Below are 576,716 nucleotides of genomic sequence, written 5' to 3' on the forward strand. Positions count from 1 at the left end.
ACGGACCACATCACCTGTAGACAACATGTTTCCACAAAGAAGTAAATGAGAAAATAACAAAATATCTTTCCATCTCTTGTGCTGTGGAAATGTTGATCCAAGTTCATGGTGTTGAACAGGCTGCACAATTAGGACAGCTGGTCTCCAAACGCTTCTGCTTGTTGAGGCAGTGTCGTAGGATCAGAGCTTGCCATCAGTAGGCACATACTGTCTGCTCACCTTCCCTTTTGTGAAACAAAAATTTTCACGCCCTAAAGCATCTTCTCCATCAGCTTTCTCACTTCCCTCTCATTTCTGTGCCATTCTAGAAAGCTGGTCACTGCTGCTCCCAGCACTGGTGTCATATTGCTGCTCACAATCAGCCTGCCTTCTACAATTTTGGGGTGCAATCTCTGAGCTGAAGAAGACTTCTGGCTGCACTGTGCCTTACAGAGGTCTTTCTAAGACACAAGCCTGGTTATCCCAGGGCATCCACATCCTGGATGGCTGAGTATTAAATCAGAGGCAATCTTTACTGCAAGTCACAAACTCAGACTGTGTACCAACCCTGAAATTCGTCAGCCCTGCTACCACTGGTGTTCCACCAGGCTATGGTAATCACCCCAGATGGCTATAGGCACAGGAATAGCACTGGGAACAGCAGCAGGGATTAGCCAAAGGGAAGGACAGGGCAGGGAGGGAAGATGTGGCAGAGGGAGAAAGGGAGAGAAATGGTTATCTGGAGCTGATGTTCTGCCCTAGATGTGGCCAGCTCTGTGGACATGGTTATGACAGATTCACAGAACAGGACAAATTGAGAGGAGCCCTTTTGCTGGGTGGGGAGACAGCCCATGCAGCTCCCAGCCCTCTGATGGGGATTGGGTTAAGCACCCTCCACACATCGTGTTCCCATGCTTAGCTGCACAGGCAGCATGGAGCAGGTCCCCAGGGATGGGTTTCACCTCTCCTGGCTTTAGGTATCCATGGCAGGACTGCCGAGGGGGATCGAGTCAATCACACTGCTGGAGCTGAAGGATGCATTCATCTGACCAAGCACAGGCATCTGCTTCAGCAGACATCAGCTGTGCTCCAGTCCCAGCTACACTGATTAACTCTTCACAAGCAGGGGAAAACACTGAGGTGCCTAGCTCAGACTGGGACATTGCATTGGATTGGAGGTCAGTGCCATACTCAGAATCCAAAAATAAAGTAGACTAGAATGCAGTGAGGACCAATCCTGGCAGAACAATGGCAGTGATAGTCACACCAACGCATAGCTGAGGAATGTGGATAAAAATAAAACCTGTGGGAACAAAACAAATTCTGAAAGCACTACAATAACCATTGGTTAAATAGCATAATATTTACTGGCATTCCCATAACATCCAAAAACCTTTAGCAGGGTTCAAAGCTTTGCTGTGCTAAGCACCACTCAACCGTATAATTAAAAGACCCTCCTGACCTCTTGAGATCATGTGCAGGAGCAGTAAGATCCATGTGTAGTCATCACCCATTTTCTGTGACTCTTTTTTTCCCCAATCATTTCCAAAAGTTTCTCAGCATTGCCCATTTCTCTCAAGGGATTGTGCTGGAGCACAGTAACAAGATTGGGGCAAGCATTTGTGTTAAAACCTCAGAAAAAGGCATATATGGTTGCTTGCAAACTTTCTGACATTGCAAGGCCAGGTTTCTACCATGACATTTCAGATTTCCTTTTAGGTGATCTCAGGCTGTTTCCACATGTCTCAAGGACTTGAGCCAAGACGTTAAAAGAGATTGAAGTTACAAAGAAAAATAGTAGAATTATTCCCCAAGTATGTGAAGAAACTTCTGTATATATACAAGATTCAGAACATGTGGAGGAAAATAGGAAAGAAACATATTTACAGACCTCCTTTATATCTCAGCGAACACAGGAAGGAATTTAAACATTACTACAGGCTCAAAGCAACTTGTTAAAGAAAGCAGAAAAGTATGTTGCACATTTTTTACTTTTTCTGTGTATCAGGCTTGAGTTCAGGTGTGTGTCAAATACCCAGCTCCATGTATCTTCAAGAACTCTTACGTTCAGTCTTTAAAATAAAGTCTTTTAAAATATTTTTAATCCACATAGAAGACTTGGAATACACAAGGGTTTCTTTGCAGTTGCAAATGAAATCTTCAAAGAAAGCCAGGGAGGCTTATTAAAGATGGAACTGGGAAAAAAAAAAAAAAAAAAAAAAAAAAACAAAAAAAAAAAACCACCACCAAAAAAAACAACCCAAAGCATGGACAAAGAATCAGTATTGGCTGCTAGGGATGTGATGCTGTGAGATGGCCTGAGAGAACAAAATGTCTGCAAAGAACAGAAAAGAACAAAGCAGAAATAACTGGATTTAAAGGAGCTTGCTTGACATGGAGCTTCTGAATTACCTGTAAAAATTCATAGATATTTACCAAATCCCTTAAGTGAGCCAGTTGTGTAAGTATCCAGAGAGTATATTATTTTTATTTAGCTACAAGTATCTGGAATATATATATTATTAAAACAGTTTGCTTTCTGTAAAATGGAGGATGCACCTTTGAGAATTGTGCAATCAAAGGAAAGCATGGAAATTAAGTCAGAAATAGCAAAATGTGTCACCAGTTGCATCAGAGAGAAACAAACTAAACTGTTACTTTCAGTGCAGCATTTTATCCCTTTGTGAGCTATATTATAGCTAAAAGAAAACAGCAAAGAAGAGAATCAGGTCAATTTGAGACATGATTTATTTTGAACCTTCTCTGTAGCATGTTTAACACAACCACGTTGCACTGCACTGCTAAGAATAGTCCTATGGAGACTGAGAGAAATCTAAAGCATGTGTGCATGTTTGCACTGGGTGAAAGGCACCTCAGACAAACCAAGTCTTCGTTTTTGGGACATGAAGTGACATTAAGACTCCTCCTTTGCCTCTGGTCTTTGTAAGACTCCAGGGACAGAGTCTTACTGAGTAATGAGAAGGTATTTAAATCATTTGCACTGAGGAGAAAAACTTACATGAAACTTGGACTTCATGGAGGAAAAGGCTGCTCAGACTGTTGGTTACAGCTCTCAGAAAGCAAATGGTCATGAAAGTTGGTTCAATACAAACACTGGTAACGTTTTGCTGGCTTTGAAATATTTAAACTGCATGCTGGAAGGTGTTTGAGCATCCATATCTGAGCACCATGCCTAAATGAAACTGCTGCTAATTGCAGCACAACTAGCATTTGTACATAGAAATGCAAGAAGAGCAGGGCCGGTCTTCACTGCAGAGTCAAATCAACTTGGTACTGTTGTAAGTTGAATGTGAATGTGAATGTTGAATGCCTTTATATTAAGTCCTGCTGACACACAATAACCTGACTCAAGCATGCTGTAGAACAGATACAAGATAGAGAAATGCTGCCAGCCTTCACACACCTGCCCATAAATTCCATGCAGGAAAAAAGGATGAAATTGTGCTAGAATTCACAGAGAAGTGGCTTACAGAAAAATCTCCTGTATCTTTTCTGGCAATTGCAACCCAGACCAAAATGATCCCCGTAGTTCTCTGCTTCAGCAGTCTGTCAGAAGCTCCCCTTTCTCTTTTATCTTACAGCCGAAGCAGCAGAAGTAAAAACTTGCTCTTTTTTCCTCCCAAAACTGTGTGTTTGTGCACATTAATAGGGGTTTGCACACTGCCAGATCACTCTGCAGCACAAGCTTAATCTTCATCACATGTGGACATATGACTGCATTTCTGTCAAACCAGACAGGGCACGTGATAGATTTTTCACTGTCTTTTTCTATTAACATGAATTTTATGTCAGCCAGGGGAGGGTGGGTGACACCTGCTCTCTCACAAGGCCAAGCAGTTCGAAGTTAACCCCTTGTATGCCTCTGAAGGGACCCCAGCGGGCAGGAGGGGCGTGTGGCAGGTCAGCAGCAGCCTGGCGCTGTGCCATGCTGGGTGCCATGGGTGTTGTAGTGTGCTTTTATACTTTGTAATACTTTGTAATGGTTTTGGTTTTTTATCCCCTTATTTCCCCCAAATGGTGTACCCCTTTTTGCACCCCCTCCCTCTACCTGTGTAACCATTCTCCTGGGTTGAGATCATCCCCAAATCCCCGCCCTGGCCCTCTGGCAGTCACTCAACATCCCATCCCCTCTATCTAGAACTTTCGGTCCAAGTCGTCGAGTGATTAGTCCGAGGCCAGGGGTCAGCCCCTCAAGTATTATTTTATATGCTATCCCAAATGTCCATCCCTAAGGCTGCATCCCTGGAGGGCCTTTATTGGTCAGCAAATATCTGCCTTCGGTTTCCTCCCCCCCTTTAAATGCAACCTTGAGATTCCTTTTGTTGTACTCTGAGCAAGGAGCCCACTGAAGTGTGGGGCTCCCGAGGAGCTCCAAATAAACCTTGGACTGTCCCCCTGCTGAGAGTCACCTTTGATCCTCCACCGATGTCTCCAGTGTCTCCTCTGCTGCAGGCCGCTGGCCCCGCTGCCCTCAGTCCCCGGGGCACCAGGGAGTGTCCCCCGCTGTCGCTGTCGGCCACTTCAGGGCTGGCCCCCCTTGTCTGCTGAGCCGGGCTGGCCGGGGCTCCTGAGGGGCTCCAGGAGACGGGACAGCCAGGAGAGCAGGGCTGAACGGGATTCCTGAGGAGCTCCCAGACACGGGACAGCCAGGAGAGCAGGGCTGAACGGGGCTCCTGAGGGGCTCCAGGAGATGGGGACAGCCAGGAGAGCAGGACTGAACGGGCCAGCCGAGGCCTCACAGCAGCACACAATCCCACATGGCAGCTCGCCCTGGCAGTTTTAAATGGATTTGCACTTGGCATCCTTGCTGGAGCCACGGCACACCAGCTATGGTGCTACTCTTCATTGCTTAACCTCACAGGAGATCACCTCAGAGGGAAAAAATTCCAAAAAATCGTTCTAAAATAGCTCTGCTCCTACACTGCCAATGTTCCACTGTAAGGTACAAGGCTCACAGGGTGCATTTGCCTCCCTGGATCAAGACGAGAAGCAGAGATCCATCTCCCGGCCTTCTCTGACAGGCTGCTACCATCTCGTGGCCATTCTTGCTCTCTCTGTCGGCAACAGCACCCGACCTCTTTAAAAGCTTATTCTGTTTTCACATGCCCTCTCAGCTGTTCCACTAGAAATAAGCAAATCTTTGGGAAAGAACTAGCAAACCCAAAACACTTTAGGTGTACTATGACACTGTAGAAAGAATAAGATTAAAGAAAAAAGTGTCCAGAATATTTTTTATAAAGTTTACATAAGAACTTGGAAATAGCACTTATCAGCTCATTTTGCAAAAGTAAGTAAAATTCTTTTAAGGAAATATAACACAGATCCTTTAAAAAATTAATAATTTGTGAAGAACAATTTCTTCAATATCAAACAAAGCTTTAGTGCACTCATCCTGAATTCCTGTCATCCTTGATTCCATCAGAAACAAATTAAGACTTAGAGAGAAAAACAGTGTGCAATATAGAGCTTCAAGAAAACATTTTACATCAAGCTGCTGCCAATACAAGCATTTTTTTCTCAAGAAAGAATACAAAAATTCTCACCAGAGGTACCCAAATTTCCTGGGGATCCCAGACTAAAGTTTAGGCTGTGAAGTTCCCCCTGTCAGCAGCAAACTTTAGACCTGATTTATGACATAGTTTTCATTGGCAGTTCTTCCACTCTCCAAACTCTGGGCAGTCACTCCTGCCTCCTATCCCTCTCTGCCTCTCCTGTTCACCTCTTTAAACAAAGGGTGGACTCTTAGCAAAACACTACACCTTACACATGATTCTGATTGAGATGATGTATTTTTTAGTGTCATGATGAGAGAAATAAAATTGGATAATTGAAATAAGAGCATAAGACTAAGCTTATTTGGCTTGTGATTAGATTACAGAAATTATTGTTTGAAATTAATGTTTGTTTGTATTATCTGTTCATTCAAGTGGCATTTTGGGAAAGGAAAAAAGCAATTCTGGAAATCACACCTGCCTGCCTCTCAGGACCATCTTCCCTACAGAGAGAGAAATTCATCCATTGCTTTCCAGAGCTGAAGGCGCAGAGTCTGACTCTAGAGGGGGTTGTATAACCATATGTGGAGTGTGACTATGCCAGGGAGGAGGAAACTTTCCTGGGTGTGTGAAGAAGCACTGGTCAGTCCCTCGTGTCATGTACAAACTGATACAGCCATAACAAATATAACTCCTGATACAGAGGTCGTGGCATTCATCTTGTGGCAGCAAACAGCAGAACTCTTGTGAGTGTTTAGTGCTGGATACTGTTTGTGGAGCTCGTAGGTTTTCTGCTACATCCATGATCAAGAGCACGCCGGGACATGTTGAGCACTCCAAGAAGAAGGTTTGAATTCTCCCTCTTCTGCTCAGTAAAGAACACACCACCCACAGCCCCTTCTGGGGCCATGTATCCCCTTTGTGACTTGCTTTGGGCAAGGTCCAGGGGGGCTGGACAGTCATGCCTACCTGCAATTCAGAGAAATCCTGGGGATGTATATTCACACATAACCAGCTGGGACTCCTGTGTCAGCCAAGGAGCTCACCACTGGTGCCTGTATAACCAGTGGACGAAAAGCAGGTCTCCCAGAGAGCAAAGCCAAGCAGATCCAAAATTCAGTGCTCTGAATTGTTCCTCATGAGTACATGCCTTCATGGACAGCAGAGGAAGCTGGAGGAGTCCAGCCAATTTGCTTAGGTGGCTGTGCCCTCCAACGCCACAGCTATCCCTGAACTCCTCTGCAAATTGACCTTTCTGTTGGGCCTCCATCATATAACCCACCAGACCCTGCTGCTCATGCCTCCTCAAACAGCTGAAAAGGACCTTGTCTCAGTTGTACAGGGGCAGGAGGAGAATCCAGCATGGGTAATAGTGGAGCACACGGATTACAGACACTAGGTCTAACTCTTCTTAAGAGGAGGCCATAAAACAAAAAGAGGCAGCTCTTCTCTGGAAATAAACAAAATCAAACTAGCCTGCTATGGACTTTCAATTTTATTTTAGTATTTAAATTTAATTGGTTTAGGATGAAGACCCCCACAGCTAATTTGTGACAGAAGACAGTCAGCACTGTTCTTACATATTAAGACTCTTTATTATTCCCCTACCTTTTGCCTGTAAAACCTCAGGGTGGAAGATAAGGCAAGGGAAAATATATTAGTGATCACATTACTGTGAAGCTGTAAACAAAATTGGAAATTGATCAACTCATACTTAATGGTTCTTGACCTAGGTGAGTATTTATCTCAGTATCATCTTGCAGTTCACCCTTAACCACCAGTTTATGAGCCAGGCCTCCCTTAGAGTTAGGTATCCACTACAGGTTAAAAATGGGTTCATCAGTTTTGTGTTTAATTCCTTTACTTCTCATATATGATGTCATCTACACTTGAAACCAGATCCTTCAGATGAAAATATTTTGTTTATTATGGGTTTTTTTCTGTTGTGAAGAGAATTAAATCTAGAAACCAGACCTAAAGCAATGAGAATTTTTTTTCTAGTAAAAAATTAGTACTACTGGTGCTGGTATTTGATTCAGATACAAAGTCACATGAAACCAAACTTCTGTCTTTTGGCCTGATGTAAGTAGTTGGTAGGAAGGATAGGGAATGCTTTGAAAAGGGATCCTTTCATATCTATAATCTTATGACAAGTAATTAGCTCTGAGCAGTGCTGCAGTCAGTTCACAGAACCAGCAGTCCCTACCATCCAATTAATAGATTTTTTTTTCAAAGCCTTTTCTCTGCCTATCATGTTTTCTTTCTAGTGGCTTTTCCAATTTTGAAGAATTCCTTGCTGGCAAGCAAGTAACTCCCCACCAAGTTCAGATGTCTCTTTGTTACCCCTAAAATGCAGTTTGTCCAGAAGTAGGCCTGCATTTCTACACAGAAGTCCTCCTTGTTACTGCTATAAGCCTATGTTTGCACCACACAAAGGCAAACAAAATAAAACAAATTAGCCATACATATCAATTAGAGAAATTGCTGTAACAGCTAAATTAAGTGAAACAAAATTGCAGGCAGAAAAAGTTCAAACTTTAGTCCTGAGGTCTTACAGATTCAGTACAAATCTCATGTCCAGTTATTAGCAAAGTCAGTACTGTATTTCAGGGCTACAGGGTTAAGTATGAATGTCAGCTAATAACTGATTTTATGCAGCCTGTACAGAAGTCCTAGTGCAAGCCTATTTTGAGATGGTGAAGACTAAGGCAGTTTGTGTGCTTTATATATACAACAAATTGCAATTCAGAAATAATAAAAATTTTGGAAATGTATAGAGATGGTACTGAGACACCTATGACCTTATTCTGCTACCTTTTTCAGAGTGGATACTCACTACCCCTGAATCATTGTACACTGCAACAGGTTTGGACACAATGCTGCCATAGCAAACTCCTGACAAAGGAGGTTTTATCTAGAAGTGATTTATCTAGAAGATGTGAATAGCCTAAGGAATCTTGCTGTCAGATGTAGGTAGATGAAGCACTTGCTTTGATCTCCTTTACAAATATAATTCAAAGCCTGATGAATCAATGTAACTTTCCATGTAATCTTAAAGCACTTGGGAATAAATTATTTTGCTATGGATGGGGAAGCAAACTAGTCCCAGTTACACATCTGCCACATCTTCTTTAAGTTCTGCTTGTCCTATTACTTATCCCAGAAGTCCAGCTCAGCTCAAGCCATTGTTCTCAGCAAAAAACAATATGAACCAGCTTAAAATGAGTTTGTTGAGAAAATATGAGCAGAGAAAGATAAGAGCCAAAAGAGAAAGTGAAAAATATGAGAGCTGTGTAATGGCAACATCAACACTGAAGTCTGTGTTGGAAGAATATTTTGTTTTTGCCAAAATTTATAAACAAAACCTGGTCAGATTGGATCAGTTCTTGAATACAGGCTTCTCTGTCTGGCAAGGATTCATTGGACAGAGTTGAAGGGAATTAGTTGCCTTATTCCACTGTCACTGGTTGACTATCAAATATATTTATTCTTTCCTGTGTTTGCTAAGTTGATCTAGTTGCCTTGGATGAACTTGGAACTTCTGGCAGTTGTTGATTTAGGTCCTGGGATACTTTTACATGGATAAGAAAGGATTATAATAGTTTTGCAATCCTAGGATAACTAGTTGTGGCCACAAAATGTTCAGAAGCACAAAACTGAAAGGGATTTGGTACCTTTCTTGAGGAAAATACAATTAGTAAAGGCTTGTAATACACAGAAAAGCACTGGTACTCTTTGAGATTAGTTCATTTAGAAATTAGCTGCTTCTGCAGTATGGGCATATTAGCTGTCATGAGTAGGTTGCTACACTTGGTGACCAGGAGAACTGGTAACTGCTGTGCAGGAAGGAACCTCTGTCCTTTGCAGCTGGACATGCTAATTTACTGCAAGGGATAAAATGTGGAGGAACACTCTGAATCTCAGCTCTCTGCCTTTTTGCAAACAAGGACGGGGATTTCTCTTAGAGTCTTTTTGTTTCTGTTCTTTAAAAATGCAACTTTCCATGAATTAATTACTGACTTGAACTTTGTGCACACGCAACTGGAAGTGATTCTTATTTCAGGCTGTACAGCTCTCCAGCAAAGTGGGTGTTGTGGTGTTGTGATTCTCAGCCTTCATTAATGAAACTTTCCAATCAAGGAGAAGAAAACTGCTGCCTTGAAGTGTGGCCAGTTGTCCCCCCTGCTCCTGAGGAATGACATGGAGGCAGTTACAAGCAGTTAATTCCTGGGATAGCAAGCATCAGGCTGCAGTGGAACATGGGTGCTTGCCTGGCACTGAATGTGCTCTCTAGGTGATAATCATACACACAAACTCAACACATTTCTTAAGCACCTCCTTTCAAAGCATAGTGTGGAGAATGTTCTAAGAAGCTCTACTTATTACTAAGAGTTCTAATCAAGACACCAGTTGCATTACTGGCATGCTTGGTGAGATTAGGCATCTTCTCCCAGCAGTTGCTTAGACTTTGATTTATAACACTGTGAATCAGATTCTCACCTGGCTCACTGCAGGGTGCTTCTTTATTACCGTCATATTTTCTGGAAAAATCCCTTTGCCAGGATTTCTCTCCTGGGAAGCTGAGAAGCCTCAGGGAAAAAGGAAAACAATATTATCTCATTTGCTTCTCCTGTGTTTTGCTGCTTTGGAATGTGGTTTGGAAGATGTTTATCTAACAGGTGGTTGTTTCATTGGCTTCATGTGAATTGAATCCAATTGGAATCCAATCATGGCCAAGCTGTGTCGAGGCTCTGGAAAGAGTCACGAGTTTCCTTTAGTATCTTTGAGCCTTCTGTCTGTATCCTTTCTGTATTCTTTAGTATAGTCTAGTTTAGTATCCTTTAACATAATATAGATCATAAAATAATAAATTAGCCTTCTAAGAACATGGAGTCAGATTCATCATTCCTTTCTTCATCTGGGAACCCCACAAATACAAGACTTCTTCATGGCCTTGCACATTATTTGCCACTACCTCATGCTACAGTGCTAACCAGCATCACACTGTTTGTCTGCTCCCTGCCTACAAATTCTGTGCTTGAGTACTGACCAACCTCCACACAAGCACAGACACACTCAGTGGTACTACTTCCAAGCAAGCAGTGTGCAGGCAGGGATGCTTTAGTGCTTCACTGCTGACAACTTTAGCAAGTAAACAGCCTGTACAAACATGGCTTGTGGCCACTGCTGTACTCAGAAACCAGCACTAAGGAACAGCGCAAGAAAGGGCTGGTAAAGGACTGGAAATAAACCCAGTATTGCAAAAACTGTGTAGGGCAAGACAGACATTATTATTTCTCACTCACCTGGATGTTCCAGTTCCCTGGCCAAGACACCTGCTACTTTGCCCACTGCTATCCTTACACCTACAACAACCTGCAGGAGTACCTGGTGGCCAGCTCTAAAGACCCAGTGGTGCCTAAGTTCTGCAAGATTCACATCTCATGCCGTTCACTGTGAAACACAATGTATGTTTTAACTACCACCACCACCACCCCCCTCCAAAAACTCCAAAAGTGGGAAGGGCACTGAGCAGAAGGCTGCAGTACCAACAGTGAGAGTGCAACCAGGAGAAAGGAAGAGTTCCTGGATAACAAAGGGCTTTATGGATCTCATTCATGGAGACTCCAGTGAAGCTCAACTCCTGTGGGACAATTTTGTCTTGAAAGCAGTACCTATATTTAATCCAGGTGGTTTGATTGTGGGAAATCACCACTGCATTTTAACAGGCCAGAAGCTGTACTTCAAATACAGATGTATTGTGAAGAAATGTTCCCCTTCCATCTGGTATAACCAAAGCATGGTCAAAAGGCAATCTCATTTTCTTTCCCTTTAGAATATCCTATTCTCCTTGCCACTATATCTTTGTTAGTTTGCTGTCTCTATGTCCCTTATTGTTTTGCACTGCACCCAAGCTTTTCTGACTGCTTTTTTTAGGTTAAGTTTCTTTTCAGAATGGGTTCTTTTTTCTTCAGTATTGTGCAGGTTTTCTTTTAATATATTTTCTCTTTCAGAATATCTTCAGAGTAAAAGAGTAGAAAAGAACAATGTCTTATCCTTCAAGACATTTTCAGTGTATTTCTCTCCATGTTCTCTGCAAAAATTTACTTATCAAGTTCTTTACTTCTTTCATTTTCTTCTTTTCTGGCATACAACTACTTTTGAAAATGAAGTTAGGCTCAGAATAGATCCCAGATGTCCTTTTGATAGCAAAGATTGCCAAGTTTCCTGTATGTTTTGCTACAAATGGCTTTGATTTCTTGTGCAGACTTTCACTCACAAAGACATTGATGGATATAAAATTAAACCTTCTGGTATTAAACTAAACCCTAAACCAGTAAACTAAATCTCTCCAGTCTAACTTCTATAACAAATTAACACAAAAAAGACTCACGTGCAGAAAGCCAGCATCAGAATTACCACATTTAATGTTTTTTAACTTGTTACAGACTGTTTTAAATAATGTTTGTGTTCTTTCAAATTAATGTTTTTGCCTGTAGATCCCTAATTTACAGGAGATGGTTGCTTCAGGCTGCAGACAAAACACCCCTTTCCATATGAAAGACTTGGAGTCCATAGGACAGTATTTCCACAATGTATTCTTGACTACTGTGTAAATAACAAGCAGGTAAAGGAAGTTTTCCCTATGCCTTTTCTCCTGCCTCATTAGTCCAGCTGTGAAAAACATAATAGTCTGTAGTTTTATAGCAGTAATAAATTTGGTAATGGCTTTCTATAAGCAATAAACTAAATTTGTGGTATTTCTTATTATTTTCTATGCCTGAGGGAACCTGAGAAGGTAGTGGAACAGCAAGAAGGGTAAATTCCAAGGTCATGAATTCTGATGTTAAACTGAAATTCTTATTAAACTGAAATTCCAGGTAACTTAGAACTATTCAGATATGCCACCATTTATTATATCTTCCCTGTATCTCATAAAAAATGCCAGAGTAAATGTTAGAAAATGTTAGAAATGTTACTAAACTAGACTTTCAAGAGTCACACTATTTAATTTAACACTTTTTAAAAGATTGCACACAAACCATAGAGTCAAACCCTAATAAGCAGTTCACTGGAAGAAGCAAAGCACTGTATCTATGCCAGATGGCCTTTCTGAGGAGAAAAAACTGTGGTGATACAGAGCTTGGTCTATTGCATCACTCAAATCAATACACTTTTTTTTCTGCAGCCTTACATTTTGCAGATCAACCTAGGCACAATAAAAGGTGTATTATTTGGTTTTGTGTAAACCTTATTTCATTAACCACGGAGGACACTACTCTGATTATTTTTAGCCAAAGTGGTTAAGTTCAGGGTAACTGACAGCAGAGCAAGGATCTGTATGCTGACCCAATGATGCACCTACTAAACACAATCAGCTCCTCCTGTGTAGACTGTGAGTGACTGGGAGATCAGAGGTGCAGGTGATTTTAGAGAGGTGAACTTTGTGTTATGAAGAGCTGTGGCCCTGACGTGGTCATTTATTAGAGAATAAAACTTTTGTACACTTCTTTTATTTTCTGGGGAAACATTAATAGATTGTATCTAGTTCATCAAATTTAAGACATCCATCGTAAGAAATCAAGATCTGGTGCTGAAATGCAAAGAAATAAAAAGACACATGCGTAAATTTAGAATAAATTTTAGGGAAAAATTCTTCACTATGAGGGTGAAGACTCACCAGAACAGGTTGGCCAGAGAAGCTGTTGATGCTTTGTCCCTGGAAGTGTTCAAGGTAGGTTGGATGGGACTTGGAGCAACCTGGTCTAGTGGAAGGTATCCCTGCCCATGGCAGGGGAGTTGGAGCTAGGTGATCTTTAAGGACTCTTCCAACAAAGATCACTCTGATTCTGTGATGGTTCTGTGATCTTGATGCATTGTCAGAGAACTAGGTCAGATGAGCAGTGCAGACCAGAAGTATTCATTTTCCCTGTAGCTTAATCCTGATCATCCAGAAGGCAGTTTTTGTTCCAAGGAAGGCTTTCACCTGTCAGCTTCTGCAGTACAGCTGAGTAAGCAGTCTCAGGGTCAGGATGGCGAGGGCACAAGCATTAAGCACAAGAAGTATCATGCTCTGTACCTTGGTGTCAGCCATGCTTGGTAACACCTGGTTCAGAGTGCTCAGGAGCTGTGTCCTCCTCGCTCACATGCAGAAGAGCCATCACAGTGTCACTAAGGGCCTATTGGCTACATCTAAGTTCATAGACAAATGTATTTAAATCACTCAGATTCCAAAGAGTGATTTCACAGGAGGACAAAGAGACATTTTATTTTTCTGTAACCTATACTTACTTGTTTTGCCAAGATAAAAAGGGTTGAAGTACATTTTTCTTCTTGTTTACTTGGTGTTTGTTTCTTTCGTGCTTGCGATTGACATACTATTACTCAGGAGGTTTCCCACAGATATGCAAAGCAAACTCCTTTAGAAAGTTTGGGATGAAATTTAGCCAACAATAATAGTTCCTGGAAATTGTTGCTTCCTGTTTATGACATAAATACTGTAAATAAACAACAGAAAAAAGGAAAACTTAGCAGAGGAGGAGATGTTCAGAACTGAACACCGCTTTGGGCATCTAAGAGCCTGACCCTGTGAGGCTGTGCTTGCCAAGACCTATAAATACCAGTATACATTGCAAAACTATTTGTCAGGTCGAGCTTCACTAGGTCCTGTTGTGTCATTTTGGTGCTAAAATCCAAGCGAAGACATATTTCATGCAATGAAATTGCATGAATTGCATTCATACATCTTTCATGAAATGAATAAAGTTCTTTTGGTGGATGTGTACCAGAAGCAAAACGTGCCAGGGTGATGCTGTTACTATGTAAAGCAAGTAACAAGAGTTTATCAAATTGATCATGATCCCTTCAAGAAACATCTTCTTCTCAAGATTATGTATGTGCATTTCCCCATGTGGATCTACTTCAGTGACTAAGTAAGTTTATTAGATCAAAAGACTAAACAAAATTTCTGTTGATCTTGATGAAAGTGGTTAAAAACATTTGAAAAAAAAAAAAAAGTGAATAGCAAGGAATATCACAGCTGCAGTAGAATTTCTGACAGAAATTCATGCTGGAGCTGCATGTAGCCCTCAATGACACTTTGCTGATGTTCAGCCTAGAAAACTGTATGGCCTCAAGATGTAACATAGGAGCACTGTTATTGCTGCATAGAGAAAGCAAACTGTTATTTGGAAAGAAGTCACATTGGTATTTCAATGGGTGATATTCTTTTTTATTCTTTACATACACTTTATAATGCTGACTGCTTTGTTAATGCTTTCATTGGTTCAAGAGGTAGACCAGTATTTCTTAAAATAAGACATTTTATGCCAGTTCTTTTTTTCAGAAGCCCAAACATATGAAAAACAGAGCAATGGCAATTAATATAACTGAGAAAGCATAGCTGTCCAGTTCCCAGACTAAAAATAAACAAGCCATACTGAGAAGGAAGTGAGCTCCCTTGTCAGTAGGATATGTTTGTATCCAGGTTCATAAATATTTGTTGAAAAGAACAGCGTAAGGGATTCAACCTTGAGCAGCTTTCTTAAGTGTACTCCTTCTGGCATTGTGATTATCATGTTTATTTGCAATTGTTGGTTTGGTTTGTTGGGGATTTTTCAGTTTGTAACTGTAATATTCCCTTATTAATCAAAATGGTTACCAAGACACCATAAAGAAAACACCCTAAAATATCAGGCGAACATTTTAACAACATGGCTAAGAACAGAAGTCATAAAAGAAAAAATACCCATATTTTTCATCCCAGGACGAACATGGTGTGGCAGGTTTTTTTGGTTTTTTTGGTTTTTTTTTTTTTTTTCTGACAGAGAGCAATACATGAAAATTTAATTTAATCACTGTAACTTTACACAAACAATTTTGTCACCAAAAGAAAAATACCAGCCTTTACATGGTAACTGTTTTCCCATTAGCTGTTGAACTCTTACCAAGATTCCCCTGTCCTAGCGTGGTGTACTCTCCCTGAACAGTCCCTAAAGTGGCTGACTGATAGATAACACCTTTTTGTCAGCCAGTCTTTTGGAACTTGTTAGTCATAATAATTCATTCCTGTCTCTATTCTTTTTTCAGAAACTCAAAGCACTACTCTGTTTCACAGACTCAAGGCACTGATATTGCACCAAGATATTTCAGGTACCAGAGCCAGTGAAAAAGGTAAACCTTACAAGTTTAATTCTTTAAATACCAATAAGCCATTTTTTTCTATAAGCTCAAACCTCAGTAAAGTGTATGTTCCACAAAGATAAGTACGGAGTTCTTTGGCTGGATTTCCTTCAACCTCAGCATTTGGAAGAGCTAAATTTTCTGTAATTGAAACTGTCTTCATCACATTACTACATTATGATTTACTGATTGACAACAATCTCACTGGAGAAAAAATAAACCCAAGGCAAATTCCAGAGAGGTTAAAAAATATTTTCTCCTATTGGCAGTAGGGTACATGCATTTGTAATAATGTGCTCATTGGGCTAAATATTATTAATGAAATTCAATATCAACTGTAAAGGCACCTCTTTGCTTAGAGTAAAAGGTTGTTAAAAATGCTGTAAATATTCTTTGTTTCTCAAGGGACAAACCCTCCCATACACTGTCAGACCTGCCATCTCACCTGCTGATCATGGATCTCACCCAATGGTTCTGTGAGGGGAGGTGCTGGCAGTGCAGCACTAAAGCCAGATGCAGCTAAGCTGGCCCATGTCCAGCTGTGAGACACATCTGCTGGGTCAGGTCATGCTGAGAGAGAGCCCAGGGGCCTGGCCTGCAGCACTGATTTGGGCACTTGGGGACACCTGGTCCTCACCAGCCATCAGTGCGGGGGCTGTGCCTGTCACACCAGCCAAGGCACTGGGGATCCAGCTCTTGAGAAAAAAGACATGTATGCAGGGAGAGACGCAGTTAAAAGGCTTCTCCCAGCCTCTCAGTCTAGGCACAGACAATTACAGCTGTAATTGTCTTCTGTGGGACAAGCAGTCCAGTTAAGTAGAGTTCAAGTACAGTTTAAGTACGGTACAGTTGAGTATACTGCAGTGTTATGACCAGTAAGAGTTTGCCTGCCAAAGAGGAGATTAATAAAGAATGTCTCTTTAAATGTTTTTGCAGGCTTGGCGCTTCCTCCCCCAGCTGCAGATTTAATTCCTAGATATTATGTACCATACCCAAGGGGAGAAATGTAACAGATCGCATTCTTCTAGGCTTTCCCGGAATTGGCATTGCTTAGAGGAAGTTTAACAAACAAATAAATAAATATCCCAGCTCTTAATATTTTGTTTCTGTGTTTTATAGCCAGACTGGAGTATTATCCCACAGAATCATATGTGGGATAAGGTGTAGTAGTTTACTTTTAAAACAGGAGGGTAAAATCAGCAAAAAATTTTGCAAAGTCCCAGTTCATCTCATGCTTTCCTTAATATTAATATTGCTAAACTGCTGAGTGTTTGCTTTAACTCCACAATGAGAAATCAAGAACTGCAGAGCAGTTAATTCCACTTTAAAACCTTTTTAATGCATGAAAACATGATGTCCACTTCAGGAAACAATTCCAGGAAGGAAGGGCCACACAGGAATTTAGTAGAAGCTGGCTCCTGGAACATGCTCTCCTTTCCCACCCACAGAAAACAGGACCCAGCAGCCCAAACACTCCATCCAGTCTCTCCTACCACCAGGCACATACAGGTAAAAGCCTTGCTCTCTTTCTCCTCCCCCTTCCCATCCTTTGTCCATGAGACATGTTGATGATCATTCCCGTGCTCACCTCACCCCCATCAGACTTATCGCCCCCAACAGCTCCATCATCAGACTTGGGCATTGGAAGCCCAAGAGGCAGTCAGCCATACCAGTAAAATGTCCCCAGGAAGGGGAATGGAAAGACAAACTGAATCCTGCCCAGCCTTCAGGCACAATCTTCCCTGCCCAAACACCTGCAAGGAGAAGGCAGAAAAACTACCTGCTAGAGAGGCAGCCAAAGGTGTGGAAGGAAGCTGCCAGAGTCAGAAGGTCAGCTGGGACCAAGTCTTGAGTCAAATTTGACTGGATTTCTCCCTTTTGGCAGCCATGGCATCCCAGGAGGCATTAAAAGCAGCAGAGACTTAGACCCTGCCAGGGTGGAGACATGGAGCTTCTCAGGAAACACTGAAAAGTGCTTCTGCCACAGGTGCACAATCAAGCAACCAACTCTGGCCAGTGAGATGCCACACTCCAAGAGTAACATTCCCAAATGGTGCAATTTAAACATTTAAACTTTTTAAACATCACCTCCTAAGGGCACAGTAGCCAGCAATTCCAAAATGTTGGAAGTCAAGCAGATGAGGCAGCAGACCAGCTTGGCTGAACAGGGATCTTCTCTTGGGGGAAAAGGCCAAAAAAGGTGTGTGCCCAGTGGAAGCAATGTCAGGTTACATGTTGTGCTGGTGTTGGAACAGCCACCCCTCTAGGGGGACAGTGGCTCCAGGGAGAAATGCTCTGGCATGGTAGAGCAGACCCAGTGTGGCAGTCATCCTGATTACCCCAGTGTGAAAGCAAGGATATTTTTGAAGGAGCTTGCTTGTGCCTTCTGCCTATGGCAGTGAAACAGCAGCTTCACTTGTGGTGCTGAGATCAGCTAAGGAGCTGGTTGATCACCAGATCAAAATTATATACCCTTTTTCTCCCTGAATGGGAGAAAAATGTTCCCAAACTGCAAGACCCCTCCTCCTTGGGAGCACAAACATGCCCCTGCCAAAGCATGTTACTCTGCTCCACTGGCACAGAGGTCTTAACTCAGAAGTCTCTTATTCCTGAGTTCCCCAGCCATCAGCTGGCCATATTCAACCCCAAGGCTTCGCTGAGATCAGCTAAGGAGCTGGTTGATCACCAGATCAAAATTATATACCCTTTTTCTCCCTGAATGGGAGAAAAATGTTCCCAAACTGCAAGACCCCTCCTCCTTGGGAGCACAAACATGCCCCTGCCAAAGCATTATGCTCTGCTCCACTGGCACAGAGGTCTTAACTCAGAAGTCTCTTATTCCTCAGTTCCCCAGCCATCAGCCCCAATGCTAGAAGATGGCCATATTCAACCCCAAGGCTTTCTTCTCCCCTTTCAGCTCAGCAGCTCTGGACTGCTGGACTTCATTTGCTGCAAGATTTCTGTCCCCACCCACCAGAACCCCTGCCTAAGCCACCCATGATCTGAACTCCCTTGATCCAGACCCTTGTCCCTCTCCATGCTGAAGTTATTCCACACACAGGCACATAGGAAGGCATCCCCACACCACCACCTGCATGCCTCTGTCCACTGAGCTTCTCTTACAACTTCCTCCCATATTTCTTTCCACTTTGTGTTCTTGGGCGTGAGTGCCAGTATTAGACGCTCACAACATGTGTACGACATGGACATTTCTAGACCATGCCTAAGCATGGAATTAGGAGAACAGCTTCATGGCTAGGTGTCCCACATGCATCCACCCCCAGCACACAGCCCTCCCAGCAAAGGAGGGCCAACCCCACCACAAAGACTGCTAGCAGGACAAACGATTCCACATCGGCCCAGGAGGAGTAAAGGCAGCAGGAGAGTTTTTCCCCTTACATAACTCGAGGTTTCAGTGGTTTCCTGTGGCAGCAGCACCTGGGCACTTTGCACTGTGCCTGCGTAAGCACGGTGGCTGTGGGCAGGGAACTTGGGCAACGCTCTTTCTGGGAAGCAGAGGGAGGGAAGGAGGGCTCAGTGTCCAAAGGGCAAGAAGGGCCATGCTGGCAGCGAACTCCAGTAGTGCTGAGGAACTGAGATACGTGCTGGGACGGTCAGTCACCTCTATAGAAGTGTCCAAACAAAACGAAACAAATTAATCTAAGCCCTCATGGACACCCAAGCGACTCTAACAGCACAACAATCTGAATGAGCTTAGCCCGGTCGGGTTTTCGTGCTGGTTAGCACAGCAGGGAGAAGGAAAGGAAACACAAGCCTGACCCTGGCTCGGGTTCTCCGGTTGTGGAGCTGGGCTTGGCTTGTTTTCTTGGTCATATGCAGCTGACTCGATATCGGGAAAGAGCACTGCCCTTAGAACCGAAAGAGAAAGCAGATAACCATCTGCACGTGACAAAACAGGCTGTGGGGACAGCCACAGCACCGGCTGCAGCCACAGCACCTCTCGGCTCCTAGAACGGCAGCACAGCCCTCTCCAGCGTGTTTCAGCTCCACACCCACCCAAATGGGCAGCCCGTAAGTATCCTCCACTGAGACCCCCGCTTTTTTAATGTCACTGGCATTGGGGAGAACTGCCAGAAGTGGTCTTGCAGGGTGCTGATGTCTTGGTGGGTCCTTCCCCTGCTATAAGATGCTTTAAGGGCAGTGCGCCCACAGTCTGTTCCATTTGCTGCTGGTTGGTTTCTGTTTACCAGCAATCCTTAGCTCGTCAGTGGCCTTTCTTCACTCATGGTTTCTCTGCAGCTAATCCTGCTTGAGGGAGAAAGACGACCCGGATAGCTGGGGTGGGGAGGTGGTGAAGGAAGACGACAGATGTCTTGAAGGAAAAGTGTCATGTCCAAAGCATTACACTTTCCCGTATCTCTTGTACAGCATTTCTCCCCTCAGCAGCCAGGGAGAGGGGAGGTGAGAAAGTGAAAATGTCTGGGGGGGCTCTTCAATGCAAAAGGAAATGCCCATTTCCTCGCCTCCTCGCACTCAGCCCCACTGCAGCGGCATCCAGTGGCTCACAGAGATGCTCGTCCCTGCACAGATCCTGTACCAAAGCTGTGTGACTCCCTGTTCCCTTGTCCAGGCACTCCACCAGCTGCTTGCTGGAGGAAGGCACAGCCCCAGCCTGGCAAGGGTGCCCACCTGCCTGTGAGCAGCAGAGGAAAGGGCTGTGCAGTCCCAAAAGCACAGAGGGTGCTTAGGAGCCTTATCTCCCACCTCAGGGAGCTCCTGAGCCATTCACATGGGGCCTCTCTCTGCCAGGGAGACTGAGACACAGAGCTCTCCTATGGTGAAACCCAGTGTTTCCATCAATGCCAGTCCAGGAACAAGGAGACTGACTCCAGGCTGGGGCTCACTGCGCCATGTTCAGGTTCCTCTTTCTTGCACCTTTGAGGAAGAGCCACAGAGTCTCCTATCCAAAGACACCTCCTTACAGGCAGCGAGACTGCCTCTGTCTGGGAAAATCCCAAGCTGTACATTGGGTGAGAGCCCTTTCCTGTTTGTCTCTTGCTTCTCAGCCAGGCTGCTGCCAAACCTGCCTCAGTGATGAGCTGCAGAGCTCACAAATGTCCTGTCCCTGGCTGCACTGTGGCAGGGTGCCAGCTCTCAGCCTTCACTGCCTCCAGGCCAGTTCTCTATCCAGCTGGCACAGGGCCATCCCAGGCATGTTTCTGCTCCTATCAGTCACACATAGGGACAGGGATTTACCTACTGGGTTGGGCTGGGCAGGGCAGGGGAGGCAGCAGGAGGCAAAGATGCCAGCAATTTGACCATGAAGAGAGGGATATCACTGGGAAAATATGTCCTCAAAGCAAAGGAGAGGGCAGAGATACCACGGGCTTTCCCCAGGTTCCCCCACATGCAGAGATCACTCAGCAGCACAGGGTCTCTGAGGTGGCTGTCCTCCAGCCCTGCCATACGTTACCATAAACCTGACAGGAATTTAATTCTCTGTCCCCTCTCTAGTAAGCATGTGCAACTAGGACAATTTTTAATAGCTTTTACATTTTTATGGATGCAGGGGGAGTGAGCATGAGATGACTGAACAAAAAGCCACAATTCTACAAGCCTGCCTTCCTTAGGAAACTGGTCTAAAGAAATACAACAGCAAGGGTTGGTGGGTGGGCAGGGCCAAGAGTCAGCTGGGCTGTAGTGGTCTAACAGAAATCCCTGGAGACCAGGTCAGCCAGCCAAGAGCTCCCTCCAAGTGCAGCTTGTTCTTCCTCTGAGGGTAAGACAGGACAGCAGGAAGAGCAATGAGTGGTGTGAGCCCTTGCAGAACAGGGAGAGGAAGAGCAGCAATGCCTGGGTGCAGGACATGTGTGAGACAGACAAACCAAGGGGCAATACTAGGGGAAAGACAAACCATGGTGAAATTACATCTGCTGGAGGTCTCATTCTCATAGATATTTTCCTGGTTGCTTGTGTCTTCGTTGCAGATTCAGAACAATGGGCGTCCTCCATGTGACCTTCCAGTCTCTCCAGAAGCCTGTTGAGAAGAAGCCCTCCAAGGGAGTCTACAAGAAGTGAGGGAAAAGTGACCAGGGGAAGTGGACAGGTTGGTGTCTCATGCTGTGACCCCCCACTTCCATGCTGTGTGTGTGCTTCCCCTGGGAGAAGTTTGGGACTGAGAAGCTTCATATTTGTCATCATTAAACAGAAGTACCCCACTTCCAAGTCTCCAGGGAGAGATGAGGAGTGGGAGGGGAATGCTGAAAGGTCTCTGGTCACCAGCACCACCACCAGACACTGAGCACAGATTCAATGGAGTCTCTTCTGGCACTCTAAAAACTCAGAGGCTGTAACAAATGCACAATCAGCTTTGGGCAGTGGTCTAGGAGAACATCCAGGATATCACAGATTCACAGACTGTTATGAACTGGAAGGGACCCAGTAAATTATATATCACTGGGCAATAGGCGGTGGAAGGGGACAGTAGGGCCAATGTGAACTTCTTGAAGGAAAGTGGTAAATGATTCTCAGCAGATGAAGCTTGTCAGAGGGAGGAAGAGTTATTTGCAAAGTTTCAAGCCTGAGGCTGGCTTGAAGCCAAGGTCTCTTGAGTCCTGTGTTCATGCCTCTCTGCAGACCTGGGTGGACAGTGCTTCAATGCCATGTGGCTCAGCAGGCAGTGATAGCCTTTCCTGATGCCACTTCCCTGTTTTTCAGCGTGAAGCAGAAGCCTATTCACTGCAGAAGAGGACAGTACACATTCTGGGAAGAGGAGCAGAGTCTGGTTTGCCAACCAGTCTGTGAGAGGAGCAAGGTGGATGGCAATCACAGGTGTGTCTCAGTAGCACCCATATCCCTGCGTCTCAGAGGAAGCCACAGGAGTGGCTGCAGGAACATCCAGGGTCCCTCTCTGAGCTCGGCAATTGCCTGTCTGTGTAGGGGACTGGGCCCCAGGCAACCAAGACAGAGGAGCACCATGTCTACCAGCCTCAGTGGGTAGCAGAGCTCCAGGTATCCAGTCCTGCTGTGCTCAGAAATCTACAGGCATGCAAGGACCTGCATGTGGAGCTCAGATGCTGGAAATGGGTGGTATCAATGGCACTGGGTGTTGCAGAGCTATAGGACAAGGGCAGGGAGGGAAGGCAAGCCCTGCAGTTCAGATCCTGTCATGTCTGCACTTTACTCAGTAGTCCAAAGATCACAAGGGATGTCCTTGTCTGATAAAAACTAAAAGAAAGGCATTATCCCAGAATAGCTCTTATCTTGCTTCTTAGCAGACAGCAGTTTTTCTCTCCTCCCATCCCTGCAGTTTGCTGACAAATGGCTCTTTTCCAGTGAGACCATGAAGCAAAGGGCATGTGTAGTGCTGAGTCATACTCTCCTCCCAGTACTGGTCCACACATGGGACACCCTTAAGCCACCTTTGCTGTGACCACAAGTGCACCAAATGCACCCTCCTTAACCCAGTAACTCATGTGCAGCACAGTCCTAGGCAGGACTGAGACATTCTTGTTCTATTTGCAAGGGGAGTCCCTGGACCCCAGCCATAAGGGGCATCTTGGGAAGGGTGCCATAAGAGGCAACAACTGAGGGGTCCCCCCTTCATGTTTTGCAACAGGCATCCTCACAGCAGCTTTTACCATGGTAGCAAGAAAGCATGCAGGCACCAGGATGGGTCTGCTGCCACAGAGGCGTACCAAGAACCTGCTGCACCTGCTGATTTTACTGGAGACTCTTGGAGCCTTGGCCTTGATGTCCTATGCACTGCTGTACGAAGTTGGAAACCTGGTGAACCTCCCTGACAAACGCATCGGCTTTTACAACTTCTGCCTGTGGAACGATACAGCTGGGGAGCTGCAGTGCCTGGACACCAAGCACCTACAGGCAATGGGCATCAGTCTACTACAGCTGGGACTAGCCAGGGTCTGTGTGTATACCTGCCTGGTCTTAATCCTCTTCCACCTCCCTTTTCTTTTAAATGTGAATTGCACAGGGCAAGGAGAGGGATGGAAGATGATCCGCACCATACTGTTCATCAAGACGATAATCCTGTCTGGAGGCCTGGGTATGTTTCTTTTACAAACCTCGCAGTGGATTCATCCCTCTGATTTCACTGGAGGCTTCCTGGCACTGCTTGGGACTCAGGCTCTGCTACTGCTCCAGATTCTCACTGCCACCGTGCTGGGTCAAGCACACACATAGGTGTCAAAACCATTTAACTGACAAGGCCCTGCCCACTAAGATTTGACAGTGAAGGAGATGCAAGAGCTATCGGTAATATGATTTAAAATTGTAATCCAAATACAGCTTTACTCCCTAGCAAAAATCTGATTCCCAGTCCAAAGGCTCATGTCCAGCCATGCTCTGGCACATTGCTGTGTGCAGCACTCCTGCATCAAGCTGGCAGCAGACACCAAGAGCCACAGCACAGAAGCTTTCCAGGTACACGTTGCACCTTCCCAGGTTCAACAGCATGTAACACCCCTCAGTTTGGGGCACAGCATCAAAGTGGCAGCACTTCTGGCCCCAAAGAGCAGTGAAGGTAGCACAACCAGTGTACAGTGAACACAGCTCTCTGCTCACACCTAGTATAAGTAAAAAACGTTGCTAGCATCTCATAGTGTGTGATTACATTTGTAACTAACGAAGTATTTATAATACATTTTGCCCTACCATATAACAAAGATAAAGGGAATTTAAAAATAGTATCTGTAGATTGTGTTTAACTAGGAACTAACAAATGCTCAGGAAAATGTAACCAAACAGGTAGTTTCTTAATAAGTAGATAGGATACATATAACTTAAAATAAATAAGCTGCCAATCAACAACCAACCTTCAAGGCTGCGAAGAAAGCCATCTAGGACGATACTGAAGTAACACCAGAAAGAAGCAGTTTTGTAGTTTGAAAACAAGGTAACAGACTGAGCATGCACTGATTAAGAAAGTGCAATAAAAGGACAAGTGATGCAGATGATTAAACAACCACCAAAACCCCTACAGGAGGGAAGTAATAAACCTAAAGGACACTAGATGGCAGAAAACACTGAAACAGTTAATACAGTTCATAGAATTATTTTTCAAAACAGGAGTTTTATGTTATTGATTTTTCTGTGTAGTGAATATGTAGCAGCTTTGTGAGTATACACTGCATTAATTCATCCCGTGGCTGGGTGAACTTATGTAAATAAAGAATGCCTGCTTAACAGTGATATTCTTTGCAGCTGAGTGAATTTGTTTCAAGGGACATGAGAGGTTGTTTTCTCTCTTGCTTCAGCCTTAGTGGGGATGCGGCTGGTGATGCTGATTTGACCGATTCTTCATTTCAATACATGCTCTCACAGCTGGCCTCATGTGGCTTGTTTGTCCTTTTTTTTTTTTTTTGACTGGGAAGAGGATACTGAGCCATCTTCATCCCTTCCTAGACCTCCATGCATGCTGCCATGGGGTCAGCCCCCTCAGGGTAGTCCCGGCCCCTGCCACTGTGCTCCCACACATGTTCCTCAGCATTGGGAAGACTGCTGGAGTCTGGAGGCAAACTCAGCACTAGGCCCAGTGGGAACAGCCTGCCAGGCCCCACTGCAGCTGTGACTGCAAGGGACCACAAGGACAAGGGAGCCCCCAAGGCTGAACATGACCATGTAGCTCTGCCAGCAAAGGTCTTCCAGGTCAGCAGCTCCCTGCTCCCCTCTATGCCCAACACCAACTCACCAAAGGGATACTCACAGAAACCAGAATGTCCTCTTTTATCTGTCCATGCTCTGAAATGTGAAATAGAATTGAACACATCCTAATCTGGAGCCAAATCCCACAGAGCCCAGCACAGAGTGGGAGAACAGAGCACCTCCTTCCTTTCCCCCTCTGGCCTTCCTGGGTATCCTACCAGCTACACAGGGCACGAACACAGCAGATGGATGCACAGCCCCCTCCCGGCCCTCCTCCCGCCGTTCCCAGGGCCGCGGGAGGAGACATCCTCCCCACTGTGCCCTCTTCTCCTGGGAAGTCAGAGATGTCAGCTGAAAAAGATCTCCCTGACGTATTTCAGGACATCGTCCTCAGAGTTCTCCCTGCCTGTCCTCTTTGTGTCAGCACCAGCACCAGGAGGGGATGGAAGTGCTGGACCGTGGTCACTGCCTCCATCCGTGTTGGCCTTGCTTCCAGGAACCTCGATTGGTGTTGGCGGGATCTCCTGCTCCTCTTCACTCCTGGACCGGGCGTTCTCTTCACCTTCCTCGCACTGTAGATTCTGACCAGAGGGAAAACAACAAGCGCCGGCCGTGCATGACTTCACGCCGGGAGCACCCCAAGGAGCAGGAGGACAGCCAGCCCACCATCCCCGAGAGCCCGCCTCGCCAGGCCCCAGGCCCGCGGCCGTGCCCTGCGGCGCCCGCAGGGTGCAAAGGACCGAGAGAAGTTGTTTTCAAGCAACATTCCCTTGATTTTACTATGATTTTGAGCTACATTCAAATGAATTTTTCTAGCATGTCAGGAAGTGTAGCAAATCATATAAAACATTGTATTTAGCCTATAATTAATACTCATTTTTAGATAGTGAAGGGGAATGTCCCTCCATCTGGGACAGCGTGATTTTGTGATGTGTTAGGCTGTGGAAGGGACTGCAGTACCCTTGGCCAGTGAGTGAAAAAAATCTTCACATAAAAAGTACAAAAGCCCTGAGAGATTTCACATTAGGGAAAATAGCAACCTGTCAGACAATCTGTAAATACCACCCTATTGCTTCTTCACAAAGTTCAAATGCAGCACATAGGCCTGCACACATTAATCAGTGATGGGATCAAAGGCTGCTTTTCAAAAGGTTCTTCTGTGGTTCATTTTAAAGGTGCTGTTCGCTTTCAAAGACATTGAGATTAATTTCTTCAGTGTAACGCACTGGCAACGCTCTAGGTCCTGGTTTGGTCACTCGTTCCCTCAAATATCAGCAAATTGCCGAAAATTTCTCCCGGGCGTTCATGATTCTTCAACTTCCCGTCAAGTTACAAGCAAAAGGCTTAGGTAACGAGGGCCCGTTGGCGGACGGGCACAGAACCTCCCCCGCTGGAAGGCGTTTCGGGCCCGAGGCCCAGCGGCCCTGCCCTCCGCCAGCCCGGCCCAGGGCCCCGCGCCGCCGCCGCGCGCCCGCCGCCATGGCTACGCGGGGCGGCGCCGCCGGGGCGCCTTCCGCCCGCCACACCGAGGCGGCTTCCTCGCCCGACCGCGCTGCGGGGCAGCTGGAAAAGCAGCCCCAGGCCGCCCTAAAACCCAAGTCACGACGGAGCCCCGTGTTTGATCAGGCAGGCAGGCAGTGCGGCCGCGCGTCCCTCGACAGTCCGTCACACATGGCTCCGGGCCAGCTGCGTGCCAGGCTCGGAGCCCCGGGGGCAGCCTGGCGGGCCGGGCCCGGCGCCGCCCCCGAGCGCTCGGTGACGGGGCTGCGGGGACGCCCCGAGCGCGCCCGCCGCTGCATGGGCGCCCTCTGCAGGCCCGGGCGCGCAGGGAGCCGGGGCAGCGGCGGCCGGGGGACTCGTGCCGGGAAGCGAGGAGAGACGGGAGCCTGGGCCAAGGATGGAGTAAAAGCCCCTCTGGGAATACAGCATGTTGAGCGTTGTTCTAGCAAAACAACATGTTCATTCCTTCCCTCCGGGCTTCTGGCACAGTATCAATGCTGTACTAATGCATCATTGTGCATAGCAGCCTTGGACTGGTGCATGTTTTTTATACTTTCTTTCCCTGTTTTGGGGCTTTTGTTTTGCTTTTAGTCCTACTTATGAAGCAAACCTGAAAGTAGTCTCTCTCCAGAAACCTCAGCTGACCCTCTGTGAGGGCTGGAAGATAACATCTGGAAGAAAGTAACATCTGTGGTAGCGTTCAGGACCGGGCTGAATGGGGCTTTGGACAACCTGGTCTAGCAGAAGGCAGCCGTGCTCATGGCAGAGTTGGAACTAGAAAAGCTTTAGGTCCCTTCCAACCCAGACCATTCTGTAATTTTGTAATTCTAAATTCTAAAACCCCTGTGCAATGTAGTCAACACTGCAGGGCTTGGAATACAGCCGCAATCGAGGGGCCGGCAAAGCCGCCCAGAGAGGGGCCGCCAGGCAGCCGCGGCCAGCAGCGCTCCCTGCCCGTCCTCCCGAGCCCTGCCGCCCGCCGTGCTCGGCTAGGGCCAGGGCCGCGTCCCCACCCCCGGAGGTCCCCGCTCACCTCGGCCAAGACCGCCAGGGCCACCTCCACCAGCTCGGCCTCGTTCATGCAGTACAGCGCCGCCGGCCTGGGCAGTGCACAGGGGACGCTCAGCGCGGGCAGCGCCCGGGCTCGCCCTCCCGCCCGCCGCCCCGGCCGCTCCCCCGCCCCAGCGGCGGAACTAGAAAAGCTTTAGGTCCCTTCCAACCCAGACCATTCTGTAATTTTGTAATTCTAAATTCTAAAACCCCTGTGCAATGTAGTCAACACTGCAGGGCTTGGAATACAGCCGCAATCTTTCCTGGCCTTTTGAGAGGCAAAGGCTCCCATTTGAGAGCTCTCTAAACTCTCAGACTAACACTGGGAATTCCAGTTAGAATTCAGCACTGGATTGGAGGGGACATTAGCTCAGACTGGCATGAAGAGCAGCTGCACCATAAGTATCACATCCCTCTGAGGTGGAAACCCTGTACTTCGATGTCAGTCTGGCAGGAGACCTGTAATCTTGGAGAACGGAAGGTGGGGTTATCACATGAGTGTAGTCAGCAGGAACAAGTTACTCCATGGACAACAGGTACCTGTAACACGAACATGCCTGTAGTGAGGATTTCAGTATCCAGCAGTGTTATCCTTGAACAGCTGTCTATGAGAATGGCTACCCATATGGCTCATGAATGGCTGCTTATTTTCCAGCAGAGTGTATGCTCTGCCAAGGAACAACAGTACCACAAACTCCCAATACAGGCCAAGGACATAAGCAGCAGAAAGCTCCATGGCAATGTGTAAGCAGATGAAATGTATCTGCTGAGTCCATTCAAAGACTATGCAGTACCTGAGCACAGCACTTGCCCTGATGCTGATGGGCTTAGGGGGAGAGACAGCTCCAGTGACAGAGAGCCCCATACAGGGCCACACTGGTCTTGGCCTCCCTCCCCCTATCCACCCTCAGGTAGCTGCTAGGCATTATGTAGCTTCTGAACTCCAACACAAGTATTTCAAAGTCTGACTCAGGATTTCTGCTCTGGTTGGTAGCAGATACCTGTGGCAAGGTAACACAATACATCCAAGCAAACACAGTTGGTTTTGTTCCTGGATGTCTGGTTCGCCATGGTGTGCAGATGTGGTGCTGGAAGCACCTGATGAAAACACAAGAGCTTTTCTGCATGCAGGAGACTTGGTACATCACTGCCCTCACCACCCTCCATGTTTTGCAGCAGCTGCTAAACAAAGCATAGAGTTCAAATGCAAGGGAATATTTTCTTTTTACAGGAAAAAAAAAAAAACAAATAAAAACAAACTAACAAAATTGTAACAACAAATGTTATACCCAAAGAATACTCTGGTTTCTCATCAGCCCTTCCAGTTTGAGTCATCTTATTGTCATGCACTGTGCTGCCTCATGCTTGCTTCCTCCAGCCTCACCTTCTGCAGAACCCTGACGTGACCACAGCCTTTTAGCCACGTGCTACTCAAGACTCCCTAACAGAGGGAAGTCCAGCTGCCACAATGGATTAGTGGAGACTTATTTTTCAGTGCTGCCACTGATCCAGTCCCATACTGGCATTCTGTTGCACAGTGGTTTGGCAAATGTATTTATCAAGAGGCAAAAGCTACAATGAGAAGAGGGACTTTGCTTTGCCTTCTCTCCCATGCAGTTTGTTCCTGTGAGTTAACACTGGTTTTGTCAGCTCTATTGCTCTTTCCCCCTTCAGTACTGTCCAGGTTAAGACTTTTGAGCCAGTAAGGTTGTTAATTTAATTTTGCCATCCATAGAAGCAGTGAGGCAGGTCCCGCAGTCCATGGCTGTGCTCCAATCCACTGTGACAACAGGAGCTCGGTGTCCTCCTAGGGAAAGGCAGCTCTCCAGAACCTTTTCCTCACCATTTAACTAAAAAGAAGGAAAGCATAAGATTTTAGGGAGGTACATTTCTGCAGTGGGGGCAATGCACCCGACAAGACAAGCCAAAGCCTGACAGAGACTCTGTATCTCTAAGAGCATGCAGAAAGCATGCTAAGTAAGCAGAAAATCAGAGAGATACTGAGATGTGTGTAGCACAAACAGGAAAGGAAGCTTCCAGTCTCACTACAGAAGCATGTGCTCTCAAGCAGCTCAACTTTTGACATCAACTGAACTGCAGTAACTGAACAAGGCAGGCTAAGGGCATACACTGATGAGAAGCACATAAGCCTAAGCTGTAGCTCATGTTAGTTCAAGTGCTCTGAGTGCCCCAGATGCAAAGTAAAAATTCCATCTAATCTGCCTTGCAAGAGCATGGGCATGTGATCAGCAACAATTGTTACTGAAGCATAGAAATTTGGGCACTCAGAACCATTCAGCCTTACCCTTTGTTTAATTTCAGTACACGGTAAGGGAAGAGGATCAGGCTGGCTCTAACAGAATCACCAGGCACAGAAGGCAGATTGAACATGAGCACCAGTCAACAATGATACATTTTGCACTGAACTGGCATGCATCCATATATTAAAAAAGTAATTAAAACTTTGTCCTAGTCACTTGGACACTAAAAGTTAGGCTTTAAGAAAGAGCACCAATACTCGAGCTGTAGGACCCAAACACTTGCTAAAAACACTTGTAGGACTACACACTACTAAAATGCACACTGTGTGAAACTGAGCAGCAGCTTTGGCAGAGCCAGGATGGGTATGTGCTGCTTAAGAACTTCCAGTGGCTGCTGTTGCACCCTTGTAATTAGCATAAGTTTGTATGGATACTTAAGAGCACTCCCCATCACTTCTCAGACTTACCTTAAAAATTACTCCCCCAGTAGAAGAACATGTCAACATGTAATTGCCCTCAGAGTCAAAAGCAAAAAGCCGTCCTCGTGGGAACTGGACTTGCTTGTAGCCACTGTATCCAGACAGAATAAAAGGACCTGTAGCCTCCCTGGGAAGGTCATACTCAGACACCTTCAAGCCACTTTTATGGATATTCCACTGAATAAACTAGAATGAGAAAAAGAGATGACAAAAGCTTAAAATGGAATTGACTGGGATGCAAATAGAGTTGCCTTTTTTTTTGCTTTTAAGCAAAATAGTGGGTATTCCTCACAAACAGAAGATAGCATTTTCACATCTGTACCTAAGTGGCTATATGAATAAAGCCCAGGATGCAAAGGCTGTAAGAGTTCTGTCTATCCAGGCAAAGATATGCTCTGCCTTCCTCAAGCACTACTGCCTATGTGTCCTTCCACACTGCATGCAGTACTCTGGTGAGAACTTGCTTAACTCCTCAGCCAAGGTCACTCACTGACCCACACCCCTACTGCTGAAGACTGAGGAACTGCAGAAATTGAGGTGTTTATTATAAGCAATAATGACAATTACAATAACAATTGTAAAGGGAGCTGCTGATGAGATTAATGCAAAGTGGTCAAGGACATGCTTCCCTGTGAATCCCAGATCTCAAATGTGGTCATCTCAGGGTCAGAGAAAGGTCATCCTCACACAGACTGTCTAGAAAAGGGATGTCACCAACAGCAGGATTTGCACACAAGGTCAAAGACAGCTCCAACTATTAACATATTTTTCAGCCACTCTCTCTGCAGATTGCATGGAGCAGGGTGGTACTGCACATCTAAGACTGCAGTTAGCAGCCCATGTTTCATCCAGAATCTGAGCGTATTTTAATTGTCCCCACGATACAGAGAAGACTCCAGAAGTGACCACTCTGCCAGCTGAGCAGTAGGAGGTGATCCATAGCCTACCTTGCCATCCTCGCCTATGCTGTAGACTGTGTTCTCATCATAGCTGAACTCCACGGAGTAGACTTCCCCATCATGTGCCTTCCAGCTCATGGCGCACTCGTGCTGCTGCATATCTGAGGGGAGAACCAGTACTGAACACTCCCTGTACTCACACAGAGCTGAGGTGAAGAGAGGGAGGCCTTTTATGTTCCTGATGTCTCTGTGCCAGCCCTCCAAACCAGCCTGGGGGAGCCCAATCCAGTCCCAGCACCCTGTGCCTATACTCCTGCTGTCATTTTGGACACAAAAATCATTGTCTATAATTACTGGACTCTATGGGGCTGCTCACACGCTGTCAACTGCAGGCATTCTGCATCCAAGCACCACTGGCCCTCCTCCTCCCCTTGTTATCCTGCCCATCCTCCCAGTTGCTGACTGCTCTGTCCTCCCAAAGACCTGGGACTGCAGCCTCCACCTGTGCCAGAAGCAGATTCCCCATTCAAAGGTAGGAGGCCTGAACTGCCTTTATTGCAAGGACAGGCTGAAGAGAACAAAAACCTGAGAAACACAAATTGCTCCCAAAAGGAGGACTGATGTGAAGCCCTTGCATTTAAATGGAAGGTCTCACATTAATTGCTTTCCTCACAACCCAGCCTCTAGTGGTACTGCTATCTGGCACAGCACAAGACCACATGGCTTAAGAGCAAATTCACTGTCCTCTTCAGCAGGAGACAAGCAACAAATCCAGCAGCACTACCAGGGTCTCCAGCCAATGTTCTCCAGAAAAAGTCTATGTCAATTCACTCCTGAGAGCTCCTGTGGAGACAACAGCTTCCACCTTGGTCTCCAAGCATATCCTCCCTGCTATGGGCAGCCAACTGAGGACTAGGGACCACCTCACTACTCATTTTCACAGAAAAATTTAAGTTAGAAAAGACTTCCAAAATAATCAAGCCCAACTGTTACTTTAACACTGTCAACTGCACCACTAAACTATACTCCTAAGTGCCACATCTGTTACATCTTTTAAATATTTCCAGAGAGGGTGACTCCAGCACTTTCCTGGACAGCCTGTTCCAGTGTTTGACAATGCCTTTGGTGACAGAAGTTTTCCTAACATCCAATATAACCATCCCTTGATGCTGCTTGAGACTGTTTCCTCCTGTCTGATCCCTTGTTACCTGGGAGAAGAGACTGATCAACACGTGGCTACAATCTCCTTGCAGGTACTTGTAGAAAGCAGTGAGGTGTCCCCTCAGTCTCCTTTTCCCTAAGCTAAAGAACCTCAGCTCCTGCAGCCAACTCCTCATGTGCTCCACACCCTTTACCAGCTTTGGTTTTGTTCTTTGGACACGCTCCAGCCCCACAATGTCTTTCATGCAGCGAGGGGCCCAAAACCCAACATGCTGTTTGAGGTGCAACCTCAGCAGTGCCAGGAGCACTTCCCTCATCCTGTGGCCACACTATTTGTGATACAAGCCCAGATGCCAGTCTTGGCCACCTGGCCTCACAGCTGGCTATCACCAATACCCCCAGGTCCCTTTGCACTGTACCAAAGAGACGAACAATCCCATCTGCAGCCCCGGTGACCAGAAGGTTGCCATTGTGGTTGAAGGCTGTGCAGTTAATAGCAATGGGCTCAGGCTCCAGGGAGAACTGCAGCTGGAAGGGAAAATCTGCATTAATGCTGAGAAATGGAGCTGGAGGCGTTGAACTCCAGGGGAAGGAAGAAAGATGGTATTTAGTAACAAGAACTCTGGTTTGGAGCCCTACACCTCTGATGACTACAGACTTCAAGGTCTGGCAGCAGCATTTTACTGTGACACTAAACCAGCAATTCACCTCAGCCAAGCCACAGCTTTCTTGGCCATGGCCTCAAGGTTGCAAAACCAGCTTCTGGCAGGCATTAGCTTGAGTATGTTGCTTTCTCCTACATGTCAGGGACAGCACTTCACTTAAAAACAGGGAAGGCAAGGGAAACAGCAGCAACGAAAACCTTTCAGTACAGCTCAATTGGAGAAAGCCTCAGCAAAGCATCATTCAATCCACTTGGGATACTTCCAGTCACAAACTGTGCAGCCAGGATAGAAACAAGGCCATGGACTATTCTGAAGAATTCCTCAGAAAAATCCCAACACACCAATAAAACAAAAAACTTCACCCAATCCAGCAGCTACTTACATTATTTGTTTTTATCCTGAATGTGACAGAGGGGAAAGGAGGAAGGAGGAAAAAGAAGGGTGTTGAAAAGAAAGTCAGCATAATTTAGAATGAGGGCTCCTAGACACTGAAACAGAAGACACTCATTCTCAGCAAGCAGACTGACAGAAGAAAGAAACCCAGCAAGTACCTGCTGTTTCATCGTCTTAGTGTCCCACAGCAGCAGCTTCCCAGGAACTTGGTTCATGCTTTTGCCCCCAGAGTTGATTACTGAGAAGTCAATGTGGGAGACAGGGCTCTGGGCTGCTGCAGAGCACACGAAGGAGGCACCACTTGGGCTGCAGGCAAGCGAGAGGATCCTGAAACACAGGCACATGGTCTGAATCACCTCTCTCCTGCAGCTGCCTCGAGCAAAACACTCACCTACAAGCTCTCCCATTAAGAGTCTGCAAGACAGGGTGCACTGTAAAGGAGGGCAGATTGATGTGCTTAGTTTTTGAGTGTCTCCCGTTTACCTCAACAGTTTTACACTGCTCAGGCAGGGACTGCCCTCTAGATGAAGGCTGGGTAGTCCTGCAGTTGCAGAAAAGCAGCAGGAAGATGCTTACTATTAAAGCCAACACCATTTACTTATATTTATATGCAAAAATCAGTATTCCAGAGTTACCTGGGCATGTCCTCATCAATGCTGATTTCACAGAGATTCTTCTTTGCTTCTGTGTCATAAAGACGAACTGTCCCGACCCCACTGCCAAGCAATAGCTTGAAACCAGCAAGGAAGTAGATGGAAAGAGTGTGAGTGAGGAGTACAATGATGCTGGCCAACAAGACTTAGTAATTTTTTTTCTATTTACGCATTCAGACAGCAATATTTATATTACTCCATAATGGTACATCCTGTCTTCCTGTGCAATCACACTGAGTAGGACTACCCCAAAGCCACAGAAGTCAGAGTAAAAACCCCGATTCCCAGTGAGAAAAAGATCTAATAGGCACCAAGGAATAAACACCACTTTCTAGATCATGGCTCAACTCTATGGGATGAAAAACATGTATGGAGTCTCAATATCTAGGGTTCCAAGGAAAGAGACGCTTAAGATTGGTAACTGTGTGCTAAAGAAAAAATCAAGGAGAAGCCAACTCCTTTCACCCATGGGAGGATAAAATCATCCAGAAGAGCTCACACATGCTTTATCAGTGGTGTTACAATTTCAATTAAAATTTAAGTCATGGAGAGAAGCATTATAAAAGAAAATTGAGCAAGCCAGATCTTTGTCACTTCAGTGCCTAATTTGCTGGTGAATCCTACATGTATTTCAGAATCAAGAATCTTTCCATTAGCAAGAAGGAAATTAATTCCCCAAAGCAGAAGAAACACCATCACAACAAAGAGCAACAACTGCATTGACAACTTGCTTTCTAAAAGTCAAAGAAGAGACAAGCTGTAGAATCAGCTCTTCACAGGTGGCATTTTGGGGTTAGCAAACCACACATAGTCAGAGCCAAAATGCAAAAAAATACTGCCTCATTTGCAAGCCAGCCTTCTCATACAGCCCTGTATCTGCCAAGGGAGGGCAGGAAACAGTAGCAGCAGTTCAAGGACTCAGGAATTTGTAAAATTTAAGGCTCCTCTCTAGTAACAGAACTAGAGAAAAAGGGATATAGGAAACATTTAAACTGCCATGTTATTTAAACAAGCTCCAAGCTCCTCATGCACACACAAACTCTCAGCTCTTAAGACACCAGTCTAGAACTGGACATGGAGCTTTTTTCACACTTTTTTATGCACAAGTAAAATGCCACCCTCACGACTCTGTTTCCCCTTCTCTGCTGCTGGCTCAGGGTATGACTAAAGGTCCACAGCTCTCTGCTGCAGGCCTCCCACAGGCTGCTGGACTCAGTTGCCTCTGCCTGTCTTTACAAGGTGCTATGTGATCTGTGTGAAGACAGGCAATTCTCTCAAAGGCACTACTTCTATCCTGCAGCTGTACCCACACTGCACTTCAGAATTTCTGTTTCAGGGCAAGCAGTGGTGAACTCCTTGCTCAGTACAAAGCATACACTCACTCCTTTAGTTCTTTTTAGACCCTAGAGGCTTTGGTTCCCTGTGTCCCACTAAAAGTGGAAACTAACTGCTGCCCCAATCTTATCCACAGCAGAGCTGTCTAGAAGTGAACATGCAACTCGTAACAAGAGAGCCCCAAATCACCTGCTGTGCTTCCACACGCAGACTACTCACCAGCCGATCACGCTTGGTGGCCCATTCCAGGGACAGCAACGGAGATTTGGAAATGGACGAAGCTTTCGTTTGCATTATGGGGTTAAAAGACCAGACTTTGATAACCCCATCCACATCCAAGCTGGCCACCCTCCGTCCAGAACAATCAACCCTGTGTGTAGAATGAAACTGATGGGATATTCTTCTCCCTCAAACTCTTAGATTAACCCACTAATCCTTCCTTTCCTGGCCACACACCAGCTCCTTCTGCAGGAATTAGAACTTCTTTCCACTACTTCCTGCTCACTTCACAGTAAGTGGCACAACAAAGCACATTAAGCTCCAGACATAAAGCATAATGCCCTTAAACAATACCTGCTTTCCAAAAGACTTTCTTCCTGGCTGGCATTGCCCAATCACAAATATTTCTGTCCAAAAATCTCTGTCCTTTCTCACATGTAGCACAAGCTACATGCTACTTTCAGTGACACCAACTTGACAGCCCAAAAACTGCGAGTACATGCCCAATGTGCTGGACACAACAGAGGCTGGGAGAAAGAGGGCAGACACAGCTGATCCTTCTGCAGAGGCTTCTACAGGACAGCCCCCTCTGCCAGTGCATTACCTGCAGTACATGATGGATGAATGGTGCTCCCCATACTCCTCCTGGCTCAGGACGATGAAAGGCTGCTCCTGCCGAACCCCCACAGCCTCTGCACTGCTGCCAGGCATTTTGGTTGAAGTCTCTGTTTGCTCAGCGTGCAGCTCTGAGCATGGTTCTGCCTCAGCTGTGTTAGTATCTGTTTTCTTCTCAGCACTTTGGCCCTGAAGGAAGAAATCCTGTGTGAAATACAAGGAAGCAGCTCCATATCAAGCTCCTCAGCTACCCCAGCCTGCTGGGAGGGAAAAAAAACCAAACTGCAACAAAATCGAAGCATTGTCAGCCGAACACTCCTTCTGCCAGGGATCTTTCTGAGTACAAGGACCATGTGTTGCACAACTGCACTATTTAGTATGACTTGCTTAGTTGTTGAGTCCCTTATATCCCACTCCAAGTGCCCAGCTACATACTTTCCTGTAAGAATTAAAAGAACTGCAATATTTCTGGCATACCTCAGCCAATATCAGAGGCCCATTTATATGCCATTAGAGCACAGATTCACAAGAAAATCAACATTTCCAGGAATTCTTGCATTCAGCAATATAAGTTAAGTCTGTATAATATGCAGTTCAGCAAACTGTACAAAAACTTGGCTCTCAAGCCCCAGTAGAGCTGACACATGAGTCCAAAAGCTTAAAACCCAATTTGACAGGGCAGACAGAATAAAGGGAGTTTTAGGAAGTGACAGTATCTGGATAAGATCTGCACTGCAGAAATATTTGGAAACAGCTTAGTCTTCCCTTGCCACCAGAAGTTGAACAAGAAGCAGATACAGCACATAAGGTGGAAAACCATCTGCTAGCATTCTTTTCATAAAGCATCCTCTGAAAGTTAAGTGTCCCCAAAATGGTATTGGTATTGATGGTTATGAATTCCTGTTCTGTAACACATGCTTGCCTAATTTACAGTAGCTTCTCATCAGGACCAATGGATCAAGCACTGCATAATGAAATCATCTGAAATCACAGAGCTGGAAAAGACTGGGAAACAAATCCAGTAATTAGTCTGCTAGTTACAGTGAATGACACTCCTGTGAAAGAAAACAGTGCCGCTTTCAGTTTCCTTTTTGCTCACATGCTTTGAGACAAGTTAAAGAGCATCAAGCTTCCTCAAGAGCACCAATCTTTACACAGCCCAAAAATCACTGCCTTAACACGGAACAGTCTAGAAAAAGGGAAGTGAAAGGAAACTTACTGGGAAATTGGGCTTTGCAGTTTTCCAACCAATGTGAAAGTGTTTTAGATGAACCATGAATAAAAAGGTTCTCTGAAGGCCTTGAATGCTGATTGATAGAGTAACATCTCTTTAACCAGCACTCCCACACACAGAACAGCCACACACTGGCCAACAGGCAACAGTCCCTCAGCACTGCCTCTCCACAAGGCAGAATGCCTCATACAGACAAAATAACAATGGCTGAGATGCTGCCTGTGCTCTGTATTTTTTGACAAGATGGCTGCTGAAAGCCAGACAACACACAGGTGTACAGAAGTAGTGTGCTGACCTTCAGCAGTTAAAATCCAGGACACAGTTTTATTATTTCATTAGATTTTAAAACAGGGCACACCCCCAGGTAAAACTGCAACAATAAAGTACAAAAAACTCCAAGAAGCAAATGTTGCTAGGAAAGCAAGTTCCATTCCTATCCAGGAAAATTTTATATTAGTATTCATTGTCCCACACAGAGCCTGTAAAAATCAGCACAAGAACCTACAGGAAGAGAACTCATCCACTTTTGCTGGATGAGTGAGCCAAGCTCATTACCAATGAGAAATAGGGATTTTAAGAAGGTATTTAAACACAATCATTAAAAGCGAATGAATCCTCAGTGAAGCCTCAGGAGCAGGCGGTGAAAAGCATGGAGACAATAGACAATTCTTCCACCTGAAATGCCAACACTGATTAACTTCCAGGGACACAGAAATAAACCAAGTGAAGAAGGAGTTGATTAACTACAGACATGAACCTTTGATACAGTTATTTCTAACTAGCAATTCCGAAGCTTAAAGGAAACACTTGCACTTGTTTTACCCCTTAGTTTTACAGAAATACAAGCCTTCTGCTTCCCAGCCCTGCAGTGCTGACCAGTACCTGGAAGGTCCCTTTTGACAACAGTTCCTTCCTTTCTTTCCCATGCTCTTGCAAGCGCTTCTGCCGCTGCTGCAGGGAGCTGGACTCGCCTGCCACTAAACCACTGAAGTGGCTCTTCCCATCCTTAGAGCTCACGGTTCCTTCTTTTCCTTTGGCACCCTGGAAAGCAGAGAAGTGACTGGGCAAAGTTATGCTTCCAGTAGGCTGCAGAACAAAGAGCAAAAGAAGTAGCAAAGCAACAGAGCACCTGCAAGGGCTCCACAAACTCTTAGTTAACAATAGCTGTTCTTGTGCTGCATTCAGGCCCAGCATACATTTGCAAGGCAGGACATTTAATTTTTCAGGTGGAAGCAGAAGCTTGGAGCAGTGCCGTGGCGCAAGTTAACTCCTTGGAGACTGAGCAACTTTCAGCTGAGGATTACCTGGTGATTTGTTGGTTCTTTCTTCACTAGCAGCATACTGCTAGTCTGCACTGGAGAAGCCCCACTTGAATGGGTTGGTCTGGAAGGGCCCTTTTTACTTTGGGAGAGAAAGGAGGACAGAAAGCCTCCGCGGGACTGAAGAGAATGTGCTGTACTCCTCTGATTGCAGGTCATATCACTAATGAAAAAACAAAACACCACCAAACAGAATATGAAAGTGTAGCAAGGCAACCTGCCCAAAGACCACCCAGCTGAGTGAAGTGGCAGCTGTTTGAACCACTGGAAGACAGATGTTCATTTCCAAGCCAGTGCACCACTATGCAGTAAAACCCTATTTGAAGATATCCTCTTAGTGCCTGGAGCAGGTCATTACAGTTACTGTAACCAAAAGCTCACTTCTCAGAGATGCCACTGAGACAGTGAGCTCAAACTGCTGCTGAATCCGCTTTAGAACTACCTAAAACTCCTTCCACTCCATCTGGTTTGTTTAGAAAGACTCTAAGGGAAAGGCAGGGGAATTCAGATTGCTGTAGAACTTATTAAGATGGGATTCCCAATTCAAAGCATAAAACAGACCTACTTTGAGAGACATTCAGCATCCAGTATTTCACTGAACACGCTTTGATAAACAGCAGGTTATGTTCAACAATTTTATGGCACAAGCCTTCAATATCTCAAAATCCAGACCCAAAGGAAATAAGAGAGCTACAGACCATTTCTATGATTATAAACACCTCCCTTCTCAGTCCACAATGCCAAGAGCAGCAGCTGCTTCCCAGAACATAACTGTCTGACCTCACTGTGCTACAGCTTCCTCTGAGAGCAGAGTGGCAGCAAGGGCAAGGGGAATACAATAATCTTCACTGTCTCGATCCACTCTGCAAGGATGGAACTATTCTACCAAAGCTGGGCTTTGAGTTAAGCAGAGACACAAAAATAAGCAACTGAACTGGTCCCCAGACTAAGAGATAAGCTGCACATGCAAGAAATGCCACTTCTTAGGCAAGTTTTTCTAATTCAAATGGACAAAAATAAATACAGGAATAAATTACCCCATCCCTCATGTCACACTCCTCCATCCATGTGGATAGCATCAGGGCTTTCCAGAGAGTTAAAAAAAAACATATCACAAACTAAACTCTGGAGCCTGTACTGTGCAAAGACTGCAGAGCTGTCCCCAAGATAGTTCAATAAACACTTAGTCTATTTAATCAGACAAATTTTAGATTAAAACATTCTGTGTGTAGTACCTGCTACAACTTCTATCTGTCACTGGCAACAGGATAGTTTAATCAATCCTATTCCTGTCCTGGGGTAAAAAAATAACAGTTAAAGAAGCTGTATCACTGTGTATGTTGCCTAATTTCCAGAGATAGGCACAAAGTAGATGTAGACACAAAATACACTTTTAACTGCAGCAAGTTCATGGGGAAATCTGAGCCTCACAGAAGAGAAGCTCCTTTTCCCTTGACTTTGCAAAAGCAAGAAAACATCTCTGTGTAAGAAGAATCCATTTGGGTCATACAGTAAATAACAGTACAAAACAACACAGGGCATTCACCTATGGCACTGCAGGCACTCAAGTAAATTGGAATCAGGAGCCAATCCACTTCATTTGAGCAATACTGCAGGTACTGCACTGCTGCCAGTGCCCTGGATGCCCAGAACACCTTGGTGTAATAATGGCAGCAGAGCAGAATCACTTCCATGCGTGCTTGGGCTCTCACTGGTTTTCAAGAACCTCCCAAAAGATGGGAGAGACACCTGTCATGAATTCCATTAAACCTACTTAGGTCACCATAATGTCTGCCTGGATGTCTTTCTGCACTGAATCCCAGGGCAGTGCACATGGAAATGACCCTCCAGGAACCTCCCTGACCCAACAAAAGCAGCAGAGCCTGTCGCCAGCTCTTCTCCTGCAGGCACTCACAGCTCAGAGTCCCCTAGTCGATCCATGTTGGCCACATATGCAGGCAGCTTGTGATGCATTACTGCTTGTTCCACCTCCAATTCCTCTTTCTTCATGCGGGAGGATTCAGCCTGCAGAGCAAACAGCTAGGACAGGAGAAAAGAGCCAAGTAAACACAGGGTCACTGAGATTCACCTCCTTCCCACTCACTGAAGTTGTTTACTCCTTTTATTTCAACAGCTCTAGAAGGGCGGGGAAGGAAAAAAGTTGCTCTGACTGGCTGAGCACCACATTAGTCCAATTAGTCAAAACAATTAGTACTTTAGGCACATGAAACTGGAGCCTACTTAAAGCCCTTCATTCCTCTCCTGGGGCTGGCTGTGGGACATTAGTGGTGCTGGGAAACAAGAGCTGGGCAGGGCAGAGCTTACAGCCCCTCTCCTGCAGGCAGTCTGAGGCCAGGGCAATGCAGGCACAGAGCCTACAAGGTAATCTTCTTCCCACAGCCAAGGGTTTGCTCAACTGGCAGGGTGCACCAAGGTCAGTGAAACCAGGTCAGCCTGAAATCCAGCTCCATACCCTGTGCAACTCCTTCCCAAGCATGACAGTGAGATTTATCTCCACATTATGGAGAAAGAAAACCATCTCTTTTTCCCTTTAGTAGAGAGGAACCTCAGGATGCAGCTTTATGGAACAGATGTGGTTTATGCCTGTGACTCTTACACAAAGAGTTCCTCAGGCTTTTCTGTTTCTGTACATTTGTTTTTCAGATATATTTATTTTTCTTTTTAACACAATATTTAAGGAAAGAAAATACAGGAAGAAAAATGAGCTTTAGAAATCTAGCTCACTATTTATGTATTTGCATTGTTTCAGCAGAATAGAACAGAATCACTACTTAATTTCAGCTAGCATCACTATTTATTGGCATCCTTTCTTAAAACCTGTATTCTAGAGGTCGCTGGTTCCCCCTCTGACCTGAGGAGTTGACTAAAAGGGAAAGTCCAGTTTTACTGCTGTTGATTTGCCAAAAAACTTTTATCCAGACTGCAAATGGTATCAGCCAACATGCAAAACACAAACCATAGGTTTATTCTGACTAAAAGTAAATACAAAATTTGAGGAAATAAAAGCTCTGTTGCAAAACATACCTCATCCTCTGTCCCTATTCACTGACCACCTTTGCAGAACCCTCCTGTCAATGTTTGACTGACCTTCTAACTCCATACAGTACACAGTGACAAATCTTGGGTTTTTTCCTGAAAAACGGCCTCCTTTTTTGAAATCAATTATTCTATTTTACTTCTATTTCTAGGACAGTGTTGAACAGCTATTAAAACAGTACAAACAGAAAACACAACATACAACAATGTTTTGTAACACAGGAGGTAAAGCACAAACTTTACTGAAATATTTATACAGAAAGAGCTTTTCTTGGTATGTTTGAGGAAGCGAAATTAAAGTTCTGCTTACATGAATAATCCTTCCTACTTGCATGTGACCATCCACATATGATCTAGAGTTTAAATCTTAAACTTCAGATTTCACACATTTCTCTAACAGAAGTTATATGTGGAAAGGACTGACCCATGTTATACCCTTTCCCTAAGTATCTGCTGATAACACTGTCAAACACAAGACATGGAGCTGGGCAACACTTTCTCTGAACTAACAGACCCTTCTTATGGTTTACTGTAAGATCTCGACTTGGGAAACAGACATTCACAATATTTCCACTAGCTGGTCTAAATTGCTTTAAGTACATATCAAACATGGTGAAGGGGCCATTTCAGAAGTAACAGTTTCTGTCTCTGCCAGAATTTACTAACCATTTCTATTGCTTCTGTTTCTCTATCTGCTAAAATCTGGAAGTGATTGCATACTATTCACAAAATCAGCCATACTTCCTTTCCAACCCATTCTATAACTCTACAACATACATCCCTAACCCGCTGCCAGTTTCACCTTGTTTTGACTTTGCAGTGTAACAGAAAATGAGTTTGTATAGTATGCAGTCACCTGTCAGACAGCACAGGGAGGGGAGACAATCACCTTCAGCAGAGGGACAGGAATATCCTAAACAGACATTTCACAATATGATCACAATCCTAACTTTGCTGGAAACAACTGAAAGATAAATCAAAATAAATCAAAAGACTTAAAGAATCTGCCTTAGAATAACTGCACCAAACAGAACAAAGTTCTCAAATGGATGGAATCAATTTTACAAAACTCACATCACACAGTCAGCAGCTAAAGAGTGATCTCAGTTCTGACCTTATGCCGCAACGATTCATTTTCTTCTTGTATGAGACTGGTCCTGAGACATTCAGCTTCAAAGTTCAGTATGACTGGAACTGGTAAGCAATGTTAAAGAAAATCAAGGCAATAACTTGTGTGCACCTGGCTTAATTCTAAAAGCCAGCACTCCGTACTGGCCATTTCTCTGTAAAAACAAAGCTGACCAGTCCATAAAATTAGCAAAAAGTATGTGCACGACCAGAAGATTAGCAGCTAAACTATTTCATGTGGACTTTGCAAGGATTTTTAGATTATTTCTTTTTAGAGTCAGAAGTGGAGGGCAAGACGGGTTCTATTACTGCTTTACTGTACACTGAAGAAACAGTTCAAGATGAGCTGTATTCCAGCTGCAGCATCATCACCAAACAAGACAGAACTCTGTAGCATGCCGCTAAAAACTTATTCCTGCCAAAAATCAACTGCTCTATTATAATGAGCTGTCACTAGGCAATGTTGTGAACATAATGTACCCAAAGAAGGATCTAACAGAAGATGCCAGTACAGTTATGGATTATGACCCAAGGTTGTATGACTGTTTTGTACTATGTCAAGCAAAGAGTAAAACCATTTCAGAACAAGATGTGCACAAGATTTCTAGTCACTAGCATCGGGATGATTCAGCACCACCGACAACCACAATTGTTTTGCTCAGGGAATACAACATATCATCAGATAATTGAGCAGTAACTATTATTACTAGCAGTAACACCCTCTGGTAAACACCAACTTCTATTAAGTCCTGGCTGTAAAAAATCACCTGAAAGCAGGAAGTTCCATAGTATTATATCCTTGGCATAACTGTTGAAAGATTAACACCAGGGCAAGGGAGATTGCAAAGCTGCAAAGAAGGATATGCATGCACTGAAATAAGACGCTCAGGAAGTTGTGCAGAGACACGATGAATGTATCTGCCCACTGGCGTGAGAAATAGGTAGCAAAGGTGGGGTTGGAGTCTGGAGCAGGGAGGAAGGGCAGGACAAACCAATCCTTCCACTCTGCCTGGTTCTGGAGCTCGGAGGCCTGCTTGAGGAAAAACTCCTGTGCCTTGTCATTGCGGCCATTCTGAAACACAGCAAGAAGAACAGGGTTCACACTTCCGTTAATGCCACCAGATTAGATGGAGAAACATTTGCTTTTTGTTATGAACACAACTATTTTCACCACCCTGACACATCAAGCGGTTAGTTACAGATTCACCAGGAAGAAAAAGAAACCCAAATATGGCAGGGGAAGCTCACAAATGCACTTAATCCAACCTTCTTTCTAGTCACCAGAATCCTGTTTAAAGGCTGAGACCAACTGAACCAAACACACTGGTTTCAGTTAGACCAGTGCAGAGTGCACTGACATGAGCATTCATATACAGGACCAAAGGATAATTCAAATTACTTAAGTCTACAGCACATGCACCTTGAAAAGGTTTCCAACTGACACATTATTCAGACAGGACTGTCACACCTCAGGGTAAGCACATGGCAAAACAAACCATGAAAAAGCACACTTCTAGAAAGATGTATTAGATTTTGACTCTTCCACTAACACCTGGATCTTCAGTCACGAAATGGAACCAAGAAGAATCAAGGGGAGAATATACTCCATTGAATTCCCAGAGTTTGAACAGAAAAAATCTCTGTTGCACTTTAAGCTCATTATTTTCTGTTCTATTCAAAGCAAGCAAAAAGACATTTATTTTCTCTTCCACATTTCCTTGTTCCAGTTTGAACCTTGTGTTCTCTGCCAGTATCTAAGTTAACTGAGCAGGACTGAGCTAGCAGTACTGTTATCCTTTCTGAGAGAAACCTGTCTTTATGTGAGTGTGAATACCTTGCACCCAGCAAACCACGTTTCCCTGCTGCCCGAGTTTCCCTGTCCTGCACACAAGCTTGTCATGTGAGTCTGCATCAAACTCCACACCACACTCCTGACCATGACACACGAACTCCTTGTTCCTAACCCAGCAGGCCTGGCACAGGCTCACAAAGGCAGTTTACTGCTTTGGTTTCAGAGACCAGGACCTTTATAAAGTAGCCAAAAAATCAAGCAGTACCTGAATAGCATGGACCAGGTAGTACCGGAATAAGCTGGTTTTCAGCTTGTTCACCGTTGGCCGGTACACGTCTTCCAAACGGCTGAACAGGCGTCGGTCCAGATAGCTCCAGTAATCCCGCAGGGCAGCCAGATCGTAGCTCTGAACAAACTGCTGCAGCTGCTCCACTATCTTATCCACCTAAAGAGGCAACACGGGAAGACTTCACTCATGGGAGGGCTCTTGAGGCACAAGACTTTCCGTAACTTAGTGCTCAGAAGCTTGAACTGCTTTCACTGTGCAATGCTTATGCATTAGCTATTTTCTAATCCTGGAAACACTCTGATTTTTGCATTAGCGTTCTTCCACTCTGCAGCACTTTGCAAATGAAGGAAAAAGAAATATGACAGAGCATAGCCAAACAGATTTTGACAGAAATATCACATTCCTTGAACCCAACTGATGGATTTTTTTGCAAGTAAGCAAAACTTTCCACATCCTTTGAAAGTCTGTTGATAATAATTTTTAAAAAAATAATGTGATTAAATATTTCAAACTCAAGTGCAGCACCTGAAAAAAAGTACTATTTTTAGACTAAAAGGAAAAATACTTGCATTTAGCCAACAGAAAGAGGAAGTCAGTTCTGCTCCATTGCAATTTTTGAAGTACCTTTATCTTTAGTAACATCATCTACTAACAAGGCAAGCATAAAATTTTGCAGAAGAATTTTTTTGTCATTATGTCTCTTTGGAAATCATTTCTGCAATATGAATAAGGCAAAATGGTGGTGTGGGAATAGATTTTTTGTTCAGTGGTTTCTGACGGCAAAGACAGGCATAAGAAAAAGAAAAAACTGCATCCCATATAAAATTAAACTAAGGTTGTTTAATATGTGGTTTGCTCTTCCCTCATCACTTAGGACATACCCAAATTTTATCTCTGTAGCATCCTTCAGATATAGAAAACTGAAGTTTGTGACCCCAGCAGACCCTTCTTGGACAACAATTCAGATTAAGTCACCAGCAAAGTACGGGTGTTTTAAAAAATAAAAGCAACATGCTTTATTAATGATAAAAGTAGTGCTTACATTGCTGGTCAAAGAAAAATCTGACTGTTCAAAGCACTACCTTCGGTGCCCAAAACTGTTGCTACAGGAACAAGAAGCTCACGCAATGGACTGAAACTGTATTTCTGAGACTGGCAAATTCTGCGCCGATCTCCACGCGTTAGCCAAGGCAGCTGGTACTCAAGACATACAAACTAACGAGCGGAGCTCCGCTGGATAAAAATCTCATGACCGAGAAAAGATGCAGGCAAAGGAATGTCTTCCTGCCCTCTCGGTCCGCGGGTCTCCTCGGTTCTTCTCGCCTGGAAGCCGAGAATCCGCTGGCGGTCCCCGCGGGTCGGACGCAGGGTCCCCCCAGGGCCGGGCTGGGAGCGGCGGGGGGCGGCTGCCGGAGCCGCACGGCAGGCGAGGGGATGGAGCCGCCCTGGAGCCGAGCGGGAGGGGAGCCTTCAAGCGGCTCCAGCCCCGCCGGGAGGCTGCGTCCCTAAGCGGCGGCAGGGCAGGGCGGCCCGGGCGGCTCCGGGATGCGGGTCCCGCCTGTGCGGCCGGCCGGGCCCCGCGCCCAGCCCAGCCCAGCCCAGCGGGGCCGGGCCCCGCTCTCCGGGGAAGCGCGGAGGCTCCGAGGGCTCCCCGGGCGCCAGGCCCGCTCCCCTCGCCCAGCCCCTGGAGCGCGAAGCGGCGCCCGCGGCCCGCGTCCTCCTAGGGGTGCGCCCGCGCCCAGAGCCCCGCCGGGAACGGGGATGCGGTCGCCGCTCACCCGGAAACCCTTCTCCCGGTCCGCCTTGATTTCGGCGTCCAGCTGCTTCAGGGCGGCGGTGAAGCCGCGGAAGAGCAGATACTCCCGCACCAGCTCGTCCGTGCGCTCCGCTGCCGCCGCCATGGGGGCCCCGCGGCGCCGCGGCACCGCCCGCCCACGGGGGGCGGGGCGGGGCGGGGATGGCCCGGCCCAGACCAGCCCCAAACGGGACTACAGCTCCCAGCGTGCCTTGCCCGCCTCTTCCCTGCCCCACGCTCCACCCCGCTGGAGCGTCGAGCCCGCGTTTTTCCCGCCTTCTGATTGGTCGCCGCCGGGAGCCGGCTGGGTGCCGATTGGCCGTCCGCCACGTGCGGCTGGTGTTGCTTGGCGCGGGCGGCAGAGGCGCGGCGGCGTTGGGGGCGGGGCCCGGGCGGTGCCAATGGATTGATTGATGGATGGGTGGATGCGTGGATGGATTGGTAGACGGAGCGAGCGGGCGCGTCCAGTGGCTCCCGGCGCGGCCCCTCACGGGCTTCCCCCGGCCGGCCCGTGCCTCCCGACCTCAGAAGGAGCAGCAGGGGCGGGCACTCTTACCTCTGGGCTGTGCTTGCGGTCGGTAGCGAGGCAGGGGGCATTAATCCAGTGGAAAGCCGGGAAGGGCTTTCCAGGCGGGCGCCTCAGGCTGTGTCAGGCCCGGCTGGGCCTGGATCTGGCCCTCTCGTGCAAGAGTATGTCTGGTATCGTTGCCCACACCAATGTGTCACAGTTTATTGGGAAAAAAAAATGTTCTATGTTGTAAAGAAGCCTGTCATTTAGCAACATCGGTGGGAGCAGAGGAGCCTTAGTGCTTTGTGAAGCCAAGCCCTGGATTTTCCATGGAAATGAAACACAAAGCATTGTAGGGAATGGTGCAGGAGATGGGAGGCTGGCTTCAGCTGGGTTGCTGTTAATTGTTAGTGGTGAATTAGGTTTTAGTAAGTACTTAACAGGCAGGTATGTTTCAGGCAAAGAAAATATTTCAAACTCCATGATTTTCTACAGAAAGATAAGCTCTTGTCAGGCAGATTTTTTTTTTTCTTTTTGTCTATCCACTGTGCAGGCTGTAAGATTTCTTTCCCTTCAGTTAGCTATTTATTCAGTATAAATAAATGTTGCATTGCAGCTTTCAACAGGCACAGCTGGAGACTGTAGGAAGACACATGCCAAAGTGAGTCTCAATCCCCTGAGACACCTGCAAGAGGCAGAACACTGCATGGCAAAGCAGCACTTGCCACAGGCACACCACTGGGTTCCTCTGGCAAGACTCTTCAGCAGCTTGCGGGGAAGAGTTTTATCCCAGTCAGACAGCTGTGCCTCAAAGGTGCGGAACAGTGACTGTTTCTCTCTGCATCATTGTAATACATGGGCATGTTCACACTGATCCAGCTTTAGGCTCAGTCCGTGATCGCTGTGTCTTTGTGGGTGCCAGTGTGTGTGTAATTTCACTGCGTGCACCTCTCCTGGATCTCTAAAGCTGCCAGCTCAGCCTAAGCGAGTTGTCCAGTTTGTAGTGGCTGGGTCATGAGTTTATCATGTGCCTTATCTGTACTTTTCTTACAGGCTTTTTGAAGCATTTTTATGGCTTCGCATTTCCTTTTATAGTATTTTGGAAACAAACCAAGGGATCCCATGACGAAGCTGATGTCACAGCATTTTGTTCTGAAATCAGAACAGTGAGTTTAGGGACAGGAGGAATTAGAGGGAAAGGAATCATTCATTCAGTGTTATGAGGTGCACATTGTCTTCAAGACAGTGGAAAAATAAGCTCAGGAATAAAAACAAGCACCAGTACTGTTTCTTGGTCTCAACTAAAGGAAGAAACTATTTAGGCAAAATTGTTTATAAAGATGAAATTTACTCAAAATAATACTGAAAAGACTAAAATTACCATGCTCGAGGCAGAGGAGCAAACCTCAGGAGTATCTACTCAACTCTGTAACTAATTTATTTAGTTCCATTGGTTACCTTCAGTTTTCCAGTTTGTAAAGTAGAGGGGGTAATGATTGTTTAGGACAGGAATTGTCCCCTGAATATGCTGAATACCACTATATGTGGTTTGTGCCTGCTGAGTCCCTTAGCCCTCACGTAGGTTGAGGTAAGAGTTCAGTTTGCCATGTTCTGAGCAAGATACAAGTTAACCTGAAGTCAGCAGGATCTCCAAAGCCAAGACTAAGCACTGCTTCCTTTGCCTGGTCTCAGGGAACTGTGTTCACATGCCACTTCTTGAAATTGCTTTTTTATAGTGTCTTGTGCCCCTTGTGTGACTCTTGGGGGCCAAGGTAGTTTAATACTTTAAAAAGTCTTAATACAGAAGGTTGCTTGTAATCCTAGTGCTTGGTGCCTGGCTAAAATATCCAGCTCTGCAAGGTAGATATGGATGGTCTCACCATGCACATAAATCTTGAAATATTTTGGAGATGTGTCTGTTTAAATGCACTGGCCATATGTTTTTAGTTTTACTTGGTGTAGATGATGGAGGAATGATGTGCAGCACTGAAGTTAATCCTGTTAATCCAGACTTTTTCTAAGAGGAGCCTTTGCCATGTTTTATGCTGCTGTAATCCAGGTTACAGCAGTGCAGAACATGGCAGAGGCTTCTCCTAGCAAAAGTCTCATGGGAAATCATTAGTAAAATCTTATGCCTTAAGTTGGTAGGCATCCAACAAGACTCGCAGCATGGTATTTCTGGACATGCTCCAAGAAGAGAACGATCCAAACAAGACCATTTGCTGATGAAAAAAGATCCGAGTTAAGTAGCCAATGTCTGTGTGACTGGGTGTTATGTGTATGTATTCCATAATAGATACCCAAATATTTATATTCTGTATTGAAGTTTTCTCTTTTATTAATTCTTTCCCTTTTTCATATGTATAAGGGTAGCTAGTGAAACAACACTATTTTCACAATATATTTTCACAGAGACATGGAAATTACTGAAGGTAAACATGAAGGAGAAGCAAAGCAACAAAGGCATGTTAAAACATGAATCTAGTTAGAGCAGAGAACAATCAGTTCTGTTTTCTTCTTATGTTTAGTATCAGGTTTTGCGTAAGGCTAAGACATCTATCCAGAAGCTGGAGCAAACCTTGTGTTCTTTGCTGAAGATGAAAGGTAACTCTACGCAAGTATTTGCTTGGACAAAGAGCCTGGACTTGGTTTTTATGTATTTGTTAGAGACAGAAGTACAGAGCTGAGCCCATTAAAGCATTGCAGCCAGCTGTGGCTTTAGTTGTAGCAATAAGTAAGGCACAGTGAGAAGTCTGTCAATCCATTGAGCACTGTATCTATCTCAGAAATTCCCCTCTGACTCAGCCTTTCCTACCCCCTCCCCAGCCTGGGTGAAGAGAGGAAACAAGCAATTCCTGCTCTCCCGTGGCAGAGTACCCTTGGCAGCTTCCCCCCAGCAGGTGTGGGGCTGCCGTGGGTCCCCAGGCTGCATCCTTAGGCTCCTGCAGGAGCTGTGTGCTCCTCCTGGTCACAGCAGTGTGACCAGGACAGTCACAGCTGTCACCAGCACCCAGCCCTGCCAGAGCTGGTGTGAGGTAAAAGGATTTCCTAGGGTAGGGAAGGGAAGCCTCTGGTTAAGAGTGTACTCTGATATAAATGGTTAAGAGAGGTGCTGCAGTTTTGTTTTCTTTCAGCTTGGCAGGCCATTCTCAAGCCCTGCTCTCTTGCAGCCTGTGACACCTTGGTCACACTGGCCAGCAGGTGCTGTCTGCACTTGTGGCAGCTCCTGCTGCAGGACCTCACGCCCCAGCAGCGTGCCTTCTGTTTAGTGCTGCTGGCCACTGCCTCTGCTAGCAGCAAGCAGGACCAGGGGCTGATAGCATAGAGGCTTTGGACATATTTTTTTGTTCTTTCAAGTGTCCACATTCCTGTCAGCTAGAAAATACCCTGCTATTCATGTGACTTGCACCTCCAATAATTGGAATCAATTAGAAGTCTCAGTGCTTAAAATTAACAACCTCATCTGAACCCACATCCTTGGATAACCCATAAAAGTGAGTCATAGGTAGAAAGAATAGTTTGACAGAGCAAAATTGAAAGGATAACAAGTGGGGAGGCTGGTTGAGGGGAGTTTGAGGCAAGCTTCCCCTTGTATGTACTTGCATATGTGTAAAATCCATACTGCTTGTGAATCACAGGCTGGATGTCAGGGTTCTTCACATGCAATTTGTTCATTATAAGGTATTTTTTTTATTTAAAAAATACTGTATTGACTAGTGCGTGCCCAGAGTTTGATTTGCAGGTTGTTTTCAACATCAGTTCTGTAAAATCAATGTTAGGAAAAGGCATTGATTTTAGGTTCCTCAGTGTTCATAAACTCCCAGTAGTGCTAGTTATGTTCTAGGAGAGACAGATGTTTCTTCTTTCACATAATTTCTGCCTAATGAAAAGCTCTGTCTTGTGAAGAACCAGTTGTTGGCAGTATTCTGCTAGGTTGGGGCTGAGGGGGAGAGAGAAGCCAAAAGTGCCATTGATGTGACAGTGACCTTTCTGCTGACAACAGCGAGCTGCAGTCTGGAGGATGGCAGCCCATCCAGCTTGGAGGAAGTCAGGGAGGAATATGTCAGGAGGCAATTCGGCAGTCAGAGGTAAGGGCTTATACCAGTCAAGAAAAGATGATAATATTTTGCACTTGCTTCCATCCCAGCATCTCTGGAACTCTTTGTCATTGCTACTGTATTTCCAAGCAGAGGTTTTTCCTCATGAGGAAAGGACAAAGAGGTTTCACCTGGATCGCTGTAATCCCATGGAGTGTACAAACATTCTAAGCATGTTGTTGGTCTCATTTCCAGGCAGTGCTTTCATTGTTTAAAGCAAAAGAAGGAGAAAAAAGCTGGCTTGGGAAGAATGCCCCTAGGCTCTGGAGTCACCATGATGAGGGCATTATTAATCCAGTTGAGAAGTTATTAATGTGGTTTTTTTTCCCTTGTGTTCTTTCCAGCACTACATCAACCTCAGAAGATATGAGTGAAAGTGACTCTGCCATCTGGTATTTGCTTCAAGAATGTGAAAAACAAACACTGGAAGAATATGAGAAGCCAGAATTGATCCAGTTTTCAGACACTTTATCCCCAGATCTAGTGGAATTTGAGCGGTAGGTGCACCCCACATTGCCTTCAGGTTTTTTAATTCTTTGCATTATCACTGTGCATGCAGGCACTGCCGTTCATGCAGCCCTGCTGGAGCCTGTGTCTGCCTCACAGAAGCCTTGTGCCAGCAACTTTGGCCCTGCTGGTGATGAAGCTGATCACTGCCTAAGTCCCTGCAGCTTGCACATGAATGGACTCTTAGAGTTGTAGCAGCCCCCAGCTTTTCAGGCCTTGGTAAATCCCTGAGGATTTTTCACCTCTTAAGAAAAAGAAGAAAATTTTTTTCAAGTGTGTCAGTCCCTGTGTTGCCACACTTTACCACTGTATCCCTGCCATGGGGCTAGATTTTAGGAGGGTAAGAATTGCTGCACCAGATGAATTTGCCAAGAGTCTAGCTGCATGTGTTCCAGGGAGGTGCAGGAACCAGAGGTAAGCATGTTCTTTTCTTCACAGTGATGCTCATCCTTGCTCTAATGGCATTGTTATGAGGAGCTTGAACACTGTTGTCCCTTCCAGAAGCAGACCCTTAGCTCCTGGCAGCTTGGAGTGCTTTTTTAGTGGGATCAGAGTAGGGTAAGGCTGGATTCAACCAAATAACATCTTGTAGTCCTCAACCTCTGGCCTGCAGAATAGTGGTTGTCTGGAAGATACCAGAAGGATTCTGCAACAATGCAAAATTGCCTGCAACACTGGGGAAGGGGAGGAACCTAAACACTTGTGTGTTACACTTAGAGCTAGTGGATGTGAGTCCCTTTAAGTTCCTAAATGCCTGATGCACGACCTAAAAGTCAAAGACTACTGTTCTCATATCAGTTGTCCATGTATTTTATGTGGAAGTCATAATGGTAAAATTACTGGTTTTTTCCAAAGTTAGTGATACCTTAAAACTGAGTATTATACTCCATGTTCTTCCCCTTCCTGTCAGACAACACTAGGAGGTACTTAGAGGTTTTATCTTGCATTTCCAACAGATTAAACGATTATTTTATTGCCAAGATATGAGAAATAGATGCATGTGTAATCTATCCTATACCATCAAGCAGTGAATTCCACCCTAACCATTCCACAGTTAACAACATGCAGTGCAGGAGAATCCAGAGCTGCAGCTGGCATCTTCTTCCATGGCATCACCACCAAAACCAAAAACTTCTGCAGTTCCTTCTTCTCTTTTGGTTTGAACTGCTGTGTATTTCTAAAAACCCCTTTCATCACTGGGTTATTTCCTCAAAAGGAGACTGCAGCTGGACCAGCAGATGGCACCAGCTTCCCACTCCTGCTCCTGCTTTTGCTCCTGTTAGATTTGGAGGTGGCTGTGGTTAAGATTTAGATCGTTTAATATGTGATCGTTTAGAAGACCTTGGAATGTGCTGAATCAAGATTTTCAGGATTAGAAAAATCTGCTTCATCAAAGACTGCACGACAGAGCCATAAACACCTGACTTTCATGTTCTTTACTGACGAGGTAGACCAGGGCCTGTACTGTGTAGGCTCTGGCACTTATCCTGTAGTCCTAGGGCAGATTGCATTTGGTTTGTAGCTAATTCTGGCAAAAAATGGCCTTTTATAACAGGCATAAAACGACAAGGACTCTTCAGCAAAGAAAGCAACAGCCTTTTGGTGATCATTTAATCATATTATTTGGGAAGCACCAGAAATGCTTTGAGCTTCAACTGACTGGGTTTTTCCCACATTCAGCAGCAGGAGAGTCATTGGTAGGACTTCACAGTACTCTGTCCAGTGCAAAATGTGGTTGTCTCCTTCCAGCTGGGAAGGAAGTAGTTGACTCATGCTTCAAACTTAATTTCTTTAGCAGAGCAGTCTAATGGTGGTTCATGTTCTTCTGCTTGAGAAATTCCAGGTCCTTTTTATGGAGCTGGACATCCAGAAACCTTAGTGAGTGCAATACCTTACATGAGAATGCTTATTCCCCTTCCTGTGTTTTGTCTCCAGCAGTGGTGGAAAATACTCCAGAGTGTGGAAACTTGGGTTTAAACAGGTTTATGTTTGCCTACAAAAATTTTTATATTGGTTTGCTGGAACACATATTTACAAATAAAAAAGAATTATTTCTTTTGAGTTACTTTCTCATACAATACTGTTCAGTTAATCAGGAAATGTGCTCATTTGGGACATCTTCCAAGGAATAATTTTGAGCCCAAACATAGTAACAATGACTGCTGTTTATAGAGATCTTTGTTTATACTACTTTGATCTTTTTATTTTTGTCTGAGACCCTCTAAGCATTTAATTAATGTAAAATAACCTTCAGTGTTCTTTCTGAAGTAGACATTATTATCCTTGGTTCGCTGTGCCAGACAGTGCTAACAGAAGAAGCAGGCTTGTTCTGAGATTTAGTCACTGGGTTGAAATTCTGACCCCTGTGTTCCACCACCAGTTTCACTACAGACTGCATAGTATTGGGGATGTGCTTCCCTAGATGTAAAATGGAGGAAATGGAGCTCCCATGCATAAGTTGGAGCATCCAGACCTGGGGTAGTGTCTTTCTGTCTCTATGTACTGTACCTAATGCATCAGGATATGACCTCAGCCAGGGCTTTAAAGTGCAGTGCAATGCCAGTAAATGTATAAAAAGTGATTTGCAGGGCAAAAGGTTCAGGATACAAAGGCAAGTAACTGAAAATGTATTAAATTCCAGAATGAGGTTTGCCTGTGCAACCCGTACAGCCTGCAGTGTCTGTTGCTTCTGTTGTGAGGCAGTCCTGCTGGGGCTGAAGCCGGAGCCTGCTTTTTGCAGGTGAAATCGTCAGTGTTGGGCACCGTTCAGTAATTGTATGAAGTCTGGGAGGCAGAGTCAGTGAAGTAGTTATGGATCAGAGCTACTCCCTGGTGTCCTGCTGATTTTCAGTAGATGGCTGCCTTATAGCCTGCTCTTAAGAGATACTCCCTTTCCTTTCCTTCCAGATACCTGTATTTTTATAAGCACACAGTGGACCTGCTGATAGAGCATGGAATTGTTTGCACTGGAGAGGTGCCTCTTCCTGAGGTCTCCACAGCTATTTCCCATCTCTGGCAAGAGCTTTCTGAAGAGAGCAGGGACAGCATCTTGCAGTACTGTAGCCAGAGAGATTTCCTCATGGATCCCAAGGCTGCTTGCCCAGAGCCTGCTTGCACTGAAGGTAGTGTGAGGGACAGCGGAGGTAACAGTGAGGGAGCCAGTGGTTCCTCAGTCTCCACACCAGAGGAAGTAAGTGCTCAGCAACATTCATAGTCTGCCTCTGAAACTCCAAGCCTTCAGATGCTAATTGGCCCTGCAGCTTTTAATTGCAAACATACAGTAAATACTAAATTAGTACATTTAGTTACTACTAAATGTAGTTGTAACTACATTTTCTCAAGATCATTTGAATGCATACATGGAGACAATAAGCAGACTTTGAGTAAATGTCTGCATCAGATTTTCTCTTGGTAAGATGCCTAGTGAGCTACAGAAGTGCAGAGGTAGTAATCCTGCTAGTCTCCACTGACTTGTGGAGTTTCTGTGCTAAGTAACAGTTAAATTTGCTCCTACCTTGCTCCAGGGACAGGGAGCAAGAGCAAGAATTATACAGTTACTGTTCTCTGCAGACTCTCCAAAGAGCACAGATGATCTAAATCCAGAAGGGATACCTAGTTTGCCAAAGTCTTTTGGGTTGGGTGGGTTTTTTTCATCAAAGCACTTGGTAGAAAAGAGAAAGTATTTTTAGACCAATCCCAGTGGTACAGGGCCAATGACTGCCTGTACCATGCACCTCTGCAGAGCCAAGAAGTCAGTGACTGAGTAGACCAGAGCATTTATTAATAAGAGACAGAGTAAATAACAGCCAGTTCTGTCAATGCTTCCTGGAGCACTGATTGCTGAAGACCAGAGCATTTATTAATAAGAGACAGAGTAAATAACAGCCATTGATTGCTGAAGTAACTAGCTGCTCGAAGAGGTCTGTGTAATTTCATTAGCTGCAAGGAAGGGACAGATGTTTACCTTTAGCATGTAAATAGATGGCATTGGCATGTTCTTTCTGAGTCACAGGACACAACTGATATTGCTCATTGCCTTAGGAAATGTCATGGGAATGTTCCCTGTATGGTATTTCTGGCACAGAGAGTGTGTGAACTGCGTTATGGCAGAGTGAACTAAGGAGTTCAGTGGTCTGGCACAAGGAGCATCCAAACTCCTTTGTCTAACTGGAGTCAGTTTTGGAGTCAGTTTTGGAGAGAGACTGGCTGGTGCAGCTGAGATCTTCAGTCATAAGCAGCAGTCCACAGTCGAGTTGCTAAAGCACTGATACAATCCATGTTTTTTACTGATTTTTTGGGAGATGTGAAGTCTAATTCCTAGAGGTTGAAGCACAGGCTTAAGAGAGTGGACTGACCTTGTGTTCCTAGCCATGAAATACAGTTATTCCACATTATTCCTGCCTCCACAAAATCTCTTGGTTTACTCTAGCTGTAACCATACCTGTTAAATGTAAAGAAAGAATATCGGGATTTTAAAGACTTCATTATTAAAAAATTTGCCCCAGGTAAAACTTTTTAGGTGCTTAGATATGCTGACATCTGAAGTGATTTCTCTGCTAGGTGATGTTTGAAGATGCATTTGATGTTGCTGCTGGGTTCCTTGACAGAAGCAAGGCTCAGGGATTGTCCAGCCAGAGGTAAACTACAAACACCCCCTTTTGGTAGACACAGTACGTTCATAGCCCACTGTCAGCAGTCCACGGCAAGTGCTCTGTGGAGTAAGACAAGCTCTCTTTTTTAATAAATGGTCAGAACAGCAGCCTCCAGCAACTGTGCTCACAGTAATACTTCCTTTTAAGGGGAAAAAGTGAAACAACTAATGGTCAATTACAGCAAAATCAGTAAGAATCACTTACTAAGAGCCCCATCACTTCAGGATAACTGGGGTCCTTCTGATTTTCTTTGCCTCTCTGCACAGCTTTCTGTCTTTTCATTTTACAATACTTGTAATGCTTTCTTTTTTCTCTCACTTACCAGCCTGTGAGGACCAAGAGGCATTCCCTAATAAATCAGCTAATCATAAGCCATACTCTCATTTAATGAAACAAAAATGAAAAATTTTCAACATTTTCTCCCTTGTCTTACTCTAATTCAGCCACATGGAGGTGATCAGGTTAAAGTGTCGTTGACCTGAACAGTAACACCAAAGAAACACAGGACCTTTTAAATAACAGATGAGTGACCTAGAAGAGAACATGTCAGATACAAGGCTGGCACTGCCTTTGATTTTTCCCAGTAGACCAAAGAAAGAAAAACATTGTTTTCCTCAAGAGGAAAATCACATTATTCATCTTTTATGTATTCTTTCTACTTAGTCTTTGTTAAGATTGTTTCTCTTTGCAAATAGTGTTTTTAATCTTTGGGGTTTTTAATCCCATTTTCTACTTATTTTTCAACATTTAGAGTGATCTTTAATGTGAATCTCTTCCTTTCACCACCACTCCAGGCTGCACTTCCAAAAGCAAATAAATTAAAATAAGGTTGTTTTGGCTGATGATCAAAATATACTTGAAGGGATGAAAAAGCTTAACAAATTTTTATTTATTAAATAACATTTATTAGGTCACAATTTCCATTTGTTTTTAAAGTAAGATTAAGTATTCCTTAATACTGCAAAGTATTACTATAATCTTTAAAGTCTGTTTTAGGTCCCAAATCAGTTTGGTATTTCAATAGTCAACATTTATTGTTTTCTCTTTCTTGCCTGTTGTTCTGCACCTTGTAATTCTGGACAGAGGTGTGATGGCAGAACTTTGTAAAACCCCAGGAAGAACACAGAGGTGAGGTCTAGAATGAAAAGCTTAGCTTTGTCTCACAGTTACCTGAGAACACACCTGCCACTTATAGCTAACATGTCATTTCATGATCACAGGTTACTGCATTCACTCAAAAACTTCACAGAAGTCAAAGCTGTCCCTCTGAACAACCCTACCAAATACACTCCCAAATAACCATTGTTGCTGTCTGTTTTAAATGGATATTTGCTTTTCCCCAAAACAGTGTTACTGTGCTGTAATGTATCAGCAGATCTCCTTGTTGTGACACCCGTTTCTTGTATTTCTGTTCTTACCTACCTGCCTTGCACTTGGCAAACAGCATCTCATCAATGCCTCCATCAACACTCCTCCCTGTCTTGCTTGGCTATTGTCTTTAATATCAGAACCATCTTGTCTTTAGTATCAGAACCATCAAACAATTTAATTTTTTTAAGATTTATAAATAAAATATGGAGGAGAGAAAGTAAGGAGAACAGAACAGAAAATTAAATACAGTATCTGATTCCATTTTCAGTTCAGCATTTGCAAGCTGCACTTCTGAAAATCCAGAGGATCACCAGAGACTCTACCTGCAGGTCACTGACTTCCTAAAACACCTCTTCTTTACTAATGCACAGTTTTGCCAGGTAAGCCTTGTCAAAGGATTCCTTACAGAAGGAGCAGTGTATTTATTTCAGGAGCAATGTCAGAAAGGGATTTTTGTATTCAATGCTTCTGATCATATTGTCTAGAATGATTGCAAAAAGAAGTTGGGGTTCATCATTTTAGATGTGTCATTCCAAAAGGCCAGTAGGATTGCCTTTGTAAGAGGTTAAGTGTGAGTGAACACTGCTTTGAGTATTATTCAGAACGGCAAATGGCATGAGGAATTGTAATTTTTTTAATTATTATTATTGTTTGCATGAAAGTTCCTTGTGGAAAAGCTTGAATCTCCTCTGAGCAGGTAAAGCTCACTTTCTAGCTCTCCATCAACCCCCAGCTGCTTCATTCTGAGCTCAGTAGAACCACCTTCTGCCTGTCTGGGTGCCAGGTTCCCTGCCCTGAGCCCTCCACTGGCAGGCCCTAGAAGCAAGATATTCATGTTCTCGAAAGAGCTGATGAAAAGCTCCTGAGCTTCCCCTTAACTTCAGCCTACTGTTGTAGGTTTGCTGAGCCAAAAGTCTTTGTGTTTGCATTGCTCTTCCTCCCCTCCCTGTCTCCCTGCCATGGAAGTGGCTCAGAGCTTGCACATGGGTGAAGAACTGAAAGGGAGATACCCCTCAGGCAGAGCATGCTTCTTTTTGTTCAGAGTCAGTGGTACCTCCACAGCAGCCATTGGTTTGCTGGTTTCTATTGCCTAGTTCCCACCTGGCCTTTGGGACTTGAGCAGATGCTCCGTTGAAGGAAAAATACAAGGTTTGTGATGAGGGGTAGTTGAGACAGAAAACAAAGCAGAAACTGGTTTTGCACCAATATCTGAATCTGTCAGAGAGAGACTGCTGTGTGCCATTTGATTCCCCCATCCTGGAGATAGTAGCACTAGAGAAGGTGCAGAGAGAGAATGGCAGCAAGCACAGGAAAAGGCATTGAATACTGTTAAGAGTAGGGCTTTTCTACAAAAAAAAAAGACTGAGGGTTACTGCAAGACCATTTTATTCGTACATGGGGTGGATTCAGTACACAGAATGATTATTCATTGTGTCTAACACAAGAAGAACTAGAAAGCACTAAATAAAATGAAGAAACAACATATTAAAAATATTTGCACGTACAAATTACTACATTTAGACTCCAGGGTCATCAATCCGTGGGCAATTACTAAATGAAGGAACAGATTCAATTTCCAGTGCAGGAGGGCCTCACAGCACAGTTTGCTATAATGTATGAGCATTTATTGTAAAACAGAGCACACTGTGTGCCCAATTCTTGCACTTTTTTCTAAACTTCCCCTGCTGGCTGTTGTCAGAGACCAGGCACTGATCTCCACAGCCCTTTGGTCTGTGAATAGCTATGTTCTGTGTAAGAGCAGAGCTCTTCTTGTGTTTAAGGAAATGACTATGAACTCAGCAGACCTAGAAAAGAAAGAAAAGCTTTAGGCAAGATATGGCATTTTCTGGTTTTAAATTTCTTTTGTGAGTGTCATGCCTGGCATGGTCTCATCTTGTCCTTCTTCTTGAGGCTGCCTCATTATGTGTGAGCCCAGGTCCATCTCACAGCTCCCAGATGAGGTGTGAGAGGGAAGAGGTAGTGCCTCTTTCAAGGTTTAAAGAGGCAGATTTAAAATAAGACTGGGAGTGATGGGAAGACAAGCAGCAAAAGAGCCCAAAGTACTGCAAATTGGCAGTTGATTGTACTGTGAAGATCCAAAAGGAAATAAACAGTTGCAAAGGGTTATTTTACAGGAACTCTTAGTTATCTGTGATAAGACAATAAAAAGGGACTTTGAGCAGAAATCACCCAGGCTAGATAATATGAAGGTCACAATCTGTTTTGATTTAGAGTGCAGAACAGCACATCTAGACAGTGCTGCCAAGAGGCAAAAGAGTAGAAAAAAGAAAACATGACTGACAAGATATTTTTTGTTTTGAGAGCAGAAATTCGGATCCATCTCAAAGCAAACAGATTGAGACAGTTATGAAAGTGGTTGCAGAGCAGGGATAGAAGATGTTCCAGCTAGCTTGAAACACACCAACTCAGGCAGCAGCAGAGAGATCAGTATAGGCTACTCACCTTACCCCAGAAATTGGGCTGCTCAGAGCATCAGAGACTCCTGGACTTGGCAGGGAAAGGAACCCGTCCTGCTTACCTTATGGGTATGACTGAACCTCTGCAGACCATTCCCCTTCCCTGGATGTGGTACCTGTGCTGCTGCCATGCTAGCACAGGAGTTTGGGCAGTGCTGGCATAAGTTATCTCAAGGATAAAGCAGTATCCCAGTACACTGTGCACACACCTTGTAGGAGATACAGAGGTGGGAAGCAAGTACAGTAAGTACCAAGGTAAGGCATGTGATGTGACCCCATTGAAATACAAAAGGCAGCCTATGGGTCTCCTTTCCTTTCATCTTTCATCTGCAGAGCTGATGAGGTGATGGATTTTATTGCTGGTCATTCATGCCACTGCCATGTTCTGTCATTTCTGGTTAACTGTCCAGGTACAAACTTACACCTACTGCTGTTGGATTCTGGATGGTCACTGTTTCAGAGTCACAGCTCCTCTTGAGCTGCTGCCCTGGCTCTCAAGGCTGCCAAGGGATTGCACCCCACTGGAATGGAAAGCTTCAGAAAGACTCACACAAAAGGAGGGGGGAAATAATTTGGACAAGGAAAGGGAGAGCTGTTAAAAGGGCAGGAACCCCAAAATGAGAACAGGAGCATGCTTCTACAGTATATGATAGCGAAATATTTCTGAGCATGAGATTAGTTAAGCACTCTTGTAATTTTTCAAGAGCTGTTGTCTTAAGGTCACATCATCAGAGAAGCTTTGCAGCAAAGGCAGTAAAGAGGTAATTTAGACTGAGATCCAAAGGTTTTACTTAAATTATACTCAGTGGGGTTTTTTTCTAAATAGTACAGAGCACCTTTGTGTCTTCAAAGGCACATTTTCTTTTAAAATTATGGATTTTAGATGAGTCACTTGACAAGCAAGTGGTATTTAGTGCTTCTTAAGCTATACATTTTCAAACAGCACCTATTTTTAAAAGCAGTATTTCACTGAAGAGTCTCGCATCAATGCAGAAGGTGAACTAGATGGACTGCAGGCATGAATACTTTTATCTTCCAGACTTTGATTTCTCAATAGCCACTTGTTCTCTGTAAACTGGTAAAAGACAAGAGCCCTTCCTTCTGTTGCTAAAAGTGGAGCAAAGCCTGAAGTTGGTAGAAGTTAAGGCCTCAAGGAAGCTCTCATACCTTCAGAGCCTGTTATGTGACAAACTTGTTACCACAGTCAGTAACAGCTGTCTAGGTGATGTAAATAGACACAGGGTGGAGCCCTGTGATTTTAGAAGGAAATTGGCAGAAAATTTGAGCCTTTTTCATCAGGCACCTCAGGAACTCATCAAGTGCTGGTGGCTGATTCACAGAGGAGGGAGGGCTCATGCTGCATTTCCTGGTACATCAGCTCTTGACCAACTCACTGTATATTTGAAATTCAATTAACTCCTCTGGTTTTTAATCCTGCTTGACTTTGGGGGGGCTTTCAGGAAGAAGATCTTCACTATGATCATGAGACCGTGATGCTGCGGTGCACTGAGACCTTCGATGATGAAGATTTCTAAACAGTGTCTCCACTAAAGCTTTGCCAAGCACTGCCAGGTACAGCAGGCACAGGAGGAGGCCTCACCTCCCTCACTGAGCTGCCTCTCTAAGCAGAGTGTGGAGACACTGTGTTGAAGTGGTTTGTTACCATTGACTTCTCCTTCCCTCTTTAATACTTCTTGATATATCAGTTGAGTAATTTATACTTTTTAAAGGTTTTAAAGGTCTTAGCTATTTATTAATAAATGTTTTTACCCACTGCTATTTAATGTTTAGCCTTGCTTCACAAAGAAACGGAGGCATGTACAGTTAAGTGACCTTGCCTAGCATAATGTGTGGGAAGAGCAGCAGGGAGGCCAGATCAGTGACAGTCTGCACACTCCCACAGGATGCAGGTCTCAAACTGCAACCTGCAAAAATCACCTCCTGGCAATGATTACTTTTCTGGTGCAATTTTTCATCTTGGGGTCACAAGGAAAGAGGGATTTCCTCACAGAGAGTGGAATGAGGCTCTTTTGTCTCTTTATGAGGACAGCAGCAGTGAGCACCCACTCCCCAGTCACCCAAAAAAGTGCAGACACAGTAATACACTTTGGATTATTTGCTTTGTGAAGTGTGTAAAGCTGAGTGATCAGTCCTGTGCTCTTCTTCCACATCTAATTCTTGGATGAGTAGTGCTGCTCAGATAGTGTCTTGGAATTAAAAGTGCTGTGAAATTGAATAAAGTCCTTTACATCTCTGAGTTATCATTAAAGGCTCTCTGCAGACTTGAACAAGCTGTATTCTGATAGTGGTTATGTTGAGGTCATGCTACCAGCCATTACAAACAGAAAGGATGGAAGTTTTATTTTACAACCTAAACTACAGCTGGTGTGCCTAGCTATCTAACTTCAGCTATCTAACTTCAGCTGTCTAACTTTTAGACTGTGTCCAAGAGGCCTGGACTGTGGCCCAGCATTGCCTTGGTGCATAAAAAGCATGATACATTCAGGCAAAAACACGTGAGCTGAGTACTGAAGTAAAGGGAAGAATAAACACTACAGTGCCCTTTCTGTCCCTGCACTTGAGGCTGTGGTAGCACCCCCAAATGAATGTTTGCCACCCTGCTGTGTTTGAAAGTGGGGTTGCAGGGGTCCTGTTTGGCTTTAAGAGCTCTTCAGAGTTCTCCAGGGTGCAGCCTTGCCATTCCCTGGCCTTCCCAGTACGCTCCATTTATACATGCTGGCATTGCTTTGAGGCTAGAAGCATTGTAATGACGTTAAAGAGAAGATGAAGAAGATGAAGAACACGTTACTTTGGTCCCTCCTCTTGCATGATCATAGTTCACAAGAGTTCAGCCTGCAAGTGATTCTTTGAATACCACCTGCCACTCACTCCAGCAACCACCCTGAGAAATAGCATTACAGTGTACTTGTTATTATTTAATATACTTACAAAAAGCAAGTATTAATCTCAATGAAGGAAACACAAGCTTATGCTACAGCAACAATTTTATTACACAGCACCGGCAACCCAGGACCACATGTGATCACATTGCATGTGGCCCTGCAGGTTAAAGCTAATAGGGAATAGGAGCAATAACCTGCTCACCTGTTTTCCAGAGAAGTGCTTATCACCACACATCACCACACTAGACCAAACAGGTACAGCGAGGGTACACTGGACACAGCAGCAGCATGGGGATGTGTAAGATTGTGAGCAGAAGTGTTTTCTCTGTTATATTTGATGAGGATTCCTTCATCTTTGTAGGGTTGGGTGCCCTACAGTAAACTGGTTCTCCTGAGACTACTCCTAGCATTCCAAAGGTAGGATACGTTTCAGGAAGCTGGTTTTTTCTGTTAGGTCAAGAACCTAACTAAGGCCTCTAGAGATCCTTTGTGGTCTGAGGCAGAAGAGACAGGTTCAGAAGACAAACCATCATGTTAACTTTAGATGCCTCTCTTACAACAACATTCATTTGACTGGCTAAATTATGGGAATTTGGAATGAGATGAATCATGACCTAGAGGCACCTGCTCCTTCCCCTTGGCCAGGATGAGGTATATAACACAAGGTGAGAGGTGGGTGTTGCTTTAAGGTGCTGGGGATTAACCCCAACCCAAGGGATGCCTGAGAGTGGTACAGGGCCCATTTCAGGGAAGCTCCTTCAGCTGCCAGATCAGGGGACAGGAAACCTTTCTGCTTGAGCTGAACAGTGGGCCCAAGGGTCAGTGCAAGAAAGAAAGAAAAAATATTTCCTAGGCATTTCTTGGGCTTTGGTGTTCCCCGAGGAGGGATCAGGTCCTTCCTACAAGTGAGCAGGCAGGAATAGAGAAGGGAAAAAATTACTTCCTTAAGGCCATCAGTGGTGCAGTCAGCAGAGCTGGGAAGAGGAAGACATTATCCTTTTCCTGCTTCCCCCCTCTAACAGCTGCCAGCTCATGCTCAGATGATAGGGTCTGCAGACATACTTTCAGACCCGTTTCTGAGATGAGTTCTTTTTCTGGCGAGGTGCTTATATCCTTGTATCAGTACCAATGTCAGAGTTTCTTTCTAAGCTTGCTTCAACACTGGTTTTCTGCCCAGCAACCTTCAGTTCATCCATTCTCTTGTCACAAGACAGTTTTCTGGGGCAAGCAGGGAGATAGTGAAACCAAGAGACATTGCAGTATCTGGTGCCTATGCCAAATGGAAGATCATAGACCTTGGAAACGAGCTGAGAGCTCTCCGTCCCTCCCTTGTGGCTTTGCTTCCATGCCAGAAGCCCCCGCTCCTCCTGTGTTCCTGCAACAGCAAAGTCAGGTTGTTGTGTTTGTAACAGCAGGTGTTCCAGCACAGGGCTGCTTTGTGTGCCTCACACCCCCTGCTCAAATCCCAGCAGACACAGCACAAAATACAAATCCCTTCTACTTAAACCCTTCCAGCTCCAAAGATCTCTACAAATATTCACTAACGAGCTTCCAGACAATACCCCTCTTCCTGCAACAGCTTCCAGATAAGCAGCCTTCTCCACTGCTTTCCATGGGAATCATGTATACCAAGAAGTTTTCACCTGCCATAGGAGATCCAAGAACTGTTCAAAGGGGAGGTTCATGCAGTGCTGGGAAAGCAAGGCTGGATGTTAACAGCTCAGACACTTCAGAGCAGATTTAGCAAGCAGTTACTAGTCAGCCACAGGTATTTACCCTAGACAAAGGAATTCCTAAGTGCCTGTAACTGCTGTGGCAGCAAAGCACCTCTTGGGAAAGGGAGTGAGCATTACCTGTAAATTCTGCCTAAAGAGGAGCTGATGATTGAAGGCTGTGGGAAAATTAATAAGCCAAAAGGAGATTAGCTTTCTGAGAAGCCTCAGACAGTAACAGAATCTGGTTAACAGAGCGTCCTTTCTTTCTGCTCTTTTCCTGCAGCAGAAAAGAGGGTTTCTTCTATTCTTATGCCCTCCCTCCCCATGCTAGATGAAAATCCAAGGTTCTTCGCTGCCTATGAGGGCCAGCACCAGCCTTTCCTACTGCTTTGGATTTAGTTCAGCCTCAGTTTTAGCAGCTCCCATACTGGCACACGTTGGCTCCTTCCACTTCTTGTAGCTGCTTTCCTCTCTGCTTTTAACTAGCAATATGGTTTTAGGCTGGCATTTTCCATGAAAGACATATTTGCCAAATAAACCTTTTCCTCAGCCTGAGTTGTTCCTGACAAATTATTTAATTTTTGATAAGCGGCTGTTTTCCAGCCAGAGGCCATTTCAGTGATGTCTCCTGTTCCTCACCCTTCTCTGGGAGGAGTGCAATCACACGGTGTTTCATGGTTGCTAGCACAACTCCTGTCCATAGAACAGGAGTCATGAAGAAATAAAGTACCAGGGAACAAATCCTAGGACAGGGACAAACTAGCAGCTCATTTCAGCAAATCCTACCTGGAATGGTGTTATCCAGGATAAAGCCCAGAAGTCCACCTACAAACATGCCAGTGGTGAGAAGCACCACGATCACTTGGTCAAGCTGGATGATTCCTAGCAAAAAAAACCGAAGATTTAGATAGTGGTGTAGGAAGAGCATTTTACCTGTTTTACCAGCAACATTTCTGGTGCCAAGAGGCTGCAAGCTTGCATGCTTGCTTGGACTAGGCCTGCAAATCCAAAGCAGAGTGTAAGATTTGGGAGTGGAAGGGAGAATGATCTCACAGTCAGTTTCAGACCTCCAGTTTTATTCTACATGGTTTTTCACAGACCCACAGTGGGCAGGAGATGGCTTATAAATACATTAACAGCTTATTAACAGTGCAGACCCCAGCACTGTCGGAAAAAAAGCCACCTTCTGCTCCAAACACATTCAGCACCTGTACAACATAACACCTAACAGATCCCTACACGAGCATGAGCTTCAGTTCCCAAAAATATGTGAGTGTATTTAGCATGGGACTTCACCACATGATCATCAGGTGTGATGTTTCCCCTCGAGGGCTGATGGCCATGAGCAAAGCCCAGTGGCACTGAGCATCTGACAGAGCATCTATAGAGCATGGGGTTTGTGGGCCCAGCTCTTTATTTAATCAGCCCACCCAGCACACCACATATGCTTTAAGAGAGGACACTGGCCTTTGTGATGAAGACATCAGTCACACAGGACACAGCAAAGGACCAGTTGTTGGAGAACTGAAAATATCAATAAAGTGAACTTGATGGAATTTAATAGAGGAGTATACTCTTGCATTTTGAAAGCACAACATTTTATTGTGTATGAGCTCACAAGAAAGCCTCACTCATTGAGAACCCAGTCACTGACCAAAAGCAGAGATTTCTGCACCAGAGCTATGCATGAGAGCAAAAGGCAAAAATAGCCCTCACAGAAAGAAACAGGCAACGGTCAAAGCACAAGTTTCAGCATTTTATCAGAAAAAAACTATTTAAAAAGATTTCTCTGGTCAGCCTTTCCTTCTGTTTCATGATACAGAAAATGCTTCTGATGTCACTTCTTACCTGTTTCCAGCAAAGCACTATTTTTGCTTGCCCAGTTGGGAATTGTGAGGCCAGCAAATAGAGAAAATCCAAAGATAAAGATGTTTCTTGAGGAGTTCATATCTGTATACTGCAGAGAGAAATTTCACAAATTACATGCACAAAACTCTGGATTACTGTTGTGTTTATGAGACATGGTGGGATGCAAACACTGGAATCAGGAACAGACCCAGCCCTGGTGCTGCTGGGGCATTTGTGATCCTGCAGTCCCCAGTGCCAGCCAACCCTGCCCATACAAGGGAGCCCTCTGTGATTTAGCCCCTCTGGGTACAGCCCCTTATCTTTACCTGAGGAATTGCCAACATAAATGTTTGCATTTGCTGCAGTGTGGTTACAGTTGACACAGGCTGTAAGAAACTGACTTGAAACTGAGGGTGCTGTGTGCAGTTTTGGGCACCACAATATAAGATATAAAGCTAATAGTGAGTGTCCAAAGGAGGGCCACAAGGATGGTGAAGTGTCTGGAGGGGAAGCCATATGAGGAGCAGCTGAGGTCACTTGGTCTGTTCAGCCTGGAGGAGACCTGAGGAGAGACCTCACTGCAGTCTGCAACTTCCACGTGAGGGGAAGCAGAGGGGCAAGTACTGATCTCTTAACTCTCGTGACCTGTGACAGCAAACAGCATAAAGCTGACTCAGGGGAGGTTTAGGCTGGATATCAGGAAAAAGCTTTTCACCCAGAGGGTGTTTGGGCACTGGAACAGGCTCCCCGGGAAGCAGTCACAGCACCAGCCTGACAGAGCTCAAGAAGTGAGGGGGTGAGAAGTCAACCATGTTCTCAGGGATATGGTGTGACTCTTGGGGTGTCCTGCTCAGGGCCAGCAGTTGGACTCGATGGTCTTGATGAGTCCCTTCCAACTCAGCTTATTCTATGATTCTCTGTTTCAATGAAATGAAGTCCCTTTCAGCAGGGATGCAGCAGTGCTCACAGAGCTGTTACCTGCAAATTGGAAATGCCCACTGCCGTGATAACTCCGAACATCACAAGGAACATGCCTCCAATCACAGGGATGGGAATGCTGGCAAGGATGGCCCCAACCTTCCCGAAGATGCCGCTCAGGAGCATGGCACAGGCACCAGCAATGATCACCATTCGGCTCCCTACCTGGGCAAGAGGAAGAGGAGGCAGTCACGCAGGGAAAGGCTAGGGGGGCAGGCTCCAGTGCCAGCCTGTCAGGTAGGTGTTGCAGCTCTGGCCCTAGCACTGCCTGGCATGTTCAGGGACAGGTCTGGATACAGCTGCTGGTGAGCTGGGATGCTGACACTGAATGGGAAGCATCAGTATTTATGCACCATAAATATTTATCATGAAAGGCACTCTGAAAGCACCACACCTACTTACTCAGTGTTACCCTCTCTCCTACTATTGACAGAACTTCAACAGTTTGCTATTAAACTGAAATAATTTTTTTAAAATTAAATTAAGAGCACAGTAATACCCACTTGTTCTTGCTTTAGCCTAGAAATATATTGGCATACACACAAGCCTGGCATTGTAACCCTCCAGCCAGTTAACTGGACAATCTTTCCACCAGCGTTTGGATTGACATCCAGAAGTGGCTTTCAATGAGGTATCCCACAATGATCCCTCCATTCCCTGCAGACCAAGATTTCAGAGACCAGAGCTGGCTGGCTGCTCCATCCTAAGCTCTGGGATCTGATATATCCTTTCTATGGTCAAGAAATAAGAAGTGAGGAAGTCTTTTGCTATGTCCCTATCTATCTTCAGTAAAAACCATTTTTTCTCATTTTTTCCCCTAGGAAGAGTCAGGGTGGCCTTTTCTTGGTTGAGCACTACAACAAAGATGCAATGAAGCACCAAACCATGCCCTCTATTCATATTTCCTCATATTTCCTATATGTATAGGAAAGAAAATAAGTATCTGCCAAACAAAGGGTTGAAAGAGACATTTATATGGAAAGTGAAAAGGAAAGCAGCAATATTCATTGAACTTCCAAGTCAAGATTTGCCTTGCCCACACCAAAACCTGGACTGCCTAAAGAATCATGCTAAACTTACAATATTTGTGTCAGGGAAGCTCTGTAATTCTCTGCACACATTTTACAGTTCAATTAAATATTTTAATCCCTCCCTTTAAATATCTAAAGAATGTCTAATTACAGGACAGGCTTTTTGTGAGTGCTTTCAACAAAAACATTCTCAGTAACTAATAGTGTCTCTTTTTAGGTATTTCTTAAACATGTCCATTTAAAATATTTTAAGTCTTTCTTGATTGTGAAAGATAAATAAAAAAGATTTGGTGTGGAGTTTCAAAATAAAATCGTGCATTGCCTTCAGGTGCTTCATTGCTTTTTATACTCTGGCTTAAAACCTTGGGACACTATTACCATCTAAATGTTAATTAATAAAAGTCAACAGATCTATTTGTTCCAGGATTAGAACAAAGATTCCAAGTTTTGGTTTGCTAAAATGTTGAATTACCATGTATATGGAGTTGGCCTTAAAGGCAAAAGACCTAATCCAGTGATAGCCCTGTGACCATATTCTGCTAAAGCCACTAGTTTGGAGTTTGTTTCAATTATGTCAGAAGAACAATAAAATCAGTTCTCTTTCTCTAAGGCTGAAGATACTGCAGGGTCCCTCCCAACATGTGGTGACTCTGAGGTCTCTTTAAAAACCTCCTTTTCATGGAAAGGAGTTCTCAGTACTGGCATACTGGGCCTGATCAAGCAATTTAAATATTGGTGCCTGGTGCCGGGTAAGATGTTGCATTTTGGCAGCTTCTAGCAGCTTCTCCTTGCCTTATCTGTCAGCCCCTGTATGTATCTGAGATCTCCAAAGACCTCTCTGGTGGTGCTGGACATTTCTGTTTAAGAGTGGAAACAAGTCCCTTGTGTTTCCATTTGTTATGGAACAACATGTTTCCCACGTAAAAAAAATTAATTAAATCTGCCTAGTGCTCTCAGCACCTCCATCTGTCCCAGCCAGATGTTTACACTGATTTAAACTGACTGAGATGACACTCTATTTTCAGCTCTTTCAAGTGTGGACAGAGTGAGCAAAGGTGGGATCCAAAGGAAATATTTCTCCTGAATCAGCAAGGATGGCATGTCCTCCTGGAGGACTTAGCATACATTGTGAGAATGCATGTCCTATAATCTGGTAATTATGAATTTGGGCAGCATCCCATACATACAATACATGCAGCAAACTACACACCAGGAAAGAACTGGCTCAGGTAGATGGTTAGTGTGCACAGACTTCCTAGTGACAATGCACATGTGGTGATAGGCTGAACTGGACTCCATGCAGACATCCATGCAGCCCTTGGTGCTTGAGGCAGCCACCTCAGTCCAACACTAACACTGCAATGTGTGAAAAATGCTTGTTGTGAGTGACTTTTATAAAATCCAGTGAAATAAGCAATATTACAGAGTGGAAACTGTAAGGAAGCTGCATTTATTTACTGACTCACAGCTCTGCTGGCATGACATTGCTTATTTGGCAATGATTTGAAAATGTTGTCCAGTTAGTAGCTAGATGTCTGTCAGCCTATCCTATGGCTGCAAAGCTTAGTGAAAATATTTGATCTGATTGTCAAGCTTATCTCTGGAAATTTCTTTCCTTGATAAGTGCAATTAATATACTCAAGGGACTCACACACAAACCTTTGCAATCACATTTTATAACCCTGAAGAAATAGTCTACCTTTCACATGATTGCCATCCTTGTGTTACAGAAGTGGTGGAATTTGAAGCCCTATTAATATTCACCCTTTCCCTTTCTCTCGTCTCCCTCTCTGCACCTGTAGAGGTTAGCTCAGATGTAGCATTGTCTCTTCAGCCTTACCTAGGCCAGATGTCTGAGTGAGTGCACTAATTCCCTATGCAGGCCAGAGGCAGAGAAAGGGAAGCACTGCCCACCTCTGTTAAGTCATTTGTAGTGCTGCTGAGCCGGTCACCAATGTGCCAAGGCACAATTTTCCTGTGTTCTAAGTTATATATAAGTTATAAAACTTTCGGGAGGTGGCCTGAGATCACTCCCCAGGTCCAGCACACAGCCACTGTCCCGTACACAGCCCCGTAGGGGAGCTCTCCAGGAGGCACCGCAGCCGCCCCGCTGGGCGAGGCTCACCTTGGTGATGCCCAGGGCTCCCACATTCTCGCTGTAGGACGTGGTGCCGCTGCCCGTGCCCCAGGCCCCGGCCAGGAGGCAGCCGATGCCCTCCATGCCGATGCCGCGGCTGATGGCGTGCTTGGGCGGCGGCGGGGCCCCGCACAGGCGGGCACAGGCGTAGTAATCTCCCACGGACTCCAGCATGGAGGAAATCACCCCGGCTAGGATGCCAAAGACCCCGGCCAGGCTCACCGTTGGCGTTCCCCACTGGCCTGCAAGTAAAGAGCTCGGTTTAGGTGGAATTTCAGGGTTTCATTTGCCCTGAAATCTGCCCCAGGGAAGGAAGAACAGCAGGAATGCCTGTGGGTGTTCGCCTGATTTTTGACATTTCATCTCCTCCGGGTAGTCGTAGGTGGAGGTGCAAGCAGGAGGAGGCAGGATGGGGAAGGGGAGGCAGTGGTACCTGGGTAAGGCAGCCGAAACCAGGGAGCCTGTGACAGAACGTCCCCGCGGCTGTCTGTCCGGGCCAGGTGGCCGTAGGCAGCGGGGGCCGCAGGCAGGACGCTGGTCACTGTCAGCACGTAGCACAGCAGCCAGCTCAGGGAGAGCCCCAGCAGCACCTGCCCATCACAAGCAGCAGGGGGGTCTGGTTAGGCTATGCCTGCGTCTTCAGCACGGCTGGGGTGGACAATGTGTCCCCGCCCGACCTTTTTCCCTGCACACGGAAGGGAGGCAAAGAGGCAGCAGGAGCTCCTGGTGGCCCTCTCTTCTTCTCTCCCTCCCTCCCAATAATTAGGGCCATGGGGAGCTTTTTCCTGTCTGCCCCTTACCACACAGGCTCAGCTGGGAAGCACTCACTCATCTGGACACGAGTGGAAAGAGCCCAGGCAGCCCGGGGTGGGTGAGGCCAGTCCCTGACACAATTCCCTGGTATCCAGGATCCCCAACGTACCGGGAAGATCTGGAAGAGGTAGATTGGAGAGGAGTGGGACTTCTTGCCTTTCTGGTAAGACGGCAGCGGCACAGCAACGTGTTTCAAGTACTGAGAGAACAGAACTATGAAAAAAATAGTCCTAGAAGGAGGGGAAATGAGACCATAAACAAAGGGGTGCCCAGCTGCCCACCTGTCCCCACAGAACTACCAAAGAACCCAAGACTCCAGAAGACCCATAAAAACAGGCTCTCAGCAGCAGAGGGTGGCTCCCCACTCCACCAAGCCAGACATGGAACAAGCTTTCCATCATAATCTACTGAGAGCTCCGCATATTTGCAAATAACTCTTTTACCCTTATTGTTTCAAGACTGACACCCCAGGCAGTGCATCTGTGAGTACAACACAGTTGCAGAAAGGTTAAAAAATGCCTCATAAGTAAAAGAAAGGCCTGACAGACATGCAAGGTTCAGGTTCTGCCTGTGTAATTCAGCATACTAGAAATACAGGATTTATTATTTCCTGATTTCAGGTTTACCTATGCTGCTCTTCAAGGGACAAAAAGTTCCTGTAACACAGCGTAAAAGAAGAAGATTTGGTTTGGCTGTGCAAATCCCCTGTGCTGTTTTGAAAGAAAAAACCATGGTGGTTCTGTGGGGCTGCACACGGTGCCCTCAGAGCCCTCCCAGCCAGCCAAGAAGGGGAGAGCATGGCTCTCTGTCTGCGAGCGCTGAGCGACAGAGGGGCCCTCCATGGCAGGGGTGTTCCTGTGTGTCCCTGGCAGCACACAGGGCCCCTGCTGAGGGAAGTAACTGCAGCTGCAGCTCCTCTTCCATCCCTTGTGTAGGACACATCTGGGAACAGCAGCACATCTGGGTGCACTCACAGCCTGCCCCCCATGTGCCTTTTGCCCAGAGAGGCCAACCAGATGAAGCTGGAGGCTACCACAGGTGGAGAGAGGGCAGGGACTGGGCATTCCACTTTGACTGCTGAGCTGGTAGAAGACCACGGACATTTCCTGGGTTAGCCAGGTCTCTGAAGGGCTGCTCATTATTTTACAACAAATCTAAATTTTATACAGGGAGTGAATTAATCGGGATAGGATTTGGTGAGAAATCAATTGCACCAGCTGAAGTGCACTGACTTCACTGGAAAGCTGGTAGTTTTCTCCATGTGAAAAGGTGACAAACTGTAGGTGCCATAGTCAGCGACAGGCAGAATTCCAACAGTGCAAAGAAAACTCTATCCTCACTTCTCTGCAAAGACACTCCATGACATACACAATTCAAAGCACTGGATGACTGGAGGGAGAAAGTCTGAGGAGGAACTGGTTTTCATTTGTGGTTTCTAATGCTACAGAGTCCAGACAGACTGCGTGAGAGCACACTTTGTCCATTTGCATAAACAAAAGTGCTCAGTAGCCTTATGACTCTGGAGAGAACAATTCTTCCTACTCATGTGAAGACAATACATAAAGCACCAGCTATTTCAACATAGAATACCTGAATGCTCAACTTGGTCATTTTAGGAATGTCTTTTAAACTTAAATAATGGGTGTGTAAGACAGTGTGTGTAGACAACGGTGATGGAGACTGCACACACATGGGGAAGGCTTGTATCTCTACTGACATATGAACTTTGTATTTTTACAAAAATCAGTGGTTTTTAAACTCATGTTTGGGTTTTGCTTTGTTGCTGAGGGCTTAGCCTCCTGTGGGTTGGAGGAGAATGACTGTGTCACATGGCTGCCTTGCACAAGCCTGTCACATGTTAGTGCTCAACAAATAAACCTTGAACCCAGGGGAACTCTGCTATGGACTGTGATGTTTGGTTTCATATTAGAGGCAGGTGGTTTGTGTACTCTCATCTTTCCCGCAGAGATGTGAGACTTACAGGAATGCTATGCCCCAATGGTACCCAGCCATCTCTCCAGCCGACTCAAACAGAGGTAGTGCAACCAAGGTGATAGTGGGGGCAATTGTCAGGGGGCCAATGAACCTCATCAGAAATCCAATCAGGCCAGAAAATCCAATGAAGATTTGAAAACAGGAAGTTACAATGATAGTTCCTTGCACCTGGAAAAATGGAGGATGAAAACAGAGGTTGGAAGGAGCTCCAGCTGTTGAGCCCTTTTCTTCATGTCAGTGTAAATCCAGCATGAGAACCAGGCTCAGTCTCTAGTGACAGACTGGCATGGAGGCCTCCTGCTGACAACAGTAAAACCTGGCTGAAAATTACATGTGGGAAGGACCAGCAAAGCAGCAGCACAGCAACTCCCCCCATGGCTGATGGATTTAGTCCTCACCAGGGCTAATTTTGTTCCAGAGATCACCTCCTCCCTGTCCCCTTGGGCCACCCAAGCATGCATCACCTGCCCTGCACTCTCCTGCCTGCTCCCCCAAGACAGGGGAAAAGCTTTTTCCCCAAAAACAGGAGCAGGGCCATGGTCTCCACTGATCTGCCTTTTGGGAAGGGCTTGGGTCTCTTCAGCACACTGCTGAAGCAAGTGACTCATCACAGCCTCTTTTTTTTCCTGAGTACCAGTTTCACTCTGGGAACACATTTATCACCCTGAACTTCCCAGTGTTTGACAATCACTGCCAAGGAGCCAGCAATTACATTCTGAAATGCTGCTCACCTCAGTGTCAGCTTCAGGCAGGGACAAGGCTGCTCTCTGCCTTCTCAGATTTGGTGACAAGCTGGAACTTCTGTGGTGCTGAGCACCTTCCTTTCCCCAGCTCCAAAGGGAAGAGAAACACAGGGGCTGGGTAAATGACCCAGGCTGAAAGGAGACTTCAGCAGTGCCCTTGTGATAGATTTATGGTTTTCTTCACACCTGTGCTGCACAGCAAACCCCTGGTGAGCTTTCAAAAATTCCCAGGAGGTTTAGAAAACACACCAACAAATGGATCCACAAAGGCAAATTTAGTCACTTGCTCTGAGAAAGGCAATTGATGTAGAATAAGGCAGTGAATAAGGAATAAGGACTCCTGACCTTTCCTCCTCCCTTCTGATTACCCAAGAATGTCCTTTTCCTTAATATTTACAGTAGGTTTTGCATTGCATTTTTTTACTAGGTTTCCTGTGCTTAGACAGGGTTCTTTCCTTGAAAATATTTTCCCTCCATTTCTTCTTCTAGGCTACCCATGCTTTATAGAGAAGGGATCTGACTGGACCAGTGGAGACTTTGCTGGGACCATAAATCACATGAGGAGGTCTGCATGTCCCCCGTTCAGCGGCAATGAAGCACCAACTTTTTTGATAGGGAATAGATGCTTAGAAAGCTGCAACAGCTTTCTATTCCCAAGGTTCATTGGGAATAGAAGTTTCTCCAGCTGTGATGGCCATGATATGGTCAGGCACTTTACTGAAAGCAAACAGCCCTGACACAGAGCAGGTGCCACTGAAAATACAACATACCTCTCGCATCCGTGTCTGCCAGACTTGGATGAATTCTGGTGAAGAGGCATTCACCAGGGTGGCGTTGTTTGTCCAGTCAGGGCACTTCCAATTGGGGAGAGACAGCATTGCCAAGGTGGGGGTCAGGAATGTTAAAGTCCCTCCTTGAATAATAGGCAGCCTGGAAGGAAAGCAGAGGGGAAGAAATGACCAGTGAGAGTGCTAGAAACTCTGCTCTATAAGGGTGAGAGAAAGGAAAGCAAAATAAATTTAAAAATCAGTCTGCCCATAGCGTCTGACAGTATCTTTTGAATTGTTGTGGCGGGTCAGTGTCACTAACCCTGGGGAGGAATTGCTGCCCACTGCATGCAAGAGCACTGACAGGGGGTAAGAGCTGAGGTTCAAATACCACCAATGGAGGGGCACATCAGTGCTACAGTCCAACCCTGCTACCCCATGTTAAGGAAGAAGTAGTGCTTCTAATGGCTGATGAGACCACAGACCTGCACAGAGTAGGAAATATCTGGCGGAGGGAAGAAGGCCAAGGAAGAAAGACGGTGAGATGCTGAAGGAAAGCTCAATGTCAATCTTGCCAATATCCAATTGCTTCCTCTCTCCCCTTTGGCTGCTTTGCTTTTTTTCTTCACAATGTGCTCATGCACACAAGGGCATGCACTAACTACTCTCCATTGCACAAGGATCCTCAGTCTGAGAGTGATAGAAAAGGTGACTTGGCTTTTAATACACTGGGTTTTAACGCCAATTCCTCTTCTGCATTTCCACTGAAACTAGAAAGGAAACCTGCATGGACGGGTCCAAGGGCACTGACTGGGTGAGACCTTGGCTCTCCCCCGACACCACATGTCTCCTGGCTTAGAGTATCTCTCCCTCTGGGAATCCCTCAGAGTAGCAAGGAGGTTGTATTTCCAGAGGAGATCAGCACTGGCTTCATGCAGAGATTTACACAGCAGAGCAATGTCCTTTGAGCTGCACCAGCCTCTTTTTCTATGCATGAAGAAATGAAGACAGAGACCTAAAAGGCCTGACTGGCTCCTCAAAGCCCCATATAAACCCCCACTGCAGTGCAAGTTTTTTTAACCATTCCTCTAGTGTGCTTGAAAAATCCTAAGCTGTCTGAGGGTGGGCACAACATCCCTGAAACAGCCAAGGGAAATCTCCAAGGTGCCTCTGTTTCCTTCCTTTAGGAAGCACCCCTAGGAGGAACCCCCAAAGCAACCTCTCCTTGTGCCAGGAGCTCTCATGGCACCTGTTCAGAAAAGCCATGGGACAGCAATTCAGGTGACTGCTTTTGCAGGGCACAGCTTTCCCTGAAACAGAGGAAGTTCTAACGTTCTTGAAACAAGAGGTGGCGTAGATGTAACAGACCGTGTCTCTGTCACCTAAACCAAATATTTGTACTAGTCATGCACAACTGAAGCACTGTCAAAGCTTTGAAACATTTTTTCTGGGCAAGGCACAAAAAACAAACCAAAAGAAACAGAGAAGGCCCAGGCCATGACTTAGAATCTAACAATAGATTTATAGTTCCTGTTGTATTGGTCCCTAAGATATTTCACAGCCAGTGTTGCCATGGGTAGGCTCAGAGGAAAACAGAGTACCAAGGTGATGCTCATGGGGTACACTGAACTCTTTCCTGTGGGGTTTGCAAGAGGGAAAGCTGCAGAAATAGGGAAGGCAATACTATGTTTTGATAAATAGTATATGATGTCCAAGCATTTACTAAGCAGGACTCACCATAATGGCAAATGACCTGTGTGTGCCTCAGGAGCCTCACAGTGTCTCCAGTGACTGTCTGGGACCCACTACTGCTTTTTCATGCTGTGTAACATGACTGAGTTGCAGGTTGCAGTGGGTCAGCTTTTCCCTTGGCTATTGCTTCATGGATGTCCTCATGCCTTATAGTTGGGGTCAGCAACAAGGCAATTGCACCCTCAGCACAGCAAAAGCCATTCAAGTTTATCCCATGGGAACAACTTCTTACCACTTAATTTAATCTGTTGTACCTCAATTAGCTATTGATCCGTGGGAGAGAAAGGCTCTCTGCTACTCTTCAATCCCCAGTTAACAGAGAGCAGGGGACATTACAGCTCTCAGAAATGCACCAAGGTGTTTGGAGAGGGCCTGGGAGAACTCAGAATTGCACCAGCAGCGATGGTCATTCACTCCAGCCTGAATTTAGCTGGAAACCCAGTTTCTCTGTTTTTTGTGGTCAAGGTGCTCCTCCTTCCTCCACTAATCCTGTAGCAATGTAGGAGAAGGGGAACACTCCTCAGGAAGTTTGTCTACAGACACGTCTTAAGACTAAGAGAGAGAAAAGTTTCAGTAGTGAATGAAACAGGAGGAGAAAAACCATTTTGCGCTGCTGGCAGTTGACCAGTGATTAACCAGAGTCCCTCAGATTCAGAAGCCAAAGAATGTATAACTTTTGTCTTTGAAGCAAAAAACATGGGTTCCCGCCATACTGGAGGAAAAAAACAGCCTGTGGAAAGAGAGAGACAGCCCAGAGTTATGACAAGGGGAATAGAAGAAATTTTTCAAGGTCAGCAAAGATACAGGATCTTTCTGGAAAGGGGGAGTACTTGCAGTCATCTCTCTCATTAAATACTTCTTTTTCTGGGTATTGAATGGCAACTCCATGCTCATCTCATTGCTAGCTGCTCATCAGCAAAGGATTTACCTTTTATGCTACAAATCCCTGAGCATGGGAAGTGGCACCACCTAACAGGATGTGCTGCTGAACTCTTCCCTGAGTCCCTAAGTGGTGGCAGATGGACTTCACCCCTAGAGTTTCCTGTAGAATTTGTACTCTCTTGACCCTGGGCCCAAATCAGAAGGCTCCTGCCTCAGCTGGAAGAACCCTGGAGTAAGGAACAAGCAAATACTTTTTACTGCATGTTGCAATGCTCTATTATTTTGAGGACAGATTCCTTTTAAGCCCAGCAAAAAATATAGGAAGTATCATGAGATGCAAAATTTGGAACAGAAAGGTAAGCCTGCAAAGCTCTCAACAGTTTCAGGGTGCTTTGGCATGGACCCTGATTCCCCAAGGATAACAAATTACACACTGATAAACTCTTCAACAGGGTGGTGGCCTAGCACAAAGTAATTGCTCATGTTCTCAGCTCTTGCATTTGGCCTACCTTACTCCAAAGAGGACTTGCAGCAGGGTGCAAATTCCTGAGACAAAGATGATGGTGCTGATCAGGTGGCTCTGGGTCAGTAGGTCATGCTGGAGGCAAAGGCCTTTGGAGAGCATCAGTGGGACGGCTACAAGACCTCCTATGGCTGTCAAGAAGTGCTAGGAGCCACAGAGAAAGACTGGGTGAAGAAGGACACAGAACTGGCTCTGTGTTATTACCATGCTGTTGAGAGAACTCACAGATTTGTGCTTGGGCGATACTAACATTACCCATTCTCTCTCTTTTTTTTTTTTGGCAGCTTTAATGCTCTGTTAGGAGCTGTTCCAAAGCACCTACAGGAATTGCAATGCACCCACTGAACTGTCTCCTCCTTTACATGTCCAAAGACCTTTTTGTAGTGCTGTGGACTTCCCAGGCCACTGTCAGACATGATCAGTTTATCCCCAGCATCTGCACACAAAGCAGTTGGACATACTTTTCCAGGAAGCTGGGGACCTCCCAAGGTACAGGGAGAGAGCAATCAGGCAAAGTGAATGCAAATATTTCAGTGCATCTTATTTGCACCACAAAGGATGACACAAAAAGTTGGCAAATTGGAGCTACACGTTTTTTGCCATTAGTAGCTTTTCTCACACAGCACAATTATGGATAACCGTAGAAAGTGAGTGCCTAAGAATGGAAGAATTGGGCACTGTATTTGTCAGAAGAGTCACGGACATATTTCTACAATGACCTGTTGTTAATGACTAAATACGAAAACAATTTTTAAAACCTCTTTTTGTTTTCATTATTAACCTATGTTGTTCACTCTCACTTTGGAGCACAGCACTGCAGTGGCACTCAGAAACTGGTGGCACTCAGAAACACACTCTATTCATTACAGGCATGTTTTATTAAAATTATGATGTAGATGTGTTTGGTTGATACACTCTAAATTTCCCTTTAAGAAAACAAAGTACAAAATTCCACCAACCTCCAAGCACAGTCCATCATTATCTTAATGACTCTGAGGTCTCTTTTCCCACAGGCTGCCTACCCAACATGGCATTGGTGGCACTGGGTCATTTAACACACCTGGGCACAGACACCAGCCAAAACAGCATGTGGCCTGCTGCTGAGTTTTTGTTGCCATGGGAAGGCAGAAGTTCAGAAACCCTTTATACATCTGGCTGCCTTCAGCCAAGGTACCCAACAAGTTCTTATTTACTGTTTGACCCCAGCCCCAGGACTCTGCCTGACCATTTGCACTTCAAAGAGTGCAATGTAGCTGTGGGCATGATGATAATAGTCAGTGCTAAGGATGTGAACTAAAGGACTTGAGCTCACTAAGATCCAGCCTCAGAGCTCCATTCAAGCCCTGTGAAAGTAAAAGACTCCCAAATTCAGGTTTAACCCCAATTAACTGGCTGAACAGCCATTTAACTTTTACCTACTCCCAGCCTCCACCTGCTTTCCATCTCACCTGAATGCCCAGCAGGATGCACAGATACCAGGGAGGCACATCTGTGACACTGTAGCCAAGCTTGGTCCCACTGTGGCTAGTGCCTCCACCTTCCTCTGGGCCCCAGGCACCATGATCTGGTGAAGAATGGCAGTGGCTCCCATGTTTACCCTGGACAACAGGAGAGACACTTTGTTAGCCAGAGCCTGGCCTTGTAGATGTCCAGCAGCCACCTCACTTGCAGCCACACTCTGTGTCTGGAAGGAATACCTCCTGTGTAGCTTTCAACAATATATGATATTTTAAAAAAACCAAAACCAAACCAAACAAACAAACAAAAAACCAAGGAGGGGAAATTAAAACAGAGGCACAAAACATATGGAAAATTTTTGTATGTGCTGGTGTGTCTAGGCCTGAAGAAACACTAGAGAGTGTCTCAATCTCAAAGTGACATCCAGACAAAGTGTGTTAATATCATTAAAATCTAGTTAAGGATAAAGAAACTGCAACCAGAAGCAAGGAAGAGTGTGCAGTGGGCTCATCAGAGAAAGCTGCAGTCCTCTGGTCTCTGTACCTCCTGGCAATTCCACCCAAACAGCATTTTTTATAAAACATGCTAAAACACCTGGGCTGCTAATTACTGAGTATAAACACATTTTATATTTCATTCCCTGAGTCTTCTCTTTCAGTCTCCCTATGCTCACCTTTACCAGTGTTCTGCCTTGATAAAGACACCTGCCTTTTGTCCTGCTAGAAAACCCTGCTCCTCCAGAGGAGCTGGGTGAAACACAGGGACACCAGTAAATGGGAAATCCCAGCATCCATGCCAAAGGAGCTGGCTGAAACTGCTACGCAGGGAGGCTCAGGTCTCCTCTCAAGCAGCCAGAAGCCCCAGGGCTTCCCAGGGAACTGCATGCCTTTCAGTGTTTATTTATATAAAGATGCATTTTGCCAAGGAAAGCAAAGTAGTGCTTTGCTTCATTTGCCACGGCTTTTAAGTTGAGCAAATTCTCCTGCTTGTCCATGCCTTCTTCCAGCCCACTCTGACCTCTGTGCACACACACACACACACATAGGTTGGAAGGAGGCTGCCTGGGAAACCACAACACTTAGAGCCAGATGCAAAAGCTAATTAAGATCCCAAAGCATTTGTTTCATTGGCCCGTCTCCAACCACCAAGTCCTCAGCATCCTGGCAGCAGAGGGCTTTTCTGGGCTGAGATGCCCTACTGTATCAGGCAGGGACAGAAACCTGTTGTCTGGAGAAGCTTAATCAGTTTGCCTGCACCAAACTTCTTTTTGGTTTTTTTTTTTTTTTTTTTTAATCCTCCAAGTCCTGCAGGAAAGAAGCTTAATCAGTTTGCCTGCACCAAACTTCTTTTTGGTTTTTTTTTCTTTTTCTTTATCCTCCAAGTCCTGCAGGAGCCTCAAGACACCAAAATACCCAACACAATAGCAAAGTGTTTGCAGTAACACTCCTGGCCTACCTACTGATGGAGGCAAACAGGTAGTGCTGTGGTCAGGAACAGAGATGTAAAATTAATGTTGCATTCTGTTGTAAATTTTGCAGGTGTGGCAGATTATTACCAAAATCATTTGCCTGAAACCTCCAGGTTTGCATTCTCTTGGCTGAGTCTCTAAAGTCCCATTTTAGGTCACACAGTTTTGAAAACAGGCCATGTAATCCCTAAGACCCCAGACCTGATATTGTTATTGAACTGTTGTCTGAGGGGTGGGGAACTCAGGTTGTAAGGGTATAATTGAATTAATTATGAATTTCTTTGTTCATGGTCCCTCCCCAGCAGCACCCAGCTTGACCTGTTTCTACTGCAGTACCACTCAAATAAACAACCTTAATCAATTTAAAGCCCGAGACTCTGCTCCAGGATTCCTACGATGGAGAAGCCTCTTTAACAAACACAGTGTATTTATCCAGCCTAGGCAAATGGGAGCATTACAGACACTTCAAAATAGATAGGTGAAGGCAGACTTAATTCAAACTGGACTCAGGCATGAATTTCAAGAGCAAAAGTTGTTCCTTAGTAACTCCCTGTGCAGACATTTTCATTTCAGAATAAGAGAGCCTGAGCCATGGATTAACAAATGTACAGCAAGGTACTTAAGACTGCCCATGCATGGAGTTACTTGGAGACAACTGCTCCTGTATAACACCACGGGTAGACAAATGCTAAACTAGGCAGACAGCAGTAAGCTCCTTTCTTTCCATTGCAATTTGCCCTGTATTAACCAGGAGGCATATTCCAGGCAGGCAGAGCCTGTGCCAGTAACAGCCCCGCATGATCATCACATGAGAGCCTGACCCTCCCCAGGAGCTAGAGGGGAGTGAGCAGGACTCATCAGGAAAAGAATGGAGTGGAGATATCAGGATGAGAAAGGAGCAGAGGCACTGGACTCAAACTGAAATGCAAGAGGTACCATCTTAAAATCTGAAAATATTTTTTTGCTGTCAGAGTGACCAAGCACTGCACAGGTTGCCTAGAGAGGTTGTGGATTCTCTGTCCATAGAGGTATTAAAAACTGTCAGTGACCAAGCACTGCACAGGTTGCCTAGAGAGGTTGTGGATTCTCCATCCTTAAAGATATTAAAAACTGTCTAGACACAGCCTGAGGCAGCTGGCTCTGGACAGCCCTGCTTGAGCAGGGCTTTGGAGAAGGTGATCTCCAGAGCTGCACTCCAACCTCAGCCAGCCTGTGAGGCTGAGATGCTGGCAGGAGGACAAGGCAGGAGCAGTCTGGAGCAGGGAAGGGAAACCCCTGTTGGGGGTTCTGAGCCCAGCTGCTCCCATGAATCCAGGGGACCAGTACACCTTCCATTGCCTCAGGTCCCAGACACAGCATGAGGGTCCTCAATCACATCTTAAATAAATGCATCAGGAAGGCAGTCAGGAACTGAACTGCTCAAACCACAGGTAAAAGACCTTTGTCTTCTACCTTCTTTAGGGTGATTCAAACCATAAAAATTCACAAAGTGAATTCACATTATGGAAGAACAAGTTGAAGTGGAGGGCCTGTTAAAAATAATGAAAGAAAACTGACTGACTCTGAGCACTTCCCTGAGGCTTTGCCCACAGCTGGCACAGCACCTCCACTGCACATAGTAAGCTCACCCAGAGCTATGCAAGAAATGTGGGACTTGTATACTAGGAAGTTAAATGCTTCCTCCAAGGTAGCACAGACAGGTGGTCTGTATCAAGGTAGCAAGATGTTCGCAGGACCCCACTCCTTCACATCTGTTGACAGAAAATAAGCAAAGTTTTTGGTTTCTGATGGTGGTGACCCCTGCTTTGGGATAGGAAGAGGGCTGTCATGTCCCAGGACCTTTCCCATTACTGTTATAGCTAGCAGCATTCTCAGTGTACCACACACCCCTGAACTGGCACATCATTTACAGCTTTTACTACACATCTGTAATTCTACAGGGTGCCCTCCTCAGCTGGCACCCAAATCCCTTCTTCACCCACCTTTCTAACAATTCACCTCATTGGAAATAGGTCCAAAAGACATAGAAACATAGTCTTTACCAGGTTAAAATGCTATTGTAATTTTTCTAATGAATACATAAAATACTTTACCCAGAAACACAGCCACAAGCTCACCTGTTTTTCAGTACAGATACACGTGCATTGCCATTCATCTACATTATAATTTTAGAAATAGTGGAGGGAAAATAAATGAAAAGGGTACCAAAGAGTAGAAAGTATGCTGAGCCTGCAGCAGCAGCAGCGGCTGTAGTGAGGAAATCATTCCTCAGATTCTTGTCAGTAAGAGCCGAGACAAAAGCCCGAGCCCCCGGCTTTCCCCTTCTCCTCCTTCCACAGGGTTTGAAGCTCTTTATGCAAGAATTACCCTTCAGAGAGCAGACTCACCGCAAAGCTGGGGTTACCTAGCCCGTTGATATCTTTGTCTGAAGAGGGTGTCATGCCTTCTGCTTGCCTTCACCGACTGCCTTGAAAAAGAACCAGTCAGAAGAGGAAAGTCTCCCAAATTCCCACTCCTTTCAGTCAAAACAGCCCCAAAGAAATGGAGTGAGTAGATGCAGAAGCTGGATTTCAGGAGCCAAACAGCGCTCAGTCCTAGCTATTCATGTGAGCTGTATTGCAGAAGTATTTCCTTTTCTTTGGCTTATATAAGTGACTCCTTTCCTCCAGCTGATTAGAGGACTGGCATTCAAATCAATCTGGAAAGCAGCCCTTCCCTGGAATGAGAGAATCAGTAACTCCTGACAGAAAAACTTCATCCACAGGTAAGGATGCTGGAGGATATCAGAGAGGCATCCCCCACAGCCTTGGAAATTGTTGCTTCATTTCTGTTTCAGCAGCAACTTGCATTTTTTATGTGGGTTGGGCCTGTTTGAAGATCTTTGTCGTCATCTTTGGGACATTCAATTACCAGACAGTTTCACTTATTTCTTATGCAAACTACTGTATATTTTGGCTGACATACAAACATTGTCATCTTGTAGGATACTCCTATTACAGCCTGAAAAGAATGAAGCTTTTATTGTGAATTTATTTATGGCAGCAACCAATGACGAAGTGTTGACATATATTTGTTGTTTAGCTTAAATAAATTTGAAATAGAATGAGTCATAGTTGTAATACTGTGTGATTTAGAATACTGTTTGCTTAGCTTTAGTTGCTTAGCACGAGCAGCTGGACTTCCTGAAGCCTTGAGCCACAAGCTGTGGACTTTCATAGAGATATGCTTTTGGCTGAAATACAGTTAATTTTCCTAGTAACTGGTACAGTGCTGTGTTTTGTCTTTAGTCTGAGAAGAATATTGATAATACACTGATTATTTAGTTGTAGTATTTATCCTGAGTATAACTCTTTTTTAGTTCCCCATGTTCTGCCAGTGAACAAGTGCACAAGAAGTGCAAAACAGAAGATAAGAATGCTACAACCATCAACTCAATAAAATAAGGCAATGGCCTGCCTGCGTGAAGACAAAGAAAGAGTTCAATAAGATAGTAGAAGACCCAAACCAAAAATCACCACTGGACTAAAAACTGCATTAAGAGCACATGAATGGCAGGTGTGTAATCTTAAGCATATAATTGCCTGGGGATTTCTTTATTCATGGTCCCTCTCCAAAAGCATCCAGCTCAAGCTGATGTGCTGCTGTACCCTCTATTAAATTCTTTATTTTTATAACTTCCTCTGTTGTAGGAAACCTATGGGTGAGCCTGAATGAGCAGGAAGTACACCAAAGTGTGTGTGTGTGAGAGTGAGGAAAGGAATACTCACTGGCTGATGGAGCTGCTTACAGTGAAGGGATTTTGATCTCTGCTGGTGTAGTCTTGGGGGGGATGTGTGGGTGTGGATGTGGGTGTGACTGGAACACTAAGGCAGCAGCTTCTCCTTTCACACAAGTCATCAGAACATGACACCAAAGAGGTATAGAAAACAGAAGATTGAAAAAAGTCTACTTCAGTTCATTTGATTATCCCCATACAGCTAAGGATCCAAGCTGATCACCATCAGATAGCCCAAAGCATAGTTACCCTTTTCTTAAAATAACTAATGGTGTTAATGCTCCATCAAACCATTCCAGCCATCCCACCCCCACTTAGATTAAATTCTATTTAATTTAATGCCTTCCTAAGGCAGTGAGCTTCAATTGCAAAGAACTCCTTCAGAGAGGGGCATGTTATCAGCTACACTTAGTGACCAGCCATTGGCAATATCTCCTGGTCTCCACAAAGGATGCAGTGGAACTGAAATAAACTTCAGTCCCTATTCCTTCTGTAGAGCTTTGGTATTCTCAGATCTTCTCTTGAGATCAGGACTGCATTACAGGAGAGGACAACATCACCCTAAACACTATTAGTGAAGTTACATCCTGCTGGACAGATAAATTCTAAGACATCAAAATCATTGAATCATAGGATGGTGTGAATTAGAAAATACCTGGAAGATCATAGAATCATAGACTCAGAATGGGCTGGTTTGGAAGAGACCTTAAAGATCATCTATTTCTAGACTAGAATGGCACAATATTCCTACGGGGCTGGTCTATCTTCTCAGTAATTTCTTATTTTTATTAACTATGTCTCCTACCTGTTAATTTCAGCCCAGCATCTGTTTAATGACTCCTCAGTCCTGCCAAAACGTTGTTTTCAGATGAGACCCAGGCATTCAGTAACCAAAGCTTCTTAAACAATTTAAACTTGTTTAACATCCAAAAGGCATGGGTGCATAACAACACCTGTGTCACCTAGACTAGCATGTGAAACTGCCCACACAAAAGAGTGTTAAGTGAACAGGATGAGAACAACAAAATAATAATAAACAACAATAATCCTTTTCCTAAAAAAAAAAGCTGGGCAGAAAGCCAGCTTCCTCACCTGGGAAATCCTGCAGTCAGTGCAAAAAATGCACTTTTTAGAGTACAAAGAGATTGTAGATTTTAATAAAAAACACGATAAGTAAGTCCTACATAGCCAAAAGCCTGAACATTAAGCCTGTTAGGAATGAAGAGTTTAACAATACCAACCTCTGGCCAACAGAAGGTTAATAATCTGGAAGCTAGATGAAGGTTATGAAACAGCACAATGTATATGTCAAAACAGAAATTTATGGGGTCCATGTGAAATGCCCCAGCCTGGATATCCTACCTTTGGAAATAAGCAAGAAAAGTAGGAAGTCTCTGTGTACATTTAAATATTGTATACATAATGTATACATGCACATTTAAGTATATATAACTTGGATTATCAATATATTTAAGTATATATAACAGGATTATCAATAAATTACTAAATTGTGAGTTTTTTTCAGAACAAGGTATTATTCAATTAGCAAAAATGCATGTTTGAACAGCAGTGTTGTGAACTACTGATTATTGATGACAGTCAATTATACAAACGACTTTTAAGTATACATTCACAATGTTTTAGGAAAGAAAACAAAAAAATACAACACAGATAGCTTTAGACTTGTGTGTCTGGCATATCTCTTGCTGTCAGTCAAGTGACCTGGCCAGCTGCTCATGACAGTAAAGGCCAGCTCAGTTTATGCCCCTAAGAGAAGCATAGCTCAAGCTTTATGCCTCTGCAATGCAAGCACTGATACAGGAGCTCCCTTTGCTTTCAGTGAATACCTCCAAAACTTCCAGTGCACCTTAAAATTGGAGTCTCAAGTGGGATAGATTCACAGAATATTCTGAATTAGAAGGGACCCACAAGCATCATCTAGTCCAGCACTTAAGTAAATGGCCCATACAGAGATTGAACCCACAGCCTTGGTGTTATTAGCACCATATTCCTTCCCAAATTATAAACCAACAGTGACTGGCACAGGTGAAGATGTCAAAAGCTGAATGAGAGGCATCCCTCCATATAGGGCTGTGCACATGTAACCTGGGGAGGTGCAGACTTGCTGAGGTGTGCCAAGCCCCTTGCTGAGAGAGCAGGTTCATCCACAGTGCTCTCACAAACCTGTGGCACTGAATCCCAGCTACTGGGGTTGAACAAAGGTGTGTTTAAAGGGAACTCAGGGCTACAAAATAAAAGCGGTGCAGTATAGAAGAGGCATGTCATAGAGACTTTGTGCAACAAATACCAACAAAACACCAAATACTGCAATCATCTTTCTGAAAAACAGTTTGCTCTTCCACAGCTCTAGCCCTGGTTGGTTTGCATGAAGGATGGACTAGCAAGAGAACTAAGCAAGTGACTTGCAATTACTAATTTAGTTACAAAACACCTCTATGTCCTGTCTGCAAAACTTTCTGCAAGCAAAGAGGATTACCCACAGTCACTAACTTGAAATTAGTACCTGTGTGTTCATTGAATCATAGAGTAGTTTGAGCTGGAAGGGACCTTAAGTGTCACCTAGTTCCAAACCCCCTGTCATGGACAGAGACACCTTTCACTAGATCAGGCTGCTTCAAACCCCATGCAATCCAGCCTTGAACACTTCCTGGAACAGAGCATTCACAATTTCTCTGGGCATTCACAATTTCTCTGTAGTTCAGAATTCAGTAGTGGGAGTGTGGGAGAGGGACACTTTTGCAGAGGGAAGATTTAAAAGGTTCAAAGGGGCGCAAGAGAAGGTAGGGAGAAATGCCTCTGGTTCAGGAAAGCTTTTCCCCTCAGTACATCCCCACCAGCCAGCAGGGAGATCTGAGTGCAAACACAAGAGACACTTGAGCCAGCTCTGAAAACCATCAGCTGAGCATTGCCTGGCAGGCTGCTGTGATGGAGAAGCAGTCCTTGAAGAAGGTCATCCACGAGGAATATACAGCAAAGGTGGACAACACCAGCCAGGAGTTTGGAGCTAGGAGAGCTGCAGCCCCGTGGCCATGACAGCTTCCCCTCTAGCTTCTCCTTCCTCTTAGCCTTCCTCACAAAGAAAGCACTGACCTGGGGCATGGACATGCTCCTCTCCTGAGCCCTGGAGGAAGTTGCACTCCCTGCAGGAACAGCCTGGTGCCCTGCTCTGGTGCCCAGCTCGATGCAGATGTCTGCCTCTGGAAAGCAGGAACTGGGAACAGCACTGAAATCACACTCCAGCAGGATATTGATTTTGTAATAATAAACCCCTTTATTTCCCTCAGCCGCAGGATAGCTCTTAAGAGCATTAGCAAAGGGTTAATCCATGTCACCTATTCAGCATTTTGAGCACAAACGTGGTTATTGTGTCACGGGGGTTTTGCTGAGCCTGGTCATTCCCTGGCATGTGTGACAAGCCAGACTGCTGCCGACGCCGGGCTGAAGGCCACGCTTTTGGCATGTGCTCAGTCCACAGCTATTCCACATCTGGATGCACCCAGCAGCAGGGAGGGACACTGCCCCAGGCTCTTCCCACTGTCCGCCAGTCTGGCAGCAGAGGGACCAGCTCGTAAGCCCCGGCAGGAGAAGGTGGACACAGATCCCAGGCTCAGGCTCAGCAGAGGGACCACTTCAGGGTCGGTTCTGTCCAGAGAGACATAGCCCCAGAGCCCAGGGGGCTGCCTGCGCTCCAGCTTCCAGGAGACAATGGGGTTTGCACCCAGGGCATGCCCCAAGGCAGGCTTCTCTGCTGTCAGGGTTACACTGGCACACAGTCTAGACAGTTCCACTGTCACACAGTCCTGCCTCAAAACTTTTACCTTTACTGCACGAGCAAACAGTAAAATCCCTGCAGTCAGAAGAAGAAAAAAAAAAAAAAAGAAAAAAAAAACTCCCAAGAAACCAGCAATATAGCAGTATTCACTGAGACGGGAGGAACATACCTCCTTGGTCTGCTCTCCAGGGGGAGCCAAGAAAGGTCACTGCTTAAGAAGGATTAACCAGAAAAGTGAAGAAATGAAAGCAGTTTCTGGGCAAGATCATTATGAGTCATGGGAGGTTGAAACAGGTTTTCCTAAGGAATCAAATAAATCCCTTGGAGAGAAGCCCAGAAATACCAGCCCAGCCAAAAAAAAAAAAAAAAAAAAAAGACTGAGAGATGGATGGACAAACAGAGCAGGATTAAGGCATTCCCACATCCAAAATCTCATGAAGGTGACAAGAAACCTCTCTGCAAGTACAAGGAGGCCCAGAGTACTGCTGAACTACTCCAGGTGGGAGTAAGAACTAAGAGCAGGTCCCAGTGCTGGGGAGGAAGGTAAGCAAGGTCCAGCCACTGCCTGGCCCCACAACTCCCTTCCACTCAGCAGACACCCTCATCTACATCCCTGTGTTGGGATGGAATGTAACAAGAACTTGATCCTGACATTTTTATTTCTCTTTTATGCACTACAGTAAATCACACTAAGATAGTAAGACCACTGATGGGTTTTAGAAATAGAAGCTGCTCACACATCCAAGGCAACATTCCCCCCCTCAGAACCCACTGGGGCAGCCATAAGCAGCCCAGCACACTGACTACAGATATAAAAAGAGAAATGAACAAAAACTGACCCATCTCCATGCAAAGCTGTATTTGTGCCAATGCAATTAGTGAATAGCAGCCGCTAAACCTTACATCTGCAGTAAGTCCCAGGACAGGCAAGGATGCAGTACAGGAGGGAGACCCACAGAGCCAGGGGAGCTCCAGGGGGTGCAAGGAGGGGAGAAGACAGCCACAGCAGGGGATGCTCCAAAAGTCACCTCAAAGTCCTGCTGGTCACACAGCTGCTGAACTGGCTGATGGGGAGAGCCCTGGCACAAAGGCACTGCCTGCTCCAAAACATCTGGCTCTTAAGCCCTCAAGGCAACATGGAGCATCTTTTCATGGGTGTACACAAGTGACCAGGCAGGTGGGGTAGGTAAAAGCAACATACATTCCAGGAGGCAAGAGTTGATTGCTACTACAGCCCCTCCACCTATAAAACATCAGAGCCTGAGATGACAGGCAGAGAGATGCCAAGCAGAGAAAAGGGAAAGGAAAAGCAGATTTCTCTGCAGTTCTCATAGTGGCAAAGCCAGTGGAACTGCTGCTATGAAACCCTTTTGATTCCCATGGCTCATATCCCACTCCACTGCCGTTGACAGAAAATCAGCCCTAGGTTCTGGCAGGAAGGAAGAGACAAGCACAGGAGGGTCTGCAGCGTAAGAGTCTCAGCAGTGAGCTCAAGCATGGATTTCGGCAAGTGGAGGAGGAGGAGGAGAAGGAGAAGGGTTCCTGATGAGCAGCTCCAGCACCTGGAGAGATGTTAACAGCCTGTCTCTGCAGACAGGGGCTGTAAAGGATGGATCCTAAGGGTTTGCTCTTTCTCACTCCCTTTCCCACACCTGTTTTCCTTCTCCATGGGACTCTGGAGGCGAGTGGCCAGAGCAGGGCTGGCAGTGCTGGGAGCAGGGACAGCGGGCTTGTGCCGGCGCAGAGGAGAGGCAAGTGCCGGGGGAAGAGCAGCTGCTAGCTTTGCTGCTCAGGGCTTAATGCACTAAGAGCCCAGCTGATTCCTGCTCAGACGCAAAGGGAAACCGCAGGCGCTCGGGGCGGCCGGGCACCCAATGGTGCTGTGTCTGCCCAAGCCATGACGGGACAAAGGCTCGGGAAATGCATCGTCCTTTGCCTGCTGCCCTGGAGCTTTGCCTGGAGTGATGCTGCTGGGCCCGGGACCGCCTCACTCGGTGCAGGACACGTCAGAAAGGGGCTGTCCAGAGACGCTGCCAACGGGACCGATGTGCAGAGCAACATCTCAGGTACTGAAATGAGCGATCTCCCGCCTCTCCCTCTGCGGGCTGCCTGGGGCCCCTCGGTGCAGGCACACACGGGGAAGGGCGCAGGGACGCGGGGATGAAGGCATGATGGTGCTTCTCTTGTCGGACACAGCGGCATTCCCAGGGCACGCACAGTGGCCACAAGGCTTTGTGTGGTGGCCACAGCAGATTCTGTGATACGGCAGAGACGTGTTGCACCAGAAGCAGTCAGGAGGCACAGGGACGAAACTCGACAGTTAATGTTTTCCTTTGAGAGTAAAGTCCTCCTCCATGTTAACATCTATGCCTGTCACGATGGACCAGCTGTCTGCTCAGGGTATGGGATGTGCACTGAACACATCCTATCCCTAGAGGCTGAGCTGCAACCCTTGGGAAGAAACTGAGATCTTTTTTAAAAAAAGTACAAATAATCTCCAGCTGCTGAGGGTGATTATTTTTCTTTAATCCACTTTCCAGGGCAAAGCACATGCCATTTCCCAGTGAGATACGGCCTCAGGGTTGCTGTGGGGTGACCACCCACCTGGGGCTGGCAGCAGCTCAGAGAGCCCATGTCATACTCCAAACCATGGTGACTGTTGGCAAAGGTCATAACAGATGGTGCTGGGCAATGTAATCACACAAGAGATCCAGTCCAGACACTCAGCAGCCTCCCTGGCATCGCTGAATTAACTCATACAGACATCTGCACTACCTGTTAACAGCACTGCTGAAATGAGAGAAAGATTTTACTCAGCCTGGTTTGTTTCTTATCAGCCCCACTGGACTAGAAGCCTACACCATCTCAGTAAAAGCAGAGGGAAACCAGACCTTTCTCTCACATTAGCTTTGCTATTCCATTTGGAAATTCCCACAAAAGTTACCCCTAAGCTAGATAAAGCACATTTCTGCCTGCAGGTTTTAAGCTTGGTTAAATTAGAATTGATCAGAGTATTTTCATTAATTGAGGATAATGATACCCATGATACCTGCTACCACACTTTCTTTACCTTATGGTAGAATATCCAGATGGGGGGGTTGGCAAGCACGTGGTCAGACTGCCATTCTTTTTGGAGCCTTCCTAACTTTTGTTTCTCCCTAGGTATTAGTTCAATGCAAAAGAGATGGTCTAAGCAGGACAATTAAGTAGCTCTGAATAGATGTCAGTTACAAACTAGATAAAAAATTAAAGGCTGGGATGAAAAAAAAGCCTCTCTCTCTAGCAGAGAGTAATATTTCTTTGTTTTGAGTTCCAACCAACAATATTCTTCTAATGTTAAAAAACATTCTCTTCCTTTCCCCCCTAAAAATTGCTCTCTGCATACTCTCCCCAGCCTGCACCTTTCCAGTCTCACTTCTGCTGTTCAGTAGCTGCTCACACTGGAGAGTTTGCAACTGAAAAACTTATTTTCCAGATAAAACTGCTGGACTTTGTAATGTGTTTCCTTTGGATTATACACACACACATAAAAGAAAAACAAAACAACAACAACAACAACAGAAAAAAAAAAAACAAACACAAAAAAACAACCAACCAACAAAAAAGTCCCAGAGGCTTGCAGGTCCCGCAGGAGTGACACAGAGGATGAGCAGCCCTTTCGACAGCATCACTGGGGGGGCGTTTGTCACCACCTACGCTGAACATGTCCCCTTCTCCCCCAGTGCCATGCACAGCTCTCCCCCCGCCGCGCTACGGATACTACTACGTGGACAGAGGCTCAGGCGTCTCCTTGGGCTCGGTGCTCGTGTACTGGTGCCAGGAGGGATACCAGCTGGTGGGCAGCGAGAGGCTCGCCTGCCTCCGCCAGGACAGCACCTCATCCTGGAGCCACCCCCCTCCGCAGTGCCAGGGTAAGGAGCCCTCGGGCGGGATCCAGCCCCCGGGGGCTCGGGGGCAGCGCTAACGCGGGTGGGGAGGTGCGGCCACCGGCCCTCCCACGGGGGTCTCCTCGCTCTGACCAAGGCAGCGAGGGCAGCGGGAGGTGGGGTGACCCGGCCACCCTGAACGGGGACAAGGAAGGTCCAGCTTGACCCAGGCGGTTGCGGCCAGCACTGCTCAAGTGCCTGCCCCAGCAGCAGCACTGCAACAGCGGTTCAGGAGCTGCAGGAGGTGCCAGGGGGTGAATGCACCTGAGATCAGCTCAGCAGAGAGCCAGAGCCTCCCTCATTCCCAGCAGCTGCTGCTCAAGCCAGCAGGCTGGCTCAAACCTGGCACCGGCTGACACCGACTCCTGGTGCCAGGCACAGGGAGCCCAGGGCACTGCCAAAAGCCTTCCCAGCAGGAGGAAAACTGAACTGCACAGTAACCTGGGGCATGCTGAGCACGTGCCAGTCGCAAGTGGCTCTCCTTAATACTTTTTCACTTTTTTTTTTTAACATTCTAAGTTTTTTCCGGTTTTAGCTGTTTCCTTTTGCCCTTTTAAATTTTTCCTTTTTACATTTTTCAACTTTTTTTCCTTTTTAACTTTTCTCCCTTTTAAACTTTTTTCCATTTTTGACTTTATTACATTTTAATTTTTTCCTACTTTTCCTGTTTAATCTTTCTCCTTTCTATTTTTAGGGCTTAATTTCCGCTGCCCTTATGCTTTATGCAAGACACATCAAATGCTTTATATTTTCTACCCCGTGTGATTATTTTATATTAATTATCTGAAAAAAAAAAATGATGTGTTAATATGGGGGGTTTTTTTTCCATCAACTTTCTGGTGTATTGAGCCGGCGCGGCATCACCCACGTTCACCATTAGCTTTTACAATGGTTATTAATAAATATTCTCTGGCGTCACTCTGGGTTACCTGCAAGGCGGACGGCGGCCGGGAGCGAGGGGGGTCCCTTTCCCCGGCGCCGCTCACCGCCCCTTGCCCGCAGCCGCCCCGCAGCCCTCGGGCACCGGGTCCCGCATCGCGGTGGCCGCCTCGCTGCTGAGCGGAGCCGTCATCCTGGCACTGTCCGTCTCCTTCGCCGTGTGCTGCTGGCGCGACAGGGCGAGGAAGAGCCGCGAGGGGTGAGTATGGAGGTGGGGTGGGAGCGGTGGGGTGGGTTCGGCAGCAGCCAGGAGCAGCTGCGGCCGCTGAAGGAGCGTCGCTGCTGCCATCTGCAGAGACAGCGGGTTGTGCCCACTCGGGACACTTGAGACCCACTTGTGCCCTTTCACAGCCCTCCTGCTCACACATCTGGAACTATCAAGCATAAAAAAAAGTTAAACCACTGCTCCAAAGCCAAGGTATGCTTGACTGTGGAAGGGGTTTCCATCAGTGGGGATGCTGCTGATGATGATTGCAGAGGGGGCTCCTGTTATGTGTCTGAGGAATGGGATGCCATACAGAGGGACCGGGACAAGCTCAAGAAGTGAGGCCATGGAAACCTCAGGAGGTTTAACAAGACCAAGTGCAAGATGCAGTACCTGGGTCAGGGCAAGCCCAGGTATCAACACTGGCTGGGGGATGAACAGATCGAGAGCAGCCCTGCTGAGAAGGACTTGGAGGTGCAGGTGGATGAGGGGCTGGACATGATCCAGCAATGGCACTCACAGCCCAGAAAGCCAATTGTATCCTGGGCTGCATCCAAAGTAGGTTGAGAGAGGGGATTCTACCCCTCTGCTCTGCTTTGGTGAGACCCCACTTGCAGAGCATTCAGCTCTGAGGTCCCTAAAGTAAGAAAAACATGGACCTCTTTGAGTAAGGCCCAGAGGAGGCCACAAAGATGATCAGAGTGTTGGAGCACTTCCGTGAGAAAGGCTGTGAGAGTTGGCATTCAGGGAGCAGCAAAGGCTCCAGGAAGATCTTACAGCAGCCTTGCAGTACTTGATGATACCCTACAAGAAAAAGGGGTACAAGCTTTTTAGCAGGGCCTGTTATGATAAGACAAGGGGCAATTATTTTAAAGTGAAAGAGGATTGGCTAAGGTTGACTATAAGGAAAATGGGTTTTATAACGAGGGTGGTAAAACACTGGAACAAGTTGCCCCGAGAGGCTCATCATAGATGCCCCATCCCTGAAAATATTCAAGGTCAGATTGGATGGAGCTCTGAACAACCTGATGTAGTTGAAGGTGTCCCTGCTCATTGCAGTGGGGTCACTTGAAAGTGGGGTCACTAAATTGTTCTATGATTCTGTTAACTTGGTGATCTACAAAAAGCTCCCCATTATCAGAGGAAGAAGGGAACAGACAGTACATGGAGGATGGTTAATAGGAATATCACTTTTCTGAGGCTAAGTTCAGTGCAACTGTCTGCACACAGCCCAGGGCTGGGGAGGGAAAGGAGGAGCACTCTTCTCTGGAAATAGCTGGGAGAAAAGCCATGGTGGGAAGCAGGACTGGCTAAACAGGTAGCAGGACCACATCTCTGCAGCAGCACTGCCCAGTTTTCCTAGCATACGCTACAGCCCAGAAAGGTCTCTTTTGTATCCTGGGCAAAGGACTACAGTAACAGGGACCATGCAGCTTCAGAATACACCTTAACCAAGAGCCTAACTCTTTATCAGAAGTGCACAAGGACAAGGAGAAAAAAAATAAAAAAATCCCTGCAAGCAAGGGAGAGCATCTCAGTCTTTCAACAGGCACCAGCCATACCTCTCCCCACAGGCCTGCTCTTCCCTAGGTGGTGCAACCCTTTTCTGCAGGGCTGAAACAGCATCAGTCCTTTCCTCTGGGAACAGCAGAACGGGGTAAAAATCACCGGGTGACAGCGTTGCCTTAGGATACAAACATAGAGATCTTTCCATATTGGAGCAAATAAAAGCCAGAGCACAGAGCACAAGCACCTGCATGAGCATCTCTCTCTCACCACCCGGCAGGCAGCAGCAGCAGAGAAGGAAAGCCAGAGGACGGAGGCGTGACCCCTCCACCGCCGAGAGGGGCAGGAATGCTTTCGGAAGACTCAAACACTACCACCGGCGCGATTACCACCTCTCGGCCGTCTCGAGCTCTGTGTTCCCAGGGGCATTGGCAGGCTGCAATAACCTGGCTTTCCAAAGGTACGGTTCAGCACCACCCCCCGCCGCTGCCCTCCCAAGCTCCTCACACAGAGCCGAGAGCTGCTCCCATCCTGCCGGAGGCAGCAGCAGCCAGCTGTAAAAAAGCTGGCGTCTCTTGAGCAGTCAGTCCCCTGCTTCATCCTCTGACAGGGGGAAGGGTGTGAAACCCCACAGCAGTGAAACCCTAGCACCCGCTCTTTTCCAAGGGGAGGGAAGCCGGAGGCCTAGGGCTTCCCTTTGCCCTGCCTCAGCATCACCTGGGTACAGGCTCCTTACCATGTCCCGTCCCGCTTGCCTTTCCCAGCAGCCCAGCCCAGCAGCCGAAGGTGCCCGTGGAAAGATGGCGCTGCGAGAGCCAGGCGCTGCTCCAGCCGGGGCTGCCGGCCGGCCCCGCCCCGGGCAGCGGCCTGCCCGGCCACCTGCCCTCAGCGCCCGGCCGCCCGCGGCTGCCCCTCAGGCCTGCAGCAACACAGGCTCTGCAGCAAGTTTGGAAAACCGGTGTGAGAATTTAAACTGCCATTCCACTTCCTTTTTTTTTTTCTTTCCCCTTTTTAACGCTGTTAACTCCTTGAGCTCAGGAAAGCATTTCAGAAGAGCCAATTACTCCACCTGGGTTTTCAAGTGGAGAAAACCTGGTACTTCATGCTGAAAGACAATTTTTAATATAAGCCTTTTATTTCCCTCCCCTGCCCAGCAGTGCACATTTCAAACAGGAGTTTCTGGGTTATAAACTTCTTAACTGACCATTGATCAAAGCCAGGTCTGAGCAGCCCCAGCTTAACCTGAAATCTACGTGTAGACTTCTAGGTTTTGAACATGAGTCTGATTTTCTGTTTAGGGCTCTTTTAAAGGCTGAAAGTGTAAACAGTTACCAGGAACAAAGAATGAGATTAGATATCTGGAAGCATTTACAATTAGTTGCAGTTGAATATAGATGGAGACTTAAAGGTTTTTTTTGCTGGCATTCAGAAGTCACCATATCCCCCCCACTTCTATACAGACAATCTTCAACTTGGAAGATGTATTGACAAGAGTGCAAAGCTAGCCAGTCAAGGGGAAAACATGGATTTATCTTTAATACAAAGAACCTAGCACATCTGAAAACAAATAAACCATACCCCCTCTGAAAGAAGAAGAAGAAAAAAAAAAAAAAGAAAAAAGGAAAGAAAAAAAAAAACAAAAAACACCAAAACCCAACCCAAAACCCAACAAACCTCTTGGGGATTTTTCATCTCTTCTCTCCAGCACTGGAAATTCAATTCACATGTATCAGGATCCATAGCAGGACTCAAAGAGCTAACCTAAGCACCATCAATTGCATTCAGAAAGCAATGACACTGTATTTCTGTCTAACATCTCCTGGGTGGAAGTCCAGGGGCGTGTTCCAGAAGCATATGCAGAGCCTGGCCAGGCAGCTTCAGAACACCTTATCCTCTTTGCACCCAGGACACAGCTATGCCCGAGGCACTCTGGGCACACACGGGGCTTGGTGACTGCTGTGGCATCGGGTCTGCACAGAGACACTGCTGGTATCTCAGGAGGTGCTGTGGTGTTAGAGGAGGGGCTGGCAGCCCCCACAACTGCTCCATGCATGGGGCTGGCAGTAAGAAGGAGCACCCCAGCATGCCCTGTTGGCCCAAGGATCCAACGTGATACTCATACAATCCTCCTACAAAGGCTGGGAGTTTTAGTCTGCTGACTTCATTTCTGTCAACATCTGCATCACATTTCAAGGAGAGAAGCCTTAAAAAGATGCAATTTAACACTTCTTTGTGATAAGAGGAGGTTTGATAGTAGATGTTGATACTGCTGCCACTTTTCCCTGGAATGAGGGCTAGGGACACTGGGGTTTTTTTCTATTTCTAATAATAAAGGAATCTATTCCAATTTCACCTCCAATGTATTTTTTTTTTTTCACATGACCAAGCTATGGGAAGTCTGGAAGCAGGTGATAAACTTTTACAGATCCCTGGAAGATGATGATGTTGACAGTGGCCATTTACCAGCAACTGCACGAGAAGGAAGAAAAATCTTTCATTCTCTTAAGCCAACTGATGCCTTAGAAAGGCCAGGGAAAACAAGATCTGCTCTGAGCTTCCCTTCAGCTCACATCCTAACCTTACCTTTCTGTTCCTTACCTTTTCCTCTCTCTTCTTCCAGCCAAGGGAGGGGAATAATCCTGTTTCAAGGTAAACTATTCAAAAGAAAAATTGAATAGGACAGGAATGAGACTTTTCCTATTTCTTTCTCTGTTCCTCTCCCTTGTTATGTTTTAATGAATCCAAAAAACCTCACTACAATCTTCTCTCTCTCCAAAGAGATTTTTGTTCAAAAAATACATTTGGGACTCTGTTCTTCTTTGGATATGGGTGAGGCTTTAAAACCAGAAGTGTGGTCCCTTCAGCTCACATCCTAACCTTACCTTTCTGTTCCTTACCTTTCTTTCTTACCTTTTCCTCTCTCTTCTTCCAGCCAAGGGAGGGGAATAATCCTGTTTCAAGGTAAACTATTTAAAAGAAAAATTGAATAGGACAGGAATGAGACTTTTCCTATTTCTTTCTCTGTTCCTCTCACTTGTTATGGTTTAATGAATCAAAAAAACCTCACTACAATCTTCTCTCTCTCCAAAGAGATTTTTGTTCAAAAAATACATTTGGGACTCCGTTCTTCTTTGGATGTGGGTGAGGCTTTAAAACCAAAAGTGTGGGTTTTTGCTACATAATATTAGAGATTGACACCTGCTTTCACTATAAACTGAAATGATGCACATTGCAGATATAAAAATCTTTTGCCAAACATGTCTAGAAAGTTGCTGATTTGTCAGCAACTTCACTTCACATGAAGTGTCATGACAAAAAGCTGGCATTTTCAATAAAAAACTGACACAGTAGTTTTTCTTACAGAGAAAATTGTCAACTTGAAACAAGCATTTCATGCAATTGATATTTTTAAAATTACTTGACAAAATTTAAAAGTTTCCTTGGAGTAACATTTTCCTGACTTTTTACTTTTTTTTTTTTTTAATGTATGTATGCAAAGCTCAACTTCCTAACAAAACTCTTTGATCCCACGTCATTGTCTCAGCCAAATTTATCTGGCAAGGAAGCGAACACAGCCAGGTCTTCCTCAAAAGTCATCTCGAGTAGCAGGAGAACCAAGAAAATAAATATGGGTTAAGGGCAGGAAGGTCAGCTCTACTACAAGTTTCCCTATCTACCCTTTAATCTTTGCCTCAGCTCCTTGGACCAGCGCAGCAAGAACTGAGTGAAAGTGTGAAGAGCCACAATCAGCTTCAACTCAGGAAAACACCATCAGTGAGGCAACAAGAAGCACAGTTTGCATTTATTTACCAAATGAGGAGGGAGGAGGAAGGCAACTACATAGAAGCTTTAAATAATTTGTAAACTGGAAGAAACAAACCTCTTAGATTATAATCCCGTGCATTCTTGCCATGTTACACAGAGGTTCCTTTTGGAGCCAGCATTCACTGAACCACACATACCACCCTTTTTTTTTTTAAATTTAAATTATATACATTCAATATCCTGCATAGAGCTGGCCCTTGGAACTGAAGGAAACCATCTGAAGAGGGATGGAGATAGCTGCAAGGACAGCTCATTGCCCATTCTGTCCCTGGCAAACCTCACAAACAGTAGCTTTCTGCTGAGTGTCTGAACAAAGCACTCCCAGTTGGTTCTTTTTTTAAACAGGATTTTAAGCTTCAGACTCCACACTGTAAACCTCAGCCTGCATGCTTATCTTGAAAGAGCTAAACAAGTTTTGGTCACAACTTTAAATTCTCCAGTGAAGGTTGGTGTACCAGTCTCCCGTGACTGTTTAGCAGTCTCAGACTCTCTGGAGATATGGCCAAGATTAATGCTGGGACCTGTAACTCCAAATGCTAAAGACACGAAATTCTAAAAACATATTCATTGTGAGCTTGAAAAGAATGGCCACCTTCTGGCAGTACAAACTTTTCTAGAGTCATTTTAAGTGCTGGTAAGAAGAGTAAAGAGCTGAGCAAGTCTCATTCTGTCTCCATGCACCTCAAACACATTATTTGTCAATTTTAAGTCACAGGACTGGGAAAAAGAAATAGCAATCTAGCAAGACTTCACAGGAGACAACAACAGTAACTATGTGATGCCTTTATCCCACGGAAAGACTCACCTGCGTTGCAGGAGATGGAACCTCCTGACCATCAGATATCAGGTAGATCACTCACCCACAGATTTTAGATTTAAAAAAAATTTTCTGTACTGTTTTCCTCTGCACTGATACCACCTCTGTTCAAATGACTTCCACACCTAAGTCACTGCATCAGACCACCCTAGACCAGTACTTTTCATCAGCAAAGCCAGTAACAAATCTGCAGCTGCCAGGTCACCCAAGTCACCTCAAACCCTCACAATGCAGCAATTCAGTGCCACAAGTCACTCCAGATCCCTGAACTTCTATGGCAACAACTTTGTATGGCCATTTCCATCTGAAGGAGCCTTCAATTTGCCACAGAAACATAACTGCAGTATGTCTGGGGCAAAGGCAAAGCCCAGAAAGTAGGGAAGATGAACACCTCACTCATTAACAATACTCTTGCATGTAGATCACAGCATCCTGAGGCTATGCCTTTTCTTATATTGCAACCCAAAGGTATGATGATACTTCACATTTTTACTCTTCAGAAGTTTTGTTTATGGTCTCAACTATTAAGAGAAGAGAACTCAAGAGCTCCTTCCTATTGCTGCCTGGAATCAAAGGACAAAAACTTTACAAAAATATTAAGAGTGGTAAGATAAAAAGCAATTCTTTAATGAAAGCTTTTGGGTGCACAGATATGGCTACATATGCACCTGTGACAAAGGATTCCTACCATTTTTATAAGTGCAATTATTCAGTGTATCTAGCAGGTATATCCACTAGGAGGTCAGTGGCCCCAGTAAGACACCCTGAGGTCACCCCCTTGGAGTTGTTCCAGGGGCTTCTTTACCCTATTTCTTGTTATGTTTCAAGTTCTGATGGAAAACAAGACATGCTTGTCAGAAGTTCTCTTTTTAAGAATAAGACTAAATAAAATTTCAAGAATGTGTTAGAAAGGTTTAGCTTATTCTAAAACGTGAGGGTAGGAAAAGTACTACAAGTCATACAACTGTATCTTACAAATCTACAAAGCTACAATATATGGAAAACTAAGAATCTTTAGGCATGGCTATCAGCTGAACATCCCAAAGAAGGAAAAAAATGCTGAGATTTGGGCAAAGAGGAAGGAGCACAAGCTCTTACAGTTCCTGCATCTGCATTCAGCTCAAACAGATGACCATACACCAGTGGAAAGCACACCCACAGCTGGCCATGCAGCCACACACTACTGGAGATGTAAAGCAAAACCACTCAAAGCACAGCTTCATGCCAAACACCACTCTACAGTACGTGCTCTGGCCACACTGAGAACTCCAGCTGGACTGGAGGAGAGGTCATCCCCCTCAAGACATTACAAGCACCTACAAACCCTTCAAGCCGGCTGGTGACAACTCCAGTCCCTCAACCCCTCAAGCACTCTGCCTGCCACCCCTCCGTTTCTTGACACCCCTCAGTTCTGAGCAGTGAGTTTTTATCCCAGCGCAACAGCTTTCCCCAGAGGGAATTAGCCCCTGGCAATGCAACACCTGCTGTGCACTGGATTTCTGTGTGCTAGAGGCCAACACCTGTGCCAAGCTCCTTGGCAACTAAGGCAACTTCCGCACATTTTGAGAGAGAGATGAACAATAAGCATCCAGGTATCACAAGCTTTTCAACTGTTATTTTTCTAAACTCCCATACAAACGTTAAGGATGGAAACTGATGCATGACCATTTCTCTCCCACCAGAAGAAAAAAAAAGCCAGAAATCTCCACAGCAGCATGACAACTCTACCAAACTATAAAAAACTCCAAACTAGAACAGAACAAACAAAACCACAAAGCCAAAACCATCCCCCATTTTCCCTAAAATCCAACATCTTCAATGTTTATGATTATATGAGCATCTCGGGGGAAAAAAAAACTACTGGACAACAGAGTCTGTGATGGAGGAAAAGGAAAACAAAAGCTGAGTTCAGGAAATCCCCAAATGGGGACAAGGTCCAGCTTGACCCAGGCGGTTGCAGCCAGCACTGCTCAAGTGCCTGCCCCAGCAGCAGCACTGCAACAGCGATTCAGGAGCTGCAGGAGGTGCCAGGGGGTGAATGCACCTGAGATCAGCTCAGCAGAGAGCCAGAGCCTCCCTCATTCCCAGCAGCTGCTGCTCAAGCCAGCAGCTGGCTCAAACCTGGCACCGGCTGACACCGACTCCTGGTGCCAGGCACAGGGAGCCCAGGGCACTGCCAAAAGCTTTCCCAGCAGGAGGAAAACTGAACTGCACAGTAACCTGGGGCATGCTGAGCACGTGCCAGTCACAAGTGGCTCTCCTTAATACTTTTTTAACTTTTCTTTTTTCAACATTCTAACTTTTCCCCCTTTTTAGTGGTTTTCTTTATCCTTTTAATTTTTTTTAATTTTAATTGTGATTAAAACAGGTCTGTCAGGACACTGCATTTACAACGCCCCTACCTGCCGACACTTAATTTCCAACTAGGCAATGAAAGTTTTTAAAGGAAAAAGAATTCATGCACTGGCTCTTCACCTCAGCCAGAAGGTGACATTTTATTCATTGCTGTATCTAGAAAAAACATAATACCCTTGTTTGATATTAAAAAGATGGGGGGGGGGAAGCCATAGGGCAGGAACCCTTACTATCAATCCAGCACTGCTCACCCTCAAATTAATACACCTGAATTGTAAATTCATTAAAAATGCCACACAGTTTCTTATACCAACACATCCATGGCCAACAATTCCCTTCCTTCCTTCAACACTCATACACATTTTGGAAGAGAAATCTGGCCCATCCTTTACCTTCTCCACACCAAATTATCTACCAAATGTGTTGCCAGCCCTGGGTCACCAGCCTTTCAGTCAAGCACTGTTCTTCGCTTAACACATGAAAGAGCTGCAAGTACCCATACAATATAAGAAACAACAGACCATGAACTAAGACCATCACACTGATGTTCTCTTCAATAAATGTTCCTGTATAGAATTTCTAGTCATAGGAAAACTCCATCAATTAATTAAAAAAAAAAAAAAAATCCACACCCAAAACAAACACCACCTTCCTTCCCCCAACCAATAAACCCAAAACTTCAGGAGAAAAAACAGGTGAGCTCCACACAGCTGAACAGAGTGCAACACCAGGTTGGTTCCCAACTGAGGGGATGCAGAATCCACAACAGACAGTACACAAAAATAGGCTAAATGTGACAACAGCTGCACCCAGCACATATCAGTCTGATCACTGATGCACCTTACTGTTGTAATGCCAGTATTACCCACCAAGAAGTCTTTCTTGGGAATGCAGCATCATAAGAAGTCATTGTAGTTGCAAAGCTTTTCCTGAAGGCTAAGGGTTTGTTGGTAGGCCAACCACACCAGCTGCTGCATGGCAGCAGGGAGTGAGCGTCTCCCAAGCAGCTAAAGCCTGGTTTCCAGTGGCAGCAGCCCATGGGCACAGGGTTGCCACAGCACCTCCTAAACTGCAACAAAGGGGCAAGTAAAAAACTGAAGAAGGCGGCAGCTTCAGAAATTGCTGTGGTACATAGAAACAGTTGGAGCTGCTTGGGGAGCCTTGCTAATTTTCAGGGTCAGGAAGGGCACCCTTCTAAAACAAAATGTTAAAGGTGGAAAAATGCCTAGCAACTGTGGAAGGAGACAAAAAAATCCAAACCAAAGATCATAAATTTATATCTTCACTAGCACCTCCAGCAGACAGTTCCTGCTGGACTGCACCCCCAGCTCAGGGGCACCAGTAGGCACTGCCATAGATGAGGCCATTCCAGCCTGCAGCACTTCTCTTTCCACCACCAGCAGTTACAGGAGATGGCTGGGTGACAAAAACATAGTTTACTTTTTGGGGAGCACTGGCATCAAAGGGTGTGCACATTCCCCCAAGTAACCAAGGTACATGACTCATCTGCAGCAATGCTGACAGCTCAGAAAGAGCACACACGGGCCTGTAATACAGAGTAATAAATACAGCACTAAAATGGCAATGCACGTGAGAGAAGAGCAAAAGTATGCAGTCACCGAGTGCTGCTTTGCGTAACAGGATATTTAGAAATTCATTGTGCAGATTGAAGACTTTGCTCCTCTGTCCAGTGGCTGATTCAGCATTTGTCCTCACTTCCAGAAAGTCCAGCTCCTCACCCCACCCCATCCCACTTTAGGGCTGACAGTTCATCAGTGGAAATTCCCTTCCTTGCCCCTGCCAGCAGCCAACATTTTCAGAAGGCTGCCGGCCTGAACAGTACAGCTCACACCAGGCATCTTGAGAATTTCAGGCTCTTTGCCACCCCTGTAAGCTACATCAATCAGCAGCCCAACCACACGGTTGCAGGTTTTAAGTATGTCTGCTTGCAAGTATAAAAGCTTACTGGAGGCCTTCTGCCCATTAAGAGCTCTTCATCCCCTGTTGTGCAGGGACAGTATTTTACACCTTTATGCAAGGCTGCTGACAAACATAGGGAGTCAGAACAAATCCTCTGTCATATGTTCGGGCATATTATTGCATGCTATGTACCCCAAGGGCCATGGCATTTAATTCAGAAAATATAAACAAGATTTCCATGCTTCAGATTTAAAAGGATACCACCAATAACAGTTAGAGACTGACTGCCTTGAGCTATTGCCATGAGTAAAGACAACAGAATCCCTTTAAAAGATTTAAAGTGTTATGCTTTTTCCACCCTTCAATACAGAAGTTACCATACAAAGCAGCATTTCCAATGATAAAGTAGTTCTGGTTTAGATGAATAAGAAGAAAACCCCAAACATGCAATGGCGTACATTTTTTAACCAGATGCAATAATTAAAAATCCAAGGTTAAAAAAAACCAAAAAGCAAACATGAAGTCATCATCAAGTTTTCTGTTTTATTTAAGATTTTAGTTTTAATTCTGAAGAAAGAGGTACATTTCCTTGGTTTTAGTTTTAGCGTCAGGTTATAACCATGTTTATTTATCTGTTTCTTTTTTCCTGTCTTTTCAATACTGCACAAACGTCCAGAAACTACAGGGTTAAGTAAAAGCTGCAGGCAGAGGAGGTCAGAGGTTGCTCCTGATGGTGATCATGTGGCCCCAATGCAGTGCTATCCCAGAGTGCCCTAATCAGGTGAATCTTTAAAAAAAAAAAAAAAAAAAAAAAAGAGAGACTGACAGAGGAGACAGAAAGACTGAAGTAAATATCACTCGTGTTTCAGCTGCTTATAATTATATTACGTATACACTAGGTATTAAATCTGTGAATACTTTTAAAACATTAAAGTTTACTTGAAATCTAAAGCCAAAATTAAAGAAAAATCTTATTCTCCCCTCTTTAAACCACTCTAGCAACATGCCAGTTACTCATAGCTACAAGTGTTTTGTCTTTCAACACACTTCATGTCAAACTCTGACTGATGCAATAAAATCCCCTGCTCAAAAAAAAAAAACCAAAAACAAAAAAACAACCAACCCCAACATAGCAATTTCCCTGTGTAGTGCCACACTGAATGCAAAATAAATGCTGGGCCACTGCTTGCCCCACATGTTCAGTAACTTCATTTAAATTAAATACCTTTTTTATGTTCTTGCATTTGATTCTGCATTGCACTTTTCCCCCTACTGGAGATTGACACTTTTCCACTAGGCAGAAATACTCATGTGCAAAAGACGTAAGACAGTAATACTCTCCTTAAGCATTGAGACTGCATTTTGATTTCTCTCTTTTTTTTTTTTTTCTTAGAATGGTTAGAAAGTATTTCAAACAGTGTATTTCAAACACTGTTTCTGCAGAAACTTAACAAAAAGAATGGTCATGACCCTGTGATGGCATTGCATTTGGGGGGAAGTTTGATCAGGAACTGGATTCTTCAGAAAGAAAGATATGACAGGGAACAGTAGGTGGGCGTGGGGAGGAGTCAGGGTGGGACACTTCCTGCATTTCTAACGTTTTGGGTCTTATTTTTCTTTTTTTCTTTTTCTTCCTTTCCTAATGACGATCCAGCGCTGAGCTCTGTAGTAGATCTGTGGGGGTTTTACTGGGGGGTCTGAAGGCTGTCTGAAAGCCTGGAGGTGGGGAATGGAAGCTGGTGGGGTTTGAAGGAGGAGAGTAGGGATTCCAACTGGCTCTGTGCAGAGGGATCTGTGTGCCGAAGGGGTTACTGTGGTGCGTCTGTGATGGCGCTGCACTGGGGCCGTCCACCTCTGTGAGGGCCTGAAGAGATTTTAGCCAATGTGGAGGATTGTCATCTTGAAGAGTGTCTAAACTGTTTCCTGTGGAGGCTGGGATACCTAAGAAAAGAAGAAAAAACAGGGATACAGGCAAGTCAGAGGAAAAGCAGTAAGTTGACCATGAAGGAGGTCAATTTAACCTAGCAAAAAGCAATAATGAAAAAACATGATTAGTTTGTACAGAAAATGCATTTTACATTATTATGTATAATTACCCTGCCCACAAAAATATTTAACATTAAATTGAGATACGAGAAAGTTCACCCTCAGAGTACTTCTTCATAAAACACACATTTTTCTATCAAACATTCTGCTCAAGAACTGCATCCTTGTCAACATGACCTTACCACACCAAGCTGCCAGTACACTACACACTTCACTTTTTATTCTGCCTACTTGAATCATGCTTCAGCCTCTCTAACAGGGAGACACAACCAGACAGCCTTATAAAAGAGAGCTTTATAAACAAGTGGAGTACGTCCCTTTTTAAATAACCAAGTCCAGTGATTGCCTTCAGGACCAGCGACGCACATACCGGACATGCCATCCAGCACAAGGGACACCTTATAGATTGACCCTACAGGAAAGCACTGATGCACCTGACTGCCTGCAAAGGTCCTGGGCATGCATTGCAAAGGCCTAAGTGACGCTCTGTTATATCTAAAGGTTCCACAAAAATTCCTGGACCCTTGAGATTTTGTGGATGGAAGCTGGAAGAGACCACCGCATACTGACTTTTTCTTTTTTTTTTTTTCTTTTTTTTCCAGATGTAAATCAGTTTGTGCCAAATACCCATTCGATGGTTTGCCAGTGGAGCTGAAGGAGTGAGAAACGGTTACCTGTGATGATTGCGGGGTCCATCCAGCTGCCAGGGCTGTCCCAATTCAGGCTGTCGGTGGTGGCAGTGTTGGACGTTGGTACACTGTGGTTGGCGTTGGAGGGGGAAGAAGCATTGGGCAGTCCACCAAAGTTGATGTTAATGTTCGGTAGAAGTGCCCTTAGCCCGTCCTGCCATTCCTTCATATTTAAACTCTCTACAGAACTGCTGTTGTCTGGGAGATTTACCAACAAAAAAAAATGAAAGATAAAAAAATAAAAAGCTGAAGTTAGAAACAGATGTCCTTCTTTGGTGGGGTATGGGATTTTGCTTTTACTTTTTAAGCTAAGCATTAAATACTTTCTCTGTCCAAAACCTAGGGTCAGTGTTTCCATGACTGATTAATTACTCAGAGGGGCTGGCAGGTTTTAAACAAAGTGTAAGGGAATGGGAGAAAGATATAACTCCTCCCCCAATATGTATTTTCCCATATTGATTCAGAGACTCGAATAATCAAGGACACAGTGGCTCTCCCTCTATTACTAAGAGGGGAAAATCTACCAGGTACTTGATGAGAATACTTCTGCTGCAATTTGGCCGCTTTACTGATGGGCAGCAGGCTCAAAAGGGTAATGTGTATCAAAATGAAGAAAGGCTAGGTAGGGCTTTGCAATAGAAATGGAACGTGAGAAACCAGGGAGGCTGAGGAAAATCACAGATGTCTTTTGTTTTGTTATAGCTTGCTCATTCACAGCCCTAGAGATGTTCTTCCGAAGAAAATGATAATGAAGTTGGAAGGAGTGAAATTTCCTCTTGCAGTTGAAGAACAGTAGTAAAAATTCTTTAAAGACCTGTCAGAATAACTTCTGACACAGCAGTATCCTCAAAACTTTGGTAACAAGCAAACCAGCCAGAGACCAAAGCAGTCAAGTCTCAACTATTTGCCTGAGCGTTTCAAGACATACTGATAAAGGACAACAGGATAATGTGGCTATTAGCACTACAACAAATGATCCCTCAACACAAAAGTCACACCATGCTATCCAGAACAGACTATCCGGTTCGGTGATCCATCTCTCGCTTTCAGTATCTCTAATCAGGACAAACCAGACATGAGCACTCCAGCTGCTGTATCCAATACAGCAAGTCATACTTCATTAGCTTGTGGTCGGTTATATTTGGAAAGGATTCGTTAGGCATTATGTTGCCACATGCTTGTCTTTTTGACAAATATCTAGAATACCCTTTTTTTTTTTTCCAAACATCTCTGCCTGTCCTGATTGAATAAAGAACCTTGACCTCAATCAGAATTTTTAGATACTTTCATAATACTGCTACTTCATCAACAACAGAACAGATTTAAGTCTTCCTGGAAAGTTAGAGGATATCACTAACAACCTTATTTTGAAGAGTAAAGAAAGCAGTCTCAATTGCTATCAAAACCTGCCTTGGCAGTTTTTGTAAAACTGCATGCTCAGAAAAAAGTGTCCTGAGCAAATTACCTTTTTGTAACTAGAGGGGAAGAAAAACCCCCCAAAACCAAACAAGACGAGTACCTCAAATACTGTCCTTTCACAGCTCCTCCTTTTTCCTTTGCAATACTAATGCACAAAATAAATGTTTTTAAATAATTCAGTGCCACATGTTTTTCATCAAAACCTACAATCCTGAGATTAAAAATAATAAATCAAAGTTTTAGAAACTATTAGTAGAAAATGCCGTCAAGAGATATTGTTCACAGCCCTCTAGAACATCCACAAGCCCATTTGAGACAAGTTCTAAATTAACTTTTTGGAACAAAAGTAGCCAGCTCACGATCACAGAAATAACTGCAAAAAATTCTGAATTGTACACCATTAGTTTCCTTTTTTTTTTCCTCACTGCTGCTTCTAAAAGCTTGTGCAAAGAAACACAGCTCTGTTTAATTATTTACTTCTACTTCAACAAAAAAGACACACAGGTCCGTGCATGAGCAAACAGACTCCTCTCCACACCTGTGAGATGCTGCAAGGGTGTCAGTCACCGACTTTACTAACCCCCAACACACCCTCAAAGCTCTGTGCAAGAAAATTAACCTGCAGTAAACTACCTGCAACATGTCATTGAGGAAGACTAAGACAAAGCCTGCAGGATGTTATAAGGAACAGGATAGGAAAATTAATGTCATAGGGCATTAGGCCTCCCTGGGCTAAGAAAATATGTACATTTTTGTCCTGTTATTCTCCATGTAAAAAGACATAATACAGCACACATAAGGGTCAAGAAAGCTAGCGAGACACAAGACTCATGAAATGGAAAAGGCTGGCACTTTCTGGTGAGGAGACACTGCTGCCTGAGACAGGCATACTGCACCACTGCTAGGCACCCTCTATAACACAAAACAACAGGAAATAATAAACTGAGGGAGACTGTTCTTTACCTCAACTGTCTGAACAAAATCTACTTGGATTCATGGAAGCCAAGAGATGAAAAGCCTAAAAGGATTCAGTATCTACCAAAACAGTGTTTGCTAGCTATAAGAAAGTCAGTTTGATAAAATCTTGTGCTCCTAGGTATAAAAGTGACAAAATATAGAGAATTACAAAAAAGTTATTGTCTTTCCCAAACAGGTGCGTTTGTGAGGCTGCAAGGCAAGCTAGGACAAAAACACTGGCTCCTGACACAAAAATACCCAAGCACCACCCAAGCACCTCTTTGCTGAATTCTGGCAAGTTTTAAACAGCCTAAGTGAAAATGCAAATCCACATCAGAGACGGAAGTTATTTCTACCAAGGGAAGTAATTTCTTCAGAAATCATTACTCATCCCTCAGCTGGTTTGTTCTTCCTGTTAATAACATCTATGCTTCACGATGAAGCTAGGACCAGTTAAAAATGAGAAAAAGCTAGCTCTCAGTTAAAGCAGATGTATTAAAAACGGTATTTGCATATTATCTTTCCCTACTTCTACAGTTAACTGGTTGGAAGGAGTAATTTTCTGACTATTAGCAGACTTCTCAGTTGGACATTACAACCTAGGTGTATGAGAACCAATATAACAGTTTCCCTCTCTCAAGAAGTAAAAATGCTGTCTCCTTCCATGGGCTAATCTTAAAAGGCTTAAAGCAGCATGCCCACTGATAGCGGGAAAACACAGAAGAAAACAAGGCAAAACCCAGATAACTGCAAAGAAAGTGTTTTCTATACTAAGATAAATATGAGATTCCTTCCCTCGTGCCCTTTGTCTCCCAAAATAGAGAATAACCTCGTGAAGCATCACTGAAAGCACAAGAAAAGCATTTTCAAACACACAGCCTGCACGCTAGTCTTCCCTTCATGTACATTTCATAATCCTCTCTGGTCTAGTGGAAACTTGTGTTTACAGGGGTGAACAGATCCCACAATTCTAGGACTGAAATTTTCCTATGTCCGAGGTGGTATGCCAATGTAAAATAAAAGCACTTTCATGTAAAATGTGCTAAGTCAATCACTGTCTCAGAATGAGAAAAAGAAAGAAAAAAAGATTCATCACAAATGCAACTTGTCCATTCAATCAAAATAAAAAACATTTGAAGTTAACTTAAGAAAAATAAAACACCTGAGAAGCCTGAACATTAATTTGTATAAAACTAGTCACTTAATGAATTTCTAAATAAAATCATTGCCCCATTATCACATCCTACCAGACAGTCAAGTAGTTTTACCTCATTCTCTATATACAATGCCTTAACACTATTTCTTCAAATCAGGCAAAGCAGTGTGTATTTGGGGGAGAGGCCATGAAGAGGATTAATGGCCAAGCCAGAATACTCTTCTGTTGCACATGATCACTACTTTTGAACATGTTTGCACAAGTGTCTGCTGCACTGATATGGGCTGTTCTGTGACTTCCAAAATTCTGATAATGACATGGCAATGAAGACCCAAAAGTGTTTCAAATTTGGCTGTGCCACTTTGGTGACACTGACACACTCAATCTTTTATATTGATGGCACAGCAGAACTTCCAGTTTTCTTGGTGTGAGACAAGCCCACTCAAATGAATATTCCACACGGACTAGACCATTTCAAATCATTGCCCTAATTCTGATACAAGCCTATGGTAAAATCGAAAGCAAAATTCACCCAGTACATGCTTAAGTAAATATGACCAATAGGAAAGATCACAAGACTTACATTATGGGTAAAGCAGGAGCATTTCTCTGCTCTACCTAACTTATATTCCAAGCCATTACAAAAGCCTATTTTCATGCCAATTGAGTAAAAACATCAAATACATTCATACCAAATCCTAAATATTCTAGTCCCCATGAAAAGCAAACAGTCCTGCAAATCATAGTTACAATTATTTATTTTTAAAGAACCCATCGGTATGTTGTATGTGGGACAACGACACAGTGTGTCCATTACAGAAAAGCATCAAATAAGCAAAATAAAATCAGAGGAAAATCATCATATGAGAGAAAAATAAACTTCTAGCCCATGTCATATACCTGACTGCAAAAAGTGGCAACAAAAGAAGGAAAGAGACTATCAAGGTGTATTCAGTAACAGAATAGCTATTTCAACAACCTGCGTGTAAAAAGGCCCTTGTGAAATCTTCAAAGACACTGTACAATAAATTTTGAAGCCAAAGAAAAATTAGAGGAAAAAAAAAGAGCAGGAAGGACTACCAGGAGTTCACAAAGAGTCTTTCAACTCAATTAAAAGCAAATGGAGCCACCAGAGAAGCATACCCTTTCAAGTGACATCTCTGGTCCCAGTCTCTGCCTTGTGTCACCATGTTCAGAGATTTTAAGTGCTTTCCCTGAAACAGCCTACTGCCCTATTCTGAGAAGTGACTGGGGCTTCTCTATTTTGATCTCAAAATAACTTTCCACTGTATTTCTGTTTTGAAAACAGTTGTCCAATACTTCCCTTTGAGGGGCAGAGAGAAAGATAGGACAATTTATCACATCCAAAGAAAGAAATTATGACCATCACATTACATAAACTCAAAAGCTTTTCATTCAAAGGTTTTATACTTACACATAAACAAAACAGTTACGATAAGAACTATACCTGTTTCATTTCAGTATGAATAATAAGCTGTTTGCTCATGAGATTTTTTAAAAATAATTAATAAAATCCCATTTAAACATCTATGACCTGAAGGATTTCTCTCTCAGCTTCATTGACTCACTATCTATGACTCCTAGAAATCCTACAATGCTTAAACGAAACAATGAAGTTTCATCCATCCACAGAGACCTAAGAATGCTACTGGCAGATTGGAGAAGATGGAAACTGCCCACATTTAAACAGCAGCGCTGCCCATCAGGAATACAAGTGGCCTCTTCATCATACTAGAGAGACATCTAGTGACAGGAGCACGAGAAGGTAAAAGCTGTTTGCAGTGAACCTTTAAAAGCCTCACAAACATTGTCTACACACGGGAAACAAATCAACAATTCACAAAATCCAGATCTGTGTCATTTCACAGTGTGAATTTCAATGAAAGTCTTACAGTCATGAGCTCTAAGAGCTCAGGAAACAAAAGATGCACATGTACATACAATTTATGTACACACATACCTACAAAATTTGCTTTGGTAGACAAGAGACCAGTCTACCCTCAGCTTTAAAATACTGCAAATAAAGCACATTTTACCTCTATTCCATATTGATTTCCACAGTTATCGTAATTCCACTCAATTTAAAAGACAGCCAAATAAACAGAAGCACACTATTCTTCAATGTCAAATCAATCCAACTGCAACTTAACTTGCCAGTTAGCCAAACTATCAAGTAGAATATACTAATTCTAAAGTATACATTTAAATGGGGAAAATAAGATTTTCTAAATGATTTTTGATGATGATCTGACAGCACAACTTTTAAGCTTTCTGTGACTATGTAAGTGTTATGAGTCAGAAAATATCATTTATTTTCAGAGGAAATCCCTTCAACATGAGTACAGGGACAGTAAGAAGACTCATATTTGCTTGCATGTACAGTGTCAGAACTTTATTAGGCTTGAGAAAAGCTGTGTTATACCAAGTGTTCTGGAGAGTTCTTGTGATTGACTTACACTTACCACAGCTCAAGAGACCAAACCATAATTATGGCAGCCAGCGACTCAATTTTAATCTGTAAGCGAATTTTAAATTGAGATTCCAAGTTGTTTTGAAAGACATGATTGACTTCCTACAAAATGTTTCCAGAGCATCCCACATTTTTTATTACTTTTATTACTTTTTAAATTACTTTTATTTTTTTTATTTTCTTATTTCCATAAGAAAATAGGTTTTGGTGCTGATAATCTTTAATATTACCATAAATCTAAGTGCACAAAGACTTAAGATACTGAAACAAATGAAATAGATACTTGAATCTTAAACACAGAACAATTTGATTAAAAAACTCAGAGAGCATGGAATTCCATTCATCTGAGAAACAAAGTTCATTTTAACCTGAACTGCTTCCTCTCACATCATGCACCAGAGTTCAATCTCACTGGGTTACCCTGTTTGTCACTAGAAAAAACTTTGACTTCAAAGGAAAAGCCCATGTGCACAAATGTACTTGTGAATACACAGATAGATGCATGCATAAATAAAATCAATATATTTGAAATTTGCCCTATGGGCAATACAATAACGAGAAATTGCAAAGAAAAACCCCTAGGTCTTCAAAGCTATAGTAACTATTATCAAGAGCCTATCATGCTACAGAGATTCTGGATTCCAGGAATATCCCACCAATCAATCAACCCTCTGACTTCAGACTGCGAGACCAGCATTAGCACAATGAAAGCATACGCTGGCAAATGATAAACTCATTTTTAATCTTCCCACATCTGCAAATAATTAAGGCTGATATATGTTTGTAGATTATTTCAATAATCATGGGAAAATTAACTGCAAGAAAGCCTAGTTTTCACCTTCTGTGTTACCTTCCATGACATGAAATTCATTCTGATTACTAGATGCTGTCTTCTAATAGAAGTGACCTATTTGTTAAATAGATTTTTAAAATTCCTCTGAGGACAATATGAAGTTAAATGAGGCTGTGTAGAAGAAAGCAAGAGATGGCAAGGGATGGGAAAAAATTTTTTATTTTGCCCTCAAATGTGATTTGGCAGTACTGAGAGAAGAAACACTATTTGCAAAGCTGCTCTTTCAGCTGCTGCTATTCCTTCAGGATTCATTTATGCTCCTCCCCCAACACAATTTTCAAAAAGACTATATTTGCTCTCTCAGTTGCTTTTCAAGCTGGAACACTCAGAAAAAGTTTATGCAGAAAGCCTTTGAATTATTTGTACTTTTTGTTGAAATGCATTAGTCTTTACTGGTATTTTGTTAAATGGACTCAAGAGCCCAAGTTTCAGGTCCATGCCAAGGCACAGCCTTTTGTTAAGACACTGAGGTGGCAGTGCCAAAGTGCACTCACTTCCCAATCTTTAAAAAGAAAATGTCATGTTTTTAACATCACTAAGACAGTTGCACCTTTTAACTCATGCCAGTGACCTAATGCATAGTTTGAAGTGACTTCAGAAAAGCGTCTGAGAGAACACAGCACCCAAGGCTAAGCAGCTGCCTGCTGGAGGAAGGAGACACATAAGAAAACAGAACTGCCTCTGACACTACTGCAGGGCCATCTCAGTATCTCACCAGTTACCTGTGAAAGGTAACAACCTTTCCATGTTTTGGTGAACCAGTCCTAAAGAGGTTCTGCTAACAATAAATAAATAAATAAATCTTCCATCCCTAAAACCCAGGCAAAAGCCAACACCTAGTGTAGCTGAAGCTCCTTTTGTGACACTACTACAGACAAAAACAGTCATGAAATTTGATGTGAAAAGCCTCCAGTCTGATTGTTTCTCCCTGTTTCTGGAAAGTTACCAAAAAGGCTGACAGGACTAACAGTCTGGAAGGCAGACTGGGTCAGCTACTCAGCCAACCCCGTGTTTATTTCAAACGCAGTAGTGTTAATGTGACTAGTCACTCCTCTGATATGATACATTGCAGCTAAATTGGAGGATTTTTCTCCCACTTTTTTCTTTGTCACATACATGTTCTTCCAAAATAAAATTACACATTTAAAAATAGGCATCTTGCTACCCAAAAAAAAAGCAAGATGCCTGCTGTCTTTCACTGTCACGACTAAAATCCTGCAATCAAAGATTTAAAATCAGAGCTTAAAACCAAGCTAGAGATGAAGACAGATATTTATGTATCAAGTCTTATTTGAAACAGTATCACCTATATAATCACAGGACAAATATTCAACAGGATTTAGAAAACAGTTGCAGTATTAGCACTGAAAAGGCACTGGAAGGAAGGGTGGGTGTGCAAGATGAGATTTTGAAACAGATGGAGACGTAGCAGGACTCAAAGGACAGGTGCTGTGGATGAAGTTTCCTCAGAGATCATGACAAGATTACACCAAGGAAGCCAGGCCTTTGGAGTAAATGTAGGAAGTATATGGGAGTTAAGGAACAAGACACCAGAAAAGGAATATCCACAGCGGATTTTCATCTTGACACTGATTTAATATTTTGGAAATTAATTGGAAATTTTATTTTGTTTAAACCTAGATGCATAAGAAAAGAAACTCCTAAACTCCTCCACATAAACAGAAATGAGCAAGCCAAAAGTTTATTTTCAAAATGGATTAATTCCATATTGCGCTGAACACTTCTTCACCAGTGAAACAGAAAATGAGTTATGATAGGAAATAAAAAAAGAATGAACTTCAAGGTAGGGATATACACAGATAGAAAGCATCTTCTGAAGAGGAAGGATGGAGGACTAAGAACCTCCATGGAAAAAAAAAGGTGCTGTGAGCAAAAGGACTGATGAGAAGAACAAAATGTTCAATAGCAAAGGCTGTATTAACAGTCATCTTCACTGAGGAAACCAGGATATACAAGAACCAGTAGAAGCAATAATGTAAATAGCTGAGGGCTGCTTACAGAAGGTGCTTTTCATTTTACAATTTCAAAGCAGTTTCAAATGAGGAGCGACCCTGTTATCAGAGCAACACATCTACTTCTGAGAGCAGCTGCTCTGCACTCTGGAAAAGATACAAGCCTTTGGAAATGCCATACATGGCACATACAACTATTACTTGTATCAGCTAAAATGTTCACCAGATTTCCTATTTTCAATATTTACCCCTAATCAGAGAAAGACTGCAGGCAGGCCTAGATCTAACCAGGGGGCACAGAAAAGATGACTTTCAGCTGCCATGCTTTCTGCCCAGCTGGTGTTGGAAAGCCAAAGATCAAGGAAGAACACCAAGTGAGCAAGTAGTCTTCTTTAAAAGATTAGGACAGAAAATTAATAGACTAATATCTCTCTTACTGTTAAGAGTAAAGAAACCAATACTTAAAACAGGCATTAAAGCTTTCATATACTGTCAGGTCAAGAGGAAAAGTACAGGAAAATGTTTCATCATGGCATCCAAATAAGGGATGTGAGGCACCACTGTTTAAGTCACATCCTTTTTGTTAGGGTATGGGATCAAATGCCTTTTTTACACAGCACTTGGAGAATTTTTACAGCATGCTGACCTCAACAGCCATACCATATGGCACAAACCCTCATTTGAAAAGGGACAGTAGCAGAACACTTCCAAAACCCCATATCAAGTTATTATCCTGAGACCACAGGAAAATGTCAGCTGCTATGCCACAAATTCTGTTTCCTTCCAAGACTGTATGAAACAAGGCTTGGAGTATTTGTTTGTTTGTTTTCAGGAAATAGAAACAAGCCAGGGAGAGGAGACAAAAAGACAAAGACCAAATAAAAAACCATTCAAACAGAAATGCAATTATGTCGTGAGAAAATAGCAAGTCAGACAAGGAATCTTAGTATTAAAAGGAAATGCTAACCCTTATTCTGCTATGTCATCCTTTTTTGTGCTGTAAACAGTCTTTAAATAATATGACCAAAGCCAACATATCAGCCAAAACAATCTTCCCTTGTTTTACTAAAATCTTGTCTAAAAGGTAGCATTAGGCAAGAAAGGATTTGATGTTCAAGGCAAATTCAACAGCTGGGGAGCATAGAGGCCAGAAAATTTAAAGCAGCAGAAGATGCAACACCATAACTAGTTCAGAAATGGAAGAGCTCACTACTTTAAGTGGGAAGATGTTGGACCTTCTTAATAAAACTGTCATTGCTCTGTCCTCTCTGCTACCAGCTACGGCTTCACAAAAACCTAAATGCAGCCATGACATGAAGACATGCATGCTAATCTGTGTCTGGATAAGGAATGCAACACCACTACCACAGACACTGCAGGGGAACACCCAAAATTATTAGAGCAGTCTACCCATTTATTGTCTCATCTTTAAATATATATAATATCAATCAATAAGGATATACAGATATAAGCCACAACATCAAAACTAAAACATCTTGAGAGAATGGAATTTTGATTCTTCATTATATTCTATTACACAGACTTATTACATTCAACCCCAATGCACTGAAATATCAGGAACAGCTCACAGAAATCTATGGCAGCTTCTGTATCAGTCAGCTGCATGGTTAAAATATCGTGATGAACTTTACAATGGTTATCTTCAAAGGCAACGAACAAAATATTTTTCCCCATCCTAAATAAGGTTAAATTCTTTATGCTTCGTATCTGTCCGTGTCCACTTGACTCTTTTCCCCTATTTAGATTTTTGATATATGTATGATATACATAAATTGCCTCTGTTCAACAAGCATTTGGAGAAAGCTTTGATATATGATTTAATTTTTAGGCTGCCCTCTGCAGAGTCAGAAATTGGACTTGACGACCCTTCCAACTCAGGGGTTTCAATGATTTTTTTGGGAAGAATATATACATATTGTGTAGGAGTAGTCTTGAAAGAGTTCGCACTACCTCATTATTATGGTCTACAGAGAGCTTACAATGAAGTTCTGCATTCAGGGTAATGATGAAATTACTAAATGAAGTAACAGCCAGTGTTTCAAAGCGTCAAGTACTTCATCTTGCATAGAACTGATGGGGAAAGTGGACTAACCATTTTCAACTTTTTCCTAATAATTTTAACTCTGCGAGCTTATTACTGTACTTCTCTGTAACAAAATCAATGACTACCAACCACTCAGTAAATTCAAGAAATAAAATATATTTGTATTTTCAAATTAATATGCATACATCTCATTTTGTAAGCATCTGTCTCAAAACACACTGTTAATCTGAATCCTACCTTATTCTATGATCCCATATCATACTTATTATTTTTGAACACACCAACAGGCAGTAGGGGTGGCAAAGATGATAGTGCACTAGCTATCAAATTACAAAGAGTTTCCTGTTATCCTATAGTAAAATAAAAATAAAGGCACACACCCACCCACACTGCTGTCAGTAAATCAGTCTTTCCCTTGGCATTATCTACAGAACAAAGCATAGCTGCTGGCCAATATTCTCAGGATAGCTTGCATACAATCTAGGGTAAGATTGCTTGTAGCAACAATCACACTGTCCATGAGGAAGTCACTGGACTTTTCTCCTGAAGCACAGTTCCACATTTATAATTTCACAGTAAACCATCTAATCAATCCCACTCCAGAAGGCAGCAATAAGCTTAAATCACCCCTGAAAATGACAACATGAAACATCTGCTACAGTTTGAAAAATGATACAGTGGGGGAAGGAAAAAGAGTTACTCTGGAAGTGAATCAACCAAAAAGTTCATTTAAATATGGGTTGGGGACAAATGTATGCCTGATGAATATGACACATTTCAAGTACATGCATAATAAATCTATGAAGTCAATCATGTGTCATTGTGTCATTTCACTGGAAACCACAGAATTAGTTAATAATTAACTACTTCCTCTGAGAAACAAACAACCAAATCCCACACAGAAATTATTTTGAAGTGAGATCTTAATTTAAAAAAATGTAGGTTGTTCCTGTGTTTCTACATCACAGAACAGACCTGCCTGAAGCTGTGAGTTTATGAATACAGCACTGCTCTGTTTCTCAAATAAACAAAAGACAGTTTCAGCAAATTACAGTTAATATATCACACATGAGCATTTCAAATTCCTGTGAATAATAATGTCTAAAGTAGAAACAGCAGCAGTTTAAAATATACCATTTTCTTAATACAAGCTTCCATACCACAAATACACCTAGTGAAACCAACTCAAATTTAGAAAGCCCAGAAAATACTATACTAACATATGAATTTATAGAAGTTATTAGATCTGCTTGTTTTGACATAAATGAAAAGCTTCAAAAGGGTTGATTAAATAGAGCAAGCAGACAGACTCATGTGCCTGTTCCCACCCCCTTTTTTTTCCTACCAGTAACTAGTCCAATATTAGCTACTTTAGGAATTTATAATCCTGTAAAAAACTGTGATCAAAGACCTTAAGAAACATGTGGCTTTATAGCAGTAGAGAGTCTCTGCTACAAGACAGAATGTGAAGTTTCACCTGCACTTGGTTTCTTTTCCTGTTATAGCTGAACCAGCCAAGTTGGTAACATTGACTAAATGTTACCAACTGACTTGACTAACATTGACTAAAACACCCTAACATAGGCTACCAAAAGAGCCAAGAGAAAGGAACTTCAGGTCCAGTACAACTTACTGTTCCACACAGCTAAACAGCTGCTATGAGATGCACTGCCTTTCTAGCAGGTCAGCTAGGATATGATAAAGTCTTACACACATGAGTTCTCTGTACTTGGACACCACTTTCTTTCCCCAACCCCACCAGATAGATGTATCTGTAAATTGCATGAGGAAACTAGGAAAATTCTGTAATTAAATACTTGCTACTGACAGACTAAAACAAAAAAAAAGAACATGAATTATTTTTTCAAACAGAAGATAAAAGGGATACATTGAGAGACCTGTACTCTAGAGGCAGATTAAAAAAAATACCCCCCAAAAAAAACCTGGAAACTATCAAGTCAGCACACAAGAAAAGAGCCATGAGGTCATCTCCTGACTTTCAAAATATTTGTACTTCTGAAGCAGTTAGAGCACTAAAACAAATATAAATAATAAAAATCCATAACCCAGGAAATTACACCAGAACTGACAGTTCAGCTGATTTCTGGCAGCAGGAAAAAGAAAAAGGAGTAATCTACCCTTGTGCAAAATAGCCTTTTTTCAAGATATATCAAAGCTGATGTATATCAGCTGAGAAGTGTTTGCACTGCAACAACTGCTATCTAATTGTCAGCCAGTCAACTAACAATATTTTCTATAACAAGAGATTAAAACCAACACAAAGGAACCTTCCATGGTTACTACAGCATATGTTTGTTTTGGTTTTAGCACGATATTTGCCGAAAATATTTTTGGATTAATCGGTTGTAGCAGTTGCATACAAAAAAAGGACATAAATATCAATTATTTTACCTTAAAACATATGGGGGAAGCACATGGCCTGGGGCTGTGCATCAACTAGTACCACACAACCTGCTTTTCAGAAGTCTAAAAAAAGATCTACAAGTCTCCTACAAACACAAAAATTCCACTTCCAAACTGCTAACTAAAATTAAAATAACGCAATACTTTTGCAAACTTGGAATCAACCTGAACAGATCTTTTTCAACACTACAGGATTTTTCTGGTCCCCCAGGTCAAAAGATAGTCTTGTTACCGACCCCTCAAAGTAGAAGTTCTTACAACTGAGTGATAGAGTTGAAAAGTGATGTCCTGTTGTTTTTCTGTAAGTTGTATGTGGTTTAGAGGAAAGGGAGCAACAGTGCAGCTGTGGATGCTGTACTTTGTTACTCCATGCCAGCAACAACAACTTTTTTTGTGCAACCAATGTCAGACATTTTAGGCTTAAAACTTTGCTATTGCCAGTGTAAAGAGTTTTGAATTACTTGCACTAGCAGTATGGACCATGTTTATACTTGAATTAGCCTAAAGACCCTTCAACAGTATAGTAACTGCAACAAGGCTTCAAAGAGGAAAATGTACAGCAAAGTAACAGCCAAAATTAGTTCTTGTACTAGAGCACCAAAAAAACCCCACTAACTTTTTCCTAGGTCACTTCCTTATAGTAAAGCTAGTACTTCTAAAACCCATGGAAAGAAAGTAATTCTGGCAACATCTCACGCAGCAGTTTTCTCCACCTCAAGGCTACAAGAGCTAAGACAGACTTTATACCTGCAGTTCATTATTCATGTAACACAACTTTTTCCCCTGTTACAAGAAAAGAATTTGTTTGGGACAAGCTAAATTGGGAGTAGGGAAGAGCTTCAAACCCCAGAAGTAAATTTTCAATCAAGATAATTATTGTTACAATTAGCTCCTTAGCTGCAATGTTTGATGCAAGAGCCTATTAATCCACTCCTATTAGGGCAGCCTAAATTGGCCTGACTGCACATTTATTTTTCCCCAGCATCACAGCCCTCAGAATCAGGATGAATCCTCTTACACACATTGCAAGCATCCATTCAGTGAAGATTAGCATAATATTAAGGCTATCTGAAGTACAGAAATTAGCAGCACTGAATGTTTTACCGTGCAGCCATTCGGCTATGCGCAAGAGGGAATGACCCAGACAGGACATGTGGCACAAATTATCATCATTACAATTTTTTCCACGACTTTAAGAACTCTGGTCAACACCTGCATGCCAACGTGAAAGTCACAATGCACTTCCAGGGCCTATTCTTAAATAAAGCCAGTCTGGCAAGACTGAAGAACCAAAATACCAATCTGCTTTGGCACAAAATTAAGCGGGCACATAATACTCCACCTTCCTTATAAAGCTCAACATTTACAAGGCTAAATATCCAGTTACTTTTTTTTTTTTTTTAATATAAAGGACCTATTTAAAACAGTATTACTCTCTCTGTTCATAACCTAGTACGACAGTCAAGAGATAACAGTCTACTGCTTGTTGCTATTTCCTTTTCCTGTTCTGACTCAAGAGAAGCTGAGAGCATGAATTAAGTCATTCACCGCTGTTCCTATTCACCTACCTGATATAGGGATCCCTCCCAGACCTGTGCTGTGTTGTGGTGGGAGATTCAAGTCCAAGAAATTACTGTTTGAGGTGGGATTTGCTGTGTGGTTCAAGTGCATGATGCTATTGCGTGGGAAGGCCATCCAAGGATAGCGAGCTGCTTGGCCTGGAAAACTGAAGGAGTTGTAAACTGCTCGATGTTGTTGAAACTGTGGAAACCTCTGTGGCATGACTGGAAAGGTGCTACTGAGAGAGTTGGCATTTGTGGGTGCAGCAGGATGCAGGAAACCAGAACCTGGCCCTTTGGCAGTTGTAGTGTGTGGGGTAGGGTTCTGAAGAGATGTGGGCGAAAGGGAAGGTTGGTCTTGGACTGACAGTTCCTTCTCAATCAGGTCTGCTAAGGCTTTGCGGGTGATGTCAAAGGGATCAAACCCTAAGTCGTCCTCTTGCTGTTTGGAGGAACCAAACCCAAAAGCTGCTTGCCAGTCTGTGGAGGAGGATACTGGTATAGTTTCTGTTGGAGAAGAAAGGAACAGGATTTAGAACAAGAATCAGAAATCATTTTTCCATATAAAAACTTCAGCCTGTGTATCTGACCGTGGTCTTTTATCTTCCATATAATACTACTTTATACATTCCCCAAAGACACCTTATTCATCAGCTCCGAATTCCATTTTCGGATCAAACTGTCATAGACTTCTACTAAAGGTGAAGTGCTAGAATAAGTAAATAACATTTATACTGCACAGCTGCACTGTTCTTGAACTATGGAAAAACCTTATCCAGAAAGTACTTTCAGGAATACTCCCAAGGAGAAAGAGACCAATGACCACTTGCTTAGAACCTTCTATACCACATACTACTTCATGGAAGTGTGAATGAGCAATGTTTAAATAAGGCTGTTACTCGGTTCAATATTTTGCTTTCACGATTAATACTGTGCAAAAAAGATAAGCAGGATGTTCCCTCTCAAAAGAAATAACCTCAGAGCAGCAGTTAAAAAAAACCAAAAAACAACCAAAACCAACAAAGACAAAATCCACAAAAAATCCCCTACTGTCTACCATTATGAAGAGAAACAAGCCAAATTCTTGAGAAGACACAGTGATAAAATAAGAAAAGGGAACTGCATTACAAGATATTGTCAAATATTTTGAGGCAGTGTTGCAGAAAAAAGTTATCAGAATCTGTCTTCATTTTCAGTTACTACTTCTTTTCATGATTGTGCTAAGTTTGCTATTCAGGTTCAGTGAATTCTGGTCTATTTTCACATTATTTTTCCTCAAAATTGTGGTCAGGCCACCTGCTAAGTACAGGATGGCATCGCTCGCAACATTAACTCCCTCTGCTGGTAGGGACCTGGTCTGCTGCTGTCAGAAGGTTCAGTATCCTCTCAGAGAAGAAATCAACACTTCTATTTTCACTCTAAAATCCTTGATGATAGAGAGTTGCTAGACCAAGAACTTATCCTTTGCATTCTTATTTAAACCACAACCATACACTTTATATTAACTATGATCTCTACTACCTGGAAATGATCTCTCACTGCTACTTAATCCTAACAAAACTGGTGCATCAAGCGCATTAGCAGAAAGGAATTTCCTTGGTAATAAATATTGTTTACAAACAGAATTATGATATCCAGGAGCAAGATAAACATCAAAAGATGACTAATCACTAAGTAAACCAACTATATAATATTATTTGCATTCAATTTTTTACTGATATTGTTTAATTTAGTTTTCTAACAATTCCCTCAGAGTTATCTGTGAGCTCTTCAATACTGTTAACCATTCCCAAGACATATAATCACAACTAAACATATGTTTCATGCATATGACAAGGTACTGCATAGGAGAGTACCTGAAAAATACAGGCAACTTTCAGCTGATGAAATTAAACATAACTTGTCTGAATTTATAGAATCTCCATGTATTTTCCACCCCTCTCAATAAAAACCTGTAACACTAAATATTAAAGAATACATGTCACATCCTATGCATGTTGCTAAGAAAAACTAAAATAAGCACTCTGATAATTTACAGGTCACTGCAATTCATCTGCAGATAAGTGACAAATTTTAACCATTTGTATGGGGGGAAAACACAGTATGGAACGAGTCCTAGAGTTTTAAGCTCTGTACAACTCTGCACAAGTTTTAAGCAAAAGCAAACAAAACCCAGCCATGTAACCTGTGGAGGTACCTGATGTGAAGAGGCTCTGTGGTTCTGGTGCTGTGGGCCAGTCACTCGAAGTCTGTGGAGAGCTGGGGAATGGAGGAAGCCCACTAGGGATGGGGTTAGGGTGCCGGAAGTTGTCAGAGAAGAGTGACTGTGATTCTGTTACAGCCCCTTCAAAAGGAGACCGTGCACTGTGATTAGATGAACTGATGGGTATAACTGGATTGGATTTTGTTAAACCAGGTGGTGGTGAAGGTGTGTCACTGTTTGTTATCTACAAGCAAGAGATAAAGAGAAAAATTAGGACAAGTTTATATATAAAATATTCTTCACTAACTCAGATGAAAAGTTTCCTCAAAACTCCTGACCACAATTAGGCTTGTTAATATATTGCTCAGCACAAGGTCAAACAAAACAAAACAACTTAGCAACAGCATTTTTAAATTTTGTTTAAAATTTTCACAGAATAAACTAGAGTGGAAAAAGCCCTCTGAAATCATTGAGTCAAACTTATGACTAAACACCACCTTGTCAACTAGATCATGGCACTAAGTGCCACCTGTCTTTTCTTAAACACCTCCAGAGGTGGAGACTCCAACACCTCCTGGGACAGCCCATTCCAATGCCCAATTATGATCACTTCAGAAAATAGCACAACTTGCAGTTGGAGAAGCAAGTAAGTCCTCAAACCCACTTGTTACTTTCAGAGCACTTATCTTTGTGTCTTACCTGCTGAGAGCTGTCACCATTTCCTATACTGAGGGAATCTGAAGGTTTATCGATAGGGCTGCAAAAGTGGGAGGGAAAAAGACAGTAAGAGACTCAAGTATTTAACATGAAAAACCAACATTTGCTTTTGTAGGGGAAGAAAAGCCTTAAAATTAAGACAAAATTTAAAAAGCAGGGATTAAGGAGGACTTTTTTATTATTATTTTTTATTTATTATTTATTTTTATAAGACTGCTTTTTTAATCATAAGCATTCCAATAATTTGTCATATATTGTAATACTTCTTTTCACCACTCTCCATTCTGCTTGTTGACCGCCTTAAGGAACAAAAATAAAGTTTTGAATGTTCATAGCAGCTCTATGCCATAAAAAACCCTAGAAGTCTATACTATGACAGTATTTTGTAATAGTCAGCTCCATCTACGATACTACTGTAAAGAAACTGGAAAAGATCTATTTTCCAAACACACAAGTTTTCAGTTTCCATACAAATCCTAAATAAATCTGGGAGAGATAAATCATTAAATTAATGATTTAGTCTCAGTGGCAAGTTAAGCTTCCCACCAGCCTTTAAGATTAAGGTTTGAGATGACAGAAGGGAAAAAAAAAAATCACAGCATAAAAAACTGCCAAGAATAAGGCTAATATAAGATACAGCAGAAAACCACCTCAGAGAGCCATTCACTGTAAATTGTTGTGATTTGGCTGAAATGGCACATCTCAGGATTCAAGATTCTTATGGGCATCTGTAATGCTAAATACCACACTAATGAAATGGTATTATTGAAGTTCACACTAAAAGCTTTGCTTTGCAACTTCAAGGTACTCTCATTTTCATCTACCCATAAGAAAAGATGCACAAGCATCAGGCTCCACAGGCCAATACACAGATTCTACAAACAAGCATCAGGAGAAAGAACATGAATTTCAGTTCCACTAAGAGGCCACAATGTGATACAAGTCAAATTACAGTAATGACGTTGAAAAATATATGTAACAATTTCTTTTAATTGGGTGCAGACTTCAGATTCTAGATACACCTTGTTTTCAAACAGCCCTTGGTGCTGCAAACTTTAATTACTGCATACAGCCATAGAGTAAAGTCAACTATTCATAAGATTTCTTCCACTTGTAATTTTCCCCCTCACCCCAAAATAACTAATCAAAACCCAGCAGAATTCACCATTCTGAAAGAAACTGTGTAAGAGTAATCAATACCTTTTTTTTGTGAAAAAAGAATACTGATTGAGTCAGTATCTCAAACAGATAAATTAAGCTGAAATACTTATGACTATGAAAGAAAAATCACTGTGTTACTCCAGTGAAAATTTACAAATACTCTCTACTATCCAATAGCATGAATAAAGCTCTTCCATTTGAAACACACTGCTTTTGGTTAGTAATTTCTAAATTCCTATAGCACAGAAGTCTGCTGTAGACTCTTCATTACACAATCAATTCTGATTGAAGAGTTGATATTCCAGTCAAATTCTTTTCCTACAGAGCTAACATTCACCATACTGCAGTTTAAAAAGCTATGAGTAAGACAACTTTTACTGACAATCTAAATGATGAAAATGTCTATTATACTTGAACCTGCCTAAGGAGCCTTTATTTGCAAGAGAGACTTCCAGCCCTCAGGAGTAAGGCTCATTATCTATTGACTACAATATTTTTATTTGCATTAAACACATTCTTTTCAGGAAAAAAGAAGAATTGCACATCACTACCAAGATCCAATTCACAGGCTCTCTGATCACTCCTCAGTGGACAGCTATTCAGCCTAACAAGAAGGTACCACTTCCAACAGCACTCTCCATTTTAATGCATTGGTTCAATATTTATTTAAAATGAAGACTGGTTACCTAATCAGCAGCACCACTGCTCAAAATATTAGGGTTTACCTTGCTTTTTTCCCCATCCAGCTTCTGAATGAGGCTAATGTTCATTACCTAAAGGGGTCCATAAAAACAAACCAGCATGACTACAGACTAAGATTGTGACTGCTAGTGATTCGTAAGGTGGAAGAAGACACCAGTTCTACTCAAGAAGGGCATCAAAAAATAAAAAAATGTTGGCTGGCAATAAGATTATTGTAAACAGATGAATTACTTCCTCTACACAAAGAAGCCTCAGTTTAATCTGCTGCCCTGTTGTCCCTCTGAGTGGTAATTGGGGAGCCCTTTCCTCTGTGTTGTGTTTCTGGAACACATCACTGAAAGGAAATTAGATATTTTAGCCCTAACATTTAACTTCCCTCTACTGAAACTTTTCCAAGTCACAAGCCTCCTGATGTACAGCAAATAGTGTGCTACTTTTGTGGAAGCTTCTGTATAGAAGAAAGGAAAGGCTCAGCTCTGAATGGGTCTGTGCAGCTGTACAAGCTGTTGATCCCCTGGTTATTCTGCTCCCCTCAGCCACTAGTTGTACTGTCACTCACTAACTTCATGTCAGGGTTCTCCTGCAGAGTCTGCCAATCAGTCTTTTTGACACGGGCTACACTAAGCCCAGCTTTTTGTGACCTGATCAGGATTTGTATCCAGCTCTCCAACCAGAGAGACTGAAGAATCATTCCCTCCACACCAATCAGTGAGAGAGAAAGCAAGCTGTCTGAAGTACAAAAGGCAGCACAATTACCCGAAATCTGAGTCTGCACCATCTGGAGTCATGTGTTCTGGGTCTGTGCCATTTTCTAATATAGGAGGCGTTTTCCTGTGTTCCATTGTTAAACCGTTGGCCGATTTACTTGAACTCTGTAATGATGGCCAGGCATCTTTGTTATTACTGTTGGGTCTGGAAAAAGGCAAGAGTAAAATAAAAAAAAAAATAGAGTTCAAGTTATGAAGAAAGTGTTTTAAAAATTGCAAACACTGGGGAAATAAATCTTTGTGCCAGACAATCCATAAGAATAGATTTATCTGGATATTATTTCTCCGATTTTAAAAGGTGATGACATAAAAAAATAAGTGGGATAGGGTAGAGAGAAAACCAGAGGGAATTCTGTTTTCTTTCCTGAATAGATAGCTGCTTTGCCAATCCTAAAGTCCAAACTTGCCTGTTTGAGGAAGAGGAAAAAAATGTAAATAAAAATTAAAAATGCCATCAGTAGTTCAAGTGTCCAGACCTCCGCATTTGTCATTCAGAATTACTTGCTTTAGCCCATAACCTATTTTAAGTTCTGCAAGTCACAAACTAAGTAATACTTTTTTTAATATATGTTTTATATTCCAGGTCCTATCAAGCCTTGCCACAACAGATGAAGTTTTATGTTTTACACCTACAGAGGGGTCCCCAGCTTGACTAACAGACCATGAGACCAGTCAGACACATTGTTTAAGTTACTGCTCCCTTCATTTCTAGTTTAAAGTCATAATTACTTCCCTTTTATAAAGTAATACTAAATTTCAGAGTGCACATTAGAACTGAAAAAAGTTCAAGAGAGGACTCAAAGCCCAAGTTTTTGCTGTAAATAGTTACCTTCTGTACAAATTTAAGCAAAACGAAATATAGTCTATAACCAAACGGATTCAAATACAGCATTGTCTGTCAACCCTGCAATCTTTTTACAGAAGACCTTTTGTGTTCTCAAGTTCTTCCACACCACCTGTAGCTTTTAATTTGCTTCTATGAGGAGCTGGTTTTAGTGTCCAAGTCCTGTCTTCATAAAAAAGCAGCTTTCACCAAAAATAATTTTAACATCTATGTCCATGTCCTTCCTGATGCTCCCCTACGTCACTATATTCCTATTAGATGGTCCAACATTTACCCTACATCTTTAGGTCAATTTACTAATTTTGCAGTAAGAATCTGGAAATTTCAGTAACTTCTTATAGCAACACATATGCTTCCTACTTCTACTCAGATAAAATTAGTAATAGTAGCTCCCCTCAAATCTCAGTATTTTAAGATCTGCTATTCTGTATCCATCTTTTCTCAACTACATATACAATATGTACATAGATTAGTACCTTGACCTGATCTACAGATCTCATCTTGGCTTTGCTCACATTTGAACTAAGTAAGAGCTAATGAGTTGATCAGACACAGAACACCAGGGAATGAAGAGACAGCATCAGCATATCTGTCATTTAATAGTCACATTGTACAAAAATGAACTGACATCTAGATTATCAAAATTGTCAATGCATTTATTTTTAAATATCCAAATGTATGTTCACTATTGTGCAAAGCCATCTCTATACTAAAACTTCCAAATGACAGTTGAAGTCAATCTTGCATCCAAGGAAAAAGGGAAAGAGAAACAAATTGGTGTGTGTTTTGAGGTGGGGGGTTTTGTGTGTGGTTTTTGTTTGGTTTTTTTTCTAGTTTGTTTTTTTGTTTGTTTGTGTTGGGGTTTGTTTGTTTTGTTGGGGGTTTTTTTTGTTTGGTTTTTTTTTTGTTTTAGTTAAGTTCAGGCTGCATGTCTCTGAAGGGCTGTTCTCTAAAAGATCAGTATGTGCCTAAAAACTGGTTCTTCCTGTAGCATAAGAAAACATTAACTTCAGTTCTTCAGAAAAATGTCATCAAGAAAATAAAAAAAAAGCTTGATCTGTTTTAAATGTGGAATATATCTCCAATTTTAAGAGAACACAGTCACCGTGACTATCAGGTAACATAGCAGGAGATGAGTACACAGAGAGGCCCTAAGGGATTTTGACAGTTGTCTTCAGCAGGAAGAAAAGGTCTGCAAGCAGGACCTTTCAAATTAAAACAATTGAAGAAAAACACTTATCAGAGTTTAACAAACTCTTTTCTACTGCTGGATATTTATAATTAAAGTTAATTATAAATTATTTATAATTAGAGCTCAACTTCTGTTCCTTTCTGTTATGAAACAGAAATTTTGCACCCCAGAAACACAAGAACCACTTTGGAATTGCAAGAGGCTGCGACAAACTGCTAGAAATATGAATATCCTATCAATGAATCCTACAAAAACAATCCTACAAGAACCCAATTGGGTAGAAACTGTGAAAGAACAATGTGCATTCACCAGTGCAAAAGCTACACCGAAACATGCCCAAATCCCAGCTGCAGGAAATTCACTTTGCAACTCTAAAGGTGGTACCTAGGCATTAGCAAAGAACAGAGTCTGAGCTGTGATTATGCTGTTCAACTGACAAGAGAAATTACCTCCAGAAATTGCCACTTACTGCCTTTAGTTACATGCCATTTTTTCCTTAAGTGCTAAATGTTAGCACCACAGACTGGCCAAGCTCCAACTCCTAATTGCTTCCTAAAGGCATAAAAGTTTGCTGCAGTTGCAGATAGCGCATTCTTCACCCATTGGTATAATTTATTTTGCTGGGATCTATGCAGATTTCTAATTAAAATTAGTTCTGATTTGAAACATAAAATAATCAATAACCAAGTTCAAGAAATGGTGTATTTGTTTTGCTTGCTGTACTGTACCTTTGAAGTCAATATTGAACAAGTGCCTGAGAAATAAGAAGCAGCTCTGTCCTTAAGAAAAAAGATCCCTCTGGAAGCCCTGACCACTTGCAGTCAAAGTGCATATAAAAAAAAGTGCAAAGGCAGTGAAACTGCCTTCAGAAATTAAAGAAAACAGTCCCAGTATACCAACTGGAATACCAGCTCTCAGAATTGTATTCTGCTCATTCAAGACTCATTGATAGTATTTTAGATACAGTACCCACTGTCTTGTTTACAGGTCTGTGCAGTGATGCTGCCACTGGCAAACTACTGTCTGAAAAATTCAGTAGTGCATGAACTGGCACACAACACAAACCCTGAACACAAGGCCCAGGTTCATATGAAGTACAATCTAACTTTCACATTCCGCTCTGCCCATCTCCTTTATCTAACCCCCTACAAAAAGGAGTGGAAAAAATTGTCAACAGTTTTTATTTCTTTATCTTACATGTGATATTCGAATGAATAATTAAGGACTGGTAACCTCAGACTTTCATTTATATTTGAGTGACTATATACTAATATAGACAGAAATCTTTTCATAACTTACTGAACCAACTGCATCAACAGAACATTATTTTAGCAAGTTATGTCTATATATATATATATATATCTGCAGTTAGAACATAGTAAAAAATATATTACAAATCATAATGTAAAAGACATACTAAGGTTACAAGGTATCTCAGCTACAAAAATACAGACTGCATTCATAATGACACCATACCAAGAAAGTAGACATCTGGTCTTTAACAAATGCATTTGATTTTGCAAATATAAAATACAAGGTCTTCTTTCAGAATACCTTGTTCTGAAGTACTGATCCAAATGCAGAAACATGTTTCTTTCCAAAGATATACACTCTGTTTTACAACAAAGTGGTACATGCGTCCTGGTTCTGGCCAGGACAGGGTTTATTTCTTCAGTAGCCAGGAAGGGGCATGGTTAGGACAATCGATTCCATACCACCTTAAGTAATTTTCTGGGGAAGGGCTCTCTTACGGGTCAGCATGGCCTAGCAGAGGAAGTGGACAGTACTGCTGGGTGCTTCCGTGGGGCAAGCAATCACTTGTGAATCATTGGACTCTTTCTTGTATCCTCTGTCATTTGTATTGTTGCTGTTATTGTTTTCTTATCTCACTGCTGTTTCTAGTAAATTGTTCTAATCTTTCCCTTCTGTGCCTCCAATTCTCTCCTGCCTGGTACAGGAGACGACAGCAAGGGGGAGGAATGTGGAGAAGCTTGAGAGAGAACATTCTAAATTGGAGAATATCACTCCTAAACAACATGTCTCTCCACAAAGGAAACCTATCAGATTTTATCATATAATGGGTACTAAAAACAGGAGGCAATTTTGGGAATGAAATAGGAATAAAAGTTTTCTTTGGAATAACCAAAAGAATAACCAGGCAGTCCAGCATCAGTACTTACGCATCGTACCTCTGCAGTGCTGTCACTTTGTTCTTGTTCTTGTCAACTGTACCCGTAGATAATTGGAGAAAGTTGGGGTTTAGTTTGTATAATTCTTGCAGTAGTTTCTGTTCATATTCCTGGTGCTTACCCGCCTAAGGAAAGAGAAACTCACAATGAATGAATACTGGTATAATATACACATTTATAGTTATAATTTTTAATATATATAGTATGCCCATATATATATCCCAAAGCTTAGTAGTTTAGCCTTTACAACTCATCAGCTCACTCCTGTCAAACTCAAAAAAGTGCTTCTCACTCTCAGCACAGATGTAATCTCAACAGCTCTAAAGCTTGCCTAAAAATCACCTATTTATACTATTTATAAATTTTTGAGACTTCTAAAGCAGAAAAGCACCTACAACCTTTATTATTAGAACTTGCTCCTCACTTCTAATCAAGAGCTTCACAAATATACCACAGAAATCACAAACAGTGACATCTCCAAGGCAGTCTGCATTTCATATTTCAACCATATGAAGCTTTTCAGAAGATGGGAAGGAACAAAAAGTTCCTTTCAAACAAAAATGAAAGTAATTTTATATCGGCTTAATAAAACAGCCGAGGTGTATGACATGACAAGCAGCATATTCTAAGCAATAACGGATAAATAATTCTTTTTAATAACTGAAATACTGAAATATTCTTTCAGCTAATTCAATCAGTTGAGAACAATTTCTTGCTTTCAGGAATGGTGGCAGTCCAATTCAACTTCAGAGTACTAGAATATGGCAAGAGAAGGAAGAGTATTTTTCAGTTTAGCTTGCAGATAACATTCTGTGGCTTAATATAAAAAACAAAACCAGCAAGATCTACTCCTACCCCCAACACTTAAATTAACATCTGAAATTCAAGGTAAGCATTCATGGTTTTTGTAGGTTGTTACAACACTCCAACCTAAGAATTACTACTTCCAAGTTAAGTATTGTTATAGTTGAATTGAGATACAAAATAAACAGTGAATTTAAAGTTGACAATAGCTTTTCTACCGTTTCCAGATACTAGAAGAAGTCCTCTAGCAAAGGAAACAAGTGCCAAGAGTTATGGTCAGGTTTTCTGAATCTTAAGTCTGAAACACCAAAGTTATTATCTATCACATCTTCAGAATTGATTTGGAAGCTCTCACACTATTTGTACACATAAAATCTAACTCCTTTTAATATTAATTAATTCCTTACTATGTTGTTGGAACAAAAATGGAATTAATGCACAGGCAATGCGGACATAGCCCTAGAAAAATTTTACAACCTGTACGAAAATTATCACTTAAAAAAAAAAATTAGCATGAATAGACAAAATACAAAAAAAAAAAAAAAAAAAATAGTACTGTTGATAAACTACTTTTCCTTAGCATATCTCACTGGAATACTTCAGGTCGAACCCTATCAAGGAGCCCATTCTTTTGCAACTTAATTCTCCAGTTCTCCATTACTGATTGATCCTGAATGTGTCCTTATGTAGTCAACTTACACACCTCTCAAGAAGGATTGAAACATCTGGTGTATGCATCACCTCACCCACTTTGTCAGTGTCTACACCCAAGCTGCTACCTATAGTAGGAAAAAGCATGGTTCTACAGTATAGCTCACCTAAATGCAAACCTTGAGATATTCTGCACCCTGGAAATGCTTCTTTCACCATTCACTATGACTGGAGCAATTAGGCTGATGCACAGATTTGCACAATTAAAAATTTGCAAACATTAAGCAGCTGAGTAAGAAGAAACCTCTCTGGATCTCTCAACTTGCTTCAGTGTCTAAACACTGAATACCACAGCCAGGTACATCAGAGCTCAGTCTTAAGTTCATTTACTTGCCACACAAACGCAAGAAAGAAACAAGATTAGAATCCTATATAGAAGCTTGCAGTAATTGTATTTTATTTATAGCAGACAACCCAGAGACCAAACTTGGCATTTCCAACCCACCTAAAATTCCCAACTTCACTTTCCTAGACTTCCTGGAGTTCTATCAATTCTTTTTATTTCGCCACTGTATTTAGGTCTATTAATTATTTAACCTAGAATACAAGTCATCCATTGACAATTTTTTTAAAAAATACAGAATCAAATCTGAAACAATGAACATTCAACCTCATTAAATGGATCTGGAAATTCACTGACACAAATGCAGAACAGCTGGCACACCGAAAGAACAATGTACTTAGCAGGTGTGTAATTTCCAATTACTTTTAAGAAAGCAATATGAAATTCAAAAAAAGTTTAAGCAATGTGACAAGAAACAGGGAAGGAAGATTCATGTAAGTCACCAAGATGATGCAAAATTCACTCGACTTCTGAAGAAACGCACACATGAAAATTAAATCCTGACTAACAGGATAACCTATACATAGCCTACATACCTAACAATTTTAGGTACATAGCCTATCAATTTTAACTGGCAGTCAGGCCAGAGGATTGACAGTTGCCACTGACTTCAACAAAAAGGGCCGCAGAAAAGATTCTGTGAACTACAGGCTGCTAAGTAAACCTCTATCCTTCCGAAGATTACAAGGTAATAATAACAACAATAATTTTGAAAAATGGAAGTTCATGGATAAACACAAGCCAGTGGGATTGAATCTGAATATCTTTGGTAAAGAGAAACCCGCTTCACTAACATTAATTATTCATAGAGTCAGTAAGCATAAACAGAGAGGCCCCGCAAAACTTTAAAAGAAGACGTTTTTGATAAAGTTTCACACCAGTTATTTACTAATCTGCCATGGAAGAGAGTGTGAATTGAAGATGGTTCAAAGTGTAACAGGGTGCAGAAGCAAGCAATGAGGACTGATGACTGGCATCAGTTCTATGCAACACCATCAGCATGCATGAGAAAGGACTTAAAAGCAAATTCTTTGCTAACAATATGAAGCCTTTTGGGTAATAAACTGCCATGTTGATAATGAGGAGCTCCAAGAGAATCCTAGAGAAATCGGTAAATAAGCAAATGGTGGCAAATAAGCTTCACCAAGGACATGTCAGATGCACAGTCTAAACCATAGTAATCCACTCCTGATCTGTGAACTGGCTGCTGCAGCTCAGAAAAAAAGATGCTGAGGTTACTGCCAACAGCCCTTTGAAACTGTTAGTGGATTATGCACTAGCCACAAAAGATGTGCTGGGCATCACTAAGAAGGCCACTTCAAATAAACTAAAACAAAATGTAAAAAGCATGTGTCACCCTACATACAACACACTGAAAACTGATAAACTAAACTTCGTGTCCCCCACATCACGCATATAAGCTCTCCATCTCAAGGAGGACACAGCTAGAAAATAGAGAGAAGTGCAGCAGGCACTGCAGACATGGAGGAACTGCTTTAAAAAGAAGTTTAAAAAACCAGAAACTACAATTTGGAGAGAAAGCTGGGTGAGACTAGATCAAGTTTTGCCATACCACAAAGGCAATGAATAAGGTGAATGAGGGGTTGTGTTTTCAGCAAGCATGACAAAGCTAAGATTAAGGGATGCTTGACAAAACTAGTTCACAGTTTAACGCTGGCCAAAGAAAGCACTTTACAAAACAGCTAATGAATTTCTGGGGCTTGCTGCCACAAAAGACTAAAATATCGACAGGTTCAAAATGGATTAAACAAATTCGTGGCTGACAGATCTATAAAGAACTAAAAAGACTAGATGGGAACATACCCTCAAACATGTATATGTAACAGATTTAGGTGGTGGGAGAAATACAGGAAAACATACAGGGAAGCTAGCCTGGTTTGTCCTTGAATTTCTCCTTCTACTGCAATTATCTGATGAAAACCTCAGAAATAATTTGTGGAAAGTATTAAATAGATATGGACATTCTTCTTTGTTCTTCAGCTTACATCAGCCTAACACAAAAAAACTTCTACTAGAACAACATTTGTGCTGAGAACTAAGGGTGGGGACACTCTGCCTCATGGACAGATCACATGCAAAAATGACAGCATGGAAGCAAGGTTGGCAGACTTGAGTTTAACAGCTTTACCACACCTCATGTGGAAGAAGGATGGAGACAGACCAAAGGACCTCAGAATACACTACATTTGAGACAGTAAAGCCATCCATTTACTTGGTTCCCTACACTAGACAATAAGCATTTTGATGTTGAGATAGCAAAAAAAAATCCCAGCATCGTTTTTTATGTGCTATTATAGTAACCCTCAACATTTTATTTGCAAATGGTTTCTAAACGCTTCACATGCCAGGAGGGTTACTGGGATTCAAACAGCATGGTCAGTCACACCACAAGAGTCAATCCATGAGAACTGTCCACAGACCAATTTTACAATAAAACCCAGATCTGAACTAACTTCGTTCACAGAGATCTATAATGACACTACCTTACTTTAGTAGGAAAAAATGGAAACTAGTTAGCTCAGGTTGTTTAAATTTCTGGCTAAGAGTTTATCTCCATCTTTTTGCCTCATGAACACTCATCAGACTTTTCAGACTTTAAAAAAAGCATGCAATTGAGCTAACTGTTCTTTGCAATATCCAACTGGTTAATCACCTTTTGGATTTCAAAATTCATTGCTGCCATAACATTCAGCAAACACACGACACATATTAGACTAAATCATAGGCAGTAAGACATACGTGGCACATTTCATTTGTTTCCCAGTCACACTTACCTGCATTTCTTCTTTTGTGAAACTGGCTGCTTCATCACCTAGCTCATGTAGATACATGCAGTCTGGTTTTGGACACTGCATATTTTTTAGAAAATAACTGCAATATTTTGTTGTACCTAATGATGCCTGAAGGAAAAAAAAAAGTACTGGAGGTTAAGAATGCCTTTAACCATATAAGATAAAGTTATATCTAAAAAAAATTACCTCAAGATTTGAAATTCTATCATAATGTATTTTTTATGCAGATGGAATAAAAAGTCCATTTGTAAGAAAAATATATATTGTTGAGGATTAGATAATTAGGACGCATTTTTATTTTCAACTAATTTAAATACAAGCCTAAGTAAGAGCTTCAGTACATATTTGCATCATCATAAGGAGACATGTAGTAGGGACAGGAAATGAATAGTAAGTAGATCTTCTATAGCCACTAATTTGGCCAAATCAGCCTGAACATTTGTTTAATCAAAAAACTTTGATTTCCCAGGGAGCTTTTGAGAAGTGCGGTGTATGGACTACAGAAATGTTCTGTAAAAGCTGACAGTGGGTTTTCTCATTGTACTGTTATGCTACACAACAAAAAAGCCACTATGAGCATGGGGAGGAGGTACATACGTTTTAAGAAGTTATCTGCTAACCCACCAAAACACTGCTGGCTGGATGCTCACTGAACTTCCATTTTGAGATTAATACCAGGAAAAGAAGTCAGAAGCCAATGCACTGGACATTCTTGTCCAGCAACACAAACATACCCATACAAACAAAATTGTATGCTAACCCCTAATATTAATGTTCTAGAACATACATGCAAGAACATAAACATATTACCACCTTAAGTGTTCTGCCGTCTACCACCACATTATTGACGCACTGTATGGCTCTGAGGGCATCTTCTGACCGGATGTAGGTTACATATGCGCTGGCACTTGGACCCTAGGAAAAAACACACACTATTTACTTGTTTTTCTTTCCTTCCCCAGAGAGACCTGATCATTAAGTCACCTTTTTAGATGGTCATTTAATAAACTGGTATATTCAGGGCTTGATGCTTTTAGTAAGAAATTGACAAAAAAGGTAGAAGCCATAAAAACTCGTATGTGATGCATAAAGAACAAAGAAAAGAGGAAATGCATCAGTACGTTGCATTAATGTTCTAAAATTACTTAAAAGACATTTATCCCCAAAATGCAGATTAGTGATTAAATGCCATATTGCTGCTTCTTTAAAGTTTCTCATCCCGTCTCCCAATTTTTAATCTTCCTACATTGCATTTTGCATCCAACTTTGACAGTTTGGTGGGAAAATACCTTCGTAACTTAATAGGAATTTGATTCTTACAAGGCCTTTTTTTCTTTTCACACGCTTACCTACTGCTTAATCAGAAAGAGGGAGGCCTAGGATCACTCTGCACACAGGTGTTCTCTAAAGGAACTAAAATAAACAAATTACAAAAGACCTCTGACCTACCTGTGAGCCTGCATATGATGTGCTGTTATTAATGACAACTTTATGTATTTTACCAAACTTCCCAAAATATTCTGGTCGTTTCAAAACCTACAAGAAAAGAAAGATCAAGTGGTAAACTTGTAATTCATTCAGAGGTGTACTTATTCTTCTGTGAAACTGTGCAGCTAAAACCTTTAACTAATAAAAACCAGGTCTCTCCTAAAACAAGAGCACAAAGATTTAGATTTGTTTTCCCACATAAAAACATGGTTACTTGCAATACAAAATACATTGTCACGGCAGAACTTTAATGACAAATATCCCACATTTCATGTTGTATTTTAAAAAATTATTTCAGTACTCTGATTACCCAAAACCCACCCTGGCAAAAGATATCCCATTCAGCATAAGAAGTTCCTGCATATACCTGTTTTATAATTTGATTTAAAAAATAAAAATCACATTCTTGCTTCCAAATAACCATACACCTTAAACTTGCATTCAGCTATATTAATTACTGGGTATAAAATGCTGAATCCTGACTGCCATACCCCACGCTCCAAAGAAGAAGGGAGTAAACCAATTAGCTCCCTTAAACCAAGATAACCAAGTTTTCCAAAGACCAGACTAAGTAAATGAAGACAATAAAGGAAAATTTCCAGGGACAAGAAAAAACATTTCAGAATCAATATCACGTTGAAATGAATGAGTGATTATCATGTTCATAAAGGCAAAAAAAAACCTCATCTTGCCCTTCCAGGAATCAGTTAGTTCTAACACCCCATTTAGGGACCCTGTGCAAATCAAGAACATCACCAACATATTAAGCAACTCTGCTGCATAACCATTACCTGTGTGCCAATGAAACTGGCAACATATTTGACACATTTACACCAAAAGCCTTTTTTCCCATTTCTGTGATGGAAGAAGATACTAAAGTACTGACTACTCAGACTGAAGCTAGACAAAGTAAGGGCATTTCTAGCTCTACATAATAACCTGAGAGGTTATAAAGGAAGATTTGTTTCCTCTGCTCCATGTTCATATTAGCACTGGATAGTGCAGGTGAACTGTACTGATCCAAGAACTAAACTACCCCTCTCCCTTCCCAAGTCAGCATCAATGCCTTCAAGAACCAACAGCATCACACTGAGAACATCCCAAAGAACTTCAGGTATGTTGTATAGACAACCAGTCATTCACTGATCTCTTCTGACTGCTCTTCATTTGGTCTACACCCTCTTGAAACATACTACACCCACCCTGAAGGCATCATTCCAGAAGAGAATGACAATCCTAAAGAAACTTCCCTTTTACCTAAGCACATTGCAGATTATACTCCTGGTACAATACAACAGCATAGCCTTCACAATTCTCCTAAGAGCATGTCAACACAAGAGGATGCACCTCTATTCCATTATGATCCACAGACCTACTTCCAGAAACATCACATAGCAGCCAAGCTCCCATTCCAAATAATCTCAATTTATGAAGGAGTTTTTTGCCTGTTGAAGTAGAAAACTTGAATACAGTGTCTATTTTTTTTAGCTCATCTCTCTCAGGCTAGATTTCTTGAAGATCACATCACCTTGTGCTATATGCAACATTCAGTAAGTACACACTATTTTCTGGTATGTCATTGAGAATACTTCTACCAATACACCTAGTACAGCACATCCCCACTCCCCAAATAAATCCATTCCTAGTTACTTCAAGTATTCAGTGTAAAACTATCTGAGATGTAAAAAACAAAAGAAATCAACTGTATTTACAACTATTTCTCTTAAATACAAATCCTCCATCTGGTCAAAGAAATTGCATTTCAATAATAAATTCATATTGCATTTTTCAATGATAAATAGCCTCAAGCCAGTGGTGACAGCTTGCAAATACCTGCTGCTATATTTCAGTACTTACTGAAGTGTTACATGCCAGATCAGTTTTAACTTGATTTTTTCCTCTTCCCTTCTTATCCTTCCTTTATTTCTCCTTCACTAAAAACAGCTTTCTACACTTGTTCTTTACCAGTCTAGCAAAATACAGACCATACTTTGAGACCTCAGAAACAGACATTTCTGCTTGAGATTTCTCCAGATAATGTAGTCTGATAAACTGAAATCAATCTGGCACTGTAATTTTGAAAACATCTAGGTTACCCTGTAGTACATTTCCTCCATATTCTAATTCAAGATACCTTTTATGCATTAGCACTTATTCCACTGGCCACCTGCACCTATGACTGATGATGGAAGTAAATAAAGTGTTTAAAATATAATAAGTTTTCTCAAATGAAAACCTTATTTTTGATGATGCAGAGTAGTAGGCCAACTTCTTCTGGGGTCTTCCTCTTACTAACTTTTTCCCCACAACTTCTTAAGGACATAATTCTTATGGTTCTTCCTAGTATATACTTTCAAGTGTTGGCTTTTTTCTTCTGTCCCTACAGGTTTGTGTGATACTGTATATCAGTTTCTTGGTAATCCAACCAAGTTCCCATTGTCGAATTGGTGATTCACAACATAGCTGTATAGTGTCAGCAGATCCAACCTAGGAAAATGAGTACCTGACAAGTCCTTATGCTTATTTTTACCTTAAAACCAAGCTCCCATTATTAAACATAGAACAACTTCCCCCTCCCACCCAAAAAAAAAAAAACCAAAAAACCGCAGAGCACCTGTACTCCCTAGAACAAACACTTATTATGGAGCAGGAAGCTAAGTTCCCTTAAGAAGTGGGGGTGTCAGAGCAGTGAACCTTTTCAACAGTTTCATTTGGTATCCTTCAGGGAAACACAAGGGTATTCCAGTGTTTCATGGCAGCAAATTAAGAGCAAGATCTGCAAGTGTGACCTGCTCACCTCTGGATCTGCTAGTCGCTGAGACAGCCCTACCACGAAGACAAGGTTCTTCTGTACAACCCGTACACTGGCCAAATGTTTGCGATTCTCTGATATCTTCTGTTTCCTCTCATTTTGTTTCTGTTTCTTTTCATTTTTTATCCTCTGCAGCTCTTCCTGGGAGAGTGGTTTGTACACTGCTGGATCTTCTGGATATGGCTAAACATAACAAACAGCATTAAAACCAACCCATGTATGAAACAACACCTTTGAAAACCATTAATCACCATGATTTAATGCAAAAATTTCTTTATTCTACTGATCTGACTGTTATGGCCACCCATATTATAGAGGCATACTCAGTCCTTCAGGAAAGGTAAAAACTTCTGGCATATTTTCATGGAATTCTTCTATTTACAGACATAATATTGATTTGGGCAACAACCAAATTCTAACCCAGCTGCCCAGTCGATTTGGTAACATCACAAGCAGCTACAACATGACAGCCAACACATCCTGTTATAATTTCACTACCAAGAGCTTAGTGTAAGCAGGATGAAAGCATGCACTTTATTTCTGATACAGATCTGGGTACTTAAATGTACTCAAGACACTTAAGCATATTTAAGTATTTCTGAGATACAAAATTAAAATACAAATGTAGTTTCAGTGGTCCACTAAGTTCAAGACAGTAACATCATCATACTACTCAAAGTTTACATGGTTAATTTCGAGTGAAGAGACAGATTTCAATACAATTAATGATAGTATTCTTGCCATGTTTATGTACCAGTTTGAAATTTGGTCTCTCCGTCCCTACAGGCAACTCCTTACAGATAACACTGTATATTTTAATCTCAAAAGTATACAAGAGAAGTAGAAGTATCCTCAGAGTTACATAGAAAGACTGCTCTATTCATGCTATAAAGGCACTATTTTAGCTGGGTCTTGCAGACTACAGTGCACTGTCCTCTGCCCCAGATTACTCCTCAAAGCAGTCCCACATTCCTTACCTGTCCCATTTTTTTTCAGATTGAAAAGTGAGGTTTCACATTGTACACAGAAAAACAAAACATTGTAAGCACAAAAACAAGGACACAGAACATATCTCAAGCAGAAAGAAGAGTTTCTAAACACCAAGAAGTAAAAAATGAGAAGAGTATGGGAGATGTGAATTAAGACAAAGACTTAAGACAAAGAAGCTAGCTCAAGCTCACCACTATGTTAAACTAAGGTCTTTGCTTGTACTACCATAACCAAAGGTTTCAGTGTGCAAGTCCAACAAAAATGAATTGAACTTTTTCCTGACTGTCCTGTGTTAATGACAAGAGTACAAAACTAGTTGTCATACTAAATAACCTGAGAAAAATCTACAGCAGATGAAAATGTTTAGGTTAAAAGCTCATCTTCCTCATAGCTGCATGATGTTACTCAAAGAGCCACCAAGTGCTCAGACCAGATAGTCTTCTGACTACATCCCCAAACAAATCAAAATTCATTCTTCAGTTTAAAGTTCAGCATTGTTATGTTACATGTGAGAGATCTATCTGGAAATATGCTACAGCTGACTTGAGCAGATGGCATCTCACAGTCAAACATCACGTCCTCTGGAACATGTTTTAGTATCACAAAAGAATTCAAATGCCTATGATACTCTAGCAGTAGCCGAAGGTGTCCTTAACATGAAAACACAGTAAGGACTCAAGTTACCCTTGAAGAACAGTCAAAACCATAACAGTTCTCAAAAAGATATTCAGTATTACTCCCATTAGTTACTCATTTAACTCAAGAGTTAACACTGAATACATTATACAGATTTCAGAATGTACCTGATGAACACCAACAACCAACTAGTAAGGACACTTGAGATTTGCAATAGCCAATTATTATCCTGTGTTTTAACACACCTATATATGAGGACTTCTGAGATGCAGAACAATTTTACACTTAAAGTTTCTCAAAATCTGTATTAGTCAATAATATAAACTAAAGAATAAAAATCTTGGTTTTTACAGGAAAGAAAGACTACTCAGGGTAAAAGTGAGTTATCTCAGTTATCAGTGAATTCAGGTAGGAATGGGAAGAAAAGTGCACCAGTGTAACAGATATAGTTCCAAAAATATGGCTTGCCCTACATCAAGTGATGTCCTATCCACAATCCATTCCTTCAAAGGTGAATTCCTACTCCACATCCCATAATATGCAAGGCAAAACCTGCAAGAGTGCTGCTCTCTGGTACCGTGCAAGAAATGCATTCATGGTTTTCAGTAAGTTCAGTAAGGCTCCTGAAGGTCCAAGGAAACTACAGCAAACAGTGTCAAAATTCATCAGCTTCTTTCTTGCCAAGTCCAGCCACATTCAGAGCATATTCTCACGTGAGTAACAAGTCAGACAGGATATTTCTTCTCTGTATAGCTATTTACTGCTGGAGGTCCTGAACATGAATCAGGAAATATCCTGGGTAGTTCAAGCACAACCCTGAACAGAACCTTTATATGTCCAAACAGTAGTTTGTATTTCTACAGGAAAGCATAAAAACTCCTAGTAGGAACACAACTAGACAGCAGCTTCAGAATCAGGGAAAGAGAAATGTCTCCATCTCAGCAGAAAGCTCGAGACTAGCAGAACAGGAACTTCAATCATTAAGTAACAGCAGCAATTGGTGTGCCACCATGGATAACCACACTTGTCTGAGCAACAGAATCTTCTGAAGTTCTCACTAGATACTGTAGAGCTGTATTAAATACATGTTTTGTATGCGCATCACACATATGACATGCTTACAATGCTTCCAAGGAATAGAAATAGTGTGATATCCTGATTTGCAGGACCTATAAATGAATCTGCACACATCTCTTGAATCCCAAGAATAACCCACACACAACTGAGATTTTCCTAGCTATGTATCATGTGTGGCATATTAACAAATTAGGAGATATTGCACATTTAAAGAGTGTGGAAGGCAAGTAAGCACAGCAACATTTCAGAAACTAATTCTAAAAAAAATAGTATTAGAAACCATTTTCCTTTCAAATAAAGGACAAAAATCAGTCCACAGAAAGGGAAATAAATGATTTCATTTTCAGAGTCATTGCTTCCCACAGTGCTGAAGTTCATGAACTTGGATGATGGTTCAACTACAAACAGGTGCATGCACTGCAGACTGCTGGAACAAGTCTCTGAAAGCCAAGCAAGGTGGACTGACAGCTGGTGTACTTCACAGCACCATTTGGCATGTTGTTTATGCTGTCTAACCCTACAAATCAGAAGTAGAGAGAGGACTATACATATCAGCAGCTCTCAGGTCTTGCAACGACTAAAGTGGAAATGCTACTGACAGGCTCACGTCTTATTTTTTTAGAACAATATACTTGCTTAACATACTCTCTCTAATGCCTTAGCTGACAAAGGATTTGAGATCCAAACAAAGTAGCTACCTCTAGTGGTATCATCATTGATGTACTTTCAGATGCAAGACATTAGGAGATATCAACATCACTGATTCACTAAGTTCAGCTGATACCTTTCACTTAAGTTACACCAACACTTTTCAGAAAAAAAACATTGAGGTTCCCCAAACAAGTATGCCATCATGGAATATGACCAAATTTTCTTTACATTAAGTGCAAGGCAGTCCCTACAAGAATGTCACCGAAAGTCTGAATGTCATTGTCTTTTTTAGAGAAGCAAATCTTGGTTTTTCTAATCGGAGATGGCCCTGATGAATTCTCAGTCTTCCTGACTAATTTTGTCTTGTTATTTCAGTTTTGTTTCCTTTCAGACATTTTTCTCCCATTTCCCAATTGTTGAAAGCTGATCTGTGATTTATCAAGCACTTCGCTTTTGTCATTCCCAGGTAGGTCACATTCCTTCCACAGAATGGATGCACCAACATTTCCCACTTGTTGTCTTGCTACCAAGTAGGTCCTGAAACAAGAAATACAAAGGAAGTCAATAAGGTTTACGCACAGCATACAACATTGTACTTACATTTTTAAAAACAGCGATTTCCTATCTATTTCAAAATCTCACTTGTTGCATCAAATGACTCAGTTGTGGGATGAAAAGCATAGGAGGAAACACTGATATGTGGAGACTGTGCATTAAGACTAAGTGTTCCTTTTACACAGAAGCAGTAGGAGAAAGACTAACAAAGCATGTTAATTTCTTGATCATACATCTAGCAGTATGCTATTTCCCTCCATCTCTAACACAAGGGGCTAGATCTCTCACAGGAGAGATAAAGGTCGCTCAGTCAAGGAACTGGAGAAGAAGCCAAAGCGACACCACAGGAACAACTGTCTATCATGTTATATTATTTGGGGGAAGAGCAAAGTACTTAAGAAACATGAACAAGCTAGGCTTTTTTGTTGCTGGATTTAAAAAGTGCAGGAATTGACACTAAGGGCTGAGAGTGGCATGTTGTAATTAAGCAACTGGGACGGTATGTATTATTCATATGCCAAACAGGACCTAGACTGCTGAATTTTACAGAAAGGATAATAGAAATATCCCTGCAAAGAAAAATCACTGGCATTACAATCAGAACCAGCAAGTCTGCTGACCTGCAAACCAGCTTCTGGTTACAGAAATCTGTTCTGAAAACAGCATATTTTCATGCTATTTTATCTAGTTAGCAGCTATTTCATTCACAGTTAAGAAATCAATTAACTGGAAAAAAACAGGAAGCCTTGCTTAGTATCTTACAACTGGCTATGCTGACAATTCTGAAGGGCATCAGGAACCCAAAGCCAGACAGTTCCATTTCTTTTGAAGTAGGTCTTTTTGGAGTCAATGAATTAAATAGAAACAATTTCTTTTCTCTAGAAATAAGACTATTTTCCGTGTCTATTTCAGAAGATTTGAATGAAGTTTAGAAAATTTTTAACATGTATTAACATGTTATTAACATTAGTATTAACTTAGTATTAACTAAGACATACCAGTTTCCAACCAGCATTTAAGTTTAATTCACACTAGCATCTTACTAAAGCAAATGTTTGTGTACTACTATTATTCACAGGAAGAAACTTAAGGCAGACTAAATCAATTGACTGCAACCACATGAACATATTCTGCATATACAGATATTAAGCTATATAACAGTTCAAACATGTAGAAGTACTCTCTCCCAGGCAGAACAACATCTTTTCAGTCAGAAGTGAATTCAAGAAGCTTACGAAGATAATGGTATATATGCAATGGCAATGCACAGTTAAGATCTAATGGCATATGTGCCACCACAGCATTTAGCCAAGCTATTTTATTACAGACTTCTCCAAAATCTCCCCCAAACACTTCAACCAAAACCCCTGGACAGGAACTTGTTCTCTGCTCCTCTCCATGGAGTAGTGCTCAAATTACTGGGTAAGTCCCACTGCATTCAATAACATTGGCATAAAGAGCAAATTTCTAGTATGTAATTGTAAATAACATACTCATCCTTGTTTTCATATATGTTTATCCACAGTCCATTTCACAGTAAGTATCCTGCACTGGTATACTTGTCATAACAATAAGGCATACCTATCAAAACCATTGTACCTACTATGAACTTTCCTGCTAAAACTTTGTTGCTTTGCCATGTTCTGTGCTTCAGCATTTTAAGTGGTCACAATCAATGTACACCATAGTAATTACAAATAGAAAAATGCTCAGATCTTTCCCCAGAAGCCTTACTATACACAGACAGGGACTACTTAGACACACGCAACACAAACACACTTACCTGGTTGTTCCTTTTGTCCAGCACACTTCAAAAGATGGCTTCTTCCCTTGTTTCATGGTGCAACTCTGTAGCTCAAGATCATTTATTCCCAAGATCCTGGAGTGGTCTTTATCTACGCCACAGAAGAAACGTCCCGCTCAGCCAGCCTTCTTCATGCCAACCTCTTACAATCCAGCGATACAGCTCCAAATCCACTCAAGAATATCTTGCAGTCCATGGATGAAGAAAGTACCAACATAATCCTCATCTGTTATGAAAGATGTCTCCTTTCTCTCCAGGAGTGGTCAGTATGATTCACTCCAATCATAGCACTTACTCGAGGTTTCCTCATGAAACAGTTTTTCTGAGCAAATTGTATCCAATCAGGCAAAATATTTGCACATCCAACCATAGGGCAGAGTACTCCACATTAAAGAGTTCAGCGTATTTCGAAGAATTCAGACACCCAAAAACAGTGACTAGCACACTGCTTCTGTGATTCTTCAAATACATTTCACAAACGTGGAATAACAAACAGGTAAAAAGTAGTGCAACAAATCCAGGAAAACGAAGCAACTTCGACAAGGAAATCCCAGAAATCTCATGTTGCATCATAAGAGTAGAAATCATCTTGTACTATGGGAAATTACTATACAGCATATGTCATCTACAGCAGGTATCCCAAGTGGAAAATGATTTGGCTGATGACATGCAGATCTTCCTTGTAGAACGTGGAGCTCAAATACTGCAGCAAATTTGCCGAATTTTTAAACAAACATGTTACTGTGAGAGAGCCTTCAGGCTTGCAGACGTATCCAAATACAGGTGAACAGTAGCAGCTCTAGTGTAGCCAAAGCCCAAAAGAGCAGCAAGAAAATATAACTGGAAGTGCTTATAAAATACTGTGGTAGTGAATAAAGATAGTGAGACCAAGTAAGATTACTTGGGGTCTGAAAAGGAAGCTGTAACATGAGACAGGAAGACAAGAGAGGCATAAACTAGGGATAGGATCATGATTAAATAGTAGGAGAACAAGAAGACATAAGTAGCTGCAACTACAAGAAGAGTAAGGCCAGGCAAGAAAGTTACAGTCAAGGGAACTCATTAAAGGCAAGAAGATACTGAAAAGGAATTTCATTAAACACTGAAGATAAGGAAATAATGAGTTTAAGCAAAACACTAGAAGAAGAAAAAATAATTCAAAGGAAATAACAGGCAACTTAGTGAAGCTGAGGTTTACAGCTGTGGTCAACCAAATCAGCCAGACATCAAGACACAAGGAGATATCAAGGACCACCTTCAAGCATTTGGCAACAAGATCAGAATAGTAGACAAACAGTCTAGATTTTGAAATGCTTCAAAATTTACCAGTGGATACCTTTCCAAAGGTTTTTACACATTTAGTATCCACTAAAATATGGATTAAAAGCTCCAGTGCCACAAACAAAATAAGTAGGTGCTCTATAAACTTGCTTTTCAGTCAGCTCTGTCAGTTTAGCTGAACCTCAGCTCTCAGCAAACCCCTGATGCTGGAATCCTCACTATCCTTCCTGGAAAGACTTTGTTAATGCATTAGCACCCCAACTAAAAGGATTTTTATTTTTAGCAGTTCTCTCAGCATCAGCATGCCTTAGTTCTGATCCACAGCTTCCCCTATCAATCTGGTTCTGAATTTAATAAACCAAGACCAGCTGTTTCATAACAGCTTCAATACATATGCAGACAGAATCTGAAGGATCCAACACCTCACCCTTGATCTAGGCCATGACTAGATGATTGTTTCCCTCAAGGAAAAGGATGTCTTTGGTACCAACACAATACAAAAGCCTTGTGAAATGTGCAAGACAAGGCGCTGTTCCAGGGATTTACCTTTCTGCAAGCAGGACAAAGTCCATTCTCATCAGTGCGAATACGATGCCAACAGAAACGACAGATTTGGTACCCACAGGTGCAAGGGAAGAAATTGATGTCATCAATTTCCAGAGGCTCCATGCAAAGAGGGCATTCCACAGGGTCTTCCTTAGCGTCAGGGCTGCGAGACATCTTTCTATGTTCGCAGAGCAGCAAAAGTTTATAATAACTTAATAGACCAAGAAGGTCAGCACTTGAAGGTCTGCAAGAAGGAAATAAGAAGAAAAAATATTATTAAAACTGTTGACAATATTTCTTTTGTACCTTTTAATAACATTTCCGTTTTTCATCACTTTTCTTCTCCCCACACAAGTTACCTACTAAAACAAGTTTCTGCTAAATCAACCTGATTGTGTTTTTTCCTACTTATGAGCCTCACAAATAATAGGAAAGATGGTACTGGTGATGCACCCTCCCCACCTGGACAGACAAGCACTTTGGCAGTTCACTGGCCTGTTTGGGTTTCAAAATCTAGATTGTAAAGAAATCAGTGTACACCATACATTGCTGTATGCTATGTATGTTAGCCTCCTTTAACTACTGCTTTCTTGAAGTCCTTTACAAATCCAAAGTCAAATCCTTGAATGCGGGACTTAATGTTTACAATCAATTTATTCCTTTGCTCAGAGACTTGGAACAATGAGATTTGCAGTAACATTTAGGCCATCCATTCAGACTTTTGAGTAGGTTACAGAATAAAGAAACATAAACAGGAAAGCTTCTTACTCAGGATTACTTGTTTCTTTTGTCTATCTCACTCTTTTGGTTTACAGATTGACCTGAGTTCAGCCTTAGGGCTACTTCATTAGCCATGATTTTTCAGGTACACATTTTCCTACATGTGTCAAACTTCCATCCAAGTCAGTTATCCTTTTCATCAGCACCCAATTCACAACAAAGCCAAAATACACACAATGTGGTTGAAAAAACCTCAAGCTGTAATTTGGAGTGCAGCCACAAGAAAATATTTCTGAACCTGAATTTTGAAGAAGGTCAATATTCAAGTTACCATTTTCTTAATTAATTTCCTGAATTCAGCCATTTGAGTATGCTTTTATTCTCACTTTAGGGATGCAGCACAGGAAATCTACTTTCAGACTCAAAACAAGACACTTGGAGTCACCACTGAGAAAATTAATTTGTGTGTTTTCTTCTTTCTTCTAAAAGTGCCACTCTGGATACATGAAATCATATTCAATCTCAACAAGCTGTCTCCATCTGCTGCATGAGACATGCATGTAGATGGAGAAGAAATCAAGGGAAACAGACTTTTTAGGTGGACCTTTGGAAGAAAACTGAAAGGAAAAAATGAACAAAAACTAAAAACCCCTTGAAAAATACTGAAAAGACATGATCAGAATTGACAGTTGGATGGTCATACTAGCTCTAACTATACCAGTTCTTTAGAAATAAGTGAACTCTAAAGTTTTTAAAATCCAGAATTCTTTTTGTAATAATGTTTTTCCCAAAGTATCAGAATTATTACTGAACTACACACAATCTGGAGTCCTCCTCTATTCTCCCAAAAAGTTTCCTGTTTCACTTCTAACCAAAAGCTACTGGATTGTGTACTATCCAATATTTCTCCTGGTTTTTATGAGCAAATCCAGAAACCAATTCTCACACACCTCTATCTGAATTGGAGTGATATTTAATTCCGTCCCTGGAAATAAGACGACTGAATGTTGCGAGATCAAACCCTTGCTCACAGATTTCAGCAAGGTCTGATGTTAGCCTCTCATAGCATTGATTTGATACTTTCAACACCCCCATAAAAAGAAAAACCAAACAACATATTTTGATCTTCCTCACCCCATATCATACTTCCTTGCATGAGGTCTATCTTAAAAAGCCCAAGAGGTTCCAGCTCAAGTTGGGACCCCCCACCATACAGGATCAGATCCATCTAGCATCAGTCTACAATACTCATCCCTGTCTGCACACCACTTCAGGGACAGAAATTCCTCTACAAACAGCCAGGAAAGAACCCTGAGGAGGAAAAACCACGCACGCATGCAATCAAAGCACCAGGCAAATACACAGCAGAGAGCACACAGCTTTGCATGGGAATGGCTGCATTGTCACCAGGTTAACCTGCAATCACAGGCTGATACCAAAAGACCGGACTACCTGCAATTCCAACTAGTTTGGTAGGCAGTATATCCTCCAAGCACAAAGTGTACGTCTGGTAAACACTGCCCTAAAGAGGAAAAGGTCCACTGGATGACCACAAAAAAGTAAGGATGAGAGAATAACTATTAGATGCTATAAGTATAACTTCTCTATATAGTATGCACTAGCAATAACACTGTCCTCTTTCTGAGTGTCACAATGACTAAAATCAAAAAGTTAAACTTCGATGATAATACAGCAGCTTTCATTTCATTATCTGTGCTTTCATACATGCTATATTCACAATCATTTTGACAGTCTCAAAATCAGGTTCTGGAAGTTTACCAGTGTTTTCTACAAAGAACACTAGCAGAATCTGACCTGAAGGGAAAAAATTATTCGCTTGAGAGCTTTGTTTTAAAGAACACATCCCCACTGGCTGAAAAATGGGAGGGACTGTTAAAAGGCCCTGAAACATCATTTAAGTGGTTATTAGGCAGGTAACACACACTTTTACAGTAGCCTGCAAAACATTTCGAGTACACTTTTCACACTTGTATAGCAGTAAAATCGTAACAATATGAAAGTGACTTTAAACCAAAGCATGGGATAAACTCAAGAGATTTTGTTCAGTTTGGCTTTGGATTTAACTTTGTCACAGATCTCCCAACAACAGGTCAGTAAGCACCCAGTACATTCCCTTCTACTTCACACTAATTCCACCACATGCTCAACAGCTCTGTGCCTACTGAAACACATTTAAGTAAAACTATACTAGTACTAGTGAAACTGCAGTTAAAAGAGAAATTTCTTCAAAACTTTCACTGCTACAGTAAAATTACTGAACTTACTTAGGAAGTTATTTGGAATCTCCACTAAGAAATGTCATCAGTTCATGTGGAAAAAAGCATGACATATTAGCTAGTGCCTCTGGGATATGCAGATGAGCTCTAACAAAACTGCAACATAATTAACATTTATGAGCTGTTTAAGTTAACACTAAGAGTTCAGCAGCTGCTAGCAATAATATCAATAGCTTGCTTCAGTCAGCAAATGGCCTGTTATTTTACAACAAGGAGTAAGGAGCAGCTGTGTGCTATGTTTCTTGAAACTGAGGAAATATTTATTTACTTGGCCACAGACCATTCAAGCATCCCATTTAGAGATTCTCCACTGAAGTGTGTCTCTATTTTAGAAGGGTTTATATAGCAGGATTTGTGTCTGAAATCCGCATCGGAACAGTGCTTGTTTTTTTTCAAAACTGGAATAACATGCAAAGTAAGGCATCGAAATTGCATTCTGCATATAGTTCATGCACTACCAAGAAACACAGAGTAACTGTGTCAGAGTAACTTAGTCAGCTCTAAGACTATTCCAAACAATTCCAGATTAACAGCATGGGAAAAGTAATGTAGCAATAGCAAAAAACAAAAGTCAGTATTACATGTTCTGCTTGATCCAGAGTATTTTGTCTTTGGGATCAAGTTCAAAGAAATTAAATTAATTGTGTTTCGGGAGAAGAAAAGGAGGAAGATTGTGCACATCTACACATGCTTTATAAGCAGATAGAATTTGCACATACATTTCCAAAACTCCAATGACTGAAGTCAAACATGGCTCCAACAGTTCCACATCCTGTTTACAGGACACTATGCCAAAACATTCACACAGGGATGAAGCAGAAGTTGACAAAGTCCAGCAGCTTGCTTTAGCTGTAGTGATTTTGTAAAAGGTAATACCCAAACTACAGAAATATGAAGATGTGTGCTTTATCCCTTCTAGTGTACCAACTAATAAGCTCTTTTCCAAACACATAAGGAATGGAAAAAATTGAGACATTTTTATTAACTTTAAGTGCTTACTTAGCAGATGACAGCTGTGTCTAATCAGCTTCACCAAACAATTGTTACTCCTGATAAAATCCTCTGGACTTTGCAGTTGAGGAAAGAGTGATCCTACTGTTCCAGGGTACTCACCTAAACACAACTTAACTTCTAATATACCTAGTGATTTCAGCCCATTTAGGATGCAGATGCTTGTTGCCTTGCTCTTTTGCACTTGAGGTGAGCAAGTTTAACTTCCAGCAGTTTATCTTCCTATTTAATTTTAAAAGGGGTCATAAAAAAAGGAGGAGAGGAGGCAGGGGAAAAAAGTGAGCTTACTATGCCTTCTTTTAACTGAACAGTTTGAGACTTGACACACACTCCTCATCTCTCCAAAGCAGACACAAGAACATCTCCATTCGCTAGCAGTTCATTTTAATAAACACATCCCTTAAAGTTTAAGTTCTGCTGCAGGAGGGCAGCTAGCTCCAGGGAATACAGATACATTCTTCTTCTCACACAATGGACTGAATCCAGCCTTGCTACTTGCTTTAAGAAAATACAAGTGTCACAGACAAAAGTTCTCAAAATCTAGTTATGAAAAACCTCAGTAAAGACTCACATCCCAAAAAGTATTTAGAGACTTGAAGGGAAAAAAAAATCCAGACATGCATTAGCTAATGTTTCACTTAAAGTTCAAACATACCTGACACTTGAAGTGAAACAGGTCGGAGTCTATGCACTGAACCTTTAGTAAGGGCTCATTAAACTTATGCAAACAGAAACCCATGCTTTTTTTTCATGGCCTTGTATCTCTTAAAACTCATCAGCCATAAGAAGTCTCAAAACCTCAGTGTATGTAGATGCTTGCCCACATAATGCTACTGGGAAGGCAGCTCCCCCTTCCAAGACCCCTGCTCCCACTCTGCTGAAGGATCACTTCCCTTTCTATGCTTCATCTCCACATACAAGCTGGATATGTATATATACATATATATACATATGTGTTGATTCACATACAAGCTGGAGAGAGAAAGACAAGCCGACTGCAGACAGCAGCAATAATGGGTTATCCCTCCCTTGAATCAGGGGACAATCAGCAGCTCTGTCAGCACAGCACTCTCCTTCTGGCCAGCTTGGGGGCAACATTTAAATTGAGGCACATTTAAGACAACCTGCTTCCATTAGTGATTGCTGGAAGGAAAACAACACTCACCTTCTTCAGACTGCAAGTAAGAAAGGCTATCACTTCACTGCATTGCAGTGACCACTTGAAGCCTCACATGAAAACCTTTCATAGGCACACTACAAAGAAAAGCCCATTTTGACTGATTTAAGCACACAGAACTGGGGGAGATTCAGTGAGTTAGCAGATAATCCATATGGCAAAGGGTTCACATATGCACATACCAAATCCTTGTAAGAGACAAGATTAGATGTTTTCATGAAATCATCCACACAATTCAGAAGAAATCTGTGAAATTTCAACATGATTTTCCATCTCTCTGACATGCTACCCTGTATTTGCCTGTCATTTTTTTGATTCCTACCAAAGACGAGGGGTCCCTTTCTCCCACCAGCCCTTCACTCACATCAAAGTACAGTGATATTTTAGCATCACCTGGTTAGCAACACTGACATATGAGACAGCCAAAGTTTTCAGGAGTACTAAAAAGGGGCTATGCTTTTCTGAGTTTTATGGCCCTGTTACTGACTGGGAACAAAGACACTTCAGTAGCAAGCAAGCAGGCTCCTGAATTCATCCAAGTTAATTTTCATTTGAGATCAATGAAAAGTTCACTTGCTACTTCTATTTTCTGACTGTGCTGAATATTGAAAGTAAAATGTATTTTAGAATTATTGTACATGATTGTAAAATCATGTCCTGTAATTACAAAGCCCATTTTCCCCCATGTCCTCTTTCTGGGACGTTTATTACTCTGTAATCTACAGCTACATTTTAATCACAGGACAAACAACATCTAAGAAAAGTTAAGATATTGACAAAGTCCCAAATGTTTGGAAAGTATGACCAGGAATCATGCAGTCATCTCAGTACTTCTAAAAACACTGCTACACTGGCTAGGATTATCCGTAAGTTATTTAGCTCAGAGGTCAAAACTGAAACCTCTAGACACTCCTCTGCTCTGTGTCTCCCTACAGGTGCCTCAGGAGCTAACCCTCATGGTCTCAGACTTCAAATTCTGCCAGCATAAGCAGCTGTACCATCACTTGAACCAAAAGACCAAAACATAACTATCTTTGCATGGTGGTATTTAACTACATCAATCCTCCATCTCCTTCATCACACAGCCATACAGAAGCTCGCTCGAGTACTGTGAAACAAGCATCTAGAGGCAGCAACAGCTCAAGCTCCATGTTCAGCAACAGTGCAACACTCAGCCAAAACAATCACCTGAAACGTTTCTACCTAACGCCTTTAAGGCAGTTAATAACAAAATTAGTCAGATGACTCCTGCTAAATGAAAAGGGAACTAATCATTCTTTATAAACCCAATGTAAACACAAACTACTTTAAGACAGTTATGTAACAAAGAAACAGATGGACCACAGACGGAAATTTCTCTCATTTAAACTGAACAAAGAATCGGTCATTATTAGCTTATTGTTACAGCACCCAGAACACTGCACAAAGGGCTACAAACTATCAGGGAGACATGAATGCCAAGAAAGGTATTATTTACTCAGATAACTTACTTTCTTACAAGTCATGAACAGAAACAAGACAATTTATTGAGAAAGAAAAAAGGCCAAAAAAGATTTTGACAAATTCATCCACAAGCTCATAAAGGTCTGGACATAATTATACAAGACAACACTATCCCAGCATGTAGATCATCTCACTCAATGAAATGAAAAGCATAATATTGCCCTCTAATTGCAAAAATTGATTTCCCACATTCACTGACATTTAGTTCTAGGATTCCTTTTCTTCCACTTTCTGCATGCCCCCATTTATTTTCTGTACTTACAGCACCACTACATATAGATATTTTATGTCTAAAGCAATTGGATAATGAATTAGAAATGGGCTATACAATTATTAGTTTACATATTTTAAGTCTGTCACACACAGAGACCATGCAATATCGGTATACATATTCCAGCATGGTCATTTCCTCCTGACAAAGCAGATGCTCAAGCAACAAATGAAGCAAAATAGCTATACCTGTACACATTTGTATACAGCAAATCATATATCACAAATTGTTGTCAAAGGATGTTGTAGAGACCATAACATGTAATATTAAAAAAACCCAAAATCTGTCTGCTCCCGTTAAATATGAAATATGTTCCATCTGAACTATTCTGAATTCCCTGAATCTCTCATTACTGGGAAAAAGGGTACTACTCCATTCCTTGTACCTTCTCCTCAGAGCATGTGCTACCAGCCACTATCAGAAACATGATCTATATATACCAACTTGCCAATCATACAGCAACCACATTAAACAGGTTGTTTGGGGAATGGAGTGTCTTTATGGTGCTCACACAGCATTCCAGCATGAAACACTCACTTTGCACTTGGGGTGTCTACACATCACTGTGCCACAGCTCAATTTTTCCACAATGCTGTGCTCTATCTAGTCCCTGCTAGGGTGCTACATACACGTACACATGATCTACAGATCAATGTAGAACTTAAACTCCAAAATGCACCAAAATTCAACATGCCACTCCCAGTCACCACATCACCAATACCCTTCCCCTTTGCACTGCCAGTCAGGATATTCTTCCGTTTCCCATGACACAGCTCAGCTCTCTCTGCCTGTCTCCTAGGTAGTCCTCTCACCATCTCCCATTTTCATCTGATCTCCTAGCACCATTCAGGACAGGAGATGATCCCACATTTCTGTAGGATGGCTTCACCCAAAAGATGAAAAAAACCCCAGGATTTGTTCCAGGCTTCCAGGTATCAGAGTTTTTATCAGTCCATTTCTTTCTTCACAGAAGAGATGAGAACATGCCATTCTATAACAAAAGTTTCTTGTGTTAGCTTGTACTAGATAGCATTCTTAATAATAATGGCAAGTATTCTCAGATCCAATTAGAAAGAACAGCTCAGGTGTGAAGAACTCTACATCCTTTAAAGAGCAATGACCCAGAAATTCTTACACACACAGGAAAAATCAGCCCACTTGAGGCTGTAAGACTGTATTTGAATATAAGCCATTTGCATAACCCTGCCTGCAGCCATCACCTTCTGGATAATTTTCCAGAAGGATTTACTTTTGACCTGTTGCTCCAGCTGCATTAGTTCACACAGACTTAATATTCCAACTGGTCTGATCTGAAAGTCATACCATCACTGAAGAACAATCTGGCACAGAACACCAACACAGTATGCTCAGAATGAAGCATATCTTTTTTTTTTTTTTAACTGGCATTCAAGGACAGCTCAGCTTTTACATTATAAAAAACTCCTGATTTGCATTTTCACAGTGCAGCATGAACAAGACCACTGCAGCATCTTTAGAAGTCCTAGCCATCCTATCCAGCTGTACTCTCTAAAACTACAGCAGTTATACTGTCCGGTGCAAAAAACCTGTAAGCAGATTTCTTATTAATTCCTGGATATTTATGTTATCCAAATGAAGGAAAAAGAATATTCAGTTCAAACTCCTGCAAACAGATCTCCAGAGATTTGAATATCTATTAGATAATTGCCTTACTCTATAGCAGAAGAATTCTCTTATTTGCCCCTGAAGAAGCAGGTACAGAAACAGTACCACACAAAGCACAACCAAAGAAACTTGTCATCAGAGCAAAAGCACACTACACATGAAATTCTTCTCTGGATTTTTTACAAAAATTCTAAGATCTTTAATTGTTAACAGGCAGCACTTTTGCTCTTGGGGGAATAGTATCCAGTAGCTAACACACACTTCTGAAACTATCTTGGGAAGAATACTTGAAAAGTTAGAGCTGTTAGGGGCAGGGGGGACAAGCACAAAAAATGGGGATAGAAGCTGATCACACTGAAGAGATATGCACTCTTATTTGTAGCACACATATACTGCTTTAGCCAATAAGAATTACCAAAATGGCTTGCAGAAAATTAGCTATAAAACTCAAATCAGCATGATCACAGCTTATGCCTTCTTTTCTCAACCTGCTAAGTGTATCAGGAACCTTCCAAACTCTAACTCTCCTTATGAAGTCCCAAGTTGTCACAGCAATATTAAGAGATAACCAACCAGGGAAGTGTAGCAGCCACATACTAGTATTATCAAAAAACCCTCACACAAGACACACAACAAGTAGTAAATTTTCTGTTTATGTATAAGTGGGGGGATTGACCACCCCACATGCCTTGCCTCTAGCCAAGAGCCCCCTTGAACATTGTTTGTGATTTCACAGACTGTTTGAGATGTTTTTCTTCAACAGAAAGAGTAAAATCAATGTATGAGATAGTTTTATTCATGTCTTGGTAACAAGGAAAAAAGTTAAGAATTATTCACTCTGAAGCTTAATAACACAGCTGAATACACTTCAGATTGAGGGTATGGGAGATCCAGCTAGGGTTAGTACCTACCCCACATCTCCCTTCCGTTGCTTTCCTGATTTCAAGGATGCTAAGACACCAGAAAATCTGAGACAGAAGAAATTTTAAGTAATTCTCCAAGTTTTTCATGTATGTGTTAAAAATGTAATTAAAACAAGCTTCAAAGAAACAGGTAACAGAGTATTTAATGTTTGTTTCCTCTCTGCCTTCTCTATGAAAATGTTTTTATTAGGCTTCAACTCATGCAGTTGTCCAATATTTTCAAATAGCTTGACCTTTACAGAGCAACAGTTATTATGTGACTTTCAAGTCATTTTAAACAGCAAACATGAACACAGTATCAGCCTAATTACTGACTTCCTAGCAATTAAATCTCCAATGTTTTTCCACAATCCATGAACGCAAAAACACTTTTTAGTAGGGTTAGAAGGGGAGAAAAGTACCCAAACAAGTTTGAGACACAGAAAGACTTATACAGCTCATCTATAGGATCTGGATGAGTAGGGATTCCAGCTTGAGTGCTTCTGCTAATCAAGTAATAATGCAAAGCACTGAGCTCAGAAGAAAAAAAAAATCTTTGTCAAAGTCCGTGCATTTCTCAGTGCCCACAATTCCATCTTGAAACTCACTGGCGGCTGATGCCAGAAATTAGAAGACTGGTATAAAGTAAAGCCGGAGAGTACTACATTGGAAATGCTGCCTTATACTAGTAAAACACAATCTATTACTGTATCCCTTTCCTGGTCACAAACAGTGAAGCACCAATGTCAATGCCTCCCCTAGAAGTTCGTACTTTATGTCTAACATTAGCCTAGGGGAAAAAAAAAATCATTTCACTCCAAAATTATGTGGATACTTACAAAGAATCCGAATGAACATCTGATTCTGCAGACTGTAGCTTTAATCCTCAAAACTCAGTGTCCTACTGGACGCCATGAAACAATGAAACCTTCTCTGGTCTTTTTAAGCATGAACTGTGATAATCAGAATAGTTTGAATAGTACAGATACAAGATGAGCCTGTCTCACTCCTGAAAGTTTCTAAAAAGACCTCAAAAGGAAAAAAATTAAGGGAAAAGTAGCCTAATATGTATATAATAAAACCTACAGTCTTTAATCAGAGTAAAAAACCTCCAGAGATCCCTCTCTGGAGCTGCAACTGCTCCCCTGGAAAGCCAACAGGAACCACAGTTTTCTGTCTCAAGGCAGTGTTTCCACAGCTAGGTCAGACCCAGGAGCAGCAGCATCAGCAGGTGGCTACCAACTAGAGCTCTTGGCTTTAACTGAAGAAGACCACAGTAGAGTAAGCAGTGATAATGATCAAACCCCTGCCCAGTAATCACCATATAAGCCATTCTTGAAAAGGTCAAGATGAAGCAGAGATAGTAAAATTATTCACTTAAAAACTATTAAACACTTTATACTCTGGACCTAGAGATATGGCGTAGGAGCAATAACAGCTGGTGTCATTCCTCTGCATGGGACAGAACTCAAGGAAAATGCTGGAGCATTAACAGTTTCTGACAGACTACCAGCTTTTTTGTACTATCCCATTTAAAGTATTTCCAAGTCTGAATCAAGTATTTTGCCTTTTAGTGACTCTGATTACATATGGTCAAACCAAGATTGGCTTCGGGGTTTAATTTATTTTTTTAAAAATCAGCTAACTCAGCAATAATTTCTCTTCACATATCTCACATTTTTTGAATATGCTGTGGTCTACAGCTCACTTAGAAAAGAAAGAAAGAAAAGGAGAAAAAAAAAAAGAGAACAGATCTCCTGTGTTCCTGATTCAGCACACGAAGAACAATGCCAGAATTTTCTCTTTAGGAGCATCAAGCCAAAGTTAAGTTGCATTTTGAATTTTCAAGAAAAATACAGTTTGGGAAAGAGAGTGACAATCAGCAATCAGTTACAGAATGCCGACATGTGAATTGACATTCCCAATCACTAAATCTTACGAAGATCTTCGATATATTAACCCACCCGTAGTCTAGAACTGGGATTTCTTGCCTCCATTGATAATTATAGAAGCTCCAATGTGTTAGTACACATGGCCTGAAAAGTTGGCAGAAGTGTCTCCCTCCATACGTGCACATTCATTCTTTATCCAATACTTTTTCAATACAAGTTCTACTTGCTACAAGTAAGGAGTGAAAATTTATAAAATCAAACATAATTAATGCTTGATCTGTTTTGAAACAAACTCCAATGAGGCAAAGAATAAATCTCTTCACAAATTTTTTATGCAAAAGAGCCATAAATTCCAGTTTATATTTATTTTAAAAGCCATTTTACTTAGGAGTTTGACTGGGTTTGTCTCTACAAGTTTCTAACTTATTTCCAGGTTTACTTCCACAAAGTCTTGTCAGTGACACATGTTGATCAGGCAACTGGGGAGGAGCCCAGTTTTTACCTGCTGAGCCTGTAGTTCACACAGAAAAGACAGGAAAGTATAAAGAGTCTCATATTTAACTTAGATTGAGAAAAGCTCTCCCACCATGTACTTCACACAGAAAGATGGGGAAAGTATAAAGAGTCTCATATTTAACTTTGAGAAAAGCTCTCCCACCGTAACTTCATTACAAGTCCTGAAGATAGTTACCAGGAGTTAGTCAGGCAACAGATACACACTCCATGAAATTTCACAGCTCTTTGTAGAAGTACATCAGGAAATTACGTTGAACATTATGAATTACGTTTCTGATCAACAAAGCCTACAAGAAACTAATTTCATGTTACAAACTGCTGAATCAGCCAGGTAACCACACTCACACTACACGCACAGAATTGCAACTGCATCGCTTTTATTTTCACGCTACAGGTACTACCTGACATTCCCGGGATTCTGTTGTATTGCAGTGCTTTCATTTACAAGACTTTAAAGACATCATAAGCAAATCTATGGCAGAAAGCATTTCTGTGTCCAGCAATTGCAGATATAATTAAGGAGAAACATTTACCCATAGCACTGAGATACTGTCCATAAGCATGCTTTTCTAGTCACTAGCAACAGATAAAAATTTGAGGAAGATATTAGTTACACTGAGATTGATTTGATCTACTTATAAACTGGGAGCACAGATGTTTCTGTAGTATTACTTGAACATCATTATACAAAAAAAAAACAGTTATAAATCCAGCTCCAAAACTTTAGCATTGAAAGAAGAGACTAACTTAACTACTGCTACTATCACTTACAACAAGCTGCTTGTGACCATACTATTCTTTGTTGGTTTGATTGTTATTAGAAATAAAACTTTTTTCTTGGCACAGCAATATCTCAGTTTATTTACCAAATAAACAGATCCAAGCACCTCCCAATATACTGCAGCTTCCTACATAATCTCTACAGACAGCCACAATTGAAATCTTAAACATTTGAAGAAAAAAAGAAGCAACATGACCACAGTCAGTAAATTACATGGTCTCATACTGCCTAATTAGAAGGACTCTTCTCTAATGTTTTTCATGCTGGTGGTGTCGATTCTCATTAGCAAATGGCTTTCAACAGCAAGAGGGCAGTTCTACCCTAAAGAGCAACAGAAGTAAATTCTGGAAAAGAGCAGCATCAAAATACACAGAGCACAGAGAACAACTACAGGTACTGCTACACATAAAATGTACAAGGGCAAAGTAAAAAATAGAGAGGCTATACAAGCCCAGTTTGAAAGTGTCCGTGGGGGTCCGTATTTGTCATCTGGTAGCAAACCTTATGTCAAGATTCCCTCTAGGTGGAGAAAGATCATCTTCAATCATTTTCTGCTTGAATACACTTACGTGGACAATATAATCAGGAATTTGAATCCATGCATTTTTACTTTGCCTTGGATAAAGTTTCTGGGAAAAAAATTAGTTAATCATGTATTTGTTCAGATTAAGAGCTTGAGCCACTCTGCCAATAATTTAGGGCTGAGTTTTACATTAATGCTGTATTTCTGGTAAGGTAAATCAAAGTCAAGTCACATGAGCCTGTATCCCAGTGTTCTTCCAGTTAGCTGCCAAAGTAAGCTTGTTCTCCTGTTATTTTGCCTTCATAGGTATAAAAGAGAGGAAGCAGGCTGTCATGGATCAAAATAGTCTATCCAAATCTTTAGGATCCAAGGTATGTGGGAGACTCCACAGTGGACCAAAAACCCAGAGCTCTCTTTTTATGAGGAGGATGACAGGAGTACAGAGAACATCCTGCAACCAGCACCACTGAGCATGAACAAATCATCACACGTAGCCTGGGCAAGTTCAGAGAAAGCCCAAGTCTCCTCAGCAAGGGCAAGCACCCCAGAGAGATCAGTACCACAATCAAGTTTCTCTTCACTTTTTCTGGTGATGACCAAACCTACAACACCAACAAACAGGAATGAGAGACAAGTCCCTAGATAGGCATTCATACAACCAGCACACAAGCATCTACTCATCTTTACAAAGAAAAGCCTAAATCACTTCCTGGGGCAGAAGAAACCCCAAACCAATCGCAGCCCAGAGGCATGGTTCTAAGAATTAATTCAATGTGGTCCAAAACTTTTGATTTACAAGATAATCCTGCTGACCAGTACCAAAGAATTTCAACAAAGGAGGTCAATGTACATGAATTTTGTTTTAAGACGCTACTGTTAGCCCCCCTCAGATAACTGCCATCTTGAATCAACATGAAGTCTTTTCCTTGCCCCACCACAAGGCATCTCAACTGTAAAAGAGCAACATAAAACCTTGAAAGTCTGGCATATTACCCCAAGCTGCAAGCTTCTTTGCACAGTTTGTTTTACAGAAGGATCACTCATTTCTAAACAAGGCCCATTATACTCAACCATTGCACCAGACATCATACATTATGTGTACAGAACCTGTCTTGCAGAAGAGGAATTCAGAGGGCTGGTGCTAACAAAGCTGAGATGACTGTAGTAACACCACTCACAAGACAACACCCAGATTTTCCCTGAAAAAGGAGTACACAAGACTTCAAGAGCTAAGGAGAACTTGTAAGAACATAGTATTATCTATGGATTAAGTTGCTATTGAAACAGTCAATGTTTGAAACGACACAAGAAAACTCATACCACTGTTAAGTGTCACATCCCTTATATTCAGGATTAGTTTTCAGAATATATTGGAAGTTTGCTCCATTCCTGGAAAATCTACAACTCATTCCTTAATTGTATTAGAGACCAATGAAAATAGACATAGGAGGCTGAATGTTTAGATCTCAGTAAAATCTGAAAGCACTTGTAAAATATTTCTTACCTTTCTACAAAACAAGCTGAATGAGTTTGCTTTGTAGCCTTCCAGAGCAGCTGAGATCCTTGTCTTTGTGAAAGGTAGTTTACCACACTAACGCTTCACACCATCAAACCTAGTATGGTTAAAAGATTGTGGAAGCACCAAAAGAACAAAAAAAAAAACCTTAGTATGCCATCATGACTTTCCAAAAAGCTGCAGCTTTCTCTGAAAATCCTTGACTTGATTATCACGGCCCTTTTTTCCACCATGGGGAGAAACACAAGTAGAAAGTTGTCTTGCATCAGTAACACTGCAAGCAATTTTGTTTGGGACTAGAGATGGGAGTGTCAGGAAGACAGTTTTTTGGACTGTATGCCTATATTGGCAACACATTGCTCTCAGGGACAACTGAAAAGCTCTGTTTATTGTGGTCTGTTACAGTGCCAGACTCTGCATGGCCAGCACCATGATAATCACCAAAATTCTCAGGACTGAACAGTCCCAAAAGCTTCACAGTCTTCTCTAGATAAAATGGCAGGAACAGAGATTCTAGAAGTCTCAAGGTAGTAGGTCAAGAACATGAAATACAGAAAGATCTTTATTTCTTGATCATATTGAATCTATCATAAGTCTTTCAGTAGAAAAATCCTTTCTCTTTGAAGACAGTGGTCATAAAAGAGGACTCTACAGGCTCAGGAAGGCTTTCCTAGCATTTTCTACACAGAAGTTGAACCCATACAAAAATGTATCAAAGCAGACCGCAAAGAAATAAGGTTACAAGCTGCAGGGACTTTAAAAAACAAAATGTGCCTGGTGTTTTATTCAGAAAGTCATTAACACTAAACAGCAATTTCAAAGAGCAATAAATTCCAAACAAGCCGAACACTAAAAGCAGCCATATAATCAATCTATCACACATATCAATTTAGGATTCGTAACTCCTAAACTGAGGCAAATCAGGACCAAGAGGTGCTGTCTGCACCCTTACTTCTTATTCTTCCAGCAACCTAGGCCAAGTACTACAACTACTCAGGACAGATTTGTTCAGTGTCCAGACTGCTGTATAAGACCCCTAAGAACAGAATCCAGAGAGCAGCCAGACAACATTCTTTTTCCTTGCTATGACCACATGTTTGAGATGTGTTGTTATTGACTCTTGTTTGGTTTTCAGAGCTCAGCAATTTCTGACTACTCTTCTGACAATATAATTCTCTTTTCATTAAGACATTCCACTTAGTAAGATTTATGATATTTGAATCTTGAACATAACTACAGCATTACTCACACATAGTCTAAAACCTGATTCTCCAAAAAAGCAACTCACACTCTGAGTTTGGAGGAAAATAATTCGCAAATCTCATTTTGAAAGAGAAAATGGCTAACCTACACAGCTGTTATAAGCAGCCATAAACCCCTGCTAATCAAGGTATTTGAAAAATTGATATGCAAATAAACCTAAATCAGCCCGGCATCTGCATTCTACAAGAAAAATGACCCACTCACTCTGTTTTAATGTTCAGAATTTCTAGGGTCTTGTCATCAGGAGGCCAAGTAATAGTGAACCAGAATGAAATACAAATGTGTGCTTTTTACTTTCATGCTTACTATGGATACTTAGTACAGGACAGACAGCACTGGCTGTATCTAACATGCACTATACATTAGGAAAACAGTCAAGCACAGAGCCTAATTTGATGAGAAAAAGTCTTTCAAAATTAGTCTTAAGGACACAGATACTCCATCTGAAATGTGTGTGCACAAATAAGAAAATAAAACAATGGGTCATATTGCACTGCTACTTTTATGTGGGCTAGTGTGTGTGATTCCAAACTTATAATAGAAACTTTACAGTGTGGTTTAGTCTTCATCTGCAAGGTGCTGAATAGTAATTAAGTGTTATAAAGAGCAGCCTGAAATCCCATATTACTGTTCCTACATCAGAGTGGAGTGGTTGCCACTGTCCCTAATAGCAATGTCCACTTTCAAAATTAAAGCATTAAATTTTCTTAGCATTAGATTTACTCCCCGAGTTATACAAAGATATTTCTCAACGTTTTTTCTGAGGACTTAAGAGAGACAGCAGGGGAATATCATTCAGGGATATGGCACCCAAGGTATCTGCTTCCTGACAAGAAACAGTTTACACATCCCAGGTTCTTTTAATATCCATCTGCATGGTGGGCCAGACCCATACACTAATAAAGAGAGGATAAAGTAATCTGTACAAACTGTGAGACCACATACAGTATCTTTTGCTCCTCTGACTTAATAAAATTACAGATTTTTATCCACTTTTTAAGATGGGACACTTGTCTTTGGAAGAGGTTAGTGTTTTATCCTTACCTACTGTAATAGAAAAGGTTTGTGATCAGTACTGTGTATAGAGATAAGTAAATCAGATGCTGTCAAGAGTTTACATCGATAACATAACGCACATGGAAAAATGCTGGTAACTCAGACTGCCTATAAAGCATTACTGTGGCTGTAGATATTTCAAAATGAATAGTCAGGGTGAATAAAAGCACCTTTGGTTTTGTAGTGCTCTCCAGCCATTTTGTTTCCATTCTGTTTATTAATATCTAGTTATGTATGTAGGTTTCAACTACATCACTGTTCCCAGATTCATACTAGAATGTCAGTCAGATAAATTCCCACCTCTTATACAAACAGCAAACCTTTGGAAAAGAATGAAATATTCTTGCTACTGCTGGAACATGAGCAACTCGATTCCCTGACCTTGTGGAAGGAAACGCTCCTTGGGTGGAGTAGGTAATGCAGAGAAGAAATCCAGTTATCGAGTAATAGAAAAGTAACATCCTCTCCCAGGCAGAGGAAAGCACGCTGACATCAGTCAGCAGCAAGGACATGCTTCCCACTGCCCCATTCCTTAGGCTAACAGATTACAACAGCTGCCAGGTTAGCTACTTTCTATGTAAGGCAAGAGCTCCAAACCAACCACACACAGAATTTACATTATTTCTCCTCCACAAGGAATCTCAAGGTAAAGAACTATGTTCCCAGTAACTATCTTTCAATGAAAACACCACAGTTTAGATTTTCAACTTTCATATGAAAATAATTTCTATGAAAGACTAAAAATTTTTCTGAACACTTTTAAAAGGGCATTAACAGTCACACAGCTTTTTTTAAGTCCTTGAAAAACACAGCTATGCACAAGACTAAGAATGTTAGAGCACACAGAACAGTCCCTCTAGATTAAATGCACAGACAGCATATAAAATAGCACATCACTATGCAGAATTAAGGTTTTCAACAGGAAGTCACAAGTCACTTTACTACATACACCCTGAACACAGAGGTACCAAAGGCAAAGCATGTGCCCACAGCAGTGTTCCTTCAGCAGGACAGAGATCAAGGACAGTCACAAGAGAAGATGAGCATGAACATGAAGAAAACTTGTCTCCTCCTAGCACTGCACACTTCTGCAGCGTCCTGAAACTGCCTAAGATGAAGAAGCCACACCCTTGTGCCTTGCATACACTCCTACATTCATCCTACTCTAAAAAAAGCCATAGAGTTTGTAGGTAGAGATTACATCTTTTATTAAACCAACACATATAATGAATTAGTTTACTGGTCTAACACAAGGTACTATCTCTGCATCCAACAAGAAGCTACTTCTGCAGCCCTCATTTTGGACAGGGGTACAGGATGACAAAGTATGACACTTGAAAAAATCAGTAACTGACTGATATATTAAAGGTCCTATTTATACTTCACTTGATACAAAGCTACTTCCCAAATTTTTATCACCATTAAAGATAAGTTTACCTTAGGGTGTGCATAAGAATTAAAATTAATTTACCTTGTTCTTCTCAGTAAACAACAAAAGGAAAAACATTGTTATTTGGAAAGTAAATAGACCAAAATCAACTACATCATGGCAGAGAAAATCAACAGCTACACTTAGGGGATGGGAAGGGTAAAAGAGCTCTTTAGGCTGTTCTTGGAACATACACATTGTAAGTCATCCACTATAGCAAAGTCTTTTCAGACAAGACAAAAGGAAAAAAACCAGAGCCCTCAGCATATACCTGAGCAGTAAAATAAGCATCTTGCATCAGTTAAAAGGGATCAAAAAATCCCTGAAGTATCTAGTAAACAGTCATTCCACAGTGTCTGTAATAGGCAGCTTTACCATTGCTGAACACCTCAACTGCATCTGCTTCCTATTCACATGTGTTGACAAATCTTGCATTTGCTCTTTTCTCCCAGATCAACACAAATTCGGGGTATAGGTGGCAAAATTCATTACCTACAGGTATGTAAATAATGCCAAGTATTTTAGGCAGAACTGCAGTGGTATACTGTTAGAATTCCTTATCACTATGCACTTTGCACAGAAAAAAAATTAACTTAGAACAGCTTAAACTGAAAAGTTTACTGCTATCTACAAAACATACAGGATCTGCTTCTCAACTTTCATCAACTTTTAAAAGCCATTTTGTCTTTCAGAATTGTTTTCTTATACTAATTATCTATAAAAGGACTATGATGTAGAATTGAACATATATAAGTGGCCTTCCCACACCTTTCAAAAAAGCTTACACTTGTTACAACTGTTACACTTGCATTTTTAGACAAAGACAATATTATATAAATTTTATTTTCAATATATCTAGCAGCATTTAAAACATAGATGTAGTTCACTGAAATTATACAGGAGGGAAACAAACAATCCACAACAGAAAACACCTTTTTATGTTGAACAGTTCAAAGAAAAAAAAAAAGGATAAAAAAATCATATACTTAGAGGAAGAGCTTATCCTTCATCACCTCTGCTCTTAGAATAGAGCACCAAAATTTTGTTTGTAGATCACTACTTCTCCAGTAGCCACTGGATGTTCTAGAATTCTGACCTTCCAGCTGGCATCTAGATCCAGCTCAAAGTTGGTCCCAGTCAGGACAGGGTTAATTTTTACAGTAGTCAGGAAGGGGGCACTGCTATGACACAGAGGTCATTCCAGGCCATTTTCCAGGGATGGGAGGGTCCATCCCTTCTGGGTCAGACAGTATGGTGGAGGCAAGTCAAGTACTATCAGCGGTTTCCTGGGATAAGCAATCACTTGTGCATCTTTCTTGTGCCCTCTGTCATTTGTATTGCTGCCGTTACTGTTCCATGCCTTATCTCATTGCAGTTTCCAGTAAATTCTTATCTCAACACGGAGTCTTTACCTTTCGTGCCTCCATTTCTCCTCCCCCAGCCTGCTGTAGGGGGAGGGAGGAGTGAACAAGCTGTTCATGGTTTGGAGTGTTTCAGTGGAACACTAAGTTGCAGAACACCATTTCTACAGCACAGCGCACATGTAAACTACTCAGTACACCTGTCAGCCCAGGTATCCAGCACTCACAGTAACCCACAGATTGCCCTTAACCAACTAAGTTACCACCCATGGAGAGAAATCAAGAAAAGGCCCGCATAAAGAATGAAGTACCTTTGCATTCCTCCAGGCCAGAATCAGTGCATGATTATCTGCATTACATCTGCTAAACTTCTCTGACTGACAAAGAAACGAAGAGTAGTACTAGACACACAAAAAGCTCACTCAAAGACTCCCTTTACAGCATTCTATAAAAGTTTACAAACAGATGTATTCGTTTATCAATCCCTAATTAGCTGTACTTTGCAAGTGCCATTACACCCTTACAAGTCTTAAGAGTCAAGAGTGATAATTACTGTCCAGTGCTTTGCTTTTAAATGAAATACAAGTCCTAATGCGCTGAAAAATTACATGTCCTTCAGATTTCATCTAAGAGCAATACTAAGATAATAATGAGTTAGTTTAAAAACACATTTCTAATTACTCAAACAAAATTCCCAAGCCTGAGAAAGAATACCTGCAAAATCTAGAATAACTAGTATCAAGGACATTACCTATTGGTACCATGTAAAGATGAAGCTAATTGCTAGGACCAGATTTTCCTTCATTCTCCCAAGAGACTCTACAGAAGATAGGAAACACCATTACAATGTTCAACACCTCATTTTACCTTTCATTAGGGGCTTTACTCATAGTCCTGATCATAATACTGAAGCTGCCTAAAGATCTTAGACTAAATTCTGCTGGAAGATAAATCATAGCACATTTCCAGTTACAAATTGGAAAAATTACTCTGGATTATCAAAATTGTGCCTTTTAGCCAACAGAAGTAAAGCATGTTTCTCCTGGTTTCTACACAGACACAACTACAGAAACAAACATTTAACCAAATACAGTCTTGTTGCTGTTCCTGGGGCTTTGGACAGAAGCGCCTAACCCGAAGGGAGAACAACAAAAATCTCACAAGGGAGCCTGGAATAAAAACACCCACAACCACCCCACACACATACAATCCAGCCCAACTTCAATACTAAATCACTTTTATTCCAACACACTCTCAGCCTGACTACAGCTGTGGAAGGGAAATGTCTGCAACTGCAGTACCATGGACAGTGTATGGAAGAGTTGATAGAATCATGGAATACGCTGAGTTGGAAGGGACCCATGAGGATCATTGAGTCCAACTCCTGGCCCAGCGTTAGAGTCACACTATGTGCCTGAGAACATTGTACAAATGCTTCTTGAATGCGCCACTGACAACTGTGCACTCCACAGATTCTATCCCTGACATTAAAAAAAGTATCACACTCATCCCCACAACCCCATTCATCCTCCCCACATCTCTTCTGCCCTGCCTATCCCTCCCAAAGGGCCTGCAGCCAGCTGACAGGGCACACTAATCACAAGACTCATCCCACCAGGTTTCACTTATGCCAGTATCAAATTTCTAGGACTGGGCCAAAGCTTGGAGCTAGTCTTGCTTGTTCCTCATGCTGCCTGTACTGGTGGAAAAACATTTCAGGTGTGGTACTTTGTAGCACTGAGGGATCCCATCAGCGTTCATTTCCTCTAGTTTTGGCACACCATCCCATTGCTCATCACTGACAAGCCTGGTATTTTCCCACTCCCTTTTGAGCATTTCATCACTGAGTTTTTAAGCAACCACCTTGAACTTTAGGAAGATGAACATCCTCTGTCAGTGCAAGAGATTCAGAGATTCTGTATTGCATCCATAAGCTTCAATATTTACATCAAGGAGTATCTTTAAGTTTAAATAAACCTTCCTGCACTTCTACTGAATCCACATCTGCTTTAAGCCTATTAACATAGAATCACAGAATGGCCTGGATTGGAAGGGACCTTAAAAATCATCTAGTTCCAACACCCCTGCCATGAGCAGCAACACTTTTCGCAACAGACCAGGTTACTCAGGGCTCTATCCCTCCTGTCCTTGAGTACCTCTAGGCATGGGGCATCCACAGCTTCCCTGAGCAACCTGTGCCAATGTCTCACAGTAATGATTTTTTTCTAATATCTAAGCTAAACCTACTCTCAGATTGATTGTCACTACTGATGCTTTCTGGGCTGTGAGTGCCATTGCTGGGTCATGTCCCAGCATGAGGGTCAGCCCCTCATCCACCAGTACCCTCAAGTCCTTCTCAGCAGGGCTGCCCTCCATTTGTTCATCCCCCAGCCAGTGTTGATACCCAGGATTGCCCCAACCCAGGCACAGGCACCTTGCACTTGGTCTTGTTAAGCCTCATGTGAGTTTAGAGGCTTATCATTGATTTTTAGTTTCAAGCTCTAATATGAACAATTCTATACTCATGAAGTTGAGGATGGTTACAGTTTTTGCTACAGATTCACAGAATAATTCCAGCTGGAAAGGATCTCTAGGGTTCTCCATTCAACCTCCTTCTCAAATCAAAATCAGCAAAACAAGCCTATATTACACTGTGCTTTATCAAGCTGGGCATCAAAACATTCAAAGCTGAACACTGCAGAACCTCTTTCACCTGTCACAATAATTGTCCCACTCCACAGAGAAACATGTTCATCTTAAATGAAGTTATTTTAATGCATGCCTGCTGTCTCTTGCCTGCCTTCCACACAGCGCTCTAGCAACTTGACTCCGTATTCTCAATAGCATGCCCATAGGTACTCCCACCATTAGTTCCGCCTGCTTCCCAAAGTCTTTTCTGCAGCCTGAGGATGCATTTCCTAACAGCAGACAGAATTTTAGTAGATTGTTACTTCTTATACACATCTGCTAGATTTAAAGCCTTCCAACACAAAGTTTTGATTCAAAGCAGCTGCTATCTTTATCCCTGCACTTCCCCAGATACAACTGCAGTAACAAAGACCTCATACTAAAATCTGCCCTAGTACAAGCTAAAATGAGTTATACATACTGTCTTTCTGGGCTTACTATAGCCCCTCTACAATATACAACAACTCTAAAGAGAACATCTCCTGTTCAGCCTGCAGCTCTGTTTCTAAATTAGAATTAAAAGTTATGGATAAACTTCTAGAAAAACATCATACAGCTAAATGAAGAGTTGTAGTTTTACAAGCTTCTATTTACACACACAGAGGAAGAAAAAAAGATGCCCTAAACTGAAGGGAAAAGAAAAGACCAAGCCAACAACCACGTCTCAAAGATCAGAAATATATCAGGGAGGAGAATAAGAGTACATTATTAGGGCTGCAGTCTAAACCATTGTTGGTTTAGACAAACACATGCACCAAAAAAAGTAAAAACATTACCAAGGACACCAGCATTTGCAGCAAATTCCTGGTAAGGTAGAGTACCCTACCAACAATTACACACAGAAGTACCCTGTATCAGTCTTCCCAATCCTCCAAAGTTACTCATCAGACTAACAATAAGCTATTTCAGGACAGTAACAGCTCTTCAGAAAAAGTCCCACACTCTTTGACAAAGCAAATAACATCAGGAATTATTAACCACTGGAAAATTCACATAATGACTAGTCAGTCAAGAAATCCCAGAGACAGGGAAGGAGTGAAGAAGAAATGTATACAAAGCTTTATTTCATACCTCCTATCAGTACGTGAGATGCGTTCCAGCACTTCTCAAAAGAAAAGGCTGTGGGAGCTACAGATACTGGAAGAAGCAGTGATGTTTCCTTAACAGAAAAAAAGGAATCTTCTCCATATCTCTCTAGAAAACCCACATTCTGTATTTCATTCATAGCTGAAGGGGAAGCAAACATTTCAGAAAAAGGTCTGCACTCCTCATCCAGCCTATTAAAAAAAAAAATCCATACAAATAAAATAAACCCTTGCACAGGCTTAAAACCATTCTTCAGAATCCTTGAGAAACTACTAAGAAATATCAGGGAACAAGGAGGATTTGGTCAGCCTCTTCAACCACATCCTAAAACTTGTGAGACAGCAGCCACCGTCCCCAGATTCACTCTCAGCCATTCACACTCAGTATCTTTAGTCACAAGTGGAAAAAAGCAAACCTGACTTTTCAAAATGTAGCAGTGTACTTCCCTCACTACAGTCAGGAGAGACAAATCAGTTTAAGCCCCAGGAGAACGAACACTGGACAACTGGAAGACAGAACACTATTAGTTAAATAACTACCTGGGGCCCCCAGCATAAAAAAAGAGAGGAAACTGTTTCAGCGGGTGCAGAGAAGGGCCACAGATGAGCAGAGGGCTGCAGTATCTTTCCTATCAGGTTGAGGTTGTTCAGCCTGCAGAAGAGAAGTCCCCAGGGAGATCTGGACAGCAGCCTTCCAGTATTGCATGAGGGGCCTACCAGAAGTATGCAGAGGGACTCTATCAGGAAGTGAAGTGATATGACTAGGGGTAAAAGTTTTAAACTGAAAGAGGGTAGATTTAAATTAGATGTTAGGAAGAAATTCTTCACTATGAGGGTGGTGAGGCACTGGAAGAGGCTGTCGAGAGATGCTGTGGATGTCCCATCCCTGGAAGTGCTCAAGGCCAGGCTGGATAAAGCTTTAAGCAACCTGGGCAAGTGCAAGATGTCCATGCCCATAGCAGGGGTGTTGGAGTCAGATGATCTTTAAGGTCCTTTCCAAACCAAACCATTCTGTGATTCTATGAACTTGTCTATACTTTCCACTTCAAACCTAAGTCAACACAGAAAAGCATTAAAACTTAACTGCATTTAGGCGGTGCTCAAGGCAGAAAACCAAAATGCCACAAATTAAGGCTGTGATCCTACAAATATTTAAGTAGTAAACTTTACCCAATGGAATAAATCTATTGATGATAATGAGGTTAGATAACATGTTTGAAAGAGAAACATTGCCTACATTTGCAAAATTAGCTTCAAAAATATAAGTTTTATAACAATTCCCTACCCTGAGCACTGCTGTTACACAATATAACAATCTTAATACGTAAATACACAAGGCACAGTGGAACTGTAAAGATACGACAGACGTTTAATACATACAAACCCACTTACACTTTAAAGAGACTACAGTTACAACAAGGTACCTACACTTAGAATTTTTCAAGAGTGAAAAAGTAAATAAAGCATTAGCCCCTGTAGTTAGTAATTGCAAAGCCCAATGGAAAAAACAAATGAGTGAACCATTTCAGCTTTTTCTTGATGTTTATCTGGGAGGTAAAGTCAATGCAAAATATAGCACATGTCCTGTGGTCAAATTTGTGGCACTATCTGAAAGTAGGTGGAAATGAGGCCTGTGGCTTATTTCTTGTTTCATGCTGAAAATGACAAAGGATGAAGCTTCTCTAAAATCTGAAATTCTCTAGCACATAATTCAAGGCAATAAAGTTTCTCTTTTAGTAATTTATAAAACAGTTGCATAACCTAAATGTACATCTAATTAAAAGGCAAGAGCAAATAAATCCAATGAGCTATCAGTTCTATTAGCTGAAGAAAGAGATCACCTTGGAGTTCAGTATGGAAAATAAGAATACTATGCTTAAGACATCTTCTTCAGACAAGAGTAGGATGCAGTTTCATTAACATGTACTGACATCAGAGTCAACAGAAAATGCTAAAAACATCTACTATGTTACAGTCACACTCAATTCCACTTTGGAGCTGGTCTGGCTTCCACAGAGAATACTTAGAATTTTACTTTCCATTCTGTAATTTAAAGAATTAGATTAACTTCAAAAAGCAAACAATTAATTTAACGAGAAGCACAGAAAAACTTCGCAGTCGAAGACTCCTCTTATCACACACGCTCTACGTACCTGCTAGAAAAATCCAGAAAGGTAGTTGCTCTGTACATCAACATCATAAATACCCATCCCCACATACCTGCTACTCAAGCTACAATTGCCTACTTCTGCTTTTCAGGGAAATACATATTTGTTACTAAAAGACAAAGCTGAAAAAGATCAAGACATGCATTGAGAGATACACCTTTATCCCAGTGAGGAACAGAACATAGAGAACTGCTTGAACATAATCTATATGCTCTGGTAAACAAATTTTAGACACAGACACATATAAAGCAATTTCTCAGGGAAAAAAAAAAAGGGAGAACAATGAGAAATAACAGCATCAGCCTTCACAAGTTTAAGCAGGATGTGTAGTATTGGATTTATATAAATTCCTTCTACTGCTACCTCCACTACCTGGAGCTGCATTAACTCAGGCAGGTGAACTTAAGGAGTCATTTGGTACATATGAAGTGCTGAACGAAATCCCAAACAATATGCCAGTCTGTGACAAATATACGTTATAAAAAGCACAGAAGTTCAAGTTGACTGCAAATTCACTTGCCCAACACAGCCTTTAAATGCTGTGATTTTTTAATAATAAGAGACAGGTCTGAGGTTTTACCAACCAAGAGCAGCTGAATGCAATTCCTTTGGAGAAGCCTAAGCCTATATGAGACACAAACTAACCAAAACCCATAAGAAAATCAAATAACTGCCTTAGGAGAACAAAGAACTGGTTGACAGATTAAAGTTCCTTTAAAACCAGAGGAAACAAAATACAAAATGAAGACATTAAGGATGCCTCAAAAACATTTATGTTGATGTCAGCTTTGGTAAGATGCTCTTTGATATCTATTTATGATTTTCTATTTAGTAAAAAAGTAAAACAAAAACCCAAATAAAACAGAGCGGCACTGAGTCCATCTCTTCCTTATACTTTCATATGCTATGGTATTTTCTAAGTCCATCACAAGTCTCAGGAAAAAATGGTACAATCAAAAGATGCTGCACTGCACCTCTGCAGAAGTTACTGCACCAGGCTTTCAGAGGTGGCACACACTGAATACAGCAGAAACAGCAGTTGGTACTAAGTAGCTCATTTATTAAGAGCAGAGGACTACACCGCTGCAAATGCCAAAAGGAACCTGACCCTTCCTCTCGCCTCATTACATCAAATTACATAAGTTTGAAAACAAACTTTGCTGCACCTCTGGTCAATAGTTTAATGCATATGTGCAAAGAATTAAAAAAAAAACACCCTCATGGTAACTGGCATTAATTACAAGTAGAGACAGAATAACCATTACTCCAAAACTGCCTGTTTTCTGACTCTTCACTTTACTTATACTCTATACAACAACACTCAAAGAATAAAAGCCATGTGCCACTGTAGGCTTCCTTATAAAGATGGCTGTATAGTGTTCTCTTTCTGGACACAAGTCAAAAGCAAAGAGCTGGTTTCCCAGGAAAAGATACTACAGAACCAATTCTAAGCAGTTTCTGCCCAAGGTATGGTGTTTTCTTCTGACCGTCAGACTCACATGGTCACACAACACAGCTGGCTCTCACCAAGTTTCACTGTGCTATGTATGTATACCATAGTAACCAGAGGAATAGTTCTCAGGCAAGGTATGCCCCTGCCCCACCCCCAGAGAATCACAAGCCTCGAGTTAAATCAGAATGAGATCATGAGCAGAAAAATTTAAGAAATTAATGAGCCCTCTAAAAGGGCTCAGTGAAAGGAGGAAGCCATTATACTGGTGAAAACATGAGAATGGACATACCTTGAAGCATGCTTACAATTATAACTACGATTCAAGACTCAAATCAAACTGTAATCCAGTCAGATAACACTACCCATGTGCAGAAGACAACCTGATATAAAAGCTGCTATTTCCTTAAACTTCCCAGCTGTTATTCCATATTGTCAACATACACTAACAGTTATGTAAAGGAAAACCAGCGATCATCTTCTGGTTTCAGACTAACCACCTATGTTCTAGAACCAGTTTGCCACTAACTGTGAAACCACATTAATATGTTAAATATATGCTTTACTAAATGAAAAGGATTAGCAAAAGAGCTTTCAAAGATAGGAGAAAGCTCCTACTTCTCTAACGTGGTTTCTCAGTCATAAATTACTCGACCCTTAACCTAGGATGAAGTTTCATAAAAGAAAAGATTACCTTCTTAGGAAAAGGGATTCAGCATGCTAAATGATCAACAGAAACACATGCAAGAAGGCTCGTTCAGAGGAGCAGCAGTTACATGATAAATGGCAGTAAGATTAAGTCACTAGACAAATTGGATTAATGCTACTGGGCCTCTCTCAATTCACACCAGTGTGTTTAACATAACTTCAGGAGTTTAGGAGCCCCTACAGTTCACACTGATTGAAGGAAACGCATTCAAATTAACTATTGGGCATGCTGACCTATAAACACTAATTTTGACCTAGCAAGTTTTGGCCTTTTATTTTATGCTAGTTTAAGAGCTCTCAGGGGACAAACATTTTATGAATGAGATACTGAAGACTAATTCTAAATTTCAGTCAAAAAAAAAAAAAAGTCACATGTCATGAAGCAGAAGCTATTCAAAGACAGGGAATAGTTTCTATTTTTGAATGTCCAACAGCCCAAGGTAATATCTACAGATCACAGAGAAGCTTTAGGTCTTTAACTGACAGGCACAGCTATAGCTACACATACCTATCTTCATTCATTATATCTGGAGAGAAGACAGAGAAAGGCAAAAAAGTGCTGAATAGTTTCACCCCACATCTAGTGATTATTGCTACAGACTTCTTCCCTACCTGTTTTTCTGTAATTCTAGGCTGTAGTAGAAAAACTCTGAACAACAGGCACCACATGCTCACCTACCTGGGACATAACCTTCACCAAAACTTCTAGAAATCATAAACTCCTCAGGTAGGCAGTTCCAAAGCACATACAAATATAATTACTTTCTCCCAGTCCTGCACTCAAATTCTGGGCTTTTTTTTTTTAAGATGGCAACTTACTGTAACATAAGAGACAGGTTTAGAAATAACAAAACTTCTCCACCTGCAAGTACAGTATTTCACACTCGAGGAGTCTTAGCTCATGTATCTTGCAACTTAAACTTAATATACACTATTCAAATGGGATCCACATTAAATCCATACTGGTGAAAGGGACTTTAAACCAAAATATAACATGAAGCCTGCTTTCAAATAAATCTCATCTGTTGAATTCAGTGTTCCTGAAACAAATTAACCCGAAAAAATTGTTAGCAAGTCTACCTATGCGGTGTATTTTATTCCACAAGGAGTAAGTTTGCTACCCTTTTAGTTACTACTTTTGCGCATCGAATCTCATCTGGAAGAAAACATTTAAGAACATCCACACCAAGAAAAAATAAATGCCCCTTCTGTTAAGCAAGGAAAAGATTAGGCCTCAGCAGTCTGTAACATAATCACTCAACCACAAAAAAGGCCAAAAATGGCCCAAAGTAAAACCTGGGGTGAAGCACTACTTGAAAATCACAGTACACATGCCTATCACATTTTTTGGCCATCCCTACAAAGCTCATGTGATTCTGTTTCGAATTTGAAGAACTCATTAGAAGTGAAGACAGAATTGTGCTGCCATTTTTGCAGTTTCTTTCACTTCATTTGTTTTGAAAAAAAGAAAAAAAAAATCAAACCCCAACAACACAAAAACACCACCCCAAATTTCTAGTGCTAATAATTGATACTTGCAATCAAATGCAGAATACTGCAATATCACCTTCCAGCAATGAAAGGCTGCTAAGCTGAGAAAAGTAAAATACTCCAAGCCCAGAAGGGGCTCACACAGTACAAGAACCTGCACTACAACAAGGGACCCTCCATCTCTCAATCAAGATATGCAGAAGCACAATTACTTTACATCTGATTTTGTAGTCAGTTGAAACCCACTTCATATTAGGCATCCGTGCTCTCAAGACAACAGTGAAATAGAAGAAACAGATGCTGGGATCACAGTATGTTAGAAAGCTACTCACAGACAGATGAAGTTTTCCATTCTTCCTTTGCAAGAGAACAGAACTGGATCAAAATCAGCACTGATCAGAGAACAAGCCTCAGCAAAGATCCAAGCTCCCTTTCCACCAAGTTCAGTAGCATGTTTGCTTGATCTCTACATCCACCTTTATTTTTAACTCAGTGACTAAAGCATTAAAAAATCCCCCTTATGCTGATCCCAACCTCTTTTTCCCCAGTTTGAAAGCCAGCAACAGATGAAATACCTTAATAAAAATACACTAACAACTGATTAACCATTATGAAATCAACACTATCATATTCTGCTCCAGAATAAAAACACAGCTTTCAGGATACACAGAAAAGGATGAGAAGTGTCATTTCCTTAGCCTGTATTTGTCTTCATAGTCCTGGATGCAGGCTTCCTCAAGTTGTTAAAGCACATGCATGAGATTTATGAATACCTTATTTTGCACACCTGTGGTTAGAAAACACTTGCAAGCTCCATTTAAATGATTAGAGACTCCTACTAGAAATACCTTGAAGTTGTCAAGTTCCCAGAACAGCCATGTGGAGGGAAAGAAAATAAAACATATCACCACAAAACTTGATTTTACTACTATGTGGAAATCACTAGTTTAAACACTAATTCTTCCCTTTGAGCTGATGCAGCCAGTCTAATAACAGCTAACCAGAAGCCAAGACCATGTGTCCTGAATACTCACTAAATCTGTACAATCTTGAAAACAATTCTGAAATAAGGAGACGATGAAGATTCCTTTTTCCAATTCATACAAGAAAAATGCCATTTGACAAAACCAAGCACATCAAAGTTTCTGGTGTGACAGAAAAAACCCAATCTGGTAAAAACATGCACCTAACTGATCCAAACAGTCTAATGCAAAAACACATACATGCTTTTACTTATATTCATATTTCCTGCTAGACACTTGCACTGCCCTCCCAATTTACTTACAGGAAGAACCAGAAGGTCTGAGCAGCAGCTCAAGCCATGCCAAACCATTTGCTGCTATACTTAATTTTCCAAGTCTGGAAAGTATTTACAGTTGTTAAAACGTTAACAAACCTTCTGAAAGGAATAAATTCATAGACTATTCTTCAAGAAACAGAAGAGGGCAGCCCAGAGGGATGGGGACTCTATTTATTCATAAAGTTCTATCTCCTCACACTATTACCATCCAATAAAAAGGGGACTAAGCAGGTAGAAAGATACACACTGAAAAAAAAAAAAAAAAGGCATTAACATCTTTAAAGAGAGAAAGCATTCAGGACATTGAAGTAAGCTAAGTTATGCAGTCTTTCACATATGCACTTACTCAAGTTATCTCAGCAATACAGAATAACTGCAAGTGGAACAAGAGGTGGTTTGTACAACCTAAGGCACTATTCACCGTGTGAAAGTTTAAGAACCCTTGACCCTAGCAGTCTTGCTGAGCAAGTAATTTCCTTTCAGCATGCATTAAGGCCTATAGATCAGCCTCATCTTACCAGAGCAACCAAGGCCCAAGATGCAATCTGTGATCAGCCACTTAACAGTTACCTGTGCTTACAGAGTAGTCTATTTGAAATAATCTCATTTATTTCAAAGAGGCAGGTGAGATTTTGAGCAATACTTGACAGAGCTAAGCCTTCAGGGCCCACACTTATGATCTTGGTCAGAGCTATTTCAAAAACATTTAACTCACAAAGAATATCCTAACTTCTATGAACAATAGCCATGAAAGAAAACATAATGAATGTTTTTTATTAAATGAAAAAGCCACATACTTGTGTATACTCTCTCACCAGCCTTTTTAACCCAAGTTTTTTATTTAGCTGGCACCCTAAGGATGTTCTTAAACTTTCTGAGGTACCAAGAAACTAGTAGAGCACTATTCCTGACAGATGCTCATCACCTTTTCTCTGTAAAGAGAAAAACTGTTAGGATCCTCCAACACTTATAATTTTAAAAGCTAACAAAGAGGCACCTGAAGAAACATGAAAGTTAAAAGAATACATAATTTTATTGCTGTATTCCCCCTTTCCAAAACAGTCTTTTCCCCTAAAATGAACTTAGTTTGCAATTCAGCCAAGTTCAACTGCCAAGCATTTCTAAGCATGTGTTCATCTTGTTTATGAAATGGAAACTCTATCACAGAATTCCAAAAGCCTAAGGTGCAGCACAGCTGAATCCTAGACCACAAGTTAGATCACTACAATACTACAGAGGTGCTAAGAAACTAGCAGTACATTTGGCTATTTGTAGGCCATCTGAAACTAATTCACCCTCTTGAGTCAAACAGCTGTTTTACTCCCTGCTCTTCATAAGCCTGGATTTTATTTTTTCCCTTTCCTTTTTAAGCAGTGAAAGGGGCTAGAAAAAGTTGCACTCTTCTACATATTCATCTTTCAGTATATGTACTCTTCTGCTAGTGCCAGACACCATGTTTACATGAATATGAAGTCAAAGTACAGGGATGTTCAAGTCAAGACATTTCAAAACTAAAACAAAACACAGGCAGTTAAAACACAGCAAGTTAGAAACCTGTACAGGCTCAGTAAACATGTGACTGGCCAACATTAACTCCTAAAAGTTTTGGACAGGAGTAAGCCAACATCTGCAGGTCTAGAATTTCCACAGCTTTAACCAGCTGATATATTTTGCTCACATTAACATATGCTCTGGAGAGAATTGCTTCTCCTATGAACAGCATACTTAGTATTACCACACTGACAGAAGCATACAAGCCATGGACAATTAAATCCTTTCTGGTATAGTAACAAAGCATTTTAAGATAATTATCTAGTGTATTTTCCCTCCCCTTTACTGCACATACAAAGGCACCGGCTGCTCACTTTTAAGCTGGCAGGTAGAGCTGTAGGACCGTCGCTAGAAGCAGGATGAGCACCCATACACAGCCTTATCATTTGCTTCTGCTAATACACAAAATGGAAAGAGCTTCTAGGATTTTGCAAGCAGGAGATAGAAAGTTACATACCGGTTATCTTACAGACAGACAAATCTCAGGAGGTTGTACGGACTGTCCAAAATAACACCAAAATTAAGAGGCTGCCATTCACCATCTGTTTGTCTCTCCCTCAGGAAAAAAGTGCATATCACAAGAAGAAATGGAGCCTGGCTCCAGGGAAGAGGAAGAAGGAGAGAGAGGAAATTTCCACGCAAATTCTAAGTGAATCACGCTGCGATGCCCGCGCCTGGCCGCACCGGCCTGCCCCAGCAAATGCGAGCGGTTCCGGGGCCACCGTCCCTCCGCCACCCCGGCCGGTGGCCCGGCCCGGCCCAAGGGCTTCCCCGCGCCGGAGGGGGGGCGAGGAGGAAATAAATACAGCCTCCTCCGGGCAGCGACACGGAGGGAGCCCCTTCCCCGGTGCCCCCGGGGAGGAGAAGCCGCCCGCTCGCCCCCGCGCCCTCCTCTCACGGCCCGGTGCCCTCGGCGCCCGGCAGCGGCCCGGCGCGTCCTCCCGTCGCCGGGGCTGCACCGGCGGGTGGGCTGCGGCCTGCGCCGTCCCAGCGAAGCCTCGGCGCTCTCGTAGTCAGAGCGGCCCGGCTCCCCCCCGCCTCCTCCTCGTCTCTCCTTCCCTCCTCCTTCCCTCCCCGGCCCGGCCTTCAGCTCGCACTCACCCGCCTTCCTCCTGCCTGCCCGGCCCGCGGTGCGTGTGCGCGGCTCTCCCTCTCAGGCTGCCCAGCGCGGCGGGGGCGGCCGGGCGGGTGGGTGAGTGAGCGTGCGGGAAAGGAGGCGAGGGGAAAAGGAGGAGAAGGGTGGGGAGGGAAGGAGAGAGGCGGCGAGGAAGGAGAGAAACGGAGAGGAGAAACCCGCAGCGGCGCTTCTGGAGCGGGACGTGCGGCGGCAGCCGGTCGGGCGCTCGGGCGGCTGCTCCGACGACCTTTACGCGAGGGACGGGCGATCTCCGAGCTCGGGGCGCTCCGCTGCCAGCCCGGCCACCATCTTACATTGGGGAGACTTGCCCCGGACGCCGCCCCCGCTGCGCGTGCGCTGCCGACAGTGGGCGGGGAGCGGCGCGGGAGGGGGGACGGGGCGCGACGGCAGCGGCCGCGACGGCGCGGGGCATGACGGGACTTGTAGGCGGCGGCGATGGCCGTGGCCTGGGCGGGGCGGGAGGAGGCGGTGGCGGCTGTAGCCGGAGCCCGGTCCCGGTCCCGGTCCTGGTCCTCTTCCGCCAGGCCGGGGATGCGGAGCTCTCCGCCGGGCAGGGCCGTCCCACCGCTCCGCTGCGGGAAGTCCCCGTCCGTAAACTCCCTGCAACTTCATCCACCTGTTGTTGGGCATTGAACCGCGCGGTTTTCAAGCAGTGGGTTGATTTCTTTAAAAAATATTTCTTTCCCTGTCATTGGTGTTGCTTTGGGTTTTTTCTCCGATGCCGTGTACCTTGGCTACAGCGCCGGGGCTGTGCTGCGCTGTGCCGCGGCCGGAGCGCCGGGCGCGGCTGTCAGCGCTCGCCCGGGGCTGGCCGCGGGCAGCTCCGCCTCACGGCCCCGGCCCCTCGCCCGCCGCCGCCACGGCCGCCGGGCCGCCTCAGCCTCCTCTCGCTTAAACTCAGAGAAACTGTATTGCTTCTATCTCTCTTTCTACCACAGACACCCTGTGCCATGGACCTGTTCTAATTGCATCTGTATGGCTCTCTTTGTCCTGTGATTCCTGATGCTGCACGAAAGACCTCATCACCTCAGCTGACAGAGAGTGCTTTTACTCATCGCCTTTGTAGCTCTCTTGTGGCTCTCCTGGCCTGGCATCCTTAGCTCTCCGGGCAGCCAGCCTCATCCTAGGTGTTTAATTATCAGTTATCTCCAGTGCGCAAACTATTGCTACTTTTGCCATGACAGTATTCCCCTGAGAATTTTACTTATTTCAGCAGTTGATAGGACAAAGAGGTGTTCATAGCCAAATGCACTGGCACAACCATTACATTTAATGGCATAGATTTTTTTCTCCTTCTGTTTCTTAGTTTGAAGTATTACACTAGTACAACTTTGTACAATATGCTTGTTCAACTAACAGTGAAACTTGTGTTGACATAGCTTATCTCCTTCCTAAAATAAGTTAATGTTACCTTGTGCATATTAAATTTTAGACCAATATATGTGTGTCCCCCACAGACAAGCCCTACAAATTAACTTTACTACTCGCTGTCAGCAAGACCCAGGTCTGCATAAAAAGGTATGCTGTTCTCGGCAGTAGTCTTGACATGTGAACTCAAATGCAATGTTATTCAGAAAACAAAACATAAAATGGACTGTAAACGCCTAAATATGTGAGACGTCCTGTTTCTCTGCAAATATCTTAGACTGTAACATACACTTAATATACCAATGTAAAAGTGACTAGCTAGTATTGCAATATATTATATATATAATTATATTAATACTAACTAGTATAATGTTAATATATTAATACTAACTAGTATATGTATATAACATACATTGAAATTAATAATGTATGTTATATACATACATTCATCTGAATTGATGATGACTGTATGTATATACATTCATCAGATGAATGTATGTACATAACAATACAGATGAATGTATGTATATAACAATGTATTTCTCAAAAACTTTATTATTTTCATATTTTCCTATCAACTGATATATAAACCATTAGATTCCAGAAGTATCCATTATGTAAGTAACTTATATAAGTAATGTGATTGTTGACACACCTAATACCCAGCAACATTTCCTGTTGATTAAAAGCAAGTACTCTGATTTGGAAAGACAGGTTAAAAATAATGTAACTAAAAACTGCAATTTTGAATTAGAATTGAGGCTGTTAGTATTAAGTGAAATCTGTGTTTTCTTTTAATTATTTCTTTTAATTATTCCATAATAATGTAGGAAAAAAAATCTACATGGCTGAAGACTGCTCTGGCTGATGTTACCAAAAGCTATCCATAGGCCTGCTTCCACTTCTTCTTTAATCTGGTAAGAATAATTCACTAGGCCATCATGTGGCCATTTTAAACTTTTGAGGTGTCCTTAAGTTACTTATTTTATTACTTTTAAGTAATTGTAATTGCTTCCATAAGATTACTTAACCACATTTTGACACCTTATTTACTTTTGGAAATGTTTGGGTTTCATTTGTTTTGAATGGGTCTGACAACTCAGCAGGACTGTTTCTAAGAAATCATTTCCATGTTCAGAAAGAAAAGCTTTTGGAATACAGTTTTTCGGAAATAACCAGTGTGTACCAGCTAGAGTAAAAATGTGTATTCATATGCTTTATATATTGTGGTTCAACCCCCAGTTCCCTGACATTTGTTGCATACACACTGTCATGCATTGATTCACACCATACACTGGGAAATTGTTCTCCTGGGCAATGATCCACAGTCACTGTCTTGAGGAACAAACATAGGAACCTACTAGGATTCTGCAGTTTGGTGTGAAGCCAAGCTATTTTCAGGATTCCTCCAGTGTTAAGCCACCACCATTTCAAATGGCTGCCAACCTGTTTGGAGGAAATGATGAAGGGTGCAGAGAATGGACTAGAGAAAGAAAGACATGATGGTGGTGTGCTGATACTGGCAGGAAAGGAGGAGGTGGAGATTGAGTAATTCCATGCCTGGCTGGGATAGAGAGTAATTATGCTGGGACTTTAGGATGGTGAAGTTGCAAAGCATCTCTACAGACTGCAGTCTGAATATTCAGCAACAAAGAAACAATAACACAGCACCTCTACATGTGGACTTTCTGCTCACTGGGATTGATAATGGTCTACCAGTATGTGCTAGAAATATTTATCACACATATATTTCACTGTGTTGGTACTGAGGAAAACTGAGGAAAATTTCCAGTTTTATAAAGTTCATGACCTCAAGCTCTGCTGGCAGCAGTGGCTGAATGTATTTGCCTATATTTCAGGCTGAAAGTTTGGTTTGATAACTAGAAAAGAAAATTTTTCTTCTCAAGCTTCTGCAAAGCCTCATGGATCGCTACAGAAAGTTCACAGATATAGAATGATATACAATAGTTAATAACAGATTTTTTAATAAATTCAGCCGTCAAGCTTCTGCAAAGCCTCATGGATCGCTACAGAAAGTTCACAGATATTATAGAATGATATACAATGGTTAACAACAGATTTTTTAATAAATTCAGCCTTATTTACTGAAACAGAAATAAGAATTGCTCTGCAGACTGCAGTGGATGTTATTGATGTGTCCACTCCTTTTCTCACTCTTGGAGGTCCAAACATCTTTCTGCTTCTCTGACCAATGATGCCTTTTACTTGGCAAATGCACTGGAGAAAGGAACTGCATGACTGTTCTGACTAACTGTAGAATAATAATAAAGGGCTTTGTTGAGAAATTAAGGGCAGGTGGAGGAGCCTTACAAACACTGATCGACATTTTCTGCAAGTGGCAGATGTTCACTATGTCTTGTTGGAAATCCATGAGAAGAGAAGGAGATCTCTATGCTGCTCAGGAAAACAAGATGAGTGAATTCTCCTGCTCTTTCTTAAATGAGAGAATAGAGTGATGAAAAATGAATATATTATAAAGATAATGAGAGAGATGTATCTTTGTTATGTTTTTGAATTATTAGGGGAAAATGAGAACCTCAGTGGGTTGCTGCAGCCATTTTTTTTCATTACAACCTTATTTGTTTAGCATTACTCTGGCACAGCACACCTTATCTGCTAAGTGCACCTATCTTTGCAAATGAAAGCAGAAATCACTCTTGCTTTCTGGAAAGGGTGTAGTGGGGACCTCCAGGAAGCTCCCACTATTTGTTAACCTCAGAGTGCACTTGAAGTAGTGGCCTAACATCCTAATATTCTTCAGAGGACTGGGGTTTTTTTTTTTTCACAATTTACAGCAAATCTTCCTGTGTGGTTTTTTTCCTTGTCCCAAACTCTTCTGAATCTAGACACTTATGTCTAAGTTAACACAAGTTGTCATAAACATCCTTCCAGCTCTTTTTTTGCATTCTGGCTCCTGTGCTGAAATCCATTCACAGAATCCTTGAACTCCTCCTTCCTATCCTCCTTTTCCTTTTTAAAGTATTTTTTACTTATTAAGCAACATGTTAGGCTCAATTCCTCATCATAACGGGGCCTTTGTTGTCAGAGATAAATTGCAATTATTTGTTATTTCTGCACTGAACTCAGTGATCATAGGTTTCATTTTTTAAATCAATTTTGGAATGTCATTCCCATCTGTTTTTCCAGTTTGGGCTTCCCTAGGAACTGATTGTTCTCAGCAAACTCCATAGTGTGTAAAAAATAAGAAGCCTTTCTCTCTATATATCTCTTTTCTGTAGAAATCCTATGCTGGTCTTGGAATGGGAAGGAGGGCAGAAGATGCTGGGCTAATGAGAGAGATAGTTTCCTGTTACTGAATAGTAACAGGACTTGAGTTTGCAGAGTTTTATGTGCACCTCTGTAGCAATGTTACCTTGAATATGTTTCCAAGAGCTAAGAAAAAGTCTTAGAGCAAAAGGCAATGGATAAATCAGAAGGATGTGCAGCATTGCATAGAAGGGTACTGAAGTATATTCAGTTGCAGAAGTGAGAGACCATACAGATGAGAAACCAAGAGGGCTGCGCTGCTTTGGTCTGTGCATAAAAATGGGGCACAGTCTTTGCCCTAAGATCTCCTGTAACACATGCAGGTCGGCATCATGTGCACTAGAAGGGAACAGACTGTAAAGCAATTGGCCTGAATTCAAGAATTCTGTATTGCTGAAGGTTTGATTACAAGTGTTTTATAATCTCAGCATTTTGAAATGTTTAATTTTGGTAATTCATCTCATAAAATGTGAAAGGAAGCTACAGAATGCTGAACAAATTATAAGGCAAAGTATATTTCCTATTGCTTTTTTTTCCTGCATTTGATGTTGCAATAACTATGCCTGCCCTGCAATCTGTAATCCTTTTAAATCATGTGATGCTGTCCATGAGAGTTATGGCAGGAAGAGCAGCAGTGAGCCCAGATGTGTAGCAAACAGCACAAGGTGGGAACACAAGATTGGGTTCTTTTTTGTGGAGCACCATGATGACCATAGTAGAGATGGTGGCACTAAACAGATGGAAACAGGCTCATGGTTCATACAGCCCATTTTCCCCTGCCAGTGATGGCATCTGGATACCACCTGGCTTAGAGCTGCAGAGCTATGACATAATATAGGATGTGTTAGGCATACTTCCCTCAGCAGCATTTTCAGGCTAACCACCTTTCTGGAATTCAAACAGCTTTTTCATAACCTCAGTCTTTGCATTTCAGTTCAGTGGTTTGAAAACAATATTCGCCCTACAACTCCATATTTGAAGTGACATCATTTGACAGCTGTTTTAAATCACCTGGGTCTCTTACAATAGAGAGGTTCATCAGTTGACTTCCCATGGATAAATCTTTCACAGCTTATCCTATTCTGGCCCCCTAGAAGTCCTGGAGGTCCTGTTCACACCCCTTCAGTTCTTGTAGAAAAGCCAGTATTATTTTGATTTATGGCAACACTGGTCCATTTCTCAGGAATGTCCCTCTCTTGCACTCAATTTGATGAACAGTCACAAATAGTAATATTTGAGGCAGTGCCATAAAGTTTGGGCTGGATGTCCTGTACACATAACCCACGAGACAATATCAGGGAAGGAAAGAGCTGGTACTCAAAAAAAAAAAAAAGTGTGCATCTGGAGGAACACACATATACTGGAATTGCAATGGAAGCCATCAGCATTCAGCAGGAGTGATTAACATACTTGATCCAGATGATCTTGTAACAGAAGAGAGCACTCAGGGGCCAGACAGCAAAAAAACCTTATCACATTATACAATGAGGGAAAATTGTTGAAAAATGGGCAGAATCCACTCATAAACTGGATGCAGCTCATAGCTGAGGACTAGTGAGCCTGGGTTTCATTCATGCAAAAAAAGAAAGTCCAACAACTTTAAAACAATTGTTACAAATATGCTCAAGCCAACTCATCTGAAATATTTGAAGTAACATGCCTGTGAAGACAGGACTTCATTATGTTACTTATTATTGTTCTCAGGGAGTCATCACCTGCTCTTTAAAGCAAAACATACATTACAAGACAGAATGATTGCTCATTATTGTCATATTCCTTAATTGCCTTCTATATTAGTGCATTCAAAGGAATGTATTTTTCCTCTTCTGCCCTTCTCTGCCTTCATCCAACAGCACTCAGCATTTTCCACAGAGCTCAAAATTGCTCACATTCTTATAAAAATGCCTCAGCCATATGGGATTTGCTGAGATGAAATAAAAAGTGCATGACTTGAGAAAATGCAATACTTTCTCCTGCATATTGATTCCATGGCTGCTCTATAAACAGGAACTGTCCATTAGAAGAACTTCCACTGACTTTTCCTTGTGTTGGAGCTCATGTTCTGCATAAGCCAGGTGTGACAGGAGCTCAGCTGTCAAGAAAGTATGACGTTGCATTAAAGGATTGGCATGAACTTTGACGCTTGTAAATATATTGCACCAGCCAAGCTCCAGCTGCAACCTTGCAATTTTCCAGACAGATATATTTCCTTTTGCCAAAAGGAATGTGACCTACTGCAGCTAATTTTATGCTATATAAATAACGCTGATAGAGAGACAAGCCTGAGATTAGACAGGTTAGATAGGCAAAGTAATAGATTAAGTAGAAAAGTCAAAGCGTTTATTAATCAGAAATATGAATGTGTTCCTTAAGGAGCTGCAGGAAACCAGCTGTAATGAGGACAAATGAGAGATCTGAGAATAATTAGATCAGTTTTGCATATAGGCAGCACTGTAACTGAGACTTTTTATGACAGAGATTTGCTTGTTGTACAGAGAAATTTGCCTCATATTCTGAAAGAGAACATTTCTTCTTAGGCTGTGCTTGACACGCCGACAGGGGGAAGGCTGTGCTGTGCTGCTCTGCCCTCTTTGCCTTCTGCTGTATCTTTCCCCCAGCACTTTGCACCATGACAGGATCAGGCCACGAGCCATTATGGGTCAGGAACATATCCAGGGGGAGTAGGGACCAAGCTGGTATCCTGACCATATTTTATGGATTAACCAAGATACCTAAAGCATGGGAAGATACTTTTCTATTTTAATATACATTTTTTTTTATTCTTCCATATGAATTTTAAATGTTTTCCTTGACAACATTTTAAAATCATTGGTACATCAGTGTATGAATATGAGAATTTCCTGCTAACAGGCCAGACATGGAATTGAAGCCCTGGGTAGACCCAGTTTGTTTTACTCCTAATAATCCAGCATTTGTGGTGTTCTAAGGTATGATAGATTGCCTCTTCTTAAATAGATTATATTAAACTGTAGCCAGTCAGCTCTGGTAGGTGCCATAATTTGCTAAAGCAAATAAATCAGGTGCTGATTTTTATTTTAACCTACTTTCATTTTTTTTTTTCTCCTGCTTACTTTCTTTATGTTGCTACCATACTTGGGAAAATTAATTTTTGCATGGAAAAATTTTGAAGCATGGAAAGCTTCAGAACAGATGTGCCCAAACATTTCCACTGATTGTGTCATGCATGCCTGAAGTGTTTATAATTCATTTTATGCAAACCTTTATGCTGGGCCTTGAAAAGTACTGTGCAGTTGTCAGGTTGTCATGGGAAGAAGGTAGGATATGCTCAGTGTTTTGTGTGGTTTTAGTCCATGCCTAGCAGTATTTCTCCTGACTAGTACACAAACCAGTGTAATGTCTAAAAGCCACAAAATTTGAAACTTTTAGGTGTTTATATTTGCACGATCCCATGAAAATTCCCTGATTTCCAAAACAACTGAGCATTTGCAACTTCTCTTGAGGTCAATGAAAACTCATCTTCTCTGAAAGACGGTTCTATTCTGCAAGTTTCCACGCAGGACTTCTATATTGAATATTAGACTTACACTGTGGAAAACACTATGTACAATATTATGAGCATTAAGATCAGTTGGGGAGCCAGCTGCTTCCTATTTGTGTAAAAAAACTTGGCCAAAGTCAGGGACAAGAGAGAAGTGAGTTGCTGGTTGCTTGCTTCTTCACTCCTCCTCTTTGCAGATAGGAACTTAGACATTGGACTTCCTTCCTTCTGCATAATATATACCTTTCCTCATTCTTCTGAGCAGTATGTACTTTGACTCATCTCAGGCCTACTTCAAAGACACAGAAATCAGAGGGAACACTCTCAGACCTTTCCTAATAAAGTGAAGTCATACATTCTCACTTAGGACAGGTAAACAGTGAGTTATCTCAGCTGAGCTCATAGTAAAAACAAGGGAGTTAATTTTCCATCTTCAAGATCTCATTAAAATTCAAGTTTATTTAAATTTAATAATTTAAGTGAAAATGCCACTATGGATATTTTTAAAAAATAGTTTAAAAAGTAAAGTATCTATTTTTGAGGTACATCTACTTTGATGCACAGAAAAAGCGCTCAGGTCTCAAAACATGCAAACTGCTGAAAGAAAAATGGTTCTGTTGTATTCCTATAAAAAGAAGGACCAGGTGGCCTAATTGAGTTTTATTGGGCATTGCTTTCTAATTGTTGATATGACTGAACCATCAAAGCTGTAAAAGGTGTTTGTCTAATATTCTGCGCAGTGTACCTGCTTAAGAAAACTTAGCTCTGATACAGCATTCACCTTTAATTGATACCTTTCCTCTCAGATAACTGTGGAATTAAGATGATAAATAGAGTCAAATTGGTTTCTCATGGCTCATCTTCATCTTATATAGAGTTTTAAAGTTTAGGTATGTCCTCCTTATAGGAAGTCTGCATGTCTCAGTCTGCAGAGGGCTGACAACTGCCATGGAGAAGACTGACAGCACAATTACCTGCAAGGTGTGCCCTATTGGGAAAAGGCTGAGCTTCAGCAGTTTGGTCATGTCACAGCATGTGACAAAATGTTACCAAAGAGGTGATTACTCCTGTCCTACCACAGCAGTCCTTGTGTCAATTGGTTCTAGCAATGGCAGCCATGCTTAAATTGAAGAACTTCTTACAAAGCTAAGCCATGATTTGCATGAGAAAATGTGGGATGTGGGCAAAGAAACGTCACGAGAATAACACACACTGCCCTGGGGGATACTAGAGCTGAGGGTGCACTTACTGTACTTCATGGTATACTTCTCCTTGATTTTAAATACCAGCAGTTAATAAGTGTCCCCTTAACGCTGTCCAAGTTTGTGTTTGCACAGTATTTAAAGAGGAGGCAAGTTGCTTACAGACAGGGATTCCTAGAAATGAAGTAGGCTGTTAACTCTAGAGGGATACTAGCTCCTCAAAAAGCTAGCTCTTCTTGTCTCGTGTCATGCATGAAAGTTCATGTGAGGCAAGACTTGGAGCTGATAATTATTTCATGGAGCCATGAATAGAGAGAAAAGACACAACTTTCAAACAAGAAATCAGTTTATTGAGAGCACTGGGGCTATATGACTCACTGATTTATCTGAGTAGGCAAACAAACCAGAAAGTATTGAAAGAATAGCTGTGATCAATGAAAATAAAAAGTGATTTTGTTCTTGCTGAGATCAGAAAAAATATCCACTCTGTGAATACAGATTGCCTAGGTTGGGAGTATCTGTAAAGGAAAACAGTTACATCTGGTCAGGTTGACAGAGCTGGTAGTTTGCTTTCACATATGGCTCAGGCTTTCAAGAACTCTCCAAAGAAGTAAACACAGAAGTTAAATTTTTTTTGTGAAAAGAAATTGAACTAATATTTGAGTCAAACACATGCTGATGTGTTTGTCAAAAAGACTTGATCACTGAGACAAATCACAAGAGAAATATTCTTTACCTGGTGGTCAGATTAGCCTTTTGAATGGTGGGATTTTCTCTGCCCTGTTCCCTGGCAGGTTCCAGTTGCATATCTGGTGGAAGTTTAATTATTTTCACAAAGTGTCATTAACAAGAGACTGAGAGCGTAGAATGCCAAAGACCCTTCCAACATTCATGGGAGGTAGCAGTTGTATATTAAGCTGGAAGGGAAGAATTTAGCAAGCCTCTCACAACCTGAACAAGTAATCTGAACTCCTCCAGTGAAAGGGAGGCATCAGTCTTCCCTATAATGCTCTTCGGATCTCACCTCAAAAATGACACTAGACTTTCTGAGTTCTGGGAATACATACTTTGAAACACATTTCTCATCATCCAATATGAAACAATGTCAAACTAAGACACCCAAAAGGCATAATCAAATCCTCATTAAAACGATGACCACCTAATTTTTAGGGTTTCTCATAGCTTAGTGTCCTTGTGTAGTTAGAGTCTAAATATACCTGCAAGCAAACCTTTCCCACAGCGTTTCAGAATGAGTCAGTACCTCAAGCTTCTCCTGGGCTGGATCTCACCATAACTACTTGTTTCTGCAGACAAACTGCTCATTAAAGAAGACTCAGTGTGATGCATAAGAAAAACAAAATTACATTGTTACCAGGCAGATGCCCAGGAATGCAGCTGAGTGATGAAAATACAGCAGGAGAAGACTTTAACAGACATGTGACTTCTACTGAAATATTTTGACATCAGAACCAATTAATACAATTTCTTGTTCCAGAAATTGAATTTGTTCAGTCCACGTCCTTTAAATTCTTGCTCCTGAACATAATTCTTCCTGATTCTCAGCAAACTTATGTGAAACAAAAAAAAAAAAAAAATGGACCAGAACAGAAAGCAAATCCTTTCTTATGTTGTCTATTTACACAGGTTTTTTTTCCAATAAGTTATCTCAGAGCATCACAACAGGGAAAGTATTTCAGTAACATATTGTCAGAAGTGCACAAACTATATTTTGCATGCATCTTTTGTGTACAGGATGCTTCTTGTCTTCTGCTCAGAGGACTCCAAAGAAGTGGACAGTGCTGGATAATTAACAAAATGGTAGCATAATTTGTGAAGCAATTTTACATTGCAGTAGAGATGGCATTGCAAGATCCCCTTTTCCTGAGGCTCGTTGGTTCCTACATCAATTTCACTCAGTTTGTAAAGGTAATGATTTAATTCAATTTAGCTTAAGTTGACTCCCTCTTCCATTTCTTGCATTATATTTAGTTATAGAAACCCTCTGCTTTACATTAATAGCACAGAGATTTTTGTGCAATTTTACACATCTTCAGTGTTGCCCAAGTGAACTCATTATACTCTCATAGCTTTGCACTTATTCCAACTCACCCATTCCTGCATGAGAACCCAAAAGAATGAAAGAAGTATATAAATCAGCTGCAGAATATATACAACATGCTTTAGAAAGTGCTCAGAGTGTATTACAGGATAAAGCCTGAATTTGCAAAACTGGCAACTTGCAAAAACATCAGCCATCCTTAAATCTGATATGTAAATCCCTGAACAGGGTCAATATCAATAAGGCAGTTGATGTGCCAAGACTTCTATTTACTATATCAAATATTTTCACTTTGTTTATGCTTTGTTTTTCCAGTATTTCCTTGGCTGTAGGTTTCTGCACCTCTTGTTGTCAATTACTAGCAGGTACATCGTTACACTAATCAGATCACCTTCTGGGCTAATAACTGCCTCATTGCCCTCAGTAGCTGAATGGAGAAATTATTACAGAAAAAGAAAAGACTGTTCTTCATTCCAGAGTAGAGAAGAAAGAGAAACAAAAGAGATAGCTTTAAGGGCCCCAAAGCAGGAATTAGAGAAAAAATAACTCATGATACATGACAGAGCCAAGAACAGTATTTTCATTTTACCTCTGAAGCCTGAACAATGATCATACAGCCCCAACTGACAAGCAGGGCATTGCTTATCAAGGCATTTGTTTCTGGTCAGACGCCTACAGTCACTAATTGTCCTCACCTACACAGGAAGGGCAGTGCTTGCTGTAGTTCATCTCCCCCTGCTCCCTGACCCCAAGGAAGGTGTTCATATACCTTTGAGAACTTTTAGCTCATTGTTGCTTTTGACTAGATAAACCACTTACCCGAGCTAGCGACAGCCTCACACCGTTTCTTTGATGAGCTTAGATACCATGGTGACAGTAGAAATATCTAGGATGGAAGACAGAGAAATTACGAAATTATTTTGTTGAGAAATGCTAAAGGGAAAGGTCTCAAACCTTTATCTAAGATTTGATGCCAGGCTAACTATCTCCATGTATAAAGCATGTTTTTTGCAGGAAAGACAGGATTATAGCCAGCTAAGAAGTTTCTAGGCAATTTAGCCAGCACATAAGACAATTCAGGATTTTTTACTCTGCCAACTAACATAAAACAGAAATACATTATTTTTCCTCTGTTCAAATGATAGGGCCAGGCTGAAGATCCATTCAATCAGCATTCCAGGCCTGCTGTGAGATGTTGTACCCATTTTTACAGAACAGTAAGCTGATAGGCACAGAGTTAGTGCCAGTCAAAACAAGAGCTCCAGGAAGTCTTATGGTCTAATCAGTAGCCACAAAGGTTTCTGGCTTTTTGGGAAAGAGGCATATTTCACAATGCACTGATCTATTTATGTAGATGCACTTCCACAAGGCAACTTTTTCAGTTTCAGCTGCAATGCTGAAAAGCCTTTTTTCATTTTTATCCATCATGTGATGAAGATGTGAAAGATGTGATCATAATGACAATAAAGATTAAAGGTAGGAAATTAAGTAGGGCCTCTTAGGCATTTGAACAATACCTTTTTTTGGCTAATAATTATTCTTCCTGGTAATAATATGTAAGGAGAGTAAATTACATCATCATCATTGTTATCTTCATATCTTGATGTATGATTTGACTACAAACCACTAAATACAGTACTATCAAAATTAAGAATGTTACACCTGTAGCACATCACAAACCACCTACAAGTTACAAAGAGTAGGTTCCCACTCTGCAGCTGATTTTAATTATTACTAAGAGTTATTTCCACCTAGAGAAATTAATGTAGGTCTCTCACCACACAAGCAGAATTCGCTACCCTACAGGCAATCTGGAACCTCCTTTCCCTGGAATCCAGGGGAATTAATATCCATCCCAGGTATTTAGTGTCAGCCTACCTTTGATACTTCACAGATTTCTGTCTAGTAATTAAGGATGAAAGACATTGGTGTCCCTTCTTGAACCCATCTGTGTTGCAGAACTTGCTGAGAGCTATTGTTAGGGAGAGGAATGAGGTATTCTTTCCCTATAGTGACTTGTCAAAAATAGACTACCAAACCAGCCAGTGATCCTGGGTAAACAATGGGAACCTAAATTAAAGGACAGCAAATAAAGCAAAAATAAGCAAGAATTACTATTCATGGACTTCCCTACTCATTGAAGCATGGATGGATGGATGCAGTTACGCCAATAAAAATATGTGCAGAATGTATGGTATGGTGTATCTAGATGCCTCTCTTACTTCATCCATACTAGGAGCTGAACTGTCACAACTATTTTGCGTTAAAATATCACATTGCTGACAGAGAAAGAATATAATAAATGCTGTGCAGCTGGAGCCAAATGTGGTATTTTTTCTTCTGCAGTTCATCTGCCCAATGACCTACCCTTTGCCATCCACTATTTCAGGCTGTCTTTTTTTTCTTGTTGCTATGTGACCCTAGGTCAATTGGCAGGAAGAGGAAAGAATTATTTGGAAATTTAAAATACTAAATCTGCAGTGGTTAGAAAGGATTTTTTTCCTTCAACAGAGTTCAAAAAAAGTGGGTGCAATCTGGCTGTATCTGAATGCCAAAAGAAATATGACAGCTCTTAATGCCTGGAAAAGGCTTTAAAAAAATCAATTTTTTATTTCTCTCTCTACTTTAAAACTTCATGTTTCTTAAGGAAACACAGCTTAGGAAATCACACTGTAAGCCAAACTTTTTCAGTAACTTTTGAACCTGTTGCAATTTCTGAGTCAATTCCAACCTAATCTGATCAAAGGCTAGAGGGCTTATAAACTTAGTGAAAATCAGGGAATGTATAAAGGAAAAAAATCAAAATTAGAATCGCTGTGGAAGGAAAGATTGGAGCAAAACCTCAAGCTATCCATTGCATTTGCTGTGGCCAGGTGATCAGCACATGCATCTCCAAGTTTATCTGATACCTGCCTTTCATAATCATGGGCCTTGGGGTGGCACATGGCAGCAGAGGAGCAGAACTATGGCTTCACAGGGAAGGATGCACAGGAGAGGATACAGGAATGCCCCATCCAGGTAGCAAGGCTGCTTTAGTTCAGCTGCTTGGGGAATAACTTCACTGATTTTCTACTTTTACCTCTTGCCTGGCATTCTTTTTTCCGGGAATGAAATTAACAATTCACTGTCATTCTCATCGTTATGGGTCTAGTCTGTTCATGGCTAAGACCAGGATAAGGTAAATCTCAAAGAAAGATGGGACCTTTGACTAAATCAACAAAAATTAGGCCAAATTATTGAGAACACATTCATCTACTGAACTCTGAGAATTCCCCTCTTTTCTAAAATGTTCATTTCTGTCTCCTGACTAAGTGAAGCAGTTTCTCTGTTTTCTGTCTCTTTTTTCTTACAGCTGCCTTGCCAATTCACTCTCACTGCAGGAGCACTGCCCTCTCTATATCACCCCTTCTGCCATCCCATTACAGGGAGATCTACAGAGGCAAAGATAGTTATTTTGCCAGTTTCCCATGGGTCTAGTTCATTGGACATGGTTTTGCAACCATGAAATACTGGTTTAATAAAGTTCAAGAGGGGAAACGATTGAAACTAAAAATGAGTACTTTTGGTGGAATTTTTTATCCTAAGGGTAATACAGGAGGGAATTTCTGTAAGAAAGTTGATTACTACTGGGACAGTGAATGGTAAATTGACTTCGGACACAGACTAGTTCTAAGATACTGATATTTGTTCCTCAGCTCCACATAAATAAATGTATAAACATGCTCTTTATTTTCTTTTCTTTGTGCCTGGTACTGTTTTTTTTTTTCTTTCTTGCACATATTTTGAGTTTAAATGCTGCTTTCTTCACAGGATAACTCCTATCAGAGCCGGTGGTTTTTTGGTTTCTGGTTTTTTTTTTTTTTTCCACCCCTATACAAGATTGTAAACCCTAGTTCACATTCACAAATTATTTATTGTCTCTATTTTTTAAAGATTTCAATCAGAAACCAGACAAGCTGGAAACATCCAGGTGATCTTTTTTTTTTTTTTTTTTTTTTTTCAGTTAAAAAATCAATTAAATATTCTAATAAATGTATCTCCCAGTGCAGTGTCTGAATTCAGGTATTTAGCCATGTTGAGTGAAAACTTATAGGGCAGTGCTTGGGAGGAAGGACTCACTTGAGCGTGGCATGGAAAGGAAAAGAGAAAGAAAAACGGAAGGGCAGGGAATCGCTGTGTGATTTACATGAGAGGAACGAAGGCGGCAGTGCAGAACCTGGCGCTCTCCCTTTCCCGCAGCCGCCTCCAGGGAACACGAAGCCGACTGGCAGGATGACCCATTAACCTGCATTAACTACAGCTCCCATCAGCCCGGGCGCGGGGCTGCCCCGCCGCCGCCGGAGCCGCTGCCGGAGCCCCGGCGCGGGAGCGGCCGCCCGGCGATCGTGCCTGGCTGCGCTGTCCGTGGCGCCGGGGCCGGGGCACGCCCAGCCCGGCGCGCCGGGATCGGCCGGGCCTTCCTCGGGCGCCGGCGCCGCGACGCGCCTCCCTCTTCCCAAGATGGCGGCTCCGTTGGCGGTAAATTCGGGTAAGAACAATCTGAGCGCGGTCCTGCGGCTTCTCGTCCGCCTCTCCCTGCGGCCGTCCCGCTCCCCAGCCGCCGGCGGCCCTGCACCTCTCCTCCGAGCTCGCGGAACCGGGGCGGCCGCCCTGGGCAGGCCGGGCGTGGCGAAGCGGCGAGGCGAGGCCCGGGCGGGCAGGGCTGCGGGGCGCGGTGTGCCAGAGGCGCTCGGAGAGCGGCCTCCCGGGCGGCCGTACCCGGGCTCGGGCCGCGCAGAGCTGCCCGGGACGGAGCTCCGCTGTCAGAGCTGCCGCCGTGCCTGGCTGGTCCTGCCGGGGAGTCACGTCCGGCAGCCAAGGCCTCCTTGCGTAGAGCGGACTGTGGTAACTCGGTGTGCACGTGGTTAGGCATCACTTCGGTATTACACTCGTCTCCTAATGCTGTGTGCTGTAAGAGGCAAAACCAGAATTGTGCCCTGCTGTCTACATGTAGTGTCATTCAGTAGTTAGAGAAGACAAAAAAAGCCCCTATCCTTCTTTACTCTTCTTTTTCTAAGACTGGACCAGGTCACTTCTTTCAGACTCTTATTAATCCTATTCTCTGGCTCACTATTTCAGTGTCTAGCTCTGAGGAGCCCAAAATTAGACACAATATAGGAGTTAAGGACTGTGAGATGCCTAAATAATCGCTTGCATCTGCTGGCTACAGCTGTTAATACAGTCTGGAGCCTGTAGGCAGCCTGTGCTGTGAGCCTGTGCTGCTGACTGTTCAGCTTCCTGTCTGCCAGGACACTTGGCTGTTTGACACTTGGGTAAAGCTGCTCTCCAGAAGCTCTCTTGGTTCCCAGCCTGTGCAGTGATTCTCTGTTGGGTGCAAGATGTTGCATTTACTCTTGTTGAGCTTTGTTAGGTTAGCAGAAGGAGACTGGAGACCCCGTGAAAAACAGTTGTCACTGGAATATAGGCCAAAAGGTCTGTAAGTAAGGTTTTGTGTGTGAATAATGACAATTATTAGTCATTATTAATTCTAGCTAAGAGAATTAAAATCTCCATTCCTGTGGCAAGCAAGGAACAAATTTTACAGAGAAGATTTTTTGATCTCACTGAATGGATTGCATCCCTGTAGCCTTGCAGAAAAGCAGTAATAAAGCAAAGACTCTTCATGAAAAACTATGCCTTTGTTGAAGTGAAAATTGGAGTAGTTCAAATGAGACTGTTTTTTGAGTTACATAGCAAGAGAGTCTATAAAAAATTAGGGGAAGAAAGAGTTTTTTGTGGCAGTAGAACTAGTAAAGATTTTGCCTTAGGTTACAGTATATTGTGTGTGGGAACAGACATATCATGGTTGTGTCTATCACTTGGCAAAATGTTCACGCATATAAGCTTCAACTGCTGCTGTTACCAAGTCAAGCAACTCAGGCTGTCTTTTCTTGCTGTCCCTGATGGGATGGTCAGCCTTTCTAAAATTAGTAATAATAGAACAGCTTAAGTGGGAAAAAGTCGGCATGGTTGCTGAAGTCTCACCTCTTCCTATTCCAGGTGCCTGTTCCTTTCTCTGCAATAATCCATCATTGTGCCATTGCAGAGCAAACTGGGTTGTTGATGTGATCCTGCTGAAAATAAAGTCCTTTTTGGATTAGATTTTGGTTAGAGAAGTTAGATCCTTAATTTGTTCTAATTCCCTACAGTACATGTGTTTGGGCTGGTGCAAAGCAATTATGTGGTAGGGACAAGAGCAAACAAATGGGCAGGGAAATAGTTGATCAGCTTTTGGCAGGCACTGTGGCTTGCTGTTGGTATTTATTGGACTTGGTAATGTAGCAAGAGTGAAAAGACAATTTCAAAGTGGAAGTAAATCTGAACACTGAAGTTGTGTGGGACAGCCATTTACAGCTGAGTGTGAAATTATGCATGCAGTATTAGCTATTTTTGGGCAGGGGTAACATTATCGAGTTAAAACACTGATGCTCAGAAAAGGCAAATTTGTCCCTTTTTTACAGGTTGCCCCAACACAGCCATAGTGGCACAGCTAAATGTGTTGTCTCAGTCATTTGTACATTCACGTGTAGCTACTCAGCATGAATGGCTTCACCATTTAAGTGTGTAGACTTCACCATTTAAGTATGGCAGTCTTTGATCTGACATTCTAGAGGTACTTTGAAGCTTAGGAGATTGGCATTTTGATTGTTGGGAGGGATATCAATTTTAGTTTGAGTAACCAAAGGAGTTTGTGCTCTCTCAACAGGGAATGTTTTTCCCTGATTAGTGATGCAGGATTTTACACCCCTTCCAGGTGACTAGCTCAGTACACACTGCTTCATCGCTGACAATGTTGGTTTTCCCAACTTGCTCACTCAAGTAGTAATCTTGGAAATGGTTGAAATAATTTTTCTTTAGCCATCTGCTTTAATGCAAGAGTATTGTATATTTTGATTCGATGGGTTGTTTAGTTAATAGTGAAGGTAGTCCTTTTCTGGAGTGTTCTGTAGAAGTGGTAGAGTCACAGTCCTGGAGGGATTTAAAAGACATGTAGATGTGGCACGTGGGGACTTGTGGTTTAGTGGTAGACTTGGCAGTGCCAGATTAGTGCTTAAACTCGCTGACCTTAAAGGTCCTTTCCAACCTAATACCTGTATTTACGTATTCTTTCTTGTAAGATGACTTTCAGCACCAGAATTTAGGTGTGTACATAATCTTTTTGGGTTTTGTGCATTAGGAAAGGAAAATATACTTGATGGGTGTAAGAGTGTACTGACATGCCAAGAGTAACAGTAAACTAAAAAAGAGTCTACTTATTGAAAATAATGTAGAAATAATTTGTTTTCTTCCTTTCTCTATTTCAAATACATTGTTTATCTCTTCTTTTAGCTGCAAGCTTGTGGGGTCCATATAAGGACATATGGCAGACTGTAATGAATGCCATTTGGAAAAGGCAACCTGAAGCTGTTCATCGTCTCGATCAAGTTCTAAAGAAGCACAAATCTGACTTCATTTCTCTCTTCAGAAATCCGGTACTGGACTAATGCTCTCTTCTGGAATGAGCTGGAGAGTTGATGATTTACTCTGTCTTATATTGTTGTCTTACATGCCATTTTAGACCCTGGCCATTCTTTTCCTGTGACATTTTTACTGTACATAACCCAGATGTGTTATACCAGTCCTGTTCTGCTGTAAGAATACAAATAGTATTAAGTGGGAAAAAATAATACATACATTTTATATTGTATCTTCTGCAGGATAATTTTATCTATGATGATTTTTTTTTCTCTCATTATTTGAGTGCGATTTTGAAAGGAATAGTAAAAGTATCTGATGATTCATCAGTCATGTATTAACTTTTTTTGTTACTCTTGTGTGTCTGAAATAAAGCACAAAGCTGTTTTGTCTGGTTTTGCTTATATTTCAGTCAGATTAACAAACATAAAAAATAGGTGAACACATGAACTTAAAAAATGCAGAATGTGTCCTGTTCAGAACGCCAGATAATGTGAAAAAACTTCCGGTTTCTTGGCTGGTGGATCATAAGGTAGTAACTAGAAATATATCTTCTTTCAGTGGTGTAGTTTCTCCAGTAGTAGATGGCTTTTTTTAAATGGGAAGGTCGGAAAATTTAACAGTCAGCTAGAGAGTTTCATCAGTATATTTTAGCATCTCAATTTAATGGAAGAAGAATGATGTAGAGAATAGTTGAGAGTTATACAACAGTTCTTATCAACAACCCAGATGTCTTTCACTGAGTTGATACCAATTCCAGCTGAGAATTGTATCAAAGTTTACTTTGAACCACTAGTATTTTGAGTAAACTAAATGTCAGCACTGATTGTATAAGTTTATTTTTTTCCATTCGCACAAAGAGACCACTGCTGTCCAAGCATGAAGCATTTTGAGGATGCCTTTACTGTCTCTGTTTAAAAACAGTGCCTTTGTTTTTATAATGACAACCTAACCTGACTGAACTGTATTTGTGAGGAAGGATTAATGTGTAAAGCTTTATTCAGTATTTGATCTTGCCATTTTGAATAACTTCCGATGCTTGTTTCTCTTGCAGCCAAAAAATGTTCAGCAGCATGAGAAAATTCAGAAAGCAAGCACAGAAGGAGTTGCTATCCAGGGTCAGCAGGGAACTAGGCTTTTGCCAGAGCAGCTCATCAGAGAAGCCTTTATCCTCAGTGACCTCTTCGATATTGGAGAGCTGGCAGCTGTTGAGCTCCTTCTAGCTGGTGAGAAGGGGAAATATTTAAGATCTGGAGATGTATAGCTTACATAGGGCCTTCTTATTTAAGTGTACATTTAAGGTGAATGCCTGATACAGTGAAAGCCTTAGCTTCCTATCACAGAATGTTCTTAAAAAGAAATTCTCCCTGTAATGTCATATGGTAGTAGTGTTCTAAACCCTAATGTTTGTATGCTCAGCTGTTGCAAAGGGGGATATATTCTGAGGAGGTTTTATGATATACTTTCTGTATCATTGAATTTCAACATAATTAAACATGATTGAGAATTTTTCCCTAAAGCAGTGTAATAGATGCTGATTCTTCAAATTATGTATTAGTTATGCATTGCTGTGTGATTCTGTAATGTAATAATTGATTAGTAAGAGAAGTATACTGGACAGTGACACATTTTTTGTGTAGATGATTGATTTTAGAATCGTTAAGTTAAAATTGTTAGTTGTTATTACTAGTTACTGTTGATTAACTTGAAAAATTCATTAAAGTAGATTGCAAGTTTGTCACCTTTGGAAAGCCATCTTAAAGTCAGGCTCACTTTCTGTTTTGAACTTGAATTTTCAATGTACTTTCAGGTAGAAAATTTAATTTTGAATAAAAGATATATTTATGATAATCATCTTTAATTTATGATTAAGATGGGTACATATCAGTGGCAAATACCATTTGGACTAGGATATTTATGGACTAGCACTTTAAAAAACAGTTTTTGTATGTTTTAGTGGTTGAATATTAATTTTACCAATAGCACTTAAAATATTTGGGATTTCTTTTAAGTGTCTGAAACAAATCAAAGTGATGGTGAATAACCACAAATTCAGTACTTTGAATGCGATATTTGTATTTCTATTAGAAATACAAAGATACAGAGCTGTTATCAAGGCAGGTATATTCAGCTTTCTTTGGCTATTTCTGTGCATTGTCATTCACTAGGAGAACACCAGCAGCCTCACTTTCCTGGCCTTACAAGAGGTCTAGTGGCGGTTCTGTTGTACTGGGATGGCAAAAGATGCATTGCCAATTCGCTGCGAACCCTCATCCAGTCACGGCAAGGCAAGACGTGGACGTTGGAGCTCAGGTCTGTATCAGGGTGATGAGCTGATCAAAGCTCTTTGTTTTGAGTGCTTTTAGAACTAATTAGACTGAAGAGAATATGTATGGTCTCGAATTTGCTTTTTTCTTGTAACCTGATGCAGCTGCTATCATGTCTGTTGCTTAAGCATGATAATTTTTGAACATATTTTTGTTGGTTTATAGGGATGTCTATTTTACTTTCAGTTCTTTCATGCTACTTCACCTTTTGGCAGTATTTTACTTCAGACACTGTCCCAGTCATTGTTGCTCTAACTAGTGGTCATTGCTCAGTATTTGAGGACACTGCTGTGTTCTGACTTTCTGTGTACTGTAAAAGGGAATGTGATCCTGGCTTTACCTAAAAGGAATATACTGTCTACTGATGAACATTATATGCTAGTATTTTTTGCCTTGAAAAAGGAGGCGGTGCACACTGCTTCCAAGTTGGCTAGAGAAAGGTGGAAAAATGTGTTCCAGTGTAAATATAAATTCGGAGTGCAGTATCTGGACAGTTGCATTTACTAGTAAGAAAGAGCCTGTGAGTTTGTGAGTTATGTGCATCTTGTATATAATCCTTTTTCCTTTTAATAGAAATCTTAACTAGCTGATCCCTGTTATATTCTCATGTTCCATGTTCTTGAGCCTACAGCTACCTAAAGACTCTGTATCTATTCAGCATAATGTTTTGAAAGGGCACTAGTTACTGATTAGTGATGCACTTTTAGTTGCTCTCTGTATATAATTTATTTGTATGTTTTTTTTAATCAAATACATTTAATGGGATTCAGCATTTTAGACATGTTGGTGACTGGAAAACTATGATTAATTGTTAAATTTATATTCTTTCTGTTACAGCCAAGAGTTAATTTCCATGACAACACGCTTTACAGATGACCTAATGGAGCAGGGTTTGACTCAGAAGATCCTCACACTTGTGTCTCACATTGATTTGAACAATGAATTTGATAAACTCCAGAGAGAACGAGGATTGGGCAGTGAGAAACATCGCAAAGAGGTAAAATTCACTGGATGAGCATGGATATTCTTCTGTGTTACTGAACACATCAGGATAGAGTTAGAGTGCAAAGAGTCATTTTCCTTTGCACAAAGTTTGCTGCTGTCTGAGATCACAGGTACTGCTCCACAGCTTGTTCAGTATCAGTGTGGGATTCACATTACTTCTTGCATTTCTATTTTGCTGTTGCTCCCAGATGTTAGGGCATGTCTTATTTTTAGTGAAGAATTATAACAGTAAAAATCTAAGCCTAATATTTACACTGTGTGTAAAGTTCTTGTTTTTTTAATTCTGAAGTCTGTATTTTAAATTATCTGCACTATTGACATAAGAAAAATGAACTAATTCACAAATTATTAAAACAGATTGAAACCAAGTTGAGTCAGGTTTCTCTTAATTAATTCTCTTAATAACCCAACTGTGTTAATAGGAGCAAAAGCATTTCTAGTAGTCAAATGAAAATTGCTTGAAAATACATTGTCATCTCTGTAGTTCTTGGACTTAATTGACACTGTGACTAGCTGCAGCATAATTTTGCTGGCAGGAAGATTTTAAACACTATTATTTTAATTTTTGATCTTTCTAATGGGTGATCTGCCTAAAAATCCTTCTGTGTAATAATAAATCAGTTTATTTTCCACTGGATAAAGAACTAGCCTTACACTTTTACTATGAATCTAGAAACTGTGAAAATAGTATCTTTCTCATTTATCTTAAATTACCTTAATTTACCTTAGTTTCACCTGAAGATTGATTTTTTGGGGCAAAGGGAAGGTTGACTGTAACTGAGGTAACTGCCAGTGCAGTTGTATAATTAGAGACAGGGAATGTGCCTTCTGTGTGATACATTTAGAGCTATGTAAATTCTGTATAGATTGATGTCTCTCTTTACCCGACAGGGATGCTGGTTTGTGTGTAGTCATATTCCCAGGTATCTGCTCACACCTCTCATGAAATACATAGGAATAAATGCAGTTAACAAGCAGAAGTGTGCTTTTTTTGTTCAGCAAATAAATCCAAGATTTTCTGTAGCTGCTGTCTTTAGAGTGATTTTTAGTTTAAGCCAGTCATCATGATTGACTGAGGAGGAGAAATTCAACTTGCTACCAGAATAGGTACATTTACCGGGTTTGTTTGTTTGTTTGTCTTGTAAAGGTTTCTGATCTCATTAAAGAATGCCGACAGTCCTTGGCTGAAAGTCTCTTTGTCTGGACCTGTCAGTCACCCCTGAGTAAGGATGACACTCTAATCCTCATAAGTTACCTGGAGAAGGTAACAGTGGAAGCCGATGGCTCGTTGGATGGCGTGAACTTGTCTCTTCTCATGGCTCTCCTTTACTGCTTTGATGTCAGCTTTCTGGAACAAGGGGCAGAGGATCGTGAAGGTAATGCTGGCAGCTTTCACAGAGGTTACATTGTGCAGATGGGTAAATTGTTTAAGCAGTTTTGTTATTGATCAGTAACAAATTGGCAGGATTTTGCGTGTGTTTTCTCACATTTGTTTACTGAGTATTGGTTTTGTGTTTTTGTTGTTGTTGAAGACTTGATGCACCGGCTCCCTCTGCTAGCAGAAAGACAGTACATAGCAACGATCCACACTCGGCTTCAGGAGTCTCAGCCCTGGAAATTACCAGGCCTGCAAGCCACTGTTAGATTAGCCTGGGCACTGGCATTGCGAGGAATATCCCAATTCTCTGATGTGACAGGTAAAGTTCAGTTGCTGCACATTAGTATTCAGAGCCTGCAAGTGCTGTAAGTCAAAGGATCTACACCTTTATGAAGTGTTATTTACTTTAAACTTTTTCTGTGTGAGTTTGGTTGTAGTGAATTGAATTGCTCTGAAATGTACACAGTTGTAGAAGTAATTATTTACTAGAGAGTAATAGTGCCTCATTGAAGTGAAAGAGATTTTAACGTACTGGAAAATTCAAGGATTTAATTTTCAGCTTTAGTATCATTTCAATCTGCTGAAATCTAGAATAGATTCTTGATTGTGGTTTTTTTTACATCTGTAGATGTTAGACCTCAGTATCTTGAGATGATGAATCTATTAATAATTTTCTTTTTTCCTTTCCGAACCTCACGAACCATCTAGCTTTCTACTATGTCAAAATTGAGTCTACTCAAAATATCTAATAAAGAAAATACAAACATTATAATTAATGTTTAATAAAGTTGGTTTGTGATTCTTAGTTGACTGCCTTAGATTTTTTGGGGTAAATGGATATTCACTGTAACATTTATTAAAACAGAAAGTTGAGGTCATCATCTGCCATTAATTTATCCTTTTTCAGTCTAGTTCTCCTGTAGAGTAGAAAAACCAGTTGATAGAAGCGTGGAAATTTGCATGTCAGCTGTGTATCCTGAAATATATTTGTTTGGTAACAGATTGTCACTTACTTCTTCTACTCTTGTGAATTTTGTTGCCCAGCTCTAGCAGAATTCACTGAGGCAGACGAGGCAATGGCAGAGCTAGCGATTGCTGATTACGTTTTCCTGTTCCTGACTGAATCTGTTGTGGCATCTGAAAATTTCTACCAGGAGGAATTTTACATTCGCAAAATCCATAACCTTGTCACGGACTTCCTTGCGCTCATGCCAATGAAAGTAAGTGGTTTGTGTGAATAGCACTTACTGAGAAATGTGGGCAGCTCTTCTGTGTTTCTGTTACTTGGATGAGGTGGCAGGGATTCAGACATGATGCTCAGCTTGAGGTCCTGTGCTTCAGAAAACCTGTTCGCTTTATAGAAGCCATAATGTTTGGGGTTTGGTTTGCACACTGATGTAGAATGTGGTTTTTAAAACACTTCAGTGTGGTGAGATTTGCAAAACAAGCTTTTATGCTGGTAGTAGTGGTTTTTTACATTATTAAAATTTAAATGAATGCTGAAATTCCATTTCAGTTTGGGTTTTGTTTTTCTGGTTTTTTTCCTGTTTTGGCTCAGATTTTCAGTTGGTTGTAGCTAATGCCTGAAGATGAAGAGAGATGTTCATTACAAGCAGGACTTTGTTATACAGGATATAAGACAAAATCAGATCATTGACTTGCATTCTACTTTGATATAAGCCAGTACTAGTTGTTTCACAGGAAATTTTTAGTAGGCAATTGAGGTATAACCTTACAAGGCAACTTTTTGTCTTAACTGCTGCTAGGTAGTGGTTGGCTTATGTCCTCAGCTGTTTGTACTGAATCTCAAATTTTAGGTAAAAAGAAGTGTCTGTTTTGCAGGATCTTTGTTTTGCTTTGTGTATCTGTTTAACCTTTGTTCAGTTTTACTTAACTCTCTAAATCAGCATTTTAATTAATTCTTTTGCATAGTTTTAGCATTTGTGCTACTCACCAGTGATGATCTGGGTAAATCTTTTGGTTACCTCCATTATTTTCATTCAGAACTTGATAATTAATTATCAAATAATTAGTTATTTAACTTATCAACAGGTTTTTTCTTGTTCAGTTAGTATACCAATTTAGCTAGTTTTCTTTGACCCTTTCCACAGTTATTTCTAGTTTTTAATAATTTTTTCTTGTTATTACTATTTTTAAAATATTTTTCCCATTGAGACAATTATTTTGCTTCTCATTCAGTTTTGCATATTCAGATATATTGTAGACTATGAACTAGTCTCTATTGACTGTCAACGTGTTTTATTTTTTATGTGCTGAATTGGTTGCTTGCTTCTGTTTCTTGTTCTTCAATGTCTCCTTAATATTTAACAATACTTTTAATCCCATGATGATTTGTTTTCTGTAAGCCTCCGTTGGGGTCTCATGTCAAAAGCTTTTTGAATTTAAAACTAAATGTCAGCTGGTTTTTGTTCAGTAATTAGTGTTTTCAACACAAAGAAGTTTAGGATGCTGATTAAATGGCTTCTTTTTCTTAAAAAATTGCTGCCATTCTTCTTGCTCTTCTCGTTTTTCCTGTGGCATTTATTGACATGTGATAATTCTTCTGGCTGAGACAGAGTAACTCCAAAGTTGCATCAGTTCAGACCTTTTCAAGTCATAAAGTAGCTGCAAGTAGAAGTAGTTTTTAGTGGTGAAGAAGGGTGCAATCCACAGATCTATATATAGGAATCAATATTTTGCATTCATGTTTGCATTTGCGTTACATGCTTCTTTTCACTCCTGGTGAGTAATGGTCTAGCATCCTTTGAAACTAAGCTGTCTAGCTCTTAAATTAAAAAGTGGAAAAGGGCCCACCTTTTGTAGCCAAACCAAAGTATCTGGTGCAGTCAATTAGGAAAAACTCCCATGATACAAATTCAGGGCTTTTGCTCTGCGCTGAGGGCTTTGGCAGTAAGCAAGTGATTGACTGTAACTGTGAGTGTAAGCTCTTGGAAGGCAGAGAGGATTGAAAAATAGAGAAAATCGAATATTCTTGTCATGTTCGTGCAAGTACGTTTGCTCTCTTAGTTTTAATAGGCCATGTAGACAATTCTATTATTTCTGGTCTGTTTCATTCTTAGCTAAATATAGACCACTGTTTCTTTTTCCACTTCATAAATCCTGCAGGTGAAACAGCTGAGAAACCGTGCTGACGAAGATGCTCGCATGATCCACATGAGCATTCAGATGGGAAACGATCCACCTATTTCCCTTCGGAGGGATCTGGAGCATTTAATGCTTCTAGTAAGCCTTATTTTCTTGTAAATTACTGTGACAGATAATGATTGTGACTTCCATTTGTCATCTGAAACTTGTACCTGAATGATACCATACGGTGCTGGATCTCTCCCTTTTGGGATTATTTTTTTTTTTTTCCTGAAGTAGACACACTTTTCTATAATTTTTCATATAAAGGAGTTAATTTACTGCCTTGGTTTCTGATGTTAATGTCACCATACGGTGCTGGATCTCTCCCTTTTGGGATTATTTTTTTTTTCCTGAAGTAGAGACACTTTTCTATATTTTTTCATGTAAAGGAGTTAATTTGGTTTCTGATGTTAATGTAATGGTTTTTATTATTTTTTAGTAAGTAAATACTGCACTGTTTCTTACATTTGAAGGTTTTGGAGGTTTTTACCCCACTGTTGACAATCACTCTGCTAAATAATTGAAATGTTTAAATAATGCTCATGTGTTGATATATTTGTAATGAGAGTTTGGGAAGACTGTTTTGTATTTGTTGTAGAGTAGGCTTGGTAAGGTGACTTCATCAAGGCTGATGGAATTACAAATTCCCTTATTTTAGTAGAGTTTTGACCATAAGTGTACATTTAAAACAATGATTTTTGTCATATTTATGATAAAATAAAAAAAATCAAAATCAAATAAAATGGAAATAAGAATACTTATATTTGTTTAAATATTAGCTATTAGAGTTACTTAACTGCACTTTCAGAAAAATCCATGTTGAAAAACAGATTTACATACTGAACTGAGGCGTTTTATATTTTCTGGTAATTTAAAAGCTTGTATTACTAGTCTTTTCCAAAGATACTCCTTCAGGTTATAGGACATCAGGAAAATTTGTAGTGAAATGCTTTCCTGAGCAGTTCATATAGCTATAATAAACGTAAATGAAGAAATACAACTTTGCTCTGAGAAATTTGTATGTTCAGCTAGCAGATAAGGTTTCTAACTATGATATTAGCCAACTTGTAAAATTAATGTATAAAGGTTGGCATATGGTTGTTTAAGGAGAAATGACTGGATTTTTTAGCAGTGATTTAATTCAAAATAATTAAATAGAAAATTATTAAATTTTCACTGATATGTGCATTTTGAATTTTGCTGGCTGTCACTAGTTCTAATGCTGTTATTTAGAAGCTGTAATTTTCAGGAAGTTTTAAGAACTGGAACACCAACCTTGCAATGCTCTGCCTCTCAGATGTGTTTAGCTAATCTAGAAATAGTGCTTAGTTTTGAAGTAATTGTTTTTTTCTTCCTGGAGTTGATACTTTTCTAACATCTTCCTTTTTCTGACAGATTGCTGAGTTGTATAGGAAGGACCCCTTTAATCTGGAGCTTGCCCACGAGTACTGGTGTCCGTCGGAGCCCCTGCAGACATCCACCATCATGGGCTCCTACCTTGGAGTAGCTCACCAGCGACCCCCTCAGCGCCAGGTTATCTCGATTTTCTTGAGTAATTCCTAGTAACTTAAGACCAAAGTAACAAAAAACCCTCAAGCAATAAATTTTTTTGGTATCCTTATTACAGATAACCTCTAAGAAGACCTTACCTTTTTTCAGTGGCTGATTTGCACGTGTCCCGCTCTGCATGGCATGGTTGTTGTTGGTGGACCTAAAATGAGCAACTGCCAGCCATTCATGGTTGTCAGTAAACTTAGCCAGAGAGTACTAACAAAACTCTGTGAACATGTTGTTTAGGTTTGATTTGTTACAGTTGCCAAGTGGATTCTCATAGTTCTTGTGTTTTTTGTCTGATGACTTCTACATGTCTTTTTCATTTAACTGAGAAGTTAGATTCCTTAACCATAAAAAACCCAAAATTTTATTAACTGCAATTGATAGTATTTTAGGGGTAAAAATTCCGAAGAATATTTTAATTATTTGACGTCTAAAAATTGTAGTCCATAAGAGATAGAACTTAAAATTAGAATGAAGAAATAATCTAAGCAGATAAAGCAGACATTCCAAAAACTCTTTGGGTACCTTGGGTGCTATCAGCCCTGAATGCTTCTTGAAGGATTGTGCAGTGCTAGGCAAAACCTTGTATGAGACAAATCAGACACATTCCAAGACCCACCCAGAATACTGGCAGCTTAAATTAGGGCCAGGTGCAAGCGAGCCTAATGACCCTGAAAGGAAGCACTGTGTGTGTGAGTCGCTGTTCAGGTATATGACAAGCACACTGAAGTCTTTGCTTAACTTGCACTGTGAAATGTGCTAATCATACTCCTGTGGAATATTTAGGAGCTGAAGTAAATTTTGTTACTAGAAATACAGAATTGCAGAGTTAGTATATTCTGCAGTCACATGAGTTATTTTGTTCAGTTCCTCTTTCAAACATGTCTGACTGAATAGGCCAGTCTACAAAGGAACTTGTCTACCCTACCCTTATTACATTAGAATTTGTTTTCTGACTTTTACTTCTTAATGTTTTCCTGTAATACTCAGATTTTCCTTTTTTTTTAAACACTGATCTTTATTTGTTCTAGGTTGTCTTGTCAAAGTTTGTTAGGCAAATGGGAGATCTACTTCCTTCCACAATTTACATCCCATACTTGAAAATGCTGCGGGGACTGGCTAGTGGGCCTCAGTGTGCTCATTACTGCTTTAGTTTGCTAAAAGTCAATGGCAGTAGTCATGGTAAGAGAAGTGACACTTCAGCTCTTTCTCAACTCCTTTTCTTTCGAAAAGTGCAAAGACTCATTTGAGATGAATTGTGGCCTCATACTTTTAACATTTCATTATTAGTACAAAGGTGAAATTGGAAGTTTTTACTTGAAACTGTAATCTGAAGAAAACCTGACAGATGAGGTAGTTAGGTATCTGAGCACCATAGTGATCAATTCACCTACTGAAATAATACTTTTTTTTTAAAAAATCCCATGTCTTAGCACCATAAGAAATGCAGAACGTCAGTGTTGCTTATTATGAAACAAAAAATAAATAAAGTCTTAAAGTGACATTGTATATTTTGTAAATGCAGCTAACTTTCCTGAGCCTTGTTCAGAAGCACTTTGTTCAGTTAGAATTTTTTGATACATGTAGTACGATAGCACTTTCTCAAAGTAAGAGATGCTGGTCAGTCCTGTGTTTTGCATTCATTTTGCATTGGTCAAATTATAAAAAAAACCCTACTTTGAAGATAAAAATAATGCTGGAAAGATTCCATTTCATAAAACATAGAACTTATTTATACTAGTTCTTTGTATTAGCACCTTTCTGTCTCAAAAAAACCATAAACAAGCAAAAGTCTCCAAACATAAATTATTAATTTTGTATACAATAACTTTCCTTTGAACTTTACTTTTTCCTTTAGATAAGAAAGTTTTCCTTTTAGTTTTAGCTATCCTGCTTTTCAACCTGTGGAAGAGTAGAAAGAAAAACTTATCATCTGTTTGTCATTTTTCTAGCGGAAAACATCCAAGGAGCAGGTGGCAGTCCTGTCTCCTGGGAGCATTTCTTCCACTCCTTGATGCTTTATCATGAGCACTTAAGGAAAGACTTGCCAAGTGCAGACAGTGTCCAGTACCGTCACCTGCCTCTCCGAGGCATCACACAGAAAGAGCAGGATGGCTTAATTGCATTTTTACAGCTGACCACTGTTATAGTCAATTGGGTGAGTAGCTTTTATTTGGTTTTCTTTGTTAATACTTTTTTTTCCCTTGCAAATCATCGTCATTCAGCTCTGAAGTTCTCCTTCACCAAAAAAAGTATGTAAGGAAAATTTGTCCAGTAGTTGTCATTTTATTAGTAAACTCCAAAAGTATGGGAAGCATAAGGAATAACTAAGAACCAAACACTGATGGTGTAGGTGAGGCAGAAAAAGATGATGCATTTTCCTGTGTTGTTGCTATTGCTGATTTTCTTGCTTCCTTGACTCTCATGCTGGTAATGGAGATGTCTTTCACAAGTGAGGTATATTCACAATAAATCCCTATGGATTTTCCATTTATCGCTTTGCCTTTATTTATGAGTTTGATAAAGCAAAAGTAATAGCTGAATTCAAAAGGAAGTGGTAGAAATTTGGCAAGGAATCTGATCAGCTGTGGAACTTGCCTCCAGGGTTATGGTTTAAAATGTCCCCAGACCAAGGGTGTAAAATGATTTTAATTGATTGACTGGAAGAGAATTCCAGGAGAAGAAAATTGCAGTGCATAATTTTGTATTTTGAATTTTGTATTGTGAATTGTCTGTATAATTCTGAATAGTGTAGAATTCTGCTCTTAAGTACCCTCCAGATTTTGCAGCCTGAAAGTTTTGTGATATAGTGAGATAGACTTGATTTTGCTGACACAAACACAAGACAGATCAGTGAAACTAAATATATTTTGTAAGAATCATCTTTTATGATATTGATATGGAGTGATCCCGTTTGAGCTGTAATATAAATTGCAGTGCATAATTTTGTATTTTGAATTTTGTATTGTGAATTGTCTGTATAATTCTGAATAGTGTAGAATTCTGCTCTTAAGTACCCTCCAGATTTTGCAGCCTGAAAGTTTTGTGATATAGTGAGATAGACTTGATTTTGCTGACACAAACACAAGACAGATCAGTGAAACTAAATATATTTTGTAAGAATCATCTCTGCTGATATTGATAATGGAATGATACCGTTTGAGCTGTAATACCAGCATTGGATATGCATGGAGAAAAGGGAACTCTTAAAACTAATGTTTCGTGGCATCATCAAATGATAATCTGGGATGAAGATAAATTTGTTTTAAGGATGCAGGGAACTACCATTTGATGAGGCCAGAGGCTTGTTCCTGTCCAGTGGTTCATCTCAGAGTCTCTAGTTAGCTTATGTGAGTGATGATCCTGTTCTTAGACTAAAACAAATTGATACAAGTTCTTAGAAAACATCCAAATGAAGTGTGAGTTCATAGAAATATATAGAGATAGGAATATATGGAATGTTTGCAATAGAAATACTAGTAAAAGTCTCTCTACCCATGCTTGAAGAAGCTGCTAGAGGGAGTGTAAGTACTGAAGGACTAATTCCATGAATGCGTGTCTACTAAAAAACGGATTGTTATAAGAAGCTTGTATTGTCCAAATGATTTTTCTGTGTGGATAGGCACAATTTTAGTACTTGTAAGTTTTTATACTCAGCTTTTTGTTTAACTAAAATGGTTGGCTTTGGAATTGTCTACTATTCTTTTGATATCTTATGTACTTTAAAGTACGGAGCAGAGTCTTTGGTACTGAACCGTGAATTAGAGGTTGTAAGATATGAAAAATCTTCAAAGTAATAATCTGCAGTTCTGTTTTCTGTTTATTCTGTAGAGTGAGAATGCTCGCCTGGCTCTTTGTGAGCACCCTCAGTGGACACCAGTAGTGGTCATCCTGGGACTTCTGCAGTGCAGCATTCCTCCTATTTTGAAAGCAGAGCTATTAGAAACCCTTACTGCTTTTGGAAGATCTCCTGAAATAGCTGCTTCACTCTGGCAATCCCTGGAATATACACAGGTATTTTAGGATTTTCAGAGCTTAGACTGTAGCATCCGAGTTTGTTGAAATTGCCAGTAGTATATCCAAAATAGTATTGCATTTCCTCCTTAATGTTCTTTGTGCCATTGTTGAATATAATTTTTTTCGCAGTTAATGAATCGTTTCAGAGCAGTTAATGCTTTGAAATTATTTTGGAAATGACAGTGTCACCTCAGAGATGTCGTTGGCTGTGCTTATTTTACACCAATACAGGTTTCCTAACAGTCCTGTTTGAACTGTAATTGCTGCCTTATCTTTAGTTGCTAATAAGAGACCCTGACAATAATGACATCTCACCACCTTTGTTTCCTAATTTATGATATTTCTTAAAATATACTATTGTAAGAGATAATGAAGGAAATGTCTTTCCCCTACCCAATATAAGATAAAAATCATTAATGTGAAAACGTGATGCAGATCTTGGAGAACGCAAAGCTGGAAGCATACAAGTGTCAAACATAATCCAGCCTCTCAGACAGAAAAATCTTGTCTTTTTATCCTTTAGAAGGATTTTAAAAAACTCTTCTTAGATCTAAAATGTGATAAATTTCTTTTTTTTTTTACTCCTGATAAAAATCATGGAGATGCACTTTGATGATGTGAAATGTGTTGGTCTGTTTTCATTTCTCTTTCTGTTTTGAAGATATTACAAACTGTGAGAAGTCCAGGCCAGAGACAAGCAATTGGTATTGAGGTAAGAGATTCTCTGTACTTTGGCAGCCTCTCTGATCATCTGCATATGCATTTGGGAAGCACTTGCAGAGGCTGCCTCTCCTTCATGTGTCCACGGGAAAACTTTTCTAATAGACACTGTTGTTTTACTGCTTTATAATTTACTTTCAAGTCTGCTTTTAATTTCTGGAAGATTTTATCCATTTTTGCATCTAGTTCAGCTTCATACTAGTAACAGAACATCATCTAGACCCTCAAATTCCTCATGAGCACTTCTTACTAAGAGTTTCTTAAATTGGACTCACTTTTGCTCCATCTTGGTATAGCTCACTGTGCGTCTAACAATAGTGGTAAATAAAAACAAAGTAGGTAAATGTTGAGGCGTATCTTCTAGTAGCTCAGAAAGAAATGAGTGTGTGTTCTGAACTGAAATAACAGTACTGATGCTTTGCTGCTTTTGCTCTGTTTGTGTTGTACTGTAGACAGAAATGCTGCTAAGTTGAATCACTGTGAAGTAATCCACAGATGATGCTATTATATTATTTATCACATTTCTTCCTCCCCCAAAATTTGTGATTTGTCTCCTCCTCTTTTTGCTGTCCTCCTGGGAAGGTTGAATTGAATGAGATTGAGTCCCGATGTGAGGAATATCCCTTAACCCGAGCCTTCTGTCGACTCATCAGCACACTAGTGGAGAGTTCATTCCCAGCTAACCTGGGAGCAGGTCTCCGCCCTCCAGGCTTTGATCCCTATCTCCAGTTCCTCAGGGATTCTGTGTTTCTCCGATTCCGCACCAGAGCTTACCGGAGAGCTGCTGAAAAAGTAAGTTTTCTTTGAAAATATTTTTTTTCTTAGGATATAGTTGTTGATGTGGCTTAGATCTGTTTGAGAAAGCTGTGCAAAAGTAACCTATAGCACTTGATAGTGTTTTGATTCTGTAAACAGGTGATATTTCAACTCATGGGTCAGGATATGCTTCAAAGGAGCCTGTATAAAGTATCTTTTAAAAAATAAGTTTCTATTCCTAAATTTCAATTTGCTGTACAGGATTCTGCAAGTCTACTACATGGCTAATGATTTCTGAACATGACATGCCCAAATCTACAAGTCAGATTTGTCCTTTTCTCACTGTTACCTCAAAATATTTCTGACTTGCTGAACCAAGGAAGACTTGGTTCAGCCAACCAATTTTGGCTTTGTTTCTGGATTAAATACTTCTGGGTGGAGGCACATGCTAAACTGTATCCTGGAAGCTGGCTAGTCTTGATCTCTTCTTAGCTGTATACCTAATAAAAACTATTTGTTGCTTATCCTAATAAGCAATAAATCCAGTAATACAATATCCTAATATGTATATTGTATAATAGAGCTTAAAGCAGGTAATAAATCTGTTTCAGTGTTCCCCTTTCACTTCAGAAAGAAAGCTTGGGCTTTCAAATGATTTGACATGATGAAGTAGATTGTTGTTGGCATGACTATCTAATTTTGAAATGCTAGCCATGATTCTGATCCAGTGTATCACTGCACTGTGTCTTTTGTTCTTTGTCATCTTGGCCTTGTTGCTTCAGAATCAGCCTTAATCTGTGTATGATTTGTTTTCTCATTGTCTGCAGTGGGAAGTAGCTGAGGTAGTTCTGGAGGTGTTTTACAAATTATTGCGGGACTATGAACCTCAGCTTGAAGACTTCGTGGACCAATATGTGGAGTTACAAGGTTAACTTCTTCATTTGTTCACTGACAAACAGAATTGTAGCTTGTTTTTCTCTGTTTTCCTTCTATCTTGGGATCTCTTTGATATTGCAAATAAGCTGGTGGAAAGTTAGACCAAGACTTTAAAATAGGAAGATGGTAAAAAAATTTCCAGGTGGTATAGAGACCTGCATTGCTGACTCAGTGGGTCTTCATGTGCACTATTTTCTGCTTCTCTATCTCTGCTAGGAGGATAACTTCTGTCTCTTTCATTTCTGATTTGGTTGAAGAGCAACATTTGACACTTGAACAGCACCTTGGTTTTGTCTTGTTCCTCTGGACTTGATTGGTCTATATCTAAATCACCACTATCTGTAGGGTTAATTTAAAGGCAGCATTGTATTTGAGATAACCTTTACTATTAACATTATTAATACATGAATTATTGAAAGCAGACAGTAGCAGTGGAATTGCAACCTGAAGTCATTTAATTCTGAACAACTATTCTTTAAAAGGCTAAAGTAGATTACACTTGCCTCATTATAGGAAATCTAAGGCTTATTTGGGCTCTAGATTTTTTTTCTTGAAACAAGGTTTCTTATAATGAGTTCCGTCCTGATGCCTGTGGATTTTCTTGTAGCCGTGCTGTGAGAACCACTTTTTAATTGAAAACAACTTTAGAGTTGGAAGGCCTCTGTGCCTCATACTTTGACAAAGACTACTTGGCAGCATAACTAGCTCAGACAACTTGTTAGCTTGTTCCTGTCCTCAGCTAATCCTTCAACTTGTGTAATTATTTGTGGGTTACATGATACGTTGCAGAAGTGGGTTAATCTAGTTTTGAGTAGATGCATTTTTCAAGCAGATTGAGTGTGTGGCTCCACAGTGGCATCTCCTCTCTGTTGGTGTGTGGTGCAGTAGCACACATGGAATGAATGGAAGAAGAGCATTTTTAAAGTTGGTGCCAAAAGAAACCCTTGTACTCTTGTTCTCACTTGTGTGTTAAAAAAGATTCTTACTGTTTTCCTGCTTTTATCTACACTCTTCGTGAAGAGCCTAGGTAAATTAGAAGCATTAGTCTTCTCCTTTTATTTCATATCATGGTCTTTGAATTTTAGGCTAGTAGTTTTGTTTTTGCATACATTATTACAACAGTCGTAGGAATTTATCATGGACATTCTCTTTGACTTCTGGAAATACTTTTTCCCTCATTCAGGGTCCTCATGCAGGTTTCAGCGGTGGGGGGAGATGTAAACTTTTTCCAGTTTCTTTTTGCCAAGGTCTTTTTTGGGGTTAAATTTGAAATTGTGCTATTAGATATTGGAAAGTAACACTAATTGCCTTTACAACTATTCCCAAGCTTTTAAAATTTCCTCAATGGCTTCTATATAAAGAAAATCTCTGAAGACTTTGTACAAAGGATGTTGCTTAGAACCATGTGGGCTGTTATGTTTTGTAGCTTATGCTAATTTGAGTAATAGAAGAGGTTTTTATTAGAGGTTATATATATATATATATTATTTTTTTGTTCCTTCTGTCTTTAGGAGAAGAAATAATAGCATATAAACCACCTGGATTCAATTTGATGTATCATCTGTTAAATGAGTCCCCAATGCTGGAACTTTGTCTTAGTTTGTTAGAAGAAGGGGTTAAGCAGCTTGATACTTACGCTCCGTTTCCTGGTATGTGCCTAGAATTCATTTTTCATGTCAAGTCAGAATGTATAGTAAGTAGGATATAAAGCTAACATTGCATATCTGTAACTTGTATCTCTTGCATATAAAAATTGTATTTTGGGGAAGTTTTGCTACTGGTAAACAACTGACAGGTTTTTTTTCTTGGTGCAAGGCTTGATGAATGACATTTGTGAATGTAGTCTGTTCTTCTCCTCTGTATTTCTCATGTTCTTTGTGCACTGCAGGGAAGAAGCATTTAGAGAAAGCTGTACAGTATTGCCTTGCACTTCTGAACTTAACCTTACAGAAGGAGAACATTTTTATGGATCTGCTGCGGGAGAGCCACCTTTCCCTTATTGTCACACCGCTGGAGCAGCTGCTTCAAGGAATCAATCCTCGCACTAAAAAGGCCGATCACGTGGTGAATATTGCTAGGTATGTGCAAAGTACTGAGAAGGGAGGAGTTTTGGAGGCACAGAAGTGTTTGGGTCCTGGATTCTTTCACTGGTTTCACTAGCCAGTGCTCCTCTTCACACAGAGCATCTAATGAATTTTTTTTTTTTTTGGTGAGGGGAGATGTCATCACAGGTGGTAGGATGTGTGATTGTCTAGTGCAAGATTGGGATCTGCATTTATAGTTTTTCTTTCTGAATTTCCACCCTCTCATGATTTCTTCCTGTCTACCTTATGTTTAATGATTCCCTTGCATGTAATTTCATTTTGCCCCAGACTTTGGTTGCCACAGAGTGGGAAGGTTCAATGAATTTGGCTGTTGGCCATGTTCTTCAGTATTGTCCATTATTTACTGTATTAAAGGCCTACAAGCAGTTGTTTTAGCTTCTGCAGCAGTGTTTATTGTAGATATTAGATTTAAAAAAAAAAAAAAAAATCCAGGAAAGATTATTATCCCTACTCAGCCTACTCATCTCTCCCAATGGAGGAGTGTCCATTCAGTGTTTCATAGAGAGTGGAATTTTATTTTAAGCTTTAATGTTATCTCATGTGATTTGATGTGTAATTGTTTTAGTTCTAAATGTTGTTTAATTTCTTATCCATACATTGCCATCTTGAAAAAAATTCTCAACAATTTCGTTGCCATATTCTTGTGTCTTTGAAGGTATCTTTACCATGGAAACAGCAATCCTGAACTAGCTTTTGAAAGTGCCAAGATTTTGTGCTGCATTTCTGATAACTCCAACATCCAGATAAAATTAGTTGGTGATTTCACACATGATCAGGTAAGTATCTGTTTCTTTGAATCTGGAAAGAGAAACTGATGGAGAAATACTGGGGCTTCATAATGTTTCTTTAAAGGATAGGTTTCTAGGTCAACTACATTAAAACTATATTTTGTTTTATATCTACCCACATATAAAATGTCTTTTACTGTGGCACTGGGAAAACAATTACTTCATTAATTGAAAAATACAAAATCATGATTGTTTTCAAGAAGAAAAAGGGCAGTATTCTTTGAGATAGGGAGATCTTTTTGTGACTTTATAGACTTCAGTCTGTGAGAATAATTCAGCATATGTAAGAACAGTAGATTTTTTTCCCTATTCACTGGCTAATTGCTAACCTGTTCTTAGAACAGCTTTGACTCTTGACTCTTACTTATTAAGTAGATTATATAATTGTTGTCTAAAAGTTCTGTCAACTTACAGGAAGGAAATGATGAAAAGTATTTGGTTTAGTACTCTTAAAATTGTCTTCATTTCCATCCATCCATTGTTGAATACAGAGTGTTAGCCAGAAGCTGATGGCTGGATTTGTGGAATGTTTAGACAATGAAGATGCCGAAGAATTAATTAATCCAGATGAGGGTATGTAAAAGGCTTCTTAAAATGGCTTAAACAGTTGTCTTTTGCATGGAATGAAATTAATGAAAGAAGCATAAAAAGTGTTCTTAAGTCAGGAAACAATCTTCCTCTGTTTTCTGTGGAATTGGACCTTTAACAGAATGAAAAGCACCTGTGTTTTGTTAAAGCATGTCCACAGTATGATGAGCGAACTCCAAACTTAGTCTGTTTTCAGAAGATGAGTATTTAACATTGTTTTGGATATAATATTTACAGCTTTATTAACAGTAATTTAGAATATTGTTCTTGTATCTCTTTGCAGTAATATAAGTTCATCCCTCAACATTCTTGTATATAACTTGAAGACACTGAAGATTACTCTATTAGGTGGATTTTTTTACTTCATTAGTCACCATATCTGCTTTTTCTCCTTTTTCTTTCCTTTTTCTAATCAAGATCTGGAGCCAGAGAAGAAGCGGGCACAAATCCATCATGAAACAAGGATCCATATTCTGAATCTCCTTATCACCTCTCTTGAGTGCAGTCCTCCCAGCCTAGCTCTGTATCTCTTGGGATTCGAACTAAAGAAACCTGTCAGCACCACAAATTTGCAAGATCCAGGTATGAAGAGGAAAGGTTGATCTGCCATTTTATCAGTTCTGTTAACAACACTGAGAAATTTACTGGGAAATTCATGGGGAAAAGCAGTTCCTCTACAATTTAAGAATAAAACAGTGGGCCTTGTTCAAGTCTTCAAAAGCTACATGAAAAGATGTATTAATACTCAAATGCAGCATTTAAACAACTTTAGGATATGAGTCTTTGTTTAAGTTGGATTTTGGAACAGACTTGAAATTAGGATTGTGGGGGAAAATGATAATTTAGAAGTGAAACGTTAATTTATTTACTATTTAATACAGTGTAGTTGTGTCCCTAGTACAAAGAAGTTTGTTTGATGATCCAAGTTGTATCTACATATGACAACATGTGAACCTACAAAAGAGATTGTTGCTTTTAACTGGTTCTACTTCTTGGCTATTGTTCTGTCCTTCCTCAAGCTTCTGTTTAAAATTATTTATAGGAAAGAAAACCAGTTTTTGTTTTTTAATGTTGTAGAAAAAAACCTTTTAGGACATGTGGGATTTCATTCTAGTGTTAGGACTATATAAATATATTAATTATATGTATATGACCATGCAAACTTCAGAAATATCACTCCTGCTGCTTTCAAGTTGAATTGGTCAGAGTAATAGTGTGTTACTATGTGTCTTGTTTGCCTCCTCAGTTTCTAATTGGTATTTTACAAACCAGACTGAGCAAGTCCAGCAGGGATGATCAGGGAGCTGGATTACTCAGCCTGTGAGGAGAAGATGAGGGAAGTCTGGACCAGAGAGGCTTTGAGGGAACGTGATAGAAATCTTTGAACACCTGCAAAGATGTAAATGACAGGATAAAACCAGACTCTTCAGAGGAATGTGGCAGGAAGATGAGAGGCAGTAGGCATAAAATAAAACAAGAGAGGCTCAATTTGGATATAGGAGAAATTTCTTCACCAGAAGACAGTGAAACAGGGTGGCTGTAGAGGTCATGCAGTCTTCATGTTTGGGGGTTTTCAAGACCCAGCTGTCTAAAGCCATGAGCAATGGTTTGATATCATAGCTAGCAGTAGTTAGGTGTTGAGATGTCATGATGTCCCTTCCAGTCTGAAATACAAGGTTATTTCTCAACTGTTTTAAAGGATGTTTTATATAAAAAAGTTTGAACAACATTCAATAATTTGATTTTAGTTTTTTGAGAAGAAAATTTCTCATTATCTTCAGGTTTGTATTGGATGCTATGGACTGGCAGTTTTTAGTTATTCATAGTTCTAAATGAAGAGTAGATAGGACCTGAGTTTTATTTCTTAAGATATTGTGAAATATCTGTAGTTACACAATACAGGTAACTGATCTGCACCCACACAATTTTACAGGGTATCTATCATACGTTAGGTCAGTGATGAGCAAATCTGTCTCAAGGGTGTGAGAGACCTTGCCCATGTCTTTCAATTTTCTTGTTAATAATGTGAAGAAATAATGACCATAAAGACGTTTACCTCAAGATAATAATTTCCTGCTAAAGCATAAATTATACATGTTCAAACAGAGATTCTTTTCCCTTGTAAGAACTCTGATTATTGATGCTTTTACTGCTTCAGGACCTGTTTTTGCATCGATTAAAGAACTAATTGGCTAAAGGAAGAATGCAAAAAGGATTTTGACTTGAATAGATTTGAATCTATTCCCTGTTCCCCTTGGTTGCAGGTGCCTTTAGGAGAATTAGTCATATAATGGCTGTATTTGTAAAATAAGACAGGAATTTTTTAAAGCTGTTCTTTTAAATTGTCAAATAGCTCTTGGTTTAAAAGTGTAAAAGCAAGAATTCAAATTGATTCACTAGCATCTCAAAAGCCTACAGACTAACTATAAATATTTTTTAGGTTTTTGCTGAAACATGGTTCCTTCTTTGATTTTAAGTAATGGTGATACAGTTTTGCTAGATGTTTTTTTTCTACAGCTCTGTGGGGCAGTATAGTGTAGCACAAGGTATTTGACTAATTTCGGTTCTGTATTTGTGTGTACTTGACCCATATTGGCTATGGAGGAAAGTAAGATCAAGAATGTCAAGTTATTTTTCTGTTTTCAGGCGTCTTGGGTTGCCCAAGGACTTGCCTTCATGCTATTTTGAACATACTGGAGAAGGGTACTGAAACAAGGAGTGGACCTACAGCAGTTCGGGAATCTCCCCATCTTGCAGAGCTCTGTTACCAGGTATTCAGCATATTTTCTGTTAGCATACACTGAAAGTAGACTCTAAATAAAATTGGCCACTTCTTGGCTGGTGAACACAGATGGTTGAGGACTCTGATAACAGTTTCATTTTTAAAATGAATATGTCAGGTTTTTATATATATTGAACTCTTTTTATTCTATCTTTTTCTGTTTAAAAAGTATCTTGCAGCATCACAGAAATCGAAGGATCTGCACTCATCTCAGAAACTTGGAATTAGGGTATACTTACAAAATTTAACCTAAATATTTTTGGTCTGCCTCTAAGTCCACTGTGACATGTGCCAATTTTTAGAGTTTTTTTTAAATTTTGGAAGTGTAGTATGACAGCAAATAACCTAAAATTCCAGCTAAGCCAGTGAAATTCTCTGCTTTACTCTGTAGAAAATAAATGTGCAAGAATGTACATATGTGTGGCTGAGAGGGTCAGGTGGGGGAGACAGCTGAGTTAGATGTATGAGGCAGCTGATGCTTACACATTATATTATGTTGAAAATCCATGGGCTCTAGAAAGGATTTTAAGCATTATTAAAAGCAAAAGGCAATTCTGTAGAAGCAGGAAGAATTTATTGCACTTCCTGTCTTGGTGGATGTGCAGAAAGAAGAAGACTCATTTTTAAGTGAACTGAGCAAACAGGCTCATCAGGCTCATCATTGTCATGTTGTGATCAAACAGCCATTGTGGTCATCCACATGCTGGTAGTTCTTTAATATCATAATTCAATATCTGCTACAAATGACATGTTCAACTTTGAAGAAAGCTGATGGAAAATTTACTGTAAATACTGGTAATATTGTTTGAGCAGTAGAACAGTATTATGCTTCTTTTGAGTTGTTGGTTGATTTGTTTTAAAATAAATTCCATACATGGATATCTACTGTTTTTGATTGTCAGGTGATCTATCAGTTGTGTGCATGCTCTGACACTTCAGGTCCCACTATGAGATATCTGAGGACCAGTCAGGATTTCTTATTCACGCAGCTGCAGTACTTGCCATTTTCTATCAAAGGTAATTTTTATGCTCTGATAAGATTGTGCATGCTTAAAATTCAATGCATTTTTTGACCCCTTAGGAGTGAAATAAGAACCAGAGATAGCATTATTAAAATGAATTTATTGCAGGCTCTGCTAATAGTTTAATTCTGCAAAAATTGAACTCTCCCTACTTAAGAACTTCAGTTTATTAGGGCTGAACTTCTGAAAAAAAATGTTAGCTTTGGAATGCACTAAGTCTCCAGAACCACATCCTAATATGTATTGCAGTTATCATTGTAGTTTTGTTAGATCATGCTGCAGAAAAAAAAAAATTGAAAAGTAAGTGTGTTGTAAAGAACCAAGGAAATATAAGGCTGATGGTTGTAACCACCCGTGTCACCCCTTTCTTTGAATAAAGTACTTTCAAGCTACTAGGTACATTTTATATTTCAAATCAAGATTTCTCAGGTGTCTTAAACTGGATAAATGTACTTTATCAGATGCTTCACCATCAGTCTTTTGTTCAATGACAGTAAACTTAGCATTCAAGTACATATACCCAGCATGTATCAAGTGCTTTAGATGATTGTTATGTAGCTTAGAAATTAATGTAAATTAGATGAATATAGAATATAGAAATGAATATAGAAAGATTAAATATAGGAAGATTCTAAGAGACCCATGTTCCAGTCTCACCAGTTTTGATTAAAGCCACAGTTCATTTGGATAAATGCCTGGTTGTTTTCACTGAAGTTGTAACTGACCCTGTTGGCTCGTGAAGCGCTGTATTCTTCACAATGACTGTTCTAACAGTTGGTTGGATCCAGTTTCGTTGTGTATGTGTACATGCTTATTGCATATATGTGTATGATTTGTTTTCAGAATAACCACATGTTCATTTATTGGCTTTTGTCAGATCTCTGTATTTTTGTCTTGTAAACAATTGGTAAGCAAATAATAAGTAATGACATCTTCTAAAAGCTTTCTCAAGTGAAAAATGCTTTCCTTGTTATAGGTAATATTATTTATGCTCAGTTTTATAATTGTTGCCTTATCCCTGTCCAGAACACGAGATTTCAACACTCAACCAAATGTCTTGGCTAATGAAGACTGCAGCTATCGAAATGCGAGTGACGTCTCTGAACCGCCAGCGCTCCCACACCCAGAGGCTGCTGCATCTGCTGCTCGATGACATGCCTGTGAAACCATACCTGGGTAAGAGGAGCTTATGGTGAGGCTAAATAGGCTGGAATAAATGGAGAATGAGAGACTTCATTTGAATTCTTTTCTTCATAAGCTTGTGGCAGTTCATTTGTGGTATGGGAAGAAAGATGATGGTGGCTGTAGACTCCAAAGTGAAAGAAATCAGGGCATCATTTTGTTCATTACCGAGAGAAAAATTAAAAACTGTTTATGAGGTAGCAGGGACAATATAAAAAAGAAAAAATTGTAGCATAATTTATTTTGAGCTGCCACTCAAAATCATTACAAAATAGAGAGTGGAGGGTCTTCCGTGGTAAACATTTTAAGACAAAGTTTCTCAGTCTTAATTTCTGTCACAAGCTGTCAGCCCTCTCTTGCAGAAGACAGTAGCTACACATCAATTTTGCTTTTAACATTATAACATCACAAAAGTGATATTTCATCCCAATGTCGTGTAAAATTCAATGTTAAATAAAAAGGCAAGATTTCAGAGTTTTAGAACAGGGTAGAAGTAAATTAGGAAAAATAAAACCAGATGGCAATAAAACTCTATACATTAAGAAAGTAGAATAAATGGAAGATATTTTAACAGGCTACTGCAGTATGGTGTTTTCCCTTACTTTTATCAGCCTGAACACTTTCTTCATCCTTGTGAAGATCTGAATATGGGAAATTGTGTTCAGATATGCTACTCATTTTATGGTTCCATCCAACTGCATTATTCATACTGAAGAGTGGGATGTCTATTTAGGCATTTCTTGTATTTTCTGATCTGCATATAATAATTGGATAGCTTTTGTCAGATAAGTATTTTTTTCATTTGATTAAGAGCTCAAGGGTATATTGTATTAGAAGGCCTTAATGTGAAAGGTTTATCAGTTTATCACTGTGCTCTGTCTATCACCATTAATAAAGTAGGTTATATTTTTCACTTAGATTTGTTTTTTGTAATTTATTTAGTATGTTTTATTACCTTCAGCTGATGGTGAAGGAGGGATGGAAGATGAAACTCGATCTGTCAGTGGATTTCTCCACTTTGACACTGCTTCCAAAGGTAACTATTATGACTCTTGATTGTTTATCAGTAAAGTGTGTCTGCTCCTGAACAGGCAGGAGGGCCACCTCCAGAAAGGACACTTGGGAAAAGAAAGTAATAGATGTTCTAAACAGCGCAGCAGGACATGAAACAATTTTATTTAGTGTGGGGGGGAAAAAACAACCAAAGAAAGAACCTTGACACAGATGGTTGGAGTGAGTGAAAAACATTGAACTTGAAAGGCAGTTTGAAGAGTGAGTTAAAGTATCTGTGCAGGGATGAAATGGGAGAGTGGCAGTCTTATCAAATTTGTTGCTAACAGTAGAAGCAATGAGACTGTTGCTAAGGCTGAACATATTTGTATTTTCATGGCAAAGAATGTAAGTCCCACATAAATAAATAAATAAATTCAGATTCATTATGGTTTCTCAACAAAAGACTGCAGAGGTTATAATTGAAAACCAGTCTGGTTTCATTTAGGAGAAAAAATTAGTCTTCTGTTTGTAAATATTGGATGACATGCATGTATGGCAGGAGAACTGTACAATATAAGACATCTAAAGAATTTAAAGCCTTAGAAAATGTTTTTAAACCTATTACATAGATTGATAACACTTTCTGAAAATTTGATGCTTTCTTTTGAAACTTTACACATTAAGCTGAAGATTTAGATTTACAAAGGTACATTAGGCTCTTCTTGTTAATTTTTTGGTTTCCCCTTGATACTTCTGATTACACTTTGAATTGATTTGCATTTCCAGTACGCAGAAAGATCTTAAATATCCTGGATTCAATTGACTTCAGTCAGGACATTCCAGAGCCTTTACAACTGGATTTTTTTGACCGGGCTCAAATTGAGCAAGTCATTACTAATTGTGAGCACAAGAATGCACGTGGACTAGTGGTCTGCAACGTCAAGGTTAGCACTGGTCTTTGTTTTCAAGTTGCATGTGCTATTTTATACCTTAATAATTAAAAAAAAAAAAAAATCAGTGTGTTAATAATACTTTGAAACTTGCTTTTACATGAAAGGTGTATGTTTCATATATGTATTTCTTGGTTGCCAGTACACAACTACCTAGTACTGCATATATGTACACAATCATATCATGTATGTGCAGTGTTGTTGTGTACTGTGGTAGTTCTTAGAGGCTGTACTTACAATTGTATCACATTGTAATGAGTACTTGACATGTGTGTTATAAATTGTCCTGAAGAATTTGTGACCCTAAAAAATGAGTAAAACTTGTTTGAATCTCAGTCCATCTGTTGCATCTGTCGCTATGTAGCCATCTCCTAAGATTCTTTAGGAGGTACAAATACATCTCCTTTGTCACTTGTCCTAGTTTTGGCTCAAATACTGTTAATTTTCTTCACAGTAGCTGCTGTAGTGTTGTGGTTTGGATTTAGGATGGGAGCAGTGTTCCAAACGCTTTGATCCTTTAGTTGTTCCTAGGCAATATTTACTTAGTGAAGGACTTCTCAGCTTCTCAAACCACCCACCAATGAGTAGGCTGTGTGCACAGGAAGCTGGAGGAGACACAGCCAGGACACTTGACCCAAAACTTGCCCAAAGTCCATACCATGTGATATCATGCTCACTGTATAAACTAAAGGGAAAGCTGGCTGTGGGCTGCTGCTCGGGAACTGGCTGGGCAGCAGGTGGCAGGTAGTGAGCAATTTGCATTTGTGCATCCCTTGTTTGTATTAGTCTAAATGTTAACTCAACCCGCAAATTTTACTTTATTTTTCCCCCAGTTCTCTCCCGTACCCCACTGGGGAAGGGAGTGAATTGCTGTGGTGTTTATCTACATGCCAGGTTAAACTGTATCATCATTTAAGTTTTACTTTTAATTTCAGTACGTTCACAGAGTTCTGGTTGCAGAAGTCAATGCCCTTCAAGGAATGGCAGCAATAGGCCAGAGACCTTTACTTATGGAGGTAAGTACAGAAAAAGTTAACTACTGTTTGTTGTTGCTCCTGGTGGATTTCTTACCCTGTCAAGCAGTAAGCATTACTATAAAAGATTGTGGATTTGAGTCCTAACTTAGATTTAGTAACTCCTGAAGACAAAACCCACAAAACTGATAAGATAAGGTACTTCTTACCATACTGTTCTCTAAATAGGTGGCCTGTAGTCTGTTTTCTTTTTTTCTTTAAGCTCTTCCCTCCCCATTAGTGATAGCAATTGCAGCTGCGGCCCCGTACAGAAAGCAGTTACACACTGATGTCAAGACCAGCAGTTCAAGTACAGGCATATTCATCTTATGGCCAAGATCATTTTGCCTTTTCCTCACAGGGGATGCTCATTTTTTTCTCCTTTTTTTCTATGCAGATATAGTTTCAGTGAACTTGGAGATTAGTTATTTTCTGAGTTTCCTGCCATCTTTTAAACGAAGTCAAAATTGGTTAAATGGATGCAAAGGATAAAGGAGAAATTACTCAGACTAAATGGGGAAAAAAGGCACAAATAGTTTTTTCACAGTTGTCCTTATTTTGATTTTAAAGTGCTAGAAAAGAATTTTCCTGGTTAATTTTTTTTCCTATGAGATTGAGACATTCATGATGTCTGCCCTGTGAAAAGCAGCTCAGAAATGAAATGGGCTACCTTGTTAAAGTAGTAATAGCAGCTTGTTTCTAGTAAGCTGACTTAACATTTCATTCTGAAGACTACTACTAATAGAAAAAATTGTCATCTTGAAGTCTGTCTTAGCCATGAATTTCTTCTAGCACATTGTAACGGAGTTTGTTTGTGGTGGGTTTTCAGGAGATCAACACTATCCTGCAGTACGTGGTGGAGCGCAACAAGCTGCTGCAATGCCTCCATGCCAAGAGGCATGCTCTGGAGTCATGGAGACAGCTGGTGGAGATCATACTCACTGCCTGCCCCCAGGATCTCATACAGGCTGAGGACAGGCAGCTGATTATCCGGGATCTCTTGCAGGATGTGCATGACAAGGTAGTGCTCTGCTGGAAATCACCCCTCTCCTTGAACTTTGTTGCTGCATCTTTTTATGAGAAAGTGCTGCAATTTGATTGTAATCCAAAAAAGTGTTGTCTGCTTTTAGTATTTTTAGTTTTCTGATTGTTGCTGTGCTGAAGTAGAATGCACTTTGGACAGAGGGGATACTTTGTGTTCTTGTATAGCTGCTGTTGAACTGTGAACCATATATTGACAGATTTCAGAGGCATTTCAGTATTATCCAGCATGATGGTAGTCTGGAAAAGGTGTGTGAAAAAGAAACACCCTGCTTTGATGAGAAACAAAGAAGAACTTAATGAAGGCTGAAGGCAAACTGCTGTGTTTGCTGATTTACTGCGTTTAGATGACTCACTGCAAATCCTACTGCTGCTGCTTTTGAAAATTAAAGAACTGAATGAAGCTTCATAGTAGAAAAACTAAAGATTTTACAATTAGAAGAGCTTTTTGAAGTGTGAGAGTTTGTATTAAAAGTCTAGGTGTTTTACTGCTGAGTTATAGTAATAATTTTTGAGACAGACTAGACAGTTACTACTGACCCATCCATTCTAAAAGGCAAAATTTAATGAAGGATCGTTGTATTTTTTAGTCTGCTGGGGCATTATTATTTTTTTGCTTTATTGCAAGAATTATATGGTTTGTAGTTCTGATTAATAGAGTTTTGTTTTGAGAAATATATATTAAAAAGTTACATCTTTTCAAGGAAAAAAGTAATCTTTTTGGGTTTTGTTTTTATTACTACCATTACTTTTTCTGTAGGAGTTACCTAAAAGTTACCTATTTTTAGTGGGGTGCTGGTTTTGTTTTTTATTTGAACTGAATTAAAAAAATGGGAAACAAGGAAGGCCTTCACTAGCTGAAGAAATGTCTTTCCTAAAACCTTTACAAAGATGAAATTCCAGACTGTTAATTTTCTGTGACATCTTGGTGAAGACTTTTGTGAAGTTGAGAAAAAAATTGTTACTGTCTATTGAAAATAATTGAACTACTATTCAAAATTACTATATTGCTTAAAAAGAAAGCTCCTTTGGTATTAGTGATAAAGATACCAGATATACCTTCCAAATAATAGAGTGAACAAAAACAATACATGCAAACTTCTTGTTAGTGTTTTTGCACATTGTCTTAATGCTTCTTTGCTCAACCCTTTGGGTTTTTTAAGGGTTTAAAAACCCTTTGGGTTTTTTAGGTTTTAACCCTTTTGGGTTTTTTAAGTAATGTGTAAACATTTTTACACATTTTTAGTGGTAATAAAATAGCTGTATAGCAAAGCAGATACCAGTTATTCTTTCTCTAGCTTAGGTTTAAATATTTTATTAATAAAGCATCTCAAATGTCAACACATTTCTTCCCTTTCTGACATCCAGATTTGATTATCAGCCTGCCTGTGATTTATGTAAAAAAATCCAGAAGGCTAATGGTATTCTCAATTAAAATATGTTCAATTCAGGTTTCTAAACAAGTTTCTGACATTACTGATTTTGGTGTGTTTTAAATACTGTCATGTTAATGAAATCCTCCGTAAATTAAATAGTTGTGAGAGGCTAATTTAATTACTTTAATAACTCATGAAATCAGACACTGTTAAACATTTTTTTTCTCTTTTGCCTTTTTTTTTGTCTTTCTACTTCTGTATTAAGATCCTTGATGATGATGCAGCTCAGGAGTTGATGCCAGTGGTGGCAGGGGCTGTGTTCACCCTGACCGCCCACCTAAGCCAGTCTGTGAAAACGGAGCAGAAACAGCCGCTTGCACTCTCTGTGGCAGGACAGTCCCAATATGCCTTGATGCTGGATGGTTCTTTTACCTCATCACCTGGCTCCGAGAGCATATCCATGGGTTTTGCTTCTGTTGGTGACTCCTCCCTCCACATCATCTTAAAAAAGCTGCTGGATTTCATTTTGAAAACAGGTGTGTTGACTTCTGTAGGGCATGTCCATGAATTCCAGCTGCCAAGAGTAAAAAGATGGGCTGAGCTGCTTTTAGATACTGCAGTGAAGAGTTTATTTACAGACAGGTGGATCATACATCATTAGTATAGATGTAAGCGATGTTAATAACAAAAAAAAAAAAAAACTAGCAAAAAATTTGTAAAAAAAATCTGAACAACAACCAAGAGAAATATGTAAGTGATTATAAAGAGAATTTCATATTTTCATTCTTTTGGAACAGCGTAAACTTTCTGAATTTATTCATAAATGCACTTTTATGCAAACAGTAGAACTTCACCTTAAGGAACCTAGTTTTATTTACCTTTGCCAACATGGCCATAGGAAAGTTAAATTAAGTGCCAGTGGAAGATGGTGTTATGGAATTTACATTTGCTTGGTTTTAATTGTGAATGTTTCTTGTTAACAGGTGGTGGCTTCCAGAGAGTGAGGACGCACCTTTATGGATCACTGCTTTATTATTTGCAGATTGCCCAGAGACCAGATGAACCAGACACTTTAGAAGCAGGTATGATCCAGCTGTATTTGGAAAAGAGAAAAAAAAAAAAATTGTTACTAAACCCTGGAGGGTACAGTTTCTGAATGCTGAGTTGTCTTCTGGAAATAGATGGAGAACGTCTTGCTCTAAGAGCCTCTGAAATAAATTGCTTATGCCTTCACATCTTTATGTACACTCATACCATAGTGATCCTATTTTAAAAAATTCAAAACAAATTCCAAAGCAAAAAAAGCGCAAAACACCAACCACACAAAAAACCTCAAAACAAACCCAAAGCTTTGTTTATAATTTCATACCCTTTATCTTTTGTCTGAAGATCCCGCTGGGGATGGAACAAACACAAAAGCCTCACACACACCCCACCACCATCTCCTCCCAAAAAAAAGGCAAAAAATAAGCCAACCAGAGTTGCTATTTATCCTTGAGTGCATGTGGTAAATATCACATTCTCTCTGTGAATGGCTAAAATAATTGAATTGTTAGTGTTTCTAATAATTATTCAGACAAGGATAGAGAAAAAATCTTGGGGCTACTATCTGCATGCAGACTTTTACTTGGCCTGTGTTTTGAGCTACACTAGTAAAAGGAAAAAGACAAACTATGAACTTGTTATGACCCCTTTGAAGTGTATGACTGACTTTGGTTTCATTCTCTCCCATTTAAGTCGCATTGTTAATTTAGCTCACACTGAATGCTTTGGTCCCAGTGAAAGTTCATAGAATCTTGGGATGGTTTGGGTTGGAAGGGACCTTTAAAATGATCTCATTCTAACCCTCTGCCATAGGCAGGGACACCAGACCAGGTTGCTCAGAGCCTCATCCAACCTGGCCTTGAACACTTCCAGTTTCAGGCCTATTGGTTTATCTATGTAACAAGTACTGAACGTTTGAATTATTTTAAGCAGACTATTTACAAGAGTCATGTATGTATGTATACAGGTCCACTCTTTTGCTTTGGCTGGTCTGTGTGATATTCAAGGAAGGATGGATTTATAGAACATTTGCAGCTCATTTAAAAACCCTTGACCATTATTTGGGGCATTCTCTTGCAAGGCATATAGAGAATACCCTGAAGGATGTAGCTAATTAATGCTAAGATGCCTGTCTTTGAATGTTTTCAATTTTTGTTTTATTTGCTTTTTACAGCTAAAAAAACTATGTGGGAACATTTGACAGCTCCTGAAGATATGTTTAGTAAATTGCAACGGGAAAACATGGCAACTATTGAGAGTTATGGGGCAGCTCTGATGGAGGTGGTCTGTCGTGATGCTTGTGATGGCCATGAGATAGGCCGGGTAAATGAATCTATTCTTTTAAAATTACTGTTCTGTTTGTTTTAAAGAACATCATCTGTGCAGAGACAGGAAGTTTCATGAGGTAAAACTAGAACATTTCTGTAGATACTGGATCTGTTTCATGTTTCTGTCCTCCCACTCATCCTTCAAGCTGCTGAAAGTAGAGCCATTCATGCATATTAATTTTCTTCTCAAGGAAGCTATGTGTCCTGTTGTTCAAAAATAAGGGTAGAAAGCTCTGCTGCAATAGATGTAGGTAGGGACCTCTGTTACAGTTATTTGTTAGCATTTTTAAGTCATGGACTTGCCTTGGGAAGTTGTGACTTCATGACAAAGTAATTTCTGATAGTAGCCAGTAGCTGAGAATTTCATCAGAAGGCAAATTAGTTTTAAATAGTATCGTGCTTGAGGCAATACTTCATTAAAATATTTTGCCTTAGTTATTGGTCAGCAATATCTGTAATGTTTTTTAAAAGAATAGTAGAGAAAGGTAATTGGCTCATTCTGTACTAATGTAAAGAAATCTTAAAATATTTTTCACATAAATGATTGCAGTTATAGTGAAGAAATACATTCTGCTTATAAGAAGCTGTTAGAAGAAACTGCTTAGCATTTCAACTTCTAGGTATTTATTAAAAATCTCATTGAACTTACAGGTTTAATTCCATTTTGATTTGTTTGTTTTTCTTCCCTCATCCCAGATGCTGGCATTGGCTTTACTCGATCACATTGTTTCAGTAGACAAGCAGCAGCAGTGGCTGTTGTACCTCTCAAATAGTGGCTACCTGAAGGTGCTTGTGGATAGCCTGGCAGATGATGATCTGGCTCTTCAGAGCTTGCTCACACCTCAGCCCCCTTTGCTAAAGGCGCTGTACACCTATGAGTCCAAAATGGTAACAGTACTTCAGAAATGATTTTGTGTTACAGTGTTCATTTTTAATTTTACTTTTTAATTAAAGTTGGTTGTCTACACTTTGCATTGATTGTACTCAGAGATATTGTTAAGGAAGATATGAGTCCAAAATGGTAACAGTACTTCAGAAATGATTTTGTGTTACAGTGTTCATTTTTAATTTTACTTTTTAATTAAATTTGGTTGTCCACACTTTGCATTGATAGTACTCAGAGATATTGTTAAGGAAGCTTTCCTGTCTGACCACTCAAGAGCACTCTGGCAGTCACACTTGCACCACCAGAGGTTTTAACTGCTGGGACCAAAGCCCCTTCGTAGCAAGTGGCTCCAGTGACTGATGGGTGCCCCACGTACCACACTCACACACTCAGACCAGTTTTCCTTACTGGTTTGACCTCCCGTTTCCCAGGGCAGTCTCAGACATCTGGATCCTTAAAATGATTTAATCATGGTGCAATAACAGGATAAGAGCCCGAGCTGGTGCTTCTGAGGAGGGACACTGAACAAAGGAACCCCTAGGTTTTTATACTCTCAGCAGTCTGTGTGAGTCAGTCTGGGGTCTTCAGCTGAGTCCTTGTGTCCTGCTGTGTCTCTAAGTGTCCAGTCCCCTGGCTGGTGCCCCGCATCCCTCGTGTCCTTTGTTTTGCAAAGGGTGGGCAGTTCACAGGCTCTTGCTTGGGGCTTCTGCCACCCAGAGCTCAATCTGCAGCTGCACTTGCCCTGAAGGTATTCCTTAAGGATATTTTACTAAAATAATATATTTGAAATGCTGCTAAAATCAAGTGAGAAAGTAGACATTATAAGTCTCATTGTGCATCTCCAAAACTTGACCTTCTGTACTGTTGTGTAGGCATTCCTCACTCGAGTAGCCAAAAGTCAGCAAGGTGCGTTAGAGCTGTTGCGGTCCGGCGTGATTGTGCGGCTGGCACAGTGCCAAGTGTACGACATGCGACCCGAAATGGACCATCAGGGGTAAGTGCTGCTTCCCTGGCTGATGGTGAAACCATAACACAGTCTTCCTAGAAGCACATCACATCTTTTTAAGCCTCATGATTTTTGAGTAATGACTTGTGGGCTTATTCTTTGTATGTTTCTTAACCTAACAGTTCCGTTTAAAGCTACCTTTCATTGAGAGGAAAATTTCAGATGTGGGTATGGGGTTGTACTTGTATGCTAATTACTTAGACTACATAAAAATGTATTTGCTATCTCAGATAAAAATGATTAATGTATTATTATTAAATAATTTATACTGTAATGTTTGACAAACAGCTTACACTATAAATTTATTTTGGGGGCTTTGCAGCTGGAGAAGTGCAGAGTTTGTCCTCCACTGTAAAGCATTAAGAGAGCAGTGAATTAAATGCTATTTCAGGAATATTTTATGATGTGTTTTAAAAAAAAAGTATTCACAGTTATATATTGCTTGGCAAGTTTCTTGATGTGCTACTTGTCAAGTTTCATTAACATGTTAGTCATTGTGAGGTGATTAAGAGAAGATCTCAGAGGAGGAAATTCCATATTTAGGGGAAATTACCTGGGCTGATTTCAAGCCTTGGTCCCTGTTTTAAACTTACAGTTCTTAGTGACATACTGAGTTCAAACACTTTGGAAAAATTTAAGACTTAGACACGGTATACTATTTGAAAGTTCCTGTTAGACATAAGTTTTTATAAAACCTACAGGACATTTGTGGAGGACTGTACTTAACTGTTGCTTTAGAATTAAGCACAACTCTTCCTAAAATATTTGAGAATACCTAATTTTGTATATCAGTAAGCAGGTATCATATTTCTGCAACAAAGTTATCTGGTTTAGTGTAGCATAATACAAAGAAGTAATTTTTCCTGCATAAAGAAAATGTCTAGCAGAGCTGTGTATCATAAATGTGTTGCTTTTCCAGTATGAAGTCAGTTCAGGTCTAGACGTCTTATTGAAATATGAATGGTTTTAGGTTCTTGAGTGATTGTAGGCTGAGGCTCTGCCTCTCTAGTGGACTGCACTCTTCTTGCACTCTTTATCTTCTTTTTTTTTCTTCCCTTCTTTTTATTCCTCCTAAGAATGTATTCAATGAGAGATCCCCCAGTCTTCATTCCTGCTCCAGTGGAACGTTACCGTCAGATTCTTCTTCCAGCTCTTCAGCTGTGCCAGGTGATCCTCACATCCAGCATGGCACAACACTTGCAAGCCGCGGGACAGGTAAGTTCCAAAACATGCTTGTGTACCACTGGTATTACTCTTTCAAAGAAATTATGTGTGCCTTTGTTCTAATAGTAAGTTGTTTTGGTTTTTTTTAATCCCATCCCCACTGGTACACAAGGTCATTTAAAGTTCTTCAGATCCATTGTTTCCTCTCTGCTTGCCATTAAATTTCGAGTCATTCATATTTTCTCTTGTTTTCTTGTGCAGGTTTTGCAATTCCTAATTTCCCATTCAGATACTATCCAGGCGATCTTGAGGTGTCAAGATGTAAGTGTTGGATCTCTCCAGGAGCTGGCCTTCCTGACAGGAATAATCAGCAAGGCAGCATTGCCCGGTAGGAAATGCTGTTTTGAAGTCTCAAACTCATTTGCATGAATCTCAGGCTTTGTTTTCTGTAAAGAAATAGTGAGACAGAAGAGAATATCCATGACGATACAGATTTCTTTTTTTGACATGTAGAGCTCTGAGAAAAATAAAGAATTGTTAAATTATTTTTCTTGAAGTAAATATGCAGTAGATATAGTGCTCTTACCCATATGTATCTGACTTCCCATTTTGCTTTCACCATGCTACCTCACACTAAGTACTTTTTGTGCCAGAGGTGACTTAGAAATAGAAGTGCTCAAAGTATCTGTGGTATCTTCAAAAAACAATTTTTATTCAACAAGTTCTGGAACAGAGGGAATTAAGAGAGAAAATTGTTTGCATGCCCATTTTTTTTAATATCCTCTCTGTTTTTATTTATTTAAAATATAAGGTTTCCTGGGGGGAAGCACTGCAGATTAGCAGCAGATTAGCATACTGCCATTTCTGTTGGGTGACTTACCTTCACAAAGGGCTGATAATGATTGTGATGGATATAGTGATTTCTTCTGCATGCTTACCAGTTCAGAATAACGTCTCTATTTTGATTTAATGGTTTTCTTTGTTCAGGAGAGATGTCTGACTACAGTAGAAAGGAGTGCAGAGCTGTACATTAAGCCCAGATGCTTCTTTGCTTACAGTATACAGAGCTTTGCACAACAGCTGGAATTTCCATGCCAGCCTCCCTTCCTCCTTCCCCCTATTTGATTACTTACCAGAACAGTAAGCTACATGCTCTCATGCATCTCCTGGTAGCTGCATTCATATCTGAATGATTTGCTCAGAAAATATGCAAAATACAAGTTGAATGTTTGGCTGAAATATTTCTGATGAATGCTTGTGTTTAAATATATATAATGCACAAATCTGCTAAACAGCCCCTAAACAAACAGTTACTTAATGGCTGTATCTTTTATCAGGAGTGCTAAATGAGCTGGACATGGATGTTAATGAAGGGACACAGATGGAGCTACAAGGACACATAGGGCGATTTCAGGTAATAAAGTCATATATTTAACCCATGTCCTTCTAGAATTGGCTATCTAGATATGTTTCTTCCTGACTTTTACTTTGAGTAGTAGTAGTTGGGAAAGAGGTGTTTTCCAGTATCCAGAAGAATGTGTGAGGGTTTATTTCTGGGAGTGGGCTGGGGTTTTGGTGGTCTGTTTTTTGGTGTCTCCCCACACTTCCCTGTGCAGTAGAGGAGATAACATTTGGCAACATTGCATCAGGGACTTGATTTCCCTTCCTAGCTTAGGACTTAGATGAAGAGAAGAATTTGAAGCCAACACCAAAGCATGTGAAGTAATGCAGAAACAGTCTGTTACCACTTTGGCCACAAGCATGTCTCCAGCTCAACAATTTGGTGTATCAGACATGCCAGTGGTTCATTTATTTGTTACTGAATTAGTTTTTGTACTCTCCTTTTACCAGGTTTCAGATTTTGCTTGTCTATATAGGTAAAGGTGTTTTAGGTGTGGGAATGGGTAAACCTAAACTGTCATTGATAGTATTCTGTACAATAGCCTGCAAGAGACACAAGAAAAGTTGTGCACTTGTGAATTGCACTCATTTCTCATTAGCAGTGTTTTAGGGTGCCATTAATTTCTAAATTATATCAAGGTAGGTTAAAACACTAAAAACTTAAATTTTGTTTACAAAATGCTAAAAGTTTTACCTGTATTGTTTTCTTAATACAGTGTTTTAAGGGACATGTATCACTTAAGTGGAAAGAATTGTGCACTTCATTTGAATGTTAATTTCTTATGGCAGCGCCAGTGCTTAGGACTGCTGAGTCGGTTTGGAGGATCAGACAGGCTACGTCAATTCAAGCTGCAAGATGATAACGTAGCAGGAGACAGAGTGAACAAGAGGGATGAAATTGAGTTGGCCATGCAACAGGTAAGGACACCAGATAGAAGAAACTTCAGTCTCAGCATTTTACCTGCTGTGCAGATTTATTTGGTTATCATAATTTTGTATGATAGTGGTAATGCTCTACACTGATTTTAGTGTGGTATAGGAGTCCACATTTTATTTTAAATAATCCTTGAAAATTTATTTACTTACATTTGCATTAGAAACCCTTATTATTTTGCATACAAACTCTGTGAATTTTGAAGGCTTAAATTGATTAGAAATTTTCGAAATGAAAGCTGTGTATAGAGGGCAATGGCAAACACCAACTTAAAGCCAAAGGGGACTTAAAATTATCCAGAAATTTTAGCTAGCAGTTTTGGGAAAGAGGCAATGTTGCAAGTCCTAGACTTGCAGTAGAAGAGAGTTTGTAACCAATGAGAAAATAGAATCATCACATTCTGGTGAAAAGAGAGGAGTAAAGCATGTTGTTCACTGACATTTGTCCATGTAAAATGTAATGCTTCAAAGCCTGTAGATACTGTAATTGACATGCTGTCTTTTTTTCCCCTTTGTTGTCAGATCTGTGCCAACGTGATGGAATACTGTGAGTCACTGATGTTGCAAAGTGCCCCCAGTTTCCAGCACACTGTTTGTCTGTTTACTCCCAGCCTGTCAGAATCAACCAACCGAGATGGGCCTCGGCAGGGTGAGATTTTTGACTTGCTGTTTTATGAGCCTGAACAGTGTGATATTTGGGCTACTAGAAAACAGTGAACCAGAGGCTGTAGTTTCACATACTGTTTAAGTCACTTTATGCCAATACTGTAGCTCTCACTCTCTCATTCTGGAATCCATGCTTGTTCAACCTTGCGCTAAGCCAAATCAGGAAACTAATCCTAGTTAAAACAAACAAATTGCTTTTTCATTCACAGACTCAGAAATATATGTCAGTATGTATGTAAATAAATAGCACAAGACAGGGTAAAGTCAAGATCAGATTTCAGCATCTGTGCTGGATTGCATTATTTGAAACTAGGACCTCATCTATGACATGTAAGATGTGTTTTGATGCTGATTGGAGCTCTATTACAACACATGGCAAGAGTTTACACTGTGTTGTTATGCAGTTGAATGGCTAAAATATGTAAATAGTAAGTCTTCTAATCTAGTTATATTTCACATTTTGTACTCAGTACTGCACTAGGCTAGCTGCCTTTTAGTGCTGCAGTCACAGAACTTGTTGCCTAGACTTACATTTATGTTACTTCTGACACAAGTGCAAAATATACTTAACAGTGCTTTCCAGTCTAGACTATTGACAGAGAGCACAGCTTATTGATTTCTTGGGGTTTTTTTATTTTTGTTTTCTTATCTTCAACATCTTGTCTAGATACACAAGCACCAGTGGTCCCATATTGGCACTTGCCTGGCCTGGGCATTATTGTTTACCTGCTGAAACAGAGCACTAGTGATTTCTTCAGTTACTATGACAGCCATCGTCAGAGTGTTAACAAACTGCAAAATGTGGAGCAACTGCCACCAGATGAAATAAAAGAGGTAATTGTTCTTCTGACTCCCTACTTTCTGTATTGTAGTAAGTTGGACACAGCTGTAACAAAGGCTCCAAAGCATCTTTGATAAGCAAGTAGTTCCACTTCTTGTGCATATTATTTTCTGCTGGTGGTGAAGGGGGTCATAGCAGAAGTGATCTAAAACTTTGGGGAAAATATTTGGCTTAACTTTGTAAAAGTTGTGACTTCCATTATAGTTGCTTTGAGATGGGTTTCATTTTTCATTTTTTGGTCAGCAAGGTTATGCAAATTCAAAATAGAGAGCAACATTGTAAAGAAATAGTAGCTTAGAAGAAAGTTCTAGATATTAGTAAGTAATCTTATTTGCTTATTTCTCTTGATGTTCTGTAATTTGCTACTGTCTTTCTGTATTTTCTCTTCCCATCACAGCTGTGTCAGTCAGTTATGCCAGCTGGGGTTGACAAGATTTCCACTTCCCAAAAATACGTATTGGCAAGGCGGCGCCTGGTGAAACTAATAAATAACCGAGCCAAGTTGCTCTCTCTCTGTTCCTGTATCCTTCTAAAATTGAAATGACCCTCAAGGTGATGATCCAGAAAAGCAGAGAGATAGAAACAGGGTTGCTTTGCAAAAAGTAAATTTGAAATACTGACAACTTACGAGGGTATTGCTCTGCTACTGCCAGAATGTAAGGATTTTCAAGTTAGTGATTCCCATTTTGAAACCCAGCTACAACTTTCTGCAATATGCCAATGAAGGAATTGTTACAGCCCAGCTCTTCAATTTTAGTGTCCAGACCCCATAAACATTCACACATGTCCAAGTGTGGTGGAAAAAATACTTTGAAAAATAGTTTTGATGTGCCTGTCTTAATAGGAGTTTGTAGTCTTACAGCCAATCTTGCATAAACCTAAATCTCATAAACACCAGTAATTCTATGGAAATAACCAGTCATGCACAAAAGAATTGTCTTCAACAGATCAGAATTTTCCTCTGCAACCTCCCTTGAGAAAGATGTGCTCTTGCACACTTTGCTATTTTTGCCTAAGATGTTCCTACCATGCCTGGCTATAACCTCAGCTTTACTTTACTGTGTGCATCTGAGGTAGTTTTACAAACCACATGAGCACTCCACACTCTGCTCTCCTCCTGAGGGCTGGATTGAGGCTCTGCAGGGTGATGAGGACAGTGAGTGTGAGCGATCCATCACTGGGCTGTGGCAGTGAAGGAGGTGACAGGTGGTTGAGCTGACATCTTCAGCTGTTTCCAAGTGTGTAAATATGCTCACACAGTCAATGTACAATCCAAAGACAACCAAATTGGAGTCCTTCACTGAGATGTGTCTGCAGATATCATAGAAATATGTCTCTTCATTCTTTGGCGCCACCTGGAACACTACCTACTGCACTGCACACCCACTGACTCCCAAGACCCGCTGCTGTCCTCTAGGATGTCCTTTAAGAAAGGAAGGCTGCAAGGTAAAATTTCTCAAGCATCAAAATGCCTTTGAATAACTTCTTGTGATTAGCTTTAAAGCTGATTTCCTACTATTAGTATCTTGCCTTTTATATTTAATAAAAGAGATTTTGTTTGGATTTGACACACCTTTGGATATCCCACAGGAGCATTAGCAATACTGATACTGTTTGCTCACAGACTTCTAGTTTTCGTGTATTACACATAACCTCCAAAGGAAAGTAAAAGTAACTATTTTTTTTTATTTCTGCTCTTCAAACTAACTGAAGTTCAGCTAATACAATCAGATAAGTGATCCAAAATAGTTTATAGGAAAATATTTCAATATAATCGAAGATGAAATTGTGAAATAAAGTTAATATTGGTGGTTTTAATAGTATGTTTAGAATTATAGCCACCATTGATTCAGCAGAGGATTTTATCCTCTGTTGAAAAAATTTCAGCTTTAAAAAAAAGAAAGAAATGGAAGGAAATCAGGGAGAATGGATTTGTGGAAGAGTCTTTTGCTTAAAGTGTCATGTTGTGTGATCAAAATTATTTATGACTCACTGTTTATGTATTTTCTCTAAGTCATTTAAGTAAAAAAATCAGTGTAATTCCTAATGCATAAGTTTACTTCTGGATCAAATTGGAACACTTCAAAATTTGTTATATGACTTGATACAGAGATAGTGTGGAGCAGCCAACACAATTTTAACATCTTGTTTTCTATTGCCAGATTCCTTTGGTTCAGAGCCAAGCTTGGATTTCAGTAGTGGACTGAATCGAGTGAGCCAGCACGACATAGACCAGGTGAGATGTGACAGTCTGCTGCAGGCTACAGAAGGCTCCTGCCTACCCTGCAGCAATTAGAAGCAGTGTGACTGTTGTTTTCCCACTTCTGAACAACCTGCAGTAACACCAACAGCATAGAACTTAATCTAGGATTAGTGAAGCATTACAAAATTGTTTTGAAAAATATTGTGAAACAGGTGGCACTTTTGCTGCTGTGTACGTATCTTTGAATCTTAATATGAAGAGTTAAGTAAAAAATGAGCTATACTTATAATGTAATCACTCTTTTTCTCTTACCAACCAGTCAAATGGTGTTTTTTAAAAACAGCTTTCCCAAAACACCAGATATCCTTGAAAGACCTGCAATATGAGGGCAAGTTTCTCAATTTTCTGTGATCAAACTGTTCACGATGGGTCAGCTTCAGCTAGGCTATGGAGAAATGATATCAAAAGGGTGACAGGAACTGAGGAGACTGTAAAATGAGAATGTTAGAATAGAAGTAATTTCCACTTACACATAAATAATTTATGCAAGTTTGCATAAATTTGATGCAGAAGTGGCAGGAAAAAAAAAGATATTAATAAATCCCACTGACATTTCTATGACTACGCAGACAACAACTGTTCTTCAAAACAGCAGTCTCAAGTACCTTTATAAGATCTAGAACAGTAAGAAAAGTTGCTGTGTCTTTTGTGATGGGCATGTATCATTAATTTTGTTTGATCAAAAGTAAAGTGTACAGTATCATCTTGGTAAAATACTTAAAATGTAATTAATTCAGTGACTCTTTACATATGCATTAATGAAAAAATGTTGTTGGTGCACACAGATTCTCTAAAGAGTCCTTAAAGGGCTAGGAAAATTTTAATTGGAAGATATGTTTGTAGGACTTTGAGTGAAGAAGCTGAATTATAACCAATCATTCCTAAAACAGAATAAGTAGTACTTATTAGAGAAGTCAGAAAAACCCATTCTTTGGAAATCAGGTCAGAGAGTAAATCATAGTGAAGGGGTTGACAGGCAGTGGATGATAAGCTGGCTTTTCAGGAAGAAAAGATTTTGTACTGATGACTGCATCAAATCTCTGTTTCTCAGCTTCAGACTGAAGCCACAAACAGCTTTGGTGAGTCTCTGCAGAAGAAGCTCCTGGACATCGAAGGTTTATATTCCAAGATTCGCTCGCGGTACACCTTTATTCAAGCTCTCGTTAGACGTATCCGTGGTCTCCTAAGGATATCAAGGACCTAAAAGACACTTGGTACATGCTGCTTGCCCAGTAAAGCTGTGTACTAGGGCAGGCCTTCTGGATCATTGCATTTTGTAGATCAAACATTTTCTAAATACTGCCAAAATTATTTTGTTACTTTTTTTTTTATCCCTGTGGATGAATTTTGTGTATTCTTTCCTACTGCTCCCAACTTGACATAAAAAATAAAGGATTGTTTTCGACTGAGTTATGAATAATGTAAAATTTCAAGCAAGAAAGAATTCTAATGGAGGGCCTGAAGGAAACAGGAAGTTCTGCAGCTGTGAAGATACTACATTTGTGGATGCTTTCAGAGAAAACTAAAACATCTTTGTCTGTGCTGTTCCTGTTTCACACAGAGATTTAATGAAACCATAGAGTTCACGTGTCATCACTTGCAGACTGATTACAGTGGTGTGGATTTTAGATTCATTTTGCACTGTGAACTGCTAATTTCTGCTCCCCCCCGTCCTGCCTCTCTTTCAGCTGGAAGAAGTACAAGCTGCTTCTCTTTCAACAAGTTTAAATGAGAAAAGTGATAAAAGTCATGGAACGTAACTGCTATAGGTTTGGTTCTTGTGGCTGGGGGAGTAAAGGTTTCTGTGCTTTCTTGCTGCAACTCTAGTGTAAGGACAGAACAAAGTGCATGGGGAGGGAGCCAGTAATCGTGAATGGTAGGTTGGTTCTATAGTTAGATTGTTCTCCTATGAGGCTTTCATATATCTTTGTATCTTCTGTAAAAAAAGCTATTAAAAAAAGTGTAATTACATATTATTGACACGAGATCTGTTGCACTTCTCCCTTAACTCAGTCTGAGCTTACGGCCCAGTTCGTATGTGCCTTGCACATTGTTTCCTCTGAGTCTTCCTTATGTAATAGTTCAATTTTTTTGTGATTTTATATTTACTTATCTGCACAACCTAATTACATGGATGACATCATTTTTATGCAGGGATGACGACAGTGCTGCTGTCAGGTGAGGCCTGTTAGCTAATCCACAGGAGCAGCTTGGTATCAGTGTTTTACACAGCGGACTTTGTTCACTTCCAGCAGGGAATGTTTCTTGTTTCTCCCCCACTCGGAGAGAACCAGTCGCTAATCCAAGAAGTGTTCTGGCTCCGAGGGCTCCCCGCCCCTTGGAGAGCAGGCCGTGGTTCCGAGCTCCCGTTCTGTGCCCGAGGGTCCCGTTGGCCGCCGGCTCTCGGGGCGCGGCAGGCCCCGGCCCGCTGACGCCGCCGGCCCCGCCCGCCGCGCGCTCCCGCCGCGCGCTCCCGCCGCCGCAGATTCGCCACGCGCCGGCCCCGGGGCCGCGGTTTTTATTCCGCAGACCTTTCTCCGCGCTCTGATTCCCGCCCGGGCGTGTCCGGGGAGGGCGCGGGGAGGGTCCCGCTCCCAGACCTTCTCTCCTCGCCGGGGGCGCAGCCGGGCTCCGTGTGTCGAAACGGCGGCGGGCGCGGAGCGCTTTGTTTACTCGCCGCGGCGTTCGACGTGGAGCCGGGCGGCGGCGGCAGGGCCAGCGCGGCGAGGGCAGCGGAGCGGGGCGGGCCGGAGCGCCGGCGGAGCGGCTCGACATGGGTGAGGAGCGGGCGGGAAGCGGCTGCCCGAGGGGCCCCGTCCGTCACGACCCCTCCCGGCGGCCGTGGAGGCGGGGGCGGCGGGCAGGGCGGACGAGTCGGTGCGGAGCCCTCCCGCGGGAGGCACGGTGTCCTGCCCGCCGGCGGCGGCGGAGCGGGGCTGAGGGCCGCGCTTGGGCCATGCCCACCTGCCCTCAGGCCGGGCCCTGCCCGCCGGCCGGTTCCCGGGCAGCCGGCCCTGGAGCGCCCGGAGGCCGCGTTGGAGCTGCCTTCGCTGGCGAATCGTCCGGGCAGCGGCAGGAGGGTGTGTTCGGTCATATCCTCAGGCTTCTGTGCTCCTGACACCTGGCAAAATTAAACTCTGAATCGAGTCTGGAATGGGCTGCTGATAAGGAGCGGATTAGGAGGGGAGGTCCTGCAGACTAGCAAATGAAGTAGAGGGTATGTTAAAGAGAGGCCCCGAATCTGAGGGTTGATTGATTGAGGTGAACCTGTCCTGTTGCAGATGGTGTTTGAGCAGTGTTTTAGTGTGGGAAAAGCATGCACAATAGCATATAATAAACAGAGGGAGTGAGAGATGTCTGGCTGTAAGCAAAGTTACTGACTGAAAGAATTTTTGTACCTTTGGCCTCCATGCAACCAGTGGTAACCTCCTACTTGTGATGTTTCTATTGAAATACCATTTTCCAGCTCAGTTCTCTTAAGGTTATTTGCCTGCTTGGCAGTAAGAGGTGCCATGAGCAGCACTATGCAGACTGGCAGATGATGGTCCCTTATACCTTCTCCTTGTTTTCCAGGTCTGTAGCAGGTATGGCTTCTGTGGTGGGATGGGCTTAGAAGAAATAAAGCAACCTGTTATCAGTCTGAGTTCCTTCTGAAGTATAAGCTTTGCTTCCTCCTTTCCCTGGAAAAGCAGATGCCTAGATAGCCAAACAGGAAATAATTTTTATCAAAACACCTTTCAGTAAGATTTTGGTTGCAAATCTTCTTAATTTGTCTCTGACATATTTATCAGCGTTGTCAGTGATTCTGGCTTGTTTCATTACCTGTTGCTGGCTTTAAGTGTGGTTATGATTTAACATCAGGTATGTTTGTTATAAAAATCTTCGGAAAAAATTAATTATTACTGGAACAATCAAAAAGAACATCAATATTCTTTCTATGAATAAAAATCTAGTAGGCATAAATCAGATATTAGCCTGACCACAAGTACTCTTGCATGCATTTAGAGAATAAATGAGATGCTGGGACAAGCCAGTTTTGAAAAAAAGAACAAGAATGTCATTTAAAATCAGCTGCTAGACTTCTCTGTAGCATTAACATACTTGATTTGGTGCAGCTTTGCTGCTTGTAATGAGCTGATTTAATATGTACCTACTGATATATGCCTAATTTTAAGAAAAAAAAAAAAGGGGTGGTCCTGTGGAAGACCATAAACATCTTCTGGTGCTGAATTCTTTCAGGCTTCTTTTGGTCCTTGTATAGTCTCTGGCACTGAAAAGGTAGAGTCTGCTACAAGCCAAAAAGAAGATGACTCATATTTTGGCAAATGAGAGAAAAGGAAAAAATAAAATTGTAACTGCAGTGAGATTTGATGCTGCTGCAATGTGATTTGCTGGGGTGAGCTACCATAAAATCATAAAATGACAGCATAAACCAGGAGGACACAATGTTGTTGAGCACACAGCCATCTCAGCAACAACCTGGACTTGTCCTTCTTCACTGGAGAAGAGAAATGTCTTGTAGGCCTGTAAGAAATGAGGTCTCTCTGTCTGCCTTTGCGTATCCTCCAGAGAGCTGGCTGACATTGAAATGTCTTTCCCTTCTGGTTTTTGTAGGGGGCTTCTTCTCCACCATCTTTTCCAGTTTGTTTGGAACTCGAGAGATGAGGATTCTCATCCTGGGGCTGGATGGAGCAGGAAAAACAACCATTCTCTACAGGTTACAGGTTGGAGAAGTTGTTACCACCATTCCGAGTAAGTGATCTGCCCACAGCAAGAATATTTGCCAGGAACCTGTAGCTCTGACAAATAAACTTTGCCAGCTGAACTTAGTACATGCTTCCTTCCTAAACAAAAGGACCTTAGGTTGTGAGAGCCTTGCACTGTTGTATTGAAGAACTTTTCTGGAATAAAAGTATTACAAAAGGATATTTTATGCTGCCCTGCAAAATGCAAAAAGCATTTGACCTGAAGATTGTTAGCATGATTTCGCAGGCTATTTGTGATAGGTCAGCATTCAATAGATGGTAACTATGGACTGTATAATTCTTTTGGTTCCAAGTATAGCTGTTACGTGAACTTCAGAGGTCATTGTTGCTGTACATAGGATGGTGTACCTTTTTTTTTTTGACAGGGGTTCTATAAACACTTTTGTTCAACATGGAGAAGAAGAAATCAGATGATTTAACTTTACATTCTGTAGAAAATGTAACAAAACTCAGTGTGAGGTTTCAAGGGAGAAGATGATGCTTGTTTAAAAAAATGCAACTGATTCCACCAATTGTCTTGGCATTCAAGCAGCCACACCCACCCAGTGTGTGTGCCCAAGTGTTCTGGCTATGATGGCTCTGTGTAATATGAAGGACAAGGGATGCTTGACTTTTTTATGTCCCTGTCATGTCTGTTGTGTTCCTCCTGAGTCTGACTTTGCTCAGGCCTCTATTACCTTTTAGAAGCCAACAATTTGCTGGGACAAAATCTTTTTGCCTGAGGGTTTTGCTTATTTCAGGCTCCATAAATTTTAAGCAGCCTGTGCCTCTTGTGCTGTGTTTCTCTGGGCTGGCAGGACAAGGAATGACGTATGTGATACTGCAGCCTTGTTGCCATCTTCCAGACATCAGTATTGAGTCCTCTCCTGAGAGGTTGGTTCTGCTTTGGTTCTGCTGTGGCTCTTAAAAGAGTGCAGACCTTGTGTCGACAGAAGGACACATTCCTTAGTGCTCTCTTGCTGTCAGTTGTGTACTTAGTTATCACAGCAGGCCAGTTCTTTAACCCTTGCTCTGTTTCTTTTGGTCATTTCAGACACACTACTGTTGATTTTTAACAACCTCAGCATTTCTTAAAAATCTCTACAATATGTTTACAATGTGGTTTTATTAGTTCAAAAGAAATATTTCTGCATTATTTTGAGTCATGTTTGTTTGGGTAGCTTTTCAAAGGGCATGAAATTCATTATGCAGCTACTGAAAATTTTCAGGTCTGAAAATCTTAAACTGAGTGCTGTGATATTCAGAAAAAGAGGAAAATCACCAGCGGTGAAATTGTTTAACTTTGTTTCAGCCATTGGCTTCAATGTTGAGACGGTGACCTACAAGAATCTGAAATTTCAAGTCTGGGATTTAGGAGGACAGACAAGCATAAGGTAATAGATTTCTTAAAGTCAATTAACTTTCTCTAAAAAGTGCCAAGTTCTTGAAATTCTCATAGCAGGCACTTCTGAAAATTGGTTAAGTTTTAAAAAGCCCATTCTCAGGAGAGCATTTTCATCTAATGGAATTCATTCTGTACAACCTGTGATGCGCTACAGATTGGAAAAAAACAAGCCAGTGTTTTCATTTGTATTCAGTTTTGCTTTGAAAAACAAATTTATTAGTGTAGTAGGCAGTTGAATAGCATTTTGAGAAAGAATGGAGGGGGTGATAAAAACCCAGAAAGATATTTCCTAGCTTTGCATTGTTAAGAGTAGTGAAGTTGGATTTAGGTATAGATGGTAATTTTTTAGCAAGCTTCATGAGTTTTGTAATGAGTCATTAACAGTACCCCTGTATGATCCCCTTGTGATTCCTTTTTCAGTGCTTAGTACCAAGGTTAGCTAGTTAGCTAGTAAGGAAGGTGCAGTTAGTGAGATAAAGGTTCCTTCCCTTTTTAGTTTCAGTACAATAATTCTGAAAAAGATGGTTTTTGATCCTTGTTAATTACTTGCCTGTATTAATTATTCATTTAATATTTCTCTGGTGACCCTTCTTCGGTGACTGTAATGCAGATGCTTACGTCTTTAAACTTTCTTTGCTTTCCTGTCCCTCAGTTATGGACCTGATGTCCTGCAGTCTGATTCCCAAATAAATCTATCCCCAGCATGTCTGTTCTTTCCCTGTTTTAAAGTTGCTTCTTTATTTGCTTTGTGTTGAGTTGGGCTTTTTTGGGATTTTTTTTGTTCTGTCTCGGAGAGTTTGTACTTTCTGTTCGTTTTTGTAGCCTCCTGAAGAAGTCTACTTGCCTCCTGGGGCTTTTCACCCCAGGGACAGTTTTTACTTCCTCTGGATCATCTGTTTTCAATTATCTAGCTAAAAAGAACTGCTAACATGCAAATGACATGACTGGAACTTCTCCTCTGCAGGCCCTACTGGCGGTGTTACTATTCCAACACAGATGCTGTCATTTATGTAGTGGACAGCTGTGATCGAGACAGGATTGGCACTTCAAAATCAGAGCTTGTTGCTATGTTAGAGGTAAGAAAACAAGGATCACAGTCATCGGTAAAACAAATTGAGAAATTAAAACTTTTTTTTTGAGTAAATATGAAATTTGATTCAGTGAACCAAGTGAAGATCAACTTCACTTGTCAAACTTCAGCCCTCAGCACAGCCCCATGCAGCACTTCTGACTGAAAAAGCACTGAATACTCTGCAGGTATTTCATGGGTTTGTGCAGCATTATCTGGACAGTTAATTTCATGTAGCCTTGCAGTCATATGAAAATTTGCCTGCCAGGACAGCTGCTCAGTACTGCAGTGTGGCAAGATCAAGCCCTGAAGGATTGACAGTAATTAGTATCCTACAATGATTTGAAGCTGAATAACAAATGTAGAACAAGGTAATAGAAGTGAGTTGAGCAACACTTCCTTTCTCTTGCCTTGTTGCCCAAAATACCTGCAAGTTCATTTAATCTGCCTTGTTAAATCTAGCTACCAGCTTGTTTTGTAACTTGGACTGCTATGTTTTGAAACTGCTCCTATAGGGTATCATACTGGAATTGAAAATAAACACCATTATTTCACTGAAGAATTTTCTAGAGAACAGAAGTCAGCAAACAAAATAACTGAAAGCAGAAGTTCTTTATTATTATGTTTTTATATTAATTTTAATATAAAAATATTAAAGATATTTAAATATTAGATTTTTTATTATATAGGTTCTCTATCCTTAAATAAATTCCACAGAAGTCTCTGCAACAACTTCCACAATTTCTCTTTTTTTTCAGGAAGAAGAGCTGAAGAAAGCCATTTTGGTGGTGTTTGCAAATAAACAGGACATGGAACAGGCCATGACTCCCACAGAAATGGCAAATGCCCTTGGCTTACCAGCTTTGAAGGACCGAAAATGGCAGATATTCAAAACCTCTGCAACTAAAGGCACAGGGCTTGATGAAGCAATGGAATGGTGAGTACCAGTTTAGTTATGCTTCATTCATATACCTAATTTTACACATTTGGAGTTTTTTTTAATAAGACTGGATTTGTAGATAGTCTGATGTAAAAGAGTCCACATTAGAAGAATGGTTTTCTGCTGGAAGTATTTCAGCAGAATTGAAATGACTTTTCAGTAAATTGACTTAAACTTTCTCCTAGGTTGGTGGAGGCCTTGAAGAGCAGGCAGTGATACAAAACTGACCAGTGCAAGGACGTGTCAGCTATAGCCAGAACCCTCCTTTCTGCAGTTAAGTATTTTCAGGCCACAGATACTTGTAAATAGGACAGATTTGAATTTGACTTCTGTAATGTGGATGCCTTTCTTCAATTGTAAAACTGAAATAAGTGAATGTGTACATTATGATACTCCATTTCTTTCTTTTTGTTTAAAGAATGTACTTATGTTAATTTGTATGAAAGTCTTACTGGCTGAGAAAGTTGGTGTTTTTTTTGTCATCCCCCCTTCCTTTGGTGGTTTTGGTGGCCAGCATATTGGTGTAGATAGAACACTAATAAAATCTGGAACTGTCAGCTATACCCAGGGGTGTGTTGCTTCCTAGAGGCTGCTTGCTTTACAGAAACAAGTCCAAGTGCTGCCAGTCCCAGCAGCCACATGGCTGAACACCTGCAGAGCTGCACCTTCAGTGCAGACACTGTTACAGTGAAGTACAGCAAGAGAGCACAAACAGTGCACCTCTGGCTGCCAACATGGCATTCAGTAGGTGTCTGAAAGGAAAACCAGTGTCTTCAGCACACACTAATGCCCTGGCACATCAGGGGAACTTGATTCATAACCTGAATTTAACTTCCACCTTCATGAGCTGCACTCTCATCTTAGCCAGAAGTGACAGGTAAGTAGCTCAGTATAGCTGCAGAAATTGAAGGCCAAGTCAAAGTCAGGAGGCAGACTTGTCTCTCCAGGACCACTGTGTTCACAGGCAGGAATGCAGTCATCACAGAACCCATTTCTTACAAATGAAGTAAAATTTAATATAAAATATCATAGTTGTTGCCCATTCAACTGTACATGCTCCTGTAAATATACAGGTTTGGAAAAAATTTAGAAGTTTTTATTTAAGATCCTTGATGAAAAAGGACATAAAAATATTAATAAATACAATTGAAATATGCAAGTACTTTTTAAAACAGTCATTAGTTCTTTAACTCAGTACTACTTTCCATAAATTAATCCTCCAGGAAGGAAAAGTCTTTTCATTCCACCATTGCCAAATCTTTTAGTGCATTACTTCGATGTCGCTTGGCCTTGTACATAGGACGCAGGGATTCTATTTTTCTCTTCCTGGTTTCTGCTTTATTCTTGTGTCTCTTCAGCTTCCTCCTTGCAGCAATGTCAGGATTTGCTACAGTCTAAGGAAAAACAGTACATTGTTAGTTCATTAACAACTTACAGCAGTTCCTCTGAAAATCATGAACTTCCTAACAAAGTGGTGACTGCTAAGATAACACATGGGTGTTGTTGGGTTCCTCAAAACTGAGGGTATTCAGGCTGCTTTGCCTTTCAGGTAAGCAGGAAACCATCCCTGTCAGCCAGAACCTGTGCAAGAGGCCAATCATACACAGCTTCTTCCAAGTTCGTAAAGGAACTGAGGAAACTATCCTAATTAAAGATGAAGTTCTTCCTCAGACTCCCCTTCCTGGGCATCTCTCAAGCTTTTAGAGAAGCCCTATTTCTTTTTCTCTCAGGAGAAGGTGAAATCTTACCTGCAAAGCCCTCTGCTTTTTCCTCATTGCTCTTTTCTGGTTGGCCTGTTTTTGCACAGAAGAAAAGGCCAGCGAAAAGGCCTCCAGCCCCACTAACTTCTTGAGAAGTTCTATGATTTCTTGGGAAAGGTTCTTCAGTGTTGGATCTATTAAAACAAAATTGACTTAATCTTTTCAGCATATGAAACAAGCCAAGAGCACAATAGCCAAGAGCACAATATTGATTCCTCTTTCTTTAATAAAGGATGGCTGCACTGATAAACTTTGCCCAAACTGGTGCCTGTGAAATCTGCTGGTGCTTCACCAACTTTCCCAGAGAGTGGCTTTTCAACCAGCAAACAAACTAAAAAAAGCTGCTGAGAAGCAAAAAAAAAATTTTTAGAAGGGTGAAGTCATCCCAAAGGTAATTACAAGTGGCTTTCTATATACAGTCACTAGGCTTCTAGTGGAATAAGCTTTGTTGGAAATAAAGATGATTCCAGTCAGCATCCTTGGTAAGCAGAACAAGGGCTGGCTTAATTGTTGGAACCAGTAGTTAGTGGTAATATATTCACTACAATCACTGGGGGGAAAAAAGATACTGGGGGTGAAAAAAAGCAAAGAGGTGCTAAGGGAAAACTGAGAGCAGGGCAAATACTTCCCTTGGTCTCTCCAAAGTTACTCTCAGCAAGGACTCTAAGTCTTGCCACCATGAGCCCACCCTTGAGTACTACACTTTTCCCACTACACCACATGCTCAAGCTTTACCCACTTGAACATAGGAGCATGCCTAACTTCATTCCAGACTTTGAACATACAGATTTCTATTTCAGCAGACATAACTCTCCTCCCTTCCTGGTATTTTGGTTAGACAGCAAGCAAGTGAAATTCACTGATTACAGTATCAATGCCTCAACAGACAAAAGGAATGGCGGGCAGTGTTTGTGCTGGGGCATAGCTGTGATGCACATTCCTCTTTGTGAGGGAAATCCCTTACCTTGCTCTGCATAGTTGCTGTTCAGCTCCCTGTACAGAGGGGTGAGAATTGTTGGAAGGTAGGGCTTGATCCTGTCTTGCCCCAGATCCACTGAGATTGCTCCCAGGAACTTAAAGATGCAGCTTCTCTGAAAAGAAGTGTGGGGGACATGAAGTAAGGAAAGCTGGAAGGAAACTTCCTAACTGAATTGCTTCTAGGGCCATGCATCACTGCTCAACACAGCAGGTGTTGTTTTAGACACCTGAGTCACAAACTCACTGCTGTTCAAGGTCTTACTGCATCCAAGTACAGCCTTTAGAGACACAACCCTTTTGTGTGAGCTGGGACTGGGCTGGCAGCTGTTGGCATTTTGAACAACAGGTCTGTTCTCACTGTCCTCTTCTGAGGCAACTGAAGACACAAAAGCTCAACGCAGTTCTGCACCAGAGGGAACCACAGTGCTTTTTGTGATGCTCTCCCACACATCCCCTCCCCTTGTTCTAGGAAGCTAATACTGCCAATCCCCTGCCTGCATGAGCCTAGCACTCTTGGGAATTCAAAGGCACTGCTCTGTTCTCTTCATCCTTCTCTTCAGCTTGGTGCCTGGGGGTTCACCACTCTTCCACCACCCCCCAGGAGACTGGAAGCATTAGCAAGAACCAGACTGGCACAAGCCTTTCCTGAGAAGCCCAAAATGAAAGGCTTGTTTCTTCAGCACCTACTAATCCTTGCTTCAGTGTCAGCTCACAGCACTCTCTGCACCTTGTCCCCTGAAAGCAAAGAGCCAGAGCAACGCTACCCTGTAGAAGTGCCCACCCCATCAAAAGCAGTGGGACTAGCACTGTTCTTACCTTTAAAGGGACCTTAGGGGAATAGGCTGCTTCTCTCTTCACCATGACAGAGAGCTTCTTCATTAACCACAGCAGTGTGGCTGGCTGGCCTTTCTCTTGCGTGTCCTCTCTTTCTTCTTCTCCTTGAGCAGAATTATCTCTCTCATCCTCTGAGACCTCCTGCTCTTCCACTTCACACCTGAGTTCTCCATCTGCCTCTTTACTGTCTTCTGAGGCAGGGGCTAGCAAGTAAACAACTTTGGCCACAAAGAGTAAATTCTTTATAACCTGAAGTGTAGAAACAGAGGAGTCAGTCACTGTGGGTTGCCTCTATAAGCACCAGGACATGTAAAAGCCAAGACTTGATGTGACAGAGGAACTTGCCCTGAGCAGAGAGCAGCTAGCCCTGAACTGTGTATCTGCCCTGAGCCACCACCTAGGACACAATACCCCTCACATGCCAGGGCCTGCTCTGTGCCCTCCTGCAGCCACAGCCAGGCTCCTGCCCTTACCTGCTCACTCAGAGACGTGTCCAGGAACTTGGACTGCAGCTGATGGCAGAATGCAAATGCAAGTTCTTTCATCTGGGGAAATGAAAAAGGAGAAAGGAATGACTCCATTGAAGGGAGCTGGTAGCAGAGACCCAAAGCAGTATTTTGCAGTCACCAAAGGCAGTTCCCAGGGGAGACCAAAGGATCAACACAACTTCTGCCTGCATCTTACAATCTGGAAGGGTATTTTTGTGGTGCTGAGAACAAGACCCCAGAGAAGCCTCCTCCCAGCAGCAGAGACACATACTCAAATGCTTTAAGTGATGAGGATTAGACAGCAGACAACTGACTAAAAAAGAAACATGCATGCCAAACTATGAACTATTTTTATGTCCCAGTCAGGGAATGGGCATGAGCAGAGTGAAGGAGTAGTACAGACATGATTACCTTTTTGTCCAGTTCAGCAGTCAAAAAGACTATGGATGCAGACAGCTCTGCTGGTGCCTTTTTTCTCTTCCCTGACTTTCTTTCCTTCCATTTGTTGACAAGATCTTCTGGCTTATAAGATGCAAACAACAAGCCAAAGATCTCAGTGGCTGTCAGCCAGACCCAGCTATGAGGATACCACAGGTGAGACTGGACATGATCTGAGGAAAAGAAAACCTCTTTCAGCAAAGGAGATGGTCCATTGAGAGCAAAAATATAACAAGGCCACTCCCAACAATTTATTTATTGCAACATATGCTGCAATACAAAGGTGAATGAAATGAACTGTGCTCATCTGCTCAGAACATAGTAAGAGACTTTTTAGCAACTCAATCCAGCCAAAGTGAAGAGCAGCAAAAACCTACAGGTAGCCAAATGTCCCCACAGTGATCTGGCAAGTCATGTTTCTGCAACAACTACAGTCCCCTCAGGGACTCGGTGCCACAGCTCATCTGCCCATGATGTCTGGGGGACTGGCTATTGTGAGACTTGTGTCAGCTGGCCCTGCTGCTGATGGTCAAATCAAACCCCTGAAGAGAGGTCAAGGGTGCTTCAGAGAAGAAATGGAGCTGCTCTCCTGTCTCACCTCTGTCCAAGCTCCAAAATCACCAAAATCTCCAAAATCCAAGATAACAATCCAGGTTATCTACTATCTCACTAAAGGCACCTGGCAGGCTGGACTCTTCAAAGTCACTAACCAGCCACATCAGGTGGCATTCTGATTGCAGCAAATGAAGCAGTTAAAATAAGGGCAACAAAATGGCAATAAACCAGCCTCATATTTTATCATCTCACACACAGGGAAATTGCTTGAATCAAGTAACTTCCAGATCTTCACATCCTGACACACAGTATTTAGAGCAGTATTACCATGGGTCATCATTTTCTGGCTGGTATGTATGATCAATCTCATCTTCTCAGGAAAGCTCCATGTTTTCATCCAAGAGAATGTAATGATGATGAAACGTGCAATAGTTTCTAACCATTTCCTCTGGGGGTAATAGAAAGTACTTCCCAGCATCTGAGACAGAGGGTGTGCTGTTTTCATCAGCCATGTAACCTTTTCTATTAGCAACTTCTCTTTCATTGCCCAGTAACTGCTGTGTGTTAGCATTTTGCAGAATGGAAACCTTGTATAATAAAGTTCAGTATTTCTATTAGTGTGTGAAAAACCACAAGGCGCACAAAAAAAAAAAAAATCTTTCTTGTAACACAGCTCCAATAACTCCTGAATGACACTTACCCCAGATTCTGCTCACAACATCACTGTTCTTGGTTAACTGAATCAAGTTGCACTCTGTGATGAGCTTTTTTACCAGCACAAGAAAGCTGAATAGCAGCCTATCTGCAGCCTTCTCATCTTCTTCTTCACTTATCTAATAAAATTAGCAAGTCAAGAAAGATACTTATGAGAACCTGAGGACAGTCCTGATTAGTCCTTGCTAGATAAATTTCAGATCAACCATTCAAAAAAACAGAATACTGACTTGTACCAAATTCCCAATATAAACAGAACAGAAGCACCTCCACTGAAGCATTTCCTCTGGAGACAATTTCTGCAGGAGATTGTATTAGAATAATTCTTCTTGTTTTTCATACAGACATTACTGTAACAAACTGCTGGGTTTCTAAATGCAAGCAATTACACACACTATGTCTGTGCATGTACTTGTGTGGATTTGATTCTAATCATTAGAGCACAGCTGAGTGCAGATTTGCCTGTACCACCTGGGAAGCCTCCAGTTGTTATGACAACACCGTGTGTGCTGCCTGTGGGCCTCACCCTGCCTGCAACCACCAGCTGGCTTGATGTCAGTTGTCAGTACATGTCACAGCACTGGGTGTGATTACACCAAATTTCTCCTCACTGCAGGTATTTTATTTTCATCTCTCGCCAATTTACAGATCCTGAGATTCTCTCTTCTCTTTTGCGCAAAGAACATGCTGAACATTAGTAACATTCATGGCCACTCCCCAAGCACAGTGACTCGGAGCCCTCTGGGATTATCACATGCCAAGCAGAATCTGAGGAAGCCTTGTTATTCTGAGTTAATCAAGTGCACTAAAAAGATCTTCCATACAACAAAACCGTGGTCTTAAAGTACAGGAAGGGAACCCCTTTGAAAGTTAAAGCTGTAGATAACACTGGACAAAGCAGACACTCACAGGCCATGCAATGCTTACACAAATCTCTGCAACTAGCAGACACATTTCCCAACTGCAAGGAGCAATATATCTGCTGGTTACACTGTATGGTTGCAGGCTCAGTCCAGGTGGCTTTGCAAAGTTTCTTTTTCCCTTGTGCTGTGACACATGACATCAAATTTGGGCTTACAGGCAAGAAAAAACATGGTTCTAGGTCAGTGAGGTCCTCATCAGAACAGATGTGTGTGTTTTGTGTCTTTCCTCAGTCTTGAACAGGAAGTTCAACCGTTAAATCTCTCCTACACTTCTTACCTTTTTCCATTTTCTTAATTCTCTTTCCTCGAGCTTCATGCATGGAGAAAAGTTACTTACATTTTCAAATCTACTTGGGTTGATTTCTTTCTCAATCAAAGTGAGGACTGCTGCAAGCCGCCGTTCAAACATTACTCCCTCCACTTCAACAAACAAACCGCATGCCTGGGCAGCCAACCTCCTGTGTGAGCTCTGACACACAAAAAATAACAAAAAATTAACTCTTATAATCAAATCCTGCAGCTCCCAACTGCAGGAGCTGGTAGCAACCCCTACTTTCTGCCTGTAGCAATAGCACCTTAAGAGACGCTGGTTTTCAGAGTGTATTGAAAAAGGAGATGCTGCCAGCGAGGTATAAAAGTGCCTGACAGCACAAGTTATCCCTGGGAATGCACCCTAAAACTGAATGCCAGAACTGCTGAAATCCCAACTGCAGAAATCTGGGAGCTACTTTGCAACTCTTCACAATGCAACAGGCAGCTTACAGTTACAAAGCCAAACTGAACATACTAGGATGGAAACCATGAAGTGTTGAAGAAAGCTAACTCTGCTAGTGTAGAGAGACAGAACCTGGGTTCAGCTAGAGGACAGCTTATCACCCAAGCACCCAGTTCCAAACAGCAGATCTTGAAGACCAGGTTTGCTGCCTTCCAGGTGGCCAGCAACAGAATGAAGCATGTCTGAGATAAAGTCAGCACAAAATGCTGGGATCAGAAGAGCTTTAAGGAATTTCCTCCAACCTCTAACCTGAGCAAAGATAACACTGAGCCAAAAGTAGAACTGTTAGAAAGCTGCAAAATGCAACTGGGAAGAGTCTGTAGGTTGAGCTAAAGCATCAGCAGGTCCCTATATTTGTGCAGCTTTATGAAGCTATACCATTTCTTGTTCTCTAAGTCAGGAACAACTAATCCACCAACCCACCAGATCTGGTACTAGCAACCTCTCACTTGCCTTAATCTTACTCAGCCCTCCAACAGAGTTCAGACGTGGTCAGTGAAAAGACCAAAGAGTACCTTTTTGCTGTGAAACCACTCAGTGACCAGCGAAAACATCACATCTTGTTTTTCATTGCTGATCTTACGGAGAAGAGATTTACATGTCAAAGCCGCCATCTTTTTGCATTTGGCTGAGTCATCATTTATCATCATCATACAAAGAGAGAGAAAAAACAGCCCACAGTATTTGTGCAGGAGATCCTAGAAAGAAACAGCCATTATCAACCACAAATACCCAAGGAGCTTCCGGCATTTAAAGAGAAAAAGAGGGGTATTTGCTGCACTATATTCAGGAGCAGTGTTAGCCCTGAGTGGGCTTCATGTCAAGGCAGCTGAACTGCTAAAATGGGATGACCCTGTTTTTGGAGCACAGAGGATGTACAGCAGCCCCAGCCCCGCTCTGACTGACTTGCTACCATATCTTGGGGTCAGCAAAGCAAGTGTGAAACCTTAAAGAACATTTTCATGCCCAACTCTCACTGAAACAGGCTTAAGTCCTCAGCATTGCAGCAACACCCAAATGTCCTTCTCTCAGAGACTGCAGCTCTTTGCCACCTTACACTGTTCCCAGGAACCAATTTGAAATATTAATCAGGCAGTGCTGAATCACAGCTTACTGTGCAGAATTTCTCTTCCTTCCAAATTCCTGCTTGATTGCACTTCTCCCTGTGTCCTGAATACACAGTTAAGCTCCAGCTGCAGAGCTTCAAGGCAGTTTAGGATTTTGCCTATGTGATCCTGTATAGATGCACAGCTATTTTTTAGCTTTCATGTTGATCCACTCTACTGAGAAGCCCTTCCTCTCCAGTCAGGCTAACCAAACAGAATGCACCAGTTCCGTCAACAATCTCTCAGGAATATTGAAAAACCCTTACAGTGAGAAAACTCTAGACTTCACTCCTATTCCTACCCTGTTTGCTAAACTGGCTGTGTTTCTTCCTGGCATAAATCACGACTGAGTTTATCCAAACTCCAGCTGACACAGCTTTATTTTACTTGCAAACAGAGCACATTAGGCAAAGAAGTACTGCAGACTTTCCAGCATATCATTCCTCTTTTGGAGCAAAGCCAGGTTCTTTGGAGATAAGTGAATGTTCTTCTCATGATAAGAGGTAACAGGAACTAGCAAGTGCTTCCAACATAAACTGCTTGGAAAATGCTGTTACTGCAAACCACAATAACTGCCTGATTCTTGGAACACCAGGGGATGCTCGTTACCTGTGGGAACATGTCGAGGAGGTACGCAATCATCTCCAGTGCAGATTCCCTCCCAGTTTCATACTCATACCTGTCAGGAAACAAAGGATTAACTGTTAGGGATGAGTTAATCCTCATATGAAGTTGCCAACAATTTACAACAACCAATTCCAGAAACATGCACTGATAGGGATCCTTCTGCAACAGCTACCACACCTGGCCTGATACTGTGGACAAGAGAAGCAGCAGGACCACAGCTCCGTCTGTGGAATTCAGCTACCACACCTGGCCTGATACTGTGGACAAGAGAAGCAGCAGGCCCACAGCTCCGTCTGTCAGAGAATGAGCACAGGGACACCAAGAGGCCATGAAGGGTTCCAGCCCACCTGAGCCAGCACAGCCACACTGTGCTGGGGAACCTGGTAAACTACTGTCACCTTGAGCAAGGGAGGGGTGAAGCTCAGTAGGAGGTTGGAGGCACAACATTCCTGTGGAATCGATACAATTGTTTTAACCGTGCAAGCAATTGCACTTTGAGATACTGCCATGGGACAACAGTCCCCTATAAATGCACTTTCCCTCATTCCTCCTGGATTTTCTATTTCACTTGTGTCCTAGGGTGACTTTACGATTCACAACCAGTGGAGGTGGTAAACCACTAAGCAAACAACAGAACTTTTGCTTACAAACAGATAAAGAACTATATTAGTGGTGCAACAGGGATAAGAAAAAAGGATTTGCTTCATCAAACAGCCAGACTTAGCAAAGGAAAGTGTTTTACAAGTAGGAAAATGAAGACTTCATCCATGCCTTCTGCTCATTACAAAGAGCTTTTTGGCATACTAGAATCATATTTAAAAACAAAGTTCTGTTCTCATAGGACAGTGACTACATGTCATGAATATAAACTCACTCCAGCTGTGCGAGCATGAAATCCAAATTGGGTTTCAGTTTGTCACCAAGGGGGTAATCCAGAATGTATTTCAAGTAAATCTGGAAAGAAAAAACAATACAGAGAGGAGTTAAAATAAACACTCAGGTAAGCTTGTAAAAAGGTTATGAAGAAAAGTTGGTGATGGAGCAGCAAGCTTATGAGAATCATTCCTTTCATCCCATTTGTATTACACAAAGGGTCAACAACTGCTGCCAAGCTCTGTGCCTGGAACAGGATCAGTTTTTAAAGTACTGCTGTGATTTGCACAAGCATCTGTGAAGAGGTCCTGCATCCTTCAAAATCCATCCTGTAACTATGAAAGCTGCATTTCGTGATCCTACTGCACCTATATCCCAATGCTTGAGACAAACTAACCAGTTCTGTCTTTCAGTTGGTTTTACCTTGGAAAAAATGAGGAAGTAGAGGAAAGCAATTATGGATTTGTGGCAAATTCACTTATCCTGGGGCTTAAAAAAGAGCAAAGCTTAGTTACATAGGCTTAAAAGCCTCCAGAGGAGGGACCACGTCACTGCTGCTAAGCAGCTCTCCTGCACTTGGCACTGGCGAGGTTGCGCCTCAAGTACTGTGTTCAGTTTTGGGCTTCTCACAGCAAGAAAGACATTGAGCAGCAATGAAGCCGAGAAGGGTCTGGAGCACAAGTCTTATGCAGAGTGGCTGAGGGAGCTGGGATTGTTTGGCCTGGAGAAAAGGATGCTCAGGGGAGACATCATCACTCTCTACAACTGCTTGAAAGGAGGCTGTAGCCAGGTGGGGGTTGGTCTCCTCTCCCAAGTGACAAATCACAGGACAAGAGGAAACAGCTTCAAGTTTTGCCAGGGGAAGTATAGATTGGATATTAGGAAAAAAATCTGCACTGAAAGGGTGGTCAAGCACTGAAACTGGCTGCCCTGGGAAGTGGTGTTTTAAATACACAGGCTGGAGGTATTTAAAAGAAGTATAGATGTGCTATACTTCTACAGATGTGCTATACTCAGGGACATGGCTTAGTGGTGGATGGGGCAGTGTTGGGTTAAGGGTTAGACTCTATGACCTTAAAGGGACTTTCCAACCTAAACGATTTTACAGTTCTGTGAAGGCACGCCACAGTATAGGCAAGGAGTCTGTGATTCTGCTATGCACCAGTCTCAAGAACTGAAGACAGATAACAAGGGGAATAAAGATCAGTAAAGAAGGGGAAATGGAGTTCAGAGTTCAGCAGGGCCAAAGCACATGTCTGTGAGAGGCAGGATGGCCACACCAAGCCCTCTGGCCTGTTAGACAGCTGTAAATAAAGTGAGAGATACTTCATTCCACCAACCTGCCTGCACTGGACTCGCACTGGCTCACTCTGACCTGTGATGGCCAGCTGGGCAACCTTCTGCAGCACATCATCAATTTCAGGGACAATCAGCTTCCTGGATAAAATAGCCTGAAAATGTGAAAGCACAGCTGGAGTCACATAATTTGCTTATACAGTGTGAGATGCAGTTCTACAACCCAGACAACACTGGTCTCAGGTGGTACCTTAACACTGACTTTTTCACACACAGAAAGTGCAACTCAAAGGGGAAAAAAAAAAAAGAAAGGATGGCCTACACATCCATATCTGTTTCTTTTGGGCAACACAGAATACTGGTCTAATGATCAGAGATGTTGATTCTTTAGCAAAAACATACTCAGATCCAAGTACATTCTCATATGCATTGTGTATAAAACAGCCTCCCAAACAATTTTAAACAGTGACTACAAGTCAAACAGTAAAACTTTTGTTGATTTTTTCTCTCTTATAACAGAGAGCTTCAACAGCATCTGTAGTCTGTTCCTGATGTGAGAATGTACAGCCTTTCACCAGGAAGCAGAATCATTGCTGTTCCAGTGGTTGACAGAACACCCACAACTGCTGCACTGAAATACCTTGAGAAGACCAAAGGCAGTGGCTTGGCGTGATGAATCATAAATGTCTTCTTCAGCAAATCCGAGCAACACTTGGAGCTGTTTGCTTGTTATCTGACTCTTTGCATTCTTCACAAGTATTGTTACACACTACAAAATCAAATTGCACAATGTCAATACACATGCAATGCCATAAAATAAAGGTCCACGCCAAAGTCTGACTTGATTTATACAACTTCAGCCTGAAAAGACAAACTGCTGGCTCTAGAACATGTGGCCAACACTATTCTCATCACATTTTGCTTTCAGATGGCAATTGTGAGACAAAAGTAAACAAGTGAATTGCCCCCTTCCCATGTCTCACTTCAGCTACCAGGATTTACTCAGGTGAAACAAGATACTACTACAATGAAGAAAGAAGGCAAACATGTTTCTGTAAAGACTTTTCCTCGGATACAAGCTGTACATTTTTAGCGAGCAACTATCTTTAGGTTTGTATTTGGGAAAGAATCAGTAAGGCCACATATTCCTCACTAGCTTGTGATCTCCAGACTACCTCTCCAGAAACAGCTGCAGGAGGGATCTGTAGCTGGAGGAGTCTCTTTCTAGAAAGTTAATCCTAAAGCAGAAATGAGCAGAGCTGGGTCTGACTTACTTTGAAACAGCTCACAACCAGGTGGAAATTCTGGCCTTTGGCTATTCCTGTCTTGGCAAACTCTTTCAGCAAGAGGAAAAGCTGCTTTATCAGTGGCTCCATATTCGTACTGATAGAAGGCAAAGGGAACTTTAAAATCCATACCAAGGACTGCAGAGCACCAGTTATCACCTGGAACAAAGAGCCAAAGGACAGCATGTGCATACAGTGACACTGAGAGAACTCTTCCCACTGTTTTACAGACATGGTCAGGCTATCTACAACTATGGTAAAAGGCAGTTAGCTAACAAACCCAACTTCTTTCAAACCATTCATGGGTAACACAAGGGTTTCTCAGTTCTGAAAGCACTATCTGTGACTCAAATATTCTATAACCTTGATTTTACCAAGTGAAGATATTAACACAGCATTGTTTCAGTAGATGGCAAGAATGCTTTCTGAAGCAGAGCTGCCTTCAAGACATGGAAAGCCCCACTCCAAGTATCTGACAGGGTATGACGTATGCCTTCCACTCTTGGGAAAATCAAAGTTTAACAGATTCTCTAGGCTCACTCAAACCAAAAGCTGTCCCAAAAAGTGGCTGTCTAAAGTGCTAGGAATGAAGATTTTGGAGATGGATCAGAAGAAATGACAGTTGTGACAACACTGCTCCCAGAAGCTACAGGATCTCATGAACATCCTCATAGATAGTCTGTAAATTCCTCACAGGAACATCCTCTAGAACTTGCCCATAGTTAAAACCTGCAACATGGACAGAACATTCAGCCCTCCGTCAGCAACAAGCCTCCCTTGGGATTACATGTCCTCAAACAATTTAATCTGCACACCTATTAAAGCAGGTTTGAAAAACTGGTGGCTTTCTCTTCTCTTGCAAGTCAACTGCAAGATGACATTTGTGGGCAGGACTCTTCTTAGTACATCAGACAGAACAGAGACTTCAGCTCAGAACTGTACCTTGACATCCATAGATTTCAGGCAGTCTATAAGCAGCTGAACAAAAGGGTCTAACATTTCCAGTGCATGTTCCTCAGATGAATTTACTTTGGATCTCTTCAAGCTCATGTGCAGTAGCTGTCATAGAAAAATCAGGACATTCATCTCAAAATCAGCCAGAACACAAAAGAGTCAAGTAAGGTCCAACAACTGTTTCAGGTTATAGTAGAACTTATGCCATATCCCACCTAAATATTTCAATAGGCTGAGCAATAAAAAAAATAAATCTCTAAAAGCACAACTGGAGTTACAATATACAAAGTGAAGTTAAGGCTAATGGCTGTGCTATTAAAACAATATATCCAGAATACTTTCCTTTGCACACTCTTAACAAAATTTTGAATGCAAAGTTTTTTTAACTGAGGAGATCTTACCCGAAGTCCTGAATCAACCAGGATATAAGTGTTAGTCCTGCTGCTGACACGTGCTTTCTGCCCTCCCCTTGTGGGAGTGGGCTGGAGCAGCAGGCAGCTCTCTGGTTGCAGACGAGGATCTGGAGGAGGGGCAGCTTTTTTCCTGAAAAGCAGCGTATGTATGGCAAAAGAAAATATTCATATATGAACCCTTTCCACAACAATCCTGCTGTTGGGAGTAAAAAGAATTGAACTGTGCTCAGCTGCTTCCCACACAGCAAGCAAAAGCAGGTCACAGATGGACCACAATGAAATAAAACCAATTTGAAAGCAGCATGACAGCTGGAACTCAGACTAGAGAACAATGCCACAATTCCAGTGTAACAAACACACGATCATTGTGTATAACATCCTCACTTTTTTTCTTAGTGGACAGACCAACTTCAGAAGTTCCATCAAGCAAATACATGTCCTGCCACTACCCACTGCTCTTCTTTACTGATCTTTACTTCAATTACTGATGGCTTACAAACACTGCTCCAAGAAGTCTGCAAACAGGTGTCATACCCTAGAGAAAGTCAGTCTATGTAACACCAAATGCAGGACACCCAAACCCAGCTCTGAGCAGTGACACCATAAGATGGAGAGAAAATCTGATGGTTCTTCTCATCTTCTGCTCCAGCAGCAAAGCAATAAAAGGAAAGCCCACATTTTCCCTTGCTCCTAGCCCCATGGAAATGTTTGCAGCCTGCTTCTAAACACTGTCCCTTGTCCCTCCATCCTAACATCCTAATGCAAGTTATTAACTAATCAGACAGTGAAAAAGCCTAGTTGAAGGTCCAGAGCACTTGCAACAGCAGACTCCCATGAGTACCACAAATGCTAACTCCCATTACTAAGCTTTCTCCTTGCCCTGTAACTGCCCAAATGATTCAGTTACACTGAAAACAAAAGGGGAATGAAAGCAAGGAAACTCTCACGCATTTGATCAGTTGGATTTGGGAACTGCCATTTCTGCAAGCAAACCAATACCAGACCATCTGAACAACACCCTGAAACTCACTTGGCCTTCTCAGTGAGCAGAGGCAAATTTTCACTGATGAGACCATGACTGAGAAGGAGGAGGGATTCTGCATTCATGTCTGAGTTGAAGATGAGCCCTGCCATGATGTGACGCAGTGCCTCATGCACCTTCCGGACTATCTTCAAGCTTGTAGTGCTCTCCAGAGTCTGCAAAGGTAAAACCATGAGAATTTAAGAGGACGGCCTGATGGCAATTATCTGTTATCTGTATTCAGAAATTATGGGAAAAACTAGAGCAATTTCTCTCTCATCATGTTGTCATAGTCTCCAGTTCTTTAGGTGAATAGCATCCCATTGCCTCAGCTCTGCACCAACATCCCTCCCTTCCTCTCCAGCCTCTTGTCAGCCTCCAGCCACTTCAGCTATAGCCACCAGGACACAAGAACTAATGAGCAAACCAGGGAATTCCTGTGTGAGCTTGCACTCTGCTAAAAATTCTGCATCTTTGAAAAGGCAATTATTGCACATGAACAGACCCTGGACACATTTTGTTGACATTTCCTTCATGCACAAGAGATTAAACCACAGAGCAGCCTTACAGGACTTCTACGGTCCAGAGGAAAGAAGAGTGGGTAGAGGGAGAGTACATGGAGAACTCAAAGTGGGATGTTTCCACTTTAGCAGCAGTTAAAAGCTTCCCAGAATGCCACGCCCTGCCCTGGACATCAACAGTAAAGTCTCACTGCTTTCCCAAAGGAAAATGGGAAGCCAAAGCAAGATTCCATAGGTGATGTCAAAGTAGCCACCCAGAGGCTCTAGCATCACCTTACAGAACTGAGAGTGCTCACAGTTAATAAGAGAGACCCTGGCTGACTTTTCTTACCTCCTTCAGTGGCAGAATAAGTTTTGTCACTTGGCCCCTTCCTATGAACTTCCCAAGAATTTCATAGGAATCGTAACTCTTGTTTTTGCGCGCTTCCATGATCTTGGAGACAATTCCCTTCACTTCTTTCTCTTCAGCTACATTCCCAAACAACTCTTGGTTGAAAATCTTTGGAAAACAGGCAAGAGAAATGAATGAGAGAAGAAAAGCAGGTTCTTCCAGTAGCAACAGAACAACACTATTTTTCCCCACAGAAAAAACAATTCTCCAGGTTTCCTACAAATCATGTCTATCTTTCCTTTGTCAACACAGAACATCTGAGTTTAAGCACACCAGCTGAGAACACTGCTCTCACACCCCTCTGTGCTGTTGTGACACAAGGAATGGGACTGCATCAGATCAATACATCCCAGCATACCCCATTTTTGTCACCAGCTGAGTTCCTGGGCTCTGTGGACTGCACTGAATATATGTCTGCTGACTGGCTCAGCCATTTAGAGTACAGGAAAACACAGGTAGGTGTCTTAATCATGAATCCATCCCATTTCAGGATGCATGCTCAGGGTACAGCCCCAGAGATATTTGACTTCTCTTGATTCCCATCTACAAGGGGACCTACTGGTGCCTCCTTCCTTGGCAGTACACATACAACAGCCTGGTTTGCCACCAAGTCAGAGACAACCTACACAAAACATTCCCCTCCTAGAATATCTCCCAAGCACTTCATGATGCTTTTTCTTTCAGTCTTGAATAGCTTTTACCTCAATCAGGATATCTAAGCAGGGGTCCAAATCACCAGCACTGAGCCTGGTAGTAAGGCCCTTCAGTAACAGGTTCACCGTGAAAGTCAGCACATGGAGCTAGAGAAAAAGAGAACAGATCATTCCAAACCTCTGCACTGACCTCTTTAATCATACTGCATGGGGACACTCCCATACCAAAGACATCACAAGTCTCCAGCTGCACACTGGACTTGAGCTTTCATTATAGGAAAAAAAACCACTGTGAGGATGAGAATCCATGGTGTAGCAAGAGAAAAAGGATATCTATCCCAGCACATACTGGCAAGAGGGCTGGAATCTCCTCTCTCCCCAGGGCTCTTACTGATATATTTCGGTTGCTCTAATTGGTGCTTTCACTGTTACAGCAGCTAGAAGCTCATGCTACTCCACTGTGGTAATTCACATGAAAAATTATTCTTAACCCAAACCATGGAAAGAGGAAAGATTAATTGTCAGAGCCTTGGCCTAGACTTAACTAGCATCACCACACAGTCTGTGCAGTCTGCGTGGCAACTCCCCTCAGATACCGCTTAGCCCTCATGACCTTATTGAAAGATTTCCTCTAATCTTACTGGAACCAGAAACTCATCCTTCGCTTCACACCTCAACTCTTCACTAGGAAAACAGCTTAGACTCACAGTTCTTTGAGGATACAGACCCTTATTTGACACTTGGCATGGCACAACAAAGACTGATGTGGGCATTACAGCAACAGTATTTACTTGCATTATACCAAGCTATTCTACCAGTACAGCAACAGTATTTCTTGCATTATACCAAGCCATTCTACCAGTGCAAAACTACTTCAATAGCAACTTCCCTTTGGATTCTCCTCCCAATACATTAGAAAAAAAGCCTACAGAGAGCAGAAGAGGAAGAATCTCAGCATTACCTGGTAGCCATGGATGAGCGCAGACCGCATCTCCTTTAAGATATACAGAAGGTAGTGCACTCCCAACACTTCCATGATTTTAATGAGGGTGTTCCGGGCAATGTCCCGTATTTCCTGAAATCTGTTTCTCAGGAATGTGCAGACTTTCAGCAGGATGCTGGAAACAAAGACAGACAGTTTGTTCATCTCCAAGCAGACCAGAACTAATTACACTGCCAAGGAGGCTGCTTTTCAGGAGTGTTTCACAACCACAGCTGTACTCACAGCCAGCCTCACAGAGATGTTTTATAGGCATACACACACCTACTGTCCTTCGGGACATTTTACTGATTGTCCTTTCTGTCTGCACATTATTCTTTCCCCAGCACAACCAGCCTTGCCTCTGCACCTTGATTCACAGCTCTGCTCTTAGGTCAGAATTTACAGCACCTCAAATGCTGAGGTGCAGAGGTGCATGTCACTAGGAACAGGAATTTCCAAAAAAAGTATTTAAGGTCTGTTACGATGTCCCTCTTGACTTTAGCCGTGTATGTAACCACAGCTTGAGAACAGTGCCTGCACTCCTTCCCAGAACAATGAACAGCCCCACTGGGATGTAAGGAGCCCCACTGGGATTTACCTTGGTAGGTTAGCTTCCATCACTTCCTGGGGAAGACACTGCATCATTCTGACCATTGCAAAAGCTAATGGAACACGAACTACCTCATCATCATTCACAACATTGGATTTCACAAGCTTGTGCTCCTCGTCTCTTTTAACCTTTTAAAGAGAGCAAGACATAATACACATTTAATATACAGAAACAAATCCTGCTTCTTCTCAACAAACCCTAGAAGAGGTCAGTATGGCAGGCTGCTATCCTCTGATGACTGCAAGAAAAATGCAGACAGATAATGGACAAGTGAGATAAATCCCTGTGTTTTCAATACAGAAACTAGGCTGGAGCAGGCAAGTAGCTGAGAACTCAAGAGATTGGACAAAACTGATTATTTCACTTGTGTAGCATGAGACAGTTCTCAGCAGGGAAGTTAAGACACCACATCCACACTGACATCCACTGAGAGGGTCTGTCAGTAATCTCCATGACTCAGCAAAGGGCATGAAGCCTTTTTTGTGCTTTCCGATGGTCTCTCTCCAGCTGTGTCCATTTTTTTTAAATGTGCTGCTTTTTCACAAGCTGTGAAGTGGTATCCCAATCCTTAAAGTAGCAGCCACAAAAGGCCTGCAAAAGACCTTTCAAACGTCAACTCCTCACCTTTGCAACAATACACCTGTGCAATTTAGGCAAGATGTTGACTGTAACTGTTTCTTGAATGTGCTTGATCAGACACTGAAGCTCCTCTTTATTTCGGGGTAAGAATGAAACAGGTTTGGACACTTGTTCAGCATTTTCAGATGGCTCAGTTGCTTGCTCAGGTTCTACTGGCTTCTCAGACAGATTCTTCCCATTCTTTTCTTCAGCTTCCTCCTCTTCTCCTTCACTCTGCTCCAGCTCCATGGCTTCTTCAGCCTCCACCACTGGCTCAAGGTCCATGGCAGCAGCTTCTATCAAGTAATTGCCAAAAAGTACAGGTAAATACAGGAGAACACAAAACTTGAGCCCTTAATTGAGACTTCTGTGACAGGCTGGTTCTACATAAAACTCCTATCTACCACCAGTGACAGCAAACCACCAATAAGCATCAGGCTTTTTCTACTGGGTAAAGAAGCTTCGGCTTGCTTGTTTCTGATAATCACCCCTCAGGGCCAGGTTTAAAGCAAAGACTACATTACTCTGTCTGAACCCTGCAGTCAGCTGAGCAAAGGTCAATGTGCTTGTACTGTAGAGAACTGCCATTCACTTAAAACTGAGAATTTCACAAGGCAATAGGTACTGACAAGCACAGCTGTGAAACATCCTCCTTCACCCAAAGGTCTCAGCATAGGTGAAGACAAAGTGAAGAAGCTGAAAATACGACTTCATCCCATGAAATGGCAAGGGAAGGAAGGTGAGGACATCTTGGTTGCAGATAACCACGAGAGCAGACAACATCAAAGATAAAAAACTCAGGTGTGTCAGCAGCCACATGAGTGGGTGCAGACCTTCAGAACCACACAGGTTCTAAGCTGTTTTGGCTTACAGAAGCCTGGGATGGAGTGGTAACGTGGACATGATTCCCTACACCTCTTCTGGCTTTGTCAACACATAGGAGGAAAATCTGCACTGCTCCTGAGGAGACAAGTCAACACTAGCTTCCAGTATGCCCATTTTAAACAGACTGGAGTAGATATGTCAAGAGTAAACCACAAAACTTTGATTAGCTGCATTTGAGCAGTCTGAGGTAGTGTTTTTACAAACAGACACAAAAAGCTCACCTTGGTTCTCAATGGTCACAAGCTGCTTTTCAAGTGTTTTATGGTCAAAGTGAAAGGCTTCCAGCACTGTCTCTAACAAGCTGCAGAAGAAAAACATGAAGAAAGATCAGCCTTCTGCACAAAAAGGATGCATACACAACAGAAAAATCGTACAAAAATCTTTCAAAGCACTTTTTGGAACACATCAGATTTAGTGACATTGCATCATAAGGAGGTTTATCCTGAAAAACCCCAGAAAATAAAAACTAGTTACTTCTCAGCTACATGCATTCTGTGACCTAGCTCACCGTGAAACCTCACAGAGAGTGGTACTGGAGCAATGGAAGTGTCCCAGGAGCAGGGACAGGCTGACAGAACTGCTGCCATGCATTCAGTGAGACATGGCGTGAGAAAGTAACGACCTGTTGAAACTTCACAGTTCCAGGCAGCAACCTGCTGCTGCACCTCCACTTGCCTAAGTCCACCTCAAAGCCAGCAATCTCTCTAAAGTCCATGTGATGCTCCTAAAAACACTGAATTGAGCCTAAGCAGTCTTTGGAGAAACCCAGAGCAGCATTGCTCACAGTACTCACCTGACTCCCAGCTTTGTACCAATCTGTCCTGTTTGCAAGACATGGATGAAATGCTTTAAGTGGTACAAATACGCTGACCATGAAAGATGTCGGCAGACAGCTCCAACAACTTCAACTGAGGCTGTTACCATATTTTCATGCTGCTCAAAAGAGAGAAATTCAGCTGCTGTTAGCATTCACAATGGTTGTGTGCCTAAAGCATCCTTTACCCAAAGCAACAAGAGACAGAAGTAATGTTTGTCTAGTGGGGATGCTTGGGATTCAGTATTTTTAGATCTCCTCAGCATCAAGTTAGGAAAAAAAAATATCACAGTCCACCAAGCAGATCTCCAGACCCACTTCCTTCAAATTATTCTGCACACATTTAACTTTTCTCACATACTTAAACCTATGGGCTCAGTTGTGCTAAGAACTAAGAACAAGAACCAGTGTCAAGGCATCTAACCACAAACACACGGCACATTGCAGGTCAACTACAAACCCATTTCAGATGTGAAATAAAATGTGTCTATTTCTTCACCAAAGTTTCAATCAACACATTTTACTGCCCTCAAAGAGGTCAGTAAAGACCTCCTCAGTAAAGAGCTCCTCAGTCATTCTATTGAGGGGCACAGACTGCACTGCTGCAGCGGCTGGGTCCTGTGCCTGAGCTCTAATTGTTTCAGCTTCAGAAGAATATTTCTGGCAGTAAGCAAATCAGACATTTACTTTGCTTGATAGAAGTGGGTCTGCTGTTCTCCTGGTAGTGTGCAGGGAACTACAGAAGTGTGAAACCTGCCTTTTAAAAGCCACAGATGGAAAGTCTATCCACACTGGCACTACAAATAATTTCACTGAAAGTGACTAACAAAATATCACCCTTCAAATTTTAATTACAAAGCTGCTATTGATTTCAGATGTTTTCAGCCAATTCCTGCAGTTTTCCCTCTAAATCCAGAGAAAACTGTATTTATTCCCACCTCTGTTACTAGACACAGACTATAGTCCCACAGTCTACTGTCAAAGAGTAACTAATCTCACAACTAAACAGGAAGACAGAAGTTTGAGGGAAGAAAATAGGAAGTGGATTACAAAAATAAAGACAAGTAAAACCCCAAGTAAAAGTTAAAACAAAACAAAAACGCCTAACCCAAACAGTTAAGAGATCAACCTTTGAAAAGCAGGACAAGTTTAGCAGATATAGGACTGGGCCCAGACTGCATCTGCACTTTCCAAACCCTCTTTCTGCCACCAAAACCAGCACAGCACTTTTATCTACAAGGAGACACTCACTTCACACGTATCAGTTGTCTAAAGGGGTTAGGTTTTTAAGGCAAATGAAAGGTAAAAATATTCAAGTAGAGGCATTCAATTAAAAGAGCCTACCTTAAGCATTTTTTCACTGAAAATTGCAGTTGTAGCATAAGGCATGATGTAGTTCTGGAGGGATTTAGAAGACAGCACAAGCTTTTCTTCAGTGAGCTGCTTTGCCAGTTTCCTCAGAGCTCGTGCTCTCCTGTGGATCTGAGACATGTCACATGAGAGAGAGTGAATGAGGTGGTGCTTGAGTCACAGCTAGCACAAGAGAGCACCTACACTGCGCAGTTCTGAAAATGTTCCAGTCCTAGGTAATGGCATAAACATATTACAGTCATTTCCAAGTCTTTTTCCTTAAATCTCTGGGCTTTAACTAGCCTTTTGCCTCAATAGATATTCCAAGTCAATGGCATTGTGGATTCACAATCATAAGACTTTGCTATCTTAAGGTGTTAGACAAGGGAAGCAACTGCAAATAGCAGTTCCTGCAATGAAATGCAAAGACCAGAGAATATTACAAGTTAAGAACTTACAACTTTGCATATAACTACAGATACAGCCAAGACTCACTCAGACTGCATCTCTGAAAGCAGAATAAATGTATTTTCATACTGCAAGAAAAACCAAGAGACCAGGCTTTGTGTAACAGTTATATTGCAAAGGTTTGTGAATGGGAAGGGGCTGCAGAGCCTCCAGACTGACAGCAGCAGGGAATAGGCCAGAAAAAACAGAGACCCATTCCATGCCTATGTCAGAGGAATCTTCAGGATACTGCTGACTGTGGGCTATCATAAACCCAAGACATTTCTAGATAGAAACGTGACACTGATTCTCAATCATCCCTGATCACGTCTACATCCCTCTTTTTTGTAACAGTATCTAATGACACAGGTTCAATTTCTCTGCAGACAACACACAGATGCTTTGCAAAACATCCCCTCACATGTGGTAAGATGCTTTTGTTTGGCAGGGGAAGAGAGGCAGTAAGAAATGCCTGCTGTCTTTTACCTGCATGTGTTTCATGTTCTCAAAGAAGTCCATGTCAGGATCATGGCGGTTGGTCAGCTGGACCAAATCCTGGAATTCAGGATTTGTTGGGAATGTCTGAATGAGGCAGGAAAGCAGTGATGTGTAGTCCTGCTGGATGCTCTAAAAATAGCAAGCAGTGAATGTTAAGCATCCCTTGGAGAGGCTGCTACACAATCCTGAGAAGAGCAGTGCCGTCATTTACAAGAGTTTCAGTCAAACATCCTAATTCTTGGTAACAACAAATGCCTATTATGGCCTGCATATAAATTAAAGCCTCCCCTCCAAAGAATGAGTCACAACTAAGAAAAGCTGAATAACAGCAGAGAAACATAGTTAATTTCTATAATCTTTTAAGATTTTATAAGGTTTCAAATGAAGAGTAAGTTTATAGTGGGTACATGCACTTCTTATCCCACTAGGGGACTTCAAGAACTCACCCAAAAAACATCCCATTACCCTGAAGATGGCTGGAAATGTGTGATCAGATACCACTGCCTTACCTCAGTCTTACTCTTCAGACCCCTTCTCACAGACTCCAGGAGAGTGTGCTGGATTAGCTCCTTGTACTCATCTTCTGTGTGGCTGATCTCTGCCAGGCGGTGGATGACACTGGTCAAGCAAAGGCTTGCGTTGTCACTGAGAGCCATATCCCCGAGCTGAGTGGATCAAGAAATGGGACCACATGAGTCTGGCTATGACACCTTTCTCTACCCAAAATCTGGGACAGAACAGTACCACTGGACACAACATAATGAGTCCTGCAGAGCCTCAGACTCTTGAGAGCTTTCCTATAGAAGTTCTAGTCCCAAATTAATGCCCACCCTACCCATCAGGAAAAAAAACTTCTAGATTTACCAGCAGGCCCACACAACTAGAACATGCTGCAACAAACCAAAAATCAGCTTTTCAAGCCTGTAATGTGTGTTTTATCCAGTACAAAGGACCAAACAGTCCCAGGGCTCACCAGAAAGTTGTGCTGCATTTTATCTGCCTTTTGGGATAAGCAGATGAAAAGGTAAACAGACAAAACTTCAAAAACATGTTTGTAGGAATACCTAAAGATGCTTTCTGAATGTTACGTGGCGCCAAAAACCAGCCAATGGAAGTAAGTTGAAAGTTAGATTAATCAGGGACATGTGGTGCATACAGCAAGAGAAGGAACATTCAGCCAACCTGGATAGTATAGAAGCAGTTGTGCATAACAGGGATGAGGAAGTCAGTATCCACTGTTTGCATTTCCTTGATGTGGGCTGTGATTGACTGAAAGGCTGACAGACGCACATCAAAGTCGATGTCATCCAGATGTCGCTGATCAAAGGCATTCAGCTAAGACAGAGCAACAAGTTGTTAATGAAAAATGATAGAAATGTGATCATACCATATTGGGGGAAAAAGGGAGCAGAGAGAAAAACTGTGCATACCTTAACAACATCAGTAATATACTTCAACTTAGTGTCCAAGTCAGATAAAGTCTAAAAAACACAAAAACCCAGTCAACTTTTGTAGTTGATAAAAATTTGGATAACTCAAAACTTTACCACTTGAGACAAAAAATAAATAAAGCAGCAGCATTAGTCTTTCTCCTGTTAGAACCTTCTTAAGAGCCTTTCTCATGTAAGTTGGAGGATATTTTGTCATGTCCTAAGTTTCCAAATATCTACACTGTACGTTTCCTGTGTTTTACTGCTAAGAATTTATGTAAGTCACTTCAAAGTAATACAGAACATTCTACTATAAACTGTGAGAGAATAATACAAACAGAATTGTCTTCAGGATATTGAAATCCATTCTCAGTTCATCAACATGCAGGATTTGTTGCAGTTTAGGTGCTTTGCTAGGCTTCTCTTACACTAAAGATCTCTGGCTCGCATCAACCAGGCTGCAAGCAAAAACTTTTACAAATCTTTGTGCAGCTCATTAATTTCTATCACACAGAATTCTGTTATTTTCACTTCACACAAGAAGTAGAGTAAAAAGGTTTTTGAAGTCACGCACAAAGAGAAATACTCCTATTATTTTGTTCTTGATCTCTTAGAACAAATAAAAAAAAAACACAGAAAGATGTAGAAATGCAATACCTGAAATACCAAGCACAACTTGTTTCGAGACAGTTTGTTCTGGATGACAGAAAAAAGCTTTGCCAGTGGTTTGAGAAAGCTTGTAGGGTTTGAGCAATGCCTCAGCAAGTTCTGCACAGTCTCCAGAATGTCAATTTGTGTGCCCTGAAAGAGACACATAACTCTCAATAAGTACTGAGACCTCACAAGATTATTTCATTTCCTTGGGACATATTTCAAGACACGAAGTGCACATTGCTGTACTTCATTCAGATCAGAGATACTGAACCAGAACAAAAAATTAGAAGGACACAATGCAATCATCAAATCTCTCAGAAGTACTTGCAGCCTCTCAATTAGAAACAATACAGTGTTAAAAGATGACTGTCAGCACGATAAAGCCTTCTTTTATGTGTCCTTCCTCATGACTCAAAGGTCAAGAGAACTAATAGAGCTTTAAAAAGCAGTCTTTCTTGAATTAACATTAACAGCACCGTATACTTCACAGAATGAGTCAGGTTGGAAAGGACCACGGGGGTCAATTTGGTCCAATCTCCCTGCTCAAGCAAGGTCATCCAGCAGCACATGGCACAGAATTGCATCCAGACAGTTTTTGAGTATCTCCAGTGAGGGGGGGACTCCACAGACTCCCTGGGCAATTTGTTCCAGTGCCCGGTGACTGCACAGTAAAGCTTTTGTATGATCTCCCTCAACAGCAATCACATGTGGTGCCCTAATGATTGACTGATTTAAAACCCCAAAATAGTACTGCATATGGTTTGCCGTTGCCTTTCATAAAGCAGCAGACTAATGCAGCACTGCCCAGTGCACCACACACACCACATACACAACTACAGGTATTCACTTTGCTGTCCAGATCCTGTGGCTTTGGGGTGCATAAAATCCACAGTGAAGAAGAGCAATTATTTCAAACACTGCAAGCAATTTGGTGGATTGACTAAGTGACAAAGAAAGTAAAGACTGCATTATAACTTCTGCAGACCTTCCCCATGACAAGAGGGAACAGAATCAGTCTGGGCACTGGCACCTGTGGGCAAGTAGTGCACATCAACACACAGCAGCACCACATTCTGAACAGATACAAATACGTGAAGACTTGATTGAAGGCTAATAATGAGAAATGGCATGTAATCAATATGACTTTTAAACAAACAACTACACTTGATTAAAATAAAAACATATGTTTAGTAGGGGCAAGGAAATAATTTTTACCTACCTGCTCCATGTTAGTCTGATAAAGGAAGGGGAGGAGAAGGCTCACAAGCACTGAATTCTGGCTCTTTTCTTGTATGAATTTGCTGATCCTGCAAAATTGGACAAGGTAATTTATTCTTTTATATAATTTCAATCACCAGTACAGAGCAAAGAAGTCTGTCAGCACTAGTGTCATTTCACAAGGCTTTGTCAGCCTATCCAGGCTAACAGAGCATACCTACCAAAATCACAGTCCCAGCCTAAGCATTCAGTTCCACATGACTGCAGGCATTTCTGCACCTTTTTCTAACCTCAAGAGATATTAGGTTTGAATACCAGCAACAAAAAGAGCTACAATCAACTTCTGAAAACTTATCACGTCAGTAATCAGCAACTTTCAAGGTCAATGACAGATCCAGGTATTTACAACTGCTGTAAATTTTAAAACGTTGAGACACAGTGTTTTTTAATTTGGAAACTATTACAGTAAGTCTCTTTCTTCCTCCCTCCTTCCAGCTTTTTAACTGTTTCAGGCTCTGAGATTACTTACTTGGAAAGTATACTCAGCTCTTTGCTGACTTGAGCTCTGTACTTCTTCTTTTTCACCTTCTCCACATTTAACATTGTTTTGCTGAAGTACTGAAGTATGGCAGGAACATGAGGCAGGACCAAGCGGCAACCTAGGCTGAGGGGCTCTGTAAGAGATACAACAGTTAGCAACACCCAAGAGACTCTGCTGCAAGAAACAGATGGGAGATCCAACCCTAAAGAAAGGGGAAATCAGGATAAAGGAGGGTTCATTAGTGGAAGAATAAGTAAATGGGAGCTATGAACATTCAGGGCAGCTGGCGGCTGGGAAGAAGCACCAGCACTTGCTGAGACCAAGTCTAACATGTCTGAAATGGGATCAAAGAAAGCACACACCACTCTCCTCATAGACTTCAGTAACAGCCCTCCCAGGTGTAGGCTTATCAGAAGGTACCAAGGACATTCCTCAACAGTAGCAACATCTTCTAAAATGACTGGAGTATTTGTAGATGTGGTTTTCTTTATTCCACACTGACCTCTTGTGTAAAATCAAAGCTGCCATAACAAGGGCACATGCTCCTTTCCACTAGCTTTGAGTGTTGCAGGTGAAAGATGTCTCCACAGCATCAAACACAGCACACTACTGTTCTGTCTACTAACTCTCAAAGATGCCAGGTCTTTCCAGTCAGGCAGCACAGACTACACATAAAAGTGATACAGGATCATGTGCATACAGGAATGGGGCCTTTATATAAAATGTGGTGTTAGGCGCAGAGCCGAGTTAGCAATGCAGTTCATGAACTTGTATCAGTCAAAGCTTCACACACAGAAGTGGTCAACATTGTCCTCTTCACAAGGAATCTCTCTGTGCTCAGGACCCTGACACTCAAATGTGGACTTCATCAGTCATCAAGCAAACAGGACTTTACAGTTCCTGAGCACAAGACAAATTTGTACATTGATGTTTCCATCTCTGCTGGGAGGTCCTCTTCCCTGGTATTCTTAGACATAATCTAACGCCTCCATCTAAAGCACCCAACAGGTCTCTCAGAACTCCCAGGCAGACATACCTTCTGTCACGTCTCCAGTGGCCATGACAACACAGTCAGTCACACTCAAACTGGAAACCTGCTCCGTGGGTTCAAAATCTGGGCTGTTGAGAAGGCTATCAGCGATGTCCATCACAAGGCTGGATGTGGCCTCCGACAGATTCTTGGCTGACAGCACAGCAAAAACATTTGTCAGTATATCACTCTCTGGATGATCTGGCTGCTGCTTGGCCAGTAAAAGGAAATACCTGAGAGAAAGATTATAAAAAGGTTCACTGAAAATTAGGTTCAGAATTTTCAGCTTATAATTCTTTTGTGAGAGAATTCACACAAAAAATAATGACTGTCTTCCATTTCAACCAAGAAAAAAGTGCACAAAAACCAGAACAACAGTGTCATCAAAAATACAACGAATGGAGGTTGAGAGGTTATCAAGTCCCTTTTCTAATCCTTTTTCCACAGCCTGAAATCTCCTCTTAGTCTGCTCCTAACCTAGTGATCCAACATAATTTTTAACATAAGTTTGTATATAAGGGTCATCATGCCTACCAGTGAGGTGTCTCAAAAGAAACACCAGGTTTAGACACACTTTAGCAAAGGAAAAACAGCGAGTCTGTGGAAGAGACAAAAATCACTCAAGCCAGCTGAGGTGGAACTTCTCAGTGTCTGAATCAAAAAAAGCTCTTTTACAACTTTCAGTAACAGACTCTCAGTCACAGACTCTATGCTGAACTTGACAATATTCTTTCACAAAATAAAAAGAAATAGAGACTCACAAAAACACGAATGACATTATATATTGTAAAACTGCCTTCCCATCTCGTAAGACTCAGAAGTCACTGGTCAAGAGAAACATATTCCTAAGAAGTCAGACCTCCTCCTCACCTGTGAGTTGGGTTTGGGCTGCATATGTGCTTAGTTATTAATACATGGAAAAAGCAGCGTACTAAAAAAGTGAGTTCTTGCGTAAACTGGAAAGCTTTCCAGCTGCTTTGACTGCTATCAAAAGAATAAGAGTCTAATGGAAAAAGAAAATATGGGTTTGGACACAATTATTCCCAGCCTGTTAGTGTGCTCTTTTTTCCTTGTGTTTTACGTATTCAGAAGTACTTAGGCTTCTTTGCCAGAAGAACACTTACCTGGGGTTCTTACTCCAGGTGTGAATGAGTTTGAGCAGAAAAGTTGGAGAATACTGACTCTCTGAAGCCAATCTGCAGACCTAAAGGAGAGAAAGATCAGATACCAACACAACACAAGTAAGTAAAGCCACTTGAAAACCTCATCTCTACCAAAGACCTCACATTCTGTAGTTTACCTTTTTTATGAAGTGATTTCAACTTTTTATAAAGTAATTTTCCAACTTCCTCAATATTTGTCAAATGACTCTTTAGATCATTTCACTCCTGTTTATGCAGTATTCCAGCTACCATTTTTGCCTTCCCTTGAAACTAGATTCCCACAACACCTCACATCTGCCACAGAAACCTCTTAGCAACCTCTCCCAGAGAGGAGATTTCATACCTATGAAATCTCAAGCACAGCACCCTAAACTCACTCCTCCCACACTTCCTAAGCCCTGACTGCAGCACCTGGTCTGTATCTCCACAGCCTCACTGAAGAGGCTGGAACATTGTACTGCATCCTGTGAATGGGATTTCCTAATAGGCTTCTGTGTCCAAAACAACCCCACCTCAGAGGTGGCCAGCCTGAGCCACGCAGAATAGCTGCTGCTCCTTCACAACTGGACACAAGCTAAGGTGACATAGGGCACCCTCCTCCCTGCCACTCCACAGCCCAACAGGTTCCACCCAAGTCACACAGGTTGGTTTCCACTGTGACCACCGCTGGGCTGTTGGCAGGGCACCCACTAGTGAACACACAGGCAGAGCAGGCTCCAGTGCATTCAGGGGTGGTAGGCAGAATGGTGCATGTGGGGTTTGGACTAGCTCAGTTTGCTCAAGACTTGAGCATAACAGAAAATAAGGCAGGTCTGACCATCATAGCCAGGATCTTAGAACTCTTATTCTCTTGTCCCAAAGACTGGTAATGTTATTGCCCTGCATAAAACAGAGATTTCCTGAATGATATATAATGGAGAGTAAACCATTAATCCAATCCTGCAGGAATGCTGCTGTGCAGGCTAACAAGCCTCTGCAGCAAAGTCATGGGCTATGAACAACAGCAAACTCCAACTGCAGGTTCAACAGGCTTAAAGAAACTTGCCCTCTCTGTGAATTTTTTACACACCTCAGTTCTATATTTTTAAAAAAGGAAAGCACACAAGTCAAAACGATTCTTTTGCCAATACCAAATCTTCATGAAGTTCACCAGAAAAAACTCCAGAGGGAGCTTCTGGATTGTACTACCATCTAAGCTGCAAAACCATCTGTCTTCCTGACATACGTAAGGACAAGAGGCATTCTAACTATTTAGTAACAAAAGTACATCTTGTTCAGAGTTACTCAGAATTTGCAAACACCGTGCCCCAAGAAAGCTTTGAGTGCTTTGCTGACTGCTTGGAACTGCAATAGCCTGAACTGCAATAAATGTTCACTGCTTTTCCCATGTAGCACCTGGCTGTAAGAAGACTCCATGGAAAAACCAGGACTTCTCTGTTGCCGTGCACTTCTCTGTTGCCCAGCACAGTGCAATACATAGCTCTATGCACTACCTGGTACTATTTATCTACTCTTTGTCCACATAATCATACTACACATCACATATTGTTACTGGTAGAGCAAAGAAACAGTGTAGGAGTAAACAAACACAATGTCTAAAAAAGCAGCTCTGTTGTTTCACGGACTAGACCACTGCTCTTTAACAGGCTTTTCTGCTGCAAGGAAGTTGGACATTTGGATACCTTAAAAGCCTCTGTGGATGAGGTCTCTTGGAGTCAGCCTCTCTTACTCAGTTAACCTTTTCATGGACACAACTGCTTTTAGAGCAGAGACAACCCAGCAGCTGGTACAGGCACTCCCTGACAACCCCAGAGCCACAGCACTGACAAAGACAGTATAATTTAATTTTAAATTCTGTGTTCTCTCTCCATCTCACAGCAGTGCATTTTCCAAGCTCAGAGGTGATCTGAATTTCTCTGATAAAAGCCACAAGGCTGTGCTTTGTCACTGTGCTCACATGGAACTCTTGGCACGCAGGCTCAAGACCACTTAGCCCACTGACAGACCCTCCTGGGTCCTTCCTTTTCTGTAGCAGCATTTGCTTCTGCAGTCCCCCTACCCAACAACTGTCACACAGAAAAGTAGCAAAGTACACCTAGAAATAACTCATATTATTTAGCTTCCTTGAAGCACCTAGGGAAGAAGTCTGCTTCTGTGTTTAAAGAACAAAGAAATGGCATCCATTTTATTCAGATGAATTAATTTGTACTTTAATCTGTGACTTGATTATCCAGGACTAATCAGAGAAGAGCCAAGAAACTGGCTGTGCACAGACACACTGGGATGCCACAATCTGTCCAAGGCCACATCCAATCTAGCAATGGACAGAGCTGACATGATGGACTCCAGTACAGCTGGAGTTTTCTGCATGGTACATGTTTCAAACAAGTTATTTGGAAAAACAAGAAATACTTACCTGAGGCCATACCACAGCATGGAAAACTGCATCAATCTCTTCCACACTAAAGCTGTAGTTCTCATAATCAGAAAAAAACTCTGCCACAAGCTTGAGACCAAGACGTCTCAAATTCTTCAGTGGATTAATCAACCTAGGTTGGACCTGTAACGAAAACCAACAAAAAACCCAAGCCAGTAAGACTTTGGCAGGACAAATTAAATTTTGAATTTAAATTCTGAATTTAAATTTTGAATTAAATTCTGAAATTAAATCCAGCAAGTGACTGACCACATCCAGATACATCCTTTGCAGAATCTTCTGTTTTCTCTTGTAACTTGTTCATAGTAGCAATCTACACCTCAGAGTTGACCTAAATGTTTCTAGAAGTGGCCTGCCTCTTCCTGCATTGAGTCACTTACACAGGACTCCTTCAGCTCATAAAAAAATCAATGCTGATAGGTTTAACCCAGTAGCATCTGCCCCCTTTGGATGCAATGCAGAAAGCTACACCACAATTAATTAGATTTCCAGCTCTGGAACTTAAATAATTCTGTTTTACTCTTGAAAGGACAAAAATCAGCTCTCCAAAGTGAAGTTGTAGTTTGGACACCAAGATCTTCTGGGAAGAAACAGACGAAGAGAAGGGGGGAGGAACAGAGAAGGAAAGAATGTGAATTATGTCTTCCAGCAGAGTAGGGTGGGGGCTATAAAATTTGGTTACAGGAAGGTGCTTCCTGTACCCATTTAGTGGTTATGTTCCATAGCCTTGCTTGGGAAAAAAATTGCAGTAAGGGAATTCATGCAGAGCTGTATTCTGACTCTCCTCCCTGAGAGGAGTCTTGGCCTGAGTAACCTAAATTATTTCCATACTGTGCAATGCAGCTCACAGCATAAGCACGGCTCCACAGTGCAGAGGTAATGAACTTCAGCCTCAGAAACAATAAAGCCACATGAGAGCAAATGAAAGCCACTGTCTGATATTGGAGCTCTTTTGGGTCTCCATATCATGATCCACCACAAGTGGATCCAAGAATCCAAAATCACAAGCAAGTAAAAAGACAAAGAGGAGATGGTGGAAAAGGAACTGATCAAGTTCTTGCAACAGGACCTCCCAAGCTATGCTGAATGTGTACTAATGGAGTGCAATCAGCTTCCAGGTGGCAAATGAACTGTTTGAAAGCCCAAAGAGAGCACAAAACAGGATACTATTGCTAAAGGCAACCTCCAAGTGAAGGGATTTTGGGTTTCCCACTATCCAATTACCATAAGAGTTCTCTGAGATCAAGCTTTTGACAGAACAGAGAAACCCAACAGTGAACACAATCACCAGGAAATGGTAAATTAATAACTTGTCTTAAAGTGGTCAAAGTTGATGTTTAACTCTCCAGGCAGTATCACTCTGCAATAAATTACTCTCAAACTCCAAGAATGTCTTCTAATTATTAGTCAAGATAAACAGATTTCTCACACTCTTCCCTGAGCTTTTAACAGCCCCAGGGCTAATGAAGTGCTAAATTAAGTTCTGACAAACAACACTGTCACTCCTGATCTTACACAACCATGACAGAATTACTGTAGCAACTCTGGCAAAATGTGGCTTTCCTAGCAGTTAATGAAGCAGCTTTTAGAACTCCTGTCTCCTGTCCTCACTGAAAACATTCAGGCATATGCAATGCACTGCTGAAGTCAGACTGTGGAATGCTGACATCCTCAAATTTGCTCATCCTCTTTGTAAATTAAGACAGTTACCAGGTTCTGTGCAGCCTGCAGGCAACTATGAGACCTTGGATACTGCCTATGGCAAGGACTTGCTTTGTTCAATGGAGTTTTTCCAAAGCAAGTTCTAACTGCAAATGCTCACAGCTAGGTACTGGCAAGAACATGCCCATGGTGACAAAACATTCATTCCCACTTGCTCAGGCCATCACCTCGTAATGCCTTTCAACACCACAGTGATGATGATGACTGTGCAGTTTGCTTGTTTCCTACCTAATATAAGAGCTGGCTCTGCACCAGAAGACTTTTCTGGCTCAGTGTTACAGTTTCTGAGCAGCTGGCAACAGACCCCAAGTAGCTGGACTAGAGCTCAAGGATGTCTGTGCTGCCTCCCTGCATACAGCGCAGCAACAAGACAACATGCCCCAACCTTCAGGTGCAATCAATCTTTAACAGGATGTTTTCCTCACCTGACCCCTTCTGCATGTACAGCCATTGCTCAGCAAGGGAAAAAACATTTTCAGTGCTCTTCAGATACCTGGCTGAGACCCAAATGGTAACACTGGATTAGTATGACTCCTGAAACAGAGCTGAAGATGCTTCTAGGGTGCTGAAAGCACACCCTGTAGTCATGTCCTTCCTGTGTCCCATGACAGGAGACACGCAGGGCAGATAATCACTGTGATCATCCACAATGCTGAGCTCCCCTGAGGTCTAGCACTGCAACAAAACATCTCATGGACATTTGCTCTAATGTCTTCAGGCAAGGAACTTTAAACTTCTCCTTCCCCTGCTCAAATGTTTTATCCTTGCCAAGAAACTCCATCTTAACAGCAAATTTCAATTTCCAGCCATAAAATCTTGTTACATGTTTACAACAGAACATTTATCTCTCATGCCCATCTCTCCATAAAACAGGTAGGAACAATGCACAGAGATTACCTCCAACTCTTTCTCCAGTAACTCAAACAAAAACACAGTTCAAATCAGTTTTCTAAGTACATCAACTCTGCCTGCACTGCTTGAGCCCTGCAGCACTTCCAGACAAGCACCACTGGCATCTATTTTGACAGACTTCTAATTGCTAAGCTTCACTCCACAATGGCATTCAACTTTATCTGAATCGGTAAAACTCTGTCTATATGTGTAAGCTCAGAGGAGGAGGAGAGAAAGAAACTTACTTTACATGTCTGTATATTGTTTGCATATACTGTACCTTCTCTCTTTGCTGGAGGATGCAGGATACCACAGCAGTCATGCAGAGCAGAATCTGTAGAATTTCAGGCAGGTATTGCTGGATCAAATGTCCCATGTTTTTCAACACAACCTCAAGACCATTGAAGAGGCTATGCTGACGCCCAAGAGGCAGGACTTTAGCTAAATCCAGCTCTGACATACTTTGAAGAACTGCAGTCTGGCAAGGCCCTGTGATAGGCAAAGGAACAGCCAATTATCTAGGGAAGCACCATGGAGACACCCACTACCAAGAATAATATTTCAGTGAAAAATAGTGGAATTTGGTCCTAAATTACAGATCCTCACAGTCAGATTTTTAAATATGAACAGCTCTGTGCCTCTATCTCTCTGATATTTAGATGCCTCCGACTGCTATAGAATCAGAGCACTTTACAAGCTCTCTTTACTGCCATGATACTCAGGCTAGCCTATGATGGCCAGCCACTACCCACTCCTGGTCTGCTACAGCTTACTTGCACAGCTGTGGCAAGTTGTTCAGTTTTTCTGACCTTGGACACATAAAACAGAGCAATCATGCTTTGTAAGGAGAAACTCAGGGGAAACCTAGTCCTTACCAAGGGTTTACTTTCATCCTTTCAAGGCATGGTTAAGAGACAAATTGAAGCACGTAACAGTACTAAGCCTATTTATCCTCCCACATCTCTACAGCCAGGAAATACCAGACTCCCGGTTTTTACGGCCTATTTACCATTACTGAATTGCTTCACAGCTTCAAAGAGTAGATCCAAGAACATCCGTATCTCTTCTGGCAGTGAGCCGGCCAGAAATCGCAGAACGATCGACATGCGAGTGCTCGCTGAAGACTTGCCCTGTGTTTTGCTCCCTGTTTTGTTTCTCATTCTGCCATAGAGAATTCTTCAAGAATCAAAAAGAGGTTGCATTAGCTTTCAGCAAGCCATCTGTTTTCCAGCCTCTTATTCTGCAGGAGAAACTCTGTTTAAAAATATTCTCTAGTGAAAGTTCTCCCTTCAGGTTCTCCACTCAACTACCACATATTGTCCAAAAACATCTTAGTCAAAGATCAGCTTCTGCTTCTACAATGGAAACTCTGCTGGACACTTCAGGTATAAAACTGGTTACCTTGCAGGACAATTCACATCACTGCAAATAGCTGGCAACACTCAATGAATTGAAATGTCCTTACAGTCCTCTAATCCTTAGCAGAAATAGTATGTACCACAATGCTGTTTTTAAAGAAAACACCATTTGCATAACATGTTATATAAATGTGTTATTAAGAAAACCATACAGAATATGAGAAACTAAGTCATCAAACTATACCATTAACCATGAGTTTATCTCAACTATTCAAAATGAGAAGCAGCATTACATCTCTCTGATCATGGTACTCTGCCATGAAGCTTTTGAACTCACACTTCAGAACACACCTCATAAGAACAGGGATGAGATCTGGTCGATGCTCTGTTTTTACTACTGTGGTCTCCTCAGAAATACTGAAATGGACTATCTCTTCTTTAAAGCTCTTGTCCTCCAGTAGCCTTTGCAAATTCTCCCTGAGAGTAATAAACATTATTTGAGGGCAGGTAGTGTTATAAAAATAGACATACACACAGATACATCTACACCTAATTACCTACCTATCCTTGCTGTGTACAAAATATTAAAGTACTATTTTTTCACCCTTTTATAAAAAAGTGTTTTAAAAGCCAGTAAGTTCAAGCTAATTATGTAGACAAGTAAGTCCTGGATGTATTCCAAGGAAATTATTTAACTATAAACTGTAGTTTTATGCTGTCACTTTCTTTGGATGGTTATAAATCATCAGTACAAAAGACATCTACTACTGACACTACTGACACCATTCTGGGACAGAATGGAAATGTTGCTATTTTTCTCTAAACAAAAAAGAGACACTGTTCAACCTCAAAGCCTGAGTTCCTCTCTTAGAAACAAAACATACAGCTGGCTAAAATTAAACTTTACATATGTCTTCAACAAATACAGGACATCAAATAAAACTGACACCAAAGCAGGCTTCTGATATGACAGCGGGCTCATTCACCAATGCTGAAAAAATGTAAAAGCTTTTTTACCTGTATGGCAGTAGATGAGGATGTTTGTATGTCATTATACAGTCAAGAGCTATTCTCTGTACATTCTGGTCTTGATGAGACAGTAACTGCAAATAATAAAAGAAAGGAAATGAGTCCCTGTCTAGGGGCAGAAGTGCTTACTGAAAACAGTGAAACAACCCAACGGCTACAGGCTCAAGCAGGTTTTGGACTAACTTATTCAAATGGAAGCAGAATGTATGTGTTGCCAGTACAAAGCCAAGATGTACATGCACAACTTCTACTCATAAAAAGGGGCATGGCTGCTGATAGTCCATATATACTTTTCCTTCCTACTTACACAGGACAGTTATAATATTATGTTTTTTCATAGCTGTCTTTTGGACCACTATGAGTTTGCATTTATCATCAAAACCAGTTATCAGCTGTGTATCTAAGAAGACTGGATTAAAAAGCAGACTATGCAAACCATTCCAAGATATCTGTATTTCTTTCCTGTGACAATTACAAACTACTTGGAAGACTTGGTATGCAGAGTCTCAGTGAGATTCGCCCTCTCTTGAAGATGACTCTTCATCGCCTAGGCACGAAACACCAAGGAGTGGTCACAGCACCCAGACTACCTGAGTTAAAGAACAGTTTGCACAATGCACTCAAGCACATGGTTTGATTCTTGGGGGTGTCCTGTGCAGGACCAGGAACTGGACTCAATGATCCTGGTGGATCTGTTCCAACTCAGCATATTCTGTGATTCTGAGATTCATTAGGACAGTGAAAAGAAGTTGAGAAATAAAAATAATTTCCCCAGGCAGCATCTTTATCAGTTCTTCAGTCTGCTACTAAATAGCATAGGCAAGTGTCATCAAAGGTCACTTCGCCATGACCTCCCTATGCCACATGGACACACCAGCTGTGACAATGAATATAAGACACAGAAATGCAAACAGTAAGTGATGAAATAATCCTTCTTGTGCCAGGCTGTTCTTTCCACGGTGATTTGACCTTTACAAGACTGTCCAATATTTTGCTAAGAACACAGGCAAGCAAACACGTCGATCAACTGTTTTTCTAAGCAATACTTTGAGATAGACTGACACAGAGTGGATGGCTGCTAGAGATTCTTAAATTCAGAGGCTAAGGAATGGAGCTTTCAGCTCCACAGCCTCAAAAAACAAAGCTGGCAACAATGAGAGCAAACCCCAATGACCTGAACAAATCCACAAACTGGGAACCCAACACAACCCTGTAAAATTAAAAAATTAAAACTGTTTTAAGGATTGTAATATAAAGACTTAGAATCCCTCTTTGACGTCATACTTTTGACAATTCTTTCAGGGAAATCCCTAGAGTCAAGCAAATTGAATATTCTTCAAGAAGAAATTCCTTTTTTGATGCTTGATAATCTCTTGTACATATTGGCCATACTCTGAGCACACAAAACACTATAGGACAGAGACAGATCTCCTTAGATCTCCCCCAAATTTTGGATTCTAAATCTTCCTCCAGATCCTGCATGAAGTGTAAGTGAAACAGATATCCTCTGCAGCCACTCTTCCACCTTGCCTACTACCAAGACTACTACTTGTCTGCTGTCAGATCTGTTTGCCAGTGCCACTCCTGGCAAACGAAGCCAGGTATCTTAAGCAGGTCTTTGACCAAGGGGCTCATTTCAAGTGAAGCCTGTTAGAAAGTCCTCTCAAGGACAGCTCCTTTTTCAGCCATCACAGCTGAGTTCACAAAATGACAGGTTTCCTCAGTGTTAGACACTGCACTCAAATAAGAAAGAGGTAATTTATTAGCAGGCATTTCTAAAAGTAAGCAGATAGCCTCACCTGGGTATACAAGGCATTCAACTTCTGCTCCAGATACAATGCACGAGGATTTGAGAATTTTGAGAAAACTTGTAAGTGGGCTATTAGTTGCCTGCAAAACAAAGCAATGATTTTTAAAATACCCAGGAGACAAACAAACAGGGAGCTTAAGTTAAAATTCATTAACAAGAAAGAAAACAAAACACAACAAAAGAGGATCCCAAGTCTTCAGCACTATTGCAGACATCTCAAGAAGCATCCTGCCCACTAAGCAGCTCCTTCCAGCTGTCACTTCACTGCACAGAGAACGCCTGTACTTCAGCAGCACTGGGTAGGCTCAGTTTTTTCATGAGAAAGGGGTGCAGTCAGGATGCAGCTTACTTTTCTCTGCCAACCCAACCCAGAACACCAAAATTCTCTATTTATCCCTTTGTTTATTCACTTGTCCATAACTGGTGCCCATGTTGCTCCTACCAATGTGATGGGCTGCATTCAGCTACAGACTGTACTGGACTTAACATTGGGCTGCAATGACAGATGGGAGTCAGTTCCTCTAGCACTGGCAGGGTCACCTCACCTCCTCCTCATGGAAAGGGACAGAGAAGACCAGGATAAATGAGATTTCCTCTATCATGTGTGCTGTGGGACTGGTAGAAGCTGTCCTCATTCAGCTGCCAGTTCACACTGAACCCTCCAGACACGGCTAGGCACTGACGAGGGATGAGTAGGATGCCTTCCAGGAACCCCACAGGGAGCCTGGGGCAGGTGCTCCCTGCTTCAGCCAGGCCCCCCAGGAGATAGGGTGCAGCCCCACAAGGGAGTCCTCCCTGGCACAGGCCTGACCCGGGAAGGGAGGTCACTCCACAACTCATTAACACACCCCCGGTAAATCTGTCATGCCTTTGTTACAGCTACTGGGAGCTAACGTTTCCACTTCACTGCACAGATGTTCTGAGATGGAGGCTGGAAAGCAATAAAATATCTTGGACTACCACTGGATTTTAATTGCTGGTAACTTGCAGATACAAGTCAGAATCTGGGAAAAAAATGAAACACCCACAGGACACCTGGGATGAAATGACACTTTAGGTCACATATCAAATATTTGTCTTGTTCCAACATATAAGGTGACATTTTGAAGTTCTCTGTCATTACAAGGGCCATCCTTTGCAAAAGAAGTGTCAGAATATAAATCTTTGTGCTGTATTTGTAAGGGATATTTGACAGAGGTCATCAGTGGGGAGAATTCATACAAAGAGCAACTTTCTCCTTGTATTCAGCACTGCAACAATGACACTCAGTAACATGCAGCTTCAATTTACCAAATAAAAACCTTGGTCCCTACGAAGACAAAATTTATAACAGGCAGAAAATGGCAGAATCCCAATATTAGAATACCTAAACAAATAATCTCACTTTTTGAAGTGTTTGGCAATGCCCACAGTTTTCAAAGACTAACAGATATGCACAGAGAAGCCAGGAATTCAGGTACAAGTCTCCTTCAGAATACTACACATTTTTTGCTTAAAGTAAAACACACCACAGACAGGTCAGCAGGGAATGAGATAATGATAAAACCTGGGCAACATATTTGGATTTTTAGTACTGTACAGGCAGAATTTCTGACTTGTAATCTACTGAGAAATTATGAAGCACAAGCAAAACGAGAAAAAAATAATATATACAAAACCACAGCTTGTATCTCAATGTGAGCTGCTGAATCTGCCTTTCCATGAGAGCACTAGCAAAAGGGAAAACTAAAAATACTTACTTAGCAGCAGCTCTTCTTGTTTTCTTTTTTGGTACTCCTATACTAATTGGTTCCCCTTCTTCCTTTTCTTCTTCCTCCTCCTCCTCCTCCTCCATAGCAACATCATTCATGTCTTCAGCAGGTACTTGTTTTGCTGCTATGGTACCACTAATTTTCCTTCTGAGATCCTGAGATGGAGCCACTAAGGAATCTGCTGGGTAGTACTCATTTCTGTGTTTAAAAAAAAGAAGGAAGGAATTCAGAAGCCTAAGATTTTTCCTAAGGTTTCAGGGCAACAACATCAACTAAAAACCTCACCATTCCTATTGTAACATCTTATTATGTCCATCATACTGTCTGATATGTGCACACATATGCAAGGGGCAGGAATTTGAATCAGCCTCTAACAAAATCAGTATTTTCCCCATCCTGGGGGAAAACACTTTGGTATTCTGTGATTCCAAACTAAAGTGTGTTTTCATTAAAGAGGAACTTTATTTCCACTGAAATCACTCTGCAACTGAGTAATGAGACTGACCACGTCAAGTCAATGAATGAGAGACTGAGCAGCAGAGACCTACTGTAAGTTTCATTTCAGCCTACTTAATTTCTAACAGAACCCACAATCCAATTAAAAGGTTATCTCTACTGGAAACAGACATGTCATCAGCCATGCATTCAAGAAATAAAGTCTGCAATGGGATAGCCAATCTTAAAGCTCAGCAACACATTGAAAGCAATGTGTCCACTCAATTGAAAAATCTTACTTACCGAATGAATCTCAAAAGAAGTGGGGAAAGTTCCCTTGATCGAGGCTCCACTCTGTCTGGAAACTTATCCAGTGCTTTCCAAAGTAGGAAACGGTAATTTGTATGGTCCAGCCGTTCACTGCAATCTGTTCTACTCCTCAGCTGCTCCAGAAAGACAGCCCCCACCTCTCCTTCTGGCATCTTTTCACTTTCTGTTTCAGCAATGCTCTCTTCCTGTTCATCTAATTCATCCTGTAGCTCCATTTCTACACAAGAGATAAGAAAATCTTTTCAGGTTACTTCATAATCACCAGTAGCAAGGAATCCATCCCCCATTACAAAAGTAACACATTTGGTGACATGCACCTGTTTAGACACAACTGTATTTAACACTGACCTGAAAGACAAACATTGCTTAGAAAGTGTTCTAGGATGCCTTGCAACCCTGGCACTTCTCAACTGGGCTCAGTTCCCTTGAATAACAGGGAAGTTCACAAATGGCTGCATACTTCTGGCTCTGTATTGAAATATGCCCATAGGTAAACCTCAAGAGCACAGATAAGGACAGTGTGAAGAAATTCCACAGAGCAGGAAGATGGTCTGCACCATTACACAGGTTTTGTCACTGTTCCTGACCAGTCTGAGCAGTGCCAGCCTTAAGCAAAGATGAAACTGCTGCATGGTTTCTTCACAACCTGCAACTCCCTCCTGCAATGCAGGTGGCCTTTTGCAGCTACTGCTTGGTGTTTAGGACAGGAGACACACCTTCCTCACAAGCCTCTCCACTCCTGCCCTGGACATGACAGAAGTACCGATTCTGAATTCCACCATCACACATAAATTTGGGGAACTTGAAAAACAGCCACATAATCCACCATTAGCTGGGTTACTATGATAACCATGCTTAGGATAGGTGACTTACCATGCTTAGCATAGGTGACTTACCAGCATAGCTAGCAGCCCTCTCCAAATGCTCATACAGGACCTTCCAGAACTGTTTATTCTCCATTTCCTTTGCATGAGAACTAACAAAGCAGAATACAGCATGAAATTAGAAGGAAGATAAGAAAAGGCAAGCGTCACTCAGCTAGTTATCAACTACCACAATCAGAGGCTTTGATCACTGCTTTAATGTGGCTGTCCAGAGACAGGACATCTGCACAATGCAGCTGTAGCACTTCCGTGCCTTTTCTCAGGGATCCCAAATGTCAACTGTTACTAAAATAATCTGGTTGTATCCCATGACTTCAAATGAACTAAAATTGAGTAAAAATGTTCTCAAGCTTTCTACTGACTTCTGTACAGCAAATCATATAGAATCAAAGGAAGAATTACCATGGACGTATCTTTTGAAGAGCTGATTTAATTTTTTCTTTAATTAATTCACTGATTTGAAGAGGAAAATCCCATCCTTTTTAATCATACAAAAAAGGGAGGAATAAAGAAGATGAAGTCATGCTGAAAGAAGTCACTTTTTCACCATGGTAAGACTTCCCTACTCTTTAGTATGATTTAGAGGTTTTCCAGTAAGGACAGAAAAGTTAGCAGATGAGGAAACAGAGAGACTTCATGTTCCTTTAAGCATTTGTGAAACATAAATCAAACCCTGTTACCTCTGACTAAAAACTCTTGTTGAAACTCTGAGTTATTTGACTGTACTTGTTGCAAGTTCCCTTTAAAGTAAAAAAAAAAAAATTCAGGAAGTTGAAGAGTCTACACAGGCTAAGATTTGAGAGATCAAATTAATTCCAGAAGATCTCACATGAAGGTTCTCATGCACAAATCTCTCCAAACTGGACATTTTTTACTTCAGCTTCAGTTCACAGAAGAATGAAAGGAATGTCCTGTGACAACTACAGACTGCAGCATCCAACTGCATATACTCACGTTATAAGTTCAATTACAGGATCCCAGAGAGGGCTGAAGTTAATATAAAGCATTCCTAGTAAATATCGAAGAGGCACCTAGAATGACATACAACACCATCTTGTTGAGATGCAAAAAACAGTAGTTAAAGATCAACTAAGCTCCTCTAACCTTTCTTTCTCTCAAAGAGGAAACTTTGACCTAAGAAGTTCTCAGAAGTGCTACAAGAGATGAAGGAAGTCACACATAATGATTCCTTCGTGTGGAATATCTAGAACCCATTTACTTCCTCATAGCTTCATGTGGAAATCTAGAACCCATTTACTGTAAGCTACACTGAGATCTCATAACTATACCAAAATAACATGAACATGGAAAAACCAGTTCAGCACAGATGATCTGGACTGTCTCTCTTGCCAACTTCAGTGCTGCCACAGCAAAATCAGGGACCTCAGACAGATGAAAGTTTGCCCAGAGGGGTATTCACTGCACTAGGCCTAATAGCATGTTCTCTAGGCTGGCTCCTCACTGAGTTACGTGGAGAAGGAGTGACCTACAATCCTTCCTCATGGATGTGAGGCCCCCTTTAGCTCAGCAGCAGAGGACATTCAACAGGCATAAAAGACTTTCCTGCTGAAGCAAGATCCAGAAGTGAGGTCACCAATGGCCAGTGGGAGTCCTACCAATGTTCAACCACACTGAGGACATGGCAAGGTCATGAGTTTAAATTCACTCATATCTCGCTCCTCCCTGGAATCATTTGCTTTCCTTTCCGTGACACCAAACCCAGATTAATCTGTGGGCCATTTATCTAGATACCACTGTTGTACAACTAACACAGTACTCCTGAGGACAATGGGATTTGTGATCCCTACTAACAAGTACGTTTTCTAAAACCTAATCTGGAAGTTAATTGATTTTTTTGACGCACTCTCATCAAAAATTCTACAATCCATGTGATGAAATAAGAACATTCTCTTAGAGTAAAGGAATGTGACAACTGCTTTTTGACAATAAATCCTTACCTCCTGCAAAGATCCACTTGGTATTGCAGGCTTCACTATGTCGCATCTTAGTTTCCTCAAATGAAGAAGTTTCTCTCTGTAATCATTCACTGTTGCTGGCACAAGTTCTGCTTGGAGCAATATGGCAAATACTGGCTGGAATTCCCCTGTGCCATCACCCTGAACAAACAAGTGACATGAATTCTGTTAAGAGTACCTTTATCTCATTGAAAAGTACTTCAATAAAACTATACAGACTCACAGCCATTCTGGACAAAAAAAACAAAGTCAAAGGACTTGCTCTGGTTTCCACCATTTAGGCTAACACCTGAAAACACCAGGAGGTGGGGGACAAAGAAATAAAACTGGAATGTGAAAGGACAAAAGCAGAGGACCTTGACGAGATATATTTTGTTTCTGCAAAGTGAACAACATTTCACACAAAACATGAAACACAGATAGCTTTGAAATGTTAAATGAAAAGCTTTAGCCCTACCTCAATCTGTGCAGAAGGTGGATTATCAAAATGGTTTAGAATTCGAACCGTCAACAGCCGGACCTACTCCAAGCAGAAGCATATGTCAGGCAATATAAATTGACACATACACACCTACAGAGAGGTTAATGTCTGACACAGCACACTGATTTCACTAGGTTCATCTTGGAGCTGAGAAACAGATGAATTCCTGTAGTCTAGGAGGCAATTGGAAGTGAATGCATTACGCTCCTGCCCTGATTTACCTCTAGGGAAGAGGCAGGGCTGACAGGGCTAACAGTTAACCTCTGTTAACTCACACCCCACTGACACAGGTCTAAGTAGACACTATGGAAGTAATAGCTTTACACAGTCTCATGCTTCTCCTTTCAGACTATCATTTAACTAAGTTTACTTATGTTTTATTGTTAAAATACAAATTGCTTTGCATGTGCTCAAAACAGCAGATTACCTTGGAAACACCAGTGGAAATATTCGGATGCAATTTCTCAAACAAGTCCATTAGGTTCCTTTGGGAAAGGGGTTCCTGGCAGCCACATAATGCCAGCCTCGTGTAATAGAGATCAGCCAACAGCAATGCAGAGGGGTCTGAAGGGAAAGTGCTAAAACAATGGATGATTTTTGTGGAATCATGGAAATGGAAAGCACTGCAACAACACTGGTATTTAAAAACAAGGCAGTAGTGATAACTACAACATTAAGGGAAAATTCCACTATTTCAGACTCTGCTTGCACCAGCAGGCCAGTGAAGTCAGACTTCACCAGCAAATGACTTTAAGCTGCAAAATCAATGACAGCCCAAGAGGCACGAGATCCCTCCCTTGTGTCAATCAGGCTTGTCAAGCTGAGACTTGCATGCTGGACACACAGCTGCAGAAAATAAACCTGCATAGTTCACACGAGGGCTTCTGCTACTGCCCGGGTGCTCAGTCAGTGATCAACAGTAGAGAAATAATCTAGACTTAGCTGAGACCCCAGGAACCCTGTCTGCTCACAGAGAAGCTTCCTTCTGCTACCTTACATCCCTTGCTCCAAGCAAGCTTCACATCCCCTGCCCAGAGCTGACAGGAAAGCATTAGGCTAAAGCTCACTGCCAATAATTCCTGTTGATCTGGGCAAGTTGTTTTATCTCCATCATGCCTCAGACATGAACACCATAACTTCCTAAGTGAAAAGGATGTTTTGAAGCTCAAGCCACCAAAGACTTGGAGATGCTAGAGGGAGATTAATGGTTTTCCTAAATCCCTCCAGCCAGACAGTTTTCTTTGCTAATTATAAGTTAAATAGAGTCAAAATAAATAAAATGGGGTACACAAAATCTCCTCCCATTGTGGAGCAAGCACAAACATAGATATGTAAGGACATGGTGGAATCCCAACACCACGAGCAAACTCAGGCTTTTGACAGAGCTCAGAAAGTGCTGCTCCTGTCTCTTTTATCATTATAATGTAACACAGAATTACTAATTGTAGCATTCCGAAACAAAACTAGAACCAGTGTAGCACTCCAATGTAAAACCAGAACCAACTTATTTGACACACTACCCTGCAGCTAAGAAAGCATCAGTTTGAAGAGAAAATGTCACTGAAGAGGAACTACATCTACCTAGTTTTCAAAAAAAAGTGCCTACAACTTTGCTCCATTACGTAGCCACAATACTGAAGCAATGCACCAGCATAACTGAATGGGCAGCACACAAAGAAGCATATAACCAGCTCTTATATAAAGGCAAAGTCAAATTTTTGCCCTACCAAGGAAAACCATGAAGCACCACAGAACAGGTAGAGTTTACTTACGTCACCAAGCTCTTGACACGCTCCACAGGTAACAAATGGAGTACTTCAGCAGATTCCACCAAACTAAGTAGAGTACTTACAGCTTGGCAGGCCACGAACAGGTTTCCTGGAGCAGAGAAAGAACAAGAACATCTTGTAAATTTACTCAGCTCTCAGTGACTTGTGCTTGTATGGTGCATGCCCATCCTGAAAAGGCTGGAGTCAGAGAAATAAGGTAGCATATGGATCCCAGAACTGGCATGTGTATTTTCTAACCATAACACATAATCATAACACACAAAAGAAGTGCTTCCCTGGCTATCAAAGTAAGTGCCTCCTCCAGCACTGAAAGCTGTGACAGCTCCCAGTTTGCATGTTTCCATCACACCCACATGTGCAGAAAGCAGGGATCTGGAGCTAAGCACTGTGGCAGGAGTCACAGACAGCACTCTGCTAAAAAAGGAAGAAATGCTGCCAAATTGATATGAGTGTAGCAAAAGCAAATCAAAAATACATACTGATGCTACCACCACACAGGTGCCTATAAACTCTGGAACTTTGGCAATGTACTACTGTGTAAGATCTTTAAATCTCTCCCATGTACCTAAATACTGAGTATTTAGTGAATGGCAGGTGGGTTTGCTGAATTTTGTCTCCTTTCTAAACCTCTCAGACTCCTTTAGGGATGGATGGTTTCCCAGAAGCACAAGATAGCCAATGCCCTGCCAGGCAAGAAAGGGCAATTCCTTTCCCATCACACTTCTAAGTTAGCAAATATGTTGCTTTAAATTAAAAAAAAAAAAAAGAAGTAATTTCCCCTCCTTTGTTTCTTTCCAGATTGAAAAAATACTGTTCCTAAACCAGGCAAATTAAAGAAAGCTTTAAAAAGATTTAACTGTCTTACATGCTGCCAATGGAAAAGAAAGGGAAGTGAGCATTCATATCCTATTTATTCCTCTGCAAACATTCCTGTATTCTAGGTTGCTTAATTCCCCAGGTACATGATTTCCCAGATCCTGCTAACCATTAACCTCCATAAGGAGCTCCTCAAAGAGAAAAGAAACATCAAGTAATGACAGGAGGAAACTTTCTGCATCTATCTGCATAGTGTAAGGACAGTTCCCAAGCTGCAATCTGCATGCCTTTTGGTAGCAGTATGCCCATACTGGACAAAGACAGCAGCTTCCACCTCACTACAGACACACCTGTGTGATCAACAAGGGAAACACTTCCACACTGGCCCTGAAGAGCTGCCAGTGATACCTTGCTGTTGCTCTGACCCAGTTTTCAAGCCTGTTTCCTTGCACTCCCCAGCAACCAGAACACCAAAACCACCCGGTTCTGGACCTTGCACTTTGCCTCATTGCTCAGAGGCCAGGAAGGTCAAATGGAGCACAGGGCTGGGAGCCTTGCACAGGCAGTGAGAGAAGACTGGAGTCATAGCAGAAGGTGAAGGAATTGCAGGAATTGTGGAGGTGGAAAGAATGCCAAGGGATGAAAAAAAGCATCCAGGAACCCCCAGTTTGGGAGAAGGGTGAAGAAAACCAAGCAAATATGTGTAATATGGGACAATAGGAGGCATGAGTATAGGACTGAGGATGCATTTATTTTCTTTTCCCTTATCAACAAAGGAAGAAATAGCAATGTGCCTCTGGCACACACACAGAGCCTGAGCAGTGCTGCTACTACTGGCAGCAAAGATGAGACCCAAGAAAATAAATTCTAGATATTCCTTTTTTAGGCTAAGTACATTACCAATAAAACAATCGTGACAGCATGAAAAACCTGCAAATATGATAAAAGAAAGACGTAAATGCTTGACAAATCTTCTTTAAAGAAGAAAAAGCAATAGAGCTGATTGGTGGATACATTTAGGAATATTAACAAAGATATTATAATTGGAAAATGACAGACAGCCCTTACAAACAAAGGAACAATGAACACTCAACCTGGAGCATTCTAAAACTTGTTTATAGTTTGTCACAAGGTCCACTTTCTAGCTCTCTGAGTAACTGCCCTGCTCTATGCAGGCTCAGGTAATTTTTTTTTCTGGCCAGAGAGGGAAGACAACCAGTGACCATCTCTTCCTGGAGAAAAGATGCAGCATTTAGAATTGGTGGTGTCACTTGGGTCAGAGATGGTGCGGTGGTTTTGGCATGGATAGAGGCAATTTTCTTCATAGCAGCTAGTATGTCGCTCTGTTTCGGATTTCTGCTGGGAATTGCTGATAACAGAAGGATGTTTCAGCTACTGATGAGTAGCACTCACACAGCACCAAGGGCTTTCCTGCTTCCCACCCCACTCCAGCAGTGGGGAGGCTGGGGGTACACAAGGTGTTGGGAGGGATGCTGTCATTTAACTCCAGCCAGCCACCAAACCCCGTGCAGTTACTTGCCCACTCCCCCACCAGCAGCATCAGGGAGAGAATCAGAAGGGTAAAAGCTAGAAAACTTGTGGGTTGAGATAAAGCAAAAAAAGCCATGCACACAAGCAAAACAGAACAAGCACCTGCTTCCCATGGGCAGGCAGGTGCTCATCCATTTCCAGGAGAGCAGGGCCCTATCAGCCCATGTAGTGGTGAGTTGGGAAAACAAATGCCATCACTTCAAACATCCCCTCCCTTCCTCCTCCTTCCCCACAATTTATACAGTGAGCATGAAGTGATAAGGTCTGGAATATCCCTTTGGTCAGCTGGGGTCACCTGTCCTGACTGTGCCTCCTCCCAGCCCGCCATGTACCCTCCCAGCCTGCCATGTACCCTTAGCCTCCTTGCCAGCGTGGCACCACGAAAAGCAGAAAAGGCCTTGGCAGCAGCAAAAGGCTCACGAGCAACAAAAACAGCTCAGTATTATCAAACCTGCATTCAGCACAAATTCAGAACACAGTCCCATACCAGGCACCGTGATGAAACCAGTGGAACACAGCTGGGACAGCTGACCCCACTGATCAGAGATATCCCCTATCCTACAGCACCATGTTCAGCATTTAAAACAGGGGGAAGAAGAAGGCGTGGCATTTGTCTTCCCGTAACTGTTATGAGTGATGGAGCCCTGCTTTCCTGGGGATAGCTGAATATGTGCCTGCCCTTGGGAAGCGGCAAATGAATTCCTTGTTTTGCTTCACTTGCATGCATGGCTTTCGCTTTACCTGTTAAACTATCTGTATCCCAACCACGAGTTTCCTCCCTTTTTACCCTTCTGATGCTCTCCCCTCATCCTGCTGAGTAAGCAAGCAGCTGTGTGGGGCTCAGGTGCTGGCTGAGGTTAAGATACAACAGTCCTTTCTGGCACCCAACATGTGGCTTGCAAGAAGAAACAGCAGTGTGCCTCTGGCACACACAGAGCCTGAGCAGTGCAAGACTGTGCTAGATTGAACCCTGATTGATAGCTGTTATTGCAGTTTAGCTATTAATTGGTAAGCTTCTGTGTCTGCCAGAAGGCTTGCTTGTCTTATTGTATATTAGCAGCCACTAAGGACTGCTTTTTGTCTTCACAGCTGTCGTGCTGTACTGCTTAGCATCCTTCTCTGCTGTACCTGGGAACATTTTGGTAACAGCCATGGCAATGCACCAATGTGGGCAGGGCAGGGCAGTGCTGCTCTTTTTGTCCTGCTGTACCAGCCAGGCTGGAACTCCAGTGTGAACTTGAGTCAATCGGACTGTGACCTGAGGCCGAGTCCACACAGGAGCAGGACATCCCAAAGCATCTGTGGCCGTGGTTAAGTCCATGACAAAGTAGGTACATCTCAAAGCAACTATGGCTTTAGTTATGTCTATGCTGAAGCAGGTGTACCTCTGAAGGAATTGTGACCCAAGGGTAAATCCATGCTGGAGAAAGTACACCTGAAGCATCTGTGCCTGTGGGTAAGTACATGCTGCAGCAGGTACACTGTGAATCCTCACCAGCTATGCATGAGGTCATGCTGGAGCACCTCAAGGTGTGTGGCCACAGACAAGTTCATGACAGAGCAGGTACACTCCTGAGGGAGAGCAGCCGGTTAAGGCCACATTTGGAGCAGGTATATCTCTGAAGGCACTGTGGCCCATGGATAAGGCTGGCCTGGAACAGGTGCACCCCAAAACACCTGTGGTGATGGGCAAGTCTACACCACAGCAGAAAGACTGGGAGAAACTGGGACTCAAAGGTAAGACTTCACTTGGAGCAGGTACTCTCCTAACAAGACTGTGGGTAAATTCAAATCCAAGCAGGAGCAAGGAGGAGTTCATTGCAATGTTAAGCCCTGTGGCCTGGCCCAAAGGGACTGGGGTGGAGATTATAACAGATACAACTTTAAATTGCTGGAACCCATTTCAGTTGATTGTTGTAGGTTTAAGTCACATTTTGGAGGAATTACTATAGCAGGAACCACCCAAACCAATGGAGGACAAGCTTTATAAGAAGCAGGGCAAGTGTAGCAGTGAATTAACATGAGCTGACTCTGGTGGCAAACAATTCCACACAAGACACCAACTCTCCTGTCCTGAGTGACCACCGTAACAGATGGAGCCCAGATTCACAGACTAAATTAACTCAGCAGATATTCTGTGAATATTTCACAGGGGTGGTCCACAGACTAATAGAATGATATTATATCAAAGGATGGGAGAGGAAGAGGTGGATCATGAGGTTGCATTGGATAGTGTGGTACCTGAGCATGACATAAATGGTATTGAGTAACAGGCAGAGACTGTGCTGGTTTTGGCTGGGATAGAGCTGAGTTTCTGCATAGCAGCTGGTATGAGGCTCTGGCTTGGATTTGTGCTGAAAGTAGTGTTGACAACACAGGAATGTTTTTGTTATCAGTGTGCAGCACTCACAAAGCATCAAGGCCTTTTCTGCTTTTCACACCAGCCCACTAGTGAGTGGGCTGGGAGTGCACAAGGAGCTGGGAGGGAACACATCCAGGACAGCTGACCTCAACTGACCAAAGGGGTATTTCAGACCATATGGTCATGCTCAGCAGATAAACTGGGGAATGTTCAGAGTGATGGGGTTTGTCTTCCCAAGTCGCCATTATGCATGGCAGAGCCCTTCTTTCCTGGAAGTTTCCTGCCCACCCATGGGAAGTGGTAAATTAATTCCTTGTTTTGCTTTGCTTCTGTGTGTGGCTTTTGCTTTACCTATTAAGCTGCCTTCATCTCAGTCCACAAACATTCCCACTTTTACTATTCTGATTCTCTGCCCCATCCCACTGGGCAAGTATGAGCAGGTGAGGAGCTGTGTGGGGCTTAGTTGCCAGCTAGCGTTAAACCACAATGGTCTTTTTTGGCACCCAACAGGGAGGTCAAAGGGTTTCAGACAATGATATTTAATTGGACTTTATAGCTGTCATTGATGAGTAGCCATTAAGTGACAGATGCTAATATCCTAAACTTTGCACTACAGATTGGAATTGGAGATTATGAGTCAATAGTCTCTCCTTCACTTGACAGCTTCAGCCTGGATTGGGTTTAGATAGATTTCCTCCCTCTTTTTTTTCTCACTTTCTTCTTTTCCTTCCCAATTACCACTGTCTTCCACTGTGCAGGACATCTGTCAGCCCATCATTATTATGAACAGCAAATGTTCCTCCATTGTTTCCTGGAGGTTGTTTCCTCCCAAGCTTTGCTCTTCTAGTTTAAGTCAAGCTGGTAATTTTGGATACAATGCTACCACTATTCATTTTCATGCTTTGTGCAATCAGAAAAACTGCTTTTATTTTTTTATATATGAACAAAAAGCAAATATAGGAAGTAACTGTAACTGACCTTTGCAGAGGCTTCCTTTGTCAATGGCTGTGAAGAGAGAGTCTACAAAACTCGTCACATGAGGCAGAACATGGTCTCTGTTCATCGGTCTGTTCAAAATAAATGGGAAGACTTTTATTTCTGTTACACTGACACCTACATATGCTTTCTATCCCATTTATCTCTATTAAATTACAGGTAGCTCATTCCAAGTTTGAAACCAGCAGCAAAACATTTTTGCTATTTCTGACTCACAATTTAAGCTGTGGCATTCACTGCATCTTCTTTCTAACTAGTCCTTCAATAATTACTGAAAAAATACTGTTGCGAGAGGATAGTGTTTAAAACACACAAACTGAAATGTGTCAAGAACATCTCTACACACTAAAGCACCAAATTTAGTGAGTAGGCAATTAAGAAGCTGATATTCTATTCCTGTCTTTACTGTTGACTCATGGTATTTCCATGCAGCACTTGGTTTTGTCTTCTAACCCCAGTTTCCTGAGCCTAGCACTAGCAATTATTGTCCTTTCCTTAGTAAAGTGATTTCTTACAGAAAGAGAGCTAATAGGCAGTAAGAAAGTAGACAGTAGTACAGAAATACATGACAACAGTACCTTAGAATATCCCTTACCTAATATGTGGCAGTACAACCAAGGCAACCCAAGACTGTGAAAGGTCAGTGATGTCTTCCTTCACTGGTAAATGCATTAAAGACAGTACATGATCCAACACTGGTACTCCTGCCTCTTCTCCTTGTCTTTTACTTGTTTGTTGCCTTGTGTTAGAGCTAAAAATAAACCCAAACATTTTAGTAATTCACCACTGCATATCAGAGATTGTTCCTTTTGCTCCTATGAGATTCAAAATTATGTTGTCTACTTCTAGCAAAAAGGACTTGCACTACCACAAGGTATTTTTTCCTTCTCCACGTCCTCTACTGCACAAAACATCATCTAGTCATGCTGAAGAGCACAAAACACGGCTCAGAAGAAATGTCAGCTCTTTATTTCAAGTTCAAATAATATTTCTAGAAGACACTGGTTCTCTGTTGGCCACCCTCACAACTGGGACATATAGACTCTAGGAACACCTGAGAGTCATCTCTACAACATGTTTGTTAATAAACCATGATAACATTGACATAGATGGATTACAGAAAACAATCAGTGAGGTAAAAGTTTTGGGACTCAAATGCAATCACAAGGTTAGCTCAAATCAACAAGCCTATTTGCTTGAAAAGGCAGAAAGGGTTGACACCATACTGGAACACAGGGAGTCCTTCACACTCCATGTACAGCAATCTTTCCATTCCACCCAGTGCTTGCAAGATCACAGTCAGAAGACTGCAGAGGCTCCACTCTTCAAGAAATACAGAAGCTCATAAAAAGCCAACAATAAGAATTATTAGAGGCTTAAGAAAATGTATTTGTGAGATAAACCTCAAGGAATTAGGATTGTTGGTCCAGAGAAAGAAGATCTCAGACAAGTCTGATGATGAAAGCCTGCTATTTGTAAAAGCTTGATGCAAAGAGTAAGAAATATTCTGCTCTTTATGCTTCCAGCAGATAAGATAAGCAGCAAGGGATTTAAACTGCTGTAAAGAAGGTTTAAGTTATACACTGAGGTCCAGGGGGAAAACCCCTAACAACCCAAGAAAAAAAACTGAAGTCAAAAAGCCCAAATAAATAAAAAACCATCTGTATAAGTATAAAGATATCAAAGTACTAGCACAGACTGCCAGAGGCAGCTCAGAAATCTCCAGATTTGGAGTATTTAAAAACTAGGTAGGAGATGAGGTATGCAACTCTTGAGATGTCTCCTGACCATAATTTACACCACTGACTTTGCAAGAGATCAAAAAACCAGTCCAAGCAGGACCAAGGTCCTTGCAGCTCTGTACTCCAAACCACTGAAAAAACAGAGAGATCAAGAAACAAAGAAAACAAGGGAAGAAAACCAAATTTAATCATTTTGACTCAACTCTCTTTTCCCAAAACCTCAGTGCTTCCACTACTATTAAATAAATTTAGGAAAAAAACCACACATAGTAGACCACTTAAAGGAAAAACCAGACCTTACATAAAAGGCAATACAAAGTCAAAAGTTTTGAATTAGCCGAGTCAGAATTACTAGTGAAAAATCAGTATCATTAGATTAGCAATGGTCATTCTGTGCTTCAGTGGCTACCCCTGATTTTCTAAAGAGGCTCCAGGGAAAGCAACCAGTTCATTGTGACCAAGCTAGGTTTGCAACTAAAAGCAGTCAAGCTGTGCCAGCACAGTGCTGCTGCTGGATTAATTACATGTCCTTTGATATCCAGCTGTGCTCTATGGCAAGGCTACTGTACTGCTGCCAAGAAAGCTCCTGGGCAAGACACATGCATACAGAGAAAAAAGCTGGGGCACAGGCAGGAGGTTAGCAGGGATGAGAAGCTGAACTGCTGCACTCACTACAAACATTAACTGCCAAGGGATGCAGTTTGCATGATGGTCTAACAGATCCCCATTATACGTACACCATAACACTGTTGGCATCAGTAACCACCTTTCCAAAGCAGCATCTCGTCTCATATGATTTCAAAAAGGAAAATGATATCCTACTATATCATTTGGTTTGCAAATCTGCCAGCAATGCTGCCATTTTATGTAACTGCAGAAAATACTGGAGGGCAACTTTTATGTGCTCTGCACTGCCTTCAGGTCTAGAGCCACACAGACACATCTAGTGTTAGCTAAACTTGACAAATCTCACCTGACAGATGCTTCAGTGAAAACAAGAGGATACTTTTCAAATGCCATTGAACCAATGGTAGGAGGCTCTGCTTTCACCAAAATGAGTTTAGCCAGAATTGCCACGGCCTCATCCTTTGTGATGGCATCTGTGCCAGAGAAGCAATGTTCAATGTATTCTAGAAAGCATGGGAGAAAATGCTGAAGAGACCAAAAAGAAAAAAAAGAAAAAGAAAAAAAAGTTGAAGACTGGCAAGTCTCTTTAATCATCATCAAATCCACAAAAAAACCCAAGACACCAACCACAGGGAAACCCAAACGCTCACAAATAAGCCAGCAAAGCATCGGACTTATCAGTTCTGGTGCCCCTAGGCACCAGCATGGACTGTAATTTAATGCAAAAACTCATTCTGCACCAAATCCAGTCTTATCAGGACATTCCAGATCCTTGACTTGGCTTTCACCTCCCATTCCACTGAATTAATTTGATTCCTCCCAGATCACCATTTATGCGGCTTATTCTTCATTTCCACTTAGTTTCTCCAGAACTCATTCACTTCCTCCCATCCATAACACACTCACCACCGTCTTAACAAGGCTTCTTTTTGTGAACAGATATTATCACCTTCTCCAACTCTGAGAACACTTTTACAACTTTAACACAATAGCACAAGTAACCTCTTTCCTTCTTATCAGGTCATAACAGAAGTTTAAATAAACATCATGTCAATACACAACAATCCTTCAGCACTCGAGGCAGGTAAGTATACTGTGGATTCTCCACTTGTTCCCTTTAGCAACAAAAATAAACATAATGCACAATCACTTCCACCTACCCTCTCAAATTGCTTCATCGTGAACATTGCTTCAGAGAAGTCCAAAAGAAAACGCTGTTCAAATCTACTTGCAAATACCTGCAAGATGCAAGTGAAAGGTTGCAGAATGAGAGATATTTCATAGTCAGCTCTTCACTACCCATGGGACATGTTTTCTGGTACACAAATCAAGCATTCTTTGAACTCCTGAGATACTCTGCCTGGCTCTTCTGCTAATTCCAGCACACTGAGCAGCATTGTTTCCAAGTGACAATTCAGGTACAGGAATGCACAGTCCTTTTTAACAAACTCTACTGACACAACCCTGTTTGACAAACGCTGCTGGATCCTACTGTCTCTGTGCAAAGACAACTGAGCTATCTCTTCAGTGTGATATGGAAAACAGACGTTGAAAGCTCTAGGACTGCAACAGAGACACACTTACTGTTAGGAAAAAGCTTCGGCTCAAAACGTATTTCAACTTGGCATTTTTTCTGTGCAGCAGGTTGCAGAAAGTTTACTACCTCATGGGCAGAGCAAACCTCTGTGCTTTTGAAGGATCCAAAACAGGAACAGTCCTTTGAGATACCCAAGATCAGTACTCCTCAAAGCCAAGATAAAATACACACCCAGATCTCTCTTTCCCAGACCCTTCAGAACACAAGGACAGCTTTAAGCCTCCTCCAGTTTAACAGAAGCCCACACAAATATCCTCAAATGTTAGAAGAAGTCTACTGAGCAAAACTGGCCTCATGCCACAGGCAAAACCAATCTTACTTCAGCACAAGTCAACACTGAAGACCAGCTGAAATTTGATCTTCTTCAAACAATTGCAAGTCTTGCTTTCCCATTGGAAATTGCGTGGTATTTTCATTAGAAATATTTTTTCACACACACTACAACTATGGTCCACACTGTTAATTGCAAAATTACAATTTACGGAAAGATGAAAACTAAAGAATCAGACTCCATAGTATAATCTCCTGTTGATCTTTGCAACACTACATTTGATAGGGATGTATGCAGCTAACAATGTCAATGCTCCAGGAGCCAAGGTAGTACTGAAATATGCTTACCCCGGTACTTTCTAAATCAAAACTGCACTTGTGTGAACCTTGTTCACAAGTCTAAGGCATGCTCATTAAATTCTTGGAAACTTAATTTTTTTTGTTCACTAAGTTTGATTCAATGATCTGCTTTATCACCATAGGCAGGACGTATTCCTTCACTGTCCTCCTTCCTTTCTCTAAAGAGGCTATAGGTGTTTGAACTAGAGCCTGGATTTTATTGGAATGATGTCTGTCATGGTGACTTTGCTATACTGACAGTCTATGCAAGACTGTCAAGTAATCCCAACACTCCACCAGACTTAATTTAAGACATTGGGCAGGTACTTCATTATCTGTGCAAAAAGGCTGAAGGGAACCTTCTAGCATATTTCCCAGTCTGAAACAGAATGTCCAGAAATCACCCTGCTCTAGGGAATTTGAAGACTAGGATTTCTCGTAAAAGCAGCAATCCTTGTTACCTTTTGAATAGCTTCCTTGGTCAAAGAATCTGGCAACAAAACATTTTCTGCCAGCAGGAATGCAGAAATGGCATTCAGCAGCAACTTGCAGCAAGATGGTGAGAGATATGGTGTCTGTAACATTTTTATTAAAACCTGAAATGAAAAGAGAGAACTCATATTTGTCCATGAAGATAATGATTACCTGGTCTGAATGGCCTGGACAGTTCCTGGACCAGGAGGGCACATAGTTCTAAGCTTCAGCCCACAGAAATGAACTCTCACAGACCCACTGAAGCCTGAAGGCCCTAAATCTAGCCTAATGGGGTCAAATGTATGTGAATCTGGCAGAACTGCTCTATACCACTGATACGGGGGATCTCCTTCACAGTGGCAGGAACAGACTCTAGAAGCAGTAGCCCATTTTCCCCACTGCTCATTTAAAGCTGGGCTACACTAGCATTACAACACAGAGGTAAAATCTCACAGGATCAGAGAGGTAGCAATACTCAAAATATGTGTCTCTGTTCACTCAAATCCTAAGCCCAGTGACACATCAGAAATGTGTATGAATGCTTCAGCTGACCATAACTCTTCCATATTCAAATGATACTTCTCTGACACATCTAAGTGCCAGTCTGACCTACCTGACAGACATCTTCAGGCAGCGAGATTTTAGATCCATTTGCATGTTCCACTAAGATCAGATAAGCTTGCAGAATCCTTTCCATCTGCTCTGAAGCCACAGAGCAGTTGACCTTCGTTATTTTCCTCTGCAAATCTAGGAGTGATTCCTGTTTAAATAAAATAGGGAACTTAAATGCTTCAGATAAAAGAACAAACTCTGTTTCACTTACTGCTATTTGAAGGACATTCTGAAGAATCAGTATCTCAGCTGCCCAACAAATATTGTTGGCTCTTCCATACATATTCCACAAATTAAACTGCGCAGAAACACTGCAAAATTTCCCTTAGGTAAAAAAACATTCTCAGATTCTGGACAGAAACACAAGAAACTCCTAAAATGAGAGTCCCTGGAAAGGCTGACACTTGACATATGAAATAGGAAAAAGAAATATTGGGTTCCACACCCACAATGGTTTGGAAGCACCCAGCTTTCACTGGAATTACCAGAATTTAGGTACTTTTACACTCTTTGTGCATCATTTTGCTAATGTGGATGCTGAGAGACTACTCATATAATGTACACTCTACATTAGTGTCTCTTTCTGTCCAGAAGATATAAACTCCTACCCTTGATCCAACAAACTGAACTCAATTTGGACAGCCATCACAGACTACATAATACTTCCCTCTGAGCAAGACATCCCTTGTACATCCATCAGTTCCCAGGATAAAAGAAAAAGCCTCATTAAAAATAATAGACAATTTGTCACGAATTTCCAAGATTTCATAACAACTGTAGATGCTGAGTCAAAGAAACCTCAGGGATACAAAACATTCAGTGATAAACAAATCTGTAGCTAATGACAGTAAGGTAAAATCTGCTTATCATACTGGGTGAGGCCAGAGGAACCAGATGGCATTCTCTAGGAAACTGGTTAGTCACAGGAAAGGAGTCTCAAGAAGGAACCAATAGGAATTATTTACCCATGCTGGAAGGACTACCCTAAAAATGCTCATGTGAACATTTCCTGCAGTTTCCCATTTCATCCCTCTTAGAAGCACAACTGACACAGTCTGTTGTCAGTTGCAAGAGGCTTCAAATCCCCTTAGCAAATCCCCCTACCAGACTTAAAAGTTTACCAACTTTTAAATATTGGTCCGGTAAGTAAAACACACTGCCAGGCTGTGTCATTGCTGGTTATTCTACATCACCCTGAGCCAACACAGCACAGCCCACAGCACTCAGCTGTGCTCCTTCAAACCAGAGTGTGACCCCCAAGCAGCAACACAGGAACACTCAGACTGAAAACATTCTGATTTTCAGTACTTGCCTGAAAGGTTCAAACTTGGGATTTCCAGGTTTAACCCAACTCTTTGCCTTAAAAAGATCTGAAGGGCAAAAAGCTTCCCTTTTACTGTCATAAAATGGTTTTGAACCACCAATAGTTTAGCAACATAAAACAAGCACTACATTCCAGCAAGGGTTCTGCAATGCACGCAAAGGCAGACTGTACAAACCATCCTTGCCAAGCCACAGGACTGAGTTCCAAGTCTCACCTGCAGTAGCTCCCTTCTCACTCACAAAACAGCCACCAGGGTAACTCTGAGCTTAGAAAAGAAGGGTGGAATTTTTCCCATGACTCTGTATTTTATGTTTCCAAAGCAGAAAAAAAACCCATTTCTGGTCCAGTAAAACACTTTCCTCAATAAGTGCAGAATTTTTTTCTCAGTCACTCATGAATAAAAAAATAACAGTAAGAAGAGAAATAATCGGTGTACCTCCAGGCACTTGAAGACAATGTCAAAATGCTCCTTATGGATATGCACTGCAGCTGATCTGATCATTTGCTTGAAGGCTTCTCCAACAGCTACCCATGGTAGCTCAATTTCTTCTTCAGTCATAGGCCCCAGCTTCATCAGAATTAATTTCATAGCCTGCACAGGAAAAGAGCGTGTTGTGTTCTTACACTTAGAAAATAAATCTAGCAATCCTAAAACTATTTAGTGCAAGGTATTGCTAAAATATTCCAGTGATTTAAATTCTTTCTATAATTGAGAAAAAAATAGGCTATCACCTAAAATCTGAAATATCAGCAAGAAGTGTGATTTCAGCATACAGGAATACTGAAAAAGAATTACTTAAAACAACCTTCCTGTCTCCAAAAATATTCTTAGAAGGCTTTCAGATCCTACCAGGTAATTACCAACATGCTTATCACCAAGGATCCACAGAGGTGAAGGAGAAAACACTCCTGGTTTCAGTGAGCACTGCCTAAAGCCTGTTAATAGTGACAGTTAAAGCAGCAATCTTGTTTTTACCGTCTCTGCACAGGAGTGGAACATGTTTCGAACACCCTTGCACATCTCAAAAAGCAGCTGTCCTACACCTTCCACCTTTTCAGGGTGCTCTCCCAGGTCACGAAGCATTAAATTGAAGAGTTCATTTTTATCAGAAACCTGCAAAACATAAGGAGAAAACCACATTATCTTCTATTCAGAACTGTCAGATGGATAGACAATCAAAACGCTCCACAGCACCATGTTGTTCTGCTAGTTCTGCCTTCCCACAACAGCTCAAACTCATTATTTCTGTGACCACACAAGGAAATTCAAAGAAGAAATTTGATCAGCTATTCAGCCACTACAGCTCCCACAAGCCCAGAATGTACACAGGTCTGCTGACGTCACTGCAGCTGAAATATATAGGTTTCATTCTTCTCATGCAAGTTTAAACATGTGCATAAATGCACAGTTAAACTGGTCACAACTGAAACAAAAAAGTCCCTGTCCTGATGAGAAAGAGACTTGTATCAGCTGAACACAGAATCCAGTCATCTGAAACTAGAACCACACTTGAGAATACTGCAGGGACTTCTGGTCCAATATTGTAAACACCTCAGTTTCTGAGAATTTTACTTAAAGTTCAGAAATTTCCAAAAACAACCAATCAAGTGAACATGCTTTATTAAGGTCTCTCAACTTAGAACAAAAATGAGGATACTCAAACTTGCTAGCCAGTCTAAGGAATCCTGGCTTTTGTATGTTTTGACTAAAGAAAACCCAACAACTACCACTCCCGTTCCTTACTCCATGAAAGCTGCTGACTGATCTTGGCTGATCTGCCAGGGAATGTTACGTACAGTGATCTTCAGGAGTGGAAAACATCACAAGAATTTCAGTTCTACAAAGGCCTTTAACTATTCATGAAAAAGCTGGTAGAAAAATGTGAACATACAAATTCAAGCCTCCCTTCTGCAGGATTACCTTACTATTTCTAGTAATTTTAGGTAAACCAATCACAGGCATTTAGTAAAACGTCTCTAAACAGAGAGTGCTAAGGCCTCTATTTGCCACTACTGACATAGATCTTAGTATGGCAAAAAAAACCCCAACAAAATGACAAAAAATGACAACTCAGGACATGCTGTATGCCAGTTCAGGCTTTGCTAACCCTTCTCTGGAGAAAACCGAATATTGCACATTGAATCCAAAAACCACCTCAAAATGAAGATAGCACCAAAGTACAAACTTCCTGCTTACCTTTCTCATTAGAAAGACAAAACTTTCAGCAGCAAAGTTTCTGATGTGGAGTTTGTGGTGAGCCAGCAGGGTGCTGTACAGGCTACAAAGACACAAAATAACCCATTGTCTTAGGGGCAATGCAAGAATTGCCATCAGCTGGTTAAAAAAAATTGTTTCCAGTTTACATTACCACTTTTTACAAACACTAAGAACCTGTCCTTCTAGAGAGGGCCAATACCTTCCCTCATCTAGATGCCTTTCCACTCTCCCTGCATAACGAACAAGAGTTTTGCAAAGAAGGTCAAATGACAGTGCAATTAAGCCACAATCAGAAATACCTTTCAGATCTGCAGATCTACACATATTCAACTGCAGAACCAAGATTTTCAACATGTATATTTAGCAGCAGTAAGTGAAACAAAAGTTGATTTATATGCCAGATTTGTATTTCAGTTGAGCCAACAGGCTCTCCTGTACACTTAGAAAGTTTTGAAAGATTCAGTTTGCAAGGCTGATAAATATTTGCAGTTTCCTGGTATCAGTAACAGTGGCAGATGGCTTATCACAGGTTCATTGCAGAGGGAGTGGTGCCTCAGATTCTCTCAAATTGAGCAGATCATTTTTCAATATGTTCAACAGCTTAGTCTGGGCTGGGGAGGAAATCTGTAACCAGTTTTTTGCTCCATCTGTTCCAAACTGAAATTAGGAGGAAGAAACATGGAACCACTGTCTATGTCAAAAGGAAGAGCCCAGCTACAGCAGCAATTTAAGACTGAACAAGTGGTCACACTGGGTCAGGCCACATGCTCAGTCAGTCTACAGCAGGAGCCAAAAGCAGATACCTGGGAATGGTTTAAAAACACAGCAAGCACATATGAAATCAGCCTTCAAGCACCTGCAGTTCAGGAACTCCTCAAGCCCAGAAGCCCCTGCATTTGGTAACTGCCTGGAGCTTGGCCAGTTCCTCTCTGAGAAAAGCTGAGAAAGCATGCTAAAAAGTATACTGAAGCATTAAGCCATGTATTCATGTGGCATTTACACTTCTGTAGCATCTAGTAACTGCTGATCAAGACAGACATTAAATATGGTTTTTACCTGTATATGTTGTGTATGTCTTTCACCATCAATCTCCACAAATACTTGTAGAGATAGGAAAGAGCGGTAAAAGCCCATTCTAGCAGATCTGTATCCTGTGTATCCAATAATTTGGTGATGGCCAGGAAAAAGTCATGAAAGTGAGGATAGAAGTCAGCCTGAAGATCTCGAGCCAGCTGCACCACTAGACTGTGTTTCAGAAAATACACCAGTGTTAGTGCATTTCAAAAACAAACCAATCAAAACCTAGCCAAATAATCCAGTGCAGTCTCCTTAGAAAGAAAGGCAGCATCACTTTTATGTGTCACTTTTTAAAAAATATCACCTATTAGGCAGCCGTGATTGGCAAAAATCTTAAGATTTTCAAAAAATCAAGTAGACAACAGTACACAAGGAAACGAATAATTAATATCAAACAGAGCACATTAACATAATGTCTAACATTCAGTAACACTCCAGCTAATTTATTTGCCTTGTCACAACTATATTTTTTTGAAGACTTAGAACCATAAAGCTCTACCAGGGAAATATGACCATTTTGGGCATCTCACTGCTTATTTTCCTCAGGCACAATAAAGACAAAGAACACTTACAACAGAAGCCATGCTTGTAATACCATCAAGGCTTATGACTACTTTTTGTGACCATTTACTTACTTTAATAGGGGTTGGTAAGCAAGACTGCCTTCGACTTGCAGATGTGTCTTCAAGCTCTGCACAACAGCACTTTGGTAATAAACCAGCTGGTTGAAGGACTGGCATTTGTTGGCCACTTCATTATAGAATTGCACTGTTCAAACAACAAAAGAGAAGCCCTGAAAACTAGTCCAGTCCCTGGTAAGCACATAGGGTGTTAAAGAGTAACAGTGCTCCAGAGCCCAGCTCAAAAACCAGTCAATAGTCTCCCACTGGGCTCTGGATGAAGAAAAAACATATTATAGCAGTCTAAGGGAAGCAGGAAACATGAATATAAATGACGTACCAAAATGCCGAGTGAGGTTCAGCTCCTTCCATTTCCGCAGTCCTTCGAAAAAGTAGGTTTCAACCTCCTGCCAAAACAAAGATGGAGAATAGCTACCAACCCTACTGAATGTGTCCTGAGAGGTTCAAATGAAGACCACTATCAAGTGCCTAAAACATTTGAAGAATGTTCTAAGAAATCTTAATGACTCATTTCAACAGGCACTATGGAGTTTCCCTGAAAATAGTCTTTCTTTCAATATTCAAAATACATTTGAAAATATTTTCTGATGGCAGGACTTGTTTATATAATTGCTTTTTATAGCTCTGTTGACTGGCCTTGATAACCTAAGATGCTGAGCCATAGTTCACCCAGCACAATGCCTTGGGATTTTCTTTTGGCATCCTCTCAGCTATTGAGTGGGAAGTTCAGAACAATCCGGTAGGCCAGGTGGCAATAACCTGCAAAGCGCTATAATCATAATGATGATTTATATGACACACAGAAATGATCCTTGTGACCCATAAAGACATATGTGCTCATATTTTATACACATGCTGCCAGTATGTGGGTGTCCACGGGTAACAAGTGATGCATCCCATATGACAACTGATAGGACAAGAGGAAATGGCCTGAGGTTGTGCTAGAGGAGGTTTAGACTTTCTTCACTGAAAGGGTGGTCAGGCACTAGGACAGGCTGCCCAGAGAAGGGGTTGAATAATCATCCCTGGAAATACTTAAAAGATGTGCAGATGTGGCACTTAGGGACATGGTTTAATGATGATGAACTCGACAGTGTTAGGTTAACAGTCAGACTCAACAATCTTAGAGGTCTTTTCCAACTTATGATTTTCAAACTTCAGATTCTATTGCAACTACTCAGCACATTCAAGTCTTTCCAAGTCTGGTTGTATGACTGCTAAATGACACAGCAGCATCCTTCACGTTCAGAAACAGGCCCACCAGCCACATGGAAACATCAGAGTGATACTGACAAAGTGCCTCAATGGCAATACGGCAAACCAGGTAAAAAAGGAAAAGGGAACAAAGCACAAAATGAGGCTCCAGAAAAAGCAGTTCTTGCAAGAGCTCCTCTCCAATTTCCTCCTAAATAAATTTCTTAAGTGACTCTTTCATGGAGTATGTCTACCTGTGGTGTTATTTCAGAAAATAATCACAATTGCTGCTCTCACCTCAGCATAGCTCCCAGTTCTGTCAATCCGATGAATAATATCAATATTAATGTTGCTTAGGCGCTCCGAAAAGGTAAGAAACTGCAAAAAAAAGAACACATTTCTTGCTTAATTCTGAGCACAGCCCTTCCAAATCTCTCTCGATAGCACTGCAAACAGAAACCCCACTTCTAAAGACGGGCTGCCAGATAATACCCCTCAACATCAGCCCTATAAGAAGATGAAAGCAAAACGCCCAGAAGCAGGACTGACCCTCTACCCCCGCGACCTGCAAACCGAGCCTCGCAGCCCACGCCTCTGCACAACACGGTGACAGAGAAATCTACCAGATTCAGAGATGCAGAGAAATCTACCCAGGTTTCAGCACAGTGCCCCCTCTGAGCCTTCCCGAAACAACGCCCTGGTTAATTTCATTGAATTATTTCCTACACTGGGGCGGCGGTGAGCCCGCTGCCTGTCAGGGACGGTGACCCGGCGGCCGGAGCTGCCGGGTGCGGGGCAGCAGCCGCACCCCGGCCCCTCGCAGCGCGGAGCTGACCCTGCCACGCCGCCCGCCCGCCCTCACGCCTCCTGCCGCGGTGCCGCTTCGGCAGCCGGGCACGACCACCGAGCTAACACCGACGGCGGAAGCCTGAGCTCCCTTCCCCCGGCCAGCAGCCGCGTCCGGGCGGGCGCTCACCCGGTGCGTGTTGCCCGACTTGTGGGCCGTGGGTTTGCTCTTCATGGTGGCGGCGGTGGGAGCCCCACAGCGAGTCCCGCACGTGCGGCCCTACGCGCCAGGCGCCGCCATGCCGGCACGGGCTGCCGGGAGCAGGGCGGGACCGCCGGCGGAAGGGGCGGGCGGTGCCGAACGAGATCTAACCCGTAGCTCGGGGAGGTCCTGTCCCCCTGTCACCTTGGCAGCGAGCGGAGGTTCCCTGGAGGAGTGGGCAGAGTAGCGCCGCTCCGCCGTAGTCTGTGCGCTGTGGTGTAGGGCGGCGGGCTGGGGCACCTCGGTAGCAGGGGGAGGCTGCGGCGGTGCCCAGGGAAGAGCAGTTTGTGCTATGGCGAAAGCATGATGGAGCGGAGAGCGGCCCACAGCACAGCACTGATGGCTCGTCCCGGAACGGCCACTGCCCAGCCCCTGATCTCAGTAGTGATTTTTGTCCGGACCTCAACGATTTAAACAAAAATGTTCATCGCAGACAAAGTACATGCAAACCAAGTCCTCGCACAAGAGCAAATAGTTACGGACTGGTCGTTCCGTGCAATACCACGGCTTGTGGGAGCTTCTGCCTGCGGCTGCAGTTGCAGGAGGGGAAGGACGTGTGAGTGAGGAGGGAGCTGAGCGGGAAGGAGCTTTGGTGGGGGCAGGTGTAGCACAGGCAGCTCGGAACCACGCGAACATTCAAGGCTGCGTCTTGCCCAGCTCGGGAATTCGGCCCTGCCAGTGCCGCCCGTCCTGCCTGCTACAGGCGGCTCAAGGCCATGTCAGAAACCAGCTTGCAGGCTATTTAGACGGAAAGACATACTGGTGGATTTGAGCACGGCTGAAGTTCACGATTTGGAGCACGTAGGGACCCACAGCTTGGAACAGACCCAACAGGTTAAACAGTGCCAGGTGCATCCAGAAAGGCTGCCCACAGGCAGGCAGTAAGCCATTAACATGATAGTCATCTGGACAGGTTGGGGAACGTGCGTGCTTCAGCACCCGAGGAGTCAGAGCTTCTGAGACAGCTTTAAACCTTGCTCTTCTGCTGCAGGAATAGAAGGGACTCCCGGCGTTTGCATTAAATGGGAAGAGAATACCTAATTAAGCATTTAAGTTTGAAAAGGTTTGCTTAAGTGATTTCAAGGCCAAATATCTCCATAGAAAGTGCAGCCAAAAGCATGTTGAGAGGTCTAGATCCACAAGGGCTTAGGGACCAATATGCAACTGCTTAAGAGTACAAATAACCCTCCAGAAGTGGTTAGTAAATTCAATTACTGTCTCCTACCTATTGTATACTTGTGGAAAACAGTCTACAAGATCTTTTTTTCCATTATGAATAGCATCTATAGCAGAGCTGTAGAACTTTGTGGGATGCATGTGCTACAAAATCATCCAAGGAAATGAGCAAAATCTAACATTCATGTAAAATAACAGGAGAAGAGCTCAGGTGTGCTCTGGCTGTTGCAGAAGTCATCATCAGCAAAAATAAAATACATTAGAGGAAGGTTTTAAAAGGCAAAAAATGCTCATTTTGTGTTTGTAAGCTGGCAATTTCTCAGAAGATTGAGACAGGGTAGACCTGTAGCTGCTGATGTTCCTGAGAGTTTCTGGTTGCAAGAGCTACTCATGGACTGCGTGTCAGCCAGCACTGAGGTACATCTGAGTGTACCTGCACTTGGAGGTACATCTGAGTGAGCCTCAGGCTAGTAGCCCAGGTATCAATACCAGTATAGCCAGGACAGTAGGTCTGGTGCCTCAGCTGCCAAGGTTCAGTGACCCAGAGGGGCCCTTCCCCACTTGTGTATGAGCTGCAGCTATGTTAACAATATCTTTACTACATACACTCCCTTCTGACTGCAATGCTTCAAGCCTCAGGACTTATTCTTTTACTTTTCCAGTAAGAGATGTGGTTTTCCCATCTCTGGGCAGGCCCCAGCTCCAGCACCCTGTGGTTATCTGATGGTCCCTGCCAGCAATTCTCCTTCAGAAATCTATGCTACAGACATTAAAAATTAACAGCAGATGGCCTTCTGAAGAGTAAAGGCTTATTGGTAGTAATACCTGTAGAGGCACGTAGAGGAAACCTTTTTAAAATAGTGCATGCACTACCAAAGCAGTCACCAATTCAGATCTGACTTCTTCAAACACCCAGTGTGGGCTACAGCCACCAGTCCCTGACTCTAATCCATCAGCATTTCTGAAACAGGTCTAAGATTCCTGTGTCTCCTCCATTCTTGGGCTTTTTAGTCCTGCAGTTATAAATCTACTTGCTGGACTCAGCAAGAGCCAGAGCCCCTTTATGTAGAAGCAAAGGCTTGCCTCCTGATAGTTTGTAGTTTAGCCTAATTGGGGTGAAATACCTCGATTTTTAATCCAGGATGGTCTCACAGGGCAGAATTCATGTCAGATAACCTAGATGTTTACAATTGTGTGTCTGCCTTTGAGCATCAACTACAGGCTCCTTTTCTATTCACTGAAGATCTAGACACATTCTTGTACTCGAAACATCTGTGTTGGAATATCATTAATCCTACAATTGGTATCTTGGGAAGTCTGGATGACTCCATTGTATGTGCATATCTGCAACTGCCCCTGTGGATGCCCCCCCCCACATGACGTGGCTCAATAACTACAAAAATACACTGTATCCAAAACCGTGTTACCAGGTTTCCCTCCTTCTGTCGTATTTTATGTGTATTAATTACAAGCACAGCACATACTCCTGAAGCCCGTTTGATACTGAGTTTCTGAGTTAAAGGACATGTTACCTGACACAAGACAATGAGCAGCCAAGTCAGGCTATTTTTAACCAGAGGACATTGTAGATTGCATAGGTGCACAGGTGTTAGATCAAATTTTCATTTTCCTACCATATTTGTGCAGTCTGCATAGGTAATTATATTGTGAGAGGATTTTCCCTTTCAAAATGAAATATAACAGGCTAATAGATGAACAGAAACAACTGTGGATTAGACCAAACAACTTCCAGTCTTGGATGCCCAAATCTAGGTTGCTCAATCAATAGAAGCCTTTCTCTTTGCCTCTCTTGAGTCACCACACAGGTGGAGTGCAGGGGGCTGGGGTGGATCTGGCTATAAACTACTGCATCACAGGAGCTCTTCAAAATCCTCCTGTAGGGAGAAGCTGGCACGAGTTTAAGGCAGGTTATACAAGTGTATCATGCAGTTTGGTGTATTCTTTCAACTTAAGCAAACAGATTTATAATTTTTAAATTTGTCTGCAAAGTAAGATGAGCCCTTTGTAACACAATGACATATTTTCACTGCCAGTTTCCTCCTCAGCTTCTAGCTGGCATTTTGCCTTGCCTTGCGGGAGAAAACCCCACAAGATCATGTAGGATGTTGTTGAGAGCACTTCAAAATCAAAGCAGACAAGATACTGGAATCCTGTTCTGCAATGTGGTGGAACTGTTTGGCCACATTTTTTCTAATATGCCTGAAGCATAGAGATTCTGCAAATAACGCAACTCCAGGTCAATGCTAGCTGAGTCATGGGGAGAATTTCATGGGGAGAAGGGGAAACCCTTAGGTTTGCTGATCAGAGAGGGTTGGAAGAAGGGACTGGAATTTAGATCCCAGATATTCTGCCTGAAATATTCTGAACTTAGGGGCCTTTCCTCACAGAAAGGTGCACTGGCAACCTGGTTCAACCCTTGACACACCTAGACCAGTGACTCATCTATTTCAAGTCAGGGTCCTGCTGCAGAGCTGAAATATCTGGGCTGTACTAGCTCCAACTCTTGAACAGCAAAACTGAACAGCACCAGAGCACAGGGACTGTCTACACCAATAGATCATCAATACAATCCCTGGCACAATTTTGCCACAATTCATGCCAGTTTTCTGCCCAGTAGGAACCCACACCTGGGGCTTTTTTTTTTTAGGCTTTGGTTTTCTGTTTGTTGTTTGGGTTTTTTTTTGTTTGTTTGTTTTGGGGTCTTTTTTGTTGTTTTGTTGTTGGGTTGGGTTGGGTTGGTTTGGTTTGGGTTTTTTTTTGTTTTTGGCTAATTTTTTTTTTTTTTTTTTGGTGGAGAAGAAAGTTTTAGAAATTATTTGTGTTATAAAGAGAAAGGGTCTGATTTCTACACAGACCACATGTATACAGACAGCCCCAGGACAGGAGAGGTTTGCAGTGGTGGCTACTGCTGTTGTTCCTCATCCACTGCTCTGCCACAGCAGCAGCAGCAGAACTGGCTACAGCCTTGTTGAAAGTAATAGAAGCAGCAGGAAGAGGATTCACAGAGGAATATATATTCATGGAGCATGGAAAGGAAAATTAAAAGGCAGGATGGAGTCTTGTTCCCCAAAAGAGATGTGAATGCTGTCCTGCACTTCATGCTCACCATTAAAATGAGGGCATTTGGATTTGACAGAAACCATCTGGATTTCAGGCTGTCTGTCCTGTGTCTGGGACTATTAACAGTCTGTTTACAGCATGCCATTCAGGGGAAAGTAAGGCCAGGCTCACTGAAAGGAATGGTATGTTCCTGGCATGGAATAGAAGGTAATGTACAAAGCAATTGGTACTGTTCTCATATCTCTGCATCCATCTCATTCATGCAATGAAAGTTAGGTATGTAGGTTTGATGTTTTGGCTAATTAATTTGCAGCTTTTTCTTTTCTTATTTGAAGTTTGAACTGTCATAGTATTCATGCAGCTGTAACTTTGCTTTCAGGTTCCAATAGAGTCGGTACTTCAGTTATCCATTCCTGATCTCATAGATCCAAGAGACATAGTGTACAAAAGCTGAAACTCTGAGGAAAGGGTCTAATAATCTCAGCTCTGCAGTGTACTGTAAGGAAAATACATTTGAACATACATACCCTTAAGCTGAGACTGCTAGGAAGCAGTCTAATTTTGATGTGTTCTGTTGAGTGAAATATTTGTGGGTGCCTTAGAAAAGTGGAAGAAGTTATACCACACCAAGAGACAAAAGCAGCCCTTCTTGGCACTTCCACTGTGTCATAAGCTGCTGGTACCAGCTGCTAAATTACAGACATTTATGAAAAAATTTCCAATATTGGTCTATATAAAGCAGAAAAAAACCCCAAAAAATACCAAACCATACCAACCAGCCAGCCAACCAATCAACCAACCAAAAAAACACCAAAAAAATGTTATTGATGCTGTCACTGCAGAGATGTTGCTAACATTAAGGAAAAAAAAATTAGGGCTGTCCCTTCTTATTATAAAATTTAAGTAAGTCTTTGGACACTGCTGCTGCTTTTAATATCAATTTGTGGGTCTAATTTATGATCAAATCAAATAGGGGCCATTGAAAGAACTGATAAAACAAACATATTGAAATAATAGATCCCTATATAAAAGATATCTAGGTGGAGACTGACACTTCAGTAATAAAGGAAAAGGAAATGAGCCTCCATCTCCAAGTAAGAGAGAAAACCCAAAAGACTCTGAAGCAGATGAAGTCCTGGTTGCTTGAACTGGGCAAGCACTTGCCACAGGGGTGCAGTTCAGCTCTCTGGCTATAGCTGCTGGCTGCACAGAGGGCTATATTTCACCTGGTGTTCAGAGCCAGTAGAAGATCACTTGCAGGGTGCCCACCCGCGCCTCTTTTGATGTGAGATGAAATGAGCCCCTTTAAAATGATGATCAGCTAATAGTACTGTACAGATACAGAGCATCTTCTGTACCAAGAGATAGAGTCCCTTAAATCCAACTGCAGCCAATATGCTTCTCATCTACTGCCATTTACTGTTGCACTTCCTTGTGCATCACATCATTCACCAATCTGCTAGCACTATCACATGGTATTAACCTGACTATGCAGAAGCTGTGGAGGCTTTATGATGCTAGATCAATACCATTTTTTTTTTGCCTATTTAAAAAAGCATGTTAAAATTATTATTTCTTCCCCATTGCCTTAGCCCCAAATCCACATTTTCATCAAACCCCACTCAGTAGTCTATTTGAACATGTGCTAACACTGGATAGCAATACACAAGAGACATTAATTTTAAGAGTCTTAGTGTGCCTGGATTAATAAAGTTCTCCTGCCATGGAGTTTGGTCATGAACATCCACATGACACATAACCACTGTCCCCCATCCACCACAGACCACCCATCACTCCTTAGCTTCCTGCAACAGCCATAAGACTGCAGTGCAAGAGGCCAAAAACCTACAGTGTCCCAGCAGCATCTTGGGAGAGACCAAGGATGCTGGCAGTGTTTACACTCTCCAGAAAAAACAGGAATTTGCTATTTGAAATATCCAGATAGCATCAGAAATAGGTGTAACAAATCTCACGTTATAGAGGAAAGCAGAAGAAACAAACCAAGCCAAAGTCAACAGACGCAGATGGTTGGACCGGAGGGAAAAACCTCCTTCCTTATCTACTTTTGGTGATGTTGCTTTGAGGATGCCTGACAAACAAAGCAATTAAACACATAGAGCTGGTATAAATATGCATAACTGCTTTCAAACATTTCCAAGCAATGTATGTGTCTGTGTGATCTCGGCATGGGCAGCCTTGGCAGAGTAAAAGAAGAAATAAAGATGATCGAAAAGGGGTTTAAAAGAGAGGCAAGGCAGTCAGTTCCTTGAGACATTAAAAAATTGAAAGAATGAAGTGGATAGGAAACAGCAATTTTGGGGGAAATGCCTCATGGGACTGTGGGTCCAAAAGGAAGGGGATTCTTGCAGAAGTGTGAGAGGGAGGAGGAAGAGAAAGTTTCTTAATGTGATGAGATGGGGGTGGAGATGAAAGGATTGAGGGAGCACAGAGGATTCAGCAGTAGCAATTACAAAGAAGGATGGGAGGCAGGTAATAAGGGAGATGTCAGACCTGGTGATAGACACTCTGGATTATGAATTGAAAAATAAAATAATAATTAAAAAGCTAGTTAGGCTAGCTGGGCAGTAGCAGGCAACATTTTTTCAGAGTATTTCGAAGTGGCAGAGTTAGCAGGCTCATTTCCAGAGGCTTCCTCTGTAGAAAGTGCAAAGAGATGGGCTCCTCCAGGGAGCATATCAAAACAACAGTTTCTTTCTGAAGAACCTGTCTCTCTCTTTCAGCAGGGAGCCAAGCTGCATAACCGAAGTACCCTACACGGTACACCTAAAGCAGAGACATATCTAAATAACTTCAACTAAAACATGTGATCTGAGATAGTTTGGATAGCAGCTAGTGAAAAAAAGAGGGAAGCAACAGAAACAAAATACAGAAGTTCAGAAAAATTTACTCAGAAAAAAAATCAATTTTTTGTTCATCATTCTGGTGAACATTTGACAGCCTTTTCTCATACATTAACTGCAAGTAAAGAAACTAGTTGAATTGTAATTCTGTTGATGCAGAATTGAACACCTTAAATAAACAAAAGATCCCAAAGCCATGGGTATAAAGTTCAAACATGTAACTTATTTATCCATTTGAGTTAAAGAAGTAAAATCTGTACCACAATTTTATTCCCATACTAATTGTTCTCGTGAGCAAGTATTTATGTATGCTACATCTCACTGCATTATAGACTCCTAATCATTCAGATTTAAATGTCCAGTAGTCAAGGCTAACTTAAGTACTTCCTTCAATCCTGGAGCACTCACTATTGATTTTAAAAGGTGTGTTGGTATTAGTGGGTTACACAATATAAAGTTCTCTTCTCAAGACAATTAAGTACTCACATTTAAATTATTTTCCTTTCAAACTGCATTCATTCGAATTTCAGTGGAATGTGAACATAGAAAAAACAAACAACTAAGAAGGTGTCATTCAAAATGTTAACATAAACCATGATTTTTATGACTCTTTGGCTCTTTTCTCCTTGTTGATCTCTTTCTTTGCAAGTCACTCTTTGTGTACTTGTGTCCCAGACATACTAAGCATGAGAGGACAAACACTTCAAGCAAAAGTTATTACCATGAAAGACTTCCTAATGATTAGGGTCTGTAGCAAAGACCTTTCCCAATTCTACACCTCTTCAAATATAGGATTGAATAGGATGAGGATTGGAAAAACGACAGACATGGAATTAGGGAACCATGCTTCTTGAAATATTTAACTTGTTTTATTTATGTTTTTTTAAGACATAAGACACTTGCAAATATCATTGCATCCTTGTTATTGCCCACAAACAGAACACAGTCTGTGCAAGAGGCACTTCTATAAAATTACTACTAGAAAGAAGTTTCTAAAAGGATGCTTGGAAATGTGCCCTAGTGATATTACTGGAAATAAAGAGGTAGCAATTATGGGACATCTCTGTAAAAGAAAATCCCTGTGCTCAAAATACATGTGCCAGGTGACTATTTCTATGAAACTCATCCAAATTTCACAAATAATATTGATGATGATGATGATGATGATGCTCTTCTGAATCCCCTTTCAGGATAATTCTGTCATGTCCAAACACTATTAACAGAAAAAGGGCTGACAAAAAAGTAACTGAAAAGAAAGCTAAGAAAATCACTAAAAAAGACTGTGGAAGATTAAGACACCTGCCCTGGTTTTGGCTGGGATAGTTAATTTTATTTTAGTAGCTGGTACAGTGCTGCATTTTGAATGTAGTATAAAATGAGTGTTGATAACACACTGATGTTTTCATTGTTGCTACATTGTGCTTACCCTAAGCCAAACAGTTTCCCATGCTCTGCCACTGAGCAGGTGCACAAGAAACTGGGAGGGAGCATGGCCAGGACAGCTGATCTGAACTAGCCAAAGGTATATTCCATACCACAGAACATCATTCCCATATATAAACTGAGGTGAGTTGGCCAGGAGACGCTAACTGCTGCTTGGGTGTGGGCTGGCCATCAGTCAGTGGGTGGTGAGCAACTGGATTGTGCATTGCTTGTTTCTTTTGGGGTCCTGCCACACCCTTTAATTAAAATTATTAATATTGTCATAATTATAAATATTATTATTAGATTTTGTTTTGTTTCACATATTAAACTGCTCTTATCTCAACCCACAAGTTTTGCTTTTCTTTTTTTTCCATTTCTCCTCCTCACTGCAAGGTTGGGAACAGGTGGGTGATTGAATGGCTGCATGGTTCTTAGCTGCTGGCTGGGATTAAACCACAACAGGACCATTAAACCAGGAGAAGCAAAGCCAGTGATGTGGTATAAGGTAACTAGCTATACTATGCCAAGCAATTCAGAACAGCAGTGAAAAGCACAGCAGGTAGAGGAGATTAGGGTGTATTCAAAGACTCTAACTGATGTTCAGAAATATGAAACACCATCAGCAATGAGTTTCCTTTACACCAAAATGCAACAGGTTTTTCAAGGTGACAAGTGATGTTGTATAGGAAGCAGTTGCTACAATTAAATTTTTTCAAAAGTAAAAGAAGTGCATTTTTACTTGGAGTACCACATTGTGAGAAAAATCAGACAGTCTAATTAGGAGTAAATGATTAATTTTGATGTGTTATTCCTAACACTAACTGTGACATAAAGGAAATTTAACTGGTAGCTCCATGAACAGAGGAGTAAATTAAATCTAGGTCCTCATGTCACTGTGTCTTAGTGTTGGTTGGCTTGTGAACTTAAGAAGATGAGAAGCTTTGCCTGCAGTTCTGTGTTTTTAAGGTCTTTCTCTCAAATGGTTTCACCATTCCCCTAATAGAAGTTCAGATCTTGCAGCAGTGTTCCTTTCAATAGGAACATTTATGGGATCCTGCATTTTTTCCCATCTACTTCAATGCAACTGGTAGGTCCTTAATCTTTCTGAGGTCCTAATCTCTCTAGATTTGGTGATGGTGTACTGTGGTCATTGTAGGAAGTGCAAACACCTTCCACATGAATACATGTATACATATATACAGGGCATCATCCCACATCCCTGATTTCCTAACAAATCATCCATTTTTGCAGATTTTGTTTTGAAATTATTTTGTTTGTTTGTTTTTACCAACAGCCAGCCACTTTCAGGCAAGGTTTCCAAACTGATCCCTGTGTAAGCAGCAGAGAACAATGGCCAGTCCTGGCACTACACAGGTCAATAAAATTGACCACGAACTGTTCTTGATCTGCAAACTCAGCTCAGCTGGGGTAGGTACAGCTGAACCCCACACAGTATGAAATGAAGCAAAGAATTACTGGAAGTTGGAGAGCTCCCAGGCTGCCAAAGCAAAATGTAAAGGGTCTTGCATCACTACTGAACAATGGTCACCAGGCCTCCAGTGCTTTCCTCCCTCACTTACAGTTTTTGCCCATGCCCACATTTGCCTACAAGCAGGATAATCTCTCAAAGTCTATTTTCACAACTTAGTTCAGAAAGATGGGCAGCATCTTTCCAAGCTCAGGGCTCAATATATTTGTCTCATCCACAGGAGAAAGACATCTGACTGATCTCCCAATGCAGTGGCCTCTCCACATGAAAAATAACAGGAAGGGAATGTCCTTCCCTACAGACTTCCAGTAATACCTCACAGAGCTGTCCCATAGTGGAAATGAGCCCAATACAATCACAAGGAAGGAACCATTTGGAACCCATAGGCAGCCTGGGGTTTGTTTGGTCAGATCCGTGGCCTTTTTAATTAGAGGGTGCTGGAGAGATGTGAATCTTACCCCTCTTGCTATTAAACTGAATCCCACTGATGTCAGTAGATCTTACAAAAACAGAGTCACAGCCACAATGAGATGAGACACCACATAAGGCCCAGTGGAGATGGGGCAAAAGTGTTACAAGAAGATAATGAAAGACAGAAGTTTGGAAGCCATTTACATATCTAGTGTAGCGATGAGAAAAAGCAGTTCTCTGTTATACAGCACAAACCAATAGAGCTAATTTGGTTCCCTGTGTGAAAAATCCAGAAAAACATTTAGTCCTGTTCTCCAGGTTCACTTGCTGTGATTTAGAACATGGCCATCATACAGATTTGCTGCCTGTTCCAAAAATGGAAACATCCGCATTGGAGGATCCAGCCTTTCATGGCATATTGATTATGATGAAATTTGAAAGACAATTTGCTTAACACTACTGGTAAAAGAGCCGAGGATGCCACGTGAAACCAAAGTGATGTTCATTTCCTCATAGCTGCTTGTGTTTCAGTTAAGAAACATGATTTGTTTTCCAGTACATGTTATCACTTGTTGTGTTTACATTATGTCAAAAATTATAAAGAAGCCAAATCAAAATTGTATTAATCCTATGTAATTAACACTTTAAATTCATGTTATTGTTTGAATGGTTTGAGCAACATAATTCCTGAAGAAGTGCAAACAAAGAACACTGAGCATGAAGCTCTGAGCAGCACAAGCTGGTCTGGGCCAGAGCCTGTTTTTATCCTTCCTGAGAAAAAGGAGTCATGCTTTTTTGACAACAAATACCTTTTTTTGGACAATACCAATTCATTGCACTGAGTGGGGATGTGCTGGTTTTGATTGAGGCTTTGCTTGAAAGGTTTATCATCTTTCATGTTGTCAGAAGTTGATTTAGGGCACCCAATTCAGATGATCAATAAATCAATAGGTACTGGTAGGTGTAGAGCATATGTTTCTTTCTTGATCTTCCTCAACAGGACATCTGGAAGCTCTTACTCATTGTATAAGTAATTAGAGAGTAATTGGGCTACAGAGACTGGTGCCCTAACCTGCTGTGGTGAGATTAGGACATGCCACTTGCACACCATGACCAGCTCCTGTCTCTGCAAGGACATTCAGACTCCCAGATAGGCATCTAGACACCAGACCAAAACAGACATGATTTCACAGCTCAATTTAATAATCCTGCCAGACCAGACTTCCACCTGCTTCCCCCTCCTTCCAATATGCACTCAGAAATAAATCCAAAAGGCCTGCAATTCCAGAGCTCCCAAGAAGAGAGAAGCGTTCCATCATCTGTGCTTGGCTGTCAGGTGTCTGTCTGGTCATTTCTGTCTAAGATACAGAAGGCTGCTGAAAATCATGTCTTAGAATGGTCATATCCAGGCAGCTCAGAGCACTTACAGCAGACTGCTTCCAGCTTATCCAGCTGTGGATAAGAGCCAGGAGAGGCTGGGCAGGAAGGACAATTATTCCACCTTCCACAAAGGAAAACAGGGTAATTTTTAATCCTCAGGCTGGTTCTGACTTTTACTAGGTAATCACTTCCAGCATAGCACTTTGCCAATGTACAGCTCAAGATGGAAAGCTACTGTGCAAAGCTTCTAAACTCTGCTGCAAGGTGTGCTGTGTGTGGCTGCACTGCTGTCAAGCACATCTGAGTTAGCTTTGGCATCCTTTCATCTTCTTTCCCCATCTGGGGTTGGTAATATGTGGCAAAGTGGCCAAATATGGTATTTGCTGTTAGTCCTGTGTCTACTGCTGGCTATAGAAATAGGCACATCTCCACCACTTGACATGCATGACCTTAGAATCCCATAGGTGTTTTTGGTGTATTCCTCTCTGGGTAAGGTGTGTGAAGCTCCATTTGTGATATTCCTGTGCACTTTGACTCCTGAACATGAAGATGAGTAGTAAAACTTCTGTGAGCACAGTGCAGGTAGTAGGGCTTCCCTGTTGCACAACCGCAGTGTTCATCAACTCGTCTTGGTAAATCTGATTCAGTGAGTTTCCTTCCAGATTGCACAACTCATGGAAATGTATATATCAAACGATATTTTCACCTCAGCCCTTTGGGGAGATGGTGCAATATGCTAATGAGCGAGGGTAGGTTCCCCATCCTGGGGAACTCTCGTGTGAAATGTCTTCCCTCCAGAAGCTCTGGACCGCAACCCAAGTTTGAGTTGTAACCGCGTTCAGGCGGGGCTGTGCCGTGGCTCCATCCCGCAGCCCGGAGGCTCGGGGCGGGCTGCCCTGGCCCGCGATCGCCGCCCCTTCTCGCTCCGCGGGGGCGCTCAGCGCCGCGGGGAGGAGCGGGCACCGGCACCGTATAAGGCCCGCCCGCCGTCCCGGCTGCGGCACTCGCACAGCGGCTCCCGGCGCACCCGCTCCCGGCCGCGGGGACACGCGGCGGAGACCTGCGCGGGGCGCTCCGCAGCGCACCTGTCCCGGCGGCGGACACCGCACCGCACCGCCCCGCACCTGTCCCGGCTGCGGACGCCGCACCGCACTGCCCCGCACCTGTCCCGGCGGCGGACACCGCAGCGCTCCGCACCTGTCCCACCCGCGGACACCGCAGCGCACCTTTTCGCTTCTGTCCCGCTGGTGTCACCGCACCGCACCTGCCCCAGCCCCGGCGGAAGGCGCCTCCCCGGGGGCCCGTTCCCATCTGCTTCCTCCTGCTTATGCCAGCCCTGCGGAGGCAGCAACAGCCCCTCTGATTTTGGGGAAGAGCCTTGGTTCCAAGGGTGAGTTCCTCGCGTAGAATGGGGCGCTTCACCGTGTGGGACTATGTGGTCTTTGCGGCTATGCTGCTCATCTCAGCCATCATTGGCATCTACTATGCCTTTGTGGGAGGTGGGCAGAAGACGTCGAAGGACTTCCTTATGGCAGGCCGAAGCATGAGTGCCCTCCCGGTTGCACTCTCCCTCACCGCCAGCTTCATGTCAGCCGTCACGGTGCTGGGCACCCCTGCTGAGATCTATCGTTATGGTGCCATCTTCTGCGTCTTTGCCATCACCTACGGCCTGGTGGTGCTGTGCAGTGCTGAGATCTTCCTGCCTGTCTTCTACAAGCTGGGCATTACCAGCACCTATGAGGTAAGGAAGTGGAAAGAATCCCTCCCCAGATTTTAGGGAGCTGGGAGGCTTCTCATACCTACTTTCTACATGTCTGCCCTCCACCTTCTCTTCCCCCAAATTCCCTGCACTCTGGGCTGTCCTATGTCCTCACACTCCCGAGAGCAGGCTGCAACCCTCTGTCCCCAAGTCTGCCTACACTGTCTCTGCAGGCAGGTGATGCTCAACCCTGCTGCCTTAGCTCAGGAGCTGTGTGTCGTACCAGATTTATTTCCTCATGCCAGATACTCAGTTCGGTAGGTGGAGTAATCCTAATGCAGCTTGGATGGTGACATGTCATTAATCATCTGTAATTAATATACCCAAACCAGAGCACAAAAGCATCTACTGTAGGAACCAGAGTTATCACATCACATCATGCTCCCTCCAGATTGGTTTCTAAGCTAAGGTGCAACCACAAAAGTCACCCTTTGGCAGAGTAGGTATTTGTGCTGTTCCTAGAGATTTTGAAGACACCCCTTGTCACCTGAGGCTGTTTACACTACTGAATGTCTTCTCTCTCATGATTATACAAGGAGGTCAGCAAATGCTCTCTGTCTGTGAAAGTTTTCTTATTTCCACCAAAATAAGGCTGAGCTGGTTTTAAGCACAGCATACAAGTTAAAGTTATAGCCATCAGCACAGAGACAGCTGGGGTAGTGGGATAATCACAGGTCGAGTCTGACAGTTTTGGGATCGGGAAGCATCTGGTCAGTGCTTTCTTCTGATTCAAAATGTCCATGCAACGTGTTTATCCTGCATGGAGATAGTTCCTACCTGCAGATTTAGAAGCAAACTGCTCATTTTGCAGAGGACTTTGGGAAAGGAGCATCGGTGCAGGTGAAAGTCCTTGACTGGCTGCTTTGATCTTTAGCATTTTATTACACTGAACAGAGACATTGCAGCACTGGAGGCTGAAAACAAGATTTCTGCTAGTGAATTTAGATAAGAGTTCACCAACAGAAATTCCTGGTGTCTTCCAGTGTATTTTAATCTACTAATCTTTGGACTGTCATGATGATACTTAAATAGGGCTCTTTTAAATAAAAGCTTATGATAATGACTGGAAACTCACTGATTATCTTGGCATTGAATCAGTAATCCACCTATAAAAGATATATCTTCTATTTCTGGACAGAGTTCAGATTTTTAGCAACCTTTTGTATCTGTCCAGGGGTTCAAGACTGCTTCCTTGTGGGGACATGCTCACAGGTCACATTTTAAATGCTCAGTTCATGAGTGAGCCCTTTTGAGCCTCAGTGTTTATCTGTGTTGATTGGACAGATTTGTCAGGCAAATTAGATTTCTTTTGTACAACCACACACTGAGAGTGTTTTTAGGACAGATGGTGGTAAGAAATCTGCTCTGCAGCATGACAGACTAATTTAGAGGTTGTGCTGTTCCAGCCTTGATAGAAAAGTGAGGATTCCTGTTTCACAAAAGGATAAATTTTGACTTATCTGTAGAATATATCAGGCTGCCTTGGGCAGTGCAGAAGGTGAGGTTAACATGGGGAGAAGCTGCTGACAACTGAAGATCTTTTGCCCTCTCTTGCAGCAGTTCAGATGGACACACATAATGCCAGAGTTTCCACACTGACTAAGATGTAGGAATAGTCACAATGTTTTCTTTTTCTCTCTGATTTCACAAAACTAGTGGATTCTATTTCTTGGCTGCTATGTCATTGTCAACTCTTAGTTGTAATGACTCTTAGTAAACTCCCTGTTTAGAGTCAAGAGTTGGACTTGATGATTCTTGTGTGTCTTTGTTCCTTTCAACTCAGCATATTTAGTGTTTCTGTGATAATATGTTCTAGTCTTTTCTGTAGACACCCTTGTATAGTGACTAGCTTATGTCTGCTTCACTTGTTTGTGTTTCATTACCCACTGGTGAAGTCTGTAAAGAAAACCAGGTTGAAAGAGATATCAAACAAGGAGACCTAGGAGTTTTGGCCATTCATGAAAATGTAAAAACTACACTCTGCTCTTTCTGTATTGCATATCACTTCATTCTAGTCCTATCAATAGTGCCAAATTTCAATATAAGCATTTGTTTTTTCTTCTTTTTTGCAGTATTTAGAACTTCGATTTAATAAATATCTACGCCTCTGTGGAACGGTCCTTTTCATAATACAAACGGCAAGTAAACGTCAGAGCTGTTCTGTGGTTCTCGGGCTGCTGGAATTATTTGGTTGGGTGTAACTGGCTGTTTTTTCTGGGCAGTTGATGTGGTTACCACAGTGCCTGGGTGGCTGGGAGCAGGAGAAGCAAAGCTCTTTCTGCTGCACAGCAGTGAGGTGCGGAGCAGGTGCTGGGCTACCTGCCTCCTGGGTCTCTGTGGGCACTGCTGAGTACCCAGTTCAGCACCATGCCAAGAGACGAGCAGCCCTTCACACAGGGTAGCAGTGTGAAGAGCAGTCATTCACTTGCCTGCTGGAGAACCTCGCAATGAGTTCAAAATGCAAACGTGCACCAGTGATCTACAGTGACAGTTTTCAACCTCTGCTGCGTGGATTCTGGGAGTCTGATTCTCAAGGGTCAGTGAGAGGTGACGAAAAAGGCTGTCAGGAGCTGTCATTTACTTACTGCACAAGGGTTTGCACCACCACTGGAAAAACCTTAGGTGTCTGCAAACTGAGAAGTAGAAGATTACTACCCTGGGGAATGTTAAACTAAAGCAATCTCTTAAATTATTGTTGGTACAGTTTGCTGTCTGGCCCTTTCAAAGGGTCAGTATGGGACCACAGCTTCTAAATGTCAGTGAGCACATGTCAAATGCACCAGAAAAAAATGTGTTCTTTTCACAGTTTTGAAGTGGACTTTTGGGTAATTCAAAGTAAGAATGACTATTCAATCAGTAAGTTTTTTAAGGTACATGCTTGTTTTTGTCCATTTTTGCATTTTTTAAGGCACACCAGAAGTCACAGGGTAATCACATTTGCACCAGTAAGATAGTTCCCAATGCACTGCTCATTACTGATTTTAGCAGTGCTGCTTAGCTGGTTTTTACAGATACACAAGCTCATGGAAAAAGTAGAGTGCTGGCATGTGTGAAACCTGACACTGTTTCACCAGCACGTATGAAGACATCACAGTTGCGTAAGTTGGAAGAGCTAAGCATAATCTTTGCCTGCAAAGATGAGAAAAATAATTCTATGCAACTTAAATACATGCTCAAGGAAATTAACCTAAGAGCTATATGTGGCTTTCTCTGCCAAGCACTTACAATTTAACCTGAAAAAATTAAATACTAGTGAGGAAAGAAAACCTCCCAAGATATTAATGGTGCAATTTTAACTCTTCTGCGAATATTAATACTTAAAATAAGGTAAAGAAAAGGATTTATAATAATACAATCAAAAAAACTCTACTGAAGAAGCAGAAAGATTGTATCAGTCCTATTTAAATTGACACAAAAATGTGATCATAGCTGTGATAAATTTTAATTTCTGATAATTGAAGGCTTCTGACACTTACTTGCTGTGTATGAGAAAGCCACAAGTTCTCATGCTGAATCCATTGAGTTAAAAGGCTTGAAGAGGTATGAATTTGACTGATGGACTATTAGAAGGAAAAAAAATTAACTTGATGATTGCATCCAAAGCATTGCAGTAAACAGCTAAATATTCTGATGGAAACCAATAATGACTGCTGTATGTACTGGAATCAATACTATTTAATACCTTCATTAAGGACATAGATAGTGAGAATGAGCTCACCCTTAGCAAGTTTATGGATGACACCATGCTAAGTGGTGCAGCTGATTTGCTAAAGGGAAAGACACCATTCAGAGGGACTTTGACAGACTTGAGGAGTGGCCCCATAAAGTTCAACAAACCCATGTGCAAGGTCCTGCGCACGGATTGGGGCAATCACAAATATGAGTATAGCCTGAGGATGTACTGATTGGGAGCAGCCTTGCAGAGGAGGACTTGGAGATAGTGGTGGATGAAAAATTTGACCAAGTCAGAAAGTCTGGTCACAGTCCGGAAAGCCAATTCTATCCTTCACCAAAAGAAGTATGGGCAGCAGTTTGAGGGAGGCGATTCTCCCTGTCTACTCCACTCTTGTGTGACCCCACCTGAGGTACTGCATCTGCCTGTGGGGTCCCCAGCACAGGAAAGAGATGGACCTCTTGCAGAAGGTCCAGAGGATGACCACAAAAATGGTCTTGGGGGTGGAACACCTCTCCTGTGAAAAAAGGCTGAAAAAGGTGGGATTAATTGTTAAACTTGGAGAAGAGAAGGCTGTGGGGAGACCTTATTGCAGCCTTTCAAAGGGGGCTTATGAGAAAGATGGAGAGAGACTTTTTACCAAGACCTGTAGTGACAGGACAAGGAATAATAGTTTTAAACTGAAAGAAGGTAGATTTTGAGTGGGTAGAAGGAAGAATTTATTTGCAAAAAGGATAGTGGGATACTGGACCAGGTAGTCTGGGGACTGTGCAATGGCCCAGCCCTGGAAGTGTTCAAAGTCAGGCAGGATGGGGCTCTGAGCAATGTGATCTAGTGGAAGGTGTGCCTGTCCTTGGCAGGGGCATTGGACTAGATGATCTTTAAAGGACCATTCCCACACGCACCATTCTATGATTCTGTGTTTCAGCAGCCCATGCTGACAGTCACTGTATGGACAGCAAGTCAAACATTGACTGGGCTAGACAGGTGTCAGGGGCTGGCTGGGAGGTGGTATAGGTAGTTTTAGGAGATACTCACCAGGGACTAATCAGGACTGGCAGCTTTCTTGTCATGCAAGCTGCATATGAAAATCTAGAGAGGACTTATGGCACTGAGAGGAACAAGCATGCACACACAGTGGCAGGGTGTAGCACACAGGTAGGAATAACTATTTCCCCAATGGCCCCCCTATCCTTTCTGGCATGTGCTTCTAGCAGGTGTGCAGCAGGGGCTCAGGGCAATTAGGTTAGGCTGGGTGAAGCAGCTTCTCCACACTAATTTCCTCATACAGCTAGAGAGCTGCTCACTCCCGTTAGCTCTTGGCTCTGTCCCAGCATAGCCACTGGCCATGTGGCAGAGCTCCACCTCAGGGACTGGCTTTGATCTGCTCAAAAGCCATGGCAAGTAATTCAGTGGTTAGCAGTCCTGCTCTGGTTTGCCACCTGTGCCTAGGGGTGGACACTTGCAGGAAGGGCAGAAGCTGGCTGAATCCTGGATGACATCTGATTCTGCTGTTTTTCCATGCCCAAATCCCATCCCTGTAAATCAGAAAGTCATAAGAGTCCAGCCATGGACAGCTGATGCATGTCAGCTCACGACCTATTGGTGATCCAGATGCTTTGAATCAAGACCACTGACCTTCACAGAAGTTATCAGCACGTTGGAAGCTGTATTCTTCTAACCCATGTCAGAGCTGAACTTGTGGCAGTAATAACAGTGATAAAGAAGCAAACAGGATTTAAAACCATCTACAAAGAAATTGAGGATATCAGTGTATGAATCCCATTGTGCCCACAAAGGTAGATGGACTAGCTCCTTGATTTGTCTGTATATACTGTGGTTCAAAATATAATCATGTATGGCTTTGTTTTACAGGCTGAAGGTTACATTCCCTGTAACACTATCCATAATGACCAACTGATGTCATATTTTGTGTTCTTACTCACATGAATTATGGCTGGATACTGAAAGACATACTGATCTCAAGACTGAGAAAATGATAGTAATAGATTCCTTGACAAATCATGTGTAAACCTCATTAACTTCCTTTTGTTCTTGTTTCCTTTGCAGTTTTAAAGGAATAGGATAAGTTAATTATAAAAGCCAGGAGAAGATGAAGATGGATTTTATATTTAAGGGTCCTGGTGTTTGTTTTAAGAACACTAGGCTGTGAGATTGTAGAGATTAATAGCCTCAGACATTTGTCTTCTAATTGGAATTATTTGTCAACAATTATGAATTTAGGAAATATAGACTACATAGATATTTGAAAATAAATAATCTCAGAAAGTTATCATCTTTCCAGGAATTTACATTTATTTTGATATTTCTCTTTTTCTTCCCCACTCTAGACTTTATACACTGGTATTGTCATTTATGCTCCAGCTTTAGCACTAAATCAAGGTAAAATGAGTATACTGTAACTGTTCCTCTACTGATATTATTTCTTCTTCCTGTAGCATTGGTATGGTGGGGTATTTTTGGTAATGCAACACATAAAAATATAGCTCAGGGCTTGACTGTGAAGTCTTTTAATGTAATCCTAGTCCCTTAATCCCTGCCTGTAAGGAATTACAGAAGAGATTTATGGGAATACTGGCTCTCATTTACTCTACCTCTGATGCAATACCTGTAGATAATGGCTTATTCAGAAAAGTTGAGAAGGCTTAAGTAAATTTTTAAGGCAATGCAGGCACTAAAGACAAATTTAATTCCTTTGGTTAAGTGCTGTTCTTCAAGATGAGAGCAAAGCAAAAGTTCTGTAAATATGATTTTGGGCTGCCTGGAACTGTTTAATGGCGTCTGTCCTTTTTGCAGGAAAACCAATCAACAGCAAAGAGATTTTTAACTTAAGATGTTTATTATGATATTTACAAAGTTAAATATTTCCATTTTCTACTTCACAATGACTCTTTGATTTGAAAATGAGCCACACTCATTTCTAAAAGGGCAAAAGCTTTTCTACAGAGCCAAATTAAACTTTTAATCTGACACCATTAATTTTGTTCATTTGGCAAGAAAAAGGAATAACAAAATCCAAACAAAAATGAATCATTTTGGCTAAAATCAAGTCACAGTTGTTCTGCTCATTGAATAATTTTTTTGCCCTGTTCATTGAACAAAAAGGAAGAAAAAACTCAACTCTCTCTTTACTGATTTCCTCCAGTGTATAAGTCCCACAGGTTTTGTGTCTTTGATATTTATATTTGCCTTGCAAATACATGCTAAACCAAGCTATGACTTAGCTGGCTCCTATTTAGAATAACTTACGTTTTTCACTAGTTTTCAGTGTTCCTCATTAGCCTGAGCTCTCTGTCAGGGAGCCCCCAACACCCTGCCTGGCAGCGGGTGAGCATGTCAAGCTGGGGCAGTGACAACCTGTATGTCAGCCACAGCAGAGTGTTGTATAGCAGGAACATGGGATCCTTAAGAGAAGGAAGAATAGAAGAAAGGCTTTGACGCATTTCTTCCAGACAATGCTTGAATAACCTTATCTCTGTGGGGAACCCCCAGACTGTTTACTTGCTTAAATCCCTGCCTAAGGGCTTGGCAGCAACAACAGAAGTGTTTCAACGAAGGACATGTATTTTAAAACCTTCCTGAGTTGGGCCATATTGGATGTGTTGTTTGGGAGTGCTCCCAGCAAAGGCAATAGCTTCCTAGATCCTGAAATAAATCTCGACTTTCTAGCAGTTTCCAAATCTGTAACAACTGTTTCAGTTTTACAACTGGTTAGGGTGAATCCCATGGTTTAGCCACACTAATCTTTTCATTGCCATTTATATCTCCTACTTTCACATTTAATTTATTTCTAGCTTTTTCCAATAGTTGGCCTTCAGTGTTTTGTCCCCAGCGCCTCATTCACACTGGTGCTATGTTTCTCTCTTTCAGTCACTGGCTTTGACTTGTGGGGTGCTGTGGTGGCGACTGGCGTGGTCTGCACATTCTACTGCACCCTGGTATGTGGGCCCTTTGGTTGAGAAAAATTGATGCCTTTCACCACTTACATCAAAAGTGTAATTTATTAAAAAGAAGCCTAATAATCAGGTTACTCCATGGAATTACATTTTACAGGTGTAGCCACAGGACCATATTCATCCAGGGATCTCTTTGAATGCATAGGCAGCCTCTATGCAAATGAAATATTTTTTGTTATGATACACTCAAACTTTTGTTGTTGCTGAAAGAATAGCAAAAAAAGGTAGATTTCCCTTTCTAAAAATTCTCCTATGATTTTTCTTCTGATATAGCAGGGTTTGCTGTGCAATTTGTCAAACACCAAAACTGTAACAGTCTTGTATGTTATTGAATAGAGCCACTGAAAATAGCATGCCACATGAACAGATTGGTCTTTAATTCAGCATTAATTGACCAAGTGTCTAGATGAAATGATGAAATGGAGCCTCAGTGGCAAATTTATTTGCATATGGTGGATTAAATAATGTTTATTTTTATTCAGATGAAGAGTATACCTTCTGGAGTTAGTGGTACTTATATAAAATAAGATGAGCACTGTCTGAAAATCTATCTTTTGATACAAACTTCTGAATCAGGTTATGTGGTGAAGGAAATACTGCATTAAACTATATGTATGCCAAAGTAAATTCCCGTGCCCTTCAAAAAAGGATCAGGATATCCTGAATATCTTACAGAATACAATTCCTAAAGACATCAGTTAGACAGAATTAGTTCCATTAAAGATGAAGGTTAAATTAATCCATTACCCATAATACAGATGGTAATGCTTCTGTTAGTTGAATGTGAGTGCAAAGCAGGAGTGCTGCTGCCTTGTTGTACCTGATACATGCTCTTCCTCTGGCAGGGTGGTCTGAAGGCAGTGGTGTGGACAGATGTTTTCCAGGTTGGAATCATGGTTGCTGGATTTTCTTCTGTGATTATACGAGCTGTGGTGGTTCAGGAGGGAATTGGACGCATTGTAAATGATTCCTACCATGGAGGAAGATTAAACTTCTGGGAGTGAGTTTGTACTTGCAGAGGCTGTGCCTCTCTATTCCTACAAATAGAGCTCATGTGACTAACTGTGAAATTAAACTGCTACTGTAGGAGGAGGTTGGCAGAAGTTGTGACCCAGTTTCTGTATATTTTTAAACAAGCTTCCCTAGTCTGAGGGATATTTTTTAGGTTTTACTCCATGCAAAATCCTGGAAAGAGAAAAACCTTTTTATTTTGTCAAGTAGGTATTTTAAGGATTCATTTGGGATTCCACTGAAAGAGAATGGTAAGTAGGAGAGCACATTTGTATTTATAATTACAATTTGCAAACAGTGTTTTGGCATTTCAGTGACTGGACCAAAACAAATGGGAAAATAATAATTTTTGCCTAATCTGAAAAAGGGAGGGTTTTTTTCCCTGAAAGAAAAAATAAAAGTAGTTTTAATAGTATTTTACCCTCCATTATTGTAAGTAATCTTAGCCTAAAAATATCACTTTAAAAATTCAAGAATATTCAGTTTGACAATGTTGAATCAAAGACCATTTCAAATAAAAAAGTTATTGTACATTTGATGAATACAAGATTCTTCTGAGAACCTTCACCTGTTAGTGAAAGTTCAGTATGACAAGTATTGCTATTTGTCCTTTGTCTATCTGTTCACAATATTAATCAGGTTATTCTGTAAAATTCTTCACCAAATTCTTCAGTAAGTAGTTCATCTGTGGGTAATTTTTTCTACTTATTAACAGTAATTTATTTCAATCTGTTTGGCTCATTTGCAGTCGTTGTATTGCATTGATTCTTCTCCCAATCACTGAGTTCACAGATGGAAAAAGAAAAGGAATAAAGGTTGTAATAGATGAAATAATACTACAGCGTTCACCAAGATAAATAAAATTTATTGCTGTATTAGAGTTTGATTTAAAAATAATAATTGTTCATGGCCACCTAAAATCTGCTGTTTACTTAGAGGTAAACCAGCAAAATGTTTCATAGAGGCTCTGTCCACAAAGTCTGGGATTGTAAACACACCTTTATACTGGTGTTAGACTGATGTCCCTCAAGATAAACAGGCACATTACACTTTTTACTGCAGCATCATTTCATCACAACCATCACAAGCATCATACAACTTTACATAAGACTGTAGTTTATAGGCAAATAAAGCTCTCCAGCTTCACCTTTGGACAGTTCAGAGTGTTTCACTGGCTCAGGATGTCAGCTCTGAGTTTTAAAATTTGCTTTCTGTGACTTCACATAGAGTTACTTAATGTTCAAAATCTGGCCAAATTAAGAAAGTTTGTATTAGAACAAGCATGGAGAAATTATTTCTTCTAAGCATTACAGTCTTTACATATTAAGAAGACTTTCATATTCTGAATTTGCTTTCTCTTTTTCCTTTCGTTGTAGCTTTGATCCCAATCCTTTGCAAAGGCACACCTTCTGGACGATTGTTATAGGTGGGACTTTCACGTGGACTGGTATATACGGGGTTAACCAGTCTCAAGTCCAGAGATACATCGCATGCAAAAGTAGATTCCACGCAAAATTGTAAGTCTGTCTGCAGTTACTCTGTGAACTTATCAGTGGCTGTTCTTTATAAGAGAGATTTTTTTTTAAGGAATGAGTGGGTATTTTGTCTGTATAAATTGCATTTATAAAGGCTAATGACTTTTGTCTTCTGTTTTGTGGACCAGGCAGAAGAAATTTGGCTCAGTAATTACTGGTATATGAATTATATGTGTTTGCTGCAACACTGAACTTTGTGCCTGAATGTTTCACTGCACCAGTATTCTCATATAGAAATAGCTGCATGAAGTTTATGTGCAACCTAAAGACCAAATATTGTAGTACTTATGCTGAAGTCATATCAAGACAGTATCTTCAGTTGCTGCTCTATGAAACTTAAATCATTGTGTGGGGATTTTGCATAAGTAAAGACTAAAATGTTTTCCCATAACAAGGAATATAGGTGTGAGGAAATCCAGAAATTACTTATTCAGTGGTAAAATTGCTGAGCAATCCTGTATTTTGTGTTCATAATAATCATGACATATTTTTTAAGGAATTAACTGTGGAAACTGGCAGAGGGTTATGTTTTCCTTGAGTGTAAATATTTCTGATGTTCTGATACTCTAGAATGGAGTATATTTACTAGGTCTATTATCTTATCTTTATCTTTAGAACCATTCCATTAGTTCACAGCTCAGGATTTAAGAATTACTAGTGATCTCATGAAAATAATTTATAGAAGAAATATAGAAGCATACATCATAACTATAGTCCCTGTACATTTGGTCATTCTATGGTACAGTGACATACAGAGAAGAAGCTTTATGAAGGCTTTCACTTCATAAGCTAGCAAAATACCACAAAATCATGCACCATTTACAACTGAAATATTTTGTTTATATCAGTAAAGAAAATCTGCTTTTCAGCCATTTGTGCTGCAGACAGGAATGAGCTGATGCTCGTTATCAGGTACATCTCCAGCATTCCCTCACACATCTCCAGCATACCAGGTCACTTCTCTGCAGTCTGTGGCCCTTGGCTGGGTTCTAGGTTCTCAGCACTGCAGAGGCAGGAGACACATCCCACAAATCCCTGGAATGACTGTGTCTGGGAGAATAGTTGCATACATTGTGCCAGATTTGTGTGCCAGTCAGGCTGCTCTTCCCAGCACCTGCTCCACTTAGGGCTGTGCCCCTCTCTTGGGCCCTCCCTACACTCTTGGAGAGCAGAGACACCTCCAGAGTGTCTCAGAAGCAGAGTGTGACCAGAGGGAATCTGACACCATGGCAGCCTCAGGGTAGTTTTTCTGAGCTGTTGCGGAGGCTTTTTGCCAGGGCTGGAAGCTATCTGGTTCTGTAGGGGGTTGGATGGAATTTAGGCTCTCATTAATGATTGCAGAGCCTTAATCAGTAGAGCCCTGTCCTGCTGGCATGGGTGGTTGGATTCTGTGGCATCATGCCTGTACCTTGCTTGTGTAAGATATTTGCTCTGCATGAAGAAATCATTTTGCATAATAGTTGCAGCTTGTCACAACTATAAACACTGCTATTCTGTGGTGACTATCTAGTTCATATTCAAGTGTAATTAAACACATTTGGCAGGTCATGTTGTTGGCCCGTACCTCTTATTGTCATTTAATCTGTACACAGAAGTGCAAAATGTCATCAGGTCAAAGTAATAGGGTTTTTTACCCCCGTGCCATTTACTGTAAGGCTTTTTAAGAGACAGCGCAGTGACACATCAGAGCTCAGAAAAGAATTCCTTCACAGATCCCAACTTGCAGGTTTTGGGAAGGTCTTTAACAGAAAATTCCCAAGAACAGGAATTTTCTCAGGCTTTGGGAAAGGATTTCACCCATTCAAAAACACCAGTAGGTAGGAGCACATTCTGTCATCTTCGAACAACCACTAGGGAAATTGAACATAATGCTTGTATCTGAATGATAAGAGGCACTCAGAGCAGGAGAGCTACACTGTCAGAAAAATATGGGCTACTAACACATTTTGCTCTCCTTTCAAGGTCATCAGCTGGCATATTTCAATCCTAAAAATTCTTAGAGCCAGACTGAAACACACAGTTGAAAATAAGCTTTCTGCAGTCAAAATGCCTACTTCATGCAAACTCCACCCCATGTTACTCATGTAGAATTAGTGGAAACACCTCCCTCCAACAGTGCTACAATTATTATTCCCCAGTGCTTAGTCATAGGGTGTACCATGAGCTGGGATGTAAATCAGAAGGAAAAAAAAGCTCTCTGTCAAACACTGATGCAGTTTATAAACAAGAATTGCGTAAAACCGAGACAAACTATTTTGCTTCTGTGTGTTTCTCTTGACTTTCTAATCTTTACTACAGGCTCTAGGCTAATTCTTCTATTACATCTGTTCAAAAGAATTGGATTGATTTTACTCATTGGTTAAATTTTGTGCTAAATCAGTTCCTGGGTGTTGTATATCAAGATGGATTATGCCAGTGCAGGAATGGCTTCAGCTAAGTGGAGACAAGATATCCAATCAATATGTAAGCATCTATGAGAAGAGGACTGCTTCATTTTTACTGAATTAGTTTAGAGAGACATTTAAAGAGCTGTTGGTTGTGTATTTAGACCACCTCCTAATTGCAAATGCAAGGCAAAAATGCAGAGTTTCCTCTACTATACATAAATCAGATTTGTTTATATAGATCTTTTCTAAGAGTTTGCATTGTGCTTGCCAATAACTTTTCTATTGTATAAAACTGATAGTTCAATTAGTTAATCTACATTATACCTTTCTGAAAATGTCCATTTCAATGTCTAACAAGGCTCATAAAGTTAGATTTACTTCTTTGTTCATCCTGCTGGTCCTCTACAGAAATACAAGGCCTGTTTCCCCTTACTTTCTTGGGAACTAAAAGCACTAAAAAGCCTCTTGAAGCATTGCAAGCATGGACATATTTTCACAGAAACCAAATGTCCTCCCAGAGGAGGTCTTACCAATTGGCACAGGTCCAGGGTATGTGATCTGTCAGGAAGTTAAATCACTATCAGTGATACACAGATAACCAGGAGGCAACTGCTGGAAAGGAACGCTGTTTTTCAAGGCCTTGCTCCCAATGGGTATATTTACTTGAAATGACCACTCTAGGCAAGAAGAACTTTGTGACCCGGGAGATACCAAGAGTTTTGTGGCCCAGGAGACATCAAGAGCTTAGAAACATTTGAGAAAACCAGAGACTAAGATGGAAAGCAAAAGCCCTCACTGAGCAAGGAGAACAATGTGTTTTTCACTGCCAGTAGAAGCTGCCTGTTATGTGACAAAGGCAGAATTATTGCCTGACGAAAACGTGCATGGTCTCACCATTATCTGAAGCTGAAGCTTGCGTGGAGTGATGGAATTTCTGGATGATACCAGACTCCAAGTTGTTTAGTTACTAAAGGGGAAGCCCTGGGCATGTTGAGAATCCCTACTCTCTAGAAGTGGCAGCCAGAGGCAACTCCAGACCAGGTCCCAGGCCCCAGTTTCTCACTGCTGCTTCCCACAGAGACTGTCTCAGGAGGAAATGGGAGATTTTTAGCTTTACAAGGACAACTCCAGCATTGTGTAAGCATGATACTACAGCTCCAGAGGCAAAGGAATGCTGGTGCTGACTATAAGGTACCCTACACTTGGATCTGGGGCACCCCGCCTTACAAATCTGCTTGGGGTTTGTCAAGGGGTGTGGCATGGGGGAAAGAGCATCCTCTGGCCTGCTGCTTGCAATGTGCAACTTGTACACATGGTGAAATGTGGGATTGCTCTTTCGCTCCCATCATCTCCATTGTCAGGGGCCAAGTGCTCAGACTGTGACACCAAAACCTGAAGTGTCATTTGTACATTTAGAAATGTGATCTCTCTCCAGGTGAAATGCTGAGTGTCATATGGTGGCTCCCTTGCCAGCAGGCAGCCACTCACCACGGGGTCTCCTTGGTGCAGGCATGAGTGCTTCCTTGCTTGGCCCTGGCTGGGTCTTTTGTGGGATGTTGAGCTCTAACATGGTGTTTCCATGTGTCTTGGTGCAGGTCCCTCTACATCAACCTGGTGGGACTCTGGGCAATCCTGGTCTGTGCCACACTGTCTGGACTGGCCCTGTACTCCATCTACAAAGACTGTGACCCATGGACGGCCAACCAGGTGTCGGCCCTCGACCAGGTACGGCCTCACATCTCAGGGGAAGGTGGTGGAAGGGTGTCCTTCCTCTGCAGCCATAATAACCAGACAAAGGCAGTTCAAGAGCCAGGGGCTTAGAAACAGTGATGTGATGGAATCCTGTGTCAGGCTGAGACTACAGTTCCTGAAGCTGCAAGTCCCTCAGCACTTGGTAAGGTGGGCAGCAGGGAGAGCTGCAATGTGGAGAGCTCTCAGTCCACCCACCTCTGCAAATGTGTGGGTTTTTCACTCAAAATGGATTCAGGAGTGCCAGCATTGCATGAAACTGCTTTGGAGAGAAGTGAGGGGAAGAGAGCAGCAGTGCCCTTGTGAGTGACTGTGGGTCCTGGTGCACTGCTTTGTGTCATCCAACCCAAATTCCTCTGGGCTGATGAAGGCAAAATCCTTTTCAGATTCAAAACATACTTGTGCCCAAAGCACACACCTGGAGGAAGGCTATCAACTGGCAGCTCTTTGCTAGTGATGGTGAATCCTTCCCTCCTTTGAAGGAGAGATGGGCAATCCAACTGTGCTGCAGAGAAACCACCTCACCACTGATGATGACATCTCCCTAAAATGACCTTGAGCAGCAGGTTTACCTGAGGAACAGGAGTTCTTGGCAGCCCATGGACTGGCCAGAGCCAGGGCCTGAGGAAATCAAATAAGTTTTATTTGTATGCTTAAGCCTAAGATAATCACAGGCTCTGGATCAGACAGTAGCTGGAAAGGCAGGAGAAGAGCACAGACCATGGAGCACCTGAGGCAGGACCACTTGGTCTTTAAGAGTAGAATAAAATAAGAGCCAAGATGGAAACTTGAAGGAAATTAAGTTTTTCCTGTCAAACTTATTTGGTAGAAGCTGGAAGCAAGACACTAAAAATATCAACTCATCTGTGGAAAAAAAAAAAAAAAAAGGTTCACAGGAAGAAAATCTTAAAATTCCTTTCTCTTTCCAGCATTCAAATCTTGCAAGTGCCAAAAAATGGCAAAAAATGGCACACAGTTTCCTATGTGGAAATTGATCTCAGGTACCAGTCTGAATTTATTGGACTGTATATGAACCCCTTTTTGTGGAGTCAACAGCAGAAAAAGCATCTGTGGCACCCAGCCCCCCAAGGGAGTGATGTACAGTACAGACCACCTGCTGCCCAGCCCTAGCTTTCTCTACAATTGTCACTGGAAAACAAGGTCCTAAGGACATGGCACCCCAGACAGGTGGTCTCAACAGACTCTGTGGCTCTAGTGGACATTTTAGGGTTGGTTTTCTCTGTAAAAAATCAGTAAATAGAGCAAGATAGACATTAACAATTAGAACTGCTGGACAGAATGCCAGTGAGAAGGCTGTAAAAAAACAATACAGTGATAAGATGAAAAATTAGGGCAAGATGGTAATACTTAATCCGAATTTTTCAGCTAATGCCATACCTAGTGCTGGATATCATGCGTGATTTCCCAGGAGTGCCAGGACTTTTTGTGGCTAGTGCCTACAGTGGGACATTAAGGTAATTTAATAATCTGGAAACTACTACCTTTTTTTTTTTCCTTTTTTTGTTGGATCTAAAGTTGTATTTATACTAAAACTTTTGTACTTATTTCTTTGTCTAGCTAATTTCTAGTATTAAAAAAAAAATCACTATGACTTCTTTGGTGATGCATCTTAAAAATCCATAGTTTCCAATATTTGGGTCACAGACTCAAAGCTGTTTCGAATTCCCTATTAACAACATGAGGAAACAGCCACATGTCATGTAAAACATTAACAAATCCTCCTCTGTGCTTTTAAAGCCCCTCTGCTATAAGAATTTTTGAGTATTATGGTGGTTACACCAAATAGCTACAGTTGGGGAAATTTCCTATTGCTCATCTTTAATTTTCCAATTTCAAACCTGCATAACTTCAAAGCCATCTGCCTTTCCTTATCCCTGATCTTTAGAGACTTCTTTTCTAGAGTTCCCACGCTTCCAATTGTCTTGACTGAATCCCATGAGACAACAATCACTATATATTTGTAGAATCTGTAGGAGACAGATTGATACCCTTCTATCCCATACTGGGGAGTGTTTTGTTCAGCTTTCCCAAGGAATATCTTTAAGAAACACTGTCTCTCTCAGTGAAGGCTCTGAACAATAGCAAGCAGATAGAAATGAAGAAACTTATAAATGCGACACCAGAATAATTTTTTTTTATTCTGAATACTTGTAGTTACATAAATAGAGGGAAGAGCCAAAATAGAGGGAAGAGCAAAAATTTTTCACATGCTGAAGAAAAGCTGGTGGCTTGCAGGAGCAAGGTACACACAGACAAAGGATCACCTGGTTTGTGCCCTAGGAGTGCTGGTTTCTCTGATCCCACAGGGAACCTACAATAGTTTGATCTGGACTAGATGCCTAATTTTTAGGTGAACGTAATTAGATTATCTAAATTCTCCTCTGAGAGTGCATTAAAAGTAAACAGTGATGTGGGAATTTTACCTACCCAGATATATACTGTAGATAATTTGTGAAGGTATCATGTATACCAGTAGAGTTTACAATCTAGCTATAAGTAACAGATATTTCTATTCAGTTCTCCAGGCCCAGCCCAACTTTTCATCAGTATGTGCCTTGACTTCCCCAAGGATAATTACTTTAAACAATTATTCTAAGCTGTTAGCTGCATTCTCTGGAATAATGAGTTATTTAAACCTGTGCAGCAGTTACATTAGTTTTGTGGCACTGTTCTAAACAGTGGCAGTTTCTCTGTGCCAGATTATGTTCTGTTATGCTCTGTTATCTATGATTTCAGTTTTTAAGATTTAAAAATATTGCATAAATCTTGTCTTCTGTAGTACGGTGTCCTCCAGCATCAATGCTCTGGCTGCTGTGACTGTTGAAGACCTCATTAAGCCCTACTTCAAATCTCTCTCTGAAAAGAAGCTGTCATGGATTTCCATGGGGATGAGTATGTCTGGAAAACATCTTTTTTGCTTTAGCTTTACAAAGTGAAGGTTTGATTCAGACCTTGCTTATGGTGGTGTATGTCAGGAGTATAGTAATTCACACCAGTGGGACTCTGTTGGTGCAGCATTTGGGGGAGACAAGATCAGCTGTGTAGGTTTTACACAAATGGGGGACAAGTGAGTTTAAGGAAAAAAGGAAACCATCTTGTTTGGTCTTTAATAAGGAAAGATGCACTGCATCTGTGTTCAGTACTGATTCACAATTCTACAAAGCCAAATATCTCTGACTTAAACACCTGCTATTTTTCTTTCATCTGTCAAAAATGAGAAGCAAAGGAAGCTGTTTTGTGACAATATTTTTTAATTGATATGCAAGCAGTAGACCTGTGTCCCAAAAATGTTCCAGAGAACAAGAAATTTCACATCTTCTCTGATATACTTTCAGGCTGTCACTCTGTTTAGCTCCTCTGCTTAATGTATCTCAAAGAGAATCAGAACTAGAGTGAGCAGATGGTTTCAATCTGTGAAGTGCAATTGTCATGTCTGCTACTTGTATTATCTGTGACCAGCTGCAGGTGTAGCCCAAGAAAGTGTTTGCAGTAAGAATGAAAGCACCTCTGTCCCAACGTGGTGTCATGTTGAATCCAATACCAGGGAGCCGGGCAGACTGGTGGGAGGGTAACAAGAATTAAATATTGTCACCTGAGAGAAGTTTTTTAAACATTGCAAACAATGCTTATGCCAAAATTGTTGTTTGTGGTATCATGAGCTGCCTGACACATGAATAGTGAGATTAACCTCTTGCTGGAGCAGTGAAACTCATCACGGGCAGAGGTGGGAAAAACAAGTAAGCCAGTGTTACAGCTCCTGGAAAGAGACACTGTGTCCTGGTGACCTGGGATGTTCTCTGTCACCGTGCCAGCTCCCAGTGATCTGCCAGCATTTACTCTTTTGCTTCCTAGACTTCACGCTGAGAAGTGGAAATCATTCCCTCAAAATAAGGACAATGACACAGGAGATTAGCTGAGAAATGTGAACAATAAGTGGGTTATTGCCACTATGACTAATCCATATGGCTGACATTTATTAACGAATCTTTAGTAATTCACAGAAAGAGGATTTTGTCAAGTTTGCATGATCTCTTCTTAATGTAAACAGAAACCTGACCTTTTGGCCAATTCAGGCTCTCTTAGAAAAACTCCAGATGTTAGCACTTTTATTTGGGAGTTTGGATGTTGGAGCCATGCTGGGTTAGACGGAAACTTTTCCAGTAGTAATTTTCAACCTTTGGCAGATTTATACATTGTTCTGCCTTTTGCACACAGGCCTGTTTTATGGTGGAGTCTGCATTGCTATGGCTGCAGTGGCATCTCTTCTGGGAGCCTTGTTACAGGTAGGTGCCAGACAGCTTTTTCATGCCCATGTTGAATGACCCAGAATAAATTATGTAAGAAAATAATTGATGCACATAATAATGAGATTAGTTTTTATTCTTTCTTGGGTACTGAAACCACCAATGGCTTGTGTCTTTAAGCATCCATGGCTCAGCTTGTGTTTTAAGCATCCATATGTCAAATCCTGGCAACTGAGTACACACCACTTGAAATTAAAGTCTCATAATTTTTTTCTGAACATCTTCTCTTCTTGTCGCTTTGGAAGCTTTACCTTCCTTGTACAGCACCTGATAGCAGACTTTCTTCCTTCCTTCCTCAGGCAGCGCTCAGCATTTTTGGCATGGTTGGTGGCCCCCTTTTAGGACTGTTTGCCTTGGGAATCCTCTGCTCCTTTGCAAATGGAATTGTAAGTAGAAATTTAAAGACCTGTTCATCCAAAAATTATTGATAATTTTGGGCTTCTCCTTCCCCCTCTTCCAATTTGATGTTGGGCAGCAAGGGAAATGTCTTTGGTATATTCCATGAGGACATCTCCCATTGCTCCCTTTCTTCCTTATCCCAAGGAAATGACAAAAAGACCCGTACAGGAACTTGAATTTCCATTCCATTAAGAGATTTACACATCTGTATGGGGGAAAATAATCTGAATAAAAATAAGCTTTGACAAGGATTTCTTAAAACCAGTTTTAGAAGCAGGAACAATGCATCTTGAGATATAGCTGAACAACCAGTAGGCTCAGAGAATGCTGGCCTGTCTGAGCAAAAGGGGGTCAGGCCAGGAAAATGGGGTCTAGGCACTTGCAGGCCAAACTGGAGTATTCTCAGAGTGCTTCCATATTGTAAAATTATCATTTCCAGATGAAAAACCTTTTCCAACAAAAAAAGGATTTGACAATCTCTGTTGATATGGTCTATGGTTTAGTCTGGCAGGACTACTATTCAGTATTAGTAATTGTACTGATACTATTTACAGGTTTACTAATTTATTATAGTAATGGTACTATAATGATACAGTAATATACTAATATATTAATATTAGTATGATATTTTACTATTACTATTTACAGGTTTACTAATCACTGTTCTTTACGTCTTTGCAATTGAAAGTTTTGTATATATACTAAAGTAAATAATAAAAAAATTACTAACTCTCAGCCACAACCCCACCTACCTCTGATCTAGGAGAGACTTTTTTGCTAAAACAGGTCACAAGAGAAAATTGAAAAATTACTTCTGTATTTGTTCAAGGAGGGCCTCAAATAAAGCAGGCTTTCCCCATATACCATGAAGACCAAACTTATCCTTTGATTGTAAAGACCTAGTGGCCAAATAAAAAGAGGTGTGCTTAGGAGCTGTGAGGAAAACATTGTATTTCCCCAAAAGAGAATGAAGTAAACTCCCCAGCACTTCCCAACTGTATATTTTATTTCTGCTATGGAGACTACTGTTTAGATTATCTTGACTATTTCTTATTCATCTAATTGTTGTTTCTTTCAAATATCTTTTGCTTTTCATTTAAATGCAAGTTTCACTTTTGTTTTGCAGGGGGCATTTGTGGGTCTTGTCAGTGGCTTCATTATTTCACTTTGGGTTGGAATTGGATCTCAGATTTATCCTCCACTTCCAGAAAGAACCAAGCCACTCAGTCTCTCAATTGCGGGCTGTAATATATCCTCAGGAAATTTAACATCAACAGAAATTCCATTAACAACGGTTTTCAGCACACCAGGTGCAGAAAGGTATGTGAGTTCATCAAGTGCAGTAACACTTGATGTTAAGCATGCATTTTTTTTAAAGAAACACAAACATATGCACAGTATTTGGGTTACTATAATGATCCTTCTCTGGTTTATCTACCACACTGTTTGAGATGCAGCAGTTTTCTCTGATTTTTTTTTTTCCTCTCAGACTGAAGTAGTTTGTCCAAGTTATCCCACAACAGAAGTCAAAGTAAACATTTCTATTGATCTGAAAAGCTTGAGTTCAATATTTGAGTTCAAAGGCTTGGATATGCCTTACTGTGGGCCACAGTTTTAAACAAAGATATCACTTATTGTTATTGGATTAGCTTCCACAATCTGTCACATGAATTAGAGTAATTGGCAGTTAAAGGGCAAAATGCCAGTTAGCAGCTCTACCTACAGCAACTTGTCTGTGCAGAGTAGTTCTAATCAGAACATTCAGAATGGGCACAATATACGGGATTTCCTCTGCTTTGCAACTGCCAAATGCCTTACTCTGGATGATCACAGTTAAGTTTAACATGAATGGCAATATAGAGAACAGCAGGAACAGAAAGAAGCTGAAAAAACACATTTCTAGGCTTTCCTTACACCTTAGAGCATTGTACAGTCAAGAGATATCCTGGCACACTGGGTGCCTGACATCTGGTTTCATGTACCACACCTCTCGCATGAGCCCTCCAGCATTGCTCCTGGCTGCTGGGAAGCACCTGTTGCAACAGAGCACATCGTCAGGGAGAGCAGAATGGTGTAAAGACAGTTGCTCTGCTGTTTCTGGCTGTTTAGAGCTGCATGGGGTTGATTTCCTTTGGGCTTTTTTTTTTTTTTTTTTTTTTTTTTTTTTTTTGTGCCTCTTCCTTTAAATAACATCACCCTTGCTAAAGAAACGAATCCCTTCATCCGGATAACGAGAGTGTTCAGCTCTGCACTAGATTCATAGCAGAGACAGGACTGTCCTGTTTTACCTGCTCTGTCTCATGCATTGCCTCACTCTGCTGGCTAGCCTTGTCTCATACAAAGGAACTTGTTCTGCAAATTTTGGAACAAATTTTCAGTGCACATATGATTGTATGGAGGTAGCTCAAGATTACCAGGTTGCTTGATTCCAAAGTATCTCTGTATTTATACACTGTGGGGAAACAAACACTTTGAAGTTGTTTGGAACAGAAAAGGAGAGATTAACACTTTTTCTGCTTTATTTCAGGCCTGCCCTGGCAGATAACTGGTATTCCTTGTCTTATCTCTACTTCAGCACACTTGGGACACTTGTTACAGTAGTTGTGGGAATAATTATCAGCCTCCTAACAGGTACGAGTTTCAGAGCTGTGATTGAATGTGTCTCAGATCTCTTTCAAACTAAGATGTCCTGAGAGCCACAGGAAGTGCCAGTAACCTATTGCAAAGACTGTGTATATGTTACCATCCTAAATCAAATTTCCTTCTCTCAGTGCTTCTGCATCCCACTCCTGGTCTTTGCTCACAGCAAAAGTTACTACAAATCTCTAAGGAGAAAGAAGTTTCAGCATATTTTTAAACCTAAGGCGCATAAAAAGAAGGGAAAAAAAGACACCTGTCTTTCCTGTTTTATTAGATGCCTGCAGGGGCTGGAGGTTTAAGATTTGTCCCTGAACATGGCAACAACTCCGAGCAAGGAAATACACTCATGCTTCTACAGGAAAAAAAGCAGTTTTACTTTGAGTGAGTTCAGAGCACTCAAGGGCTGTTGTCTGCATCCATAGAGTGCATGCTTTTCACCACATTCCTCAAGAACATGCCTAAGAGCTGCAGATCCTCTGCATGGCTATTTTAGCTTCTTTCTCAGTTTTCCAGTACTTTTGTGCAGAGGGAAAAAGCAGCTTGCCATGGGTAAGAATGGGGAGTTCGGTTCCAGCCCATGGTCTCACTACTTTTGCATCCAGGTCAGATGCAAGCTACACTTGTCATTCACCTCATGCATGGCAAAAACAGCAAAAAAGCAGCTGTTCTCACAGCTTTTCCCAGTATCCCCAGCCAGATTCATATAACAGCCCTCACCTTTGAGGCTGTTAGATTTCAAATTTTTACACTGATCCACAACGGCTCCAGGACTATGAAACTCCAAACTCAATAGACAAATTCACTTCCATTAACTTCTCTATGCCTTGCAACTAATAAGCACAAGCTACAGTTATCTAATTTTCTTTTTCTTCTCAGTTTTTAGAAGATTTGCTCCACACTTTCTTTCAAGCACCTGCACTTCCCATTGCTATAGTGGTGTTTGAACCCAAATTTTGCTTTCTCCCAGGTAGGGATCAGGTTATTGGTCATGAAACAAAGCATGAAAACCAGACAACTTACTAAAACCAGATGAAAAATACTCAGCCCAAGAACAGAAGCACAAAAGAATTAACTCAGTCACAATATCACCCTGCTTCTCATGGAACAAGATTCCATTTAAGCCTCAGGTAGCAAGCAGAGCTAATTCCCAGCACCCACATCTCTTTTGTTCCCCACCCAAGAAATAGTTAATCTTCCATTCCTTAAAAGTGCCCAGACATTCCATTAACCCTCATCCCCCCATCTTGGGGATGCCCTTAAATAATTCACTATAAAAATTGCTGGTGAGTTTGGGGACGGGAGTCTTGCTGACAGGGAGCTGGGAACTGGACCTTGGGGTTCAGGGTAGCACTTGGTGCCACAGCTCCTGGACTGGCACAGTAGCCCCAGATGTGATTTATTCTTTTCTGGTGATTGCCAGATTCAATTTTTTTTTTCCAAAATAGGAAATCCGAGGAGAATCTAAGAAACTGGGAAATAGCTAAGGCAATTCAAATAGACTTTGAGGGATCATTTTATATATTGAGAGGAGTAGGGTATACGTTTTTGTAAAGAAATGATCCCTAAGGTCTGTGATTGCTTGATGGCTTTTGTTGCATGACTCTGTCCTGCTTGCCTGGCCTGGTGCCCATAGCTGGGGTCTGACACATGGTTTGCATGTGTAAAGCTGGCTGAATAAAGCTTGTCTATTTTGTAGGAGGACTAAAGCAGAACACTGATCGTAAATTCCTGCTGACCAAGGAAGATTTCCTGTCCAACTTCTCATGGTCTGAAACTGAGCAAGTAAGTGTAATTGTGCATCTCTGATTTAAATCAGTCTTTCCATGTGAGGACAAAGGCAAACAAATTTCCTGGCTTACATTTTTCCAATCAGGATGAATAGCACCTGATGCTGCCTGATAGGACTATCTGCTTTAAGGCAGTAGGAGAGCAAAAGGCAGGTGGGAGTAAGACAGCTGCCACAGGCAACGAAGCAGTTTTGCCACAGTTTAGCTTCAGTCAACAACAGAGAAGCAACTGAGGAAAGGGACAGTTTTCTCCATGTTTCTGCTAAAATACTCTCTAACTGGTCTCTGGGAAGCTGCCCCAAGGCAGCTTGGACTCAGCAAAGCTTCCTTTTTTGTGAACATGTGTTTCCAAGGGCAGAATTTTTTTGTGACTTCGGCTACTGTTTGGGAGAAAACATTTATAGTCAGTGTATCTGTTTCCTAGCTCTCATCCTAAGAAAAAGAAAAGGGGAAATATTATCCATTGGGAGGTAGAATATGGGGAAATTATTTTTTAAAAATAAACTACGGATCATAATCAATATCGTCAGCTGAACATTCAAACTCAGCTTTGTTCTGTAGTTCATATCTTTAAGATGGTTCAGCTTGCAAAATGTTTTTCCTCAATTCTTACAACTTCTAGAATGATCCTCTGTATTTCAGCTTCTGGATAAGATCACCAGTGAAAGAAAGGAATATTTTACCATACTATTGTAATGCCATTTGCCAATGTCAGTACTGGACATCAGCTATCCAGTTACTGTCATTCACTGTCTTTAATGGGTCAACATCTGCTTCTACTATCTGGGAATTTAATCCCTGAAGTATTTTGAAAAAGAACAAAACAATCCACCACCCATATGGAAACTTATGCCCACAGCCATACTGTCTCTTATGTGGCTAAGAGTGGAATAACAAGTGGTTGGTACCACAAATACTGCAGAAAGTTGATGAGATAAAAAATCAGGGCTAACTAAGCAACTTTCTGCACATGAAGAGCTCAGTATCTCATTCTATTTAAGAGAAATGTGACATCAAAGCAATGGTGCATGCTAATCTGCTCTTCCTGTCACAGATGGGGCAAGGATGAAAGGTTGGGAGTCAATAGCTCAAAGACCTGGTGGTGAAATATCAGTAGACATGAAAACAGCAATTAGGACTTTGCACACCCAAACCAATTTGCAGGACAAGAACATTTTGTGTTACAAGAATATTTTACACGATTAGTACCTTATGCAATCCAAAACTTTCCATGCCCCTAGAAAAATACCATCTACTGCAATGAGTAAGTATTTGTGCTCTGTCAGCAGCCAACATGTTTCCTTGTATGTCAGGCCTGACTCTGCTGGCCAAAGAAAGGTCAAAGAGAGGAAGACTGTTTCTTCTGTTTCACAGCATGGCTTTTGTCTTTTGCTTTTTAGCCGGAGAAAGTGGAAGTGTTGAACTGGAAACCATTTACCATGGCAGACGAAGGAACTGACAACCCTGCCTTTAGCCACATTGAAATGGATGTTGCAAGTGACAAGAACAAAGTCAATGGTCTTCACATATGACACGAAGCCATGTCAGCCCATGAGGACGGTTCTGTTCATGTCAAGCACTGTTGATGTTCCTGTTCTGGGTCACTTACCAGCTCTGCTGGGGTCATGGGCAGGCATCTGCTGAGCTTTGTGGCACTGTCGCCTTTGCGTGACCTTGACATTAGTCAAGAAAGGAATCAGGTTTTTCTTGCACTTCCTCACTCTCTCTGGCTCTTGGTGACAGAGCCTAAAGCAATGTTTCTATGTGAAATATTTGCCTGATATTTTTTGATCCTCCTGGAAAATATCTGTTTTTAATCTCATTTCACCCTCAGAGTGAATTTTTTATTTGGAAAGAGTACTGTTCGCCCAGGCATGGCTGTTTTCCTGGCTTGTTTTTTTTTTTGGTTTTTTTTTTTCTTTTAAGGCAATGAAAGTATGAAGAGATTAAGGCGTGGGACCTTATCAGATTGCAAGAAACAGTGGGTCTTTTTTTATGTTTAGGAGGTATATTTAGTGCTATCTGATTCTTCTGTAGAACTGATTCTGATAGCATATTTATTTTGCTGGTTTTGTCATCTATGTTTTTTTTAACCCACTTGTTTCATGGCTACTTGCACCTTCTCCTCTGTGCTCACTGCTGGGAGCTGCAAGAATGACTTTGGTGGTGGTAGAGGCAAGAGTCAGTACTGTCTTTCCCTTCATGCCCTATCTCCCTGTTCTCCTCTGTCTTGCCCTTGCAGAGCTGGTCCTCATGAAGGAAATAATCTATTTACACTTTGTATTCAGTGCCATAGACCAGAACCACAGCAGCCTTCTGCTGCATGCCCATCTTGCTGGCCTAGGATTGTTCTTGCACTGGGCTGGGCACAGTGCAGCAGAGATGTTAATAAAGAAGATTCCCTTTCGGCTCTACTGGACAAAAGTGAAGGCTGCATCTGCATTTGCCACAGCAGTTCTCTCAAGAGCTATGAGCTGAAACTTTCTTAGTCCTTTGTGTTCTTGCAGTCCTTGTTTTCACTCTGGGAATTCGTGTTCAAAGTTGGTTCAAATCAGGCAAGTGCATACTGTGTTTTGGCAGGTGTGCAGAGCCCCTGCACAATTCTCTGGGATGGAGAAGGGATCACAGACAATGTCATATGGTGGAGGCTTCTCCAGGGCTGCAGGGCGTATGGAATGGCCTATCCTCTGGTGGGGCTGCAAAGAGAAGGTTAACAGCCCATCCACATGAGACCATGCCCTGTGCTGGTGTTTTGGGAGGGTGAAAACCCCCATCGCTTTCTTCTTCTGCTTGCTTTTCGGGACAGTGGGGAACAGACTGATCCACTGTGTTTTTTTTGTGAATCAGACTTTTACTGTGTCTATACGGGAGTGTTTAAAATTCTTCTACAACAGCAAAATTAAGCTGGAAAATTAAAACCATTGCAGGAAAGCTGAGCTGTGATGCTTAGAAGGCAGTCATGCTTGGGAATCAAGTGAAAAACTGACTGCATGCCTTAAATGCTTTCTAAAAAGTATACTGCATTTGTGCCAAGTCCTGAGCTGCTGTAACTTGGAAAATGACACAGTGCTAGCTTAGTGAACTTGACTGGGGCCCTGTAGCATCTAAATCAATTTTTTCCTGTGCCCTTATGGCAGAAGGCACTTGATGATCTGCTGCATAAGATGAACTGTTAGGATCAGAAAACAAAGGTGAAAAAATGGGCTCCAAGGACGAGACCAGAAGAGGCCAGCCAGACACTCTGTGGGTGCCACCAAGGCCATGACTCCATTGGCTAACCCAGCGCAAAACTATGTGGTGATGGAGGCAGATTTCCCCCATGCCTCCTGAAGCATTTTTTTGCAGTATCCAGTGCAGAGTTTAGAGCCAGCCCCTTTTCTCACTCCTCTGCTGTAGCTCTGGTTCAGGTCAGTGCCTAAAGCTACTGTGTGGAAGGGCTGTGATCAAGTGGGTTAGATCCCATGAGTTATATTGTGTCCCTTTATCTGAGATCTGAGACAAACAACAGCATCCTGAATAAAGTCTTCTAGGATTCAGGACAGTCCCAAAACAGAGATATTTTGGGACTATTCAAGTTACTCTGAGACAATTAGCCCATTGACTGAAGCAGCTGGTTATGCTTCTCAAGTCTCAGAAGATTAAGTGCAGCTCATTCACCCTTGTGCCTTGTCTTTGTGACCCAGAAACAGATACTGCATTCTGTGCTATGTAATACTTCTTCAGCCTTGAAATATAACAGTTAATACTTACTGGGTACTCTCAGCCCACAGATCCGAAAGAGGGTAACCTCACGCTGCTGCAGAGTGCTGGAGTGGACTGGTGTGCCTCTGTGTACCTGTGCTTGTGAGTAAGCTGTAACAGAGAACAGAACCCTGAAGCAAGCACTTATCTGTGTGCCTGCCAGTATGGCTACAGCCCTCCCAATCCAAATGCTGCATTCCCACCTGAATGTGCTTCTCCAGAGGGTGACAGGACTGCTGTGTGAAACAGCATCAGCATGTTCTTTCTGCATCACTCTGTGCTGAAGTTACTGTGCTGTAGTTGATGCTGCCTTAGATGATCTGTGACTTCTACCTGTTTTGTTCATGAAGACTAATATTCCTGGCTGTCAGACTTTAAAAAAATGTAGTTTTCTTCTCCGTGTTTTGAATTCACTTAGTTGTTTAAAACAGAGGAAATGTGTAAATTACCATCTTACCTCCCCTTTATTGCTGAAGTCACTATTTAAGCACTGAGCATTTAACTCGAATTTTGGTATGAAGTGAAAGTTTGGGCCACGTGATATTTATTGGTCCACAATCATAACATCAAGATGACTTTTCCCTGGGAAGTATATCTTGCTGTAAGCTGTTTAGAGACAAACACCCTTACGCTTCACAGGTGACCTAAGCAGCTACCCCATTTCTTGCTATCTAACCTCCCATGACTGCTCCAGAGCTATAAAGTGACTCTTTTGGCTGTATTTTTTTCCTATATTCTTCTTAATTGGCATCATTAATTAAAACAATTAATTGATTTTCAATAATATTTTCTCTGGGAAAATATACTGTCCTCTGCTAGCTGAACTCTAAGCCAGGGCCTTCCTTGTCTGTGTAAAAGCAAGATAATTCATGGAGTCTCCACCATACTCCTGCACCCTGATCCTTCATCTCTCCCAGCTAAAAGCTCACCTGATAAAGAAATGTGGGATGCTCAAAACTGACTCATTTAACAGGAGTGGGAGCACTCCACAGTGTCCAAATTACATGCAGCATCTGGCAGGGTCACGAGACAAAAAAATTAGGAACCTGTTTAAGTAAAAACTTTAAAAAACCCCAACTGTAAAACCACAACAGTAACAATATTTGACTATGTGAATACACAAAAGAACCACAGAGAGAAAATAGTGACAGATTTTGTCTCTTTTTGGTCTGCATTTAAATTTTACTTCTATCTGACTGGTCAGTTTGCTTGTTGAACAAATAAGGTAAACAGAGAGAAACTCATGAATGACAAGCAGTAAATATTTCATATGCATAATTTATTTTTAAAGTTTATTACATCACATTATACAAGCATTAAACATGGCTTTATGTTGATGATTTTTTTAAAGTGTGAAAACTTGACATTCTTCTCCATAGAATTTTTCTATTTACAAATAAACAATCTATATACTTTATATATATATATATATAATATATATATGTTCAGTAATGTAACTCCCCGCAGAAAGATTTAAAATAAAAAAGAACTGATTTGTAAACACAGTTTCTGTTGTAGTATTTGGTGACTTGAATGTAGATGATGCTCTATGCCTAGATTTTTCTTTTGTCAGAGTATCCAGGTTGTTCATTTACATTTTTATTCTAAGATCTGTAAAACCAGCATGGGACAGAATGCAAAAAACTTAGCAAACAGGCTGAAAAACAGTCCCAGTATACATTTTTTCCTTGGTTTTAAAAACTGGCACGTAACTGCTCATGAAGTACATGCTGCTGTCAAGAATGGCCTATGGAGAACAATCCTGTGCTGATTGCAAGATGATATCACAGTAAATCCTCTGATGTGTGCTGTCCTGCTTGCTATGTAAAATGTCTGTGCCATGCATTGAAGTTGCAGTTTTTTCTCATTCTCTAGAAGGTACTGCTCTTGGGGAGCTGGAATAAGTAAACAACATACAGGACTGTCACATGGAGATTTAAACAAAACCCATCATCAGATCAGGAAGAGAATGGCATAAATTAGTTCTCGAGAGATTAGTAAAATTTCATTTATTATTATACTATTATTTGTATTTTATTTTTCTAGAAAATAAAAAGGGGGCATCTTTCCTGAGTGTTCTGCTATGTAGCTCTGAAGGACTCCAGGGAAATCTGTTCATCAGACCAGCAGCAGAGAAACCTAGATGGGTTGGCTGGTCAAACTGAAGTGACAGAGATGTACTCAGGGTCTGCCAGGGAGGTCAGAGCCCCTTGCAGCATCATAGCCAGCACAAGCTTGGCAAGCAGCCAACCTATGGTCTCATTTAGAGCACAGTGGGATGCATCTGCTAGCAATGTGTTGTCAGGAAAATTCATCCTAATGCAGCAATCTTGAAAACTACTCTCAAAAGCAATTATTATCTATGGCATTTCTGCTGCACATTATTTGTTTTGGCACATTTTATTGCAGTGGTTTCTCTGGAGTGGAAGTCAGTTTATATTCTACTGTGTTTCAGTTCAGTTCTTGAAGTTACTGAGATCTAAATTGACACAGCTGCATCTTACTGCAGGGTTTTGCAAAGGTCCATTTTGCTCATAGGGGTGACACTGATTTTATGCATGGCTCACGTCTCACTTTACTACTTAGTAAACAGTTTCTAAGCTCTGGTCATCTGTTGGTTTAGACATTAAACAGAGGGTATCCAAAATAATCCAATTATTCATGAGAATTTGGTCTGAATATGATTTTGCACAGTGATCCTGCCCCAAAATTCCCAAGCTGCAACTGTAGGTGGTGGATGATAAATACTAACCCATCTGGCATGTGTGTATTGGAGATCAACACTGCCTGATCCCCACCCCCTATTTAGAGAGACAGAAATATTCCTATTTCCCCACTGTCCTGTGGGCTGTGTCCACAGCTGCTACGAGCAGAAGCAAAGATGAACAAATTCACTTCCCCATTAGTCAGGAATTTACCCCACAACCACTACCTGTGCTCCCCACTCAGTTTGGCACCAAGCCAACATAGAACAGACAAGTCCTGAAATTCCTTCATTGCTCATGTTGTTTCATGGGACTTTCAGGCTTGGGCCAGGAGCAGCTGATAAAGGGAGTTGCTATGTCATTTATCCTCTTCAGGTAGGATGGTGGGCTGCTACTGGAGGAGGTTCCTTGCTTTTTTGTGTAGGCAGGGAGTGGCTACAGAGAGGAGGAGGCTCAGATTTTCTTTCTTTCCCTCTCCTTCCTCAAGTCATATTGCCTTTCATCAAAGCTCCCCCCATTCATGCAAATAGCACAGTTCTCCTTTGCAGTGGAAAAAAGTTAATAGATCTAATCTGGTGATACTCGTCTTGGTGCAAATGGTCCTGTTGTCATGTGGAGCTTGAGGTATCCATCTGTAGGATCTTGAATTGTGTGGTCTCTCCAGAAGGGCAATTTCTACTCCTTCAATCAAATTACTTCCAGAATAACTTTTAGAAACAACTGATTGAAGAGCTTTCACAACACTCAGTATTTTGATTCATTACTACATCCAACACTTATGATATCTTCAAAGCTACAAGTCCACTCTTTTGGATTAACAGTCTGGAAATTTTGAATTTCTTAATTAAATCAGAAATTTTAAATGTCTCAATATTAAGGAATTTGCTAAAGGATATTGACAGTGGCTTATTTTGCCCAATTCTAACTTGCAGCCTGTGTAGAATTGCACTGCATTAAGAATTTCAAGCTGTTTCATACTACAGTCTGTTGTTTTGTTTTTTCCCTCCACCCCTTCATAGACAATGGAATGATGAATACAGAAAGTGCTACAAGTGTAGATATTCCTGATGACTGCGTTTTATTCGGCTCACCTTGTTCATCTGCCTTTTTTTGTTTATTTTACTTAGGCAGATAGGTCTATAAGGTGCTGTCTGCCATGTGTTACGTGTGTGAGTACACCCTAATTCCTGACTAGGCCTCAATGTGATCTGGCAACACAAATACATGGGCAGTTCTGGGCAAGATGCCCTAACCTGATTTGATTCCTTCAGACACCAGACAGTCCTATAGCTGAAAAGGCACTGTTCAAAACTTTAACATGTATTACTGACTTTTCACAGTGTCATTTCCAAATGAATGACCCTACAGCTAGATACCTCTGGCCACATTTAGATGCTTGGCTGTCTGCCTGCACTTCTGATGCCTACATTTTTCAGCTTTATTAGGCCAATTGATCAGACTCATGATCATGCATCTCCTTCTAGATAATACTTCAGTATTGTTGAGCAATGGAAATGATCCACCTACGTGACCTTAACTGGTGGCAAATGCAAACTAACGCGGTTGGGTCCGCTGTGGAAGGGAGCAACGCTGCCATGCACGTGCTGCAGGTGGTGGCCACACACACAAACACTGCCACGTTGCCAAGGCGCAGTCACTGCTGATGAAGTAGCAACTCCATGAGAATGAGTAAGATCACCAAGTTCTGTAAAGCACTGGAATTGTGTAACTGCTTTGAAGTTCAGGGCCTTGAATTTTAGTCAGGGCCTGGGAGCTTCCTGGCAAGAGTGCAGAGACTTCGTATTGGTCTGATGTGCTTGTGTTGACATCAGCTCTGGATGACTAAGCCTTGGAAACACCTCTAATTTCAAAAGGCTTATGACAAAATCCACCCTATTGAAGAGGGGCACACATATGCTAAATGCACACAACATTACTGACTATTCCTTTCAGTGCACTCTCTGCTGTAGAAAACCAGGATTTTTTTATCAACGAGAGTTCTTATCTTCTTTTAAGCAGTTTCTTCCTCATCCTGTCATGGCCACTCATTGTGATAAGATTTTCCATTCTTTTTCCTTTCCTTCCTCTCTTTTTGCAGACGTTCTAGCTCAGCTTCATACATCATTTCCTGAATCAGGTACTTCTCTCTCCTCATTCGATCTCTCAGATCTTTTGGAAGATCTGGAATTAAGTAGGAGATCAGATGCTTTATGCAAAAGACAAGATGCTGTGAACACAAAAAAAAGGAAAGAAAAATGTAAAACCTCAGGAAGAAAACTACTTTTTGTATCTTCTGAAAACCATCTCTTTCTGATATGCAGAGAGATTATATGTTTAAACTAAATCCATTACTAAATTTCAAGATAAAAAACCATGACATTTTTTTCCCCAAAAAACTCCAGCCAGTCAATGGAGTGTGGGTCACAGCAGAAATTATGAGCAGGTGGATTAAAACAAAACATAAACATTTTTTCTTACATGGTGTCTCTTATCCAAAGACATATTCCTGTTTAGCAAACACCACAATTAAATACAAGTTGACTGATCCTTTGTCCCTCCTATTTTAGGCATGACACAGCAAAACTTGAGTTTGACTGCATGAGTGTCCTTTTCTGTTTGATCAAAAATGCTGCTTGAAGATTTACTCACTTCACTTAAGAGGTGGAACAGATAAACAGAAAAATCCTCCATGTCAGAAAGGACATACATTCTAGATTGGAGAAAATTCTTCTCCAAGCAGAACCCTTCTTTTGAAAGCTGACTGAAAAGAGAATGTAAAGTGTTTTCCCATGTATTCTTCCCTCATGATAAATAAACTCACAATACCCTAATTGTTGGTTTTTTTTTTTTGCCAAACCTAAAAAGAGAAAAAAAATCCTCTTCTGCCTGTTTAGCCTGGACAAAGAATTCCTTTTGCAGTGATAGGAAATACTTTTGTTTGTTTTCAAAGGAGGTTAAGTTATCCAAAACAAACCACACTCAGAATGCCAAAAAAGGGCCTGAGCCTAAGCAGTTACTTAATTTATGAAAAAACCTACCTTGAATCCCCCATCTCTTTGTGCAATCTTTATTGTAAGCATGCAGCAATCACAATACAACCATTAGTATTTTCAAATAAAAAAGTTGTGGTTTCTGCTGCAATTACCTTTTTGATTTCATAGATATAGTTAACTTATAGTTTGCAGTATGAGTGGCTCATGTTGAGGGAGGCAGATATGAGCCAGCCTATGGCTTTGGTTGAGACAAAGCAAAGTCAACTCAGACGTGCCCAGTAACGCTCAAAGTTATTCCACAGTTGGTCACAAATTTATTTGGACACTGAGACTTGAACAGGGCTCATTTTTCTTGCCTCACTTCTCTTTGTGCCTACGCTGGGCTGCCTTTATGTCAAGTGTGTATCAAGAGGCCAGGCTCTCTTCAGTCTTTAAAATTTGTAGGCTGACCTGCCAAGACCATTCTTGTAGTCCTTTTTGGACATGCATACCCTGACTTTCAGTTCTGACTTCTCATGAAACTAGAAGGGATTAAGCCCAGCAGGCCACAATCAAATCTTTCTCTCTTTCTTTCACTTAATATTTCCCTGAGTGTGGAACAGATGATGGAAGAAATTATCTCCTTGGAAACCAGCTGCTAATAAGTTATCCAGTGTAAAGGAAGAAGAGAGCCCAACCTGCAGCGCCATATTCCTTCGCCTGGGAAGGTCTGAAAATTGCAATCATGGGGAACTTGCTGAAGTCCTTGGGCTTCTGCTGAGCCACAAATAATAGAAAAAATAATCTAGAAAATGCTTCTTCTCCACCTTTGCTCTAACACAAATGCTTGTTTGTTTTCCAAACAAGCATTGTTGTGTTATCCAAAGAGGTGTGTTGAAAGCTCAGTTCAGAATGAATTTACACTCTTCTGTGAGTCAGAATGCAGTATGTGCTCATGAACATTTCATATATGCCAGTATGGTGACTACAGTTTCCATATCTGTGTTGAATACCCCATTGCAATGATTTCAGAGCAGAGGATTGAGTAAAGAGTTTTTTAAAATTATGTGTTCCTTCTTTGGCTTCTTCACTGTGTAAAAGGCACCAGGATATTCAGGCACTTGAAATTAGGCCTTAAGAGCTGCTTTTTTTTTTTTTTTTTTGGTAAATCATCTTGTCCCATTTTTCTACCCTTCTGGCTCTCTTTTTCAAAATCAATGTGGGAATACCAGTCATGTGAAGTTGGTATTATCTCCTTTGGTTTGCCTTAAAGATACCTGAGATACTGACAGTAAATACTAATATTATGAACATAGACAAAGGTGTTGAATCCTTTTCATTGTCATCATCTTTGTGATGCCAACCATTCTGGAGGAATGAAGGTCATTAAAAAAAAAAAAAAAAAAGAAAAAGAAAAAGAGCTAGATGTAGAAATACTGTAACTTCAATTGTCATTGTTCCTCAGTTGCTCAGATTTAATATTTTCTTCTCATGTTCCTTCACCCCTGTCCTCACACAACAGTCAGCATAGAGCTTCCCAACCTAGACAAGTTACCAAAAAAGTAAATAAAAGCTTCATTTATTTCCCCCTCTTTATAAAATCACTGCTACAATTTTCAGTGTTATATTCCTTTTTCTATAAGAACCTACATTCCTGTGACTGTTCAGAAAACAAAGCCGAGAATGCAAAGCAAAATGTAAGTAGAAGAAACTAAGACAAAAACCACTTCAACAGCTGCCATCATAGATCAGCCCAATGCAAAGCTTCAGAGGGAAATTTGTTTTCTTTTTGGTTTTGTTCTGTCACCTGAATGGTCACTGACCTCAAAGACAATAATGAAGGCCAGGCGTGCTGCTAAGACGTGCCAGAACTGCAGCGTGTAACCGTAGGGCACTGGCGAGTGCGGAGGGTCTCGGTAGTCCCTGTACCTGAAAGACAAGCACACTATGGGAGTTAGCAAGCTCTGCACTGCTGCCTGGGCCAAGGCAAAACCAAAACTCACCACCTTTTGATCATTACATTCTCTGCACCAAAAATGAGCTCAGTCTGAACTGCACACGTTATCCTAATGCTGCTTGCTTCTAAGGCTGGGCCTGTGCCAGTGTTTGATTTCAGGTCAGGTGCCTGCTTTTGGAGCAAGTGTCCTGATCACCTCCACTTACCATGCTTTTCTTCATGCAGATGGACTTACTTTCAGCTGAAACCTACCAGTAAGATGCACTCCAGGAGTTCTAGTGGAAATTGGGTACAAAGGACCCAAACCAGTGTCTGTCTGAAGAAAACCCCTGAAACAAATACACAGGATGGGAGGTGCTTTGCTCCTACAGCATCTCCCTTGGCAGCACAACATGTGCCTTTCAGGCATCTCTTCAGAACTTGGAGAAGGGTGGGACGCTCTGCTCATTTAAGGGACACTTTAGTCCCTTTATTCAAGGACATTTTAAAGCTGGAAATGTCCCCGGTTTTGTCAGCCTGATAGTTCTCCCAAAATCCACATAAAAATGCCCCATGGACTTCACCTGGCCCTTAATCAATTAGTTGGCCATCCCCGGTGTAAAACACGTCTCATCCTGACTTCAGCAAAGCCAGCACTGCACCTCTTGGTATATCAAGAGGCGAGGATCATGTGAGAAAGTGATCTAGTGTCTTTTCTCACAGTGTTATTTGGAAGACTTTAGGTCTCCAAAATTTATAGATATTTATAGGGAAAGTTGGATCCAGGAATACTCCAAGATTGTAGTTACAAACCATGAATCTGTTTAAGTCACACATTCTGGAGTCCATTTTTACTAGCAGTTTGTTAATTCTAAAATAGAACTGTGGAAACCTTATTTAAAAGTAGTGTAAAAATTTTTCGCTTCTTCATCTGTTTCCTAGATGGGACAGAAAACCCACTGTAAAAAGATATTGAAAATACCATAGTAAATAATACAGGTTGATCACTAAGTTAGTTTTAAGAAACTAATGAAAATGCAGATGAATAAAAGAAATAAACATTATTTAATCTCTGACAATCTGTATTTCTCCATGAAGATTCACCTTCTTAGATTGCAGAGGGTGCTATACAAACTGAAATAAACTGTCAGCATCAAATCTCTCAGAAATTGCAGTATTTCTAGAATAAGTTCTAAAAACTGAGATGGTCTTTCCTTGTGCAAGTAGCATTCTGACTTCATAATTTAGGATGCTTTACAATATCCTAAGCATCCCAAAAACAGAAATCCCTGGACCAAGTCCCAGTAGAGTATATATTTTCTTTTTTTTTTTTTTTTGACTTGCTAGGAATCCACTGTTATGAAAAAATAGTTAAACCTTCTATAAACAACCAGAACAGCACAGCACTATCTGTGTTCCAGGTGATCAGAAGTTAACTGGGACTTTTTTTCAGACAAACTGCCTTCCTGGAAAAATGCCTACACTATTACACAGTAGAACGTAATGTTTCCTTACCTGCCTATCAATATCTGCCCTGAAGTGCAATTAAAATGACTGATGCTTTAGCAGAATGCATTTTGGTAAGAAGCTGATAAACTCAGATAGAGAAAGATGTTAATTTTCTTTTAAGGGTAGATATACATAAAAATTCAGTGTCTCCCAAAAGGACAGATATATCTTTTGGAGATTTATCACACCAATTTTAATAGCGTTCTGTTTAGGGGATATTGAGCAGACATTTTTTTTTTTTTATTGTGGGATTTCCATCATCAAATTTAAGGAGCAGCAACTTCATGCTAGAAGTTGGGGAAGAAAGGAATTGAAGGGGGGGAAGAGAATGGTCAGAATGACAAAAAATTATTAAATTATGCTATAGCAAACAATGTGTAATGGAATATTCTCACTGTGGTTCTGCTCCACAGGTGAATTCAGCATTGGAATACTCTTTCTGCCAAATAAGTTGCAACAATCTTAAATATCAGTTAGTTAAATGGAAGCATTGATGCCACCCCCTTCTCACATTTATTATGCTATACCACTCAAAATTCTTCCTATTCATAAAAACATTGCAATATTGCAAATACCACTGACTTTTGCTGTATCACAGACATTTGTGGTATCACAGAGTATCTTTTGTTCTTTAGGCACTTATAAATAAAAGGATATTTTAATTCTTCACAGTGAAAAATATTGGGACTAAGTGTATCTGCTAAAGACTACCAGGTCTCATGCTTGTAATGTAATATTGCAATTAAAAAGTGGTCGCTGTATTTGTTTGGTATTTCTGGTTGGGACACTATTTAAGACCTTTATGTAGACCCTTGACATTTTTGGCCATTAAATTCACTCAGGTACAAATCTGCCATTACAGACTTTTCTCAGACTGCAATTTCTCCAATCTGTTGTTGAGGACAAAGACGTGCAGATAATTAGCTGCTCATCTTCTTTTGATTCAAACACAAGTATATGATTATTAGTAATAATTACACCAGTAAGCAATGACATAAATGTATTACCAGTTCAACAATTTGAAAATGCTGGATTTGAGGTTTCATAAAGGCAGCTTGTGACAGAGCCTGTTTATGTCTGGCAGACCTGTGAAATACCCCAGTGTGGCCTCTCCTGGGCAACCTTGATTTCCTGTGCATGCCCTGTGATATCATCTCATCACAACTGGGTCTCACTGGTACCTAAGTAATCAGGCACCTGTTACTGGCCCTTTGATACCATATTTATCCACGATGATTGTGTCTGAGTCAAGCTATGACACCATAAAAATCTTGCATTAGGAACACCCTCCAGATACCAACTTTTTGGCTTCTCTTTTATCTGAGGAAGGAATCATTCAGGTAACAGCCAAACGGTACCAAGAAGAGCATAGCCCTGAACAGCACAGTTAAAACTTTCCATTTTTAACTTCTAAAAATCAGTTTCAACTCCAGATTTATTATGATGCTTCTCCATTTCAATGTCCTAAAGCAGAGAATTAGGTTGACCAGAAACTTACCTGCAATATTTTAATGGGGAACCAGAGAACTCACTTCCATTTGATGTTGGCTCTGAACGGTTTTCAAAGTCAGACACCAGAAATACTGATAAACTGGCATTAACATAGCCAACCATACACCTAGAGGGGACAAAATGCTGTCAGCAGGACACAGCAAGGTTTTTCCATTAACTGTTGTACCCAGGAGGATGCCCTTTGGGTTTCATAAAATCCAAAAGTACAATTTTGATGCTTATTAATATTTGGAAAGGATGCTGAGGCAATATAAAAGAAATGCTAAAGTAGGTCAGATGAACAATAAAAGTGAAGCAATGGTAGATTTCTATGGGAGAAGGAATGGTGAAGATTGGGACTGATTACTTTTGAAAAGTCACCTAAATGGTGAACAGTAGGGGCAGAAAAAATAATGAGGAGTGTTAGGAAGATAATCAGAATATTCCCACTGTTACACTCATGTACTAGCACAAAGGGACACTAAATCAGATGGAAAGATAACACACTTAAAACAGCTTTTTAGAAAATGTCCAGTTAATCAGAGGAACTCCATTCTAGAAGAACCCAGCATGACTGAACACTATGACTGAACACTGTGAGGGCCAGGCAAAATTTAGAGAACACTGAGTAGAAGTTATGTCCCCTGTTGAAGGGCTGTGGGTGTCAATAGAGGGCTCAGGTTTGGTGTTAATAAAGCTAAGGAGATCTGGCCAAAATGTGTTGTGCTGTTCATGCTGCACTGCCCAACACAGCTAAGTGTAGGCACACTACTTATCTTGGTGTAGAGTACAATGCACAGTAAGGGTTGAGGGATTTTGGTTTTGGGTTGGGTTTTTCTAAATATGGAATTTACAGTCTTTTAGAAATTATATTCAAACAACATCTGGTTTTGTTGCCATACTGATTTCATTTGGAACTTAATTTAATTCCAGTATTTTTCTAGTATCACTGTGTGTCATGTGGATCTAATACCTACAGTTGTTTTTTGAAAGAAAAGAGTACCTCTTTCTTTTAAGCTATTCAATAACAGATGGTGTTCACACCTTAATTTGAGAAAACTCACTATTCCTGTGGATTTTTGAATACCTTCCTGCTTTTGTTACAGTACCTACTAATAACATTATTCAGAATGCTGACATAAACAGTTCAAATACAGGTTAGCTCCTTCAAAATATTACTACCTGACAGCTTCATCTAGAAATTCACTCAAAGAAGCAGCAGAAGTGTGAAAACATTGTACTAGGGGTTTGTGAAAAGAAGATAAGATCCAAACTGTGAGCCGAACTGCTTCCCTTGTGCAGAACTTGTTTCAAAGCCACTGAGTCATACTTGAGTCTTAAGAGAAATATTTCTAAAGGTGTTGTTTTTCATCCACAGTGGTCCTGAGAAAATCCTTCCTTATGCTTTCCTTAGCAATGAGAGCTGCTTACAGTATAAAGCCTGTAGGTCTTTATACTGGCACGAGCAGAGGCACATGCTCAGGAACAACTGGCATCAGACAACTTTGCCCCTGAAGGGATTTTAACTCTTCATGAAAGTAAACAGAACATCCTCCCTAGCCCCAGCTAAAACGCCCAAATCCTTGCGGGACAGGAGTTAGCAGATCTGCTAATCGGGAGCTGCCACACCAGATGCCCTTCTTCTGTCAGGATGATTAAATGTATTGACAGTCAAAAGATGTCAAAGAAGCAGCAACAGATGAACTCACTTTCTGCAGCAGGGAGTAAAAAAATCGATCTGCCATATGTCCAATACAGAATGCAAGCTCTCTGTCACTGTCTACTGTTTAGCCTGGGTTTCTTTGCACAGCAGGGTTCCTCGCTAATGGCACTGCCAGAGCATTTGCAAACTGTGTCTGTGTTTGGCTGGATCCAGTGACCTTCCCGGAGCCCAGCAGCTGAGATTTCACAAGTGGCCATGCAGCAACTATCTCATGCTTGTTGATAGCGTGCACATGCTAATATAATCTCAGTGTTTAGCAACACTGAAAGAAAATCCACTTAGGCAGCAGGGATTCAGATCACAAATGTTTCCTGGAAGATTTAATCTAAGAACTCTAGTTTTAGAAGAAAAACAAATTGCTTTTCTCTGTAAGTATATATTGTTATATTTGCTAGAAATTTCTTCCTCTTGCTAGACACTACTTTTTAAAGTAATACATGCTGAATATTACATCAGGAAAAAAACCCAGTGTACAAGTTTAAGATGCTCAGCAAATTCTTTACTGATTAATATCAGAATTGCTTCAGAAAAAAAACCAGGATTATATCCATGTACTACCAGCTGGGAAGTACAGCTTGGGCAGCATCCTCTCACACACACAAAATCCCTGAAATAGCTCTGCCATGTTTGCCTTGAAGTACCATCATGGATCACGGTCACTCAGCAACCCATTCTGTGAATATGCAGAGCATCAGTACCTATGGTATCTAGTACCTAAAAACAAACAATACGCTTGGTTTAGCGGAATCAGAACATACACAGACAGTAATACTGCATCTATTCAAATAATAAGAGATTTTTGTGCACATCTGTTTCCCCCCACCAAAAATAAAGCCTTACTTTTGTCCTGCTTCTCCTTGGCCAGCACAAGGTCCGTATTTGTAAGCATAAACAAGGCGAGGGATGAAATCTGATGTCACTGCTATGACAAATGCATTTGTGATAACCGAAAGAATTCCAATGCCTTCCAGGATCCCGTACCAGATGCCTGTTCAACAAAGTAAACAGTATGTTTGCTCCAGGAAAAACCAGAACCAAAGTGCTTGAAATACTGCATGATCAGAAGTAGTTTTCCCCACTGCACAAGGTGTTTTTATGTAGTTTTTATCCAAGAGTCACTGAGTAAAAATAAATTTTCTTATTGAATAGCTGATCACTGTTCTCATCACTGTGAATCACACCAAAGGAAGGTTAAACATACCCATTGATTTAATGAGGCATTGAATTGCCCCTGAAACTTTGCTAGAATGCAGTTTATTGCATCTGAATCAACATAAAAATGGTATTCTTCTGTGCTTCTATTAATTACATTATAGAACTGGTATTTTACAAATTGTGTCTGTAGTGTATACTATGTACGACTGTTGTCCAGTCTTGTGCCAGAACCCACATATTCACACTGTTGTCATTTAAAGCTTTAATCAGACACAGACTTTAGGCACATGGTAGAACGTTCTAAGAGCACAAAGCCTGAGCTTCTCCTGTTTCTTGGTGTGGGCTATGGATTTTTGCAATGCAGTTGGTTAGAGATGTTTCCTATTTACCCCTCTGAAAACACCAGGGATTCAGTGCTGGGCAGATGCATTTACTTTTGAGCTCTCCCTAAAGGTGCTGTGCTTTTGCATACTGCAAGGGCAGAAGAGATTTGTAGTCAAAATAAGTTCAGAGATCCTTTGCAATAGTGTGTTGCTGGATGACCTCAGATTTATGTGGACCTTGTGTTTAGCAATGTAGGTGTGACTCACTGAGAGCAAGTGTCTGCTGGGATCCAGACCCACCCTGTCTAACCCACCAGGGACCCGGTGGGCACTTCCCCTGAGTCACAGGGGAGCTTGGTTTTGGCCAGGTAAATATAAAACATACAGGTTCCTTACAGCTCCTATGGTGGCCACTTTAACTTGACTTTCATGTATCATCTGATTGATCTGTCTGGTTATTATATTCAAGTTGAGCAGCAGCATGTGTTGGCACAGTGTGTCTGCCACAACAAAGCACCTGCAGAGAACACTGATCTTTTTACATCTTGGCTGTTAAGACCTCCAGAAAAATCATTAAAATACATTTTCCAATATAGACTATTAATTGCATAAGTAGATTGCCATCAGATACTTGAAGTTTTTTTAACAATCAAGGGTGTATTATTAATTGGGTACATGACTGAAAATACCTTAATCTGCTCTTGTTTGAAGTGGTCAAAGCTTTGACAAATAACACATATATATAACAAACACCATACAAAGAGCTCACCTATATCTTTGGCTCTTGAAGCTAAAGGTCTTCTCCACTGAGTAACAAATTTGTAAGCATCAAGCCGAATTTCAATAATATTGTTTAGTAAGGCCAGAAGTGGTGCCAGTGGAAAAGCTGCCACAAAAATTGTTGTGAACCCAAACTGAAGAACTGGGGGAAAAAAAAGGAAATATCACAGAAAAACTCTTAGAATCCAATCCCAAGGTCTAAGATATCAAACAGTGTATGCAAATAAGCAGTATGTACAAGGTATACAGACAATTCTTGTTATGACATACTATATAATGGTCTAGTGGCACTTGTACAGCAAGTACAAGTCAAAAGTTAGAAGAAAGAATGAAAAGACCCTGGAATGGACAGCACCATCTAAATTTTCTAATTTGGAATGAAGTTCTGAGGTGGACAAACTGTGCTTTTAGAAAGGGACATTTTTACTCCAGTATTGACCAGGATCTCTCAATACTTGTAAAGATTAGGGATGGATACATTCCTTTTAATAGTTCAGATGGGAAGCAGTTTGAAATTCTGTTTAAGTTTCTAGAGGTAGGTTTTCAGAGTATCAGATTTCCCATTAATTTGAAAATAATTGTGTGAGGGAGAAAAGAAAAAAGCAATCATGACATATGCAGTTCAGTCACATAGGGCAAAATTTCATGGTTTTTTAATATCCTTTTTTGAGCAGTTATTCTCCTCTCTCCTCTGGATAGAGCAGTGCCTTTTTTGCAAATGTGAGGTAGTAAATGAGGGAGGATTTTAAGCATAAACAAGCATGCTGGTCTGTACCATGAACTTCAAAGAAAAAACACAAGACCGCTTTCTTTAGAAAAGAACAGCAAATTTCTTCAGAAATGTATGCACACAAAGAACTGGGCTCTGGTTTGGAAAAACAAATCCAGAATGGGAAGTGTTTCATAGACTGGAGGTTAGCAAACTATCAGCAGCATGCTTAACTACATTGGTTTGGTTCTTAAAAACTGATTCCCATTCTTCACCTGACCTGTGAGAATGAAAACCTTTTTGCAGTCTCCTTAGCTTCATATAGTGATAATTAAAAGAATTCACCAGCTCATATCAACAAAAAAACCAACAGCATCAAACTATAGTGAAAGAGAGAGAATGAAGGTTATATTCATACTCATTTCTAGGTATTCATCAAAGAGTCCATAAGCATTCATAGGCTGCAGATTATAGTCCTTTTCCCACTGTGGGAAGCTTGTTTTTCCCTGTGTGCCATACTCTTGCCGTAGTTTTCTCCTGGTCCACCAGTTTTGAATTAGCCTACATTTCAAATTAAATAAAAGAAACAAAGTAAAGAATATGAATGGCTATTTATCACAAAATTGGAAGATGTTAAGTGGGCACAGCATATCCTACAAAATTCATTTCCCGATGTACAGGAAAATAGAGCATTGGTAATACATGTGGATGATGACACAGCATAATAGGTATGAAAACAGATGCAGCTGATGAGCTGTAATCCCAGCCTATATGTTGTTAAAATGGTGAAAGCATTTTGACATATCTTCATTATTTATTTACTTATTTTTCTCTGCACAGAATGCCAATTCACTTCAGGGTTTGTTTATGTGGCAGAATGCAGTGCTGTGTGGAGATAGCTGAACTCAGTAAATAAGAGTGCTAATGCTCCTTGATTCTTTCCTCTGTGCGTGACCTGGCATCTCTGCATGGCTCTACAGCGTGCAGGGTAACAGCCTCTGGGCAACCCTGGAAGGGAAAAGGCAACCCTGAAAATGGTATCTGCAGCCAAATATTGAGAGGAGAAAGAGGCAGAAAGAAATGTCTGAATTACCATGGTGGCTGAGAGATGGGTGGCTGACATAGGAGCCACCTCCACCTCAAGAAATGGGGAACCTGTACTGGACATGGAGGGAAGATGCTGCTCCCAAAGAAATGCATGTGTGAGACCACTGAGAAAGGCAGTGAGCCAAAAGTGAAATGAATTCTCACATCTGAGCTAAACACCTTTTCAGGGAGTTGCACTGATTTGGCCTACAAAGGACACCAGTTAAGAGTTATTGTAGAGAGAAAAAAAAGCCCGAACCACAATGACAGGTTTTCTCTGAAGTTGTGGTTGGCCACTTTGTCTCAGTAAGAAAAAAGTGATAGATCACCCAAATAATTCAGTCCTTTTCCTGACAATGCTTCACTTGCCCTCACAGTGGCCTGGTCTGGTCTGTGAACGGTGCCAAGTGACTGCAAATCGTAATTTGATTTGCATAAGGATTTGGACAGCTACTTGTTTTCTTGAATCTTAGAGATTATTTTTTCAATTACGTAATTTATCAGAAAGATTACAGCTTTTCCTGTCTTCCTTAAAGAAGTGTAGCTGAAATTGAGTGCAGTTCAACCGAATTCAGGCTCAGATTGCAGGGTTGCCTCCAAGTCAAGTCCTCTGGCCATCCACATTGGGTTGGTTATCAAGCTCTTAGCAGAAAGGTGTTTTGCACGCAAAAAAGAAATGCACCTTCTTGCAGCATTTCAGGGCTAGAAAGTGAACTGAAGGGACTGGAGAGCAAACACATCTCTCATCAGAATAAGTTGAAGCATTTCACAATGTTGTGACTCTGTCTTTTATGTTGTGGTTTTCCTTGTGACTCTGAAGTGATTAATTTCATCTAAAGCAGTTTACTCCTATTAAACCACTTGTTCTTAAACAATCTCTTTGTTAAGTTTCAAAATCTGTATTAATAGAAAGCAGAGAGTTCTAATGAAAACTGGCAAAAGTGGTAGGGAGTGGAAAGGGAAGGATCAATACTGCTGCTACTGTTCCCTCCTGCCCATCCCAACTAATCCCTGCAGCCCTAACAGCTGCAAAATACTGGCAAGAAGTGCTAGGCCCAGGAAAGATGGAGAAATAGCAAATCTCTCTGAACTTTGCAAGGGCAAACTTTCTGACAATGTCAGCTCTCTCTTAGATTTTGACTCTTGCTAATTTCCCTTGATGACCATCCACACTCACTCTAGCATCAACAACGCTGATAATATTAAACCTACATAAATCATATTAAACATGCTCATTAAATACTAATCAATAAAGAATGAACCAATAGGAAATGAGTAATTGCCAACCTTTTAGCTAGGGCACAGCTTCATGTTACCTTGACGATCACATGGGAACCTGTCTACATACCAGTCAGTACATTTTTCTCTCTTTCAGAGTGCATGTGCCAGCAGTGCATTTTTTCCAGCTCATATCTGCTCTTTCAGGCATCTTTTATCACCCAACAAAAATAGAATTTAGAACTTACTAGTATAGCTAAGAAATGATACATATAATATTTTTCATGTAAGCAACATAATGGTCACACAGTTACTTTAAAGGAGTTTTAGAACACAGAATACAATTTAACAAAATTAAGTACTTCCCATGTATTACTTATTTGTTAATATTTATATTACACTTTCACTTTTCCAAACTATGTCCAACATGGAAAAAAGCCTCAGGCATCATCTTTATGTCTGGAGTTCTGCATCCTTGGGGGTGATTTTCTGTTGTAACGGCTGCTGCATCTTGTTTTTATAAACTGATGATAAGGAGAACATAAACTTAGCATTCTGTGACCTATAGAAGCACAGGTATTATATTCACTTACGGATATCCCAATTCCATGAAATTATTCCATGTCTGCTTTAACACCATTATAATACCCATTTGCATACAGAGATCAATAAGGCATCCACTAGGGTGGCACTACAGGAAAAAAAAAATAAACAGAATGTTAAATAGGAATTATGCTGAGTTTTAAAACATTTATTAAATGCTATAAATGATACTGGATCATTTACTAAAAGGGAATTAAATTAATTTTCCTTATTTTTTAAGGAAGTGTAACCTCATGGGAACAGATGACACTGTATCATACTGTCAGCAATTTAAGCTTATCACCTAATTCTCTGCAGAGGTCAGAGTCAGCTGAAACCAATGCAGTTTTCACAGCAGTGCTTCTAACATGCTGTGCAGCTGTGGGCAGGGCAGAGGCAAAGGCCACCAAGTTTCTCCATTGATTTGAATTGTTTTTGGGGAGGGTGGCTGTGCATCAAGTCAAAGAATGAAGAGAAAATTTCTCCTGGCTGCGCATAAACCAGTTTATGCTTAGAGGATAGACCTAGAACTATTAGTTGAGTACTATGTAACATCTATGACTGAGTAGACCATGCAAAGCTGTTCTCGAAGAACTAAAAATCTCACTGCTGAACAACAATTCTTAGCGTTTCTTGCTGAGTGCTTGCTTGCTTTAGCAGTGGCTCCAGACCCTGAAGCTGTGGTGCCGCTTTTGGGAGACATCTTCAGATAGTACAAATTTAGGTAATTTTTAATCTGATATTGTAAAAAGAACAAAGGGATCAAATGGTTTCAACCCTCAAAAAGCACTTTGTACAATTGGCTTTGCAGTTCCAAACAGTGTAGTTCAAACTGTATTTTAAAATCTTGGGTATTACAGATAAGTCAAAAAAAGTCACTGTCACAGAACTGGAATTATTTCTCTCTAACTTTTAGGGAGACAAAATAATTATGACCTGGAATAAAATAAGACATTAATTTCTTACATTAATTTCTTACACATGATTCATTATCCAGCTCTCAGAAAATGGATCACTGCTGAGGTTCTGCTGACCTAATTTAGCATTATTGGGATGACTGGGTGACTGGGTTGGTTTTTTTGTTGTTTCTTGTTTTGGGGGGGTGGGTTCTGGTAGGTGTTTTTTTTTGGGGGGGGGGGTTTGTTTGTTTGTTTTTTTTTTTTTTTTTTACTTCTCTGTCATTATTACTAAATCATCATCCTTCTGTTTTTTGGAATCGGTAGCATGAGTGAATATACCCTGAGAGAGGTGGGTGCAGTATCAATGAAGTAGCAGCAATGTTACAACCATAACATCAATAATATGTAACTGGGGTCTGAGTATGTCCATGGGCACTGGATTAGTGTTACTAAATGTCTTAGACTTGGCAAAATTTGACAGGTGAAGAGAGGGGTATTGGAGGGATATCTGGACATGGTATTCTACAGCAGGTTAGTTCTAATAAGACCTGGCAGATACAGTCAATAAATTTAAGACTTTTCTATTAGACTATTTTTAAAAATTATTATTATTAGACTCTTTTTTTTTTCTCTGAGAAAAGCTAAACAGAGACTACTAAGAGTAGCTTCCACCAGCAACTTGCCCAACCTGTAACACCTCATTGTTGCACTTTCCTCACAAACCTGGCTCTCTTCTCCTTCCATCTCTTCTCCTGCAGAAAGATGAGTTTCTTTCCATGTTCTCTGATCCCTCTGTGAAATTAATCAGCCCACTAATTCAGCCAGCAAAAGGAAGTTTACTGCTGATACAAGGAACCGAATAGGCTCCTCACAGGGTTGGACAGGTGAGAGCCAATGCAGAGGAAGAGAAAGGAGCAAGCCTCAGGGTGAGGAAGGACGACCAGAACTGTTTTCCTTTGACACCAGCAAGTTTCTAGGTCAGCTCAGCCCCAGACAGACTTTGGAGGGATGTTAAGCAAAATTCTGTGGGCCCATTTATCAAGTATTCTTCCCTTAAATGAACAGAATTCTCTACAAAATTAAGATGGTTTTATTAAAATTCAAATCCTTTTGTTTGTTTTGCTAATATTTGAATGGCCTTTATTAACCATTAAAATATTTATGTATCCAGATGTGTTTGAAAATTCAAGCTGGCAGGCATTTTCCACTTACCATTTGTCATTTATCTGCAAACTTGTTTCAATTATTCATCTGTGAAGCAGGAAAGAAACCACGGGATTTCAGTGTGCACATAGCAGCACTGGAAAGTAAATGACTGGTCCAGAAACTGCTGCTGTTCACCTCCTATAATTCTCAAATGGGCTTTGAATTCTGAATATATTCATTAAAAAAATAAATAAAATTGAATTGGTCCTTGAGTAATTTGCAAAGCCAAACTCTCATTGCTTTTCATATTAATTTGATTTTATAGACATGAGACATTATGCCAGTAGCTTGTTTGGGAAGTTTTTCAGTTGTTTTGGTCAAATTTCACATACATTTTATGTGTCTGGATTTTTAATTTGTTACTTTATTATTTTAGCTCTCTGGTCTGCAAGGCTAGAAAAGCTGAGAAGAAAGGACTTTTTTTGAAGCAAAAAGTTGTCAGATTCATGTTTGATTTTGATTCATTCCAAGGATAAAATATTTCCAGTGTGAGGAATCTTTAAACCATCTGATACCACTGTTTGAATGTGACGCAAACACTAGAGCTGCTAGCATTGAAAAGGAAATACATATATACATATATATATATATATCTCAATATGTAGATGCTTTTATAGCAGATGGTAGTGTCAATAGTGGGGATTAGACAGCAACTGAAGACCCAATAACACACTCAGAACTGCCTAGGCAGATTTACGTGTCTGCCTCTGCTTGCATCCATGGCATTGTGGGCAGCAGCTAAATCAGCGTGCAGTTATGGGACACTCACCTCTTCCAGCCTCCACCGGTTTATCAGCCTTAAGTAGGCACCAGGGTGTCCTGTAAATCTTTAACACAGGAATATAGATCAACCGTGTTGTGTAAGCAGTCTGTTCACAGCAGTACAAGAAAGCTCACGCTCTTATTTTAATCTGGTATTATCTTAATGTGATGGTATAACTATAAAAGATGTTATGCTGCAAAAAGTTTTATGGGTATTCCTGGAATAATCCTCATGAAGGACTACAGATATTTTTACTTCAGTTTTATTTCAATACCAATACTCTGCTGTTGGATATTCAACATAGGCAGAGCAGAGGGAAAATCTGACTGAAAATACTCATGTCTGTTTGGAAAATGGCTCTCAACTGTCAGTCCATTTCCTTACAACACAAAACGCTCTGTGATGTCTGCCTTCCTGTGAAATCAGTGAAAATTTTAGTTTTCAGTAAAAATCATAATTTTCTAACTATTCTCCCGTGTTTTCCCCCAAAGTTTTTCCCACATGTAAATAATCCATACTAATGGATTCTTCTACTCACTAAAAAGGTCTTTTTTTAGGAGACTGACAGAAAGAGATATACAAATAATATATATTTAGATAGATACATAAATACACAAAAATACATGCATATAAAATATAAAATAAAAATATAATATCTATAATAAATATATATGTGGAATCCCCCCAAATGATAGCTCATAACTCACTCTTAACAATTCAGATCATGTAATCAGAGCAGGTCCCTTCCAATTGAACTATCCTATCCTATCCTATCCTATCCTACATTTATCTGTACAAATAACACACATAAAACCAGAGTGAAATGACCTGTATGTACAATATTGTGAGATGCATCTGTTTCCAATAGTGAAATTGTTAAGTTAATATTGAGACCATGTGGTGATAGGAAATGAAAACTGCATCTGTTTCTGGGCTTTTGAAAGGAGTATAAAACTGCAATCTGTTCTGCTGGAATTTGCATTTTGATATGTGTGATAATATGGTCCATTTTGTTTCATTACAAACAATTTTATTTCTTCTCTCTACTTCATTTTGCACATATGAGTGTGCAGACATCAATCCTACCTTCCAAGGAAGAATGCTATATAAAAGGTAGAGCTGTTCAGATTGACAAACTGAAAAAGAAACATTTTCAGAGTGAAGCTGTTCTCCCACTCCGATTCGGTACGAGGCTGCTCTGTGAAGAAAATGACCAGAGTTTCAGAGGCTTATTCAGAATATCAATTTCCCTTGGCACAAAGGCTGCACACACCTGTAAGAGCTGGCAATATATTTTTAAATTAGCCTGCTGTTTTCAAAATATAACCCGGCAGAGGAAATTGTTTCCAGAAGCAGCACTCAGCAAGTGATCTTGTAGAGACATAGAAATCTATTCTGGTGCCTGCATACATATGTATGTTCCCCTGAGACTGTAACAAAGTGGTCGAGGTAATGTGTATATTAAACATCCCACCTGTATTTAAGTGGTCTTTACAGGGTTGGGGTTTTGTTTCCTTTTCTGTATGCTACCACAATGACATTGCCACTCCACCAAAGCTATTTAAATGCCTTTTTTTTAGAGATGTCACACTGAACTGAAGAAAATCCTCCTGGTAATTCTGTTTCATGGATTTGCTCACATATATCAGTGGAGTGCCACTGCATGACTCTCCTTCCTTGTCCCAGGGATCTTGTCACAGAAATCCAAGAACAAATATTTCTCAGTGGATGGGCTAAGGCAAACAGGGAAGAGGAACACATATTCTTGCCTTTGGGTACTGTTCCCTTATTCTCCATCTCAAGAAATACCAAGACAGAAGTTAACAAAACAATGTCCATGCCAACACACCGGTTCCATATTCTGGAACTACTTTCCAGCTGTCAGGAACTTGTTGTTAGCTGACCATTGCTGTGAACGGGAGTAATCAGAGAAGTGGAGTTGCTAATGGTGATTCTGAGTATCATAATGATAGTAATCACATACTGCTTCCAAAACAGCCTCCAGTAAAGTACTAGAAGTAAAAAAAAAAGCAATAAACTTGATTCTCTTTACTTAGAGCTGCCCTTTCATTGGGCATAGATGCCACTCTGCAGAAAGGACAAGTCTGACTATAACAAGACTGCTGCAGCTGAAGCTTTGCTCACATGCCCATCAAAGACAATGGTGATGCTCCGGAGGAGCACAGATGTGAGTTCTGAAAAAGGTCTTGTAAAAGATGAAGAAGGACATCCTCAGTGTCCTCAGTGTTGTTTTGCTGCGAGTCCTTCTTTGAGCTTCTTACACTGATGAAGATAATACGGATCAAATCAGTTCTTTAGGCCACCAGAATAAAAATTACAAAACCGTCTGAACAGGATTGGAAAAACTTGATCTGCTGAATTTTCATACAAGTGCTTTCTGCAAAAAGCAGACCTACCCTGATGACAACCTAACAGAAAGTAATCAAGCTTCAAGGTCTCTAGAATGTATCTTACTGTCTGTCCCCAGGCTGTCAGGACATAGCTTGTACAATTCACAAACTTGAAAGTCGTATTTCTCAACTGTAGCTAGCAGGTATCTTCTCCATGGATACAGGATAGCAAAAATATTTTAAAATTACAGCATACAAATGAGGACTCTCAGTTTACTAAGAAACAAAATAGTAAAATTCTATTGTACACAGATATGTTTTGAACACTTTACCAATGACTTCTGGGATGTAGAAAAGCCCTGCGAATAGCCAAAGTCAGTTGTTTCCTTTGAGCATCAAAGCATCAAAATCTGCCTATCTGGTCCAAAATAATTTACTGAGCATCATCAATGTACACAGGTTTCCAGGAGCTCAAAATAACCTCAAACCACTGGTATATATTCAATAATATGGTTTGCTTAATAAGCCTTCAGCCAGAGTTTCATTTCAGGCTTCTTGACACTAAGGAGCCCTTGCCAATGGCCACCAACTACTGCAATCTTCCAAATATATCAGGATCTCCACAGATCCTGTCTCAGCCATGGATATATGAATCACAGCCTGTTGCTACCCCATTGACAGTGGATGCTCTCCTTAGAAAACAGGTTTCCTTGCTCTAGCATAAAGTCTGCCTTTGCAAGTGAGCAGAAAAGATCACTGAAATTTAGATCATCATATAGTTCAGGTGTAGGTAGAGTTGATGATTCACCTAGTCATTTTTCCTCCTTACTGCCCTTCTTAAAGGCAAATATTTGATAGGCAATCAGCACCTTAGTTTCAAGTTATTGATTTGTTTTCCAGAAGCGACTCCCCTTTTCCATGTTTACAGACTCTGGAGGTTGTGAGTGCTAAGTCTGTCTGAAAACTCATGCCTTTTCCTCCAAGGTAAAAATTTTACATGTACTTTTAGTAAACAATTTATTTACATTGTTAGATGGTAGAGGGTTGAAACAAGAACAAAGGTGGATTATTGTTGCCACCACTTTCTTATTAGAAACTTAAGAAAAACATTAATTCCTATAGATTGCAAATTAGTTAAGATTTTTCATATTTATGCAAACATTTTGAATTTTATCATGGTGTATGGACCAATAAATCATTACAATATTATTCGATTTTATATTTAACATTACTTACCTAAATTTGTCAGGAAAAGAGCAACTTTTTCATACAGCTGTAACAGAGAACAAACAGCCTCTTAGTTACATGGCCAGCTCAAAAATGTAGAACTGCTTTCTAGGGAGAGAACATGTGAAATCTGACACGCAGATGATTTCTGTGATGTTCTAAAACTACATAATAATACAGCAGTGATATAATCAAACAATGAAAAGTAAAGTTTTTATATCTAATGCTCATGTATGATATATGGAGAAGAAATGCTGTCATTGTCCCTATTTTATATACAGAGTGAAAAAGGATGAGAGAACTTTTCCAAAAAGAAAAGCAGAAACAACAGCATGACTGAGATTTTTTTGTTTTAGTTACTTATGGAACATTCACCTCACAAGGAAAAAAATCACCCTAGAAGAGCATGCTATGGTATGTTGGATATGATGGTTATTTGGGGCTTTTTGGTTTTGCTTGGCACTTTGGTGCTGAGAGAAAAGACACAGGGGGGACAGGGTTACTTCAGAGAAAATCTCCAGTAATCCCCACCACCAGACACTTCTTACTCTGAGCCAGTGCCATTTTTCTAAATCCTAGGTGGTACTTTCCTCACTTTCAGGTACCATGCTCTCAAACTCTCCAGGAGACTCCAAACTTTGTTAAGATGACAAAACTAACTTGGAGGGTTTTCACAATCAGTATGTGCAAAGGAGTTTTGAACCTATTACCTACATCACCAACACCATCAGTATGAGAGTAAAGTAATACAATGATTTCCATTTGCTTTAAATTAGTCTGGAGCCTGTTCCTGCAAATTGCTAAATGCCCTTAACTCTCACTGATGCCTGCAGAAATACAATGCTCTCATATTTCAGGCTCAAGTATTTACTTACTCCTACAGTGCATATCAGCAAAGTTTATTTTTATTAGCAGTTATCCTTAGAATCTCTTGCTTAAATTGAGTTATGTATTGTTTACAGATCAAACTGCCTGCTTAAGAGCTGAAGTCATCCTGAAATCTCTCATCCATGTTAACAACCACTTCATGCTTAGAATAGCTTTCCACTGCCTTTGGAGTAAATGGTTTTGTTTCAAGTAATGAAAAAGGTAGTTTCTTCTGGGTTTAAAAGCATCTCTTAAGGGCAACTGTAAATGTGCTAAATGTCTGGGTCATTTATATTCTGATCCCACCAGGGAGTGTGGTTTTTTACAAATGTTCACTGCTCTACAGAAGGGTTTATTAAAATTTCAATTTGTTGCTATTCCATTTGGAACAGTAAGACTGTGTTAGAGATTCTGTTAGCAATGTTTGGATCTAATTGTCTGCTACTGTCGTTTATCACTACTACACTCAAGGGGCCCTGTTTGGGATCATATTCTGTTCACTGTTCTTATTTTCCAAGGGCAATATTACTGGAATTAACAGTTTTACATAACCTAGGTAAAGCTAGTGATTGTTTCCAGGTCAGGCTGCTAGATTATCTGGGAGACATTATTCTTGAGGGTCATTTTGTTTTGTTGTGTGCTCAGAACGTCTGGTCTGGAATTTACTTGTGGTCTAGACCTTTCCCCTGATGCTTTGAGAGGCTGTCAACTTGTATCAGAATCACTGCTGGTTTTCAAGGCTTCTAGCAGTGAATTCTCTACTGCTATGCACACCTTGGTCCATTCTGCTTTTATTACTGTATCTTTTCTTGCTCTTCTGACACTTTTCTTGAGTCACAGTTCATGCAGGATTCTACTACCTGAATTGCTTCTGGGGATTTTTCTTCTCCCAAAAGAAATCCCACGATTGCCCTTCAGTAAACTACATTAATCCATCATGGGAAGCAAGGGATTATGCTCCTAAAACCTTCCTTTGAAAAACTCCTGCAGTTTCATATTTGTGGATCTTTTTCTTCCATGAGCTATATCCAGATCTAAGGTTGTGGTGTTTTTTGAATGGTGATGAGTATGAGGCTAGAGAAACCCATATTTGCAGTGCTCCATTTATGTGATAATTTTAAGAAATAAAACAAAGTTTCTCAAAAGGCACCTTCAAGCAATCTTCCATTATTTAAAATAAAAATCTCAGAGCTGTTAAATGCTTTGGGAATGAAAAAATTTCATTTGTGTAGTGTTTCTTTTTTGCCGCTTCACTGCATATACAATGACTTACACTGAGAGCTTGAAAATGGATGTTGCACTGGCATATATATATAAAAATTTTTTTCTTTTATGCTTATTGTGTGCTCTAGGTAGAATAAAAAAATCCCTAAAACCTAGAGAAAAAACCCAATAAAATAAAAATAGCATAAAAAAGAGAGCTCTCAGTACAATCTCAGACAGAAAACCAGCTTCCTCCTTTCTGTCCTTTCTCAGCCTATAGTCCCACCTAAGGGAAAACATAGGAAAAACAACAGTTCTGGATAGACTGTCTTAGTCACTAATCCAGTCTTGCCTTCTTCCTTCTTCAAAGGAAGAAGCAAAGTCCTGCAGCAAAGACTCTTGGAATTTCCTGCCATATAAAAAAAGACCCATCAAAAAGAATTTTTAGGTTATGGAAATGCTTGGATATTGCATAGGAAAGAAAGAAGTCTCTAAGACAGCCTTGGAAATGAGCAGACCTGAAATAACATCTCATCTTTTCCCTAGGAAGTAAATCAGCATATCTCCTGGAGTGAAGCCTAACAAGCTGTTTGCAGAAGATGCTTGCTATTGTGTAGGCAGAGATACACTCCGGCTCCAGTGCCTGTCTGGTTTGTAGCTAAACCCTCCTTCCCCTAAAAGGCATTTTTATAATGTCAGTTGACTAAACCTGACAGTGAAAGGCCATACACATCTTGCCAAGAGCAGCAAAGAGCAGACACATTGCTATCAGAGCAATATACAGGAGTATCACCATCTCAGTGGAAGGAGGGAACTCATTCCCCATCTACTCTCTTACTGGGACTGTTGCCACATAGAAATTCCATTTTTGTCTTTGTCCCAAGTCTGGTTCCAAACCAGCCACAACAACACCTGCCATCAGGCAGCCCCACTGCAGTGCACCCAGGCCATGTCTCTGGTGCATGCTGCAAAGGCTTTGGGCAGCTCTGGAACAAATCACATCTGCTCAAGCCTTGTGAAGCTTTCAGCTGAAGAGAGTTCTGCTTATGGACATTGTGTCTGTATTTGCATATCCTCACTGGAAAACTACCATGACAGCTGAAATTGGAATTACTGAAAATAGTGTAAATAAGAATTTAGCTTTGTCACTATATTTTAAAAAAAACCAACAAAACACAATTAAAAAGAAGAGTATTAATGAAGTGTACTGAAAACTGCATACATATTAAAGGGAAAGAAGTGGGAGAGGATAAAGCAGGGGTATTATCATGTCTCCCTAAAATATTTTCGGAATATTCAAACATACTTTACATAATATTTTGGGTTTGGAATTGCACTTTATATAAATAGTGAATGATGTCCATAAACAATAATTTCATGTGTGGCTTAGCAAGATACTCCACTCCTGCTCAAAAAGGGAATGAAAGTATTTGGTTGCCTGCTGACTGAGATACCTACTACTCTGGTGTTTTAGGTATAACTTTGGATATGCTACTTTTACTCACCACATTCAGTAGCATGATGATGCAAAAGTTGATGCACACTGCAGTCCCTGTAGTTGCAACCTGAGAGTTATTCCTGATTAAAGCCCACTTAAAGGCAGCAAAAGTGCTGACAGTCACAACACGGTAAATAACAATGCCAAAAACAGCAGCAATCACCACACAGATCTAAAGGAAAAAAAAATGAGAGAGAAGAACCTGAAAACTTCCAGTGCAACAGGAGTTACTTTCTCCCTGAAACTCTCAAAATTAAATGAAATTAAAGACTTTAAAAGTGCATTCTTTTTGATTCCAGAGGAAGGTTTCAACATGATGATTTTTCTTCTTGTTAAGTTCTTTTTATTTCTCAAAATGAAAAAAAATCACCGAAAAAATAATTTTTAGTTTTAAACATTTTCTTGAAAATGTTCTCTTTCTTAGCATTCTTTCTCTTCCTTAGCATTAATGTGGGAAACAGTATTGCCAGCTCTGGGAATTAGAAATTTTCCTTATCGGCACATGATGTGCAAAGGCCAGTCTCAAACTGCTGTTGCAGCTTGATGGTATCATACTTGGGATGGATTTTGTGATCTGATGGACTTCACACTTCACACACAAATGTCTCCATTTGTAAACACTGCCTCAAAAACAGCCCTGCCAAGCCATTCTAGCCATCTGTTTCTTCCTACAGTTCTGGAAAGTTTCTTTCTAGAGAAGGTAACCAGTTCAATTGCCTTTGTGATTTCTTCTCTGATGAAACTTTCAGCAAATGTGACAGTTAGAGTGAGAAAGCCACAGCTGAGCCAGGCTGCTTAGTCATTTAATGTTCCTCATGTAACAGCTGAGCTGTATTATTTACTATAATGTGAGAGTCTATGCTGAGAACTGCTCTAACTTGAAGTTTGGTAAGTGTATATCTCCTGTTATAGGTGTAATTAAATATATTCTTATCTAAATTGTCAAAAAAAGTGTTGCTTTCTAACTTGCTGGAAGCCCATGCTATGGCAACAATAAAAATAACTTCAGCGAAAATAATTTTTGTCCTGTTTTAAGGGCTGTTATGAGGACAATAATTTGTGGTACATGCAATTTAGAGAAAGACTACTCTCTCTGGCACTTTGAGCAAGATCTATCACTAGTCTAAGAAGATTGATGACTAAGCTTGCATAAGGTAAAATACTGCTATCCTTCAAGAAAAAAACATGAGGAAAATACACAAAACATCAGAGTTGTAGCATCAATTCTGAGCAGAGACTGCAGTCTCGAGTACATGTCCTCAAGGGCTGAGTCAGGGTGTCCATCCACCTGATGTACCAGAGCATAGTTCATCTCAATAATGCTCTTGCCTTTCTTGACCTAGATTGTTTTGGACAATTTTGGAGCCATCAGTTTCTTACTGTCCTCTGCCCTGTTGCTGGGTTAGCTCACCTACCTGGCTCTCCACAGCTCCTGAGGCTGTACACATCTATCATTTTCTTGTCTCCTGAAAAACCCCCAGTAAGTTCCGTGGCAGTCTGTTGATTCCAGACCAGCACTGTGTTTTCAAGACCAGCACTACCACACCTGTTGTCATGTGAATAACAGCCCACATCTGCTTCACTGAAATTAGAGGATGGGCGTGTTTCTGCAGAAGTGCATGCAGCTCTCTGTTAGGAGAGATTTTGCTGCTCCTTTTAGTTTTGCATAACTAAAGGGATAAATGCATCATTTTAGCAAAGGAACATTGGTTTCTCCATTTTGACTGCACTAGGAATATGAAGTCTCTTTCCTCATCTCCTCAATACACTGAGAAACTAGATTTTATTAACATCACTAAGCACTCTAGCCATCCTATTTATGTTCTCTGGGAAGTTTACAAAGAACAACTGCTTCTCCTATGGTAACTTTCCAGATCGCTCTGCACTGTCTACGCAGGCAAGGCTACCAGCGAGCTAATTCAGCCTGCTGGAATTGGTGCCTGAATGTGATAGTGTCACTATTCCGGCATGTGTCATTACATACAGTGTCACAGGTGTAGCCTTGAAGGAAGGAATTAGCTATCTGTGAGACACACTGAAGAGTGAACCAGTGTAGGACTTGACAGAAACTCAAGTGATTTGCTATGTAGATTTTCAACATGCATAGAGCTTATTCCACTTTCAAGCAGTCATATCCAATATTTACCTACTCTAGTAGCAGAGATAATGACATTTTTTTTCATTTTCAACTGGTAAATAAATAAAAGTTCTCAAACCATAAAAAATATTCCAGATGCAGAAACGATGAGTCTGCTGCATTTATCTGCAAATGCTTGATAAGGCTCTGGCTTCCCGGATATGGGGTTCATTCGTTCTTTCTTGGAGTATTTGGCTTCAAACTGCGGACGTATTTCCTCCTAAAGAGCAGACAGATAATGTTCACATACAGCACAGCTAGGAAAAGCTCTGTAGGAAACTTCAGATCTTTTATCAGATCACTGTTCTGGGGAATATCTTTGAATTCAGCAGCTGGCACAGCTACTGTAAAAGCTGAGCTGGGAAATCAGGTCTCTGTCATGAGAACTAGAATAAATCACTGTACCCATAAAAGTAAGTACTGAAAGTATTTAGCAAAATCTCCAATTAGCTATTCCTCTAAATAATGCTCTTTCAAAACTATGTGGCTGCAAGACAAATCGTTTTAAGATTGATACCACAGAATTTTTCAGTCTGACATTATCCTACTGATACTGGAAATTCACAACTAAGAAAAAAAAAAAAAAACAACCCAACAACCAAACCTCCTTTTCCCAAGCCTAATTGCTGATTGTTAGGCATTTGGTTACGCTTCCATTACCAACAAAACTTCTCAGCATTTGAAGAAGAATCCATGCCATGTAGTGCTGCTCAATTACTTCTTAACTTGGACAATAGTATTAGCAGGAACAACTTTCAGCAGCAGAAATGTCAAAGCCTGCTTTGCCATCAAAAACCCTCTTGTGAAATGAAACCTGGGGATTACCTGGGGAGAGCTTTGCTATAAACAGATATCTGTTTATATCATTGCCAGAAGACAGGATCACCCCTGGTGCAGGTGACACTTGCAGCAGTGCTACCCCTCTGCCCTAACATCACCAAGAGCCACGTGTCCTGTGCCGCCTCGTTCCAGTCTGGCATCCAGGACACTGTCAGAGGTGAGATAAAACACCAGGCTGAGCAGATGGACTCTCACAAATGCTGGCAGATATTAGAGCACTGTTTGTAGTACTCTACTCTATACTGGAGAGCTGCTCCCTGGTACAAGGGAGCAGACAAGAACCAGCTTACGAATTTCAGTCACTTCCAGCCCTGTATACATGCATGTAACTGAACTCTGACTGACTGAAATGCCCAAACCTTAAATGACTGCACTGAAATAGGTGAATGTTAACTGCTCACACAAGTCTTCAGAATGTGAATAAAGGTGAGATATCCTAAAATCATACATCCCTTTTTAAAAATTGCCCGCAGAGGAAGGGGGGAAGAAGTCATGTCTCATTCTCCTCCTTCCAAGTTTTGAAGATGCTTTCTCAACACAGTTAATTTCCAAATTCAGGCAGCAACCTGGTAACAAGTTATAAAAACAAATGAAGAGGCATGTATGCCTAGCTGCAATGCCTCTGTAACTAATTATATGCTTGAGGGAACCAGCCCTACCTCAGCTATACAAAAAGGCTAAGCATGTTTCTGTGGAGGCAGAGTAATACCTTGTTCTTATTATATTTTGCTCAAGCTGTTCCTGCCATATCACAGCTGAAGGACGCTGAGCAGACCATAATCTGGCAGAAGGAACAATGTAAGTAGTATTCCTGTGTGCCCAGGGGCATGAAAAACAACAGAGTGTGATAGCACTGAAGCAGGGTTCCTGAGAATTTTACCCTGTAGATTGCACAAGGGCTCTGCCAGCTGGCTTGTCATAGACAAGAAACCTTTACTTCTCTGCACCCCTCTCTGACACAAGGTTTGATTATTTTTTACAGTCTGCAGTGTGGGGAAGTTCTTATCATACCCATGTCCTATAATCTCCAGCTGATGCAAGCAATGCAAATGCTATTTTTAGACATTCTCAAAAAAAAAAAAAAAAAAAATTGGAAATCTGGCATGAAACTTTGTACCTGTTTAATGATACTCAGCATGCCTGGGCAAGTAAACAGTACTGTGTCTGGCTGAGGTTAATGATACAAAGAAGGTGACACTGAAGAAACAGAAAAAGTATGCTACAACAGCAGCCAGATTTCGTCTTGGAGTGTCAGGAACTGCATTCAGTTGGTTTCTTATGGCATGTCCACACAAGAGGCCGTTGCTCTCCATGTCTCCCACCTTGCACCTGGTTTGCAAGAACAGGAAATCCAGATATGTAGGGTTGAAGGAGCCAAGACACTCTCAGCTCATATCCCCAGACTGAGAGGCCTGAACATTGCAGGGGTTGTTGTATTCCTTTCTAGATGAGAATCTAAAGTGGTGAGGAATTCACGTTGCATATCTGAACAAGTGCAATTCTCCTTTCCATCGTCTTCATTGTTTCATTTATTCGTCTCTTCATTTAGAACAGGAGGGTGGTAACAAAGAGATAGGAAGCCTTATAAATGGTGCTTTTTCAGTGTATTGTTGCTAGGAATTAATACATTTCCCTTTGTAAGAAAATATTATTTTTCAATTTGACAATGGAAATTAAAGGAAGCAAAGGCTAGACACACATTGTTAGTAAAATAACAATCTTCATTATCAAAAGCTTGAGATTGAAAATGTTAATTAGAACTCTTTAATTGATGTCTTTAAAGTAACGAATAAAAGGAGTCAGCTGATTTTTTCTAGTGATAACTGAATGGAAAGCAGAGAAGAAATTTAATTAGCAGTGATTTTACTAGAAAGTAGCACTTTTAGGAGAAAATTTTTCACCTTCTGGAGTCAAAATTCTCATTGAATTCTCACTGACATACAACTTCTCAATGAAACTCCACAGGATGAATCTTTTCCAATCTACATAAAACAGACTGTTCTCCTTCCTTCCCATTTCTCATACAAGGATAATTCCAACTTTTTTCATAAAAGAAACCCTATTGATTTCTGGAATATGAAATATGGAGTAATGTGAATTGCCTTAGACTAGGTATTTGTGCTCTAGAAGAGCTACTCTAAATTTCTTTGCGAAATATCTCCTTTTTCCCCCAAGAATTTTCTAATCCTTCAACAGGTACATTATTGAAATAGTCCCATCCTTCCTAATCCAAGCATATTGTCCTTTATAGCCCAGATGTAGAAAAAGAATGTGTAGGTTGAAAATTTGAGTCTTGATCACTGGTACAAGTATAGCATCCCCAGAAGTAAGTCTGCAAAGCGAAGAGGTGGGCTTTGAACCACAGAGCAGGGAAATGATCTCCACACTTTTTCTCCACACTTCCATCTGGAGCACCTGCTTCCAAACTGTGTCTTTCTCAGGGGGAGAGTGCAGTTCCAATGGAAAAGTGCAGCACTGGATACTCAAGCAGAGGAGGCAGTGCCCATTGGGCTGACCCCGAAGCTGGGACTTGCTTAGGTGTGGGCACTGGAGGCTGTAGCATCTTCTAAAAAGATACCTCTGGGAGGCAATCAGCACCTACTCTTTGGATGCCATGGCAAACAAAGGAGGAAGTGATGCCTCAAATGCCAATGAGGTACTGATGTTCTAATTACTGGACACAAAAATCTTTGAGAAGCAGCCTGCTGAGTTCCTATGAGCATCTTTAACCTCTAATTTGAGAAAGGTACAATCTGGCACACTGCTTCTGAAAAAACTTCTACCTCCTGCTGTAGAGATGTATAAGATTCCCTCTAGAACTGAAAGGAGGTGCACTGAATAGCTGTGGAACAGGTACAATCACCACTACTCCTGACGGGGGTCTTGTTGACACAGCTTACTGGAAAATCTCTGGTGTGAGAATAAAAGACCAGCTGACATCAACAGGGAGCAAGTATCCTCTGAAAATTACCAACATGCAAACATCATCCTGCAGGCCAAACTGAAATAATCTGCAAGGGGAATATAAATATGTCTTATTAAAAAAAGAAAAAAGGGGGAAAAAAAAAAAAGAAGAGGAAAAGAAAAAAAGTGAAGTGTCACATAAGGACAACCTTACCAGGAAATTCAATATTTGTAAATGAAATGATCATAGAAGATTCAGGTGGATGGCTTTATAAATCAGCATAATCCCAAATCCAGGTAGGTTAAATGGTGAAAGATGAAGATATATAACATCCCAAACTATAAACATCTGCAAGACCAGGCTTCCTGGGAAAAACATAAAGAGGGTCTCACACTGTATTTTGTTTGTATTTTGTTTGTTTAATGGCTCCTTCTCATTCCAAGGACACAGAGAAAGCTATAATTGTCACTTGGAAATTGCAATTTGGTGCAGCTTTTTCTTAGCTGTCAGCATCAGCAGCAGTGGATTTTTTTGCAACTAGCCATGAGAAGACATGATCCCTGCAGGCCAATCCTGACCACATGTGAACCTCAGGCAGGATGGTCTCAATCCCTTTGTGACTTGCTAGCATTGGCAAGAGCAGCCTGCTAATCTCAGAAGAGTTGAATCAGTATTAGAGTATTTCCTATAAATAGGAAGATAGTCCTGGAGTATCACCCAGAACTGACTGCATATGTGCACAGATAACAATGTTCCTGTTGTTATAAAGAAATCAATTTCCAGTTGCCTAAGTTATTTCATGTTACATTCTTGGGTTATTTTCTTCTATTTAAAAGAAAATCCTACCAGCAATTCCACCATTTCATGGCCTCACTGAGCTACTTTGCCTCATACAGACAAAAATCCCATTATTAAGAAGTCTATTTCTCTGCTGGCAAGATTGATAAAAAAGAAAATCTCCCAAATCTTCCATCAAAGTAGCAATGTAGAGGTTCACCTCCACTGAGACCACTACAGCAGCCTTTTACCATCACTCCAAGAGCTTCTGTAGACTAAGGAAAGCAGATTTATAAATACCTATATGTCCAAATCCCACTGGAGTAGCACTTTTTCTTCAACACTCACTGAATCTTGCTTTTCTCCCGCATAACAGAACCTTCTAGTTCTATTTAGACCTGAGTTCTCAGTCCCAAGAGCATGTGGTTTCTTTCTGGTGACCACCAGAGAGGAAAAGATTAAGGCTATTTTCTGAAGTTTAGTCTTCCCTAAGGGGATTTCTTGTTTCAACACAGAATGAATTAAGTCCTCTCTCCCTCTCAGATAACCAGCACCTGCAGGTTCAGAAGCTGGTACAAGCCTCAAAAGGTCTTTCCTTCCATCGACACTCTCAGTGACAAACTAAAAGAACAGATAAAAGCTCATTTGCCAAGATTCATGGTACCCTGGGCTGTCAAGAATTTCCAGGTTTCAAAATAAAAATGTATTTCTCCAGTAGTGCATTTCTTCCCTGAAATCTCTCAAATTAATTTAGATTTACAAAACTGAAAAAAGAGGACAGTTTGGCCTGGAGAAAGTTTCTTTACATTCCAGATGAAACATCTGAAGAGAAAAATCCTTATTTCAAAGTTTATAAAGATTTAAAGAATGAACCTAAAATAAATGCAAAATAAAACCATACATTTTCAACCAAATAATTCTGTATTAAAGACTAAGGGGTACATGTTTTTATACAAACCTCTTCTTCTTCCCAGTCTATCAAGTCCCAATCATAAGCAATTACTGCTCGCCTTCTTTTCCAAAACTCCAGAAAAACAGTGGCTAGAGAAAGTAGGGAAAAAGATGCAAAATTGTTTTTAAGTCAAGAAAATGTTAATGACTATCACAGAACTGTTGAATGAAGCTGTTACATTATTTTAATTTCTTTGCATAAATGGGTTTCTTTGAACAGCAAATCATGCTGATGATCAAAACTGCTTTCAAAAAGCATTGCTTTCTAAGGATTAGTTTGCTTGCTTCAAGTATGATTGAAGCTTTAGAGATTTCATTTCGTGCTAAATGAGAATGTTTAATTTCTAACCAACCAAGGGACTGCTCTCAAAGAATAAAATCGTTCCTGTGAGTCATCACTGCTAGATAAAGCAGATTTTTGATGAAGCTAAAGGTTTCTTGGGGCCATTGCACATAATGGAGTAACTTTCTTTCTTTGAAGATCATTTACATTACCCAGAAACCAGAACCCAGAGGAAGCACAGTCCAGTGCATTTGAAAATCTCTAGAGTACTACTGGGGAAATAGGAACTTCTGGTTTACACCTTTTTAATTCAACCTTTTTTTTTACAGTACATGAGTTTGTATATGGGGTGTGGTGTTTATGTCTGATAATTAAACATTGTGAGCTACAGCCCTTATTGATAGAGTTCAAGATGGAGTAACAGACCTGCACATGACAGCTGTGCAAAGATGACTGGGAGTAAAATTAGAAAAAGCTGGGAGGTTGTATTCAGATTCTGAACAGAAGTTCTAACAGTATGCAAATTATAGGGTAAAATACAGTTGCTGCTGCCTGGAAGGAATGTGGGTGGCATGCCCAAAACCTATTCCACCACGACTCCCCATATATCCACCATGCAAATTTAAGCACATGGTAAAGGGAAAGGAGGGTGGAGCAGAATGGAGACACAGAGGTCAGGCTCTGACGTAATCCTCGCAGAGAGGGGAACTTGGTGGTCCTTTGCAGCTGATAAATGGCCAGGGGAGACAGGAGAAGGTGTCTTTTTGCTGAGCCAGCAACCATGGTGAAATTGTTGTCCCTGGATGAACTGGGTTCATTAAAACCTAACTGTAATATTAACACACACCTCCATCCCAAAGTTACCCACCTTCAAGGTACGACCTCCCCTCACTGGGCATGCACTTTATATTTCATTGAATATATATTTAAGAGAGAAGTGGGAAAATTTTACACCTATCAATAACAAAGGTGTGTATCACTAGAGCCACTCAAGCTCCATCTAAATGTAAACAAATAGTATAAAAGTAAGTTAAGAATGGGAAAAATTTAGAGAAGACTCCATCATAACTTCTGGGATTGGGGACGGGCTGAACCTGTCTCCTCCAAAGAAATGTCTGTTGTAATAATTGTATTCTATACTCGCGAAATGATCTTCTTGAGCTAGGTTTGATTGATTATTAGGCCTTGTCTGGATATTGCTTTGAATACATTTTTGCAGTCAGTTACTGTCACTGTCAATCTTTGAACTTTAACCTGTCACAATTTTCCATTCACAGTGTGTGTATTAGTAAATGTTATATCCTAAACTGTTGGTGTGAGTCCTTCAAGGGCTCTGGCAGTTGCCAGCAGTGGGCAGTACTTGAATTAAAGTGCGAAGACCTGGGAGAGGGTCTCTCTTTTGCTGTTGGTGTGTGTCCCTGAACAAGTCAGTGGAACCATTGTCTGACCCAGTGGGCAGCTCAGTGGAGAGTCACCATAACAGGACACTGACAGAGTGATCAGACACAAAGGTGTTGGCTTCCCTGGAGCAATGACAGACCAATCGAATACAAAGGATTTGAGGAAATTCCTGCTTTAATATGACAACTGTGCTTTCATTTTGTGATGGAAAGAAAAATCAAGGAAAAAGTAATAGTATAATATGCTCATAATCCAAAGATTAATACTCAGCCTGCTTAAAGTTACAGTGGTGTTAAACATTTATTATGTGTAAAGGATGTAGAAAAGTTAATGTTACCACAAATCAATGGGCAGGCTTCCTCTCCCACTGTGAAGTGGAGAGGAAGCCTGCCCTTTATTGCTCACTGAGAAGCAGCAGACTGATAACCAGAGAACACAAACTCTTTGTTCATGAGCTAGCACAGTATCAGCTGTAAAAGTGTCACAATCATCTGGCAATATAATTCACATCCAGTCATAAAAGCTTCTCCTTAATGGGCTGTTTGCCCTACTGCAGCATATTGATAAAAATGGGACCCGATACTAAGTACTGGCATCAGTTTGGCAAAAGTTAATTTTTAGACAGGAAGAATTATGTTTTATTGTACTAGCTAGTGCAGTGAAAGTGTGCTTAGGAAATGAACACTACAAGCAGACAAGGTAAGGTGTCAAAAGCATGTGTAAGGAAGAAGATATTTGGTTTATATTTGGTTTGAGGGCATTTTCATATATCAGGCAATTATTTGTCTGCAAGCTGGAATTATGTTACACCAGGTAACACCCACTTTGATTTTAGTCTTATAGAGAGTCATGAGCCTAATGCTTCTATAAGTGTTTGTAATAGTTGCAGTATGATTGGTTGTGATCAGCAAAACCTGTAAGTCCTTATGAGGCTCCACTGCTACTGAGCCACAACACGGTTCATTCCTTGATTTTTTTTCCTGGTAGAACTGCTTCTCTCCTATCAAAATATTGCATTATTTTGTTCAGGCTAAACAAGTAGTCCTGCACTGTTTGGAAACCTGGGAGGAAGAAGCCTGATTGATTTCTGTGGCTTTGTTTCAATTCCAGAAAGCTGCTAGTAGCAGAACTCCAGTAGGTGCTTGAGTCCCAGCCCTAAACATCTCAGATAAATCTTTGTTGAACAATACTTCTTTTCTTTCTTGTTTTTCCCACACCTGGAGTGAAGAATTTATACATATTATGTTCAGCACATTTAGCACCTGTCAGAGTAAGTATGGGAAGTTCCTGAATCGTCTTTAAAGAGTTATTTTCTAATCATTAAGTAGTAAATATGATGTTCTGTACAGTGCTGTTTTAGCTTTCACTGTGTTACACTTTTCTCCCTCTATTCAGGTCAGTATGCAGCTTTTCCTTGCTATATATTTTAAAATGTGCTATAAATAACTATCTTTGATTGATTCACTGTGATACTGAGGTCTTCTAAAAGCACTGCATTTTCAAATTTCTCTGCTTATTCTCTAATTGTAGTTTTAACTACAAATATCCAATACAAACTTCAGCATTCTTTTCTGACTTTGACATTCAATAGGACACAGTTGTATTTTTCCATTTGTGTAAACCAGATCCTGAGTTTTCTCAAAAATTTCTGTTTGGGATTTTGCATTTCTTATTGGCCTTACCTACCAGATCTTTTACTAGCTTTTCCTATACTACGTTTGTCCTACTTCAGAACTCAACCTTGCAGCTGGGTCCTCAATACCCACTTGTACAAGCAGCTGGCTTAACATCATTTCCTCAGATGCTTTTGTAACAAGTTGTGATCTTATCTCGTAATGCAAATGGCCTCTTGTAGCAAACAGCTTTACCCTGACCTTCTCTCAGAAATCCTCTCTCCACTGTATTTCAGAGCACCATTTAATATATCCATCCTGACTCCTAGAATATATTCTACATACCAGGAGTACTGCTGAAGAACATCCTTAAATTCTATCTCCTTGGAGAGCAGATTAATGTCAACATTTAATGCTAGAGGCAGGATTTGTGGAAAAGTAATATCTTTTATTAGACTAACAGATACATACAGAAAAATTGTTTTATGTTGGCATTTCTTATTGCTTGAAAAAAGTGTTAAATTCTTCATGCCTGTCCTCTTTTTCCCCTCCCAGTTTTGCCTTTCAGCGAGAGTTCTAAAGCTACTTCCTTTATCAAAGGAAACATGCTACACAGGAAAAAATTTCAAAAAGGATATTTCTCGCATCCCTTAGCTCCCCAAAGTTGTGCACAGAGAGAGAAAATGCCACCAGCCTACCGTGTCTTCAGTATGGCTTTAGAAATGATAAATTGCTGGACTTTTCTTTTGAACAGTTACAGAATTTTGCTCCAGAGTTTCAGGAAACATCTAGGCAGTTACAGCTTTGCAATAGGTTTCCCCAGTACCTCCATTGGAAAAGCAAAATCTACAATTCCATCTGGCTTTACTGAAACATGCTGAAGTCAACTGAGTGTCAAATTTACCTAGATTTTTTTAAATAAGAATTACTTTTTCCTTCACTTTAAATGTCAATATTTTTTTTTTTCAATTAACATCCTTCTCTCATTTTCTGTCTCTGGAAAAAATCTAATTTAGGCAGTAAAAAGAGAGGAACTTTTCCTAGATATGGGAGTTGCTTTATCATCAAGCCAAACATTTCTCAAGGCATACATAAAGAACAAAGTGGAGGTGTTTCTCCCTAGCACAGAAACACAAAATACAGTATTGCTTCACTATTTTTGAAAGCTTTGAACACCTGAATAATGTCATCAAGAAAAAATTATTTTCCAGCTTCTGACATGATTGCATCACAGTGAGCATCAATGGCAATCTGTTCACCGATGAAAAAATTTAAAAAAATGTTAGTGATTATAGTGACTCACTTTTTCCCTATAAACCACAAAGATTTATAGCTTCAATCTGTTTGAAAGGGTATTTCCTTTCAACAGAAGATTCAATACAGAAAAAAACTTTTACAAACTAATAAAGAATTCCTTACATGCACTGAAGGGAGACCTTTTGTCCTTTGATAATTCAGTTAAAAAGAAAGTTTCCTTAAGTCATATGGCCACACCTGCATTTGAAACTCCCCAGCAAATGACTGAGGCTTCTCTCTCAAGATGGGAGCTTACTAATGGATCTAAAGACAATGAAGAAAATGAAGATAACAAAACAGTAAACTCTGGCTAAAGAGGTAAGAGTTCTAGCTGACTTTTCTTTTTACTTTCATTCTCTTTTTGTGAAAACACTGTGATGTTTATTTAATATGTCAGTGTCTGTCAAACTGGATCATCGGGAAGGCTGAACTTTTCACAGCCAATATTTTATGAGCTTGCCAGTTGTTTCATGCTGACAGAAAAAACATTTCTGCAATCAAACTGCTATCATTGATTCTTCTTCTCTTCCTCTGCCATGATTTACTGCCATGATGGCAATGCCTGCAGCTGCCAGTAGGCCTGCTGCAGACTGAAATCCCATTTAATACAGGCAGCAAGCCAGCCCCTAAATACAGTACCAGAAAATCCCTGGAAAGTGTGACTTCCCTTATTTGAATGTTGCTTTAGCCCTATCTGCATGGAAAATATCTCCACAATCTCACTGTTTTCCCTGCAAACTCTTCTTTAGGAAGTATGGAGGCAGAGGATTGCCCCATTCCCCAGGCCATACCCCGCACTCACAGCTCCTGCTGGTGCTGCCCCTCTGTCCCTCCTGGCAGCCAGCTCCCAAGCACAGTGTAAGCCAACAGAGGTGCTGGAAAAGCTCTCACCCCAGCTGCTGTCCTACAGTCTCTTCTCCAGTAGCCAAATCATCTGGGGACAGCTTCTGTGGTATTTTTGTCTTATCTCACTGTGGACTTAGGTGCTGTAGATGCATGGGTGGGCAGTGCCTCGCTCAGTCCCGGCAGGCTGCTGTGGAGATTCCTGGGGGAATCTGGGTCTGGGAGTCTGACAGTGATGCTGAAGGAGGGGGAGGAAGGACAAGCTAACCAGAGAGAGATGTGCTTCCTGTCGACTGGAGAGAGGAAAGAGAGGAAAGGGCCTACAACATTTTGTAGGCAGGCATGTTCGACCTCCTCAGGCTTCTCAAAGGCAGTGACCACAAGGCAGGACTGGGCATGGTGACCTCTGCGAGGGACTGCCCTTACCTAGAGCTACTTTCCTTACAGCCCTTGATCTGGGAACTGCTAAGACACACAAACCATGCTGTGAGCACAGCTGTTTTCTGAAAGCACTGTTATGGTCAAGGACAAACAAAAGTACTGGTGTAAAAATCTGCCCTCCGAAGAAATGCTCACCAGCAGTTAGGAACGCTGCCATAAGTGTTCAGCAACGTTAACCCATCAATTTTCCTAGCTAGAGATGGCCCTGCCTGTACATTGTCTTGGAAATTCTCAACTTCAGTGAACACATGGAGAAAGAGTTTGGAGAAGCTGAGTAAGCATCTAAAAGAAATCTTTAAGGCTTAGAAATTTTTGATGATTCTTAGCTCTATGTAGCTCTAAAACAAAGTTGAAATATCAAGCAGAAACATAAAGACTGCATGATCTATGGATTTTTCTTAAATATGATTTGTAAAATTTGAATATTTTCAATATTACATGAAATGGCATAAATAGGCTTGATTGGTACATGACCTAATTTAATTGGAGGAAGGAACTGAGAGACAGGTAAGCCAATCTGTGTTGTTCTGGTGGCTCTCATGTTGCCTCTTGGATATTTCTTGTGGTTCAGTAAAGAGATTTGCCATTTAAAGTTAAGATTATAAGAATTACTTAGGCACCTTTCCAAAGTACTTGGAAATGTGTGAGTAAGAACAGGAGAACAATGACTAAATCCAGACAGTGCAAGGACTTGGATGCTGTTGTTGAGACCCCTTGTTGAGCCATTTTCTACAGTTGTTAACTTTCTCTCACAATGGCTTGGTAGCAGCTAAGAGCCTGGGCATGTTCATGTTTGAAATAATTTTTTGTGCTGCCAGAAATTGCTGGTTCCTCTTGCCTTCAATTCTGCCTACATGACATACTAGGAAAAATAGTTAAGCCAAAAATAGAACATTTCTATGGGCAAAATTCAGCCTCCATGGCAACAGTTAGACCACACTAAGATCAATTTGCCATTCAATGAAATCTTTTATTTATTTCATCGGAGCTTTGCTTTCACTGCAACCAGCTTACATGGATTTAAGTTTTACTGCCTTTCTGCAAGGTGGGGGAAAAATGTTAGTCCATTTTAATACTGACACTAAACTGAGCTGCCCTAAGCTAGGAGAAGCCCTGAGCAGTAATAGAGAAAAGGGCTTAGTACCAATAGATTTAAAAATGGTTAGAAATTCCCACAGAATTATATATATATATATATATATAAACTACATATATATTGCATTCATGTTTTTGTTTTAATTAAAATTATTATCAAGTAAAAACATGATTCCACCAATTACATATTTCTTTTGCAGAAAGAGGAAAGTCTCAAGCCCATATTCTCTTTTTAAGTGTCAGATAAAAAGTGTGCTGGAAAACAAAAAGGCCTGTGTTGCATCATATTCTTTGAGAAAAAGATGGTGCAATTAATATCAAAATGAAAACTTACCCCACACTGCCATGAAAACAGCAAAAAAGACAGTAGCTCCATTGTCAAAAAGGTGGGTTACCTGAGAGATATATTAACAATGTGATCAATTTGTGATAATAAGCCTTTATTTTTGATTTTCACCTACTAAAATTAATGTGATCATGAGTTTAGCTGGCCTGACAATCCTGAGGGTACTTCCCTTGACGTGTGAAATCCGCCTGTGAATTGACAGGACTATTTGCCAGCCTGGCCTGGGACTGACCCCTGCCAACAAGAGATGTGAGCATCATTTCAGACCCAAAGTATTAATTTTATGGAGCCATGCAGAGAGGATGGATGAGAAGATAACGGCCAATGTCAAGGACATTGTAACACATAGCTCTAGGATATGACCTCTGACACTGCTGAACCTCTGAGTGCAAATTGCATTCAAATATTTTCCAACCCAAATTAAACTGATGAAAGACAATGTTAATGTTGGCTGAGCTTGATCTGCCCCTTCAAGATTTCATCTACCCAGGCTCACTAAAGGCAAATGCAAAAGGCAAAATTCATGCTTTTGCCAGGAAGTATCTCTATTTGCATAGCCTAAAACATACCTTGGCATAAATGCAACTGTCTGACAACCTCATGAAGGGGCAGTATTTATCACATATAGGACACATTATGATATCTGTAGCTTGGCAGACTTCTTTACTGGAAAAAGAGAGAAGACAAAAATTAGTATCTTGATTATTACAACAATCTGCACAACAATCTGTCTGGATTGATAAGCTTTGCTAATATTCAGTTACTCATTGAACAAAACTGGTCTGTAACTGAAGCCAAGATGTTCGTAACTGCATGTGTATAATTAATATTTGCTGACTGTCTAAGACTATAGAGTTTACAGTCACAGCTGCAGAGTGCAGTTCTCCAGGGCAACCTAGTATCTATTTTGTCTTTACCATTTCCAGCTTCTCCTTGAGTAAGACTGACTTTTGTAGGAGGAGGGTGAGGATAACTTCAGACAAAGTTATTGTTGTGATTTAAGTGCACAAAAACTTAGAGATGCAGCACTCAGCAGAAGGTCCAGGGGTACCTTCATCTGAGGAATGCCTCTCTGTGGTGGATCTTGGGAAAGGCCTTATCGAGAGTGAAAATTCCCCACCCTTGTGCTGGCCTCTTAAAGACTAATGGAAGAGTCTGCTTTTCCCCTACTTCATTCTGAGTTGCCAGCACCATTAGCAACTGGAATTGGGAAAGAAGAATTTCCTTCCATCCCAATTCAGGAGCATAAAACATGGGAAGTTTGATACTGGGTACCTTAAGCTGTCTTTTCTTCACTGGTCATTCAACAGTTTAAAATGAAATAATTAACAGCTTGTGGGAAGCTCAAATTATTCATAATAAACAACAGTTGCAATTTTTTTTTTAAAGTTCCCACATTACCTGACTTGGCAGTGGTTCAAAGTGGTGACTCCATACAAAAAGACAAACAATCCAATGAAGGCAGCTGGGAAGAGCATCCCTGTGTACCAGCCTAACCAGGCAAAGTACAGCCCAATTTTCTCACCAAAGTACCGTCTGTTTTAAAACAAAACACAGCAAAGTTACCTGCTAATTAGAATAATCTACTTAATCTTGCTCATTAGTAAAAAAAATATATCTATCATATCTGAAGAGTAGATTAAAGAGGAGAAAAAGCCTTCAACTAAGCTTCTAAATACACACTGAGGGACCTTTCTCAGAAATGAACTTAAAACATTAATTAAAAAATTCAATAACCACAGTTTACAGTTAGATAAGTGATAACCTCGTGAAGGAAACACTGAGTTACTTTTAGAAAACTAGTTCTTTGTATTTGGGAAATTGATGGTGTGCTTTGATTTTGGCTGTTTGATTTTACTGCCTGAATAACTGCATTGAAATAAATTTTATCCCTAAATCTTGTATAACAGCAAAAATTATTTGAGTTCAAATTAGTTCTAAGAAATTAATTAACGAGACTTCATTCTCCAATACAGTTTGTATTCATTTGATTATTTATTTTCTTAGCTCATTTGATTATTATTTTCTTAGAAAACTAATTTCATTATTCTACTGCAGTGGAAAGTGAAGTGCAAGTAAGGTCCATCATCTGGCATTGGTTTGAGGAAAGCAGTCTGAATTCATTTTAATTTATTAGATATATTGCTCAAAAACTAGCAGCAAAGTAGCCAGAAAGTTTTATCTTGCTACATACATATTCATTAGCAATTTTCCTTCTCCTAAACACAACCAAACCTTTATTAATATGTTAGACAATACATCAAGCCCACAAAAACCTGCTGAACTCATCAGCAGAGGAGCAGGCTCATGTACTGTCCTATTGATTTTTGCACAGTAGATTTTAGGGGATTATTTGCAAGATTGGTTTTAAAGAATGATGCAAGATGATATTCTTGTGTTTCAGACATTTTGTAGACAACTTAAACTTGCATACCCGCTCAGTTTGAAAATAGCTGCTGCTGGAAACTCTCTTTTACTCTAATGATGCAACTTCTGATGTATCCAGAGTATAAGTGCAGTGAGCCAGCACTGCTGGATCCTCTACTCTACCAGAAAACATCACTGGCCAAACTTTCTCAGCGAGAATGGAAAGCTCTAGGACTGTCTCTAGGGCTGGGTGCACTGGAGGACACTTGGTCTGGACTGCACAAAATTAGCTGTTTTCAAGTTGTAATTAAAAATTTCCAGTGTGGGAAATATCTCTCTGGCCTGAGCTCATGCTCTGATGGAAGGTACTGGTCTGCAGTGACTATTTTAATTTGAGTTTACCCACTCAAGTATTGTCATTTTGTTTTTATTCTTCTGTCATTCAACAGAGACTCAAATTCACAGACTGAAGAGATGGTAAGCTAACACTAGTATGCTCAGTTCTGACAAGGGCAGCAGGTCTGATTGTGGAAAATACACTGCAAACTGCTTTTTAAGACCTGACTTAAGAGTGAAAATGAAACCTTCGGCCTGATTATTTTCCTGACATCTAGGATGTCAGTCTGTGCCTGCACCTCCAAAAATGCAAACTCACATTTGAGCTTACTTCCACTAAGTATGGATGACTTATTTTTCTCCATGTACATAGTTCAAAGTAGTGAAGTCCACCTAACTTTCATCAAGCTTTATTTTTTACTTCATTCCCTACACTCAAGGACGAATGCTTTCTCGTTCCAGCCCTCTAGCTGACAAGTATTAATGGCAAAAATAATCTCCTACCCTGTTGAGCCCTTCAATCTAACCGTGCAAATCACAGTATTCTTTTTTGATCTAGAAATCAAACACCTTCATCCTAGAAGAAGACCCAAGCAAAGTTCAGTGTGTACATAAAGAAGACTGTCCCTGATGAGGAGCAACTCATCTCTGAAAAGTAAGGAAAAGGCATATGAGCCAGGTTTTAAAAATAAATGAGGGATGTTGACATTACTTTGATACGTGTTGGTTTAAATATGAATAAACAACCTCTGAATTCCATTATTGCCCTCTGCAACACAGCTGGCACTCTACAGGCACAGGCTGTACTTCTGTAAATTGCATCAGGATCAACTTGATATATCAAGTCTTCTGACCCCAGAGTTTGCATTTTTCTCCTTTTAGTCTCTGCCCAGATACCACTCAGTTAAATGCTATGGAAACAAACTGTGCCACTGAGAAGGTCTTTGGAGGCCTTCCTAGATGCCATATTCAGAGCAGTTCCACATTTATTCCAATATGTAATTCAGCTAGTCTGGACCATCATGACCCTCAGGAGATGGAAAACGTGTAGATGCCTTTGTCACTCCCTTCAATTTGCCCCAAATATTTGTTTGAAGAACAAATTTGTTTCTTCTCTTCTTCTGTCACAATGTAAAGAACAGAATTTTCATGTGGCTTGCTTCAGTGATGGCAGTTCTCTCTGAGCTAGGGCTCAGCAATGTATATGAAGAATTCCAGAGGTTTCTTTCCAGAATGCATCACTGTGCCTGACTTATACCTAAATTTCACCTGTTATCATTCTACTCATTTCAAGGCCTCTTTGAAATTTTCCAGTGCTGATAACATCTTTGTGTTCTTGTTAACTTTGCTAATTTATTACTGACCAGATATTCAGATTCATTATATGGACAGAAAAAAATTGTTTGAGTCTTTAACGGTTCTCCCACAGAAAATTTTCTCCACAATTAACCTAAAAAGCAGCGACATAAAAAACCCCCAAGCACCCAATAGAACAATCTGTCTCTCCTATCCTTATGCATGCTGTACCATCAAAATAATAATAAAAATGTAATTTCAGCTTCTCAGGTGTAAGCTAGCCTGTATACTAGCCCTTCAATACCAGTTACCTTAATGGTGAACAGTATATCCCCTCTACCCATTCCAGTGATAGAGCTATGACTTAATTGGGTCAAGATTTCAATATCCATATTTATCAATAAGGCACATTTTGGGAAAGTATTAAGCTACAAAGTCTAATTTCCAACTTATGAAATGTGATATTGGATTATCCTATGTTTAATGACTCTCACTACAGAATACAGAATGCCTAGGAGGAAGTCATGGATCTAGAATGTAGACATATCAGGGCTCAAGGCAAGGACCTATCTATTTTCATTAACTCTTTTGCAGGTAAGAATGAAATTCTGTACAGAACTTTCGACACCACAGAAACTAGAGCTTTCCAGCAGTGTTTTGGATGTATGAAGCTCTCATGTCAGAAGCAATGGGGTGGGTGGGAAGGCTTGACAGGAGACTGAAAGGGAATAGTCAGCCTGTGATCAAGACATTTAATGGAAACATGGAGCAAAATGCAGGTTACACAGGCATCAGTTTTTGTTTCCATGTTCATTTAGATACCTTTACAATCATGTAAAAACCAGTTTTCTCCCTGCATTTTTGTCTCGTCAGTTACATGCACAAGCAGCAGCAGGAGCAATTTGTGCACAATCAGGAGGGAAACAGCAATGCACAGAAGTGTGAAGGAGGTGACCCAAAGTGCCCAGGAATCACTGCAACTGTTGCTGTTGATTTACATGGTCCCAGAGCATATAAATATAATGAGACCTGTTTCTTTCCAATTCTAATAAATTCTAAGGGTCATAAATTATTCTTGTAAAGTATCTATGGACACTAAATTCCAAGAGATGTATAATTAAAGTCATGGCACCACATCTGTTGACTAATAGGAGTGGCTATGTAATTATGCCAACTCTGTGCCATCGTACTGCCACATGTTTCAAAGCAGAGTGGAAGCAGAATCATGCAATTTCCCTGAAATTACTTTTTCTCATTTATTTTTAGTGACTAGTATTTCCATAACAGCCAGCTGATGAGATGAAATCTCATCTGAATCTGGGAGTTGCCAAACTGGCAGCACAGGAGATGAAAACCTCACTCTAGCATCTAAGGAAAAAATAAAAGAGCACTGGAGTATGAACATTTTCACTTACCATTGTGGTAACTTGACTAAGGTAGAAATAGTACATCTATTGATGACACAAATGTACTATCTACATCTAATTTATTTCTTAGCCTTTCTAAAGCATAATGTCAACTAACATTGTAAATTCTAACAACTAACAGTGTAAGTTCTGGCCAGATGTCTGTGGAAGAATCAATATCCAGCCACTCCTTTTGTACAGATGACCACACTACACCCTTCAAGTACAATTCCACATAGCTGTTATTATGGGCTAAAAAAAAAAATATTTTCCTGCTGTAGAACAGGCACTGAAAAAAGCTTCTTTTTAAAGTGTGCCCACTGAGACACTCCCAAGTGAAGTGAACAGCAGGTCTTGCTGGTGTCATCAGTTCTTCAAGGAAAAGTCTCCAGCTCAACAGACATGTGAACTGCTGAGAGTGGCTGTACACATGGAAGACTCATTCACAGATGCTGGATTACTCACATTTTCTTAGCTCCTCCCAAATCTTCAAATCCGCTGAAAACTCAGCAGGAGCTGAGGAAATGTGAGTAATCCAGCATCTGTGAAGTGAGAAGGAAAAGGCATCCCCTTCTCTTTGTTGTTACCCTCCTTCAGTGAATTCACCACAGCTGTGGGTGTGTTCCAGGCTGCACATGGCAGGCTGGGCTGGGGCTGCAGCTTTGGACCTGCTGATTTTGGTGGCTTGTGACTCAGGCTGCTGCCAGTGCTCAGGGAATCTCACAGCTGCCCTTGCCCCTCTCCTCTTTGGGTAAACACCTACTCAGCAACACCAGGACACTCCTGACTTCAGCTAGGGAGTCTACAGCAATTGCCATTTTTTTTTTTTTTTAATAGATTTTGAAAAATCTGTCTCATGAAAAAATAAACTTAAAAAAAATATTTAAACCCAGGCTATGCAGGAAGGCTGCTATCAAGATCCAGAATAATCATATCTCTAACATTTCTTATTCTGTAACCATTTATTCTCATACTTTAAAAAACCTTTCAGATGCCTGATCATCAATTTAAACCAAGCACAAGATATTGCCTCAAGAGCATTTCCACAAACAAGAAGTGATGAAGAACAGTAGCCATGACCACTATGGAAAAATAATTATAAAACTCTATAGAGATAAGTTTGTTTGTACTGTGATAATAATATCTTGTTGTGTACTGGGAAATTAAAAGCAAAAAACCCCTTCAGTATAACTGTTGGCTCTTCCATAAATCAGCGATTTCTATTGTGAAGTTTGACAAAAAAAATCCAAATTTCTATCCAGTGTATTAAAAAAAGAAATAAAAAGCTTTTGGTATTAAATTATGAGATTTAATAAATTATTTTGCAAAGCATTTAAAAAATGACATGACTCAGTAAAACTTTTTATTGTATTTCTTAGTTAGCTTTTTATCCATGGAAATTAAACTCTCAGTTTTGTGAAATGGATGGGTTTTATACGGCCTTAATCAGTAACACTGTCTGTCTCCAGGGCTACCCTCTGCAAATCTTTCATCTGGAAACAATTTTGAGAATAAATAAGAGCAATTTTCTATTAGTCACAGGACTTATGAAAGAGGCAATTAATAAGCTGGACCAATTGCATGTTGTGGATGACCCTTCCTGGTGGTCGATCTATCTTCAGTGCTCCTGATACATCTGAAGACTTTATTAATAGGCTCTTGTAGCTCCATGTTCCTCTCTTCAAGTAGAAAAAGCCTATTACTGTCCAATACTAGTTCTGCCATCATGATCAGTAAAGGCTCTGGCTCTCTCTATATGCGTAAGAAATATGTTATCCTCTATTAGTGCATGCAAGGCTACTTGAAACAATTATTTAAAAGGACTGTAAGAACTTGGAATCACATCTCAGCTTTCTCAGCATTTTTTTCTTTGCAGTCTGCTTGCAAGATGAATAAAAATCTGGACAGTGGTGATGTGGCTGGTCTGAGTTAGAGGGTAGTGGTACAGAGGAGACTTCCACCACCAGTGCTGTGAACACAGTAGCACACTCAGCAACTGTAAGCTCTGCTCTGTGACATTTGTAAGCACCATGAAACTTCATCTAGAGCTCATTCTGTGGTTGCTTTTTGGAAAAAGATCTAGTTGGTGAGAGTCTATCTTTCACCAAAGCCATGCTCCAAGGAGGAACTCCTCCTGTGGACAGCTGTCTAATCAAGTATATCCAGCCTTCACAGATTCTTCTCTTCCTTTTTTTCTCTCTTAAATATCCTGTAAACACTTCATTACAAATTATGGTGCCAGGAAACACTGGAAGGAAACTTCTTTAACTTTCAGGTCCTTCTACAAATTCCTCTATAAATATTTCTTTGGATGTAGTGTCACTATGAAATAAATGATTTCCCATGACTTCAGGCTCAGTTTTTAAAACCACACGAATTAAATAAGCTTTTCATGGTTTTGTCAGAAGTAAAACAACCTGTGCTCAAAGCATCTATAATGTGACATAGCAAAAGCAGGTAAGTCTTACCTTACAAGATCCAGTGGCTGGTATTTATACCACACTCCCCAGGAAGCCCAGCACTCATAGAGCAGGTGTCTGTGGTTTTCTGCTCCATGGGTTTTTATTGAATTCTTACTTCTGTAACTTCCCTAAAATACAAATCTGGACATTAATGAATAACAGCAGCAAAAATGAATATTTAAGAAATCTCTTTTACTAGCAGAATGGATAACACAATTTATGCAAACTACATATTGTGCTGCAAAAGCTAAATATGGCATTACAAAAATCTACCGATGTCACTAAGATTTGAGAATATTCTTCCTAAGACTTTTATAATAAATTATATCCAAGTCATAGCCTATAAATGCAAACAAAATCTTCAGAGAATTTTAAAAAGCCCCCCAGAGTGTGATGTTTTTCCTCTCTGAAAACATACTGATATATCAACTCAAAGAGTTTTTACCAAACAGATCCAGAACAACTCTCTTTACTCATCTCTTTTTGCAAGAAATGCCCCTAATTTTTCCCCAAGGAAAAAAGCATTGCTAAATGGAAGCATGTCAGCGGCAGACATTAATAAGGTTAAGAATAAATAATTACACAACTAAGAATTCATTTTGCGGGAAATATCTGTTCAAAAAGGAAAAAAAAAGAGCAAAATACCTCATGAAGAGGAAATGCAGCTTCATAGGAGCCATTACTGAGCAATCGATTCAGACCTGAGAATCAAAAGTATTCAATTATTTACCAACAGGAGCAGAAAAATGGCTAAGTAAAAAGCAAAACACATTTTCATAAACTGGCTAAATGAAGATGGAAGCCAACTGACAGTACATGATGCATGTAGAAAAAATTGATCTTCTATATATTTTGATAACTAAGAAATAATACAGAGAAAGACTTGTTCAAATATTAATCAGAATCTATAATTTATTGTGCTAGAGGTTTAAAGATTCATTTGCCAAATCCATCTTCAGTGTAACTTCAGTGAAATTAGAGACTTTACACCAGGTTTAAAGTTTGACCTATAAAACATGATCTAACAAAGCTATTTAGATGAAAGGCTGCATATCTTGAGAGCTAAAAACTTCAGGGTAGATCTTGATATTTTTGAATTACAGACCACTAAAGCAACAGAAACTGATAATTTCCATATGATAACAATTTTTTAAAATGTGTTCAGCTTGTGTCTTATGAAAGTTGCTGAACAGACAGAAAGGAACAAGACAAACTGCAGCATTACAAGACCAGAAAATAAAATCATTCCTATGTGGCACAAAAAAGTAACCATACAACCCACTCACTCAGGCCATGTCCCTCTTTAATGAGAGCCTGGACAAATAATGTTTGCTGAGATGTTGGTGCTTTTCACTTGGAAGATCACGAAAATACGGCTGTACTGTTACCAGACAATGCAAAACAAAACATCCACACTAAGAACCTGAAGGTATTTGAACCCTATTGACCAGGAGGCATAGAGTCTTGATTTCTTTCCTAATTCACAGGGGACAGATAGCAGCAAGAACACAGCCATGAGAAGCAATAAGTCAACATGAATAACACTTTCAGTGGTAGCATCAGTATCTGCCTGGCAAAATATATTTTCTTCCAATGTCTCTGTCAGAAAAGTAAAACTTGTACAGCTGAGCTGGTCTTTGCTCTGCCCAGCGATCAGTGCAAGGTTGTGTTCACTACAGGTACATCACAAGCTGACATGTGAGGGAGATTGGGATCTTGAGGTAGGCAGGGATTGCATGTGTTTGGGCAAGATGCAACATCAGCTCTGCTCAGGGCTATTGCTGCCCTCATCCCAGCAGCTGAGAAAGAAAGTGAAGTTCTAGGACATTTCTCTTCCTCTTCAGGAAAGGTGAGGCTTAAACAGCAGGAAAATGAAATAGACTGCAGAGTTTTATGGAGATTGTCTCTACATTTGTCTCTGTGTGCTACTCAAGCTGTATGAGCACTGTGTGATTTGGCAGAAGGTGGCCACTGTTTCATGTTCTGTCTCTCCTCTGTCATTGCCTGCTCTCCTGGACCTGCATGTGTGCCTCTCCAAATTTCCACTCCACTCACTAATTGAAAATGAAGCCACAGTTATGCATAGCATTCTTTGCACTGAGGATATCAATGGTAAACTCCCTTCTGACTTACAGCAACACCAGAGGCACAGAGTCCTCCATCTCCCTTAGGGATGGATAGGTATCCAGAGAGAAGCCCTGTAGCTTGAGATGTAGAGCAGCACAAATTTTGCCATCCTTCCAAGCACATTTTTGTGAAAGAATAAATGTTTTCCTTCATGAGTCTCTCTGCTTCGCTGCTTGTAATCTGTTAATATTTCACGTTTAAATCATCTCTTCTCTTGCAGAGATGATAAATCCCATGTGGTGATGTGCCTGTGAAGACTGACTGATATTACAGGGAGATGATCCCATCTTCCAGGCAGAGCCCCTACCACAGCAGTGGGTGAGATGTAAACAGTCAAAACCAAGGTGATTAAAAAGAAAGGAAAAGTGTCTGTTATGAGGCCAGGCAGACTTCTCCCTTCTGTTTTTAAAGGCACATTTAAAAGCACATTGCTTAATACTTACCAATTTTGTTTTTCCCTTCTTCATATTTCACTCTTTGTAAGATATGGTGTACAATTCTACTTCTTGTAGCATTATTGAAGAAAGTATCTTTGTTGTGTATTATGAAGCTACATGAAAATAAAAAAACAAGGGCATCTCAGAAATATGTAATAGCACATTTAAGGCAAATATTTAGTTCCGTTACTTTTGTAGCACTCTAAAAATCTACAGTATGTAAGCACATGCAGGGAGGATAAAAGACACTTGATTAAGAGATCATTAGCCAGGCGAGATGCTGTCAGTAACTGTATTCATTCTCTTACAAAGAGTTACATGGAGAAATCTGGAGAAAGATAGAAGATATTTAAGTATTCATTATCATATGCATCACTTTTAGATAATCCACTGAAAACTACAAAATTCTTGCACAAAAAATTGCAAAAGTGTATCTTTGTAAGTGCAGCAGTAGAATTTCACATCTGTTCCAGGATTTTTGTTATGCTTTACCGTTAAGGATCAATTGTAAACATTTACTTGGTAAACCATTCTTACTGAAAACTGTTACTGAATACAATGTTAGAAATTGAAAGTATCATATACTCCTACATTTGGTCTTGGAAGCTAAAATACAGTAGAAAATTAGCTCTCAGAGGCCACTTATCAAGTTAAGTATGAATACAGGTTCTATGTCCAATAGGTTAGATGGAATAAATTTAAAAAAAAAACAACAAACACTGTGGATAGGAGACAATATTGGTTTCCTCATTTCTGTTTTTGAAGAGCAGCAGAATTGAATAAACTGCTAAATAAAGTGTTAAGGTCACAGAGATGTCATAGAGAGATGAGTCTGTAGGAGACCACACTAGACAAATACAACCTTAAATGAGATTATCTTAATCAGGAGCTTGGCATGGATTCACTTCACCTTCTCTTTTGCACAATGTGAGATTCACTGCTCAGTTTTCCCCTCAGGTAATTTTACCCAAATGAAATTTTTTTTCCCCAGAATCAATCTTTACCCATGGGAAATAATATACAGCTTTGCACCTCCACAGTAATTTTGAAAAATGAGGAGTCCAGCTTCTGAACTTTGAGAACTTCATGTTCTCCCTCTTTATTATCAAAATTCTCAGCTGAATTTTCAATACAATACAATGTGTACATAAGATCCTCATGTTCTTCTTCAAAGGCTGACAGTAAAAAAAAAATCCTAAAGTAAAGGTATGTAAGACAAATTGCTCCAAGAGCACCAGAAGTAATAAAAACTGGTTTTCTAGAGATTACTATCTCATGTCTCCTTTGCCACTTCACCCCAGATACTCACAGGCCATTTCTGTGTCTACAATCTACTCACTACTGTACTCAGGACTTCTGGCTTCCTCTCATTTCCCTGCTATTCCCAAAGTCCTACTCATGCCCTACAGTACCTACCATAGGTAATTAGATTTATGCATATTGCTGACTACCACGTGCATGCTGATTTACCAGTGGGCTAGTACCAAACAGCAAATGCAATTGGTATCCACTAGCCACTGCCTTTTCTGTATAGGAACAGTTTTGGGCCACTATTCCTTTTCAAGCTGCTAATACTCAAAAGGTATGTAAGACTGAGCTTATCTTTCAGTTACAGAAAGATATGTGGATATAAAGATGTATCTTTGCCACTACACCTGTATCAAATTCAGCTGAAAGTAATCAGTATGTGAAATAATAACTACCAAAAGTATTTTGAGAGGAAAAAAATTACTGTATTCATGTAAATCTTAATGCTGATAGAAATTATATTTTATAAAATCTAAACTGAGAAGCAGGTGGAACAGTGTTGTTTTCAGCTGAAGCTGGAACTCTGTATTAGGCTGTTTGTGTAACAGCAGAAACAAATTAAAAGGCAGGAGTAAAACAGAAATTAATAATTAGAGATTTTTGCTCTTTATTTTATTTTATTTTCTTTTACTGCCTGACTATCCAAGACCTTACCTCTCAGACCGTTAAAGAACTGTGAAGATAACTTCACAGATATCAAAACAGCACAGTAATTCTCATTCTGACTTAGCTTGACTCGTCATGCTGACAAGTTCTTGTAGGATTCAACTGTGAATTGGATCACCTTATCTGGGAAACCTGCAACATGGAACCAGATAGCACCTTAATCTATTTTCCTTGTAATACAAGGTTATTTTGCCCATCTGTTATCACAACTGTCTCACACTGCAACTAGAGATAGCCATTTCAACATCTTTTCTGAAGAACTTGTTTAATAGTTTTGTTTGTATTTAAGAATTTCTATTTTCATGAGTCATGAATGCAAAAAGGCAAAAATCAAGGATTACGGGAACTCTAAAAAACAAAGAAATAATCACTTGTTTAAAGAAACACTTTAGTAATTTGCATTCATTTTCAAACTTAGTAATTTTGTTATTATAGCTTTTGATCTCACATGGGCAAGAAGAAATGACCAGACGTGTCTGTGAAGCAGATGCAAACACCTCAGTATGATAACTGCCATGAAGAACTCTGCCTATTCCAGAACAGCTGAAGCAGTCCTAAAACACCTGCGAGAATATGAGCTGCAGAGGTTCTGCCCTGCCCAGTCTTGTGCCAGAAAGGGCAGGAGGGGGAGAGGAGAGGAAGGACTCACCATGATCAGAATGGGTCAAAAACATGCCCTTGAGTGTTTTCCAAAGTTATTCATGAAGATAAAGAAGAGATGCTAGAGTTCAGCAAAGGTGAAGAAATAGTGCCGACAATGAGTCCTCTGGATGTCCTGGACAATCCCTAACAATATCATTATTGTGGGATAGAATTGCATGTGGTAACATTTAAAAAATAATCTTCACTATATATAGAGCTTATATATTTTTTTAACTTATAAGTGAATCCTCATTTATTTTGAAGTCATAGGGTTTTGAACATCTGCTTAACTCAAACACGCTTTTTTTTTTTTCTGTGAAATTGACTGTAGAGTAGACCCAGAAAGAACATCATCACCATAATCAATGGGGCAGGGATCTGTGGCACAGGAAACAAAAAGAGGCAGACATGAGTGGAAGGTCTTAAAAGGTTGGGAATATCTCAGGTACTTGTATATGTGCTGCAACATCCCGGTTAGACATTGACATAAATTAGGACAATGTCAGGCAGGCTTCAATTTATCTCAAAAGTCACATGAGTCTCTCTTGGCAGGTGAGAATCAGGCAGCTCAGTGTAGGGCTTGCCCCTTTCAGCCACCACCTCTTCTTCCCAGGCTTCATGGACATTTCTTCCCCCCAAATTTTTGTGCTTCAGTTTGTCTTATTTCTGATTGTGGGTGTTAATCCATATTCACAGAATAACCATCAAAGCTATTCCATGTTCTACAGCATCCAATGAAGAATTCAGAGGAGAAAGATTTTCTCAGTCTGTGAAGAATCTCACACTTCAAATTTCAGTTCACAGGGGCCAGAGCTGAAGACAATTTCAAACTAGGTACACATAAACATTTATCAGACATTACTGAGCTATGAACCGTATAAAGAAGAGACTTTCTAGTGAATTTCTTAACCCTTGTTGCTTTTAGGTGGAAGAATTTCCTCAGCTGTTCTGTTTCTGCTGCCCTTGCTAGATTTTTAACATGCACAAGGATTTGAATATTCATAAGAGCAATACAGCTTGTTTTCAGGCTCAGTAAGGGTTTACTCTTTATTTATGAGACTCTTCACTGATGGTTTTCATCATTTTGTTGCCTCATTTGTAAGACAAAAAACAAGGATTAATACATGATAATTTTTTTACCTGTGAAGTTAATGTATAGGTAGATAAAGACAGTGATTTGTCCCACAACAGCTATAATCATTAACTTGGTCCTGTAAGTCTTATTTGTGTGAGCTATCCTTACTCAAAAGGAAAATCCCAATGAAGATAATGAGAGTACTTTTGGAAGGAAAGCTTCCAGAGTTGATCCTTAATTAAAGTCCCTTTCAAAAAAGTCCTTCTGGAAATACTGCTCTTACACTGATGCTGTAGGAGACATGAAGAGTCAGTGAAGGTTAATTGCTTTGAAGCTGTATTTGTAGCCTTTTAACTAAACTGTGAACTGGAAATTCCAAACTATCTTTCTGTGGATAGCAAAGCACAGCAAAGTTAACTGTTGTCTAAAGAAAAACCCCAAATTAGTGCAAATGAAACCAAGAAAAAAATTACCAATTAATTCCTGTTCATACATTGTCTTTGGTAATTTTGCACGTTGTACAAATCCTTAAAGGGTAAATTTAGCTCTTGAATCTTTGAACATACATTTGAAAAAAAGTGGGTTTACTTTTTTTGCTTTATTTTACTTTTTATATTTTGGGAATGCAAAAGGCAGGAAAAGACTCTTTTATGCTTTAGTGACAAGATAAACAAGCTGAAATCTGAGCAGCTGTGGCCTGGTGAAAAGATACAAAGGGAGGATGGATGCACGGACAGATCCATGTGTATCTTTACACTGTGGGACCCACAGACACTGAAACATTTGGTATCTGACACTCGCCATATCTAAAATTGCCTTCTGCTGGAAGCAGTACAAACTAAGAGCACAGATGTTCTTGAAAGTAGTGACCTCTATGTGAGTAGTGTATTCCTTAGCACAGGAAAAATGCCCAACCTTCTGTACTCCCAGGTAAATCACAGAGCCGACAGCCAACCTGTTGTTGGCTGAGGTAATAGCAGGTTTTTAGCTCATTTAACATAAAGAAAGTAAATCACCAGCTGTAGTAGCAGTAGCAACGTGAGTCAGCAGTATTCTCCTGAGAATAATACCATACATTTCTCTGCTTTATTTGTTTGAGAATGGCCATATTATTAGCACTTGCTGATTTTCATTTTGCTTGATTTTTAAGGCTGCAGCTAACTGTCTTGGGTATGTAAAAGGACATTTTTATTAATGGTTAGCAGGGGGTTTTCATATCATACAGGGTCGAAAACAAGGTCACTTTGAGATGAAGAATGTTGTAGTGGCTCTCTCTGTTTCCACTTTGGCATCACAGCCTTAAAACTGCCAAAGTAAAATAGAAAGTCTGAATGAAAGAGCTGAATCTCTCCTCCACCTTCCTCTGCCTTTGCCCCAGATCAGTCTTCCCCCCAGATTGCTTCTTAATTTAAATTAGGTCACTTAGAAATATTCACCAGAGATAGAAGGAGGGAGCCTTTTGTATTTTTCAGGGATGCCCTGCTTCCTTCTATTTTTCATGCAATTAAAACTTCCACAATCAGAGGGAGTAAAAAAAAACATTGCAGGGCATGTCCAAGTTTGGTAGCACAAAGATTTGTCTGAGAGCAGGATTTGCAAAACTGATTTCCCATTTATAAAAAGCCATTTAAAAATGTATAGTTATTATACTGCAGATGTATTTGAGCACCAGAATGACCATCCTGGTTGAAAACAAGTAGGTGTCCATGCAGCTCTGTGCCATGTCTCCATTTGCAGCAGCTCCCTGATCTATCCATGATTTTGGGGTGAGGGGGCTCAAAAGAACGTGGGCACAGATCATCTTGGTAGAGATGGGGTTTGTTAAGATCTATTTGAACATCAGAAAAAGCTTGAAAAGACAAGCTGTCTTTGAGAGACATATCTTGGAAATCTTGGAAAAAATACAAGACTCATGTACACAAGGAGACATAATACAAGTGAGAAGAACTCCATTAACCTGTGGTATGCAGGGACCTTTTTTGCTTAATTAATCAAGTTACTATCCTAGTCCTCCTAATTGAGTAAATTTTAAATCTTATTTTCACTAAGTAATAAGTATTTAAGTGGTTATTCAATTATATATTAGATTAATATTTAATCAGAGAGTTTATCGTCTCTGAAAGAAAAAACAAAAGGGGAAATAGCTCCTGATATAGAGTTTGAAATCTCTAAACAGCAATTAACATATTTTCTTAGCTAGTGTACAGTTATCTCAGAACTTGCAGCTAATTGATGCTGTTACTATTCCCAAGTGATTAGCAGCTGACGACATGAAATAAAGAAGATGTAGTAGAAGAACATCTAAGTGTGTCTAATGATAAACATTTTTCACACCTTGTGCATTCTTGTAACGGATAAGTTTCAGAAGAAATACTTTGGTATAATCACGGCCTTTTCCAAGCTGTGGTTGCAAAAAGAGACACTACTAGAAGGCTATCTTGAAAATAACAATTTTGTATTCCAAACAATTAAAAAAAAAAAGTGCTTGGCAGAATTTCTTTCCTCCAAAAAGAGATTTTCTATTACCTAAGGGATAATATGAATTTTGGTCTTTCTTGTACTGACAATTTTGAGATATACCCTATGAAGTATGCCATAATGCCTTTAAAAGAAAACTTGAAGCTGTGCTGCAAAAGTTATTAGGCACATCTCACAAATGTCATTCTTGTGTTTTCTTCTTTGGAGGAAGGACAGATGGCCAGCTGTGCCTCTTAAAACAAAGTTAATTTTTTTTTTGGAAAGCTGAATTTCTCCATATCTGTCTTTTTTCCATCTGAATGGGAAAGAAAAATGCAAGAAAGAAAAAGTCTATTGATATAATCTACTAAAATTGCACACACTCCTTGTATATCAATATTTTTAAAATACTATTTCCTATGGAAATAAGGTCTGGTCAGGTTTTTTCTTAATTATTTTCCTCCTTAGACATCGAATTGTAAGTATGGTCAGTTATTTTTCTTTCCATGCTTTAAAAAGAAACTATCACAAATGAAGTTTCTACTCAGATCATGTTATAAAATCTGCACCAGACTGGAGCCCTCTATGTATAAAGTGTGGCTAGATCACAAAAGATAAACTGCCTGTTCTTTGGTGACATGAAAGACATCTGATGCTATGAAGAAAGGAAGAAATAAGGAATTTTAGACCCAAACTGCAATATTTCAAACACAGCCAAGCTCATATGAATATTTAAGGTATAATATTTTAGAAAATGAAAAATACATAAAACCAGGAAAAAATGAAGAATTTGGCAGCCTCCAGGTAGGATATGTGGCAAAATCTACTGTGAGGCCATGGAGATCTTACCTGAAAACTAAGGATATGGAGTTTTATGCTTTCAAGATTGTTGGAATTGTGAGTGATTTACTTAATGGACTTTATTGAACACATCTTGGACAAACAGTGATTTATAGCAACACAGAAATCCGAAATATTTTAAACTGCCAAAAGTACATATCTTGCTCTCCAGAAATACTTGTACAATAGCCAGAAAAATCCTCATCAGTGTAATTAAAAGGCTGATTATATATTTTAGGCTCCTGTGGGTATTTCTCAAAGAACTGTTGAATGTACTTCCCACTCATCTCTTCCTCTCACTTAGGATTCTAGATTTGCAGGAAAATTTTATGGCTTCCACTATAAACTTAAAACTCAAAATCTGTACATAAGTTCTGACAAAAAGCAGACAATAGTGGCATTTTTCAGCGACGACCTTAATACACTGAAAAAGGACTAAAAAAACTTGCATTTATTCTGCATTCTCTGAGGACTTCAAGAACTGAACGAGTTACAAACATTTACTTTACTCAAAAAATGGCCATATATTCAATGAAAAGTCTTAAACAGCACTGAGGTCAGCCAGCCAAGCACTGGTGTGGTACTGGGACCCCTCCTGTCCTGTACCTTTTCTCTCTGAATCAGTTTTGGCTCTACTGTCTGATGGAAGAGGAGGCAGAGTCTCAGCTAAAGGCCCAAGAGTAGGAAAGAGATTGTCACTGTTCTCCTAGGCTATAGGATGACGTGCTTGTGGAACACTGAAGTCTACAAGTAACTACCCATGACAATTTTGTAGCCTCGAGTATAACTACATTGTACTGGTAATATGGTGTGGTGAGAGCACTCTAGCAAAACCTTAACCATCCCAAATATCCAAATGTATGGACTTACCACTGACAAAATGCAAGCTAAATTATCATAACATTATTGTAGATGGTAATTCTTTTTAGCTTCTCAAGAAGGATTTCAGTGATTATTTACTTCACATTCCTAAAATAATATTGTGAGTCTCTGGGTTAAAAAACTGAAATAGCTACATGCAACTCAGTAGAAAAATATTGAACAAGTCATTGTATTTCAAAATTCTAGTGAAACAAAACCAGCCAAACACAGGAAACGAGGTGAAGCACAATGGGAACACCATTGCTGTCAGAGCCAGCATCTTTTGAGAGACGCAGGCCAGCTCAGCCAACATTTTATAAGACCCCACACAAAAGGATAGGAAGACTACACACAGAAAGCTAAGCAGAAAATGTCAGGTCTGTCAGGGAGTAAAGTTTCCAAGCCTGCAATGACGTAGAAGAAGCACCAAACAACAGCAGGAGTGTTAATGAAACTAACACTGCTTAATAAACTCTCCTGCCAGTTTACCAACATGAACATGAGCAAGGCAGAAGAATGAAAAAAAAAATACTCTAGGTTCATATATGTCAGTTCTCCTTTCAGCCACAAAAAATCTCTCAGAACAAACCACCAACACCTTTCCTATGTGCAGTAATTTTAAGGGAAGTTAGCAGTTAATATTACTGGTAATAAAAACATTAATGCTGACATCCTAATTTATTAGTTTTTGGTATCACTGCTCTATTCTCAAACTAATTTGCACCTACTCTTCCTCTTGCAGGGCACAATAACTGACCCATCTCTGTATCAAACAGACTTCTATTGAAATTTCCCTGGAGTTTTCCACCTGTTCTTGTTTTTCTGCTGTATTTGGAAAGATGCCATTTGTGGCAGAGGTTTATTTTACTCATTTTTATTGCAGCTAGTAAATCAAATCCCTGAAAAATTATTCATTCAAAATGAGGTATTTCAGAGCTTTATCAACCTGGATTCTCACTGAATAAAACCACATATTTCAGAATTTTGAGCAACCTATAATTCATTCTGTGTCTTCTTTTAGTACCCTCAACAGTGCTGTCTAATCTTTGTGCTTTTGCTCTCAGTCAATGACTGTTTCCCATATCACAAACACTGTGACACCCATAAGACATAAAAAAAATTTACATTCCTTAACTTCCATATGAGTTCTGAAAGTTATGTGGGGCTTTTTCTGTTCTGCATTTTGCAAGGGAATAAAGGTTTCTTGTAGCCAAGTGATTTCTCTGACATTTGTCCAACTCTGGTGCTATTGGTGGAAAAGTGTCACTGCTAGGTTTAAACACTGTCTGAACACTGCCATTTTGCAAGGAGTTTTGCTTCCATAAAATTGAAAGAGAAATGCAATCAAATTGACATTGTCTGTTTTCTTTAGAGCTTTAGAGTTTTGTTTGTTCTACAGTCATAACTAGGAATGAAATGCAAGTATCAGTATTACAACCATCAGTGATGAAGGATTAGTTTTGATTATGCTAAAGACATACGGAATGCTGAGAAAAGTTTTAATCACATCTTTAAGTGAAAAAGAACAACTACAATTCTGACCTGAGAGAAAATAGCCATTGGATCCCTTTAAAGATGTAATTGAAATTCCAGTGAATTAAAAGGAACTTTCCCATTGATTTCCTTAGCTTTGAGCTGGACCTTTAATTACTAGAAACCTAGACTAGCTATCTGTCCCTTTTTGTGAAAAAGTGCTAATATGAAGGCACTGGTCCTTAAGACATGAACAAAGAAATCAATTTTTTCCAAGGTGAATCCAGAAGGAAAATTTTCACCTTGCAACTGAGATACGATAGAATACTCACTGGTGGATCCTTTGTTGGCTGAATGGAGCAGTATAGCAGTCATTCTCCTCCAGATCTGGCAGTGTTTCCTTGTCCAGTTTCATTGGCTTTCTGGGCAACCATCCTCGGAACCTGCTTATCTGTTTCTCGATCCTGCAGCACATGATAAGTATGAGCATTTGTGATAATGGGTTTTTTCACTACACTATGAAGTACAGGTTGTCAAACCAGGACACTGAATATTTACAGCTAGGAAAGGTGCAATGTTTTTTGACTTTTGTTGAGGCAGACCAAATTACATATGCTGAACTCGATTACTCATAACCAGCTTTCTGCAGAGGAGCATTTATTTTGTCTCATCAGAAAAGCAATGCTGATGGTACATGCTGCCATAAATCTTATTGAGCCCAATGAGTACTTGGCGTGTCTCTAAATGTTTATTTGTCACATTTTCAGTTCGTTTAAAATTCAGGCTTAACCAACATTAGATTTTAGCCATCTAAACATTAGAACAGTGAAGATTGTGACAAAGACCTTTGGCAGCTAAACCCAGGCAGTGACATTACTGCTGTCTGTATGGATTCTTACCTTGCACTTGATGCTATTAAAAAATAGGCTACTTTGTTAATTTCTTTATTTCTTGCAACACTACAACCTCCATGAAATCAGAACTCGGGGTGTAAAGGCTAACAGGTGACTGCTATGCAGATTCTTACATTTGGAAGGTGAAAGCAAACAATGATTGAGCTGGAGAAAGGGCAGATTTAACTACAGGTGCACTCATGCAAAGATACACAGTGAAATGAAGGGAAGAATCAGAGCTCATTGGAGAAGACAATCTGAACCAAATTCAAATCCATACTAGAATGTCATAATGAAAAGCGCCTAAGAAAGATGTGTTTAGCACAGTGAGCCCTGCTCCAAGTCCTAAACACTGAGCCCTGCAAAAATCATGGACTACAAATTATGGAGTGTGCCCATACTTCAGTCACTGGATGAATGTTTCCAGAAGTGGAACTAAAGGACAAGAATTTACTTCCTTTGAACTTAAAGCTCAGTTTTGAAAGAAGCTCAAGGACTGGAAATATGGTTGGGGGGGTTGTTTGTTTTATTTTGGTTTTTTTGTATTTGTTGTTTTGGTTTTTTGGTTTTTTGGTTTTTGGTTGTTTTTTTTTTTTTTTTTGAAACAACCAACGTAAGAACTCTTAAGAGCAGCAAATGCTGGTACCTCTGCACAGTCTGTTTGAGGGAGGACAACCCATATCCAGACAGCTGAATATGTGGGGAAGTGATGTGAAAATGTTACATATTTTCATTTAAATTTAATATAGTTTTTCCTGGAATATTCAGCCTTCTTCCACCAGGTTTTTTATCTTGGATAGGGAAGCTAATGATAATTTTTAAAGATGGGCACATTTCAAAATTGTAAATAAATCAGCTGTACCTGTTTTAATCTCATTTTTGCACTTCCAATCTGGAATAGCACGATGGGGGGAGGGGTGTTGGATGTTGCATATGTGTGCAAATTTATCATCAGGACTGTTTGGGAAAACTGGAACATGTATGTAAACTTATTATAAGATTTAATTACTTAATTAGTCATAACCTCTCCATGGGCAGTGTTTGCACTGACCCAGCAGTTCGAGCACAGGAGGAGGTAGTTTGCAAATGTCTGTGCTGAATGCAGGTGAGATGTCAGATCCCAGGGCTCTAAAGGCCTGATCCATTGTAACTCTCCATCTGCAGCATCCTGACAGCCTTGGGCTAGTCTGTGTAGGCAGACAGAAATGCCAAGGGAAAGCAAGTTCTCTACGGGGGAAATCCCTGTCTTTTGGCCTCTGGTTTTTCCCCTGTAAATTCAGTAAACCCTGGGTATATCCAACAGGCTTAGTGTGACTGGGTATGGAAAAGGGAGGAGGAATTAGGAAGAGGGTTTTTCTAAACATCCTGTTCCATTCCTGTTAATTAAACTCGTTAGAATTCTCTAAGCTATTAACACCCCTGCCCGTCTGCAATCCTTCCCCATTCATGCTGCAAGTCAATGTGCACATTTGAGATACTGCCTGCTGCAGGTTTATCGCACCACACAAGCACAGCACAAAGGGACCGAGTGCTTCCCCCACTTAACAGCAATGCATTATTTATTCATGCTGGCTTCTCACTGAGTGTACCCAGAATATGAGTGCTTTGCCATTCCCAAGACTCAGATTACTTGGCATGCTCAGTCATCCTGCTGGCGAACGGGTCTGGAAGGTTGCAAAACCTTACTGCAAAGCACAGAACATGCAGTACAGCCTTCTGCAGGGAAAGCAAGCCCCCCTAGTTATCTCCTTGGAAAAGAAAAATGACCAAGTTTTTAAACTCCCTCCAGCTCATTCCAACAGTGCCATCAGTCAGCAGTGCAGGTTTTGTACTCTACAGGATCCTCTCGCAAAAGGAAAAAGATGAAAGAATGGTGTTGGTTCTAACAAATACAGACACAGAGTGTTAAAAGTCTATTTTTTTTATAATTTCTTCAAGACTAATCTATGCCTCGCTTTCCACATACTCAGCTGAATAGGGGAACGATGTTTGGAAAGCAGTGTGACCTACGCAGGAACAATGGGGTGATGGATAAAGATACATAAAGAAACATTTGTGTTTAACTCACACAAAGAATTTCTCAAAAAATTTAAAACGAACTGTTTTCTCACCATAAAGTAGGGTAGGGATAGAAATGTTTTTCAAAGGAAAGTTAAGAAAAGAAAAAAAGTTTTTGAATTGAGACTGATTTTTATGAGTGGGTTAGCTTTCATAGACCTTTGTGCATATTGTGGCATTAGCTGTTTTATTAGTTAAGTTTTTAACCATGATGCAGGTGCTATAAGGTGTCTGATACCCCTCCTTTCCTTTAAAGTATGGAAGTTTTGTAATTTGAAGTGCTGAGATCACTAGACCTTTTCAGAGAGAAAATTCAAGTCAGGTTCACAAGTTGCAAGAGACCTGCTCTGGCTTTGCCTTGTGACGAAACTCCTCTCTAAAACAAATTTTGCCCAAATGTCGACATAATGTTTGTATTAACTCAAAAAATGAAGAAAGGCTTTGGGTACTTGTAATCTACACTGAACTATGAGTTGAGGAAACAGATACTTTTATTGAAGCCATATATCTAATTTTCACATAAGTGAAAATAAAGCTGAATATATTTTATTTTTCCCCTCTGAGGCCATTCAGTTACAGTTTTTCTCCCTCAAGCAGCTATTTATAGACCTCAACATAAAAACTGAATTTAGTGTTCTCATCACTCAGGAACTAAATATCAGAAAAAGATCATACCTCTTCCTATACTGACTTCAAATTGCATCCTGACTCATAAGAAAATTTATGTGAAGCAAAACTTTGTATATCACATATAAATGATGAAACCTTCACCTTCTCCTTCCTATCTATTGCTTTAGTCAAAGCAGCCATTCCGCAAAACCAATTCCAAAGCTAACAGCTGCTATAGTATCTATTGTAAGGTGGGAATGGAAAGTGGGGCAACATCAACAAGTTTTAGAAGATTTGTGTGCATTTATTACTGTGTGCCAAAGAGGGATAAAATGTCTCAAGTCTGCAAAGGGCTCATTTGGTGCTTACTAATATGAAAAGACAAATTCCATAATGTGATATCAGTGCTAGTGCTGTCAAGTTACCAGTACACTGTGACATAACTTAATATCCAAAAAGGTTTTTAATATTCTCATACTGCAGAGTGATCATCCCATGGATGTAAATGTATCGACATTATGTGTAAAATGGTATGGCTGTTTACTCCAAAATGCAGATATTTCAAATTTAATTTTTCTCTCTTAGAGGTTCTTGGGAATATTTCCACTGACCTCAGTAATTAGGGGCTAGAGCCCTTTGAAAACTGCATCAAGAGTACCATGGCATTAAATGCCACATACAGTGAGAGAGATGATAGAGAAAGATAATTGTAGATATATAAATGATCTGGTTTTTGCCAAGTCTGTATAGTTTTTAGGCATTTTGGAGATATTTTTGTTTCATTTTCCAAGGTATCAAAAAGAAAATGCAAACTGCTGCAGAAAAATAGTTTCATTGCTTGAAGTCAGACATAACCTGGGCATCAAGCATAACCTTAAAGGTATTTAGTAATTGAGTGAAAGCACTTCAAAGATTCTTGGAAAATACACATCTCTCAAGCTTGGTTTATTGGCTTCCTATCTACCATCTTTCTAAACATCCCCATGGAGGAAGCAATAAATAAATAATGCCATCAGTATTACAGGTAAGCAAGGTTCATGGAAATGAAAAAACCCCTGTAACTGTGGTACTCTAACCCCAAGAAACTCCCTAATGAGCTACATGGAAAGAAGGAGATACAGCACTTGCACTAACATACTGCTATTTCTTTAAAGACTCCACCAGTTGAAAAATATTTTCTTATTCCAAAAAAGGCAAAACTGATAAAATTAATTGCTTCTTTCACAATGCAGATGCCTTAAAAATGCAACTTCGGTTTTTTTTCTTGCAGATGTCCTAGTGTGTAACCACTCCCTTTATCACTTCTACAAACACAACTGATTAACTTTTCCTTCCAGCTTGACTTTAACCATTATTTTTGTTATTGGGTCCAAATGAGTATAAACTCGCATGAGAACTGTACTCACCTATTCATGAACTTGTATCGGTGATGCAGGTAATAGATTTTTCTCCTGGAAGAACAGCAAAAATGAAGCCAGTCGAGAAGAAAACCCATCGTCAGTTACAGTATGAACTAGCAAGGAAGGAAAGGAGATTGAAGACAGAAGCCTGTAAGAGGTGGAGGAAGAGACTAAAAGAGAGATTAACAGAACCGTCACAGGAAGCCACACAGACACTGGTGGCATTTGAATTGCCAGAAGGTTATAATTTTCCCATTGTCTCCTTCTTTTCTGCTATTTGTCATGTGTGGAAGATGGGGACCCGAAGAAGTTTCTATTTCAGAGTTCATAAACTCTCTCAGGAATTCCATAGGACTGACACAAGTATGGATAAATTATATGACGTCTACTAGTCAGTTGTTAAAGCTGCATTTGGGGAAACACAAGGGGGAATCACTTAGAAAAGCCAGGAAAGCTCTGCCTTACGCTGCAATATGCTGTAACACATGCAGTACCAAGCTGGGTCTGTGATTCCTGTTGGGACAACATCCCTTGAAACAGAATATAGGCCACACAAGCAAATGCACATGTGCTCAGCACCCTGCCAAGTGTGCAGCCACTCCCTCTGCCCCTCATTCGGGCTGGTTTCTGTTCTCAGTGCAATAAGCCGTGTGTGACAGCAAACAATGAGCAAGTGAGCGGACAAGGGGACATGAGCAGACACATGCTGAACGCGCTCCCAGCCTGCCTCCTGACCAGCCTTGCGGTGCAGAGCAGCCCCTAACCATCATGTGTAGATCCAGGACTGGAAGTCCATGGCCTGGGCCACTCCCCTGCTGGCTGCTCTGGTTCTTCTCATAGATGCCTATCATACCACTGCTGTCAGGATCTGACACACTGCCTTCAGCACAGAGATCGCATCTTCATGAGAGTTAAGAAAATCTGAGGGCTCTTGAGTGTGGATTTGGGACTCATACTCCTTTCTGGAAAATTTGGGTGCCTGACCAAACTCTGATTTCCTCCTCCAGAGGCTGGCTTTGTCATCCACTGAGGGTGAGTGCTGAATTGAGGTGGTTTCTGTGTATTCTGAGAGGTTCCATTGTGTAATGCAGAACTGTACCACTTCTGGAAAATGAAAGGTTACACCACACATGTTCTAAATACTGTAGTAGATGTAGTATAGGAATGCTGTTAGTGCCTTGGAAGCAAATCCTCTAAAATAAGACAACACTAATGCATTATAAATTATTTAAAATTTGATTAGCATTCCAGATTAATTTTCAGAACTTTTGAACATTGTTGTTATTAGAGTCCATATCATGCTGGTGAAGTAAAATTTTTAAAACTATTTCATGTTGGCCAGCCTTCTTTGGATAGTGTTATTTATCTTGCTCTACTCAATATGCTCAATATCTTACTCTGCTTGACCTTTCTCAGCAGAGAACAGTCAAAGCTAAGTGTTTCTGAAGATGCCATCCACTTCTTGGTTTTGCTTCCAATATTCAGAGGTATCCACCACTTTTTCCCTCCTGCTTTGAAACAACAAGGATTTCATTCAGTAATGCATGGATCTTGCACAATTCCAGCCTGAATAACCAGGAGCAATAAGCAATCAGCAGCTCTTAATACAAGGGCTTAGACAAAGGTGTTTGGGATCACACCATCTAGACTTGTGGACACTGTAAAATTTTTTTGAAATGGCAATCTGTACTGTTGCTTTTAAGAAAAAATTAAAGAGCCTGTCCAGCAGTCACTAGTGAATTATCATGATTTCCTCTTAACAATGCTGTAGTAATTCTCACTCCATGGATGTGGAAAGAATGAAGCCATGATCCTGAAGCAGGTCAAGAAAACCTCAGTATTTTCAAAGCTTTCTATATAATCTGTATGACACCTACTTTGCTGTCTGCTGAGTGATCAGGAAAGAACAAGCTGCTCCATGACTAAATTCAGAATTCCTGGTGTATTTCTAAATCATGAGACCTCACTCTACTGCCAGAGTGGGTCCATCTCATGGAATGGCACAGAAGTCAAATAAGGCACACTTTTGGCCTAATCCATTGTTTCCATGGCTGAAACACTTCAAAAAAAGAATATTACTTCCTGCAATGACTTGTGATTGCTTTTAGAATTTTCTCTTTAATAATAAAATCATAAGGAAGAACAGTTGAGGATTTGCCATGAAAATGAAAATAAAATAAGTACAAAATAAGCCTGCAATTTTGTCCTCTATACATATCCATTTTTCCTTATGAGCTCTCTGCTGCTACAGGGTGTCTCATACCAGAGGCATTTTTCATACTTAGGTAAGAAAAAACAAAAGGAATCCTACAAAGGCACCAGCTCACTAGTTGCATATTCTGGGTCTGATTCTTTTCTTATTCAGGAGTAATTCCATTAAAATCAATGGAGCTTTATATTGCAAACTCTGCTAACTGAAAGAAGAGTCAAGGCCTCTCAGTTCATGGGTTGTGGTCAGTTCCAGTGGAAGTCTTTATGCTACTTTAAAAGTTCTGATAACCAGCAGAGTAAAAGCAATATTTTACATAGCAAATTTCATAGCCCAGCGTGCAAATAATAGTTAATAAATTATAAAAATAACCTGAATTTTGATGTGGAATTAATCTAGTTATCAGTAGCATTTAATATAAGTTCTCTATTTTCTCCACAGAAAAAGAGCATTCATGGCTTAAATTGTTTTCCTATTAGATGAGATACTTATTTACACTTATTTATGGGATACTAACTGCATACTATACAAGCAATTTACAGGTGCATACCAGATACGTCAAACAGACATGCACTTTCTGTGCTGCCTTACGTACCTGGATCTTCTCGACCTCCCATTGATTTCAATGAAATGTCCATTTAAAAAACAGCAGCGCACAAGTATGCAGGGGGTTCCAGCACTGAAGGGGTTAAAGGGCCTAAGGACAGAATACCCCATGAAAACAGCTGCACTGCTACAGCCCATCATAATCTCAAACCAGTATTGTACCAAAATTGTAGGCTTTAACAAGAAACAGCAATGCATGTGGTATCTAAGGAACTCCATTTATATTTCCTAAAGGTGTGTAGTATCTTATAGAAGAGCTTTTCTACAGGCATTTTGGTGTTATTATCACATTAACTTTACAGTATAGTGTGGCTTTGGAGGTTGAGACAAAATACAGCTACACCTACCTGAAAGGCATTCTTACATTCATTAGTTCAGCATATTTGCCCAGGACCTCCCAAGGGGCATGCAGTTTCACAAAGATGATGTCACTGTTTGTTAGGGATGACTGCAAAAGAGAAACAAAACAGCCACCAGAGCTTACTTTTTCAAGTAAAAAAAAAGAAACCGTAGTCAGTGATCAATGTGATGTGTCACAATCCCTTTTTCTTCTTGAAATGTTGTATCGGTATTTTGTCAATCCATTTTTTTTTCTGCTGTCATGAAAGCCATGCTGTGACTCCCTTCTGGCCTGCATGTGTGCCTCCTTTACATGGAAAAGAGGACATGGAGGGCAGACAGATACATCTATGGGTTAGCTGAGTGTACATCTCATGAAGAAAACTTTATGCAGGGTGTGCACATCAGCATGGATGCTACCTAACAGAATGTGTCTGGCAAAGACCAGAGGATGTGCAGCAAAGAGGAGAAGAGCAGGAATTTAGCTCTGTTTGCACTCAGGAGGAGACACAGTGCTCTGCAAGAAAACTACAGCAGGTTTGGCTGAAGCTGATGTGAAAACACAGAGAGCCACATGATAATACTGGAAGATTAAATGTTCAAATTCTAATGAATATTAATTAAATTTTCATGAAGTTACATCCAATACAATTTTAGACAATCAAGTGGATGACATTCCAAGAAATAGGTAAAGGTGTACTTAGTAAAAGATAAGGAAAATATGATGACAGAAAACCAGGCAAGAAAATTGTTAGTTTTTGGGGATGATTTCCTAATTTTTTAGATGTTGTCCTATATTCAATGTTTCTCACATAGATACAACTTACTATGAGTTCTTAAATCTAGTATTGTTTATCTGGAAACTTCTGTGACTACATAGGTGGGAGGCTGACATTTATACTTTTTACACTCTCTCTCCACTATCCTGATAGATGCTGAAATTATTGAGTTTGCATGTCCATGTCCTTAGAGTGGCTAAAATTCTATTACTACTTTGTGACATGATAGGAATGAAAACTCCAACATTTAAGATACAAATATATTATTTTATTTAGCACATCAAAGAGCTCCAAATAAACAAATAAAAAAAAAACACAACAAAAACAAAGGAAAAAACCCTACCCAATCCAATCACTCTAGAGTTAACATTTTATAAACAACTCCAGTATTGGACCATAATGGACATAGAGAGATATTTGTACTAAAAATATTACTGGGGTGCAAATATGGATTTACCATATAAAGGAATGAGTGACTTTATGGTGCTAAAAACTGCAGGAAAAAAATGTTCTTCTTTGCTGATGAATTTTTGAAAAATATTTCAATACAAAATGACACAACAGCAACAAAATGCCCTCAAGAGACTTGCTTCCAATACAATGAATTCACTTGCACTCTTTCCCTGACTTTTATGGATTTTAAATCAGGCTTTAATTATGTTTTTCTTTATAGGTACATTTCACAAATTAGCTTTTATTTTCCCATGAGAATTTAGCAAGGAGACAAAACCAAAACTGAATTCTGCCGCTCTAAAAATCTCCTGCAAACTGCTCTCTCAAAGGTGAGGTTAAGTCAGCTGTGGATTGGCAATTTTGTCCTAAGTAGCTTGGATTAAAAAACAAAACAAAACAGAACAAAATCCACCAGACTTCAAAAGAAATACCTAAGAATCCCGACATACAGAAAGAAACTCCAGTACTGACACACCAATAAAACTGAGAAATGGGGGAAGTTTATTAAAAACAGCTTCTAAACTTAGTGATGGCTGTTAAACAGGAAGTTTATAGTTATTTTCCAGCATATTGTAGTTTGAGCTTTACTTGATATGGGAGCCAAACATGACTCGAGAAGATGTTGTTTCACAAGTGAACACTATCTAAATTTGGTATCTTATGTGTTACATGTTTTCATGCAGAAACATGGAAAACTTCCAAAGGGTTATCACAATACAGATGTTTAAAGAATATTTTCTTACTCTGTATCTTGCGATGTTAGCACATTAAAATGTTTCCAAAATGACAGTCAGCTTTGCCAACAGAAGATCTAACCAACAGGAAACCTAATTAAAATACACTTGACAGGTTCAGTTATATTCAGAAAAAAAAAAGAAATAATAATGCTAAATTATTAATATAAAAATCCATTTCTCTTGGGTTTGCTCATGTTAAGTGCTCACAAAGGAAAGCACTAGGCAAGGCTGAGAAAAGCAAGGCTGGAAAAAACAAGACTGGAAAGAGAATAATAAATCCAGATGGAGGACAAATTGAATGAGATGTCACACTCACCTAATCTAAGGAGTAAATAGCTAAGCAAAATATCTGGAAAAATGATAGCATGAAGACCATCTTCATTACAAAAATACTTTAGTGAATGGAATCTTCTAAATTGTCTTGGTTAGATTAGTATTTAGACTAAGTATCTTTCATCTTATAAATGTTTCAACTGAGAATAGAGGAACATTCTTTTGTTGTAATTGACTTTCAGGGGTTGGCTCCTTAAATGACTGGGAGAAGTAAACTCAATCTCACATTATGGGAACATGCAAACAGAAATCAATGTAACATTACTCCCCCTGGAAACTTAAATAAGACAAGTATTGACATGAGCAATCTGCTATAAAGTGATGTCCAGATAAAGAAGAAAGAAAAACAGGAATTAAGGGGGCAGGCCAATGGGATAAAACACTTTAGCAAACACAGAAATGGAATAAATGTTTGGAATTGACCTGTAGCACCTATCACAATGCAATAATATTCAGGCCACCAATATTCTAATAAATTGGTTGTTTTGAACTGATTTATTGAGGAGGAATATCCACTAAAAAACCTGATTTTCTTCTGGTTACTAATAAACATTCTCAGTGGTCTTCACAACAGTGTAAAGCCAGGGTGACAAGAGACTTACCAGAATCAGACAACTGTAGACTCATCTAGGGTGGAAGGGATCTCTAGGGTCCTTCTAGGCTAAGCCTCTGGCTAAAGCAGGGCTAACTTAGATCAGCCTGCTTGGACAGGAGCTTGTCCCATTGAGTACTGAATATCTCTACAGGCAGAGATTTCACAGCCTTTAGGCAACACACTGACTGAAACCGGCTGGAGCAAAGAATATTTTCTGTAGAAGGACTGCTCTCTTCCATAGAGAAATGTTGGCTTCAAACTACCACTTTCTAGATCTGTTTTCCTTTAAAAACACCATTATTTATTATAAGAACTATCTTTAATTGTTATTCTCATTGAGAAGCGGTAGCAAGGTTTACTTAGTTTAATTGACCTGATCTTTAAAATAGGTTTGTATGGTAGAATTCAGGTCACCAGAGTCTGGGTTACACATAGTCAATATATATTTTGGCTTCACTGACAAGCATCATTAGTACCAGATAATTGCTGCCAGTCCTAGAATACAGGCAGTACTATAGGTCCACATATTATAGACTACAGTACATATTATAGACTTCCCCTTCTGGCAAGGCTACCTTTCTATTTTACCATTAAGTTTGTAAAGACATTGCTATTTCCCAAAGAAATCCAATCAGCTGCAAACACATTTAAAAACAAAGCCATATTTTCTTCTCCAGTGTCACTATGTAAGGAGTGAAAGAGACTAAACCATTGGCCATTTATGTAACTCCAAAAGTGGAAACACCTGCTGTGGTGAGCTACTGACATCAACTAGGTCAAGGAAAGCTTGTAAAAGGTCTTGTTCTTCTAAAGCAGACACAGAGCAGTGCCAGCTGCTGGTTAAGTTGTGGGTACTAAACTCCCATGTATTCCTGCAAGCATTCTAATGTCTTTTGTGGGCAGGATTTAAATATATATGTATTTTCTATTGACCTGACTCTGCCCATTCTGCACTTATCATTGTGACTCTGAATAGAAGCAGAGTTATGCTGACATGGAATGTCTCTTGAAAAGCCCATATTTTGCTGCATTTGCAGGCTGCCTTCCAGGATCAAGGCTAAAGATTAGTATGTTTTGTCAAATATCCTCTTGAACATTCTCCTCCTCCTTGCTAATTTTAGTTCACTATCAATAATATTGTCCAATCATTTCAAGACAAAAGCAGCTGTAGGTACCCACCTTGATATAAGCATTTCTTTGGTCTAAAAATTAAGGAAGTTGAGGAAACCTATTCACAGCATATGACATTGCAGAAGGTTAAAATTACGGTGGTTCCAATTGAATGGTGCCATTGTTTATTTGCCTTGAGGCTAATAGGTAGGTATTCATTCATGTATGCAAAACAGTAGGGTGAAAAAAATGTCAGGATTTACCATTAAGGTGTTTCCCCTATCATCATTTAAGAGAAAAATTCTCAAGGCTGAGTCTTTCTTCACCTTTAAAAGCCTTCCCCATGAAAGTAATATGAGATAAGTAAGATTTTGAAACAATTTTAAGATTGGTTGTTAAGATTTAACAACCAGAATTATTGTCATCTACTTTAGGAAGATCCTACAAGGCAAGTTAAAAAGGCAGAACAGAAACAGTTTACATTTTGCCAAATTCCTGGTAAGACCATAATGCAGGGAAAAAGAGAAAAGGAGACAAAATCAACATACTTCTTCCAGTAACTATTCTGTCTGTAATCTAGCTCTGTATGATGTCTGAGTGCAGAGTAGTAAATAGTCACTACTACATTTTCCACTGTTTTTGAGAATTACTTAACAGCACAGATTGATTTGCCATGTGGAGTGAATTAAGTGGAAAAACAAAACCCAGCAAATTTTAGTTGATTAAACGGTTCTTCCTCTGTAAAACCAAAGTAAATGTAAATTCACGTGGGCAATTCCATGGAGCTGGAAAAACAGAAAGTATATTCTGCCAATACTTTTCCAGTGCATACATTACCACTGGGCAATTATTTAGATACTGTCAATATATGTCTGGTTTCATGGAAAATATTGCATACTCACAAACATTAGCCTCCACATTCATGCTTCTGAGGAACCTAAAGAATAACAGTGCCAATATCTTTCACACATGTACCTTCAAAAAAAGCATGGGTTTAGTGAAAAAGAGGAAAATATTTTTCACATTTTAATTTGGGTATTAAGAAGCCTTTGACTTGCAAGAAACTGTAGGGTAAAAGCAGCAAGGATGAAAATAAGAATAAAAAGATAACCTTATGTAAAAAATAGGAAGCTGTTGATAAAAGCAATTTTGACCTGAGGACACTGACATATGAAATGTAGAATACCTTGATCTAAGGTGACAGAGGCACATGATTATGATTTACAGTGATTTTTATCTGAAATCTCATGACAAAATGTGATGATGAAGTAAAGTTTTTTTTTTTTTTTTCTACTTTGCAAAGTACTTGCAGAGGTTCTGCTCCAGTGGAGTTAGTAATGCGGGCAGGTGGCTGCTTCCTGCCAGCATTCAGGCAATGTGTCATCTAATCCAACTCAGAGCAGGTGTCATTGTTACAGTGCTTAATTTCTGGCAGCATATGACAGGATCTCAATTGTGGAACAGAACAAGGGGAAATGCTTGCAATGTCCTTCTATGTAGACAAAAATATGTGAGTGGGAGGACAGCTTCAAGAACAGGGTAGGTTACTTGAGTAGAAGTAAAATGCAAATACTATCTCACTGCTCAAATTCACTGTGCAATGATGAGCTCACAATCTGCAGTAGAGAAATACAAATTCCTTTAAGATAAGAAATGACATCAGAAGGAAGTCTTTAATTCCAACAAATGTCACCTAAATCTGCAGAATGGGTCTTACAGGAAGGTAACTTAGATGAAGTAAATCAACTATGGAAACAATATCCTCTGACTTGGACTGCACTTCTGAGAGAAAAGAATTAGAAATATCTGCAGCATGACTATCTTAATGGAAAAGGTTGATGTGACTGGGAGGTAACGATAAAACATTTCTTGATAATTCCATCAGTAAATCTGAATGAATACAGGTTAGACCCATCTGGGTAAGATCACTGTGACAAAATAGCTAATAATATGGATTTTATCTGACAAATATGCTTTTATTCCTCTGGACTGGAAAATTACTATAAACATGTGAAATCATTATTTGCAGATTTAAAATGCAGATAGCTAAAATCTCTGGGCAGAATAATGCATTTTTACCTACAGAAACAGTATTTGGCATTGTCTCTTTAATGAAATGTCAGTTATGGGCTCAAATTTTAGATAAAAAGGTAGTACTTTATACAGTGACTGTTGACACCATCAAATCTTTTTGACTGTTCTGTGGGCCAAAGAAAGGCCTCTTAAGTACATTATTTTTCTTTTGACATCGCAGGCCATTAAAAACACATCACACAATTGAACTACATTTTATAAGGCAGCTTCCTTTGTGATTTATGCCAAGTGTAAAATATAAAGCAAATATTTTTCTGATATGGATTTATTTCTCATTGATAATTTTTTGAAGTAGAAAATACTTACATTTAATGAATTGTCCGTTAAATATTCATGTTTGCTTTTAGAGGCTTATTGGAAAAACATTGCTTTGGTAAAGAAAAAGACAGTTTATTTTTTTGTCCAACAGTTAATTTCACAAACATGATAATTAATGAAACACACAAAAAATGCAGGCAGGCTTATGATAGATTTTCCATACATATAACTAGAGAAAATTGAATAAGCTGCTTATTGCATCACAGAATAATACAGGCAATCTAGTCAAATCTCCTGCTCTAAGCAGGGACAACTAGAGTGGTTTGTGGGGTCTTGAATATCTCTGTGACTGGAGACCTTGCAACCTCTCTGAGCACCAGAGTGTCTCTGGACAGACAAATCAGAGCTGAACTTCCATGTGGATGCAGAAGTGTTGGCAGCAGCCCAGGTCTGAGCACCTGCCTGTGCTCCAGCAGTGTGAAACTCTTTGATTGTTCAACTCCCTCTGCAGAGTCTTGTTTCTCAGCTCATACAACCAAGGAAGACAAGAAATACATACATGACTATCAATCTGGACTCCAAAGTCCTTTCACACTTTCCAGGATGCGCTGAACTGCCCTGCAGCTCTCTGTACACCTTTGTATTTGATGGTGCAACTCGAAATTCTTTCTAAAGGGAGACACACATGAGCTCAACAAGAGCACAGATGCGCAGGAGACTACTCTTAGGGTCACTGTCAGTTCAGTTCAGTCCACATGACACAAGCCCCAAGTTCTTCAAGCCAGCTACACCTTCTCCACATGAGTAACTACAAGCAGAGGTGCTAGCCCATGCAGTAGGGGAAGCAGAGGGGTAATGGATATGCTTGTTAGCACAGCTTGTTGTCTTGGGTGCTGTCCCATGCTGGCACGAGTAGGATAACAACGTGGGCTGGCAACACCTGGGTGGGTTTCTGCACCATTCCTGGCTGTGCAGGACACATGTGTGCCTCTGCTCTGCAGGGAAGTCACAGAAATGCACTCTCACTGCTCCTTCTCAGGCTTATACAGACTCTCATTTTCCAGGAAAGAAATAGCAGCAAAGGAAAACCAAGATCAGTTAAATGAAGGGAAAAGATGCACGAGAAGAGTGTGAATCACTCATATCTCTACCAGTTACAGTTACCCATAAACTCTGCTGGTCTGGATGACTAAAATGCTTGTTCACTCAACTAATATCTCAGTTTTCTGTGCCTTACTTATCTTACTGCAATGATTATTAGAACTGGAAAGAGTTCGAGGAGCCATCTTCTAATAATTCATTTCACATTGTTCTAATCATTGCTGCAAAACTTTCCTGCCTTCCTCATCTAAAGGCAGAGACATGAGCAAGACATTTTCCCTTTCTTCTTCCACTTTATACAAACTATTATGGAGTTGTTATATTTCTTAATAAGATGGACAAAGTGAATTTCTGAGCAACTGCGTTCTGAAGTCTTCTGAAGGTACTCAAGAGATCTGATACACTAAAAGGATGAAAACAAAATTTTACAAGGAAAGTTGTCTTGTAAATATGCCAAAGCATGCGGTAGAGCAGCCATCTCTTCAGACATACTATCATTACTACAGGAAAGGGAAATTCTTTCCAAAGCAAAATGTGATGGTGAGAATAGGCTTGATTACCAATATTTAGTTCACAATTTGTATTAAAAAATTAGATAGATTGACCTTCTTTTCAATCCCAAACCATGCTAAGACTGTATAAGACTTCCCACAAAAAATTAAATACAAAACCCCTAGAGATAAAGGCAAATCCATCTTAATGTATTGTCTTCAGCAAACCACAGTTTCATGTTGATCATAAAAAGAAATCTCACACTTTAGTGCAGAGTGGAAATTTCTAATAATTTATGGTGTGCATTATTTTTTACCTGTCTGCTTAGCTAAGCTTGAAGTAATTTAACCTTTATGTAATTAGATCATCTGATAAAAACCCACACGTCAGAAACAGAAGAAAACCCCCACTTTCCTAAGCAAAGCTAGAGTAATTAGAATTTAACTAGACAAGGAGACAAGGTGAAATTGTAATGCATAATGTCTCTAAACTAAGGAGGCAAAATTCTGGATCCTTTGTGCATCTGTGTACAAATCCCTTCATTTGTTAGACATACTTTAAATGAAACAAGGTTGAGGAATGACAAGGGCAAATTATGTATTTCCTTCAGAATGTTCTAATTTGTTGTGGTAAAGCAGTGCCCATACATGGCACAATGAATTGTCAAGGCAGACTCCTAAACATGATCTCTGCTGTTGATCAATTATTGCTGGTCCCAGTGTGCCTACTGACATAAGGTGCTGGATGAAAACACCTCCCGTATGACACAGAAGAGCAGAGCAGCACCAGATGGAGCTCAGTATCTTAATGGTTCAGATAAATGTGATAGAGCACAGAGAGGATTTCCTTTCCTAGTTCAGAGCTCTGACATGCAGATTTAATGAGAGAAGTTGAAGAAAACAAACCAGTCCTCTTTTTCTTGAAAGACAACTTCACTATCACATGAGATAATGTTAGTTTTCATCTGATTGCATGTGTTGCAAAGAGGTGGTACTAATCCTAAATTTTTGCAGAAAAATTTTGGGTTTTGAGATGCCTATGATGTGTGAAATGAAGGCCACATATGCTGGCAAAGAATCCCCCTTTCCAAATTCACTTGTACCATGGAAACTGCTGAGATGAAGTTTCTTTGCTTAATAGACCATACTGTCCTTCTCTAGTGATAAAAAAAAATATTTTTGTCTTTCAGAAGCCCCCGGTTTACAAAAGGCAGCTTGTTCAGCTTAGGAAAGTAAAAAATGTCTTTTTTATCTATTGAGAGATAAATAGTTCTAGGAGGTTTTTGTTTGTTTGTTTTTGTTTTTTAGCATTTTGCCCATTTTTTATAAGGGCTGTGCCTCTCAGAGCCGCAGCAGAGAATTCACAGCCCATAAGTGAAACAGGTGTTGCAAAAGAGTTTTTAGCTCTGTGGTACTATTCAGATCCTTTTATTCAGTGCAAAATTTTTGAGCAGAATTGAAATTCTCATCTGTTGTACCTCTGGAACGTATGCTTACAGCAATTTGTTTAATTTTCTTCTCCAGGGAAGTAGAGACACATAACGTGGAAATAAAATCAATATCTCACTTCACTTAATAATCCCAGTTTTTCAAGCTCTTTATAGATGCACTGTGATAGACATTTTCTTCAATTACAGAGATTACCTGACAGGAAAATTATAATTCCACTAGATAATTTTTGAAATAAGTCAATATGGCTCATACATGAATGGCTCTATAGATAACAATCATTTTGTTGAAAGGAATTTTCTTAACAGCATGGCATTTTGGGCCCAATGAATATTATAAAAGATATTTTAAAATCGGAGGGAAATTCCATTAGTGTTACATCACTAGAAAACAGGGAAAATTTTGTAAATTGCAGAACACTATCTCAACAAACCACCTCTTAGTGTATTATAATTACACATACACTGCAGGCTGTTGTTCCTGTCAAATATTTAAAGTATAATGTACCGCATGTCAGAGAAATGTAGTGTAGGAATGTGCTTTGCATCATTTGGTGCAAATTTGCAGAGTCACTGTAATTACTTGTGCTGTACAAACACACATACACCATCATGTATAACCCCTTTTGAATGTCAGGGCAAAGTGGTGAATTAGGGAAGAAATTATGTTAAAATTGTATGGCACATACCTCTCCTAGTTCTTAGTACTAGGGACTGAAAGCTTTGAACTGAATTGTTATCATCACAGTAGCACAGCTGGTGAATTTCTTTTCTAAAATAATGTTATGGCCCTACTGTCCACAATTGCCATATTGATCTTCAAAATTACAAAAAAATAACTAATTCCTTCAGCATAATATTTAAGAGCAACTCTCCCTCCCGCTTTCTGTGTCTTACACACACATATCCAGAAATACAACTGACAAGTACTTCTCTCAGTGTTTCTTTTCTCCTCGTATTTGTTTCCTCCTCCAGAATCCCATCTGCATCTTGCTTGCTTATCTCCTGATCAGCCAAAGTCACATTTCTCTGGCCAGGTTCCTCTCACCACCACAGAGGGCAGCCAGTCCTGCCCACCACCCTGGCTGCGTGTCATGTACCATGGACCAAATCTCCCAATATCAGATCCCTGCCAACAGCAGCCTCTGAAGCACAACTAATTACAGAGCTCTATTTTTTAAAACTTCAGTTTGAAAAAGTAACAGGAAGTAATTTCAACTTTCGAACCGGAGGAACCTTGTATAAAATACACATATATTAAATTTCCCAAACTACCAAGGCAACAAGATTGTGGGGATTCTTGCTTTGCCCAGATGGTATTTCAGCACAAAATGGGAGAAAACTGGAATCTTTGAAATCTTTTTTTTCTGGCAGATTTTAAGTGAAGGGCTCATCTAACAGAGATACCATCTCCCCTTTAAAACATGAAAGGTTAACAGGAAAATATCAAAATACTAATAGGGAAATAGCTCTGGGTAACAACTGAGCAATCATCACCACTGTACATCGTTGGTGGAAAGTGCAGTGGCAGCAACAAGAAAATAGAAAGCCTAATGTTGGAAATGTCACCAAGTGCCTAAAGTGAAGCTCTTATCTAACATATGAATATTTTTAATGTATAATGAAGAGGAGAGGAAAATGGGGGAGGGGGAAACCATGCTCTGTGCTTACGTAAATGTGACACTCATGCTACACTCTAGTGTCTGAAAAATACATTCTTGTAGAGCAAAAGATAGTGAGGTGGCTGAGAGTTAAATGCAGAAATGATGAACACAAAAAATATCACTGTATGAATCAAGAAGAGAAGCCAGAAAGAGAAGCCAGAACAGGGTAATGTGCATGAAGATTAAAAAAAAAATCAAATTAATGGAATACAGGACTCAAATTCCCTAGTCTTTTATTTTGTATAGCTATTCAGCAGGGTGCAAAGTACAGCCTGAGTAAGAAATAGATGGATTAATTAAAGAAAAATTAGAGCAGGACGATTAGAATGATAAAGAGTTTTGGGAAACTTGACCTAGGGGAAAAAAATTGTTCAAAACACAGATGGAATTCAAAACACCAAAGAAAATGCTAAGCAAAGACCACAGTAACATTTTAAAAATAAGTAAGAAATAGTTATGAATAAGAAGGGAATGAACTGCACTCCATTTTCCTTCTCAATCGGGCAAGAAATAACTGGATTAAATTGTAGCGAAGGAGGTTTAGGTCAGATCCTATCGAAAGAATTTCGAGGACTTGGCATGTGGGGCTGTAAGGAATATAGGAGTGGCTGAGGGTGCTTAGCCAGGGATAAAAGGAGAAGCCCTATATTATGCTCTCATGTGGATATTACTGTAATAAACCCTGTAAAGAAGGCAGAAATTGTTCTTTACTTAAACTCTTTGTCCACATCCACACACACATATTTTGCTTTTACCATGCTAAAATCAATAAAGAGCTATTTGATAAAAAACATAGAGGACTCAGGCAAAAGTGGTATTAAAAGCACAAGTTTCTTCAAGCACATCCAATATCCTTCAGAGTTTCAACAGTATCTGTGTGCTCCACTTACTGTGGAATATGTTATTATTTTACTTAAAATTGCTTTCTGAGATCTTCATTTTTATAGTCTTCAAGATCAAAATTTAGCTGTTAAGGGCACCAGCAACAAACCTTCCCTTTGTTAGAGGCATACACTTAAAACAACTCAATCTACAAGAGGCTAGGAACTCAAGAGTGACACAATGAAAGAGATCAGTGCTTTGGATGTTGGTAATAGTTTGTTGACAGTGCTCCAGGACTTTCTGTGGAGTTACAATGTTTGTCAGCTGTTTAGAGAGGTGCATATGCACTGTTTAGTAGACACAAATTCTAGGTATTCAAGAAAACCTGATACACACTCGTGTTCCCATTTTACTTTTAGGAGTGTTAGGAACTGATTGTGATAATCTCTGAAGACAGGATAAGGAATGTAAGTGTGAGTAATCTGTTCCTGTCCAAGTACATCCTGATAAGACCTGAAGAAAATTGTGGCTTCTACATCCCAGGCTGTTGATCTAATTTTATTTTTTAGTAGTCAAATGAAACAAAATTCTGGTCCAGAGACCCTGATTGCAAAGGCTTCTGTTAGATAATTTCTGCATCAAGATTCTAGTCATGAGTTTAAGAAATGAGGCTTTCTTTTGTGTGATATATTATCTAATGGAAAACATCCTTCATGCTCTACAAGTAATTTACGAAATTAATTAAGAAGATAGCATATAAAAGCTTTGCTAGTGAGGCATGGTTAGTCCTGTATGAACATTCTAGTGACCAGCTGTGATGCCATGTAAGAGAGAAAAGTATTTTGCTGCAACACCAAATGGAATAAGTTTTATGAAAATGGAGCAAACTGGACAAGGTTTCTAAACATTTGTCAGGAAACAGGTAAAATTTTCACTTTAATTTACTTTAAAAAACTGTCCATACAAAACAGCATGTTTTGGTATTTCACTGGATTATATCTGTTTTCTCTTTTGTAAAGATAGCATTTTTAACACCTAGTACAGCATTTTCATATCAGGTATTTAATACTAAATCTGTTTAAATGAAATATTTTCCCATATTCAAAATGTTTCCCTTTCCTCAGCTAAAACTCTTTGCAGAGTCTAATCTATTCTAGTGATTATTAATTGCTTGCCTATCTCTTTTGCTGCAGTCTGTTAAGACTTTCTCCATAAATACAAAACAATTGTTTCAAGATGTTAAGGGCTTGCATTGTATTTCCAAAGAGATTTCACAGTCACATTTTTATAGTGGGAGCTATACAATGAGAAGGGGGCTTTTCTTATATATCTGCCATGATTTAATGTGGATATGCCTCTGCATTTTGATTCTAGTGTCCTTTTATGTTTTCTCACCACCATTCTAAATTCCCCCCTTTCCCAAAACTCTGAAGTGCTCACCTTTCCCAAACAATTTTTATGTTGTGCCTTTTGGCTGGAATAATTTGAATAACAATTCATATCTCCTACTACATTAGTAGGAGATATGAATTGTGCTTCCTTTCATAAGACAGACAGAAATCCAGCCCAAGATGGAAATGTAAATCAGCATGGCAAGCATTCATCAATTCCCAGTCAAAACATCAAAGAACAAAAAATGTCAAATAACAGAAAAAACTGCAGGAACATTAATCCATTCCATAGCTTGGGGGTTTTAGAACGGAAATTTTCAGTTGTCACACAATTCCATTAGTTGCATACTTTACATTATAGCAGTACTGAGGATGATTTTCCAATCCACAGATCTATTAATATAAATCTATAGATACCACTTGGACAGAGGGCAAACAAAATGGCTTATCTTGAGTAGTTTACAGATATGGTATGTGACAGGTGTCTGACCTGGTTTTCCCTGCTGGATACTGATATTTGTATCAAAACACTGGCACTATCATATCTCTAAGGCCACTGGTCCTGAGAGATTCCCTGAAGGTTTTCTGACAAGGAGCAGACACCACAGGTGTGATTCAGGGCAACTAAGTTTAAATGTCTGCAATGGAGAGGAACAGGCACCTTCAAGGTATAATGAATTTGTTCTATTTTCCTCAAAATTAGATGAACTGATGCACATAAGGGCTTGTTCCTGCCTACCTAGTCAGATTATGTACATTGTCAACAGCGACATTCAATATGTTGGGTTTTTTTTTTCTCCTAGGGCTCTGCAGTAAAACCACCTTATTTTCCCTGAACTCCTGCTCCTCACCACCCACATCAACTTCTGCAGTAACAGAGACACATTAATTCCTACAACTGCACCTTCATGGGTGCCTCTAGTGCTCTGCTCAGCTGTCTGGGACACATCACAGCAGCAGCATTTGATTTAGAATATTTTACAAGGCCTTGGCTGCCATCCATTTCCCCCATTCCACCCTATTCATTCTTCCTGCAGAGAAGACATAGGTAAATGCAGATCTTTAAATAACAAAGCCTCCCATCAGTACTTTAAATGTCCTCTTGAATTTGGTCAGTACTTTCTGTATTCCATTACTTGAATCCTTCTCTCCTGTGAACTTCTGAAGCTAATGATGGTAAAATCCATAAATTTGCACAAGAACATTGACCTGGAATGTTCTAAAAATCACAGCTTCTATTCTCTCTACTGCTGTTTCAGGACATTTGTTTAATCCAATCTTGTCTCAGAAAGTCACAGTTTCCAATAGCAATAGCGCTCACAGTACAACTTCAAGAACTCTGGTGATGAAGGGCCAGGCTGTTATCTATAGAAAACCTACAGAATTCTACAAAAAAAAACCAAACATGACCATCCATGGCTTTTTAGACCATGATCTAGCATTGGTGATGAAGCTGACCTTCAGACACGCCTTCCCACCAGCGCTCTGGAGCTTCTCCAGATTCCTCAGAAAATCAGGTCACAGAATAGATGATGAACTTATAAGGCACAAAAAGATGCAGAAATCCAAATATAAAAAGACAAATTTCTTGAGGAGAAGAACATGAAGTTTGTGTATTGCAAGACAAAGTATCATGGTTTCCAGATGTACATGTCTCCATTTTGTTCTTCGCCTATCTACATTTTCACTGTGGAGGGTTTATTCTTTCTGAAAAATTTCAAAGTTTAAAAAGGTGTAAGGGATGGTTTTTAGACAAAAAAAAAAAAAAAGGGAAAGAACAACGTTCTTATATTTTGAGAAATTTGAGTCAATCTTGTTATAAATGGAAAGGTCTATTTGAGTCTATTAACAAAAACAAATTATAACTAAAAGAGTAGTAAGTAGAGTACCATGAAGAGCTCCAAGAGGAAACAAAAGGGTTTTCACACTGTTTTGTCTAAAATGTACTCTTAGAGATTCTTTCAAGAGATTTCAGATAACAAAATAAAAGACAACTTGTGCACAGAAGAGAGTTTTGTAAACCAGATAAGACTTTAAACAGGAGGACATGACTAACTGGCTGACAGAACTTACAGTTAGTATGGCTATGTCATAAGCATTTTTGCCTCAGGTCAGGCTTTTTTAAACTTCATTTACAACACTACTTCATTACCACTCAAGCAGCAAGAAACAAATTTGTAAATATGCAGTGGATAATTCTGCATTTCATTTGGGCCCAGAAACCCATAAACTGAAAGGTCTTTTTCAAGAAAGCTGAGCCCTGATGTAATTAGTTCTATTTTGTTCTGTTTCCACAACTGAGATACAGTTTATCCAAGGCACAGAGCACCAATGCTCCGCTTGCTCCATCACTGGCTTAACCCTTATGACAAAGAAAATCAGACAATGAGAGGGTCTGGAGTCCTTGTGCCAAGAGCAGTGAGAGAGGGAACTGCCCCTCCCAGGTTCATGCTTCCCTCTTGGCACTACTTTCAGGGGGGCAGCCCCACACCACCTCAGGCTTTAGGGGAAGATGCAAATGTCCCCGAGACGAATCATTGCTCTTTGCTTTAGATGCATAATGCTGTAAATACCCTGCTGTCTTCTCAAAACAAGTTCAACACCAAAATCATTAAAATAAAATGAGAACACAAAGCCAATTGCTGGGTTTCTATATAGTCTGTCTTTCTGCTCCCTAGAGACAACTATAGATTTTTGCTTATTAAGCCATTACTGTAAGGGAGTGTTGCAGCAAACCAGTCATGCCACCTTTGGGCAATGAGAACTCTCACTGTGCATTAAGTGATTGTAGCCTTGTGCATTATGCTTATTCCTGATGCTATTGGTGGGTGAAACAACAGCCCCTCGAAAATAATTGCAGTGTAAGACCAGCTATTGTAAAGGGAAAGGTGACTTTTGACATATAGGGGACAACTCATACATAACCCTGATAATTTTTTCTTAATCTTTTCCCTGTCTGGTTTTTTCCTTCAAAAGATTTTTTATGTTCTGATTTGTGGATGTTGATGACAGTAAATTCTTTGACAAGAAATTTTACCTGTTCCTGAAAGAAGTATGTCAGGGGTTTTTAAATTCCTATTCAGTTATCTATGTATTTTCTGTATTACCTCCCTATTCCTTCAAAGAGCCATATTTTTTTTTGAAAAGTAGATCGAGTTTTCAGCAACTTTTTGCTGAAAAATTTGCTTAGTCTACTAGTTTTACAATGCCCTGTTAAAGGCTGGCACTTGTCAACTCAGAAACATATTCATTTATGGGCTCCCTCAGATAATCAAGAAATTTGTCTTTAAGAACTGCATTCTGAAATTTGAATTCAGACCCTATCTATCCAGTCTTTCATTTATGTCCTCATTTTTTTTTTTAAATTGCCATTGTGCTGTACAGTGGACATAGCATCTGAAATCTAAAACTTTTCCCTCAGAAGTTCAAGCAGCTGGAAACTTCTCCACTGTTTAGTGACTGTGATTTTTTGGTACAGAATACTCCCTGGGAAAGGACATTGTTCTGCTTGTACCAACACATATTTCTGTAAAACATTGCTGAAAAGAGACTCTTTTTGCTATGTGAATTAGATAATAAGACAGTCTGACTTCCATTTGCTCTGTCTGAATTGGGATGAAATGAATAGCCCAACGTTGAAAACTAAATAGCTGGAAGCACTTTTGTATGTAATGCTTGTGGTAAGGTTTGCATTTCAGTTTGGTTCCCTTTTTGCAGGCATAATTTATGTCATGTTGATGTCCCTGTCCCTGATTTGTGGATGTAACCAGACACAGTGCTTAAAACATTAAATAACAAGCTACACCTGCTTATAATATTAGTTATGCTGCTCATGAAAATACAGAGCCTGCAGGCTGCATAATTTGTACTGTAAGTTCATTAGCTGTAGATATTTACAGATGGAATAATAGGATCAGAAAAGTGAGACACTGAAACAACTTACTAGAGTCCATGAAAGCTACGGAATTTTTGACACTGGTCACAGTAGTGGAATAACACTGAATTACACCTGTGGTGGGTTGACCCTGGCTGCATGCCAGGTACTCACTAAAGGCACTCCATCACTCCCTCTTTTATCAGGACAGGGGAGAAAATGGAAGAGGAAGCTCATGGGTCTAGATAAGGACAAAGATAGATCACCCACCTGTTACTATCATGGGCCAAACAAACTCCACTTGGAGAAATTAGTTTAACGTATTATCAATCAAATTAGAATAGGATAATGAGAAATAAAACCAAACCTTAAAACACTTTTCCCCAGCCCTTTTTCCAGGCTCAGCGTCACCCCAGCTTTTCTCTACCTCCTCCAAGCCAGTGGTATGTAAGGACGGGGAATGGGGGCTGCAGTCAGGTCATTACACTGCTCCTTCCTCCTCAGGAGGAGGACTCTTCCCTTGATCCAGTGTGGGGTCCCTTCCACAGGAGACAGTGCTCCACTAACTTTTTGAACGTGGGTCCTTCCCACAAGCTGCAGTTCTTCACAAACATCTCCAGCACGTGTCTCTTTCATGGGATGGAGTCAGTCAGGAAGAGATTGTTCCAGGGTGGGTCTCTTGCATGGGGTCACAAGTCCTACCAACAAATCTGCTCCAGCATGGCCTCTTCTCTCCAGGATGCCACAGGTCCTGCCAGGAGCCTGCTCCAGTGAGGACTTCCCACAGGCTCACAGCCTCCTTTGGGCATCCACCTGCTCCAGTGTGGGGTTCTCCACAGGTTACAGGTGGATATGTGCTCTCCTGTGGGCCTCCATGGCTGCAGGGGCACAGGTGCCTCACTATGGTCTGCACCGTGGGCTGCAGGGGAATCTCAGCCCCAGCAGCTAGAGCACCTCCTCCCCTTCCTTCTTCACTGACCTTGGTGTCTGCAGAGTTGTTCCTTGTACATATTCTCATTCCTCTCTTTTGGGTGCTGGTCTGCAGCAGGCTTTTTCCTGTTTTTAAATACTTTATCACAGAGGGGCTACCATTGTTGACGGGCTCAGTCTTGGCCAACAGTGAGCTCATCTTGGAGCTGTGTGGAAGAGGCTCTGACAGATGTGAGGGAAACTTCTAACAACTTCTCACATAAGCCATCCTTCTAGCTCCACTTACCACCAAAACCTTGCCATGCAAACCCAATACAAGGTTTCATCTTCTCCAAAGATCAAGAAAGCCTAGTTTTGTCCAAATGCCAGTTTGGCCTAAAGGAACCCTGTTATCCATAGGTGACATCCTGCATGTTTCTTGAGCTACCATGCATGCACAGTAGGGATAATCACCACTCTCACTGTTGTCCCAGTGCTTCCTATTACGTATCTCACATGGGCATGCTCATTTCTCTCTGTCAAAAAGCTCAGAGGACAGCTGACATAATTTCAGTGGTGGAAGCTTTCCCTAGCGACCCTTTTCTCTAGTGGATGGGTGCTTTTGGTACATGCAGAGTAAGCTCAACATGGCTTTTTTTATGAGCACAAAATAAAAACTATCAGTCAGGAAAAGATTTTCCAGCTGACCTGCAGCTTGCTCCTGGCTACCACACAAACTCTCCTGGCAAATTGTAAAAAGGCAGTTGACCATAGACTAAGCACTCTGGTTTAAACTGTATGCCTGGTTGATTAAATTACATCTAAAAACTACAATAAATTACAAAAAAGTTATTGTTCTTTCAATAACTGGGTAAGCTGAAGTCATAACTGAAAAATAAACTTGGAATCAACTATAAAGGCACTGAGATTTTATTGTGTGTGGCTCGGAGAACAAAATTACATAAGCTACATTTATAAAATGCCTTTTCTAACTCAGATCTGCAAGTACCACTTGGGGTCTGGAAGTCAGCTCAATTCTTTTCTACCCATGAATCACAATCAGAAAAAAACCATTTATGTAACAGGAATCTCATGAACAATTGCACTGATGACGCACAAACCAGAAAAAAAGCAGATCAGTCTCTCAACTGTTTTGGTTCTGCAGTGCTAACAGCAACAACAACAACAACAACAACAAAAAGGAGTAGATGTAATTTTTTTCCAGAAAGTTGATAGTATTTCATTAAGTTCAGAAGCAATAGCTGTTGATTATAATGCCTCTTTCACATCATCACTCTCTGAACACAGTTAGTGCTCAGAAGTTGCAGTCTTTGAAGTTCTTAGCTTTTTCTTGTTCTTTATTTCTAAGTTTTAGCTCACTTTGACATGGTCATAGGTCTATTTTCCTTTTACACTCAGGGATGTGCTAAAAGTCACTGTGATACTCTGCGTGCTCTTTCTGTCATCTGTAATTTCTCTCAACATTCATCATCTTGAAAGCAGGCTCCAACTTGCTGCTAAATATAAGTATCTTACTGAATACATGTTTCTAGCTTCTTATGTCCTACCTCGTTAGCACAAAGTTACAGCTACATTAAAAGAAACTGCTTTACACAACTATTACTAGCTCTTCAGGAACCTATCTACGTCTGCTTGCAAACTTGACAAGTCATGAAATAATAGTATTCTGTAATTATATTGCATCAACTACTGAAAAATATTTCAAAAAATAACTTCTAGGGTCATGTTAACATAACTTAAGACTCAGAGTATACCCACTAGTAGATATTTGTTCATACAACACAACTAAAGCTTATACCGTGCTTTTCTTGCTTGTCCTTTTGCATTTTCCCCAGAGAACACCTATTATGTATTTCTACTGCCTATTGTATACACCAGCTGTGGTTTTGCTGCCAGATGTTGCACCAGAAATGTCAGCTGCTGCTTGAGGCAGGGAGTGAATGCAATTAGAGGTGCCCTGGTGACAGCTTGACGCTTATGGTGGTGAAGTTTAACTTTCTAATCAGGCATGTAGCACAAAAACCCCCACAACTTGGGAGTCTTCTGAAAACTGGACTAGCACTACACTGACATCATTTATCAGGGAGATGCAAAGATCAATGTGCTGGCAGAAGTCCAAATGGATTGGCTGTTACTTGTAAAATATCTGAAGCTAGTTTCTGAAGGACATTCTGCATGGAGTAGCTGTGAGGAGTCCAGCTTTCCAGGGCAGTAAGGAATGCTATTGGTTTAAATTAGTTAATTGCTTTTATATTGAGACATTTGTTACCATAAATATACAAAATAAATAAAATAAAAGGCCTGAATACTATTTTCACTACTCATGTGGTTAGTTCCCATTTACTACTCTTCTATCACTCACTTTCTACTTGTCTGTCAATTGCTTTTTCAAGTAAACTGCATGAAATCAACTTATAATCTATAAATTAAAAACTTTGAACACAATCATTAAGCATAATGTATTAAGTACATTTAGTAGTAGAAATACGCTGTATGACATAGTTTGGTATAGTCATGAGAAGTAGAAAAGCCAAAAAAATCATGCCATGTTCAAACTAAATGTAGTCTGTTCCTAGGGCTACATGACCAGATCCTAACCCAACATCAGGTTCATTTTGGATAGACTGTTCTTAGTCAAATGCAAATTACTTTCTTTTTTTTTCTCTTATATAAATTACTCATGCAAATGTGGTCTGTGTTTGTTCATCCAGCATAAATTTCTCACCTCTATCCTGCATTTGCATTACTTTACAGTGCAGTTTAAAAAGTTTGCAAGTGAATGAGTAATATAAGTTTGCTGCTGCATGTTGGCTACCTCCCTGCATGACCTATTATGATAGTATAGTTTAAAGTATCTTACTGAAATATTTCTGTGGTACTCTATTTGTGTTCCAGAACTGTGTAGATACTCTTGACAGCAACTGAGTTCTACCTGGTCATTTGGGACAGGTAAACAGTAATTCATGCTGCAGGAATAATTTGGGAAAAGGGTACTTCTCCAGATTTTGGCTAAGAGGTTAAATTTATAAATACTTGTTCTTGTGATAAGTATCATGGGCTCAAAGTAATTCTGACTCTTCATTCTCTCTTGAAAACACAGGTTTTCCAGAAATTGCTGGGCCACAGGGATGAGCATTTAATTTGGAATGACAGACGCTATCTATATTTTCTCTTCACATAAATCTGATCACAGGTAATTCTCTTCTGCATGTCAGTGGGTTGATCTAAGTCTCAGGTTTATCTTGTATTAAGATAAATTTGAAACATACCACCAGAATGTGGACAGCAGCACCCTGTTAACCTTTTGCCCACCAGCTCTGGAAGGGATGAGTCTCATGTGATATTCACAGATGGCATCAGTGCCTACAAACTTACAGTGTGATTGGTACCTCATCTCCCAGAAGTACATGCTGCACTTGGAGACTGTCCTCTCCATTTTCCCCACACAAAAGTCTTTTTCAAGGAGTATTGGAAAATGAGAGCAGCAGGGTCATTGAGGATCCCAGAGCCAGGATATCATAGTCACTTATCTCACTTGTGAGACATCTCACTTGTGAGACATTGGAAAAGAGAATAAATCAACAAAGGAAATGTTTCACCTGGCTGAAAAGAAAATACAGTCTCTTTTCCAGGAATTACCTACAGTTTTGATTACCTTGTTTGAACATCTCTGCATGTGATCACATGTGTTTGATGTGGTCTGGAAGTGCCTGGCTGTGACAGGGTCAACACACTCATCCTATCCAGAATCAATAGACACAGAAAAGCAAGGGAAAGTATCATAGAATGACTTGTGCTGTACCACTCAATTAGCATTCACTTTTAGAGTGTTGTTTTCAATTTAAAATCTTTACTATTTAATTTTATTTTTCCAATTTTTAATTTTTTTCACTCTTTAAAAATGTTCTATTACTATTTTTTCTCCATGACTTTTTTTTTTTTTTTTTTTTTTTTGGTTAAAATTTTCATTATTTTAATTATCTGTTCTTTGGTCTGGGATCCCCTCATTCTTTATTACTGTATGTACTGAGCACCAAATCTGGCTTTCAAGGCAGAGTGGTGTGGTACAGTTGAAGACTGTGAGTGTGAATTTGTTGGGGAATAGCTGCAAAATATTATCACCTTTTCCTAGAGTCAGAAACATATATCTGTTCAGACCTTTCTCAGTTACATGGTCTTGACATTGTGCCTGAAGTTATTTCAGCTGTTGTGAATTCGTTTCAGATTCACTTTCTCATTTCATGCTGCAAAGTGAACACTGCTCCCCACACTCACCACTTCCTGGGAATTTCACTGCGCTGTACTTGTCAGGGAGCCACTGCAATGCACTTCTCCCTCTCTGCAGTGAGGCATATTGAAATTGCAGTGTGGATAGCTCTGTAAGTTTTCCTCTCTGCCAATGGTTTCATGTTAAAAGGACAGGGCTAACACAATCGAACACCAAGGTATGAACAGCCGGTAGCTAAAGGAGAACGGACCAACAACCACACAAAATTCACAGGAGGAAAAAAACTTATTTCAGTCCAACAGTTGCTACCTATCACCTCTGAATATGTTCTGTGGCCAAAGCAATAGGCAGTTTTCTCATTTCATCTGGGAGCAAACTTTTTTTCAGTGGAAGCAGTATATTGCATGTGAGCAACTTTAAAAAAATCCTGCAGTTATAATTTTCCAGAATTAACACTCAAAATGAAGTGTAGTCTCAAAAATAGGAGAAGTAAAAATAAAGAGAAATAATTTAGACACTAGGTGATCGCTCAGCTAAGTTTAAAGCTAAGTGTTATGCAGCACTGTTAATCTCTGGGGATGGGGGAGGGAGTGTACTAAGAATGTACTTATTTCCTTCAGGATTATAATTTAATTTAGAAAATAATGTGATCACAAAATGTACATGCTAGAGTTTAGTTTTAGGTCAGAGTTACATGTTAAAAAAGATTGCTACCTTTGATTTTAAAAACATTAGCCTGAGTCACGTAGCACAACCTCATTTTGATCATTCTGTGTTCAGAAACTATACAATTACTGATGCTGGCAAGAAGTCACACCAAGGGCAAATGAGATTAGTAAGAAATAAAACTGCATGTCACTAGCAAAATAAAAACTGAAATGAATAATCAAATTGGCAGATCATTCACGCAGCCTAGGCAGCAAAATCCAAATAAATGGTCTTGAAAGCCAAAAAAAATCCTCTATAGCAAGCATTTAAATCATCAATTTGAAAAAGTTTTCAGCACAGAATGTTGCAATAAGTTTCATGATACTTAAAATATAAAGTGATTTCATAGCTTTCACTGCTGACCTTAGCACAGTAATAAATCTGCAAAAACCACAAAGTAGGAAAAATGTATTTGAAACCATTGCACATATGTTTTAATAGGGAGGATTCCTCCCCCATTTGTTTTCTACACTGTCCAAATTTTAAAGACTTTGTCAGCATCTCTTCTGGTGGAAGCAGGTCAGAATTCTAGGATGTAAAGGTGAATAGCTGCAGCAACACTCCCATGTTCTTGAAAGTTGGGTTACAACTTCTATAGGCAGTAGCACATATAGAGGAAACGTAATAATGAGCAATCTCAGCCACTGAAAACATCTGTCAATTACTGCAGCACTGAAGATGATGACTTCCAGCTTATTTGAAAGAATAGCTTAGGGTAACTTTCAGTGTAACCAGTAAAATGCTCTTAATACACTTACATACACCAATACCCACGTTCAATCAAAAACATTTTAAAAAACGAAAAATTCTCATTTTTCTGTAAAGGCTTCCCTTTTTCCCTCCCCAGTGTTCTCCAAAGAACTCTGCATGTCAAGCACACAGACAGAATCTTTACACATGTACCAAGAATTCAGTGAAAGAAAGGGAGATAATGCGTAAAACCTACATAATTGATCAAAGCCTATATCTGTTTCCATCACTGGCAGCATGACAATGCATATTAGCATGAGTGTGAGTCCACCAGGCACAAATAAAGCTAAACAATACCTGTTCTGGATGGAAGTGAGGCTTAAGCCCTGCTTAAGCACATTATCAAAGTTTGAGGAAGTTCATAGTCTTGGCAAAAGAGATATGGTCTCTTTAAACCTTGCTCCTGCTACCTAACATATCAATGCATTTTAGACACTTTGCATGAATTTATACACTCTTGTCCATAAAAGATCTACTGATTTAGGACATTATGTTGGAAATAATGTAGATATAAATGATTCATATGTACTGCCCAATTATTTCAGTGCTTAGGGTTAAGACAGAAGGAGAAACTTTAAGCTGTTTTCAAACTACTAAAATACTTCTCACGTTGCTTTGCCTAAGCTGACAGATAAAGGAAGGCAGAGATCTAGTTAGGTCTCTGGAGAGAGTATCAGGAGCCTCAGCAAAGAGTGGAGCACAAAGCTAGAAAAAAAATTAGGTGCAGAAATATGGATTGCACTCAGTAGAATTCAGGCCATTCAAACCCAGCACTTGCTTTTTGTATTGCACAGCACAACAGATTAAATTCTGTGGCCTACTTGTGCATAAGGTTGAAAAAGATGACTGTAATGGCCTGTTTTGGCCTTCAATCCCTGTGTCTGATTTTGCTTTAGGCTACACTTTTGCACTGCTCTGGCCTATATTTAGGCATGCTTAAAAGCATTTTTCTACGCTACAGCAGAGTGAAGAGTTTCAGAGTAAACAAATCATATCCCCAGATTCTATATAGCTTCAATGTGAAAGTTTTTTTAAGGAATATCTCTTACTTCTTTTTCCATTTGAAGTCCTTCTGCTCTGATATTTCTCTCAAATACTTCCCTCTTCTCTGTCTGTGGATTAGATTTTCTATACACAAGGATGTAGTCAATCCGACATTTCCCATCTCTAAAATACAGTCCATTGGTTTTGTTCTTATCAGGTACTTCCTGCAAAGAGAAAATCAAGCAATTCAGTAATGTTAATTTTTCATGATAATTGCTGCATGGCTGTTTGCATCATTGGTTTTCAGTAATACTCAACAAGCTGTTCAAGTTTTAGGCCCTTCACATATAGTGCTTTTGACTTCATCTGGGAGGAGCACAGGCTTCCCTACTTAAGGGGATCTTAAGGGGCATCAGGGGGCCTTAGGAAAATGCTTGGACATGTGGGGATGGGATAGGAGAGAATAAAAAACACAAGCAAACCTCCCTCCCTCACCACTCTCCATAAGGTTAGGAATAATTTCTTACTAATAAAATAGAACAGAGAATAATGTTACTGAAGTGTGAATTTAAAATTAAGAACTTCATATGGCTGAGTGTCTTTGTACACGTGAAAAGAGTGAACATTAACATTATCATTATATTTTACTGTAGTGAGAAACACTAAAACCTGGCACGGATATTTTTATTACTTTGCCCCGTAGGATGCAGACAGCAACATGAAGGTTCTGTACTGACCTCGCCATACCTCATCAAACTAACTACTGAATATTCCTTGCTTAAGGAATAGCTGAGGATGAATTTATTTGGATTTATTTGGAAAGAATTACTGGTGTTAGGTGTGGCAACACATAAAATCAATAAAAGCAATAAATACTGTCTCTTTCCTTTATTAAAAAAAAAAAAAAAAAAAAAAAAAGCCTGTTTAAATGTTTGGTCTGACAGAAAAACTCAGCTTGATTTCATTGTTAATAAGAGGACGAACATGTCATTCTCCTGAGATGTAAAAGACCAAACTGATGGTCTTTTTCCAGTAAGTCATAAGATGAAATTCTCTACAGAACCTTCTCACAATTTAACACTACGTCTACATTATACAAGTTCTGCCCAGGGTTTAAGCTTTCACTTTCAACCAAGTTGAAATTGCATGGCAGTTTGCAATGGTTGGAGCCTTTCATACAGGAAATGTACACTGTGAAGGATACATGGGACAAACAGCACTCCCTCTGAGCAGTATAAAGGGCAAGGACCTTCAGGAACCTCAAGATCAGTCCAGCTCTAAGCTGAAGGGAAGGTTAAGCTAATTTACTTCTGTTTCACCAAAACTCACTCTGCTATTCCTGTCAAAAATAGCCCTGCCCTATAATATACAATCAAGTCTCTGAAATAAAAAGAATATTTTGACTTTCACATCTGGGGGAAGAAGGGAATTTTCAAAATACTTTCTCCATAAGAGAATTGCTTCTGAATTTAAATTACAAAGTGAACACTATAATAGGAAAAATTATTTTTACAGGAAACGCCCTCAAAACAATTTTCGCATTCAAAGAGTTTAGTATAAGTTATCTTTCTGATTCTCAGCAGGCATTTTGATTAAATAGAAAAACCAATGAAAGTATCCCAAATGTTGCATCCCCTTGGTACATCCAGTTCCCTAAAGGAAGAAGGAAATTTTTCTAGCATTCTTTCATTATAGTGTCTAACTCCTGACACAACTTAGGGCAGGCTTAATACAGTGGAACAGTTCTTAGAGCCCAAAAAGAAGGCAAGAAAAAAGATTTAATCTCTAAGGAAAAAACGGTAGCAAACTATTTATATCTGTACTGCATATCATGCTGATAAATGATATTATCAAGATATGAGAAGTATTTTTCATAGAACATTAAATGTGAAAACAGCTCAGGAGGCACATTTTATCCTTTTCCATTAAAAATCTCTGTCGAGAAGACATAAAAAAAGCCCCAACAGCCCAAAGGGTGTTTAAGGTTGTTTAAATAATGGAAGGGTGTAGCAGGGGTTTAGAAGGCTGTGGGTCATCTTGGTGGTCCTGTTATGATTTCTAACCCTCCTGGCAAGCCTCTTGTTCAGTAGTCAGTCAATATATGTTTTGAGTGTAATAGGAAAGGAGCTGTAGAGCAAAACACTCCATGCTGAGGATCTGCTCTGTGTGCTCTGTAGGCTTAAGAGCTCTCTTTGGGCCCACTGTAATCTGGTCCGAAGGACTTGCTTGATTTACATCCATAAGGAATACAGGTTTAAAATCCAGCACTGCTCTGGACCACCAAAAAAATCATGGGTAGGGGCAATTGAGAGATCCACTTCAAATGTACACTCCTCATCTGAACTCAGACCCATTCTGAGAGTACCATAAGGAATGTATCCATCTCTGCATGCAGGAGTGACTCCACTGGAAAAATTGATCTGCCCCTTCCTATGCTTCTTCTTTCTCTGAAGAAAATTGGCTTGCCCTGCACTGACTCATCAGTGAATGCAGAACCTTATATTAAAGAGTACCTGTGAGATTCAGCCAAGATATTTGGCTTGTTGGACTTCTTCCACTACAAATATGACTGCCAGGGACAATTACTTGTCTTGGACTTGTGAAACACTACCAGCTACAGTATTGTAATTTTTCACTCAGAAAGGCGGCTTGGACACCCTTATCTGTACTTTTCATTTTAGGAGCACTGTATGTCAAAGCCAGGTTGATAAACCGTATTAGACTGTTACAGCCTCTGGGAAGGAACCCTTTCTCTGGGTCTCTGTTACAGACTCTAAGACAATTTTGTAGATTGAATCTAGACTTGCAAGAACTCTTGAGGATCTAATAAGATACAGAGACAGCAAGGGCTGATTCAGCAGTGTCAGCTGCAGGACTTCTGCATCATCCAGGTATTACAGGCTTATGCTATGCCAGACATAAGTTTGTCCTACCTTCCTCCAGATATTGCACCTCCCTTACCTGTGTTACAACATCAAAATCAGTTTTCCTAAACTGATAAAGAAAAAATATATAGCACTAGATCTGACTGCTGGTTTTTGGTGAAAAAGTGGTGTAGTCACATATGTCAAACCTCCATTCTTTCATCTAAAAAGGGATCCTGGAAGAAAATAGAACAGTGAAGACTTCACTCTAACAAGAAGCTCAGCATTTCTGTCTATCTTTATGGCTGTACTTATATGTGTTGCATAATTTGCACTTGTTTTCCAAGGAATACAGTAGTTTTTATATTCTCATGTGCTCAGCTGGGAGCCATCAGCATTCAGACAATACTCATATACATGAATATGCTAGGAGAGCTTTAGGCCAAAGGGCTTAACCACACATATCCATACAAACCAAACAACATCTGAACAGTATACATTTCCTTCTAGAGTTCAGCAGGGACCAAGTACTTTGAAACTCTTTTTGGTAGACTGCAGCATCCCTTAAGTCCCATTAAGACTTTCAATTTTAATCTTTTTTTCCACCATCTAATACCTATATGTGACCTACATTGCTATTTTCCTCAGCCATGATTACAAAAAGACCCCTTAAATCTTTTTATATTCCTCAAAGGTTTTCCCTTTTCCTTTAAAAAAACAAAAAAGAACACATCTAAGAGAAAAAAGAGGTTTTGAGATATTGTTCTTTCAATATTATTACATTAACAGCAGCATGTCCTTGTGATCATTTTATGTTATTTTTTCCTCTTTAACTTACAAAAATCATGAGCCTTTCACCTGTTCCTTTTTGTTAAAGACCATATGGTACATGGTCCCAAAATTCAACTCGAGACTATCATGTCAGATTAGCCTATTATGGTGCAAGCAGGCAAAGAGAGTCCTTTGTACATTGTATGGGAAGCTAAGGAAGGGGTATGATTAAAGAAGATGAAATAGTGAGCAAGGTCAAACATATTCAGGGTGCCCTGAATTTTGTTGCTTTAATTATCTGTCTAAACATTCGAGGAGTGCAGCTCTCTATGGGCTGAATTTCTAGAACAAAGAAAATCTCTATCTCTCTCCTCAGCAGTGTTACACAAAAGAATTTGCACCACAAAACCCTCTATCTCCTGAAAAAAAAAATAAATCTCTAATTGCCTCTTCTAAACTCTATCAAAACTAGTAAACAAAAGAGGGTCAGGGCAGGGCCCTCAGCAATGTCCTGTGGTTTTCCACTCCTTTTTAATTACTAGTGTGGTCTCTGCTACTTCTGATCTGTTCCAGTAAGCCCTCTGCCAAAAATTCCTCTGGCACAACTTGCAGGTATCATCAGACCAGTCCAGTAGGTAGCCTAGATGTAGCTCCATTCCTGAGGTGGAGGAAAGGAGAGAAGTCCCTGATCTCCTCACTTGCTGAGGAAACAATCCTAACATCCACGGGTGTCAGGGCAGTGGGAGGCAAAATTAAAGGACATATTGTTCCTTTCTTCACAAAAGACACAGGAAGAAATTAAGACACAAATTTTCATCATGGGTTCATGACACTTTGCCTGCTTTAGGACAGATTTTAAAAGAGACTATATTCTGAATATTTCCTCCCTGGTGTGTTCTCTGAATCACCATTACACACCATCAGGTGGTAATTGCTCTTCATTGGAAGGGAATGTGTCTCATGACTGACACCCAATGCTTCTCATCGGAGTCGTGGATAAATCCTCTCCACACTCTTTCCCCTTAAAGGATAAATATAGGGAAAACTTTTCCAGCATTTTCTAAAGCATTGAAGCCTTAGATTTACATAGATTTTTCACAGAGGGTGTATGAAATCAAAACTTTTGAATTTGAGATATTTTATACTTCAGCATTATAATCTTAGAATGGAAAACCAGTTCTCATGGGAAACATTAGACACCATTTGATGGTAGAGAATGAGATTTTAAATCAAAATTTACAATACATTTATTACATCTTTATAATGGGCATGAATAAATATTGTATTAATAATTTTGTGTGTCCTTACCTCTCCCACAACTTCCAGCCTGCTGGCATCATCAGATGTACTGGTCAAGTTACCATGGTGAAGCAGGGAATCATCATCTTTGGAAGGGCTGTTCACACCTTCTAACTCATCAAAAAAAATGTTGACATCCTTAGCTACTAAAAAACAAAAATAAAAATATACTTTCAAATCACCACTGAACCAATGAAGACAGCAAGTATAACCCATCAATAATTTCACTTTTTAGTTCTGGTATAAGAATATACCATGTCAATTTTAAAATCTGATGAGTATTGTTGGAATGCTTTCTTCTTCAATGAGCCACATAAAGATTTAGGACACCACAACCCCTCTCTGATGAAAAATAAATAATCTGCTCTCACAATAAAACAGACATTAGCTATCTTCTCAGCTTCTTTTGGGGCAAATGGCTTAAATGACTATCCTTCTGGATTAGTATTTTCTCTGAAAGTTTCTTAGGAGGCAGAATTTTAACCTACTATACAAAGTATGAAGTTCGAAGTTGTACAGACCCGTGGGGCAGCCAGAAGCAGAAAGCCTTAAATAAATACTGTTTCTTGAAAGGCATTGAGTAAACAAACCTGGGCAGATATTTCTCTTTTCACAGTTTGGCATGTTTTCATGCATATAAATCTGACACTTTCAGATCCACCTACCACACACCCCTCAGTCTTGCATGAAGCAATCACTTACATCTACAGATTTAAGCTGTGGTAAACTAACCCTGATAAAAAGTACAGATATGAAGCTCTGGAGTGACTGCCAGATGGGAGGAGCAGGGCAGGCAGGTTCACTTTGCACTCCATGCACTACAGGTTTAGGGAAAAACATGATGAAGAGATGTGTGCCAGGAGAAGAGAAATGCCTTAGCTGAGGACCACGCTTCAGCTGTGGATGGACTCAGCTGTGGATGGACTCAGCTGTGGATGGACTCAGCTCTCCAATCTCATGCCTCATAGGCAAAATCCAGAACTATGAAAGTAGAGCTATAACTGTTAGAAGGGACCCCCAAAGGTCGTAGCTACTGAGCCTCTTCCACTGACTACAGTGGGAGCAAATATTTAATAGTCTTGACAGAAATTAGTCTAACCTTCTATCCTTATTCACATCTCTTGCAAGTTTGACTGACTTTTGGAATCATTCTTCTTTTGTGCAATAAACTCCTGTTGCTTTTGCTTGTCCTCAGCTCCCCTAATTTAGTGACAAGCAATTGTAATTCCTGTTGGTGAGAATCTATAGTAACAGCCAAAACGCTCTAATTGCTGGCAGCATCTTAGTTCCATTTCTAGCTACAGGCTGCAGGTGTAAAAATCCACTCCCCCACTGTGGAGAGACTGGATAGCTGCCAGAAATTAACAGCCACTAACTGCTCCAAGTGATCACGAGCATTTTGTGACCTCCTTTTCACCTTTCCCTTCTTCAGGGGTCATAGCCCAGTTTCAGAATCCTTTAAAAAATCACTGATAATACCAACTCCCCAGTCTCTGCAGGTGGCCTATATTTCATGCTCACAAGCAGGAGAGCTTTATGCATAATATTCATCCTTAAAACAGACATATGATGCAATTTAAATATACTACTTTTTCTCTGTCAATAATGAGCATGGGGAAAATTTTCCTCCCTTTTTGTACATGTCTTTTAGAGCATCTAAAGTCTATTATTACATCTGTAGGTAATAAAAGAAAACCATATCAAAATATTGAAGAATCCTTCGTCTTCATTTTCATGCATAAAATAGGGATAAGGTTAATGAAAGACATTGTATTCTTAACTACAAGAGTTTTGTTTGGAAAACTACTAAAAGTTTCAGAAACAACAGAGAAGTCCTCATGTCAAAATTAATCCACTCTAAATACTAGGCTAATTTGCTAACCTAAGCAGCATAGTTTGTAAGAGAGATTCTGAGTTTCTGGTGTTGTTTAGTTATATCTGATGAGAGCCTGCAGCTCCTCAGTGTCACTGTGGCTGCCTCCAACTTGTCCTAGGGGAAATCACAGAGGCTTCAGGAGGCTTAAAAGGCAACAAAGAAATTCCAATTTGTAGCACATGCAGCAGTAATATTACAGATTTTTTTCCCCATCTTCATTCATTCCAGTCCACAAAAATCATACTAGAGATGTTTATAAAAGAGAGGTGAACTGCCACAACAAAGCACAGCACAGCCTAACCTCATGTCCTTCATTGTCCCTACTCTTTCAAAAGTCAAGACTAGAAATATTCCACCCTATCAGATAATAATGTGGATGTAGATAATGACCAGATTTTGCACACATGTTCATGTGAGAAGAATAAATCTCTGTATTCAACAGAAAGAGCAACTGAAACAGAAAACATTTTGAATTACTTGAATTTCACTGAATTTAAAACCATCAGTGCCTCCATGACAGTGACATGTGAATATGTATATGATTAAAACCTCAGTACAATCTCAAAACAACTGTAGAAAAAGCCCCTCCCAAAAAATTAAATAGTGAAGCTTTCTGAAGATTATTCAAGATACATTTATCTGTTGTAGACAGCATCAATAAAAGCTGTAAAAATGAAAGTTTTGCCTGTTCGCTATACTCAAGGGAATTTAAACTATCTTTGTTCTGACATTAAGACTGCTTTGGTATAAAAGATGAGGCCTCTGGGATATGAGAATTGCTGCTTCTTGAAGTGATGGTAATGCTTTGGGTTGCAAAATTCAGAGTTTTTAAGTGAATGTTTTAAGATACAGAACTTGAGTGTAAGATAGCGAATGTGTCAGTAGCCTTGAAACACTGAATTACTGGATTATCCTGAGGATTTATGAGGAGCCAAAAAAAAAATCTGATTTCAAGATCATTTTAAAATACAATCCATCCCAGCAGTGAAGAAGTCGTGGAAGCAACTCTCATGTGGTTAGTGAAATTAGCTACCAGGGCTTGTCCAGATTGCCTGCAGTGGAAAATTGTTTATATCAGAGATACACAGATAACTGGCATATTGGTTGATCACTACCGAAAATATGGGCCCCTAGCATTTGCTGAGAAAATTTTTCTACCCCAAGTCTCATTAAATTCTTAAAAATAAATTAATAAAATACTGTCCTACAAAACCAAATAGACAATTTATGTAGCAATTCCTGTTCGCTTTATATTAGTAATGGTGATGGTACTTCCAACATAACTCTCCTGCTGCTTGTAGGTATCTCAGCCCTTCCACTCCAATGGACTCAACACCTCATGGCCAAATGTTGCTAAAAGGATGATCAGGGTTCCATCTTTCTTGTCCCCTTCAGACCCTGACGTGCATATACCCACAAATGTCCTTAACAGAATGATATATAATGGCTTTATTATATACACAAATGTTATTTGGGAGACAGGCTGGTGCTACTGTACAGTCATGTATTTTTAAGCAGTGAAATTTAATAGGAATACAGAGCAGCACATGCATTGCTACAGGAGATATTAAAAATTCTCCCTCTGGTTTTAGATCAGCTTAAATATGCAAACTCTTTTCTCCCCCTCATGCTCTGTTTTGCAGAAAAAAAGAAAATCAAAATTACTTGATAATTTAAAATCCCTTGAAGAATAAAAGGGGAAAAAAAGTGGCTATACAAATAGTTTTATCCCAGATAAAGTAGAACTACATATTCTGCAAATTGGATGCTGATAAATTCTGAGCAGGAGGCCACACACAATATCAGTGGGTCCACAAGTCACATCAGATCAAGATGCTGATATAAGGTAGGACTCAAAAACAAGATAACTCCTTTAACTTTCTGAAGGTGGATGCTGAAATTGAAGTGCCTAAAAATATGAACTTTCATTAAAAAAATGGGACCTGATCATGTTATTGTGTGCAACTCCTTTAACTTTCTGAAGGTGGATGCTGAAATTGAAGTGCCTAAAAATAAGAATTTTCATTAAAAAAAAATGGGACCTGACCGTGTTATTGTGTGAAAAGATGGAAACATGCTCAGAGATCATGCTTCTGTTTGCTGTCATTTTATTAGCAGAAGTCCCACTAAACCAACAGATATACTCTCACTTTGGATAATGCTAACTGAAGATCAATATTCTAAGCTTATCTTAGCAAGAAAAAATTATTTGGTTTCTAAAAGCATCATTAGTCTCTTTCAAATTATCATTCAATGCTAAAAAGTGAAAATAAAAGTATCATTGACTGTTCAGAGCAACTACCCTAGAAGGAATATTTAGACATGTTTATCCCAATTAAATGATATTTGCGACAGACTGCAGGTGACAACACTCCCCTGGACACACAACAAGCCTCTGCAAAGTGGGTTGAACAGAATTCCTTCTGTCTGTGATGAAGGAGATGTAGCTAAAGGACATGGAGGTTAACTTCCCAACAGCACTTGTGTCTGGTCTGGATAAAGGAAAAACACTCCCTCATCCTTCTCAAATGGCTTGTGAATAATCCATAAATCAAAATGTTAATTCTTGAAACAGCCCCAGATTCAATTGCTTATCCATGTTTAGCCATCTTGTCTATTCACCTCTGAAAGACTCTGCAGTGCCTTTTCAGCCTCTGCAGTCTGCATCCCGACTACCCCCAGGCTTAAATCTGGGCTGTGCTGGTGTGCAGAAGGGAGAAGACAAAACTTCACATTAAGATTTCTGATAGGAAAAGCTTTTTAAATCAGAAAACATGGAATTCATCCTAAACCTATAGCTTAAGTAATAAGGTGAATAAATTTCAAATTATTACCCCCATCATCATACTAACCTGTGCATTTTCCTTCCACCCCTAAACTAGTACCACCACTAAACAGCCTGATTCTACCACTGGGTGGTTCCTTATTCATGTAGCAAAAATCAGGCAGAGTCTGGGTTTTTACACATTCTTATTCATCCTTTATCGCTCTAAAATGTAAGCTGCTGTTTTTCACCCTAGAAAATTGCTATACCAAACACCCAGTTTAAAATCAAACTGGAAAATAAGGAAGCCAGGAAGCCCTTGCATTTTGACTGTTAGCATACATAAGAATTTCAAACTATTATGAAATATTCTCTCTGAAATTCCAGATTTTGTTGGATTCCAGATTTGCATCAGTTTTGGGGGTGGGGGGGGGTGTCTTCCACTGTTATTAATAAGAGTAGCTCTACTTCTATCACAAGTGCTGAGATCATTCTGCAGTTGGACTTAAGAAGTGTGAACCAAATTAATTCTTAGTCCACAGCCCATTACAAATAAAAAGAGATAATTTTGTGCAGCATCTAAGACACGCAGACCTTCACTTGTTGTGACAATCTCATGACTCTCCCAAAAAATACCAGCTACAGACACGTGAATACAGCCCAAAACTTTGGAAGAACTGGAACTTCAAATCCAGTCTTCAAATCCCAACTGCAGCATTTTAATAATATTATTAGTTCACACAGCTACTCAGGAGTGCAAAGCATTGAATAAGCTACCAGGAATCTTACTATTTCTGATTATGTCTGCATAGAAAATATATAGTGCTGGAATCCTTTGGCACACAGCAATTCAAATCTTACTATGACTTCTCTGATAGAAAAAGATTTCTTACTAGCATTCAATAATCCATTGAACTTCCTGAGAGATTTTAATAATAGATATTTATCATTCAGTTCATCACTTTGTGTCTGCCTTCAGTTATAATTTCAATACATCTCAATTGAATCTTCTACCGTAAACACAATTTTGCATCCAAGGAAGAACTTACTTTCTTGTATTGCATTAAGAATTTCTGAAAAGTCCACATCTGTCTTCTGTATGTCTGGTTTTATCCATATTTGCGTTTCCAGCTGGTTAACCTGCAAATCCTCTCTTCCTTCTGAAGAAATTGAAGAGATTGATGGGGTTTGTGACAGTGCAGTAGAAAATCCAGCCAAGGGGCTTCAGGTGAGGAAACATACATATCGAATGAAGGTATTTCCATTTTTCCACCTTAGCAGAACCAAATTTTCTTCAAACCAAGGAGCTTCAGATAGAACATGGACTGATTTAAAGCTAAATAGAATGAAGCAACAACATTCTCTGCTATCAGCAATGATGCAGAGTCTCCACTGGCAAGTCCCTCATTCAGGTGACCATATGCTGCCATGCCATGAGCATCACCTCACCATACCATCTACAAAACTAACTGCTGAATGTGATAACAAACAAGAGATGTTGTTGCAAATGACACAGGAACAAACAGACTAAAATAAAACATGCACACAAAGTAAGTTGCAAGACAGAAAACAACCATTAGGACAAAAAGAGCATGGACAGAGCATTTCAGACGCAGGGCACCGTAAGATCTCATATGCCGACCTGATGGCATGACATGGTCTAGGAAGAAGCCCAGCACTGGAGTCCATTTCATATGGATTCACATTGGTATGTAATGGTTGCTGTTTAAAAGCATTGCAGAAAAAAACTTATTCTGGCAGGTCACAGTTTCAAACCTATTTACACACAAACACAAGATTTAAATAGACACAAGATTTGCCCATTTCAATGCTCTTTCAACACGAGGAAAGAAAGCAGAAAGTTTTGAAAACAGAGAAAGGTGTCTGCATATCAAGAGCAGACACAAAACGGGCAAAAAGGCAAGATGCTGGCTACAGGGTACTTGGATACAGACCAAGAGAAAGAGGGAACTACTGGGAATACCTCTGGTTTTTGAAGAATAGCAGGAAAACCTTTCACAAAGGCATCTGTTAGATATGATGTTCTTGAGTACCTAAAGCATGAAGTTAGCAGAGACCTTCAGTGATCAGGGAGATATCTAGGAAAGGTATTCATCACAAAAAGGCTGAGGTGGAAGAACAAACCTTCAGGTCATTTAGATTATTGTGCTTCACTAGAAGCTATCACTCATGCTTTGGAAAGAAGCATTTTTCTTTCATCTACAGTCTGCCTATAGCAAGCTGCTCTTATTGTGAATTCTGGGCTAGCCCATTGTATTTTCCCCTTCTCCTTGCCAAATTACTATCTCACTACTGCCTTGATGGGAGCAACAAATAATATACCTAGGCCCAAAATTACTCAAAAGTGTTTAAAGGTCCTTCTTCACTTTTTGGAAGTATAGATCTCAAAATGGGTACACTTCGACCAGCTTCATCCTTTATTATTCTTCAGTGTTAAAATATTATAAATTCAAATTGTCTTGTGCTTTCTTCAGTGTATTCTTTTGTTCCACAGCAAAGAATTGCTGTTAACATCAGAGACAATTCTCCTTGTAGATTCCTGCAAAGTGATCTGTCATAGCAGCTGCAGGAGTCAGCATTTAACGATGTAGAACAAAGAGAATTTCTTAAGTGAGACAACTGATTATTCATACAATAGCAGCCTAAGGAAATCTGCAGATGACCTCAGAGATGAGAGGCTAAGATTTGCCCCAAAAGAGATTTCTAAAGCCTAAGAAAAAATTCTCCAGCTGCTGAAAAATACATACAAACAATATGATGGAAATAGAAAAGTAATCAATGGACAACAATTCAGTTAAGCAGCTTTGCAAATTATATCATTCAGTTTCTTCTTAAATACTCAGCTACTACTTTTAACATATACCATTTCATATTTGCATCCTCACATCCAACAGCCTTTGTTCTGCATTTCAACCCTAGTCAGAGCAAATTAATGACAATGTGGACAAATATAAAATACCCTTTGTTCCTTCAAGCCCTCCATCCTTGTTCCTCAGAAGAGATGAAGGTAGCAGGATCCCTGCAGCACTCCAGCAGATCTGAACTAATTGGGCCAGGGAGAAAGGAAGTGGCAGTCAGCTATGGAGGTCCCAAAGTACTGATATGGACTATCTAACCAAAAACCTGCTAATAAAATTATACTCTTGGAGAATGTACATAGTTGACTTCAAAGCCCCTCTATAAATAATAAAAAACAAAATGCCTAGGAAGGGGTCAGAAAATGACTGGCCTAAACCTGACTGTATTTCAGACAATGAAGTCAAGACAATTTTGCTGCATTTGAATTTCCTCTCCTGTATTTGATCCACTTGCTGTATAGGGAGCTTTCAGCAATCCCAGAAATGACAGTGTTCTATGCCTGTCTGATTCACAGTAGCCTTAATATCTGGCCTCACTGCACACGTATCAGATTAACAGCATCAAGTCTGATTTCAGCCAAAATTGTAGGGGTAATCTTCTACCAATCATTTGTGATAAAACACATAGCTTATTACAAACTTGCCTTCACCAACACAAGGGAAAAAAATGTGTCTACAAACAAAACAGCTTTTAAATTAAGGGTTGCAGGAATGCTTTCTTCTCCCATGACCTTAATGATGTCAATAAAGACTTGAATTAGGGCACTTGGGCTTCTATCCTCCTCCCTCTCTGTCAGCATCTACTTTTCAGGTGGGACTACTGCATTTTTTTAGCTGGGAGAAACACCACCTATGTGATGGGCTGTGGACTGGCCAAATTAATGATTTCTGACTTGTTTTCAGACAGAGGTTTTAAGCTAGTAGCTCTTTGGAAAAAGCCACAGTGACCTCATCCATGTTCCAGAGATGTATTTTCTTTACCTTACCACAGATCTCCAATACTACATGCAAAGGCAGTATCTGATTTCACCGTTGCTATTGATGGATCACTAACCTGCCTTTAGCATTTCCTTCTTGCTTTAGCAGCTGCTGATTTGTGCTTTATCAGTGACATATCCCGCTGAGTAAAATCTAAGCAATATTGTCTGAGAGGATAGTAAAGATTCTCTTTCCACAGAAGTATGAGAAATAAACACATAAAAGTGAAGTAAATATTAGATTTTAAAAATTTTATGGTTTTTTTTTTTGGTAAAGACCAGTCTCAATGTTTTCTCAGCTTATTGACACTTTCTAGTTCAACTGAAATAATATTTTAAATTACTTCATGGTAATTTAAAATTTATTAATTTGATTAATCTGATTTATTCATTAATGCATAAAGTTGTGCATAAAATAACATAATTTTTCCTTTATTTGTCTTGAAATGTCCCAATTAATTAGGTTAGGAAAACAAATGAGATTTTTAAAAGACTTTTAATTTTTAGAGGCTAAATGAGATGGCTTGTTCTCAGTCAGAATTTTAGCATACTTCTAAATATAAAAACGACCAAATGTATCAGAGAAGTGATTTGTTTACCAAGGTAGTTAATACGGTATTGATGTTAAACAAGGGCATTCCAACTTGAAGTGAAAGAGATTTTGCCATGTGGGTAGATGCTGCTTTCACAGAGCCATCTACCTCTAAGAGGGTCATACTTAACAAGAACAAATATAATTCTAACATGAGCAGGCTTGTTTTGCTACACTAAGTACTGCACGTAAGTTCTACAGAGAAGTTGCTCCTTCTTAGCAGGGCCTTTAAAGCAAGCTGAAAGCTGCTGTGCATGGTGCCCTTTTCACTCTAGGCAAACCCGTGTCAACAAGAGATAAAGAATCATCCCTTCAGGCACATCTTTTATTGGCTTCTTCCCGTGAGTTCTCAGCAGGTCGTCTGTGTCAAAAGCAGAGTTTCAAAGGGAAACTGCATTAAGCATTTCCTACACATGTTAGTCAGGGTCTGCATGTGTGTGCACAGCACAGCTTTACTGTTCTCAGTTCTGGCATTTCTCACACCTGTGACAGGAGTGGAAAAAAAATGCACAGCACAGCAGGCCTTCCCAGGATCTGCCCCATGACTGCATTGGACAGCGAAGCTGCAACTGATGAAAACTATTTTGGTTAAATTATCGCTTCAGGAAAAATCACAAGCTGTTCTATGAGTCATAGAATGTATGCAAATATATATTAATATACACATGTCTTCCTAGCAAGATAAAGTTGGCCTGAAAGCAGTAGCTCAGAGATAGCTAATTATTTCATTAAGTGAAGGCTGATGTGTATCATATCAAGTCTTTCAGAGAGAGCTGCTTTTGCTACATTGGTCAGAAAGTGTTTTCTGTCAGAAATCCTGCATCATGTTCTTTTTTGTTCTTCACCAACCAGTATTGCTATATTCTTTCTGCCTAGGCATCTTTCTCTCCCACAGCATTAGGTGAATCTGTACACACCAAATGTACTTCAGTGATTACACTGGATAGATTTTAATATATCAAAAGTATTTAATTTTCTGTTTCTGCCCTTAAATCTCTCATGTACAGTAGTGCAGAGTTTCATAACACAAAATTATCATTGCTAAGTATGTTCTCAGAGCAGGATGCAGAAACATGTCTTGTGTCCTGCCTTGAGCTTCCTCTTCCCTGCACAGAAGAAAAAGTCTTTGTTTGCAAACTGCAACTTTGGTTCACAAGCTCAATACTTGACTCCTTGCTGGAAAAAACTGTTACCCAGGAACTTTCCTTCCATCCTTGCACCTTGCCAGCAGCACTAAGCTTCCTCTGCCTTACAGCTTCAACACAGTTTCAGATTTCTACAAAGGATGTGGGATGTGTATGGGGAGTTCCCTTCTCCTTTTATTTCGATGCTTGTTTCCAGTTCTGGGCTCCTTTTGAAGGTGGCAGTGGGGGTAAGGACAGGAAAACTCATATGTTAATTCTCTGTTTCTGAGAACTTGCTGGATAATTTTTACATTTAATACAGTGTAACATCAGAGTAAGACCAGCTGTCTGCCACATCTACACATGCACGTGTAGTGACAAACTGGAATATCTTAAAGATGTCAGTTTTTCACAATATAAGGTGCTTACTTTTACCAACGTATGTCACAGGATTTGCCCCATCTAGGTACAAACATCCACAGTTTTGGAAAAATTTTAAGTAGCTGATAATGATATACATTGAGAGGCCTTTGGAGACTTCTGATTTAAAACAAAGTACTCCATAATAATAACATTAATACACAATGTGTTTCCAAGACTGAAAAGTTTGGGTACACTGTGGAATTTCTTGCAGACCTTTGAAAAATTTCTGACCTGGTAGATTGCCACAGATGTCTATAAATACATAAGAACTTTCATATAACTTTTGATATCCTTAACTGGTTTATCAATTACCTTAAAAGAGAAGTGTTTACTCTATCACTATTTGGTGTAGCTAAACACATCTTCTAGTATGCAGAAAACAACATTTATCTCAATGGTTTTCACATTGTTTATGAATAAGATAATGTGTCTACCTGTCAGCATCCAAGTGGAGTGTAAAAGCAAAAAAAATGTCTTTTAGTTTTGAAAATTATTGGAATAAAAATATAGGTCTTTTTCATTTTCAATAAGAAAGTCCAAGGAATATTGGGAAAAAAATTTATAGCCCCAAGTCATTCTGGCTAAATTGAGGCACCTAAGCCACAGTTGTCTGTGCATGGCCATGTGCATGGTCATGTCAAAGGCACAGCAATAAAAATACTGGAATTATTTTTTGAAAGGAAATTTTAAAATATATTCCCTTTGCATTGTAATACATGACATATGCAAGACATGACATATGTTTAATTATTGTTAGAACAAACTCCTTTTCTTATCTTCCAGAAGCAGCAGTAGTGAAGGGGAGATTTCTGAACATATATTACTAATTTATCACAGACTATGGTATTTTGATGGCATATGGTGTCCACTCTCCCCTCCATTAAACCCTGGCTGGCATCAAACACAATTTGTGCCATTTAACTGGAGATGCAGGAAGTTCTATGTTCAGCACTTGTTCTTTCTCTTTCATGCTGTGAATGTCTTTTCCAGAGACAACCATAGGAAAAATGGACAGATAGCCCTCGGTGCAAAGCAATACCTTGAAAAAGTCCTCTACAGCCACAACAGCCTGAGCACCAGACTATAGAGACAGGGTCCTGATTGCCCTCAATTCTCGTATTTCCAATTCCACCACTGCCCAGAATGAGCTGTGGCCATGAGTGCAGTCAAACCCACCAACGCTGTGCTCCTGTCACCAAGGGGCAGGCACCTCTTAAGCAGCGAGTTTGAACAGGACAACAACTGCAGAGAGGTGAAAATCCACGTCTGCCACGTGGGCAGAACCTGCATGGGCAAACTACTGGGCTGCTCTGCAAAAGCCCACAGCCTCTTGCTCCGTTCCCCATCTATGCTCAGAGGATGTCTCAATGTTCTGTTTATTGAAAGAACCCAAATGTTCACGCCGAACACAAGCACATCCCTGTGCCTAACATTTCCAGTCGCTTGGCTCTATTTGGCCCCGGTTCAGACTCTTCAGCAATCAGTAGAGGAACTGAGTTGCAGACCAAGCCTTTGGAATTACCTCTTAAAAGGACTTCAGTGATTACACAAAGAGACAGGGCACCAAAGTGTCCCTCCTATGGGGAACAAAGCTACCCTCTTCAAGTGTCACAATGCCTGACATGGGTATTCACAACATATACTCTGAAAATGGCACAAAGCCACAGAGTATAACTAAACAAAGACATTTCTCCACAGTTGTATATTGCAAATAAGGATCTTGAAAGAAATCTAAGATCTAAACACTTTGAACAATTCAGTCCATTTCCTACTACCCTTATTTCTATAAAAATCATTGTAAGAATGATTCTTACCTTCTCCTCTTTCCTCTTACACTGTGAGCACAAATATAAAAACACAACTATCAAAGATCACTATCACATCTGTTCAAACACTCATCCGTGCTTGAAAAACAAACTATTTGTGAATGATAAATCCCTTTACCAATATCAGGAGTCATCACCAGGCAATTCATAAAGGGGAAGAGAGAAAAAACTTTTGCTGAACAAACAGTTCATTGCAAAACCCTCACCCAGTTCTCAAGTCAGTAGTTTATTGATGAGACAAACAGAAAATCTGGCTGCACAGGGAACAACCTAACAGAAACCTTCAGTGCACCAAAGATTTACTTCATTATAATGTGGGACATCAAGACAGCTTTAAAAAGACCTCAGGTGTCTCTTTCAGGTGTGTTTTAATGTAACAACCAGTTTACTCACATTGTACCACAGCACTGCCTTCACAGTCTGAACATAACCTGGTAATTAATTCTGGCAGAAAGTACCAGCAGCTAAACCATTTGGGGAATTTCAGCTGTCCTAAGACTGCTGTGGAATGAACATAACACAGCGTTGTGAAAACGGTTATCCTGAAGATAGGATAGCAGAACAGAGGTCTGTGCAGGGCAGGATCCTATTTCTGACACCAAATGCTTAGCCAAAGGGAGTAAGAACAGTGAAAGTACATCCAGTCCATCCCCAGTCTGTCTCTTCCAGCTTGGAAAGATTTACAGATTTCTGGAGAGGAGGGTTTCATTTGGATGATAAACATTCCCAGCTACCAACATCCCTTTTCCCACAAATATACTCTCTACTATACTTCCTTCTATACTCTCTGTCACTTTTGAGCTAACAGGTCATCATCAAATCCCATCCTCCCCTTTTTACTTACCTTGTTTCCAGTTTTCATGAGCTAGAGGCCCTGATCCTTAGTTACAGCATCATAAGCCCTTTCCCAGGCTAGGGCCATGAAGCCCAGAAATCCACTGTCATCACAAAAAGTGATGTCTTTCTTACTTCTGTCTCAGAGAAGAGCTACCATGCAGACCCTATTAAATATACCTTCCTGTACAGAAAATAAACACAGATCAATGAATCCCACCCTAGTCTATTACAGAGAGAGGATGTGGTTCTAACCTACCAGCCTGGGTGTGTGGAGACCTAATTAGGGAGCGGTTATGATAAATACAATAATTCAGTTACAAACTGGAGTGGAAGAATGGAACCAATATTTATAGAATATTTTGTAAAAATATTCTTCCTCAAAATTTTAATCTGTCTTTGACAGAACCTTAAAAACAGCAGAAATCATGCCCTTCATATTGGTGCAGTTGGCCTTTCTTATATAGCCTTGCAACCTACTGTAATTACCAAAATCTGCAAAGGAGAAATAGAGCACTTTGACATTAAAATGCATGGAGTAGTATTGGGCTGTTCACATAAGATGCCTACCCAAAAGAGATTATTTTCAGCAACTGGCACTAAGCAGAGTCTCCCTCACAAGCAGTAGGAGAGTATTAGAATAGCAAGGATCATAATTTTCAGGCATTCTGGCAACACAAAAGGTGCAGTTGAAAAAAATATACAGTTTTGATGACCCTTAAAAATCTTTCATCAGTGTAATAGGTCCTGAATTCCTTTTCTGTGTTTGGTGCATTCCTAAAGTAAGGACTAAATAAAGTACCTAACTGTAGTGACATCTCCCTTTTTCTATTTTAACCACCCAGAATGTTACCAGTAATGAAGACCTCAAAAAGTCATATGCTTTGTGCTCTATTGGACCTCTAAAGCATAAAATAGTAGAGAACTGCTCTCCAAAGGATGGGGACAGCAAATATTGTGCCTCTGTGAAGATCCCAACACGCAGAGGGCACATTTGCTTTCCTGAGATATCCACCCACACAAGGCACAGGAACATTCAGAGGTCTGCATCACCCAAAGGAAGTTCTCAGAAGCAAAGGACACATTAGAAATGACATCACCTTTTTTGCTTTGCTGCTGCCCTTATACCTGCTCTAAGTTGTGATGAGTTTTATGCAACTCTTTAGGGCTTTAGGGCTTTTGAGCTTTTTTGGCACCACAGTACATGGTTGGAATTTCCAGTGGGTCCATTAGAAGCCTAGAAGCACTTACCTGTAGCATGTCTACTCATCCAAGGAATAAGCCTCTCCTGCTGATTTGGTTTTCTTTTGGTTGATGTTGAGTTTTTTGTCCGTTGGTTGGCTTTGGGTTGCTTTTGGTTTTGGTTGGGTTTTTGTTGATGTTGTAATTTTGGTTTTGTTTTTGTTTTTTTTTTTTTTAATTATTGAGGAAGGTCTGGCTTAATTTTGAGATATCAGAATGAGCTAGAAGACTTGGTCTTAGGAAAGAGGTCTTACTACCTTTTGGAATGATACAAACCTTTTGTAGAAATTAGCAACACTATGCAGCCCTATTTTAGTCAAATCCCTTTTCTGACTTTAAAAGCATCTCTGCCAAAGTAGAAGCTAGTTTGTTCCATCTTTTGACAGTCTTCCTGCAAGAACCTTTCTTTGGAATATATGTAACATATTTAACATTAGAAATAGAGTCTTACATAACACTAAACCCCTTTAAGCAAGAACTATAGAGCTAAGAAAAAGCCCCATTTTTCAGTCAAGCATTACAGGAACATAATAACTGATTATTCAAAGTCTCTCTCACTGTTCCTTGAATTATAAGGGGTTTTTTTTAGATTAAATGGGTCATTACTTTCTCAGAAACTTTGCAAAATTTTATATATTGTCTATTTTTTTTCAGAATAGAATGGTCAAGTCATTTTAAAACAGCTATGTTACACTGGCCTCAGGACATTCATTATAACTTTGCTCTAGGATCAGTGAGTTTAGTCCTAAGCCTTTTCCTGTTTTTCCCCCTTGAAAGGAAACTCTCTGATGGTAGAACAATCAGGAACGTCCACAGAGAGTGGCATTTTGCAGCCTTTGTGAGGTGATTGCATCTTGTAAACTGACAACAGCCAGGAAAGCTGAAATCTGAGGGTGAGTTGTACTGATTTTGAAGTAACCATGCATAATTGCAGGGTTGAATAAAAGTTTGTTTTATAACAGCAAACAGGAGAGTGATCAAAGCAGAAAGGAAAAAAAAAGTATTTGAAAAGAATTAAGTTGAAAAGCACATAGCACCCAGAGAAGCAAAACACCCTCAAAGTCACCACTTAAAATTATTTATATTGTTTTTGAAGCCCCTTATTGAGGGCATGCACAGGTCCCTCCCAGATAGATTCAGTACTTGTGTGTGTCACATGCAGCACAAATTGATACAGAGGGCTGCAATTTCTGCCTGCATCAAATACATTTAAACTGAACAAGACAGATAGCATTGAAAAACAGTGCTTTTTGTGCTAGCAATTTTTGCAAAAGTGTTCTCCAAAGTGCTAGAATGAACGTTCCGGAAGACTTGATACCTTAGGACCAGGACTTTTCAAAGAAGTGGCTTTTGTCATAGAAAAGTAAAGGGCTGAATGAAATAGGCTGAATGACTAAGCAAAGTGATAGAAGATTTCAAGCTCTGCATCATCTCCTAGCCAGTTCAGCTCTTAATTTCAAAGTACTGCATAATCACCATGTGGTGTCCTGCCACTCAGTCTGGTGACAAAAGGTCCTCATGGTAATTGAGGCAAACTGTTCCTCTCATTAGGAGCTTTGCAGAGGCTGCAGAGCACCCAGAGGCAGGAGAACGAACAGTCTGTGTTCAGCAGGGAGTGTTCACAGATCATGCTTGAACTACCAACATGGGGGAAATTCTGCTCCTTGCATCAAACTCACATTGCTTTGAACACAGGCTCTGGATAAAGGGATAAGGTAAATATGCAGGCTGGTCTCTTTGACATTAATGTCCAAATTAAAGTCCTTCTGCATAGGAATGATTCTTGTAAATATGTGGGGGTTTTAATATGAAAATTAGCTAAATGAGGGGAATACTAAACTTTTTTGAAATCTGCTTGCATTTTCTATGCTTCATTCCACATGACAGAAGTTCTGTGTACACCCAGCAGAAGGCATATTTAAAAGGATTGTTCCCTTAATAATGTTAGACAAGTAAGATAACAGCATTACTGTCGGTGTGAATTCAAATTTCCAGATGAATTTACATCAGTCATCCCCATGCCATGCATGCATTTGCTGCCAAGAAGTACTTGCACAACAGAGCTTCCTGGCAGAATTATATGTGGGGTTTTAGTCTTTTAATCTAGGAGAGATGCATGCCACATGTCCTGCCAGTCAGCAAAGAAAAGAAAATGTGATTTAACCAGCAAGTCACATCTAACTAACACAGATCCTCTAAAAACCATTTACAATCAAATGTGAATGCTAACAAGCATATGCATATTTTGTGATGAGAAAAGGATGTATTTTGCACAGTAAATTATCATTGCTGAAGACTTCAGTCCTACATCTTTTGATAATTCAATGTCAATTAATTTGTGACCAAGCTTATTAAACACATTTCCTTTTTTTCCTTTGTTGCTAGTTTCAAGAACTTGCCTTTTTACTTGCCTCCCAAGTCAGTTTTTCTGTTGGCCAAGCCCCCTAGTTCTTCTTTCTATTTACAAGCTCAGTAAGTACAGTCATCAATAAAAACGCTACAGACTGATAAGCAGTAAAAGAAGAGGTCCCAAATGTAAAGAAAAACCTCTCCAAAGCAAACATACCTTATTTTATACTTCTAATTTATCAAATACTTTTTATTACAAAAAGCAAGAGAGTACAAGAAAGTTTCACAGTGAATTCCAATGACCCCAGCAGACTTTCACCATAATGCCAGAAACCAGTCCTTTCAGCACGTAAAGTTCTTTCAAGTATCATGGATATGCCTCTATAATTTCAGGGAGCAAGGAATGTCCTTTCCAGAATGTATAGTTCTTTGCCTTTAAAAGAGATCTTATTAAACAGTAAATTTTTGAAAACAGAATTTTCTAGAATATTTTTATGTGTTTCCCAGAGTGAAAAATCTTTACATGTTAACTAAATGTTGGAAATCAATTATTTCAAAGACAACCTTTCCTTCTGCTTCTGTAGATTGCCTGCAGTACTGATTTGTATAAGTGATAGAAGTTACAATCTACATCACTGTATATACACTATATACTCTAAACCTCAAAATGCATTAAGGTTTTACCAGAAGGAGAAAATCTTGCCAGGGAACCTCTGAATTCCTGTTATTACAAAATGGATAACAAGCGTTAGGAAATATTGCAAGTAGAGAATGACTAAGAAGATTCCAGAGTTTGTCACAATGAAAGAATTTCTTTACTGCTGCTTAGACATATTAAATAAGACACTTTTTCCACAGCAAATTTAGGGACTCCTAGAAATATGAGGTTTGACAAGTTCTGCAGAATCTGAAAATAAAGGAATTTGTCACCAAGAGAATGAGGCAATGTAACACTGTCCTGACTTGGAACAGATTAACAATGGAAAGAGCAGACAGAAGCCCAGAAACCAAAGTACTGCCTGCTGCACAGCAAAGGCACAACGCCGTCAGAAGGGAGGTGAGGCGTTTGCTGTCCCCAGATTTGCCTAACCATGACATTGAGGGAATGGACTGCATGACAGCTTAACCTCCTCTAGGCTTGTTTCATGCTGCATTCTGTTGCTCTTACAGAGAGCCTAAATGATGATACCATTGCTTCCAAAACGAGCCTCCTGTGTGCAGCACAGACACGACTGTTCTACACTGTCTTCAGGAGCGGTGTGCCAATTCTCTGCAGCCAACAATGCCTTTGAGCTCTCAACTTCAACAGCCTTGTTCTCCACTAGCTACAGCACACCACGACTGCCCATATAGATGGAAGAGGATAACTAGATATTTCTCAGAACTAAAAATATGCTATCCCTGACTTTGGAAAGAAACGTATATTTGCCTTAATGTCATTACATCTAAATTCATCATCTGATTGCTTATACTCATCTTTGCTTTCCTTCTTTTAAGAGAAAGTTCCCTCATATGGGTGCACCTGCAGAGGTGTCAGGAGCCTTCCCTTCCTGATTAATAGCCTTTCTCTTCTACTTTTTTCTCCATTTTCCTCTGTGTTTTGTTTCAGTTTCTTGATACCTTTATATCTGCTTAAAAGCCAAGCTTGCAATTTGTAGTTCTGCTCATGGCTGAGCAGTGCCTCTTTGCAAGCTTGCACAAAAAGAAGTTTTAAAATTTTATTTATTTTTAAATAAGGTACAGTACAGAAAACCCACTCTTCCCTAGCCACTCTAACACTCAGATTAATAATAGAAGTCATGAGCCTCAGGCTCCTTACTAGTTAGAAATAAAACTGGCAGAGAAGTAACTGGCAGAAAGGAGTGCTGGAACAATGAACAGTATCTATAGTTTCTTGTCCTTAGCATACGGCTACCTATGAATTTCATTCAAAGGAAACTACTGTCAAATAAATAGAATTCATTACAGGTACTAAAAGTTGTCATTCTTGAAAGAAGAAACAGTGCACAGGGAAAAATGTGCTGTGAAGAAAACAGTAGCAGTGTGCTATCAAAGAACAAAAATACTCTCAACCTGCACTTTATCAAGGATCTTTTCTTTCCATGGTCCTAGTCTCTTTTACTGATAAGAATTAAAATGCCATTTTTAGTCCTAGAAATACCTCCTATTATGCCGGACTGCCTTCATGTTTGGAGTATTTGCTAACTGGACAAAGAAAATTTCAGAGTGTAGCATACACTGCTCCAGCACTGAAAGTTACTTGATTGTGATAGCCGCAGTCCCACAGAAGGAAAACCCCAAATTATATGAATTATTTAAAATTAGATGGAACAAATCCCTACAAACTTACCGTATGCAGTAGCAGCATAGAAAAGAGTGCTGTAAGATCTGGTGTCTGAGTAGTTAATATACATAAGAACATCATCTTTCTGAAATATCAAGCTGCTTATGATATCTGAGATGAGGTACTGCCACTGGACAACTGATGTCTTAATCTGATTATGAAGCTACAGCTGTTAATTTGTGACTGACTTTGAGTGAAGAACATATGATTTTTTGTTTAAATTAGAATTTCCTCTTAGCAGTGCTATTTATTGCTGCTGCTGCCTACCATAACCTTTATTAGAACTACTTGCATATACCTCAAATGGTTGTAGTTTAACCTGGACAGAAACACAAATATTGTGGTCTCAAATAGAATTGAAAAGGCAGAGACAAATCATAGAAATGATTCTTCATTTCAGATGAAAAAATGGGACTGTAAGTTAGTCAGGGGAAGACTCCTGTCATACAAAAAAGGCTTCTCAGTAGGTCATAGATGCTCCTACTGTCCTAAGAGGAGAATATGACAGACAAAACTAATCTCATATACTGAAAGAGAATCATTGTCCAAATGGTCACTAATGAGCTCCATTTTAGGAAACCTCTGTGTCTACCTGAAAAGAGAACTTTTTCTCAATCAGAGACCTGTGCACATGCATGTGCTGCATGAACATTGTTTAATATTAAAGCACAGGCCCTGCTTATCAACAGATAGCTGTAGAATACGCAGCATTTCAAAATGAGTGTTATTGTGCACATTCAAGATACTTTTTTAAAAAACTGTGATGCAGGACTTTTTTGTCAATCTCTTAATATGCTGCATACATCACTATATATCTTTAGCAACAGCAACTTTTCAGTAGTAGCAATTTCTCTACTTGAACGAAGAAGACAGAAGCTGAAAAAACAGGACAAACAAGTGAACAGAAGAACTAAAATAAACAAAACATATGGTTATGAGTCACTGTAAATTCTTTAATCTGTGTTGACAAAGATTATGGTGACTAAATACTATGAGTGCATGAAACTCATGGCAGTAGACCTGTATAGCAACTTACAATAGATAATCTAAAATTTAAACTTCTATAAAAATTAAGCCATTTACTACATCTGTAAGTTAAGGGTTTGCAAGCAGAGCTGTCTGTCTCACACAAATAGACTCTGCACTCCCAGCACCCAAGTGGCTGCATAAACCATATATCATGCTCTTTTCTGGGCAGCAACACTGGAAGATTATTGAGACCCTTCAATAAATATGCTACAAAACTGACTTCGTGGGCAGTTTTAATTTTCTCTGCTCAAGAAAGATATTTAGTGTCTAATTTTCACTGTGCAGAATAACTGAGCATGGCCAGTACAAATGTACTTCCCTGCTATGAGAAAAGGAATTTCTAAAATAGCACTTTCAATTATCATAACAAGGAATGAACTCATGATGCCAATTAGAATTTGATGGTTCCCTGGAGATTTTGACTTTCTTTTGAAAAGTTTCATTTTGTTAACCAGTTAATCTATGCTGTAAGATCTCGTGCAGATCCATAGGTTTTGTTTGTGTTATAACAAGAAAGAGTTTAATCTACACCCTGGATTGTGTATTTGGTCAAAACCAATTTTAGTGTCAATTATTGAATTCCATGGGGGATGCCTGTAGCCTCTAGAGCAATTAGCTCAAGGCTTATAAAAATTAAATATATATATAAGGGAAGCAGTATTAAAAATCAATCTCCCAAATCTCTCTGCATTAACATTTTGGATATCATTACACATCATAGGCGTTTTTATTATTAAACTTACATTTTTATTTCCCACTTTCAGCTGTCTCAACTGCTGTTACTCCCTACAATCTATAATCAACAAAAACATCAAATGTGAGCAAAATGTCAGTCGGTAACTCTGACAATCTCCATACAAGCATGACCTTGTGCTATTAACACCAGCTTTGCCATGTCCTGGCACATCACAGGCGAAATGGGACTGGAAAAGGTATCAAGGCAAATCTGTTACCTGGCTGGTGGGTTTTTGCTTTTCCACCAGTGACTGATGAAATTGTAGATCCAGAAGATGAGGCTTCCATTTTTATTGACCCTCTGGCTTGTGGGATCGAGGTATGCCCATCCACAGGGGGATGCTGTGACGCAGGGTAGCTTGCTGCAGTTCTCCTCTGACAGACTTGCACACGCTTTTCAGCCCCATGAATAGATAAATTTATACCTGAGAGGAATAAGAATTAGTGCTATTAGATACAAGAGATCAATATGGAATAACTAAAATATAAATTGTCAGGGTTTAAAATGGAGCTGCAAGAACCCTCTTTAAAAAAAAAAAAGAAAAAGAAAAAAAAAAAGAAAAGAAAAGCAAAAAGAGAACTCTAAAAGATTAATTTTCTTGGAAAATTAAAAATTTGAACACCTTTTCTGCTGCATTGTAAGCATTGGATTCAGCCACAGTAATAGATATTTAAATTAATACACAGTCGTGGTTTATCAATTTACTGGTCTGCAGGAAGAAATATCTTCCATTCCTTCAAAATATCCACACAGCTCACAAAGGACAGTATTAATGAAGTAGCTGCCACAGAGTTTATTAAATGACAGTTTTCTGATTGATGGATTAGAATTTGTCAGAAATTATTTCTTTTCTTCTGAGCCTTTACCAATACTTGGAAGTCTCATCACATGGAAAAGACGCTACAAGTGAGGTATTATCTAGCTTTTAAGTAAAAAATAAAGGTCTGTTTTGAGGAAAGCAGTAAAGCTACAAATGACAATAGTAAGACCTTAAGTTAGGAAAAAATTCCACTATCTCCTGTCTTGTGAAACCTTATCATCAGTACTGGAAATTGTCTTTCCCACCAAAATTCTGAAATTTGTCACATAATCATTTTTTATAATGAAGTTGTGATTAAAAACCAGGCTTTAATTTTCCAAAGAGAAAAGCAAATCTGAAATTTCCTATGTAGCTAATGCACAGTCTTAGAAAAAAGTGTGATCTTACAGTAAATTGCTGATTGTGACTTCCTCCTGTTCACATTGATGCAATTGCTCCAAACCTACTTGAATTGCATTCAGTATAATTTCAACTCTGGTTGAAAACCTCCAGACAATCTCTTTTGGACAAGAAGAGTGAATGATAGTTCTACACTACTGTTTTACGCTTAATTTACTTGTGACTCTTATTGCTTGTGTCAACAAACTATCTTTGTTTTTAAAGAAACCAAATGAAACACCCTAACCAGATATAAATAAGCAAACTAAAAAGCAGATGGAAAAGCAGACCCTAAAAACTGAAACTGTGGATATTGTAAGCACATTGTAATGTGCAGTCACTCAAAATCGATTAGATATTACTGATTCAATTGCTCAGTTTTGTGAACTGAATTGTCCAAGAATGCATTAATGACTCTGCTCTTCTATCTCCCCTGAAAGTCAATGTATGTGAACCTCCAGGTCATGGAAGAGGTTTAGAATCTCTGAAATATTAATACACTTTGATCCATAATATACTACCAAGGGGAAGAGAGCTACCACTTCCGTAGGCAATTGGTGAAAACAGTGGGGTTGCACACAGGAGCAAAGGCTGTGCAAACTGCTTTCTTTTATAATGGCTTTGTGCATTCAGAATCAAAGCTGTGCACTCAATACTTGTCTTTGCTTCTTGACTCCGGAGCTGATCTCCTGTAGGAAATGTGAAGGCATGAGGAGTTTTCGGCAGCAACTGCTCACCTACTTCCAGATTTTAGGGCTAATGTAACTGCCAGCTTCTAAAGACTTGAGATCACATCCTTAGATTACAGAGCAAATCCCAGTCACCTTATTCTTGTGAAAGGCAGTATATCAATCCACATGAATAGAAAGACAATGAGCTTGTCTGGACAATGGTTCTTTGACCTTGCCAGCTGTAACAGGTTTCAAAGGGTGAGAAACTAAGCTCCAGCTGTAAAATGAGCTCTTTACTTCTTTTGCAGTCATTAGAACATTGTGATGTTCAAAATATCGAGCAATTATCCCCAAGGTATTACAAAATTAACTACAACCATTTTCTTTAAGCATCTCCACAGGTTACTGCATCATTTAAAACAATCATCCCTCTGAAGCTTACAGTGGAGTCAGCCAACGTTCAGCACTAAAATTGAGCCTGTCATCAACACACACTTTCTAGCTGGATCTCAGTAAGGCTGTGCTTTCATTTGGTCATGACAATAGAGATCTATTTTAGGAACTGGTTCCAAACATAAACTGACTGCTACATTACTCGGAGGTTCAAGTTAAGTTGCTTCTTCACATTCTGAAAATGGTCTATAAACTCTTGTGCAGCTGTGACTGAGCTTCCGAAACTATTTCTGCATCACGTGTTGTTTTTTTTTTTTTTCAGACATCAAAATAAAGGATACTGCTGCCAGATTGCTATTCCTAAGAACTGCAAAATTGCAGATTGATCACATCCAAAATTAGGTTCCATCAACAGCTTGCTGCTGGTTATATGCAACCTTTTGCTTTTTCCACTAAAGAAAGATGATAAATCCTACCTCCAAACTGCATGAGAAAGGATGTTCCAGCATCACTGAAAACTTTACATTTACAACTTTGACATATTTAAAAGTGCCCAAAACCAACTATGCAAAGAGTATCGCAAATGTAAAAAGTATTTTTGGAAGTTTTTCGCTCCAATCTCATTGGTATTGCAGTTATTATTTCATGGAATATATACTTTTATTAGGAGAATTAATTTCCATTATTTTCCTGAGAATGAGGTACAGGACAAAGATGCAAGTGTCCTTATTTAATAATTTACATAATTAATATAATATAATAATTTAATAATTTCAGGTTTTTCCAGAGAAAGATCAGGTCTTTCTTTACTATGTCCATTTCTTTTGTTAAACTACAAGTCTAAAAAAATGAAAGACAGTAATACTGCCACAAGCTGCAGCATTACCTTGTTTTCATGTGGGCAAAAGTTCTTTTAAGAGATATTGGCCGTCAAAAATACATCTCCAGATAACATGCAGAAAAGCACAGACAGGGAGGGAGAATCAGAAGTAGAAAAGAGATTGGGAACAATGCATGTAGCTAATGGCAGATGAGAACCTGGTGAACTATTGACACTAAGCAGACTTTAGAGAAAACTCTCCCTATTTTTCCTGCAAACACCCATGCTGCTGATGAATCCTGGGGTTTGTGGATCAGAGATGTGAGAAAACAGCAGAGAAGTCTCTGAAAAGTGGATGTTAAAGTTGACATCAATTACTTTGTTGCAGCATGACAATACCCGCACAAGACACCCAGAATGAAAGAGAAGTTCTCCAGCAGCACACTGCAGTCTGGGTCTTCACCTAACTGTATCTGATGGAGTTTTTCTCCTGCTTTTAGGTTTGGCCATATAGCTGCTGACACCAAATCCCTTTACCATTGCATGCCTGGCTGCATGGCCTTTGGCTGTACCTGTCCCTGCAGCATGGTGATTTTTAAGTGAGCTTGGCATTTATGTTCAGTAGCATGGTGCAATCACACTGGTATGCTCTGACAAGTAGTACAGATGTTAAAAAGATCAGAGGTTTCCCTGCCTTGTCCTCTGTCTTAATGTAATGGCTCACAAACACCACTTTGAGCCAGGGCTTCAGTGCAAATGCAAGTGAAAGGCTTAAACACTGACACAGCTGACTTTTCAGTTTGGAGGTCTGGCTCCTGAACAGGGCTCAGCCAGCTGGACCTGGCTGGCTGCAGTAAGAGTGGGAAGTAGTTTAATGTTTAGAAGCTGGATGAGATTTGAGCCTCTAAGTATTACACTCAGCTCTCTTCCTTTCCTGCATGCATCAAAAATCCTTCTCTGTATTTTCAAATCTCCATGTGCCTTTCTCTTCCTTACCTGTGTTTCTATCTTTATTTTTTTTTAATAAAATTAAGCATAAAAAAGAAAAAGGAGGGAGAAATTATTAACATTCGAAACAATACAGTGTGCCTGCATGCAAAGTTTTTGTGACTGTTTTGTTGGCTCATCAGATGGTACAAAGATGAACAACAACATCCTGCACTACTCGGAAATCACTCTGCCCACGTATCTGATGGACATCTGCTTTGGCTGTGAACCATGCATCTCTGCTGGGCGGTGCACCATGCACCTCTGCTTTGGCTGTGCACCATGCATTCTGCTAGGCTGTGCACCATGCACCTCTGCTGGGCTGTGCACCATGCAGCTCTGCTAGGCTGTGCACCATGCACCTCTGCTGGGCTGTGCACCATGCACCTCTGCTGGGCTGTGCACCATGCAGCTCTGCTAGGCTGTGCACCATGCACCTCTGCTGGGCTGTGCACCATGCACCTCTGCTGGGCTGTGCACCATGCAGCTCTGCTAGGCTGTGCACCATGCACCTCTGCTGGGCCGTGCACCATGCAACTCTGCTGGGCGGCTGTGCACCATGCAGCTCTGCTAGGCTGTGCACCATGCACCTCTGCTGGGCTGTGCACCATGCACCTCTGCTTTGGCTGTGCACTATGCACCTCTGCTGGGCTGTGCACCATGCAACTCTGCTGGGCTGTGCACTATGCACCTCTGCTTTGGCTGTGCCCTATGCACTTCTTGCTTTGGCTGTGCACCATGCATGTCTGCTTTGGCTGTGCACCATGCACCTCTGCTGGGCTGTGCACCATGCAGCTCTGCTAGGTTGCGTACCATGCATGTCTGCTTTGGCTGTGCACCATGCACCTCTGCTGTGCGACTGAGCACAGTGGCATGGCTCTGGTGCCGATGGAGAAGACTCTTGCACCTGAATTTGGGTCAGAAAGGCCATGTGTCCAAATTATACTGTGCAGGGACAGAGACACCTCTCCACCTGGGAAGGCATTCCCACAGTGACTGTCAGGCTTGTGTCAGCCCCAGTATTCTTCCATCGTGTACCACTTTGGGTCACAGGCATTTATGTATAAGTTCCTTTCTGAAGTGTTTGTCTCTAGACAAAGATTATATGAACATGAATAGGCAATAATAAGACAGTGCAGAGTTACAAAGTTGTACAAACAATCCATTAGCTAACAGTGCTTGATTAGCCTCAAGTGTCCTGACCTGCTTTGTAGATTTTCCTTGGGATAACAAAGTAGTTCTGGCAGGTGCAGGAAGTCCTTTCAGTTTTGTATCATTAGTGTCAGTGCTCCTGTTGGAGACAAATTACTCCATCTATTTCTCTTTTCAATGTGTGTCTTTTATTTTGTTTCAGCCCTGTGCAGAGGGCCTTGGGAGCAGATTGAGGTAGGCCCTTTTTTCAAGGCCCTTTTCACAGCAGACCAAGTACAGGGGAGCACAAAGAAGTGAGGAAGAAAACCTCAGCTACTCTATCACACATGGCTACAAAAAGTAAAGCAGCTCTGAAAAGTCAGTAGTCATCAAGGCAGAGATAAGCAAGATCATAAGGAAGCGCTTCGTAAGCATGACCAGAGAGCAGAAAATGAGGCTTTAAGGAGAAGTATATAAATGGGAAAATTAGATATTTGGTTCCTTTCAACTTTTACACACAAGGAAGGAGAAAGTGAGCTAATTTGTCCACCTTAATAAGCTAAATACTCTTTCCTTTCCTTGTGCAAATTGCCACATTTCCCATTAAAGCCAATGATGCTCTGCAGACAGCTTCAGCTTTTTCACATTTTAAAGACAGCTTTGATAAAGGGGATTTCAGAAAGGAAAGCGATGTAAAAGGTTTCTTATGCAAACCCAGTTTAATTTGAGATTTAGCAGAGAAACAGCTGTACTTGATGCCATGATGGACTCTTCTACTTGCTCTGAATTCTAGGTGGAAATGAAAGAACACGAGAGAAAAATTCTCCTGCTGTCCTCTCTATACATGCCTGAAAGCATAGTCTAAAGGCAGTTCCCTTTTGTTTTTTTTCTTACCCTATGTATTACTTAGGTAATAAATACATCCAGAAAGCATTCTTAACTTGGTGAAAAATGTTACAACATCATTAGGATTGCCATATGAGATTAAATCAGTTCTTAAAAGTTTAAATATCATCTCTTTAATGCAGCATCAAGTCCCTTGCCACTGATAACATGTGATTACGAAATCATATCTAAGATCAGGTTATGCTTCAAGTATAGCTTTGGAAATGTTGAAATACTTGTGACTACATCAGATGTAAAAAACACCTCACAACTGCAAGCTTTCAGGTAAGCAAGGCTACTACTTACAGAATTTCCCAGGAACTGCACTGGCTGGAGAGAAGGACTAATACTTTACATCTTGACAAGCTATGTGTTCAGTTTTCTGAGATTTTGTGTGATTGCTGCTCCCAGCCTGCTTCCTCTCAGATATTGGAGATATTACAGGATTTCCAAAACCTGTAGTAGTAGTTTCAGGTGATGTTCCCTAAATGTTACATTTTTTCTTATTTTTAATCAAATTTTTTTCCAGGTGGTGTCTGAATTTACATCAATTTTTAGCATATATAATTTTCCATGGAAAGAAACCACAACACTTAGAGAAACAGTTGGTGGATGAATAACTCTTTTTTTTCTTTTTTTTTTTTCTTTTTTTTTAGTTAGTTTGTTTGTTTGAAACAAGTTATCCAAGGAAGTATTGTATTGAAAGAGCTCTATCATGCTCCCTGCTCTACTGCTCTACTGTCTCTCTTCCTGAGCTTAGGAGACCTAGTTTAAACTGTTGCTCCTTACTAATAAACTGTTGTATATCTCCAGTCGTTCCTGGTCACTCTTCTGTTCCTTGCCTTTTCAAAGGATGAAGACCTGAAATGCACACTAAGAAAGGTTCAAGAAGCAACATCAGAAATGCCCATGATGTTCAGGCTGCGATTTCACTGAGGATTTACACAGTGACACAATGAAGTTTCTTATTTTATTCTTTCTCTTGTAATTTCGCTTGCCCCAAGATTTGTAGATAGATTCTGCCTCCCTGTCATATTTGCCAGCTCTTTGGGCAATTTTTCAGTGACTCAGGACTCTGTCTTCTAACTTTTTGCTTGAGGCTTCTATGTTATTCTTCCTTACAAAAGTGGCTACATTACCTGTGGTAAAACTGCATCCAAAACCAGTTTTAACTTAAGCCTGTTGAAGTCCTAATGAATAAAAAAGTCATGCCCACCTTAAGCCTGCCATCAAAGAGTTGTTTTTATAGCCCTGAACGTGATTTTACACATAAATTACAACAAGCTAACATTCAACGGTAATTATTTAGCATAACTGAAAAACTCCCAATGTGCTCAAGGAGAGGTAAGATTACAACCTGAAGTCATGAAAATGTCTTGGAGAGAGTCATAATAGTCCTACTCTAATGGTCTAGATGAAACTGAAAAACCACTTGTCTTCCTTTGGTGTGAAAAGTTCAGCTAAATGAATATAAAGCTCTTTAGGGTTGCTGTTGAACTAATGGTGATTGTTGCAAGTGTGTTGCAGGGCCATGGTGCTGAACACAAGGTGATGCCTATGCAAGTTGTATGAACCCAGGTGAATAAATGAAACTTTTTTCCATCCCCAAGGTGATAAATTTGATTAATTTTTGTCTTGTACTTTTATTTCTGTCTGACAATTCATTCTTTAGTTCCTCTGTATAGAAAGCAAACACACTGTAGAGTGCATATATGTTATATTTGTGAGGCTACTAGAATAAATGTCTAACAATTGTGTGCAAAGTGTGCCTCACTTAAGTTCACCCAGCAACCTGAAACCAGTGTCATTTGTCACCATCCCAGCTGCCTGAACTCTTCTGGAGATTGCCTGCATTTTTATTCTTATAGTTTCTACTGTTCTCTTTCTGTTTGTTTAGTATTTATTTTGATTTACATTATTGTTCCTATTGGACTTCCAGTAGTGTTAGAACCACATGCATGCTAAAGAGTAATTTAAAAAAAAAAAAAAACAAAAAAAAAAAAAAGGAATTTAAAAAGTTCCTTTGCTTGGCCCAGTATGAAAATCGCAGTGAGGAAAAACACTGTGCCTTGAAATCTGATAAACGCAATAGAAATCAAAAACTGAGGCTGAGAAAACATTTTGAGTAAAGTGCTTTCCTATCAAAAAATTGCCATTTTTTTCAAAGTCAAGAATTGCTGTCAAAAGTTTTGTTCAGAAAATTATTCTGAACTTATCTGGACTGGAATATATTGCCTTTTTTTTTTTTTTTTGAAACTACTTGATGCTTTGTAAAATGTAATCTAACAAATTGAGTAGAATACAAATTACAATGTAGAATATCAGTTACCTCTGAGCAATCCAGAAAAACAATTGCCATTTCAATTACTGAAACACCATCTGTATTGCCAATCATCAATTAATTTTACTTTAATATACAAATAGTAAGAAATAATTAAAACCATAAACATCCAAACCAGAGAGCAAAACAAATCAAAATAATATAACAAAATACAACAAATACAAGAAGTCCAACCAAGATGAAATATTTCAACTGTCCAGAAGCAAATTCTAATAGAAATATTTTAAGCATTATGTAGAAATGTGCTCAAAATAAATTCAAAGCGGGGGACGGTAAGCAAGAATATTAGAACTTCTGTGGATTGGATATTTCAGATTTTGATTCACTGTTTCTATAATCAAGGAGAATAGACTTGCATTAGAATGAATGTAGGATCATACAAAAACCAATAGATTCACATTTCGGTTTTTGTCACAACAAATAACATCACATCAACATTTCTTTCTTTGAGGCAGTTTTGCCTAAAAAAAAATAAAAATTGAAGATTGAATCTGTCTCCTTAAGTACCTCTTATTGATTTGGAAACTATAAGAGGCAGTTAATCTTGTCTTATTAATTTTATTGTACATGCACAGCATTTACTAGCTGAAAATAGATTCAACACTGAGATGATTTAAAACTTTCACCTGTGGTAAGCACTGTATTTAAGATAATTTTCTTTCTTAGCAAGTAGCTATTATTCTGATCTTCAAAATCAAGAGCATTCTCATTAAATCTGTTTGCACTGATTTTGAGCCTTTTACCCAGAGAATAAAAGGTAAATGCACACACAGCCGTAATACGTGGTACAGACAGAGGGACAAACCACAGTGCTCTGTGAAATAAAGCACCAAGTCAGGTCCCAGATGCTTTTTACTGGCTGAGTAATGAAAAACAGCACTAACTGTGCACATGCACTCTAAGTGTAGGTAGATTTAAAAGCAGAGAATTCTCTTTTTTTCCTCCATTTTAATTTGCTGCCTGAATGTCAACTGCTACATTGCAAATACCACAAGTCTCATTTTATCTGATTTAATCAGATATTCTCCATAATGCAGAACAGTGCAATCAATCTGAGACATCATCTGTGAAACAGGATAAACACCTCAGGAGACTTCACAGATAGGAAAAGAAGGTATCTCAGGATACGTCTGAATGTGTCTGCTCCAAGGCACAGATAGTAATGGTTTTCAGCACAGCAGCTAGGCTTAATTTAATTTTCTCTTTTTGCATCTCATGCCAGGGGACTGGTCTGTCATCAGTGCCCTCTTGCTGTCCCAGTGTCAGGCCCTCAAGCAGCAGATGAAACGCACTTCCCTGCCTTCACCCAGCCTGTGCTATAGTCCTGGATATGGGGCCTTTTACAGGCTTGGTGTCTAAATCCTTCACACTCACAGATAGCTTTATCAATTGACTTTTACTTTCAATGGTATATTATCATCGAAATTACACAGCCAGTGTCTTCAGGAGCAGGCCTTAAGTCAACAAAATTTACTTTCTCCCTCAGCCAAATAAGAAAAATGACCTTACAGATAATGTTGCAGCAAAGTATAAACTTTGCTAAAATGTTTTTAAAGCAAACATGCACCTGGACCCATATGTAACTGAGTAAATTGGTCAAGCATTCGTGTCAAACATGACCATGTCAAACTGGTCAGCTGCTCCTGTGTTGGGTCAAGTCCAATGCCTGGGAGGGTTTTTGGCCTCTGAAACAACTGTCCATTGGAGCATGTCCCAGGCTCTAGCATCTCATGTGTGCAGGATTTGATGCTGGATCCCCACTGGGAGGAGGCTCCCACCCCTCCTGGGGAAGGCTCTCCTATGGGCTGGAAGGACGTGCAGTGGCAGGTTCCGTCAGAGCCTGGATGGGCATTGCTCTGCAAGGAAGAAGCACCAGCCTCCACAGCCCTGCTTGCTGCAGCACCTGTGTCTGGATCGGGCTCTTCCGTGGCACACATATCAACAAGGGCCAGTTTTACCAGAAATGTTGAGGCATGTGTACTACTTGTCTTTCTTTTGTGCATCAATAGTTCTCAGCACACTCCCTCTTGGCAAGTAATGATTTTGGTTGCAATAAAACCTATGGTGCCAAGCTTTCTAAATGGCCATAAAGTGAAGATGATCCCCAGAAGAGGTGGCAGATGTAGTGTGCAGCAGATGCCAATGAATGTCTGTGTTCATCTGCCACCTCATCTTTCTGGCAACGCTTCAGACCATTAACAGTAACAAAATACCATTGAAAAGAATACGTAAACCTGCCATGTTCATACATGTGTTCCTCACAGGCATCCAGTTGATCTCAGCTTATGCTCACCTGGATAGAACAAAGCACTGGTCTTGCTTATTCTTCTAGACTGTATTTCTCATGGAAGACTAATAAACCCTGAGAGACAACAGCAGCTCCATAATGATTGTATGAATTTGGCAGACTCCACAGACATGGAAAAAAGCTCTCTATTCATAAATACCATTTGAATTCCTTGAGCTCTTTATAGCAGAATAAGAAATGGTAGAACACTACAAAAACACAGTAGCTGCATTGTGGGGGGTAAGGTGTCTAACAGATTTGGTTTTTCAAGAGTCCATGTTCTAACTCCTTTACTGAATAACAGCCTTGCGCAAGGGCAAGGCCTGATTATGAAATAATATGTTAGTAATTCAGAAAAACATGCAAAGCATGAAAGATAGACTTTCAGGTATGTTTTATGCACTACATAAAACACTGTATATTAATTTGATGTTACTACTTTTTAAGAGGAGGTACAGAAGAGACATGAATTTTCTGAATCCACCTAAACCAGCTTGATTATAGAATGAACCTATGATAAAAGAAACCAGTGCCTAAATTTAGCTCCTGTGATTGATACCTTCTCGGTGAAAGGGCATTCATGAATATTGTTTCATAAAACCTTTCCTTTCTTCACTCTTAACCCTGACACTCAATGTCATTCATTTTAAAAAACACCAAGTGAAAGTAAAAAAGAATATTTTAAAAAATCTCACTGCATATGTAAAAATATTACAAATACCTCTAAATTACAATTGCAAGTATTGCAAGTATACTGAAAATTATGTTTTTAAGAACATTTCAGTCTGACAACGATGCTGAATTTGTTCTGAACATAACAGTCATTTTCAGGGTTCAAACCAACAGACAGTTCAGGCAGAGAATCAGTTGCTCTTCACAAGTACCATTTTGTCCATAGTTGAGTAGCTTCACTAAAAGATGTATAGAACACAGTCTTTTTTGAACAAATCCTAAACTGAAATTTCATCACCAAAACTGCCCATAAAATCCTGAATCAATTCTGAGAAGATCTTATCATGTTGTAACTGGGTCTGTCTTCAAGCAATACACAGTATCTGAACAATTAGAAGTGGTTGTGCACTCTGCTCCTATGATGATACAATATCCACAAAAAGAAAACTCAAATATATGGGCAGCAGCCTATTGAGAAACCAAGAGAATAGTCTACTAGTAGGGCAATTAAACTTAAAGAAACTGATGGGCAGCTTGTCAGTGGAAAAAAAAAAAACCCAAACAAATATAACACCAAGCCTTCTACATGCAAAATGCATTTTTTGTAAAAAAAAACAAAACCAAAACACCCAAGTCCCAACAACAAAAAACCCCAAACAATCTACCTGTCTCATTCATTCCCAGAGGAGACGTCTGGTTAGACATAATTCTGTAAAGCTGTTTTATATACTCCCTGAAAGAAAGAGCCAAGAGTACCTCTTCACATTGTATCTGATCTACAGAATCAAAATGGCACTGAAAACCAGGGGTCCCACTGGACTCATCTCCTCCTTCTAATCCTTTATGAACACAATTCTAAATCCTGAAAAGTCTAGGTTTAGAAACAACATTCTTGTTAAATTTCTATGAATAGTTAACCACCAACCAGAAATATTTTTCTTCATTTACAAAGCAGTATGAGCCAGCTAACAAGAGGCTTTTGATGAATCACGGCAGTCATAATTACAATTACATGAACAGAAATTTGGGAATAAATTTCCATATATGATTTTAATGCTTCAATCAATAAAGCATACTCTCTGTCTAGAAGTCAAATATGTAGATGAGTTAGAACTGAAGAAGATGAAAATGTGAGAAAATTAATATTAGACAGAAATATAATCTGTTAGCACTTTCTCTTATTCTGGATAATGTTCATGATGTTTTCCATCTCCTTACGTGGCACCTCTCCTTGCTGAAAACTGGGCATTGTCTTAATTTAATGACTTCTGACAATAACACCTTCAGTGATCAAGCCATGGCAAGGAACTGATTGTGACAAAACTGCTGGGTTTGGGGTTTGTTTCTGCCTTTGCAACTCTGCAAACTTAATCCACTCAAAATGCATTTTTCCATTATGGGACCTTTTGTAAAAGTGAATCTAAGACAGTCAAGATAAAATCAGATTCATCATTGACAATACTGAGCCTTTCTTTATTTTTCCTTCAAGTCTTCCAGTTAACAATCCATTGTATAGATAAATATATCAGAACCAAAACATGAGGCCAAATACAAAGAGAATGCATAAACATCTGTGAGTCCTAAAGATTGCTGTCCAAATATGCTTGAGATATTTGGTGCTCCTATGAGTTCCATAACTGTTTTTTCCTTCTTGGAATTTAATGGTATATGTCAAAATGTTTCTTGTGTTAGCTTCAATAAAAAGAAAATATCTCAAAGCAGTTACTTCAATCCAGCCTCTGAATATCTACAATTTAGAATTCAGTGATAATTTTCACTGATTCTAAATTCACATTCAATGAATACAAAGACCATATATGTTCTTAATTCATGCAAAATGATAAATCTCTATTTGCTTTCTTTCTCATTTTCACAAGTGCAAGATACTATAAATGTATGAAAATTCTTTTTTTCCTCTCTTACTATGCTAGGGCACAGCTCATTTCATCTCATCTCCTTTATTCTAAAACTGTAATTGTTATTTGTGATGCACAAAGTCTACTGTTCATCCTTTCAATAGAAATGAACGTGTATTGTCTGTAAATGCAGGACAACATTGCTTTCTCAGTAAAGATGATTATGCACTAGATTTTACTATGTGCTGATGGATATTATCAGAAAGATTGTGACCCAGCTATAATCCCATCCATCAGAAGGGCTGGGGAAGGAGAACATCTGCCAACCTGCATACAGTCAAGCCATCAGCCAATTTTTCACAAACTTGGCCATAGTAATTCACAACAGTCACTTCTTTTTTGAAAAATTCTTGTTCAGCTTGCAGTCACTTGGCATGACCCACTATCAGCTTTCTTGCAGACACCATCCCATGCCTCAATGGTATTTTGCAAATGTGCTGCTTACTGAACTGCTTGCTGACCTAACACCTTGTCAAGCTTCAGCTGACTTTGGAAATTAACATAAAGCTCTTCACAGGACCCTGTACACATAAGAAAAAGCAGCCCCTCAGATCACACTGATCCTATCCTCCATTACAAAAGCACAAAAGACAATCTTCTACTTACCCACATTTCACGTGAAATAAAAGTACCACTGCATGATGGCATAATATCTCAAAAAAACATGCATTTCAGCTAAGTGTTAATAATTTTATTGCTAAGTTTGCTCTAAAAGTTAAACTTTTCTGAAGATATTACATAACATGAGTAATACAGTAATTGAGCTTATTTTTATCTGTGCTTATTTTTAATTGAGCTACTCAGGTATTGAACTTAAGGCTGTCACCTTTAAATGACTTGCTACATTAATGTAATAAATTTTTACAAGTCTTTCTAAAACTTTCATCTGCTTAGAGGTGCTTTATAATCTGTTTCTTCCAGATATGTAGTGCATGGAGAAGTACTGGAGTGTTTACAGTGCCAGCTAGTCCTAATCCCAGCAGAACCAGCTTGCTTTTTTCCAGCAGGGAAGAAGACCAGTGAAATACAACTGTGGCCATACAGCTGAATAAATAAACCTGGGTGGTGAGCTCATGGATGAAGCCCACAGTACCCACCCCAGACTCTGGCCGTGTGGCTCAGACAGCCTCCCATGGGCAACTCAAGACCTCACAATTACAGATTGCATGAAAGGAGAAGGGAAAGTCCTCTTCTCACCTGCCCTCCTGCTTCCTACATGCAGTGTGGGAACACTCCCACACACCTTGATACACTTTTGGATCACTATATTAAACCTTGGTAGAACCAACTGGATGATGGTTTTTTTTTAGTTTTCCTTGGTATTTTTGCAATTTGATAAAAAGTGGCTTTCTCTTGCCAGTCCATCAGTCTCCTACTTGAAAATCTGAAATCTGGCCAGAGACTGGAGTTCTCTGGATGTAAGCTCCTTCTCCCAGTCTCACAACTACTTTGGACATAGAAAGTTTAATCCTAAAATGCTCTTATTTTGATTTCGGAACCACACACCAGAGTTGCCATTTCAGGGAAAAACATCAAAATTCTATCTAATGTACAATATGTTCAATGGGGAAATTCCAGTGGGAAAAGAAATTACATATTCCTTGGATCTAAGACATGCCAAAAATAGGATATAAGATAACCAAGCTGAGTACTGAGAGAAATAAGATATGACTGTTAAAGTTACATTTCACTGAACTCTAATGTGTGAAGGATTTTCTACTTTTAATGCATAAACAACTGGTTTCCTCCCGCTCTGTTCTGTTATCTCACTTTCCTTTCCAATTTTAAAAATATTTCTTACTAAGATTCCGAATATGCATGAAAAGGCAGTCCAGAAGTAGAAGAAAGAAAAATAATATTTTAAATGTGACAGAAATATTGGCAAATTGTTAACTAAATATCTACTTAGATGAAATCTAGTGATAACACAAGTATTACCACCAGGCTCTATCTAGTTCTCCAAGTCTATTTTAAGCCAGCATTATGATGAGTTAGCATGCAGCATCCTTTTAAAAAATAAAATTAAAACCACCAGGGTCATTTAACTTCCTTTTGCATATAAAAGTCCCTCTAACTGATTCTTGTAAAACCTTATATTCTATGGTAACATTGCTAGAAGCTGTAAATACTCACCTTTCTCTTAGCTGAGGATGCTTCTTAAAGGCAACTTCCTATGTTTGGAAACTCACTGTAAGGGTTGCCATGGTGATTAATTTTAAAAGTGAAATTCTCCCTTTTTAAAGTTTTTTCTTTAAAGAAGAAATGTGCTAGGGCTCAGTTCTCAGCAAGACAAATGGGGATGAAAATTCCACCTTAATCCTGAAGATTAAAGGACATAACCTTTGTGTAACTACAACCTCAGCAGCAAAGATGTTTTCAGAAAAAAATATGGAAATATGTATTTTTACCTAAAAATGAAAGAAAAAGTACATCCATAAGCAAAAGAATTGAAGGGAAAAAGCAACATTTTCCCGTGGTCTGACTGCAGTCAGCAGGCTAGGTTATGCTAGTGATAGGATGGAGGAAAGGCAAGGAAGGAATGGTTGGGGTAGCTGAATCTCAAAAGAAAAACTGGCAGTCAGCTAGGGATAGTGACATTGTGTGGCAAGAGAAAGAAGTGAAATGCATCCCCAAAGAAAAACCTAGAAACCAAAGGTCACTACTGAAAAGCTGTTTACCTAAGGCATTGTCCATTTTATTTCCATGGCTCAAGATGTAATTTCACATGGGTGTTTCCATCTATCAACTTCTCTCCCCACTGATGTGCAAAGCTACATTAAACCTTGGCTGTCACACAGCTGTGTTAGCTGTCAGGGAGCAGAAAACTGCACAGCCCTCTTCCTGCACTGGGAGATGGAAAAGTACCATTTCTTCTCTAAAAACATACACTTTTCAACATTACATCATCCAGCTTGCCCCTGCATAAGCTGTCACTGCAGAAATCACTGGCAAATTAAACTGGGAAATGTTGTGCCAGTTCAATACCCAGACAATTTATGGCTTCTTTATTCACATAAAGATCACAGTACTGTGAGACAGCTGCATTATTCATTATGTGTTTAATATTTTATCTCTCTAGGCAAAAGTATCTGTACATGCACAATTAAAATGTCTGACGTAGACAGAGTTGGTTTTAATACAAAGAATCACATTTGTTCCAGATACCTGCTTGACCTTAAAGCTCTATGGTTTAAATCAATAGAAGGAAAACCAGGCTGAGACTTATGTGGTGCAGTGCCTGGGCATTACTCATTTTACCTTGAATGACTACCCAAGAAAGCCTCTTTACTCTTTACTAATGTGATAAGATCACATGGTAAATGTAAGATAGTCTAAGTGGTATAGAATTGTTTTGCACTCAACACACGTGGTCATGATGATAACAAAAGAAAAGACCTTTTTAAAAATGGCAGAACACACAAATAATTACTACTGCTTCTTTGTCATTATTATAAAGTTTAGTAAATCCATGTGCTTTGTAATTACCTATTAGGACTTCTAGAGAAAAATAATTCTCTGATGCATGGCATCAGTGTTACAGGTATGAACACAATGCAAACAGAGTAGGAAACAGTCACCATCTCATTCCCCAGACTCCAGAGCAGCAATGCTACTCCTAAATTAGTGACCCCCACAGATTTCTGCCTCCTCTTGCAGGGACAGATCACACCTATTGGCAACTGCAGGCTCCCGAAAGAAAACCTAGTTTGTTTTTACTGAGACCTGTGTTTTTCAGCACACAGAGTTCAAGCAATGAAAAATCAATTTTCTGAGCAAAGGAAGAACAGTAGTTCAATGTGCAAACAGCTAGACTGGTACAAACATTCAAGGCTGTCATCTCCATCATTAACAGCTACATTCATCCTTTTACCCACTAATCTTTATATAGAATGTAGTTAGTTTAAACTGTAAATATTCTCCATACTCTCTTGAATAAGAGTTTTTGTAAGAATTATGGAGACAAGCCAAACTCCAGAAATTCATCCTTAGGAGTTTCAACCTCCTTATGTACTCATAGCAGAGAAGTTGCTGAAGGTTTCCACAGAGCACCTAATAGCTCAGAACAAAGCTGAGATTGACCACACTTAAATCACTCCATGATGTGTCTTTGAAGGCTGAGGCTAATTCTATGTTCAGGAGTAAGTTAAGCTACAAAGAGTAGTGAAGCATCATTCATGTGCTTGGTACCTTTTTTATTCACCTGTATTTTTCCTTTACTTTTCTGGTGTCTCTGTCCTTTTCTTGTGACTGACATTTTCTTTAGGCCATTATTTACCATCTAGTTTACTCAACATGGGCAAGTTGCAGAACAAGGAAGAGATCTTAAATAAAGTGTTTGAGAATTTCTTTGGAGCCTGTGACTGGAGAACCAGCTTGGGAAATCCCTGGGCCAACACAGGCAGACACATATGCCAGCTCAGCATCATATTGTGATTGCTCTCCCCTCCTTAAGATGTATCTGGTGCCTTCCCAGGAGCTTGCCCACCCAGACATGAAGGTACAAAGCAAGTGAGGACACAGTGGCTGAACACACTGTCTGAAACATTTGAACACACAGTAGAAGTTCTGGACAATTTTTGTTGCAAAGAATGGGACTAAAAACAGACCCTACTCTCAAAAAAGAGGGAAAGATTCAGCACAAGAAATAAATACTTACATTATAAACTTGGAAGTTCCCTGCTATAGATAACTTTGGAAAAACAAAGGAATCATTTAATCAGAGACAAAACCCTTGTGGATGTTTCCAGCTTACAAGGCAGTACTGCAGACACACAATCTAAACATACATAAATACTTCCAGATAGGAAGATCACTGTGGGACTAACTGAAAATGAGGAATGTTAATGGCACAGTATGTGGAGACTCGGCTTAAACTGAGAGAACCCAGAAAAAAGAAAAGAAGAATGAATTTGCCTGTCAAGGGAGAAAGATGCTGCTTATTCCCTGCTGCCAGTGTTTCCTCATTAGCACTGGACAGTGTGACTGGTCAAGGTCTTCCTTTCCCATCCAGACCATAGTTGTACCCACCTCATCATTTCCAGAAGGGAGTAAGCTACAGTGTGAATGCAGCAAAGAACAAGGTATTCAGCACTACCAGCAATTCAGCTGTTAAATTTGCAAATTTGCTATTAGACCAGTATGACCAATTAGTTTTCTAGCTGGATGGGGGAATCACTGAAATATAATCTCCTGCAGCACTGCTAAGTGGCACAATTAGCCTGAAGAATGGTGGCCAAGCATTATTAATATGTCATAGAGGCAATCTGTGACTGCTACATAAAAATATGGCCCCTAGGATAGCCATGAAAGAGCAGGCTGCCTTTCAGTGGCTGCAGAAGTAGACATGAGGGGCATCCTCCACATGGCAGAAATGCAGGGTAAGCCAAGGTCTGAGAGCAGTTTTGGCAGATGATAGCAGGATGGTGCCCTCAAGGTGCTGGGTGATTACAGCTCAAACAATAAGTCTTCTGCTTTCTCTCTATGCAGCCCAAGCTTCCTGAAACACTTGACTGTATTAACCACAGAGGAGTCATTAAGACTGGTCTGACAGTAATGAAATCACACCTACTGAGAGAGCCAACAGCCTACTTTCAGGGAGGAGACCCTCTGGCTGGAAGACTTCACAGCCCAGAAATCAGAAATATAAACTCCTATTTAGTGCTCCTATTTAGTAGGAAAAATTCCTATCCAGAACCTATCAAAACCACAACACCCTGTTTACCCTAGGACAAAGTTTCTGTGGCATTGAGAAGTCCCATCATATTGAGAAAGGCAATGAGGCTCATCGGTATATTTGACAGAGATTTCACAAGTACTGCTGACTTAAATCTGTTTTAAACACCAACCACGGTCTAGAGGTGAAGTGTAAACTGAACCAAGTGTCAAAGCTTCAGCAAGGACACTTGCAGGAGAAACAGAGCTGAGGTAGAGACAACCCACTAGCATGACATTAAGTTACAGTCAATTCTTTACAGGTATTTGGAGAATTTCAAGGCGGGTGGGTCTGTCTATCCATCAGGTATCTGAGGACATGTGAAAGACTCCAGCCAAGTCATCCAGGAAATGCTCAGACCAATGAGGCAAAAGGGCTCAAATAATAGTTACACCACTGTATCCTCCAGAGAGCTTAGCAGCCTCTGAGGGTGCTCAAGGCAGCTAGCACATGCCAGTGAACAGTGGGGATGGTCCAAGACCTGGCACCAGACATTTGTCTGTGTTAATAAAGAACTGAGCAAACCAGTAATCTTGTCATATGATTTATACTGGTGAAGAGCTCACCCATGAACTGACCAGCACTAACCACTATGCCAGAGGCCAACCACGGCAGCCTTAGCCCAGAGCCACCAGCTCAGCACACACGATAGCAGTCCTGATGGAACAGAAGGCCTTATACAGAAATTGAAACTTCTTGCTCATTGCTGGCAGTAGAAATACCAAGCAGCATGACACATCATTAGTCCTTGGAACAGAAGAAAAAGACTGAGTCTCTCAATAACTTATCATGCCTTGCTGAAGGCTAAAGGTAACCTGGGGAAATGGCAAAAATTAAACGCTCTAACAGGTACTCAAAAATTTTCCCTGCATGACTATGCGGATTGCAAGGGGCAAAATTGACATCCTGTATCTCCTTCCATCTGCTGAGAGATGAGGCCTTCCCTCAACATTGGATTTTGTCTGAGGGGACTTGAGCACTTCCCCAGCAGAATTATGGAATTACATCCTCAGATGAACAGCATCTCATGAGAAAGGACAGGGAAAAGCAAAGTAGTGTATCAGTTTACCTGCCCTAGGGCATGAGATATGCTGGTATCATACAGTGCAAATTGAGGAACAGAGCAGAGGGGGACTTCACCACTCTGGGAAAAGACAGAGAGGCTCAGTTCACTTTCAGTGGCAAGAGACATGTAACACAGCACGTGACTCCTTCACATTCTAAGACCTGGCCTATGCAAATGCATTTTGATCTTTTGGTTAGAAATATCATGTGTAGACAGAACCTTTTTCTAATACCCAACCTAAACCTCCCCCGACACAACTTCAGGCCATTCCCTTGAGTCCTGTCACTGCTCACCGTGGACTGCCCCTCAGTGTCTGCCCCTCCTCTTCCCCTCACAAGAAGTTGTTACTGCAATGAGGTTTTTCCTCAGTCTCCTCCAGGCTGAACAGAGCAAGTGACCTCAGCCATTCCTCATACGCCTTCCTCTCAAAGCCCTTCAACATCTTTGCTGCCCGCCTTTGGATGTTCTCTAATTCAGCCCCATGGAGGGCCAATGGGAAGCTCTCCAATTCCATGCAGCCCAGAAGAAAATCTTTAAGATCATAGACAGAATTTTACTATCTCTCAGAACAAGGAACTAGAAGTGGTAGATTGTTGAGAACTTATTTAGAGGAATTTGAAGCCTAGCATTTTGTCTGGGTTTATCTGTGAAACATTAGCAACCTCTGGCCTCAACAAAAAAGTAAACATTTCAAAAAAAAAAAAAACAAAAACAAAAACAAACAACCCCACCCATCCAGCAAAGACAAAAATGAAAATAGAAAACTGTAGCAGCCTGCACACCACTTGAAGGGAGAAATAGATCTTATAGAAAAAGTAGGTTGAAGACTGATCAGTCTACATATATCTCAGTGGATGGCACTGCAGCTATGCATCCAACACCTCTGCAAACAGCTAATTCAGGGGCACACTCTTACATGACTCACAAACAAAGGTGATTTTCTTTTCCTTGCTGGGAAAGATGAGAACATTACTTCTACATATACAATATGACAAATTTTGAAGTTATTAAAAGAAAAGTGAGCTTAAATTTTCCCCTGCTGTGTTCCACTTCTGTAATTAGTCATTCTTAGTTGTCTCTAGTTCTCATTTTTCCTCCCCAGGTATTTAGTAAAAGAAAAATTCTCCTTTCCTGCTTTTATAACTGCTAATGTATTATCAAAGACAATAGAAAGTTTGTAACCTCTAAAATTCAGTCATTCAGTATTTACCAGTTCTAGAGCCTGTAATATATAGTGTCAGAGAGAGTAAGAACAAACATTCTCATATTAAATATTAAAACTATTATTAATATTACTGCACACATTGAAGCAAAGGTAAGAACAGATGTAGAATCCACAGGTTCTTCTTACCAGGTTTACCTGAAATCATGAGAAATCACTGCAAGGTAACTTAGCAAACAGCACAAGAAGAAACAAGAGTGAAGGTGATGATTTGTCTGTCTTACACATCTCCCTGTGAAAGTCACCTTCGAAGCTGAGAGGGGCAGACTCCCTTCCCAGAAACAGAGGGAAAATACAAAGAAAAAGAAGGAAAGGTCCCTGCTGATTATTATGTATGTTTTATTAAGAGACTTGTTTGGGAGCCTATTAATAGTTTTTCACTCCCAAAGAGTCATTTTTCCTCAGTAGAGTGACACCATAAGCAATGTCACATTGTAACAGATGATGCAGCACCTCTGACATGCTGTAATTTTCTCTCAATGCAGACATTTATGGGTTTCATACGAACATACCTCAGGCTGATGGTATAATAATCTTGACCTGCAGTTTATACAAGGAAAAAAGACACTGACAAGTTACCACAATAGCAAGTATCCCTGTTTGCCATAGAGGCTCTGCTCTTGTTAATGACATGTCCTGTTAGCCAGCTCAGTTCCAAATGACATGTTTAAAATGGGAAGTTGGCAGTGTCACCCTGGAGGTCTCACTACCCAGAGCAAATATGCCATCATATGCAGCAAAGACCTTGCAAGGAGCTGCTGACAGGGAGGGGCAGCCCTGATTCAGGCTGATGCCACCAGTGTTGTGACCTTGGACAAAGAAAACCGAGGGCCAAATCAGTCCCAAAATGGGGAGAGCTGGAGCCTGCTGATCTGCCCAGGGATGAAGGGGTGGAGTGTAACCTTATTTCTGAGAAGACATCTCAACCGGAATGGTGCTGCTTCACCGTGTCTTGCCCAAGGCCACCTGTCTAGAGCTTGAATGGAAGCACAGAAAATAAAACTGGCTGTTCCCTCCTGCAGTCCTCAGTGACTGCCAAGGCACCTCTGTCAGGAGCCAGCCCTGTCCTCCTGGCACTCTGCTTTGCTCAATTCCAACTCACGCTGCATCACCTCTGGGGCTACTTTGGCTTCCTGGGCAGCTCTGCCTCTTGGGAGCCTGATACCCTTTTGCCACTCAGCCTCTGCTATCACTGTGAGATTTTCCTTCTTTCAAAGAAAGTGCTGTGTTTCACTTGTTCTCTGTCTCATTTCAGATTCCTTAAAACATACATTCCTCCATTTCCTCTATCTTTGATCTTTTAATTAATCTGGTTGCCTTTGTTCAAGTGCAGTACAATGTCTTTGCAGCACTATTTTTTCTGATGTTTATTGCCGTGGTTATTTAATTCTCTAAAGCCTTCTGGAGACAGCTTATTTACAGGACATCATATAATTATAGGAAGGATTTTAGATTGTGCTGGAAATGAAGCTGTCATTGGAAAGTAGCTCTGAAATATGCTGTGGATTTAACCCACTGTTTCAAGTATTACATCCAGATACAAACAACACTTAAATGCCAATGAATATAAATTTCATAGTAAAAACAATTTACTCCCAAAAAGAACAGAAACATCCTCCTATAACTGCCTTCAGTAAAAGTATCTATTAATTACATTTTAAAATCAGAATTTGGAAAAAAAACCCCATTTCTATCCGGTGTAAACTTTCTGTTATTCACAAATATTTCAGTATGCTGAATATTATTTAGGTATAATATTTAATGGAAGCAGATACCTGCTTCTCCTTTAACAGCTGGGAAATAGCACTTCTGGGATGAGTATAACACAGGACAAATCTGTTCTGAAGCCTTTGTGGCCCACCCCTCTCCTGATATGCAGGGAAATCCCTAGGTACCAAATCCATACACAACATATTTCTATCTGAGGCTGTCTGGCTTCCAGAGAAAACTCACCTTTCTTGAAATGAAAAAAGATAAAGAAGTATGCTAAATACCCTCTCCCCTGCAACCCAGCCAACAACCAAAGAACTCACCCCAAAACCAAACCAACAACAAAAAACAAACCTAGAAAACAAAAGTCATCTATTAAAAGTCTCTGTCCTATCCATGGGAAATTAATCAGAAAATGAAACCAAAGTGAATATGCAGAAGAAGGATTTTTTCTGCCTCTCTCCTTCTGTGTATATACTCTTACACACCTTTGAAAAAAACTGATATATATATATATATTTAACAAGTCATCATAAGTATTACTACAGTAGCAGTTGTACTTGCCATCTCTACAAAATATAGTCACAATGATATTCTACACCTAATAACATTAACATTCCTGATTTCCTTAGGGAACATTATGGCAAGAAGGAAGATCTGCCAGGCTACAGCAAAATGTAGAACACTGCACAATTACAACAGGGTAATTTGTTTCAAAAGAAGTTGCATAAAAAATGACAAGGAAGGTAGGGCAACAATTCCAAACAAAACCACAGCTCATCTCAGAGCTGAAGGTTACCCAAAAGGTTGTTAACTTGCATGGCCCTTGGCAAAGCAGAGCATTTCTAGTGACATGGGTTCATTCAATACAGAGCTTTTGAGCAACTGACTGCAACAAAAGTCATTTCAGGGCTGAAAAATATGCAGTGTGTAAATAAGCTCGCATAAGCTAATAGAAACAAAAAGTCCAAGAGAAATCAGGGAGGGAAGGGGGGTTAAGAGGCATGTGCAGGATGGGTCTCTTGCCAAAACTAGGAGCCTTCCTACAAATGTAGGACTTGAAATGACGTAAAAAGGTACTCATTTTGTGCTAAGAAATCTGACAAAAAAGATCATTTTACATGACATCCTTTCTTGAACACATATTTTTCTCTAGCACTATTGTATTTCCTGCAAATACAGTAAAAATTACTATTCCCAAATCCTTTGCAACAAGGTTCAAATTTCCTTGTGAAAAATTCTGTTACCTGTAGGCTATGAAACTCAATGAACTGATGGAGCCTTCTTCACTCATAAGCTGTCTCACAGAGAAAGATTCATTTTAATTTGAGTGGAGTGATTTTTGACTACATAATTACCACCTGGGATGCTTCTAGAATGATTTTGCTATACAGTTCTTAAAAATGTCAGTGCATTGCTTATCCAACTCTACTCATGTTATAAAACTTTTCTTCAGATTCACAATAGCAAGGCAGAGGTAATAGAAGATACTGAACCTATACAAAAGCTGAAGACAGATAAAAGATGCCAAGTGAACCAACCCTTTTGTTGTCAACACAGATCTGAATTAAAATGTCATTAGAGGTTCCTTGCACGGAGTTTTATGTCATTTACCACCTTACACCCGTAGAATCCATCCCTTTTCTTGTTTAAAGCACGTAAGCATTGCTAATAATTTTACCTAAACCTGTTTGGTTTTACTGAGTTGTCACCAGCTTTAATTGAATGAAGACCTTTTGAAATTATCAGTGAAAATGTGACCACTGTATACCACAGAAGCACTTTTGAAACACTGAGTGACATTTGCTCAAAAGACAGCAGATTGTTGTAGAGTGCTGTGGTGACAGGGTGTGAGTGACTGCAGGTGCAGCCAAACTCTCACAGAGATATTCCACTGCAACCTTTCAGGAAGACACAATTTCTGAGCCCACAGCTGTTCTTGGATATAGCAAGGGATATTTATTAATGTAAGACATAAGAAAGATCAAACTCATTATATGAAATGAGGTTACATAGTAACTGGGGCTCTTTTAAGGTACTACCTGGACACATGCACCCTAAAGAAGCCTCAAACATGAAACATTAGCAGGAGTTAGAGCACTAACCCTAGCAGACACAGAGCATCACAAGGATCACAGACATGAAAGCATACCTAGCTCAGAGCCTGACAGCTTGTCTGGCTTCAAAAGGTCAGAGTCTAGTCTGACATAAAGCTGCTCTGCAGCACCATAAAAGATACTCTGAGACCTTGTTTGTCTAACAGGAGCAGGAACCTATAATGATATTAAAATGGTGCCCAAATTCTGGTGCTGTAATGGTGCCCCAACAGCACCAGGTGGGTGATGTTTGTGTTGAGCTGTCTTGCTGTGGAGATAAGCAGGTGACAGCTTTTCAGGGAAATACAAACCCTGCTTTGCCAGGGCTAGGGCCAGAGCAACACAGGAAACAGGGAGGAAAGGAGCTTGCAAGATCATCCAGCCTCTCCTCTGCCTTCCCTACTGAGAGACCTAGCTCATGCAGCTACTTTAACCCACCTTGGAAATCTTCCAGGAGAGACAGCACAAGCCCCTGCCTGTTCCCAGGCAGTGTGCTCTAGCATCTCACTCTCCTCATGATTAGAAAGTTTTCCTTCCTGTCTGAAGTTCCTTTACTGCAGGTAAAGGTCTCTTCGCCTTGACCTACTCACTGTGGACAGAGAGATCAGACTACTCCTTTCCTGTCTGCCGCCACCTTTGGTGTAACATTACAGAAGGGACACACACACTCTCTCTCCGTCTCAGCTCTGCCAGACTGGGCACCAGCAGCTCCTTGGCTGAACTCCTGCACACCTTGTTTTTCAGCTGCTCTTGCTGCTCTCTCCCAAAATTTCTTCCATTAGCTTTTCCACCCCCTCCTAGAAGGGGACTGCCTTAAGCTAGGCAAAATACTACAGCTGAGATCTTCTGTGTGCCAGCAACAGAAGGAGGATTTCTCCAGGTATCTTCCACACAGCTATCCTCCTCCTACACTCCAGTATGTTGCCTGTTTGCAGCAGTACAACATTATTGGCTCACACTCAGTTTTTGTATCACCGTAACTCCCCCACCGCCAGATCTTCTTCCAGAAAGCGGACACTTCTTGTTCCCCATCCTCCACACTTGCAGTTGATTTTTTTGTGCCTAAATGTGGTCATCCCAACTAAATAGCGTCCAACATTATTCCAGACCATTTTTGTAGTTTATCATGGCTATCTGGGTTTGACTCCTGCCCTTCAACATTCCTGCAGCATATCTAACAGGTTTGTGTAATGTGTAAATGTACTTAGAATTGAATAGATATAAAACATATCATGGAATATCATATTACCTATGCCATAGATGGTGATGTTCTATCAGTAATTGTATAGCACCAAACTCCAGGTGACGGCTGTAAAAAGTTCTGTGCTGCACAGCACTTCAGGCCAACTGGCTTGACATCTATTCTGTGCCTGTTGTTTTTCAGAAGATTCTAGTACAACATTATACCTTGTAAGAGTTTCATGAGCATCAGGCTTCAGTAGTTTGCAAATGACTGGCACGAAAGACTCTGTGGAAACCGCTACTGAACCAAGAAATATGTCAACTATTATTTCTCCCATATCCAGTAAACATGATGTTCTCCCGCATGAGAAAATCATATGGCTTCCATGAAATTTCTTCTTTACATAATCTAAAGATTGCTGCTCATCTCCTTGTTACCTTCTAAATAGGAATCAACAGCTTACTTGCTCAGTAACTTTTCCTGTTTTTTATTTTCAGGGATTAATCCCAAACTAACTAGTTAACAAATTCCAGGCTTCTTTTTTTCTTCCTTCACAAAGGTACTATTTATTTTCCACTTTTTTTCTTTCCCCTTTTACCAGTATAACAGTCCTGTACTGTATCAATGGATCAATAATTCTTTAAGATATTAAGATCCAATTAGCTCCTCTGCCTGAACAGTAGAACAGGCAAGCTGCCTTGGCAGTATAGTGGTTTCCCTCTCATTACACTAAACAGCTCTTTTTAAACCAGTCTCTCCTCTTTCTCTTCTTTCTGCCTTTGAAAGTGTCTTTCTCTTAGTTGCTAAAATGTACTCACTTTCTACTAGGACTCCACACTTGGAAACCACTTGGTTTGAAACATCTAAAAGGCATTTTAGCCTGGCTTAGAAGCGCTTTGCTCAGAGGGGTCTTTACTTAATTTACATACAAGTCTGGCCCATAGCCCTTACCTTGGAAGTGCCAGAAAATTGGGACTCCGAAATCTTTCAGAGATGTTTCATTTGAATAATGTATTGCCCTCCAATGTAACCATACTTTGCAAGCACCAGAATTTGGGATATGGGGGAGGGAAGAGTTTAAAAATTATCTTTGTTCTGTTACAGAACACAGCAACATTTTGCTGCTGAAGTGAATGGGCACAGACTGAAGGGCCTCACTTTTGTTGAAACAAGATCTCAAGAAACTGTAATCTTCTCAATTATTTTCTATTTGTTTCATGAGAATCTAACTGCTGAATTGGACTTAAATTTGCAAATAATTTAAATCAACATAAAACTACATATGCTGTCATTTAGTTTTGGGCAAATAAGTTGTGAAATGTTGCTTTTTGCCTCTTTTTCCTCTCTCAAAGCACAATTTTGTAACTTTTCCTTTGCCTATGAATTAATTCTGATTTTTAAGTTTTTGTGTTTTAGCAAAACATGGATAGTTTTTCATCAAAGCAGCAAAGACATACCAATCTGTCCAAAAGCATTTGTTACAAACCAAAAATTTGCTACAAAGAAAAGATTCTCAAAAACAATTCAACAGAATTTATATTAAGATCTTGTTAACATTAGCAAAACAACATTTCTATAATGGTATAAAAAATAGCTAAAAACTTCAGCAGATGCTTCAGAGAGGCAAAAATATCTGGCAGAAAAAAAATCGGAGGGATTTTTTAATGTAATCTGCCCTCTTCCTCCACCCTCACTTTGCTGCTGCCACTCACATATCAAATAACAAAAAGCCCAACTGCTCACAGATGCACAGATGAGTTTTGCCCAGAGAAACAGCTGTTCAGTGCCATCTCTGATACGTACTCATCTGCAGCTTTTCAAGGCACCAAGCTAGCACTGTTCTGTTGCTCCTAACAGAAGAGATAGGAGCTGTAACTGGTGCAGTTTGGGGTTTTTTACATAGAGAATATGGGGCTTAAGTAACTGTGTGAGAGTGAGGAAGGTAAGTATGGAAATATCAAGGTTATCAGTAGAGAACAAAAAGCACTAATCCCAGGTTTGACCTGAATTTTCCTAATGTTGGATTAGCTTAGATATTTTGCATTAATCTTTTCCACCAGACATTTTCATTCTGTGATCTGAGAGTGCCTGGTTTTGCACAGCTTCTATTCTCATTACCTTATATTAACTTAAAATTATACATATCTATTGCCAAAGAGATAATGGTATTCTCTATTTATCTACTTTACTTCTCACTAACTAAATTGGATTCTGTTTGCCTTCTGAAATGTTATATGTAACCTTCTATTTATCTACAGCCAAGCTGCCTGAGGGAATAAATTCTTGGTCCTCCCAGGAAGATATATGTGCTCCCTGCAGTTCATGGCCCATTTAATGATAAAAATTACTACTATAATTACGAGTTTTCAGGACTTTGTCAAAACCCTATAAATGTTTTCTTTGGCCATTCACAATGAATAATTTAATAATTTCTAAGTATTTCCAATTATTTCCTTGGAACAGCTTGTTCCACAAATTCTTTTGTGTCAATTCATAAAAGTAATACAGAAAATGTTCTTTCAGGAGATGTAGACTTGGCTGATACTCAGCCCTGTTGTCAAAAATCTTCATGAATGGATTGCAGTATAGCCAGTATATTATGAACCTTTTATGTCTTATATTGATCATGGATAACTCCTTGGTGTGGGAGTTTGGCGGAGCCAAACTGAAGGTGAATGGGAAAAAAAGAATGAATGAGAGCAGATGAATCATTTGCCAGAGAAGAAAGAAATAGCAGAGACGCAGTGTAACAGCAGTATGATTACCTTTGTGATAGGCTAAGAATATAGCATTTAATTATTCACATTTCTTTAAAAAAAAATAAAGATGTCAATTGAGAGGATATATACTGTAATGGAAATTGGATTTTCTGAGGATGACACTATTTTTCAACAGTTACACTTGGACAAAGAAATAAGAGAAATAAAATAAAATATTTGCAAAAGTGCCTGAATTTTCCACACAAGTTTTAGCAATCAGAGAAAAAAATGGAAGGACCAGCTGGTAGGTGTAAGAGAAACATCAGCAGTGCCAAGCTTTCCTTGGCTTCTCTCCCCTATAACCTGTGGCCTTTCTCTGCAAGCACTGTTCTCCCTTGCCAAATGCTGTTACTCACCAAAGCAAGTTGTAAATTTTAGAAGGAAAAAACTAAAAAGGCAATGTCAGGAAGGCCTTATTACAAAAAAATGTGGAGGAAGCAGCAAGATAAGTCCCTACTGCTGCTGTTAGGGGAGCAGAGGGACAACATAGTGATGAAGCACCTCTCTTTCCACTGTGCTTCAGCACACTTCATGGATCAGATTTGTTTTGCAATTGAGTAGATGTGAGAGGGAGCTCTGCTGAATTATATGCCACTGCTTTGAGTTGCAAAGAGATAAATATATTTATGCTCTAAATAAATATAAATATTAAAATTTATTTCAGTTTCCAGCTGATTCAAGTTGCTACTGCTTTTCCTCAATCCTGCCACAAATACATGATCTGCTCAGAGTATACAGTAGGGTCACCAGGCTTTCAAAAATACTGTACCGAAGAGAATATAAGCAGTATCAAAACCTAATAATCTCTTATGCATTAAGAAAAACTCCTATTTTCCAGTAGTTACTGCAAAGTTACTCATAATAACATAATTTTAAGCAACTCCGTGATTGCTATCTAGATGTCTTTCCAGCTGTGGGAAATTCTGCACTGAGTATTATATTCAATATCAACAATAGCACAAGTATTCTTAGTGTTTATTTGTAGCTTGCCTGCAATTTTTACTGCAATCTTTTCTCTTTTTTATCCAAATTTCCTATTATTTTGGGGTCTTCTTCTGAGTCCAACATCCAGATAAAGTAAATTGCTATAAGACCATAATGCTGAGAAGGCATTTTGGAGCAGTACAGGATAACCAACACAGAGCGGAAAGTCAAAACCCAGCCTACAACCCATGGTTCTGTCAGTAGGAGCTGCAGCTGATGCACTGTCCTTCTCTTGGGGGACACCTGGGAGCAGTCCTGTGGCACCTGGGAACAGCCCTGTTTCTGCCTTCACTGGTGGGACTGTCAACTACCTGAGTCACAATCCTTGCTGACAGCAGCTGCCACACTTGGACCCTCAAAGCCACGACCTGAAAGTAATTTGTTGTTAACATATAAGAGATAGGACTTTCAGAAAGTAGTCCTAGCAGCATTTGCTACAGAAGGCTAAGGAAATTCCATCTGCTGTGCTGTCCCAACTACTGCTGATTTTGCCGCCAGTTCCTGGAGATCTGTTTTGGGCATCAGGTCAGCTCACTCAATATGGGTGTGCAAGGACAAAGGACATAATGAATATTTGGTACAAAAAGCAGCAGGCATTTTTCAACTAGCCCAGGCCTGCAGCATCTTACAGCAGGAGCAGCCAAACAGAAAACACATTTGTATTTTTGGTTTTTCTGCTTCTTAATTTACAGCTTGGTTTGGTGAGTAAACCCAGCACATTCGAAGCTCATTTCTATAAGCAAACAGATACAAAACTGGGAGAAGCAGCTGACTCCCTTGAGGGCAGGGAGGTCCTGCAGAGAGACCTCAGCAAGTTAGAGGGCTGGGCATCACCAACTATATGAAGTCTAACAAGGGGAAGTGCTGAATTCTGCAACTGGGATGGGACAGACAGAATGGATGTCCAGACAGACTGGGGAATGAGGCACTTGAAAGGAGTTCCAAGGAAATGGACTCAAGAGTCCTGGTTGACAGCAAGCTGAACATGAGCCAGCAGTGCCCTGGGAGCCAGGAGGACCAACCCTGTCCTGGGGGGCAGCAGGAGCAGCATCACCAGCTGGGCAAGGGAGGGGGTGTCCCCTCTGCTGTGCACTGGTTGGCCTCACCTCTAGTGCTGTGTGCAGTTTTGGGTGCCACAATAGAAAATATAATAAGAGAACATCCAGATGAGGAGAATGAAGATGGTAAAGAACCTTGAGGAGAAGACGTAAGTCTAACAAGGGGAAGTGCTGAATTCTGCAACTGGGATGGGACAGACAGAATGGATGTCCAGACAGACTGGGGAATGAGGCACTTGAAAGGAGTTCCAAGGAAATGGACTCAAGAGTCCTGGTTGACAGCAAGCTGAACATGAGCCAGCAGTGCCCTGGGAGCCAGGAGGACCAACCCTGTCCTGGGGGGCAGCAGGAGCAGCATCACCAGCTGGGCAGGGGAGGGGGTGTCCCCTCTGCTGTGCACTGGTTGGCCTCACCTCTAGTGCTGTGTGCAGTTTTGGGTGCCACAATAGAAAATATAATAAGAGAACATCCAGATGAGGAGAATGAAGATGGTAAAGAACCTTGAGGAGAAGACGTATGAGGAACAGCTGAGGTCACTTGTTCTGTCCAGCATGGAGAGGAGGAGACTGAGGGCAGACCCTGCAGCTTCCTCAAGAGGGGAAGAGCAGGCACTCTTCTCCACGGTGAGCAGTGACAGGACTCAAGGGAATGACCTGAAGTTGTGTCAGGGGAGGTTTAGGTTGGGTATTAGAGAAAGGTTCTTCTCCCAGAGAGTGTTTGGGCAGTGAACAGGCTCCCCAGGGCAGTGGTCACAGCACCAGCCTGACAGAGTTCAAGAAGGGTTTGGACAATATTTTCAGGCACACAGTATGACATCCTGACCTAGTGATGGTTCTGTGCAGGGCCAGGAGTTGGCCTCAATGATCCTTGTGGGTCCCTTCCAACTTGGTATATTCTGTGATTCTGTGAACATGGATCTGCTACATCAATCCCTGAAACTGATGCCAAAGTTGCAAAGCAAATGAAAAAATACTTCCAGAAGGATTCCTTGTCTGTGAGAGGAATTGATGCTGCTCTCCCAATACATGCTGCAAACCAGACAGGTAGGTATTAGCCTCACCTTGCTATTTGCATTGAAGACAATGGTCCATTTCCCCTAAGACTCCATGACCCTCTAGCCTTGTGGACTTTCCATATACATTCATAAGTCAAACTTTTCTTTCTTAGAAACTGACTCTCAGCTTAAAACCTACAAGTCTGATAAGGCCCTGGGTAACCTGTTCCAACATAGTAACTCCCCACAGGAGTGCTGCCTTTGTGCACAGAGCAGGACAGACAAATGCCCACAGCAAAAGAGGCACCAGAACAAAAGGCAGAAACCCAGAATTCCCACCGACTGTGCCAGGCAGCAAGGGTTCTGTATATTATCTCACATCACATTCATCTTTTCAATAGGCTTGGTCTTCCAAACTCACAGACACATCAGTATTCTTGGCTAACAAAAAAGCAGAGAAAATAGTTACATGTAGAGGAAATTGCAAGCTCAAGCCCATTATTTAGCCGAGTACACCGCTGGTAACAAATTCACTCATTTTTACATCCATGAGGAAGGCCCTTGAGCACCAGGCCTGCTGATATTAATTTTTTTTTTTTCATTTTCATGGACTCAGTTTATTTCTTTGAATCATTTAGCTTTTGAGACTAATTAAATAATAAAAATGTTGTGTTTGTAAAACTGCAGCATGTTGCTCTCACACAATGCAAAGAAACAGATGGGTATTGGGTTGCTAAAGTCAGTAGTTGTTTTTTTTCTTGCTTTTGCTTAAGAAACTGGTAATATTTAGGACACAGTTTTTTCAGCCTAAACTTGCATGAGTACTTCATTTCAGACTATAAACTAGGTTTTTGATACCCTCATTACAGAGTTAACCTCTCTTGCAGGAGTCTGTGGACAATTCTTAGTGCTTGTCTCTCTTGAGAATCAGATAATTTACTTAATTTCCAAAGATACAGACCTGAGAGCATTGTTTTTCTAAAATGCTGTCTTAATCAATCAATCAAACAAACAAACAAAAAAAAAGGACACCTCTGCTGTTTTCAAAGGCATTTACCAAAGTTTATCTACTTGTTCTTCGACCTATAGTCTTTACAGTGATAACATACCAGTGCATTGAGAGAAAAACCCTGCAGTGTGATGCTGATCCTTTTGCTGGAAGTACAAATGAAAATTAATACTTTCAAATCAGTATCTGGCATTTTTTGACCAGAGTAATAAAAAATTCTTACTCCTGAGAAAAGATGGGAGTACTTCACTGACAACATAATATATGTGTAATGTGAACATAAGAATATATGAACAGGTGAGATACCTTGTGAGGTTTCTAATAACCTATGGTAATCACATTTTTAAAAAGACATCAAAGAATTACTTCAACCTCATGAAATGATGTCATAGAAAGACATACTGCTTTTGTTCCTAGCATTAATCAGTCTTAGAGAGCTCAGCCCCCACAGGAACTGAATACCTTAGAGTTTTTAAAGGGTTTACCCTTATAAAGAAAATATGAGACACTGCTAATTGCACAGAACCTCAGTGATCCCCCTTTGGTCACCCTAGAAGAATATGGGCAGTCCAGAAAGATCTACTGTGAAGACCTGTCCATGCAACTTTGTTAAAAGTATCACTTTCAACCTATAGACATAGCAAAGTGGAAATAAATATATTCAGAAAAGTAGAAAAATTCAACGTTGCCATGCTAATAGCTCATCTACCACAAGTCACAGACCCACCTACAAAATTAAAGCAGTTCTTGACTCTCAGTTTTAGTGTTATCAAAATGCTAATAAACAAGTACACTTGATCTCACTAGAAATATTTAGTTAATTCTCTGGAATTAACTAAATTTATTGGTGTTTCTGTGTTCAAATAACCCATGGGTACATGTGTGTTTGTATGTCTGTGTGCAAAACTCCACTTGAATTTTTGATCATTGTCTTTCAAAAACTGTCCTGTATTTCACATTTTTCTTCAACTGGAACCAGTATATTTCCTGAGAAGCCAGGTGGTTCTCTTGAGAACACACTACATGTCAGGGATGCAACTGCTGTCAGGACTTGCAGCCATCATTTGAAAGTCTGCAGAGAAATTCTCTGTCCATACACATTTAGCTGTGTTCCTTCTGCTTCTTCTGACCTTATAGTTACTTCTGGATTCAGGTGTGGTTTGAAGGATCAATATCAGTGACAAAATTGCTACATTATGTTAATGAGTTTGGTACACAAAGCTTGTTTTCTGACAGCTCCTTCACTGTCATCACTGAACAGTTAAATGAAATGTGATTAGACCCACAAACAATAAGAAATGTTGGGTGACACTCCTGAAAAAAGAACCACCACAAATGGCACAAAATCAAGAGTTCAAATGCAAAGTAAAAAACTGCCAGCAAATTCAATAGGATCACTGCTTCCCAGGTTTTGCTTGTGCATGTAACTGTGTGAATCCCCACTAGACATTTAGATTGGGAAACAGATTAAAATCTGTATTTGTTTGCTTTGGGTACCCCTGGTATCAATCTACCTTTTAGGATCATTTCCTTATGATCCTAAAAGGATGTACACTCATGTGCATGTATACTTGGCAAGAAAAGCAATGCCCAATGTCTCAATCTTACAGGTGCACATAAAGCCAAGTAGAAACTCAATATTTTCTGAGAAGCTCACAGAACATTGCCAACAGGTCTCTTGTTACATCAATAGTGGATGCAATCCAGGTTCAACACATCATCTTTTTTTGTTATTTTAATGAAATTCTAATTTCACAAGACATACTCCAGTTGAGAAAGTAAAGAAATCCTCAATTTTCTTTTCTGAGCTCCAGTTCAGAAAACAGGAACATAGAGAGGATCCCAATTTTGTTATCTCTCTATTTGTTTTTGGCATTGTCCCTCCATTTGATGATGCATCAGCAATTAGCATTTTGGAAAAAAAAGGAGAAAAGAGAAGGAAAAGACATCTTTTGAATTGCTCGATGTTTTCATTATGTTCTGCAGTCTAGTAGCTCTTCAGAAATAGTAAATTAGCCTGCAGCACTGATTTTTCCCAAGACACCTCTATTACTTTGAATTTGCATCCTTATCATGTATATTATGTATGCCTGTGCGTCACTGTGCCTGAATTAGACTACAGAATACCTTATTCTGCTCACAGCACTACATTCAATTCTGGTGCTCAAAGAATAAAGTCAACATAAGGAACATAATGGCAAGCAAAATCAATCAAAATATGCCTAATGCAAGACCAACTATGGGTCCAAGAGCTGCTAGACAAAAATTAATAGATAGCACAGCCTAAAGGTTCACAGCTGAAAACTTCTAAAAGTACCCCCACAGATTTTGGGTGATCACTTCCACAAACACACATTGTGGGCGCTCTTCTACCAAGGGAGAGCAGCTCCTTCTAAAATAACTTCCTGCGTAGAAGTACTTACTCTGAGTTCCTACTGAGTTAACTACTGGCTCTCTGCAAGGCCAATAGGGAGGAGGGGTCACATCCCACCTCGTGACTGATTTTCAGAGGGAAAAGAATACCCACTTCATCTCTCCCTCAGGAGCTTGTAGGTTTCTATTTTCACTTCAGTGCAAGGTAGCAGAAAGGAAATATCCCAGGGCTAAGACTCCAGGTAAAAAAAGAGTCCTTCAAGTTTATGCAAATCAAGGACAGTTCATATGAGCTCTGGTTTCTTTTTTCTACTTCCTCGGTCTTGATTCCTGCCCTTCTGACATTAAGAACTGCTGGCTTGAAGCCACTGGATCAATAACAGAGTTTTGGGCCATTTTAGGTCCATTACATGGACAATATTATGAGAAACAAGCACCAACAGCTCCAAGAGCACAAAATGATTCCTACATGTCCTGGATCAATGTATTTTTAGCAATTTTGCAAGTTCTGACAATGAATGCTACATGAGATAATAGACCTTGTCTTTCAGAGAAAAAAAATATTAATCTCAAAGAGTAAAAAAGGCCTAATTTTCTCAAGTATCACCATAGTATCACCATAGTATCACCATAGTATGATGCTAATCATACAATCTATTATATGACCATAATTTATTCAGAAGAAGCTTCACTCTTCTTTATAGCATTAAGAGCAGTCCATTGCCAACCACAATGATGCAGACGAAGAAATAGTCTGATTTAGCAGCTTCTGCTCCACTTTGTATCATTCACAGATTTGCTTAATCTACAGTACTGATTTGATAATCTCAAATTTTCCATCAGGACCATGGTTTTTGAAGGTAAAGAGACAGTCTGTAACTACACTGCTGTGTATTAAATTACCATTACCCTAAGCAGTGCCTGGGATTACTGAAAATGTGCAGAATTAGAGGAAGGAAATAGTATTTTCTGTCTAATGAGTAGTTTTATTCTATTTGCACTGGACAGCCATCCACATATGGTTTGTTTCCCAGTGGTGCTGACTCTTTTTCTTCATTAAGTTTTCTCCTGCATGAATATCTTACAAGCTCTGCCTTCCTGGCACAGCTGTGGCTCCTGCCTATGACAGAACTGGATGCAGCCTTCTAATTTAGCAAAATGATTTTTTTAAATTCATGCCTGTGTAAAATTTTTATGCATGCTGCAATAATTACAGAGCAAGCACAAGCTGTGTTACATGGAAGTGATTCCTTGCACCTCACCAAACACAGAGGAGTCAGGAATTTAAATAGCTGGGAGGATGCATTCTCATTTCCCAGCAGTGTTTCCTGCTCCTGTGGTTTGCCTGCTGGGAGCTGAGCAGAGCACAGGGACATGAGAAGGTGCTACGTCAGCTGTGAGGTGATACAGCAGTGGTTTCAATGACAGCAATCCTTTCAAAATGGAGATCACAGCTTAATCAGCAAATAGCTAATGACCTGGAAAGGCAGGTAATTTAGTGCTTGGCGGAAAGACGAACACTTAATGGAAGCCTTATCAAACGCTTGCAGAATTTACTCCCAGAATTTACAAGCAGGACCAAATGTCCTGTGAAGCAAAAGGGGTTGTTGTTATCTTACACTTGCATTTCTGAAGAGCCATACAATCCAGATGGAAATAGATGGGCCTTCCTCACACTCTTCTGCTTCCTCCTGCTCAGAATTTCCAGTGATATCTAACTTGTCACAGATTAAGCGCTGCAACATAAGCACCAAAGCTTGATTTGAGCAATGTTCAAGTTCTTGAGACATGCCAATATCCACGCAGCTCATCAGTTCTTGGTTTAGACATGGCTGCAGCAGAATAAAAACCATCAGTCTATTTCTCTTCTACCACTAGGAAGCTGACCTCCAGCCTTGGGCAGGCTTCAATGCACAATCAAGCAGCAAAATAAAAAAAAATTCAGAAACCAGTGGACATGTGCTGATAAATTACCTACTCTGTTAGGCCAACTCACTCCTGTGGACTGGCTTAGAAAACTGGTCTTTGCACTGTGGATGCTTTCATAGGTACTGCCACAATGTCTCCAACTATCTTTGCCTTAGGATAACACATTAAAACCTCCAAATCAGAAAAAGCAGGAGGATGAAAATCTTGTGCCATTTTTCCTGGAGCTTCAACACAGTTTTTGTTTTGTTTTGTTTTTGTTTTTTTTTTTTTTTTTGCCACAACTAAATGTGGGGGGAAAAAAGATTTAAAGCATAACTGAGTAAATGTCTCTTTACTGCCCATAACTCCCTTTCCTTGATGCCTTGTCAATATTTGACACAAGAGGAATAGTTTCCCAGGGAAGATGCTTTGTTTGGAAATTTTGCCAGCGTTTCTTTGCTGATCAGCAAGCAAGGCTTCAGAAAGACAAACATAAAGATCACCAAATGTTATCCAAAACTGAAACATATGTTTATCACGTGTGCTATATGCAACTAGAAGCTAAAGATGTGCTCCTTTGTTTGCTCACCCTTGTAAGTATATAAAGAGAAATCAGCTAGCAGTTAACTGTGCCACGTTCTAAGTGATTTTATATTTGTGTGTGTGCATGCACTGATAAGAGTCCTGAATTTAATTTTTTAATTGACTTTGGGAATGAATAAGAAATGTTTTGAATTATCCCCTAGGGTAGCAGCACTCCCCTGTGGAATAAAGCCCTGTCATTGGTGGTGTCGACCAGAAATGCCAAATGTCAACTAACAGAAATGCCGGGCTTTGCAGCGGTCTTGACCAAACGAATCATAAATCTGCAGTGTCAGTTCTTTCACCTCTACATCGTCTGAAAAGTACAAATAGGACATAACTTGGTGCTGGCTGCCAAATGGAGATCAGCAGCCATGGAGGGGAGCACTGAGCAGCAGGAAGGTAGCCACTGCTGTGCCCTGCAGAGCGGGCAGAGGCAGGGGGTTAAAGCAGAAGGCAGAAACCCTTGCTTGCTCTTTGTTGATGCTGACCAAGCAGAGGCATCTGCTAAGTCAGGTATCAAGATGGCAGTACAAGAACTGGGAACTGTTGCTCTGACTATTTTTACCCTTTTTCCAAGCAAAGAACAGCATTTGAGAAAATCCAGACTAATACTTTGAATATTTCTCCTTGTAAAGACAGGAATCCATTTACAATTTAGCAATAGGTTTCAGCTGTATAAGACTTTTTTTGTGCATTACTCTGGATACATTCTCCAGAATACAACAATATCATGAAGACAGAGCTTTACATTACATGTCTTCCTCAGCAAAAATAATGTTGTAATGGAGGTCTTAGCAACAATATGGACAGGAACAACACCTGACTGAGTAAACTTGTCAGAACAACTCAGACATTAAGCTGAAAGTCAAAACAAAACCACATTTTCTGGAGGTTCATTAGTTTTAAGACATCATTAAAATCTTGTGGCCTTCCCTTGTGATTCTCTCAAATGTGAATTATTGTAGCAATGGATGAGACACTACATTCACAGCTCTTCTGAAACTTCTGCTGCTCTTGCAAAATACACAGTCAATTTAGTTCACTGCACTGGATTAGAGATAAACCTGCTGATCTTAAGAAGTGACCTTCAATTTCTTTTTATCAGAAGCTCAGGAAGTCTTGGATGTCATTGGTTTGACAGCATGGCAGAGCATTTCTCTAACTCACTTGCAAACGTAAGTAAAAATGCAGTAAAAGTGACGTGATAAACTCCAGTTTAACTCAAGGATTGTGCTCGGCACAGCATCCAGTGCTGAATCTGCACACTACATATTGCTGCATCACCAGCGACCTTCTTCTGACTCTCATTCCCATAGCCCACTGCAGATGCTAAATTCTGATCAGGTACAGCTATTACAGATAAACATGCCTGTCATCAGATAATTAAATTAAGCAAACTTGTGTTATTTCCCATGCAATTTAGAATCAAGTTCTTCTCAATGGAAATTTACAATTTCAAATTTAGATATTTGTCCTCTATTTTGAAAGATGGCTGATCCGTCCTTCAAACCTCTCCCACAAGATTTTACAAACAAGAAGATATGAAGGACTGTCTATGCTCCAGTCATCAGTGTAGCATCATTAGTGGTGAACGTGTTCTTGTGAATCCACACAAGTAGAATAAGAAAAGCTGCATCTCTCCCGCCTGTGCTGCTCATTCCTATATGGATGTGATGCAGCTATAAAATTGTCTGTTACTGAGCCTAATCAGCCAAGTTGTGGTAAGGCCCAGATGATGTGACCAAAACTCAAATAGCAAAATATTGGCAGAATCAGACAGAAGGTTTCCATCTTCCAGATATGCTGTGCTGAGATCAGCCCCCTACCTCATTTTCTGCATCTCTCCAGAAAAAAAGATTAAAATAAATGAGCCATTAAATAATGAAGGAGAACCTCAGTGATTCACTAAAGTTTCAAATACTGATCTCATTGTAATGGGAAATCGATCTAAAGAAATTTACCAACAATGCATTTTGCTGAAAAGGTAGCCCAAAGAAGCTCATACTTAAAATTTACAAATCTTCCTGCATCTACTGATATATTAGGATAGTTTTGTCATCATCATGCTACTGACACAGTTTTGTGCTGTTTAGTATGACTGTGGTATTAGTGAAGAAGTTTTATTCAAGTTGATGATGAAACCAACAGCAATGTAGACTGTCTCTGTGTTCATTGTGCCTGGGAAACAGCATTCAAATAAATTAACACAAGTTATCCAAAGTGGGCAGATGTCCACAAGCCAGTGCTTTTCTCCCCTAGTCTGCAGCCTGTGCAATGTTTCTGCAGCTCCTCTGAATCTCGGTTTCAAGAGCAGGGTAAGGAATCTGGTTGCTTTGCACTGCAGCTTTTCAGAAGCAAACACACACTGCAAAATCCATTGAAACGGATTCAAATAGCAGACATTTCTTGCTACAATTAGGGATGGATTTCTGAAGAAGAGACAATTTACTGTACCTACAGTTGGATCTCCCTGGTGAGACTCCTTGATTGTTCCATATATACATCCTAGTGGATGTAGGATTTCCCTCTAAAATCCTATATATCTGTATATGGCCCACATGAAACTGCATTATGCAGCTCAAAAATTCTTTCACCACTACTTGCCTAAATCTCAATATTTTGTTTTCTCTTTGAAAAGTTGCAAACCAGGATCATATACACGGCAATTTTGTTTTAAGATTATTGCTCCAAATTCTTTCTTAAAGTCAGAAAGAAGTCTAAAAAAAAGCAGTTTCTATCAGAAGTGCTCTGTGAAAAGGTAGAGAACTAGAATTCAATCTAGATTTTCAAGAACACTCCCTTAAAAATTGGTAAGATCCTTCATCTTGAAGCCAGCGTTCATATTTTATGTTTCTTGTACCATCCTGTTATGATTGTGAAAATGTCAGCATGGGAACTGCAGTATTTTTAAAAACTCTATAATTGTCTTCTGCTTTTCTTCTTATTTTAGTTCATTCACTGCATAAGGGAGATATAAAAATGTGTAAGTTCAGTCCAGATACTTTAAGTGTTTATGGGAAGCAAAGGGTCTTTATTTACTAGCTTTATTACAATTTTTTAGTGTCAGGTTTGCCCCTATGTATTTATTTTCACACCAGTATAAAATAAACTAAGAGAGGCAATCCAAAACTTTTTAGGACAATGTTGAAAAAATTACCATGTGGCAAAAAACTTTTAAAAAAAGCTTAGCTTCTTTATGACAGTATTTAAATTATGTTCAAATTAATTCTGTGCTAATTGAACCTGCAAGTTTTGTGCAGGTTTCCAGAGGATCTGCACTGAGCCTGCCTAGTTCGAATGGTGCTTTTGCCCATGCTAAGGTAGCTTCCCCTGTGGCTGTCAGCAAATGTTTGGACTGTCCCAGCTAAGCATGGTCAGCGTCACTAGGTCTAGAGATGGAAATCTTTCTTCTCAGTTTCATGCTGTGGTAGAATAATCTGTTTTTTTCCCTTCCAATTTCCTCAAAAATATTCCTCAGAGACCCCACTGTTAAAAGCTTACAGATACGACCATGGCAAGAAACACTCTCCACTTCAATCCTGAATTAAGCATTTGCCCATTGTTCATCTCTGGAAACTGAAAAATTAATGATTATGGGCTAAATCAGATCATCTCTGAACATAAATTGGCACACCTGAGATTTCTGCAGTAGAAGCACATTGACTTAAGCCCAGTGGAATTGTGTTCCTTCTGGCTGGGAAAGTGCCCAAGGCCAGGATTGCATGAAAACTTTTAAGGTTAGTTTTCTTTAGCAATCCAGAATCATGTAGGTTTCAGTCTAGTGCCCAAGGCCAGGATTGCATGAAAACTTTTAAGGTTAGTTTTCTTTAGAATCATGTAGGTTTCAGTCCAGAGAAAACAGAATAATTGCTCTTCTCCATCAAAAAATACAGCATAGGGTGCATGCCACAGCACAGAGGACAGCATCAATAAAGTTAGCAGTGTGTGAACAGAATTGTCAGGGTCTTTATCTCCAATGACCAGAACACACATCCAGCAATTCTCCTAGCTAGAACAAAGACACTCTTTCTGTCTGCAAGTGAATGCCTCACAATAAAAATGAATTGTCAAATTAAGCTGTTGATTAATTCAGGGCTATTTCTATCCAATGATCCTGAAATAATACTATTAAAGCAGAAAAGCATTTTTTCTTTTCTTAGTTGATCATTCAATAGACTTTAAGCAAGGAATTGTTAATTTCTAGCAATTTAGCCTTCAAACTCAATGTAGAATTTAGATCCCATAAAATTCATGGGTCTTCTGTGATTATAATATGAAGATTTAGACCATTTATTTGACTAATTACCTTTTTTTTTTTTTTTTTGTGCTGACTTGAGTATGGCTCTGAAAGAGAAAAATGTACATCAAGAAAAAGTTAGAGCTTTAAAGCAGTGAACAATGCAGTTTTCATTACATTATATCCTAGCCTCATTCACACATTCCACAATTTTTCTGTGCAAATTCTATATCTAAGCTGTACTTCCTACCCTGTTTCATTATCCTTTGCCTTCAATTCCCTCTTAAAATAAAACACATTTTTTCCTAAAGGAAGAGAAAGGGAAAAAAACTCCCTTCTAACCTTGTTATTTATTTTTCAACCCTGAGGAATATAAAAGTCTGCTTAAACACAAAATGGCACAGCACTGATCTTTATAGCCTTATACATTGTTCCTACATCAGGCTTGTTCAGACTATCCTTGTATGGACCAGGTGTCCTGCCCCTGGACTCCAGAGTGTCCAGGAGACTGGATGATCTATGTGAGATTAAATCATCACCGTGAATAACTGCTAATTAACATCACTAAGTGACCTTTCTGCTGCAGCCAAGAGAAATTTCAAAAAACCAACTCTGCTTGTTTCCCAGGTACCTGACTTGAACACCCACAGAAAGATCCAGATTCAAGTTCTCTACATCTGTGCTGCTCACAAGCTGCAAACTGTGCTGAGAAAACTCTTGACCCTGCTGCTCCCCAGCATTCACAATTCCACTTGTTACTGCCATTCACTTCTGCTGCATTAGCAGCATCATTCCTCTTCAAACAACAGAAATTAGAATTAGTCAAAAAAATTGCATAGAAGTGAGGAGATATGCCTTGTCTCAGCTCCACAAAGAATTTCTACTCAAGACTGACATTCATTGTCCAAACCAGACACAGAGTTGCTCAATCCTTGTCCCCACTGTACCAGCTGCTGTGTTGACCTAAGCATTTTATGGGACTTTCCATAAGGAATGGAGATTTCTCTGTCAGGACTTTGACATTACCCAAAACAGACTTAAAGAATGTTAGGAGCTTAGAAATCTGTACAAGGCACAAAAATTATTAGGTTTCCAACAGGGTCCAAGATCCCACAATATCAAGTGGGATTACATGTAAAAACATTTAAATGATGCATTCAAGTTGTACTTCTAAGTGGTAAACAATGATTGGAGGAACATGACTAGACATCACATGCTTTTAAAAAACGAAAAATGTCTTGTCTCAAATGCTTACTGTCTTTGTATGAAAGAGACAAATTGAGCAAAAGAATGAAACTAGGGGGTACTTAATGTGCCAAGCAGGAATGAGACAAAGCTCATTTGCTCTCACTCACTCCCCATTACTGTTAATTGTATGGATCATTTACTAAAACTTTCAAAATAATATGCTATGCTTTATAAAAGCTGATACCCATCCATTAAGGAAGATGTGACTACAATCAAAAATATTTCATCGAGCTAGGTTTGAATTTTAAACTTTTTTTATTTTGGTTGTTAATTTATTCTAAAATCAACCAGACAGGTATCACTGTATGCCGTAAATTTCAACTACTGGGGTGTTGTTGACTACAGATTAGCAGCAGCTTCTGCCTCAGCCAGGCAATACTTTTGCAAGAATGAAAATCGCAAGAATGCATTTTTACTCGTAATTGATTTCCCAACAAACTGCAGCACTGGATTCTCTCTCACTTTTTCAAAGATTTTCAATTACATCAATTCCTACTGACACACAGAAGATCTGTAATGTGTCTTGCCTGACTCCATTTTTTGAAAGCACCTGTCCCTGAATTATTTTATCACACTTGCAGCTTGAGCTTGCTCAGCAAAATGGCAGCACTAGACCCAGGGGATTAACATTGCACCAAAGTGCTCAGCATCTGGCAGTTAACAGGGTATAATATTAGTGGTGTGTCAGGCTTTTCATATGAAGAGTAAGGAAAAATCTCTCCAGACTTTCACAAAGCATGAAATGCAACACAAAGGTGACCCTTGGCTTAGTTATTGAAGGTTGCAAGTCTGGCTTGTCCTAAATCAACTAATAAATGCCTGCTTATGCTGAAAGGAAATGGTCTGTGTGGGAAAATGAGCATTTTATGTATATCCTTTAGAGGAAATCAATAAGTCTCTAATTTCCTTGACACAGAATTAGATACTTAGTGCCTTAAAACTGCTATATGGAGTAAATAAACCTACCATCTTGCTCTGCATACTTCTATTTATACAAATGGCTCCCTCCACCTCCTGAGCATTAGCATTTTTAGCTTACAATTGTTAGTGTGATTACATGTAAAAACATTTAAATGATGCATTCAAGTTGCACTTCTAAGTGATAAACAATGACTGGAGGAATATCCTTAGCACTGTTTCCAGAGTTCTGCAGTCCTCTGGATTTGGCTTCAGAGTATATTCAGTCCACGATATTCCCCCTGATATATCTCAATCCTTAAAGTAATTAAAAGAAATTATTGTAAAGCATGAAAAATTAGCTCATGATTTTCCTTCAGCTGCAGTCAGAGTAAGGTATATACTAGACCCCAATAGAGAGACAGGTTCAGGCCCTTTCCTGGGATTATGCACTAAATGGAATTCTTGTTCTTGCCCTGGGACAGCAAAATGCAGGTGACAAACCACCACAAAACCACAGGCACTGTAGGATGCCATGCTGTGACATCTTCCTGCCAACAACACTCCAGCAGCATTTAGTAGGCAATTGCTGATTCAAAATCTGCATTCCTGTAACCTTGGCTCACTGGCCAGATGCTGGCAAAGCTTCCGAAACAGGACAGTGCCCAGGCTATTTTCAAGGGCACATGAGCAAAGCATTAGTTGCTTTACTCAAGCACTTAAAACAGGACAGAAGATTTCTAATTTTTTTTTACTTGATCAATTGCAATTTTACTACTTTAAAGTCCTTTGCTAAAACTATGTTAATGAGAAGGAATGAAAACACTTCCACAATTTAACTGGATTTACTTATAACACTGAAACTGTAAAGATAGAATTTGTGCTCACATAATAGTTAATCAACATCAATTTTTCATTTTAAAAAGCAGCTTTAAAGTATTAACCACATCAATGAATATGCTATAAAATCACTAACTATGCATACACAAACACAGATGCCTCAAGATTTAAAATGCCATTTCTGACTTGGGAAATCTGCTCAGGCAAATTTAAAAGCAACTTCATTGGAAATTCAGAGGGAGAACATTAGGTTTAGGATGGACATTATGAAGAGGCTCTTCACAGAAAGAGTAATTGGGCATTGGAATGGGCTGTCCACAGAGATAGTGGAGTCACCATTGCTGGTGGGAGGCGTTTAAGAGAAGACTGGATGTGGCACTCAGGCCCATGGTCTGGTTGACAAGGTGGTGGCAGGTCACAGATTAGACTTGATCTCCAAGGTCTTTTCCAACCTAATTGATGCTGTGAATATCTATCTATCTATCTATCTATCTATCTATCTATCTATCTATCTATCTATCATCCATCTATCTCTCTATCTATCTATCTATCTCTCTCAGAGAGATGGTTATTACTGTAAAAAAAATATAAGGTTACCCAAAGTTATAGGCTGCCTAATTATTTTTTTCCTGTCAGCAACAGATGTGTATTTTTTCCCCTCTTACACCTCAAGGGCATCACTGTAATGGTAGAAGAGTAGAGACCTTCTCTCCCAGGATCTCACAGCAGCAGTCACATCACATGATGAAGGAGGAGGAATGTCAAGATAAAAAGGTCTGTGGCAGTAGAGGACACTGAGTTCCACCAAAATGCCATCAACAGGGAGTTTTGTAGCAAAAGATGTACTTCCCTCTTCTGACAGTTCTACCAGCCCTGGAATGTCAACCATGGCTACCAAGCTGACCCCTCATTATGCTCAAAACAAGGAAGACGAAAATTGAAGCTTTCAGATACCTTACGTATAGAGCCAACATTTTTCTCAATATCAGAGGATAAAAATACTGGATTTTATGAAGTCTTTTAAAATATTTAGGTGTTGACATATAATACAACTATATCAGAAGGCTGTTGAGTTTGCAGTGTTGAGTGCCTAAGAAGTGCAAGGATTAAGGCTGCATCTGTGAAATACACTCAGCACTTCTGTGTTTATGCAACATGTTACATTTTAATTTCAGACCACACAGAAATTTTTATCCTTAGTGTGCACGTAGGACAGACGTTTCTGTGATAAGCATCAGCTCCACCTGGCCTCTGCCTAGTCTCTGTGCACAGGAAAAGCCATACAAAAACACACATTGAAACTGCATGAAGACAAAGGTCAGTCTCAGGATCAAAGAATTTGGGTTTTAATTTGAGGTACTCAACTGCATACCCTCCTCTGCTTTCTATGCTGCTAAGGAAGGGACTTCAGAAGGGGTATGTCATTGTCCAAGCATTCAGCAGACAACACCAAAGTTATGGTATCATAGCTACAGTCAGTGTCCACTTATTTTGATTATATAAAATGCTACAATGTGATAAAGACATGAAAAAAATCATGCCCTTGATGTTTCACATTCAGGACCCTAAGCTAATGAGCATTTCTCCCTTTCACACCAGAAATCTCAGCTCCTTATTTATAAAGTAATAAGAATAGATGACACCAAGAATGGAAATAATATCTTCCCACACCATAGTTACCATGAAAGATAATTATTTGTCATCTAGACATTAGCAGAAGTTGTGGTGATTGCAATAAAAATACAAATATCAGGAAATATTTGTTTGGTTTTTGCTTGGAGCCTTGGTTGGATAATAGGCAGAATGAAATATTTCATAAGGAAAATAAAAAGAAACCAAGATAACTCAAGGAAAACATTGCATGTGAACATATGACTAAAGTCTCCAGGATATTGCATAAATACAGCCATCCAATATTCTGGTGTTTAATAATTCTTAAATGCTCAAAGCTGCCTCCTCCCATGGTATTCAGTAAAATAAAACTAGCAGTGCTAGTACCCAAGAGTGCAATGAAGTACTCACAAAGCCATACCCAAGGTTTAAAGCTGATTGACAGGCTTACAGAAGAGTCTAAAAGTGCAGCTCAAAAGAGGTAAGCGCTGACAGCGTGGCCTCAGAACACATTTTCCCCTGGACTCGATTCAGCACACACGACATATGCTTGAAAACAGTGAAAGAGAAACACACCAATTGTAAGTTACTTAGCCTGAAGTGCACTGAAATCAGAGCACATCAAAAACTAACCAGACGTCATGGTATGCCCTGGAAACAAACAACTGGAATGTTTAGAGAGGCAGTGACAAGCTGCAACATTATCAAAGTTATTTGGCAAATATCCTAAATATTTCTCCACACTCTGTAACAATATGATTTTGCCCTTATAAAAACTTTTATTAAAAAAAAAAAACAACATTCATTTTAAAAAAAAATTCTTTGAGGTCCTTTACTTGTTTCAGAAACTAGAAGACTGAAATTTTTTTTTTCACCTTGTGTATTTGAATGTAGCTTATTTAGAATTATCTGTTAATATTAAAATTTTCACTTCCCCTATATTGTCACTCTGGGAAAACAGGCTAGTCTGGCATAGGCAGGGTACTGGCACATTTTTCAAGAGTCCTGGGTTGACCCAAGACATATATTTCTGTGTGATCTTGAGTGAGACGCTTAAATTTTTGACAATGAACATGTTCCTGTGCAATAATTGCCATGCTATCACATGATAGCCGAAAGCACATAGAAATTCTCAAATGCACAGTTTCTTTCATCACAACCTGATCCTGAAGCACAATGTCAAAAAGAAAATAAAACCAACAAACAAGCAAGCAAACAAAAAACAAACAAAAAAACCCTCCCCAAACCCCAGTGGATATGTGCCACAGCCGTCTCTCTTCTTTTTTCCCTTGTCCCTCCTGGAACTGAAAGGGAGTACATGTCCTGAACCTATCTCCCTTCTCAACTTGGAGGCAGAGGTGACCCATCAGCAACCAACCTCACACAAGGAGAATCAGGTCAAGCACAGACCTACTATGCCTCTTCACTGCAACATATACTAAATTTCAATTCAAGCAGTGTACCTTAAGGTAAGGAAATGGCTTAATAATATTGAAATCTGAGCCCCCACTTCTGCATTGCAATTGTTTTACACCCACTGCATTGTTTTACAAACAATTCATAGAAAGTTTTGGTTGCTGTTGCAAAGAATGGTGACCTGCACAACAAGTGCTGCTGAAGTACCACAATTCAGTGGTCTGAGTTCATCTTTTCATTAAGGCTCAAAACTTTAAGCAAAAAACAAACACCGGTATGTGAGTGGGACACCTGGACACAGTCTGGAGGAGCAGGTAAAGAACAGAAGGAGCAGACAAAGAAGTGCTGGAGGGGGAATGGAGCAGAGCTTGGAAGAGGGTCAAAAGACAGGAGGTCCAGCAAGAAGCAGAAGCACAAAATGCAGAATTGTAAGAAATAAGATCAGACGCAGAAGCTGAAATATAAGAGGCAGAATTAAAACCACAGGAAGAGAGTTACCTGAATGCTGATCTCTCTGGGCTTTACAGGAAGCAACTGGATAATTTAGACCTAAATTTTGTCACAAAAGTTGTGGCATATTAACATAATGTATTAATCACAGAACGATTGAGTCATGTTAGTTTTTAGGTAAAAAAGGAAAGTAAAGTAGTATTTCTCTTACATAAGAATGAATATATTTTTTGCAGAACTGTTCCAGGTGACAACAGTGCAATGAGAAGTTGCAGTAACAACTTCATCATGGGAAACTGAGTACTGATGGAAACTAGTTTGTATCCTCAGAATTGTACCATAATATATTAATCAGAATAGTTCAGATTCTATTATCAGAAATATAAACTCAGCAAACTTCATGAAGCATGCTGAAGTAGAAGGCTACCCAATCATTAACCAAGGCACTTCTGAAATCCAAATCTCAAATCATATATTATAAAGGAAAATAGGGAAATTCTGTCTATGGCTCAACAGCAATTTCAGTGTGACCAGTTAGAAAGAACTTCTTATGCCTAGGCTCGTCTGGTGGTTATCATAGAGGCAGAGAATAGAACAACTGTTAGCAGTACTCAGCATCATTCAAAACAAAAATAAGTCTGTGGGCAGAAACTTGACTACCCTGTATTTAATTTAAATGAGATCAGGAATTTTCACCAGCCTGAAAGTGTTCATTTAAATGGCATTGGCTAGAAAATCAAATGCTGCAGATGTTTCTCTGGGAAGAAAGAACAACAAGAAATTAGAAGAGGTAATACTTTTCCTTTCCCTTAGGGTAGAGGAGAATTCAACTTAATTCATTTTCTGCCCCTCATCTAAAATAAAGAATTTTTATGGCAATAGCGTCAAAAACTAACTAAACATAAACCAAAGCAGCAATGTCTGCATGAAACTACAGAGGTTGAAATAACTCAGACCTGTATCACCTGCTTAAATGTTCTTTGCTATGGTTCTTTGATCTCAGATTCCACAGCTACAAAATATATTATTTTCCTGCTAGATTAAGAAAAAGAGTATTCATGCTAACAAGTCTGACATTTTACTTGACTCCTAAGTTCCAGCCCTTTCATCCTGCCAAACCTGTTCATCCTTACCTTTTGTTCTCCATTTTTCTATGGGATGTTTCACAATATATTGGGACTGCAGACCAAGCCCTTAGAAATACTGAAATAACAATATTTGCATTTCCCTAGGCACTGAATCAGAGCAGTGTTCTGCCTAGATGAAACTCAGCATAGGATGGCAACTAGCATGGTTGCAACCCTCTCCAGCCCCCAATACAAAAGAAAACCAAAACTAAGGAAAAAGTGAAGGCAAATCAATATGTAAAAAGGCAGAAAAGTACAAACCAAGGGAAAACAGTGGAAAGAGAGTGATACAGTGCACAAACAAGAAAAGAATTGAACTGAGGCTGGGGGATAGATGAACAACAGGTAGAGAGGTTGTACGTCTGTCAGGATACATAGACAAATACCAATGGACTTCACAAAGCCCTGGATTTTAACTGGCATTTTACAGGGAGTGGTTTCCCAAGAAGTATCAAACCCATTTAGAAAAAGTCTCTGGTGGTCTAATACATCATGTATAAAGTATTATGCTTAATTTTAATGAAAACCAGTTTCTTCAAAGAAAATGATCTGAAATGGGAATATATCTCCTGCTGATCCAAAACAGCTAATCACCAAGCCAGCTAATCACCAGCTTTTCCATACAGCAAACTGGCTCAGACAAGATTCTGTCTTTCTCTTCTCAAATGATTTTGTTAATTAACTTCCTTATCCAAAAATGAAGAGAGGCAGAAAAATTTTTTCTATATTTGAAGGCTGTAAATACCATATAAAATAGGAAATTAATGTCAATACTGCAGGGGGTTGCAACAAGACCAAATGGATGAAGGTAGAAAAGCTGTTTTGATGCGGGCTCTATTTTAATAATCTCCCACACTAGTGACATAAACCCTATAGATAAATTATAGAGAGGCCTACTCTTCCTAGCTTCATATTAAACAGCAACAATTTTTCTAAGGAAGATTAGGAGATCTCTTTTAGGCATATTTCCAACCAACCTCTGGAAGTGCAAACTTTTGGTATTCTACCTCTGTGGAGAGCTCGAGAAACTCATCTCCTGTGATCATCATCAATACCTACATAATCCTGGAATCTTAGAACTCACTTATGTCCAGAGAATGCATTCAGAAGATTTAATTTGTTTATCTTTTAAAAAATACTTATCTATGGCAGTACAGACTTTTGAGGGACCAAGCTGTCTGGAATTCATGTACAAGCCTCCCTTTGGACAATCAGATTGCAAATGCTGAGTCTGAAAATCTCTGGATTTATGTTCAAAGTTCACCATTTGGTGGGAGCTAGTCTTCTCTCAGAATCTGGTGGCCAGACTGCTGTAACTCCTCCTGAGGTCATAAAGGGAAACTGTTTTCAAGGATTGGTCTTGCAGCATGATTAGTATCTACATACAGCTCTCAGAAATATGAGGCTTTTCTGAAAACATTCTCTCAGATTTGTGCTTTCCCAGAGTAAAATCCATGCACGTGCGGAGAGCTGCACACCATCAGCTCCCTTATTTGGGGATTCAATTGCAGCTTTAAGTGGTATTCATCCTGCTCAGGGTGTTTTTCATAAAGATTAAAACACTTGCATTTCCTGCTCCAGTGCTAAGATCTCTTCTACTAGAATACTGAAGAACTAACCCATAACTCCTAATGAAACTGTTATTGGTTCTTATATTTATACAATGAGAATTTCTTGATTCTAAACCAATCTCACATTACCACAATGCGAACACCTAATGTTGGTCAAGTCAAACAGGCCTAGTGCTGCTCCGTTGTTACCACATTGAGTCTGGAATAACAAAATTGTGACTTTTGCTATGCAGGAGAAAGTTCTGTAACACGCAGAACACCTCTCATTTTATTGTCCAGTGTTTCCTATGCAGAAGTTACGTAAGAACAAACTGCACGACGTGGAGTGAAAGACTGTGATTTCCGTGATCTACAGACAGATCTACACAAAGCACTATGCACTTGCACAAAAACAGAAAATGCAATCCCCTCCTGAGATACGACAGGCACAGGATGCAAGCACTTATTAAGAAGGCAGGGTATGCACAGGAGACACAGAACACACATAACAATAATCCTTCCCCACTGACACAGAGACAGCACGTAGCACACACACCCTGCCTTGTACTTCCCCAAAGCACTGAACTTCTGACAGATTATGCAGCACAGTGTTCACACACAGGATTTCCAGACATCCATATACTGCAAAAGTAGCAGCTGCACTGAAGAGAGCTCATCTGTTAAAGCTGCAAAACATATAGAGACAGGTTTGTAATACCTACAACATCAGAGTTACAAAGTCCTTGAAATCATCCTGGACAAAATCTGCAGACTAAGTGGGATAATATGTCCAGGAACACCTTTAAAGTTAGCTCTATGAATAAGGGAGAAAGCCTAGAAGGTGCAGTCGGCTTTTGATTATTCATGTGGGCCCATTAGTGGGTCAGGGTGGATTAAGAAACAGCCAGGTAAAAGCACAACTGACACAGCATGAAAAAAATCACCAGCCAGAGTGCTGCCTGGTACTGATGACTTCAGCTCTGCAACATGCATATCTCAGTACTGCTTTCCAGTCTGGGGAAGAGAGGGAAGCTGGAGCATGGCTAATTCACTGCCTGAATTCTTCAGCCAATGATAATCAATAGCTGTCTGCATAAGTTTTGTCAGAAAGGATATGAGCAGATGGAAAGCATAAAATTAGTGAAGCAGTATGGATAAATGAGTGAGCTTTCTGTAAAAACATACCAATTTATATTCCCAACATAAATGTATATTTTTGAGTATTTGTGGAGTAAAAAGCTTTTAAAAACTTCCTTCTATAGACAAGTGGATGAATAATGCATATTGATCATATACAAGAAAAAAAATTGCTATGACTTCATCAGACCATTGGGTGATTTTGGCTGGCTAAGGAACACAGCTTTTTTTTTTTTTTTCTTTCCCTGCAGTTGTTTTCTATGCAGTCTTCAGCCACTCTGCAAAGGAATTAACATGACACCATGCTGTGAAACAAGGAAGTACTATGCATGCATTCCCTATTAGAGCATTCATAGAATTCCCAAGAAATGAACACCACATCAACCTACTCGAATTTCGTGTAATTTGGGGAATTTCACTCTTCTCTGTACCTCTCAAGACTGTTACAGAGGATTGCATCTTTATTTTTCAAGACTTTAGCCTGCAACAAGATGTGCTGGCAAGGATTTTAGATGCATAGACTTCTCTGTTGCAGTACACAGATGTTAGGTTCCAAATGCAAACATCCCATTGCAAGCTCATATAGTTTAAACTGGAGAAAATACTTCAAGATCATTTTCCTCTCTTTCTTTTGCCTCAAAGTTATTGAAAAAACACATTACATTATGCACTTTGGCTTTTAAACTTTTATTGGAAAAGACAGATATGATTATGCACTTATGTTCAAAATTAGCTTTTACAAGATAATTTTACTTAAATATTAGGAATTTTTGAGTGACAACCACACTTCTGATAAATTGTTGGGTGGGGATGTAGATTTTTTTTATGGCATAGGAATATCTGAATTTACAATATTTTAAAACATAATAGCATGCAGTTCTGTAATTAACTGTGAGGTCTTCAGGATATTTTAAGTGGTGCATGCATTTTGCAAAACTGCTTGTTTTTTAGGTTTACAATAATTTTATATGGAGAAAACGGTAAAAAACTCCAAGTTCAAATGCATGCACAAAATTACTTTTTACATTCAATCAAAAAAAGCCTAAGCCTAATTCCTCCAAGGCAATGTCACAACCTGCAGGTTGTGCAGGGTCTCAGGACTGCTTCTCTGCTGTGTGTGTTACCAGGAGCCCTGCACATCTTCCACAGCAAAAAGTTTCTTTGCTGCTGTCATAGTGTCAGCACTCTCTGAAACTGGAGGAGAACAAACTCAGGCACCTTCATTACTGATATCAAAGAGTTAAGTAACACATAGACCAGCCATAGTGCCAAAGCCTGTCTGTAGGAGATATGGGGAAGGCTGCTCTAGAGGTAAATGTTTTTAGGCAGCTCCTTGAGCTGCACAGTTTTCAAAACTGGCCCATTCCCTACCAGAGTAGGAGATTTGCAGCACGTCCTCAATGCATCAGTGAGAAGGGAAACCAAGCCCAGGATCAGCTGCACCAGTGGGTTCTTCATGATGCCAAAACAAAGATCTGATGGGGGAGATGACTCAGAGCACTGAATCTGGGCTCTGTGCTGGCCTTTGCTGCTTGTTCTGAGGGCAGTGCAGCAGGTACCTCACTGCACCATGAAGTCCTCTACCTGCAGATCCTCCTCCTTCTCCCATTGCCTTTTGCCTAAGGGAAACCTGGCTTCCCCTCCCCCACCACACTCATACATGCTTATCAATACAACGGGACATGACACCCAAGTATGGAAAAGAAATTAAAGGTATTGAAAATAACAGCAGCGTTCTAAAGCTTTTTACTCATTAGGGAGGGAAAAGGAGGTGCACAAACTCTATTCAACTCATCAGCTCATGTGAAGCAAAACTCTCTGAAATACGGGATAAATCAGGAACAAACTGTTTTATTAAGTCACAATGTAAGCTACATTAAACCAAGAAAAAAATTCCCAGACACCAGCATATCTCTTGTTAAACCCAGAAAAGGCAATGCAGAGACAGAACAAAAGCTTTATTCTTATCCTACCTCAGTAAAACAAAGGTACAAGAACACATCTCCTCTTTGCTCTGCTTGAAGTCAGACCACCCTGTGACAAGTCTGAGCCAGTGTTATATCTGTGCCTTCAGTGGACCTTTGAAGATGTAGCAGAGTCTTTATTACTCCTGCAGTCTGTAAGGGCTATGCATAGTAAATCCACGTAATGTACCCACAGCATGAAACACATTTAAGTTAAAAGAAATACTTTCATAGTTCTCTCATACCAAAAGCAAAGGAAAACGTCTATCTACCAGAAACTGTATATTTGCTTTACTTTAAATCTCATTCAACAATCTAGAAAAGAAAAACAAAACAAAAAAAACACCAACCAAAACTAAGGGCACAGTTTACTGTGGTCTAAACAACAACCTTTCTTATTTATAAAATTAGAGCTGTTAAAATAGCTTAGAGCACAAATTAAGCCAGAACTGATTTTCAGACATTTAAAAGCACTTTTTTTCTACTGCAGATGTGTAAAAGCACTTCAAAAAGCTAAGAATTTGCAACTGTAAGGACTAGATAGGGATGAGGGTTATTAGGTTGCCTATTCTGTAACTTCTTGTCCCAGCTAGTCTGCGCTTTGTAAGATGCAAAAGGTCCAACTTAAAAACACCTGATGACATAGGTTTATACAGAAAATGCTGAAAGAGCCCATCTGTCCCATGCCAACGACAGCAAATACCGGCTCAAACCTCACGTGTGCTCACACTTGAACACTGAGGGGCTTCAGAGTTTTCTGTGGCTGGTCAAGCAGGGGACATCTGTGCCCTCAGTGCAAGGGTACAGACCTAGAGAGCGTCACCTTTACCCAGTCTGTATTCCAGCTGCCCAGAAGCGTATCCCGCTGCTGCCACAGGCAGTCGGGAGCAATGCTCAAGCCTCCCGTTTCAAGGACAAAGAGGCAGTGCTCAGCTTGCAGTCAATACTTCAGAGCTGCGGGGCAGAGGAGGGAAAGAGCAAAATAAAGAGAAAACTTGTATTTTACTTAGCCAGTATCTGCTATGAAGATGCTGCAAATTATGAGTAGGTATTAAGTGAAGGTCACGAGACTTATCTAAGACTACCGGGGGAGAAAAACAGATGGGGAAGGGGGAGGGAGAGGGAGAGAGGGAGAGAGCACGAGCACTGCAGCAAAGAAGCTACGCTCAGCCAATATATTGCCAGCACTTACCATAAAAATAGAAAGATCCAAAGAGAATCAGATTAAGGATCCTTTTTTATCTCTCTTCAGCAGAAAGATTCCCACATGAAGCTCTGAACACAGCTGTCCAGGGGAAAAGCAAGGTGATATGCTGATACACAGAAAGCACTGACACGCACACGGTAAGTCCTTTCACAGCCTCCGAAAACCTGCGAGCAGTTTGTGCCGAAAAACCAAAGGCAAGAAGTCTGAAGGCGACTCCTACATAATCACTGCAGCTAAAGCAGGCTGCTGGGTGATTTCCAGTCACTCACACCGCACTGTTTTCATCCTCATCTTCTCACCATCACTTACATCCTAGAGGTGGGCTTGGGGGTGGGGAGAAGAGATTTCTCCTCCGAGTGGAAAGGATCACAGAAGCGACATCAGCATTTGTAATCAGTCGCTGGGAGCACCCAATCAGAGGACCTGAGGGGTGGCAGCGTGGCACTTGTCCGAGGCAGGGCAGCCCGACGCCGCAGCTGCCGGGGCCGTCCTGCCTCGCCCGGCTTCACCGGGCGGCTCCGGTGCCCGCAGCCCCGCGGGGATTTCTGCACCCACGGGAAACAAAGCGCCTTCGGGCTCTGTGCCTGGCACCCACGGGCACACAAAGCGCCTTCGGGCTCTGTGCCTGGCACCCACGGGCACACAAAGCGCCCAGAAAGGCACAGCTCCTGTGGCTGCTGTTCTGACAGGCTGCGTGCCACGTCTCTGCAGTCCTACAGAGGCAAGAAAAGTTTGGAGGTTTGAATATTAGCGTCATTTTCCTTCTAATTTTATCACCTGGTACCTTCCCGACATAAAACATATATTTATCATTGCTTCCTCTTCAAAGGTATCTTTTTGAAGAAAAAAGAAGCCTGTATGAAATTTTACAGTATTGTCCCACTGTTGTGCATGGCCTTGTTAGAGCCAGTGCTGTTTTTGACATGACATCAAATCCACAGAAAATACACGAGCAAAGTTCCCCTCCCCCCACCTGCCAAGATGACAACTGGATTAAATGTTTTGTTGCTTTCCACCACACTATTTGACACCCACAAAAAAAAAAAAAAAATTAAAAAAAAATTAAAAACCCCAGACCTCTACTCAATTTTCAATAATGATATCCATGAATGATCTGGAGAGAAATATTCCTATGGTATTTAAAACCATTGAACCAAGTCACACAGTAAAGTGATTCCATCAGATTTAAAGTTGCCAAGCACTGTAATTTACAAGGGATGTTCCTGATTCTAAGATACAAGTGACTGCATTTGACTATGGAGAGAAATTATTCTGATCCTGCTCACAATGCAGTCCATAGTGGAGGAAACATAAATACAGCATGGAAATTTGTGTTAAAGTTGACACTCTGCCAGTAGAAAAAGTTAGATGCTTACCTTTTCAAAACATTTTTAGAACAGTCAGTCCTGAATTTTTGCTGTATCACAAAGTAATCATGAATATCATACATCTGATATTCACATTTCAAAAGATGAAAGGCCATGTAGTGTAAGGGGGGAGCATGGGGAAAACAGACATCAAAGCACTCCCAGCAGTGGTACCCAAATCACTTGATCAGTACCAGGTACTTGTACATCACACCAGGTAACAGCATAAGCCTATCAGGGAAAAAGGAGGCCTAACAACAACAACATTTGAAAAAAATAGTAAATCACAGCTTCTATGTCTTGAAGCACAGACTAAAAATCTAAAAGCCAATTTAATACTAATACTAATCTGTTCCAAAGTGTTTGAAAGTGTAAATAGTGCAAGAACGTATAAATTCCAGTAGCAACAACAGCAGAACACTAGGCTGTCATCCCATATTGATCAGAAGAGATTACCTTTTTGTATGGGTTTTTTTTCTTTTCTCTTTTGTTTTGGCATGTTTTTAGGTTTTTAAAATAACTTTTTTTCCCCTCTGATGATAGAACATTGGAAAGCCCATTACTTTCTTACATTTTATTTAGGTTTTAATTGGCTGATTTCATACTGTCAACAGGACATGCTTGATATTTATTCCTCCCTTTTCATAAACATAATAAGCCCAAAAAACATGAAATCTGCTCAAGAGGGAGTAGGCACAGGTGAAGGCAGATCAAAAGAGCAAATGACAAAGGAGTGCAATTACCATTTCCAAGTAATGCACTAAGATATATACAGATAATAACACATATATAGGTAACCAAAATTAAAAATATGGCCAATATAGCAGCAAACATGAGAAAAGAAGGAAGCAGCAGAAGAAAACATTTAAACTCTGCAGTAAGCTTTCAAAACAGACTGCAATGCTAACAGAAAGATTACTGCTTGACAACTGTGAGTGTCCCCAAGCCCAGATCCTGTGCCTGGTATTGAGGAGGGTCATGAGAGCGACAACTTTCTGCTAACTTTATCTGGCCTGAAAGTGACTTAGGAAAATCAGCTCTTGGTACTGCTCAACTTGAACATCCTTCAACATTCTGATTTTTCTATTTTTATTAAGAATTAAATTGAAGTGTTTTCAGTTATCAGCTTTTTAACCTCCATATTGATCTATTGAGACTTGGCAAAAATCCCTGCTTAGTTGTCATATTGATAAATGTAGATGTTTTCTGATCTTTTCCTTTGTCACATGTCTCCTTTGCAATTTCCAGGACCTTTTTCTAGCTCAATTAGGAAATTAAACAATTCTTTTAAAGTACTATAAAAGAAGTTATCGTTCTACTTATTCTAAAATAATTGGTGGTTTCCAATTAGAAACAATTGAGTGAGTGTTGCAATGAAGTATTTCAGGTTATGATATCGGTTTTCCCTTTAAATACAGATGAGAAATATTTACTGAATATTTCTTCTTTTAACATTGTCATGGAAAATTCTGCTTTTCTACATCAGAGCTCTAACAGACCAACATGTTTTGAGTAAAAAATCAATTCCTAACATGCTGTTACTTCCAGTAATAAGAGAAACGTTATTTATTTTCTACTGAATTAAACATGTGTTAATATTCATGGCTGTCAATTTTTTTTTTTCAATTTTATCCATTTTAACTTACAGCTATGAAATTAATATCATTTTATTGTTAAAATTTCTTTCTTCAAAATGTTATTTCCTTGGAAAACATAAAATGTTCTTAAATGACTTCCAGATAAACAAAAAAATCATAATTATAAAAAAGGGACCTCATTTTTCGAATCTTTTAGCCATGAAACAGGAATTACCAATGTCAATCCAAGTAGAAATTTTATCAATCTCCATCAAGAAAAGTGGGTGGGCCACAGGCTTTTGCTCATGTTGCTGCTACAGCATTTGAAATTGCATAAGGGAGGTTCTGAACAACACATGCATACAGAAAGGAAGCTAAAAAGTATTATGGACTTCAAGAAAAAGATGTTAGTTCAGAAAAATCAAAATGACCATTAATTAAAAAAAGAAAATCCATACAGCCATTTCTGAAGTACTAAAAATATCGAGATAGAGGAAAAGAGAATAAGTAATCATCTAGAGACTTCCATTTCTGCAGTGTAAGTTTAAATCTAATGCAGGTGGGAAGCAGCACAGAGCTGACAAGACTCCATGGAGAGAAACGGCTGCTGCTCACTGAGGCATCTTTCATTCTGGTAAGAGAGCTTCAAAGACCTTTGCTTTAACAATTTAAGAAAAGCAAACAACCAACAAGCTTTTCAATGATAAAGCCAAACCCCCTGGCAGAAAAGCTGTTCATAACAAACCCCCCAAAACCTAAAAAAACTCCCCCAAACCTATGTCTCAGCCATATTTTGGCTGAAAAATCAGTAATGGCCCTGTCTGCATTCCAGAGACTTATCAAAAAGAAATTTATCTAGGGAATAGCAGCAAGATGCTATTTAAGGATTGTTTCACTTTTGGAGAACTTTCCTGGATGTTTTATATGAGATAAATGGTATTATTGTGGTTATCCATGTAACCATATGTGGCTTATGTACCCACATTTGTCAAACAAAAAAAAAAAAAAAAAAAACCAAAAAAAAAAAAAAAAAAAAAAACAAACAAACAAAAAAAACCCAACCAAAAAAAAAAAAAAAAAAAAAAACAAACAAACAAAAAAAACCCAACCAAAAAAAAAAAAAAAAATAAAAACAACGACCCCAAAAGGTCCCCATCAAAACACCTCAAAATTCTACAATTTAGGTACAAAGAGAAAGTGAGAATGTTCTCCCCACCTTCTCTCCTCCTTCCTAATGGGACAGTAAAATCAACGCCATACAGAGGTAGCTGAGGGACACAACTGATACCAAGAACACCATTACTAGTTCCAATATCTACAATATAATTTGTCTCCAGCTCAGGACCTCACAGTAAGACTTTCCATAAAACAAGTAAGAAAAATATAGACAGGTAGTATTTCTTAAAGCATAAAGAACAGGTTTTGTTAAAGCAACTTCAAGAGGGCTCTAACAAATCAATTGCTGTCTGAAGCCTGAGCTTGTAGGTATAAGCTGTAAACATACACAGACCAACAAATGGAAGTTTTGATTTAAAGTTGTTCTTCAAAAAAGGGAAAAATATTAAATATTCAATGATTAAATATTTTAAAACTTTTTAAAAATCAGTTATGCTATCTCTACATAACTCCATATTAACTATGTATTGTACTATGCACACTAACAAGAAGCAAGTGTCATAACATCTGAAGCAGTTAAAGCACTCTTAGCAGATTGTAATTTGATGGTACAGAATATTCCATTCATTTCTAGCTATTTCCTTAACTAAGTAAATTAAACCCATAACAGCAAAACAAGTTTTAGGATAGCCCAAAGAAAACTACCTTTGTGAAAGTTTTTAAGCACTGAACTTCCGGCAGTAGAAGATGATGAGATAAAAAAGTTGGTGAAGATTTAAAATAAAACATAATAATTACATATCCATGATCTCTGTGAAGAGACAAAGTGTTTTATTAACTTCTGATTTGAGTTTCACCATTCCTTTATTAAAGAGTAGGAATGAATCTCTTTTGAAACAATAAAAATCTGAATGGATCTAAGCGGCTCCTGATATAGGAACTGGACAAGATTATTTCAAGATGCCTTCTAAGCTAAATTACTCTACCACTCCAAAAGACCCCACCAAACTTCAAAAGTAATCAGCCAAGCAAATCTCTCAAATAGAAACAAACAGCAGCAAAACTGTTAGTGATAACCACTAAATAATAATAATATCCACTGGTGAATATACACACACATATGCACATCTTGATCAAAGAGCCTGAATTCCTTTAACAGATGTTTCAGGCAGAGTAAAGAAAATAAGAGATTTTTATACTGAGTTCTTTCTCCCAGCAAGGACCTATATGAAAGATCTCACACTGAGAAATTTCAAAAGTTGTCTGATCAGACTCTGAAAGTGACTCCATGTGATGCTGACCTTTTAAATACCACCACACCTACCAAGGCTGGGGTGAGTTCCCCATATCTTAGTCTCTTTTATTGTAGTATAAAAGAGTTTTTCTTCTATAGAAATATTTTAAGTGCATCTTCGTAATGGGATTATTACGTGTTCTTTCAGAAAGTGAAGTTATTTTTTAAATTAACTTACTATCTAATTAGCTGGTTCAGTATTTCAGCTCATTCAGAAGCACAGACCATTTTCAGGCATTACCTACCAAGGCTGGGGTGAGTTCCCCATATCTTAGTCTCTTTTATTGTAGTATAAAAGAGTTTTTCTTCTATAGAAATATTTTAAGTGCATCTTAGAAATAGTAATGGGATTATTAAGTGTTCTTTCAGAAAGTGAAGTTATTTTTTAAATTAACTTACTATCTAATTAGCTGGTTCAGTATTTCAGCTCATTCAGAAGCACAGACCATTTTCAGGCATTCAATATTTTAATGATTGGGTATGAAGCAAAAATAAAATAACTACCAAAGTGATTATTTATTTGAGATTTCCAGGTTTTCATGGATTTTTAATGTAAGAAAAAGAAATTCTAGAAATGTAACCATTAATAATCGTGTTCGATCTCTACAATACCAAAAGCAAGAGGAAATGAAAATAGAAAACCTTAAGTAGTGTGTATAACTGAAATTGTACTTATAAATGCATCTCTTCAGGAACACATTCATAAATACTGCAGGCCACTGACAACAGTAATTCAAAACAACCTTTTATTAACAGCTTGTGTCCCCCTGTAAAATGCCTTATAAAAGGAGCTCAAAAGAACTGGGCTCCCACCAAGAAATAAATCTCACCACATGGCACTTAAGACCTAATGCAATGGACAAAATGCAATGAAATTAGTATCTATTTGTGAAAAACTCAGTATTTTGTGTGCATTTACTGATTACTATCCCTGTATCCTATGGTGATACATAAAACCTGTGAATTAAAATACGCAATATTTTTAGACCACTGTTGATTCTCCAGTGTAGAAAGAGCCTAACAATGTCAGCACACCGGTTTCTTCAGCTTGGCAGGTAAACTGAAGAGTGGTTATAGTGAGGACAAGAAGACAAAGGTTTTCTGCAATATTTTTACAGATTCTTCTGGCTTAGTTAAGTGAAGAACCTTTATGGGACAGTGTAAGTTATTTTGACTGAAGCAGACAGAAATGCTTTCTTTAGCTCTTGCCTTATAAAACCCTTGTATTGATTTGCTCCCTTCCCTGTTAATTTAGATGCATTTGTTTTGTTTTGGTTTTTTTTTTAATGTGAAAAAAACCTGAAAAAATTGAATTTCAAAACTCTTTTTCAAATTTTCAAAGTATATTTTTGTAAGGGAGACTAGTAGTCTCTCTGTAGTGTAACACTGTGCTCTGCCATCCAACTTCAACACCTATAATGGAAGCTCAATGGGAAATGAGTAACCTCAGGACACCTAGAAGCCAAAGGTGCAGTACAATGGCACCTACACATAACCACAGATCTGCTGCTTAGACACACAGGACTAGTCTAGCAAGTTTTGGGAGAGCTGTCGTGTGTCTAAATTTAAATCTAGGGGGAAAAAGCACCCAAAGTGCCAAAAGTTTGGGAAATATCAGTGTTTCCCAAGTGGAACACCCCAGTCTGAAAGCATGAGAAGGAAAAACTGACATTGCAACAGTTCTGCTTGAATAAGACCATTCACTAGATTTGATCTGTATTCACTGTTTTAGTTCCCATTTCTCCTCTGCACACACACACATCCAAATCCCTTCTAGTGGAGAACTTATAATTTACTATTTTCTTATTATTTTCATTGTAACTGAGGTTATATTTAATTTAAAAATATTTCATCCACTCTGGAGTGCTTTCTCCTTTGTAGTGAAGAAAAGGAAGAAGTTCTTGCTGGCAAAATGGAAGACACCTACACACTGATGCGCCAGCCCTGGAAGACAGAAAAAGCACCAAGTCCTACACAGTTCAACAGAAAGATTCATGAAGAAAATCCATGTGTAACCCAACAAAGCTGTTCTTGTAAGGGCCTACAAAGAATTGATATTGATATCTGGAGCTAACATTGCTTTAGGTCTTAAACAAGAATTGCCTGAGACCCCCATAAATTATTTGCAAGGAAAGGAGCTTCAAGGGACTTGAATATCCCTGGTGGAAAAAGCTGTTTTGTCACCTAAAGATTTGATAACTGCTGCTATGACATGAAACTAAGACTGGATGGAAAGATTGCTGACTTAGGTGCTGATTAGTCTGCTGTTAAAGCATCATGCAAGCAGCAGTGTCCAGCTGGCACTAATGATACATCACAACACTCCATCTGCAGCTCCCCATGCACACTGTAGGGGAAATGTCCTGTGCAAAGTAGAAGAGGTAATTAGGCAAGAGAGGCTAGAGCTACAAACCAAACAAGCACTACTTGCTTATTGTGGTACACTCTCAGCCTCCCCAGTACTACCAAAGAATAACAAATTACCAGCACACACATGGAAGAATTAACTTCCATTTATTATGTTTTTTCAACTCAAATATTACTATCATCTGAAGTAAAACACTATTTGAAGACATTCCTGAAGGCAGGAGTAGGTTTTGTGTGCAGCCACGCTCTGGTTCCCTTTTCCTGTCGTCACCTGAGAAAGGCTCTTTCAAATTCTCCATACTGACTTTTTGACATGCTCCACGCTTCCTAGAGACACAGATTCAGAGCAGCAATTTTCAAATGTTGCTTTGTTTCCCCCTCATTTTTATAGAGAACAGCTGGGATTTGAGTGCTATTGTGGCCCTGAAAGAAGTAATGGTTTGGTTATTCAGAATAATCACCATTTCCACACTAAACAAAGACCATCAGGAAGAAAGTGACTTAAGAAAATATGATCACCACAAGTAGCTGTACAGCAAGAGGCAATGACAAGCCAGACAACAGATCATTTTTCACCTATGCATATAGAACACCATATGAGACTGATCAATTGGCTGAAATAATCCATGACATGCAGAAAATAAGGCAAACGAATTATTAATATCAACTTTTGCTATGAAGCTCATTTTTTCTCTGTTTCACCTTCCTTCCTCACATTTCTGTCATTTTGTTGCCTGGGGCTCAGAAAGGAAGATTTTGTTAAATTTCCATAATGCAGCAGAACCATTAGTCTCATAAAACTCAGGAAAAAAAATTGTTAAGTTTGCAGGGAATAAAACTCAGTGTACAGTTAAAGTCAGAAAAACAACTTACATTTATGATTTCATACGTCCCCAGGACAGTAGACTGCAAGAAAGTGAGATGGGTTTTGCTCCCCTGTATCTTCCAACTTACCATTGGTTTCCCTTCGGAGAGCTAGATTGGTGATAACTTCCTGGCTAGATGAAACACCTCAGTTTTCTTGTCCCAGCAGGGATCTGACCAAAGCAATGACAGAACAACCTGCCACCACCAAGTCAGGTCGGTGAGGAAGGTGACTGGGAGACCGCCACCATGGACACCACGGGCAGAGCCCAGTGTCCATGTTCTGCTCTTTGGCTGAGCTGAGCTTTCTGCCCCGTGCCTGCATCAAAGTGTGCTTTGGTCTGGGCAGGCGGGGGAGTGAGCTGAAGGAGACTGTCATGGGTCAGCCTGCAGCTTTCATGTGTCAGGCTCAGGTCACCTCAAAAAGCGCTGCTGCTCCTTCTCCTGCACAGCCCGTGCTGCCATGCCTGCCCCCATGGCTGCTCTGCTGAGGCAGCCGCACATTCCCGAGGGGAAAGGGGCTGCAAACCACAAACCCCACTGACAAGATCCCAATGGCTGTGCCAGAACAGCATGAGTGAATCTTCAGTGCAAAAATCAAATCCTCTCAACAGACCAGAAAGGAAGAAAAGCAATTACAGCTTCCACACCACCCTCTTCAAACACTACATGAGGCACCCAAGAAAGAATTGAGCTGGTTTTCCACAACCTCTGCTTGTGAGGACACACTAATGTCTTCCAGAGAGGGAGATTTCTCCCTATAACTTGGCCTCTCATGATACCAGTCCTTAAACTGTCCTTGCAGCTTGGCAGAAGGTGTCCTTTTTACTTCCCAAGTGGCTGCCTATACAGACTAACTGTAATTGGAGGAGTAACGTACATTAAGTTTGCCAACTTCATTGGGATTCATTTTTAATAACCAGATTGAAAAGGTGAAAGCAGTACAATTTTATTCTATCAGAGCCAAAAACTTGTTTCTGATGACAAAGTTGCAGAGGAGAACAAAAGAAGCAAAACCTATTTTATAAGATGACAGAACCTTCCCTGAGCTATCACTTGAAACTCCTGAAGCACCTTTTTTGCTGTAGGGGGAAAGAAATGGGACAGCTCATTCCCCCAGAGCTGAGCCCTGTGGGCGTTCCAGGGGCTGCTGCATCAAACCACTTTCCTCCTGCCCAAGTAGAGCCTCCCAGCTCCCATATCCACATTTAGTGGCAGCTTCCTGGCCTTCTGTTGTTCTCATCTCCTTTTAACAAGCAGCAAAGCCACTCCTGGCTTCTTTTTTCTTAACAAGTAGAGCTGCCATTTCCCAAGTTTTATACCCAGACTCTAGAATATCAAAGTGCTGGAGTGAGGTCCCTCTTGGCCCTCCAGGCCCTCTGATCACAGCGTGCCATCATGCTCTCTAATACATTTCTCCAAGCTTAGGTAACTTTTGAGGTATTTTCAGTCCCCTCAGGACCATCTCACTTTTTGATAAATAACAAACCATCTGGAATATTTGTTGCATGCTTACCTTACAAATCTTTCCATTTTCAGTCTGCTTTCAGCCCTCCACTGGGATAAACCACATTTCAGAAAAAAAAAAACTAGGAGACATATCTGGCCTGTAAGGGAAGCCTTCCAGGTGTCCCTTTGACTCCTAGTTCAGAGAAATTTGTACTTGTAGTAGAGACTAACTTCCTCAGCAAACCTACCTTCACACACAGTGGAGTCAACCACAGAGTTTCTCAGCTGAAAATTGTTATAAAATAAAATGAAGAGGGAAAAATCTTCTGAAGTTTCAAAGAGGATGTCAATCATCAGAATATTTGAAGACTTTTGAATACATGTATTTCTGCAGCAACATTGCAGAATGTCAACGTTTCTCAAGAATAAATGCATGAGGCTAAGTCCAACCTCTTGGCAAAAAGTTGTGGAATTAGTAAAAGGACTTTGTTTCTATTTCAATGCAGACTAAATTCTTTCATTGCTTCAGCTGCCAAAGCAGTTTTTATAAAGAAAACCTCCCAGAAGACTCCAGCTGGCAAGTTTCCTTACAACAAGCAAAGGTGCACTCCGAGGTCATCTGCACAGACAAACAAATCCTGTCACTGGAGCAGCATCAACCACCCTGAGCACTCGAGACTCAACTGATCAAAACATTTGAATGTCAAACCTAAAGCTCATGAAAGCACCACTAAAGTAAAAAGATTGCTTGTATGCTAAAAAATACACATTAGCTAAAATATTTTGCTAGGTCATGCATCATGGTCCCAGCAGTATTTATGATTAATTAGCTTATTCCTCTTGGAAAATGAAAGGCCTTTACAGAGGACTGACTGGAAGTCTAGACCTTTAAATATGCCTATGGTTTAATTCAGTTACAAAAGTAAAACCAACTATTTAAATAGCTTAAAGCAATGTAAATGTGAATAATCAGATATTAGTATTTTTAGACTGGTTTACTAGCACATTTACACTTATTAACTATTTACTCTTTCCAGAAGTGCTCTGCAAAAAGATATATTAATATAGAAAATTTGCCCAGCTTATTAAATTAATATATTTATCACCATCATAGAAAATCCTAGATTTATTAAGCAAGGGCTTTTTTACCTTGTATCAGCAAGGAATAGATTGAAAGAAATTTATGAATTTAACACAAAAATAAGTGTCTCATAAGCAACAAAACAAATACTTTTGAAAAGCAAACTAGTGCATACTGAGCTGGAGGGAGTTTTTCATTTTTGAAAGACTTTGAAAGCCATACATAGGATCTGCAGAGTCAAATATTTATTTGTCATATAAACGTTGAAACAAGAATAATCATATTTTTTAATGAAATACCAAAATCTCAAAACTGTAACTAATCATATATGCAAACAATTTCTAGGCACTGACCTGCTTGAAGTGTTATGCATCGTTAAGTTGCTTCAAAATCTAAATCAATGTAAAACAATATTAAGAAAAAATACTTCTACTAAGACCTTCAAGTCTATGTCAAGTCTCCTCAGTTGCCAAAGAAAAATTTTAACAGTATGCCTGAAAGAAAAAATATGGCATTTTTTCTCTGAGCCAAGCTCTCCTCTGTATATGCTACATTTTGAAGAATTAGGAAGCAAGGTTCTACAGTCTTCCATTAAAAAGAGGTTCTATCAATAAAAGTAAAAACGTGTCTGATTACTCTTGAGATAGAGGTCATAGGGGCAAGTCATTCTACAGAACCTCAAAAGACCCTGTCAGCTTCAAAGGAGTAACGTGGCAAAATCTTGGAGTACTTTCCACAGCTAAAGAAGGAAGATGAGACTTTCAAAGTCCACAATATATACTGAATATAGATGCAGTTCTGATCAGCAATATTATCACCTGACCAGGAAATAATACACTAAACAACATTACATTAAATTAAAAGTAATAAAGCATAGTATTAAAACTATAATATAAATAGTTAAGGTATAAATTAAATACTCTTTGGTAAAGGAATAATAGTTCATTTAAAAAATTCCTTATTTAAAGAAAAATATATTATCAGTCACATCTATGTGCATGAAAATTTAGATTTAATTTTTTTCACGGTTGGTTTTACTATTGCTTTAGTGTTCAGTTAAGTTCCTCAAAATAAGAATGAACAGTGTGTTCATGATGCAGGAACATTATCACTTGCTTGTGAGTCTCAGGACAATATAATGACTGCATCTGAAAAGATGCACTGAAACTACCTCAGTCCTGGATCCGTTCTCCTATATACCTAAGCCCATTAAATGAGAATTTCCCACTCCTATGAAGACAGCCTTACATGATGTTATTCTGAAGTGCCTCAGAAGCTGTTTTACTGAAGCTTACATCAGTCAATCCCCAGATTTTTGTGTAAAACCATTTTTATTCAGTCATTACAGGTTGTTCTGGTTCAGCTTTCAAATATTCACTGCCTGATTCATATACCTGAGCTCAACTGAAAAATGTCAATAATATTTTTAATAAAAGCTTTTAACATAGCACAAAATTCAGGGTTGCTAAGTTATATAAGATAGTGATTCTGGACTAAGCTCACAGTGTGCATGAATAACTTCACTGAGATCATGAGTCTGTGCTGGATGGCTGGATGTTTATGAATGCAGAGGCATTATTTCTGCAAATGTCCAATTTTAGGCACTGCCTTATTCACAGAATTTTGGACATATTCTTTGAAGCAATTGGCCTTTAAGCTTGATGCATGTCCAAAGAGTTGTTAAGTCTTGAATTCCTTTGCCATCACTTCCATCCGCATGTTCTAGCCTTACACAAAAACCTTGTTTCAGCAAAATGGTTTCCTATTTTGCTGAAATAAGAATTTTTCTGTGCTTTAAAAGCCAGTATCTTATTTTGCAGCTTCTTCCTTTCTATCTTTTAAAAAGTAAACTGTGGAGCAGAAGAGAATGTGAAAGAATTTTTTAAAAATTTAGATTTTTGTTGTAATCAGAACTCAGTACAAAGTATTACCAGATATACAACCTCTTCATCAAAAGCCTGGTTTCCACGGTGACCAGCACATCGTCTGCTGGTTTGTTTTAGTTTTTAAAAAAATTTGCTTTTTAATGTCACCCATCCCCAAAATTAGGATAGAAAATAAGCTTAGAGAAATGTGATTTTTTTTCTTCCCTACAGTATCTAAACCAAACTGAGGACTTAGATGCCCACACAGTACCAGCATAATGCATCATTCTCTTTATCTAAAGCTCACTCATCCAACACAGTTACTAGTAGCTACTCTACTCTGACAAAAATGTTCATCAAGGAATTTTTTTAAGACATATGGATGACATTGACAAGCAGGTGAACCACAGCTCAAGCTCAACACCTTTAAACTATGTAGGAAAATAACCTAATATTTGGCTGGATCAGGCTAGAAGCCTTCAGTCTACTGGCTGAAGCATTGTGTTCCCAGTAGTAGCCAGAGGTCATAATTTCTGCCACCTTTATAATTAAAAGTGATCACTTCTTCCCTCACCCTATGAACTGAACTACTGCATCCCCTTAGCCATGAGAGAAACCCCATTCTAATCAGATAAAACCAAGCTGAGCTCATGATTTTCTATATATTCCAAAATAGCTGATTTTTACTTTTGCTGTTTCCAGTTGGCTTATACAGTCAGTTTCCCACTTGCTACTCATGGTATTCAACATAAAGAAAGACTAAAAAGGCCTTGTGCCTCATCTCTCTGCCTGGAAGGAAACACCTACCACTGGACCAGTCAGATGCCTTTCTTGTCCCTGCAGTCCCTTTCTTGTCCCTAGTCACTACGTATTTACGTAGTAATCAACATTTATATAGTATAGACAACGTCTATTTCTCACTGCAAATTTCATCTTCTATTCAGCTGCCCAGCACATTCAACATTTAATTCAATCCCCCATCCTATTTTTAACAATGACTCATTTAATTTCATCCTCACCCTCTTGCAGTCTCAGTTCAAGACTATTATATAACTCAAATCAGTAAAATATACAGCTACAATTTTTTACTGTTACAGCTTCATTGCTTATAATTTCTGCCAAAGATGCCTTTTATTTTAATGCAACATTGGATGTTTACTAATACATGTTCTCAGCAAACAGCTATACTGATAACAAGAGATAATACTTTGTTTAACCTGCTAACTTGAAGATCACCTAGAGACATCTGATTTCTGGTTTGACTTGATAAACACTACCCTTGTGATCATGCAGAACAGTTGAATAATGGCTCCACCTTTCTGTTTCTTTCTCCCTCGCTTACTATACACAGAATGGCATAGCATAATATCTGCCTAAGGAAAAAAAATAATAAAAGCCTGTTTTCAGCAAGCCTGAGGTACAGCATGTTCTTATCTTTATGCATAGACCTGCATGAACACTCTCCCTTCTCCCACAAAATTAATCTCCAATAATTTATTTTCACTCTTCAATATTTTCATCTTAAAAGTTGAAATGCTTCAAGGATATGAATGACAGTATTTTTGGCAAGGGAGAAAGAGGCACCCAGGGGAAGCACTTAGAAGAATAAGAAAGAAGTATGTAGGTATTTCTGCATGATGTGTGTTTGCAGGTTTTAGTCCTGATGTGGAAAAGATTACTGGGCTTTGAGAACTTGTCATGTGAAAAGCAGCAATTATTTCTGTAACCTCAGAGTGATGTCTGACATGAACCTGATTTTTTTTTCTATGCAGACAACAGATAGTCAAGTACCCATTTCAGATTACTGCAGCTTTATTTCCAAGACAGAAGGGAAAAATGATGTGGGAAACAATGGACAAAAGGAAGCACAGACAGAGAAGCGAGAGAGAGCAGTTGTATATTTGAACAGCAATTTTCTTTATCATAGGTTCAAATACCTTATGCTGCAGCGCAAGTGAGTCTTTCCATGGATTCCAACAGAGTTTAAACAAAGTCCTGTCTTGCAAGATAAAACTCAGGATTAAGGGGGCTCCAGTAGCCTGGTAATTGGGATTCAACTGGAAGCATGTCAGTAGACTTAGGAATTCTGTCCAAGAGTTTTTTTTGCCCTTTACAGCGAGTGCTACTTGGTCTTCTCAACTAAAAGACATGGCTTCGACATAAATGCCATGGCAGAACTGAAAGCAATCAAACACAAGCACTACGGAGCAAATATTCTACTGGACACCAGATCAACATCTGCCAAATAAGCCCTCTGCTTATCTGTTACAGGAACAGGCTCCCAGCTAGAAGCTGGCCACGGACCAGCTCTCTGGAGTGAGGCAATCCACTCTCCCCTTAGCCCCGAGCAGCAGCCTGCCACCTCCATGGGCATCCTCCATCCTGACTGAATGAGAGGTACAGGCACACACTGGCTTGCTGTGTTTGCTGCCTCAGTTTGAACCTTTCAGTTTCCTAAAGTCACAAGCAAATCAAAGCACCTTGCCTGTGATCCAGGCATGGGAAACCACAGGCAGTGTGGAGAAAAAGCTAGATACATGGAGCTCACTCCAGCCATCACCTCCTCAGAGCTGAGCAGAAGCAGGCTGGGGGCAAGCAGAGATGCATAGCTGGAAGCTCCTTTTCCCTGGAAATGCTATAAATGAGGAATGCAAAATAGGCAGAAAATGGGGAACAAATTCACAGTATGTACACAGAACAAGTAGGTGGACAGGAAGAAGGAAAATAGGAAGAGATTTTCAGAGGTATACAATTAGGGGAATGACTGAAGAGGAAGAAAGGTAAAAACAAATATTAAAAATTAGGAAAAAAAGGGAAATACAGTAGTTGAAAGGGTAGACAGGATGGCATTTTACAAATTGGTAACTCCAGGTTTTTTCTTGAACTTGATTACTCTTCTTTCAATGAGGGGAGTAATGGGATACAAAGATGGTTACCTTAAACTGAGCTTTAAAGACAGAGAGGAAAAAGAAATAAGGGCTTTACTGGAGCTATTTTACATAGTTTATTCCATTTCAGTTTTAAAGCTCCTGCTCTCTGGCTCAGTCTTGTACTGCAGTGCTGCACATGAACACTTCCCACTTGACATCTGAAACTCTTGACGTGTCCTTTCTCTTTTAAAGGATCAAGGCTTCATTTTCCACAGAAAAATGAAACAGCTCATTAAAAAAACATTGGAAAAACATAAGGAAAACACATTAGATATTTGAGGGTTTTTTTGGTTCATGCTCTTTGATGTGACTATCAAAAGTGGTTTTATTATAAAGCTGGGACTTTTTTCATCGTTTTCCTGCTCAAGGATATGTCAGTTACTTACATATAGAACACTTCAAGGTTTAACTGTGTAATATTCTCTAATGAGAAACAAAATAAAAAACGTCCTATTGTTAGACCCTTAATTTCTCTGGAAGTAAAGTTGGAAAAGTCCTATTTTGATTCTGTAAAGTTAACAAGCAGATTCTAAATAATAATACTAATTTTATGCTTATCTCTTACTAGTGTTTTGGTTATAAAATATGCAAGATAAGTACACTGTTCACAGGGAAAGGCATGTCATTGACAGGAGAATGAAACAGATTGCTGTTCACAAACCCATCTTTGATTTAAAGAACTAATTAAACATTTCCTTCTTGCACTAAGCCTTGAAGATCCTCTAGCACTTGAAGGCTGAAATTTGAAGAGTGGTATGAAGAATATCCTTAGGTAAAAACCAGTTCTTCAATTACTGATTCAAACTCCATCCTAACCCTTTGCTTCATTAATTGATTAGTTTACAAAAGCAAAATATTGCCCAGAGAAAAAGTCTCCATGTAATCTGATATTCAAAATAATTCTTATTGCTCCAATGGTTCTCAATAGACAGTGCAGGAATATAGCCAAGAAAAAAAAAAAATAAAGCAATCAAAAAGAATTGAATGTTATAAATCTGTGTTAGCTAAGTGGCGATGTGAGGAGGAGATTTTGTATTACAGTCCCTCCTGAGTTTAGGTTCACACAAAGCACCAGCAGGAAGCAAACAGGGATAACATCAGATTGCTATTTGAACTTGTGCAATGATGTGCCAACCTCAGATCAGCAAGAAGGGCAAATATCCACATTGTAGATAAATAGGAAGGCCAGGCCTTGCAGCCAGTTTCAAAATTGGCACAAAGAGAACACAGGAGAATAAATGCACTTCCAGCTCTAAAGATGCTCTCTGAAGTTTGAAGCACACTGGTACAACAAGAACAAGAGGCACGTGCTAGCACTGCCAGTTTCAAATGCCTTGAGCCAACAGCATGATCAGTGCTGGCTGGCATTTCCAAATACATTTTTATAGGAACTACCAGCTCATTGTATTTAGGCAGATTTAGTTTCTCATTCATAAGTGGTAAGAATAATTAGAGAAGCAGATAAATTGATCTCCATGGCACCACTCTCCAGTTCATTTATCCACTTCATTGCTTTGCTGGATCAGAATTAGGAAGTTCAGCAGCTTCTAGACTTGATCCTACAATAAGATCAGAAGGGTACAGAAGTTTCACAGGTTTTATTTTCTTCCTTTTAAACATGAGTGTTTTAGAATGGTCTGTGCACTTAATGTCAGCCAGAATTTTGTGTAAACAGTATTGCATTTTGAATCACAAAAGCAATTCTACTGGTAGCCAGAGTTTCAAAAGTGATTAAGTAAACACACTCAAATATTTGGAAGCATAGATTTAATGGCCCTCTCTGTCCCAAGAGTCAGCAAGGACATTCTTTGTAAGATCTTGATTTATCATATTTATTGATTGCAGTATGCATTTCAGCTATTTCAGGTATAAACTTAAACATATTTAGTCTCATTTTATTAAAAGGAAAAATGCATATACTGCATTTCAGGAGCAAAAGATGACATACCACTGGAAGAAAGGCCTTCCATAGTGCTTAGCACTTCTGAAAGTGCACTCCCCTCATTTTTGAGAAAAGTAGTGAATCATTGCCTTTCTTAACAGTGAAATATTCTGCTGGTGGTTGAATGAAAGAATTGAGAAAGATAAGCCTCCTCTCTTCATGGCCACAGTGATTAATGAACAGAGGCATGATGCTTTTGCTGGCAGACAGGAGAGAAGGGTAGGGAAGGCAAGCTGTTCTCAGGCCAGTGAGACAAGTTTATGTAGTTGTCAACTGGACTTCACTGCTTGTCAGGGTCAGTTGACTACAGAGTTCCAAGGAACATTTTTGCTAACAGTGTTTTTCCTCTTTATAAACCCCACCAGGAGCTCTCTATTAGACAGCCATAAAATGCAGAAACCTGTTTCTCTTTCACTCCTTTCAAGATGCTGTACAGAGAACATGAAGCCAATCTCCCAAAACAGTCCATCTCTTGATGCAAGCACAAAAACAAAAGAGGCAGAGAAGCACAAGCAGTCAGCAACACTGTGGGCACAGCAGACTTTGTCCTTGGCATTTAAAAGGCACCAAAATTCAAGTGAGGATTCTAATCAGAGATAACAAAGACGTGTTTTCTCTCTACTTCTCAATTTCGTGATTTCATCAATCACTCTGCAACTGAAAGCCGAGCAAAAATGGGTTACATCCTCAGAAATAACCATCACCTTTCTAATTCCCTTCATTCCCTCTTTCCCTCCAATATCCCATGAATGCATTAGGAGTTTTTACAAAAAATCAATGCTTAACCACAAACTGCAGCCTGAAGTGATCCACTGACTTTATTACTTGTTTGCATGTTAGTACACACCAAACTCCATGGAAATTTTGTCTGGTTATACCCAGGCCGCTGCATGTTCTGCTAAATCTCTCACAATCCCTTCAACCACAGCAAAGAGTGTCAGCACCATCTTGTGGCTTTCACTTCTGTACAGGAGCTGGTCAGTTTATGACCCCTCCATATTAAGACTTGCAACTGGAACATGCACTGTAAGACTTAAAATGAGAAGTTGCATCTCTAGGGTCACTTCACAGTCTCCTCAGACTCTGAAGGCTGCTGGTCAGGATAAATGGATGGATCAGATGCCTATTCTTCAGACTCAGCTATTTCCCCAAACTTTACAAACATTAGATTATTAAATAAACAGAAACAGAAACTTACAGCTTGGGGTTTCTTTCTTTAAATGGCTTTTGTTTTGCGAGTCTAAACACAGTAATTTTTTTTACTCTCTTCTCTCTTGTTCTGGTAGTTTTTCCTCTGCTTAAGTTCCAGTACATCTCTATTCTTTCTTTGAAAATAAGCAGTCAGTTTACACAAAAATCTTCTATCTCTCCCGCTGTAGAAAATACTTCACCTGAAACATCCCAGGCCTCCATTTGCTTTTTTTCATAGCTGCAACTCACCTCCAATTAGTAGCTGAATTTATCTTCCTCTACTATTTCTTGCTGAGGACTGACAGCTTATTGGAGAAAAAGAAAAAATCCTGCTACGCACAGTAGCAAAACCTGCACCATTGTATTCCATAACTTTTCCCTTATTCTGCTCCCAAAAGCCATTCATTTCTTCCTACCTGACATTCTGAATATCCTTAGCAGTGATGATGCCTCCCACCTTAGACTTGTCAGCACATCTATCAATGCACTCCTCCTTCCAGGCAAAAATCCCCAATAAAAAAAAAATTAACCTTGTTTCCAAACAAGTACTGGGAAAACTCCACTATTCATCTTCCTCCTGTTTAGGACTCTTCCTCCCAAGACTGTTGTCATGTCCCCCTCAGTCATCCCCTTATTCACATTATAATTCTTCTAAGTACCATTTTTCTTCAGGGAAACAAATAAATTCCTAAGCAGGCCAATATTATACCTTTTACAGAATCCAGTTAACATTGGATCTACTTCCTCTGCATCCAACTTATCAAATAGATATTACTGGAATCCTATACCACACTAGAAAGTAGGCAACCTCACAAATATCTATATATAGAAGTTTCTATATAGGTTTTTACTGTTACTGAACAATTTAGAACTTAAAAGCTGCACAAGACAAGGCAGCTGCCGAATCAAAGAATACATATAAGTATGCGCATACCTACAAATCAAGAAACACATATAAAATAATTTTATTTTTGCCTTTCAAATACAGCATTCACAGCAGGTGCAATGTTTTGCAGTGTAGTAACAAAAGGCAAAGGTTTCAGGCCATGGTTGTGCATGCAAAATAAAATTAAAAGGTCACAGGAATTTATGTAAATAAAAGAGGGGACATAAGCTGCAGCCAGACTTCCAATATTTTGAGAAATAAACCTGAAACTCTCGTTCAGGTTTACTTATGGTTGCAAAAGTTGTGTACTATGATCATAATATTATTTTTTCCCAAAGTGTGTGCTCTGTCTAACTGTAAGGCCCCAGTGCATCCCTGAGGAGGGTCCATCTTGAGTCCTCTGCATTTTTGCTGTCTCTGCTGTGAAGCACAAGCTCTCCTGAAATAGCTCTGTTCTGGACATTCACACACCAGGGACCAGGCCCAGACCAAGGAAAATAGTGCAGCTGCCTACTTTACCTTTCAGTTGCTTTGCTGGGATTTAGCAGCCTAAATGCATTTTTGGGATTATTCTATTGAAGTAAGGACGGAGTAAAGTCCCGTAACAGTGAAGAAGGGCAAATAAAGTAGTTCAGGTAATTACAGCCCAGTCAGCCAAACGTCAATATTTGAAAAGAGATAGTGACAAATTAGTAAGTAGCAATAAATCAAGCTGTCTTTAACCACATTGAAGAAAACAAGATGATAACAAAGAGTTGACATATTTGTCAGGAACGATTCATGGCAAATCAATACAATTGCTTTCAAAACAGCTGATCTAGTGTACAAGGGGACAGGTCCCTGTAATGAGCAAACGAGAGAAATACAGTCTAGATGAAGGTGCACTAATTTCAGGTCAGAAGCAGCTGAATGAAATTATTCTGATTATTATTGGAAAAATGGAAATACATTTCAAAAAGGCACAGATTTCTTGTTACATCCAGTATTTTAATGAATTATGGTATTTTGTATTTCTTTAAAATTTGCAGCTGACACAAATTTGATAGGTATTGTTCAGCTCCTGACTCATTTCTACCCAGTGCAAATCTATTCATCTCAATCCAGCTGGTGTTATCTAGCAAATCTTCTGGATATTCTGAAATATAGTGTTCAATGTAATTAAGTATTGAATAATGATCATAAGAAGAGACAAAGTTAATCAACAGGAACTCTTCATTACTCAGCTAAAAACCAATATGCAGTTATGAAACAATGACCTTCCTCTCTGGTACTCCCTCACAAAGTTTTCAGGTTAGAAAATGAGCAAAGAATAACTAATGTTTTTGTCTCATTCTAAACAGAAGCATGGTTTTTATTGACCAGAGCAATCCTCTCAAAACCTCATTATTTCAAATCACAACTAATACTAGGCATTTAAAAATTCCCTTCTATAGTCCATTAAATTGATTAATTCTGGTGTCTATTATCCTCCTATATCCAAGGACAAAATTTGACACTACTCTGTAAATTATCTAGCATTGCAAAATGCTGCAAATCAACAAAAGCACTAAATTGAGACTAATGTTTCAAGTAGGATGCAAAGCACCCATTAAAACCAGCTGCAGATTTATCTCTTTCATACTGTGTATCAGAATACACAGAGGTTTTTGATGTTATTACCTTATTTTGAACATTGAAATCCAGCTCAGACATCGCCATGCACAGTTTATTACAAGGTCCCAAAAATGCCCTGCTTGAATGGAAGCAGACAGAATTTTTCCACCATCAGTAGTTAAAAAAAGAATTATTTTGAACTATAATGTGTGAATTGAGTGCATTATATGCTGGTGGTTTAGCACAGTTTGTTTTTTAAAGAATTTGCTACTAAAATGTTATAGAGAGTTTAATTGTAAATGCACAGAGGAGAAGCAGCACAGTAAGCCTGTGGCATTCTTCTGCATTTCAAGTTTTTGTAAATGATCTGATCAAGTAGTCTTGGAAATAAATGAGCGTGGATATAACTTTAAGATTTTCCCTGCCTCATTAATCTGTCCCTAAGTGACCCTCTCTCTGTTCAAGACCTCCCCCATTTCAGCTGATGCTGTACTCTTGCCTGAGCTTCCACAGAAATGCTGAATGCGGCAAACAAGCTTTTCAATCATGGCAAGACAGTCCCTGAAAACTGATGTATTTCAAAACACTTGAGGAATCTTTACATTAGTAGTGTTATAATGAAGCCCAGGGGTAGGGTTTAACACTGGAGCTGCAGACGTGACATCCAGCCTTAAGGAGCTGGCCGTTAAGGAACAACACCATTCTACCCCTGAGCAGTAATGGTAAAACACCCTGGTTATATGTAGTACCCTCTACACTGCTGCAGGATTAGATTTAAAAATTAGATTTAAAAAAATCCCACAGATCATAAATTGTTTCATTGGATGAAGAAACAAAGATATTAATTATCAGGAATAAGAATGTACCTTCTTGTGCTAGAAGTTGTACTTTGAAGAAGTAGCACCACCCTGCCCTGCTGAAAATGGGCATTACTTGAGTGTTAACCTGACACTATGCTGCCGTGCTGCTTTTCAGTGTGACATTTTCATAAACATCTCAGTGTGAACTCTTCAAAGACCTTGTCGCTTCTTAAATTACAGTGAAAATTAGGGGATTTGTATTTGGCTTGCTAATATAATATCCTAATGACATATTTGGCTATATGCATCCATACTTTAGAACTGGGAAATTGTTCTGCAATGCCAACAGGTTCTTATCAAGTTTTACTACTGTTTTATTATACTACTACTATTTTCTTTTATTTTAAATTAACATTTCTTTCCTTCTCCACAGCACCACCTCTAGGTGGCAAGTGCCTCCTCACTTGCCACCTCACTGTCCCAAAACCACTTCAAATTAAAACCAGAGTTGTCACTCAACATGTGGGAAAAATATTAAGTGTCTCAAAGTATTTGTATCAGTAAACCAGATGGTACTGTAAACCAAGATCCAAATTAAGCCTACAGAATTTAGTCACAGAGTTCATACAATCAACCCTGCACTGAAGAAAGAGGTGAGTATTTACACAGCTATTTACTGGAAGCAGAAAAAAGGTAAATGAAAGCCACATTTAACCTTCCTGAAGCTGTTCACCATTTGCCCTAACGGTCCTGCTTAGCAAGTGTCACCATCAAAGCAGATATTAGGAATGGTACTTGAAGTGCTGGAACCTGGGATTTCCAGCTGCCATGAGAATCCAGACAGGTTCAGATGATGAGCCATTAGATCAGAAAGTTCTGAGAAGGGACAAATGGCTTTTGTTTTGATTTCAGCACCACCACAGAGTTTCAGGCCCATTATTTTTTGGCAACAAGCAGTAACCTCTTCATCAGTTACACTAAATTACATTAATGTACTGCAATACTTAAAATGAAAAGAGCAGTAATACAAACCACAGTAATATACATATTTGGCTATCATTTTTACCACAGATAATATTCAGCCACTGTTGCCAGTGATTATTACAATTTTAAGAACTAGATCAGCACTAGGTATTCATACCAGCTCTAGGTATGAATAGAATATTCAGACTTTTCCGAATACTTAGACTTTTCCAGCATTATGCCTTTCAATACTGGATCTACTAATACCTCACTCTCCATATATGCCATTCTTCTACCTGGCACCTAGGAAGAACCTTCTAATTCTTCACTCAGGAACACAACTTAGCAGGAATTTAAAACCTTTTATGGGGTCTTGTATTTGCAAGGTTCCCAGACGAAGGAAGGAAATGATGAATCTGACTCCATGTTCTTAGAAGGCTAATTTATTATTTTATGATCTATATTATATTAAAGAATACTATACTAAACTATAGTAAAGAATACAGAAAGGATACAGACAGAAGGCTCAAAGATACTAATGAAGCTGATGACTCTCTCTCCAGAGTCTGACACACCTTGGCCCCAGTTGGCCAATAAGTCAAAACAACTCACAGCAGAAACCAATGAAACAACCACCTGTTGGATAAAAAACCTTCAACCACATTCCAAAGCAGAAAAACACAGGAGAAACAAATGAGATAATATAGTTTTCCTTTTTCCCTGAGGCTTCTCAGCTTCCCAGGAGAAGAATCCTGGGCAAGGGGATTTTTCCAGAAAATATGATGGTGACACAGGGGTTCAGTTAGGAAGCATAGATTAGAGACTCATTGATAGCCAGAAAATTTCACTGAGCTCATGACCCACTTCCTATCATCATTGTCATTAAGAACTCTCAGAGACAAATGCAACCAAGCTGTGGGTCGAGTGACTTGTCCTAACACCACAACTCTTCACCAGCTGTCACCTTTCCATCAGACCCTGAGACCTCCAAACCTCAGAAGGAAAGAACACCACCAGTGATCAGCATACTGCTGCTTCTGATAGATGTCAGCCTTTAACAGGCTGGGAGCACAAGTGCATTCCCATGGGTGTAATTGGATGCTCCTTGTGCACCCTATTTTTGATTAGCCAGGTGCTAGCAGAATTTTGAACACAACAGACATATGAGGGCATCCTCCATCACGTGAAGTTTTATGACGGGCACCGAAGAGACTGTCCTCAAATGCCTCCATATGCTAACACGGATGCACCCTCATCAAACAGCTGGCCTGCCAGTTTCAAAGAAAACACACACTAATGGTATTCTTGCTGCTGAGAACATCTTTGTTTCTGACACTTTGTTTCAACCATGAGGGAAATTGTGAGATTAAGGATTACTTTTCATAGCCATAAACCCTTTCAACGATGTTTCTGTGGTCTGATGCTTATTTAGGAGCAATCAAATCACTCTGGCAGCAGAAACAGCTGTTTATATTGACCATGAAAATTGTTGATCAAACTAAGCTTGGACATGTGAAAAACAAAGAATCACTTACCTGTGGAGTCTTGACTCAAAGTTTCTTGACTACTGCTGTTGTAAGAAGGCACTGGAGTGATTGAAAGTGATGCTGGACAGGACAATGGACATGAGAAGTCATTCTGTGTAGCAAAACTTTGACACCCAGGAACACAGACATCTTCAGGGGTAGTGAGACCGTGGGAAGGGTTCCCATACAGACACAGATTTTTCCAGCGAAGCAGTCCTATTGCAAGAGGGCCAACAGCTTCAGAACCTGACAACAAACACCTGGAGTTAAAACCTGTGTCCTTGTATTGTACAGCTTGTAATTTTGGACAAGGAAGCTATATCAAAGTAATACTAATTCCTGTTTTGATCATTAAGTTTGTCTGTCCCCTGGAAAAGAATGACTTTTTTTTTTATGGTCCACTATCAGTAATGTTCTTAAATGCTGGTGTAATGCTGAAAGAGTACTTTCACTATGTGTCCTCCTTGTACTTAACAAGAAACATTTCATGTGAAATAAACCTTCTAATTGCTATGTGAATTCACAGATTGTAGTGGTCTTGCTCATACCTAGATTTGTACAGGAACTCACTCATACATTACAATCTAAAGGTTTCTCAAGGAGAAGGAAAGCCACTGTTGAATTTTTAATTTTTTTTTTTTTTTAATCACCAGCTTGCTGTGATTTTTTTAACCCTGGTAAGGTTCAGACCTCAGTGGAAATCAAGAAGGGGGAAGCAGCCATCCCACTGTCACATGCACTTCTTTGTTCTTGTGCTACAGTCCTCGGGAATTCTCTTGTCCACCAATCAGTGGTTTAGGATTCCTTCCATCTATTTCAGATTTCCTTTTTGCACTTTCTGTAAGATTCATATTCCATCTTACTAAAAGCTCAACTGCATATGACATCATGACACAAAACCATAGGGCTTATTCTGACACTGTACCACAAGACTCTGGAGGAGAGACACCCTGAAGAGATTACTCTGCTGCACATGATATTACCTCTGCTGCTTCACCAGCATCCCATCCCAAAATACAAAGAAAAAAAATTGCCTATAACTGCAAAATAAGGGGACTTCTATATGTCTCTCCTACAACTCTCACGTTTGTGATACTTGCAAAATTTAGGAGCATCTGAATAAAAATGTCCCATCCACAAAACTGGACTCTCAACTGCAGACAAATCAAACCTGTGATGGTCACACAAGCACCCTCAGGCCATTATGGCAACACTCACAACAGGACTACAAGTCTGATGTATTCTTGGCTGCTGCATCAAGCCAGGACTGAAATGCAACACAGAAAGTCATGATCATGCAATGAATTCCTGAATTCATCTGCAGAAAACCAAGTAAGTAAGAGCAGAGCAGGCTTGAATGGAACTGGTGACTCAGAAGTGGCTCTTAAGTTCTGCAAGAGCAATATGAGAGTATCTAATGCAAGAGTCATTCCAGTTGCTCTAACCACATTCCTGTCACTGTAACTAACCACCAAACTAAACACCTGAAGAGCAGCAGTTGTCTAATGGTAGATCCCATAAAATGGAACAAAAGAACACAGATTTTCCATCAGTTGTCTCAGAAGAGGAGAGCTAGGAAATAATCCCCTTTAAATAAGTGTATGTGCCCTCAGAGCTATTTGAGTTTCCCACTAGACAGACAGGCTCATACATCAAGGACCTTCAAGTGAGTCCGCTCCAGAGAAAGAGCTCAGTGTCACTGCAATAAGTTCAGTGAACTGTAGTAAAATAATGCAGTAAAATAATGTTCAATACTAGACAGTACAGCAGTTGATATCACATTTAACAGAAAAGCTCCATCATCCTCCCTACTTTCATCTTTTTTTTTTTTAATACAAAATTTTGGCTCATGGTTTTTTTTAAACATAAATTGATGCATTTTCTAGGGAGTTAGCTGCCAATATATTGTTCTATATCTCTTGCAAACATTCAGCACATTTGAGACCATCAATTTTAGTGAACATGGATCTTTACCTGGCTAACTTAAAAGGACACAGGTTTTATTCAGTTTTTCTATTTGTAAGTGGAGGTTATTTTAATACATATACCCACAGACTAAAACTGTGGTCATCCCATAGTGCTTGACTGCTTTGTCATGAAGGCTCAGGAAAATGGGAGCATTAAAATATATCTGCGTACACAGGAGAGGAAATTTATGGCTGTTTTTAACTGTTCAGGTTTTAATGTTCAGATTTTTTAAATACCCTTGCAGTCACTCCTTTGTTCAGTATAATTTCCTATAAACATTGATTTTCACTTTTACCAATAGAGTCATTCCACAAACTCATTTGCAAGCACATGGAATTGATCATGTCTGAGGAAAATAAAACACAAACAACAACACAGATACATCACATCAAAGAGACTTTTAGTTGTCTTATTTATCTGTTCACCACTGCAAGACCATTTTGCCCATACTAAAACCATCAGCCTAATTTTCATTTTTATCTGTAAGAGAGCATATGCTACAGCTGTAAGCATATTACACACAGAATCTGATGCTGAAAAACTAAGCTAGACTATAAAAAGTTCATAAATAGAACAACTCGGCACTCTTGAGTGAATACAAGCTATCCAAGTTTTTGATTTTGTTTAATCTCATTAGTCACATTGGTTAGGAACAGCTTTCACTGTAACCTCTTCTAGTAGCCGCATTAAAATAAATGTCTAATTAAAGCAACACATATAGAACACACATATGTGTATATATCAATGATATATATGTGTACCTAGATATGAAAATGTATATAAACACGCACATACCTAAGAAAGCATGAAAGTGTATGTATGAGAAGTGAATGCAGTAGTTTTCAATTTTTTAATTGCAAAGCCATAACTGTTTCTTTTGCAGAAAATTTTAGATTTTAGTTTCAATTGGGTTTGTTTTTTGTGGTTTTTTTTTTTTTTTTTTGGAAGGGGGAGTAAAACTCCCTGAAAATTTTCAACTCAGAACAAAAAAAAAAGCCACTTGAAAAACTTGTCATAGTTAAAAGGCAAGTCTTTCAAGGTAAGTGCAACACCAGGGATAACTGCAAAATGCAAGGAATGTTGGCTAACCCTGCAGCAGTACAACAATGTCTTTAACTGCATTTTCCATGCACAGGCTGTTTCTGCCTGTTTTTTCAACTGACAGCATACCAGCAGCTGAACCAGAAGGATCCAAAAAAGAGGCTTTTGCTGTGGTTACATACCTTTTAAGTTGTACCAAAAATTTAAATCTTACAACAGCAAAGGAAAGCAGTATATAGCTCTCAAAAGAACTTCACAACATCAAGGCAGGGAAAGGGTTGTCTGAGATGTGCTGCAGGAGAATCTTTAGCAGCCTAGTAGAATCGAGGTTGGAAACAAAAGGACGACTATGAATCCACAATGTTCCAGCCACAAGCTTAATGCCATTCCCAGGTGTTTGGATGCGCTTCGAAGAGAAACAAACACATGCACCCTCTACCAGCAATATAGAAATTAAATTGTATACCTTGGAATAATTTTTCCAAGTGAAGAGGACTGAAAGGGCTTGATAGTCCCTCAGAGCATTGCAGAGGCAATGCCCTGAAGAGTAAACCTTAAAGCTTGAACATGGATACAAACCTGGCTACCCTAGTCCCCCAGGTTTTCCTGTCAGGCATCCACTTTTTATGCACTTGTTCCACTGTTAGACAGGTTTCCCTTTCTCTCTGCAGTTTTCTCTGAAGTGGTGGATTTGCATCTCTGAGTTTTCTCTCTGCTGGATTGCCCCCAGCCTTGTTCTCTCACAGACAACATCACATTCAAAAATTCCCCCCGAAAACCTAAACTTTTGTATATCCTCCTGAAGCAGTAATACTCAAAACCAATCCCCTAATGCTCTTCTTACCCCATAAATGCAGTAATGCTATACAGCAAGCACATAACTCAGTAAACTCCTGCTTCTGCCTTATAACATAACAAGCCAAAACTAAGAGAGATGCAAAAATAACATACCTTGCACGGTCCATGCGTTTGCCCTACCTGGGCTCCTCCAGGCTGAGTTTGTTGCAGAGCACCAGCAGACTGTTTGTTGTGGCCTGTGCACCTCCAGACCTCCCCTGTTTCCTGGGGTCCTGGAATCCCCCATCCTGCTAGGATGCTGCTTTCTGCTGCTGCCCAGCCAGTGCCTCTCACCTGTGCTCCTGCTGCCTCCTGAAGCCTGTATGGCACATGCTGGCCACATGTTAGAAGTGCAGGCTTGGGGTTTGGTTTTTTTTTCCTTTTCTTTTCCCCTCCCTCCTCTCCTCTCTTCTCCCACTTCTCCAGCTAATCCTGATCTTCACAATCAGACACACCTTTCCCCTCCTGCAGCTGATGTGGAGCAGGAGCTGCTGGTCTTTCACAACAGCTGCTCCATAGGGAAACAGTCTCCCTCAGGAAGGTGGGAACAGAAAAAGGCACAAACACATTTGCAAAAGCACACATATGTTTATTCACTTAACTCCTTTTTGCTGCTAAACCCTCCCTGAGCTGTGGTGGTAAAACCAGACACAGCCCTTGTATAGAGAAAAGAAGTTGCTGCAGGGTGGGCCAAATACATCTGCACAAAAGATTGGACATTAAAAGGAAGTGTTTCTATGGGGAGAAACAGACACACTATAACAAAACAAATCCAAGTCCGAGAGACTTCAGTGGCGAGTTTTACTGCTGTATTTCCACCTGAGATCCTCTCCCACCTCACCTGCTCCTGTCCAGAGCAGGAGGCAGAAAGCCCAGCAGATTACCTGGGCCTGAGGGTTACTGCAGGTCAGCAGCCAGCCAGCTCCTCTCCTTCACCGATGCCACGGGAGGCAGACTGTGGCCACCTGAGTCACACTCCCTGATACTTTCCTCCAAAAGCTTAAGCTCTGGGTGGCCAGCATGCAACTTGCTGGAAACTCCTAAAGCTCCAGGACCATCCCACTTAACCCCAATAACCGTAACCTGAAATGCCTCAACAAGCTAGGGAGGTAAAGCAGGACACCCCTTTTCTCCCAGGGTGAAACTCCCCCAGTTGTATTAGCTGCTCTTTTTAGCCCAGAAATCTGATTAAAAGCTCTGCAGTGCAGGGAAGGAGGGTAGAAGAGAGACAGGACCAATCCTGGCATCAGAGCTTGCCTTGCCACCTGCTGGGCTTTCTTATCTGGCCTGAAATACTGCATATGGCTACCTGCTCTGGAAAAGGTTCTCCAAATTCTCTGACCCTTCAAAGAGGTTAAAGGATTGAGACATCTCATTCCCAAATTTTGCTTCCTTTTTTGAAATAATCTGTTCTGAATAAACCACTTTAATTCATTTCTTTCCACTTAAAATACACATATTGGGAATAGATGACACATAACTAACATGGAAAAAAATTCACAGTAACAGACTAAGAGTACCAGTTCTCAAATAACCCCACCTCTCCAGACCATTAAGTCTATATCAGCATTTTCTAGTTTTGCATACTTCTGGTATGTTTATAGGTATATTTAGCCAAATGGGACAACACTAATTACTTTCAAGAAATTCTATTCCAGCTAAGCATATTTGACATTCACACACAGCATAAAACTGAGAGTGCATACGTGGGATTTTTTTCAAAGTTTAGGTTAAGCAGAAAAACAGCTTTTAGCTTTATATTATCTACGTGTGCCCCAATTCAAACTTTTCAGCTTAACCTCTCCTTGTCTAGGTTTCAAATACTGGTGCTAGCTGGTAGACTGGCTAACACAGAACCAGATACAAAGAGCATGTTATATTAACAAGGATTTGACATGACTTAATTATTTTACATCTTAGCAATCACTCTATCCTTTCCCCTTTGTAGAAAGGAAATTATCCTTTAGCTGCCTCTCCTTGGAGGAGATATGCTGCCAAGGATGAGCCAGATCTTCCATGGCTGTTATTATGTTAGTCATATCTGGATTTGACAAGAACTGGTATTTATATGAGCTTTTAGTAGAAAATAAAAACACACATACATGAAAGCAATATGTGCAATGTGTGCTCACGTTGCATCTGCTGACATGTGGGTCATTTCCTTTGGTTCATATTGAGACTACAGATACACATCCAAGGACAGAGATTTGCACTCAACCACAGGAAAGGGCACAGCAGACTGTGTCGTACAGCAGAAGGGCCCATTCTCACTGCCTAGCTTCACTTAGCTGCTTTAGGAGGGGAGCCTCCATAAGTTTCTCCCATAAATGAAGAGACAAGGATAAACTGAAAAAAATCTGTAGTAAGATCAAAAGTCTAGTCTGGGTATAGTCAAGAACTCTATAGTCCTTGATATGAGTCCTTTATTCTTATTTACCATTAAGTAATGATACAGCACAAGGAAACGAGCTACCTAATTTAGCTGGCTAAATTAGTTTCCTGAAATAAGAAGTGTAAACCATGACCCACTGTATCTGTTTTGTCATCCAGTCTTCTTCCATTTTTTTCTGGATTCAATAAGCACTTAATAGTTTATTCTGGGGAGGCAATTCCACAAGTGTGTTGTCTACTTCTGTGGCAAAGAGCAGTACCAGCCTCCATGATCACAGCTTGTCTTCCCCTACACAGGGCATGCATCAAGATCAGGACAGATTGCAATCATAGATGATGGAGACCATATTGGCTCTTTACAAGTCAAGGCAAAAACAATAAATTATTAAGGTCAAGGTGTTGCTTCCACCTGTCTCACTGCAGAGCAGTGGGTAAAACACCTGGCAGAGCCAGAACACACAAAGCACTAAAAGCCACAAGGGGTTTCCTTGTCTTTGTACCTAAAGATTTTGAGACTGCTTCCTGTGGAAGGAGAGAGTGTAAATAGCAGTTTTGGAAATATCTAAAAGAAAACAAGAAAGACTTTTGCTCTGCTTACACACACAGAAGAATCTATGTCACCAACAAAAGCCTTGATCTTCAGCTAATTGCCCCAGACTGCTTATCTGTCAGATAACTTCAATTTGATTGAGAGCCCTTGCTGTGACTTTTCATGTTAGTGCAATAAAATACACTGCTATGGAATCCCTACTTCATCAGTGGTGTGGTTGACAGGATGAATTTTTTTTTTTTTTTAGTCATCTGTTTAGCTACACAAGATGAGGTGCTAATCACTGCTTTAGACTTACCATGGCAGAGGGGCTGGGGAGAGTTGGAGCATTCTGCATGGGAAACAGGTTTAATTCACAACAATAATTTATATTTACACTAGGACTGCAACATCATTAAAAATCCCCATTGCAGAAAAAGCCCAGGAGAACAATGACTATAAACATCTTTACTGAAAAAGCTTGATGCAAGGCACTGAATACCAAACTCCAGCAGAGTGCGGAATCAAGATGAAGAGTTATTAGTTATTCCAGTAGTGCACTATAAAATTTTAAGTAATTATTAATTTAATATTTTAAAAATACATACTGGTGACATATATTGGCATTTTAATGAAAATCCAATCAGCTCAAGAAAAGACTGCCTTGCTGCATTCTACAACCTACACAGGAAGAAGTCTTTAAGCTTAACAGTTTCTCTTCCCATCAATAACTGTGACATTCCAGCTGAATAAAAGTTAAATAAATCCTAAAAGCTTTAATTTTTACTATGGAAGTGGAGAAAGATCAGAACTTCACAGCAGCATGAAGTTTACCCAGTCCTCTCCATTTAACCAAGTTTTCATACCTGACAAGGAGAATTCTGTTCAGAGAACAGCTTTGTTGCAAGTGCTGACAAATTGATAACACAGAGTTTGCTATAGACCTTGACAAAAAATAATTGAGAGCATCAATCATAATCTAGTTGGAAAACCTCACTGTGTATTAGATACAAGTTATGAATGTCTCTTTCTAACTCAAACATTCAGTCAACAGGGGTGAAGACTCAGGTGCAGAGTGCCAGCTGCCTGAAGTACATAGCCTAATGTCACCATTCACCAAACGAGTCCTGTCCCAAGAGCCTTGGCACTGTAGGTCTCACCTTTATCTGAAATTGTGCATGCTCAAAGACACAAAGGGGCTTTGAATTCCACAGCAGGGTTTCCTTGTACAAGATACAAGAGACAGAAGTACAAGTTAAGCCTTTAAAGAGAGATCTCTGCTCTGCAAGAAAAGCAGACTGAGTAAAGCCTTCCCATTGCGCAGAGTAGAACAAATCCTCTCCTCAGATCTGTAACTTTTACCAATTTCCTGTCTTGCACAGACTCCACACAGAACTCCACAGGCTTCAGAGTCTCTGTAGCCTCCAGAGGCTCAGAAGGCTGAGGTATGTCTGGCCCACTTTGCAGATGTTGAGGTTGGAATGCAGGGTAACCTTGCTCCTCTGAGAGAGGAACACGTTCTGAATTCGGTGGGCTCCATCAAGTGACACTCAGGTTTGTCAGAATAAAATGAACAATTTGATAGGTAGCAAATGGAGAAGCTTAGTTTGCATTGTCACTGGGTAATGTAGTCTTACTGAAATCTTCATAGAAATTTGAATGATTATTCTTTTCTGAACTCATTCCTGACTTCAGCACATAGTCACACAAAGACTCAATGTTTTTACTTCTGTTTCAAAACACATATTTCTGCCTGCTGTTTCATTGTTTAGCCCTTAATAACTGAGTCATAAGCAGTTTTCATTGTCAAAAAAATATCAAAGAATTGCTTTCTAGTCCTTGGAATAGGATTATGAGCAAAAGAACAGGTACAAAAATACCTGCTTTCAATTTAACAAACTTTCATATTCATCACTGAATTTCATGTGTTGAATTGAATGGCAAGCATAGGTTTTTACTGCATTTTATGAGGTTGCTTATAAAGATACATTTTTGCAACTTCTTGGGCTTGAGCTTAGTTTAAGGATCCCATTGGCCTGAGTACAGCTTGAGAATTCCTGCTGTATAGGAATAAAGCATGCAGACAGAGAGCCTGAGCCTTGTTTCCTTCCAAAGAGCCTCTCAAAATACCACTACATATCCAGCTCCTCTTAAAACACTGAACTCACTTTGCTTTGAAGGACATCATTCCATCTCATGCTTGTTTTATACTTTATGAACTGCAGAAACCTGTGAAGACTCAGGCAATGTAACAGCACATGCCCTCGTATTTTTATTAGACTATGCAGAATCAGATTTTATAGAGAGCAGTACTTGTTCAGCTAAAACCAAATGCTTTATTGTTACACTATCACTTCATTGTTTTTAAAGACACTGCAGTATTTTCCAAAACACACATTTCTAATTTGGTTTTTAAAAACGCCTTTGTGTTTTTCTGTGTGTCAAGGGAAAGGCAAACTAAGCCAAACACTACCATAATTCATTATCTACTAGAACATTTGGAGAATTTCCCAAGAAGAGAATTTGCAGAGAAGCAAAAAGCTGAGCTGAGAACAAGACTGAGCTCACCTGCAAACTTTGCTGCAGAGAGATCGTACTGAAGCATCCAGCACTCCAAAGGCAACATCCCTATCACCCAGCCCACTGGCAGTCACCTAGTCACCACGTTGATCTTAATCAAAATGTCTTTATTTTTGGGAGATAGATACAGCTTTTTAATCTTCCAAGTGTGACAATGCTGCCTGTCCCATTATGTGGTTGAGGTGGTTGTAGTGTGTGACTGGAGATCTGGGGGTGAAGAGGAAGAAGGCAAGGCCTGAACAATGCTGTTGTAGAAAAGTCAGCAAAGGTTTTTGAGACCATAGGTATGACTTCATGACTGCTTAAGAGAATTTCCTCATTGAGGAGACCTAAATTAAGCATATGTGCTTTTTTAAAGCTTTATAAAGCCCACTCAACCCAATCCTTAGAAAATCAATCACACAATGCCTTCTTGTGGAGTCACAGCAAGAGCAACACTCTCTCACAAATGACAGTTCTCCAGGCACACGTTTCCATGAGAATGTTCACAAGAAGTTTGTTGATCAAGTTGGTAGTGACTGGCTAAGAAGATAAATAATAAAAAACTGGCAAATAGTGAAGCATCATCTGTATGTTCTATGCAGATAGTCCTTCTTCATTGTTTTCTTCCCTTCACCTTTGGCATTATACTGGTAGGTTATAGCCCAAACACAGCTGAATAACTCAAACACTGTTTGAACCTAGCTGTATCTTCCACTAGTACAAGCACCTATTTTTGCTTGATTTGAACATGAGCACTTATGGCAGTGACATGGAGTAGAATAGCTAAATTGGAATGGACCTACGCCATTCATTTAGTCCAAAGATACTTACAGTGCGGTCCAGAACTTGTGGAACAGAGAGACTTTTGGTTTCATTCTACAGAACAACATACAAAATGATCAAATAATTTTGGAGGCAGATATTATAAGTTTAGGAAATGACAGAAATAAATTGGTCAGAGTTGCTTGTAGCTCCTGAACTCAGACCCCTTACATGCATTTAAGATGAGATGAGCCGTAAATTCCTGAAGATTGGTTCTGCATCCTTGGGAGAGGTAGATGAACATGTTGAAGGAATACATGAAAGCTGTATGATTTTCTCGTGCTTCAGGTAAAAGATTTCTCTCTCTATGAACAAGATTCATATGTCCTTTTTTCTTTCTACCTCCCTGCATGATATTGGGCAACTGAGATAAGCCCACTGTTTCACAAAGAGCTACTTTACATCTTGTTAGAAGCATTTTACTTCAGCCCATTATTCAAATTTGCAATGCTGCTAAGCACTCCCAAGATATAAAGCAAAATCATCTGAAATTTTAAAGTTATTGAGTCCAGTATCATCACACTATCACATTAACTACTTTGAAGCGCAAGTCAATTGACTCAACTGAATGGATACTTTAATCTCAGTGACTTTCAGCCCTGACTTTCCTCAAGTTTAAGGAGAAAAGCCTCAAGAAACCTTCAGGTGCTGGGAGATCCTGCAAATACCCATATGACAATGATTCACTGCCTTCAGGACAGGCTAGAAAACAAGGCAAGGGGTCACACACTGATGTGCAGAGAGAATCCCAATACTGAACAACTGCTTATGCAGGCAGAGCTGTCTCTTCTACAGGCTGAGTGAAACAGCATTCTGATGAAATCATCATTGATAATAATTGAAATCATAATTGATAATGGACATGTGTGTCAAAATGATAGAATCATAGGATGGTTTGGGTTAGAAGGCACCTTCAAGACCATCTAGCTCCAATGTCCTGTCACAGGCAGGGACACCTTCCATTAGACCAGGTAGCTCAAAGCTCCATCCAGCCTGGCCTTGAGTATTTCCACAGATGAGCCAACCACAACTTCTCTGAGTGACCCGTGCCTCACCACTGTCATAGTGAAGAATTCCTTCCTAAGATTCAATCTAAACCTACCTTCTTCCAGTTTAACATCACTACCCATTATCCTATCACTCACTGCATGCCCCCCATAAAAAGCCCCTCTTCAGCATTCCTGAAGGTCCTCTTTAGGTACTGAAAGACTGCAATGAGGTTTCCCCAGAGCCTCCTCTCCTCCAGGCTGAACAAGCTCTGAGCATGTCTTCATAGGAGAGGTGCTCAAGCCCTCTGATCATCTTCATGGCCTTTCTTTGGACTTGTTCCAGCAGGTCCACATCCTTCTTATGCTGAGGTCCCAGAACTGAGCACAGTGCTCTGAGTACTTTATGTATGCTAGTGAAACAGTTACACTTACCCATCTGAATTACAGCTTTCTCTAAACTCTTGTGAATGTTTGACTTCACAGACCTCATATGTTACTTTTACACACCAGTGTAAATGGACTGTGACTTAAGGACCTGAGTCTTGGGGAAACTCATGGGGTTTTGAGAAGGAAATCACAAAGAAACTTCTCAATATTTTTCATTAAACAATTAAGCCCATCCATAATCTAGCAGACATTCTTATGGTCATTGTCACGTACATCACCAAAAATGATTCTTCATGGATATATTTATAAATAATGTGACCTAGCAAAATATCCTACTACAGCTAAGAGTGTTTTAAAATCCAGACTATACAATTGTGTAGTCAGAAAAACCTCCCAAATCTAATGTATTATACAAGAGCTTAATTCCAGGGTTATAGATCCAGACAAAGATATTTAGTTTGATTTTTAAATGAACTCATTCTGCTGCTCTTTTCTTTGGATGCAGCAATAAATAACGTCATGGTACTTCAAGGGTCAGTGCTGCAATGTGTACACAATAAAAGCAATTTATTATAGTTTTGTTTCACAGGTGTCTATAGAGCAGTGTATTCAGCAAAAAGGAAAAAAAAAAGCTGTGAAGCAGCATATTGTTCATCAGGATGACACATCACGGTAATTATTTCTGTTCTTCTGGGAATATAGGTTCTGCTACAAGGCACTTTTTGTTACAGCAGCAGTGCTTCAGAAAAGTAAATAATAATGATACTTATATAAAAGTTCAGCAAATTAGAAGATTCTCAACCTGAATTTCAACAATTACTTTTATTTTAAAATGCAAGAGGTAAAGTATATGCTTTCACTGTAAAGATGCAGGTAACTGACTTTAACATGGTTCTTATGAGGTGCCCTGTCTGAGTATTTTGACAAACACTAATGTATTCCACTTTTCCCAAGTGAATATCCTAACGGGGGGTTTGAGGAAGCATGCAAGTTTGGCTTTGTTTAGTAGGAGCTCAGCTTTGCACAGTACTTTCTGACTCAGCACTAAAGGCCAATTTTACATCAAAGTTCTATGCTGCAATCTTACCTTCTAAAAACTCTTAGCACAACAAATCTGTCAATACTTTCTGCCTAGCTACATTTTTTGGAGAAATGGCCAGCTGCTCCCATCCTGTAAGGGTTTTCTTCCATCTGGAACAAAATACTTCACACAAAATGCCATAATAGCTTTGCTCCAGACACCTAGCCCTCCCCAAATAGAAAGCCATCCACTGCTGGCACTCCCACCAGCTGACACACCTGAAAGTTCATTTCTCAGTTAATGGGGATTGCTGGCTAGGTAGATCTGAACTGTGAGCAGATCTCACCCCTCAAATATTTTAATGTTTTATTTTTTATTAAAATGTCTGAAAGGTATAAGTGCTGAACTTATTTACATTGCAGACAATTTATTTTTCAAAACCTCTATTACAGAAGTGATCTTCAATCTTGGCTTTTAAAGAAAATTAAAAGGAGGTTTCCAAGAATGTACTTGCATGAAAGGGTCTTACAGCATTAAATGTCTCTTGCATTACTTATATCATGCCAAGTATGGATTTTGCTAGCTAAAGATTTTACTTGAATTAAAGAGAAAAGTTTTGCCCATGCATTTCTAGAGAAGTTAAGGGCTTTACATTGTCAGAGTAGTGTCTATAAAATTGACACCAGATGGCCCCATAGAACTCACTCACCTAACAAACAGATTTCAGTTTCCCTGTAGAGAAAAAGAAAAGGAGCTGCATAGTTTGATGTTTAAAGTTATTGGTGCTTCATGTTTTACAAGGAAAACTGCCCTGAAATTTACCCAATATAGATAGATATGATTAGGATATATAAAATAGGGTTAGGATACTTACCTGAGAAGATCTTGGAGAGCCTTTGCATTTTATTGGCCAGCTGTAACAGCATCTCTTAAAAAAACAAGCTGCAACTAACACCTATGCAGAGCTTGGTCCTGTAGGAACAAGGACGGTAGATGCCACTTGCACGTGCTTACTAGACGCAGCTGAAGTGGAAGGGTAAGTCTATGTGATTTGGCACCAGTGCCAGACTGCCAGGAACTGAAGACACTTTGGAACAGCTGACAAAGGCAGGCTTTAAAAGAGTTAAAAAAAAAATAGAATAGGGAAGGGGGAAAAAAAAAGTTAATTAGGTGGTTCCAGTGAGAACACCCAATTCTCCATCCAACAAAACTAATTAAATTTCTGTCATTAATGGTAACAGACACAGAGATAGATCTTTTGTTGACAAGATATAAGCAGGGAAAATATGGCACACAGGTTCTTTATATTTCAAGTAGAGCTGCAACTCTCTTATCTCTATACAACTTTCTGGTATATCTGAAACTACTTAGGCTCATTCCTAGATGAGCCTAGGAAAGGGTAGGATGCCCCTTCCACACAATTAGTCACACTGACAACAAGGACAGAGTAAAAATGTCTTGAACTCCAAACAATGCAATGGATTAGATACAGCTATTTATGCCAGAGAAGGAATCTACTATTTATGTGGTGGCAGAGGGAAAACATGAGCCTTCTGAAATGCATTCTCTTTCCCTCCCTGCAAAAAGATGTCAGGAGAAGAAACGTGTGCACATAAAAAGGTGCAGTGTATGTTTATTTTAAATAAGTACTTATACAGAGGACATCGATATCACATGGAGAATCCAGTCAGATTCTTGCTCCAAATTATCTTTCCCTCACAAAAGGTAATATAAACTGAAGATTAGACTTGCTATTTGGCAACAAACATTGTAAAAATAGTACATATTCCCATTAGGAGGTTTGTTACACCTTCTTGGCTCACCTCATGTTACATGACTATGCAGCTGGCAACTACAATTTCCACAGAAGTTGGATCACACTCAAATACACTCTTTTTATAATAAAACCAAACCAAGTCTACCCATATGTAACTTTAGATTAGCTGATTAAGGTTTCAACTGTAACAGTTTATGCATTTTTATTTCAATTTTGAACTTTAAAATTCAGTTTATTACATGACATCATATATCACAAAGATGAAGCCATTTGCTTCATTTTCTCTGTAGTTCACAAAGGTAGATGGTGAAGTTGCCTTACACTGAGATCCAAGAGCCTCAGTGTTTAAATTGACGCTAAGAACTTTGTAAATGGTTTAAAAGGTGCTGTGGGTTGAACCCATGCAGCAGCCAAGTGCCTGTGCAGCTGCTCACTCCCCTTATCTCTCCTCCACCCCCAGCAAGATAAGGAGAGAGGAGCAGCAAAAGCAAAACTCACTGGCTGGGATAAAGAGTTTAATGAATGAAGAAAAGATAGGAAAAGTAAACCATGAAGTGGTGCAAAGGCAATCCTTCACTACTCCCACAGACAGACTGATGCCCAGCCAGCTGGCAAAAAACCACCTAGAAGCCACACAACCTGCATGCCCTTCTTTCTCTACCTCTTCCTTCTTTTTATTGTTGAGGTGGTGTTTTATGATACGGAATAGCCCTTTGGCCAGGTCAAGTTGGCCAGTTCCCAGCCATGTCACTCCCAATCTCCTGCCTACTCACTGTGTGGGCAGAGCAGGAACAAGAAAGACTTGACCCTGGAAGGGTTGTTCAGCAACAGCTCAAACAACAGCATGTTATCAACATGGGTTTAGGTTTTAAATCTAAGACACAGCCCCATATGGGATGCCATGAAGAAAGTTAACTGCATCTCTTCCAGACCCATTACAGAAAGAAAACCCCAAGAAGTCAGCTATTAATCTGCATGAGATATATCACATGTAACTCACCATTTGGAAGCCGAAAAATAAAAAGCAAGTAATCTACTGTAAAATGCTTTCAGCATATGAAATCATGTGCCAGATTAATCAAACCTGACAGGAAGCCACTATAGTCAATACTCTGCCTAACACCATAGCAGTGGCTTTGACCAGAGTGCATATAAAACAAGCAAGCCCAAGGCCTTCCCCAAACATACAGCTTTGTATGGAATCCTGTGGGACCCACATTATCAAAAATGATTTGTTTTCCTCCTACAGTTTGGATACTGGCATCTACTGCTGACTCCCAGCAGGTTATGAGCAGTATTGTACAGTAGATATGCATAAATAGAATCATAAATTAAATAAAATAAGCTAACAAGGTGCTCAGAAAAGCAGCTCTATGACCCTGCCACATCGCGTGAGAACTCAGTTTACAATGTTTGGTTACTCTAGTTCCAGAAAAACAAAAAACAGCAATGCTAAAATAAAACTCCTTAACAACAGAAACTACATATTCCATGGAACACTTCTCCTTTTAAAAAGACTTCCCTGTTCCACCATCCAGGAGCCTTTATGGCAGTGACATCCACTCCTGCCCATTAATAGACTGGGAATGGAGGGCAGAAGTGATGGTCTGTGGAAACCATCAGTGTGTCTTCAAAGACCTACAGAGCTCCTCAGAGTCTGGAGGGACAACTGTTCATTAACCCCAAAATAATCCAAACAGCACTACTACCAAAACCAGTAGTTTTTAATCTACCATGAAGCTCACTTCTCAAGGGTAAAGGTGTTGAGCACCACAGATGTTTAATCCACTGAAAGACTTCAGGAGCTGGGTATAAACAGTGCATAGCTTTCTGGCACTTCAGGATGTTTAAAGGCAAATGCAGACTATATTCCTCTTTGGGAAACTACTTCTCACCTCCAGAGAGTGATAGAGCAGCACCAGGAAAGAGGTCTCCCTAAATAAAACAAAAAGGCCACTGCAGACTAGAGTGCCAACAAAAATTAACCCCTAGCACTGAGAAAAGTATTTAGCAATTCAGTCTTACATGCAAAGGCCACTCCTGCAGAGCAGTAAAGCTCTGCTAGAACAGGTCGGTGCTTGCAGGTCAGTGTTGCTGCAGCAGGAGCTGTTTTGGGGCTCCAACCCAGGAGCAGGAGCTGGTGTGGGACTGCAGCCCAGGCGAAAGTGTCTTCCCTAGAACTCAGAAGCATCTCTCCATATAGCAAGAGTGTTCTAGGAAAGCTAGTCAGATTTGAACATGAACTAAGCAAGGTTTTCTGCAATGGGTTTTAAAGGTAGTATTGCTCACTGGAGAGTTCTGCCCTGAATTTGAGAAGCTAAGGCACAAAGAAAGTGAGCAATTAAGGCCATTATTATTGGTGTTCAATTTAAAACAAACCAAGCTCCATTTCCAAGTGAGCTGAATCCACTTTAAGGCATTTGGGGGGGCACAATGAACACTGATAACAGCATCTGTCAAATATAAACAGGACTAGAAAATTCTTCTCTTCCCAAAACATGTGACCCAGATTTGGGTTTTGGGATACCAGTGAACAAAACCCAGTTTTGTTTGAGGTATTAGAAATTTTACAGCTTGTACACAGCTCTGTCGCTGGCCACACACCTCAATGCAGATGTGCCAGAACCACCAGAGTTCTGCTGCAAAAGCATCGGCCTTAATTCCCCTTTCCTCTCCCACACATTTTTGCAGCAGATCAAGGATATTTGCCATTCCACAGCGCCACACAGCAAGTAAGCTCACTTCTAAACGTATCCAAATAGAAGTTTCTAAACCGCAAAATAAACACAGTTCTTACAGTAAGTTAGGCAGCAAAAGGCAGGTTATACTTAATATTTCATATTAAATGTAGTGTTATTAACTTTTTTCCTTGTCCTCAGTGTAGCAGTTACAAGAGGCCCTTTTAAACAGAGACTTCCACAGAAAGTAACAAATTAGTTTACTTTCTGGGCTTTTTAGTCCCTGTCATAACAAAATAGTGATCATCTTGCCTGCTCTTCGTAAGAGGAACTTTTGATGCACCAGGTGTTCCTTTGTTATATGCCTGCTCCTTTGGGAGTGGCTTCTTGGCTGCTGGGGCCAAGCTTTTGTTTGTTTGCAAGTTTTTGGTTGAATGTTGACCCTTTGTGGAAGGCTGTGCTGGCTTTTTGGTCACTGCTGCTTTGGCTGAAGTTTGAGGGAGCCGTACAACAGACAAAGGTGTGCGTTCAGCAGGTTTGGATAAAGAGGGTCCAACCTGAGGGGGATTACTGGCATTTGGCTGCTTGCTGCCAGCTGATGACACATTTTTGCTTGTAGTTAACAATGGAGGTGGCGAATTTGATGCTTTGCTAAAGGCAAGGGAAGGTGCAGAAGCGGAAAGTTTTAGCTCGGAAGCAGTTTTTAAGTTCCTTGCTAGGTGAGAAGTTGTTTGTGGGGCTTTCTGAGGATGCCGAGACCCAGCACCTGACATCTGAGTATCATTTTCAGGAGGCTTTGCAAGGAGTTGCTGAGAATGTGCAAACTTGGCAACAGCGTGCAGATTTGTAACCGGCAGCCGAGCAGCCCTGGGAGCAGCTGAATTTGCCTTGGTTTTAGTGGCAGATACAGGGACACACTTCTGTTTTGAAGTGGCTGTTGCAGCTGTCCCAGACAAGAGAGATGGCTCTTTTTTAGAGGGTGAGAGGGCACGATGAGGTGCTGGTGCTAGGGAGCCCTGAGGCAGGGCAAATTTCACCTTGGTAGCATCGGGGGACCGAATACGTTTGCGCAACGTTTCAGAGGGAACAGGAGCTGCTCTTGCTCCTGCACGTGAAGAACTTTTGCTTCCAGGCTGTGAAGGAGCAGAAGCTGGTGAGTTGCATGCAGGAGACTCCAGTTTCTTTGAGGTGCCAGCTAGTGGTTTGAAAGGCGACTGCACAGCTGCTGCTGAGGACCCTTGTAATTTGGACCTGACTGTTGATGACTTGGCAGTGGAAGATGGGGTCACTGGCACTCTTGGTGATGCCAGGGCAGGGGACTGAGGACGTTTAGCTAAAGCCTTCTTGGCACTGGCCCCAAGACCTAAAACAGGAGCAGGAGGTTTTGATGGCTGCTTTTCAAACATATTGACAGCTGACATTGGATTCATAAGAGGCAGCTCCTGATTTCTAGCTGACAAGCTGGGGACGCTGTCACTGGTGACCCCTTTCTGAAATGCCAGGATTTTTTGTTCCAGAGTTGCAAACTGAAGCACTCGGCATGGATCATATTTGAGCAGAAAACCTTGAAGAGTGTCCCAGCCTCCACCAACACGTACCATCACATGCTTGCCATGTAGCATCTGAGAATGGGGAAGAGGGGGTGGGAGCAGAAG

The 576,716-nt window shown here is 40.5% G+C and overlaps 12 protein-coding genes across 23 annotated transcripts in view; 5 read left to right on the top strand and 7 right to left on the bottom strand.

Annotated features, from left to right (window-relative positions):
• The first annotated feature begins 19,038 nt into the window (after positions 1-19,038).
• TMEM140 (transmembrane protein 140) lies at positions 19,039-24,845 on the top strand. Of its 2 annotated transcripts, XM_041474442.1 has the most exons (5): positions 19,039-19,706; positions 21,623-21,741; positions 22,353-22,466; positions 22,575-22,646; positions 23,254-24,845. In XM_041474442.1, the coding sequence occupies exons 3-5, from the start codon at positions 22,454-22,456 to the stop codon at positions 23,835-23,837; spliced, it is 669 nt and encodes a 222-aa protein (XP_041330376.1). In that variant the 5' UTR covers positions 19,039-19,706; positions 21,623-21,741; positions 22,353-22,453; the 3' UTR covers positions 23,838-24,845. The 2 variants fall into 2 exon arrangements, with proteins under 2 accessions (XP_041330376.1, XP_041330377.1); XM_041474443.1 differs by lacking the exon at positions 22,575-22,646 and having other exon boundaries at positions 19,286-19,706.
• Positions 24,846-25,361: 516 nt separating this feature from the next.
• CYREN (cell cycle regulator of NHEJ) lies at positions 25,362-27,982 on the bottom strand. Its single transcript, XM_041474444.1, has 2 exons — positions 27,832-27,982; positions 25,362-25,879 (listed from the first exon to the last, which is right to left on the bottom strand). The coding sequence occupies exons 1-2, from the start codon at positions 27,877-27,879 to the stop codon at positions 25,646-25,648; spliced, it is 282 nt and encodes a 93-aa protein (XP_041330378.1). The 5' UTR covers positions 27,880-27,982; the 3' UTR covers positions 25,362-25,645.
• Positions 27,983-29,053: 1,071 nt separating this feature from the next.
• WDR91 (WD repeat domain 91) lies at positions 29,054-47,278 on the bottom strand. The gene is made up of 15 exons (XM_041474441.1): positions 47,126-47,278; positions 45,324-45,503; positions 44,131-44,338; positions 43,253-43,335; positions 40,997-41,121; positions 39,067-39,244; positions 38,645-38,803; positions 36,518-36,717; positions 35,914-36,064; positions 34,342-34,436; positions 33,865-34,033; positions 33,068-33,176; positions 31,536-31,648; positions 30,577-30,774; positions 29,054-29,698 (listed from the first exon to the last, which is right to left on the bottom strand). Exons 1-15 carry the CDS (start codon positions 47,246-47,248, stop codon positions 29,534-29,536), a joined length of 2,256 nt encoding a protein of 751 aa, XP_041330375.1. The 5' UTR covers positions 47,249-47,278; the 3' UTR covers positions 29,054-29,533.
• A 1,063-nt stretch (positions 47,279-48,341) lies between these two features.
• Positions 48,342-62,414, top strand: STRA8 (stimulated by retinoic acid 8). Its single transcript, XM_041474415.1, has 8 exons — positions 48,342-48,464; positions 50,179-50,254; positions 51,654-51,738; positions 52,092-52,244; positions 55,162-55,444; positions 56,815-56,891; positions 58,546-58,657; positions 62,215-62,414. Exons 1-8 carry the CDS (start codon positions 48,357-48,359, stop codon positions 62,287-62,289), a joined length of 969 nt encoding a protein of 322 aa, XP_041330349.1. The 5' UTR covers positions 48,342-48,356; the 3' UTR covers positions 62,290-62,414.
• Positions 62,415-63,770: 1,356 nt separating this feature from the next.
• LOC121357234 (solute carrier family 23 member 1-like) lies at positions 63,771-96,799 on the bottom strand. Its single transcript, XM_041474371.1, has 12 exons — positions 96,648-96,799; positions 80,290-80,439; positions 78,828-78,985; positions 75,688-75,847; positions 74,161-74,342; positions 72,289-72,409; positions 71,800-71,956; positions 71,355-71,608; positions 68,199-68,363; positions 67,221-67,329; positions 66,159-66,254; positions 63,771-65,032 (listed from the first exon to the last, which is right to left on the bottom strand). The coding sequence occupies exons 1-12, from the start codon at positions 96,648-96,650 to the stop codon at positions 64,764-64,766; spliced, it is 1,824 nt and encodes a 607-aa protein (XP_041330305.1). The 5' UTR covers positions 96,651-96,799; the 3' UTR covers positions 63,771-64,763.
• A 9,661-nt stretch (positions 96,800-106,460) lies between these two features.
• CNOT4 (CCR4-NOT transcription complex subunit 4) lies at positions 106,461-182,513 on the bottom strand. Of its 7 annotated transcripts, none has more exons than XM_041474337.1 (13): positions 182,151-182,513; positions 148,747-148,990; positions 141,192-141,389; positions 138,356-138,442; positions 137,720-137,821; positions 136,889-137,014; positions 132,236-132,360; positions 128,000-128,155; positions 125,363-125,420; positions 124,658-124,907; positions 122,470-122,967; positions 107,549-107,761; positions 106,461-106,769 (listed from the first exon to the last, which is right to left on the bottom strand). In XM_041474337.1, the coding sequence occupies exons 2-13, from the start codon at positions 148,918-148,920 to the stop codon at positions 106,468-106,470; spliced, it is 2,289 nt and encodes a 762-aa protein (XP_041330271.1). In that variant the 5' UTR covers positions 148,921-148,990; positions 182,151-182,513; the 3' UTR covers positions 106,461-106,467. The 7 variants fall into 7 exon arrangements, with proteins under 7 accessions (XP_041330271.1, XP_041330270.1, XP_041330273.1 ...); XM_041474336.1 differs by having other exon boundaries at positions 132,227-132,360; XM_041474339.1 differs by lacking the exon at positions 128,000-128,155.
• Positions 182,514-198,001: 15,488 nt separating this feature from the next.
• Positions 198,002-244,294, top strand: NUP205 (nucleoporin 205). Its single transcript, XM_041474398.1, has 43 exons — positions 198,002-198,152; positions 200,993-201,135; positions 202,173-202,344; positions 203,287-203,431; positions 204,283-204,442; positions 205,598-205,826; positions 205,983-206,147; positions 206,873-207,048; positions 208,955-209,071; positions 210,371-210,508; positions 211,564-211,714; positions 212,485-212,690; positions 214,364-214,546; positions 215,211-215,261; positions 215,852-216,061; positions 216,853-216,952; positions 218,473-218,610; positions 218,850-219,039; positions 219,722-219,842; positions 220,346-220,427; positions 220,860-221,024; positions 223,089-223,213; positions 224,127-224,241; positions 225,273-225,422; positions 226,390-226,464; positions 227,208-227,365; positions 228,307-228,387; positions 229,214-229,405; positions 231,067-231,337; positions 231,785-231,883; positions 233,020-233,168; positions 233,870-234,061; positions 234,932-235,053; positions 236,142-236,280; positions 236,491-236,617; positions 237,567-237,643; positions 238,420-238,548; positions 239,086-239,212; positions 239,897-240,063; positions 240,468-240,591; positions 241,388-241,516; positions 242,233-242,306; positions 243,385-244,294. The coding sequence occupies exons 1-43, from the start codon at positions 198,125-198,127 to the stop codon at positions 243,535-243,537; spliced, it is 6,045 nt and encodes a 2,014-aa protein (XP_041330332.1). The 5' UTR covers positions 198,002-198,124; the 3' UTR covers positions 243,538-244,294.
• Positions 244,295-244,818: 524 nt separating this feature from the next.
• Positions 244,819-251,055, top strand: ARL1 (ADP ribosylation factor like GTPase 1). The gene is made up of 6 exons (XM_041474410.1): positions 244,819-245,110; positions 246,948-247,085; positions 248,391-248,472; positions 249,448-249,559; positions 250,311-250,489; positions 250,678-251,055. Exons 1-6 carry the CDS (start codon positions 245,107-245,109, stop codon positions 250,706-250,708), a joined length of 546 nt encoding a protein of 181 aa, XP_041330344.1. The 5' UTR covers positions 244,819-245,106; the 3' UTR covers positions 250,709-251,055.
• A 432-nt stretch (positions 251,056-251,487) lies between these two features.
• UTP20 (UTP20 small subunit processome component) lies at positions 251,488-337,285 on the bottom strand. 3 transcript variants are annotated; one of them, XM_041474403.1, is made up of 62 exons: positions 337,173-337,285; positions 314,370-314,450; positions 313,198-313,264; positions 312,873-313,005; positions 312,217-312,405; positions 311,140-311,221; positions 309,919-310,056; positions 309,379-309,534; positions 307,620-307,766; positions 306,994-307,128; positions 305,487-305,564; positions 304,673-304,851; positions 302,553-302,708; positions 301,940-302,028; positions 296,215-296,320; positions 294,870-295,020; positions 294,419-294,481; positions 293,944-294,102; positions 292,940-293,016; positions 291,998-292,077; positions 291,075-291,318; positions 290,325-290,534; positions 288,575-288,665; positions 286,764-286,849; positions 286,098-286,223; positions 285,398-285,564; positions 284,669-284,877; positions 281,755-281,898; positions 279,300-279,379; positions 278,182-278,408; positions 277,134-277,278; positions 276,606-276,693; positions 275,390-275,533; positions 274,733-274,783; positions 274,485-274,637; positions 273,812-273,967; positions 273,291-273,431; positions 272,352-272,489; positions 270,987-271,126; positions 270,415-270,494; positions 269,315-269,604; positions 268,679-268,818; positions 268,060-268,216; positions 267,147-267,245; positions 266,386-266,553; positions 265,543-265,709; positions 264,501-264,642; positions 264,088-264,204; positions 263,134-263,304; positions 262,500-262,628; positions 261,904-262,014; positions 260,565-260,644; positions 259,673-259,742; positions 258,473-258,655; positions 257,520-257,651; positions 256,246-256,378; positions 254,964-255,163; positions 254,538-254,609; positions 254,047-254,313; positions 253,217-253,343; positions 252,241-252,386; positions 251,488-251,886 (listed from the first exon to the last, which is right to left on the bottom strand). In XM_041474403.1, the coding sequence occupies exons 1-62, from the start codon at positions 337,245-337,247 to the stop codon at positions 251,731-251,733; spliced, it is 8,418 nt and encodes a 2,805-aa protein (XP_041330337.1). In that variant the 5' UTR covers positions 337,248-337,285; the 3' UTR covers positions 251,488-251,730. The 3 variants fall into 3 exon arrangements, with proteins under 3 accessions (XP_041330337.1, XP_041330338.1, XP_041330340.1); XM_041474404.1 differs by lacking the exon at positions 337,173-337,285 and adding an exon at positions 315,049-315,185; XM_041474406.1 differs by lacking the exon at positions 314,370-314,450.
• On the top strand, positions 327,853-357,431 carry SLC5A8 (solute carrier family 5 member 8). Of its 3 annotated transcripts, none has more exons than XR_005955704.1 (16): positions 327,853-328,684; positions 330,775-330,840; positions 334,727-334,778; positions 336,267-336,334; positions 337,198-337,352; positions 338,740-338,880; positions 342,881-343,010; positions 344,421-344,509; positions 345,835-345,947; positions 347,271-347,338; positions 347,659-347,745; positions 348,885-349,078; positions 350,286-350,389; positions 351,275-351,365; positions 352,095-352,180; positions 353,586-353,638. XR_005955704.1 is itself a non-coding variant. In XM_041474408.1 (15 exons), exons 1-15 carry the CDS (start codon positions 328,352-328,354, stop codon positions 353,715-353,717), a joined length of 1,818 nt encoding a protein of 605 aa, XP_041330342.1. In that variant the 5' UTR covers positions 327,853-328,351; the 3' UTR covers positions 353,718-357,431. The 3 variants fall into 3 exon arrangements, 1 of the variants encoding a protein (XP_041330342.1); XR_005955705.1 differs by lacking the exon at positions 351,275-351,365 and adding an exon at positions 350,673-350,779 and having other exon boundaries at positions 353,586-353,636; XM_041474408.1 differs by lacking the exon at positions 351,275-351,365 and having other exon boundaries at positions 353,586-357,431.
• A 3,235-nt stretch (positions 357,432-360,666) lies between these two features.
• ANO4 (anoctamin 4) lies at positions 360,667-477,890 on the bottom strand. The gene is made up of 27 exons (XM_041474407.1): positions 477,821-477,890; positions 462,298-462,408; positions 456,618-456,754; positions 451,740-451,898; positions 426,933-427,033; positions 426,575-426,676; positions 423,777-423,821; positions 419,143-419,274; positions 409,495-409,601; positions 407,570-407,625; positions 406,931-407,052; positions 400,459-400,593; positions 399,627-399,723; positions 399,046-399,106; positions 391,747-391,829; positions 386,346-386,486; positions 384,137-384,301; positions 380,571-380,607; positions 378,070-378,181; positions 376,990-377,047; positions 374,127-374,224; positions 371,648-371,790; positions 370,510-370,662; positions 369,103-369,250; positions 366,547-366,666; positions 363,427-363,532; positions 360,667-360,858 (listed from the first exon to the last, which is right to left on the bottom strand). The coding sequence occupies exons 1-27, from the start codon at positions 477,888-477,890 to the stop codon at positions 360,667-360,669; spliced, it is 2,991 nt and encodes a 996-aa protein (XP_041330341.1).
• A 97,431-nt stretch (positions 477,891-575,321) lies between these two features.
• GAS2L3 (growth arrest specific 2 like 3) overlaps positions 575,322-576,716 on the bottom strand; it is a 6,601-nt gene continuing 5,206 nt past the window's right edge. The window contains exon 5 of the mRNA XM_041474413.1: positions 575,322-576,683. Coding sequence (XP_041330347.1) covers positions 575,322-576,683 — 1,362 coding nt within the window. The remainder of the gene's footprint in view (positions 576,684-576,716) is intronic.

Source organism: Pyrgilauda ruficollis, unplaced genomic scaffold, assembly GCF_017590135.1.
Source record: "Pyrgilauda ruficollis isolate IOZ18807 unplaced genomic scaffold, ASM1759013v1 scaffold32, whole genome shotgun sequence".
Classification (NCBI taxonomy): Eukaryota; Metazoa; Chordata; class Aves; order Passeriformes; family Passeridae; genus Pyrgilauda; species Pyrgilauda ruficollis.

Bases quoted from the DNA above. Each gene is read 5' to 3' on its own strand.
- STRA8 (XM_041474415.1), top strand. From the start codon at position 48,357: ATGGCAAAGCAGCACTTGCCACAGGCACACCACTGGGTTCCTCTGGCA. The intron at 51,739-52,091 runs GTAAGGGCTTAT...TGTTCTTTCCAG, and splicing joins AGGCAATTCGGCAGTCAGAG to CACTACATCAACCTCAGAAG. The intron at 52,245-55,161 runs GTAGGTGCACCC...CTTTCCTTCCAG, and splicing joins GATCTAGTGGAATTTGAGCG to ATACCTGTATTTTTATAAGC.
- ANO4 (XM_041474407.1), bottom strand. From the start codon at position 477,890: ATGGAAGCCTCATCTTCTGGATCTACAATTTCATCAGTCACTGGTGGA. The intron at 451,899-456,617 runs GTAAGGACACAC...TTCTCTTTGCAG, and splicing joins GGCTGGAAGTTGTGGGAGAG to GAAGTACCTGATAAGAACAA. The intron at 400,594-406,930 runs GTAAGACTTACC...GTTTTAAAACAG, and splicing joins CAGCCACTGGATCTTGTAAG to ACGGTACTTTGGTGAGAAAA.
- TMEM140 (XM_041474442.1), top strand. The intron at 22,647-23,253 runs GTATCCAGTCCT...GTTTTGCAACAG, and splicing joins AGTGGGTAGCAGAGCTCCAG to GCATCCTCACAGCAGCTTTT.
- WDR91 (XM_041474441.1), bottom strand. From the start codon at position 47,248: ATGGCGGCGGCAGCGGAGCGCACGGACGAGCTGGTGCGGGAGTATCTG. The intron at 39,245-40,996 runs GTGAGTGCCTGC...TTTTTTCATTAG, and splicing joins CGACTAGGGGACTCTGAGCT to TGATATGACCTGCAATCAGA. The intron at 33,177-33,864 runs GTACTTGCTGGG...TTTCCCTTCCAG, and splicing joins CTAAGACGATGAAACAGCAG to CTGCAGTTCTCCCTGGAGCC.
- SLC5A8 (XM_041474408.1), top strand. From the start codon at position 328,352: ATGGGGCGCTTCACCGTGTGGGACTATGTGGTCTTTGCGGCTATGCTG. The intron at 328,685-330,774 runs GTAAGGAAGTGG...TCTTTTTTGCAG, and splicing joins GCATTACCAGCACCTATGAG to TATTTAGAACTTCGATTTAA. The intron at 344,510-345,834 runs GTAATTTAATAA...TGTCTTCTGTAG, and splicing joins GCCTACAGTGGGACATTAAG to TACGGTGTCCTCCAGCATCA.
- CYREN (XM_041474444.1), bottom strand. From the start codon at position 27,879: ATGAACGAGGCCGAGCTGGTGGAGGTGGCCCTGGCGGTCTTGGCCGAG. The intron at 25,880-27,831 runs GTGAGCGGGGAC...CCCTCTGGTCAG, and splicing joins CCCTGGCGGTCTTGGCCGAG to AATCTACAGTGCGAGGAAGG.
- NUP205 (XM_041474398.1), top strand. From the start codon at position 198,125: ATGGCGGCTCCGTTGGCGGTAAATTCGG. The intron at 223,214-224,126 runs GTATTCAGCATA...TTTGATTGTCAG, and splicing joins TTGCAGAGCTCTGTTACCAG to GTGATCTATCAGTTGTGTGC. The intron at 231,884-233,019 runs GTATGATCCAGC...TGCTTTTTACAG, and splicing joins ACCAGACACTTTAGAAGCAG to CTAAAAAAACTATGTGGGAA.
- ARL1 (XM_041474410.1), top strand. The intron at 249,560-250,310 runs GTAAGAAAACAA...CTTTTTTTTCAG, and splicing joins AGCTTGTTGCTATGTTAGAG to GAAGAAGAGCTGAAGAAAGC. The intron at 250,490-250,677 runs GTGAGTACCAGT...ACTTTCTCCTAG, and splicing joins CTTGATGAAGCAATGGAATG to GTTGGTGGAGGCCTTGAAGA.
- LOC121357234 (XM_041474371.1), bottom strand. The intron at 72,410-74,160 runs GTAAGTCTCACA...CCCTCCTTCTAG, and splicing joins CATTGGGGCATAGCATTCCT to GACTATTTTTTTCATAGTTC. The intron at 71,957-72,288 runs GTACGTTGGGGA...TGTGATGGGCAG, and splicing joins ACCTCTTCCAGATCTTCCCG to GTGCTGCTGGGGCTCTCCCT.
- UTP20 (XM_041474403.1), bottom strand. From the start codon at position 337,247: ATGATTCCAACCTGGAAAACATCTGTCCACACCACTGCCTTCAGACCA. The intron at 302,029-302,552 runs GTAAGGGATATT...TATTTTGAACAG, and splicing joins GTTGTACTGCCACATATTAG to ACCGATGAACAGAGACCATG. The intron at 269,605-270,414 runs GTGAGCTTTTTG...ATTACTTGATAG, and splicing joins TGTGACCATTGAGAACCAAG to AAGCTGCTGCCATGGACCTT.
- CNOT4 (XM_041474336.1), bottom strand. From the start codon at position 148,920: ATGTCTCGCAGCCCTGACGCTAAGGAAGACCCTGTGGAATGCCCTCTT. The intron at 141,390-148,746 runs GTAAATCCCTGG...TGTTATGTTTAG, and splicing joins TTTGTCCTGCTTGCAGAAAG to CCATATCCAGAAGATCCAGC. The intron at 122,968-124,657 runs GTACCTCCACAG...CTTCTCCAACAG, and splicing joins ACAGAGCCTCTTCACATCAG to AAACTATACCAGTATCCTCC.